At 41.1% G+C, this 576,716-nt stretch overlaps 10 protein-coding genes and 1 long non-coding RNA gene across 25 annotated transcripts; 6 read left to right on the plus strand and 5 right to left on the minus strand.

Moving 5' to 3' along the window:
* The first annotated feature begins 16,617 nt into the window (after window positions 1–16,617).
* Window positions 16,618–48,340, plus strand: LOC101910417 (opsin-5-like). Its single transcript, XM_013300235.3, has 6 exons — window positions 16,618–16,917; window positions 25,809–26,014; window positions 40,148–40,247; window positions 42,357–42,461; window positions 45,563–45,786; window positions 46,451–48,340. Exons 1-6 carry the CDS (start codon window positions 16,797–16,799, stop codon window positions 46,889–46,891), a joined length of 1,197 nt encoding a protein of 398 aa, XP_013155689.1. The 5' UTR covers window positions 16,618–16,796; the 3' UTR covers window positions 46,892–48,340.
* Window positions 48,341–69,013: 20,673 nt separating this feature from the next.
* Window positions 69,014–122,167, plus strand: VIT (vitrin). Of its 2 annotated transcripts, XM_027788637.2 has the most exons (19): window positions 69,014–69,243; window positions 82,630–82,699; window positions 84,590–84,655; window positions 85,653–85,809; window positions 87,672–87,805; window positions 91,887–91,964; window positions 94,801–94,881; window positions 96,688–96,894; window positions 97,556–97,606; window positions 102,521–102,559; window positions 102,654–102,710; window positions 103,336–103,407; window positions 104,999–105,046; window positions 110,515–110,577; window positions 113,012–113,159; window positions 113,360–113,463; window positions 113,973–114,199; window positions 116,235–116,748; window positions 117,387–122,167. In XM_027788637.2, the coding sequence occupies exons 2-19, from the start codon at window positions 82,669–82,671 to the stop codon at window positions 117,563–117,565; spliced, it is 2,256 nt and encodes a 751-aa protein (XP_027644438.1). In that variant the 5' UTR covers window positions 69,014–69,243; window positions 82,630–82,668; the 3' UTR covers window positions 117,566–122,167. The 2 variants fall into 2 exon arrangements, with proteins under 2 accessions (XP_027644438.1, XP_055672012.1); XM_055816037.1 differs by lacking the exon at window positions 94,801–94,881.
* LOC114012558 (uncharacterized) lies at window positions 71,069–74,568 on the minus strand. The gene is made up of 4 exons (XR_003555102.2): window positions 74,473–74,568; window positions 74,203–74,343; window positions 73,040–73,153; window positions 71,069–71,811 (listed from the first exon to the last, which is right to left on the minus strand). It is a non-coding gene; the product is annotated as an uncharacterized LOC114012558 (long non-coding RNA).
* A 1,138-nt stretch (window positions 122,168–123,305) lies between the features above and the next one.
* STRN (striatin) lies at window positions 123,306–196,678 on the minus strand. Of its 4 annotated transcripts, none has more exons than XM_055816034.1 (19): window positions 196,247–196,678; window positions 182,871–182,974; window positions 175,406–175,479; window positions 172,175–172,253; window positions 170,038–170,202; window positions 157,744–157,879; window positions 155,743–155,878; window positions 151,889–151,999; window positions 149,463–149,549; window positions 148,760–148,903; window positions 146,010–146,146; window positions 141,300–141,475; window positions 140,260–140,307; window positions 139,480–139,601; window positions 138,479–138,646; window positions 136,278–136,418; window positions 133,843–133,947; window positions 132,413–132,499; window positions 123,306–132,326 (listed from the first exon to the last, which is right to left on the minus strand). In XM_055816034.1, exons 1-19 carry the CDS (start codon window positions 196,550–196,552, stop codon window positions 132,157–132,159), a joined length of 2,496 nt encoding a protein of 831 aa, XP_055672009.1. In that variant the 5' UTR covers window positions 196,553–196,678; the 3' UTR covers window positions 123,306–132,156. The 4 variants fall into 4 exon arrangements, with proteins under 4 accessions (XP_055672009.1, XP_055672008.1, XP_055672011.1 ...); XM_055816033.1 differs by having other exon boundaries at window positions 133,843–133,950; window positions 196,247–196,677; XM_055816036.1 differs by lacking the exon at window positions 149,463–149,549 and having other exon boundaries at window positions 196,247–196,676.
* A 1,267-nt stretch (window positions 196,679–197,945) lies between these two features.
* On the minus strand, window positions 197,946–257,198 carry HEATR5B (HEAT repeat containing 5B). 6 transcript variants are annotated; one of them, XM_055816495.1, is made up of 36 exons: window positions 257,082–257,198; window positions 254,406–254,574; window positions 253,723–253,934; window positions 251,954–252,062; window positions 250,914–251,063; window positions 250,222–250,393; window positions 249,693–249,850; window positions 248,407–248,656; window positions 246,891–247,046; window positions 245,236–245,486; window positions 244,683–244,794; window positions 243,366–243,518; window positions 242,975–243,074; window positions 242,147–242,256; window positions 241,175–241,338; window positions 239,006–239,181; window positions 237,632–237,737; window positions 235,700–235,890; window positions 234,013–234,172; window positions 232,064–232,253; window positions 230,541–230,710; window positions 228,028–228,172; window positions 226,948–227,187; window positions 224,974–225,225; window positions 222,705–222,886; window positions 221,570–221,638; window positions 219,659–219,838; window positions 218,094–218,331; window positions 217,192–217,452; window positions 216,092–216,219; window positions 215,761–215,905; window positions 210,721–210,990; window positions 208,208–208,432; window positions 205,547–205,698; window positions 202,313–202,526; window positions 197,946–200,705 (listed from the first exon to the last, which is right to left on the minus strand). In XM_055816495.1, the coding sequence occupies exons 2-36, from the start codon at window positions 254,529–254,531 to the stop codon at window positions 200,401–200,403; spliced, it is 6,222 nt and encodes a 2,073-aa protein (XP_055672470.1). In that variant the 5' UTR covers window positions 254,532–254,574; window positions 257,082–257,198; the 3' UTR covers window positions 197,946–200,400. The 6 variants fall into 6 exon arrangements, with proteins under 6 accessions (XP_055672470.1, XP_055672471.1, XP_055672472.1 ...); XM_055816496.1 differs by lacking the exon at window positions 257,082–257,198 and adding an exon at window positions 256,786–256,968; XM_055816497.1 differs by lacking the exon at window positions 257,082–257,198 and adding an exon at window positions 254,658–256,417.
* A 179-nt stretch (window positions 257,199–257,377) lies between these two features.
* GPATCH11 (G-patch domain containing 11) lies at window positions 257,378–265,886 on the plus strand. Its single transcript, XM_055816503.1, has 9 exons — window positions 257,378–257,506; window positions 257,595–257,821; window positions 258,687–258,728; window positions 258,810–258,930; window positions 259,634–259,724; window positions 260,894–260,998; window positions 261,790–261,871; window positions 262,188–262,273; window positions 265,049–265,886. Exons 1-8 carry the CDS (start codon window positions 257,460–257,462, stop codon window positions 262,241–262,243), a joined length of 771 nt encoding a protein of 256 aa, XP_055672478.1. The 5' UTR covers window positions 257,378–257,459; the 3' UTR covers window positions 262,244–262,273; window positions 265,049–265,886.
* On the minus strand, window positions 263,926–285,800 carry EIF2AK2 (eukaryotic translation initiation factor 2 alpha kinase 2). Of its 5 annotated transcripts, none has more exons than XM_013300245.3 (17): window positions 285,786–285,800; window positions 284,704–284,838; window positions 282,247–282,371; window positions 279,884–280,028; window positions 278,558–278,727; window positions 277,619–277,745; window positions 275,907–275,989; window positions 274,863–274,953; window positions 274,376–274,410; window positions 274,074–274,208; window positions 273,509–273,628; window positions 271,716–271,823; window positions 269,872–270,061; window positions 267,626–267,751; window positions 267,098–267,193; window positions 265,467–265,529; window positions 263,926–265,390 (listed from the first exon to the last, which is right to left on the minus strand). In XM_013300245.3, the coding sequence occupies exons 3-17, from the start codon at window positions 282,351–282,353 to the stop codon at window positions 265,271–265,273; spliced, it is 1,716 nt and encodes a 571-aa protein (XP_013155699.2). In that variant the 5' UTR covers window positions 282,354–282,371; window positions 284,704–284,838; window positions 285,786–285,800; the 3' UTR covers window positions 263,926–265,270. The 5 variants fall into 5 exon arrangements, with proteins under 5 accessions (XP_013155699.2, XP_027644307.2, XP_055672473.1 ...); XM_027788506.2 differs by lacking the exon at window positions 285,786–285,800 and adding an exon at window positions 285,743–285,757; XM_055816498.1 differs by lacking the exons at window positions 284,704–284,838; window positions 285,786–285,800 and adding an exon at window positions 282,877–283,014.
* Window positions 285,801–286,031: 231 nt separating this feature from the next.
* On the plus strand, window positions 286,032–290,249 carry NANP (N-acetylneuraminic acid phosphatase). Its single transcript, XM_055816502.1, has 2 exons — window positions 286,032–286,226; window positions 286,384–290,249. The coding sequence occupies exons 1-2, from the start codon at window positions 286,137–286,139 to the stop codon at window positions 287,077–287,079; spliced, it is 786 nt and encodes a 261-aa protein (XP_055672477.1). The 5' UTR covers window positions 286,032–286,136; the 3' UTR covers window positions 287,080–290,249.
* A 68,424-nt stretch (window positions 290,250–358,673) lies between these two features.
* On the plus strand, window positions 358,674–365,994 carry LOC101910938 (cytochrome P450 1B1). Its single transcript, XM_055816640.1, has 3 exons — window positions 358,674–359,695; window positions 360,489–361,505; window positions 363,068–365,994. Exons 1-3 carry the CDS (start codon window positions 359,676–359,678, stop codon window positions 363,678–363,680), a joined length of 1,650 nt encoding a protein of 549 aa, XP_055672615.1. The 5' UTR covers window positions 358,674–359,675; the 3' UTR covers window positions 363,681–365,994.
* Window positions 365,995–385,822: 19,828 nt separating this feature from the next.
* Window positions 385,823–436,028, minus strand: RMDN2 (regulator of microtubule dynamics 2). The gene is made up of 11 exons (XM_055816386.1): window positions 435,880–436,028; window positions 434,905–435,371; window positions 427,145–427,337; window positions 426,105–426,207; window positions 423,954–424,014; window positions 410,827–410,902; window positions 409,045–409,122; window positions 400,228–400,326; window positions 398,422–398,475; window positions 398,252–398,332; window positions 385,823–387,925 (listed from the first exon to the last, which is right to left on the minus strand). The coding sequence occupies exons 2-11, from the start codon at window positions 435,357–435,359 to the stop codon at window positions 387,872–387,874; spliced, it is 1,254 nt and encodes a 417-aa protein (XP_055672361.1). The 5' UTR covers window positions 435,360–435,371; window positions 435,880–436,028; the 3' UTR covers window positions 385,823–387,871.
* Window positions 436,029–502,135: 66,107 nt separating this feature from the next.
* CDC42EP3 (CDC42 effector protein 3) lies at window positions 502,136–532,266 on the plus strand. Of its 2 annotated transcripts, none has more exons than XM_005238645.3 (2): window positions 502,136–502,287; window positions 527,843–532,266. In XM_005238645.3, the coding sequence occupies exon 2, from the start codon at window positions 528,137–528,139 to the stop codon at window positions 528,902–528,904; it is 768 nt and encodes a 255-aa protein (XP_005238702.1). In that variant the 5' UTR covers window positions 502,136–502,287; window positions 527,843–528,136; the 3' UTR covers window positions 528,905–532,266. The 2 variants fall into 2 exon arrangements, with proteins under 2 accessions (XP_005238702.1, XP_055672551.1); XM_055816576.1 differs by lacking the exon at window positions 502,136–502,287 and adding an exon at window positions 502,609–502,823.
* The last annotated feature ends 44,450 nt before the right edge of the window (window positions 532,267–576,716 follow it).

Below are 576,716 nucleotides of genomic sequence, written 5' to 3' on the forward strand. Positions count from 1 at the left end.
TTATAATCTGCAAAAGTTGGATAGAAGCCTGTCTTTGCACTGAATGCTAATTTAAGCAGGGCTCATAGTTTTGTTGTTGATCTTCCAAATGGTCCCTGTGTTTGTGTTTTATGTTAACTTTATGTAATAAATACTGATTTTAATTTTCTGTATCATTGCATGCAAATTTATGAATTCAAGTGCATGTTTCCTGGAAACAACATGTTATAACTTAGACTGAATACAATGGGATGAAAACTCAGCAAAGAAGGTGCAGTGTTTGGGTTTTGTTGGTCAGGAAAACACTTGGAGAACGCCCCAGGCTTTTTTTCAGAACTATGGAAAGCAAATTCTGGTCCTACATCTTTTTCTGTTGATACACAGTCCTGTTCAGCGCTATGGCTTGATGATATTCAGGGGTCTGACCAGTTCAAAGCAATCCACATTTACTACTGACTGCATTTTTGGCCTTCAGGAATATTCCATTGCCCAGCTCAAGCAGGCTGGTGTACAGAAAGTCTTCAGAGTGGAATGGCAGCATTGTTGTTAACACGTCAGTTCATTTTTATCTGTAGACAAATCATTGGCAGCTCCTAGGAATGTTTCTCCTTCTGCTTGTGTTGCCTTCACAGGAAAATGGATGTTGTAGAGTAAGCCCTGTACAGACCATGCTGCATATCTGCATATTTTGGAATCTGGGGTTGGAAGATTCCTGAATTAGCGTGGAAGTCCCTCAGAACACCTCACAGCTATTTCATCACGAAAAAATGTCTCCACAGTATTACCTGCATTCACTTCTTTCTAACCTGAGGGACAGAAATTGCTGTTGAAATAAATTTGAAAATGACAACTGCAGAACCTCTCACTTGCAGTTCAAGAAGCAGCTGATGTCTGCTACAGATAGCATGGAAATAGTTGAGTAGAGCGCTGCTCCCTCTGTGAGCATCTGCCACTGATGCGTGGAGCGAGGGAGCAGCCCTATCAGCCTGATCTAAACCTCATCGTCACGAGAACCACCAAGCTTGTGCCTAAAACAGAACGATTGCTCCCTGGAAATGCGTGTCGGAGATCATAACAGGTTGAGCCCTAGAAGGCTTCACTTTGCGTTTGGTGCGGTGAGCAATCCCCGTGAGCGTTCTGGCCATGGTGTCACTGCAGTTGCCTGTTACGCTGAACACAGCACGAGAGCAAGCTGTGCTGCGGAGGCACTTGGTGCTGGAGGAGCGTCTTGCAGAACCGCTGCACTTCACAGCAGTGACAGCTTCAGTAGCACAGGGCCATTGCTGTCCTTGAGATTTCTGACAGGGCATTGCATCCATGAAGGATGGACAGGGAGGTCTTTTTTCCTCTTTTCTGTAGGCATTGCTTTTCCAGCGCCTCGTTAAATTTTTGTACTGTTTCAGACTGACTTTTGAAGTTGGAATTAAGTATGACTTGCTGGCTTAGAATGGTAAGTGTTGAAATTTGGGGTAAAAATCAAGTAAAAATCCTATAGTTTTCAGGGTAATTTTGAGATCCCTGTATCTAATCGTGCATGTTTGGGTTAGCAAACTATTAGTGATCATTCTTTGTCATGTACCCTTCAATATGAACTGGTAGCGACGTTTTCTTTTGAAACGTTGATCAACAGCTCTGTTGGCTGCCTACATATAATTCTGCTCTCTTACAAATAGCTCCCAGAACAAAGTTTACTGATTTAGCCAAAATGTTTTTCAAAGAAGAGTTCAGTGTTGAAAAGCCTATTTAAATAAACAAGTGTACGAAGAACACAGAATGGATTTTAGTGGACTTTCCATTAGTATTGTCCCTAAACAATTTAGAGCCTGTTTCAGCAGCTAGAGCAGTACCAGGAACGTGAGATGAGAACATAACCACACAGACCATACCTTTGGCATTCTTACGTAAAAACTTTATTCCCTGGAACTGAGAAACAGTCCCCTTCTCGTAGCTGAAAGCAGTCATAGCTGAGGTATCACAAGGTCTTGGAAGATCAGGAGACAGCTGTGTTCTTTGCCACTACGGAAGAGCTCAGGAGCAAGTGATCACCTGCAGACGGGTGGACCTCGGAAGGTAAGACCAGATCCTCAGTGTTGCTGACAGCAGTGACTTATGACTCAGGAGGTGAAACAGCAGGACCAGCCGGAAGGTCTTCATGGCTTCCTTCTGGCCTGTGTTTCCTGTTCAGAGCCCAGTTCCACAGTGGCCAACTTTCCCTGCCTCTGCCCAGGTTCCTTTCCAGGTGGCCCTCACCGCCCTTTCCCTTGTTTGTGGTCCTTCCTATGCCACCTCCTTCCCATGTGTCCGTGGCAGCCTTTGTGGTAACCCTTGCTCCTTGCCCCAGTACGAGGAACATGATGGGCCCACTATCCTCCCCCTACTACTCCAAACCAATGTTTTTTTTCTTTTCCCCCTTTCCCAACCTGGAGCCTCTTCATTTGCGTCACCAGCTGTAAGCCCCTTCTCCCTTTTAAGTACCCCATGGAGCCTAAGTAGGTAGGACTTGTATCTTTGAAGAGGGGATGTTCCTGAGGGAGCTGGGCGTTGGGGAAATTCTGTCGAGTAATCAAAGGAGCACCTCAAACAGCAAGTATGTGCTGGGGGACGCTGACAACGCTGAGGGCAAGCGAGGAGCTGCAGGGGTGGTGGGCTGCCAGCAGAGAAGCACTGCTGGGCTGTGAGGCCGATGGGCAGAAACACGGGCTGCTGCTGGCTGCTGAGCACTGAGCCTGGAAGAAAGGCGGTTCTGAGTGAGAGAGAGGAGGGAGTCAGTATGTGACCCAGGGGGCAAGAGGGAGCGTGCCGGGAGGCTGAGACTCCCACTTGGTCTGTGCTGGTGTAGGCTGGTGGGTTTCTGAAGGCTGTTATGGTCTAGTTCTCGGTCGGCTGCGTGTGGAGGGACCCCACAGTTTTTCTGCCTGCTCTGTCGTCATGTGCTAAAGGGAAGACAAGGCTGGGCTGCATGCGCACCTGTGGGGCACAATCCTGCTGTGGTCTGTAATGGCTTCTCATCTTCTTTGTGCAGACGTCCCAGTTCAGAGATGATGCACGTCATATCAACCTTCCTAGTGTCCACCTGTCCTTTAGGTTTAGCAGTCTAGCTGAATGCATGTTCTCCTGAGGCGCTGGGCAGTACAGGTGAAGTTAGCAGGAGTTAAGTGGTATTTATTCTGCTGTGAATTGAACTTGGACCCCTCACAGAACCTCATATCTGCAGGGTGGAAGAGACTCTTCCCTCACTCTTGGAGACTGGAGCATTCACGATCTGGCATCGAAGGCAGGACCGGTACAGGCAGCCCTGGTGCCTGTGAAGTGTTGCCGGTGGTGTCCGAGGGCTTGTTTTACAAAAGGGTGGGAGCCCGTCCGGTTGCAGGCTGTGTAAGAGTCCTGCAAAGGTTGCTAGATAGTGGTGTGGATCCTTCAGTGTGCTGTTTCACGGCTTCTTCAAGTGCATAGGATACGATTTTGCCTGTGAGGGACACGTGAGTGTGGGGAGTGCCTTGCTGGGGGAGGCTGTGTTTCTCTCTGTTCCAGTCAGGTTTGGTGTCTCAGTCCCACATCACATTTTAGTCTTGGTCAAAGGTGAGGTTTAAGTGCCACACCTCAACCTTTCTGGTCTTTTCAGCAAACTGTAGCTTCTCCAGGACTGTGTGATCACCGTACTGTTGCAGGGCAGGGGGTGAGTTTTGTTTAGGCTGGGATCTCTTAAGCTTTCAGTTTGTCTGTTTCTGGAGTCTCCAGCTCACCTGGAGTTAAAAAGCGTGTTGTTGTCAGTCTGCAAGTTCTCACGTGTGTTCCCAGGTGCCTGGGTCTCACAGCCATGTTACAGAAAACTGTTTCTGAAAGAGTAGAAGTGGGGACAAGATGTGAGAAATATATTCTTGGAAAGTAACGTCCCATTGCTCATCCACTGATTGATTTATACCTACACACACCCCCACCCCACCTTTAGATTCAGTGCTAGGAATGATGCTATTGCGTTGGTCCTAGCAGAGGGCTTGTGTGATCTGAGCCATCCGACGGCTTTTCTGATTGAGGATACCGGCTGAGTTACCACCAGAAACAGGGACATCCTTGAATTTATATGTGTTCTGGAAGTGGCAGGCTGGTAGGGTTAGGGTGAGAGCTGGGTTATGGTTAGCATCCTTTCTGGAGTTAGACCACTAAATACTGCAATACCTCTCCATTTAAAAGGGGGACATGAGCCCCTCCTCATCTGGTCCTTACTTTCCGTTGGGGAGAGCCATTTCTGCTAGGATCGCTGTAATGGCCCATGTCTTTCTAAGAGCTGAAGGCTGCCATTTGCAGATGACTAGCTTTCCTTCTGTGGCATTTAAGAGTGAGTTAGTTAAGAGTTCTTTCTATAATAATACCTTTAAGGGAGCGCTTTCTTTCTGGCAAGTGTCAGCCTGCAATACATGTGCCTGCCACAGGATGGCAGCAATCGGTCACCTTTGAAGCATCCTCGTTCAGTTGAGTGTTACATTTCAGGATGGAAGTCCAAAGATAGACTATTCACACTAGATCACTCTGTGAAGATGATACGGCAAGCACAGGAAAGCCTTTGTGTATTTTTTATTCCTTATTAATGATAAAAATGTTTTACAAAGTTTATTACAATATGATAATTTGCTTCACTACAAAAGCTGGCCCAGGGGATGAGCTCTGAATACCTTATCATATAGTAGTTTATATGGGTGTTCGTTCTTTGGGGGATTAAATGCTGAGGGTGAGGTATGTAATCTCTTTTTAATGCCCCCCCAGTGAGTATATATTTAATTCTTACCAAAATCTGAGGGGGTTCTACCATTAGACCTGGGTTTCCAATGCCTAAGGTCTCCTAAAGGATCCATCACCGCAGTGTGATGGGGTCTCTGCAGTGTGATGCCCAGCTGATATACCTTCAGTTTCCCTGGAATTCAGTGCCTGTTTGAAGGCATTCAGTGCCTGGAACCAGTCATTAGTGTGTTAATGTTTATGCACATTTACTTACGGCTGGTTTGCTGTCACCTTATTGAAACAATAGATTAATTATTACATCCAGGTTTCTTTTAAGTCACTCATAGCGGTCCCCGGCTGGTTCTGTGGTCACTGTCAGCTGTAATCAGTGATCTGCCCCAGCGCTGACAGGTAAAAGCACTGTATTCAGTAAGACACTGTGAAAGCTGAAGGGGATTTACAGACCATGTACAGGCTTCTGTGAAATGAAATTGTTCTTTGAAAGTCCTATTTTGTGGAAGCTGAGCCTTTTTGTTAGAAAATACAGTTTTAAAAATCAAAAAGTGCAGGCATAAAACACGGTTTATAGCCAGCACGCTCTCTGCTGTGGCAGACTGTACGTCCTGCTGCCTTCTGCCAGGGGTGCCCATCTCCATCTGTGCCACCCCAGCACCGGCGTGAAGGGCCAGGCTCTCTTCCAAGGCACTAAGGTTTACAAATGTGAATCATGCTAATCAGGGTGGTGCTGCTAAAGAGGTGCTTCAGCCGTTCACAGAACCAGGGGGTGAAACAGCCAGAGCTTCAGCCTCTCTTCTTACCAGTTTGGGTATCTGCGCTGTGAGTCACAGGTTAACTCAGCCTCTTCTCTCCTTTGGTCGGGGTGTGTTCATAAGTCTACCTTTTTCACTTAGAACACCACCACTCCCTTTACCTTGGAATATTTGGAGGGCCTTAGGTGCAGCCCCTCTGCGTGGGGTCAGAAAGGCAGGATGCATGTCAGTGGGCAGAGCGCAGGAGGGTGCAGCACGTGTGGTGGCATGCCCGAGGTGAGGCAGCCACAGCTGGGAACCGCAAAACAGCAGGAGATGTGTGTGTGCTCTGGGAAGAAGGAGGCTACCTTATGTCTCTGGAGCACCAGAGACCAGAAACATTCCCAACAGGGCATAAAACCAGGGGTGAGGCAGTCAGCATGGTGGCTGGTGTGAAAAGGGGTTTGAGGAAGGCAAGTGACAAAGCTCTGGGCTTCAGGAGAACAGACTTGGGCTCCTTCAAGCAGCTTGTAGATGGGGTGCCCAGCTTCACAATGACAGAGGTAGCAAAGTAGAAGAGTAGCACAAAGGAAAATCTCTGCCTGACAATGAGCAAAAAAAGGGTGCTATAAATTTCAAATGTCTTGCTAAAATAATAAGCTCAGTATGGAGAGCCTAGTACCAGGCAAGACACGAGACTTCTCAAAGCTATTAATAGCACTCTGCAGGTAGACTTCCCTGGCTGCCTCTGCTAGCCCACATACCAATGTATTAATTGCTCTTCTGCAGCAGTCCGCCAAAAATATGCTTGGTTTTGTCCATTCTTTTCCCTACGCAGGTGATGGAAAGTGTCTTCCCAGCTGTTTAACATCATGTCCCTTTGGAGTCTGAGAAGTAATTTTTGGTATTTGAAGGAAAATATCCCGAGACGATATAATACTGGGATGACACATTTCTGTATGACAGAGGTGGATAATCTGAGGCTGTGCCAGAAATAGTACAAGAACCGCTTCTGCTCCTCTTTACTGCAGAACCCTTTTTCCCATGGTGTGGGAGACGGGCTTCTTCCCAGTGCCAGCTGTGCATGATGGGGGTAAGTTGGGGCACATCCACATCTAAAATGAGAGAAAGCATACTCTCTGGTGACTGGTGTAGAGGTGCTTGCCATCAGAAACCAAAGCCACATGTGGAAAGCCCTGAGGGGGGTAAAAAAGGCACAGCCCAGATCTACCATCATCGAAGGTGTCAGGCCAGAGGTAGGATCGAGGACTTGTTTAACAAAGCTTATCTCCTGCTCATCCCTGAGATTTTAGCAAGTGTACATAAGGAGAGGGAACAACTGAGCCATTTGGCACGACCGGTATGATCTCATGCGGGATGCAGATTTAGGTTATAGATTGAAAGATTTAGGAGGATAATTCTGAATTAGATGTGTTCAGTCAGAGCTCTCCGCTTGTCATTCCTGCAGTGCCCGTGCAGGCTTCTGAGCTGTGTGCTGCAGCACGGGGATGGCGTCGAGGAAGCATGGTTTCCCTCTGCTGTTCACGCAGCTCAGAAGATTTTCATTCTTAGCTAACAACTGGTTGCAGTCTTTGTATTCATCCAGTCTCAGTCTCCTGCAGGCAGCAGCTTTTCTTCCCAGAAGTCCCAAACAGGGTGAAACACACAGCATTTCTTCAGAGAGCCGTCTCGGCTGCCGTGCTGTGGATGACTTGCCTGGCTGTTCTGCTGGGGGAAGAGAAGGAACCTCTTGGAAAACAGAGGCGCGACCTTCTGCCTAAGACCAAGTGCTATCATATTTTGTGAGTTTGTCACTTGGAATAACCTGGATGTCTTCCAGTGTGACTTTGTCTTGCCCCAAGTGGAAGAGAGCATTCAGTCGTAGTACTGACACAGTATGGATAGGTCTAGCAGCTCCTCTTTCCAGCCAGGCTGTTAAAGGCTCAGTTTTTGTAGCCTTTTAAAGAAAACTCTCAATAGCCTTGAGCTCTACAGTTCTCCTTCTCAAACGACACGATATGATTGAAAACATTATGAGGGAACAAATACATTTGATCACTGGCCTAGCACTAGAAAAGATCCGTAAAACTCGCCATGGGTGCAAACAAGGCTCAAATCACTTAACTGATACGTGACCAAGCCCTGAGCTTGGCAGGTAGCTGTTGGGTTTCCCTGGGCAAATAAAATGTCCTTTGTGGAAAGCCTTGGCACCCTAATGGTAAAAAGTGCTATTTAAATTTTAGGCTTTATTTTTCCAGTTTGCATTGGTTAAGTGACCTGAGGACTTGCTGACAGTGTTTTGAAAGCTCACTTTTTGTGTGTCCATGAACAGTGATGGTCTCTGTTTTCCCCTCAGCAGATACAGCCCTGGCTGACCTGCTCAAAGGATCATGAGCGAAAGCAGTCAGCGTGGTGCAGTACCTGACTCCTTGGCCATGTTGTCAAGCTGCACAGTTTTGATGTGAGTAACTTCTCACCTCTTCTGACCTCACTTGGTAGCATGTGCTCTTGCCCAAACAAGCAGCTCATTTACTTATACACCAAGCAAACAACCCTGAAAAGCTGATACTGCGCCTTTTGAAGTGCTGAAGAACTTTGCCGTTCATTTGCAAGGTCAGAGAGGCTATATTTTTCAGGCAAGCCACACTGAAATCCCTGCTGGAGTTGTTTGTTCCTGTTTCTTCTCTGAGGTTATCTGCTTCCATCCTTTCCCTAAGGTGCTGTCAGAGCAGAGTCCCTGCAAACAGTGCTGGTGGTTTAAAACTTTCCAGGTAAAGAAGGGGTGATGTTTTCTCTTCTGTAGGGCTTGTGTTGTGCCGAGTCTTTTTTCTTGTGTAGGGGTGCTGCATTCAGTGACATGGAAAGTCATTTGTAGCCCCGTTCTTCAGTGGAAGCTACTGATACCTATTACCTCTCCATTGCTGTCAGCCTTTTGATTTAAAGTTGCAGTGTCAGTGTCGTTTTGTAAAGTTATCAACTTAGAAATGTGAAATGCTTGAAAGTTTTAAAAATAAAAAAAAATAGTGATGTTTTTGTCTCTAGATACGTCTTGCATCCGTGTTTACCATGAGAAAGGCTGGCACCTATAGCCTCTTTTTGTACCACCGTGGCAGCCTGCAGACTGCTGAGGTGACGGTATCTCTGTCTTATGTAAAACTGATAATCCCAGCCTTGCAGTGGGGACACAGACAGATACCACTATTGCCCTTTCATAACATCCTTTTAACACAAGAGGTTAGGAAAGCATGTTAGTAACTCTCACTTGGTATTATTAAAGGCTGAGGAAGCTTTTCCTGAAATGTAATCCATGCGTCTGAAACTACTTCTCTGTTGCAGGCGGTTGAGACTGGCACATAGCTTAAAAATTGCCAGGGAGGAGCAGGCTGACAGAGTAATGGCATGCATGCTTTTTCTTTAGGAAATGATGGTGAAAAGCAGTCAGCTTCAAAAAAAAAACCACCAAAGTGAGAGACTCTACTTCTGGTTTTGTACAAGTCCTTGGTTTTGGATGGGAAAGAAAATACATGAGCACTTCATCTCCATGAAATCCTTATAGAAGGGACTGCAAGGAGAATCAGCCTTTCCCTATACACAAAAGGTTTGGGAAGAGAGAGTGGGATGGGCAGTGGTGATGGGGGGAGGTACGGGCTGAAGTGCTGCCACAGGCACAGACATCTGCCTCTGTGCCCTCATCGTTCCTGCCTGGAACTTTGTTTGAGCTGGTTTAGCTGTGACAGCTATTTTTTTATTATTATTATCAGGTGACTATTTCCTGTTTTATTTATTTCACTTTTTAATAATCATGGCATATAACCACAATTTTTGTACAGCCAGAAGCAGCAAGTAGTTATTCTGTGTAGAACAAAATCTTTATGACACCATGTTAATGTTGCAATGTAGGAGAACGTGGACCTGGCCTGGCAGTGGGGGGCTTGCCCGTGGCAAAGGTGAGAGGAATGCAGACACGGTGGGATAAGAGGAGAGGGCACAGGATGGCAGTTCAGCAGCAAACAGTTAATGTAAGCCTGGGAGCACAGCAAAACCAGCTGACAGGTAGCAGAGAAAATAGATAAGAACTATACAACGTATTTAAGACATTTTTTTATATAGGACATTCAGACATAATGTGGAGTTGCAGACCAAATAAAAAGAGCAAGGTGTAAAGCACAGAAAATGTGCAAAAATAGCCCCAAGACGGACCTTAGAAAGAGAAGGAAGAAAGCAGCAGCTTCAACATCATGCTCCTCCCAGCAAAGAAAAGGGAGAAACCTCTAGCACCACCATCAGACTCCCTCCCAGCAAAAACCTAGGAAAACTGATGACTACCTGTAACCATTCCCTCCTCCTGACTGAGGACAACAGCCCAAAGACTTTCATGAGCAGTGGAAGGGAGAAGGGTAGATGCTAGGAAGTGTGTGTTTTATTGAATTATTGAGACTTTTTCCCATGTTAGTATTCTTTATTTCTTTTCTTTTGCCATAAATTAAATACATTTTTATATGCTTTGTTTGCCTTTTTTTTTTTTCCTGTATAATTCCTAATTTGCCTAATTTGCAGTAGCTTGCTTATTCCCTAGAACGCAACTTTAAGATTGCCCTGATGTTAAAGTCTTGCTGATGCATGAAATGCTGGGGGTTTTCTTCTGTCTTTTCTGCAGAGTGATTTCCTCACATGAGTCGAAGTGACAGTTCATTTGGTGCACCTGCCTCTTACAGCGTACTTCAGAGTTTGGTAAGTACGTTTTGCCTTTTTGAACCAACACCTAAGGAAAAAATTTCACATCATCAAAAAAAAAAAGAAAGAAAGACATTTGTTCACAATAATCTGTAATGAAATGTCATTTACAATTAGCAACAAGCAAGCATGCCCTGTACTGAATATATCTGAGTGTGAAGGGTAGCTCGGGTTTTGATCTTGTTTGTAGGGATCAGTTTTCATGGCTCACAATATTTGCAATGTCCATAAATTCTGCAAGAGATTGCAGGCATGTGATATGCAAGCCCGTATTTGGAGAAAATGAGACTGGATTCCGACTCAGCCGGGGCACAGAAGTGCTGCTGCAACACAGATGGTAGAAGTGCCCCAGTGACAGAACACCAAAGTCAGCCACTGCTTTGAAGTAGGTTAGTCGAAATCTGTACTATAATGAGCTCACCGAGGATGACTGGAAGGCTTTTAAAGCCAAAAAGCCAAGTTTTGCTAGAGCAAGAACTACAGTAACATTTTTTTCAATACAAAAGTGTTCAGTTTGGAAATAAAAGTGCTCAAATCTTGAACTCTGGCGTGCCACGAAAAAACTCCTGCCTTCCAGCCACATTTCCACCCTTTCTCAGTAGTTGCTGAGAGTTTCTTGTCCCTCTTTTCCTTAGTAAACTCTTTCTGTTGTCCCAGAAGCAGGACTTTGCGCTCTTCACTGTGATCTCTCATCACCAAATTCAGCTGCCCAGAGGGGTTTAGTTCTCTTTAGCATCGCCTAACCTACTCAGCACAAGTTCAGCTCAGAGCATGGAGTTTAAATAATAGAAAGCCTCAGCCACCTAATCCGCACAAGGCACTCTTCCCTTCTCCCAAATCATCTTTCAGTATGAAAGTAGCGTATATTTGAAGCTGCAAGATAGTTTGTTTTCATATTAACATCAATCTAAACACAGCATTCCCTGAGAAATTGTTAATTTTGAACTGTATACTGCAGTAATAAGCACTAACCAAGCATTTTTTCTGACAGGTAATTTTCTAGATCTGTCGCAAGCTACAGAACACAATTCCTCAGAGAAATGTTAGCTTTCAGGATTAATGACACTAAGAGTAAATTATGAAGCAGAGTAGGCTAAACTCCATTAAAATCATGGCAGAAACATGGATTTTACAATATATTAATTATACGATCTAATAATTTTCATAACTGAATTTGGCAACTAACTTAACACAGGAGCTGAAATGTGGTTTGGATATTCAACCGGAGAATGCAGCGAGCACATTTGTTTTCATGCTGAAATATCACAGCAAGGGGACAGCATAGGGTTAAAGAGGCATGTTTTGAAACATAAATGGCAAGCCTGTTTCACATTATGATCACTTTTCAATTTAAATCTTTCAGGCATGTTTTTCTGCTACAAAGTTGGAGGTGCGTATGTTACCATCAGTTGAACCTTGGCAATGGAAGAGCAGATTCAGGTCAGCTTTCTTACAGGTAAGCTCCCTAACTGGCATGCAGCTAGCACAGTCATTCCCATTCATCTGTTGCCACACTTGAAGCACTACTGACTCGACCTGTTTATAGGTGTTTCTCCTTTCAGTTCAGCAGATGCTAGAAAAGATCTTGTGCACATAATTTCAACAAGTGTATTTTCTTGGAAGCAGTGAACGAATATGGGATCAGATTTTGGAAAAATCATCTGTTACTGATGTGAAATGCATTTTCTGACTGCCTCAGTGAAATCCATAGGCATAACTGATCACTGCATGATTATTCTTTGCAAGACGAAGTGATGTCTTGTTGGATATTGGCAGCTTTTTTTCACTTTATAGTCTAACAAAAAATGTGAAGTCGAAAGGAAAATAATTTCTTTTTTAAAAAAAATAGTAGAGATTTTCCTACTAATATACCATTGGATTTTCCCTGAACCCCCCCTGATTATTTCTGTAAAATTTCACAAAATTTTATGCCTTCCAGAGACAAAACTGTATTTTTATTCCACAGAGGCAATTTCTATCTGCTTATGGTTTACTTTAACCCATCCTTTCTGCATATTTTTCCTTCTGCCTCCTTGCTCTCTTGTCCCTTTCTTTAATCCATGTGTAACAGGTATCATGCAAAAATAGTGCTGTGAGGATTTACGCTAGCATTCTGACAACACAATTCCTTTGGCAACCGCGACGTTCTCAGTGCTCCTCGAGGAAAACAGGTGTTTGTTAGGAACATACGTCATGTGTTTTCTGTCACACACAAGTTTTAATTCCTAGGGCTTTTCAAGTAGGATGTAGTGGAAACAGTCAGTAGCTCGAACTCTAACGTAACTAGGGTGAGTATCTCAGGCCAGCTAATGCTGCTGTGATGCTTGCCTTCTTATGCTGGTATGTTATGTCACTTGAAAGCGTTTAGAGAGGTAGACAGGGATTAAAAGGCTGTAGCACATTTTTAGCAGCCCAAATAGGAGCTACCTGCTGGCTTATATCCGCTCTAAATTGGCTTTGCCTGCCGCCTCGGAGGCCATTGGTGGGCTTGGAGCGTCCATAAAGTGGCCTCTATCAGCCTCTTGTGCCGTAACCCGTCATTTCATCACTTGCCTTAATCGGGTACCCTGAGGTATTGATGGTTTTAGAGGGTTCCTTCCTTCTTCAACCTTCCAGTAACAGCTGCGTTAAACCCTCAAGCGCAGCCATGAGTATTAATTTCTTACATTCTTGTATATGTAGCGTAGAAGTTTCAGCTTCTGTTAGACTTGAAAACGTGGCTTGCTGGTCTTACAATCCACGTTCTGCTTTTACTGGCATGGGTGAGGCCATTAGTTTCAGCCGGCAGGGTGGTGCGCAGGGCGCTCTGCTCGAGGGGCTGTGCAGCCCCCTCCCCGACGGCCTGTGCGGGCTGGCGGGAGGGCTGAGGTGCCGGCGGGGCAGGGCTGGCGCCTCCCGGGCCGCCTCGGCCGCCATGGCTGGGGGCTTGCAGCCTCCCTCCAGCAACGGCCCCTGATTTTTCCCACCCCCTGCTACGCCTGGCAGGCAGGTCACAGTGGGGGGAGCACACGCGTGTGAGGTTTGGGGGGCAGCGGGAGCCCACAGCGGGGGCCATGGCACCACTCTCCCAAGGCGCGCTTGCATTGCTTCTGCCTCTGCTGCAGAGCCGGCCTGTAGCTCCTACCTGCTGCGGAAAGGAGCCCTTTGGGGTCCTTTCGGGTCCACATCAGGTTTTTCCACATGCCTTCCCACAGCCATAGCTGTGTTCAACACAGTAATTTCTCCGTACCACCACACTGGTCTAGTTTTCTCCTTTTTATAGAACTCCCCGCCGTGTGTACTGCTCTAATCTTTCCAAGCAGAGGTGCCCAGGGGTAATCTCTGTGAGGCCAGTGAACTGGTCACCACCACAGTGCACGAAACGAGGCGGCTCTAATCTGCAGAGGGAGAGCCTTCCTCTCGTTTGGAGGTACAGCAACCTGCAGACAGATGAAAAAAAACACAAGGGTCGGCAAAGCCTCTGTCCTTTGTTGAAGGATGCCATTGGAGGGAGTAAGGAGAAAACGCAAGCCGGCCAAGATATCAGTCACTTGGTGTAGTGTGTGAAGACCAGTGATGGGGGGGGAATTATCAAAAGTGATGCTTGAACATGGAAAACAGTTCACCCCAATTTCTCTTTGTATCAAAAGTATTTTTGTTGTGACTTTGGGGTTGGTTTTTTGATCTCATTATTATTGCAAGGTGCAAGGTCTGGCAGAAGACTTTCTCACTGAAATGGAAAGTTTCATTGAAGTGTCCATGGAGCTGCAGTATTTATATGAAGCCAAATGAAACTCACAGCTGGGAAGTCAAAATTCAGGTTCAGGATATCAAGGCAAATAGTATGATTTTCCTTTTATTGTAGCAAGCAGGAAATAATGATCATTGTTACTTTATTACCTTTTAAAGTTCTTACACCTAAAGAGGCCACATGCCTGTAAATCATACCGTTTCCTTGAACGGCTTGCATGAAAAATACTCCCTGCTGGTTGTCCCTGTCCCTAGTTAATCAAAGTCATGGGCACTGGCATATGTGTGACAACAGATGCTGAACTCAGACTTGAAAGTCCAGGCCTGTGCCAAACACCACGGAAAAACTGCTTGTGCATGAAGGGAAGTGGTCAGCAAGTATGTTCGGCCACCTCAGCGCTGCCTGTGGCACGCAGATCAGCACGCCCTATGCTTGCTGTGAGCATGGCTTCCTGCCAGGGGGACACCAACACCCAGTTCCAGGGTACCAGGTCCTGGCTGCACAGCAGGAGTGACAGCAGGAGGTAAGATGTGCCTCATCGCAGGAGAAAACTTGTCAAGGAGCTGTTATCTTCCCTGTCACAAGGCTGAGGGATTTTGCCCAGAGGCCCTGGACTTGTCCTGCAAGCAGGCTGCTGGGTGACTGATTTGTTTTCCACAAGTAAAGGGAGCTTGAATCAGGTCAGTGGTTTTTGCCCAATGTAAAGTGTCACCCTTTTCCACATCTTTGTCTTTGTAGTTGATGAAATACACTCCAATGAAGATATGAACGTCCAAGGACAGAGGCTTTGTGATGGGCTCTCAGCTGAGGACCTCTTCTTCGACCCAAGTTCCTTGTCCTGAAGAGCAGGTGATATTGCTGGGCTTTGTTGTGGGCCTTCTTGAACACCTATGACTGTCCCTGAGCACTGCTTTCAGGCACTCCTCCATCCCAACCCTCCCGCTGAACAGCGACCCACTGACAGATGGGCAGGTAACCAGCTAGGAGCAGCTGATGTAGCTCAATGCTGAAAAGCTGTGATTGTGTGCGTATCCTCTGTGAAAACTGGAGCGTGTCCAGGGCTTTGCTGGGGACTGCAGGATGCTTAAATGGCAACCTCAGAGAGCAGCACCATGGCAGAGGAAAGGCTGCGTGTGCCGGGCGTGCCAGACAGCCTTGTGAGGGGTGTGCACATGGCCAAGCGATGCTCAAAGCCAAGGTGGTGGTGGGAATATTGGGGGCAGCCTGGGACTGTTGCAGGAGCACAGCAGTGAAGGACTTTGGCCTTGAGAGCGCTGCTAGGGCCCTTTTTAATTACCAAGCCGGTAAGTCCCAGGTCACTCTGTCACAGTCTGCTAAGCAGGGTGTTTTAGGAGGCTTGTCAGGGTTAAATTCCAGCTGCCTATAGACAGACTTAGGAAAAGTCTCTCCAAAAAATCAGCAGGTGGGCTGTGGCTAGCAGTTGGGAAAATCAGGCCACTTGGCTGCTTAAATAGGATCTGCAGGAACTGCCAAACCCATGCTGCAGACTGTAAGTTGGAGAAAGCACAGCATTCCAGCGACTGGTACAAGAGCGAGATGGCTGGGGCCAAGTTAAGCCTAGCAAGAGACTTCAGGAAAGCAAGTGTGTGGGTCACTGTCCTCACCATCAGCAGGAAGGTAGGAGGCTTCTATCTTTCACCACAATGTGGCTTCTCCTCCATTCTTACTGTGAAGGACTCCTCCTCCCCTTTTATTCTCGTCACATTACCTTTATTCCCCTCTCTCACAGTAAGACTGTCATAACAAACTCAGGAAAAGCTTGACAGGAGCAATCAATCTGCCTTGGGAGGGACAAAACCCACCCGTGGACAGTGGAGGTTCCCAGTGAGGTTCTTTGCTTGCTTCGGCCCGGGTACCAGCAGCGGGGCTGGTTTGCTGCCCAGGGTGGGAAGGGACCAGCCGGGCAGGGCAGGGAGACCCCTCTCTGCACCAGCATTTCGGTGCAGTAAGAGTGTGTTGCGCACCAGGAAACCTTTGCTGCTTCAGATGAATGCATTCAGACTCAGATTTTTTAATTATGCCTACAACCTGATTGGTAGGAGGAGCCATACCTGAAATACAATCATCAATACCTCAGTAAAGGCTAAAAACGCTCCAGCCTGACTTACTTAAACCACGTGTAACGTGTTGCTTCAACAAGACAAGATCACATTTTTCAACAGTGTGGGAAAATCCAACTATACTTGAAGTGTACTAGGCTGGAGGGTACTTAGCAGTCTAAAAATATGATTCAGAGGACTTAAATTTATTTTCAACCTCTACTGGAAATTATCTTCCTTTCTTTTAAAATTAGCAACTATCCTGCTGGTAAAGTAACTTCATAGCTGATTTCTTCTGCTGTGTTAACATCACATTCTCAGGTGGTGACACCTCCCTGTTGCTTTTTACTCTGCCTTTTTTTGTTTGTTGAGGGGTTTGGGGGGTTTTTGATGCGTGGTTGGTTTTTTTTAGAGCTGTATGAGATTTTTCCTCAGTTTCATTTAAATTAAAATTATGTTTGTGGGTATGCCTGTGAGCCTGTAGGTTATGTGGTATCACCCTGTTTTAAAGGAATTTGTCTGATTGAGAGATACACACTCTTCATTAAAGGTTTGTGCAGGTAGCAGTAATAAGGATATGAGGAAATCTGCCGTCTTGTGCTGGCTGCAGATTCACAGGCTGTATTAATAGATAGGATTACTGAAGAAGAACAGGTCAGAGGGCTGCAAAGCTCCTGTCCCTTGAGATTTCCTTCTTTAGATCATTAGTCTTGTTGAAGAGCTCCCTTGAATACAGGGAGCAGAAACTGAGGAAAAGGCTGGAACCATTTTATTTTTCTGGGACACACTGAGGGAAGTGCAATTTCTGAGTCATAAGCTCCGCTGAAAATGCCTGGTCAGTCTTCTTCACAGGCACCTTGGAGGAACAACAACATCAGTTTTCTGAGCAGGGAGGCAGCTGTAACAGAGCAAGGAGAGACTATCATAGGTTTCTACCTACTGGCTTTAGGTATGTATTCAGCTGGGATGTGAAAGGACACTCCTAAGTAGAGTTTGGTATAAAGTTCGAAGTGATGCGTTTGGATTTCAACCCTAATGGAACAGGATGTTAGAAAACACAACTTTTTTCTGCAGCTATTACAAGATCAGAGGTACAGCTTTCATTTGTTAAAAAGAGATTAATAATCAATGCAGGCATCTCGAAGAAAAAAAAATAGTCAAGCCTGTAAACTTTTAACTAATGTTCACTATACTTAATATGTGAGAAGAGAAAAAAGTACCTTATCAGAAGTACATAATACTTCTGTATCTTCTTGTGTTCTGGTAGCACTAAATGAATGTTCTGTGATTTCCAGCGTTTTGGCTGCTGGCAGTCAGTTGGCGTCCTACAATTACCTCCTGCAGAGACAGAAAATACAGTTCTGTAGTTTTAAACATTTTTTTTTAACTCTTTGTACTGCTCTTGCTTTAAACATTTGATGCAATAGAAATAATCTTCTTCAAACAGGACCTATGAAAGATCTAAGCAATAGAACATTGTCTTGCGTTAGCAGTCACAGTACCATGTGTTTATTTTGGTTCTGCTGCAAGACAGCTATTTTCAGTGTATAATAAGGATTTGAAAATGGCACCCAATATGAATTCACTTCGATTTCAGAGCGCTTTCGGTTTGTTTGTTCAAATATTGTCTATTTGTGGCAGGCTCATTGCAGGATACAAGGAAACTTTATGGAACTTCCAAGAGTGCAGGTTTGTTAGGTAATCAAAATTTCCAACCATAAAACCTCACAGGAAAATGCAAGAAAGCGTAACTTTTATTAAATCTGTTCTTATAAACAGCATATACAAAAACGTTTCTGTTTTAAATGATTGCTCTAAACAGATTTTTTTCTTTTTCTAAGCTTATTATGTATTTCAAGTAGCTTAGTAGCCCTCAGCTTATGCTTGAGAAAGATCTGTAGAAGTTACAATGTAAAATGCTAAGTATTTCAATATGTTTACACGAGACTTTCTTTTCTTACCTATAGAAACCAGGGAGGAAAAAGTTGTGTTTAGAATGAAAAGAGGGATTCTAGCAGTAAAATGTGTGGCTTCTATCTTAGAAGACTTTTAGAAGAGTGCCCATAAGGTAAATCAGAATTGTTTCAATTTATCCCCAGTCTGTTCACATCTGCCTGTCCCTTTATGAGGGGCTGGGAAATGGCTGCACCATCAGCTAATGAAGTTGCCCTTAAGACTACAGAAGAACACGTTAGGTCAGCTAGGCCAGCCCCCTGCTGTGACAATATGTAATCTCATTTACGAAGCTATCATGCTTGCTCATATAACTGTCCAGGGTTTTTTTGGTGTTTCTACTGCTCCTCCAGTTGATGGCCTGTTCCCGATTGTGTTTCTCTGTTGCTTAGCAGCCTTTCCCCAAGTTCTTAGCTACAGTGATCATACTAACTTTATATATTTTTTGTCACTGCTTTTAATTTATTTATTTATTTATTTATTTCCCTGCTGTTAACATCCTATGTCCAGTCTGTGTTCCTGAAGGAGCAATCATACCCTGTGGTATGTTTGTACCTTTGTACTCCTATACTAAGCAAGTGTGTGGCAGGGGGATGTTTGGTTGGTTTTGGTTTGTTTGTTGGTTTTTTTTTAATTTGAATTTAATCATCTCCTATCATAATATCCTTTCCCTTGTCATTCCAGCATATCATCCTAGCAGCCTTTTACACTGTTTTTTTTAGCCTGGCCATTTTTTTATTTTTTTTTAAACTTATAGCCAAGACTGAATACAGCATCCCAGCAAGATCTTGTCGTTGCCATTCACATTAATATTTACACTTTCCCACCTCTACTGATCCCCCTAGTGTTGCCTTTGTATCACGCTGGCAGTTCAAACTTCTTCCATCAATTGACCAACAGAGGTGTTTTCCTCTGCTTCTTCTTAATGGTGACACCACATCTTCTAGCAAATACTTTCTTCAAGTACTTAGGTGCTTGAACTTTTTGGTTGCACATCCGTTGGTTTTTGATTGCTCCAGATCTTTCTGTCAAGCTTACAAGTCCTTGCTATGTCATAGCTGCTATTCTTGAAGCTTAGCTCCAGATTCAAAACTTAAGTTGCATTTCTTGCAAAGTATATATAACCAGCAATAGCATTACTCCAAGTTGTGTAGCATGGATCTGATTAAAATGTAATGAGGTAGGTATACCTTTATGCAATAAGAACTTCTGAAAAAAATTGTTAGTAATACATAAATCAGAAAAGTCCTCATGTCTTTTTCTCCTCAGAAGTTGGTTACTGCACTTCTGCAAGCAGCAACCATAACAATTTATAGCTCTTAGACCAAGTTATTGGTGTACATAAACCTATCTGGGGAGCAGTGATGCAGCAGAACAAAGTATTCTGTTATGCAGACACCCTCTTGCCCTTCTGGCAGCAGAGGACAAAGGCCAGTCCATGCATTACCTTCCTGTACCTGCCTTTCTTTAGGGGTTTGGAAAGACAATCTGCATTTGCGGAAGTCTGTGGATACTTCCTTACAGAAAGACCCAAAGATGTTTGTATTTCATGCTTTTGGTTTTTTGAAGCCTTGGAAAACAGCTGCAGTGATTACACTTTGTGATTGCTACATGTTGTCTTCTCTTTCGAATCTAAATATACCCGTGAAGCTTTTTGTGAATGCTGACATACATTTCCAACATCAAAGGAATGTATGTGATTGGTGTTAGCACTTACCCGGAAGATGGGCTTCCTCTGAATATCTTCCTCTTTGCAAGATAAAGTCCAAAAAAACGATCTTTGGCTAAGCTTTCCCACAGTCCCACATCTTGACGTAAATATCAAAGAACCACGATCTAACACTTTTTGCTGAGATGAGTCCTCTTTGCATGTCCCCTTCTGGAAATTCTCTTGTCACAGGTTGCAGATGTCATACGTGACAGGCAGGACACTAATGCGTGTGTTGTACATCATACATCAGCCAGGCTGTATCAGATCCAGACAGAGGGGTGCTCAGCACACTGCCTGGAAGCTGAGCTCAAAGCCTGCACTGGAATAGGTATTGCATGCTAGCATCAAAGTGCATGAATGCATTTTGCAGATGCTGAGGGATTTTGAGATCACTGCACTGCTGCTTGGCGTCCGAGTCACCATTCCATCATTTTCCTTGCTAATGCTTTGGCCAGGGGACAGGCAAAGTGGGGGCAAAATGCAGTGCCAATCCCATAGCAGTGAGCCACCGTAGCATGCTTGGAGGGACTATCTGCAGGTGATAGCAGCCACTGTGTTACCTTTCGTTAGGTCAGCTGCGTCAGCATCCCCTTTCTGAAGGCAGCACTGTTTCCATCCTTCCTTGCAGGAGCTCAGAACTGTCTTTGACAGACAGGTGGGAGCTTGTCCTGTTGCTAGCATGACATCTGACCCCTTTTTGCCTGTGCCTTAAGTGGTATAGTACTGTGGATAGTCCTTGTATAGTTTAAATTATTAGGTGCAGTTTAAAAGTACTGTCCACAGCTGCTAGCTCAGTCAAACAGACTCGGGGGGGAGCAGAATAAAGCATTTTTTTCTTCATGATTATTACTTTGAATTCTTAAGTAAATTGTTCTTTTCTGCATTTCTACCAAATCTGTTCTGTCCTCATTTTCCCTAGTTTCACAGTTAACTGGGGCTGTTAGAGTGAATGCTTAGCAGAAACGGAAATCTTAAGTCAGTAGGAGAGAATATTTGCTAGAGAACAAATTCTGACTTTGTGTGAGTGTTTAAATCAGAAAGGCATGCTGAGAGCATTACCAATCCCATCAGAAAACTGGAACAGACCACAAAACCCAAACATGCCTTTAAGTGGCACACATTTCTGAATGGTAATAGTACACTTATTTGACAAGTGACAGAATGAGTGTAATTTTGGGACACTGTTTGACAAATAAATCTGAGAAGGTGGGAAAGGAAGTAAGCTATTCACAAAACATTCATCCGCAAAATGATCGCATTTATGAACAAATAATCTCTCCACACGTTGTCAAGTCTAAAACATGATGACTCTTCTCCTTCATGCCAAAACTGGCAATGTGCCCTGGATATGGTATCGTGTATGCATAATTAGCAGCAAAGACTAAAAACAAAGCAGGGTCACTTCACAGTTGCAATAGTTAATGACAGCTTTCCAAATTCTCTAGGTTTTAATAATGTTTTAAATGAAGTTTTCAGGTCTGAAAACCTTTTACAGCAAACCTCTTCAGATAGGCATTTATGCTTTTGTATAGGTAGCTGAATCAGTAATTGACTTCATTCATGCCTGCTCTATATCTAGATGCTCAGTGCAATTTCTGTCTTGGAGATAAGGTTATTTTGCTCAGGGAAAAGCGTAGCTTGTCTTACGACACTGCCTTCGACTTTTGCTCTCATTTCTTCAATTCGTCTACTTAAGGTTCCATGTATATTTTAAACTGCAGATGGGTGAGGTGTAACACCCATTTTTCTAATTCATTCTTGTCAGATTTTACAAGTAAAAGCCATGCAACAATGTCTCATAAGAACCAGTTTAGGTATAAAGCATAATAAGCTATCTTAGCTGGGCACAGATGCAGTCATCTATTGGAAATGTGGATGATCAGCTCGGAGCTATCAATTCCCTCATACCAAATTTAACTCTGCAAAAACATAAATTGAATGTTAACAATGAAACTGCCTGCAGCCTCAGGTGTTTACTGCTTGTTCAAAGGCAATCTCAGGTACATGAGAGAAAAACAGAGTATATCTGGGTGCTCAGGCTTGAGTGATTTGGCAGAAATCTGTGTAAAATTGTTGTGCTCCCTTTTAGCTAGTCCAAGAGTTAAACAATCTGTTTTCAGCAGAGAGATTTTCAATATCCTGAGTCACTCTGGCTGGCTGCTTTTTGGTGCTTACTGTGCACAGGCTGGCAGGCAGCACGCTGATGCAGGACTTTGTCAACAGGGTTTCGGTCCCTGACCACCACCAGCTTGCTTGGCAGCCTTCCTGTGCCTCCCCCAGAAATCATGGATAACACCACCAGCCTCCTTTGTGGAGCACTTTAGCAACTGTGGATTAAAATGCTCTATTAGGGGGTATTACTACAGGGGATGGCTTATTAGTGAATAATATAAGGGCAACACAACATTTTTAATATTGCTGTCCATCCTATTCCTCCGACCCCCCAATGTCTGCAAATGTGGTACCAAGTACTTTCCTGTGGGTATCTGAGGGGGTAAAGGTGACTCTTAGCTGTTCAGTATTTAGCATTTATCCATAGTCATTTAACCTGTACTACTCTGATACTGCCAGTCTCACAGCACCTGCTCTCAGTCCTGCCCTGTGTTAATGAACTTCAGTAACTGGATGTTATCTGTGTATTTTGCCACTTCAAAAGGGCCAGCATCTCTTGTTGACAAGCAGCCCATATCAGACAGCCTTACAGCTTAGGGGAGGAAATGTGGTGATTCCTCTCTGAACCTTACGTCGGGTGAAAGTACTCAGTTTCTTCCAGTTTGCTATTTTTCCCTCTTTCAGCCACGTTTTCATCTCACTTGGAACCTGGCCTTCCTCACCAGGATTACCTTAAGGTGCTGGGGCTGGATTTTGGGTTGGTTGGGTTGGGTTTTCCCCCATATGCTCTTATGAGTGAATATTGCTGGCAGCTTGCAAAATATGAAACTAGTTCTCTCGGTTGTTTTTCTGTGTTACTGAGATGCCACCTGGTGACACCAAGGTCTTACAGCACCTCGAAGTTCAGAGGTTTCTTTGTGGGCTCTTGATCCACCTGTGATCTGAGGCGCACACTGCAGCTGAGGAGATCCCTGCCCTGGCTGAGCGTCAGAGCTACTGCTGTGCTTCCTCGCCTTGCAGCTTCAGCCTTCGTCCTTGTGCTGTCAGGCTCTGGGGGAAGGCAGGCAGGGAGGTTGTTTGGTTTGAGGTGTTCTTTTGGTTGGCGTGGTTTGCTTTTTGGTAGTTTTTTGTATCGTGGTTTTGTTTTTTAAAAAATATTCAGTCAATATAGTCAGCAATGGCAGACCAGCACATCAGTCTGATGGTGTGGCGCAGAGATCTGGTGTCCCATAGTCACTGCTCCAGCTGATAGCACTTTTATGTGACCCTGGTTTGTTGCTCCATGATTTACTGAGAATTGTGTTCCTCCAGGTTTTTTATCACAGTATTAATACGGTCTACTACCCAGACAGATCAGACATTTTAGGGGCTGGATATGCCAGCACAGGTTCTCTGCTTGCTTTGGTTAAACGGAATGGGCCTACATGCAGAAGTCGTACCCACTCTGTCACCTTATGTCCCTCAATGCTCCCCTCATCCGCACCCTCGGTGTGTGAATGTAGGTCTAAAAAATGATCACAAATACTGTGTCTCTGTCATCTCCATCTAAAATGCGTATTGTTATTTTACATGTTTTGCTCAATTTTTTTTCCTTAAGATACTTTAACTGAAAACTCCCTTTTCCTCCAGGCTAGGTGAGGAATTTGCCCTGTACATTCCCAGAAAGTGCGAGTCCGACACCTCGGGGGTAGCCCTCCTATCCGCTACACTGTATTGGCAAATCTTTGCTATTTACAAAAGAGGTGCCATTTTATTTTCTCTGCCATTTTAGCACTTCATAGTGACAGGGAAAATATTTCTGTGCCTTCTATCTTGAAAACTATCTTACCTTACAGAAGATAGAACTGATGTACGCAAACAACTACTAGGCTTGCACTGCAGACTGTCCTGATGCATTCCCAAAGCCCTGCTCCTCCAGTGCCCTGTTGTGCCTGTTTATGTATAATACCTAGACTCAGACAAAAGCCAGAAACAATTCCTGACTTAAACTGTGTGCAGCTGTTGGGAACGAGACTTGATTAAGAAACATTGTCACCTAGTGGCCAGAATAAGATGTATTTATTATTATTGATCTTATCCTTATAACGAGATATATCTAAAATATATGTATGTATCTTAGTGTATCTTTGCACCAGTGACTATTTCTGGTTAATACCATATGCCAACGTGTCAGCTCTTCCTGGTTCAAAAGCTCTTTAGTAAACCATGTGTATTTGCTAAGCAAGCCAGAGCAGCAGCAGCTTGGCAGTTTTGCAGAGAAAAGTTATTTAAAGGAAATTGCTCCACAGAAAACGCAGTTCATCATGGCATACAGGGACTGCCCCATCAGCCACCTCCCCTCCCACTCCAGACTACCCAGAGCACCTCACCAGGCGGTAAGTACCCAGCCTCTCTGTTTGGAGAACAAGCACTTTGCTCATTGGTGTTTCAGCTTGTGATGCTCCCAGATGGCCTGGAGGTTCAGAGGCAATTTCCTCCCCTCCCTTTCTAGCCAAGGCAGCCCAGCAGTGAAGTGCTGGGTTCCAGACATATGGGGCTGTTGACGCTTCCCGAAGGAAGACAGCTGTTCCTCTTGCTACAACATTAAACTTATCAGCCGCCTTTCATCTCGTGAACTCCTTTGAATATCCACAGGTGCTGTGCAACACCATCGTGTCATGTCCCTCTTCAGTGCACGTATTCACCTCTTACTGTGTCGACATACAGCACCCTTGCCTGGGAAAATCTACTGCTTGTGCCTGGATAGATGTCACGAACGAGTGGTTTAGGTTAAGTCACTTGAAGAGCGGCCCAGGGGAGAGGATGAGATGCACCACTACAACAGAGAGCTGTGGATCAACTCTTTTCTCCCTTGCCTGGTAGTAAATGTTGTACCCTGGCATCAACTGTGGGGAACAAAACTATCAGCTGCTGGGCTCCTAAACCTGCCCTAGGCTTCAGGTATGCAAAAGAGGTGGTGTTTGGCTCCACATTGCCAAGGTGAAGAGAGGTCACCTATTTCGGCAGTGGCAGAGCTGGTTTGGGGGTGCAAACGGGAGCCACCAACATGGAGCCAGGTGCTGCCCAACCTGCTGTGCTGCCCTACTGCAGCAGCCACCCTGAAGCCATCCCACACACTGACTAAGCCCCATTTTCAATACTGAGCCCAACACTTATGAGTAAACATTTTGTTAAAACTCATTTGTTTCTATGTCTATGTCATTCCAAAAAGCGGGATGCAACCTACCAGGGTCTTGCACTGATGGGTGAAGCAATAGCCGTGCACTTTTGGAAACTCTAGGTCTCTCCAGCTGAGTAAGCGGCTGGTTTTCACCAGATTTACACTCATCTCCCTTGTGTTTTCCTCATGTAATTAGAGTCAGGCATTTCTGTTCCTGGAGAGTTAAGAGAGGACACAATTGTCTAAAAATAAATTTTAAAGCCTTGAAAGCTTCTGAAAGGTCTGTTCTGAATGTTCTCTTCATACAGATTATCAGGTGTATTACTGAAAAATGTTCCCACCTGGGACAGGCTTTGCCGCAAGGAGATCTTAGACTGCTCTGAGAGAAGAAATGTAATCGTATTATCTGCACGTCTCGGGAGAGGACTGGTAAAGCAGCTCTCCAGCTATGTGTGTGAACTTCCCATATCCATTATTCTATACAACATACCTAAACAGCTGCAGCTTTCGGCAGATTGTTTCTAGTCTCTGCTATACTCTACCACTCTTTCCTCTTTCCTTTTTTTCCCAGGTGTTGCATTTCAAGAATTTCATCTGTCCACTTAGGAAAAAAAAAAAACTCTCTAGGCCTTTAAACCGTGGATCTTCAGTAGATGCAGCAGCAGCTCTTTGTGTTTGTTCTGTTTTACTGCCGGAGTTATTCACTTGTTCCTGCTTCTGAAATGTACCCAGCTACTTAAAAAGGCTTTGTGCATAGGCTTTCCAGTGGATACTCTGGTTGAATACGTTTCTAATTGAACAAAAGGGTAATTTTGGAAGAGACATCACACATTTACACACCAAACCACTTCTTGCTTTATGTGCTTTTTGATTTAATGGATTTAATTATTTAATTTTTTTCCAGGCTGGCTGTCTTGGTTTGGAAACAGTATTGTGATTTTTGTCCTGTATAAACAAAGACATGTTCTGCAGCCCACCGACTACCTCACATTTAACTTGGCTGTATCAGATGCTAGTATCTCTGTGTTTGGTTATTCACGGGGGATCATTGAAATCTTCAACGTCTTCAGGGATGATGGATTCATTATCACATCAATATGGACTTGCCAGGTAAGACTGGATTAAGCTTAATTAGACAAAATAGGTGCACCTATTTCTATGTATATGCTATATATAAATAACCAGAGAGGCTCAAAAGAGTGAAAAGAAATACTGACTGACCTTCCAAAAGGACAGCGTTCTTTTGTTACATCTATAAATCCATGCTTTTGATCAGGTTTGACCAATTTTCATTGATTTTTTTCTATCTATTTGCAATAGTTGCTGCTAGTTTGGGGATTTTACTTCATGTCATAGTTCCCACTCGTGTTGGAAAGCTATGGTGTAGGCTCTGCTTGTCTTCAGCTCCCCTGGTCAACCTGGTTGTTGGCACTTTAACATTTGACTTAAAGCAATGTAGACTCTTACTTGGCAAGGCGTGTAGAGCAAAACCTCCACGTAGCACTTGGATATACCCATATATTTTAGCATACAACTTCTTGTACTAAATCCATCGTAACTCTTCAATCTTACACCTAAATTCTTGGTTGGTTCATAGCCTGTGGTAGGTTGTGTGGCTTAATTTTATGGCACAGTCATCCCTGTACTTGGAGACAGCTTTTCGTTGGAAAACTTGAAAAATGTTGTTGTTGTTAATTCTCAGACATACTTATGTAGACAGAATATAAATACATCGCATGGTTAGATAGGCACAAGCCTGACTCCCTGGTGTTTTCGGTAACATCTGTGAGAAAGATTATACTTAGTGTGTCTGTTTCATGAGGGAATCAAAAATCTGAAAATGACAGGATAGCCTGCGGCAAGGTGTAAGAAAGATCATGATGAAGGAAAAGGGAGAGAGAAATAATCCTCTCTTCTTGGGTTGTGGTGGTGGTGGTGGTGGTGAGGTTTTTTTAATTTTTATTTTTTTAAGAGAGGAAGTTGAACTATTGTGCACATAGATGAAAGCACTTTTACAGCCCATGCTCCCTCCTTTTCAATACAAAAGTTCAGTTTACCCAGAGGGGAAGACTTCCCACAGAAGACTCTGAACATAGAAGCTGTAGATTTATCCAAAAAATGATTGTTTTCTTGTTTAAAATGTGTGTTGACAGACATTTGCCAGAAAATTATTTATCAACATGAAGCTCATTATTTCCTTAGCAAAAATCCCACTATTTATTTCTCCAATGAAAACACCTACAATTGCAGTCTAAGGTCTGTTAAGGAGAAACTCTGAGGAAGCTTCTTCAATTATTTTTTTTTATTAATGGAAACCTTTGAAGTCATCAGATAAAGACATACCTGCAAACCGTAAAATTCACACCTACACTTGGAATTAAACAGACTCCCATTTTCCCTGTATCAGGGAAGACTTGGAGCTATGATTAGGAAAGGAAAGGTGAAATCTGGATCTCCAGGTCCAGTTCTAGCTTTGCTGCAGACTTCCTATGTGAGACAGGATAAGCCATTCAGTGTAAAATCCTGAAGCAGGATCCGTGGCATAACTTAACATTTACAACCCAGCAGGCTGAAAGTGGTAACAGTAAATGACCATTTTGCCTCCCCAGCCCAAGCTCTTCCAAGCCCAGTCTGTGCTGTGGCTCCTATTTTGGGCTGTAAACAGCAGCACAGGTAGGAATCAAGGCAGCATGGCACACTGGGTCTGTACCTCTTGATTTGCATGGGAGTCTTCTGTCAGCAGCCTCACAGCTTTCTTCCCTGATGGCTCTGCCTGGAAGTCCCTCTGTGATTGACTTTGAGCTATTTAGAGTCTTGTTATCATGATTTGGTGCTTTTTATTTTCTTTCTTTCTTTTTTTTTTTTTTTTTTTTTTAAGGTGTGAAAAGACTGGGATAGAGGTGTGCTTGAACTTAATGTGTGGTGGTGTGCTTAATCTTGCTGTGCTTGAACTGCCTTTACAAGGAGATAAGTGGTCCATAAAGTTCTGGGGGTACCCAGATAGTTTGTTGGTCAAGGTGTGTTAAGTAATTTTATCTGGATCTCCTGGTTTTAAGCAGCATTCATTTGTAAAGCAAGGATATCAGGCAAAGTTTTAACGTATTGGGATCCAAAAATTTTGTTCAGGATATTAATAATCCATTGGCTTTTCTAAACAGTCTGATTTGCAAAGTATTAAGGTTTCTGCTTTGGTAATCCTCTGTAGGCTCTAAAAGCTGACATTTATTATTTCAAATAGGAACTGATACTGTATAAATGCTAACTAAAAAGTCATGGTAACCTGGAGAAATCAGTTTGTACTCTGAATAGTTTGAATTGGTTGTGACGTCAAGTGGTTGAGCTGGTTGTGGCTTGTTGAGAGAAAATCATGTAGGATTCCTGTTTCCATCAAGATTTTGTTCTGTGTTGGGAGGGTCTCAGAAACATGTGTAAACCCTGACATCCATTTTCTTGATTATTGAGCTTGACAAAACAAAAGCCAGTGATGAAAAAGTGACTTTTGGAAGTCAAGTGACTGTTGTTTAGGAAGAATATTGTGCAGAAATAGCAGGAAGCTTCTGCACATAAAAAAGATGTGAACATTTCCGCTTGTGTGTGGACAGCCAGCCCAAAGATCATTCTCAAAATGTGCAATGTTGAACAGCAGTAGAGGTTTGATTGCTTTTTTTTTTAGTGTTTATAAAACTTGATACATTTGTAGTCTGACCAGAATGGGTTTCACATCTGGAACATGAGGAATGAGGAGCTTGGTGCCAGGAAGGTAAAGCCCATGCTTTTGTCAAGGCTCTCCGAAGCTGGTGTCTTGTTCTCACTGCACTCAAGCTCCTCTGCAAGTAGCTGGGATGACAGTTTGGGCTGTTGCACACATGAATGTGGATTTTTCCTTAGTACGGCCTGTGTGTTTTCCCTTACTTGGTTTGTTTTGCTGAGTCCAGAGGAGAGCCTTACTTGGCTTTTTGTCGTTGTCCGTTTCACTAAACATTTGCTCCAATTTGATCAGTCAGCTTCTGCTGTCAGGTATGCTTAGGGAAAATTTATTTTCCCAAGATAGCCTGTCATTTCTGTTTATGAAGACATTTCATGAGCTCATCTCATTTAATCCACTTAACTATTTTCCTTTCCTCTGACTCAGGCCTCCTTCTGTGCCCTCAGGTAGTATTTTTCCAAATTAAGGTTCACCATTCCTGGCTGCCCCGGTTAGAGGGAGCAGGGAGAAGACGGGCAGATACTACTTCTCTTTCAAAACAGCCTAGTCTGTGAAAACTCTCTGCAAGAAAAGATGCATCACCATCTAAAAGGACCATCTCATGGCATACCTGCTGAAGGGGACATACATGCGTGCCCCTGTTCTCCTCCTTTGTATGGAAGAAATACCACTATCCTTTCCCCATACCAAATATTATTCTTCTTTTTGGAGGTCTGACAGAGCTCTCCTGTCAGGAGTGAGGTTGCATGGTAGGTCTGTATCCAGTTGATGCCCCTGATGTATGCTGTGTATGGATATGGTTTTCCAAAGGTGGCTTTTGGACTTTCATTTCTTGTTTATCCCTTCCCTGCTCTACCACTGGGTCTTAGTCCTGACCTGGGCAGAGGGAGGACAGTCAGTCTTTAGCACATTCTGTTTTAGCCTCTGGTAATATCACCAGTAAGTAAACAAGTTCGTATAGTAAAGTTGAGGTCAGGGAATGTAAGCCAGTGACCAAGAGCCATCTGTTCCCCCATTGACCATATTTCTAGTGAAAAGCTACCTCAAGGTCCTTCCCATACGTTTTTTATTGGTATGGTTTTCTGAATTAGAAGTTGCTCAGAAACTTGTAAATAACATTGCATGCAAATGTTCTTACATGTAGGAAGTACAGAAATATTAATTCTGTACAGGTAAACACCGCAGTTTCCTCTGAACCTTATTAATCAACTAACAGAAAGTTTTCCCACCAAGGGCCAGCCTGGAAGGACCTGCCTTCCCCCTCTTTTGCTAAAGCTGCTTTGCGCAGTGCAGAATAATAAAGCCACGGAGGGAAGCAGGAGAGAGAGAGGGAAATGACTGTCTCACCTTGTGGTTGGGTTTACTACATAGTTTGAATCCTGCACAGCTTGATGTTTTGATGCTTTATGCAGCACTTCTGTATTTCCGTCTGGCATACCCTGGACAGAAACAACTGGCAGTGTAGTGAGCAGCAGTAAGCCCCACTTTGCATGCAAGTGTTGTTTTAGTCTGTTGTTACCCCCAATACATTTGTGCACAGTTTGCCTGCCAGCACCAGACCTATGGCATATGCGCATCCAAAAGGGCATGGTGTGGCCAGGAAGTCCAAAATTTTCTAGGAGTGTCAGGCTTAGTGTGCAGGCGTTGAGGAGTATGTGACCCATGGAAAACTCTGGGATTTCTTGCACTTTAGCAGACTTTTCCAAGTTGTGGTGGTGTAGCTGATCAAGTTGCGGTGGTGTAGCTGATCAAGTTGCCAGCTGAAATCCGAGATAAATGGGGTTCTCTAAAAAAAACTAATTAGATGTGCAATAGTCCTGCTTTATCAATGCTGCTGTTGGGCAAGGAGGGTTCCCCACCTTCCGACGGGTGTCTCACCACTCATGTAGGGAGCTTCTCATTGTCTCTGGCCACACTGTTTGTTTGCTGTAAGGACAGTAGAGCATCCCCACATGACTAATAGCCTTGGGGATTACGTTCCTAGGCAAGGAATGTGGATCTGAGCACCTTTGGATGAAGAAAAGTGAATCAGTCTCTCCTACACTCTCCGTGGGGGAAAAGGGGGAACAGATCAGAACTCTCTGCTTTTCACAGTGACACTGCTTAATTTTTGAAAGGTCTTGCACAGTTAAGGGAAGGATATGGTGGTGAATACCACGAAATTCCAATCTTTTGCAGCCTGGAGTAAGGCATTAAAAAAATCAAAAGGGGGTTGAGATATGGCCCTTGTCTTGTTCTGTTGGCTACTTTAAGAGCCTCATTTGTTCACCAGCTTTTGCCACATGTAATCTAGGAGCGAAGCTTAAAGCCACAACCTGCCTTGCACCAGGCAAGCAACCAGAGCCTGCAAAGCTGAGCGTGGTGGCCCTTTCCCCCTTTTGCAGATTCAGCTTCCAGTCACTGCTTTTTACTAGCACTTAAAAAATGCAGTATTTTTGGCGTTATGAAATGTTTAGAGGTCTAGTATGACATTCCTAGGAAGAAATAATGTCCATCTTTTGTAAAATCTAGAGGTGGGGATCTGAAATACCAAAAGGAAAATGCAAAAGTAGGAAATTCTGAGATCAGTAAGATGAAAATATATGGGCTTTTTTCAGAAATTCTTGAGGGGAGGGCAGACTTGTTATCTTGAATAAATTATTTTATATTTTATTGATGGCATTTGCTTTCTCAGAACATGCCTTTATCTCTCTTCCTATACACGGATTGTAAAATATTGCTAAATCTTGTCTGAGGAGGAACAGAAGATTAATATCTTCTTCTTTTAACAAAATGTTCTATATAAATTGTCTGATAAATCAAAACACCTAAAGGCATTTATGTTCTTTTATAAATAGAGTAGATTTGAAGAACATTGATTTCTGTCCATTTAATATAACTGATAAAACTAACCAGTTGTTGATTTAGCTAGACTGACTATTGACTCTCTTGACTCCATTTGTGATTTTTTGCACTTATAAATATGAAGACAGTGTTTACGCATTACCGTCTGGGGTGCGGCATTCCCTCACGTTCCGGGTGAGGTGATCGATCAGTGGTAGCTCAGCAGTCAGTGTGGCCAGGTAATAAAAGCAATGTCAGATGGAAACAACCACAATGAAACCTCACAGGCTTCTTTTCTCCTGCCTTCCCAGTACTTGGAAAATTACTGAAGAAAATGGCAGACAGCATTGCTGCTGCTGGCCAGTATCTGTATGCATTCTTCATCAAACTTCTTCCAGCATAACCATGTCATGTTGCTCCATCATCAATTCATTTTCTCCTTCACCAAATCATCCTGTTTTCAATGTATTCCATATGTAGCAAGCACTCTTTGCCTACGTCTCAGCCCCACCTCTGCCGAGAGGTTCTCCCCAGCAGCTATCCATGTGAGTACCCTCCTCACCACAGAGTTCTTGCTCGTAAAACCCAGACAAATCCACAAGCTGTTCATCTTTACCCTAGCAACATCTGTTGAGGTGGATAAAGGTTTGCTTTCGCTCACCATCTCTCCCAGCTAGCGACGGGGAGATGTAGTGATGGTTGCTGTAACCGTCCTTGTTTGCATTGAGAGTACTTGAATGTTCTTCCATGGTTTTCCTCCTCTCCCTGTGAGGAATGCTCTGTGCAGACACTGGTCCTCACGCACAGTGGAGCCAGATCGCATGTTGCAGAAGTACCTTCATCCTCAGCACGGCTTTCTTCAGCAGGCTAACTTTGGTGAAGGTTTCCCATCCAAAGACTGAGTTAACTTGGCCTTGCTTGCTGTAAAAAATCTTGCAATATCACTGTATGTCCCAGTCTCCAAGCATGAAGCTCTAAGGTTGAGGCTGGGCTGGAAGAAAACAGATTTTTTTTTCTCTAATTGTAATAGTGCGGGAATGTCTGCTTAGCTGAAAAATGTTCAGCTACCTATCTATAAGATGTAAAAAGAAATTAAACCAAATATAAAAAGGGAGTGAAAAATGTTTGATAGTTATTGACTATCCTAGCACAGTACTGTGGTGTGATATTTCTGGGATTTTACTTATATATAGCTTATCATTCCTGACATTTCAGTAAGATGAAAATAACCCAAAGTCAAATCATGGAACTGGCACTAAGCCATTAACAGATAAAACAGGTGTTAAAAGGTGCTGAAGAAAAGCTGTGTAACATTAGCTCTGTATTCAGCTCACCTTAGCACGCTGATTCACTGTGAAAGGTAGGATGCGGAGACTGATCTATAAAGCAAATTCAAAAAAAGTGTGCCCTTTACTTTGGCTGTGCTGTGCTACAAAAAATCTTCCTCTCCCAGATATGTTTTTCTGAAAAAAAAAAATATCTCAAATACGAACACTAGAATGTATCCTATTCTTGTTTCCTTGCATAACTGAGATTTGGATACTGGAAAAAAAGTGTTGTGGAGCTATTAGTCTTCCCTATTTATTTATTTCTGGTCCATCTTAATATTATCTGATGAGTTTGCACGTTGCAGTCAAAGAGGTAAAAGCAACTCATGTAGACATCTGTGAGCTAAATTTTAATGAGAAAAACACTTCATCTGCAGGGAAGGGGGGAAAAACTGTGCCTTTGCACAAACAGAATCATTAGCAACATAAAAGATCATTTCAGTATAACTAATGCGACTGCAGGGAAGTTATGCCAGTTTTTATTAGTCATGAGTTCTCCTCATTTTCCTGTAAATTATTATTTCTGCAGCCAACTGTGACAAATTAGGGAAGTTACATATTTGGTACTTGAAAAATTATGGATGTTCAAACTATCTGTTTTCTTGTTTGCTAAGTCTGATGTATCCCCTTCCATGCCACCCAAGCACTGCATCAAACCACACACCGATGCCTGGAAAGGGCATTTCTTGCCTGATAGTGATCCTACAGAACCCGGAATTTCCAAAGCCTAAACCTTGATTCCTGCACTAGCTTTTCCTCTCAGAGGACATTCAAACATCCTTTTCTTGTTCCCTTATGTGGAAAATAGTAGCCTTCCTCATTCTTCTGTGCTTATGTATGTTTCTAAGAGATAAATGTCATCTCAAAAAATGCTGTCCATCACTTACCTTCATCGTTCAAGATCTCCTCACCGGGCTAAACAATTTGTGTTGTTCTGGCACCTCCCTGTGTGCCACATCTTCTCACTGACTTTTAAGCAAAATTTCATATGAAACTTAATCACTCTGATAATATCTGCAAGTATCTTAAATAGTCCTACCTCACATTTAGTCATCTTCTATTTGACAGATATATTCCATTAAGTCAACAGACTGCTTGTGTGTAGGAAGCGGTTTGGGTCCTGACCCGGATTCTGTGCTGACTGAACCAATGACAAGATGACTGTTGCTTGCAATAGGCTGTATATGACATGACATACAGTATTTCCACACCACTGTCCCTGCAGAAAGGATGATGTGCATCTGGTGGCTTTCCAGATAGCTCTTTAAGGCTAGGGATAACCTGTATCTTTTGCGCTTCCTTCCAGGCTTTCCCTGGGCTACTAGGACTCCTTGGCAATGCACGTGACTCTCCTGTTAGGAGCTGTCAGGTCCAGTTTATCATACACAATAGTGATGTGAAGACCCTTACAGACCATCCCCTTTTTAGGACTCTAAGTGTTTTCTTGGGAAAAATCAGTTATCTTTTGTTTCTCTGGTTATTTTGGTACAGGACCAAGAGAAGACAAGAGTATCAACCTAAGAGGAGATCTCCTAGTAGCCATACAGATTTTTCAGGCTTTCAGGGATGTAGCATGTTCTTGTCTCAGCCACTTAATGGCCCAGTCGGTACCATCGCTAACTTGCCATCTGGTAACATCACTAACCTGCCCTCCCTTATGCCTAGGAGCTTTATGAGAAGAATAAATTCACTGGTAGGCATTCAGCCAGCAACCAGACATGACCTTGTATTAACCTAATGGCAGCTCTGTAAGCAGATTCCAACTTGCTGGGAACAGCACAGACAAGTGTACTTTGGAGAGAACATGGAGGATCACTTGTAATCTCTTGAGTTCTCCTGACAGAGCCCATAAACAGTCTGTGGGACCTCTGATTCTCTTGAGACATATAAGCCTCCTGAAACCTTTAACATGATATTCTGAAAAGGCGAAGATAGTATTTCTTTACTTTGAAAATAAAAGCACAACTTCAATTGACTTAATGAATCTCAGTTGTTGGGGTAGGATCACCACAAGCCACAAAACCAAGCCTTGCTTTCTGTGGCAATGTAAAGATGAGATGGGTGACTCACGAGGCTGTTTTCTTTCTGTGTAGTTCCTTGTTTATAGTAATGATGCTGCAAACAATAAACAAGTAAGCTCTGAATTAACATCGCCAAAGTGGGGAGGAATTTTGGCTCAGGCTCAGTAAAGAGCGTTTCACACAGTGTAGCGTGGATGTTTCCAGAGGGCAATGCTAGACTTTCCCATCTAGTGCTTCTTAATTTCCTGGCACAATAATTCACAGGACAATGGCAGTGCGGCATTTAACCTGAAGATGGGAATTTTTCCGCTGTATCTGGATCATTGGGTGGTATGAGCTACATGTTTGGTTGCTTCCTCCCCACTCATTCTTCATGGGTGGACAGGACAGACATAAAACCTGCTATGGTCCCACAGAATCAACCCAGAGCTAGAAAGCAGGTGCTCCCAAGCATGTGGAGATGGAGTACTTGAAGTAAGATGAGGCTGTGTAAGGAAATTCTGAAAGAAATGTATATCTATTTGTTAAACGATGTGCACTTGGTGGGGCTGCTACATTCATAACGGTGCTCGTTGATGGGGGCATATGCTAGGAGTATAAATTATGACCTAAGAGGGCTACAACTCTAATAGCAAAAAGTCAGCCCAAAATAAGTATACATTGAATCTCATTTGATTAACCCAGTATATAAACCTAAAATAACTACAAGCAAACAAGTAGACTGATTCTGGATTCCCTAACATTGCTAAAACCAAAGCCTTACCTGCATATACTAACAGCTTGTACTAAATGTACATTTAACTATATAGTATAGTTAGTATAATCACTTACCTGTACACATAATTGTATAGCCTAAACATTGCATTCCTATTTTTTCTTATCTTTAAAATATATCCCATCAATAGAAAGGTTTAATCACTTGCTGAATGCAAAATACCGAATGTCTGATGTTCTCAATGGTTTGAACTATCTCACCCCGTAGCGTATCAGTTCTCATTGTCTATTAGTAAATGAAGTGCCATTTGTGTCAGAGACCTATAATGGCTTAGGTTAATGCAATCACCTCTAAGAAGAGCTACCCTTGAAGCCTGCTGAGACATTTTAAGAGGCAGAATGCAACCACAGCAATGCCACATGAGCAAAAAACATTGTGGAAATTGTGGTAAATGACAGGTCTCTTTCACTTCTTGTATTGTAGGAAATAGTAAAGAAACAATTTGAGTGCTTTAGGAACACTATGCATTGAGAGCTTTAAGTAGTCTCCTGTGAATGCTGATTCTGATTATGAACCTCGGTAGTTCTTCCATTTGACAGAGTTACTATAGTCTGGCTGACACATTAATGATATATTGGAGGGATGGGAGAATTATGTTGTCATTAGACTCAAATGGAATATTTTCTCACTGCAAACTTTAAGAACTTGTTAAATTTTAAAGCATACTCTATCCAAAGGTACCTACAATTTTTTTTTTTCCAAATGTATTTCTTGAAGATTGATTTAGGGCTTTCTTGTCTCTTGTGGTTGAAGGAGGTTTATTGCCATTATCTATTTGCATTATGATCTTGTAATAATCTGATTTGTATTTAAAAAATATATTCTGAGAGGGCTTATTGCGATAACTGTAAACGGGGATTATTTATCCATTGCATATAAACATTTAAAGTTTATATTTTTCTTTACATATTCATTATCTCAAGAGAAAGACAGAACATTGTGGTTCTGAAGGGAAACAAATGGACGTCAGGGAATTGCAACCCATTCTGCAGTTGCCCAGAGGAGGGAGCAACGCAGCCTTTCCGGCTGGTGAGATCAACGTTTCAGCCCAGATGGAAACGTAATAGCTATGCTGTCAATCTGCTTTTGCGCCATTAAACCTTGATTAATCCAATAAGAAGAACAATAGGTTATACTTTACTCTGCTTTAAATGAGGAAAACCCTTATGAATTCAGTAGGGATGCGTAAGAATTAAAGACAGTAGAAGCACACCCAAACTTATAGCTAAAAATTGGATAGTGCGCTGGGGATTCCCGACTCCCCCTGTGTTGAAGCAAAGCTTAAGAAAAGAATTTGCATGCGGTAGGAGCTTTATGTATTGTGGGTTGTAAATAGAACACCAAGAACATTAGTAAGATTTAAAATCCGGCACAAGTACAAAGCAGAAAAAACACAGCCTTTTCTGCAGCTGTGTCTTAGCTTCCAGGCAACATAAAGATAATGAGCAAGTTCTGTGAGTATCTATATACTATACCCAAGAGAATAACGCCGGTATAGCACGGAGAGAAAAGCTTTTAAAACTGCAATCTACTCCTGTTTCTAAATGGGTAAGAAGAAAAGCCGGTGGATCAGAATTACCATTACCAGAACTTCATGTCGATGTCAAAATTCACATTGCCTATTAACACTGTTGCTCTTTGGTCATAATTAATAACAAGGAGGACAAAATTGCATTACACAAAAATGAAGGAAATATTATGACTGTGTAAGGAAGGAGCTGGCTGCGGGGTAGGATAAAAGAAAAGAAAAAAACGGAACTGGGGAAGGGGAAAAGCATCAATATTTGAAAGTAATTAAATGTTATCTACTGTTCTAGTATTTCTTTGGCTGTCATTGCGTATATCTTTAAAGACGCAGAAAACTGGGAATATCATGTATTTTTGTTACCTACATATGTTAATAACTCTGCCTATAGAAATCAGGACTACACTAAATCAGTTTTTCTATTGCTAACTCCTTTGGGTTCCAAGCAGTCACTTTGGTTGCTACCTACAGTCAGTGTTGTCTGTTCAGGAGCAGAAAAAGTAGCAGAGATCTTTCTTCCATATACAGTAGGTGTGTGCTTGAAGAAGGCTGGCTACAGCTAGAGTAAATTCTCTCATTTTCTTCTGAAGACATATATCTAAGTGATACCAATATAGAAGTACTGCAGAATCAATAGGCTTGCTGGGAAATGGCAGATGTGTAGCTAGGCTCAAGAGCTAACTCCTCACCAATGGAAGTCTGGCAGGGACAATATTGGCTTGAGGCTCCTGCACCCAAAGCAGCCCTAATCCTGTTGGATGCTCTCTTGTGTTTTAATGTTCTGGATCCCATGGCTTCTGCCTGGGCTGCTCTGCAGCTTAAGAACTATCTCATTTACCTCCTTTATTCATTTCATCCTGGCACTCTTGTCATCCCCAGAGCTCACTCTCCTCCTTGGCATTTCACCCTGTTACCTATTCAAAACCACTGAGCCTGTGGCTAGCACGGCACCCCTGGCAGATTGCTGCCACTTTAGCCACTTACTAGCCATATGGCCCCGGTCAAATCTCTGGTGACAATCCCCCAGACTAGCAGAAGCAACAGTATTTTGATCTGCTGAAATGCTGTTATGAAATAGTATGAAAATGAGACGTGGTGCTGACAATGGCTTGGTCCTGTGAACTATGTTGATTTCGGTAAAACTGTATGTTTTCAGCAAGACACCATTCCAAAAAAAAAAACAAACAAAACAAAACTAAAAACGAACACTTGGCTTGTTCTTTCTTTCATCTTAAATGGTAAAGGGCAAGAGTATTTTTAGACCCACTTCTAAGCATGCTCAAAGGCTGTTTGAACTGATCACTTAATATAATTGTCTCTCTCTGGTCTGCATCAGGGAAGGGGGTGGGAGGATAACGGTCACATCTGCAGGTGATAAGACATACAGTAATGTATTTCAGAAAAACTCAACCAGCTTCAGCATAGAAGGGCTATGATACACACTAAGAACCTTGTCTTTCTACTTTAGTATTCAATCTCATAGCACTTTATACTTAATTTCAAAGAGTTTATTTGCATCCCTGCTGAAATACTGCTTCCTTTCCAGTCTAATAACTAATGTTACGCATCCTAGTTTCTCAGTAGTCCTTGGCCATGCTGTTTTCCCTGTCTATGAAGCATTGTTAGAGCAAATGGAGACGCAGCAGCTGTTTGCATCAATAAGGCTAATGAAATGCAGAACACATTTGCATATCCAGGTATTTCACCAATCTCCACAGCACACAGAAGGCCAAATTCAGCCAAGTGTAGCTTTCAGCAAGTATCCAAAACACACAAGGAAGTCTGTTTCCTGGTGTAAACATGGTTGCGTTTATACACTAAACATGAGCTGACTGTAGGCAGAGCACAGGTGGGTGTAGACTGTTGTAGTAGCAAATCTGGCATGCATTGAAAATGTGGTGGATCTGTAAAAGTTGCCATTAAGTACCGCGTCAATATAAAGATATTGGTAGCAAGAAAGACTGACAGTGAAAGAAATGACGAAGCAGCCCTTTCCTAACCCTTCACCCAATTTAATTTATACAATCTGCCATGGTCTCAGCTTTAAGCCTGGATTAAAGCCCCAGATTCAAGGCTGGGATAAACAGAATTCCACGGGATGTGTGCCCATTCACACAGAGTTGGTTCACCGTAGAATAATGATGTGCCTTTCCACTGATAATTTTACCACTTGAATGCCAAGTTACAGTCCAGAGACACTTGCTTAATATTCCTGCTTCACTTGGTGTAAAACTGGCACCTCCAAGAGCTCCTCTGCTCTGGCCTGTTTGGTGTATCATTGCAAGCTTTCAAAAAAAAAGGACTGCCTTCAGCGTTTTGCCTGGATCATTTCCCAGTCGTATAGTGCTCCCGAGCAGATGGCTACATCCATCTCCACTACCGCCAGCAGCAACTTCCTTCCTAAGCCCCAAGTGCAGCTAGCAGAGTTGTAGCCATCCTGTGCACGTACTGCTGAGACACTGACGTCAGCGGGAGCCTACACAGCCGTATGGCTCTGCCTGCGTCAGTCAGAGGTGGTGAGGATCAGTGATTAATAAATAGCAGGCAATGAGGAGTACCAACATTGAGGCTCAATCTATTGGAACCATTTGGCTTTGGATGGTTTTACTTATTTTTTTAAAAAAGCTTTTCTCAGCCAAGCCCATTACCTCCTACGTTCTTTCCTCTTTGGCCTAAATTTCATGGGTTCAGTTTGCATGGTTGTTCTGCCTAAGTGGGGCAGCTGCATCCAGTGCATTTTTGCCTATTCAGGGCTTTTCTTCTTTTCAGTTCAGCCTTTTTCTCCTTCATTTGGCAAGTTATTTCAGGGAAGCATAGATGTAAGGGAATCTTTGCTTGTTTATTTTATGTACATGACAGAGCACTTATATAATTTCTGAACATTTACTTGCTCACTGATCCTATAGAAGATAACTGCACCTGACATTTTACACTTCCCTGCTAGTTGGGTTTCTGGAAAAACTTTTGAGAGCATGAACATGAAAATGACAGGAGCAATCCCTGTGGTTCTTTTCTGCTTCAGCTCTCTGCAGTAAAAGAACATCCTGCACTGCTTTGTTTTTCAGGTTGATGGCTTCCTGACACTTCTTTTTGGCCTGGCTAGTATTAATACCCTTACAGTAATCAGCGTGACTCGCTACATCAAGGGCTGCCATCCTGAAAGAGGTAAGGAATAAAGGCAAGTCCGGTTCTGCCTTCACTGAACCTGGTGCAAATCTGTATTTCTTTCAGTCACGGGCTATATCAAATATAAATTAGATATAATGGAAACCAAAACGTAATGCACTCATTGACATTACAAACATGTTTGCATAGAATCTTTCAAAGGTAACCCTAATAAGAGCAAAATTATTACTAGTACACTTTGGTCACCATGGGTTATATTCACCCTTGTGCCAAAGATACCACAGGTCCTGCTGACCCCTCTATATTCTTCAAAATGCAACTTAAACGACTTCTAAGTGATACATACATTGTTGTCTGGATCTCACTGTAAACAACAAATTTCATATTCTGTGAGATTATGTTTGGGAAGAGTCCAGCTGTTGATAAGATCCTTGGTTTGGAAGGCTGCCCTACCTACAAACATTTTTACTCTTCAGGGTGTTTTGCCAGGGTTTGTGCACAGCAGGCATCATGGGCTGCTTTAGATAGCGCTGGGAACATTCAGTCTGCGCATCCTGCCTCCACCTTTTGTAGCACTGCGCAGCCTGCCAGCCCCACATACCTCTCTGGCCTCTCCTCAGCTGACAGTTTCACACCATGGGAGATGAAAACTACTCCTACCACCCCCAGAACTGACCGTGACTCAACTCTACCCAGACAATGCCTGTCTCCCACCTCTCTCCCAGATCTGCAAAGCATCATCACCACAACCTCACACCCACACTTCTTCCTTTTCTCGTGCCCTGTTGATCTGTAACCTGAATATCTCAAACCACCACTGTTCATTACTCTCTCCAGTGCTAGAAACCTTTTACTAACCACTCCTGGTTTTTTTCAATTTCATTTTTTTATTAAGCTTCGGTATAAATGCCTCTGTAAAGACATATGAGTGTCCTGCTGTGCAAATCTGGTCTGAAATCTTTTACGTGTTTCCTGCCCTGTGAAGCCCTCATTAGCAAATCTGTATGAACATGCCATCATCTACCCCTTTTTGTATCACCACACTCACCCGAGGAGCGGAAACCTTTCCTTACCATTCATCCTGGACCTCCTGAAAACCCTGGATTCCACTGAAAGCCTTATGCTTTATACCTACACCTTCTATAAATCCTCCTTAGTCTTCCTTTCACCTATCCTTAGATAGTGCATTATCAATTTTCATGCCTTTGTAATGACTGGTTTACACCATCTTTTGGGCAGGAACCTATTAATACCTGCAGGTGAAGCATGCATAAATACCCTGGAGTCATCATATGAGTTTTTCTCTCTAATAGCATGAAGGGAAAGAACTTCTGCAGGGAGGTCTTTTTTCCACAGGAAGTTCTTCCATAGTTTGTTGTAATGATAGACTAATTGAAATTAATTTTCAGCACAAACTGCTGTTGGAGCTGCTAGAATTTGGCTGTGACATATTCTACATCTTACATTCATTGTGTATTATGAAGTCATACTTAAAACACATTTCTCTTTTGCAAGACTGCATCACGTGTTCATCTGAGGGTGTACACCATTTATGTTTGCGTCTTGAGGAAATCAGAACAAGTAGCCAGTATAACTTTACAGAAATGCTGGGGAACAGAAACTGGTGGATGCATGGATATTTCCTACGTAAATAAAGAAATAACCGCTATGTATGGCAACAGCAAGACAGATTACATAATTTGTATTGAATGGCTAATGTAGTTTGAGCATCTAATGTGTTTTCTCCTTTTTAACAGGGAAAACCTTCAAATTGATAAGAAAATCCTCTTAATTTAGATTTATCTTGGTTTTTTTCTACATAAAAATGGAAAACTAGCTGTCTTCTACTCGTTGCAAAATTGCAAAACCTAAGTCTAATGTAGAACTTGCTAATTCTGCAGTGCTCAATAGACACATTGTCTCCTGCTCAAAAGCCATTCGTTTCCACTGTTCACAAATGGTCTTGAACACAAGCCCGACCAATGCTTTCAAATTTAAGCTTTTCTTAGAATATGCAGGGGGGTTTCTTAATATTTTTTAAAATAGCTGTGTTTTCCTTATCAGCTGTTGGAACAGGAGTGCATTTAGGTTTCAGAGGTATGTCTGCCTTTCTAGATACTGTTTGCTGACTAAACCATGCCATTGCAGGTCACTGCATCAGCAACAGCAGCATGACAGTGGCTCTGGTCCTCATCTGGATAGCAGCTTTCTTCTGGTCAGCAGCTCCATTACTTGGCTGGGGCAGTTATACAGGTAACAGGTAGCTTTCAGTTGTACTTATCTGGCACCTCTCCACTTAACTGAACAAAGATACTTGCCTGCCTTTCTTGCTGTTTATGATAAACCAGACTGATTACCAGTGGAACTGAGAAAATCATTCACCATGCATGACGTACGCTCAGAGCGTTGCCTGCTTTGGTATCAGCTATAAAGAGATTTTATGGAAGATATCCCAGGAAAGTCTTGGACGAAGTGCATATTATTTATGAAAAAAGAGAGGCCAGAAATATTTGGCATGGCTAAGCAATGAGATAAAGGAAACTATCAAAAGACATACTTCAAAACCTGTCAAGATTAGGAAGCTAGAAAAGAACACAAGTTACAGCAAGTTAAACTTGAAACTATAATAAGGCAAGCCAGAAAGATTTGGTGAAACAGTTCATTGAAAATATGAAAACTAACATAGCAGGAGAAGAAAAAGATGTCAGAAAGTTTGCAAGTCCAAGAAGCGATTTGGGTGCAAGATAAGGCCATAGCAAAAAAAAAAAAAGGAGGGGGGAAAAAATCTGAGTAGTGAACACTGAGGTAATTCAATGGCTAAGGGATATTCCCATACCAGAAAATTTCTTCAAGGGGATAAGTTGGAGAAATTGGCTCAAGTATCTAAAAATTCAACAAAGCAAATCTCTATGAACAAATGGTAATGCTATAGAAGTCCTAGCAACTAAAATCATGTGACTGAATTTGTCCAGCAGTTACCTGCCTGGATCCTGTAGGCACTTGCATCCTTTGAGAAGTCATGAAATCTATGAAGCTTCTTAAAGCAGCTATGTGAACATAGCCTCTTACTTACTAAATACATAAGCTTTGAGGTATCCCTGGACTCCTGAAGTACGGGTGTGAGAAAAACTTCCATTTCTATGATTGGTTAAATCTTCTATCCTTCCCAAACCAAAACGTTACCAAGATATACGGCTCAATTGTAGAATCATAAAATCATTTAGATTGGAAAAGACTTTTAAGATCATTGAGTTCAACTGTTAACCTAACACTGCCAAGTCTGCCACTAAACCACATCCCTAAGTGCCGCAACTACAGGTCTTTTAAACACCCCCAGGGATGGTGACTCCACCACCTCCCCGTGCAGCCCATTCCAGCGCCTGACCACCCTTTCAGGGAAGAATTTTTCCTACCATCCCATCCAAACCTCCCCTGGGGCAGCTTGAGGCCGTTCCCTCCTGTGCTGTCCCCCATCACCTGGGAGAAGGGACCGACCCCCCTGCCCACAGCCCCTGCCAGGAGCTGCAGAGAGCGATAAGGTCCCCCCTGAGCCGCCCCCTCTCCAGGCCAACCCCCCCCAGGTCCCTCAGCCGCCCCCCGTGAGCCTGGTGCTCCAGCCCCGTCTCCAGTCCCGCTGCCTGTCTCATCAATACCACTTCTAGGAGCACTTTTCCCTACTGCAAATCCCGGTGGTTTCAGGTTCCTGGAGTATCTGACTCACAGCACGTTTCCACTGAGGACACCCACGGAGGTGTGGGAGCCCAGCAATGGCAAGTCCAGCAGTGGAGCAAGTGGCCCACAGCATATCACACCTGGCCACCTTGGGTGTCTCACTTCTGCACAGCAGGGGTCCCCAGGACTCCGCTGATTTTTAGAAATGCCACTTGCCAGTGTCTCTACAGAAGGGGAGGAACACAGCTCTGAATTCTGACTTGCAGAAAATGGACAGGTTTTTTTTCTTTTATGTCACCTGGAGGCTGCTTTCATTTTTCAGTCAAAAGCTTTCACAAACCAGAAATCTGAAATTAAACCAGACTTCATGGTTATCTTTCAAATCTTGAGGACTACTGATGAAAAAGGCAAAGGAGACAAAAACATATTTCTATTACTGAACACAACCAGACAGCAACACCTAGAGGTTTTGGTGATGGAAATACCAAGCTCTTTCTGATGAGACTCATAAAAGAGATTTAATCTTTTGCTCCTTTAAATTCATCCTGTCTAAACCTCCTGTTACCTGTGAGGAATTAAGGGATTAATTTTTTCCTTCAGAATTATCACTGGATTTCAGGGAGAGATCTACGTTGCTAAATCATGCAGGCTTCACCTGTGTTGTATCTCCAGGACTTGTTAATGCTTGACTTTACATAATTTTGGTTCATGCTTCATTTATTTGTAAACCAATTTTCTGCCATAGCTGTCAGAAAAAAACAGCTTTTTTTCCACTTACAAAGAAAAATCAACAATCCACAATCTACAGAACACCTGTAATGCTATCAGACTCTACTTTTCTAGGCGCGTTGGCAAATACATCAGAGGGTCTAAAGTCAACTGTTATTCATAGAAATGTTTAAGCAGAGACGGCACCTTATTCCCACCACCTTTCCCTTAAGCACTGGATCAGTCAGTGTCCTTTCATAAATTCCACTAGCTGCAGACCCTGCAGTCTGCCTGACTTCATTTTTAAGAGCCTGCAGCTCCTTTGTAGTTGCAGAAGTGTACGCTTCCCATGTAGCAAAATGATCTCATATCTTTCTATTTATGTTACATCTTCCCCTAATCTTTATCATTAGCTATATCAGTGTGCTTTCCTGGCTGTCACTACAGCCAAAATTTCATTGCCTTTTTGTTTATATTAAAAAAAAAAAATCTCAAAATTTTTACTTCCTACTTTGCTATGTAAATAATGACTTTTTACATTTGAGGTATTGTGTCTCTACAATCGCTTGTTATGCTGTTACCATGTTCATCTTAGGAAGTTACTACATAGAAGATTATGACAAATAAGAGTCGGTAGCACTCAAGAATATCAAACCTACTGAATTATTACCTTTTTTTTCTTTTCTAATGAAGTACCACAATTTCCCATCCTGAAACAACAGTTTGTGCATTATGGATTTGTATTTGAGATCTAAACCGGATAGAATGATAGTACACATTAAAAGTTGTTATGGTCTAGCTAGTCTTGAAAACGGTTTATGTAGGAAACTGTGTCACAGCTCATTAAATCAGAAAGATCAATCCGTTCTTTAGTGCTGAAAAGAAGAAAAATACAGCATTTCAACTGGTAAATTAATTGCTCAAAAGCAAATACATGTTCTAAAAATGCTAACCAATTTACTTTTGCTTTCCAGATCGCATGTATGGCACATGTGAGATAGACTGGGCAAAAGCCAACTTCTCTACAATCTACAAGTCCTACATTGTCTCCATTTTTATCTGCTGTTTTTTCCTACCTGTCACAGTCATGGTCTTTTCATATGTGTCAATTATCAACACTGTCAAGCTAAGCCATGCGTTAACAGGACTTGGTGATCCCACAGACAGACAGAGGAGAATAGAGAGGAATGTCACCAGGGTGAGTTTGGGTTTCATGCTGGGTGGGATTTATCTCAACGAAACCTGTCTTTCCAAAAACTGCTCTCAACTAGAACAGAAGAGAGCAAAACCAATCACTTGCATTTCATTTCTCTATAATCTCTAGTGGCAGAGTCTGAACTCAGTGAAGAATATGAGGTTTGTTTAAAACCCCTATCCCATCAGCTGGCTAATATTGATGCTACATCACATGTGAAAAAGAATCTAAATGTATTGGAATAGGTTATAAAACACAAACCCAGAAATTTGGTTTGCATACGCTCTTTTCTTTCAGAAGTTACATTACTTCTGAGCATACACAGAAACTACAGTGAAGCTTTCAATTTACTTATCGTTGACTTAAGTCTGCCCGAAACTTTCTGAATTCATAAAAACATACAGAGGACTGTAGCTATTTTCATTCCATTAGATGAGGCATTGCTCAAGCACACCACCATGCCAAAAGTTGATATATAGCTTCTAGGTCTGCCTGGCTCCATCAAAGCAAACCTTTTGCTTGCCTGTATTCTCCTGTGAGCCATACCCTCAGGACAACCTGCATGTTGTCCTTCCAGCCAAGTGTCCAAGCTACTATTTCCAGCATATTGCTTCCATGATGTAGTCTTCCAGAATAAATCTAAGACTATTCTTCTTCTGTCTTTTAGGTTTCTATCGTCATTTGCACAGCCTTTATTATTGCATGGTCACCATATGCCGTCATCTCTATATGGTCTGCCTATGGTTACGCTGTGCCCAATCTTACCAGCATCCTTGCCAGTTTGTTTGCCAAGTCTGCCAGCTTCTACAATCCCATTATCTACTTTGGAATGAGCTCCAAATTTCGGAGGGACATTTTCGTCTTGTTCCATTGTGCCAAGGAAGTCAAAGACCCTGTGAAGCTCAAACGTTTCAAAAACCTCAAGCAAAAACAACAAGAGCCCTCTCAGAAAGCAGAGAAGTATGCAGGAGAAATGTACCCCGCTCCAAGCCCTGATTCTGGGGTGGGAAGTCCAACCAACACCCCACCTCCAGCAAACAGGGAAGTATATTTTGGTATTTTGGATACGCCATCTAATAACCCTGATATTGAATGTGATAGACTGTAAGTTTTGCAGCCACTTAACACGTGCACCCATTTTATGTTCAGGAAGACCCTCTTCAGATCAGTGCTCAAGTGATTTCCTTATCCCTGGTCTGTTTCTTGCTGTAGCACTGAAGACTATACAACTCAAGCAAATCAGACGGTGAAGCAGTATTTTCCTTCTATTTACGTACAAAACCCTACGAAGCACGTTACAATACAGGCAGCACACCCAGTGCCAGAAATATTCAATTTTCACATGCATGCAGGAAAAAGAAGACTGACTTGTGGAGAGCAGGCATTAGCTACCAAAAATAACTATTATGTTCCCATCCAAATTTTATCAATGAAGGGATCACATTTCCAAATATGTTTTTTGCTCTTCAACAGGCCCAGCCGTAGAGGGTTGGTTTAGCTCTGTGGTGCAGCACAGCCCAGGCTGTAGAAGATGGGCCCTGCCGAGATGGCTGCGGAGCTGCTGCAACCCCAGTGGCTGGGAGCTGGTAGGCAAAGCCACGCGCTCCCTGGGGGGCACCGGGGCTGCCAGGCCCTGGGCATACACAGGTGCGTGTCCCATCGCCTGTGCCTGGCTCTGTGCATCTATGCAAGTGCTAGGAGTCATAGATCTTTGCGTTCTCTGGTCCCTGTAGTCTGAACAGTGGCATCATACTTGTCCTCATTGGTCTACAGAATTATTTTTACCTTCCCTGACCTTCCCAGTGAGAAGAGCCTGTGTGTAGCATTCACATTCGAGAAAGCTGGCCTTTAATTTTGCTGATCTGTCTCCAAACTGGTTGTTATTAAGAAGGAGCAAAAGATGTACAGGCACCAAAACCCAAAATGACACTAAGGTTTTAAGACTGCTGATGAAGTGTGGCATCAGAGCTATTTGTAAAGTATAATCCAACACTTCGCTGCTGCTTCTAAAGAAAGTTTTTGTACCTGCCTACACGTAAAAAATGACTTTTAGGTAAACATAACTAAGTAGCAATTAAGGATAGTGATTTCAATAGCTAAGCTGTAGGCTTTAATCAGTAGCAAGACTATCAGATGTTATAATATCCAATTATTCCACCAAGTTTATCTTACAGATTCAAAATGAGGGGGTATAGCTTCATAATTCCTCATCTTGGAAATTAACTACAGACTCTGAGACTTCTGTAAAAAGGCCTCTGTATTAGCTGTGGAAATTGTGGGTTCATTTAGTGCCGTTTGCAAGTTAAACAAGGGGAAAAAAAAGAAGAAAACCACCCTAACAACATTGGTTGCTAACCTCACTGCTATTTATGGCTTTTTGGAATCTCACTGTCCGCATCTGCTAAAATGTAGTTGTTTTGCAACAGTATGCTTTTCCAGATGTGTTTCTTGGGAAAGTTACAAAGAGATCCTGCCTTCATTTCCCCCATTACTCTATTTGTTTTGAGAAAATCACCTCTGTTTTGAAGTTAAAAACAAATAAACATTACAAGCAACAGTAGGGAACTGAGTTTTCATTCATGGCCACAGACCTGAACTACAAGAGCATTCATTTTCGTGGAAAATTTTGAGATATGGGTACTATTTCATTACCATAAATAATTAAAAGCAAATAAGTAAATACTTCGCTTCCAGATAAACACGCCTGTCATAGATGTAGAAATAGATGAAATAATTTCAGGGAAAATCCTGTCACAGCTAGGTGAAGCCAGGCTGGGCTAGCCAAAGCTAGCACATAGTTTTGAAAGCTTCTAGGTGTAGCACAAAATCCACCTCGGTAATATTGCTAGACTGAGCCTTCTCACTGCTGAAAGAGCTTGGGTTTTCCTCCAGAGAAAGAAGAGGGCTACACATCCCCATCGGATGTGGTTCCTGGAGGTACCAGCGGCTGCAGCTGTGCCAGACACCTGCCTGTAGAGCCTCCATGGCCAGAGATGCCATGCTAGCTTTTTAATCTGTATTTCTGCTGATTTACAGATAACTAGGGAAAATTCTTGTCCTGCTGCATTGTAGCAATGCTGTTGATCTGCAGGATTCAGACTCTGACATAGAAAAACATGAAAAGGGGAAGGCAGAGCAACAAAGCCATTTCCAAGAGTGCCACTAAACTCCAGCTGAAATCTCTACTAGTTCATACGCCACTGAGCATGTACAGTGAGGCTAGATTGGGGAGGGGGTGAGGAGGCAGCAGTGAAAATGAGCCAGAATAGGAGCAGAACAGAGGAAAAATGTGAGGAGGAGTAGAATGAGAAAAGCAGGAGAGCAAGGGGCCAGGAGCCAAAGGTTGTATACCTGCTGAAAGACAACTATAAACAGCTACACATAAAAAAGTCTTGACTGGACTGTGACAGACACCCCTCCTGCAAGGCCTGTGGCTACAGTCCTTTGTGGATATAGGGTAATAGCATGAGACTGCATACCCATAGAGCAGAATATCTGGTTTTGCAGGTTACACATGGGAAAAGAGGATGGATGCCTTTGCAGGCACCAACCTGTGCTCCAGGTTCAGGAACAGCAGGAGCACACTTGTCACTGAAGTCACTCAGGTTAAAAAACTTCCAACCCTAAAGCACCAGTGACACCAGCAAGTGGCTGAATTCAGAAAAAAGGTCCAGAATCTCTTACCACCCTAGTGCAGTTAAGGGAATGCACTTCAGCATTTCAAACACGTGAACCAACACAACGCCATTTGTCAAACACTTCACCTGCATCCTGCATTTCCTCCCTTGTCTCTGGTGTCACAAGTGCTCTGACAAGACTGTCCCCAACTGCTGCCCTCCACAGATGGGGTCCAGGGACAAGCAAAGAGCTCAGGAGCTTGAAACAGTCAACAAGGACAGACACAGTCTAGATACACTGACGGAGGATGATGGGGGTTTGTGCTTTCTACTTAGCAAGAATGAAGTACAGTGCAAACAGCATAGAGAGTCCTGGAGCAAAATTACTCCTCCCCATACCCTTGCTGCACCCCACAACCTTGGATTTTATTTTACAGTGGGTAAGTTTTAGCAGCAGAGATGCAAGAAGGCTGTTCTCCTGACTGATACTCCGATGACAAGGATGTTTTCCTGGGAAACCACATCTTTGAATGCTTTCTGTCTGAGACAGTCTTAAAAGGGAGGTCCTACTCGCCTTGGCAAAGCTAAGGGCTACCTGCTTCCAATGCTTTCTCTTTAGAAACACGCTATATTTTTACATTTGTTTCATGCAAAAAGCTAATGGATGTGTCAAAGGCAGGGCCAGATGTCATATCTGTGAGATAGGGCGTCCCATCCTAGTTCTGCCACTTCACCTTGTGTGAAGGCACACAGCAGACAGGTAGCATGAGCTTGCTAATAGGATCTGCTTCTTCCAGTACCCCTACCAGGGGCCTTTTTCAATGTGTTTTGTACTGAATGGATGAGTGCCAGCCTGCACTAATGAGATCTCATGACTATTGCTGGTATCCAAATGGTGTCTTGTCATGAGGCAAGAGAACAATATTCAGATCTTCCTCCATTTGGCACAGAAATTCTGGCATGTAGGCTCCTTGTGCCTCTCTTGCTTAGCCCCAGATATTACTGTGAGATTTTGTAATTGCTGGGGTTGGTTTCATGTATGACACACTAAAACCAAGTAGCATCATCTGGCAGAAGGCAGTAGGCCAAGCAATTCTACAATTTCCAAACAATGCTGTCAGCATTTGCTGGCTTGTTCCAGCAGGATCTGAGACAGAGGTTAGCCCTCTTTTACCCTAGATGCAAGAAACCCAGCCAAAAAACCTTGCTAGCTGTTCATTATCCATTTTTGAACGCACAGCCCTGTTGCCACGTTAAAGCACTCCAGCAAAAATGACGTGCCTGAGCATAATAAAATGACTCTGCAAAATGCTTGAAGCCCTTAAGCTACCTTTTAAAATATGCCTTTAGGTACTCTACATATTCAAACATTTCCCAGCTGTTTTGATTAGCTATTGATTAGTGTAGTCATTAAAAACTCTCCTGCTGAGTGTACAATTCGTATGTTTACATGTGTACCAAAATCTCATCAGCTATTACTTGATTATTTATTTTCAGTATTATTCATAATTATCAACATATCAGTGTTATACTATAATCACCGCAGTTACTAATCGTGAAGTATACTTACTAATACTCACATCTACAACTTGGCCTTGCAGGTGTATTACCAGCATCCCTGTCACTGACCCAACACTTTCACTTGGGCTACACAGTTTGAACAATCAAGTTAACCCAGGATTACTTCTGTTCAGTTTCTACGTTTAAAAATAACCTCCTCTTGGTTGGGGGCCGGGGGGGGGGGTGGGGGTGGGGGGGGTGGTGTAGTAGTAATCATTTGTTGATTTATGCCAAGAAAACCTTTTGGGCCCACATTCACCCTGCTGGCATTTTTGCCAAGCTGATATTCCTTTAGGGTGTCAGCACATTGAAATACATAACAATTTCTTAATAGCTTTGACATTTCTGACAGTAGCATGAATAAACTGAGTGTGTAGTTGGAGGGCGCGGGATAGCCTACTGCAGTCCAGTCCCTCTTCTCAGTGCTATTGTGCCTTTTTATCTAATGACTCACGTAGAAGTATTTATTGTAGCAGAGACCAGAAAAAACAAGAAATACCCCTCCACCCTGCTTAAGACAGTGACTTTATTACAGTACGAACTTCTCAGGCTTGCACCCCCTTGCATGCTCTCTCTCCACCCTTATAAATCCTTCATTTTTTGCTGCACAGACTGACAAGGTAGAAGAGATACAGAGTGTGCCCATCCAAGCATGGCCTGTGGTTTGGCACTCCTCAAGAGTGAGAGATGGAGGCAAAATCCCTTCCCGAGGGTAGGGCTGGACAAGAACATAGTTCTGCTGCTGCCCTGGTGAATGCTCTCACCCCAGGCAATAATGAAAAAGGCGCGTAATGCTACCATATCTGTATTTTCAACTATCCCACAGATAAACCAGCCCGGCAAAACAGGTTCTCCTGCAATGCTACGTGTCCCCCTGCCTACCTCTCAAATCGCTGAAGGCTTAGGGGCCTGAACCTTCTCAGTACATCCACAAACTCAAAGGATCTTTGCAAGCACTTCAGGAACTCCGCAGACCAAAGCAAAGGTGCTTGCAGGGTCAAATGGGTCTGTGTCTAGTATGTGGTCTAATTCCTGTCTGCAGCAAAGACTCCATAGTAGCTGGCCCCTAATCCCTTCCTGCACTGATGATCTAGGAACATGGAATGCTACAACACTGTGCAACTGGAAGAGAAAAAGAAAAAAACAAACCTCCAAGGTCTTCATAGCCAGCACATATTCCTGCTTTCTGGGAGACAGCAATTAGGTGATTCCAGATGAAGCAGGCTAAAACATGAAAATAGGACCTTCTTCAGAAGAGTAATGGTACTAATGGATACACATATACACAAGGTCCTGCAAAAAGCTTTGTGCCTGGAAGACTCTCATAAAACTTCATATACCCACACACAGACTAAGAGAGGTAGCTAAATGAGTTGCACTGACTGCAGAAGCGAACAGCAGCCTGTCATCTGGACCTATGTTTTTGTCTACAGCTTTGAATACACAAATGTGTATTTAATACATACTGAAAGCTTGTTTTCTGGGGTGGATTTTTCTTTAAAATCTGTCTATATAACAATAGCTCATCATAAAAGGGAAGAAACACTGTCCTTCTTGATGTACAGGGGAAGTACAAGAATAAATTTAAGATTCAGATGATGTCCAACTACTACTGCAATAAGAACACAGAACAATAAGAAAATTACTGAATGGAAAGTAATAATCCCATTTCTAATACAAAAACCAGGGCCACACTGAATGATAAAAATAATAATAATAATAAAAAAAAGAACTACCAGCTGTCTGTGCCAATAACCATCATCTTCTGTGCTCATTGAATGAGACAAAAGCCCTTTGGGGACCACAGACACACAGCATTTAATTATGTAATAGGATGTAACCTAGTAAAACGGGAGCGGAAGGACTTACAGAAATCACTGCAATAAATGCCCTCCCTCACCGATATTTGACAGCCTCCAGTAGCCTTTGACACCGCACACCAGCCAGCCTAGCTGCTGGGAAGAAACACCTCTAGAGCAGAGCTGGGCTGGCCCTGGGGGTGCCCACGTGGCTGCGGGCACAGCTGCTGGCTCCAGCGCAAGGTCAGTGCCAGCTGCCTGGGCAGGAGGCACCCGTGTGTCACATCTGCTGCAGTATTTGCAAAAGGAAGTATGAAGTCAAGGATAACGTTTGGCAGCACAAATGAGAGTGCAAGCACCTCTTGGTGATGCGATCTGGCAAAGCCTTACCATACGCTAAAGATAAATTTCAAATGGATTAATATCTTACGGAGAAATGGGAGAAACTTAGTGACCTCAGGGCATGCTTCAAGGCCTTGGTAAACTACTGTATGAAACAAACAAAACTAACTTCTCTGAGAACAAACCAGCCGATCCCCGGGGTAACATGTGGCCTATACATGTATTTAAAGGGAAAGGAAAATGGGCTTTAGCACATCCTTGACTGATACCATGTTTCCTGACAAACCAGCCCTCAGCTTCCTTTGCTGAAAGGCACTCATGTACAGCAGCGCTGTCATGTGTCCTATTAGAAAAAAAGTCTTTCCAGGCAAGCAACCAGTTCAAGAATTTGAAAGTTTAAGTCATAGCTCTGGAGATGAGACCCGTATCTCCCCACAATTTGGAGGAGATATTACCAGACCATTTCCCATCCTTGGAGTCCTAGCAAGGAAAAACACTTACTTTTGGAAAGCTGATACACTTTATTCTTTGAGAGATGCTATATGTTCTTGGAAATACACATTCTTGGAAAGATAATACACCTTAATGTGATGGCATGGAAAGGGAGTCCAAAGGAGGGAGGGTAGAGCATCACGAAAGTCACTGATCACTGTCTGACTGTCCAAGCACAAGAACACCGTGGCAAGTCAAGAAAAAATCTGATCAGCCATGCAACATAGAAAAGGACAAAATGGGCTACCAGGACAATAAAATTGTGATGCTTCTCTCATATTTCACTTTTTCCTGGGATCACACAATCCAACAGAGGCATGCAAATATCTGCAAGGACCAGAGGTGTAGCGTGGTATATTTGCCCTGCACATTGCTTTTGTGGGTTGGCAGGCTGGGAGTGCAGGTTAGACCCGTGTCTGGGGAACTGTTTCCTATCTAGTGAGCTCCAGTACTGCTTGAACTGGTTATCTTTTCTCTAGGAGACAAATGTCACTGCTAGACCTTGGCTAAATTCACAAGAAGGTCTTAAATATTTCAGCTTCTGAAAGTCAGGGCTCTTACAGGAGGGAGAGCACATGTGCACAGAAAGTGTGGGAAAAAGTGACTCTCTCAGGCTAGCACTAGGATAACTGGTCAGGTATGTCTGTAAATAAAGCAGCTGAAAAGCTTGACATCACAACTTACAGTTGAGAAGTGCAAGGCTCTATCAGCTTCTGGGCTGCAGCAGTATTTAGCAGACTTGAGTCTTCCTCAAGTTAGTTTAGACCTCCCGTTTGCCTATGCCCCGTTCACTGCCTCTGTGCAATGGTTGCTCTGTTGATTCAGTGTGACCCAGAGGAGAAACAGCACTCCAGTTTCACATTTCCAGTCTAAAGAAATCCCATGTTTCCTGTTTGCAGCTTGTTTTATTGCCACATCCCATATTATACCCAATATACGCTGTTGGTAGGTGCTTTGGGAGCAGGTAAGGAAGAGCACAGCCAACAACCAGAAACTTAACATAGGTGAGTACAACACCAAAACACTTTCTAATAAAAATTCTTACTGCAAGGCAGGCACAATTGTTCCCACTTGCTTTTCTTCATCCAGCCTACTATGAAAATGGATCATCACCATAGCATAGTGAAATATGGGGAGTTCCCACGTTACCCCTTACCTGCTCTGCCCATAAAAAGCCCTTTAAGCATTTACCACACTAGCTAGCATATGCATCAAAAAAACGACTACCAAGACTGATCTCCCTAAAGTCAGTCTCCTGCAAAGACAACATGGATTTGGGGCCATTCCCCCTTTGCAAGCACGTGCAACAGAAATGAAGTTAATGTTAGTTATATTGCCACAATCTATACCTAGGATGATACTTCCTGCCTCATAAAATTATGTTCTCCACTTAAGTCCCACTCAGTAAATCTGTTCAATAACCTAAAGGGTTTTCCCTAATGTCTCCATCTGCAAAATCTGGACTTGTACTTCACCCAGCAAGTTCAGTTGCAGTTCAGTGGGTACAGTCAGGTATAGGGTTGCTTAACATATGGTCTCTCAGCTGTAGATCCCAAGGTTTATAATGAGGATGACATGCCTCATCTGCCTCTAGTCCTGAAGAATCTGATCACTTTCTGAATAGCAGAATGCACCCAGCACACTTCTGCCATGAAAAAAATAGGTTTATTTTATTTTTTTAATATAAGAGTTGCACAGTAAGCAAAGTAAATACTAGTTGTCATCTGGACACTTGTAGTCACTAACAGTGTTGAAATTATTTTCTCTACTTAATCACACAGCAGCTTTAGCTCATCTGTTGGTCTTGTGGACTTCCAGCGTTTCACTGACCTACCTCATCTTCAAAGAGCAGAGGCGTCCTGCCATCCAAACCTACAGCTGACTATAGGAAGCGCCATTTTGAACTGGCCATTTTCATTCCTTAGGACAAGGACCACACAGCAAAGCAAGCTTTTCCAGACTCCCTACAAGAAAACCGGCTCGTCCCTATCCATCTGTAAATTCCTGTGCTAGCCTAGGTTACAAACATAGGACAAAAGACCCGGCCATCAGGTAGCAAAGGGGCATGCTCACAGCCTTGGGCTGCCATTCAAACCCTTCCTTGACAGCTGGATAAACCCAGCAAGGATTAAGTACACTCAGCAGGGCCAGGAAACTAGCCTGGTCTGTGCGGCTGGTCTCCTCTTCAGTGCTGCTCTGACTTGGTCACAATTATTTCAGGCTTTGTTAACCAGGCGTGGGTCGATTTGACTTGCTCAGCAACAAGCTTAAAAAACAAATAATCCAATTAATGAAAGAAGCAGAGTGTAAAAGTGTTTGGAAAGGGTTAGGAAAACCAGGAGGAGCAGCTGGCACGTCCCTGGTGGGACGTCTCCCTCCAAACAAGGGCGCACAGAGGCCCCTTGTTAGCTCAGCGGGGACAGCAGCGTGGCTGCTCTTTGAACCCCGCAGTCCTCGGGACCGTGACATTTCACTGGGATTCAGAAAGCCAAGGCGGGGGGGACAAAGCCCCACACACCGTGCAGACATTGAGGCTTGCAGTTAAATAGACTCCAGAGACAAACGCTAACATTTGCAACTGCGGCCCACTTCCGACCCGATGACAAGGTCTCAGCAAGGGCTTATATAAAACTTCCCTCCAGCCCATCAACCCAGCCTTCTTTAGGCAACAATAAAGAAATGTCAGAAGTGATTTAAGAGTATATCTTTAGCCCTGAAATGAGTGTTTGTGCTTAGGCTGAGAGGGGAGAGTGGGAAGAGGAAGATCGAAGAGCGTTCACAATTATTCACAGTGCAGCCGTGGAATATATGCGTAGGGCTATTCATTCAAAATGTTGTCGTTGATAATGGCATTCAGCTGCAGAAATCCCTAAATATCATTTAGAGAGAGAGAGGACGACTGCCCACCGGGAGTGATGAAAATTCAGGGCTTTGGCTCAAATTCCTTGCACCACTGCTCTACTCCTGGCCCTTGCTGTGTATAACCTCGCAGGTAAGAAGCCGTGTGACTGCAACAAACCCCAGTCAATGCTCTCCTTCAGAAAGGGTCATCACAAATATTAACCTGTGCGAATGCAGGGTGAAATCCCCCCAGCCCTGAATAATGGCTCAACCTTGGTGTTTGTGGCCACAGCAGTTTCGAGACATGGCCAGGTCTGTAAGGTTGGCTGTTGAGGCACCGAGGAGAACTCAAGGTCTCCCCCAACAGCTACGTTTGTTCCTGCCAGACCCAAGCAGCCAGGATCATGCCTGCATGCTCCCTACAGTGCTGAGAGAAGAAGAAACAGAGGGCATCAGAGGGGAAACATCTCTCCTTTCTCCACCATGCCCTTGCTTAGGTGTTTGTCTGTCCCTTGGAGCAGGGGCAGAAAAGGTCATCCCTTTTTATCCTGGAGATGTGGGACAGAAATCCTATTCCCTTGCAAGCAACAGCAAACCGACTAATTGTAACTCACAAAGATTTCATCCACAGCACCTCAAGACAAGGCCATGTCACAGAACAAGCAAAACGTATAGAGACAGCAGGACATCAAGGCCAACTGCTCGGGCACTGCAGGATAAGGTTAGTCCTTCTTATCAAAATTCTTGTGCATAAAACCGTTCTCAGACTTTTTGCAGGTTTGTAAATTAGAAACAATAGCCACACTGACAGCAGTAAATCACATACTCCCCAACAACAATTTATGGCATACAAACTCATGAAACATACACACGCCGTCTCTGCCATCCCACCGATGGGGGTCTCTGGGACCCCTCTTGCTCCAAACTGTTGATTTCCACCCTGTACAATAATTGATGGCAGAAGCAATGATGTTGCATATCTTTTCTGAAATGCCAGACCAAGCACCAATATCTAGTTCCTAGGAACCATCTTTTTCATAGCAACTGACTCCATGGAGATTTGCTTGCACTGTCAGTTTCCTACAGACAGAACACCAAAGACATCATGGAACATTTTCAAAAACTCTTCCAAAAAAAAGAAAAATCAAGAGAGAGGTAAATGAAATCTAACACTTGTACGAGTTTCCTCAGTGCTGCTAAGTTCTAGATCACCCATTTTCTGAACACCGCTTGTTTGCATGTCATGGTTTGCACGCACTGCTCTTGCAGAGGAGCAGATGTAACAATGGAAAAAGCTGGTGTGCACAGGGACGTACTCAGTTTTCTTTTGAAATCCATTTATCTGTTGTCTTTCGTTTCTTGGATCTCTCAGTGGGCATCAGCCTGAGTTTATGCCCCTGACTCTGTGACCTTCAGAAAGTCCAGCCTTGAAAATGTGAAATAAACTAAAGAGGGACTTTACTCAAAACTTCCTATAACCGGGCAGAGTTGTTTGGCAAACTGCAGCCCCCACGGTAACACCAATTCCTTCCTCCCCAGCATGTGGAAAGAAACAAACAGAGCAACAGACTGAAAGCAAACAATGACCTCAAATAAACCAAATATATTACCTGAAAATCAGTACTTGTTTCAATTTTCTTACCTATTCTTGTAAACTGAATTTTTATTAGAAGATAAAAGTTACTCATGCATTGAAAGAAAAAAAATAAAGAAAAAAATAAACCTTGTAAACCATTAATTTTGTGAAGACCAAAGAAGTTAATTTTACAGCACCAGAAGCTTTAAAAAGTAATTTCCCCCCAGATCACCGACTGGTTAGCTGGACAGAAACAATTACAGTTAGCACTTGCAGGTTTCTTTAGAGGCTTTCCCATGCAAGGCCACAGAGGAGACAAAGTGAGTTTCTGACAGCATCCTCTTGGGCTTCTGAGCTCCTTTAAGTATCAATGCAGAGTGTATCTACAAGCCACCCCAACTCATGGCAAAGACAGCTCAATGGCAGAAAGCCTGTCAGGAGGACATGGTGGGAGGGGAGCTCAGCACACACAACAGGGACTGACCAGGACCACTGCCTGAGGCACCCGGGGCCTCAACAGCCACGGCTCACGCCTGGCCAGGGCTCCCAGTACCAGCCCCACCACACCACAGCAAACAGCCAAGGCGGGCAGTGAGCTGCAACACCGGGTGGCACCTAACGTTTAACAGCACAGCTGACCCACCACGCTTACACGCTTCGCTAGCTCGCTCAGGAGGGGAACGCATCACTTTACATGGCGTTTACATTACTTCTCTTACACTGGTGTGAATTAGGATCACCTCCTCAGTACTCCCTGCAAGCATGTTACACAAGCACAACACGCTGGACATGTTTCTCCCTGGTCATAAATATCTCTCAGTTTCTCCCTGGTCATAAATGCCTTTCACTTTATGGTAAGGGACTCACAGAAACTACCAGAAGAGCATAAGACGAGCCCGGCACAGAGAGCTGAAAGCAGCTTTGGGCTGCTCTGCCTCGGTGAGCTCTCAGTGGAGACGCAGAAAGGGACCGGGATCCAGGCACACCAAAGCTGTAGCCGTAACTCCCCAAAATTAACACCACAGATGCCTCCCTCAGCCTTCCCCTGACCTTAGTTATTCCCTGGCCTTCTGCCTGGGACTCCCAAAGCCCTCCCGGGACGTGACATAAACCATTAGGATTTTGCAAAACCGAGCACTGACCTTAGCAGGCGGCGTGGCATTGCAGGGTGCCGGGTGCAGCAGCCAGGAACATTTCCCTCTCACCTGGTCCTGAGCAGCTCCTGCCCCAGCACATACATCTTCGCAGCACGTATCTGCAGAGCCCTGGGTGCCTCTAGGAGCCCTGAGGAACACGGGCATCCCTCAGCGGGCTGGGAAACCCACAGCCTGCCTGTCACATCTTTCTTGTGTTACTGGATTTGGAAAAGGTTATCGCCTCGTAGGTCCCTGTCTCTTCTGACAGAAGCCACCAGCTCTCCAAGCTGCTTGTGGAGCTGTTTACGGAACTCCATCAATGCAAAGAGAGGAGGCCAGAGCTGGCCAACAGCAGCTTGCTTTGCTCAGGCTGGGGGGTGGGCTGGCCGGGCCAGCTGTGGGTGATAATGGGCCGCCAGCAGCTGGGGCCGGGGGTAGTCACCTCTCAGATGCCTCCTGTGGAGCAAGCCCTGGGAGACAGGCTCCTGGTCTTTCTACAGCCACGTGTCCTGTATGTTCAGTAACCCAAGTGACTTTTCAAAGCCGGTTCTGTGAGCTCTGTGTTTCTCAGCTTTCTTTTCTGCAAAAGCTGCTTTTCTTTCTTTTCTTCTGATACCTCACAAGAGCATGTGTGTAATTTAATTTTCATTGTTTGCCCTTCTTTGAAAAGAGCTTTGAGAACCTAAGGTGGAAAATGTCAATTATTAAAGTAGTTTGAAAGCATTTACAGTATTTTCCATAACATAAAACACCCTGAGGAGTTAGCAAGCATAAAATGTAGAGGCTTTCCTCTTACAATTCTTATGGAGATTTAATGCTGGCAATTATAAGAATACAAATGGTATTTCCAGCTTAACTGTGCTTGTGACTAAGCAATTTATCAGAAGTAATTTACTTAATTGGGGATCAAAATGCAGAGCTCACCTTATGATATATGGCTGTGGCACCGGAAGCAAGGGACAGAGCTTAGAGATTTATTTTTCTAATAAGATTTGAAGAGTTCTTTTTTTTTTCTTTTAAATGTAACAAAATAGCAGCATTTCTTCTCGAGGTTTGATATCAGAAAAGGATTTAAAATTGCACTGGATCTTCCTGTGGGCCTTCAAGGCATCACAGAAAAAAGATGGCTTTCCTTTGCTATTATATTTCTATATTACTGAGTTTATTTTTAATTGAATTGCTGAAGTGTGGAGTGATGTTTATGCATGGTCTGTTTTCTGCTTTTTAAAGTGGAAATGAATCCTGAGAAAGTATAGATACAGGCTACTGCACTGCAGAACCTTGTGTCTACATCTTTCGTCCCTTAGGGTACATCTCATTGCTCTGTATGGCTGGAAATGCCCCAGACAACTTGATGCTTGGATGAAATGGTGGAAATGAGGAGTAAAAATGGTCATAGCAGTTCTTCACAGCCTGCACTCCCCAACCCTGACCCATTTGCATGCGTATTCCAATAGAAGCTGAATCCCAGTTATCCTGAGCAGGAGGAAGGGGTGTGGGTGTCCTGCCTGCAGCCCTGCCCCGCAGTCCCCTGCAGTGGCACAGCTGCTGCCACCTCAGTTGCCCTGGGTGGACAGCACTGTTTCCAACATCGGGCTGGCTCACACGCAGCAGAATTAAGTTTCTGAATGCCTTTTAGTGACTGACAGTAGCCTGGAGCTTCAATACTTTCACAGGACAATGGGCACCTTGGTGGCAACCAGCTGAACACCAGAAACACCATCTCTCCCATCCCACTGGAAGTGAGAGGAGGAGAGGGACAGGACAGGGATGAGGAGAAGAGCAAATGCCGGCATTTCTGCCAGTCCACTGGGGTCTGCGTGCCCAGGGAGGCCTTTGCACCACTCTACACCCTCCTTGTATCCACATCACAGGGCTCACAGGTGCAGTCCCCAGCACCTTCCCCCTGCCCCATTCCTCCAGCAGCATCCCGATTTTCCTCTCCCGCTTCCTCATTGCCTTCCCCCACTCTGCCAGCCCCCAGCACCAGGACCCTACAGTCTCTCTCCTTTCCTTCCAACTAAACTCAACCTTGCTGAAACACGGGACAGTCCATCTCTGCAATGCATATCATCCTCCAAGGAAGGTGTTGCCAGCACCTGGATCCACACAAAGAGAGGTTTATACAGGTGCAGCACCACACAGGAGTTTGGGGGACCCTGTGTATTCCCACCCCATGCTGGGATCCCCCATTCCTACACAGGCACTTGGGTATGCAACTCCGTTCCCCCTCTACCAGCTGGATCCCTCCTGGAAATTTTGCCTCGCTGGAGGCACACGGGTCTCTACAAGAACAGTGGGCAAGGAGACCCTAAAGGGGGGCCAAGCCACCACCACTTGACTGGGAGAGAGCAATGTAAACCCTTACACGGTGAGCCTGTGCACAGGGGCACATGCAGGGAGGCTTTTCATGAACTCTGGCAAATACATTTTGAAAGATACATACCAGTAAAGAAAAAACATTAATCCACCCATTAAACGCACTGGTAGTTCTGGCCCCGCTGCATGTTTGGACACTTCTGCTTGCCAGAGCAGCACTCTGATTTCTGCGTGTTGCCTCCAGAAAAAACCTGCATTTTGAACAGACTTCAGTGCCGAGAGCCAAAGCTGGAGAAGACAAGGATAAGGGCACCACAGAGGGGATGCATTCAGTTGCTGGGAGGCAGCCATGAGGTCTCTACTGTGAAGTGGCTTTTACTGGCATCACCTACTTGCTCTGACACCTGATGCCCTACAGAGCATAAACAGAAAACACATCGGGAAAACAGTCAGGAAGAACAGACAGAAGGCTGTTACTGGGTTTACATTTTCCAGGCCTGATTTGCAGTGAATAGTTGAGCTTTACTGCCAATGTCAGGGGCACTGGGATCCAGAGTGAGACCCGGTATTCTTGGCAAACTGAATTCACAGTGGCAGTGATAGCACCTGGCTCACACTGGAAGTACGCAGATAGGGAAAGTACGCTGAAAAAGCCATTTGTATTTCCTGAAAGCTGTGGTCCTCAGCTGCAGATTTCAGCACTGAATCCAGCACTGCTGAAACTTTCAATTAACAAAGAGTACTTTCCTAAAAAGATGACTTTACTCCTCATACAAGGAGCTTTATGCTGATGAATCAATCAGGTTTTACATGAGGTCGTACAGCAATGAAATATATCGCACATCCTGGGAAGACTCAATCCCCACCTACACTGGATTCGAGAAGAACAAAATCCATATGCTGTGCTTCCTACAGACCCAGTTCTGTTCAGTCACCATTCATTCTTGTTTGCAATAACTGCAAGTTCTGCCAAAAAACAGTTCTTAAAATTGATTTCCATTGTGGCAGCCTCTTGGTTTCTGATAGTGGACTGGAGGGTTGCAAATGTCACAGTCCACCTCTATAACATCATAACTTTTAAAGCTGGTTACACTCCTTAAGATTCAAAGCCCTGTGGCTATGAACAGAGCAAACTTCTCCCAAGCATCCACCCTTGTAATTTCCTCATCCCAAATGTGATGGAGGCTGTTCCAGCCTTGCATTTACTGTTTGCTTCATTTATGTTTCAACACAGCATTTGTGGCAGCTCTGTTCTAAATCTGGCATCGGGAATATGGGGCATAGGAGATATGGGTAGATTCAGCCTCATGGCAAAAATAATGAGGACTTCTTGATGCCCATGATAGCTCGCTGTTGTATTTCAAGTGCAAGTGCATCCTCCATCTGTTTTCTTTTTTCCTACAGCAATGTATCTCGAAACAATGAGAGGAAAGCAATACCTGAGCATCGCTGCTTTCTGCTGCAGTCCAAGATCTATAAGAAAACCCAGATGACTTGTTGGCCCTAACTAGCATTGCCTGCATGCCCACAGCTAATGCACTACACATCGAATCGCTCTCAGAGTATACAAACACTCTTCATAGATACTAGTAACTTCTGAGTTTGCTCAAATGCCTTATTAGATTCTCTTCTCAAGCCTGAGTACACTTTTCTTTATGTCTTTTGATTATTATAGAGGCAGACGAGGTCAAAAGTTTCCAAAAGTGACTGCCCAGAACTTACAGAAAAAAACACAATTAAAATCCACTCAAGTTAAAATGGTCACTTCTCAGTGAAAGGCTCAAGCTCTCCATGTATCAGTCACAGAAAAGGGTCTCTTTTCCCATTTCCCACTGTGAACCCTCATTTTTGAGCCTGCCCAGCTGGGACAGCAGGCTCCCAGGCAGACCCCATTCCCACACCATACTCTGCAGGAGATCCAGGGCAAGGGGCTTATCAGCTCTCGCTTGAACATTGCCTCCTGGCAAACCTGAAAAGGCTTATTTTGTCACCTTTTATCCCTCTTTTCCCTGTGGGGAGAACAAATGAAACGGGGACTTGGGGCTTACTGACAAAGCCCAGCTTCTCTACAGTCTCAGGAAACATGGCCATTGCCATCTTCACTGAGAAACACCCAGTGGGTCAAATTTACACAGTGTAAGTTTGGTATCCATCCATTTAAGCCAAGCATGCCAGCATTATGCATTCATTTGGCCCATGAGGTCTCCTCATTCATAAAAAGAAAAAATAGATGCTTGGCTACCCAGTTGCTCTGATTATTTAAAGAAGTTTCTGATGCTGGCAACAGCTACAGCATACATAATTCAGCCTCCGTACCTTTCTCGAACACAAGACAAACACATCAGTGTATTTTATATAAGCCTTCCAGGACATTGGTTATTTCATTTATATGAGGTCAATTTAGATGTAAGTGCTTTAAGCAGCCAAAGCCAAACAATGTTAACCCTCTCGTTGCCTTGCCACCCCAATTACACTTTAAACCTTCTACTGTGTTCTCAACATGCCTTGTTTTCTTCATGTATAAATTGTTTTCAAGCACAGATTACCTTAAGGTTAATAATACATAAGTTAATACTTGATTTCACAGAGTTTGCGAACGGCAGAAATTGAACTCCACTGCCACTTGTTAGGAGTTAACACTAACATGTGCAACCGCACTGCCTTTGGACAGAGCCATGTTGGACTCTTACAACTTGAGGAAGATTTTGCTCTCTGATGCCCGTGCTAGTATTTGTTGGAAAAGGCTTGAGGGTAATTGAGAGCAGAAAACTTGTTCCTTTCTGTTTAAGCACTTGGATGGGATTAGATGTGACGTAGCTACATGTGATCTTGCAGAAATCACTTAATTTGTCTGTGCTTTCTGTCCTTATATGCAGAGTCAGGAGTTCATAGTACTGGCTTGCTAAGCCTGCGGTGGTCAGCTGAGAAGATACATTGAACAGTTTCTGGGTAATGATCACAAGCCAGTTAGCTCAGCCCTAGATCACTTTGATTCCTTATACATTTCCTACTTGCAACCTGCAGAGCAAATGATCTCATGGTTTTAAAAGCATGGCCCGCCGCCCCATGCCAGAAAAGCAGTGTCCGCCTTGGGTCCCACGAGTGGGACAAAGACCCGGTGTGTGAGAGACACTGAGCTTTCCCCCTAAAGATCTCCCAGCCAAAGTTCAGATTTCTTTAAATATTTTGCAGGCACATCTTGTTCTGTAACATAGAAGAAGATGATTTGCTTTGCCTATGCCTACACTGGCGGAGCCGGGAGTCAGTCCCTCCCGAGTGTTGAGGTGATGAGCAGGATGGGTTGTGCTGCAGCACACATCTGGTCCACAGGACGTGTGTACCCATCATCAATTTGCACAGAAATTTACAGCCTTTGAAGCCACCACCCTCAGCTTTTCCTTAGACATTGACCTCCTACGTGGTAAAAGCTTTCTCTTCTCCTTTTTCTACAAAAGTTTGGCCTATTCATGTAAATCACTACAGAAAGGCCAGCTAGGATCAAAAGATTATGGGCCAAGTCAGTAATGAACTTGGACTGAATCTGGATACCTGAGTAAACTACACCTACCTCTGATGGTGCTCTAACAGTTGTGTTCGGTCATGTCATTGCCTGCCCTCGGCGCAGGGGCCATGCCAGCTGGTGAGCATCACACTCAGAGCACCTGAATTTATTCGCCATTTCCAAAGAGATGAGGTTTCCTCTGTTTCATTTACTTGTGCATCACTGTGTGCAGATGGAGGGAAACACAAGGGATCTTACATTTTTGTGTCGGCTGAAACATGTAAGCCCACTAGTTATATTATAAGCAAAAGCTTTGTTAAAAAATGTTGAATTCAGATTGTAATGAGGATTAGATCAAGTGTGGTGAGCTTCCTTTCAGTGAAGTCAGATTTTCAGCTGTTACCAACATAGCCTTTACCCTGCTGTTACCCAAGGCAATGTTTTTAAACAAAAACTGTGCCTTGAAAGTTCTGCATGACAGATGATCTCAAAATGAAGATTTATTTAAGGGTCTGTGACTAAGGTCCATCAGCAAGTGTCTGGTCTTCCAGGTCTGCTGCTAACTCTGTTTGAAAACACCAAACCTTCATACTGAGTCTTGGCCAGATTATCTCCTCTGTCTGTGCTGACATTGCTTACACATATAATATCTCCCTCTTTCTGCCCTTTTATCTTCAAGAGTGAAGGTTACATCCAAGTAGATCATAATTCAATGCAGTCTCTAAATTTTTCTCAAAAATGAAGAACCTTCTCAAACTCTTTTTGAAACAAAAGTGTTTTGACTCTCCGGTCTTGTTCGTTAGCTGCTTCCTCAAGACTTTCAGGGGACAGGTTAGAGGTCTGTGTTCCTTTGCTTTCAGGCTCCATAGTACAGTGGCAACAAAGCTACTCTGCGTGTGGGTGCTGCCCAGATGGAAATGAATAAAGCAGCAGTTTCACTAAAATATTTTACTGATGATAGTTACTGAGCTGCTGCTGCTGTGGTGAACTGAGGCTGTAATACACATCAGCCTTACTTACTGGGTATGTACGTAATGTGTACATATCTATGTCACACAGTAGTAAAGACTATACCCCCTGAAATTTGTCAGCAGCCCTAAGTGCACATTCATTCATTTAATAATATTTTCAGTGGGCCCTGCTAAATCCTGCTTTAACTAACGAGCAAATGAAAATACAATATAGTAAAAATTACAAACTACCATCACAAACAGTACTACCAGTTAGCAGGAAACTCAAGTGGAGGAGGCCCCTGACTAGAAGCAATGGTGAGAGACATGAGCACATGTAGATATGGAGCATTGCCCATCCCCTATAGACAACTGTGTTCAATACCTATTGTCTTCAAATTAGCGGCTTCCTGGCGGCGCAGTCACCTTTTTTTCTGAACAGATCTTTCCCTGTGGTAAATCCCAGCACTGAATTGGAGTCACACAACACGGTTCACCTCTTGCTTGTGCACTTTGTATTGCCAGCTCTTGGGTGGCGAGAAATTGCTTCTGTCAGGAAAGAGCAGAGGCGGCGGCACTCAGAAATGTTGTGATAAAAAGAGACAGCCAGTGCCCTCTTCAGTGTTTTGTTTTGATACTCTTCAGCTCTCCATTACACACGGTAAAAAGAGACTGAATACCCTGGATAATGACAAACCTAGATAGTTTTGCTTTTTCTGTCCACTCAGTGTTTCTACTCTGCAGTTCCCGGGATGCTCGTTTCCAAGATCCCAGGTTAGCTCATAGCCAGCGATGCAGATATATGCCAGCCCACTGCCAGCATCCCTGACCCCGAGCCCCAAGAGGTCCAAGATGGGAGAGCTCAGGTGGGTGCAGTGTGGAGTGGGCTGCGGCCGCTGCTGGGCTTCTGGAAGAGATAGAGCTGCGTTCACACACCACTGCATTTGAGCTAAGTCCTGCCAGGTCCACTCTGGCTCTTTGCCCTTGATACACTTTACCCACAAATTAGATAATTTGTCCATGGAAAATGAGAAATAGATCTATCAGCTTTTTCTTTTGTAAAACTACCACCCTGCAGCAGTAACAATGAAGCATGACCTCTGTGTAGGCGCTGTCGCTGTTACTTCAACACCTTGCCGACCATGTTCCAGGTGCCAACAGCTACATCCCTCAATGAGCTGACGTGGACACCAGAAGCTGAACTTTAGGACGTTTTGCCTGTGAGTATTTCTATCAGCATCTGCAGGTAAGGAGTTCTTGTGGGGAATTCAGCCTTCCACTAGCACCTGGAAACAACACACAGACCCTTAGCAGCAAAACTCCAACATTTAGATGTTTGCCCCCTAGCACCTATGTACCTTTAAACTTCCAGTCCTAAGGTTTTGGTCTTTTGCCCATGACTGTCTGAACAAACTCCAAAAGCCTTATGAAAAGGGTGATGACATTCTGAAACTGTTAACCTGAGTTAATAAGACTCTGGGGTGCTTTTCTGTAGGTCTTCTAGGTGGATATGCTACCAGATTTGCTGTTTGGAGAGACTTTCTGCCAGTCCACTGCATTCTGCCTCACAAGGGATTACCATGGCAAGCCTGAACTTCTGTATTAAGAGAATCAGATTAATTACGGATCATTGTATCTTAGTAACACAGTCATGACTTCTTGATAAACTCTTGATACTGTACTGGTTATTGATATAAGGAAATGATGATAGAATCATGGAATAGGTTGGGTTGGAAGGGACCTTAAAGATCACCTAGTTCCACCCCCCCCGCCAGGGGCAGGGACACTCCCCACCAGCCCAGGCTGCTCCCAGCCCCATCCAGCCTGGCCTTGAATGCTGCCAGGGATGGGGCAGCCACAGCTTCTCTGGGCAACCTGTGCCGGTGCCTCACCACCCTCACAGTAAAGAAATTCTTCTTATATCTAAAACCTACCCTCTTCAATTTTAAAGCCATTCCCCCTTGTTCTGTTGCTACAGGCCCTTGTAAAAAATCCTTCTCCAAGTGAGCTGTTACAGTTTCCCTAAGTGCTGAAGCAGAGATTCACAAATAACAGGTAATCAATGTCACTTAAACCCAGGTAATCACTTTCCCTTAAACCAAATGTATTTATGGGATTGTTAGATCAGAAGTAGGCAGGAACTACATGTCTTTCCAACGTGTCCTTTGAACTCAATCTCCTGTATTTATAGTACATTATTTTTTTTCATCAATAATGATCTTAGATAAAACAGTGTATGTTCGCTCATATATGTTATCTACACATGCATATGTTATCTACAGACTTCTGAATACCTAGTGGAATTGCAGATTACCGTTTGCATTCCAGCATCCTTAAATAAGATGCCAGCCCTTTCTGTAATAATCTTGTAAATGCTGTGATCTTGATTGCCTCGACAAAATTTTCTTCTTCAAGTTACCCAAGAATTTTAGGAGACCTGTGTACGGATAAAAATCAGCCATTGTTTGTATCTCATTTGGCCAGGTCACACCTAATGAGTGCTGGTTTAGGAGTCTTTGAGAGCATACGATCAAATTCCTGTACCCAGCTGATCAGAAAGACGCCCGTGCTAACCCTCTTGTCATACTTGGACATCCCTCTGCCCAGACGCACAGCCTCGCTCTGTCACTAACCCTCTGACTTCAGGGAAACTGCTGAGGGAATACGATGCTATTCACATGAGTAAAAGCATCACCGCCTGTCTCTTCAAAAGCTATTTTTCCTCTTTAAATCTGACTTGCACCTAACTAATCTGGTATTTATAATCTTTAAAGCTGTGTAGTTTACTCCCGGCTGCTAGTTGTAGTTCTTTTACTACAATGCTGAACTGCACAGGGAGACTGAAAAAAGTTCGGTCAAAAGCCGAGCAAAGCTTCACTTCCCAAAAGAGGAAAAGTGGACATAACTGACAGGCTAGGGCAAAAGGAGCATAGAAATCCCACCAAAAATATGTGGGAGGGAACATATATTTAAAATAGGACCGCCTAATTCAGCTGCTAAATCAGTGTAAGGAGCTCTGTATGTCTGTGTGTGCGGGAGGGAGAGGGAGACAGAGGGAGGGAGAGACAGAGAGGGAGAGAGGAGCAGAGGGAGGGAGGGAGGGAGGGAGGGAGAGCAATGTGCCTTTCACAGAGCTGGGAGCTTGATGGGAATGTTTGATTAGCTCCTCTCTGAAAGAGAAAAGGTGTCCAGGCCGCCCTCCGCTGCCTGCCTCTGCTGCTGTAGAATAATGTTGGCTGGAGTTCGGGGTAAAGAAAAGCTTGGAAAAAATAGCACTTTCATACTGTGTGGAGAAAAGGAATAGAAAGTTGCACACCTCGAGTAAGGTAATTCTGATGTCATTTCTCTGCTATATTTATTTATGGGGGAGAGGGGAGAGTTGTTTTTTTGCCTGTTGGTAATAGTTAAATGTACTCACTGCTAAGAAACTCTAGGGACATAGTTTTTTGTTTAGCCTTCCAGCTGTGTGCATAGGGTCAAAGACCTAAGAAAGTGAAGACACAGATGTAAATGAAACTGTACTTTAAATTATATATACTTCATTAGGTATTTATAAAAGCATTAAACCCCTGCTGTTAAAGTGGGCACATATACTCACTGCATGAACAGCAAGGGCTTAACTATTTAATAAAGAATTGTGTAGATTAGTCACACATCGATAGATGTATATATGCCTACTGTTCAAATAGTGTGTAATAGGCAATGCAACTTGTTCCTCGGTTTAAAACAGTTTCGCCTTCAAGACTTCGTCTTTGTTCCTTTGATCAATAGGAAGGTGTGTGTTGTATCATTAATTAGCACTATCTGACACTAGGGAATGCTAATCGCCAAGGTACAAAATGGAAAATGGTACTATTCCAGTGATATGTATGCTTACGGTGTGAACTCCCTTGCTAGAGGGATAGATCCAGATGTATGACCAGTACAGTAGCCTAGATGCTATGTATGCCTTTGTGCTGAGTGCTTGTTTTGCTGGTGAGGCTCCAAAACTGAATAGCATTGTCAAGCCTGCCACAGCCGTTCAGCTCTGCGCAGAGATTAGAGTCTCGGTAAGTCTCTTCAAAATGCAATTTCTCTCAGGCTAGTACAAACATGAACCAAATGCCCCGAGCAAACTTTCAACTCTACTTAATATTTTGTTCCTAGAGTTTATGGGAAATACACCTCATCCAGAGCAAAAAAATTGCAGGTTACAGAGGCAGATCCTCCCTGGAGAACACTCCTTTTCCTCTAACCTCTCCAAAATTTGAACAAAACACCAAAAAGAATCAAGCACACACAAAGAAAAAGTAGTTTAGATAGCTTTTAAAATACACATGACTGAGAACAGCAATGTAGTCATATATACTTATAGCTTGTATTTTACCATATACATCCTAAAGTTAAAAACACCTGGTGTTTGACTACGCTCAAAGAATGTGTTTTCCTGTATCTGTAGTACCATGTTCCTCAGATTTTATTCAGTTTATCACTTGAATGACAGTCACGGCTGTAAGACTGGTCTCTTTCAGAGATGCAAAGGGAGCTCAAGCAAAAATAACTGCATTACACACGCACGTTACTTTTGGAATATTAAATTAGTATCTTATTTTAAAGAGACTTATTTTGCTTGCATGTTTTATCTAATCCTTGAAGTTGCTGGGGTTGTTCTCACTGGGATGACAGAGAAGACTTGCTGTCTTTTTGTTATTCAAGACATAAGAAATATTTTTTTTAAAAAAAAAAGAAAACTTGACTGTCCTGCCACTATAACTGAGTATTGCTTTGTGTTTCCACCTATAGTAGAACTGTTACGTTCTTAAGTTGCTCACTACTTTATGTAAGACACTTCTCTCCCTAGTAGTATTTTTACACATGACTAACCACTGGCAGGTTGAGCCAAGTAGTTTTACTAGCTAAACCAGGTTTCCTCACACTTGGGATGCAAGAAAACTATCCCATGTGGATTCTCTTGTGTCTAATAAGAATGAGATCCTACCAAAGTCTTTCCTTTCATGGAGACATTAACAAGGTGTTCCCTTTTCACCGTTACTTACTCTCTTCCACAGAAGTAGTAGTAGTAGGAAATAATCTTCACACTCCTTTTTGTCAAACTTGATGAATTGGAATATACCTAAAAGGTGACTGCCTGAGCCACAGTGTGAGCAGACAAGCTGAAAAAAATGGGTTAATTACTTCATGTGAAATAACAGAATTATTTATTAATTCTGATCATTGCTTTTTAGAAAACATTGCTAAAAATAAACCACAAGTTTACATAACAGTGGCATCAAAGACTTCACTGTACCTGCTCTGCCTGGAGAGTTTTTAACTTTTTCCTTTTCACCTCTGAGCCACAAATAAAGCTCTAGACAGAAAAAACTGCCCAGTAGCTTTACGTACTAACCCAGAACATGCATGTTCGAGTCTCCACTTTACCAAAGGTCTCCTAAATAATAATAGGTAAGTCATTTAGGGCACCTGGCTGAAATAAGCAATTAAAGTGATAGGTCAGTTTACTATCTGCAGCTATGACTGTGTTCCTCCTGCAACATCTTGTGGTTAAACACCTAGAAAAAAGTGCTGCAGCACTCATGAATATGAACTCCCTGTACAGAGGGAATGGCATGGGCATGGGCACACAGTCCCTCACGGAGCAGTGAGGCACATCTTGGCCCATTGCAATGGGTGGGGAGGCACTACCTTTTCTGGATGGGGGGGTGAAAAGCAGTAATCCAATATTTCCTGACAGCCCTGGGGCATGTTCTGGCCCCCTGAAGCTCTGAGGACTCCTCCAGCATGCTGCAACACCAGTTGAGGCTTAGACCTCTCATTCAGGGCTCCCAAAGTGGACATTGAACAGCTGTCAAGTCTTCCTTCTCAAAGCCCATCCATCATACAGGTCGTATCGGTCACTGTTGGAAAACAGAAACACAGAACAAAACAAAAATAAATGCAAAATTGAAGTTTGGGTGGGTTTTGGTTTGTTTGTTTTTTGTTTTTTTTAAGGAGAGAAAAATAATAGTCATAGTATGTGTGGTACATAAAGCCAGGGAGGATGCAGCTACAGCAGCCACAGGTCTGTCCTCCTCACCTTTCTCCTGTGTAGTTTTTTAGGCCAGAGTCAGAGAGAGAAATAGGTGCTTAACACCTACTTAGAGCACTTCAATTCCTCTTTTGAACTTGCTAGGGCACAAGGAGCCCCCTTGTCCCCTTGCTGGCCTGGGGTGCCTGTGCTAGAGCTCAGCTGGGACCTGGGACAATGCAGCCCCTGTTCGGCTGCTGTCACACAGAGACTATAATTATCTCTCTTCTAATGACCAGCCAGGCAAGATAACAGTTTTTATGCTATGTTTAGAAAACAATGTCTTACTACAAATTGACTGTTCATTGGCCTGTAAAAGAGCCTCTCTAACAGTCCCAGAGCAGCTGCCATTCTTTTGCATCCCTGTTCCTTTATTTGCTGCACATTTCCCACTTGGAAAACTTGGATGAATGCTACTCAGCAGCACAGCCTCCCCCTGCCACAGAAGAGGCCTGGAGAGGTGCAGAAGTGCCTTATGAGTAAATTAAACTCGGACTGTCTGGCTCACCCCAGCCTGCATCGCCCTTGTGAGCCCTCTCAGCCCCCAACGCCAAGGGGCTGCAGGCACTGCTGCGAGTCCTGCGGAGGGGAGCAGCAAGGCTGCCTTTTCCTGGCTCCTGATAATGCCCTGAGGAAAGCAAGCTGCCACAAAAAGTGGGATGTGAAGGGACTTGCTACAGAGAGAAGAGGAGCACGTATTACTGATGGGCTTTTCTTCCAGTGCTGTGGCCCACAGACAAGTCGGGGATCTACTGAAATTACGTAGGCTCCTAAGGCATCTATGGGTAGCTATACTGGCCAGCTGAGACTGCAGCCTCTGTGCATCTGACCCTTGGCAGACACTGGGAGGTATCAGAAGTGGGCAATCCTGACAGCATGGCACTCATGGGTTAGCTACCCAAGTATTTGCTCTGAGCTCTGCAAACATTTTGTACCAAACTGTGCTGGGGCAGCTGTACATTTAGTGGTGTCTGAGGGCTGCTCCCACACCCTCTGCCAGTGCCCTGCCAGCAGAGAGCAGAGCCTGCTCCCTCTCCCTGCAGCCCGCTCACCCTCACCTCTCTTACCACCTTCTCTGAGCTGGCATCTCCGCTCTCCTCTGCAGCAGGACATCGCTGGGTTGCCTTTGGCTACCTTTCCTATTCAGACTCATTTTTCAGCACATGAGCCCCCTGGGAAAAGAAAAAAAAAACAAAAAAAAAACCCCAAAAAAACAGAAAGTGCTGATCAGAAAGAAAATTTCTCAATTACCTGGAATCAGCAATATTTCTCATGAAAATGTATTTTAATTAGAAAAAAATAACACCATCTGCAGCTTCTGCTTTCCTTTTTGAAGCAGAGCACCCAAATCTATAGCTTATATCCCAAACTGGATATATCCCAAACGTTTGCCTTCAGAAGCAGCTTCATTGAAATCATCTAGGTTTAAGCAGTTCTTAACCGGACGAGTTTTATTGTCAGGACTGAACTGGCTTTCTGGCACCCATTAAGTCCATCCTACCTTTGCTTTATCTCCAGAGCTTCAGAGTGCATTAAGAGGTCAATGGCACATTAAGAACATCATCTGCATCAGTTATCCTTAATGCATCTCATTCTACAGGTCATGCCATAGACATAGATATCAAAAATACTCTTAGTACAGTACCAACTTCCACTTTCAAACTGTTTTCAGCCTGTCACCCTGTAAAATAGCTTTGTAAATGTAACACATGTAGCACAGCAGCCAACAGTCTCTCAGCTAGCAGTGGGATTCATCTGAGAAAAAATGCATTAATTGCCAAGTGACAGCTTTACATGCGCCAAAATAACTGGGGAAATTCTGAATGAATTTGTGTAGCTTCATGCAGTCCTTTAATGTCCCCACCAGGATGAGCTGAGGATTTCCAGCACCTCCAGGCTTGTACATAAAACTGTGGAAATTTTTACTTCTCCACAATCATTTGTTTATAGGGAAGTTTGGATGTGGCCATCTGTGTGCTTCTTGATCTCCCTGCCAGGTTCCTTTAGGGATTCAGAAGCCTCCATTCTTTTTATTTTCCCCAGATACTTAGTTCACCCTTAAGTCTGTGGAACAAGGGTGAGACCTAGAGGAAACCTGGCAGCAGCACTGTGTATCCTGGCCCTGGTCACCTTCAGCGAGTCACAGTTAAAGGGTAATGGCTCCGTAACTCCGGGGGCTATTTTCACAGCTGCCAGCCACCTAAGGATGATGGGAACCCACCTTGCTCACCATGGTAGGGGGCCATCATTCTCATCTCTCTTGCAATGCATCTGCAGCACTCCAGCATCTTGCTCCGGGCTTGGTGGAGGAAGTTTTTGGACGTGAAGCATACGAAGAAAGAGATGCTGTTTGGAAATGAGGCTCAATGGGAAGGAGAGGAGTGTCCCGATGAGGGAGGGGAAATGTTAGAGAAGTTTAGAGTAGTTGTGATGGAACAACTTGCTAGCAAAGTCAAATACAGGCATCACACGAGTCAGACAAATCTTTTACCTTGCTTTGGGGGCAGTCTTTCTACCAAAAGCATCTCAAAATATGTGGTAATGTGGGATGTAAGGTCTCAGGCTTCCATGGTCTATGTCATCAATTCTCAATGGTGAAATAAGAAATGCATAAGTTAGGCAATAATTAGATTTGAAGTAGAAGCTCATATGGTAAACCCCTAAAGCAAAAGTACAGAACAAATTTCCTGAGCAGGGAAGTAGATTATGCAATATTGTCGTCTGCAGGTTTAGTTTTGTTTTAAAAACAAAAGACCATAAATTAAAAATTCCTGCTCCCAGTCCATGTGATAAGCAGTTTTCCTTTTTGATCTTGGGCTCTCAGAAACAGAATCCTGTGATTCATCTCTATGCCAAACCAGCAGGTTTTAAAAGCTTCTAATATGCAACATCAGTAAATCAGTGCCAGCCTGGTCCTGAGACACAGTTCTCAACAATTTCTGGCTGCCACTTACACTGTTGTGGTGTCCAGGACTGGGATCTGGAGGCCACTTTCTCTGGCACCATGTTTTGTAGCTCTTCAGGTTCCCTCCTAGGCACATTGACAGGCATGACTTGGGAAGCACAGCCATCCCTCATGCTGTCTGAATAACCCATATGCTAGAGAGCCCGCTCCTGCCAGTTGCCAAGGGCTGCCAAGACATGTGCCATAAGGCTGCACAGCTTGGCCCACACTATGTCAGCCCTGTCACCAGCACCTCCACCAACAGCATGTCTTCAGAAACCCAGCACTACCCATAATAGCCTCCTTCATAATGCTGGCACCCACGCAAACCCACAGCTTGCTTTCATCCCCAAAGCAGCATGGAGTCCCGAGATGTCTTCCGTACTCGTTAAAGAATGGAAACAGTACTCACAGGTCCACAGTTTTCAAATGGCTCCCCACAGGTGAGAGACCTCAGCCTGGACGTGCCTGTTGGGCTACAAGTGGCTGCAGACCTGCCCGGCGGGAGGGGCGCAGCTGCCGCGGCCTGTGACAAAGCCAAGGCAGCAACGGGCACGGGCCAGGGAGGTTAGGCTGGCACACCAGCAAGGTGTGAGGCTCCATCCTCACCACAGCCTTTCACCATGAGACCTCGAGGAGCAGGACTCACTGCTGACCCAGGAGGAGGAGACAGGACAGACTTCCAAATCCAAAGATCTCTCTGGAGACAAGAGCAGAAAAAGATCCAGCTTATCCACAGATTTATTCATCGACTGCCTGAAGGCTAGACTAGACTAAGGACAAGCTTTTGCTGTGCTCTGTGAGGAGTCTGAGACAGCACAGGTCTGGTGGGTGGCCTTAGGACCCCCTCACAGCTCAGACTAGCAGGACACGAATGCCACCTCCACTAGGAGATCCAGGTGTGCCTTTTGCACCTGGCTGCCACAACAGCTCACGCATATCCTCTGAGCATCCAAGTGGCACTTCTACATCCCATGCCTAAGGAAGAGGGCAGCCTGGATTCCACCTGCAGGGCATGGGATGGGGTGGCCACGCACAAGGTCCTGGGATGTGGGAGTTGAGCATCCTGCCCCTCGGCTGACCCTGCAAGGAAGCAAAGGTTTTGGAGGTTCCAGCAAGGCAGCACTAGATGACTGAGGGCCATAAGGCATTTGAGGGCTGTTTTCTGATTTACCTTTTGTAGCAACCTCCTTTGTAGCGTGGGTTGGTCTTCTCCAAACTAAAGGTATCAGAGAGATATCCAAGAGAGCTGGAGGGAAAGGTTCCCAGGAAGGAATAATACAGTTAGTCAGGAAGAAACAATATTTGTTGAAAATTATAAAATATATGAGGGGGGGTATGTTAAGCAGTGCAAGAAGCATGAGACTATCCCTTTTGCAGAGAACTATAATGCAAAACTGAAACTACTTTCTTAACTTTCTTTCACTGGTTTCCACCACAGGAGCAGATTCCAGCTTACCTTTTAAAAATGCTTTCTACATCTTGCTCGGTGCTTCCTGATTTGCTGAAGGTATTTTGTGTAAGATGCGTCCTTGATTAAGTTGTCATTACTGGACATCGATTAATTTCACCACTTACTGCCTTATTTCAAACCAGTGCCACACGCTATGGTAGTTCCAAATATATGTTTTTAATTACATATATTTTCTGCACACTTATCCAACCAGTCCATGCCTTTGGTATGAGGCATCAGTTGTCACACTAACTGCAGGAGATACTGAACTGATACAGGTTTTATGTGAGATGTATAAATTTATTAGCATGCTTAAGGATCAGTTTTGGTTTTGACCTAGACATGTAATGCAGGTTTGTAGTAAAGGGATACACGTAGCGTTAATAAGCAGAGCATAAACATCCTGAAGTTTCTCTAAATTTCTGCTCCTAAGTTTCTACCAAAAAAAAAAAAAAAAAAAAAAAAAAGTGTCAAGTTTTGTTTCAACATGCTACAGAAATTCCAAAAAAACATCCCCAGGGTGATGTGCAGTTTCTTCAGTGCCTTTAACACAAATTCTTCACTTTTAGACCAAATATGTACCTTTGGGGGAATTCTGACACACTATAATAATTCTCAGTTTGCAGGCAGCACGATAGCATGGTTAGTCAGCACTCTTTTCCTTGTGCATCCAACCTGAGAAACCACGTATTGCACTTCAAAAAGTCACTTTGACTTGTTAAAACAATTTGTTGGAAAAAGCAAATGGTGCATTTTCTAAAAAGTGAAAGAAATGTGGCTACAAACCTCATGCCACAAAACTAGCCTAGCAGCTGGGCACCGCTGAATTGCGGGTACTTCCCTTTGCCCTTCAGTTTCTTGGGGGGATCGATGGTACCTGGCTGGGGTCTGGCTGATGTTAAACAGAAGTAGCTAAATTAGAAAGGGGGAAAGAAGTTCTCTGCAACAGTGAGCAAGCTCCAACGTGCAGAAAGAGCATGGGCTTGAGCCTGGGAGTGAGGGGGGCAGATACATGAGCAGACAAGAGCTGTGGTGGGGAGGAGGATGGAGGGAGGGAGTGCTCTGGACAGGGATTCACAGGTTTGAGCTAACAGTGATCCCCAATGAGCCATAAAAGCTGAGGATCAAAATGAAAAGAACCAATGCATGATACATTAACAGAAACCAGGAAAGTACAGCGTAATGACCCTCACAGAAATCATCGCCTGGATAGTCCAAATTATATTTTCTCTGTGAGTGGGTGACACATTCTAAATGTATCTCTTCCTCTGCTGGAAGGGGCAGGTCAGGCCAGCATAATTGATGGTTATCTTGCTGAGACAGATGAAAAAGTATAATCATTGCAGTTTTATTTAGGCTCTGAGAAAGGTCTGGCAAGTTAAATCACACTGTACTTTTAAATAAATTACCTTCTTCTGAAAGAGCTCTGTGGAAAGTAGAGAAATCATTCATCACTGTTACTTCAACCTTATGTTGGTTTAATTTCAGGGCACTGAATGAATACAAAATGAGCAGTGCAGGGCGGCTTGAGTATTTTTATTTGGCTCTAAATTGATGGGTATAACATCTTTTCATTATACCTACCTGAATGGAGTTATTTTGGACTACATTCTTCTTGCAAATCTGCATATAAACATTTCTTAAGGCAGCTCTGAAAAAAAGGACTCCTGTGCCCAAAGTGCAACATAGGTAGAATTTAGGCGTCTGAATCCACCCATTCCTCACTTCAATGACTTGAGAGTGACTTGACAGGTACCCCCCAAGAGGTACTGGCTGCCAGCAGCCCCCCAGACCTCTTCTGAGTCAGGGACCTCATGCAGCAGAGCAGGCACCATTTAAAACATGATGTGGCAGCCACAATAATGAAAGCTTTTGTAATGGGGAGCAAGTGGTGAGAAAACAAGAGAAGTTATCATCAGGGATAACTGTATCTGGGCTGTCCGTGGCCTCAGAGAGTTTGAACCCATGCTTCCTTCACCACCAAAGATGTCCCCCCATCACCAGACTCCAGAGCACTAAAGACTGGGACAGCCCACATTCCCCGTGATGAAGCAGGACCCCCTGCAAGCAGGAATACCAAACGTGGCGTCTGAACGAAAGCATGTGAGAAGGGGACCTGACTTGCTGCCTGCCTGGGAGCACAGCAGAGCCAGCATCTGGCTTGACTCCTGGAAGGAGCACGTGTTTCACAGCAGCTTGCTACTGCATAAAAAGTAGAGTGAATTCAGGGAGAGGGAATGTCCTAGGAGCCTACACCCTTGGCTACATCCTACATCTTGGGGTCCCAGGAGCACAGTGGTCTCATTTCAGTAGGGAGGGGAGAATATGCCTGGGCATCCAGGGTGCCCTCAGGCATGGCACCCTCCCTCTCAAAAAAATCTCTTCAATCACTTTGTCGAGTGCCTACAAGGGCTGAGCCCTCTGTTCCCTCCGGGGTCACTCTGAACTCTTGGGGCATCCCCCAGGCAGAGGCCACAGCCTCTGAACTAGCTACCTCTGTAGAGCAGCGTGGTGTAAACCAGCATGTGTTTGAGAAATGGAGCACCGCCCAAGCCCTCAGCACCCATCTCTGAAGCAAAAGGCCTGAAAGACAAGGAAAAACTGTGGCAGCCATGCCCTGCTGCCGAAGGGGTCAGTACCGCGGGGGCAGAGGGCCACCACTGACCGCAGCCACAGAAAGCAGCTGGCAAACAGTCTGTAGGTACTGCCTAGGTGGTAAATAAAATTAGTCAAAACTAATAGCTCTGACTGTAATCCTAATGCTAGCTCAAAAGCGTAAAGTCCAGCATCCCATGCAAACAAGCTCACCCTTGCAAAATAGCACCTTGGATCTTACCTCTTGTTACCCAGCCTGGGATACTTACAGGGCAGTTAAGCCTCTGAAATGAAATGCAGTTATCAACTCGGCTTTTCTGGCTCAGCAGAACTCATTACCTGCCTTTTTAAAGTAAACAGCCACTTAAATATCTTTTTTTTTTTTTTTTTAATGTACAGACTTTCAGGGCAGCACAGTGCACTGAGGGTACATCATTCCTTCCCTCTGACAAGAAAGGGGGTGAAGCTAAATCACGTGTGACAAGCATGAGCAATATTACCTAGCGCACACCAAAAGCAACAGCTATTGCACTGCCCAGCAAGGTACAATACCACGGGAACAGAGTCCAAGCATTAAGCAAAGAAAGGGTTAAACAATTTTTAATGAGAGACAAAAGAAATCTGAAATATTTTATTCTAGAAGATGCTGATTATCTCTTGTTTATCCAAGCCAGTTTACTCACACCTACACCAAGCCCACTTGGTTTCCCTATAAAGGGCACATATTTAACTCAACCCACAGTGTCTAGAGATCATGTTGTTAACTCCACCCGACTTGCTCGGACAGCTTTCAGACAAAGTCCTCTTCTGTTTTTTTATGGTGCCCGTGCTGCTGCGATATTACAACCCCTTGAGAAGGGGAACAATAACACACACTATTGTGGGACAAAGAGAGTACACAAATTAATTTCTGTGGCACAGGAGATTACAGGAGATAAACTGCTTACATCTGCAGAGACAAAGCACGTGGCACCAGCAAAGAATTTCGGTTTGCACGTGGAATGGAGAGCAGCGCCTTACACCAAAAATCAAGGACTTAAAACCTACACTTCCATCAGAAAATGTTATCGTTTGCCATACAGTGACAGTTTAGATGATTTAAACCATCTGTTTGTTTGTAGCATGTAGCAGCTTTCTCAGCTCTTTCTAAAAGTCAAGCTGCTAATAAAAGGTCAGCATAAAAAATTATACTTTAAATGCAGAAAGAATAGTTTTCTAACTCTATTTCTTCCCTAACATTCAAGGTTTTTCAAGTATTTGTGGTAGAGAAAAAGTAACTGACATTCTTTCAAACAGAACTTTGATTTTAAAAGGTAAAATAGGATCCACACTGGGAAGGAGGTGCTTCTTACTACATTTTTACTTGACTTAGCTGGGATTTAAGCACATGTTAATGTAATGCATATACTTAACTGCTTTTCTGGCATAAGGTAGTCTGAATGATACAGATGGGAAAATGTACTCTGATAAACAAATATCCAGCATAAAATTCCAGAGATTTAATACTGAATGGTCACTAGTTTCCAGTATTGACCAGGGCTGCAAATACTGCATTAATGGAAATCTGGTAAGGAGAAATCTCAGCGAAATCTCACACTCCAGACTAACCCAAAGTTGAAACATCTCTCTTTGTTTTGATGAGATCTATTCATTTGGTAAAGGAACAATAGCTTTGTGTTTAACAGCAAAGATTCATTCTTGATCTACAGATAGAACATCCTCAAACCTCCCAGTGGATCTACACAGACTAAAAAGCCTATTATGTGCATGGATTGGAGCCCTGCATTCCCCTTCCTTCCCAGAGAAACCAAAAACCTCAGTCTTATTCCAGGCTGTTGCTCCTTTTTATCAGTTTGAAGTAGCAGGTGCCATGCTAGCACACAGTATAAGAGATCTCGCACGGCTTAAATCAGGTGACTCCCTATGACTAAACCCAGTGAATGCACACAGACTTCCCACAATGGAAAGCTTGGAGCCTCTAAGCCAGACACTTAATGGTTGGCAGCGTAAATCCTCCAGCACTTTTCTCCATGTGACAGCCCAAGGTCTGAAAGCTACACAACCCCCCCTGAGACTGTTGCCACCAGAGGCATGTCACAGGATGTCTATGCATTTTTCATGGCAAGTTAGTGCCTAATATAGAAATTAATATAGTGGCAAAAATAAGTTTCTTTACTATTATGCTCTATTTCCATCAGGATGCTAGTATAAACTGTACCAGCAAAAATAGAGTCCTCAACAAGATGCTTTTGGTGTAACTATGACACAGGAGGACTGTTTTAGGGAGATCACTAAGGAAAGATGTAGTACTACTAGGAAGTCATAGCATTAGTATGTCCTCGCATTTGAAGTTCTCTGACCGCAGCACAGAAGCAAAAAATTGGAGGTGCAGCTGGTCCATGTAAAAAGGGTTATAAATTATATAGGCCTAGAACTGGCTGAACTCAGTTTAGCCTAGCATGCCATTTTAGTCTTCCTCACTCAAGAAGCATGTGGCTTACTTGAAAAAGAAGAGCAATTAAAATAAAAAATGTGGAAACACTGTGTATGAAGACAGATTGCAGACTTTTTTCTCTCTCTCCTGTATCTGCCTTGTCAGCCTGAATTTCTTTCTGGGGCAGCTGAATCCCTGGTTCTGAGTACATGAAATGCTGTGTGAAATCTGCCACCGTCATTTTTCCAGGAGGCAGATATCTTGTTTTTCCTGATCACTTGCAGCTTTAACATTCCATGTATTTTCTTCCTTGATAGCAAGCTAGTTTTTATTTTAGTACAAATCTTCCCATTTATAGGCATGTAATCAGTTTCTTCGAAGACCAAGTTTATTTTGATCCTTGAGTTTTTCCTCTAAAACACACAAATATTTCCCCTTCTCAGGCTTTTTACTCTGATAATTGTCAAGCATCTTGTAGCATTTTAATGACTGAGATTTATTATGAGCATCCAGCCCAGGATTCCCTCAACAATCACCAAATAACTGCAAAAACAGCATGGGAGGTGATGCTGAGGAAGAGCTGAGAGGGGTTATCTCTGATAAGTTTGTGTTCTTGTAGCCTGGTCAAGAGCTTCAGGCATGGCAGGATCAGGAACCACATATGCAAATCCACAAAAAAATCCAGATGTTCTGACAGGATCCTCTTAATCTCAGGTGCTTGTGCGCATGTGCACAGGCACACACACATACATCCTCAGAAAATGGAAGAAAGATTCTTTACACAACATCCTTCGGGATTGAACAGATTTATGTTCCCCCCAACTTTATCACATTACATCATGCATTTTGATGTGCAGGCAATATGATTCTGTGACTATGTCTTAGAAAAGTAGCGAATGACCTTGAATAGCTGTCAGAACATGTCCATACCCATCATGCCCTCTCCTGCCACTGGTTTCAGAAATAAGTATGTGGAATGAAATCTCAGTATCCTAAGGCGAAAGGCAAATCTTGGACAGAAGTAAAACATTAGTCCATGGGAGTGCCACAGCCCAAACACCATCTGCTCTGGGGACACCAGCTGCTCTACAAAGCATGAGAAAGAGGATGCAGTACGTGAGGACTGTGAAAGGTTAAAGAGTGTGCACAGTTCCTCTTCCCCCATAGTGTCACCTGTGATACCTTCAAATGCATCCTGATGTGCTCTTCTTTTCCTTTTCAGTGCTCCTTAGTGACACATCCAGATTTTGCTTTACTCACCATGAAGGCCACAGTCATTGCAACCTTCTTCGGTAAGTACAGTCAACGTGCTGCAATTAGTAGTTTTGTGGGTTTGTACTTTCCTGTCCTGGCTGACCAGTGGCTGCTGGCTTCTTCTCTTCCCTTTGGACGCCATGGATGATGAAGCTTCCAATATCAGGTGGAGTAAGCCTTGGCACAGCTTTTCAGAAACAGGCTACCCAAACTTCTTGACTTTGGCATAGAAACAATAGTAATTACTTGCAGAGATCTCCAAGTCCATGACCATCTACATGCAGTCCGTATCAGATGGCACAACTGGGCCTGAAAAATGTAATCTAAAGAATCCTTCCAAAGAAAATTCAGCTGTTTCTTACATGGGAGCATCCCTATCCAATTTTATTCTGTGTTCTTGCTGTTTCAATGAACAGGAAGGTGCCAAAGGAAAAAGGCTAGAAATGTGTCTTATTTCTTTTCCTCTGGAAGTCAGACGGGATCTTGGTTTTTGGGAATGTGTAGAGACTCCAGAATTTGCAATTCATCTTACACAAACACTCTGGTTGACCAAGGATGATTTCTTAGTGTGCTTTACTTACATGTCTCCCTTTAATGGAAATGCAGCCACCATGTAGCCTAACTGTGCTGTACGACTTTAACTGTGATAATCCCAGGCAATATTCCCTCTAGCCAGGATCCTCAAGTCTGGCAGGGCAGCCATTCTCAGTTCAAATTCATAGCAACCTATGTAGTTCTTCTGCCTTAATAAAGAGACCAAATTACTTTCTCCACATTAAATTATGCCCTAACATTGCATGAGATTGGGCCTTCCCATTTTATTTTACACTGGTTCGCTCCTTTTCTTTCTAACTACGGTTTTGCCTTGGTTACACAGCTGCAGCAGTGACAAGAGGCCCCAATACTGCATCTATACATTGTCCCTTCAGACGCTGTGAGCCCGATTTTTCTTTTGAGCAAGCTCGAGGAGTGATTAAGTCTGCAAACTCTCTGCAACCAGTCTAGGGGAAGGAGAGCATAAAAGAAAGACATAAGACCACTGTTGCATGTACTAGTAAGATTAACTTAACAAATGACGATAGGATCAGCCAACACATTGTAGAGAGAGTTTCAACTCCCTCTGAAAGCTCAGACAAGGGAAAGGTGAATAGGACAGTCAAGATATTGGCAATGAAGTTACTAATCACCCATACTATAGTGCTTATAAAATACACACAGAGAACAAAGAGCTCTTGTATGTCATGCACTTAGCAAGCAAACCTAACGAGGTAAGCTACACGCATATATTATGATGTATGTTTTAATGTAACAGTGTATGTGTCTTTTACTATTATACTTTTCAAATCCGAATTCTACTTACTGAAGAAAACCAGTGTCCTTGCTGGGACAGGATACTGGACATGCCACACTAGAACCTCATACGGTCTGTAACACTGCCCAGTATCCTACGCCTGCTACCAGCAGTGAGTGAAATGCCATAGTGCATGATTACAGGATAACTTCCCCACCAGGTTATTAAGAAGGATTTTTCTTTCCCTAACTTCCCAGTTGCTTTATGCACAGAGCATGCTGTCTCACCGACATCTCTATGACACCAATTACAAAGAGTTTCCACTGGTTGTGGAAATCCTGGAGCCTTTTGTGGTTTTCTGGACTACATGGACTAAATGGCATCTTTTGATAACGAGTTCCACAGATGAATGTGTGAGTTGAACTGATCTTTAATCGCCTTCAAAAAATTGCCCCGCAGTAGGTGCCATCTTGCCTGAAGTTAACCAACAAGTAGAAACCTCGCTGTGGCTGAAAACCTTCCCATTTCATTTTTTCAGCCTGTTGATTCAAATTTGGGAAATGTCATGCACAGGAGCTTGTGGTGACTGATGTTGATAGTCCCCCTTTTTCCTGATACTATCTTTTCTTTGTTTCAGGTGTGCTTCTTATGTGTACATATGCAGCTAAGGAAGCCACAAAGAAGATGAAAAAGTCTAAGCTATGTAAGTGGTCCCAGTAGAATTCTTGGCTGCTTTACAGCAGGCATGTCTGATGCATTTAAAAAGTGCAAAGTGAGGTTATATTCTGGTAAATTTTCACAATTGTCTGCAGAGACATTAACAGATTCTTTTGTGGAAATCAGATCACTAAGTGTGAGCTACTGATCGTGTGTAAAAGGGAAATGGTGTACTTCACTACTAGAATGTGTCTTCATATGTCATTAGGTACCACACCAGGATCTAAGCAAGTGCTAAGGTTTTCACACAGAGAGAGAGATAAATACCTGAAATGGATCTGCTCTAACACAAAGTATTTGTAGCTGATTGGCATGAGACGAGTACTGCATGTCCTATGCAGTAGGATATACACATTTCAGCTATACTGCTGTAAGAGTATTTCTGTCCACAGACTATTTTACTCATTTAACTGACAAACAAACCTGCTGCAAGGTTGTGAACTCACACTTCAACCCCTTACTTAAATTGTACCCAGGAAATAGTTTTAACAATTAAGGACAAGATGATGGGCTGTGGCTGCAGCCTGACATTCTAGATGGCGCAGAGCTATAGGAGCACAGCAGGAGGCTTGGGAAGCACCCTGCCTCGTGTGTGCATAGTCTTTCCTGGTCCTGAATCACAGCCACCTCTTCCCCTACCCGCTCCTTCCCATATGTTAACCACAGCCTGGGTGACTACATTTCTTTCCCTCTCCAGCAAAGTGTCATGATGAGTACTTCCTTCAGAGAAGTAAATGCTGAAGGTCAGAAATATCCTCAGCTTCTTTACTTCATCCTTGGTTACAGCCACATGCCTAGGTATAGGAATTATTACATTTAGACTGTAGATGCAGAACACATAGACACGTCCTGCATCCCAACACCATTGATATGAAGGTATAAGAGAAGGGCAACCCTGTCACTCAGTTACTCATTGCTTCATGACAAAATCACTCAGCTATGAAAACGTTCAATCTGACTTTACCAAGATTTTACACTCACAGATGTACCCCAGATCGATTGCGATGTCAAGGCGGGGAAGATAATCAATCCAGAATTCATTGCGAAATGCCCTCCTGGATGTCAAGATGTAAAATACCGTGTTTATGGCACAGACATTTATGCTTCCTTTTCCAGTGTGTGCAACGCTGCAATTCACAGGTGAGTGAGTTTAAATGAACAGGGCACTCAGACAAAACTGTGATTTCAGCGTAGGAAGCTCTCAGCTTTTCAAACCCTTTAAAGCTCCCACTGCCTTGTAGGTTTGATTGCAGGCTGCTGTTCTAGTAGAAAACCTGTGAGAAAGACTATGCGCGATGCAATGCATCCAGTTGAAATCCATCATATCTGAAGGCATTTCTCAGCCTTTGGAGAAACATCTCAAGATATGCAGATCTTTCATTCATGCATAGAAAATTACTATTGTACTATGATTATTCAAGTGGAAGACAGGGATGGAGTTGCTGCTACTAATAAAACTTCAGAAAAAAATAAGCATCTCACCCATGATGAATACATATAACTCTCATACTTCTGGGATTGGTTTTGGTTCTCCAGATTTGAATTTAACTGTCCTTGACATCAAAGGCTGAGTAATGGGCTTTCCTATCACAGAAAAAAACACTGGGCAAGAAAATCTGTAATACAAATTTTACAGCACAAATTTTGCTGAGTTTTATTAGCCATGCAAAAACGTGCATAAAATTTTAATAGAGAATAGGCAGGATGCATTCAGCTGAAAATGCAGTAAGAGCTTATAAAGTCTAATGGACAATTTGACTTCATTTAGAGTCATTTGAGCTCCTGCAGTGCTTCCAGTTCTGCAAAACAGCTGGGGTCTTGTGTAAAGTTGAGTAGCTGAGGCTTTGGGACTTTATGCCTTACCTCTGCACGGCGCAGCACACAGGTTGGCTGCCACCTCCTGGCTGCAGCTCTGCCTGCTCTGCCCCTGGCCGGGGAGATGACTGCCAGGTGACTGGCTTTCAAACAACAAATTCTCCCTTCAGATGCTAGTGCACAATGGAAACTGTTTGTCTCTGCACGCAGAGCTTGTCCCAAAGGGAAGCTGCAAAATACCGACAGAACTGCAATTTCCCCTGTAGCTCAAACGCTGGCTGCCTGCGTTGTTGCAGTGAGGGTTTCAGTTTTCCTTGTTTGCCAGCCAGCCGAGTTTGGCTTTGTGAGCTTAGGAGCTGCATTTCCACAGACAGTGAATTTCCTTTCCTTACAGTTATTTTACCGACAGCTTCTTGCAATCATCAGAGAAAGTTACAGCTCTAACATGTTCTTCACCATTACTCATTTTCCTGTACTGCCAGTCCTACCACCCCTCTAGAGCCAGGGTCGCTTCCTGGTTTGCCTGCTTTCCTAACAATGCCGCAGCAGGCTGCATACACTGGAACTGCATAACTGATACCTCCATTTCTCCCGAGATACTTGTTACTTCATATGTCAAACTCCACTTAATGTACACATGAAGCCTGCCAGGTTTTCTACAGCTTCCAGCAATATTGTGTTCAGTTTACTCCAGGCTGAGGTCAGAACCAAGCTTAGTATTTTGCAGGAAACATATCCTGGAACCCAAAGAAAACAATTCTTTACAGAAGAAAAAGTCAAGCAACTGGGAGGTTTCCCTCAAATTTGTATTTCTGTCACATGGTTGGTCCAAAAACTCCTCTAAGTACCTCTCCCTGTATCTTCAGCCATTCAATCAAGCCTGCAGGAATTTTAACGAAGGCAGTAGCTTGTTCTTGTGTGCAACTAGGTCAACCTTAAACACAGGACCAGTAGATCAGTGGGAAGAGCAAACAGATCCCGACAGCACTTTGTAACAAATGGCTCTTCTCTATGTGGAAGAAGCACATATATTTCTTAGCAGCAGACTCAGTAGTAGAGTCACAGCTCCACCACAGCCCCTGGTTTAAAGGTAAAAGTGAATGTTTCATACCTCTTGCATTGTTGAACAATTTCAAAGTTGTTTTGGCAGAATTTCTTCTTTCAGACACCATGTTTTCCCCTTGCAGTGGTATAATCGACAATGCAGGCGGGAAGATCCTCGTCCAGAAGGTTGCCGGCCACTCCGGTTACCGCGGGAGCTTCTCCAACGGGGTCCGGTCCCTGTCACTGCCACGCTGGAGGGAGTCCTTCCTTGTGTCAGGTACCGTGGTGGAGCGCCAGAGCCGCCAGCCCACCCTGGCTCTCCCCACTGCCCAACCAGCCCGGCAGCAATGGGAGAGCGGAAAGCAGCCCTCTCTTTTTAAAGAGCTGTGCTCAGTTCAGCCCAGTGTGGGTCTGAGCCCACTGCAGGAGGTGACAGGTGGTCTGGATTGACTCTCTGAGGGCACCTTAACTCCTGCTGTTGATGAGTAAAGTTTGAGCCTCAGTACTAACAGGGAGGTCTTCCTATTGCTCTTGGTTCTCCACCCTGGTAAGTAGTGCTGCTAAGGGAACTAACGGGCCCCATTGGCCATTTGAAGCATCCTCAGCCTGCATCCGAGCTCACATCTTCTGAAGCAATGTCTGACTTCTGTCAGCCCAACTCAAGCCACTTATAGCTGTATTTATGCAAGCCCTATATCAAGCAATTCAATTGTTGCATCCCAAGTATGTTATGAATTCTTCCCACCATTCTAAGCCAAACAGTTTTGATATCTACTCAGTGCAGGGAAAGCCATCTTAAATTAATGCTCATTCCTTTTTTCTCCCCACAGTATATACAGCAGCTCACTTGCATTCAGCAACAAAATTCACAGATTTTTTTAATTTCTTTTTAAATAGATTCCCTTTGCATCAGCTTCAGATTGTCTTACACCTACTTGCACTCATTCTACTTGTGTGAAAGGAGAGTCTAATTTACACTGCTTTACATACAATTTCTAAATCCAACTTCTTGGTGCATCCATACAGTAGGTCAGTTCTTGCTGGTCCACACTTTTGGAGGTTTAGGATAGGTACAACCAATAGACATTAGTTAACTATATCACTCCTGTAAAATTCAAAATCTCAAGCAACTGAACAGCCACTAAAAATAAAGAAACGTTCTTTTCATGTGAAAATTTGTGGACAGCAAAGGAGGTCTCAGAAACTGACCAAAACTAACTGTCATCTTCAGTTTGCATTAATATATTTGGATGGACTTTTTACAGCATTCTGCCATGGGTACACCACATTATGTGAAGGATTTATTTTGGATGAGTAGGAATTTCCTGGAATAGCCCAATTGCTACTTGTACTTGTTGTTGTTTTTCCCCCAACAACCAGCACATTGTAATTCTAGTACATAAATGGGAAATAAGGGGTTTTTACCTCAGCAGCTGCTCAGTTGTTATCACATAAAACTGTAGGAATTTTTGATTTATAGTAGCAAATCTTTATTATTAATTAATGAGACATTATAAAAGACAGAGAAAGTTACAGGCACATGTAAAAGGAGATGATGAGAAACCTGGGTACGTGTATGATGAGATTTGTCCCTCATGCACTTAATTTTACACATGCTGAGTGCTCTCACTGATGTCAGTGGAACTACTTATTTTATAAACTAGCTCAAGAGTAAATCTAACATAATATATAACATGTATGCTATCATATTTAATCCATAAATAGGAAGTAAAGTGTCACTATACCTAATACAAATGGAATTTTAGAGAGAAATTTGCAAGACTAAAACCCCAGGAAGGTTGTGCTGTTCATCTCAGCAGCCTGAGGCTGAATGCAGACAGATCTCACTCTCAAAAAGAGATGAGTTGGGGTTTTTATTACAATTACGAGTCATAAAAAGACAGAGCTGCATAAAGCATTCCCCAATAAAAATACAAAGTCACCTAAGGCATTAATTTCAGGACAGCTTTAGAGCTTGAACGGAGTCCCCTATTCTCCAGCCAAATTCCCTTTCACAGACCAGACCCGTACACAATACGGTACCCTAGAAACGTGCCTAGTTTATTCCTAGTTAGGATATTGTCACCAAGAGTTTGTGATGTTTAAATTGTGAATGAGCATCTGCATAAAAAAGCACAGAAGCAGAATCCTCAGGAGATGCATGCGATGAAGTGGCTGATTTAGGGGCAGTGGGGAAGGAGTTCTGTGCCGGGGGATTAAAGCAGCCAGCACACCAGGAGGTACGCAAACACGCTGGTATTCGCTTTCAAGCACCGAAATGCCTTGGCACTCAGTTGAATGACTCCATTCAGCCTAGTGGGAGTTTTGCAGCTAGTGGGTTAAGAAAATAGAGTCCTAAACCTTTGGGTTTGCTAGTCACAAACAAGCGTGACAGGGTGAGCAGCCGCCACCCCATAGCTTGTACTTCAATGGCCAGAAGCTGAGGTTTTCAGCCCACATGTAAATCCATTTTTAAGTATGTTAAGCAAACTCCAACCTAGAAGTAACTTTCTCCAGACAGTGAAAAAGACATATTACCATTGCTCCAGAGAGCAGGGCCACATTCAGGTCAGGCCTCAGACCTACCTCTTGGTCACATATGAGATGCAAAATGCTGCTGATCAAAACCTCCAGAGACCAGGAGCAGCCAGCTTCTCCACACCGGTTAATTTGCACAGCAGCAGGCTTCAGGTGTGCATTAGAGATCAGATTAGCACAGAAATATCCTAAATTAAGATCAGATTAATACACCGTTGCTGCATCCATGTACCAACCACTCATATCAGACAATTTTGCCTCTGTTGGGGATAAAAAAATACATTTAGAAATAATCTGCAACCCCATAACATGTCCATCTTTCTACTACAATTGGCAGAAGAACTCCATAATCCTGCTTGGCTCCCAATCTCAGTTTTAGCTCAGGGGGAAGGCGATGTAAAAACCTGCTGCCCTTCTCTTAGGCCAGCTTCTGTGAGAGACCCAAGGGCAAGAAGGAAGCTCTTTCCAGCTTGTCCTTGCATGCAACCTTGCCAGCTCTGGTCTTTGGCCAATCTGTGCTGACTTCAGTGGAGCTGCTCTCAGTTTATACTACTATAAATGAGAAATGGGATAGATCCTTACATCAATGCCTTGTTAGTAACTCTAACTTCTTTATTTAGGGTTTTTTAATGGCATATGAAATTTCAGAGAGGAGTAAAACAAAGGAGATAGAGACATTAAAAGGGACAAAGGACAGTGCCTCTCCAGCTCTATGGCCATCCCTGCACATAGAGGACCAGTTTCTCCGGCATATACCCTTTGTGTGCCATCACAAACAGCCCCCAGTTGCCGGGAGCAGCTGTCTGTTGCAGCTAATTCTGTTCAGTGCTTTTGGTATCTGGATTAATCGCCCAGGATCACAACCGACATGCTCGCAGTGCCACATATACCTTCTTAAAGAGCCCACCTAGGGAATAAAGGAAAGCAAACCTAGCACCACCACCACAACAGGTTTTGCAGGAGGTGGAGGTAGATCTCACCTGAAGCGGTCCAGATGCATAACACAGAACAACGTCTTGTAGAGACAGTCACCAGGGCCCAGAAGTCCTACATCCACCAACTCCTAGAGGCCAGAGCAGTCTTCCCTACACTGGGCTTCTCTGCAACACTTTTCATTCAGCGACATATGGCAATATAAAAACTGCCCCACAAAATGGAATTGCATGGCCACATGTACCAATAGAGATGGCATCTGCTGTAGCACTAAAAACATTTGTGGTTCAAATCGTAACTGGGAAACGTACCTCATTGTTTTAAGACAGGACCTTCATTTTAGATTTAAATATAGGTACCATATGTTCCCCCACACAAGCACAGCCCACTTTCACTGTTATTACTGCAAAAGACTGTTGCCAGAAATGGCATCTTGCAAAAGTGAGGTCAGTGAAGAATGCTGCGTGCGTGATGAAATGAATCCCACATCAAACATACTTTCTAAGTCAACTGCATAGTCAGGCACTGGAAAAGGGTAGCCAGGGAAGCTGGGGATTTAAGTACAGGTTATGCGGATGTCCTTCAGAAATGGTCTCCTTATGCTTAACACCATTTGAGAGTAAAGAAATGAACTGACTGACTGCTTCAAATCCTTCCCAGGACTGTGTTTTCATGCTTTCTAACTTTTTTTAATAATGCTGGATTTAGGCATTGGTATTTTTAGAGGCATGGTTTTGAGATTCTGCCATCAGACAAAAGAAACCTTCAAGAAAATCAATTGGGCAGCAAGGAAGTGGAGTCTGATTCTGAACACATATGTTAGATGAGAATTTTATTGCAAGAAAACTTAGAATATTTTGTGATGCTTTCTAATGATTTTTTTTTAGAGGGCAAGCCAAGAAGAGGTGTGACATATCCATCAGCTCTTGAATATTCTTCTTCAAAAAGCACAGCTGTTAAATCAGGCAAGTAACAGTGACTGACTTTCCTTTACATCCGTTCACAACTATCTGTTGTAACTTCTTAGTTGTGTAATACAAAGATATAATTATTCAGTCAGCAGTTCACGCATCCCTTAGTATCTCATGCATATCCCTTGTGGTATTTTTTTACATTAAGCATATGGAAATTATCCCAGACAATTTCTATTTTTTGGTCATACCAATTTTCACAGACTTCTGTTTCCAAGTTGTTTCCCCCTTGCTTTAAATCTGTTAGTACGATGTTGTACTGATTATGTGAAAGCATTTGAAGTTATACATGTCGACATTCTACTAATGTTACTCATGTTATCTGTTGGGATATTCAGTGTTGAGAATATAATAATAAATAGTAGTATGATCATAATGACACAGATAGCAATGCACAGCAGCTTTATCTAAGGATGACACAATAAGGAACTACTCTGTATAGCCATTTCGGTCAGCATCCTACTCTGTGAGACTCAACTCAGTTTAAATAATTCAGTTTTCAGAGGTTTTCCATCAAGTCTCACACCAGGTGGTAGTTGATATTCAAGTGCACATGAAGCGCCTCTGTCACTGAAATGACACTTGTTTGTGCCCCCTGTAACAACTGTGTAATGTTCAGACTCTTCCTTGGGGGTGTGAATGAAAAAAAAATGAATGTCTTATACTGCTACACACTTGTCTAACACAGCTCTTTCGCTGATTGCTTAGCCTGAGCCTTCCTGAGCTTATCCGTAAAATGTGGTCTAACAAAATGTGCTGTATCTTCTCCCTGAACTCAACTGCCTGTCAGTGGGTGCATCCATCCAAGGCCACACAGAGGTTACTTGGAATCCTGCTCTTCTCCTGTATATTATTGTTTGGTCCTTGGAAGCAAGGTACAGAGCTTTCCTCATCTTTAGGCTTTTACTTGCACAAAGGTAAATTTAAATCTGAAAGCTGTAGTTTTTCAGACTGGATATACATCACTCAAAGCCATGCCTTTAGTTTGCAGTATCTCTGCATTTACAAATAGATACAGAATCATATATATCTTGACCAGGCACACAGAAATTGCTGACCCAGATATCATGTGCTGTTAAAAGGGAGGCAATACCTTAGAAATCTTGTTTACTAAAGCCACATCTCACCATTCCCAAATGTACCCACGCTTGAAGTATCAGCCCAAATGCCTCACACCGGACCAGGGACAATCACAGCCAAGGTAGAGCTCAACAGGCTGCAAGCAGCAATTTCTTCCACCAGTGCTAAAACCCACATTATGTGAGAATCGGTGTAGAAGTGGGGAGCATCATTAAGTCACAACTCAGTCACGCAAACAAAATACTGAGCCTGTTCCTGCAGCAAACCAAAGACACAAGTGGCTTCCTTCACTTTGTTCCTGAATCAGTGTGAATTACAACTCTAGGACCTTAGCAACAAAGACTGTATTCATGCAGAGAAAACCCAGGAGGATCAAAGGAGCAAACAATAACTGTTACATCAAACGCAGTGCCTGAGGGATGCCACCGCCTTGCTTTGCCCAGCCCTGTCCCACACATAGCAAAGAGATCTGATGGTCACAGTCCATCTTCCCAAAGACGCACTTGACCCCCATCAGCCCCCCTTAGCCCTGCCACCTCAGCTGTACTCTGTTGGAAACAGCTTGTTCTTAAGATAAAACCCTCTGTAATATAGTGCTGGGGCCATCTTGTGACAGATGATTCCTACTCCTTTTTTAATTTTAAAAAAGCTACCTTTTTCTTCTCATTTAAATTATAGAGACCACATTGTGCACTTGGATACTTAAACTCATTGCCTGTAGGAAGTAAAGGCAGTCCTTCGAGGATTACACTCACTTTCTACCAGATTAGTGAAAAATGCTGCTTCACATCTGATCAGCTGTCAGAGATGCAGTTTTGGTCCTCATCGCTGGGACACTAGATATTCATAGTGCCTGACATTTCTTTAAATGCTGCTGGTGTTTACAGTGCTTCCCAAATGCTGGCCACAGCAAGAAAAACCTTCCCAAAATTGTTAACTATTCACAGCTGGTAAAACCAAGCAAAATATGTTGTTTTAAAAAAATCATACAAATTTTTAGGAAAGCATTAACCCTGGAGTAATTTCTCAAATAGGTCCACACTGCCAAAATAGCTAGAGAAGAGGAAAAAAAATGGAAGATCAAAATCCTCCAGTGCTCATTCACACATAAAAGCAGGGGCAGATTCTGTTGCAGGGTAGCCGTAAATGCACTGTAATAAATGTTCCAAGTACTTTGACGACTTTGGGTCTTAGAAGAAAAAAAAAAAAGGACCAAAAAAACCCCCTCCCTTTTCCTCCTAAGCCAGTCCGTGGCATTCAGGATGTGGCCCCATGATGATCTGACAAAGTCAGGCAAGAAAGAACTACATCTGAATGTGAATTAGCGACTGAAATATTGCATGTTAGCTGGTATTCCCCACACACCCTATACACACCATGACCCTGATTCTCAGGACACGCTGCTGCTCAGAGGAAAATTCAACAACATGATGCATTAATCTTATCAGTATTGATTTATTAGTGGTAAAACCTCTTATTTATTGCTTACTTCAGAAATTCTATTGACATTAGCAGGGCAGTAAAAATACCTAAATTTGGTACTAAAAACAGAGTGGGAGTATGCTTTATAGAGGCACCCAGCCATCGCTTTTTCCTCACTTGGTGAGAAAGCTCTGGTTAGACTGACTGACCTACCTAATACCAGGTGAATAGGATGCCTTCCTCTGGGGAAGGATAATTTCTAAAAAAGGAGACTTTAAATTATTTTCTTCCAAAGCTGCCTTTCCTAATGTGCTTGATTTTTCTCAAGAGTCTAAAAAGCCAGAACAAGACCTAAAAGCTTTGAGGAGTGCAGATACCGCTAACGCACCAGAAAAAGCATCAGAACAAGGTATGGGTTGGGATCTCTGTGCTCTTTTATCCGTCCCAGTCTAAACTGCCTGCAGATACTTATGGGAGGCAGTTTGACACTGGTAGCACACAGCTTTACCTCCCCCATCCAGCCGCCTCTCTACAGCCTCTTTCCCACTAAACCAACCCCATTATGTGAGTGCCTGCAACAGTGCTTGAAGGGCATGTGCCAATTCAGAGAAGAAAGGGCAGCCTCATAGTTTAATTTCTGGCTGAGCTTTGGGTGAGCTCAGGTGTCATGAACTTCAAAGACCTGCATTACGGCTCTCGGCAATTTCCTATGCAGGGCATGTGCCGTGCAAACTCTTTGAAGATATTGTGAAGGAGATGGGCGCTCTGCCCACAGGAGCACTGGGAACGCTAGCTCTCAAAAGCCCTCCTCTTGTGTTAAAGGCTCCACCAGAAACCCAGTCAACATGTGCCAAGGCAACATCTTTTCTCTCCTCTTACTATGCTGCTTCCTTGGGGTTTCTCCTAATGCTGTTAGCTCCCAGCAAGGAAGCTCTGCTCTTTGCAGCCTAGGGTATAAAGCTGGCCGATGTGCCTGCTCCCCGTTCCAGCAGCACCACATTGCAGGGGAAGACTCACTGTGCCCTCTGCCTCCTTTCTTTTAGTGCAGCAGCGTGGAGCAGGGCACCGCTCAACCCAGAGCGAGCCATTCATACTGATTTTTTTCAGCTGAGCTGTTTTGTTTTTCTTCTGAGCTCTCTTTCAGCATTATCCCATTAAAACTGTCTGAGATCTGACTTCTTCACTGCCTAGCATTAGGTGGTAATTAATCCACCAGACAGTTTCATGATGATGCTTTCCAAAAGGAAAACATCCAGCAACAAAACACAAGCCTGTGTTGTGCAGCAGTGAATAGACCATTCCCTTTCAGTGTACACAGTGTGTCAGGCCATCCCTAGGGCTGTGGTCAGGGAGGAGAGGAACAAGACTGAGGCGAACATGGAGTATGTTTTAGGGCAGTGTTTTGTAGATAGATGGAGAAAATGACGGTGAAGTACCTTTTTTGAGACGATGACTTGAAAGAACTGCAAGCATGTTAACGATTTTGTATAAGGATATTTAGATGTAAATTTGCAACTAGAATTGTCTCTGTTCTCACAACAGATGATATATTTTAAAAGTAGAAGCAACTGTGAGATGAGTCAAAGTTAGATGAAAAAAGTACCTCCCAGGTGGTGCTCTCCCCAGGTTCCCTCAGCCAAAGCCAGGGCTCTGACCCTACCTGCACTCCCTTCTCTGGCTCTGGCCAGCTCCCTGAATCACATTTACCTAAAAGTTGTCTTTCTGCCAAAAGCATTTCAGTGCTGTGGTGGGCAATGCATGTTTTATTCTGGTCTGTGACTCAGAATGATCATCTTTTATTACCAGATGTCAGTCAATTTCTGTTTATATGGGCTTTCTAGCTACTTAATTACACTGAGAAAAGATGATGGCAAAACAGAAACTGCAACTGGCTGGTTGAACCATGTCTCAGAGGTCTGAGACATCTGTCAGGTTGATAGGTGTTCCTGGCCAAAGCAGAAAAGTCTAGGGGAATCACTAAGGCTGCAACAGGCTGCTGCAAGCACCCTCCGGAGAGCTAATACTGTGTCACACAGGCACCTGTGCTACACAGCCACACAGCAACGAAGGCACTAATGGCTCCACAGATGAGGATGCTTGCAGACATCCTGAGAACATCAGTGTCTGGGCAGCCTTAAACACTGAGCACTGTTAATGATGTGCTTCCGTGTGGGTCACACACCCAGCTGCAGTGATCATGTCAATGTTCCTACAGGGGACACAGTCCGCAAAGAGTATCAGACATCTCCAGCACCGACACCAGCTACACAAATGGCCACCACAACCCCAACCCCAACAACCACGACGACAGACCCTTCCACCACAACGCCAAAGCCAACCACAACACCTACAACAACCAGAACCACAACAGTTGCTTCTGCAGCGAAGACTAGACCTGGACTGCACAGGGTCAGAGATATAGGTCAGTAACATGTATGTCTGCATTGCTTTCCTCCCGACCTACAGCCTTCATAAAACGTAAGGAGCAAGACATGCAGCTGAATATACCATGATTTAATGGATTGTGAAATTCAGCAGTTCAGTGTAGAAATATTTGGAGTGGATTAAAAAATTGATTCTAGCAGACGGGCTGGAGTTAGAGTTGTGCCTTCAAGACACATAAAAAATTAGTGTATCTCACAAACACAAACATGTGAAGATTTTCCGAGATGAGAGTTCATCTGCAGTGAAACTATGGCTGGTCTTTATCTTTATATATAATATACTGGCATATAAATTGATTCATGTGGGAGTAAAAGCTCTCCAACCCTAAATGCTGTCACGATTTTCAGGTATAAGAATCCACAAATAGTTCTTTGATCCACATGTCTGGACTGAGAGTTCAACAAATAGGACAAGAGGCATTGCATTTTAGAATTAATTTTTTGATAACTTTCAATAAGTGAAAGTTGTAACATATTTTTTTGTAATGGCTTTGGGATTTTAAAGATTAAACACTGAAGCAGTTCTTACAATTTTTGAACACCTGGATTTTTTTAATCTTTCCTTCTCCATTTACTCTTATTCATTAACATTGGGGGTTTTTGGTTCAATAGCTGAAAATTAAAATCTCTTATTTTTAGGTTCTAGCAGTATCCACCCAGCATACTCATCTGTGGTAGCTGCAGCATCAAGTAAGTATGGTGAAGTAAGTATGCCACAAGGCACACAGTACAGTGTATTTTAAGGCAGAAATGATTCAATAACCTTTCAAGCCTCAGCAAACTCCATGACTGAATCCAAATCTGGATTTAAACTGAAAAACAGATGCCTGGCCTGAATGTCAGAGATGTTGATCACCCACAGCTCCAGGGAAACCTTTCTAGTGAATATATCTGCGCATTTCAGCCTTGATAAATGCTGGGTCTCACAACACTTGAGACAAAGCTTGTGCTGTTTGAATCATGTTTTCCTATTGCTTCCTTCTGTCTTATGCTCTCCAAGGGAGATTTGTTGTAAGACAAATGATGCAGAGGGCTGTACTGCCATTTAAGCTTAGTGATGAGAGCTCTGAAATGCCGACTTACATTAAACAAATGCTTTTCCAAAAACCTCAGGCTGTGGTTCTGAGCCTGGCATAAGTGTGATGTTATTCCTGGCATGCCACTCGTGTTATTGCCAGCAGAGTGGTAACGGCTCAGAGCTCTGCATCTCAGTCCAGAAGCTCACTCCCGTTCCAGCCCACAGCCTGCAATGCAAGTATTTAGAGGTGTTCTCCTCTACAATGTGTAATTGCTTAGCCGTGTGGTCAAGTAAAAGAGAATATTTTCAAATGTTTGCAAGTTTCTGGCCATGGGGATATGACCGCTTTTGAGTGAAAAGGGAGCCGGGCCTTCATTAGTTTTTATGCTCTGTTGCTATTTCTGAGTGCCTTGAGCTCACCTTTGTTCTCACATACAGAACTGCAGCTGTCCCTGTTGCCAAATAATTCAGAGCCAAGCACATGGCAAGGCAGGTATTTTTTGGGCAACTCAGGTCTTGAAGGAAAGCATCATTAAGTCATATTTAGCCATGAGCCCAGAATAAGGGCAACAGCTGGAAGGGTTAATATTACTGAGTCAGAAGTGCAGGGTTTACAGGGCGCATAATGGCAGGACCTACAGAAGTGCCAACACAATTCAAAGGGGTTTAAATTCAGTGGGAATCTGCATCATTTGGTACCTAATGTGCCTGTAAACCTGGCCCTGCTTGTTGCTTTCTTTTCTATTTCCTATTCCCACAGGCTGAGCACAGAAGATGACATTATCTTCTTTACTAGCAATTAGAAAACCCTCAAAAGGTTCCCCAGTCAGTGAGATGCATGTGGAGGGTAAAGTTCTGGCAACACTGAAATCAGTGGGAAGGTTGTATTTGTCTTTCATAAGACAAAACATTTAGCCAAAAAAAAAGGGTGTGTGTGTGTAAAAATACAAAAAGCACTCACTTTTTCAAGGCTTTCAGCAGTCACTTCATTGCAATTTGGATCCATCTTTCTTCAGAATTTTCTTTACTGATGTTCTAAACATAAATTAACTCTCAAAAGATTAAAGTCATCAGACTTAGGAACAGGTTATTGTGAGCTGAGCGGGTGGTGGAGAACTACTTCTGATTTCATGGACTTCATTTCTAGGACCATGTCCAAGATGTCTGTACTTAGTATCTGGCTTCCTGAATTCTCTTGATGTCTTCTTGATTCTGAAAGAGAAGAACTAGCTAAAAACCCCACAGAAAGTACAAATACAGTTTTGAAGCAATGACCATACACAAAGCAGTTTATCAGTTTGTCTCAGGAGCCTTTAGGACTGCCTCCAATTACTCAGGCCAGAGTTTCTGATGATGCCGTTGGTCTTAACCAGAGTTCGGCTTGACTGGACAAAACCAAACGTTCTCCCATCCGTCCTGGCTCACAGGGACTCACAGATCCACCTCTCACAAGGCATTGGTAGGCTGCCTGCAAAAGACACCTCAAAAGTAAATAGCTTTGAAATAGAGCACAGTCAGAATGAGCACAGCCATGGCTCCTGTTAGCTCAGACTTTTCCATTTCCAGCCACCGGTACTGGCAAATGTTCCCAGCAGCAAAAGAAAAGCAGGACTTGCAGATTAGGGCATTACAGCAGGGGCAAAACTCCTCTGTCCTAGCTCTTGCTGTTCTTCCCCCTTTATCTTCTGTTTGTCAAAGACACGGAAACAGAAAAAATCTGCTCCATTGCAGAACTCCTGCTTTAAAGACTTGACGTGGCAAAACTGCTTAATGAACCCCCCCCGATGCAACAAGCATGACATTTGACAGTTACTCCTATGCCCTACTAGCAAGTGCAGCACTTCACCAGTTCAGTGTGCGGTGAAGGACAGTCCTGAGGGGGAAGCGGCAATGGCAACAGGATTTGAAAGTGGATGCAAACTCTGTCCTGCTCTGCCACTTACCAGTACATGTTTTGATGGCTTTTGCCTCTTTCCAACAGCAGTTAATCAAGTACACTCCCAAGAGCCACGAACTCACTTGCCCTCCACCATCCCAGCTCTTCAAGTAATCCTTTCTTGCACAGCTGCTTGGATCCTAGATGAGGATTCGGAGTAAATCCAGTGCTTCCATGATCACTGCCATTGTAAGCCATGTCATGATCCTCAGTGCCATGCTGAGGCACCGAGCTGGTAACCAAGCATCAGGCAGTGAGTGCCTGGGCATCCTCAGGCAAGGCGCTACCCTACACTCTCTGCCCACTCAATTCAATCAATGATTGCAGCTCTTTTCAGACAGGAACTCTCAGCTGGGCGCTGCCTACCACCGTACACTCTTTCATCCCCAGCTGCAACGTACTATAATAGTAAAAAGGAAAAAATGTGGAGAAAAAAAAAAAGGCTGGGGAGACAACGGTAGTGTGTAAGTGCTAGAGAAAGCATTGAAAACTCTCCTCCAGCAGTGCCACACCACCGGGGCTCATGCCTTCAGGAAGCAATGGGTAAGGGCTCCATCCTCACACTAGGGAGAACAGCTAGCATTTATTTTTGGATACTGCCTTCCCCCGGCAAGTCAGCCCTGGCTACTTAGCCCATCAAAAGTGCTGACCAAGTCGCAGAAGGCCAGGCATGTTTCGTGCACAGAGTAGTTGCTCAAATCAGTTACCATCATTTGCAAGGGCCACTCCGAATTGCATTTCTCTCCGCTGTCCCCATCCTTTACTGTCTCCACGCCTCTACACGCTCACTACAGGACTTGCTCCCAATCAAGGTTTCTCTACTCCACTGCTTTCATATCTGAGTTGGCTCTTGGGATTTACCTGGTGACTGTCCATCCCCAGTTTATTACAGACTTCTCCTAGCCCTGCCTCAGCCTCCAGCTTGCACAGAGCTCTGCTTTAATGAACACACATTCACGTGCTGCAGGCTCGCTGCCACATCAGATTTGAAGGAAGAACAAGCCTTGCAGACCATGGAAGTGCAGTTCCAACCTTTTCCCCTCTACCACCACTGTGCTTGCCCCAGCCAGCAAAAGCATGGCAGACACCAGCTTACTGCTGGGACAGTGGTAACACACCTCTGTTACCTCTTGTACAGCAAGAGGGAGCAGCCCCGAGGCCAGCACAGTCAAAAGGAGCTTAAAGAGAAAACCACTAACAAAACAAAACCATGGCTAACATGGGTGTGGAGGGTAGGGTTCATTCATTTCAAAAGTGACATAAAATACTTCTGATACTGAGCACATTTCTCTCTTACCCTCTTGTACTCCCTTTCTAGTGACCTTGTAAAGAGTGGTACATACACGTTCAGGCTCAGTTGTGGCAAACCCAAAACAAGGCGAGCTCTCAAGCACAGAGTTAATTTTCTTCCACCTCTTTGGCACGTTCCAGTGTCCTGTGTGGAAAGCACGCCCTGCACAGCTCCATATAACACTGCTGCACAGACATTTTCCTCCACAGCCCAAAAACTCAGCCTGGGCTAGCTGTGGTCCATCCGGAGCCAGAGCTACAAGCTGACAGGGTTTAAAAGCCTTGCCAGTTTTGGCAGATGAGCCTGTTTCCTTAAACAGGATCTTTTTAGCATCTTTTTGGAGTTTACAAGGTCTCTCACAACAGCTCCTAGAAATGCCATCAAAAGGCTTCCAGTGGTCTGTGAAGGTTCGAGTCTGGGTCAAACACGAGCTATCTGCTGTCACCTGATTTTGCAGTATCAAGTTCCCAAAGAGCAGCAAATCCTGTTTTCGGAGACAACCATTCCAAATGGTCTCATTTATGATACCTTACTGATAGAAATATCTCACTGGCCCCTGTTCAGCATTCACAAGAGTCAGATAGGACATTCCCACTGATTTCACCAGGCTTTGGAATTAATCTTTCTGGGAAAACTAATGAATAAAGGCTTGTTAAAGGATAAGTTTGTTAACAAGCTTCTTAAAATAATTAATGAAATGAAAGGCATGATTAAAGATGTGGTTTTCATCTGCAAATGCTTTGAACCTTTAGTATTTTTGAACAATGGGAATTTAATAACCCAGTCACCTTAAAAAAAGCATTTTGTGTAGACAGTGGTGAAGACATTTCAGACACATGAATTCTCCCACATAATTTTTGTCATTGTCTCATTATTTACAGTCTGCCTGCTTGATTGTATCCAGTCACTCTCTGCAGAAAGGGTAGAATCTGGTGTGGGGGGCTGTTTTGGGTTTGGAACTTTATTCAGCCTTCCTCACACAACCAGCACAACTGGCTGCTACTGCAACAGAAATAAAACTTTGATAACCAGCGTGAGAGAAGGGGAGTTTAAGGAAAAGCAAATCACAGTAACTACACACCTTTAAAATGCGACAAGAGACCTGTACAAGTAATATTTCTAACTGAAGGGATCGTTAACTAGGTTAACCTATATGACAGAGAGAGCAAGACAATCCTTTTTTACATGGGCTCAAAATATACCTTTTAACATCTGAGAAAGTATATTAATGAAAAGTCTCTATACATGAACCATTAACTCTGACAGCTATAAAATGAGACTCAGTGAAAAAGCCAGGTAGCAGTAGTCCTGAACCAAACGTGGTATAAATCACACTTTTCCATTTTGATGTCTACTCAGGACAGGTTCAGGCAGCACAAGGAAGAGGACAGAATACAGGTATGTCTTAAATTAATAATAGACTTGGATTCCTAGAATACTAGGAAACCTTGCATTTAAGTTCCATGTACTAACCAATATAATATTTTTAAAGCATTCAGGGGGACATCCACCTCTGCAAGTAACAGGAATATTTTACGACCCAATACAGGTAATTCCTTCTCTAATTGCTCCCTGTAGCTAGTTCCACCACTCACATCTACCAAATCATGCCGTAATGCACTGTTCTTCACTCCAAATCACATTCGTAGCATGGTGCAGTGAAAGCAGATATTACACTGGTTGTTGCATGACAATTACGTAACTTTTAGGAAAACAATTAAACAAGGATAATTAAACTTAGAATTGTTCTCAACACAGTATTCTAAAACCATTTATAAAGGTCTTTTATAACATTTACTGTTGCAAAACGAGAGGGGAACTTTGTGTCTGCATTAGTTCGGGGATGAAGGCCTGACCCTGCAAGGAGACGGATATTCAGTCTCCAGGCCCTGAACACGATCAGCATCTCAGGACCCACTACCAGTTGTTCTAGTGCACCAGTGAATAGCTGCAATGTGCAGCACCTACTAACATTTAAACTCTTCAGCTTTTGCCAAACTCTTTCAGCTTTTAAATTCTTTTTTTTTTTTTTTTTTTAAATCCATACTTTCCATCTTCCTTTTCCATTTGGTTTGAAAACATGTGCAGAAAGATAGTTGGGGGCCACCACATCCCTCGTGATTGTGCGTCTCTCTCCTTGTCTGCTAGCATGTAACCTCTTGCCTCTTTGTCAGATCACGCAGGTATTCAGCGTCAAGAGCCTGTTGCTGCCTTCCGGAGGGCTGCCGGCTCTCCAGCCCACCTGGGTGAGTACGATTGCTAGCAGCAGATTTTCTGCTCTCTCTGATAGTTTTAGCAACCCCAAATTAGCCCTCAAGCAGTACCGCCGATCTTTTCACATGTCCTGGAGGAGGACCAGGGCAAGCCTCCTGCACTGAATGTCAACTAGCAGCTTCCTGAATGCAAAAGGCATAAAGGCACAGCTCAGTAACTGGTGAGCTGTTGTTTCAGGCCGTGGGAATTAACATCTACCACAATGTTTGCAATTTTCCTTATTTGTTAGTCAAAACAAGAAACAAAAAACAGCTCTGTGCAGCCTATCAGGTTTTCGATCGAGCTAAGTCTTCTGTTCCTGTTCCCGTTCCCAGGAGCCTCCAGGCTGACTGTGACCATAGAGGTCGCCTTTAATACTGAGGGTAAAACTTCACCCGTACTTCCCTTCCTCCCTGGCTGCACAATTCACAATTCACCATCCTTCACCAGCAAGCAGCAGCGCCTTCAGTGGGTGCTCTGCAAGGCCACCAACAACTTCCCAGGGCCCCAGCATGCTCAGACCCCTAATGTCTGGACCAAGAGATGTGCTGGCTAATCCTCAGGCTAGCCGAATTTTGCCAAAGAAGCAGGGCAACATAGTGCTGAGTCTTGTTTACATCAGTTTGACCCCACCTAATTGCTTAAGGCACCTTAAGGTCACCCCAAAGGTGATTACAAAGCACAAATTTCCCATCATGAATGACACTGTTTTCTTCATCACAGAACAAGAAGAAATAAACGCACAAACACATACTTGCCATATTCTCAACGAGTCCTGATCTTTTTTCAGCCCAGGTTTTGGCAGTTCAGATGTCTTGCTTGCAAGCAGCCGATTTTTCTAATAATCAAAGGGAAATTCCTGAACAAGTCCTTGCTTTCTTGGAAAGGAGAGTTTATCTTGATCCTACCAAGCACCCGCACGCTGCTCTGCAAACAGCAGCGATCAGTTCTGCGGGTTTGGCCGGGCTGTTGAGGAACGTCCCCTCAGCAGCTCAGGCTAGCAAAAGGGTGTGCTGGAAGAACAACCTCCCCGACACACCAATTGCCTGCGCAGCTTCTCGCTTCACATTCTTCAGAAGGTCCCAGCTCTTCCAAGCGCTTCACAAGGCACATTAACTCTCTTGAAATCCCTTATTCACTCAGCCCAGAATTTTTTTCAAGACAATTATATTGAAGAGCTGTGGTGGTGGTGTCTTAGGTTTTTTTTCTTTAAAGACCAGCCTTGGAGTATTTTAAAAGTCAACTCTTTATTTTTATGGGTGTCATCAAGTGGGGGAAAATAATAAAGAAAAAAAAGCTCTTGCAGTATCAATGCAATTTAGAGGAACACATCCAAAAGATCTAAAGAGACATATTTAAAATCATAAAAAAGATTAGTGCTTTGAAGGCAGTGATACGGTGCTCCTAAATATGGCTTGAAGTGTGTACATAAAGGTTTCCAGGTTTACTGATTTCCTTAAGCTCCTCATTGTTAGTAATAATTCACTGTATGAACTGACCTTTCTAAACTGAGTCAGAAATTTGTAATCGCCAGTAATTCCATTAATTTAAGTAATAATTTTTCTTCTCTTTCATGTTTGAAAGCAATGGAAACAGACTCGTGGAAATCTGGATTGAGCCTTTTTGACACAGGTAAATATTTAAAGCATCCAGTAACTAGTTTGGGAATAACTGGTTTCCATCACACACGGGAAAAGCTAAATCTATTCATCAGGCCCACGACACTGCTGATAACAATCTCGTTTTAAGGAGTAATTACAGTATTTAAAATGAGACATGAGGTTTACATCTTAGTAGTTAAAATTATTTTGTGCCTGCATCAGTCTCAAGTTCCTGCCTAAAGCAGGAGCAGAACAGATGAGCTCTGGAAAGAGTTGTCAGCTATACTGCAGGAAAGGGGTTCTAGCTATATAAGAAGGTATTTTGGGAATGCCACACTTGTGATCGCAGCCTAGAGCTGAAATCAGCGAAGAGGAGGACAGATTATTCTGATGTCAATGTACTTAGGAAAGACAGTCACATAAGAAGAGGATTTAAACTGAGTGTAAAGAATAATGAGATTCACAGAAGTTTTCTGACATTTTAACCTTAAAAACTGAAAGTATGGAGATAACATTTTTATAATTACTGGTGAGTGAGGGGAGGAAATCTCTACCTTGTAGCAGGTTCAGGTAGCGACAAGACCAAGACTTGTACAACCCTTAATTAGGATTCTACATGTTCAATATTTAAGTGACCACTTTCCCCAGGAACATTTAAAGCAGACTAGACAAAGCACAGGCCAACTCATAACAGGGTACTCTCTCACTAGGGGTTGGAACATCCAATATAAGTTTCGTTGCTGGAGAGAGCCGTGCTGGTGGCCCTTGTAAAGACCATTCCCTTGAACATTCTGCCTGCTTCAAAGCTGAGGCATGACTGATCCTTGCACTGGCTGCAATGAGCAGCGCAGCCCATATGCACTACCTTGCAAATCCAATGTCAGCAGTGGTGTCTGTTGAGTCCAAATTTGCATTGTCCCAAACATGAACAGACCTCCCTTCTTCAGCAGCAGTAGTCTGAGCCAGAGAGAGGAAGCATTTCTATCCTCTGTAGCTTAATCCATCACAGAGCTTATTTAGAAAAAGCTACAGCACTAGGGCCAGGGGTGCAGAGGGGTATTTTGAGGCAGAAAATGACAAATTGCATTAAATGCAATGAGAGGCTGGGTGTGGGGGAAGGGATGTTGTATTAATAGTTTCTCAGCAACTGAAGCGCTTGCGTAGACTAGTGTGATAAAGTCTGATGAATTCAGATTGTCACTTCAAAGGAATGGTTTCTGGCATGGATGTAGTCACTGCTGTCTTGCTTAAATGAATGGGAAGTTTAATCAGCACCGACAGCTGTGACAATCAGTGAAGGGAACTTTAATTAGCATGGAGTAGACTGCCCATGCAGCAAGTTGAAATTCCCATGGCAATAACAACATTAAATTAGACTAGCGGAACAGGGAGGCCCATAGAGACTGACCACCTCCCCAATTAGTTGGGGAAGATTATTTGGCCGGTGACCTTATTGTTACACTAAGCACAAATCAGCAAGCTGACCCACAACCTTCAGGAACTGGTAATTGCACTGGCAGATAAAAATGAAAAGTGCTGCATCGCCTACACTTAGGTCTTCCACACCAACAAAGCTCATGTCAGCTCTATGCCTGGGTAAAGAATACTGACTTTATGAGACGAAGATAAAAGCATGAGGCAGATGTATAGGCAGCTTCCCTATACAATTTAGTTGCTAAAATGAATGGCACCTGTTAATATCTAATTTCACTACAGTGTTAAATCCACCTACTTTCTGTTCTGCAAATAAGGAAAGTTGGGGGAACTGCACATATGGGATACCAAGCTGGCATATGTGAGGTATGCGGTGCAGAGGCTGCAGGATGAAGCATGGCTTTGGTGTATTACTGGGGAACTGTTATGTGCCCGTGTATAATAAAGCCTGTACTGGAACATACACAGTCAGCAGGGCAAGGTGCCGACTATTTCAGATTTTAAAGAAAAAATCCCCACAGTCATTCGCATCCATGTTGTTGACAAAGACAGGTTATGTACGGGTCCAAGTCATTGTCTCCATTCTCTTTCTCTCTCTCTCTCTCTCTCTCCATATTGCCCATAACGTCTACATCAGATAAACCCACCATAAGCCAGTTCTGCCAGCAAAAAGAGCCATCTTGCCTGCCAGTCACCCTCTGCCCAGGCACCTGCATGGCTAGGGGGTGAGCTGCCTCAGGGAGCTTGTCCAGTCCATTGCTAACCTTTTTCTTTCTTCCCAGTTTAACTCTCCTCTTTCCCCCTCCTCCTTGCATCCCCCTGACACCAGGCAGGCGCAGGGGCTGGTGGCGAGGCAGAAGCAGGCAGGTTGCATCACCTGAAAAGTGTCTGTGGGACTGTGCCAGCAGGCATTTACACACAGGCAAAGCCAGGGCAAAGAGGTGGCATTGCCAAATCATACTGGCAAGCTTTTTCTCTCCTGGGTTTGGGAAGCTGTGGCTGCTTCTGGAGCGGCAGGGTCACCAGGCACGAGCGCACAGCCCAGGGCTACTTGGCCCTGCAGCCACCTCCTCCAAAATGCTCCCCTGCAGCTCCAGCTCCTTGGCTTCATTTTGCCTGGCTTGCTGAACCATCCTCCTTCACATCTCTCCAAGGAGCAGCCACGGACACATGCCAGCCGAAGCCCAGAATTCGCTCTCCTCCTCTAACCCCGTCCTGTTTCCCCTCCCTGCACTGCTGCTGCCACTTGTGCCTCCCCAGGCCACACTTGTGCCCCTGCGTGCCTGAAGCCGCTGGGCACTCTCCCATCAAGTATTTTCAGTCAAACTGCTTCTCCGCCACCACTGCCCACAGTGCGTCACACGGCAGAGGGTTTACCGCCTGGGCGCAGCAGCTCACTCGTGCTGCGTGCCCTTCCTCCGGCCGCTGCGCGCCCTTCCTCGGGCCAACGGCAGGTTTGGCCCCGGCAGCCAGACTGTCAGGCCTGAGGCACACCAGAAACACTTGCTGCAGCAGATGTCCCTGGGCAGACAAAATTCCTACAGCGTCCTTCCCTCAAGCATTGTTTAGGGCTTTTGTTTTCCTGCAGGATGCAGGGGCTGTCACCCCTGCTCCAAAAACTTCAGCTGTCCTCAGCCAGGAGCCAGCACCCCGCCTCAGGCAGTGCTGCCCCAGCACCACCAGCCGCCTCTCCCTGCTGGCGTTCCCCCATGCCAGCGGACCTCCTGCGGGCCAGCCATGCCGCCAGTGGTCTCTTCCCTGTTCCTCGCCTGGGATCTCATCCCAGGTGTGCAGAGGACGAGGAAGACGAGAGGCACAGGCCAGCAACGTGCTGGACAACGGCTCCAGGCAGCAGGGACAAAGCCAGCTGGAGCTGGGCTCACCAGCCCGCTTTCCAGCGGGGCCAGCCTGCTCTGGCAGCACAGGCCGGCTCCACTGACTGTGAGGCATTTGTGGCACCACAGGCAGTGCTGGAGTAGGGAGAGAGCCCCTGTGCCCTGTCCAGAAAGTGTCTGCTCCAAAGCACGGGCAGGAGCGTAAGGAGGGCTCTGCATGGCACCACCTGCTCCCAGACAAAAAGCCACACCAGCTCTGCCAGTCACAGCCAGGGAAATTCTCACACAAAGAGATCACTAGCTCTTGCCATAAACAAAGTAGGGCTAGCCTTTGTGCCCTTGGCCTATTTCATTTATACACAACCCCACGGGCCCCTGTATGAGGCCGAGCCCAGCGCTCCAGCTAGCTCAGCGTCCTGTCTCTAGCGACAGGCAGCAGCAGATAGATGCCTGGGGATGAGCAAAGCAGAGGGAAGGCACACAGCGCTGCTGTTAGCAGGTCTCTTTAGTCCCTGCAGTAGAAACTTACCTCACTGGCAGCTGAATCAAAAAATGAGAAGCCAAAGCAACCTTTCTGTCCTGCAAGGATGCTGCAGTGTGCCATAGCCTCCCAGCAGGGGATCCGGCATCAGGACAGCTTTACATTAAGCACTCTGTAGTTAGACTTAATACAAACCTGGCCACTCAACCAAAACAATGTGCAGCTTTCCGCATGCAGGTGGAAGGACTCAGAGTAGTTGTATTTGTCCCTTATGAGGCATGGATCATTAGACATAAACTGGAATGGAAATGGAGGTGATGGAGGGAGCTGAGCTGGTATTTCTCCTCATTTTCTTGATTGTTTTCTGCATTATTATGGCTTGGACATTAATATCTTCAGCAACCAGCTTAGGCAGTGCAGGCACTCAGAGCTGTTACATCTCCTATCATATTTAGGTGGTGACCTTCATTGATGTCCCTTTGCCGCTTGCTCTCTTTACATACACTGATGCTCTCATGCTTGGCTTGCTCATGGTTGGCTGCTGTGGAAAGACAAACCCTGTGGCACCTAGTAACTTCTCATCTTTTTTCTATATTATGCTCACACTTTCTAAACGTACCTTTTTACTGTCTCTCTGAAGCCTGTAGTCTTTCCTCAATTTATTTGGTGATGAAGACTTAAGGAAGTCTTTTTTGGTTTTGGGGTTTTTTTATATATAAAAATTAATATGTAGTTTACAAAAAGAATAAGCCATTCTGATGTTCTTTTGACCAACTACTTCCTTGGTGAGTGTTCCATTTGGGGCTTGTCTGATCATTGCTCGCTCTCCTGTGGATTATCCCAGCTAAATCCCCTTAATCTTGTCATGCTGTACTGAAAAGAAACAGCTCTTTGCCCTTGCTCAGGAAGGAGATACTGTACTGTAGGAGTATCTCACCAGACGTTCAAGTCATGAGTGAAGTTCAGCATTTTCAAACCTTCTGACACCAGCCTGATGATGCCCTGCAAGTCAGTGCATCTCAAAAGGATATAAACTCACGTTCCCAAGGCTGCTACCATCTAAATATCTCAGGTGCAGCCTCAGCTAAAATCCACCAGTGACCCATGAGACTGTTTCTCATGACTTGACTGTAGCACTCTGCCACCATTTACCCCGTTTCTTTTGTGCTTTGCAAAACAACCCAGTCCTCCAGGAGCACCTGAGGAGCTGTAGCTTGCATTGCTTCCCCAGCTGTAATGCGGTGGGGCGAGCCGCTGCCCGCACCTTCCTCTCCAGACCGAGAAGCAACATGCTAAATCTCATCTGCTTCAGACTTTGTGCAGCTTGTAAAGCACAGGTGAAGCACAGTGAGCCAGCGGGGTGGCAGCACTGGTTCTCTCGGGGCAAAGTGCTGGGAGATTCACCACCCTGCACCACGGTCACCAGCCTCCACACTGGAGGAACCCTCTACTTGCCCATGCTGCTCTCAAGCCCTTGCAGCAAGGGGAATGACTCGCAAAGGGAAGTCAAAGTTGGTGCTTGGAGAGATTTTGGTGGCTCTTCCAGAGATGCCTCCACTCTTGTTTTAGTACAGAAGCAATGTAGGTGGAAAAAGATTAGCTCCAAGGATGTGCTCCCCATCCTCATTTCTCTCCCACATCAATCCTCAGGCCAGGGGGGACCCTGCAGCCACCCCATTGCCTGCTTCCTTCCAGAGTGAGGGCAGCCACCAAGCACACACCAATGGAGCCTTTCCTTTCTCTCTCTAGGCTTCAGTTCAAAGGAAGAATTGAATCCAAAGCCGCTGGAGTCCATCTCCCAGGGGAACCCAAGTACGTACTTCACAATTAATTTCATAATTAAGCAATATCATCTTATTAATTACACATTGCTAGAATGTATTCAAATGAAATAGCAAAAGATAAGTTTTCAAGAAAGCCTAAGAAACTCAAGCAATGCATTTTACCCTTGCAGAGGAACAGCAAGCTCTCTGCTGATCCCCCTCATACACATAATTGTTTTTTGCTTCTACAGGGAAGGAAATAACCGCCAAGATTTAGCTTACCTGGGCAGGGAGATGGTGGCTGCTCACCGCTACCTCTTCCCGGGCAGTATCAGCTCCACGTTCCTGGGGTGCAGAGCTTCACTCAAGGACTTTGGTGGTGGAGGACAGCAAACCAGCATGTTGCAGCCAGGGTTAGGTGCGCAAGCCTTGCTGACCAAAGCAGGCTCCCGGGGCTATGCTGAGTGCAGGCACCCTTCCCACAGCAGTAGGTGGGAGGGAAGAAACCACCTGAGCAAGGGACACGGCGCCTGCCACAGCAAGGAAAGAGGAGATGCACAGGGAGCATCAAGGATCCCTCGGTCTGGGGATGGAGGTGTAGGGTCCCCTGCTCTGAAAAGGAAATCTTCTGCAGCCCTTTGCAATTAAAGGCAGATCTGCTCATTAACTCATCTTCAGATGGGGCCCAGAGTAGAAGGAGAAAGAGAAAGCAAACTCTGAGTGGAGAGATGGGGTCATCTGCCGCCTCCCTCATGGGAAGACACCCTGGAGAAGGGGCTTCATCCTCCCACTGGTGCCTGGGTCCTCTCTTACCCATCCTCCAGCAGCTGAATGCCGTCTCTCACAGAACTGGCATTTCAAGGACTCTAAGTTGACTACTGAACCAAATGTCTATATATTCCCATACGGTCCTCCCAATACTTAAAAGTATTTTTTTACCTATCAAAGATGTAAAATACACCTAAAATTTATACAGAAATATGGGAAAGTAGAGAAGGGGAAGGATCTGTGCTACAGACCAAGCTGCCTGCAGGAAAGCAAGGCTCAGTGTAGCAGAGATGCAAGCAAGCACAGCTGTGTTTCCAGCAGTTGAATTTAGATAAGGCACACCAGAATCAAAACTCTCATCCTGCTGATACCTCTAGGACCATAAAAGCTATAACCCAGATCTTGCCTCCCCGCAAATCAGAAAGAGCTTAGCTACCTACAGAGCAACTTTAGCCTGTGCTCTTGCAGAGTCCTACTAATGTCCCGGCACCAAAATACTCCTGCTGTCTCAGTCCTCCCCAGAAATTAAGTCTGTATATAAGTGTATGTAAATCTTTGCATGCCCAGATCCTACTGGCTAACAAACTCCCCACTTTCCACACATAGACTACATGGTGAAGCTCCTTTTGAAGGACAGGAAATTCGGGAAAACTTGGCCGCTAATTGAGGTATTATTTGTTGTGGGTTCCCGGCCTAGCCTCACGATCTGCTGTGAATGAACACGGTTCTCAGTCACGCTTCTATAATTCAGCATTATTAGAATTAGAAAAACAGACAGCTACGGGAGAAAAAATTGAAAGTAATGAGATGGGAGGCAGTTGCATAAGCCAGTAAGAACAATTGGTGCTTTGTAGCCTTTGGGCTACCTAATCATTAAAACACACTATTTTGGACAGTCTGATTGGTAGGAGGCATCATCGGAGGGAAATGAAGAGATGGGGATGACCCGGACGCCAGAGGGGGAAAATGTTAATTAGCGCTCTAGTTAAGCCAAATTTTGATCCCGCTCCTGGTCGCAGTCCAACCGATGAATGTTTTACCACTAACTTGCAGAGACATAAAAGCAAGCTGACAGTGATGAAGACTGCATTCGCAAAGTGCAAAGATGAGGTTCAGCTGTGCAATTAGAGGGAAGAGTTTGTTTAGGTGTAGGCATAGCTTTTCTAGAATACTGCTTTCAGCTCAGAGAGGCATAACACAACAGCACACTGCTGTTAAGCCCACAAAAGTGTTACCAAGGAAAGCCCTGCAGTCTGTGCTCTGCAGGTGGCCAAACCACAAAATCCAAGGGTCACATCTGGCTATACAAACTCTCACCACCTCTGGGCTGTGAATAAAGCGGGCTGAGCCCAAGCCCAGGCTGCAGCTCTGAGGGCACAGGACAGGAGCCGGCTTGCTCCTGCACGGCTGACCTCTCCTCCATAGCCCCCAAACACCACGTTCCCAGATTGACCCCTGGGGACAGCTCCTTGCCCTTTTGTCACCCAGTCAGGCTTGGATGTTGTAGGGGAGAAAATCATGCCAAGGACCATGTTTACTAATAAGTAGGACAGACTTGAGCTGACAGCTGTGACTTGTCCTTGTGAAAGGCTTTTTGGTAGAGTTTGTGCAGCAGGACAAGTCACTGGGCGCACTTTTTAGGCCTTTGCTCCTCACAGGAAGCACAGCTATCAGAAAGGGCTGAACTTTTTTTCTGTTTGTGTGTCTCTTCTCAGATTGCAAGGTTGATTTGTCCTTCTTGATGGATGGGAGCTGGAGCATCGGTAAACGCCGCTTTCAGCTCCAGAAGCAGTTCCTCAGTAACATGGCTCAAGCCCTTAGCATTGGCAGCGCTGGTCCTCTGATGGGCATCATTCAGTACGGGTAAGAGCTTCTTGTGCAGCTGCTCCCCTTGCCGCAGGCCACGACTGCACACTCTGGCAGCTGTAGCTCTGCGGCTGACACACGGTTAAGGTCTCACTCCAGCTTTCACTCAGGAGCCAGATAGCACAGATGGGTCCTACAGCTTTTGTATTGTTGCATATGAAGCAAAAACTGAGAGTTGCTCTCATTTCTTCTTCTAGCGATGACCCTTCCACAGAATTTAACCTAAACACTTATGCCAACTCCAAAGACCTAAGAAATGCCATCGAGAAAATCTCACAGAAAGGTGGACTTTCCAACGTGGGTAGGTGATGGGGCTGCTTGCATGTCCTCAGCTCGGGGAGGCTCCAGACCCTGGGTGGTACATACTCCTCACCGGGTGCGGAGGCTGTGACCGAGCAGTGGTCAGCATTAGAGTACAGCTGGCGAGGGGGTACCACTCCCACCATGACCTGCCTGCGTTGGTCTGAGGCATTGCCACTCTGCCACAAGCAGACAGGATTTACCTTTCTCCTCGTGGGCAGGTGCCCCTGAGCCATCGGGGATCCTTGCTAACCCAGCCTGCCACCCCCAGCCCCTCTGGGGCACAAGGAGGGGGCAGATGGGGCTCTGCACAGGAGGGCTCAGAAGGCACTGGCACCGACAGCAGGAACCTCCCCTCCTGCTCGCACAGACACAGAAACCACTTTCTCCAGCTCTCAACAGGCCTCCAACTCTTTTTTTTTTTTTTTTTTCCCCTACCTTTTCATGAGGTATTATCAGGCAGAGTGCTTCCAGACCTGTAACTCATCCTCATCTCTTCTTTTATTCCAGGGAAGGCACTTTCATTTGTTAACAAAAACTTCTTTTTGGATGCTAATGGAAACCGAGGTGGAGCTCCCAACGTGGTTGTAGTGATGGTGGACGGGTGGCCAACTGACCGAGTGGAGGAGGCCTCCAGGCTGGCTAGAGAATCAGGGATCAACATTTTTTTTGTCACTATTGAAGCAGCTGCTGAAAGTGAGAAGCAGAACGTTATCGAACCAAACTTTGTGGACAAGGTACTTACTGGGCTGGGCTATGGCCAAGAAGCTTGGCTCTGACTACATTCTCCAAGCTGTTTCATTTGGGGCATTTCCCTTTCCTTCTTACCACTTACGGTTATTTCTTGTTCTGCTGTCCTGCTTATACCATCTTGAGGTCTCCTGGGCAAAGAGCCAGGCAGCAATGCTGAAGTCAGAAAGGGAATGAAGTCTGTCCTGGTTTGAGGCGCATCACAGAGCAAATGGCTTTTTAATGACTAAACGTTGGCACAAATCTGCAGTCGTATCGAGACAAGGTTTTCCAAATATACAGTAGCATGACAAAGCACAGTTGCAGCCTGAGCTTTCCACAAGCCTCCCTCTGTGCATCTCCCACCTGGCAAAGGCTGAGGAGCCCTGTCAGCCTAATGTCACTGTTGCATTTATGAACAGGTCCCATACATGCAAATGTTGGGACACTCCCAACACAGGCACAGCCCAGTTGTTCAGCTATACTGGGTAACTCAAAACATTTTGTTTCCACTGTTGATCTGATGCGGGTTATTTTTCTGTTGTTTGTTTCTGCTGCTATGGACTTCACGGTAGCTCTTGGAAAAAGAGTAAATCCCTGCCCTATGCAGCAAAAAAAGAGAACGCAAGCCTTGAATGTTTTGCATTTGGCACTAACACAGTAGCTGCCTGCTCAACAGTGCTTCAGGGCAACCTGGCACCCGGTTATCACAGGAGGTATCTAACAAGTGCTAGAACAGGCTGGGCTCAGAAAGCTGGGTTGAATTATCTGGTATTTTCAGAAAACAGATTCTCATCAGGGCTGTATCACTCTGCCATGAAATAATCTCCCATGAGTTTCAGAACTGCTCCAGAGCTGCACTGTCTCTGGTCAGCATTTAATTGGATTGCAGTCTCATTTACATGTAGTATTTTTAAAAGGACAAAGCTACAGTGAATCTCTGCAAACCTGCTAGGGACAGAAACGAGAGTGGGCCCAGAAAACAAAGGTAAAGAGGGAGCAGTGACTTGATACTGCTGCATCACAACACTAAAATAACATCAAGAGCAAACAAGATCAGGGCACTGTGAGGAGCCCAGACTGTAACTCCCTTGGAGCTGTTAGGCTTTATGCAAGTCAAGACCAAGCACCAAAAAACCAGTGCCTCAGTCTTTCAAAACACTCAGATACACACACACAGAGCTGATCCATAAAGCCTAGCTTAACAAAATATTCTTACCTAGAGGCCAAAGGCATTAGCATTCACAAGGTGCTACAGCCAAGGGCAATTGATCCAGCCTGTCCCCATCACTCCCCCACCCCTTTGCTTGACTTCTCTCACTCCCTCTTCTGTACCACCTCTACTCCCTACCCACACCCACCTGACTTCCACTCACGTTGTAGAAGCCTCTGGCACATCTACTCCCTACAAGTATTCAGTTTTAAAAATCAGTGTGGGTTGTTGGGTTCTTTTTTTTTTTCACTATTTGGCAGAGCCAGCACAATGGGGAAGCTTTATAAAATTTTTGCATTTTCACCAAAATTGCCCGGGTTTTTTTCTTCTTAGAAGGGTATGAGCCAAGGATAACCCAACTTCAGCCCCAGTTTTCAGTTCAAGATAGCAGGCAAAGGATTCCTTGTTGCCCTAAACAATCGGAGCTGAAGTTGCCACCTGGCAAACACACAGGCTCCCATAATGTCCACTGGAGCCACACTAGCAGCAGCTCGGTGATTTGGATGCTTTTTCTGCAAACAATATAACTCATCTAAAAAAGCTTGACAGGTAGCAACCTTGCTTATTACATTTCTTTCACTACTACAATATCAGCTCCATCCTACAGCTTTAAAAAAAAAAAAAAAAAAAAGGCAGGAAAAACTGTCTCATTACACAAGTATTTGTGATGTTACGTTGACATCATTTCCCAGGGAAGCAGATGGTCATGGAGAAGAGGCCGGTTCGGACTCCAGCATTGCTCTTTCCAGGAGTCTATACTTACAATTTAGCTACATACTGAAACACACAGACTGAATGTTCATTGCACTCATCCCTGTGTTGCCTTGCAGGCAGTGTGCAGGACAAACGGTTTCTATTCCATCAATGTGCCCAGTTGGTTCAGCCTACACAAGGTGGTGCAGCCCCTAGTGAAGCGGGTCTGCGACACCGATCGGCTGGTTTGCAGCAAGACGTGCCTCAATTCAGCTGACATTGGTTTCGTAATTGACGGCTCCAGCAGCGTTGGCACCAGCAACTTCCGCACAGTTCTCCAGTTTGTAGCCAACATCAGTAAGGAGTTTGAGATTTCGGACACCGACACCCGCATCGGAGCCGTTCAGTACACCTACGAGCAAAGGCTCGAGTTCAGCTTTGACAAGTACAGCACAAAGCAGGACGTGCTGAGCGCTATCAAAAGGATCAGTTACTGGAGTGGTGGGACCAGCACAGGAGCAGCCATCAGCTACGCCTCAGAGCAGCTGTTCAGCAAATCCAAACCCAACAAAAGAAAGATCATGATTCTCATTACAGATGGCAGGTCTTATGACGATGTCAGAGTGCCAGCCATGGCAGCTCACCAAAATGGTAAGCTCTTCTATCACTGCCTGCTCTCCCTACATGCCTCAGCATTCATCCAGGTCAGAGAAATGCAGTTTGCTATGATTTGAATGCACCGGATGAAACTTTATGAAGGAAGAGTAGCACCTCACTCTGGGGTCTTGTTGAGCTCTAGTAAGACCAGCATCTGTTTGATATCTGAATGAGGAACTCGGGGAGGGGGTGGGGGGAGATAATAAAAAATAAATAAATAAATAAAAATCACAGAAATCTAGCAAAATGCTACTACGTCTGGGAGATCTCAGGGGATTTCAACTGTCAGTAACATATGAAGCCTCCTCTGGCTTTCCAGTCAGGATAGACATACATCTTCCAACACACTTGTAAGATTATTCCATTGAAACAAGAACATGCTCAGGAGCCTATTGTTCAGATCCAGAGCAGAAGCTTTACTATTGTTTAAGCTTTTTTGCTGTTGGCAAAAGGTACTTGCACAAACTAGACATTTCCTCCAATTTGAAAATATCATTTTTATACAGAAAGAGAACACTGCAACTCACTGCCCACATCTTTGTGGCCTAGCAACTACATTTGCAGTATTGGTCTTAAATAAAACCAATTCAATGACAAATAACGCTGTTTCTAAACTCTGGGTTTCTTTCCAGGAGTTATAGCTTACTCCATTGGAATTGCTTGGGCAGCCCAAGACGAACTGGAAGCCATTGCCACAGACCCCGATAAGGAGCATTCCTTCTTTGTGGATGAATTTGACAACCTCTACCGTTTTGTCAACCAGCTCATCCAAAACATTTGCATAGAATTTAATTCCCAGCCACGGAACTGATGGACTTGAGCAAAGCGAGAGCCTTGGGCACCACGCTGAAGGCACACCATGTGCCACAGGAGTAATGCCAGCTCTCAGTTCAAGAAATACTGGAGGTGTTTTTCTCTGGCACTTTCCAGTCAGCAAGGTTGATTCCAGCTCTGTCCCTATGCATGATAACGCTCTGCGTAGACTGTTGATTGGTGTTGTTTTGTTTTGTTTTTTTTCTTTGCAGGCTTCAGAAACTCTGATTTGGATGGATAGTGAAAGAGGCAGTAAACATGGAGGAAATAACTGGACCTGTTTGAAAAGCTGCTTCTGATATAGAGCCCCAGCTTGTCTGATTCCAAACTCTGGGCACACGCAAGCTCCTTTAAAATGTACCACCTGCTTCCTGAAGCGGCCAGGTCCCTTTCAGGGGGCAGCCATGCTGCTCAGCTCCTGTGGCAGGAGCACCTCCATGCGGCACTGCCCACCAGATGACAGACACCCAGGTTAAAGCTGAAATACCACTTTTTTAAAAAACTTTTTTTTTTTTGAGGGGGTGGGGAGCACAATACAAGTCAAATTTGAGTACCTTCTTAAAAAAGGGCACTCTCCATACAGCTGTCTTGCCAGTAAGTTAAACTTCAACTAGTGTGAACTCAAGCATTGAGTTTTATCCAAACCCAGAGACTGGAAAGCTGTGGGACCCTACAACTGTTTGTCAACCCCAATAAAGCCCTAAATCCACAAAGCAGCCAACACACAGGAACCGGAATGTACTCTCCTACAGCACTGCATTAATATTTGATTTTGGGAAGTGTCTCACCTCCTTAGCTCCCTTGCTCCGCTCTAACGCAGCTCAAGGCCTGCAGGGCCCCAGGAGAGCTTCCAGGGCAGAGGAGACTCTTTGAGAAAAAACTGTGGGTTTAGGTTGCTTGCAATTGGAAAAGCATTTGAAACCCATCACCCTAGCGTTAAACCACAGCTCAGAACAGCTTACGGCAGTCTCTAGTGTGAGGAAAGCTATTCGAGAGCTATTAACAGGATTTAAGAGGGAATTATCTGAAGTTCTGTATTATACACTAGGAAAAGCAGCATTTTCAGCATTTACAGACACCGTCTCCCAAATTTGGGAGAGACGTCTGTTTTATGGATTAATTTCAAGATGAGCCTATTACAGCCCTGGCTTATTCAAAACACATGGTTGTCTCTTAAGTGAAGCACTAGCCATACCACTAGTCAGTAGGGGAGGACAGACACATTAAGAGGGCCAAAAGAATCGCACTTTAATTAGGAAGCAGCAGTTGCTGGTTATGTTTCCATCCAGTATAACATAAGAAAACATGTTAATTAAGCAAAGTAAGCAAAGTTATCAAAGGAAAGGGATGGAGTTTCACAGCCAATAAAAGCATGTGTGTTCCTACACTTTATGGCAATCAAAGCCACACTGCATCAGGTTTGTGGAACTGATAGGAAATAGGGAAGAAATTAAAACTCAAATTTCACATCTTATTCACAAACCAGACTTTTAATAGCATTTATAGTTTTAATAACCGTGACCCAGCATGTTTATTATTCACACAAAAATGTTAATTGAAGTAAATCGCCATAAGGGAGACTCCCTTCTGTCAACAAAAGTAGCACCATCTTTTAAATTGTTATGTTTGGAAATATGACTGCAGCAGCTGAAAAACTACCAATTAAGTAAATGCAATGCAAACTAATGAGAACAGCAGATTCTGCATGATCTCCCTGGTGCGGTAACAGAAGCCAGGCTGGGGTCCTCTCAAGAGGTTATCAAAACCAATCCTGGACAAAACAGCAGTTTCACACAGGAAAAATTCAGACCTTCCTCTTTAGAACAAACATTCAGTTCCAGATTTAACTGAACACCATCAATACAATGCTACCAGTACACAGAAGGCACAGGGCACTGCCAGCATCCAAAAAAGCAAAACAAAGACATGAAATATATTTGTATGCAGGAGTCTTAACATTAATCTGTGGTGCTGCACTTCCACAGCAACAGCCTCTTGGCTTGAAAAAAAGATAAAGACTGAGAATAGAGAGTTAGGTAGAAGCAGAGCAACGCCTGATACCCCCCCCCCCATCTCCTGACCCACCTCCCTTCACTACCCTTCCGCTGAAAGCAGAGGGATATTACATGGGCTGGACAAAACTCAAGACACACAAACTGAATTTACTGGGGACTTCAGTTCAGACACCAGATTTATTGTCTGAAAACTATTTGCTTGGTTTTTAATTTGGGGCTAGCTGAGCAAGAGGCCTAAGTCTTAACATTTAGCTACTCTTAATATTGTGGTTTAATTTTTAATGCAACAGCTTACCACCGCATATTGTTTTCCATACTGGGCGCACTCTTGCGGCACGGCAGGCTGGTACTCTGCAGACTCCCCAATGTTTCACTTGTGCTCTGCCAAAAACACAGCACAGACGGCCGAAACATTAGGAACAGTTAGAGCCACACGTGTTCTTTAGGATAAGCATTGTAATTTCTTCCAAAAGCTTAAACCTCAAGCAATGACAGCGAGCTTTTAAATGCTCTTTCACAGGGAAGTTGCACAGCTATCTTCTGTGTCAAGCATTTACAAAGGGCGCTTCAGGGTTTGTTGTTGTTTAAATGGTTTCTCTTAAGTTTACAGAACTCTAGTGTTCGGTTCCCAATGTGCATTTTTATTAACTTCTTGGGATGACCTTGAAATTGCTCGATCTCAAAGACTGAAAGTGGTTTAGTGTTTAATCCGACTCATCTAAACTTAGATGTGCTATTCCTAAACACTGTAAACTTAAGCGTAAGCCTCAAAACTTGTAAAAATACACCCTTCCATTAACAAAAGCAAGCACAGAACACACCTCTCTTAACCTTTACCTTTCATAGCAATCAAAATACTTGCTATCTAATTAAGTCTCTAAATACTGTTTTATTAAAAAACAAGATAACTTACGTATAAATCTTCATAAATGTTTGAGGGGGTGTATTTGTTGGAAGAACCAGAACTCCTTCTGTAACATATACAAGCTATTTTGAGCTTATCAATACAAATTGCTGTATCTTTTGCAATAAAATTGTCCCAAAGGCATATGCAGTACATATCATCTCATACGTGGTTATAAAATGCACACTAAATATGCCGTTTATGGCCATTTCCGTTTCTGAAATGCTGCTGAGGTTCTCACTAGATTATGGAAGACTTAGCAAGGTTGGTAAAGCCCCAGGTTTTTTAATGTCATCCTTTTGGATGCTCAGCTGAAATAAAGTCTAAGAGTGAGCTAGCAGAGGCAGGACCACCAAAATACCTATCAGAGGTAGCAGTCATCGAAGCAGAGTCTAATGGCTGAAAGGCATCAAAATCGTATGTAGCTCCCCAAGCCTGCAAGATCACGTCCTCCTTGGAACCAGACTTGGAAGCTGAAAAGAATTAACATCATCTCTACACACTTTCTGATTCAAAAGAGGGTCTGGATGTCCAGACATTTGATGCTGGGCCACGTTAGTTTCAGATGTCTGTCCAGTGCAGCGGAACCTGCCGTCTGGGTGAGGCATCCAAAAGAGAAGGGCACCAACGGGTTGAACCTTGAGGCAGGCAGGCAGGCAGCCACAGCTGGGACTGCCTGAACTAGTCTCTGGATACACAGCCTAACGTGGGGTGTCGGATCACCCTCTCCCTAGGAAACAAGCATCTTTGCACTCGAGTTGGGCTGGGGCTTACCATTGCTCGGCAATCACGACAGACGTCCATGCTCCGGAAGCCGTGGGAGAGCTCAATGACAGCACCTCTGGCCCCCAGCTCCAGCATTAGCTACTCACATTCCAGGTGAACAACCAAATTCAATTCGAAGTTCAACCACCTCTTCAGAGGTAACTCAAAGTCCTGTTCCCAGCAGTACCTTACCTTGCTGGTCCAGAGGTGGGACACTCAGCACCTCTGCTGTCACTGTGCCCCCCCGCACAGGAGGGATCACCTGCTCTGTGCACCCTCCTGCTCCTCAGCCGCTGCTGCTTTGCAGGTTCAGCAAGAGGAGGGTTTCCCCATGGCAGTTGCTGAATTTTGCTTTTCTGACAGGGGGGCAGGCGAGCTTCCCCCTCCTCCTCATGGTCCTCCCCCCATGGCTCACCAGCACATGAGGGGAACCATACCAGTAACCAGGAAAAGGTCTGGGGTTAAGCAACCAGATGGGACCAACCCAATCTAAATGTTCTTAGTGGATTTAACACCCTACCTGTAAACTCCACAGAAAAGTATCCACTTGGTATTATTATCTACACAAATTATCTACTTGGCAAGTCAAAGCAAGCAGTAAATAGCAGAAATATCACATAGACACCAAACACTAAAAGTTAGTCATCTGTGGTATACATACCTTAAAATACTTCATGGTTGAAAAAAAGTCACTCCCTATCATTCTTCTAGTTATTTTTCTCTGCCCACGAGCAACATTATGGAAACAAAAAACCACCACCTTTTCCCATTCCCATTTCAGTTTGAGAAGTCTGAGTAGCAGGTCATCTACATTTGCTAAATCACATTTGCAGGTGTACCTCTATATAGCTGAGCACCGCAAATTCCTCAAAATAGTTTGGGTTTTGTTTTGGGGTCGTTTTCCCCCTTGTTAAAAACTTAAACTGGAGGGGAATACAGGTTTTAGCACTGCATCAGCTACATCACTCACATTCAGCTGTCAGTCATACTGAAAGGCAAGAGACGCTAGTTTTTTCTTAATACCAGTTTCTGATACCCCTTCTCTGATTTCTAATACAAGCTCTGATAATGCAGCTCAAGGACTCCAACACTCACTCATAGAAATGACTTTTTAACCACAAAGAGAAACGGTAGTTGAAAGTTTCACCATACGGCTGAAGAGAATATAGTCACTTTTCTCACACTCAAACCATTATGGAGACGTGTCTTGTTCATAGGCAAACCCGTAAGGATGCTAGGAAGGTCTCCCATGTGGAAGGGTCACTCCTACATCATTCATGAAATCATCTTTCTCCCTGCCTCAGGAATGATCTGCCTCCAGAGAGTCAGCAGAAGACTGGGGCGAATGCAATTGTATTGTCATTTCACAAAGCAATTCCTCCTTTCCTGTGAGGAGGGAAGACCAGTAGGACTAAATCAGAAAGGTTATTTTACCTACCATGAAGAGATGAGAACTTTGCCTATCCCACCTACAAGCTTAGGAAAAACAGGATGGACTCGCTAACAAGTTGTTCTGCTCAGTGCTGTGTAGGTTCCCATACCACCCCCTCAACAGTGCTGTTCTGAGCATCTTCCTGTAGCAACGCGACTACCATCTGTGGTGTGCGGTTTGCCTCCCTCATCATCTCCCCAAGGGCAGAACCACGTGCTTATTTTTACATTAAATGAATGTTCTCCCCAGGAAGCGCACCATGTCTCGCTGCGATCAATGCGCCGCCGAGACAGCGGCACCGTACCCGCTCTGCGGATCTGTTCAGCCCAGGCATGCAGTCCCCAGTGTCTTCATAAGCGCACAGAAAGATATAGGGTGCCAGCAGTGCCAGGGCAGCAGAGCAGTTCAAAACCAAGACCTATGGGGAACAGAAAAACTGAGACGCTACTGTGAAAGGTAGCACGTCGCAGTGTTCAAAAGGAAGTTCTCATGCAGTTACTTCATGCCCTTCCAAATGCACATCTACTTGTCCTAGTCAGAGCGCGCTCCTCCCCCCCTAGTACACACTCTGAGACCACACACGTCTTGGGATAAAGCATGGAATTAGGAACACAATACAAAATGTTGAAAAATAGTATTTATTAGCACCCCATTTACATAATTATATGGTACAAATGACACTTAGTTGCTGCTGTAACATTAAATAAAGCTGCTCTTAAAAACCATTGCTTACTTCTGGAAGTCCACGTGATTTTGCTCAGCACAGGATGCGGGTACAGTATGCAGCTACCCCACTCCACTACTGTCATACCAACACAAATACCGGCATGGTTACCTCGATGTGGTCTCATTTTAAACAGCACACTAACATAAGCAGATCTATATAATTGTAATGACAAAATATTTACTTGACTTACTCAGGAAAGTGAATGTAGCTTTAAATATAACCTATCCAAGAAGTTTCACTAAATATGAATTGCAGTAAAAAGAGAAAATTCAGGGCTGCAATTTTGACACTCAAAAATATATACTGGCGTATTTCAAAATAATCTCCCTCAGAATTTTCTATCTTTTATATTTTAGATATTTATCCAGGATTTTAAACTACCAAATTTTAGTAAGAAGTTTAATATTAAAGTGTTTGAAGAAACATTTTCATTTAAAGAAAAAATTTATACTTTTTATAATAAATGCTTGCTTATCAAATCTTTGGAGAACGAATCACTTTTTTCACTTTTCTCACGTCCCGTGATTAAGAAGCCTTTCTGAAATCATGAAATACATTCAGTTTATGGATGCTTACTCCCAAGTAAAACTATTTCCTTCACAAGTTAGAAAACAGAGCATCTCACTTAAAAAAAAATTCACTTTTGTACAACAGTAGCATTTAAACAAGGTAACTAGGTGGTACTGAAATTGTGACACAGCCTTGTACTGAGCCATACACAGAAACTGACAAGCAGACTATTACTCAACAAGAAGGTATTTCTCATTTGGATCCACCACTTTGCAAGACACTTGAAGCCCAGCACTGTTGTTTCAGAGTAGTTATTCAAAACTGCGTGCAAAATCACAACCTCAGAATAATTCTGAAGGGGAGTCTTAATTCCCTTTAGTTGTTTATGTATCAGTCACAGTAGCCTTTTCCTATCAACTATGTGTCATGGAAGTGACCCAGAACAGAAGAGAAGCAACTGTAATTATTGACATTTAAGTGGTTATCACCTGTGGCATCTTCTCCAAAAGAAAACTGACAGGTAACTCTGAGTTCAATAGTTATTCTTGTACAGAAGAGGAAAAAAGTGTATTAATATAAGCAACAAAAAAAGCATTCCAACATATGGTCCAAAAGGCAAAAAAAAAAAAGTTTTTTTAACCTGACAGTTTCTTTTAAAAGAAGCCAATTGAAGATATTTATATGAAATACAATATGAAATGAAATGTTGACAATGTCAACAGAAAATCTTACAGCAACAATTGCCTTCTCATCACGGATTTTCTTCTACAAGTTTTTTCAGATGCATGATTCAAGGAATACATAGCACAAGGCCGCTTTTCAGTCTGCTTGAGCTATAAAGGTACAAGAAATTATTAGCTAACATGCTCAGTTTTCATTTCCAGAAAAAGTGCTAACACATATGAGACAGTTTTCAAAACCTATGCATGTTTGTAAATGTCTGACTGCAAGGAAACAATTCTAGGAGCCATACATCTGAAAACAAGCTACATTCAAAAAGCACTATATCTTGATGACAAGAAGAATAAAAAAATAAATTCTTAATGGAAAAATATTAGCTTGAAGTCCATAATTTATCCCTTATACAATGTTTTTGGCTGCTTTTAATAAGTAATCCAAAAATAATGAAAATATTTGGTTTGGCAACAAGTTATCCCTTCCCTTTCAGAACAGTACAAATCCAGCTCCATTAATTTTTTCTCAACTTCCCTGTCCAATCCTACGGTGCGAGGACCAAGAGTTTCTTGAAATAGCAAGGAAGTAATTTTGGGAGCCTGCAGTTCAAACTGAGGGAATGCAAGTAGACTGGGCTCGAGGACCATGTCAACAGAAGGTTTTCAGCAGCTTAAAAACACAGGTGCAGGCATGGTTTAAACGTGGGTGTGATCTCCCAGGATCACAGCATGGCTTGGCAGCATGAGCAGGGCGAAACTAACGCACAGTATAACCCAGACTTGATCAGGAAGAAAGCTGGGCTAAAAAGCATTTGTTATTATGCAGTGTCTTTTTAGCTCAGCCATAGTTTGGATTTTGTCATCTAGCAACAAATTTGACAATGAACCAGCTGAGAACCACAAATTGTGCTGTTCAACTGGGCTTACACCTTCTACAGGGGAATTTAGATTCTCTAAAACATCCTAAATGATACAGCACTTCTTAAGGTCTCACAACAGACTACAGAACAGCAAAATTAAGTTAGCAGGTGGGGTAAGACAGAACTCAGTAGAATTAAAGGAACTGGGAATAAGGAGGTACAAATCTGCTTTTTGGTGGTGGGAGGGGTAGGACTGAAGCTGAAACACCATCACACTTCAAAAAATAGTCTAAGAGAAAATCCATAGTCCTTTATGAAATCAACCCTGCAGTGAGACTTCACTGCAGACGAGATTTTAAGATTTTCAGAAAATATAGCCTAAAGGAGGATTTAAGTGGAAAGTTAATAAACAAGCATCAAAAGAATAGATAACCTGAACAACATTAGGTGCAGGCAGAGTCATCATTAGGAAAGTCTGATGTAAAGCCACCCTCCCTCTTGGGATTAGTCCCATCAGCTGAACCAGAGCACTTGTCTGAGCAAGGAGTATTTACACAAAGGTCATCCTAGTCCCCCCCATTCCCCAGGTGTTTGTTGATTTGTTCTACCGTATATTAATATTATCTTTTACAATATGGGTTATTTCTTGTAAAACACCCCCTCAATAGCTGGACATATGGACACTGTGGTTTCCAGCAGTTTCTCTGCTGCTCAGTAGAAACATTGTGGAGGTTTTGACTAACAGTTTACAGGCCATTCATTTCAGTAACGGTGCCGTCTCTAAGCTTCAAGACACTGATGACACAAGAATCAAGACTGTTCGCCTATTGTAACCCCCTTCAACTGAATACATTGTAAGGTTTAGATAAAATATTCTCATCACCTTCATATCCTTATGGAAAAAGGGAGCTTCCTGAAACATCTGAGTAGGTTTTTCAGGGAAATCTTTGCTTTGCCTCTGTCACTCAATACTAACAGCTATGCCAAGCATCTCTATGATGCTCACAAACAGCAGATGCCCAAGAAAACTCAAATTACCATGTCAAAGACTGCAACATCTCATACAAACTGATTTACCATATGTGTTTTACTATCATATTCCGATTTCTTCATTCTTTAACAGTGTAGTCCAAAACAATTTCTACTACAAAGCCATAAATTTCAGAATGTTTTTAGATGCTGTATTACAAGCAGCAACATGTTTTCACAATGACTTTCATGACTTATCAGCTCATCCATTAGAAAACTGAAAGACACATGTGCTAAGTGAGTCACAAATTACCTGGAACCTCTGATCCCATTCACATCCCATTTGTGTGAGAAAGTACTGAAGGATCATTTTTTATAGAATGGGCTATTTAATGTGAAGTGAATCATACAGATGACACTGTATGTAATACATATTAAATATGCAGATTATGACTGAAGGGGGAAAAAAAAGATAATAAAAACGAGAAACAAGCCTGAAATTCTACTCTGCTTCCCAAATTTTTGACTTTGGTTCAATATTAATGAACATCATGAAACAAAGCCTTAGTCCTGCAATTTTGTTTTTAAATAACTGTTTATCTAGAAGCAAAAGAGTAGTACCACTACAGTGTCCGAGGAACTTACGGTCATATAACTAGGTCCCCAACATGAAGACTACGTTACTAGAAGAGTTCCTAGAGTTTAAGTAATATGCTATTACAAATCTTTTGCCATGTCCTCATCTAAAGTGACACAATTTCAAAATCTGAACAATCTCCACTTTGTTCTTTACTTTGACACAAGTGCACAATTTGGAATCCGAATGGATTCTAGATTTTATCCTTCATATAACCTGCACCGAATGGATCAATGAATAAATCTGAAGAATCATTATGGGAAAGCCTCACCACACTTGCTACTCTAACCTTTTAATGTTGTCCTTTGCAATACCATCAGGCTAAACTCTGCACTGCTCCCCAGCCAAATTCTCCTGTGATAACAACAGTCACATGGAGGGCACATCGGTTCTGGCCATTTAACCTACCATCTATCTCCTACAGAGTTCAGCAAATGGTCTCCCTGCTTCCCTCACTGTTCAGCACACAATCCAAATGACCACTGCCTACAAATAATCTCGTTTGCAGATCCTCCCATGCTGTAGGAATTACTCCTTAGACTGCAAGCCTGATGCTTTCAGCAAAGAGGACTCCAAGAAGAACACTGCTACGGTCCCTCACAGGGATAACCACAATGGCTCGTTTTTCTTCCTCAACTCAACCCACATTGCTAGGCTTTACCAGGTTTACTAGGTATTTCACACAGGTGTTAAGTAGGCTCCCTAGGACAGTCTGCAAAGACACTGCCAAACCACAGCCTGCAAACGTGTCCAAACGCACATTTTGAAAGGCATTAAAAAAAAAAAAAATCCCAAACTTGCATATCTAATAGTTCTGCCCATCTTAAAATTTTTGTTTCCTTTGGGATCGACTAATGCTTCTGCCAATCAAACATTGCTCAAATGACACATCAGTTTATGGAATTATGCTGCTCCCCAACATTACAGCATTAAAATGCAAAGAAGGAAGGGGCGAAAGGGCACACATCTGTGATCAAACAGGTGTAGTGAAAAAGGTCGTGTAACTATGTCCTTTATCTCTTACAGATTTATTCAAAAGGACAAGTTTCTGGTTTCTTTAAATGCACAACTGCAAAATGGTGCTATATGACCTAATCACAAAGCTGTACAGTGAACATCACACACTTACTCAAAACGCATTACATACGGGACTGCTTTAACATAATGTTACTTGAAAATATACCGCCGAAAAAAACCCCATAACCTACAGTATGTGGCATGTAGTTCTAGACATTTCTTGCTAAAGAACATATTTGATCAAAATGAAGGTGAATGAGATCCCAAAATATTCAATGGGTGATCTCTTACAAGTAATAAAATCTTTTACATGGTATGACAAAAGTTTTCTCATTGAGGCACAAAAATAAATGCAGACATGAGAATGTTGTAAGAGTGAAGAGAATGTTTTCCACAATATAATTACATCTAGAGCTTCTTCCAGGCTACTTCAAATAATTTTGTGCAAGCATTTTGGTAACTGAATCAAATATATGAAAGCAAACAGCACAGTAAATAAAATGAGACTATTTAAACCTAGCAGACCGATTTTCAACATACAGAAGGTCTGAAAATTCTCCCATTAAATTAGTTAGTAAAACCAAAATCAGCAGCACACGCTAACATATACAAAAAAATTATATGAGTTAACCATTTAAAAGTGTACCATGTAAATTAGATACGGGAAAAACAGTAATGGTAAAATGCCATATACTGATGTTGCGCAAACATGCTTTTTTTGCAATAAGAAGCTTTAGGTCCAGTTTTGCTTACATCTTCAACAGATGTACATATCATATTCATGAAAGTTACCAATTACATTGAACCAGGAAAAACTGCACATAAAAGGGGAAAAAATAAAAATAATTTAGTGCCCTCAGAGATCAAAACTTTGAAGCTTTTAAAACCAGGATAATTATGAAACAGGAATTCAGTATCTAGCTGCAAAAGAATCATATTCTTCACAATATATTGAAAGTGAAGAAGAAACAAAGCTCAAAGTTTTTTAAAATAGTTGGCAAAAACAAAGGAATACAATATAGGTTTGTGAGATGGTAGCCAGAAGACCAGAAGTTTGGTCTTCCTACACAAAAGCATCACGTCACAGAGGGAAAAAACCCCCAACCAAACAAAAGCCACACTTTTAACAGATAACCTTCAGCTACGTCCAACAAATCATGTATGTGGAATGGTGTTATGGGTGTTATGGAGAACTGAGCTAAAAAGCTGAAAACAAAACACAAAAAAAAATGTGTAAAAAGAGCGGAGAGAAAAATAGTTTGAAGAAAGTGAAAAGGGAGGCTACAGCTAGAATCACTGCATGCATGCAGGTTCCAAATTACAAAGACAATGAGCAATATGTATAATGGCACAAAACATGGCTTGGAATACTGGCGTGAAGTTACAAAAAGGAAATAGCAAACATAATGTAAATCCTCCTGTCAGTGAGACATTATGTTTGAAAGGAAGCCTCATTGTTTAAAACATACATAAAACCTCACTGGCCAAGACAATATTAAAATGCACAAGTCTACAACCCTGCTTTAGCAAGCAGATGGACTAGATAACCTAAATAATTTTTTCATCCCTAATTCCTAAAATGATGATCAGAAGATCTGACAGGCTCATGCACAATACCCTGCAGTCCTACACTTATGTGAGCAAGTACAGTAAAAAGACATTGACATCAATTATGAAGACCAGCACAAAAATATATATACTCCACAACCTCTTTGTAAGGCTACATTAGTTTTGTTTTGTTTTTTAAAGGCACCTCATCCTCTAGCTATTGCCAGCTTAAAAAAAAAAATAAGAATCACTTTTCAGTTTGAGCATGAGCTCAATAGTGAGAAGAAAACATCTTTCAATTCACATTTGAACAGCCACTTCTTACATTCCAATTGTAATCAGAACGACAGTCTTTAAAACCAAGCATGCTGGCCTATTAGTTTTATGTACAGCAATTTAAACAACTGTAACTACATATTGTACTGTGTAAGCAAAAGCACAACATTCATTTCATACTCACACCATTATCCTTTGTATACACAAACTCAAGAGAACTCTTAATACTAAAACATTAAAATGCACCCATGGAGTCTTCCCTTACTAGACACATTTAATACATGTTTACAGTATATATACACATATATAATATACATAACTTTTAGAACTTTTCAAATAAATCTTTGTAATTTCCTCTTCAAAAAGAAATAAAATAATGACACTGAAAGAATATGAATCAAGTACACAGAACTCTCACAAAGTTGAATGCTCAGTTTTGCAGCCAAGTTTCCCCCTTTCTATCATAACCAAAACACTTTATAAAAACTAAATAATCTGAATTACTATTGCAGTCATCTGTTTCATGGTGAAAGTTCTAATCTTATCTATGGAAATATATTGTGTATCAATATCATGAAGTGACGTATCTGAATATTCTGAGCAATAAAAGGTATTCCAGGATATTTTAGCAGTAACTATTATGCGTCGTAGGCTCAAACAGCATAGGTCAATCTTTTATTCTAAATAACATAAGTTGTTTTAAACTCTGAGATCAGCTTCAAATGTGGTCCCATCCCCAAATGCCACTCTCAAACCAACACAGTCAAACCCTACGTTGGTATCTTCCAACAATTCCTTTTTAAAAAGTGTCAGTTTAAAGGTAAAGATTAATTTATCGTTTCCAGTCTTAACCTCAGGCTGGTATATGGACAAGTTGCATTGGGTTCTTTCCTACTCACATCAGCACCAGAAATCCTGCCTTCCATTCACATTAGAGGAAAACACCAACTTCAGGCTTATGAGCAGTAGTAACTCTGATGATGACATGTAATAGAAAAGAATCCACTCACCTTCCTTTAAGAAGGGAAAAAAAAGACTAAATGATCGGATTAAAAGCTCTTTGCCATTCAAATCAGAGCAGCTCTTAACACATAAAGCACATCTGTTGAGTAATTAAAAGAAACACTCATTCTTCAGGTAGCCTAATCAATGGCATAATATACCCAGTGAAGCAGACAAGTTAAGGTCCCGCAAATGATGAAGCTGGGAAATACCTCTAGAAATAGCAGAATCTCTCAGACTGATGGAACTTTGCATAGTTCCAACCTATTGCACTAGCAAGACTCATACAAAGCATCAGGTATTGGTTTAATCTTCAAAAGAAGTATTTCACTGTTATCCTTAATGCCCAGAATAATATCCTTTTTTAGCAGGAACAGAAAGAGGAGATGAACATTTGATAGTTAAATTGTCGGACAGCTTCTTTGGAAAGCTTTGTGATAATTTCTTGTGCCAGATCTTCAAGAATGAACAGCATTATAAATCTGAATAAGTTAAATCTGCTACTACAGTACATACAGACTGCTTCAGTCTGTTGTTAATTGGGACTAGACTAAAGGCTCAGCTTCTAGCCACACACTAATAAAGTCTCTTAAAAATGGTGGGGTTTTTTGCAAACTAAATATTTACTGTATAAGACAGAAGATGTAACAAAAACTTTACTGCATTTTAACTTTAGTAATTTGCTTTCCTTTAATTGCATGTATCTTAGGCTAGCAGCCAGGTGGCTAAGATTAACTATCTGCTACTGCTCTCTGAACAAGATCTACTTTATTAATACCAAAAGGATGACAAAGTGCCTCTCGCATGACACAGTAGTAGGCATGTGAAGTGACACTTCTTCCAGGTGATTTAAGTACATTAAGATTCCTCAATGAGAAGCATTCTAGGAAGTTTCCCTCTTTTCCTACTCCCTGATGCAATTAGACCCCTTCTTTCCAGTACTCCATTTTATTAATAGAGAATACATAGACCTAGTTTCACCCAAGGCCTGCCTGGACGAAAATTCACACCCTCTGAAATAAAAGCATTTCTTTTGTTTTTTAACTATTTGAAACTGAGAGATTCCAAGCTCTCAGCACCAGCTGAGCTCACAGAAACCAGAACAAACGTCAATTTAGAAAACAGCACCCTGCAAAACTAAACACTTACAAACATTCTCTGAATTGTAGGGCAGGATAAGACCACTCATGCCCTCCTCTTTTGTGCAGCTGGTTAAATATATACAAAGCTAGAGTTGAAAGGGAAGCACTCTGTCATACAAACACCTTAGCCAGGGCATCTGCTCCTGCACTGGCAATATAACATTTGGAGGGGTGGAATGCCACATCATGAATGGACTCATCAAACTTTTTGCGATGAGCAGTAAATTCTTGGATGCAGGTCTTGCTTTCAAGATTCCACAAGCGAATGGAACAGTCATGACCTAAAGAAAGGGGAAACAGTTTTCTTTATAATTCTTATCTCTGCCATCATTATGAGAAAAAGAAAAAGAAATCTGAATATACTTACTGCCAGACATCAAATACAAGCCATTAGGATCAACAGCTAAACTTGTAACTGCATCTAAGTGAGCTACCATGGAGTGGATCAATTTTCCTTTGAAAGAAAAGATTTATTATTTAGGTTATTTTCTGTAACTTATTCTGTTACCTGTATTCACTGCTTAAATACTACTACAGCTCATAAATCCAAGATCTTGTCCCATGATTGAATCATTAAAACTATGTAAGAAGTCATTCTTTTAATGTTTACAGTATCAGGAGAGCCACAGTACCAATATCGCCAACTTTGTTAAACCTTTTTTTTAATGTCTGCAAAACCACCACGAAGCTGCAATCACTGTGCATTTTAAATATCTGCCCCTTAAGAGAACTAAGCAAGTTCAGGAGTAAGATATTGACTGGGAAGGAAGGCAGGAGATGAGTATACTAATAAGCAATGAGTATGAACTACATAAGAATATGGGATAATTTTAGTCAACTCAGAGAGAACTAATGTTCTATGACAGGTTTTTATAATTACAGTAATGATTTCATGTTAAAAATAAGCAAACCTTGAGTCAAATGTGCGGTGTTTTGTTGCAGAAGATAATAAAACAGAAAAAACCCCGAACAGCCATTTCCTCTACTATTTATTACTGAACTACAACATTAAACAAATCAGCTATTTTCAGCTTTTTCTTCAGCTTCCATTGGGTCCTTTCACCTCTTCTTATTTAACATACATCTGGGGAGCGGCAAACTTAAAATCAACAAAAACACTGAAAGATCTCAATTTAACTTTTAAGACAGCGTGACCTGGAAGCAGAAGTCACAAACTGAAGATAATCAAGACTCCCAGTCAGAACACCAGATTAACACTACCGTTCCTGTCAAAAACTCCTTTAAACCCTAAAAGATTCATAATAATGCATTTCAGTGTGACTCTCACTGCAAAGCAGAAAAAGTATTATAAGCTGTCCAGCTGTTTCTGCAGAATTGAAAGATTTGGAGAAATACAGGGGATCAAATTGAGAACAATGCCTACAAGGGAACTTCTACCTCCAAGCCATCAGAGGCAGAGGTCTTGGAAGCCCTAGAGGAGTGCCAGAGCTTCCTGCCCTCAGATCAAAATAACACAGACAACACAACACAAGAAACATGAACATAAGCTCATAAAGACTTTGAAAAAGCTTCCTTTTATGTTCAAAATTGATAACCCCTATACATAAGGCATTTTAATAAAATGGACAGAGAACAATGCAGGCTCCTAATCGTTGTGCCAATAAAGTTTAAGAGGGCTGGCAATCTTTGGGCTCTACTGGTGATGAGAGATTCCTGTTTGGGAGGGTATCAAATTCTTGACATCCCTCAGCATTTCTGTGAATAATATTAATCATAATGAAATTCTGTTTATGTTATACAGCTGCTATGACTAAGACCTGCTGAAAACATGCATACCTGTATTGTTGTCGTAGAATTTGATGTGTCTGTCTTCATGAGCAGTGATACTAATTGGAAGAGTTGGATGGCTGATGACCTTGTTTATCTGACAGGAGGAACTGACTGCTAAGAAAAAACCCACATATATCAATACACGCAAATTGCTAAGTTCTTTGAAAAACTGCTACTAAGAAATAAATATGTAATCAATCTTATTTGCAAAATAGTTCTTACCTTTATATAACGAAAACTCTCAGCTAGCACCTTCTGTAATGTGGTTTACTCTAAAAAACTTCCCAAATTACACACACAAAGAGGCATATATAAACCATATGTGAGTGTGAACACAAATAATGTTGAACAGTTTTAGAGGCACACATCAGGCAAGAATGTAAAGCCAAAACCTGAGTGAAAATACCTTCTTTGCACTTTCCCACCTCCTCTTGACAAGCCAAACTTTTCACAACATACTAACAGTGTGGAAAGTTAACACTGCAGACAGTGTATGTTTCCTAGCAAACAAGATCCCATGCCCTCACCCTCACAAAGCAAAACCCACGTACTATGACTTGATATATATGGAATAAAATTCTTACGAAAGAAAAGGTTGCTAGACTATTCATGAGAGCCATTTTCCTAGCCTTCAAGAATCTTGAAATATCATATATTCACACATAGAGAAAAAAGTCTATTTTTTTCATTAAAAATCTAGGCATTGCTGTGATGCACTGACTAGGGCAAGAGTGGTCTTAAAAGGCGTAGATTGCCACAAAACCACAAATAGCCACTCCACAGAACATCAAAATATTTTATTTTATAATAATAACTTTGTATATATTTTAATGATAATAATAATTTATAATAATAATTTGTAATTAAGTGTTATTCTTTCATGTGGGAGTTGAATGTATTTAGTTAAACTGCTGCCAAAGAACACTCACATTATCTAATCAGAATTCTTACTACAATAAATAAAATAGAATACTACTATAGGATTACTTGCTACTAAGGTGGTAAAGACTTCAAGTCACATATGAACCATCAATTAATGTCAGCATCCACAGGACACTAAAATTATGGAAGTGTAAATTAAGGAAAAAATACACAGAAATTAATAAACGTTCCTAAAATTACATGAGACTGCATGTGCTAGCCATCCTCAGTTTTAGAATGCCAAGCAGAGTGAGGCTTATACTGAACAGTGGAGTCCCTAAGTGGTGCTGGTAGGTCATTCTGGGTGACTCATTCTTCCTCTTGCCTAGTTTTTGTAGAATTATTTTTTTTTTAATATGTGTAAGCTTTATAGTACTGTTACATAACTAAAGATACTGAACAGGGACTGCTAGTTGCCATACCGTGGTCTCATTTTCTTAAAAGAATATTACTGAATTACAGTAAGGAGGAGGTAGTGAAAAAAACCATAGATTTTGATTTTTTTTTTAAATGTACTTTGCACTGAATAGAAATAACTGATTTAGGACTGTTTTTTTCAGACAAAGATGTGAGAAATCCTGCACAGTAAGAAATAATATAAAGACGAAAAATGTCTCCTTACCTTCCCTCTTACAAAATGACATTTAATTATTTTAAAACAGAGAGGCAAAGCCAATAAAAAGGCTTACTCCCTTTTAAATATATAATTACATAGTAGAATTCAGTGACACAAAACTTTTAACAAGAAAACTATCAAATTTGAAGAAAAACTGAATTTTTAGATTGTTGTCAGGTTACCATTTTGGCATGAATATGAAACCTCATGCTTCAGCTCATTCTGGTCTCTTTTTCCCTGTGCCAGGATAAAATAATTTACTGATAGCAGGCTCCTTATAGTTTCCTCTAAAACTTCTGATACTGGTCACTTAGATGATCCACGGCATTATATGGGACTTTGTGAATACCCTTCCACCAGAGCTTTGTTTTTCTCCTACACAGAGAACTTCAACCAACTAAAGCCAATTGCAAATGAGCCGAACGTATATAAAACTTAGAAAAGGGATACTTCTGAGGAAAAATAAAAAAGGATCTATACACAGACTCCCAAATTTTTAGTACATTCAGCTTCAGATTTTCCTGATATTACCTCCATCTTGCAATTTTGAACTGAAAACAAGAATGGAAACTGAAGCTGAAAAGATCACTGGGCTGTATTAAAGAAACCTTGTGCTTTCCTTTGCACTATTGTGTACCTTGAAGAGGTACTCAGACAGTGTGGACTCATTTCTTTTACCTGCTTTCAAAAGTATGTGCATTCTCCTGTTACTGAAATACCCATAAGGTCTGCTGTAGTAGTAATAATTTACTGTTACATCTTGAAACACAGCTTGTAATGTAATTCCTGCTATAATTTATCATGACACTGCCAAACTGTTTGGAAACACCAAAAAGACTATCAACAGTATCAGCCTTAAACAAGCAAATTTTTGGAGGGTTTTTGGTTTTTTTCTGATACATACTAGTATCCACGCTTGACTCCAAAGTAAGAATTTGTTGCCGTGTTTCCATGTTAAAAATGCTAGTGTGTCCACTGTTAAATGATGCTACCATGAGGCTTGGGTCACTGCTCACAAGATCTACCGACGAAGGGATTCCCATTTCTAGAAAACAATCCAGAAAGCATTTCTGTAAGGTTTAGTTGGTGTAAAGAAAACAAAACAAACAAACAAAACCAGTAAGCACTTTAATATTAAAAATGCCATGGCTATGAAAGAAATGTTACATTTTAAAATCTGCATTACGCCAATCTAAATAGATTGCCCTGTATGATCGCTATTTTAATCATATTTTTCTGATATTCATACCAACAACATTCTTTTTAAGATGCTGTATCTGGAACTGCAGCTGGACAGAAATCTACTTTGAAATTAAGAAAGTAAGAACTACATGGCCCCTTTTCCTTCCTTTAACTGTAAGAGCAATTCTCAGACAAACCTCCACTGCATCAAGTAAACGACAGAAAACTGAAGCAGTAAAACCATTTACATGACAGATATTAACATTATTATTAGCCTGGGCAAATTCAGACCTTAAAAAAACCCCAAAACCTTCCAGGTGCAAATTTTACAGGCTGACATTGTCAGCATGGTAACTTATATTAATACATTATAAACTTGTATTACAATGCCTTGTCCATCCTGCCTATTATAGTACATATCTGATCTCCTTACACTGTAGCTATCTGAACACTACAGGAGAGAAGGCCAAACCAGCAGAGCTTGGGTACAGAAAATCCCTTAAAATTTTCCTCCTGAAATGTCCTGTTTGTCACCCACTATGTGAAAGAGCACCACCTGCTGCAACAGATGCCAGGAGGAAAAGGAGGAAGAGGTACAGAGACAGACACTGAACATTAAGCAACCTAATGTCCATGGATGCAGATAATGCAGGAATATTATCACCTCTCTCTAAACCTAAGATTCATGGGAGAAACATGTTTCTGGGACACACAACCTCAGGAATGTTGCTCAGGAACAGTGGTACTTATCTACAGGTACTCCAAAAAAGCCAGAAAGGACTGATGTGAGAAGAAAACATACTGTTTCTGAAGTGGCCTTTTCTACTACTGCCATGCCTGCTTATCTGCAGCTTCCTGGCAAGCCTACAGTGGTTAATCTAAAGGACTTAAAATGATGACTGCTAAGGTTCTCACTAAATCACAGGAAAACTCCATTCCAAAGGACCATCTTTGATGGAGAATCTTTGACTTTCACAGCTGGGTTTCATTCCAGTTTGGAATATAAAAAAACCAAGATCAGCTCTGTGAGGCAACACTATGCTGTCTTCCCACCTAATTTAATTTAAAAAAACAAAAACAAAACAAAGAAAAAAAAAAAACCAAACAAAAAAAACCCCAACCACACCACCACTGTCAGGAAGTTTTCAAAGTAGACAGGTAGGCAAGCTGGCAGTGAACCAGTTATGCTTTCCACAGAACCTTGTAGACCTTTGGAAACATAGTACTGCAAGAACTAAAAAGTATGAAACATTTCTATCTTGCTCAGTGTATTTTAACTAACAAGTAGTGGCAGATCTGACCTGCTTTATGCCACAATTCAATAAGCCTGTTCAATGACGCTGAAGTTTATTTTGTCTCAAAGTTGTTCTGAAGAGCCAAGGAACTGTCTTAGTTCATGGGGTTGCCTTTAGGGACAGTGCCAAACTCCCTTAGAGTTAATGGTAACAGGCTCATTCTAGAGCACTTAAGACCACAACTTCAAGAAATTAGGCTCTAAATAGTAGGATTTTGATTTGTGCATGACATTTCAGTAAGTAAACCCAACAGAGTAAGCTTTTTCAACTACCAGTGTTTTAGATGTCTAGAAACAGCTTTTTATTCTGGACAAACCAAAAGCAAGGGTCTAATCGAAACTCAGTTTGAATCCAAACTATGGAGTTGAAACATTACACTCAATGGTTCTAGTAGCATGAGCAGATCATCTGCAACAGTTGGCTTTTAAGATGTATGTGATTGTCTCCTTGCATGGAGGTACCTATTCAGCTCGTGACAAAGAAGCAGGGATCCAAAACTCTTCCCCAAAACAGTCAGAAGATAAAAAATCCAGCAAAACAAACGAGAAATATTCCTATTCAGTAGCCAAAACTACAGCAGTCTGAACAGCAATGATTATGAATGTTAAGGTAGGGCAGCTTTCCATACCTTGATTATCATTAAATATATTGAGAGCTGGAGCAATTTCTGTAGCTTTCCACAAACGTATAGTGCCGTCTGCTGAACAGGACAGCAAACGCTGGTGTGCTCCACTGTAAACCAGACCCCATACTGCATCCGTATGGCCTACAAAAGCACCTCTTAGAACAGAAGGATCTGTGAAAAAACCACAACAAACCACTTTTCGAAAAAGAATTTGAATTAAGTCAACAGCTGTAGCTTGGTCTGTGTTTATGGACCAACTTTAAGAAGGTAGTCCATAAAAATCCCAAGACCAATCAGGTCGTATCAATATAGAATTCTCAGTTATTCTTGTATGAAGATGCTTGAATTCATCAGCATTCAGTCATCCAGTTTACAACTAGATAGAACAGAACAATGTTTCATCAGAAGGGACAGTATCAAAGTTGGCAAAACACATTTTGATTTTAAAATTCCCTTTCAAACAGCCATTAATGGCACATCAGTCCCTTTTTTCCAAAAGCCAACTTAGAGGCCAACCACATCTGAAGCTACGAGAAGTGAAAAATGTTTTAAAACACGGCCACAAGGCTGACACCCACTGTGATCTGGTAAACCTTACCAAACAGGGCCTTTTTAGCTGTTTGCAGACAGCATTAACAGCTTTGGTCTCAGACTATACAACCTCTTTCTATCTCAACTTTACAGAGATTTGTCAAAGAAAAGAACATTAAAATAAACATTTGCTGGACTTGCCAAGTATCAAGCTTAGTTCTGTACTTTTCAGCCTAGTGGTTTCTCAAAATTGCAGTGAGATCAAGGCCTTATTTAAGAAAATGACAAATTTATCTTCTCATCAGCCAGCATCAGTATTAAAACAAAAATTTAATTAAAGTAATTGAAGTCAAGTTTCAATTTTCTCTTTTAAATTTTCAAAGAAGCATTAGCTACAAATTATACTATTTTAGCCACGTAACATTGACGTCACTAAATGTATCACTTCACTGGCGTGAGTGACAGCAACATACCGTAAGAGTCATAGGGGTCGATGTTTGGGTTGGTTGTGTTCCAGCCATGGATGAGGCCATCCGTTCCCCCACTGTAACACTGTTCACCATTACTGCTCATCACCACACAGAGCACTGGTCCACTGGAAGAACCCCCACCAAAGAAACATTGACTATTAACATATTCATTATGTGAAAAGCAACGTTAATGAAATCTTCACATTTTCCTCTCAGACACAATTCACTTGCTGCATGGACTGCAACAAAAATCATGCATAGTCAGATCATATGCTACACTTCCTACAAAAAACCTCCACAATATTTGATAGTGTAACTATTAACAGGACAATTTACTCATTATGTACGTGAAATATGAGTGTGTCACACTTCTGAACTATAGGCTTTGTTATTTTGCATAAACAGATTTTTTTCCTTTTCTGAAGTCCTAAAGCTCTTTCATGAAATTGATTCAGTAGATTTAAATTCACTGCAAACGGCTTTACTTTGTAGATGCATATATCTGACAAAATGGCAAGAGCTGCAACGATGAACACAACACATAATGGAATTTGAACTGTATAATCTCTATGTTTTTCTTTTTAAAACTGTGGTGTGCCTAGTTCCAGGCATAAATAATTACACAGAAAGAAGGTGAACATATGCAGATATTTTAAATAACATGGGAATTAAAAGCATCACATGAAATCACTAGTTGACAAGGTGGAAATTACCTTTAAAAAAAATTCTGTGTCTTTAAAACTCATATAATTCTTAAAATATGATTTCTCAGGAAATACTCACTTATGTGCTCTGAAGGTATATATTGGCTCTACATCAAGAGAAGCACTCCTAAATGAAATACAAGAAAATGTTAACATGTCTATGATCTCACACAATGCCTTACAAAAACATGTCAGAATTGCTAAATTCTTAAAGTCACTGCTACATCTTTTTAAGTGTTTCTCCCACAACTCTTAACGAGATTTTTCATATGTCTAGGAATTCTTTCAATTCTTTCAAAATATGATAGGATTTGTTGGTTTGCGTTTTTGTTTTTTAAAAAAAATCCAAAGTCCACAGCCTCTCACAGTTCAATCAAGCCAGTAAGTACATACACCAATCGTGGGGAAGGAATGGAGGGCCATCAATATCACATGGAATATGTCGTTAAATGTACCAAATCCCTACCACAGCAAAGGAGCTTATGACAACTTGGTTTTGTATCAATGCTGTAGCACAGTTACAAACCACTTCAAAAACTGCTGCTCTGGACTACCAGTCTGGGGGTTGTTCCAGACTGTAGGACGATCCCAGGCTTTTCCCAGTCCTCCTAAAAGGCATGATGTACTCCCTTATCATACTAGCCCCACTATGAATTTGCTCTCATTTCTGCAAATCCCCAGCAACATGCAAGAGAGCGTACAAAGGAACCTAGCAACATCTCAAAGTTTAAAGCTGTACAGACGTTATATGCATACATGTGTATACAAGTATATGCATATATATATAAAAATGCATTTTTATACATTTATGTACACATGCAAGCACATTAATAGGCCACATCCAAATGTTTTGACTAGTAAATTAATTTGTCATGTTATCTACAAAGAAAATATAAAAAAGTGAATGGCTTTCATTTTCACAAGCAGAACACATTCACAAACACACACAGGATTTCCTCTGGCACTCTTTGTCTGCACCCTTCTCTAAGAGCTTCTTTTCCTACTCTTACATTCAAGGAACAATTTCCATTAACTGCAAGGGCCATTCAGTGAAGTGGCATCCAAGGTTATGAAGAAGAAAAAAAAATGTTTCTTGAAACAAAACAAAAAAAATCTTACTTTTTTGCTGGGGCTGTTTTTTGTAAATTCCACATTTTTAATGTATGGTCCTCTGAAGCTGTTATTAAGACTGGTTCAACTGGATGAAAAGCGAGACCTCTTATTCCATCAAAGTGACTTCTTAATGTGAATTTGGGGTTCCAAGTCTTTCTCAATGCATCCTTATTGTTTCCTATCTAATAAAAAAAAAATGCCAAACTTGTAATTAATGAGGAAGGCACAAGGAAAGGAAAAAAAATCAGAAATTTAGTTTGGCATTTTCAGATGTCAAATTAACTCACACACTTTTCCTAACAACTCGCTCTCGATTAACGTCCATTTAACGATGATCAGACAATGTAAAATGAGAATAATGTATTCCCCAAAAGCAACAAGTAATGTCATGTCCACAGTAATACATTCTGTGCAAATCTGAGATACTCCACGTTTGTTAAGTTACGCAATTTAAAAGCTGAAAAATAACTTTCTGACTGATACTGCTGTGAACTCAGTTCGGTGTTTTAAATTTGATCCATATCCACTGGCTCATTCATTAACACGGGGCCTGACTCAACCAAGCTGTGGTCCCTGAATATCCAAAGTACCACTGACATGGCATGTCTGAAGCAAAGACCTAAGAGAAACAGCAGCACAGAAAGGACATGCCTAACTTACTCACCTAAGGCAACCCAAGCTCTGTAATAACGCAAGACAAGTAAAGCTTGCCAGAAAAATTAAAAAGACCAAAAAGAAAAAAAGGGAAAAAAGGACTTGGCTACATACTAAGGATATAACTGGCAAGCAATAAGCTATCATATATACCGACACAATTATTTTGCAATGAATGCATTTTAGCAGATCCAAAAAGAAAGCCCTTAAATAACAGTTATTTCAACATTGCTCCTCTGAACAAATGTTGATGTAAAATGCTGAACAGACTTTTATCACTCTGTCAGTCAACACTGCCACAGTTAAATTTACCCTACCATACCCACTGCTGATGGTGGTTATGGAAAAACAGGAAAACAAATCATTGTAACTCAAATATTGATGATTTCATATGTTGAAAGCTACAGATAATCCCAAATAAATTAGTATCTTAACTGCAAAGGAGAGATGATTGTTTTGAGCCACCTGAAGTATCTACAATTGTATTCTGGAATGGTGGCAGCGGGAGGTTTAAAAACAGAAATGCTTTTTCTGTTTTGTTACTTCTGGATTTAATAATGAAAATGTGCTTCAATTAAGAGGTTCTATAGATTTTAAACAATGAGAAAGAAGTTACAACAAACAACAGGTTTAGTCTCATCGTATTTCTTAGTAATGACTCACTGCCTTGCTCAGGGAGGCAAGTCAGTTTCTTTGCCAGATTACTGAGCTGAGCTGGCTCAACAAGGGAACAGACAAATGCTTGAGCTGGTGCAAGGATGGGGCAGGACTGTGATTTTAGCAGCTCTGGCAGATGTTCTGCAGATTGGCCAAGTAAGTCTTGACAAAAAGGGTACAAGATGCACAGAGTATTCACATATATCTGGAGAGGCATTTGGTTGCCTCAACACAGGCAAGTAATGCCAATTAGGTAGTGGAGGGGGACCCTGCCTGCCCTGCAGCCGCCATACCAGCAGCACAGGTCCTCTGTCACATCTGCGAGACTCACAAAGACACCTCAGATGGCCTAACAGCACATGCCAGTTCTGGCAGGACAATATTCTCCATTTGCTTCTCATTCAGTCAAAGATGTTCTTCCAAAGGAGTCCAAATTTATAAATTGGGAAGTAGATGGAGGGCAGTCCCAGACAGCAGACCAGCAGCAGAGGTGGAAACAGATCCTAGCTGGGACGCACCACCATCACTCCTCTTCACCCACCAGACCCCCACAAGCTCTCACAAGCTGGGTTACTAACACAGCAGCCAGCCCCTTTCCCTCTCTCCCCACTGAAATACAACAGTGAGGTAGTCTGAGACTTGAAAAGCAGCTGGGGGGCAGGGGGGATGGGTGGGGGTCCGAATATGTTCAACCCCTAAATTAACACCTGATCTGGATTTGCCACTAATAGTAATATTTGTGACTATACAGACAACTTGAAAACTCCAAAGACAGCAATGATATGTAGGTAGGATTATGGACACTTCTCTTGCTCAAAGTTGCAGGAAATCAAGCAAGTCTACTGCAAAGTCCAAAACCTCCAAGGCAGTACATAACATTAAATGTAATTATTTTGTAGTTCAGATACTGCAATGCACAGTACTCAGTCTTTTATAATTTTATGAAGCTTCTTAACCTACCCAGGAAGACTAGGGAAAAAACCAGAACCAACCAAAGTGAACATTTGTTAAAACAACATATAAAGGAAGGAAAAAGAAAAGATAAAACATAAGAGTGTATTGGCTAGCAATCTGGGAAACTTCATGGAAATATCATTTAGACAGTCTAAAAAACTTACCCACAAAAGGAACATTTTCTCTTTCAAGTAATAAACTGATAATCTCCATTACCAAGTGAAAAGCATTCTTTAATTTACACAGAGCCAAAGCAACATGTAAAAAAAAGCCCTGAGAAATGAGGTAGGCTAATGCTGCCATGTTTTAGAACAAAATAATCTAGTAAAAATGTTAGTGGGACAAAAGGGACAAAATAGGAAAGTATCTGCAGCTCTTGAGAGCAAATAAATCTAGAGACAGATTCACATGAATCTTTCAACTTTTTCAGTGTCAATTTTGAATCATATGGAGAATAAAAAAGCACACTAAATTTCCACCAATCCTACCCGATTCACATTTGGCAGCTGGAAGAAGGTATGAAGTAGTCCAAAATAAAAACAGATTATATTATTTTGTAAGTTAAACTTCCAGTGAAATTTGTAGTGGAAAAACTAACCTTTCATTTTGCTTCAATAAAGAGCACAGTGACAAGAGCTAAGAGCTTTGTAAACAATTTTTTCTTTTTTTAATTGTCAACACTAGAAAAAGGTAAGAGCTGAGGGATAAGCATCACTATGAATTCCTGATCACAGGACTTCATAGAAGCATTTAACAAGTGAACAAACAGAAGTTAATATTCTCAACCATGCAGAACAGGATAGAAGTGGATAAAAAATGCTACATTCCATAAATGAAAGCTCTTAGTTTGGGATATGGAGACATGGACAAACACAATAGTTTATATGAAGACTTGAACAATGAAATCAAGCACTGAAAGCATTCGGGTATTAAGGCCTTGCAGAGATAGTTTAGGTTTGTCATGTCCTCTGACTTTAAAAATTCAGCATCTAAGTTTTAGGTGTAACTGTAAAAGAAAGGAAATGTATACATCATCTTACCCCTTTTTGGAGACAAAGTTAGGGAAGATTAGCAAAAAAAATTAAGAGCTGAGCCCAAATTAGGAGATAATGCTAAAATACTGAATTTTAGCAGAGATGTTCTGTATCACTACAATCTTGACGATCCACAACACATCACATGCCCAGAAACTTGCTATAGTAGCAGAGCATATCTCTGCAGTGTCACTCTCAAAACATGTGTAAACTTCTAACAAGTATGTAATTTATTGTTTTACAAGTACATACAAAGGTAGAACTTCAAAGTAAGGACCTGCAGGTTATTATTTCTGAAATCTCAGATTTGATTTGTGGAAGTAAAATCCCAGATGGTGATTACTTGAGTCAGATCTGCTGAAAAGCAGGATTCCTCCACAATACACAACTCTAAAAAAATCATGTCTGAAATTCCTTAATCTTGACAGAGCTGGGCAATGCAATTGCAAGATTAATCTGAAGTTGACAGATCACAAAGGAGCAGACAATTAAATACCTAAGTATCTTTTCCCAAGAAATACAGACAAAAATTCTGTATGACTGCAAGGAAGCAATTTTAAGAAACATTTTTCATAGAAAGTGAAAGGAAAAGAAGCCACAGGCTACACAAATAGTCACAGAAGTGTTGGCCACAAGAGCCTCCTAAAAACTCTCTGGGCCAGCTTCCCATTTGAAATGAGACTATTGCCCACACCAGGTACTGTAAGCCAAGTATTCAAACATCTTCCAGCAGAAGGATTCCAGTATCTCTGGGCAACTTGCTTTGGTACCACCTCCTATGTAACACTTTTTTCCCTAATGTCCAACCTTGACCTCCTGAGCCATAATTTTCTATTGTCTCCTCTTGTTTTAACACCTGGCAGTATGGAGAAGCTTGGCTCTGTCATCCTTGTAAGCACCCTTCCAGTATCTGTAGGCTGCTATTTGAGCACCCCTTAGCCTCCTAACAACTGAACAGGACTAGGTCCCTTAGCATCTCCTCATCAGTCACATGCTACTGGACTTTCCAATTTCTCTACAACCCTCCTGAAGTGGAGGGGCCCAAAACTGTGTACAGGTATGGCCCCACCAGCCCCACAGAGGGGGCATTAACTTCCCCTCAGTCTGCTGGCCTTGCTACTCCTAATTTTGATTATCGTCGCTGGGGTTACAAGTACCCAGCTGTATGACTACCACTAATTACACTTACTGTTAACTATTTGAATAACATGGCAAACAAATAAGAGAGGGGCTTGCACAGAGCTTGAAGGCTGCTGTGTACAGGAAGGACAGACATGTCAAGTAAAAATTCGTGACACCCTCTGTCAGCATAATTTCAACAGGAAAATGTCTTCTGCTGAGCCTACACACACGTAACTTGCATCTGCCTTCTGCAAGTAGACAGTAGGACCTTGAGTTGCCATTAATAACCACTTACATCATAAGTCAGCGAATCTGCCTCATTGGCTACTGTAAGGCCTGCCAGTTCTCCAAGACCCAGCTCATTTTCAAGAGCTTCATCTGTTCCCATAATGAAAGATTTCCCTGAAGAAGGAGGGAATGTTAAAGCTTCCACTGCAAGAAAACAAAATAAAAAAATCCTGAAACATGGTTTTATACAATGCTGATTAATAAAAGCATGTTTCTTACTTCCAAAATACTAAACATCTCTCAAGTAGCTGAGGGCAAAAAGATATAAAAAGATGCATAAAAAGCAGTGGTTCTAAAGATAATCACTGTACTTACCCATCAACAGTATCTTCTGAACATAATACTTACACTTCAGGTATGCACAACTCAAAACAGTAAAAGTAATTAGCCACAGGAGAGAAGACTACACTACCATTCACCCATATCTACTGCAAACGTAACACAGAAAGCTCAGGCTCTTCCCCAAATCTGCTACAAAACAGGCAAATAGGCTCTGGAGAAGTAGCAAAAATTAAGACAGTTGGTGGGAGCAGCTGGACTCTTCCTTCCTAACACCATATCCACACACATTCAAAAGCATGTCTAGAATGAAGCTGTTGACATGCACTCCAACCTCACAATATGACTGGAAGCTGACAGTTCATCACTTCTTGTAAAATCAGTTTAACTACCAAATAGGTTAGTCAGCACTGAATTCCAGGTTTTTCCTAGCAGTATCCAAACTTAATAGTTCACTTACAGTTCCTATACAATGTCTACAGGAGCTCCAGTCACTGTAACAAACAGATCCATAGGCAGATTCGCTAGGAATGGGAGGATCGAAGGCTAAGAGGAGCACAGCTCACACACACCACACAAGACTGATCAAGTGCAAGATAACTCGAAAGGAGTTGTGCCTTTACCAGCTTCCCTGTACAACGGCTCTCCAAGTCCATACATCACAAAAGGGGGGGGACTGAACAGATGAAAAGGTGTTATATTCTGGACACAAGAGACTTCACTCAATTTTATACATATTTTGTCTCAAATCAAAAGAACTTTTCAGTAAACTACAATTTTTTCCCCTTCTACCTCCATTGTAAATACAAGCCTTGGAAAATACTGTTGCTACCAGGCAGAGAGAAAAGGAAACACCATCTCATTCTCAGTGTCTTATTTAGTATAACAGCACCAACACCAAGTTAAACCCACGCAAACTATGGTTTACAATGAATAGGCTGATCTGTTCAGGCTGCTTCCCTCTTGTCCCAAAGGCAGCAGGTTCAGATGCTATTCAATCCCCCTCCAGTCCAGCTGGACTCACTACTGAGTGTCCTGCTTGCTTTCTATTACTTTTTACATAAAAATAAAAGCCCTTCAAGTTCTGCCACTTGCTTAGGTCTCTTAGTTATTACCTTTTAATCACAAACTTCTCTTACCTTCTTCACCCTGAGGTGTAAACTACCGTTCTCTTTTTTCTCTCTTTTGAATTTACAGTGTAATATTCTACATGCAATACATACTGGGCATAACATTTTAGAAACAAAAAATATCATAGAGTCTCAGATTTATAAAGGAGTAACACAGCTAATAGTTTGTAATACTGAACTTAGACTGATAACAATCAACTGTCCTCTTCTGTTTTTGTGAGAGTCCATCTGAGTCTCCAAATTAAAAACCACATAACTGAAAGGACATGAAAATAGAACGGTGCTAATATGGCTCTCAGTATATGTGAGAAAAGTTGGATAGGAAACACTCAACAAAGAATTCCTCCACTTCTCAAAGCGTTGCTAAGTTACCCCCTTCTTTCATAAAGAAAATCACTGAGCATGTAGGAAATAGAACTACTGAGATCTTCAGTAACTATGCCACACGCCAGGGCTTTTTATGCATCTTAATTATAATTTGGCCAACCTACTTTTTCACACTCATTGAAAGACTGCTAAGTGAAACCCATGTTTTGCTCATTTTTCAAAAGACATATTTACCAGTTAAATAAAAAGCATGATATGATCTTCTACAAATTAATATAGCCTCATACGTTTATTTTATTATGCTACATATTACAACAGCAATTCAAAACGTTGAATCAAATAGATGATTTAGCAACTTTCAGACATAATACTAATGAAGGTAACCACATGCCTCATTGCAAAGATGTGTGGCTTTCCATACTTGGACTCGCCACTATGAGATTATTTTTTTTTTAATTTTTGGAACACATTATGGAAATGAATACACCGGCAAGCTCCAAGTTGTTCCATATGATTCACTACATAATCACCGCGTGCATTTAAAAGCTATACCTAGCCACTTCTGTTTACCGGCAGAGCCTCTATCTTTGCGCTTAAAAAAAGAATGCATACATAATGTGTGTGTTTCTGTATGTATATATATACATATACACTTGAAATTATGTTCATGGGGAGAAAACAGATGCTGTTATGTCCCGAGAGTTTATGTTCCACACTTGCCTGGGGACAAATAAAAGTGAGTGACTTAAGATCCTCATATTACGAACCCATCAAGTGCCAAATGAGTTTTTACCATCATATTCAAAGGTATTCAGCCAAGACTTTATCTAGGTAGGTGTCTTGACCTTAATAATAGTGACTGGAGGGAATGAACGGGAATGCCATTTATCACACTTAAGGCAGAACTCGTAATGCTGAATCAGTATCTGTAAAGTGCCTGGGAAGTCTTAGGGGATAACCTTTAAGCAGAAGTAACTATAAACATCATTTACAAAGATGTATGCATATTTTTGATATCTACCTTCATCCGTCCTGTTTATCTCATGTTCAATGAGCCTTGAGCTACTGGGCCTAGAAGAAGGTGCAACAGATGGCTGTAATGAAGGAAGGTCATCAACATCTCTCAAGTTTGCAAGCATATCTTGCAGCTTTGACCTGTTGGGCCCTAACCGGAAAAAAAAAAAACCAACAAAAAATTAAATGGTTTATGCATAGTTCATGACGGCACCACTTGTATCAGATATGCTACAGCAGCACATGCAACAATGGATCCTACCTTGCATTATAATGTTACCACAGAAAAAATAATGAGCACCTATTTTCAGAAGTAACTAATCATCCAGCATGAAATGAATTTCTTGAAAACAAAGTGATAGAAGCAACTGAGAATTGTGAACACATAATTTTCCCCACATTTATAAACTCAAACTGCTACTTGAATGGGATGCTGAAGAATGCCTCCAACTGAGTCACACTGAATATTAGAATATTTACTTTTCCAAAACAAGAGCTGACATTTGTGAATATTTTAAAATTTTGCATCAGGTACTTTGTGCAGTATATTCTTATGACAACGTGATTATTTTAAATTTATTTGTGCAGTAGTGTAGTATCGTGAACTATATAATACAAAAAGTTATATTAAAATATAAATGCAACTGGATTCACTGGCCTACTTCCTGAAGCTACATATGGTGAAGACCCATGCCCTTCTTGACACTTACCTGTGCTTTGCTCCATCATTTTCCCACATCCCTGTTTTGACTGTTTTATATAGGATTGAGGCTGAAACATATCTTCCGTAGTTTTTCCTGTTGTAAGTTTAATTAAGAATGGGAAAATGTCTTACCCATAGTCCATTATGTTTTCTCCTAGACCAGTAAATAATACAGCTATTTTTAAGCAGCTTTAACACAGAAGTGTACTCTAATATATGTATTCTCTCATAAAACCATTCTATGATTCTATTCTCTTATTACTTCACAGGAGTGTTTACTACAGCCTTGCAAAATCGTAAGTTTACTAATGCAGTTGCAAACTCTACTTTGTCCACCCTAACCATAATGACTGACAATAAACTATATTGTATTTAACTTGTCTGTCACAAAAATATTACTTGATTCAGGAAAACAGTAAGTAGGATTTTGCAAGATTGTTTTATTATAGTATCTGATTTATAAAAACAGTATTTTACTTAGTAGCACTTCAGTGTCTAATCATCACTTATGATGACAATAAAGTCACAGAATCAAACTTTGTACAATTCAATGTCAAGATATTTAGTCCCTTCTTTTTCCCCCAGACTTCCTTCCTCACATTCTTCTTCACTACGTGCAACATCATGAATAGCTGAAAACAGGCTATGATTCTTCCTGGAGTTTCTGCACTGATGCTCTTCCAATGATGGTTTGTCCATGGAAAGATGCTTAATTTCTGTGCTGCAGTAAACCATTTAATCTCCCAAGATCAAACTAATCAAAATCAATCCAAAAGGTACTGTAGAATGTACTGAGCAGTAGTTATCTTCATGAAGGAGCACTGGATGTCCAAGTGCTGCCCTACATCAGGAATTTTTCTCATAAATATATAAAACATGTTCCAATAGTATCTATGTCTATATTAACAATTAAATATTGTTTTATTATAAAAAATAAGAAGCACTCAACAGCTGTTCAAGAGTGTAATTTCAACAGTTTGATTAAATAATTTCTGCTAAGTTAACCCAACAGCTATTTACCCTGAACTACATAGCATGTCTGTGTATTTTAAAAAAAACAGACAAATTACAAAAATCAATTTCACTGAATTTGTGTATTGGTATGCCCTCTCTATCTTAACTACAAAGAAATTTAGAATCAATTCTGTGAAATACGCATACTTTAATTGGTCAGCTCGGCTTCTTTCCAGACTTGCAATTTATTTCCAGTAACTTAGATTATTCCAAAGATGACCAAAACATCACTTGAAAAATTTAAAGTATGGTAGCGATTTACGTTTTTTTGTAAAAAAAAAAAAAAAAAAAGAAAAAAAAAAGGAGGTTTAGTTTGTGTATTTGATGGCATAATTTCAGCAATATAACCAACTGCTGAGCAGCAGCTTATCACAGTATCAATACAAAAAGTAACAAAACAAGCCAGCCTCAACGATGTGAGGATCTGACACCTTTTGCATGTCCCTTTAGAAGTGAGAATTTCCTTGGTATTCATAAGCATCTTCCCACAAAGGGAGAAACATCTCTCAAATTTCTTACTAGTCTACATGCAATATTATTAATTTACATCATTCACACATGAATCCAAAATATGGCTAGATGTTTAAAATATAGCTGTGAATACAGTGCTTTATTTTAAACACTTCATCCAAATTCAAGAAGTTTTAAGTTTTACTTATCAAAAAACATTGATTTTACAAAATAGATTTGTATTTCAAGAAAGGTAACAAAAATATAATACAGGGCTAGAAACTGTACTTCAGATACTGATCACAGGTTTTTGTACGAATAACAATATCCAACATTTTTAAAGGCTAGTCCCACAGGTATGAAAGTCAATAATTAAATCCTATGATTTACAAATAAACTGATGGTCAGAGTTGCTTCCTATTTCGAGCCCTGCATAACAAATTATGATGACAGCATGACTTTCATGTTGTAAATGTTAAGTATAAACAGGGGTAGAAATTAACCTGTTTTCTCCCTCTGTCATCTAATAGGACACTCAAGACAGTTTCTGTTTTGGTTTTGGTTTTTTCTTTTATTTATTTACATACCAGACTTTAACTCTTCCTGTGAAACTGGCATGTTTCCAGCTAAGAAAGGGTTCTGAAGTCCTCTATATTAAAGTGTGAACTATTAAACCAATGTATTTTACAATTTAAGTTTCTGAATAACAAAAGTATAATCCATATTCAAAGCAAGGATTTTTCATTAATCCAACACATGGTTGGAAGAAGTTATATCTAATCCAACTATTTATACGGTAACTTGATTGACTTATTAATTTCAACCCCTGAGAACTGGTGAACAGGAAAGCAGTCAGGAGCAGCAAAGTAAAAGAGTAAGTAATTTTAGGAAAACATTGAAAGAGAGATAGAATTAAGGGTGTGAAAGATGTGAGATTTATGATTTTAAGGTGCAATGTTTTCCACTTACTCTTCACCCCCTTTTTCCCCTTGCGCTCCTTTTTGTATTGTTCCTTGAGTTTGGTTATTACTCCCTGGTCGACATTCCAAGCTTCAGGCATGAGACACTGGTCTTCCTTTTCTAAACAAAGTGAAACAAATGAAACATCCTTTTTCAATAATGTCACCAAGTGATCTCCACTGAAGGAGGTAACAGCTGCTGTCAATGGCATTTTGTCTTTTATTTTAAACAGACAGAAATAGCACCAAGCTTGTGAAAGCTGTAAAACTGCTACTCACATTCCAGTTCTATTTGCTCAGAATTTTATTAACAAAAAATTTCACATGCCTAATTTCAATAACCAAGCACATAGCTGTTCATAAATGTAAGCAACATTAATTATATAATAAATCAGGACACACTTTTTAGCTTTTTCTTTTCTCCAGGGAATTATTATATCTGGAAGCAGCAGCTATGTTACTGGTCAACAAAACTTTACAACTCAGATGTTGCGTTACTACATTTCAAATTTTCATTTCATTGTCCTTGTGCTATGTTGTCATTTACACAAATCAGTAGCACATTTAAATCATTTTGGAACACAGTATACATGTCACCAAGGCTTGAATAAAATCTTAAAGCACTGAAGCCATGAAATTTCACAAAAAGGGGAAGGTGTGAGTTAGCTGTCTTTGAAAAAATACACAAAACATTTCAACATGTCTAATGAAAAAAAAAATCCCCACTTTTATTTTTATAAACATTTCTTAAATTGTTTCCTCTGTGACATGATACAGAGAAGAATTATTCTTCCAATAGTGTGGTATCTGGAGATTTGAACAAAATGTGTTATGTGAGTTCAAATCTTCAAGTCATTTTTCCATATACGGGGAGACTGTACTAAGGCAGCTTCAAAAAATAATTTGCAAGAGGAGGGAGGTAATACAACTTTTTACATATTTGTTTTCATGACCACTACAGCTACAATTTTTCTTGAAATGCATCAGCTTTTTGCTTTGTTTTTATCATTAAAATCTGAAATTAATTCCTTTCAGACCAAGTTTGCTTTGTACATCAATAAACTATTCTGGACCTTTTAAAATACAAACAAGAATAAACTTATCCTCAGACTAACATGCAGAAAGATCATTAAACGTCTGTAGAGGAAGCACACTATCAATCACAGTCTGAAGGAGCCACTATGATTGGACAGAAGATCTAAAACCAGACATGGGTTATTATGGGGACTGACTTGTTAGGAGTTAACTATGCTGAGAAAGACCTAGGGATCCTCCACCAACATCAAACCGAACAAGAGTCAGCAGCACACTGCTGCACTAAAGGCAATCAACCGTCCTGGTCTGTAGTAACAAAAATGTAACTAGGAGGGTGAGGGAAGCGATTATTCCCCTGTTTGGCACTTATACTGGGTAACCTTTAAGTATAATGCTAATTACCTAGTACTGGCGTAGCATAGCGAGTCCAGGGGAACCACTAAGATGGTCAAGGACAAGCTACAAGGAGGGGCTGAGACTACTGCCAGTGTTCAGCGATGGCAAAAGAGGCGTTTGTGCTGCTTACAACTATCAGACGGGCAGGTGTGGAGAAGACACTCTGCTCGGACTTGCATCACAGAAGGACAAAAGGATTTTTTACCGTTAAGGAGAGCCAAATACCAGAATACTGCCCCTGAGAGTTTATGGGAGCTCCCTTCTTGGAAGGTAGTCAAAACTTCACAAGAAGGCAGCCAGAGTAAACTGCTGCACATGGACCTGAGCAGGAGGTTGGACTAGATGATCTCTCCCTCCTGTGAGCCCCAGTCATGATCCTATACTCATGAGTGACAGATTAAATACCCGAAGTCTTGAGGCATTAGTCTTTTTGCAGCAGCTATGAAAAGAGAGAGGTATTACTAAGCTAAAGACTCTAAAAAAGATGGTCTGTGGGCTAAAACATGTCCTCTTCACACATATACCCAAGTAAGTACCACTAATGATCAAAAATTGTGTAAAGAACTCCAAAAAGGTATCAGAAAATCACTCCTGAGACAGGTACATATTCTTTCTACGACCAGGTTACAAGTTTTAATCATGGTTTTCCTCCGTAGCTAGACAAGATTTTTTGTGCTCCTCCAACAAAAAGTTTAACTAGATTTATATTAGATTGTATTGTTGCCAGGAAAATACTTAATATATTCATTTTCTACAGACTTTCCCAGGATGCTTCCTGCATGTCCCACAGGTTCTCTTCAACTTCACAAGTAGATCCTGAACTACTACCGTGCAAGTGCTTTATAGTTCAAAAATTATCTGAACACTCCTGAGGACCTTTCAAGCCAATGGGTTCCACAGATTACGGCAACTGATCAGTAATGCTTGGGATCCAAAATAGAACAGGGACTCCCTCTGTTTGCTTCTATTCTCACTACACAACATCACTGTTATATGCTACGTTTAACAGTTTCATTTAATCAAAAAATGTTAATCAAATTAACATACGTAATTCATAATGGCAGCTCCCTGATCTTTTATAAAGTTACCATAAAAGACACAGGTTGTGAAACAAGTAACTGAAAAACATGAATATCTAACTCAAAAAAAACCCATTAATATTTCTAGAAATGAAAATACTATTTTCCATGACAATTCAGTTTTAATGTTAGGCTTCTGCTCATTTGTACTCAGCTGTCATCAATGAAAGTAAAAATAGATCCAGAGTGTGAATTTAAGAACAAAAAAAGCTTCTGTTGACTTACTAACATTTTGGTGACAATAACCAACAGCTACACTTACCAAGCACAAACAAATAAATTTTAATATTAAAGAGAAGTATCAGAACAACCTAATAAAAACATTTTTCATAAAAAGAGTAACATTCCTAAATTTGTTTGATCAACAGAATACTGATCAGTACATATAGATACAGAATGCTGTATCTAATAATATTGAAACACATTCTCTCAAGCAGAGAGCCTACACCACACTGAACAATAATCTGGAGTCCAACCAACAGCTGGACACAGCTTCAGCAAAATACAGCATCTTGGAGCTGTAAACTCACGTGAGAACCACAGTGCTATGGCTTCTTTGTCTGTCAAGGTTTCGGTTTCATTATAAAGCTCAATTATTTTCTACTTATCTTCCATAGCTCTCTGTGTCCACTTCTGTTTAAGACTTTCCAGAGCAGCTTTAGGAGGAAACAACTCCCCATCAAGATATTTAACTAGTTTTCTTCCTTATTCTCTTCCCTATGCAGCGGGTTTATGCAGAATAATTATGTCAAGGTAAAGCGGATGATGGCATTTTGGGTTGCAGGACATGAACTCCAAAAGGACAGAGAGTAGTTTGTGAAACGCCTCTCTGACTTGAGGGCTTAAAGATATATTATTCTGATAAATTATTAAAAAAAATTTGAGCAACTGAATAGTTCATATTTCCCAAATTGCTAGCACACAATAAACGTACAGCTAATTCAGTCTTTATGATTCACATTACTCTCTGTATCAAAATAGGAGAGCGCTAAGATGATGAAGTAACTCATGTCGTAATTGTAAAATACAGATTTATCAGAGTCCTTCATTAGCACGGGTCACTGGAAAAGCACACTGAAATTCCACTCATAAAATTCAAATTCTACCTGCCTTATTAATAAAGAAAAGGAAAAAGACAATGACCAGAAGCAGAAACCTTGAAGAATCCTTACATTAAAGCAATATACAGAAAAATGAGAATATTATGTTAAGAAGACTTCAGTCTGCCAATTATTTACTTTAAGAATACTTAAAAAGTGCTGTGATTGTGATAGAGATCTCAATCAATCTATCACTAAAAATATATTCTTAGCACCTTCCCCACCCCCCGGTACAATCCATTAAATTTCCTTACCCCAGTCTGTTCCATCTCCTGAACTTCTTGATTCCCCATCACCTTCATCTGAGGTAACCAAAAAGTCAAACTCTTTCAAAGCTTCTTCTGTGTCTCTGTCTTCACTGCTGTCAGATAGCACTCTTTTTCTTACAATCTGAAAAGTCAGGAAGGAGAGGAAGAAAAGCTGAATTAAGTTACACATGCATCTTTATACTTAGCAGTAGTCTTCTATGCAAAATCCTAACAGGAAGGTGAAGAAGCAGAAAAGTATACATTAATAAGCAAATCTGAAATAAGCATACAGACTTTGCTCAAATTTCTAAGTCAAAATGAAATCTGTCTGTAGATCTTTCTTCCTGTGATCACCAACAATCACTTGATAATGAATCTACACTGACCTAGATTGCTATTTTTTTTTCAATATCAGAAAAGTACAAACTTTCTCTTAATACAGGTTAAAAAACCCACACAAAAGCAACAAAACCCCCCGAATGCTGTAGAAAGGACTTCAGCAAAACCAGACTCACTCTGCTTGTCTGAAAATAGCTTTTTTAACTCCCACCTCGGAAACCACTCTACATGTGGACCAAAAGACAAGTCTAGGAAAAAAACCCAAACATATCTGATGAGCTAATTTGCTTAGCTTTGGCAAAAATAATTCCATCCTGAACAATTCCTCAGATATTACTGTTATTTAAACATGTTTAAACTGCATTTCCCTTTCAAATTCAAAAGCAAATTTGGTTTAAAAAAAATCACCAAATTTTGGTAAAACATATGTTTTAAGGACCTCGTTGTATGCTTTCTGCAATAAATTTACTTTTCCCTCAATAATCAAAACAAACTTGATGCTTTGCAGTTATTTGACTAACAAGTTGGTTGATGCAATGATACATGAAATCTGAGGCATAAATTTTACTTCTACAGAAAAAGAAAAATTACATTCATCACAATATTTTGACTTGGAGCCTTGAAGGGACAGTTTGAAAAGACCTCAAGTAAGCCAACATCCCACAGTTCATGAGGATGAACGACTGTTTCTTCTAAATACAATGAGCAAATTTCAAAACTAAAAGCAATTCTAAATGTCAAGTTTCATTCCTTCAGCAGGTTTACTGAACATACTGTTCAGTAACATACAGATGATTTTACAAAAGAGTTTCAGACATTAGCTTACAGCCCATGAATGACAGGAACAAGTTTCCAAAGATCCTTTTTAAAAGCTCTTTTAAAACTGATGGGGTTTTAGGTGTTTATTCTTAGAACTGGTCATAGAAACAATCACATTATCATAACACTTATCTGCTTCAGTCCTCAGAAAACACAGCTCATTAAATAAATACTAATTTTTAAAAGAAGATAAAATTGAGAACTGATTGTATAGATCTATTTTATGTGATCATATGGACAAATCATATAGCAAAGTATAGATCATGAGGGAGCTTCAGGTATTCGGCTGAATAATCAATCAAAAACGTCTATTAACCATAAGTTAAAGAGTTCCAGTTATACTTTCGCTTCCTTCCACAAGCTATTTAAAAAGAAATGTGCTATTTCAGTTCTGTACCCTAGAAGGATAAATTTCTAAATGTCCTTTTAAATATCAATAGATTTATAAAAATATTCAAGAAACAACACATTTTTGACATGCAACATGACATACAATACCTTAAAACTAAGCTGATACTGTAAAAAAAGGACATCTGCTATCTTAGAAATTGTGTATCCAATATGTATCAAAAATATTAGGCAGTATAGAACAGCAGAAAGCCAATTTTTAAAAAAATTAATCTGTCACTGAAAACTTAAAGCAATGAAGATAGCAAAGCTTAACTTGTTGCACAAACCCAGAAATGCATATGTAATTCCTCTTATGCACACATGCTTGGACAGACCATCATAAAGATGCACTAATGATTTGCACGTGTACATACACAGTCATATACTTTGCATATAGGCATCTCATTAATCTCACTTTTTCTGTTCTTCGTAACTTTTTCAATTATTTTTTCCACTCACTGTTGCGGTATCAATGATTGTTTTCTCTCTTCCTTCAATATCTTCCTCATCTTCCTCATCACTAAAGTCTGCAGCTGCATTTTCAAGAAACTTGAAGGTCTCTAGCAGAGAGGCAGAGTCAGTCAATTCAGGTTTCCTAAACAACAACAACAACCACCACCATGAGTCAAAAGAAATCGTAACAGTCACTTTTGCAATTACCAGTCTGTTCTGTATTATCATGCCCAACAACACAATGAGACTCAAATAAGCCTGCAGGTAAAAATGGAATATTACAGATAAAAACGTTTGTGGATTAAATAACTAAACACCCGTAAACTATCTTATTAGAACCAACTCCTCATTCAACTGCAATTACCAGGACAGACGCTTTAATTTTTTATTTCAAAAGCATTTTAAAGCAACATTCATCCGATACAGCCCCAAAAGCAACATCAATAATGATACACCATCACTTAAAGCCACAGCAACAAGGACATGAGTTACAGCTACTAAGTTGGCCTCCCACATGTACATCAGGGTGCAGAAAATCTTTGCTGCTGCATTCTGATGCTCCTCACCTTGCTGGGAAACATCAAACTCCAGATCTATTATTCATTAACATTTGAGACACGGTAAATTTGCCACTATAAAACCAGACAATGGGAAAATATAATTGATAACTAAATAACGTTTGCCTAGACATTAACATTAAACAAAGAAAGAGGTGAAGACTAGATAAAATTACAGCTGCACTGGCACAGATTCAGGCACTGCCTCAGAACAGGAAGCGTAAGGGCTGCTTTATTAACAACTGAAGAGGAAGAAGCCAAGAAGCAAGACTGTAACCACTATTAAAACTCTGATGAAAGTACAATTAAAGCAATCCTAAAATTAACAATAGACACCATGTTTTCTGTGCAGAAGACGCACTTCTCCATCAATCCCTCAAAGATCAAGTGCTGGGAAAAAATTACACCCTTTGAATTGTAATGATTACTTCCAGTAAAACCTTGTACATTCTTTGTATGACTTTACAGCAGTAAAGACAAGCTTTATTGTTTTCTTACCTTTAATCAGGAGTCTGTTTTTCATAGTTCATCACTAAATGCACGTCATCTTGATTTTCACAACCACTGAAACAATAGAAGTCTCTCCCTCTCCTTTCATAGTTGTAGCTCTAGATCATCTTGCATAGTCACCCTTAGTATGAGCAAGGGCCTCGCTAGTGCTACATTTTGCTTCTGCTATGACCCATTTCAAAAGGTTCAGTCAACTAACAAGCCTATATAGTTACACCTTTTAAACTCCCTGCAGTGTAAACACCTCCATCCATCACCCACTTACTCCAGTGTTTCCTCGTAACACTTTTCAAAGGTTTAATACAGGAAATATCCAAGGGCAAAAGCTCCAATATGTAATAAGGTGTGATAAGCAGCACCATTCCTTCTTTATGCAGTCTCTGCTCAAGCAGTTCTATGCTTACATGACAATAATTAGTAAGAGTGGCTTCTTCATAGCCCAGATGTCTGGATCTCATTAAGACAATTTGCTGTTCTACCTTTTTTTCATTTACTCATCTTTACAGCCCAAAAATACCAACAGAGATTTCACTTGCCATTAGAAATTCCACATACACAGCACCATAATATCCGTGATGTACAATATGTCTTCGTGGTCACTAGCTTTACTGAGAACACTCCTACCTTCCCATATCTTACCTTAGCTAGGAACAGGATCAAACACGTTTCCAGTCTGCCTTGCTTCCTACAGTATTTTGACCCTCTTGTGACTATGACAAACCTGAAAGCACTCTAGTATTTTTCTTTTTCCTTAAGTAATCACTACTTTTATGGCCTATAATGCCTCATGAATCTGTAGGAATAATGTACATTTTCACAGAATCCTATGGTACCATTATTTTGCCAATTCCAACACACAAATCTCAATAAGACAAAACTTGTAATGTGCTTCACTTGACTAACTTCTTGATTTTCAGCAAATTTTGTGTGTCCTGTTCGACTTCTAGTAGACTGAATCATCCAATCACAACTGTATTTCTAGTTTTTTCCTCTCTATTATGTTGTGTAAAAATCTGCCATGCAAAATCTTGGCTGCTAATTGTTATTAGCCATTATCAGACAGGCTACAGTAAATGGCAACATATGAACTATGAACATATGAACACAGAACATAAAATTTTTATCAATTTTGTTATTGATAAATTGTTATATGTTTATAATTGTTATATGTTTATATTGATAAATGTTATATGTTTATAATAAGATAAATGAATTTGTTATTACGAGACAGATATCTTTCAACAGTACAAGTATTTGCAGTAATTCATACCTAGATTTGGTTCTGTATTAATTTGATCTTAAATCATGCGCTCTTACTCTGAAGTTCAAAGTGACTACTGAAAAAGGCGGTTATATCTTTTTTAACTGGTCTGAATTCAACTATCATATTAATTATTACATACTTTAGTGGGCAGGATATATACATAATTGTATATCTCTGTGTGCACAGGGAGGTAAAAGACATCTCATGCACTGGAAAACACAGTAGTTTACAACTTATTTCAAAACTCCTGCACTGTACAAAAACGTACAAAGTCAGCATTGCACCACAGAAGATTATTTGTGCTAAGGCACAACTTTCAAGAAAGAATTCATAAGAACCCAAAAAAAGAAAATAGAAGTGATAGAATATTTAAACTATTTAAAGGTTCTACATGGAAAAGAAGCTTCACACTGACAAACTGGTTGATTTGCTATATTGTACCCCAAAACACTTCAGCAGTCAAATCAAAAGTAACTCAACAATTTAGCTATTTTTCATTTATATACATTTCATCCTTTATCAGCGTATAAATATAATATATTTTAGATATTACTGTCAGCATGAATACTTAGGAATACTGTAAAATATACTTAAGAGAATGTCTCGCCTTTTATGTTATGTGCTTTGATGGCAATTTGAAGCTTGCTTGTTTCATTATTTTCCATCTGTTTAGTTCACAAAGCAACATAAAAAAGCAGAAATGGCAAAAGTAAATCCAGAGATAGGGTAGTACAATAAATTACTTTAAATTCCATTTTAGAATAACACACACATTTCCAGGGCTTTTGTGGTCTAGAATACTTTTCATCAAATTAATGGGTGAGAACAACAGAATGGAGTGCCAAAGCAGGAGACTGATACATTAACTGTAGTATTACAGGCAAGACTATAGCAAGGTTCAGGACCTGTTGAAAATAAAAGGAGACCAAAAACCCAGAAAAGGTCTCAAAAAGGACAATTCCTCTTTACTGAACTTTCCTAGATCAAAACATTTATAAGAGAGAACATAATTTTCAAAGAGTACAAGAACTGAGAAGTGTTCCCTTTTCCTTCTTCACCAGCCTGTAAAGTTTTCTGTAAAGAAAACTGCTGGGGAAAAAGAATCCAGTAACCCCAGACAGCAGGAACAGCTACAGGAGTATCAAAGCAGAGAGCATAGAGTAAACCAGATTTTGGCAGGACTTCCTCAACCCTGTACTCCTCAGCTGCTTGTTCTGAGTCTCTTTCCCACTGCTCTTTCCTCAATCATACTCTGCAACAGCACCCTTACATGGTTTTCTCCCCAGCACCTAACCTTGCCTTCTTTCCTTGAGGGTTTCATCCCAGTTGACTTACCACTTCCTAACCTCATTTAAATAATAATAATGATAATAACAACAACAACATTTAAGCAATATGACATCTTCTATCAGATACTGATGCTGTTAAACTCTGCCTTACATCCTCCTCTCCAGTAGCCTTATCCAATTAGACAGGAAAGTGTTGGGGGCAGAGAGACTACCTGCTGCTCGTGTCTGCAGATGAATAACTACAGCAGGACCAACTGCTAGTCACAAGTATAGCAAGTACAGCAGGCAGTGCCAGAAAGTAAAATATAGCTACGCTAACACTGCTGGGTCTTCCATCTTACTACTAACGGAGGAGCAGCATGAATATTACTCTTCACACACGGAATCTCTGATCCCCAAAGATAAGAAACTTTTTCCTGTTTAAAACACATAATTCTTGTTACAAATGGGCTGGTAATAAAGTACTTACCTCCCTTAAAGCAACATAAACCTGAAATTAGATAAATATTTTTCTCCTCTGAAGAAGTTGCCAGAATTTTCTGCAGCTGTGACTGCTCTGAAAATCTCATCCTAACTTGTATTTACTTCAGATTTGTCTTAACTCCTTGGCCCCTGTAAGACTAAAAATAATATCATCTTCCCATGAAACTTAAGAAATATGATTTGTGGATATTCCACATGTACTATTTAAAACAAGCATGGCTCTCACTGGGGCTCAGGGAGCCACACAGCCCGCTCTTCATTTTCTGCCCTACAGTGACACAGATCAAGACAAGTATTTTGTGTAAAAATTCAGTTGGCCCAGACATTGCAATATGAGCGGCTTTACAAAATGTATAGTGTTCAATTAGCTCTCAACATTAAATATTCAGGATCTTAACATAAATCCAGCTTCTTACTGACTGAAAAGGAGAAACCATAACCTACAGGAAAGGTGAAGTTTTTATGTGGAAACTAAACCAGCACATTGATGGTACCTCTCCTGCTCCAAACATGATTCAGGCATTTCAGATTGCAAAGTCAAGTTTAACTCAGACCAAAGCCACATTACAGACATGTATTTTCTTTGTAACCAACACATTCAGTATTTTTATCATTACCTTTTCCTTTGTTGTTAATGACTCTTGGGTGTCTGTGGTCAGGTCCAGGGAGACCTTCATAAACTTCACCCATGAACTACCCAACCACAAGGGCATTTACTGCCTCGGTCCTACTCGCTCCCCCAAAGGAAGAAGTAGAGGGTTTTTTTGTTTGTTTTATCCAAGACATACACAAGTTATCTTAAATAAAACCAGATTTTATTGATAAATTCAGAAGTAGGAAGAAATACCACAGTAAAATTAAATAAACACAAGTTCAGCTCAGGCTGAGAAACGTTTCTGGGGGCCTGTACAGGAAAAAAAGCCTGTTGTGACCCAGCATTCAAAGAGCCATTCTAGCATACTCTTTCTTGAGCCATTTTCTTTGGCTCAGTTTCCTCCTGCTACCAAAACATGCTACTGCAAGGTCATAAGTTTTATTAATTCCCCATAGAATTTAGTTTTGTGTTTTAACACAGTCTTTTCAATGCGGCTAGTTGAGTTCTTTCGAACTGGACGTAGTAAATAAACGCATGCAGATTCAAATGTATTCTTTTCTGAGGACTGTCTTTCAGAACAGTTTGCTAAATCTTCAATACTGTGCAAAATCTGTCACAATGCAGCACAGAAAATATCAGACTAATAATGTATAAAACTATGGAACACATAAAATAATCAAAATTTACACACAAGGAACACAAGGCAGGCTAGACTGTCATAACCTTTGAAACCCCTTATGAATTCACACCACACAATGCAAGAACCAGTGCAATACATATTACAACTGGTAAGCAACACTTACAAAATGGTTTGGATGTAAATTGGAATCGCGGAGGAATGCCATTTAAAAAGGAAAGGCCAATTCTCTTACCAAATCTAATCAGATAACTATGTGAAATAAACAAGCTTTTTAAAGAATAGAAATAAAAAATAAATTCAACGTTTGAAGAATCAAAGTAACCTATAAGTTATTTCCCCAGTCACCGCCCCTCTCTTTGCTTCTCCCTTTCCCACCGCACAACTTCTCTGTTTCTTACTCCCCATTCCTTCTGTATCATGAGTCTTACGTGAAATTTCCAAGAAGCATCCCTCAAACCCTTAAGCGATAGATCTGTGCCAATGAAATGAAAACAGTTAACAGTGGTCCATTGGTAATACTTTCTTCACACAAAACCCCAATTAATCTTCCCCCGCTACTGCTGCTTTAATGCATCTGTTGAAAGTGTCCAGGTCTGGCCTAAATCAGTTACCTTTGAAATGCCTGTTAGGTCACTGCAAGACGGAGGCAGGAACAAACAGGTAAAAGGTGAAAAAAATCAGTAAAGGGAATAAAGCAATTAGATCTTGGATTTTTTTCTTTTTGCAATTCAGTATTTTAGTCTCACATACTATTTTGGACATCTTTTTCATGGCAAATGTTACCTCAGGTTTTTAAATTTAGAGATATTTTCCCAAATAAACCATTTTATAAGCTAGTCAACACACAACATTTGTCAGCCAGTATGCAGCATTTTCATTACATGGGTCAGTGTTAATAGGATTTAGAGATGCAGAAGTTATTATTCAAAGCCTTCTGGTACAGAAAGACATTCATTCGCTGAAATGTCAGCTGGAATGGTTTGTTGTACATCAAAAAGATAAGGTCTTCAAAATGTTTAATTTTAATCTTTAAAAACATCTTTGGATTTGCTCTCAAATGTTGAGGTTTGATGCCTTTTTGCTCGTGTAAAGTATAAGCAGTGGAAGCCACATGCAGGTCAATAGAAAAAAAACCCTGGGCAGTAGATCAGTTTCAGAGAGAGACTGATATATCATTCAGGATAATTTTTTCTTTTAAAAGTTTCTATTCTCTATTTAAACATAGTTCTAATAACCAAACCCTTAGCAAGAACTTAGATAATTTATCTATATTGGTTTTTACATATACACACATCCCTATATATATGTGTGTGTATATACCTGGTATACCCTCATTCCTTTCCAGTTCTATTCCTTTATTATATTTGCTTCCACTCACATCAAATAGCAGTCAAATACACACCCTGAAGAAGGTAAACTAATTGGACTGTTTAGGTTTCAGTCAGCAAGATAAAGCTATTAAAAATGAGGTAATAAGTGAACCCCAGATACTTAAATTCTTTCACATTTTCAAGGCTACAAGTGACATTTGCAGGCAAGCTTTCATTTTTGTTTCAATTTTCTGGGGGAAAGGACCCATTTCTTTCACTCCAGGTGTTAAGAATTCCAATCATTATTATGAAGTTATTATTTTAGTATCTATTTTTGAGTCCAATCATGCCAAGTGGTACTTATCTTTTGTAATGCAAGTGAGCTGATTGAAGAAACTGAAAACAGATTCTCTTAAATTCCATGACATAAGTGGAAACAGGACTATATTTATCTCAGATTGTCATATTAACATTTCGTTTATGGAATCAGAATCTTGCAGGGTGCATTCAAAATCCACATGATGTCTTGAGTGCTAAAGTTTTCAAAAGGATCTGTACGTCAGCAAATAAATAGGCAATGTAAGAATACAAAGTTTGGCCACAGATGTACCAGCTAGTAACACATATCAGCTGAGGCTACTTCACCTAACAGAGTATGAAGAGAAACCAATTTTGCTTTAAGACTTTCAGACAACAGTAGCTTGTTCATCACTGTATCAAAAGAAGAAAAAAAACCCAAAGGGGGGGGGGGGGGGGGGGCTTCTCTGACATCACTGCAGGCCTTTAAGATAAACAAAATTAAGCTGAAAGGTATGAGAGACCAGATGACAATCTTCTAAAACGACTGGAGCTTAGCAAGTTACGTATTGTCTCCTGCAAATAAATATTATTGTCTTGAGTATTTGCACTACACTAACTACTGTATGCTTCTACATACTAAAGCAAACAGCAGCAACTTTATAATAATCAACCCAAACATTCTCACCAGCCTTTCCTATAAAAAGGTTCAACTTGCTGTTGGTACCACAGCACTGAGTGTCCAAACCCCAGCTGTTGAAGTAGGTGTAACTGGTATAACAGACAGCAAGTTATAACTGGTGTAACAGACAACTCATAAAAATCTGTAGAAGATGTAGTGAGCACTCAGCAGAAGAGAAACATCCTCTCTACCCACCACAAAGTACACACTTCACACATCCCTGGGGTCAGAGGAAAAATGCCAGGACTTACCCTTAAAACAATCAAAGGCACTTCCAAAAAATAAAAATGAAATAAAATTTTAAAAGAGAGAGTAGAGAAGTGTGGGCATCTGCTGTTGTCAGTACAGTCACAGGTAGATCTGAGAGATTGCCGAGTAGCAGCAACAAGCACTATACACAGATCAATGGGCTTACACAGAACCTGTGCTAAAATCAAACCATGCTGAGAAGTACAGCAGCTTTTCCATTCTTTTACTGGAATTCTCCCAGTACCAATTTGTTTTGTTCTCTACCACTTTCATTTCACTGAGAAAGTATTGGTTGGTTACCAATGACAGTCAAAACAATGGAAGTTTTGTTTCCTGTTTCTGTTTCCCCCTTCTCTCCTCCCGGAGGGGTAACCATATGGCAGCATAAAAGCATCAAATACTAGGTTTTTTCATTTTCTTTGGGACTTATCACATGAGTGTCCAGTTGTACAGCAGGCCATTCAGCCAATCTGTTCTTTCTGCAATTTACATCGCTATATTGAGAAATCTTTAAGGAATTGTAAAGCTAATGTGCCTTCTATTTTCCTGTTCCTGAAATGCATCATTGTATCCATTTTCCTTCTGTTTTTCACTGTGCTGTTTTCCCCTCTATTGCATATTATCTTCATCACATTCACTCACATTCTTTCCAAACTGCTAATGATTTGTCTTCATTGTTTCTCTCACAAGCTTTCTCTTTATTCAGTTCCCATACTCCACTTCTCACATTCTTCCTTCCATGTAAACATTTTTCTAAGTGTCAGACTTAAAATCCAGTCTCAGCTGGGTCCACAATATTATGCAGTTCTTCCAAGATCAAACAAATCAAATGTTCCATGAGTTGTGTTTTCTCTCTAGCAGAGGTATTCCTTGTTAGACTAGATTAATTTCCATGCATTACATTTTGTCCAGCACTCTGCTCTTCAAATGTAACTAAAACATCTTCAGGTTGACCACTAGCCTCAGCCTTGCTAGAAGACATTTGACATCAATGTTCATTAAATGTTTTGAACCACAAAATTTGCTGAACTGTGCTGGCTCGAGCAGTTCACAGGCTTCTGCAGTGACAGCAAAGCCTTCTCTTTCAAGGAGTTTTACTGTACATGTATAGCCACAGAGCACCTTCCCATCTGCATTTTAATTTGCAACTGTCCCAATTTCTGGTGGTCCTGGCACCCATGCACGTAAGTCCTTAAACTTCCTGGTACTGTGCTACAGTTTTGGTCAGTTTCTTGTTCTTCCAGTCTCTCACCATAACTTTCCTCCTCTACCACTACCAAACTGCGGGCACTTGTTCATTGCACGCCTTCCAACCATACAAGCTTTCTGTGGCCCCAGTCCTCGTCTCACTTTACATGCATGCTAGAAATAACAAGAGGCTGCTAAAAGAACTGCCAGTCCTTTTGCCCTCCCAGTAAGCAGCCTAGCACAGGCAAGGTTACTTCGAAGAGTGCCCCTACCTTGACTGTGAACCAGAATCTAGCTGAGCCACCTAAATTTTTCCCAGTTCTGCCAACCGGTTAGAAAAAAGTTGAATTAAGTTTTCAAACACTAAGTAAGAATTCCAGTTGGGATCAGCAGCAAGATCCACGTGCCTTAAATCTTAGTCACCTATTCGAAGCCAATACTCTTCAAAAAGAAGCTGTTCTATACATGTTTAAGTAATGCTGACAATAGATGAGGCAGTTAACAGGTAAGTATGAGCTATTCAAGAATAACATTTCATCTCATTTCTGATTTTGCATTTGCCATAAAGCAGCACTTCAAAATCGCAGAGGCAAGCAACGATGGAGCTGGGAGCAGGTGAACAGTGCCACATGCCATAGAAACAGTGAGGTTGTCCTGGTTTCTACTGGGATACAGTTAATTTTCTTCTCAATAGCTGGTACAATGCTGTGGTTTGAATTTAGTATGAGAATAATGTTCATAACACATTGATGTTTTTAGTTATTGATAAGTAATGTTTATACTAAGTCATGGACTCTTCAGTTTCATGGGCCCTGCCAGCAAGAAGGCTGGAGGGGCATGGGAAATTGGGAGGGGACACAGCGAGGACAGCTGACCTGAACTAGCCAAAGGGATACTCCATAACACAGATCATCATGCTCAGTATATAAAGCTGGGGGAATAAGGAGGAAGAGGGGAGACATTCGGAATCAACGGCGTTTGCCTTCCCAAGTAACCATTACACGGGATGGAGCTTTGCTTTCCTGGAGATGGCCAAACACTTGCCTGCTGATGGGAAGGGGTAAACCAGCTCCTTGTTTTGCTTTGCTTGCGTGTGCAGCTTTTGCTTTACCTATTGAACTGTCTTTACCTCAAGCCATGAATTTTCTCACTTTTATTCTTCCAGTTCTCTCCCCCATACCACCAGGGGGGAATAAGCAAGTGGCTGCATGGTGCTTATTAGTTGCTGGCCGGAGTTAAACCATGATAGAGGTGTTAACTTTTTACAGTATCTAATAGCACAAGATGATAGAGCTGTTAAATAATAGGCAGTCTCTGCCAGGAAGAAAGCCACAAAATGCTTCCTGCACAGGAAATTGAAAAGGATGGTCTGAAAGCATACTTGAAACACCCAGAAGAATCACAACATTGAAAGCTAGTCCTGTACTCAGATTGACCAAAGAATTTGAGTAAAATCCCAATCTTTCCCTCTCAGTGAGGGAGAACTCAGCAGACATACACAAACTCAGAATCACCTGTGAAGACTAATGTGATTATGTTGAATAAGATCCGCAGAAAATTCTTCCACTGTAAAACCCTGGAGTCACTTCTTGCACATCATGTTTCAGAATGCTCCCCCTAAGCTTTCTAATACAGTCTGCCATCTTACGCATCACAAGTGAGATGAAAACAGTTTCTCAAAGGATGCAGCCTGACCAGCCTTGCAGCTGGCAAGCTTGCAGAGCCACAATGGAAGGGAGCTCATTTTTCTCCATCAGTAAGTATGCTCAGCGACAGGGTAGACTACAAAGTGTTAAACCTAATATCAGATCTACCTAGAAAGCAAGAAGGCAGGAAATAAATGCAAGTGTATCCAAAACTGCTATATCAAAACCACTGGGCAACCACTTTGTCCATCAAATAACTACCTTATAAATATATCCATCTGTTTCAAAACCAAAGTAAAAATATTTCAATAAATTTTGAAGTGTAAGAGGAGCTTTATTTACCCACTTCCCTTGAAAAGAAGTGACCCCTTCACCAGCAATTGAACTAAAATTGTTATTGTAATCTATCAAGCATTCCTTGTTCTTCAATAACAAAGCTGCTGTACATAAACGACACAGCTTGCCTACTACATAGCAGCACAATATATATTAGTAGCTTGTGGGTTTTCTCATACATGCAAGTTTTCCATCTCACTGGAAAATTTCATTTTCATCTGAATTTAATTACATAATAATGAACTTCTGCCCTTACATAACTTGTTGGCCTGAAGTTGCTGCAGCTATCTGCCAAGTATAATGAAATTTTACAAATGCTTTTTAAGAGAGAATGTGTCATATCACAGTATTAGACCTTAGGAGAAAAAAAAAAAAAAGTTGATTTTTGCCACATCAGCTTAGAAAAGGAAAAGAGATGGAGAATCTTTGAGGAATGCTGTGCTTGCTGATGCACCAGAAACTACTGGGAACACTACCTCATGTACTGTTCAAAAACTTTTGCATCACTTTCATAATTTTTCAAGTTCTGTAACTAAAATATCTTAAACAAGAACAGATTGTAGTCCTGAAGCCTCTACACTTAAGTTTCATATGTAACTTATTTTTTTTATTTATTTATTAAACACTGCATGGAAAAGAGAAGAAAACAGAAAAAAGCCTCTTACATTTTCAATGTTACTTAAAAGCAAAAGTAAGCACAAGCTTTTAGTCTCCATGGCTGACTTTTCATAATATTAGAAAAATTGAAAAAGAGAAACTAATACCTTGCTTTTCAGTCACATTTACACACGTATATCCACTAGTGGAAAATCAAAAACTTAGAGGAATCAGATGTTAACAAGTGACTTTGTTTTTCAGATCCAGTCAAAAAATCCTATACTGCATACAGATAATCATGTCACAGTCAGCACAGACGAGAAGAGCAAAGCCTGTAATCGATACAGTAGTTTCCAACAATACAAATAAACTGCTAACTTGAAACAATGCTGACCTCTAACCACTTAGCAATCATATCTCAAAGAGGCTTAATTTGACTTTTTGCTGCATCCAACTGAAAAAAAACTCATGGTGCTTTTAAACTTTGATTCTTACCAGTTACTTCCATGCTTATTGCTTAATGTAATAAAATTAGTTAGAATTGCTCTAATATCCAACTAGGGAAAAAATCCTGAAATTTTCTCAGTAAACAAAAATTTGTTCTACAACATTAAGTGCACTTATGCAGAAAGATAACAATGTTGTCTTGATGCTTACCCAATCATTGCGTTTTCTTTAATCTGGCCTTCTGTGCCATTTACCATTGGCTCTTGATTTCTGTTTTCCTTCTCTGAAGCATCACTCGAGAGGCCCAATAAAGCTCGTACTCGTTTTGACTTCACATCCAGTATCGTGTCAGTGTAGCCCACTTCTTGCAGATACCTGTAGGAACAGAACTCATGCTAATCTTCAATGCACATCTCACTTCATCAGAACAGTAAATGAAAACTGTTCCCTAAACTCATCTTCAACCCCTTAGCTTAGCAAAGTATAGTGTTGTCCTAATGAAACATGCTTATAAATCATCCTGTACCAGCTGCAGAGGAATCGCCTCTTGCAGTACCAGCCTCTACAGTCACTGGGGAGGAAAAAAAAAAAAAAAAAAAAAAAAAAAAATCAAAGAGCCTAGCAGTCAGAGGTTATACAATACGTTATTCATTCATTTACTAAAATGGATGGAAAAGCATTTTCAATTAAAATATTTATAACTGGCTTATAAAAGTCACCATAGTTGCATGTACCACATGGTCATTTTATTCTTCAACACATGGAAACTACACATGAAACCTTACAAGAAGTATCAGATATGTTCCTTATGCAAGCATTATCAGAAGCATAGAAAACAGAGAGTATTAAAACAACTTCTGTAGCTGTAGCTACTAGTAAGACTTGTTATAACGCATTAGGTTTGACAAAATCTTTGTCTTGCCTTTTCCTTATTCTGCAATGGACCTTCGAAATATTGATTTGTCTTGCATATAAGGGCTGGGCAGCAAGAATCCAGGACTAGCTTCTATGAAAATCTCAAGGTCTACACTTGGCTCTTTCATCAACATGCCATATTGCCTTTGGGAGAAACACGGGAAAATAATGAAGGGGGGTGGGGGTAGAAGTAAAAATTGGTCTCTGCCCTCTCCTTTAGAATATGGAGTTAATACCACTCTCTTCTCTGGAGCACCGGCCTGATTAAATGGTCAATATTGTAGAGGACTCTGAAGAAGGGAAATGCTACTTTACAGTAACAACTGTTACAAATTAAAGGACATGCAGTAGGAGAGAAATACTGGTTGTTGACTACACAAAAATTAAACAAGTCACCTAGGCAAAACAGAGTCCGTCAGTAATACGCACTCTGTATTCAGTACTGTGACATTTGCTTATGAGCTGCGCTGAAAAGGAATTACTCGTCTTCATAATCATTGTTCCAAATCAAGACCGCTTATTTACACTTATTCAATATACATGTGAAGATTTGAGCTCTTGTAAAAGAAAAGCATGTACCATCCAACAGACATATTTAATTTTTGTGTACTTCCTTGTAAAAAGGTCCTTTAATGTAAGCTCCAGACTGTTTTTACTGTCTCCTCTCATTTAAGCCTCTGTAACACACCAAAAAAACATTAGAAAGCAAGAGTTTTGCTAGCTGATTAGAAGATCTTAGAATCTAACTACCAGCACATGGGACAAAGCAAACGCATGAAAAAACTGACAGCAACACTCTGATAAGAGGTCTTCAAGCAACTTCTTCAATTCAAATCCAGGGTTGTTACCAAGGCAAAAAAAAAAACCCTACATAAAACTGTGACCAAGTATTTTGAAAATTAATTCATTATGACCATAACTCAAAAACTAGTTTAGATTAACAGCTATTTGCTTCATTGAGATGAACTGAGAATTAAAATCTAGTCTTCTGGATATTAAGTCTTTTCTGCACCACAAGCAGGCTAAAATAAAATATACCCTGCTCCAACACCAGTTATTTTTATTTTACATAGCTCTTAACAGAATTACTTGTGTGTGTTGGCTTTTAATTGCAAAAAGAATTGCAAGGTGTCACGACCTACTGTTCTCCCAAGCAGATTGTTTTACTACACTCAGTGAAAGAAAAGCAAAGGAGATTAGGTGTTTGTGATTTGACAAAGCTTCTCATCTGAAGTTCTGAAGTATTAAAATTTTTCAAAAACCTATCCAAAAGTAGGGCAGAAGTTGAATAAACTTCATCACACATACTAACTTTTCTTGAAAGAGAAATCTAACAAAAACAACAACAAAAATCAAATACCACCATCATCACATTTCATTACTAGATTCCTTCCCTTGCATTTGTTATTCGGGTTCTTTTTTCAACACTTACTGTCTTAGCAGCTGTCGTCCTTGTTTCCATATTAGCTGACTGTTTTGTTCTGGCTGAATCTCTGTCTCATTCCCTTCATCTGGAAAAGATTATTTAATTACAAACGTTTTTTCTTTACCCTGCTTTTTAAAAAGATGCCCATCCACTTGAAAAGGCAAATGTAATTTGTCTTAAAATGAATAGGAAGAGTTTAATAACAGAATAAAAGATTCAAAGTGCCAATAAACAATCAAGAGAGAAAAAAAATGCACATAACATGTAACTGTAGTACTACATACACATAAAGATTGTCACGTACATTCTACTGTACAAGAGCAAGTTCCACTGATCATCAGTGTCTTCCCTTCTGTCTCATATCCAAAAGCCCCATCTTACTCCTTTTTCTTTCAGGCCACATAATCACACAGACAATTTGGAGTTCCATTTTTGCATTAACCTTCCAATATATCTGCTGCTCACAATTTAAGTTTGAATACAAACAACTTTATCTGCTAACAATATCAAATGCAACTGCAGCATGTTATCTATTTACAACTTACTGTCCAAGCAACTTCCTTAATATTTGACTATTCAACATAAAACCAAGACCTACTCACATCAAATTTAAATTCATCCATATTTGTATTAGTTTTGTGGAAGGGAAAAAAATACAACAAGGGTTATTTGTTTATTTTTTAACCTGAAAAGCTGTTGAAAAATTTTCACTACATTTTCCAGAACCATAAATTTGTACCCAAAGAGCATTAGTCCAAGAAAATCCACAAAAAAAAAAAAAAAAAAAAAAGTGGCTGTTCTGGTGAGAAACCTATCTGAATTCTGGCAACAACAGCTATACATTTATTCCATATATAGCTTCATACTACATTATGGTGGGGTTTTCTTTCCTGTCCTCCAGGAGATACATAATTATATGCCTCACAAGATAAAAGATCTTGGTTTATTATCTATGAAAGCCTCTACAAAACTTGAAACTCTTGCGGTTCAAACACTGAAGAATGAACAACCTTCTTGCGTAAATAAAAATTAAGAACCAGAAAAACCTGTGGTATAATCCTCTGAGTAACTTGATAGGTGATGTGGGAAAGCTGCTGTCCTTACCGGGAAGTCATTTACCTTTAAAGAACTGAAATGAGACCACACACAAAAAAACTGTCACCCACCCAAAGAAGCTATAAAAGACGAATCAGAATTCACATGCAAGGAGAGCCATATGAATTGTCTGCGTCTCGAATTCACAAATCCATTCAACAGCAACCACAGGAAATAATCAATTGCATAATGATTTTCTGACAACAACTGAACACAGCTGGACCCAACGCACAGCTACCAAAGCTCAGTCTATAAGAATTAAAACATGACTGAGGGCAAACCCGCGTGAAAATTCCCTTCTTCCAAAGGCACTATTAAGTACATCTACAGGCAAGAATTCTCTTTTGCTTAGCACCCTCAAAACTGATGACCACTAGTGGTAACAGTGGTTTACAGATGAGAATGAAGGGACTCACATTATAAGCAAATAATAGCAGAATATACCACAAGCAATTTTTTTTTAATTTTTTTTTTTTTAAAAGCATCCCTTTATCAGGAGATTGAACGCTACTGATTCTCCAAGAGATCATAAAGAAAACCATCAACAGGGACCCATTTGGAAGAACTAGAAACACTTCCACATTTTTTCCTGAGGGGCCAGCAAAAACGAGGGCTGGGGTCAGGGGCACACAGAAGACAGGGACATCTAAGTATCTATCAAAGGCAACTCCAAAGGAGCATGATAACAAAGTTTCTATTGTAAGTGTGTATCTTTAATCAGTCCAGATTTGATATAGAACAAAAGTGCACGTTCCTGACAGCTACACACATAGAATGCAACGGGCTAAATCAGGATAGTGGAACTGTAAAAAAAGATAATTCCACTAATGTTCACTTTGCAGAAGTAATGCACTGGCTGTGGCTCTGCTGGGCAAGCCAGGCCTTGCTCTACATTCCCTAGCCGGAAACTGGAGCAACATGCTGTAGCTGCATCCTGAGAAATCACAAAAACCAAGGATGTCTATGATCTTGGTATGATCACAACAAAGTTTACTAGTGTTCCAGATACAGATTGGGGTCTTCCAGTTAGTAACACCAAATTAAACTATTGCTTCAGTTAAGGAAATAACTTTGATAATAATGTGAAATAATATTTCACAAAAATTCATTATATCTTGCACAAGAAAAGCCTGGTGCAAAGTTTAATCAGTTTGTACAGGGTTGGATTTTTTGTTCCTTTGGGGTTTTTTAATGACCACCTGAATTCAAGAAGATAAGAATTAGCTATGACAGTAACCCAGACCATCCTTTCCACAAACCAAGCGTCAGAGCTGAGGTCTGCAGATCTTCTATAGTTTTCCTTTATATAGAGGCGGTTCTAGTTTCATCGCTGTAGTAGGAGCATCAGGGGACAGAGATACAAAAATCATCACCTCCTGCTTCTCCCTTCAAGGTCTTGACCTATAACCAGATCTCTGTACAGACACACACACTTGTGTTTTTTCTTTTTAGGAAAGGATAGGGAGAGAGAGAGGGGGATGAAAGGAAGTGATTTAAATTCTTAATTCCTCAAGTTTAGTGTTTAAAACTGTTTGTGTGAAGTAGAAGATGCAACCTCTAGAAAAAAAAAAAAAAAAATCAACTTTCCAGAGACCAAGGTGAGAAACTGTCCTCTCGCAGCACAGTGCTGAAGTTAGTTGTATGCACTTCCAATGACCATGGGAATTTTGTAACTAGATTTCCCACTCTCAAACTCTCAGTTATGTCTAATATGCACTTTTCATTATTTTTCTCCCAGAATAGCATCAAGGTGATTGAACAAAAAATTATTTATTATAAACTTAATATCTTTTGTACATTAACTTTTTATTTAGAAGATTTATTCAAAGATAAAATGATTCTGTAATTATAAATCTAGTATCTCTTGTGTTCCAAAACATCCATGCACATTACTAAGGTAGAGAAAACTTATTCTCTCCAGGAGAAGTTTGTTGGTTTGGTTTTTTTTAAAATCTAAACTAATTTCAGAGCATTAGCATGTATTTTTGATTTTACGAGAGTAAAACACAGTCTTTATTAGTTATCTCTATTCCCACTCTTCCTTTAAGTGGCTTATTTTATCCACACTATCATGCCAGCATTTGCACAAACCACAGTTCAGCTTTTATGCCAGTAATGAACTGATTATTAATAAATTCTTACCGGAATCATAGTTTGGTGGCTTCATATCTCCCTGATTCAATTCTGTGCCATATTTTAATTTGTGATATTTAGCTCTGAAAGTAAAAAAAAAAACAAAAAACACACACAAAACGATTAGCACACTAGCACATTTAAAGGGTATCTCTAAGCATATAAAAGTCACCTGTCCACTTGAAAAGCCACTCCTTTCTACTAGACTAGGAACAAAACAAAAAAAGTAATTTCAGGACTTCATATATGTAGTTTTGCTTAATTGTTTTTTCCAAGGTTGACATGTAATTGCAAAGTGAATACTGATGAAAAACAGGGATCAGCAGACTGCAGATTTTGTAAAATATTCTTGCTACAGAAAAGGTTCCTTCCCTGTGGACATGGGCTACTCTCTGCTTCCCCCCTCCATCCCACTTTTTGTTTTTCCTTTTAGCCATCACTACAAAACATTCTTATTATCCATCTCAGTTCAGTGCCCTCTACCTTGTATTTCATATTGTCAGCTCAATTAAGTAAACCTTAGTTTTATTCTTCAAAATGCTGTGCTTTCCAACAGCATCAGGCCCTTGGAAATAACTACTCTAAATGAGAATTAGCACTGACAGCAGCCCATCTATACCAGTTTTTCTTAAAGCTGCTAGATCTGCCACTTGACCAAGTCCAAAAATGGAGACCTCCCTTCAAAAAATGCTTTGCCTACCGAAGGCCCACTATAATAAACCCCACCAAGCATGATATATGATGACAATAAGAATAGCTAGAAGAAAAAGGGAAATGCTTTTTAATTTGAAAAGCTTCATCCTACACAATCAGTGTCTATAGACTTTTAAACAGACAAAATAATGTCACAGTAGTACAGCATTAAAATGCACCTATAAGTTTTTAAAGATCCATTAGAGTAGCCTTGTAATACAGTAAGAGAGAAAACGAGGCAAGGAAAGCATTAGCCAGTTTTTCAATCTGTTCCCCCCTTCTCTCACGCTCACTGTAACTTTTGTCTCTACAGTTGTTTTCTGCCAAACATGAAAATTTAGATGAGTCAAAAAAAACTGATTCCCCATAAAGTTTTGTAGACAAACATAACTGGGTGGAAAAGCAGCACTTATACTAACTAGTTCCTACCCTGAATGAAAGGCAGGGAAGAAATCAGGCAATGATGGGCTTGCAGCCTGGCAGTAGCAAGATGACCAAATAGCACACAACACACACACGCAGCTCCAACTCAAACGTACAGAGCTAGGTGTAAAGTGGCAAGATACAGGCTACAAAAGACAGAAAGAAAAAAGGAAAAAACGTCCCAGCCCTCATATACCAACATTAGCTTCATTAGCTCCACTACTCGCAAGGGAGCCCTCACCTAAAATTTGTTTTTAAAAACGTGAATGGGTGTAACACTTCATGTATGAGGCAAGTCTCACTAAGCTTGGATGACTGTATCAAGAATGACTGTAGATAATGCTTCCAGGTTACCTGCACCTCTCGATTGCTTCTCAGACATCGTCACCACATTACTGTTTTCTTTTACTCCTAACAAAATGGTGCTAAGGGAAGTATTGCTTCGTAGTTCTTAGGCTTCAATATCAACAGTACTAGTTTCCTACTAATCCACCTGCATTTTAATTATAATAAACATTTAATTCTGGATGAGAAGGATAAGAGCACCGTGAAGAAATGCCCCTTAGGTGTAGCAACAAAGAGAGATGAAGGAACTGACTTCCACCTCAAAGCTACAGCAGTAAGCTCTAACTCAGATGAGCAGCAAGCAGCAAGGAAAGGAGAAAGGATGCACTGGAAATGTATTAACAGCCATAAGTGAAGGATAAACATTTTGGTTGATACACAAAAGAATTACTATGAATAGAATGAAATTGAAGCTGCACACTCAATCAAAACATTTATCTTTCCTTTCTCGGTTATCTGTTTCCTACACCTCACTGGCAGAGAGATGCTACCTTGGTAAAACAACTGAATTTCATTATTATTAAATACCGATGCTAAGTAATACTTTTCCCCCTACCATCACTACTAAAAATGACTAATCAAAAACTAAGAAATACTCTATTTCGTTACTAACCTACCTCACCAACTTTAAACACTACACTGTCAAAAATTTCCAAGTCTTATGCAGTCATCAATTCAAGTGATCCTAATGTTTAATCCATTTTGATTTGACTTCATAAGTGAGCAAATACTAATACTCTAATTTGGATTAGTGACCTATACTGTGCTCTACTCAATTCGAGCAAATAATTTCAGTTAGTTTTGTGGGATGAGGCATTTGCTTTTAGCTCATGGATCTTATATAAAAGTTTCATTATGCTCTATGCTTTCACCAATTTTCTTATCAAAGTTTTGTCAGTAATTTCACCCCAAGAACCAAAGTAAACTGTTCGCTAGGTTAACTGAAAGGATCATTCCATGTATCCTTCCTGTACCTCGGATCTCTCTCCTGTTCTCCAAAATCAATTTTTCAAAAATTCTGCCTCCATTTTTTTTTAAATTCAGTATATTTATTTCAACCTGTTATATCTGTGTATGCTCATTTTTAAAAACTCTTTCCTTCTTAAATCAACAGTAATATTCTTTTCTTCTTATTCAAGATTTTCCCCCTCCTTAAGGGCATTATAAAATCAGTTCAGCAAAGCAAGATTATTCATTCTATCCACACTCTAAACTATTAGTAGTAGGTATTTTTAACTGGTTCCTCCTCATAACACAACCGTTTTTAAAGCCTTTGTTATTCTTCTTTATTTCAAGAGGATAACCTAGATTACATGGTCTTGTACACCACTGGCCCTTAAATTTGTTTTCAGGCCAAGCTGGACTAGGTTTCCATCTTTCAGAAGATTTAACTTTGTATATCACAAGCAGAGACCAGTAAAAATACAGATACATCAGAAGAATCATGTCCTAACAAAAGACAGGTAATTGAAGAGCTGACAATCCCAAAAAGCAATCCTTATTTTGAATATTGCTGGCAAAGTTAAAAACAAAAAGACATAGACCTTTACCTGCATAAAATGGCAAAACACCTAATGCCAAACTCAAACCGGAATTAATTACAATCAAACAGTATAACTTCAGGTATCTGAGCAAGGCACCAGTTAGATGTGAAACAGGAACATGAATATCACGTCAGAGTACTTGAACCAGTGAACTCACTTTCAGCTATGGTCAGCTTCTAAAGTTCAGAGGCATATCCTTTAAAAAAATAAAATAATCAGTACAGCTAGCTAACAGTCCATCAAGGAAGTATTTTCTACACATCTTCAGGCAGCAAGTATGAGATTTATTATTAGAAACTGACTTACGGCACAGCTGAAAATGTCATAGGTATGAAAGGCAAGCTTACTCTTTCTAAAGCGTACTAAGGGCTGAACGGAACTCAGACTCCAAGACTAGAAGGGAGAGCCTTGACCATTCAGTTACACATACTGCAATCAAAGGCCATGAAACTTCTCACAAGACACTTAGTTCTCTTCTATACAAGTTCTGAATATAGCTTATTCCCTTTGCATGTTTATATTTAATCTATTTCTACAATAACAGAGTATCTCCTGCCCACCACTCATGCTTAATTTCTCTGCTTTTTCAGAAATCACACAGTCCACTTACTAAGAGCTTTAAACTGGCCCTCTGCAATTCACATTGAACTCTAGATCATACATCACAGCAGTGATAATATTATCAAAGAAAAGAACAAATGTCTTTTTTCTGTAAATAAAGATAAAGAAAAACCAAAGTTTCTCCAACCTTTGTTATCATCTGGTCAAAAACAAGGACAGTGGTTTTGTGGCAGGGGAAGGAGGAAGGAAATAAATGACAAAGATGAGTCTTTATTATCTGAAACTTGTTCAACTTGGATGATTTACCTTCCATTTTGAAAATTACATCTGAATTATTAACAGCATGCAGAGACTGAAATATGACTTGAAAATAACTAGCTAAAGGATACAACTTAATTGCAGGTATTTTTCAGCTGAACACTAGCCTTCAAGTTGTTTGGAAGAAAGCTGTTTTGTGGATATGGAACTATGTTACCAGCTAGATGCCCTTACTCCAGTAAGTATGAAAATTACCACTGCTCTGGCTTTCGCACTTCATCGCACAGTTCTCCTTTCTTGATTAGCAGCATTTCTTTAAACTGTATGTCTTCTATGCAAACAGTGCTTGGAGACATTCAACATGGCTGCCACAACACTTCAAGAGTTGCTTATGAAAATGCTAAAAGCTTTCATCCTTCTAAATTTCCTAAGACTAAGAGCAGTGAAATTTTTCTGAATACTTCACACAGAAACAAGTTTGATCCCGATCAAAAAAGGCCACTATTTCTTGGAAATATCTGTTGCCAGACCTGAAGCATCTGATCCAGCTGTGCTGAGGGAGCCTGCCAAAACATCCGTAGAAGATCTGGGAGCTGCCGCCAAACCAAGAGACATAAACAAGAATCACTGCCAGGAACAGCATGGCGAGATATTCTACCCAGGGGAGAAGGCGCCAGCCTTATGCTGATCAGACACACTAGTGCAGAAAACAACATAAAATTAAATCAAGTGTTTCTAGAGACATGGCTGAAGAGTCCAGTTCTTTGGTTGAAATATGTTAAGACAGGAAATGAGCTAGACTAAATGAAATAGGACATGTACTTGAGAGAAACAGTATTACATTTCAGCTAGCTCCTGAAAATCCAGGGGAAACAACGCAATTTACTGGTGATGGAGCAAGTATTGACAAAGTCATAAAAAGTTACCCTCAATTGTCAACAGCTTCACACTGCAATCTACTGGATGTTGGCAAAACTACATCAAAACGGCTGTTGAACAAATGATAGTGCTTAACTATTATCTACCTCCTTCTTAGCTCTTTGCTATTTAGTGTATTAAGACTCTTCAGCAGAAATAACTGGGTTTCCTATACATGCAACAAAAGGTAATCTTACAATTACTAACATGAAGACCAAACATTAAAAAACATTGTCATAAAAACATGACAATCCATAAGTAAAAATAATTTTCTACCTCATCACTATAAAATTAAGTGCCATGAAATAGAGAACAATGACAATGCTTCCAAAGTTACTTATTTACAGTAAACTTTGAAAACATTCAGTTGATAAAAGGAATGCTGAACACCCACTATACAGGAACAGCAGCTCACAGTATATACCTGAGAAAAACAATGTCGCTCATCACTTCTTGAGGGCATTGCAAAGATGGACTACTCTGGGCCACAATTTCATATTCTGTCCCATTACTCATAACTGATTTTATCTAGCTAAGGAAGAAATGGTACACTGCAAGGCATGGGCAGAAATGAAGGAACACACAATGCTTCCCTGCCCCCTCCCACCTGCAAACTCCCCCTAACTTGATGGAAAATGTTTTCCTCCTACCTTGTAGGATCTCATTTTCCAGCTCTTGAGATCCCAGTGGAAAAAGCCAGCATCCCAACTGACTACTGCCTGACCTGGCCAATGGTTGATTTAGGAAAATGCTGGGAAAGACAGCAATGCTTCCAGTCTCAGTATGTTGCCATTCTTCTAAGTATCAAGCAAGAATACTTGCTGGGAGACATTTCCAGCAGACTGTTTCTACCTAACTGACAAATAATTCTGCCGTTTAAAACCTCAAACTCTTATAAATAGCTGTCTCCAGCACACACCATTCACAAGCATCACATTTATTTTGAAAACCATTGCACACCTATACTGAAACTGTCAAACTAGACTGATCAACTAATTGTAGCCTATAACCTGAGTAACCTAGGCTAGTATCATACACTGCAAAAAAAATGCAAGAGATACAAACACATTTCTGCAAAAACTGCTAGTAAGAAACCACCGGGTGTTTTTTCCTAATCCTGACAGTGACTGCTGCATTAAGATTTAAATGTCTTAATTTAGGTGGATTTTACTGAATGCAACTGGGGGGGCACTTTCACTATCCATATAGAAGTTTGATTTTTGATTATTTCTTTTAGTCTTATAAAGCTTCTCTGATAGCACATGGAAATGTATTTACACAGTGATAATTTTAGATAAATTGCTAATTTTTCTGGGTTATGAACATGAAGTATTAGAGATATCCCTAAGTAATCAGGAATGGCTCCTTTAGTTTTGAAATACAAGAAATCTTACTGAATTTATACAATTTAGAGCATATCTTTAACTGCACAAGAACATATTCCATTGCTTCTGTCCTTTTAAAGTGACTCTAATCTTCATAATCATGCCTCAAGTATAAGCCTTTCTACAGCTATAAACTACAATCTCCATTATACATACATTTGATATTTTTCCGTGCTATCTGATGTAGCATCAGTACCGTAGCAAGCTCTGGGCAAAAAGGGTATCTGCCCTAAGCATTCTTCTGAGAACTCCCCAAAGGAGAAGCAAGTACGCCAGAGCCCCGAGGCAGCTGCGGGCCAGGAAACTGGCTGCAGCTCCACGCTAGCAGATGAATTGGTTGCTACTGGAAAGAGCCAAACTGGACGGTGCAAGGCATGTCTCATGAACTAAAGCAGCCCATGTAAGATGAGCAAATCTAAATGCAATAGAGTGATGTACAACTACTAGTGTCCTTTTTAAATAATCTAGCAGCAATACCTTATTCCTCATTTGCGTATTTTTATATTTCTAATCTTATTTCTACTAATACAAACTATTTAAAAGGTTTATTTTAGCAATAATTTATTAAAAAGAAGTAGGAATTACCTAATAGGAAAATAGTATGTAAGCAATGATTGCTTTGCAGTAGTATCACAGATACTCTCTGGTCAAGAATTTTAAAAGATATTATACTAATAAAAAAATTTTTAAAACTCAGCTTGCCCTAAAACACATCAGGTGAACAGACCAACTTCTGGAAACACGATAAAAAAAACCAATTTGTCTGCCTCAAAGATTAGACTAACAGGAAAGTATATGCAAGAATAAAAAGTTAAAGCAGATTGAGAACTTCTGCTGAAATGCCCGCGAACAAAGAAACAGATAGTTCATTAACCGGTAAACAAATATTTTTTCACTCCTCACACAATTAGCCTCCAGAAGATATTCCTGTAGAGTCTATCATACTGAGAAGATTAAAATTTTAGCAAGACTCAAAACTAGTAATTTTTCATGATTTCAGTTGTCAGACATTATTAAACAAAGCTACTACTTTCAACAAAAAAGAGAACTCACTGTAATTCTGGGGTATAATCTATATAGTCAGGTGGAATTTTACCAAGGAAAAAGTAGTCATCATTGATCAACCATGGATTTTATTTGCACGGCTTTGGTGCCATACTATGTTAGCTATTTTTACTGTAACACAGACATTTAGACTATCAGATTTATTTAGTATAACAGTATTTGTAAATTTGAGAACTGAATATATACAGAAGAAATATTTCCTGTTATGTCAAACACAAAGGAAAAAGAAAGTATTGGTCTCCAGAATTTTTTCATCACGTACTCATCACTGAAGTAGCGTACCTTTCCTGTTTAAGCGCATATTCCAGCATTTTGATTCTTCGCACTAGATCCTTCTTCAGATTTTCTTGTCCTTTCCTTTCACCTTGAAGAAAGGCGATCTGGGCCTGCAACAGGAAGTGTTCAGTTTAGAATCTGCTTCCTCAAAACCATTCAGCATAGCTCTTATGTGTGTGTGTCTCTCCAAGTTATTTTAAAAGTTATTTGTACAGTGCAAAAGAAACTGGCTTACTGTGTTTCATAAACATTAAATGCTTACACAAAACACAGCATAGATAAGCCTTCTAAACTGCATGCTCATTACAGATCCCCCCCCCCAAAAAAAAGATAAGAAATAAAGCAATTTTACTTTGTTTGTCAGAGTTTATTTCCTCTATTGGCTAAATATTCAAAAAAGCATAAGGAATAGATAAAATAAACATACAAAAAGCCTTCAGCAGACAAAAACATTTACCAACAATAAGCAGGAGAAGATGATTAAAGGATTTCTGCTCACTAACTGAAGTAGTATATAATTAGTGTACTGTTTTATAGATACATGTTAGATACATGATACTAGTCAAAGAACTGAAGTACAGCATGTTCAGCTAAAAGAAAAATAAAACCCTGTTTGTAGTACAGTGCCAAGTGTTAATTATAATACTTAGTAAAATAGGTTAAAGAAAGGTCTCCAGAAATACTGTAATTGAGAGAGAAAAAAATGGAAAACAGGGAAAGGTATTTTGGTGAGAGAGATGAGAAGAGAAATGGTATAGAAGTAAATAAAAGTCAAGTGTAAAACAGACACGTAACCTTTATTGACTTCCAGCAGAGAATAAGTACTTAGTTGCCTGTGAAAAATCTCCTTTAAATAGAAAATCATGATTCATACAGATATTGATCCCTAATCATAAAGGTAGAACTACCTGCTTTTTTACCTCATGCTCAAATCATAATTTGATCAAATTGTAAGAGGCAGGTTCTTGTGCTCTCTCAACTCATGAATACACTTAGACAAAAATACCTACGGGCAGTCAACATCTCCTGCCTTGGCCTCACCCCATTGCATGCCACCTGCCGTTTCCAGGATGGGAAGCTTTCTGCCACCTTTGCAGCTAGAGCCTCCAAGGATCTCATCTGCCTCCTGAGAGGCACCAACTGGGTCAAAGGCAACTGGTCTAGACCATCAGAATGCGAAGACCAGGAAGCCTTTTAATTTATATAAATGCCCGCTGCAGTTCTATACGCAGTGTGCTCTGTAGGTACTGCAGTCTGCACCAATCTCTAGGGAAAGCCAGGGAGTAATAAGCGGGAGCATCCTCTCCTCCCCTGCCACAACCCTGCAAGCAGTCCCCAGATATTTTAGTTAATGGAGACAGATGCTTCTAAAGAGTAACACCTCTGACTTCAGATTTTTACACCAAGGTGAAAAAAACAGTGTTTCTAAATGCCATTTTCTCTGCACCAACTAGAAAGAGAATGCACACAACAAACTCGCTTGAATTTTGGAGATCAGGCATGATGAATCTTACTTCAAAAGGCCATTTGCTGGTGGCCGGCTATAGCAGCTGCTCTAAAACATGACGCCAGCTGACATAACTTCATTGCTTAAGTGCAACCACTAAACAGCTTGACAGACACCTGAAGAATCCCTAACCACCAGTCACCAACTAGAGCAGCCAGTTTATGACGACTGAAAAACACTGGCTGCTCTCCAGTGAAGTTGATCTTCACCTTCAACGGGGGAATTGCATTTGACTGCCAAAAAACCCTCAGCTGAATCAAAAGGAGGGCCTCTCACTCTGGCATCAAGCTTCTCCCCACTTAACACTCAAACTGGGATGAACAAAAAGCTAGAACTGAATTCTGATGTTTGTTTTATGCTCAGGTTTAGGGAAAGGCACAGAAGAAAAATTCTGATGCTGGAGTCAGCATTTCCTACCCTGAAGAATGTAACTACAAGAAACACGTCAACTCAACCAGGTCACCATCCCTCTCAGTAACAACAAGAACACCTCAAGCACATACAACTTTGTTCGCAGTAACTGGACAGTGCACTGCCATTCTGATTTCTCTCTCCCTGCCTCCAAATAGGCCCAGCAGAAATAAACAAGTGCCCTTCTAGCCAAAAAGTGAGAGGATATCAAAGCACACTATTAAAAATAGTAGAATGTGACATAAATGTGCATTCTGTTGGAATGAAGAAGATCATCCAATGCCATCGGGTCACAAGCTGAAGTGATCTATGATGCGACCTGCTGTCTAAAAGCAATTTCTAGCTAAGAATGCATTGACTGAACAGGCTGGAATGAAGCATTTTTACCCAGCAGGTTGATAAAGGACAGCCAGTAATGGCCTGGCTCATGCACTGCTTTACTACAAAGGTCAAACCAGCACTGCCATGCTAACAATTGAGGTTAAAGCCATCTTCCACTGGTGACAGCCTAAACAAAGGAAAAAAATGCAACTTCTCAGAGGTTTTGACAGCCTACATTTGTATGAGAGAAAGAATAAATGAATTTCATTAAGAAAAATCATACGACACGTCTTTCACATGAAAATGAGCAGAGTCACGTTTCTGATACCTGGCAGGCCTGGCTCCTTGACTTGTCTGACTAACCATTTGAGAACCAAAATTCCAAACTGTCACAAGAAGCTTCTTAGGCCCATAAAAATCACATAAATATTGTTCTTAATTCTACCTCTGGAGCTGAAGCATCTACATCTTATGATTCAACATGAAGGAAAAGTATTGTTGCTCTCCCTCCTCAGTGCCACTGGCAGGCTGCATGTATTACATACATATTGCACAAGAAGGAAGAACACTGGAAGAAATAGTAACTAATTCTTTGCACATCTTTTATTGTCAGTGGTATGCCAGTGCTCCTAGTGATGTCTTAAAACTTTTCTTTTTCCTGGACTTCCAAGATATCCTTGTGTTTCTTACTCAAAAAGCATGCAGCAACAAAAGAGTAGAATTCAAAGGCAGTCTCTCCAGTCCTACGTAAGCTTATTGCCAGGATCTTTTAAGGTTATTATATACTTTACAAAGCAGTAGTTTCACTGGCAAATCAAGAAGCAGACAAGTGCACCAGAGGGCTTGAGAACAATTTCCCTGTCTCCCTGGAGGCTGTGCAGTTTCTAGCATAGCTTGTTCATGTTTCTCTTCTGAGTAGCATCCTTACACCCAATACTCATTATTTTTGAGAAATTCTAGCTCTGAAAATGAGAACACTTACATTTGTCATTTTGATAATATACAAAAAGTAAGAAGAAAAATCCCCCCTTTTCCCACAGGATGTTAGCAACCTTTAGCCCTCATTTATGTAAGTACTGGATAATTACAATTAAGTTAGCCTCAATGGACAACAAAACATCAGTTATATATGTAAGCTCAAATTTTATTTAAGAAATTCTTAATGATAATATCCAGGTTTATTTGTAATGCACATAAGGTCAGCATTAAAGTAATAACTGAAATTTTATACTAACATTAATACTGACACAGTCCATATGTCATAAGCAGATTTCATTCTTTACAATGTTTGGCAATTAACTGAAAATATGCAGAGGAACCTAAATGTTAATGCCATAAATGAAACAATTTGTAGTATAAATTAAAACTGAATAAATTAGTACACTGAGTTTAAATATTCATCTAAAACGATGAATGATGAGATCTAGCAGCATTTTCTCAGTCTCTAGAACATAACAGTGATAACTCTAGGATCACTGTTTCCAATCAAAATATTTAGCCAACACCTGTCTAAATGTCTGTGCAAACATTTGAAGTGTAAGAGGTCTGGGTTTAAACATGATGAGAAATGTAACCGAACTGTATGACTGCAGTTTTATCATTTGGATGTAAACAACAGAAATTTATCAGTAGATTGAGATTCCACAGTCCATTTCCCAAGGTTGCAGCTTTAGCACAAGTCAAACCTGAAGCAGACTACCTGAGGGAGTAGGAGAGCAAAGGATCGCTTCCCACTTCGAATAATCTGCAACACTGTTCTACACTTGTGCTTTGGCCACTCCTGGCAAGGTTTGCCAAAAATTTCAAGAATTCACAAACAGGCCCAACAAACAGGTTCTGTGACAACTGACCTTCTAGCTAATAAGGTTAAAATGCATCAAGTTGTAAGCACGTCATTGCAAACCTCTAAACTGCCTGTAGGGATCACGCAAAAACTCTGTTCCTTGCCTTACGGGTGGGGCGCATCGTCTCCATAAAGCACTCAGCCCCACTGGCTCTGCAGTGAGGAATCAAGGCAGCACACGCCTCAAGTTTATTCCAGGCTAAATGCTACAAGTTACTGTATTACAGCTCAACTGTGAAATTACAATGCAGAGAGTCAGGAGGGAAAAAAAAACAACCAACCAATCACCAACCAACCAGCCAACAAAACAAAAAAAATACCAAAAAACAAAACCACCACCTCCTCCCCCACAAAAACTACCAAAAAACAACAAACCAACAAGAGAATACTGGGAAGAGAGATGCCTGGAACAGTCTATTTCAGCCACAATTGTACACTCCAGTATGTTTTTTTTCCACTGTACCTCATTATAGTTACTAGTATTACCAACTGCAACAAAACTTACAAGTTTCCTGCACATCCGGTCTAAATTAATAGCACTGTAGCCATCTTAACTATTCCACTTCTTCACCAGAAGTTTTAAAATAACATTCATTCTTATGTTAAAAGAAAAAAATTATGGCCCACAAGATCGCCGTTTTAAGAAACTCCCCAAAAGACTCTAAGATCCACACTGAAGTGGAAAAAAGGGTGAGGCAAAGTTTTAGGTAGCACTGGGTTAGAAACAACTTTTTTAAAAATGCTGTTGACTTCCTAATAGAGGTTTAGCAGCTGTAAAAATATAATCAAATAATGAAATTGCATCTTAATAAGTCTGGATTTTAGCGATGTTTACAAAAAGTAAACTGAAATTTACACTTCCTGGAATCAGCACCCAGAATGACAGGGATGCTGAGAAGTATTATCATACCTCCACACCTTTTTAGACTGACATCTTGACATTACAAAGATATATATTTTTTTAATCTCTTGCTGTTTTAACAGAAAATTTCTGATATTTTTAAATTTTTAACAAAAAATTTCTTTAGAAAGAAACAATACCACAGCTGCTAGACAAATGATGCAAGTTTAGTATCAACTTCTATCAGTGCCTGAATTTTACAGCTACTTCAAATTAAAAGATGCTCTTTTTTTTAAATTCTTAAGACTCAAGAACTATAAAAAGCTTCTCCATTCTTTTCTTTAAAATATTTATGTTAATATTTCAAAGTAAACAAATTTATGAGTACTTGATGGTCAACAGGCACCATCTGACAAAGTAAGAGCTACTAAGACACACAGTTCTGTACATACTGCTTTCATAACTCAAAAAACAAGGCCTTCACAGGTTGAGAGAAAGAGAACAAAGGAGGGGGAAAACTGCAAGAGATGTATTGCAAAAAATATGTAGATAGCTAAAATAACTAAATATACTATAAAGATTAATCAGCTTGGAACAGTTGTGCTAACTGATCTACCAAGATCAGCCAGAAGGATTCTGCAGGCTCAGTATTTTAGATTATAGTTGGCTCACTCAAGTGCTACATATTTAAGTATTTTTGTAAATAAGCGTAGGTATGCCTGGAGAGTGAGAGGAGGAGATAAAAAACAGGTACAGGGGGACGGGGGAAGGGAAATATCCGTGATCTAGTACAACTGGCAAACACCTTCTCAGGCACCATACTTAACATCGCAACACACACCTACCAGCAGTCCACGCCAAGAGAGGCTAGGAAGCTTTTATAAGCGCCTGTAGCCATTTGAGATAACACAAACCTGAAGAGGGGTCACAGGCTGCAAGGAGTGGCAGGCACTGAGGCGTATTTAGCTTCACCCCACACAGAAGTGCTTCAGCCTATTTATCACCTGAACCTCATGCTGGACCGATAGCGCCTCGTGGCATTAACACACAGCACAATCTGCTACTGGCGAATTATTTTTGCTGGACTTCTTAGAGATGTGCTGGCATCAGAGCTGAGCCCTGAAAAAAGCCAGCCACCCACAAGAGATGAAAGATCTAGCTTACGGTAAAAAAAGATGGTTGAAAAAGCCATTTACTTACATCCTCATCTCTTTGGAAAGATTGTTTGAAAAACAATTTCTTATCAGTGAATTCAAAAGTCCTAACAGATCACCCAGAATAAAAAATTATTTAGCAATGTATTCCTGGCAATACCTTGATTACTAATTGAAGCATCTTAACCAACAGGATTGACTTTTCTTTCTGCAGTTTGAAGTATTCTACTGGGCAGATCTCCATTCAGATAGCCAGTCTTTCTTTTATCCACTCTTCAGTGCTGCCTATCATTGTTCTAAGTGCAAACATCAAAATACTTGCTGAGTTAGCCAAGCAACATATATTCAACTTATTTAATCATTCTTCATAGATAAAAATTTTCTCTAATCCTCCAGCCATTTTTGTAGTTAAAAAAACCACTTAAGTCCTGAGCGTTAACTTTTTTTTGTTTTTTGCTTTTGAGTCCCAGGAGCATGTTCCGTGTAGACTGATGTAAGGACAAAAAGAGAGCAAGTTTTAAACGTGATAGAATTCTATAGGCAACATTGCAATGACATCCCACAAAATAATCGCATGTTATGAGCTGGACTCCAAATTGCAAATGCTCAAATATAATTCCTTTCCCCTTGCTGTACAAGAAAGGCAGAAATGCAGCAACAGCAGTCAGCACCAGGACTGATAAATAGACTTATGGCCCACATTTACACTGAGACAACGGAAGTTCACAGGCTGAATGAATCACTTGGGGTATAGCAAGACAAGGGAGAACAAATCTGGAGATTTTTAGATTTGGCTTTGGTAACAAAAAGGCATAAACCAGACTTGACCACACAAGCATTTGCAAAAGCAATCGGTACACTCCCGTTTCTCTCTCCTACAATCAGGAGCAGGTACTCTTTGTATTCAAGCATGCACAACGACCCTGAACTAAAGCATCAAGTGAAACAGATACAAAAATAACTTGGTTTTGTTCTCACCTCCTGTTTACAAACTTGGATATGAATATCGCGCATGCCATTTTTGTTCCGATGCTTTTGCAATCCTGCCCTATGTGACTGCCCTAAAGGGAAACATATTCCTGGCTAAGAGCAGAAAAAATGCAGTCTTTCCACACTGCAATCTTTAACTTCTTTGTTGCTGGATTATTTTCAAAATATTCAATGTTAGTTAGCATATAGCAAACTCTTTTCAAATAGGAAAATACTATCTTCTACATGAATCCATCCACAGGCCCATACAGAACAGGCCAGCATGATAAAGTGAACTTTTGTTTTCACATTTCAGTGTTTTCACTTCTAGTGTATTGTCGGCAAAGGTTGGACCCTGAGCACTCTCAAGTGATTCAGAAGATCCGTTTCCAGTATCTAAGTATTTCTCAGCATATTAAAACAAAACATAACGATCCATCTATTTCTAAGTCAGTTCTTGCCACTTTCTAGCTAAGGAACTTGGAAAGCAGGACTTGACAAGGCTGGCAGCCTTGTAAAGCCAAATATATGATCAATACCTGTTGTCTCAGAAAACTGTCTATGGATATTAATTCTAGTTCAGGCTTCACATTTGTACAGCCTTACTTCTTTCAGTATTAAATTAAGATGAACGAAAGGTCTATGGAGATGCATGTAATCTTCCTTGGGGAATATTACACAGCCTGTTCTAGAACCAGTAAATGAAGTTTCAGTGTCTACTGAAACATCGATAAAGGTTGAGTTATATTTGCAATCTGTTGTTCACACAGTGCAAAGTTATTTACTCCAGATGCAATGAAACTGTTAGGAGCAAAGACCTTCAACAGAAAAGGACAGTTACAATTTGAGTGGGACAGAGAGATACTAATTTAAATTATAAACATGCAGTAGGAAAGACACAATAGGATGTTTCACCATACGCTAACCTGACATCAAAAAACCCAAAGTTTTCCACCTAGAAAGTAACATCTTACTCCATTTTTACTTAATTCAATGATTCTATAGCAACTCATGAAAATCAGAAAATCATCTTCTTTCTTAAAACACAACTTTCTGTGAAAAGTAAGCTTTAAAGACCCCTTGGAGACAATGTAATGTTGCAAAACTCTTGTCTGTTCATGCTTCCTCAATATTTACAACAGCGCTTTCCTAAAAAGAGTCAGGCCCATTTAAGAAATATGTTTTCATTACACTCAAACTAAATTACACGTTTAGCAGATTTGAGAAAATGGGAAAATCAAATGCTGGGAAATTCTTGGATCATTTATGCAATTTAATAAGAAAAAACAAAACAAAACAAAAAAAAAACACAAAAAAACAAGACAACCCCCCAAACAAAACAAAAAAAAACCCCGAAGAACCAGTCTCATCACTTCATATTTACATTTTATTTCTCTACAAAAGCTAGAAATTTCTACAGTGCAGCTCTTTCATCACTCAGCATTTACTCCTACTAGTCCTCCCAGCTTAAATAAAACAAGCCATGACAGTTTATCAATAGGTGTATTGGGATTAGCTGGCAAACATGCACATAAGCAAACAGGAAAGAAGAGTACAGAAGCTTCTCTTCTCTGCTTCGCATGAATTTGGCAACTAGAAAGTTTGCTAAAAAAAACATAGCAAAAGAAAAGATATCTGGTAGTCGCCAAGACCCATTTAGCATCACTTTTCCCAACTAAACACGCCTCATTATTGTGAACATGGCTTATTTTCTTCCGCCTTTTGATTCATCTGAAGCATTTAAAACAATGAAGTTGAAAATATTGCCTTTCTGGGGTAGTGGGGAATTTAACATTAATCACTGCTTTCTTTGTAATATTTGCCTTATGGGAAAAAATATTTATTGAAGATTTCTACAGCACTTCTGCCAATTCACAGAACATATCAAAGATTCAATCCATAGCATACTTGAAAATCTTACCAAAATCTTCTTCAAATTGTATTTTATCTTCCATTTTATTGGCCAACCCAAATCTTTAGTTTTCCATTAACTAAATAAGTGATTTCATTAACTCACTGTTCATTACTTTTTCTCTGAACAGCCTTCTCAGATTATCCAGCTATCAGAATGATTTTTAACTAGAAACTTAATCCAGTAAGAGGACCGTTATCTAAAAGCCAACAAACTGTAAATATCAACTATTTCTGAATCAAGTAACAAATGTCCTAAACCAGACTATAAATAGCCACAGCCATCTGTCTTATTTGCCCCTTCTCCTCATTACTTCAACTTGTCTATCTCCAAGGGCACTATCTTACCACGTAGCACGCCCAGTTTCACCGCCTGCCTCTTGCCTCGGAAAAGTAGCAGCAAAGGGGCAGATCCCCACCTGTGCGTGACCCCCCTCCCCGGGAGAGCTAGCATTACTAACTCTCACTTCCATAACCAGCCTCAAGTGCTTATCTGTTACTTCCATCACATTCCTTCTATTACAGTTTGTTATCATTTAACTACATTCTATCTCATTTAGTTGACTCTTACCCTATCATTTGGGGAGTGTTTTTTTCTTTTGGCACCATCTTACAAGGAGTATTTTTAACAAAATTGTGGAATGACAAGCACTTTATATCCACCCATTCTCCGTAATTTCCTTGCAAACCACTTCAAAGGAAAGTTTACCCAGGAAATATCATTTTAATGTAACCCTATCAATTCCCACTATTCCAAAGCAGTCTACTACTCTAAAGAAACAGTCATCAGAAGAAATGAAAACCTTAGCAGCAAAGAAGACAAGAGCTAGAACACTCCTTAGCAGCATACAGGGTGTCTATAAACACAGTTACATAGAGCATAGTAGTTTGTTGCAAATTAGAACATTTGTGAAATGCAGAGAAATGCCAAAGTCTGCAAATCAGCATTTTTGCCAGAAAAAAAATGTTTGTCAGAAGCAAAACCTTCCACAGCAACATATGCATTGCTTGCAAAGACAAAATTTCGAGTCAAAACAAAAGCCATACACACACAAGCGCCTTCCAAGCTCATACAGCTGAGAAGCAGCAGAACTCAACAGCTCTGTCGCTTGCTGGGACAACGACCTGCACCAGCAGCCCTCGACTCTGCAGAGGCCCCAGCCATGGGGGCAGAGTCTCCATTGCTCTCTCCCAGGGATGGCAGATGGCTAGTTAAAAGGGAAATAACTTCCACAACAGAGAATTCACCCCCAACCAATCAGAAGATGTACAGTTAAGGCAAGACACCAACATAGGAGGCAGTTCAAACCCTGCTTGCCTCAAGCAAAAATACGAATTTCAGTGCCCTGCATATGTATTTGACAAACCCTTGGCTATTTTGGGATGGGCTTGCCCAATACATAATGACAACTCTGAAATGCCTCGGAAACACAGTCCAGAAAAATGCAGAATGAAAGAAACCCGAAGATTAAAATGCTTGCAGAATAGGAAACCCTTTCTTGTCAACTCTTCCAAGCAGCTGCTAGACCAACCTAAGAAAAGGAAAATTACTCATTTCTGAAAAGATATGAAAATAAATGATAATGCTATAAAGCACAGTTTGTGAATACTAAAGTGAGGGTTTATAATGTTACTATTTATTCTGATGAATTACTTCACAGGGCATCACGAAAGTTTATTAGGATAATTTTTCAATCTGCAGATTTCAAAGTAGCATAAACAGAGAGCAAGCATCAAAAGTGAAATATGTAATTAGCATATAAGCATCTAGGGAAACCCGTATGAATCTGTTTTCATTCTCACCTGAAATACACAGCGTATTCATGATACTTGCATAGATACAAACATTTAAGTCCTCTTTCACCCTGAATAAGGAACATTATATAATAGAGGCAACAATAATTTCAAAGGCTCAAGAAAAAGTAATTAGAAAATCAGAGTAAACATGAATACTTGCCACGGAAAACCAAACACAAGCACCTGATAGGAAGAAAAACCTTGGAAAGAAGTAGTAGACCAGTAACTAAGAACAAAGAGTAAGCTGCCAGGCCTGCTAACTCACACACGTTATAAACTTGGGGGTGTGTCACCCAAGTAAGCATCACATAATGCAACAGAAAGGTACTCTACCCAAGTATCACATTTAGTTCCACACAATTAATTACAAGGAAAAGAAAAAGAGAAAATAAAAAGAAGCCCAGAGGGGAAGAAAAGGAATATGGGAAATCACAGTGGGACTGACTGACAAGGGTTTTTTTGGAAAGAAGGTATAGCTTAACTAACCACAATTACAGAGCCAAAGACAAGCACAGTAATACTGTGGCACAAAGTGTCTCAAATTTTTAAGTATCATGGCATGTAAGAAACTGGAGATTAAAAAAGAAGTAAATCTACCTCTGAAAACAAGATGAATTGCAGAAAACATTTATAGGATACTAAGATGACCATATAAAATCGGTCCTCCGCCACAGAGCCTCCCAGAAGAGCAGATAACACTGAAATTTCCACTGGATAGAAGACTAGTAAAAAGTACAATCAGAAGCACTGCATCTTTATCTCAAGAGAGAAACTGCCCGACCTCAAGCTTCCATTATTCTGTTAAACATTTCCAAATATATAGGCCAACAAAAGTCTTCAGAAGGAGCACAGAACCAGTTTTTAATTAATACTGCTCATCCTTCAGCTGTACATGTTCAATTTCTAAAACCCATCCTGTAGTTGCTGAATGCCTAACACAAACCTCTCACAGGGATCAAAGACCACTCAACTGCAAATGGTCACAGCAGATGTAACGCCTGATGTCTATAGAAACAGCCAAGAATTTTGCACCTTTCTGAACATGACTCTGCAGCAGATAAATGCTGTTACAGCTCATGGCAATGCCAGCCACAGCTAATTATAACTTTATTGAGATATTTTGGCAAGAGCCAAAGGCATTCAAGCAAACAAACTGTAATCGGGTTATATTCCCAGTTCTGCCACTGATGACACATGACTTTGGCAAATAGTTGTAATACTCTTACTTCTTTCCTCCTGTCTCATCCATTACACTTAACAAGCTTTTGAGGGATACTTGGGGGAGGAGGGGGAAGAAGGGATGGCATGTTAGCCTCTGTTGAAGGACATTGCAAATATGCGAAGTGTTATTACTATTAAAGCACTGGCAGAATTTCTTAAACCCTGTGAAACAGATCTTCTTCTCCAAAGCAATTTTTGAGACCTGTATCAGCTATGAAAAAATGTCAAAATATCCACCTGATATACGACATGTGATGTTCTTATATACAGCTAAGCTAGTTACCTTCTACATAGTACTTACTGGATGTAGTGAATAGAAACACGATTCAGTTACTAATGAATTTTTCACTGCATCATTGAAGTTAAAATAAAAATTGCTCTCTTGTCCTCATGACCACTTCCTTTAAATTTCTACAAGGGAGCCCTCAACCAACGCCACATCTGCCACTCTCCTTAGAGCGGTTGTTTGATGTTACCATAGGAAGTATAATTTAAAAGGTGACTTCCCTAGTAATTAAAAAAAAAAAAAAAAAACAACCAACCAAAACCCAGAGGAGTGGTTCGTATTGCTAAACATGCACAAGACTCTCTTGACAAAGACGGTACTTTCAAGGAAAGAGAAAGAAAAGAGATGGCCAGGAAGCAAGAGACAAAGGAGACCTAAAAAGGAAACCAAGCAGGCACTTTTCAGTCACAAACATGGCCAACTTAACAACCAAACAGCAGGCTGCCGATAACGTGGACAGCGTTAAGGCTTACAACAGAGATTTTCTCGTAAACAAAGCCAAAGAGGAACGAAGGTTGCGTTACACTAGAGTTAACGTAACGTGCCCACTGCTGAAGTACCTGGCAGCCATGGCCCTAGGCCTGCGGTTCACAAGTTCTTCAACCACAAGATCCCCATCAGCCCTCTAACGCATCAAAGAGCTCTATCAACCGCACCGCTCTCCCAGCATAACGCGCCCCGGGGTCCCAGAGGAGCTGCCCCGGTCCCGCAGGGGGCTGCGAGCCAGCCCGAGGGCCGGGGGGCGCCGCCGGCCGCGCAGCTCGCCGGAGGCGGTTTTTAGCAGCGGGTTGTGAAAGTGGGGACAAGTTTACGCGGCCGGCCCTGCAGGGGCACCCGGAACGCCCCGCAGAGGCAGCCAGAGCGGCGCGGCGGGCAGGGCTCCCCCAGGGCCGGCCGCCATGTCACGCCCCTCCGCCCGGCCGCGGCGGGGGGCGGCCGCCCTCTGAGGGGCCGGGAAATGGCCCGCGGCGGGGCCGGCCGGCCGCTCCCTCACGGGGAAGGGACTAGGGGAAGCCAGGGCAGCGGATACAGCCGCAGGGCCGGCGTCCCCCAGCGCAGCGCAGCCGGAGGGGAGCGGCCGCCAGAGCGGGGAGGGGGGTGAAGGAGGTCGCGGGTGTTACCTGCAGCTCCGCCCGCTCCGCCTCCCACTCGGCGCGCTCCGCCTCGAAGCGGCCCCACTCGTGCTGCAGGAAATGCAGGATGCCCGGCACGCTGTACTGAGCCCGGGCCGCCGACACCGGTGCGGCGGCTCCGGAGGCCGAGACCCCCCCGCCGCCGCCGGCGCCTCCCGCCGCCGCCGCAGCGGCCGCTGCCGCCGCCGCCTCGCCCGGCTCCAGCCCCGGCCCGCCCGCCGGCGGCGGCAGAAGCAGAGCGTTGTTGTTGTTGTTGTTGCTGAAGAAAACGCCGGGACCCGCTTGCTCGTCCATGGCCGGGCCGGGTCCGCCGCGCTCCCCGCCGCCGCCGCCCCCTCCGCGAGCCGCCGCCCGCACCCAGCCGCGTCCCGGCAGCAGCAACAACCTGGGCGCGTCCCGCCCGCCGTCACCGCCTGACAGCCGCCCCCGCCGGCTGCTACGGCGGCCCGGCCGGGACAGCGCCAGAGCGCGGTTCGCCCGGCCCCTCCCGCGGCATTCTGGGAAGCGTAGTTGCCTGGGGCCGCCGCGGCGGGAGGGCGTCCCCCCGTCCCGTTCCTCCGCCGCGCTGCCCTCACCTCCAGGTGCGGCGCTGCAGCAAGCCAGCCCGTTCCCGGGGCGGGCCGCGGCAGGGGCTGCTGGCAACGCACCCCGGGGCCGGCCGGCCGGGAGGCGGCAGGGAGTGGCCCCGGCTGCGCCCGCGGAGCCGCGGCAGCGCAGGTGAACCGCCATCGCCCCCTCAGCGCAGGATGTGAGGGGCCCCGGCCCGCCGGCAGCCCGCCCTGGGGACAGGAACGGGGCAGGGGTCTCGCAGCAGCGCCCCAAACCCGGGTCAAGCCCAGCCCTTCTACCCTGCGCTTTTCTGTATCGGGCCTGTGCTGAGCTGCACCCGGGGTCGAAGCACCGGAAACTCTTAAATCCATCCCAAGGCTAGAGGGTTTTCTTGAAAAAATCATTAGAAATGCTGAAAAGGAGACCAAACCAACATTTTTAGGAATTACCATGCAGCCTTTTCTGTGAGGAAATTGGGAAAACAAGACACTTGGAGGTAGGAGGGCCAGGCCCTGGCTGGCGGGTGCAAGCTGCCAGCAGCACTGCCCTCCCCTACCTCTCCCACAGGCACAGAAAGGCAAAGCCAGGCTTGCTTTCCACGCTACCCACACACTGACACCAGAGGCTTGCTGCAGACACACAGCCAGCACCACTGAGAGGCTTTAGGACAGGCTGGGTGTCAGCAGGGTGTCAGCGATGGGGCAGGGTGCTGTGGGTGCCCAGCGTGGGCCCCGCACCCCTCACCATGCCCCGGGAGCCGTGGGTGCTGCTGGCTCACGTGGCGCTTCCCAGTCCCTTGGCTGCTCTGGAACCGTGCTCGGCGCTCCTCACCCTGCCCTCGCTGGTGGGCAACCTCTTCCCGCTTTTAAAGAGGGAAAGACAGCTAAGGAAGGTTATGGAAAGTGCCAGAGAGCGGGGAGGAACAGGAGGGAAAACAGAGATGAGGGGCCGTGCTCTGGGGGACCTGGGCAGGGAACGCGGGTAGAGCAGGGCTCACCCAGAAAGGAAGGAAATGGCAGCGAGAGAGGAAAGACGTGGAGGGGAAATGGAGCAAACAAGCTTCATAAAAAAAGCACATTAAAAAGGCCACTAACAAGATGAAAAGGAGGGTGACAAAGAACAATAAGGACTATGGGCATTTCAAGTTATTTCAGTTTTTTTAATCAAATTAAATTCAATGCCAAAATACTATGTAAAACCACATGGTTATACCTTTAGTATCAGAAACAAGCACAGAGGCAAATGAGGACTAAACTGGGGAAGGATGTATACAAATGAAGTTGTGCATGTTGTATACACGCAGCATACAAAGAAAAACCTCTCCCTTCTCTATCCCTCTACATCTACCTAGTACTATTTTCCATTCCACTTCTTTTTCTACCAGCGACTTAGTTATGCTTGATTGCTACACACACACACACCCCTGCCCCCACTTTTCCGAGTTTTCAGACATCTTGTAAACTACAGTCTAATCAAAACATAAAAAGAACTGAGATAAAAATTAAGGTAAATAAAACCTGATTATAGACAAAAAAATTCCCACAAGTTGTTCAAAGTTTCCATCGAAGTCACTAGACTACCTGGGGGGGGAATCTACAACAGGGTATAAAGTTATTTTCTTAGTTTTACTTGCAAAATTTTTGTGTTCAGTTTTGTACTGAAAATGTTTCCTTAACGCTTTCTTTCAAACGTATAGCTTTGTAATGCTGGAAACACTAGAAAGTGGAAATATTTTAATCAATTTAATTCCTGCTACACATACAATGACAAAAAAAGTAGTGAAATTACTTTCCTTTTCACGTACGGCATGTTATTTTTCCTTCCACATGTATCTTTACTCCTGTAGGCCAATGGAACAGGACTTGGAAGTTAACATCTTTATGAAAACAAAAAAAGCTGAAAGATTAGAGTACACACCACTTGTTCTGTCCTCACTTTAGTACTGAAATATTCACTGTGAAATAAAAGCTTCTCAGATTTTATGTTAAATATTTTGCACACACCAGATGCAATAGGGCGAAAGAGCAATGTCTTGTCCTCCATTTTGCATAGGTACTCAAAGGGTCTTACAGGAAAAGAGAGACTAGAGTCAAGTGACTAGACAAAAATAACAATCTACAAATATTTCAACCAACTATTAACCATATTCAATTCTATGTACTATCCCTTTGTTATATTTGAGTTGAATAAGTTGGTTTTATAATTGAAATTATAGTTGAAATACGCTGGTTTTATAAAGTATCCAGAAAAACATGAGAGAAAACTCAACAGGCCTACCTGAGGCTTCTAGTTACATGGCTTCTTTCTATAAAGCAAAATGTATAGAAAGATCCCAAGAGAAGCCCATAAATTCCAACAGCAGTGTCAAAAAGTTCATGTCAGTCAGTCTTGCATACACAAGAAAATACGTGGTTCTGCGCTCGTGCCAATAGGAAGGGTGAAGTCTGGCGGCACCCAGCTACCAGGAGTCACTGGCCCTGTGCTGCAAGGTTAGCGCAGCGCGTGAGCTCTAAGCTCCAAAATCAGCGGACTCACTCCGATGTGACGTGAGCCACGTGCTTTTCAAAAAAGAAAAACCTGGTAACGGAAAGGAAAACTGGAGGAGCCTGGCTCTCGCTTGTGTGCTGCTCCCTTAGTACCTGTGCAAAGCACTCCGTAATTTGGCTCAGCCAAATTTATCAAGGACTACAGGTAAGATCTATCCACTGAGACTAAAATCTTGCAGGAAGATTAAATACCTAGGAATCTGGACAAAGAGCAGAGCACTGAATCATCATATTCAACCAGCGTCTGGCAGAATAGGAAGGCTGCTAACACACAGCATTTCACAAGGGCCAAACTCTACACCTACAAAAATGCAGATAGCAGGCAGTTCTCTATAAACTCAATTTCCAATGCATTCTTTAAAATTTATCTTAGAAGAGATAGGGGATTAGATTCTTTGCATCCTTTATTAATTTTCAAGCATGAAAACGGATCTGAAAGAAATATACACAACATAAATAAGGACAACTCATTAAGACAGCATGCTTGATCGTTCACCTTGAGAAAGGCTGAAAATTTTCAGTTCTTTGTTTTTTTTTCATGCAAGCTGAAATGATCTACAAACTCTGACAATCCCCTTCCCTACTTTGTTTTTAAAAGGAAAAAGTGCATACTTCTACACTTGAAATTCTCCATGGTACATGGTAAGTACTCCGTAACAGCTTCCCCTCTTCCCTCCGTAGCCACTGTGTTGGTGTGTTGGCACAATGGCAGGATAACAATCACCAGATTTCAAAAACCACTCAAAGGTTTGGGGTAGCTCTTAAAAATAAATAAAATTATTTAGTCAAAGAGAGAATAGGGTTTTTTGGTGGATAATTTATAACATAAATTCATAAATATGATCACATTCAATTTCCTAAAAATCTATACAAATAATAGTAACATCACTTCCCTTGTAATGCATGGATTTCAAGTAATTACACAAAGCTCCATTAGACAGCCTTTCACATACAAATTACACAAAATTACAGACATATATGCAGTAACACATCGGGGACAATGTAATGCTTCTGACTACTTAATGGTCCAAAAATAATAGAAGTAATTCAAAAAAAGCTGGTTTTCAGTTTAATTGTTGGGGTGGAATGTACTGTGGGTGGTGGTTGCCTAGCAGCTGCTTTTGCTTTGCTGGCCTGACTTGCTCGGACTGCAGTTTCTAGCCGTGTTTTTAATTCAGGAGCAGCTCCCATTACTGTCTTGAAAGCATGTGGGTAAAGTGGACCAATGTGCATTAGATTCTGAAGTGCAAATTCATGAAGATCCTTAGATGCTGTAGATGCAGAAGCAAAGGCATTTTCATTCAGTAAATAGGAGATCAAAGTGGGAACAAGAAGGGCAAGCAGCTGGACTCCTAAAAGCAAAAGGGAAAAAAAAAAGGTAATAACCGTATCAGAGAAGAAAACAAAAGAAAATTAATTTTATCCGTTACTAGACTGATAAAGAGTAATTTTTTTTTTCAGAATTGTAATTAAAAAGTGATCAAATAAAAACCAACTGAAATGTAAATAGTTTCCTCTCCTTTGGTCACTCAAATCTTTCATATCGGGATTGTGTTTCAAATTTCCTCCTGACACTTCTTTAAAGATGCTTTTACACCATCTGATTGCAGATCATTGATAAAGAGATCGTAAGATGCAGAGTGCCTACCATATGAAAGGATTTCAAAGCACTTTTCAGGCAGACAGAAGCATTATTCAATTCAATCTGAGCATCAGCTTCCCCAGTGTGCATAACAGAACCGCCATCGTAACAGAACCGCTATCGGTACAAAGTGTTGACGAAAAAGTCAAGGACAATCATTCTCCATTCTGGAAGGCTCCAATCCAAAAACCAAGCACTGCAGCTCTACTTGGGCTAGCATGACCTGATGAGGCCACAGCCCAAAATGGCACTGGGATGAAAAGGGTTTATCTTCGAAACAAAAAAGCAGCTGATCTTAAGCCACAGGGCTAATTTTTTTTAATCTAGCAAGGATACAAGTATGCCTTCAAAATGCATAATACGTGAATTGCAAATGTTAAGCTCAAAGAACTTAAACACTAATGGTAACTCATTTATCTAAGATTTTTTACATTATTGGACTATTACTGATTTTCCCCTAAAGGTTTTGACTAAATTCATACTCATGAGGTCATTGCCTCCAGTCAGCATAAGCAAAAATCAGCTGTTTTGTTTCCTCATTCACTTCAGTTACTCTCCCATTTTACATGTGTTTCAAACAACTGTGCCAGAAGCAGAATGGGGCTCAAGAGTGTTTTATCATCAATGAAGAGAAATACCAACAGGGGGTATGGTGGGGGTGGGGGGCAGGGGGAAGAGGACAGGGCCAGAGGACAATGACGATGAGAGACAAAAATCCCCCACAAAAACTGTAGTATTTTTACAAGGAATTTTATCAGCGTTTAAAGCCAAGTGTCTGCAGGCTAAGCCTTCAGAAAATGCATTGTTTCAGTTAAAGAATAACTGATTTTAAAGATAAAGTATGAGCACTGTATTCTACCTACTGAAGCAAACAGGAGGTTCCACCTACAATCAAGATATTCTGACCAGTATAATTCAATTTCTTTGGATTTTTAGATAAACTTTGTTGAGCCAGTAGAAACAACCTGATAAAAGTGATGAGTCTGCTAAAATAAATAAAAGTTAACAATGGGAAAAAGTAAATTTAAACGGTGTGAACTACTCATTTCCAAACAGAAGAAAACATCACTCACTACAACAGTTCGTGGCTAGAAAGTTTTTTCCTGCAATCACCAGCAACGAAAAAGCTACCGCATATCATACTGTATGTGCTATATGAATCCACCTATATAAAAGTTCTAGTACTAGAATTACAAAAGCACGTTGCACAGGCATGTTCTATTTGTGACTGTGCCATCAAGTTCCTTATGCAGGAGTTCTAATGTTCAATATTCCGTTTTAGCATTACATATTTCTCTAGAAAAACTAAATACTTACTATTCTGCTCCTCACCAAGGGCAACCAACGTTTCAAGGACTTTAATTCCTTCCTGGACTGCCAACAGCTCCAGGTTGTTGTTCGGGCGGCTCCTTTCCACAGCTTTCAACTTCTCAACCATGATAGGGGCCAATGAATGAATATATGGAGTTGACAGGGCACGATTGGTGTGTTGGAACACAGAAAGCAGAAGCTGGTAACACTTGGCTTGAACCTAATCAAATCAAGGTAAATAGATCGTCCTGAAAGTTATTTGTTAACTCAGGGAATCCTAATAAACTCTTATCTATGTATGTGAGATACACGTAATACCAAGGGAAAAAGAAAAAAAGAAAAAAAAAATATGGCTAAAGGGGAAGGAAACATACTGACTAAGAGGAAAGCAGCAACACAGCCCATCTGCTAAAATAATATTAATCCAGTTTTCAGTAAAAGGAAGGCCAGTTAGAAAGAACATGCAGGTACTACATAGCAGTAACAATATGAACTCAGAGAAAATAAAGGTATAGTTGATGTCATTAGTCACACAGGTCCACAGAGGACTACATCTTTCAGTCTCAGAACTACCAGCACTAATAGTAGATGTATCTGCAAAATCATGAAATTTTTTTTTCGGAAGCTATTCCAATCTCAGAAGGGTAAAATAGCCCATAAAAATGACTCAATTTGAAGTAATCTTATTGCTTAAACATGAGCCAAGGCCGTAGCCAAAAGTGGCAGGCCTGTCCATTCTTCCTTCTCATGCTCCTTCTTGTGCTGGTGGTGGCATAGGAGTAATGTGCCCATACTGTGAGCTGGATCACAGGAACCCTTTTCTTGTCTCCCATTTTCTTTTTCCCCTCCTCCCTCTCTTCTCCAGAAAGCAGGCATTATTAAAGTCAATATTTGGGAAAATGACTCACTGATTATCTTCTTTAGATAAAGTTACAAATTCATTTTATATGGGTGTACAAAGATCTTCCTCCAAAATCCCACACAAATAATCCAGAACCTTTGAAACAGTAAAGTCCCACAAGAAATATGAGGATAAAACACTGCACATGCTTTCAAATTGCACTCAAGTCCGAACAGGATGAGTTACTGAGCGCGTGCTGAACAGAAACATTCTAGAGGAAGTATTACTGAACACAATGATCTGTGAGGAGTTCTGGGGGTGACTGGAAACACAGATGTATAGATAAAAAATACTGAATAAAAATGACAGAGCATAAATACTAATAGTAAGAAAATAAAAGTTATGCAGCTCAGGTCACTGTTAATTCACTAGTATATGGCTGCAAGTTTTCTATACAACTCAATTTTTAAGGCCTGAACTAGTAACACTTCTAATACTATTTGTATGCTTTCTAACAGAGCTCCACAGAACAACATTTTCTCCTAATGCCTTACTCTGCATCATCTTCAACCTGCTTCAACAAATCATTCCTCTATCTCTCCATACCAGTCCAAATAATTCCCTTCCCTTTCTATGTTCTTTCAAATTTACTCCTTATTACCTGGTAAGATTATTAGCCTTTGAAATAAGGAGTAAAAATCTCTTTTCTTTGATGCAAGTACAATTCAAGTAAGTCTCACAACTGCATCTGACAGCAGAATTTCATCTGAGCTTCTTTTATTCCATCTATATAATATAAAACTTTTGAATATTCTGCATTCACAGAAGTCTATAAAAACTCCTATGAGATAAAATCAGGGGTTCTCCAAAGCGTAAGGCACCCTCTCATGTAAAACTTACCCATCATCATTGAGAGACACAGATCTCTCAACTGAGCTCCCTTGTTGGGACAGAATGGAATTGAGGTCACTAGCCTTCCAGTTATTACTATACATGGGATCTCACCTTTCAGACTTTTGCAGGTGGTAAGAGCTTTAAATCAAAATGCTCCTGTATTTCTTACAATGCAGTATTTCTTTAGAAGAGTTATTTCCATAATCAGTTCAATGCTTTTAGTACTATCAGTATAATGCTTTTGTTACAAACAGGTGTCTAATTACTGCCCCAACGAGTGGTTTATATTTAAAAAACTAGAATGAACACACAAGTATTATAGAGTATATGTTCCGCACATCAGCAAGGACAGTGGAAACAATTGGCTGCCATCAAAGCATTCTCTGTGAATTACAAAAATAGTGGCAAGTTCCAGCTCACTGACAGCTTTCCAGCAGGGTGGTGGGCAAAACCGTACATCCCCCACTGTTCATGTGTTTATACAGAGCCTAGGGAGAGTATGACATAAAGCTTTCTGCTTAATACAACTGACGTAAAATTTTAAGCAGCTTTCCACCCAAAGTCAGGCTTCAGAAGGTTTTCACCAAAGTCAAGCTTCAGAACCAACTGAATTTTATGTCCACAACTGGAAAATACGAGCCTGGCCACAGAGAAGAATTACCGATCTAAACAGCATTTTAAATGCCTCACGGGTGACCCTAAACACATCAGCATTTCTCGCATTTTTTTTTTCTTCTCAGGAATCTCTGCAGCACTTACTGGTAGAAACGGCACGGATTTTTCTTTTTAGCTCCCACCCGCAGATCTGTACACCCACTCAAACAAATGGATGTGTACATGGCTGGAACAGTTCTGCTTAACTATACAGTGCATTAGCCTGCTTGAGCAAAATCAGTCTACAACTTTTAACTTCCCTCTTGGGTGAGAAAATAATTTAGAAGATAATTCATAAAGACAAACCAAAGGGCACAAGTGAAATCAGGAGACAAATGATTCACAGTCTGTAGATGTTGATGATGACCACAAAACTAACTTTTTGCACTCAAACCGAATTTTGTATTAACATGTAAAATAAGCACAGGTTTTGCACAAACAAATATAAAATTAATCAGAAATGTGGGCTGTAATTTTATCTATGGAAAAAGGGGGTTAGTTTGTATTATAAAAGATCAGCATTAATGTACAAATGCCACCACGCTGTGGTAACCAACCTTTTCATTTGCTAACATTCCACATAGCAAAGATATTTTTTTTTCATTTGTAAAAAGCGGTAAGTCAAGAACCTGGCACAAGGTCAGGAACACAAATTATCTAGAAGCACTTGGTTTGGGCTGTTCTGCTCACTAAAGAGTTTCTATAATGCACTGTTGAAAATTCTACTTATTTTGACAAGCAGTATCTGTCTCTGAAGACATCACAAAGCATTCACGAAATATGGTAGATATATAAATTAGTTTTCATCAGCTATATATCATTATTATATATATCCTGTAGCATTATCTTACCCAAGGATCACAGGAATTCAGTGCACTTTTAAATCTGTTCATACATCCGTTTTGTAAAGACTGCACTCCAATTATTTCAGTGCTTGCTGACCAAAGGAACAGAGCAATAGCTGTAAGTATGCTTACTTCATCAAGAATAGGCTTAGAGGCTTCTGAAAAACAAAAACAAATACACTGGTAGCTTACTCCAGAAATGGTTTAGAATTTATTTAGTAAAAGCCAGTAAACACAGATCAACTCACAACGAGGAAATAAATGTACTTGACATTACTTGCAACTGCATACAAATATGCATCTACTTATTACAGAATCACTTTATCATTATTGACTGTGACTGACAAAAAGCTGAGAAACTCTATTCTAATAGTTTTTTTAATAAAGTTAAACCTTCTGAAACTTAAATATCAAGGAAAAAACATGCACACTTTCTCCAACCAAGTAATATTTTTTATTTTCAATGTGTAAACAAGGGAGGAAAAACGTATTTTTTAGATTCTTTCCCCACTAAAAATATACATTGCTTCCCCCTCTCCTTGCTCTCTGCAGCTGATACAGCAGAGTAAGAAACTGATATCCAGCATGGCAACAACTTTTACTTAACATGAGGTTTCACACTGCAGACTAACTGCTCTGACAGCTCTGTATCACCAGTTAAGAACAGTCCTACTTCAACCTTTCCTGCTTTTCAGATAGTCTGTATTTGCCACTGTCATCCTTTTTTTCCTTGCACAAACTCTCATTCATGAATTTACATCAACAGGGAAAAAAAGTTGTATTTATAGATACTTCTTATTTTTTTAACGTGTGTGTGTATATAAAAGTATTGTTCTGCTGGATTTGTTGGCCAGATTGGTTCTGCTCCCCCTTGAGAGGCACAAAGACACAGCAGATACACAGTCAGCAAAAAGTAAAACAGCATGACTGCCCTTTACAGATGTCAGCTAGGCACACTCAATTTGCTTAGCCATGATGTGAAACCTCACTTCAAAAAACTACTCCAAGCATTTTAAGTGACAATTTAAAAAAAAAAATTAAATTTGTTTAAATTTTATTGAATTATGAAACTTGAAATCATAGGTAGTAGACCTTGCTTAGATTCTTCTGTGTGTGATGCGTCCCACTCCACAGAGGACTGGAAAAGGAAAACATACACTCTTGCAAGGAACTGAGAAAGATTTCGGAAGTCTGCAAAAAAAGCCTAAAGCAAGTTATGTTTCTGGAAAGAGGGACTGGGAAACCTTTGCAGTAACAAAAGGCTGGAAGACAAGAGCTGATGTGACAAATCAAATTAGAAGTTTGACTTGGTTAACACAAATCTACTGATCCTTCCCCTTCAGACATTTTCAGGATCATTTGTGATTACCTACTCACTCCCTATCTCTCACATGAGTAACTCCATTCAAGCCTCTCTTCATTCTCTCTATAGATGGCTCCTCGGGGATGTAATGGGATGTTTTTTGGCTGAACCACCATTATGTAAATGACAAATCTTTGTGTCTTTGTTTTTCTAACTACACAGCTGAGACTGTACATCTTTCTTGCTTTTTGAAGGGCAAGGCAAAGTACAAATGTGAACCAAGAGAAGTAGTCTGCAGTTCTCTAAAGAGACACAGTAGACATCCTGCTGGTGAGCAACAGGGTTTTTTTGGCAGGAGTAGAATTTTTTCTCACCACTGAAAGCTTGTAACGGTATTGTGAATATCCTACTCCAGTATGAACCTGGCCACAATTATCCCTTGCTGTCTTCACACTCACTCCCTTTAACACTCACTGTCATTAAGACTATATAAATCGTGTCAGCAAACACTTAAAAGACACACTGATTGCCATTTTTCTTGAGGTTTAATACAAAGTGTCAAGTCCCATGTACAGTACTGAATAATTACAGTTTCAGTAAAGACACCAGTTTCCCTACAAACACTGTTTTGGCAACTAAAATCTCCTTTCCTTTAAGCTATGGGGAGAGGAAAGGATGGGTGGAAATTATAGTTTGCTCAGGCTTTGCCAACATGTCTGGAGTTGCCAACAGTCACAGAAACTGAAGCATAGTCCAGGAAGTGAAGTGAATTCAGTTTGGAACACCTTTAGATTTTACTTGTGAAACATTCAGCAGATGTCAAAAAGACTGATCAATACCAGAAGGCAGATTTCCAAGTTCCAGAAACAAGTCACTAGCTGAAACTATGAAGACTGGTAAGGTCGGCCTCAGGAAAATGTAAAGCATGAAATAATCACATCAGAACAGTGTTCAAAATGGAAGAGGAAAGTCTGAACTAGTACAGAAAAATACCCTACGGAAAGGACCTTAGCAGTGGCAGGCTGCAAGGTGAGTTGCAAAAGGCAGAATTTATGACAGGAGGTTATGATCGACATGGTCTGTTTTCTTTGACAAACAAGGACAAATCTGGGACAGGAGTCTTTTCTTAAAGCCAGTGCTGCGCTTGTCTTCAACACAACCTATTAAGTAACTGATCAGTTATGCTCCGTGCACTCAGGTCTTTCTCCCATTTCAATTTTACAAGCAATTCATCACTGCTTATAATCCACAACACTCAGCTATGAAGCCTATTAAATTACAGGCAGATAAAATACTTGCCTTTTCATTACAGCAAACCCCAGTTCTCTTTAATTTTAACTCTCCTGCACTGGGAGACCACTTACCAGGTTGAGAGTATTCCAAGATAGATGCCAGAGTGCTGCGGATAAGACCTGTCCATTGTTTCTGAGTTTCATCAGTCTTGACTGTTGGAAGAGTGACAATAGTTTTTATCCCTTGAAGAGCCGCACTGACTGGAGGTGGGACCTGATTATCTGCCGATTTTACTGCTGTTTCTTTCAATACTCTTGTAATCAGAAATAGGATAGTGGGTAAGATAGTCATACATCCTAACAAAAAATAATAATAAAAAAAAGACAAAATAGAATTTCTTAAGTTAATTTCAACAATTGTGGTAGTTAACCTCTTTGGCTTTCCCAATATGGATAGATATGGCTTGGAGACAAAGGAGATACCAAGATAAACTGCAATTCAGGTAACAAATAATACGTGCCATTCAATATTTTATCACCAAATTCATTCACCAGTACTACTAAGTGTATTGTAACACAAGTCATACAAACAAACACTTAAAATGTCACTGTCAATTCAGGAATGACCAATCAGCTATTGAAGATTTGCCCTACATGGCACGTGATACATGGTATGTATCACATTGAACCCATCCAGGCTGTTAAGTATCTTAAAACAGGATCTGCCTATCACTAGGGTGCTATAAGGTAAACAACAGTAACAGGTCTGGAAACAAGTATTCAAACCAAGTCATGGCACTTTCCAAGGAAGCTGGTATGGTACAAGCCCCAGAAGCAAAGTAAGAAATTTATCTGTGTCTCTCACATCCTGGGCAAAAGCTGTAGCTGACTGGCTATTCTACAAAGGAGATAAAATCATTCTCCTACTGCACTGATTTTCTGAAGAAATCAACGCCTATCTGTATGTTTTGTGCAGCCAGTCCTGCAGATGCAAGTTCCACGTACTCAAGAAATACTCGTCAGGTAACACATAACCTGGCTTTAGACACATGGGAACTTTATTAGAATGAGTTTCAATAATACATGCAGACTTTAATCCCCTGTAGGACTGAAGAAAGGGTGCTGTTTGGTTTAGGCATCTAATATCAATCTACAGGTTATGTCAGACAGTCAAGTCTGTTTCCATGTCTTTTCTGTGCCTCATTTTCTCCCATCTGGAAACACAAATCCCTCCATTTTCCTGCTTCTGGGAATTCTGCAAGGATAAATACGCTAAATGCAATAACAATGAATGGAAAGGACTGCTCGAGGTCATTTAGTCCAACCCCCTTTTTCAAAGCAGCAGTTCCTCTAGATCAGACTGCCCAGGATCTTGTCCAATGGGGGCTGCACGATGCTCATATTTTAAATAGAGAGGAAGAAATAAAAAACCCCACTTCATCACAGAAAGCGATGAATTCTCTTTGTTCACAGTTTCACTTACACCCAAAGGCTGAATTACAAAAAATGTTTGTGCATATACTATCCCCACCTCCCTACAGCTATTAGCTGGCTGCATCTTCTGGATGAGGAAAAATCCCAGCTCCAGCAGTCCCTGTAGCCTAACAATGGTTTCTGAGCTACTGTCACTGGCCACTTGCCAAACACTGGGAGTCATGCCTCCACTTCAGTCAACAGAAGTAGTACTGTTACTCTTTTTACCCACTCTCCTTTCTTGTCACTGCCCGTCCTACCCCCACCCCCACCCCCCCAAAAAAAGGCCAGGGGAGAAAGGAAAGAGAATAAGGAATCCAATATAAACAGTGCAGGACTCCAGATCAGCTAAAAATCAACCATTTTTTAAAGAACTGTAAGACACAGATTGTCTGTTTGAAGGCAGCCCATGTTGTGTCCTGAGCATGACTTTGTCCAGATACGTTATTTACCATGCATCTCATTAAGGGACCAACCTCTAAAATGTTTTCTCTACTTCAGTGTGTGAAACTTCCCAGAGATCCATGAGACAACTCTTAAGCAATTTGTTCTCTGAAAAGCAAAACTCAAAGAGCACAGCTTCCCAAGCAATTGTGTCCTTTACCCCTGAACTCCACTCAAGTGCAATTACCCTAGTTTACACATATCCTTTGTGACAGTCTCCCTGGGCAGAAGAAAGCTCCATTTAGTTTAGAGTCACATTTGGGATGACTGACAGCCAACGGCTGCAAAACCAAGTGGACCACAGCTGAATTGTGCTTTTTTTTCTTCAGTAGGATTTTCCCTTTTCATCCAGCTGCTGCTTTTCATGAACTTCTCAGGAATTTAACTATCTCTGAGATGTCTGTGGTTTTTCATAATATGATTAAAATTGGCAAGAAGTTTCAAAATCATGAAAAAAGGGAAAAAAACAACAATAAAATCATAGTGATATAAAGCCCACTTCCTCAGCAAACCTGCAGTACATATGCAAATTTAGACTCAATTTCCTTCAGGTTGCTCAGTGGAAAAGCTTGAATTCTTAAGTTTATTTTAGAACCTAAACATATTTTTCAATAGATGACCCGTAAAGTACCCCATTAAAATATATTTACACTTTGCTCTTAGCATCATATGCGTACTACATTTCCCCTACAGTAACCACTCATACATACTTTGTCACGATACCTTACCTGCTGGAGAACACAGAGAAGGCAGGTCAGACAGTATAGTAACAGTGGCAGCCACAAGACGAGCACTGTCCTCAGAGAGGTGGGACTTGGCAGCAACGTGACTTGGAGAATCTGACACTTTTGAACTCAGATGGGGCATATGCCGTACTAGGATAAACATGAGCAATTCCATGGCCGCAAAGACCAGAGACTTTCCAGGCACAAGACCACCACTCTCACCTCCCTCTCCTAAAGCAAGAGGATTTTCTTTTTCCTGAATATCATCTTCATCTGAAAAAAAGGAAAGAAATGTCTAAGGCAGCTGAAAGAAATCCCACACCAAAGATTACATGTAACGCTCTTCAAAAAAGAAGCGAAAAATCAGAAGAAAAACTTGCTTCGCAGTAAGATACGACAAACATGGCTCATGTCAAGCTAAATGATTTAGCTAGAATGACTTAAAGGGGTTTCAAATGCTTTAGAAGTATTGTGATTGCAACAATACTTAATAAAAATCCTTCCAGAAATAGAAGAAAAAAAGAAGTAGTAACACTTACAGAAAATAAAAATGCAGCAATTATTTTGCATCTTTAAAACTGATTGTAAAATTAACAGCAATAACTGCCAAGTAAATAGGCATGGTATTTTTTTTTATTATTTAATAGATATTAATTAAATGTTCCACCCTGCAAAATCTTGTTTCACCCTAAATTGATTATGAAATAAGAGAACAGAAGAGCATTGTAGGATTCTATGTCTGAGTTCATGATTTCAGTGTATTCAGTTCAAAAAGTCTCTCTTTTGAATGGCAGCTTGGCCAGCTGCAGTCTTTCCTTCTCCCATTAAACAGCAACAGAGATTCAGTAAGTCAGAGCTGGCCTGCACCACCCCTATGGAGCCCTTATGAATTTAAATGATTAGTAGTGTTATATCACATTCACTGATTTGAAAAATGCAACTTACTGGGCCTACAGTAAACAATTCTATTAATTCATAAGAAGGAACAGAGCTTGCATTTTTAGCTGTGCTGGTTCCTCAAGTTCCAGCAAAATCCTCTCTCTGTTTTTATGCAGAAAATGGGCAAAAGCTAACAGTTGTGTTGTTGGTTTTTTTCTCAACAGTATATTGTGCCAGACTAAGATGGTAGTTTTCCTTAGCAAGAGAATATTCTCTGGGTTTTACCCTACTACTTCCAGGTAAAAGAAAACATGGCAGATCTAACCTAACCATATACCAATGAATTACCTGCCAGGCTGCCACTTGGAAACTAAACTTCCTGGCAAAGATGGAAACAGTAAATCCAATGTAAGATTTTAAAAGAAATGGTACATGGACGATTGAGCAGGGAGATGCTCTGTTAAAAAGGAAGAGGTTACTTAAAAGCAAAAGTAGCTTTCAGACTGATGCTAATACCTGTGTCAAGGATATTCTTATATAACATCAAAATAAAGTAATGAAATACGCTGATGAAAAGCTTAAGCAAAACTGCCAGAAGCTGAAATATCATATGAGAAGAAGCAGGGATAAAAGAAGGAGGAATTAATTTTACTAAAGTTCAGTAAAGGGCAAGTAGAGGAACCGGATCTATGTGTATCAACTCATCAGAGAATCTCAGAAAAAATTAAGTTGAAAAGGACATCCATAAGTCATCCAAGTCCAATCTCCTGTTCAAAACAGGGCCAACATGAAAGCTAGGGCAGGTTGCTCAGGGCTGATCTAGTTTTGAGTCTCCAAGCATGGAGATGCCACAACATCCCTGGGCACCTGTTCTGCCACTGCACCACTCCCACGGTGACAAATTTTTTCCTTGTATCCCATCTGGATTTCCATTGCTGCAACTTGTGTCTGTTGCCTCCTGTCCTTTCAGTATAGTCTGGATTGTTCTACTCGTTAAATCTCCTTTAAGAAGGGGGATTGCTAGTCTATCCTACGTTAACCCTCTCTTCTGCAGACTAAACTAGTTCAGCTCTCAGCCTCTCCTCATGTGTCACATACTTCACCACCCTAAGCAGCTTAGTGGACCTCCACTGGACTTCCTTTGTTGACAACTCTTACTCAAGAGGAGGGTGAAGGGTGAAGAAAAGTCGACACTGCTCCAGATGCATCTTCACAAGCTCAAGTTGAAAGGACAATCATCTCTCTTTATCTACTGGCCATGCTTTTCTAATGCAGCCCCGTTATTCCATCCCAGATCCAAGATACTGCATTTGTCTTTGCTGAACTTCAGCAGGTTCTCGGTCCTGCAGCTCAAGATTCCCCTGAAAGGCAGCACTGCCCTCCAGTGTATCCACCACTTGTACAATTTGTTATCATCCATAAATTTGCTGTCCTATCATCCAGGTCATTATTGATGATGTTTAACAGTAGCAGACCCAATACTGAACTCTGAACGAATCCCAGGTGCAACCAGCTGCCAGTTAAGACTCAAATCACTGAACTCAATTCAAGCACTGCAGCCCAGCCAGTCATTCTCCATCTCTCCAATATGACAATGGTATTATGGGGTACTGAGTCAAAAGCCTTGCAAAAGTCAAGGTAAACAATATCCACCACTCCCCCTTCACCCAAAGCCAGTTATTTCATCACAGAGGGTAATTAGGCATTATTTTTCCTTGGTAAGTCTGTGCTCACTGTTTCAAATCACGTTCTTCTACTTCAGGTACTCCAAAGTGGTTTCCAAGAGAAGTTACTCCAAATCTTTCAACATACGCTGTAGGCTTACTGGCATGATATCCCAAACCCCACCCCACATCTTTGCTTACTGAAAGTTAAGACCTAGCATCTATTTTTTGCCATTCACCGGAAAGCTTTCTTGAGCACCAAAGCTTTGCAAAGATGACTACAGCAGCCTTAGTGTCATCAGTCAGCTCCCACAGATATACCCCATCTGGTCCCAGGGCACGTCCAGCTTTTACCTAAGCAGTCCCTAACCTGATGCTCATCTACTTTAAGTGGATTCTCTCCCCTGAAGTTGCTCACTAGACTCAGAGACACAGGAGGACTAAGCAAAGGAAAACGCAGTGCCTCAGCTTTTCCCCCCTCAACATGTTTTGTCATTACATCACCCAATCCATTCAGCAGCTTGTTCAAACTTCCTTGGGTTTTTTGCTGCTTTTATAGATACATAAAAACCCTTCTTGTCACACTTGACATTCACCACCAGTCTCAGCTCCAGCCAAATTGTGATCTTCCTAATTCCACTTCTCCAAACCTGCGCAAACGTCTTCAGTAGTCTTCCTGGGCAGTTTGCCCCCCCTTCCACAATCCATACTCTTCCTTGTTATATTTGAGATTGATTAGGAGTTCCCCTTCAGCTAAGTCAGCCTCCTGCCATGCTTATTTAGCATCCTGTACTTTTGGATGAACTGGTTTATGTCACCGAAGATGAACCATGTCTTTTTCCTTTGCCTGCCTAGGAAGCTTACCCCAAGATGTCCTTTGTAAGCTCCCTGCACAAGCCCAAGTCTGTCAAGTCAGGACAAAGCTTTTGCTCTGCTGCCTGCTTTCTTCACTTCCTTATGATCATGAACTTCACAATCTCACAGCTGCTACAGCCACAGCTACCATCACCCTTCACAACCACTTCTTCTGTATTAGCAAGGAGCAGACCCACTGAGCACCTCCCTTATTTGGGCTGTCCAGCATGCAGGCTGAAAAAAATCCTGTGCCTAATATACTTCTGAAAGCTTCAGTTTGTTAGCATCCTGTAGTGTTGCCCTTCCAGCACATGTCTGGGGGGGGTAAGAGTCTCTTGGGAGATTCCCACAGCTCGTGATTGGAAGGCTTCTTCCAAGTTGGTTTAATATGGCCTTCACCCACCTCCTCTTCTTGATTAGGCAGTCTGCGGCAAACAAGAAAAGAGTTCCTAACTGGTATCACCCTTTACTTCCTCTTAGTGCTATCAGTTTTGAGCTATCAAAGACGGACGGCTGGCCCTACCTACCCTGACAGCTTGTTCCTCTTCTCTTGCCAGATCTCTACAGTGTTCTCCAACCGGACTTCTGGAGATAAAGCCTTTTGTTGTGGAAGTCACAACCTTGCAGCTTCTACCTTTATGCAAGTCTCGTCCTCCAGGGCTGTATTTTCAGCATAGCCTATGGCCGTCCCTCCTTCCACGACACATGGGGTTTGGGCTCCTGAACCTGCAGGATCTCTATGAAGAGCGTGTCATTCTTCCATTTGCCTTTCCTGACACTACACAGTGTGCTCAACTTCACATCTCACAGGTAAGGCAAATGTCACCTTCAGCTCTGGCTGCACAGAGAAGCACCTGGAAAACAGTCACATCAGGATTTTCGTCTGAATTTCAAGCCAGCTCATTAGACCTCTGATGTGCCAGAGGTGATTGTTGCTCGGTCAGCAGATTGTGTCTTGCTGTATGTCACTGCCATCATTATGCTGACTCTACCAGTCTTGTATAGTCTTGAGCAGCACTTCTGGGCGGCATGAGCATGCTTTTCCATGCCAACTGCCTTGCTCCTGTTTGCACACCCTGTTCCAAGAGCTCCTGGTTGCTGACAATGTCCTGAATGTCAGTGAAGTAAGAACCCAGACGCAAGTCAGCTCCACTTCCTGGCAAAATCTCCTGGACAGGTAACTTTTCACACTGGTTCCAGTAGCAGTTCAATCACCCCATGAATGTTAGTTGTGCCAGGGATGTGTACCACAAGACCCTACACTGGGGGCTGAACCACTAAACTTCACAAAAAAGGTCAATGAAATGCTAAGGAGGCAGTCAATAGAGAAACATCAATGAAACTGAGCAAGGTATTAGTAAGACCTGAAGTAGTGTGCTGGGTATTACTTTCATATTCACAAAAAATGAGTGAAAAGCATGACATGAAGAGAATAACCTCTAGAATGATCAGAGGAAGAAAACCTACTTTTTACAAGAGTTAGGAATCAGCAGGTAGGATTATGAATACATCAAAAGTGTCTGTGGAATACACAGCATTTTCCTCCTCAGTGTAACCATACTCTAATATATTTGAGTTCCTTTCCCAATATGAAAACCTGTTGCTTATTTACTCTGCAAAGCAAGCCGTGTTTTCAAAATCTTACTTAGGGTGTTCCTTTTTTCCTGCAAATAATCTTGAGCTGCTCTTACTATCTGCTGGACAACTCCTGTAACCAGTAGCTGGACAGAAGGAGGATCCCAGGTCAGGAGGAGTCGGTGAAGCACACTCAAGAGTTCAACACCAAGGAGCTTGAGCAAAACAAAATACATATTAGAAAAATTAATTAGGACTTAACAATTCCTAATTGTTATGTCACTTGCATATGATGAGCAAATATTTTTCTCACACAAAAATAATTACAGGTTTTGTAATCATCGCAGATGAAAGACCAAGACCTAGAAAAAGCTGATTGTTACAACATGCTCATACAGTACCTGATCCTCTGCAATATGGATCCTGGCACAAGGGGAATCCAATAAAGTATGAAGTGCTTGTAAACAAGATGTAACATGCTCAACAGGCTCCTCAGGTCTTGGGGAACACAGAAACTGTATACTAACACCTGAAAAGAACAATAATTAAAAAGAATGTTCACGTCATCCTAAAATCAAGTTTGCTTTTTTAAAATTTCTCTAAGTATAGGCAGGTTCTTAACAACTTTAGAAAGACACAAGTTCCTCTCAATTATTCTTCCCTCAAAGGAAAAGAGTTTATGTATTAGAAATAGAATTGTTTTTGCTTTCTCTTCTGTATCATGTCTTCCCCAAAACTGGGGGAAAAAAATAATAAACAGTGACAGCAACCAACTTCAGAGTACTAAATGGAAATTCATACTTGGTTCTAAAGATCTGTAAGTCAGACTTATGAATCCTTCAATTGTAAACTGAGTTTTATTTTATTGAACTCTTTTAAAAATGTAAAGATAACTGAGATAAAGTCAAGCCTCAAAAATTATGCAATATTCATATTATACATATGGCAATCTAAATCTGGTTTTAAATATCTGTAATCTCAGAAAACTGTTGGCATTCCTCAGAATAAGTGATCACATCCTCCTCTTAAAACTGTTAAATAGCAACAAAAGGAAACAGTGAGTGCTATTCACTGATGTAAAAGTTACTCCACATGTCTTGTCAAAATATCGGTCTCTACTGAAATGTGTTTTTCTGAGGGTGTGTATTTTAATTAACCTTACAGTTTTTGTGTCTTTGAAGCATAACATTTTGTATCCTCTGAACTATATTACAGTGTAGAACAGTTCCTACTCTGTTTATTCAATTACATGAATAAACTAGATAAACAACTTGTCTATAAAAATCACAGTAACGACACCGACAAATACTCTGTCAAAGCTATAAAGAACACTAGAAGCAGAGAGATAGAGAGGAGGAGACAGAGATATGTTGAAACATTACTGTCCAGACACATGATGCATTTTAAACTTCCTAGATTTCAAGCAAAGTACCTTTTCTTATTCCCATACCATTTCGTACCATAACGTGCTGCTACTGAACTCTAAACCTGTAACTCTTACCCAAAATTAAGTGCATTCGATCTTTGTTTATCTCCAGTAAAGATTTAGTGGTAGGTGGAGTTCCAGGTGTCTGGTTTAACGTAATGGACATGGCACGTTTCTGTGCATTGGGTATGGCTGCAGCAGTCTCTTCTGTTGACTCTGAAGCATTAAATCCTGTGCTGTTTAGCCAAAGTGCCACTGCATGTAGTATGGGAGCCCAGGAGTTTCGGTAATGCAGTCTAGCTGTATCTATTGTTTCTGGAGTGTAAAATGCTCCCCCTGTTAAGATTAACAAAGCAAAGTTCTGAAATTCTCTGCAAATTATAAACAAAAAGCATGTACTCTTAATTTATTATTTTATTTACTTCAGGTGTGTTTGATCATGTACGTATTCAGATGTAATGCAGTGCAGTCCAATTCTCCTTGTGAAGGTACAACATTACTACTTCTCGTAAGAAAGTGCAACGGCCACAATGGAACAGTAAGCAGAATGCAAGAAAAGCAGGCAAAATCAACAGGTTTTGCAGCATTTTTCATATACAACACTTATTCTTAACTCAGTAAAATATTGTAAGACAGCACCCACTCTAATCTCAAGGGCTATGTTTTTCTTACAGTAAACCTTTTCTTGTATTTGATATCAAAGTATTAGAAGTATAAAAGTATTCTTAATTCTACAAAGACATAGCTTTAATGATCTCTGACCCAGATAAAGAATATCTTCATTGCAGATTGGAAGGGGAATCATTGAAGACTGAAGACGCAAACTTCAAACATACATTCCTATTACACATAGACAGAAATCTATCACTTGCATAAAAAACGTGCCTGCCAAGTAACTTATGGAATAATTCTGAAGTCTCAGCTAAGGGTTTCTTTCTGTTTTTCACACCACCACAAGAAGAAATTCCAGTGCTTACCATCTGGTGGAAGCTGGGTAGCAAATTCAGCTGGTAAAGTTAAAAGAGCATAATCTTTCAGTGCAGCTAGCCAGAGACGGCTAAGTGCAGGCAGCTCAGGCTGTACAAGTGTTATCAAACTGTCTGGTGGCAATTCGTCTACGGTACCAAAATCATCCTCATCCTCCTCTGTGCTCTTTGAAACACGCTTTGGTTTGGTCTCTGCTTCTTTCTTAATTTTCATGGCAACCACATACACCTAGAAGAAAAACAGATATGAAAGTACATGCTGCAAGATCCTAAAAAGAAAAAAAAAAAAGCAGCCTTGCCCAAAGTAACAGAATTCCATACAAGGAAGCCTTACCAGAAAATTACTGGGAAAAAGAGATTTGCAATACTTAAATTTTACTTAAATATTTTTTCTTTTACTTCTACTAGTATATAACACTTAAGAGGCATAAATGGCACTTTCCTAAAACAATCTGGCTACACACTCTTTTTCTTAAGAAGTGTTAATTACTGCTGATCTACACAGCCATACTGATTTAGTTAGATCAATGCATCCTTATTGCAAAGATTTCTTTGACCTACATTAGATAATTGCCACTTTCTGGGAGCAGATTAGGCAACATGAAGGCATGAAAATGGCTTTAAACGTGTTACATGAATACAAGAACATTATATGTTTGCCTTTGATAGACGCTATGAGAGGATAAAAGGATTTTCAAAAACTTAGATAAATATGGGAATAAGCAGAAATATCAGAAAAATACAGTAAAAATACGCATTTTTAGAAAAGAAATAGGGCAGAACTAAGTGTCATCACACAACAGATGCTCAATATGCTCAATACCAAAGCTGAAAATTACAGTATGGGGTGCTTACCATTACACTGCTGAAATGTTAATACTTTCCTTTGTAATTTCAAAAGTAACTTTCACGGAAATTTAATGAAAAAACCCCACAACACAAACCTTTAAGCACTACACTAAGAGAAACAAAAATACCATTTGTGTAGTTATATGTAGAGCTCTATAACGTACAAGTAACATTCCAGGAATCCAGACAACATAAGTAATACTAATTCTGTCTTTTGTAAATACTTGGAGATTTCTGATATTCCAGGTATTTCCTACCAATAGCTACATTAAACCCATCATTTATTACAAACAATTTGACAAACTCATAGTTATTTAACTGCAATATTTTCCCAGAATATATTTTAAGGTTGTTTGGGTTTTTTTGTTTTTGTTTGGTTGGTTTGGGGTTTTTTTTTTTTTAATTTTAAAAGCAGTAAGATGGGATGGAAAATCAAAATCTGATAGGGTGTGAGTGTATTTAATAGAGAGAAGTGCAGTAAAATCCAGCAAAACAAAGAACAACCAAGCCTCACTGTAAATATGGATCAACAGAATGGCAGAAAGGGACAGAGAAAGATACAGAGATGAAAACATCCCAGGAGTGGTATTGCAATAGGTAAGGAGGAGGGCAGGTGCAAGGCTCACTGCACAGCCAGTGAGGTCTGAGGCTGCTCTTACGCTGCAAAATCTTTTCAGACTTCTAAAGCTTTAATGGTCAGTATTTACCTCAGCCCACGCTTTCAGAACTGCAAGTTTTTCCATAGTAGTCGCACTCTCTCGGTAAAGCTGGCTAGAAGATCCCTTTCCTGCTTGCACTTTATCCAGGGAAGAGACAAGAAGGTTGTGAACTCGACGGAGATCATTCAGGTCACTTACAACCCCACTTCCTATCCAAGCGCTACATACCTAGACAACAAAGTTTAGAATAATTCTAAACTAGCAAGAAAACCAACAACCTTAAAAAAGAAAAATAATAAATAATAATAAAAACCCCCAACACCGAAAACAACCACCACAAAACCACTTAGCAGCTCTCTTCCTGCTTAATATAAAAACATTCTGAGGTTTTCTTTTTTTTTCCTCCCCATCCATGGTAGCAGAATTGCTCAGCTGAGCTGTTACAAAGGCTGCGTTTGCAAAGCATATTACAATGAAACTTAATAGATACATGGAAAATATTTTAAATAGTTTTTTAATCCTCCATAAAGAGGTAATAACAATGTTTTAATTCTGTTCCCAAGTGTCTGGTCAAATCATTCAAGTCATTGCATTCACTGTGAAGAATCACAGCAATCAATACAAGTACATCTTTAAAACCTCACATCTCTCAAATTACATACTAAGGCTCCATACTAATGAGAAGCTTTCAAGATCTAGAAATGTGTGAAATAAAAATCTTTAAACAACTGGGCTCTGACCTGGAACCATCAGGTCTAGATCTAGAACAATCAACAAGAGACATGGTGGACAGACAGTTGGATGTCTCCCCACTTTTCATTTTAATTAAATGGACTGAAACAGGTACTTAAAATACAAACATCATACAGATCAGCTGCTCCTATCTAATGCTATACATTGGCATTCATCCTCTGAAACATTTTCACGCCCAGGCATAATGCAGGCAAAAAAATAATTCTGGTGCAGCTGCTTTTCTACAATAGAAAAAGGGACAACCTCTTTCAGAAGAGCTGCTTTGATTCTGGTGGTGATTCCACAAAGATGAGGAACAGAAGCAAAAAAAAACCACAGAACTCAAAGCAGTTCAGGTTTTACAAAGGTTTTTTTTCATGACATTTTTGTCCTATCTCCAATTTATTCGTTTTGCTTTTAGAGAACCAGTTCCATGAAAGCCTTTGGGGAAGGGCCTTTTATGATCTAGAATGATGGACATACTTAAAATAAACACAAAAAGTATCCCAAAGGTGCACCAGACCAGGCTGCTGAAAATCTGTCACAAATCCTTAATTCATTTACAGTAGGGCTAAGACCAGCTTCGCTCTCGCTGCTGGGCAAGTCAACAGATGTTTCAGTAATGACACAAAACTGTAGCAACACCAAACTCATGCAGTGCAGCTCATCTCCATCCATGTAACTTCTAGAGAGTTAAATTCCCAAACCTCAGCTCCAACCATTTGACCCTGTAAGTGCACACATCCACTTTGAAACTGGTTGAACAGGAAGATGTTGACAAGTTATAAGGAGTGTGCATGTTTTCACACAAATTGCTTCATCTAGCTTTAAATGCACAGAAACATTCTGTAAGGTGAGATAAACATATTCTTTCCTATGTATAGGTACCAAATTATGCCCTATTTGATCTATCCTTACAATTTTTGCTGGAAATGGAGAGTATAACACAACACAAAATCACGGTTCTGCTGGACCAAGATTTACTAAACAAAACTCACATACACCAAGTTATAATTTTAAAACTGATGTTTGTTCCCTAAAAGGACTTCTGCACTTCTGAGGAACAAAATATATTACTAGGCGATTCCAAAGCTGTTGCAAAAACATCACAGCTTAGTAGGTTTACAAAATTTGGCAGCCCTTTGCTGCTACTTCTCTTCTGCATCCTTCTTTGAAAGTGAAGGAAAAACAATTTGGCTTATACTGTCTGAACATTTTCCTCTGTACCTGGCAGGCCTTTGCAATTATATCAGATGGTGTATCTTGGGAAAAAGCTGGCCTCAGAGCAGCTCCAACCTGTTGATAGAAAGAAAAATTCCAGAACAACAGTAACACAGCATTCTTCATCTTGCCCTGTTTAAGGCTAAAGCACATATACAGAACAAGCAAGACAAGATTGCCAATTTTGGCATTATAGTTACACCCCAAGCTTATCCTTGAGGTCTAGCAGCCATTTGCAATAGCATTCCTTAAACAAAAAAATTGTAAACCAGTGTTTTCCTGCCTGCCCACTGCCTTTTTAAGCCTCAACTACCTTTGTCAAATATGTGGTATTATATCTTCCTTCTGTTAATGAGTAACTTTTTAATCGTTAAAGTATTATGGGTGCAATTTATGCTAAGGCTCAAGAAGCCAATGACTTTTTGATGTGCAAAGGATGTGAAATGAAATGCTTATAGTTGGATTTGCCTCAAGTTCCCAAAATGACAAAAAAGCCTTTTAGGCAGCTGTTATAAGGCAGCATTTTTCTGAAACAAAAGGAACCAAGTCAAAGAGAGAGAAGCAATGGTTACAGCACTACAGAAGGAAAAAGAAAAAGGCAGGAAGTGAAAAGGATGAAAGCTGCCTTTAAAAAGCACTTGCAAAGATTTAGAAAACACAGTGAAGACAAAAGACATGAAAAAGTTAAGCTATCCAACAACATAAATCAGTAATACCCCAAAATAAATCTTCCAGCTTCCCATTCCTATACTTTTGTAGTCTTCATTTAAACTGAATTCCCAAGAAAATTAATTCCCAAGAAAACAGATTTATTAGGTTCAATCTGGAACTCGATCAGCATTATTTCCCAATTCCTAACTCTACAAATGAAATGCTACTCTTGCCAAAAGTGAAATGTAACTTGTAATATTTGGCTTTCAAGAATCAATAGCCACTGAGTTTTCACTTTTGTCAGCTACTAAATTGCAATACATAGGAGAGATACAAAATAAATTTAAGAGGTAAATAAAGTGTCTCTTCAGTACATTTTCACACACAAAACTCTCTTCATAGGTCTTTTGAAGTTACAAAATGCTCTCAAAGCTAATACTGTCATATTGGCATAAATATACAATTTCTGAACTTATAAAGGAGGTCTCACATTAGCCTGATACTGCTCCAGTATCACATGGCCTGGAAACTCTGGCTCAGGAACCGATGCAAATTTCTTGATAATATCTTCAAGAGCTTGAAGACCCGCCATTCGTAACTGGTTGCTGTGATCAGTTGCAGCCATGAATGCCATTCGAATAAGGTCAGAGAGATGGAGTACTAAGAAGTCATCTTAGAACAAACCAGAAAGGACTATTTAGTAACTTAACAGATAGCTAACATCACAGCTATTTGTATCAGTTTCCCCTTTGACACGTACAAATTCTACCTATTCTTTTTCAAAGGTCCACATTTAGGGTATGGAAGAAGGCAGAAAAGCATGTAACCTATTTTTCTGTCTTCCCCCAACGCACTTTAAAGTGATACAAGGGCTTTTATTCCTAAGCGAACCTTAAAAATCAAGCACAAGTTTGAAACAAAATGCAATACATGATACAGAAAAACTGCATTTAATAGAGTATGTAAATGTGGCTGAGTAGCTTAGAAGAGATCAGAACACTTAGTAAAGCTAATTTCAGTGAACACCAAAAACCTACAGGAAACCTTCACGGCAGTGCCTGCTCAAGTCCTATGCTTATAGTGACCTCTGCTGATAAAGCAAAACCTCGTGAAGTTTAAAAACCTAAAGACCGAGTATGCCTCTAGTTCTCCTCCCAAAAGCCACATCCGAGGCCGTAAGCAAGCAGCACACAAGACACAGAAAAGAAAATACATAACTCGGTAACATTTCTGAAAAGATTATTCTTCTCTATTTATTCATTTAATTCCTTTCCTTACTTTCAATTTGAATTTACCAGATGTTGTACAACTAATACAAAAATAAATTATTCGAAAACACAACATCCAGTGTGACTAACAAAAGCCACAAATTACAAACCCCCAAAATACAAAAGCTCTACATATTTTCAAGTCTCAAGGTAAAAAATGAAAAGTTTTAGCTAGAAAATAAACTTTTCGACGCATGTCGGTAATGGATGACTGGAAACGACTTAAAAACTACAAAGACATAAAGTCTGCACTTACTTTTTCAGACCATCACAGATGTTAGTAAAATTTAGATATTTTGAAAGTTGAAGTTGGGGGAGTAGAAGTTTGCTGAGTTTTCCTTTTTACAATCATACCAAAACACATCAAGTTTGCTTTCAATAAATTCAGAGAAATAAATTCTCAGGACTATAACATGCAGTCCTCTGCTGGATCCTATAAGTGGCAGTTATTTCATCATTTCCTCTATAATACAACGCCATCTCAAAATAAACTTTCCCCAAACTCTTCTTAGTCTCCCAATAGTGACCTCAGCCTCAAATCAAGTCAGAAACAAGATTCTCAAAAACCAATGCACGGTGCTAGAACCAAACTGCATCAAAGCAACACAAGCAAAGTCTTGATGAGTCTCCATATCACGACAGACACCCTTAACAACATAGACACTAAAATCCATTACTACCATGCACTCTAGGATGCTCATGATATTCAGCCTACATACAGAAAGTCTTCATGAGTGCTACACGGGTGAAAGCAAACAATCATTATGTACTAACAACCAATACACACAGACAACTCAAGGACAGAAACCCCCCACTAAATGCTAGAAACTTGTTTCTTCACAAAACAACTATGTCATCTCTGAACTCTCAATTTTGATCCTGTAACTCATAAAAGTATCTTCAATGCGTAAACTTTAAAACTAACATTCATCACTCTCATGGATACCAAAAGAATGAACTTCATAAAGCAGCTGGGTCCACGTTTTATTATAACTCTCTCCCACATCCCTCTCTCCTCAACCAATGCCACAGCAATAATTACCTGGCCTTATCTCTTTTATTCTTTCCTAGCATCCCTTTGGTCTAGAGATGCTAAAATAATCTCTGAAGTCCATTTCATCATTATGTTATAACTCAGAAACTGTTCCCAGCCCACCCTTCACCAGCAGTTTACTGCTTCTATTTCAGACTGGAGAAAAGGTTTACAAATCTAAGGGGTGTTTTTCCTCAACAGATCAGTCTGTTGGAAGTTATATTCTCCAGCAAACCTCATTCTTTGTGTTCACGCTACAGTAACTAGAGCAGTTACACAACTACAGTTTTATTGACTTTTGTTGGCTTTTTCTTTCCTCTGGTTTTAACCATTTGAATGAAAGGTAACTGCTCATATTTTTCCTTGGTTGTGTAATGTTAAGCTGTAAAAGAGGTGTCAAAAATTTAATTAAATTAAAAATTAAAAACAAAACTAAAACATGCACATTCTGTAATTACTTTGGGGGTTTTTAAGCCTGGCTGAACGAGCCAGTGCCAGATCGAAGTGTGCCTTGTTCGCATTCTCACACAGCATGATAACTCGACACAGACAGTCTGCTGCAAACACACGAGTTGCCCAACGGGGTGCTACAGAAGGCTTGGATTTGTCCTCTTCACCCAAGGTGGTAAACATGGTATCATCATCCATCTCATCCTTCTTCTCCAATTCCTCATCCTTCCCTCCTCCCAAGGGAGCAGCAGTGCTCATGTCTACAACAGAGAACAATTAAAAAATGTTGAAAGGCACAGGAATATCAGTAAAAGAAATGTTTTTCACCTCTAATCTGGGCTATATTACCCTTTATTTGGTTTAAATGATAAAAAATAAATTCCTCTGACGTTAATTCTCCACAGATACCAACTATAGCTGAATCCCATATCTAAACTTCTCAACCTTGAAAATTAACCTATTAAACTGCCAATGAACAGGTTATGGAAAATACCAGGCTCATAATCGAAGAATCAGCTTAGCTTTGACTATTCAGCTCTCATTTCAAGTAAAAGCTAGAGTGCATGTTAAACTGAAACAAAACTACAAAGCTCCATGCCATGGAACAGATATGCAGCCAAGTAGGCAATTTATGGCACCCACAAATGTGCTTAACATTCAAAAAATTCTTTTCCCTAAATGCGGCTGTGAGACTTCATTTCAGAAAATAAAATTACTTCAGGGATCACATTAAAAAACCCAAAATCCAAACAGAGACAAAAAACAACTCACTAAACATGGATATACACTTCTACTATTCAGAACTAGAACATAAAATGTCAGTAACAAGTTCTAAATCAGCAAAATGCCAAGATACTGACAAAAATTACTCTGGCAATAATTAGAGGAAAGAGAATGAGAAGAAATTATTATAAGCCTAACCCACCCCAACTAAGGCATGCTTTTTAGAAAGTCTAAATTTAAACAGCTGAAGAGCCAACACATTCAATAAAGAAAGAGGCTATGGCAAATCAAACAGTGATGATGCCAATTCACAAGAGTGTTTTGAGAAGGCAACCAGGTCCTTATGTAGCTGATTTGTAAATTTCTGCTTAAAAGGCAAACCAGGTTTTGTTCATATGCCAGTTAGTTGAATCAAAGGAGTTCAAAATGAAGCTGCTGCCTTAAAAGTACAGCTGACAGAAATTTATTTAAATATGGTTCTCTCAGAGATTATTTCACCTACTAATAAACAGATAAGAGATTGGACAATCATGTTACAATCTTTAAAACCTATCCCACATGAAATAAGAAAAGCGCATGCCGACTTCCAACTTGGTAAATGAAGTCTTTCTCACTGGGCAGATATATGGTAACTACACTCCATAAAAGGAGTCATTGGTAGCATTACGCATCAGTAAATGTAAAGCTGGCAGCTATAAAGAGCTTTAGGATGAACTCACAGTATGCCAATAAACAAGTATAAATGCAAGGGAAATGAGCAGAATCTGCATCACACCATCCTACAAGCTGAAAAACAGAAGTAAGGTCTCAGAGGACAAGATCTGCACAAGCCACCCTGCAAAGCTGAACAACAAGCAAAAGTTTCATCACATCAGTAACTCAAAAATCTCATAAAAGGCGGCTCAGAGTATGTACAACACTCTTCTTTCTGTACCATCCTGATGTTTAAAGGGTGAAAAGACTATATGTCTGCTTTCACCAAGATACTGAAAAGTCAGAGTAATAATCACACTGCTGCTCTGCTGGAAATCCTACTTGAAGGCAGCTAACTTTTTAATCTTAAAAGTGATATTCTAAACCTTCATATAACGCTGATGATTTCTTCTTTCTAAGGAAGTTTTAGAGTACTATAATCAAAGTTTGATATACAATAGAAGTTATGTCTTAATTAGAATTAGACAAGCTCCAAACAAATATTGGCAGAAGACGTTAATACTAAGGACGTACTGTTGCTTATGTGAACACCACAGAACTCTTACCGCTGGAAGCTGCAAGGACATCCTTACAAAGCATTAGCCAGTGAGAAAGGTTTTCTACTGCCAGCGATGAAAGCATATGTCCCAGAGTATCGTGTATGTCTGAGCACAACTTCCGATCAGTCTCCCGATCCAACATTCCAAAAAGAACACCTTCGAGGCCTGTCTCTGTTATATTAACCCCCTGATGTCGGGAATGAGCATCTCGTCGAGCACCAGCTCCTGGTGCAAAAGGATTAGTATCTGCAAAATCATAATGAGAAATCTTTTCTGAAATCAGGAGCTCAGTTTTAAAATTAGGAATAACAGACTAGAATTGAACATTGCATATTTGCGTGTGTATAGTTCAGGCCGTGATACACCAAATCGTTACCAATTTCTTCTGAATTAACACTAGAACGATTTTAATGCAGCAATTAATTTATTTCCTGCAAGGCAAATAACACCCCCTAGTACTACTACTCCCTCCCCTCCAATCTCTCTCTCTTCAAGGTATATACACCCCATGAGTTTATAAAAACCCTTAATAGTATTGGACTCTAAAGAATCTTTCCAGAGACAGTCTTAACTGATGTGATTGAGTATCAGTAAGCTCATAATTTTATATTTGTGTGAAGACTGTGCTGACCACCACTGTTGAGCCTCCTGTTTTCAGAACAAAACGGTATGCGTACGAATTGAACCAACCAGCAAAGTCCACAGGCTTTGCAGACATGCTACCAACAGAATACACAACCAGGTATCTCAATCAAACAGCATACAATTAAGTTAATTTTCAAAAGAGCAAGACCTAAAACACCAGAAAAACTGTAAAATGTTTCCACTGAGTTCCCTATTTGATTGCCACTCTTAATGAGACAAAAAAGTTTAAGTCTGAACTTTACAAAAAGTTAAATTCTAAGTGAAATTCAAGACGTAAGCAGTGGTGTGGCCAGAAGTTATTGGAGCTGGAAGGGACAGTTTTAGGGTTTTTTTTCTGTTGTTGGGGGGCAGGGATTGTTGGGGTCTGAAGGCAAACCACACATACACAGCCATATGTGCACTCAACTGTTACAAAAAGGCCACATGAAAGAAATAACTTACTGATGCCACTGTTCTCTTTGTCTCCAGCATTTCTCGCTAAGCTCATGGCATATTCACATACTTCTGCTGCTTCCCTCTGAGCAAGTTGTCGTAAACATGCAACTGCAGCCCGGCGAAGCAGCAAGTGGGAGCTGCACAAATGAACCTAAAAATCAGTACCATGACAGGTGAGTGAGCTGCTGCACCCCCGTATCAATAAATCAGCGCTGCTAAGGATTAACAGCATTCTACTTTTCAATTATATGCCCATGTGTGTGAGATGCTGTGTACCAAGCTCTTTACAAGATCTTGAAAGTTCACAAGTAAGCACTTTTTTATAATGTATAAATATAAAATAAAGCTGACATATACAGAGCTGACAGTTGTTATCTGGTTAAAGAGATAAGAGCTTAAATATTGGAACTACTGTGCCAGTGTGATTTAGAGTAATTATACTTCCCAATCTGTTACACTCTTCAGTACTACTCAACCTTATACTCTGCCATAGCTGTAAATCTCATTCTTTCAAACAAAAAGCCATCATCAGTTGCACCACACATCACAGCTATCATAAAAACTTTTATTTCCAACTTGGAACAGAATTTATAGAGTAAGTTTTTATAACTGCCTCTCAATAAGACAGCTTCAGATTTCTTTGCTAACCAACACTGGCTTTGAATTCCTTTTGAAACACCTCAAGTACAAGCAAATATTTTTCTTATAGAAGAATTGTGCATGGTCCCTATTTTCCTGAGAGGAAGTAACTGCACAGAGAACTCTATGTTTTTCCATATTGGAAGACATGAAGAGTGCTCTTTAAGAAACTCCGATTCTTTATTTACCCTGGGGAATTTGTTTTTAATAAACCAAATACACATTTGCTTTCTCGGTATTAGGTTATTATGTGGATGGAAATTGCTTTTCTAAATGAAAGGTCTGTATAGTTTATAAAGCATTTTAACAGTAGATCTTTATTCCACGTATAAATATACAAGATTTTAGTCCTGAAAAAACAAGCGGACTTTAAAAGAACCTCTAAATATCACACTGAGGTTGTTCTAATGGAACTAAAACACAGAACATTTGCAGGATTTAATTAATGGAAAGAGTATTCCCTGTTCTAAGTACAAAACCAACAACTAGTGGTTATGAAGCCAATGTAGGAAGAAGAAATGAAACTACATTGTGCAAACTGTGTGGTTTAATTTTGATACCTGGCATTAATTCCACTCCAAAGTGAGTTAGAAAGCAATAGAGTTTGCTAATGGGGCAGGTAAGGCAGACCTTGCCTACATACCTATGCATTTGCAGCATAAAGAAACACAGAAGACAATTCAGAGGAAACCTTGTTAAACTAAGTATGACTTGGAAGTAAGGAATATGAGAAAAGGCAAGGAAAATAGTTTTTGTTTAGCAGAGGACCGTAAAGGTACAGGAAAGAGGCAGCAGAAAACCCTGGGAAAAGTTTTCAAAACCACGCTAGTCACTCCCGCAAGGACTTCCTTGTCTGTACTATTATCCACTGGTACTTACAGACTAAACGGCTGCAGGGATTGTTCGTCATGTTGCACACAGTATTCATACAGAAGGGCCTATCGACTTTTGAGTACGTTACACCCTTTTAATGCAAAATTTTGTGAGACAGCTCTGGGAACACACTGCACTCCCAGGACTGCTGCAGGGGTCAGTGTGAGGGGGGGAAGCACGTGACAACGACAAGGGGACGCCCTAAGAGAAGTCTGGATGGCAGACTAAGAAAAAGGTCCAGTGTTGATGTAAACGGGATCGCACTCCTTCAGGTAACACAGAACCACCAATTCCACAAAGAATGACAGAAAGAACTTTGAAAAACATCCAACAGACTAGGGAGAAGCTTTTCAAATTTCTCAGTATTGGACTGCTGAACCATTACTGGTTAAAAAACAGTAATGGTAAAAATAGAGAAAAAACAAACAAAAACCCACCAAAATGCACACCCACACACAACACCTTTCCTCTTATAGTCATATTTGGCATGTTTGGGTTCTAGCCTCTGCCTCACTTCCAGGCTTAAGCCAGGATTTGCTGACAGGACACTAATGGAGGGAAAAAGCAATGCTAACAGCAGCAGCACAAGAATTTGAATGTCAGCATCTACTATGCTGACAGTGGTAAAATAAATCCAAAATCTCCTACCTTTCCCCAACTCACTCACTCCTCTCTGTGTGTGCAATCAGTTGGAGAGAACAGAGCATTCAACATCTTTTTACTCAGTCAGTTTATATATAAATGCTTGCAATCTTGTGCTGTCTAGGGTGAAAGAGAATCTGACCCTATGACTTCAATTTGGGCAGCATTCTGAAAACATCTAAAATGGCTTGGGGACAGACATCCTTTTCTTGCCCTCCAGTGTTTTTGCAAATCTGACTTGCTTATTACATATTTGCTTATTACATATACATATTACATCTTTGACATCTTGCTAAATACTTCTGTCCTCTGCTAAGCGCATACGTGAAACTTTGAGGGACAAAAAGGATGCATTTTATACTCACACAAAGACTGGGAACCAGACTGGACAGGTTGACATGCCGTGGCGCAAACATATGAAGCTGCTGCAGACAGGATATGGCAGCTGCCTGAACAAGCGAGTCTGAATGATCTTGTGTGATTGCACATCCCACCAAACAGGAAGAACGAATTGTTGAAATTGTAGCTCCATTACCTAATGATGTAATACAATATCCTTAACAGAGCAAAATTTTTGTATGACAACTGTAGACTTTAAACCTTTGAGAAACAAGAATTTTTAATGCTTCAAAGTTCACAGATTAACATGCATCTTTTCTGAATTTTAATTCCACACATTAGTATCTACACAACTTCACAGAAACACTACAGAGTGTTTCAATACCTCTTTTTTTAGCTCAGTTAAACCATGTCCTGTCCAAATGAAGTTTTGGATCAATTCTGATCTTCGGTCAGAAATATTTTAAGATTATCTTCCCAGCACATGAAAACAGTAAAATATCTCAATTTAAATTCTGAAAGTCTCTTTCATTCTATACACATGGGCAACTTTCATGCACTGAACCACCTCCTAAAATGTCAGGTAATACTTAAGCGAGCACACATGTATACAGGTGATTTTATTTAGCTCCATTAGATGAGCTGCACTGCTTTAATAGGACAAGCATTCAAAAGAACAGTATTTAATTTGAAAAATAATTCCATCCTGTATTTTAAGAATTAACCTGCATCAGGTTTATAAAAAGAAATCTTGAATTATAGAAGAATCTAATTTTCAGAAGACATTCTATGTACACTGTTATTTTAAAAGTTAATGATACTCCAGATCAAAATGTTAACACACAGCAAGCAGATACATAAGTTCAATTAAACCATCTAGAAATTTTTCATAACTAGAAATTTAAGTCCAGTTATTTAGAGTTAAAATTTCACTATTGGCTGGCTCTCTGGCACTGCAGCAAAGATGATCCTATACATATTCCTTCCCAGTAAGACAAAGTCACAATTTGTGTTTCTGCTGAGACACAGAATTTCAGACACAGTATTTGGCATGACAAGATCTTATTCTCTACAGTAAGGTACAGTGATTAAGAATACCAAGAACAAATAGAATGAGTTATAGTTTCACAATATTATCAATTATGTCAAACTTGAGCTCTTGCCATCAGTTAAAAATAAAATCAACAGGTATTGAAAAAATGGAGGAAAAAATCTTGCCTCTGCCCACCACAAAAATATACATAGCAAAATATGCAGCAAGGGTGTTTTTCATCCTTTATCTACCATGCAAATTCACCATTAGCCAGAACACCATACATCACTGCAACTTCTTTATACAAATCTTAAACTGCAGTCAAAAAAGCACCAAGCAGTCAAGAAGGATCATAAGCGAGGCTGCCTGCAGGACTGTAACTGAATTTGTCAACATTGCCCCCTGCTCCACCTGCAACTACAACAAACAAATTTATTTTCTTTCATTTAAGATTGCAATTTGTTATCTTTATACAAGTTAGAGTTGTCTGGTTTGTTTTTTCAAATTCCCACTAACCTTGCAGCTCAGGCCCAACAGTAGTTATTATAGCTCCAAGACATCGGCCTAAGCATTGATGTACTTCTGTATGTGATGGTGGAACAGTTAAGAGCAGAGTAAGAACTAGAGAAAGCGTTGGCTCCACATATCCACGGTACATTGGTCCACTAGAATCTACTATCAAGGCAAGTGAATGGAGAGACCAGGTCTATCAAAAAAACAAAGGAGTGTTTTTCAGTAATACATTTAGGAAATTTAAACAATTTTGTATGCAGACTGAACCTAGCTCTGTATGTCCTTGCTTAAAAATTTCTAGTTAGCTACTCTGACTCCAGAAGTGTTTCAAAGCTCTCAGGATCTCAAGCAATCATCTGGGAGTTTAAATATCTCTAGCACACTCTTTGGCTATCAGCAGTTTGGGGGATAACAGAGATTAAAATGATTAAGAATCTGTGCAAAAAAATGGTTAAGCACTTTGAGAAGAAAAATAAAAAATGAAATGGCACACCCACTTTAAAAAACAGGAAAAAAGAAGAGTAACTCTTAAGACAGGAGGAAGAAAGAATCATTCCACTGTAAAACTAGATGTAGAGCCTGAAACAGTTGTTGACAAAGTTCTTAGTGGGGAGTGCCTTTGACATTCCAGTAGAAACTGATTTTGATGTCAAGTTGAAAGGTTCACAAGCATTTCCTAATTAATTTTCTTATTAGAGGGTGCAAGAGAAGAAAGCAATGCTGTTCACTATGTCAGCATACTATCGGATAAGGAAAAAAAAAAGGTGAAAGATCAAACTATTTCAGTTGCAAGATTAGTAAATAACAGAAGAGCAAAATAATTTATTGCAATTGTCAAAGCAGGAAGTGAGTGGACAGTCTTTTTGGTCACTGATACTTCACAGGAAATAAATTCCCAACAGACCTGCATCAGCTATCTCTCCATAACGTGCTACTAAATGATCTAATTTCAGAATTTTTTTCCATTAAATATGTGATGCAATTGTGTGAAAAGACTAAGTTAAAAGAACATTACAGCTACAAAGCCAGACTCTTAGGAATGAGTTAGAAAACCTGCCTTTAAGACTGCTGCTTTTAAATCCGCTCTGATGCAACCCAAACCCCATAAGCACTAGCAATCACGTAACTATTTCTACAGTCCTAACCACATGGTAGCACCTTACAGCTTATCCTTTCATTCTTGCAAATTTCGATTACTTGTATTCCCATACAGTTTCTCTGTATCCACACTGATCCAGTGAGGGACGAGGTTTAAAAGTTTAGCTTTTCATGGTGGTCTGGTGTCATACTCTCAACAGAAGATAAGGTAGGCATGCAAGTTTCACCTGGGCTTCCCCTTTATACTTCACATATTTTTTTCATAAAGCAGTAACCCTTTCCATTTTGTTTTTTAAATGAACCGTACACAATTTTATGCCTCAGAATTGCGTACTCATACATGAAGAATTTATGTATGCAACCTGAATTTTGTCTTACCTTAAATTAAGGAAATCTGAAAGAGATTTTAAATTGTATTTATAATCTTTTAAACATTCTCTCCAAACAAAACCAGGCTTGTGTTCCCAAGTGATAAGCTTGAGTATTTTGATTTATTTTTTGTATTGCTCTGATGAAAAGTAGTAAGAAGATACGCTAGTACCTGTTCTCTCAAGTTAACAATTTAAATCAAGGTGGTAGTATGATTCTGTATAGTCACTGAATTAACAGGACCACTTGCAACCACCTCCCTGACAGTAAGATTACATTTTAATTGCAGCATGCAGCACGTATTTGGGATTTTGTACTGTAAGAATTTATAAGGAAAGTTCTGCTTGCGTCACACTCCCTGGCACGAGCTACAGTCATATGATTTGGCTTACACGTGACAATCTCTATTAAAGAACATCTGAACAGATAATTTAGTTTTAATACTGAACATTTTAAAGTAGTTCTGTGTTGATTGCGTTTTTTACCTGGACTTCAGGTGAGGTTCCATCTTGTGCCAAAGCCAAGAGAATACTGACACTAGTTTTCAGATGCTGTCCAGAACCTATCCCACCAACGTATCGATGGAGACAGCCCAGAGCCAAAGAATGGCCTGTTCTTGATACAACATCTCGAGCAGATTTTAACCTATCAAAGTTTAAATAAAATGAAATAATGTTATTCACTAACTTTGTAACAAAGAACCCTTCAAGTACCAGAACAGTGCAAAACCAGAATTTTGCAAGCCATCTTACAAGATCTTTAGAAGCCTTAACAACAAAAGCAAAACCAATGTACTTAATCTATATTGCTATCAAGATTGATAACATATAAGGCAAGTGAAAAAAAAAAAAAGATATTTTAATTGTAATTTTTTTCTTCCTAGTCAGAACTTGACATTTTAGATAAAGAAGAGTTTTGGAAGTGAAAGAATATAGGAAAAACATCTAGTGTTTACCAATGTTTCACAGCAGACTAATTTAAGAATCAGACCCCTGCAGTGAAAAGGAACCAAGAATGGAAAAATAGCAACATATATTGAGAAATTACAAAGTACTCCACAGCTACATCTTCCACTGCAAAGTCAACTGAGTAAATTTTTAATACAGCTGTTTCCTTCTACAGTTGAGTTCTATGACTCTTACAATAATTTTGCTTTTTAAATAGTGCTTTATTAATGAAACTAAACCAGAATGAATAGTATTCTGCTTGACCTAGTTGTATGAAGCAGTGACTTGTTGAGCATTTTCCACAATACTTCTGATTCCGAATGCACATTACATACGTAACTTTTTAATTAAAAATTTCTCAGGGAGTGGGAAAAAGACAGAAAAGAAGGATATCTTAATTGGAACAAAGATATTTTTTTCGTGCTTGTCTGCATCTGAAAGGCAAGCATGCTCTTAGCCACAAGTGAACAAAAAAGTAGATGCAAATCTCAAATTTACCTGACAGTGTCAACAGACCGGCAACATTAACAACTCAGATCCTACATGAGAAACTATGGAAATAATCCCAGTAATAGAAATCCAAGGAAAGACAGGAAAGATTATGTACTTTATTACAAGATGAAATGATGGGAAAATCTGAATTACCCAGAGGTAGGAGTGGGACCGAAGCTATGTGCGTGCAGCTTGGCCAGCCAAAAACATGGGCTGCAGCCCTGAGACAGGTGCATTCTGATTGACAGATAGGCTGATGTCTTAAATTTAAGCCAAAAACTGGAAAACATACTGTCTTGTACATCTACCAGTCATCTTTCTACAGACCTAAGATTAACAGAATATGGAAAAAAATTATGGGCCAGTAGATAAATCAATATGTAAAGAGGATGTTTTGATGAAACAGAACCCCTATCACACAATTCATATTACAGACATACTTGGTGTAAACTGCTTTTATCCACCTGAAGCAGTTTAGTCATCTTGAAGTAACCCATCAAAAACTATTCTTTGGTATCATTTCACACCCCAAGTAGTTGAACAACTCAGCTTTTATTCCTGGAAGAATCATGTGAACTAAATCAAAAAGAGAAGATCTGAGGATCTGTTAGATCTACACAATCATTGCAATCAAAGCATGAAGAGAATAACCAATATGGTATTTAGTAGAGGAATCTTCCAAACCACGTTAAATTGTATTTTTATTCCCTTTTCTGAATCAAAACCAACTTACTTATCAAAACTGTACTGAGCCATTCTAGCAATGAAAGAGGCTTCTCCAACCACTTGAGCCATTCTGCCGAGAGCTTCACCTGCTGCACATCTCAGAATCGGGTTAGGATTATCGAGGGCACCCATGACCAGCGTCAGAGCAGATTTGCGGACTTCTTCTGGTCCTAATGTGCTTTTATTTTCAGCTAAACCCTACATGAAAAAAAAACATTCCAAATCAGGGGAGAAAAGGAAAATATAAGAGCAGTTTTGCTGTACTTGAGATTCTCAAATAAAAATTATGCACTTTATTTTTTTCAATTATTTATCCTAAAATAGACTGGTTGAAAACATTAAAACACAGAATCAACAATACACTTAGTCTTACATTTGCCAACACTCTACCTATTTCACACACAGAAAGAGCTCTTGCACCAGTCTTTTTTAATCAAATGCATTACAGGGCTATATGCACCCTAGTGCTACTGAATCTGAGCTAACTTTACACAGATACCCTAGAAAAAAAAAGAGAAGCTTTAAAACCAAACTGCAACATCTCTTTCTGTCAGACAGAAAAACCCCAGCTTGGTTATGTTTCTGCAAGAATCACTTAAATCAAAGACATTCTTGTTACTTTAAAGTATTTTTTTCCTTAATAATCACATCTTTGCAAACGTTTATACAGCCTGTTCCATGAACATTCTACAGAACAGTAACACTAAACTGCTCCTACAGCTTCCTTGGTTCCCACATGTCATTAACAGTACATCACCTTTCACTACAGATTTCAAGAAGTCTTTTACTTTGGGAAAAATAATTAAACACACGTGAAGTACAAACACGGCATGTATTATAGAGGAAGAAGTTGATGGCTCTACCACAGATTCTCATTTCCTGTTCTGAAATCCTTGTTTCAGCTCAATTTTGACAATTCCTTGGCCATCTGGCATGACACAGGACATTCCAGGCATCTACCTCAGAATCTACTTTTCAACTTGTAGCAATGTGGTTCACATTTCTAAGAACAAAGCAAGGAAGAAAGGTGCTGTTTTGCCAATGTATTTTGCCTATCAACCAAGGACAAAGAACCCCAGTAATAATTAGCTTAAGCTAGGCAGCCAGTATTTTTATGGCAAAATTCAGACAGGAAGAAAATCATCCGATCTTTAATTGCAGGCTGGCACTTCTAGAAGCGTAGCTTCCTCAGCACAGAGGACTTAATGGTGCCCTGAAGATGAAGAAGGATGACAATGACAGATGTTGTCCAAAAGACTCATGAACGGGACAGTATATGAAACAGTGACAAAACTAGAAATGCCTCAAGAAATCTGACTAGTAGAAAGAAAATCCTATGCTCTAAGACACTGTCCCAAAGCCTCGAGGCAATGCAAGTCACTGAAACCAAGTATTTCTCAGGAATATTATTCGTGACTTGGTGTCGCTTCCTGACTTGACAGCATGAGTTCGGATTTCCAAGTGTAGATGGAGAACACAGAGCTGTAACTGAAGTCAGTGGGACTGGAGATAAGCATCTAGAATTCTATGCAGCAGTATGGAGTTTTAAGAAGAAAAAATTAAGACCTCCAAAATGGAAACCCACATCTATTTTTATTTCCATGAGCCTCATCTGCACAATACTCTCTGACATGAGGGGATTTTTGAGTACATGGGACAAAGTACTTAAACCCGTAAGTACACTGCAAATAAAATTACAGAATTGAAAAAGAAAAAAAGACAGTCTGTATACTATAGAATGCCGATTCATCTGTTCTCTGTACTGACACATGCAGGCAAGACCTCACACTAAGATCTGAAAAATTTCAATTTTGGTATTTTCAAACTTTTGAATGCTGAAGTGGTAACTTTAGTAAGGTTCTTCTAACTTTCTATGAAATACAAATCGATGAACCAAGCTGCTGAACTGTGGCATCCATTGTAAGTTTACAAGTTTTACCTTCAAGGCACTAAGAACAGCAGTAAAGATATTTAGCTGCACAGCTTGCTGGCGAACACCTTTAGCCTGTTTGACACATTCAGCAAAGTGATCCAACATCTGTAATCTAAAAGAAAGGAAAGGATATAATTTAAGTGATATCATTGCAAAACACAAACTAACACACATCTGGCAAAACACCGACACACAACAAAAGGTCGTTTTAAACTCAGTCACAGAATTTATGGAATGTATGCTTCAGGGGCTGCAGAAGGTATTCACTTTAGGTAGAAAGGGCAGAGTTATTCTGAATGTCCCTCTGCTGGTTCTTTTAGCTCATCCACAAATGTTTATTATTCCTTTTGAAGAAAACACCACCAAGAGGAAGTGAATCTTCAGATACATTTGGCTGTATAACTAGAAAGCTATGAGCATAAGTGCAGAAAAACGTTGCCTCTCTGTTAGCATTCAAAATAGTGTTACCCTCTATATTCCTATTATTTTTCCTACTGTTTTCCCAATTTAACCTCCATTTTCCCCCCATGTAACCATGCCAGAATGTGTTACTGGGAGCAGGAGTACTTCCTAGATGATACCAAGAACAGAAGTATAATGAATACTCTGTATTCTCAACTACTCGGCAGTTCTGCAGCCAAATCCTTCCATAGCCAACAACAGATATAGATTAAGCTGAATTACTGCAAGCTGGCCTCAAATCTATCCTGCGCTCACTGCACACTGAGACTGACTGCTAGGAAAAAACTGCTCCCATCTGGATTGCACTGAAGGATAATTTTACTTTGAAATGCATCTTAGAGCTGCTTTCACTCTGTGCTCAGTAACAAATTGGCTGAATAAACTGAACGACTAAAGTAGTCCTGACAACCCAAAACTCTGCAAAGGTAATGTGGAACACAAAGGAAAATAAGCTGAATTCCATTCCCTCTTTTTCATGATGCAGAAAATCATTTGTTGAGTATAAATCAGATTGTCTTATTCATGGAACACAGATGGAATTCAAGGGATGCCACTGCTACATTTTGAAGGCTGATTTGAAGTTAATTGCAGTGGATATTTGTGCAGGAAATTTTGGTTGCAGAGATATTACTGCTGTCAAATGCAGTAGGAGGAGAGAAACATCTAATCTCCACCTCTGAACCCTAATCGTCAAAACTGATAAAACTCAGGAAATCATCTTCTTTCTAAGCTGAGTAAACATATTCTGGAATCCTGAGCCACAATGTTCAGAGCCACAGAGGTCAAATACTGAACTCTGAATTCAAAGACAGTTGGTATCAAAGTAGATACCTACTTCAAGGAAACAAAAATTGAAACATAATACTATCCAGAGAACAAGGCATTAGATTCTGAAATGGAATGCTGATATAAACTGACCTGTGTTTGTAAGAAACATGAGGAAAAACCACACCAAAGAGAGCCACAGATGCATCGATGACAGATACTCCTAAAGGAAGGGGACCAGGTACAGCTTCACCAGCAGGGATGCGCAAATAAATAGAAGATGGATCATGTTCCAAAGCACCACTTCCAGATGCACTGTTTGGCTGAAGCTGCAAAATGCCACATGAGTACCTCTGAACATACCTTTGCACACAGAATTTGGAACTAGAGATAACCAAAACATGTATGCAGTAGCTTAAAAGAGTAAAAGAGCTTACAAAGACCTGAATGCAACTGCAGTGTCCCTATGCATACACACACTAGCATTTACAGGGCCAGTAAATCCCAGAGGGTCAAAGCAGTTAAAAGCTGGAAAAATGCACAAACTGTCACTCCTGGTAGTAAGAGATGGAAATCAGAGAAAAGCAGAGGAATTCTGGTACTAATAGTAGCTTCTAAATCACTGACTATGAAGTGACATTTCAGAAAAAAGGTTATTTGTTCAGTGTCTGAGCATTGAGTCACAATACAGCACATGAAACGATCAGTTTGGGCTCTAATGACTCCCTACACAGAAAGATTCAGAAACAGTACTAAAATTATTAACAATCTTATCATCATGAAAATACTTCTTAACCATCATTCTTTCAGGAAACACAATTATCTGTTCTCTCTGAAGAAAAACTTAGTTTCATAACTTGTTAATTATTCAATCATGAAACAAAATTAGAATCTAGTAGCTCTGTATTCTTCTTAAAAGGTCAGAAAACAGAGCAAACATTTGCTGAGACCTCCATATCACTAAAAAATAAAACATGACCAAGCACAAGAAATCCCTGTGATGCACTACAGGGCTTCAGTTACCAACAGTGACAGGTTTACAGATTAGAAGGGTTCTTTTATTTAAAAAAAACAAAAGAAACAAAAAAAAAAAAAACAGGGGTGGGCAGTGTCCCAAAAAGCTCTGTGGATTGAAGGCTGCACTGAAAGTCTACTATGTCCACCACAACAAACGAGGGATGTTTATAAACCCCTTTCTTTTGCTTTGACCTGCTGATCGTTTCTCAGAAACAGTTTCCCCTTGGTTTCTCATACTTGATATCAGTCTTGGCTTTTGGATCTGCTCAGTCAAGACAGCTGCCTTCTGAGAAACCTTGCCATTATTAGACAGGCTGTGGCAGAACAGGCGTTTTCGGCCCCTCCCTTCTTACACCAAGAAATTTCCGAGAAGCCAATTTGCAAAGTTTATGATGGCACAGCTCAGCAAATGCTCAGAAAAGCTAGTTGTCTAGGGAATACAGTTCACTGAGAATTCAAAAATCAGAACAGCATTATGAAGACAGAGATACATTGGTGGATATACCCAGACAGACAAACTTTTTTTATTTTTCTCCCCATGTCATTACATCGTGAAATATATGAGAGTAAAAGGCTTGAAAAGAGGCAGCCAGCCCCTTCATAGTCTCACAAATTAGGAAAGTAAAGAGAAGGCTATTACCAGATAGTTTCCTAAATCATTTAGCATTAACAAATTGTTTCCTATGCTACATTCCTTCTCCAAGGGCCATATGAAAAATGGTAACTAGATCAATATTTACTAGTTGATCTGAAAAAAATTTATTGAGAGACCTCCATAGCAATACTTGTTTCCTTTTTTAAGTTTTTAGTTCCTGTTGCAAAGACCCACCCTTTTTTAGAAATGCACCAAATTCCTTGTAATGCCAACACAATTGCATCAATGCTTCCAAATGAAACGTGAGATTTCATACTACACCTATAAAACCAGCTACATCTTGTTTTGCTATAAGACTGTTTGCAATACTTATATTTTGACAACCGTTTCACTTCAACCAAGGGAAGTAAGAGAACAACTGCTAGGCTAGGACGATCAGGGCGGGGCAGCACAGGGAGTGTTGTTTTGTTTTACAGAAATTAAGTTACTTCACTAACCACAACCATATGAGTAGCGTTATGCAATTTGTATCTCAGCTATAGGCAGTTTTTAATCAAAACACTACACTGCAGATGGAAGGACTTACATCTAACACACTGCTGAAGTAAGACTGAAAACAAGGCATGAAGTTTCAGTTTTAGAGGGCTTCCCCTGCACACACATCACACAGACAGTGCAGATAATTCATTATTCTTCCAGTTTTTTATTACCTGATCTTCAATTGACTTATGATCCGTTTCCTGCAGCCAAGAGCCAAGAAGAACACTATCATCATAATGACAAAGAGACCTTAGGAGCGATGTGGTTGTATTAGCAGAGTTGTCTGTCAAAGTAAATTCTGCTACCAGCTCTCGAAGGAGCGCATTAAATGATCCTAAAAGGATGGACATTAAAAAGAATCATTGCTGCTTATCCAAAACCTTTCAGCTAGCAATCAGAAGTTACAAATCAAAGCATGTACCATTACCTCGATTTTACAGGTAGCAAACAGAGAAGTAAACCTGACAAGACTGAAGTTGACAGCAAGGCTTCAAACAGAACCCTGGGCTCCCAATTCCCAAACCAGTATTCCAAACCAACAGACAGCCATCCCTTCCAGGATGACAATCCAGATCTTGCAAAAATTTGCTCATCCACATGATCATGTAATTTAATGAATTAACAAAAACAAGCAAAACCCCAAAAGCTAATCATTCAGATCATGTGACAGTGCCCAGCAATTTAATAATAATAGCATAAAACCGTCTAATAGATCAAATCATGTTTAAAAAACAAAACAAAAGAAAACCAAAAACAGAAACCAAAACTAAACCTTCATTCTCACATCCGCCCTTTGAGTATACTTAGAAATAATGTTGTCCATCTTTGAAGTAACAATGACACAAAACACATAAATTTGAGCTCAGAACATGATCTCCATACTTTCCCATATCTCTCAATCCTATAAACAGGACTGAAACTTTTATACTTCAAGTGTTAACCTAATATTTTGCAATATTCATACTCTGTAGTTAGACTGTCATGATGACATACAGAAGATGAGTAATTTAGAACAAGACTCTTGGAGATTCCTAGTATTCTCCTTTGAATCTTACATCTGCTTCAAAGGCAAGCATCAAAAATAAATCAAAAGGAGTAAGTAGAATTTTTACTTTAATAAAAATTGTTAAAAAATTATATACCTTCATAGGTCTTCGGAGGTAACAAAGCCAATATATCATAAAGTCTTAAACGGACCATAGCTGCACTAGCTTTGAGATGAGCTCCATGGGCTTTAATTACTGACGGAATGCTATAGAATCAAAAGAGAAAAGAGACAACCAGAAGTACCACAGTTACTGAAGAGTATTTTCAGATTTCTTTTCACAAGATACATCTCTAGCCAAGACAAGAAAGCAGTGTTCAGAGAACTACTCTGAGAACGTTACTCAATTATCAGTACATTTTCAGAGGTAACTACAGAGCAAACATCTTTTTTTTTTTTTTTCTCCTAAAAAACACACACTGCTGTAAATCAGAGACATACTTCCTCAGAAGCAACTCCTATTTTAATCGGAGTAGGGGGGGACACGGATTGGGGGAGACGAGACAGCAAACCGTAAAACCCAACCCAAAACTGTGCATTTTCTTCTATTCTGTAAAATGTTGAACATCTTTTCATTAGTACATTTCATACAAGGAGAGTTTATTGTTTAACATCTACTATACAAGTATCTTAGTTTTCTCATTTCTTGCACAAGAATAAGCAAACCATGAATTCAAAAGCTCACTGAACTGAAAATCCAAAACACAGCTAACAAAAGTTACCACGGCAGGCCCTTCAGCACAGACTATGCAATAAAATACTTTTACAAAGCTAATGACCATAAACATTTTTTTCGTATTTTTTTTTCCAACACGGACAAGCAGCAACAGTACTAGGTCAGAATACGAATAAAAACAAATTAGTTCTAGTATTGGAGGTCCAGGAAAAGACAAAAGGGAATAAAGGGCAAAACCTGCCTACTTACTGCGACATCATTGTCATGGCACATTCTATGGGTGTCATCAATTTCCTGATCACATCCTCAGTAAGGAGCTCAGGGCAGTGAGCAACAAAACTTCTCATAGCTAGTAAAAAAATAGTTTAAATTAAAATTTTATTGAAACAAACAAATATAAAGCATGAGCAAGATACAGATCCTAAGAGAACATCAAAAAAGCAGCAATTAAAAATATTATTCAGAGATTGTGTGACATGCCCATAAAACTATATGCCAAAACCAGGTCAAATTAACGAAAATCTGACACATCTTACTCATTTTCAAAGAAAGAAGGGAAGTTACAGGAGTTCTCTATAATCCTTGGGATATTTGCTTTGGTTTACTGCACACTTGTAATCTCCAAGTTTGAAATCCTTACCACACAGAGCTCCAGCGCGGCCTTCCAGCGTTACTTGCCAAGTAAAAGAATCTCCTCTTGCCTTCTCTGCTTCCAGTTCCTTCAGAGAACGTGGAAACACATTTCGCCATAGCAGCAACATCTTAGGCAGATGATACCGAACAACAGAAGGACCTATGTTAAAAAAGAAAGTGACTGTATAATAAAAACCTGTATTTAACCGTGTGAAAAAGCTGCCATGAAGGCTTTTGCTCTTTAAGCTATTTTTCTCCTATTTCACTTCTCTACTTTTCTCCCTACCTGAACACTGAAAAACAAAGGAAAACCTTTCTCATTTCTAGGTTGAAAGTACAGCAAATAAATACTATAGGTAAGTCTGTCTGTTGATATCTGTACTAAAAATAGGAAACTGGCAATTCTATACATTGTCATGCATATATGTAACCACTGCCAACTGTCTTTTTACTATCTTTTTATTCTGACTTCTAATTTTTTTTAATATTACTATTTTGAAGGCAAGCTCACTGATAGTTACTGATGAGGTAACTAGTTTAATGGTCAAGTTTAAAGAAAACTTCTGAAAAAGCTCAAGAAGATCCAGCGCAAGAGCATTAAAAACACATTGAAGGACAACCAAAAAGGCTACACTTGGAAAAACATGACAATGAGCTGGCAAAAAGAGCGACAATTTAGAGAAACAAGATGAAACACAAAATGCTATTTGCTAAGAGATCCAAATACTGCAGAATGCATCAGAACTTTATCATATTTTCCAGTTAAAAAAAATACCCAAACAAAAAAACCACTATTGCTGCAAAATTCAAGGCTATCCTTCTAACTTCTCAAAATATAGCTTCTGATATTTCTGTGATGGCAGATATGAACACGAGGCTGGCTTTTTTAAAAGACAACTGAATGCCTTTTAAACTGGTAACGCTTCTAATCAGTACTGTTGCCTATCAAGAACCCACATGCAACTTGTTGGACTACTAATTACATTTTATTTACAGACCATTTCTGCTGTACCACAGTACTGAGGAAGGAAGACTATGGGCATTTTTCCCTTTTCATAGAATGACTAAAGGCTGGGCTTCCAAAAACAGAGCAGAAAATTTTCTTTCTTCCGCTATCCTTCAGATTACATGAACATTAATACTTCACTTCTTCCCAGCATAAACAACACTGCTGATACAATGCACTAACATTGTTTCCCTTGGTATAAAATACTCTTGTGCTAGATAATGGACTAATTATATGTAGAGACCATTTGCCAGAGCGGATAATCAGAAAAGTTGGACAAGCATTAAAATAAAACAAAATGCAACCATTCTTACAAACCTAAAGTCATAAGTGCTCCAAGTAAAAGCCATCCAGCTTGAGTCCGCTGCAAGGAGAGTCTGCTGTTTTGTGCAGCAGTTCGTAACAAATCCTCAGCAATACTGACCACCATCTGCAGCAATGACAAAAAACAATGTTTTTTACAAAATATAAATGAAACCACTGCAAGCTACTGCTACACATCCACCTTTACAGACTATGAAGATATTTTCAAATCATTTAAACTGACCCTCCATAAAGAATGAATGCAGATTACATTTCAAGCAGATGATCAGTGTTTCGCATATGACAACACAGACAATAATACTCTTTTCAACAATTACACATTAATATGCCAAACAAGAATGCAAATTTGAAAAAGAGGAAAAAACCTGGTAAATATTGCGACTGAAATTCTACAAATGTACGCTCTGGTCATTGCTCTCTTGCTAGGCATAAAGCATTATTGAAATTGAACTTAACTCATTACCATGTCACAGATTTTGCAAAGCTATTAGTTCTAGATAAAAAGGTATCTCTCATACACTCACAGATGAAACACTCATTATCTCACCTTTCCTTTGGCATGAGGAATACCTAAGGGACACTGATGCACACCGCCTAACAAAGCAGCCATTGCAAAACTGTAGCCACTAACAGCCTCAGGGGAGGTCTTCAGATTGTTGAGTCTTTCTGCACATCTATCTAGAAATGGAGTCAACTGAAAAGGCAATGCCACGGCCACACACCGCAAGCACCACGCAGCAGCAAGTCGAGCAGCCATGCTGGGATGAAGAAGGACTGAAGTTACTGTCTCCAACAGACCTACAGAAAAGAGAGTTTACAGTCTTAAAGTTATGATGTGCTCTTTAATATACGCAGACAAGTAAACTGAATTAATGCTAGACAGGCACCATGAAAGTTAAAAAAGAATTAAAAGTACTTGAATTTTATGACTTTGCCCTTTTCTTTACGGAAAGACAGACATATTACTCCACATCAGGTTTTTCCAGCAAAGCTGGAGCTGCCAGAGCCATACCACTGATTTCTACTACTCAAACAACTGAAAAGAGGCACTAACCCTACACAGGCGAACAGACACGGGATGAGGCGATTCCTACAACCTGCCCACCTTTTACAGATTGCCAATAACAGAGCAACAGTAAGACTAATTGTTGGTTTTGCTTTGCGTTGTAGACAAGCACATGCTATAGATGTCACTGACTGCCGTACTCCACTTGTGACACAGTGCTGTCTCCCTTGCACCGTTACTACCTAGTACACTTTCCGAACCTCCATGCCTAGCTAACCCCACTTTCTAACCGTGAGCTCTTCAGTCCAACTTGTTTCCACACCACCTTCCTTCGTCCAGATTTCTAACTTTGCAAACTCCTACTCTGAAGCTCCCACTGCTGCCTTATCTCTTGCTTTCTTTGTAACTAGTGAACAACTTCTACCTGCTTACTTCATAGCAGCTAGCAGAAACACCACTGAGATACAGTCCCCTCTGTTCTTACAGAGCACAGCAGCCAGAAGGAATAGACACCAGCAGAGTCTCCCCTATCCCGTAGCTGGGGCAAAATCAGTATGAGAAGAATGTCGTATGCATCAAGACAACAATCCACATAACTAAACGTCTAAAGGAGCCTGCACCTCTACTGTAAAAAAACCATAGGCATCCAAACTGAAAAAAAACTTAAAACGGCAACACTACACTACAAACATGGATTCAGATGTTAAACAAGAAGAAAATCCCAACAAACCCTAGTCAACTTAACCCCAATAACCAGCTTTTTAAAATGGGACTATCCACAGCTTCATCTTGACAAAATACTCTTAAGCTCCCCACAGAAATTTGATATCTGAAGGCAATACAATTTTCCAGGAGCAAATACTTCAGACCTCATATAGAAAACCAAGGTATTTCCTATAAAACTATTGTCAGAACCAAATCAATGCAAAAATCACAACTTTACAGCTTTCATCAGCCTAAAAAAAGAGCTTCAGACAGTCTTTGATCAAAACAATTAATACTTTGTCAAACTTTAGTTCAAGCTAGAGTACTGAACACAACGAGCTGGACAAATATAGCTACCTGGGAAGTACTACAGGAAGTGCCAGTTTCATCAACTTATCTTACATATTAATTTTTTATTTAACTAGGTTTAATAATATTTCATAATCATTGCTCAAATGTCTAATTTAAACAATTTAAATTTATTTGCATACCAATAGAGGGTTCTTGTATAAGAGGAGATGCAGTGGCATTTAGACTCTGAACAAGGCTACCCAGTTCCTGGAGGGCACACACCATTACATGCTGGCTTGCAGCAACATCAGCAGCTCCTGATTTATTTTCACTGTTAGCATCATTCACTACTGCTTCTGCAGAAAAGAAAACAGAAGTATCCTGCTTAACTACCATTTGAATCACACCTGAACATATACAGGATAGAAAGACAGTTTAGTTTTGACATCAATCTTACATTAAAACAAAAGCCCATGTTTGGCCATAGTAGGAACTCGCAAAGCAAACGCATTTTGAAAAGAAAGAGTTTTACAAGTATCAGCCAAACACTATCATCCAAAGGCCATGAAAAAACAGATGCCCAGCAGTTACTACGGACAGCAGTGTGCTAAGAGGTAGGATTGATAATACAACACAGCAAAAGCAAGTATACACATATACAGCATGTGTGGATTGTATGTATGCCCAGTAACTAAAAGTAAAATCTTGACATATCTAGGTTCTGCATACAAATTTGCATGTACATCTATGGAATAAAACTAAAAACAAACAAAAAACAACCAAACCCAGTAAATAATTAATCACAACCTCTAATCATCTTAAAGATATCCAATTAAGTTCCTAGATCTCACTGTAGATTCTTTCTCCTATACAATATCCCAGAAAAAGTAAATTGTCACTTCAAAGAGAAAGGACTTTAGTATCCGCTTAATGTTTATATGTCTACTACAATTTTTTTTCCTGGAAGTAATACTTACTGTTATCAGAACCCTTTTAAGGTTCTATATCTACCCTATCAAAACAGACCTACCCTATCAAAAAAAAGTTATGAGAAGAACCTGCAAAAGTTTCAAAATCAATTCCATTTCCGTATGTTAAACATTACTTAAAACTCAAATTAGATGGCAGCAGCAGCAAAGAGGAAGAAAAAGCTGTTTGGTAAATGCATTGTTGTGAAATTCCAGTTTACTTTCTCAATCTCTAGCTCCAACTAACTCATTTCATAAGAAACAAATGCCAACACAGTTTTGTCAGTCCTCTTAGTGATTACATATTCTGCAAAGGGGTCATATTTATCTTCTCTAATTCCAGTTTTCACATTACACCTTTATTTGTCGCCTGCAAAATCCAACTGGGTATTAGTACAGGGGGGATACAAGGACCTACAAGATACTGACATACAAGATCTTCAACACTGGTAGTGAAGAACTCTGCAACTTTCAATACAACCTATCCCAAGATAGACTGCAAACACACACCGTTTTTCCCCATTTTCGTTCCAAGCAAATGCAATGTCAAAACAAGCCAGTTGTACACAATCACTTTTCAGGTAGAACCTACATTTTGGATATCATATTTCAAACAGAAAGCAGCTGAATCATCTTTTACCACCACAACAAAATTACTCCTCACGGTAGAAGAAAGCTGGAAAAGGGCTGATCCAGTATAATGACAGTAACTTTCCATTGGTCTCAAATACAGAAAAATGGTTCTCACCCACTGCCTTCATTTGTTTGCCAATAGCTTGACATATATCTTTGGCAGCTGCGATCTGTGCTTTCTCCCCAAGTAAGCTGCCCACAGTGGCTCTCAGGATAAAGGACACACATCTTCGAGAGTAAACTGCATCCACATGGGTCTGAGTAGCACGGGGATGGGAGACCAGGTCAAGTACATGCGACAAAAATGTAGCAAAGTTGCGTTCCAACCACTGACCTCCTAATGTTGTAACAAAGACAACGTAGGCCTGCAAATGCAGAAATTAGGTACAGATCCAATTAAAACAGAAACGAAAGACTAAATTCAGTCACCAAAGACTAAAGACTACAGTTATACTCATGCATAAAGCAGTGCAGTAGCAATACCAGCTAGTAATAAGCAACCCTAATGAGGCTAAGGAGGAGGAATCAATCCATTAGCCAGGTTTTCGTCACTGAAGCTAAACTGTTGCCAGTGCCAAGTGTAGCACCTATACTGCAACATACACTGTGAACTGCAAAAGACACTTTGGATGACAGCAAGACAAACCAGTTCATTGCTCTAAGTATGTTTCTTTCTAAAAAATTTAAGTGCATAATGTCAATATCAGCAGCAACACGAATGTGTTCTAATTCACAATGAAAGCCGGGCATTTTTGCCGAGTTCACTTGAAAAAGGCTGAGAAAAATAAAGAGTTTCACAAAATACCCTACAGTCAAAAAACTCTGGATTCTGGCAAGTTATTGCAGCATATTGAAATATATGTCAGAGTCAGAATGCCTGAATTTGAAAAGATGCTGCTGTTACCTTTCTGAAGCTCCACCTTTCACAGGTGGAGCTTTCACATTCAGCAGATTTCACCTACTCAAGACAGACATATGGAGAGAAGCAACAGTTTAACAAATCAGGGCTGCAAACTTTACCCAGCAGCTGAAAAAGAGAGCCAGCAAACACAAAAGGACAACACTGCATCCTCTCTAGAAAGAAATTAAATATGGAGCTAAAGTCTTTAACGTACTAAGTTTTCAAATACTTTTGCAAATTAATCCCACCTAATATACACTGATCAAACAAACTTTCCTTAGCAAGTATCTTAATCTATCATCACTGCACATAATAATAAAAGAAAGTAGCTTAGGTGAATGACATGGCATGTACATCTCACAAAACAGGCAAGTCAAACTAGACTTGTGAGTTAATTTACAAGCAAAGAACAGAAGCGTGCATTTTTCCTACAAAAGGGTTACATTTATGTATAAATGTCACTTTATTAATATTTTTAAAAATTAAAGCTTATGACAAACCTGGGTAACACCAACTCGCACTTCCCTATTGACAGATACTCCAACTTTTAACATCTCTCCACCACTCTTTAGGAAACCAGATCCTCCTCGCAGAAATCCTGTGGCCATGAGCTCCAAGACCTCCTCAAGCGTGGCTCTCTTCACATTCTGTCGCATCACTTTTGCGAAAAGACAAGTAACCATTTAATCCCGAAGTTCCCAACAATACAAGCAATGATCTTGAAAGCAGGCTCAGCAATTCAACTGTCTTGCAAACACAGATCCAGCCAACATTTCAGGCAACAGCTTGTTTTCATGCTTAAAAAATAACCTACTTTTCCTAGGTGATTTTAATAGTTTGCTCTCTCTTTCTCCGTATTACTACAACAGGGATTCTGCACTTTTTATTCTTTTTAGTTTACCGTTCATAAAACCAAACAATCTACCTAAAAGCCTCCATCTACCAGAATAACGACGTAGCATGCAACACTGTCACGTAACTGAAGGTGCAGTTTGTCCAACTGGAAATGGAATCCAGAAAGACTTGTACCTGTAGCTTGTTTTGGTATCAGTGCTGTAGCCATGACTGTTCCCAAAAGCTTTGACACTGCAACTCGCACACCATAGTTCGAGTTTTCCAGAGCTTTAAAGCACAGTGTTGCAACATTCTCTAGTTCAGCAGTCCACATAAACACTGCTTCATTCTGTAATTCCAGCAGACACTGTAGGAAAAAAAAAATAAAAAAAGACTTGCTGAGAACCAATGGAGACCATCCTGACCTTTTATCTAAGTATCAGTGTAACTGTCAGGTTATTCAGCAAATACTTTAATATTTTAAGAATAAATTTACACACACACACATACACACTCTCCCGTTTACTCAGTAACTTAGCTGAGTAAACAATCAGAAGACTCATGGAATAGGTAACTACTTAAAGAAAATTTTTAAATAAAAGAGAAAAGGACACCAAAAGAACTATGTTATCAAAAACCTTTCTCACTGAAGCTAACAGCTAATATATTCTACCTCATATTTGTTTATATGTTTGGGGAAGACAGTACTACAGTACCTCTGTTTACAAAAAAATAAGTCAAATGTCTCAGCCTTCAGTGTGAACTAGGACTCACCTTGCCCAAGTAATTATCAAATTTCCTGTAATAAACAACAGGTCACAGTTCAACTGCAGGTACTACACAGTCACAGCACAAGAATTTCTAAGACTGGTGAGAAACACACTCACCTTAGCCACTGCACATCGTACAGCCATAGATCTGTCCGTCAACAGAGATCGGGCATTCTTATAAATGTCACGGTGACAAGAAGCTGCTGCTCCTCCAAGCCCATTTAGGACTTTCTGTAAACTCATCAGAATCTCACTGCGGCCCTGAGACTGCACAGACACACAAAAAAGTGTTTATGCAAAAATGTGGTCACAGCACTTCTGTCAAGACCCAGGTGCATAATTCTGCGTTTTCCTGCTTCTGTGCAGGAGTACTTTTGGAAACATTGGTAATGTAGTTCCCTGAAGTCATACACAACCGATACCTAGCTTGTTTTAGATAGCATTAAGCACTATACACAGCTTTACTAAAACCACCTCAGCTGTCACATAAATTAAGATGAACAAGGGAATCCAATAAAATTGGGCCCAGCCAAGATACTTCTGTCCTGCCCCACCATTTATCTGCTGCAGCCCCAGGGAAAAAAGGAAAACACAGTTGATATGAGAGAACAGGAAACCCAAATAGTCAACAGCTTCCTACTACACCTGCACAAAGGCAGGTAATTAAGAGTTTACAGCACACAAAAAAAACCCAAAACCAAACCAAACAAACAAAAAACCCAACCCAAACTAACAACAAAAAAACCCACACTGTATCCTGCTTCATAAAGATGGACAGTAACATCAAAGGTCAAAGATACAAAGTAACATCTTTGTTGCAAAACTTAGGTATTTGTTTTTAAACAACTGAATGTTTATTCAGGGTACACCAGCAGAAATTCTAATGCTGTAGTTAGAAGTGGTACATACAACCATTTTGCAATTTTAATCACTGATGCCACTACAAAGCAACTACCGTAATATTCATGTGACAAAACTCTCAACTCTCTGCACTAAAAATACATACACATGTTTACCTTGACATTAACTATGTAAGCGATTAGCATTTTTCTAGGTACAAGGCAAACAATCCAGCCATTTTGGCAAACACTTTTGGACGAAGCAGGTTGCAGTTTAAATGGAATCAAAACCACATATATAAAATAATCTGAACTTACCTCTGCACTTTTCAGAGACTTCAAAAGATTATTCACTGTTTCCGGAAAAGAACTTCCCAGCATTCTACCCATTTTTTCATAAAATGCTCCAACACATGCCACCGCAGCCCTATGAAAAAAAGAGACATTAATTGGCATACTCTTCTTCTCTATCATCTACATGGACACAAATAATTAAATAGAAATGTATGTTTTAATCATCATTGATGAATAATAATCTATTTATTATTATCCACTAGTTATACTGGACGTTTAACGCTGTGCATTTAATTTTTTTTTTTTGTTTGCAAAAGAAGTAACAGAAGATTTATAGCTTCTAAGAACACAGATGTATTTGATTGGGTATTATTACAGGACCTACACACATAGTGAAAAATTCTGGAGAAGACAAGTATATGCCAAAATCTCTGCAAGATTAGGGTTTTGTGTTTCAATAAACCGTTCCTTTTCCAAGCACCTGCAAGATAACCCCTACCCTTTAAAATACCCTTAATATATCATTTCTGTAGATACTGAATGATGGGGGGGGGGAGGTGTCAAGCCTAAGAACTTAAAATGCATAAATTATCGCATAACACAACAAAGTTTGTAGGCACTGTAAAAATCACTGGATCCATATACAGTTATATACCCATTTTCCTTGCTCTGCCATTTGAGATGAGGAATGTTTAAGTAAAGCCGTACTGCAGTTACAGACACAAACTGCTCCAGGACAGTCACAGAAGCTGCTCCTGAAAACGTGTGCTTTTTCATTACAAAGCAACAAAGGCTTTTTTTAAACCTGAAATTCTTGGGTAAACAACTTTTCAGCAAAGCTATTTGTTAGAAACCCATTACAGCCTACCCCTTAACGGGCACGTCCCCTACACAAACATCAAAAACCGAAGTTTGAAGGCATACAGGAAAAACCTTCTGGACTACCACTTTGAGTGGGTAGCATAAGTTTCAGAGCATGTTATCGTATAAAACCTTTCCCATTTATACAAGTTCCTCAAAGATTCAAATAAAAGGAGGACAGTATCTGCCCAAACGGTGACTATTTCAGATCTTGTTAAATCCCATTGTTATGATAACACCTGAAGGCAAGCCCAAACCGGGGTTCACTAGACACTGTGAGCACACAAAGCAGTATATATGGGAAAGTACTAAAAACACTTCCAGGGGAAGCTGGTTTTGGCATTAACCAAATTCCTACCAGTGAGATTGCTCCTATAAATAAAGACAAACTGGATCACACATACATACGCACAAACATCCAAGTATACAGACTCTCTCAGAGAGACTTGTGCAATATATCACAGCAGGGGAATATAAATAGGCAACATCTGCTGGGAAAAAAGAACCTGAACTGTTGGTTACAATCCTCTAGGCAAAGATAATGCTCTTGTTTGACAATCTAGAGGTTCCATCTTAAATGGGGTACCTGAGCACAATCAGCACTAACCCCACTGGTGGAATTTCTTCATTGCACCACTTCATCAACTGTTACCTTTTCATTGACATAAGCATGCAAAAAAGCATAAGATAGTCCCTTGCTTACAGAAAAGCTTCTCACTTTCAGATATCCATGTATATGTCACCTTTGAGTCCTGCCCTTCACAATCTCAATTCTGCTCTTTCCTCTGCTGTATCAAGCACATATGAACTCCAAATAAGCATGCAAAATATAAGTAAACATAACATGCACATATACAGGCAGACTTTTCTGCAATATCCAGGATCACTTTGCTTAAAAAACATTCCCATTTCTCTAACGATATTCAACATACAGTTTTGTGGGCAGGTAGGCCGCAGTATCATCCTTGCTCTTGATGATATCATTACACTTGTCAAGCGTCTGAAAAACAGTAAACGTGTCTCCAATGCTGTAGAGAGCAGCAAGGTTTTTTGCTAGTAGTTTTCGTGTAGGTGGCCCAGGGGAACTGCTGATGAGTCCCGTTAGCTGTTCTACAAGTTTCTTCTGTTTTTCCTTGACATCTGTCTGTTAACGGACCAAAAATATATAAAATAAGAAAAGTCATTTGATCTTGCGTCTTGCCTTCAACACCCAGAAATACCTACAAGAGACTGAAGTAAACCTTACACCACTCCCACTTGTATGTCATTCAGCAAACTGCTTGTCTTGCAGAGACGTGGGATACATTCTGTAACAGCAGAGACATGCTAAATGCTCAGAATTAGCTGTTACCTTATTGATCTTTTGCTTTGAAAAAATACTTACTAAAAATACAGTAATACCTGCCTAGAACATCTTTTAATCCTCTTTACCATCAAGAATCCCTACTCTGGGAGGGAAGGTTTTGTCTTCCAAATATTTACAACAATGAAGAACTCAAACCAAGCTATCTATTATATAACAGAGTTATACTGACCGCCTACTAGCTGTCAACTTTCTCTAGCATGAAATTAATACAAATGTTTTAGAAAGAAAGGCAAAAAACCATAAAATTACCTTGTTAGCAGCTACCAGCACTTTATCCAAAAATCTTAACCACTCAAAGATAAAGACCGGTCTCTTTGCTTCTGTGATTTGAGCTAATGCTTCCTCATTCAGTAACAAACTGTGAGCCAGCTCCATGACTGGTTAAATTCCAGTTTTATTGTAAATTTGTGTAGCAACTCTAAAATCAGAATGTAAATATTAGTATATAGTACAAAGCTTTGGAAATCAAATGAAAATATGCAGATGAAATCTATAGATTACGGTATCGTGATGACAGCCTTGCTCAGACTTGTCTTAGCTAAGCAGTTCCAGGTACATCCATTAGTATTTCAGGGAACAGAATGGTTAATTGTAAAAAGAGCACCCACAGGCAACTTCAGGTGCTAACTCTTAGCCAAGAAAAATACATTGGAGCCCCTGTTTAAAGAAATAAAACACCAAACCACACACAAGAGATAAAGGAGTCATCTCACTGTCTCCTTGTACATAAAACAGAATAAGGATTGTCCCTAATCAGGACCCTTGACCGCACTCCCAAAGCTTGGGCACAAACCCGGCCACCTTCTCAACACCTTCAATGGACAAGGTGTTGAGATGGACAGAAGGAGATGAGCCTATCACAAGTAGGAATTTCCACCCATCACAAATCTGAGAGAGGCTGGAACACGGCAGCGGTTGACATCACTCAGCTACGACCTCCAGATCCCACTGCCCTTCCTTTAAGTGCTGGACAAATAAGCGCGCTAAAACCCGGCAAGCCTTACGTGCGACAGCCTGGTATACAAGGCAGAAGCCAAACGCCTGCGTGTGTCCCCACCAGGCAAAACGCTACAGATCAAACAGTGGAGCTCCTGCTCCAACAGGGGGTAGCAACAAAGCACTACCAAAAGCACGCTATCAGTGTGAGCAAACACTCCGCAGACAACTTAACCTTAGCAAACCACATTTAAACAAAGTGTAGCAGTTCAACGCAGAACAGATAGGAAAAATAACTAAAAATCACAAAGTTAAGTCAACCATGCTCAGCAAAAAGAAACCCAAAAAGCAAGAAAACCCAACCCCAAATCCCGAATGCAGCAATGCTGAAACTAGGATCTCGGGCAAAACAGAAAAAGCAAGCAACTAAGGAGTATGATGTAAGACGTCATCTTTCAACAGCTGCACCGCTCCACTTGTGCTCTCAAGTGCTCACAGCTGCTTCCTCACTCATGGTCAAACCCAACAAATCTAAAGTCAAGTGAAGTGATTTAATTTTTTTTTTTTAAACGGCCCCCAGATTAGACAGTAGTAAAGGGTGGCATTAATACTGTAACTGTATTATGGTTCTAAATATACCTTAATGATTCAGTACCGATGAAACTAAAGCATCACAATGTCTGTAGTACTAAGCATGCTCCCTGCTCTTTGGTACTTTGCATTGTAGTATTTTTCACTGTGCATCTCTCTGGTGACAGATCAGCAGCGGTAGAAGAGCCACATACAGAAACGCATATAGCCCTCGCCTGACACCTCCAAAGGCATCTTCTGGCTTTTCCAGGTTACAAAGAACGGAGGAGGCACTGCCTGTCCATAATGCACAGGCACATCGCTTCAAAACACCTTTACATGAGAGCAGAAACGCAATGACTGACAGCACTATGGCCCCTTGGCTATCACCCCAGAGCTCTACTCTGCTCGTCACCCGCACCGCACAAGAGTGCCGTATGACAGCACAGCTCATCGCTCTTTTTCCTCCCCAGGTAAGTTTTAATTTTCCCCCAGCCTTTAGAGCCACAGACCCCTTGTCCACCTTCCACACACTCCCTCTGCGTCTGGGAAACACAAGCTCTGAGCAACCACACCTGCGCGTACTTCAGCCGCGCCACTGAAGCACACACACGAAAACCCAGCGACACGAAGGCTGAGCGCCCGGCACGCAGCGGCCGGCCCAGAGCCCACCCACGCCGGCCAAAGGCTCGCTCCGAATCCGAGCGGAAAACACCTGCCAGGTTCCACTGATGCTGGCGAGGGCCGGGGCTCCCTGTGCAGCTACGAGCAGTAAATACCGCGTCACCCCCCCACAGGGCGCGGGGCAACCGCCCGCCAGAGCCAACCCGCCCCCACCGAGCTCTGTCAGAGCGTTACGGAAGGAGAACGTTCAGGTGCGCGACGGCTCCCCTCCACCTCCAGCCGGCGCTCGCCGGGCAGCCCTTCCGCCGGCTGAACTCGGGCACGTCCAGGCGCAGCGGCGCCCTCCTGAGAGGCCGCACCAGGTGAGGCGGCGGCTCCGTGCCCGGGCCGGCTCCCTCCGGCGCCGGTCAGGGCCCCCCGCGCCCGCCGCCGGCCCAGGGCCCGCCCCGCAGCCAGGCACGGCCGGCACCGCCCGCCCGCCGCCGTTAGCGGCTCCTACCGTGCGGCGGCCGCGTCCCGCCAGCTGCGGGCCGCGCCACGCGTGACAGCGCGGCCCCCCGGGGGGAGGGGGCGGGACACGGACACGGACACGCGCGGGCACGCGCCGCCGCCCGCGCCCCCTCAGCCGCCGCGCCCGCGCCGCCCCAGCCCGCACGGCGAGGAGCCCCCCCCGCCGCGGGCCCATCCCCGGCGGGCCCGGCTGCGTCCGGCACGGCCCGGGGCGGGCCCGGCCGGCAGGAGGGGCCCGGCGGCAGGAGCGGCTTCGCCCCCCGGCCCGGCGCCGGCCCCACGCACCTGGGCAGCGCGGCGGCGGCCGCGGCAGGAAGCGGGAGGCGCGCAGGCGCCGGCGGGCGGGGGCGGCCCTGGCCGTGCGCAGGCGCCGCCAGCCGAGCGGGCCGGGCCGGGTGGGTGCGGGGGCTCCTCCCGCCGGGTCCTCCCGCAGCCCCCGCGCTCCGCTGCGGCTCCGCGGGGGTCGAGGGGCGGCCGGCGGCAGCGGAGCCCGGCAGAACGCGCCGCGGGGAAGCGGGACGGGGCGGCCTGGCCCGGCCCCGCGTGTCCGTCCCGCAGCCCCGCCGCGCGGCCTTTCCCCTCTGAAAGCGGGTTCCGCAGCTCGGGTAGCGTGCGGAGAAATAACATCGGTGATAACGCGTATTGGCGGTGTTTATAGGAAACATGGAGGAAGATGAAGAGGAAGACTACATGTCTGATTTATTTATTAAGTAAGTAGGCGGCGCCTTTTCTCTCTCTGAAGCGATTGTAACCGCGCGGAGCCCCCGCCCGCTGACGGGCTGCCCCGCTACCTTACAGGCAGGACGTGCGGCCGGGCCTGCCCATGGTGAGGCGGGTGAGGGAGGCTATGCAGAAAGAAGAAAAACAAAAAGAAGCCAACGAGAGGAACAGACAGAAGAGCGTAAAAGAAGAAGAAAAAGAGAGACGCGATTTGGTGTTGAAAAGTGCATTGGGTACTGAGAACAAAGGCTTCGCGTTGCTCCAGAAGATGGGCTACAAGAGCGGCCAGGCCCTTGGCAAAAGCGGTAAGCTTGTCACTGCAAGTGCATGCCTGGCTTTCTATTTTACAGACTCTGGCTGCCACTTCATTTGGAGACAGGGTCAATAAGTGCCTTTCCAAGAGCTCTGGCATTGCTGAACTGTGAATGTGTTGTGGCGGAACAAAAGATGAGAGCAAATCTCTAAAAACTGAAATAAAAATGCTACGGACTATCAAGAGATGTGAGGGAAGCAGCAGTACTTGCTGCTCAGTAAATGTTCTTCTACACGTGCATGCCTACAGGAATTGCACTAAGGGTGTTTTGATGGTCTCGTAAAGCTAATAGCATTCCAAAAAAGTCAGCCCCTTTCTTCGGGTTTATAGTTGGATTAAGAAGTGGTGCACACTGGCCTACCTTTATGAAGTCTTAATAAATGGAGTAAAATCAGTAAAACAAAGCATCAGTAACTGCAGTGCCAGTTCAGCCTCTCGCAGATAATCGGCAAATGAACTGGCCAAGAGAGATTCTTTTTATTCTTCATCTTTGTCAAGTTGTGAGATTCTAGAATGACAAGTGCTCCAGAAGGCTGTAACAAAGCAGTCTTTATCACAGGTAGGCTATACCTGTCAAGTCAACACATTTTTGTTTCAGTTGGGTAGCATCCTGAAAATAGTATATAGCAACCCAGCAGACAAGCCAAAAAAAAAAAAGAGGGAGTTCCAGTTCAGCTGGGTCATTTGTAATGTACTAAATGGACATTGATTTAGGGTTTTTTGACTTCTGAGCAATAAAATCACAAGAAAATGTCTGTATTTAATGGCAAAAGCAGCTTGCCTACTTGATTACACTGCAGAAATCATAGTTTGAGAAGGACCTGGCTTCTTAAATTGGCCTGTTTTTTCCCCCACAGGAGAAGGCATTGTTGAACCTATTCCTTTGAACATAAAAACAGGTTTGTTATACTTCCTAATTTACTTAGTTTGGGGTATCAGAGCTTCTCAACTGCTTACATTCATCTTTTGAACTTACATAGGCAGAAGCGGGCTTGGTCACGAGGAATTAAAAAAGCGAAAAGCTGAAGAAAAACTGGAAAACTATAGGCAAAAGCTTCATATGAAAAAAAAAGCAAATGAACAAGCTGCAGATCAGTTCAGGTAAAATGATGTTACTGATATTCCAACCAGTGTCTAAACAACTATTCTTTTTATGCTTTAAGTTTGGTTATTCTTTTGAATGAGAGGTAAGAGTTGAAATACAGAGTAATTGTTTCTCAGTTCTAAAGCAAAAGTAGATAAACACTGTAATGCTAAAGGTGTGTGCTGCATCATTTATTTTTGTTCATGTTAATAATGCAAATAATATACATACTAACTTTTTACAAGTCATTTGCAGCTGTTTAAATCTGAGAACCATGTCATCTTTTTTAATATAAAATCCACAGATAATCCTGAGCGATGTTGCTACAGTTGTAAAAATCAGGGTAAACGTGTTTACATTTTGTTGTTTATATTGTCTCCTTATTTGCTTGTTACACGTGGAGATAGAAAGCCTAGGGAAGACTATCTTTCACAGATGTTTAGCGAACCACTTTTGTATGTCTTATGAAAATCTGATGAAGAAAGTGTCCAGTGTAGTGTGATCAAAAAACCACTGTCTTGAAGGTATAATTCCCAAGAAACACGTGTGCTCCCACAGAAACAGATGTCAGAAGAACTTCTTAACTTCAACATTGTCCTGGTCTGGAAGAATTAGTAGGGCTAGAATCTTAGATGTTCTATTTCAGAAAAACTTACTGACTATAATGCATCTCACTGTTCATCTACCTGCTTATTTTAGCTATCTACTTTTTCTTAACAGAATAAGATTCAAAACGAAACAAGAAGAACGTAAGATGGAAGGGGACCTCCGAAGAAGCCAGAGGGCCTGCCAGCAGTTAGATATGCAAAAAGTGAGACACATTTTTGGGGGTTAGAAGGAAGGTTTAGGTTGGAGATACAGGGTACAAACAAAGTAGTCATTCAATTCTTGGAAGTTCTCAAAAATTGTGGGATAACTGGCCTGAAGTCTTGATGTTTGGCAACACTTCAGTCCTCTTAAAATATTTCAAAGTGTATGTTTGCACCATTAGGATATTTGAAGATGTACACCTACCTCATAGTAGCTTACGTGAGGACCGGTGTTCATTTGCATCACCAGAGCTCACCTGGTTTTGCTCCTGCATTTTTGTGGTTACTTTTGAGCTGTTCGCATATCTTTCAGTAACCGACGTCACACCACCCTAACTGACGGTGCTGTTTGCCTCCAGTGAGGGAGCAACATTATCACAGAATGGTTGATGTTGGATAGGGCTCTGGAGGTCATCTTGTCCAAGCCTCCTGCTTAAGCAGGGTCACCCACAGCAGGTTGTCCAGGACCATGTCCAGACAGCTCTTGAGTATCTCCAAGGATAGGGATCATCATGGAGGGAATCAGCAGATTCACCAAAGAAGCATTTAAACAAAAAAACAAACCCAAAATGAGGTACCTTCCACCTGCAAGGAGTAACATGGGTAAAAGCAGTGAACTACTGTAACTTTTGCCACTTGAAAACTTCAAGTGTATTTCTTTTCTCTGTTAGCCTGTTGGAGGTTAATACTGCCCCACAAGTTCTGCTAAGATTGTTTGATACTCTTTAATCTGCTTCATAGGAAGTTGGCTGAATTAATTCAGATCTCTGTGTTGATTCTTCTTCCTTTAACTTCACTTGAAGGGGATTAGGAGGCGCTGTGTGATCTCTTGACTGAATAACTGGGGGCAGCATGACTTCAGCTGATAAAAAAGCCTATCTGATCACAGCCTTGGTGTGAGATTATGTGGCTGTGTAGCCTTACACATACTGAATGTAGATGAAATAGAACCTTATATTAGCATGCATTTACTTGTTTTAAAAAAGTGAATAGTGCTTCTTGTGGACCACTGTACTTAGTCTCCCACTACATCTTTAGTGATTCTTGGTTATACTATGCAGGAAAGTTCTAAAACCTAACATCTCATCTATTAGAAATTGGTTTTATCAAGCATCTTACAAGAAAACCTACAATGGCAGATAATTTTCATCTAAATGCTTTATTATTTAAGGATATTGATGTTCCCAAGGAGACTTGGTATTGGCTAGAACCTGAAGAGGAAGATGACAAGGATGAGGAAGATAAGGAAGATGAATGCACAAGCTCAGATTTAAGCGTAAGCTCTACAACTAAATTACTGCTTGATTCAGAAGTAAATTTAATATTCCTCTTAAAAGTATGTATACATATACACATAAAGGATATATGTATACATGTCACTGTCTAAGCTGTAGTGAATGGCCTCTATGCAATCTTAGACAGTGATTTTTATAGCAGTTACGTGATAAAATATAAAACATTAAACCACTGATTTATTGCTTCTCTGTTTTGAAGCTGATCTTTGGAAAAAGTAGCCTAGAAATTAATTCTAAACATTTTGTGTCTTAGCCAAGACATGCAAGATCACATATTTGATCAAAGTAATTTGCTTTTGAGTTTTAATTTTTGGTGCCTCATCTCATGTATTGGACTCATTTTTTTGAATTGCTGAGTAATTTCTGAAAACGCTTCACAGATTATCTTGAGATGGGACACTGGAAATTCACTTTTTTTTGAGAACTAATTATACAGCTGTTGTTAGCTTTATGGATTTGATTTGCATAGATTAGGTCTGAACAACTTCACAAAAAAAATCATATACTTGAAATAAGGTAGCTGGGTCATATTTTTAGCACTCTTTTTCAGTGCAGGTTTATTAGCTGAAAAGAAGGATGAGCAAGCAACAGCCATTAACTTTCTGGAGATCATGAATTCCTGTGCCATTTGGGAAACTTCATGCCTTACTGAGTATTGTGTAGCTTTTACGTAGCAAAAGGTTAAACAATGTATTTTAGCAAAGCTAGTAGCTCTAGAAGGGTTTTGTGTCACATGAGCCCCAGATCTTTGCATACCTGTATGTATCTCTAGGTATCAGAAAAGCTACGCATCCTGACTGCCTATCTGAGAGAAGAGCACTTTTATTGCATTTGGTGTGGAACAACCTATGAAGGTGAGAGTAAAGCTGTCTTCTAAGTGTTGTACTTATGCAGCTAGACTTAAATAGTACAATATATCCTTTGTTTCTCTTACTGCAGTCTTTTAAATCTACATAGCAAATTTTCCTTCCAGGCTGCTGGGTTTTGCACAATACCCAAAGAGGGTAGAATTTGCGTTCACTGTTCTAAAACAAAGCTTGGAATTAATAACTTGCAAATCTTCTTGAATTCTATGTGACCTCCTTTACATGGATTCTTCCGATAATTCTAGCAACATTTTTTCCCTCCTGTGAGCTGGTATTACTTGCTTTTTCTCTGCTTATCCTGTAGATTCTGAAGATTTATCGTCAAACTGCCCTGGAGACAGTGCTGCAGATCACGACTAAAGCCTTTCTGAAGGAAGGAGTCCTAGATAAGTATGTGTGGTTCATAGTATCTTTTAGAAGGTTTGGAGCTGTGCCCTACTGAAGAATTCACACCAAAGTATGCAGAAGAATAGTAAACTCACATTTCTGAAGCATCTTACGGATTTTCTGCTTGATGCGCAATTTAATAGGAATTCAAACTTTGCCTTTATAATTGAACTACTTTAATTGAGAAGCAGGTTAAGCCTTCCATCCTCTTTGGTTATGCCCTGCCCAACTGAACGAAATCAGCTGATAATAAAATTCAGGTTTGAGTAAGGGAATAAATACTGGCTAGTTACTCTGTTCTACAATGTTACACAGTTTCTTTTCATCCTTACGTAGATGACTAAACATCAGACTTTTTTACACTGATGTTATTTGAATCAATATTCTGTTGTATCTAAAGATGCATATTTTGCATAACTAAATAGTACCAGTTCATGTTGTTGGGATTTTTTAATATAGAAAATACATTTTAATAGACCTTTTATTTTTAGGGAACAATAGTTGCTACTGTAAACAGTCACTAATAGAAACATACTGCTGAAGTATACAGATACTATGGGGGGGGAAAAAAAGTATCAAAACCTCACTATTACTTAACGGTAGGAATATTACGGTATTAGGGTGCTCCGTCCAGGAACTATAAAGGATATTCAGCCAAAGTCTGTCACAGTAATGTTCATATTGTAAAGTAGTTTTATGGGCAAAAGGGAAAAGGAAATTCAACTAGTGGTATTTTATCTGTGTCAAGATACCATTTCTCACAGATCTTGACCACTGCAAGGAAATACTAATTAGCCCAGGATAGTGCAATGCCCTATGTATCACAGCCAGGGATCATGTTAGGAAAGCCAAAGCCCTGATAAAATTAAATCCAGCCAGGGATGTCAAGGGCAACAAGAAAAGCTTCTGTAGGTACATCAGAGATAAAAGTAAGATTAGGGAAAATGTGGGCCCTATCCAGAAAGAAACAGGAAGCCTGGTTACCCAGGACACAGGAAAGGCTGAGGTACTCACGTGACTTTTTTTGCCTTGGTCTTCAGCGGCACATGCTCCAGCCACACTGCCCAAGTTGCAGAAGGCAAAGGTAGGGACTGGGAGAAGGAATAAGTGCCCACTGTAGATCAGGTTCAAGACCATCTGAGGAACCTGAAGGTGCACAAGACCATGGGACCTGATGGGATGCATTGGCAGGTTGCGAGGGAGCTAGCAAATGAAGTTGTTAAGCTACTCAAATTACGGGTGTTCAGCCTGGAGAAGAGAAGGCTCTGGGAAGACCCTATAGCAGCCTTCCAGTGCCTAAAGGGGGCCCTCAGGAAAGCTGGAGAGGGACTTTGTACAAGGGCCTGTAGCAACAGGACAAGGGGGAATGGCCTTAAACTGGAAGAGGGTAGGTTTGGATTAGATATAAGGAAGAAATTCTTTACTGTGAGGGTGGTGAGGCACCGGCACAGGTTGCCCAGAGAAGCTGTGGCTGCCCCATCCCTGGCAGCATTCAAGGCCAGGCTGGATGGGGCTTGGAGCAGCCTGGGCTGGTGGGGGGTGTCCCTGCCCCTGGCAGGGGGTTGGACCAACACAAACTATTCCGTGATTCTGTATTTGTAATTTATGGTGGGGGGAGGGGGAGAACACAAACAACTTCAGGCCTTACAAAAGGATGTAAAATCAGATTTTTATTTAGCAACACATGTTTGCAGCACATGAGCAATGATTTCCATAAGAATATAAAAATCACTATGCATTAATTTATATTACTCTTTTTATCCAAGCACCCACTTTACCCCATGTAACATTTCAGAAAATGCGTACAGTATTTTACTACACATAGTGCCTATTTTTCTGCTTAGAAGTATCTGCTCATTTTTTCCTTTATGGAGTTAGGTGGGCTCCACACTAATGAACAGTTTGAGAAGATACAGCTCAAGCACAAACATCTGAAGCACCAGTGTGCCTGTTTCTTCTTCCTGCTCCCGACCACCCCACACACAATTCTTCCAGTCCAGGCAAGTCTGAACTCTTGGAAGTATATAACTAGAAAGAGTAACAAGTAAACTGCTGTTACCTTTCATGGGGCTGAAAGTAAGGCCATCAAAAGTGTTCAGTGTGCTCATTAAATATTACAACAATGGATTAAATCCTAGGAGTATGGGAGAGAGTTTATGGTGCACTCTCAGCACAGGATTTCAAATGGTGACTGCTGCAGACACTGGAAGAATTGTGGTGTATTAAGAGCAGCTTAAGTGTTCCTTTCAGAAAAAAACCTCCAACCCTTCAAAACCTAAGGTTTTCAAAAATCTAGAACAACTATAACTAGATTTCCTAGAAGCTGAATGTTTCACATGCAAATTCAAATGCTTACTTTAAAAGTATGTATTTTAACATACTGAAGGTGCTATGTGTTCAACAGCTGTGTAGAGGTAAGAAAGTTTACCTTAAAGAACTGAAATTAAGTGAAGAATAACCCACACCTATTCTTAATATCTCTTACACGAAAATTAGTCTTGGTAGTGGTGGGAGCAGTCTAGTAATTATTGAAAACATCACTGAACAAATCAGAAAGGTTTGAGTCACATACCAGAAGATGGCACTTCTTCCATGGAAAGCGGTAGGTAACCTCAGCTGATGATGCTTGCAGCACACATTAAGAGCATGGATACAGGGAGGGATTTGCCACAGGCCAGTTGTGCTCAACATCAACTTAATATTCTAAGAGACAAGGACTAGGTTTTGTACAATATTTTGTACAGTATAGTTCAGCTCATCCACAACCTGTGTTTCCAGGTAAAAACAGCAAGTGATCGCTTGCAGAAGTACGCTGTCCTGATCCACAGCTGAAGTGCGTGGATGGTGATGTGACCCTTCTGGCTGATGAGCTCCTCAATGGCAGGAAGGCAAAACACCAAGGAAAAGACCTGTCTTAAGTCTTGCAGTTGCTTTTGGCTTTCAGTTTGAAGAGACATCAAACTGGATTTAAACAGTCTTGAAAGCCTTTTAAAAGCGCATTTACTGAGTATGAGTTTCACGTAAGTTGGTTTTAACAGCAGATTTAAAAAACTTCAGTATTTCAGATGCAGAGTATCTTGCTGAAGCCTGTTTTGAAAGCATCTTTTTGATTATGGGTGCCTGCAGAAAGAAAGTAGTGTCAATAAATTACTTTTTTATAAGTAAATAAACTGAAGTAATTATTAAAATCTCATACCTTTGTTAGAAATTGGTTGGTGAAGCCCTCTGGAAGTTGACCTTTTCTAACATCATGCCATATCTGAAATTCATATAAGCGAACAGTTGCAGTATGTTTTTATTTATTATATTTTGCATCTCACTGTGATCCATATAGTTTACGGAAGTAATCAAAATACAATCTACAAAAAAGCCAAGACTTCAAAAAAGAAAGTAACTGTAAATAGTTTGAAAGTTTTTTCTATTTAGTCGTACTGTGTTTTGGGTTTATGTTTTTCATCAACTGTTGTCCCTTTTTAAGCTTAAAAGCTTCACACTCTGTGCTTGTTTCAGCAATCCTCTCTCTATTTGAGAACCATTACCCTTCTCTCCCTAATTTAAAAGTAGTGGGTTTATATCCTCTTACCCCATTAAAATAAAAAAATGCAAGATTATTGAATTTCCTACTTTGGATGCTACTCTTTGCAAGCCAAGCAGGTATGCTCCCTCCCTTTTACCTTGTTCAGTGCCACACGCTTATTTCTGTGTCACAACACACTACATGGAGTTCAAAGCAACTACCATACAGAGGATTTCTAATTGTATGCTTCAGAAACCCTTACTGGGTAACAACTAAGACCATCCTAGGACTTTCCATGCATATGACTTCCCCACCTGCCTACAGACACAAGATTTTTATACTTTAAGGAAACAAAACTAAATAATTCATCCTGCCCTTGTGACTGTAAACGCTGTGGACACATTTGCACAGTTGGCTGTCAGCAGGAACAAGACAGCTTAACAAATACTACAGCGTAGCTCAAGAGAAGTCTGCAGGTCCCTTGATGATGAAAAAAGATCCTGAACCAATTTGTACTAGGTATAACTCACTCAAACTGCAAACCTGCCAGTCAGGCAGACACATTGTTACGGTTTTCTCACCTTGGCAGAAGGCCCACGCTAACTGTTCAAGAGCTTCTGGGTCCAGCAGTGTACCTTAGCTTACAATTACTTTGAACAAGGTACTGGGCAGCTACCTCGCTGTCCTACAAATACATAGGTTTGAGCATACAAGTTGCACTAATAATGTACAAAGTACCAAGAAAAAGCAAGAGACACATAAAAGATCTTCAAAAGAAATTTAGGTAACACTCATTTTCTTTTTGAAGTAACATCTTTTTCAATTAAAGCTACATATTCTAAATCACACTTGTTTTCAGTTTGGGAAACTGTGGGTGGTTTGCCTTGACAGAAACTTTGTTCTTGGGACACCGTGCGGTGAAGATGGGAGCATGGCAGAGACAAAACTCTCACATTCTAAAATGAGAAAAATATTCCCTTCAAATACTCTGATGAAACAAAAAGATTTATCAGAAACCTTTGATCTTTTTTGCTAGACATTATTCTTTAGCATGCTCAGGCTTTAATGTCAGTAGGACATAAGTGAAATAAACCCAGTAATACTTCTTTTCTTCAGTTGCTACATTTCAACCAAGCTGTGATGACTTACCAGCCTTTCAGAAACAAATCAAATGGAAAATGTAGATAGAGGCAGTACTCTAGATACACAGATTCCTTCTAGCACACAGTCAGCATGCAATACCAGCAGCAAGGCAAAACAATGACAGACTTTTTTTTTTTACCTTTTTTTTTTTTTTAAAGATTACATACCTTAGTTTTCTCATGGCAACTGTACGCTGCAAGAATTTCAAACCAAATTAATCCCAGTGCATAAATATCTACTTCCTTTCCATAGCTGTCCCCAAACTACAAAGATTAGAAAAACACAGGTGTGAAATCCAACTGGACATCCTTAAAGCAAAATTATTATGTCACATTAAACACACTGAAATTAAGACTTCTACAGACCTATACCGATAATGCATGCCAGTATCTCTGTCACAAATAATAAACCAAAGGACTCTAATGCCACACTTAACAGAGGTCCTGAATTCAAACTGAAATACATGGCTGGCAGCCTGGCTTTGCAAGAGCATTCCTTACAGCATGCAGTGTCGGACCCTGCGGGCTAGCACAGCAAGATAAAACCGACCACACTTGCAGAGAGCTTTCTCTACAACATAGTTACCCACTTACACACTCATACCAGGGAACTTTAGGCAACTGGGTTTAGTGCCGAGATTAGGATTGAGAACATTCAGTGCTGAGTTTATAATGCCAATCTAGCAGGATAATTACCTGTTCTGGTGCCATATATGATTTTGTTCCTCTGTTCTCAGTCAGAGTCTCATTTGCCGCAGAAGTCACAAGACCGAAGTCACCTATTTTTATTTTATCTTCACGTGATATGAATAGATTCTGAGGCTATACATATATATTTAAAAAAAAAACAAACACCAAATGACCAAGGTTTCTTGTCAAGCATAATCAGCCACATGTGTTCCCCATAAAGTTTTATAATTATTCACAAAAATTAGCATTAAGAAACTGATGGGGTGGGAAACAGAAAAAAGCGCAACTGATTTTTAAAAACAAACTACATTCAAAGTAGTATACGCCACAGTAACTGCAACTTCTTTTTCCCAACCAGTTTAGCCATAACAGTATCATGCTCCAGTGCTCTTCAAATACATCGTGCATGTAACATTTCATATCCAGAAGTGGGTTTTAGCCTTCAGTCCTAGCCCTGGGATTTGATATACATGGGCAAAGCATTTAGGCTCACATGGAATTTCACTCAAATCATAGTTTCTCCTAGGCACAGCAGGATTAGCTGTGCTAAGTCAACTGCAGGATTAAGGCTTAATACAGGCACCCCATCTTTTAAGTTTTCATTGAACTTCCCATTTTTAAACTGGACAAAGTCATAAGCAACTAAAAATAGAATTATACGTATTTGGATGAAGTTCCCCAAAGAAGACAAACTACATTTTTGAACATTACCGAAACAAAACCAAATAGCCTTATGCTATTGTTTGTGCAAAGAAGCTCCAGTGTTCTGTAAGGCCAGGAGAGACTGAATATTTAACAGGAAGACCTCTGTGTCAGGAATGCCCCGTCCAGTTCTTCTGTTGAAGTTCAACCGCGTCCACGCAGATTTAGTACAGCACCTATACCTGGCTACGCTATGTGAAGGCTCTTCATGCCAGGCACAAGTGGGACTCATCTCAGCTTGAACCTAACCTGCAGCTTTGATTCTGGGCCACGGAGATCTCTGGCTGGCCAAGCATCTAAATAGACAGCAAGTCGAAGTGAGAAGGAAAGCTCCCACATTCAAATGCAGGCAGACAAGTTAACAGGGCTTGGAAGTAGGCTGCAGCCAGATGCCACGGGTAAGGGACTGGGGCAGCAGAATCACAGGAACAGCGAAAAGCAGAGACTGAGCTGAGATGGAAATAAAGAGGGACTGAAGGAGCAAGAAAATACAAAGCACAGAGAGTAGGAAGAGCTAAGAATTGAGGGCTGAGAAGGCACTTCCTGGGCCTCTTTTTCCCAGGCACCTAGAGAAAATGGTGTCCCTTTGTGGTTCATTCCAGTTACTGTAGCAATAAGCCTGCTAGAAAAGCTGTGGAAGATACAAAGACTCTACCAGCGGGCAGCGACCATGAACCAGAACTACACTGTGAATGGAAAATGCTAAGATTTCTACCTGTGGCTCAAGAAGTCCATAAACTTTAGGCTACTGGAAGTTTTGAGAAGAAGGGAATACGCATTAAGGACATATCACTGTGTCACATCTCAGCTCTAATACTCTCTAGGTGTCTGGAATTAGCCACTATATGAAGAGAACAGCATCCTAGATCTGCATTTAATGTCACCCACTACAGCCGTTCTTAGGAATGCCACGGCATGATGACTTTTTCCCAAAGCAAGTGATTTAAAATGCTGTAAGCAACATTATAGCTGGCATATGAAGCCCTGAAGGCTTGAAACTTTGTCCTTTTTAATCTTTATATTGAAATAAAATCTTACAATTGTGCACTTGTAGAGATTGAAATTCTACCCAAAAAAGTAGCATTCAAATATTTGTACGCGTACGTGGTATAAGAGCAAGTAGAATATGTTGTTATCAAATACAGCATATATTAGGATAAACTATCCCTTTACAATATGGCAAAAGCAAACTTCCTAGACTCAACTTATCACTTTCTTCTAATTATTTTATGAGGTAAAGTTAGTATTTCTTTTTCTAATAGGTAGTCTTGTGACCCAGTAACACATAGTACACTGAAAATGCCTGTTAACTGATGGCTACTGATTTTTTGTACTACTGCATTCTGAGATCCTCCAGTTTACCTTCCAACTTTTATCCTAAAGTTGGAAGTTCAGCCAGTTGCTGAAAAATAATTAATCACTAGCAATATCAGAAAAGGCATGCTACTAGGGTACATAATAGACTAAACAAAGACTAGAATGATTTTACATTTTTTGAAATATCCATAAGTACTACTTATCTAATTTTTTTTATTACCTATCCTACTCACCTTGAGGTCTCGATGAATTAACCCTTCAGAATGAATATATTTCACTCCTTCCAGTATTTGTAAAAATTTGTTTTGTGCCATCTCATGATACTTTCGGTCTTGTCTATTCTTTTCAATCCAGTTGTCCAGTGTCCCTTGTTCACAGAATTCCATTTGAATGAAAAGACAGAGAACTTCATCTGACTTCTGCCTGCAAAACAAAACCACATACCACACTGAAATTGGCAAGATACAATTCCTCACAAGCCACGCATGATTCTCAAATTCCTCTTCTTTAAAAAAAACCCAAACTTTCTGTTAATTAATTATTATTAATTTTGGAGTTCCACCAAAAAAAGTCTGCAAGTCCCTTGATTTTGAAAAAAGATCCTAGACCAATTTGTACTTGATATAAATAAATTAAACTGCAAACCAAAGAATCCCTGCTCAGTTGCTACATACCCCTGGAATATTCCTAATGTTTTGTTTGTTTCCTTGATCACATTGAAAGTTTCCTAAGTGCCCAAATTCCACTCCCTTCACAGCTAAAGTTATGTCCTATACAGGAAGAAATAGCACCGTTCTTGGCTCCCATCTCGCCCTCTAGGAACTGCTGCAAGTCCCTGGCAGGTATTCTCTACTCCACTGAACAAGCACAGCATTAGGCTCCCTCTCGGACCCAGAGCGGTCACGTTCTTTCAAACTGTCCCTTCAAGAAGGTAGTGCAGTGACCATCTTTGACATCAGTCTGTGACTTAGAGAAACCCCTCTGGCAGCTGGAAATTTGGATTAAATATATTCACCCACCTGACAGCCTCACACTTTCCAGAAGAGTTCCCTCACCATCAGCCCATAGGACGGACTGAGGCTAGAGATGGTGAGCGGAAGGACAACATGAAGAGGAGGCGGCATCCCTTTTTCCTACTTGTGCTGTACAATCTGAGTGCCCTGGAATAAAGCCACTGAAAATGCACCAAGTGGCTCAGCACTCTGCAGCCTTGAGGTCAGGGCACTAAACGGAATTCCAGGCTGGGACCTCAGCTTTGAGGACTTTTTTTTCTGTCTTTTACCCAATAACCGTACAATATAAAGTGCATAAGTGATATTGAGACTCCAACATATTAATGGTTGGGTTTTGACATGAGACTTTTTTACCCCCATTTTATTCCTCATTTACTGAGCACACTGGACAGAAACCATGCCAATCATAATTTTGAATCCATTAATATTTTATGGCTCTGTGTAAGTGTGGCAACCCATTTGAAGGGTATGAGTTTACAGTTAGTGAAAAAAGCTTACCACAGAAGCTTTGAAAAGTTAATAATCTAAAAGCCTTAGTGTTGAAAGACTACCTCTAAATTAAAAAGCATTTTATTTTGTATTTCTGTTATCAACAACCAAAACTGTTTCAGGCATCATGGTTAAAATGCTAACTAAAGACAGTTAAATTTGAGAGCTACTGGCTCACCAGTACTTATTAAATAAAAGGATAAAAAGGAAACTTCCAGTCACAAATGTGGCAGTCAGCTGCCAGATGATTTTTTCATTTCTGCTGCTAATTCTAGCCCAAATTCTGAGTTCTATGTTCTTACACTCCTGTATAGATTCAGCAAGTTCTGTACATTGAGAGAGAGAAGATAAAATTACATAGTGTACCTTATTCACCAAGGAAAAGATATAAATATACTTAATTATATATGACCTGCTGCTGAGAAGTACTGTGCCTTTTTTCTTAACATTAAATATGTAAGTATGTGCATTTATATTTGTATAATGACTTATAACCAATCATCAGCCTTTCTTTTTACAATACAAAGTTAATTATGGCAAACATGTTTGAGTGCAAACTACTATCTTGTAGTTACCTTGAGTCTGGATAAGTTACATGGTCAAACCCTTTCCAGCTACAATAATACCGTACTATGTTCTCGTGGTCAAGTCTTGCAAGTTCTTTTACTTCACGCTTTACATTCCTGTTTGGGGGCGGGGGGAAGAAAACACAAAACAAATGGCATTTTCCTATAAAAATGTAATACTAAATTAAATAAAAGTCATGGTATCAAGTAGCAATATCACACAGTTTATATTAATTTAGAAAAAGAATATAATATTCTCCTTCACACAAGTTCAAAACTGAGTTACAAATTCTGTAGGGTTTCTTTCATCTATGTGCTCAATTACTCTAAGCGCAAAAATATTTCAGCCATATTTTAAATGAAAGCCCCGCTCAAAAAAAGCCAAAAAAAACCAGATAGTTGCAATACATAATTATATTAAGGTTGGTCAGGCATCATTTCCCCTTGATGAATCCGTGTTGACTGCTCCTGATAACCCTCTTTTCCTCCACATGCTTAGAGATGACCTCCAGGATGTCATCCGACATTCCATCACCTTTCCAGGGATGGAGGTGAGGCTGACGAGCCTGTGGTTTCCTGGGTCCTCCTTCTTGCCCTTTTTCAAGACTGGAGTGACATTGTCTTTCCTCCAGTCCTCAGGCACCTCTTCTGTTCTCCATGACCTTTCAAAGATGATGGAGAGTGGCTTGGCAATAACATCTGCCAGCTGCCTCAGCACCCAGGGGTGCCTCCCATTGGGGCCCGTGGATTTGTTCATGTTAAGTTTGCCTAAATGATCTTCAACCTGATTCTCCTCATCCAAAGGGAAATCTTCCTTTCTCCAGACCTCCCCTCTTGCCTCCAGGGTCTAGGATACGTGAGGGCCAGCCTTGGCAGTGAAGACTGAAGCAAAGGTGGCATTCAGTAACTTTGCCTTCCCTGTGTCCTTTGTCACTAGGGCACCACCCTCATTCAGCAGTGGGCCCACATTTTCCCCAGTCATCCTTTTCCTGCTGGTGTACTTGAAGAAGTCCTTCTTGTTGTCCTTGACATCCCTCACCAGGTTTAATTCCAAATGGACCTTAGCCTTCCTCGTCACATCCCTGCACGTTCTGACAAAGTACCTATATTCCTCAAGTAGCCTGTCCCTTTTTACCGCATTCTGTAAAACGTTCCATTTGAGTTTTCCCAGAAGCTCCCTGCTCATCCATGCACATCTCCTGCCCCCTTTCCTTGATTTCCTGCTCACAGGGATGCACCAGTCTTGAGCTTGGAAGAAGCGATGCTTGAATATTAGCCAGCTCTCTTGGATCGCCCTACCATCTAGAGCCCTAACCTATGGGTGATATATAAAGCTTTCTCCAATTACAAACCACAAAATGTATTACTTTCATTTTTCTCTATTTTCCCTAATTATAGTCTAATTATGCATTACTGATATGTAAATTTCCACTGTCAATTAACCTGTCAAAAGTAATAGTACTGCTTCCGATTTTTTATTATTGGCAAGTTTTCTTCAGACACATTTTGCAATATGAATAACTAGAGCATTAGTGTGCTCAGGAAAAGTAGAACTCACTTAAACAAATCTACTTTTTTACAGCTGCATTTAAAATTATTCCAGTGCATGCAAAAATTAACAAAGTTGCATGCCATTTTCAGCTTCATTTGGAAACAAAGAAAACAGTTCACCAGAAAGAAGGGACAATTAATAGTGAAAACTGCTTAAATGCTCCTAGTATTATTAGAGACAAAACAAAGTACTGAAATCTTGACAAAGGTTGTCCTAAAATAGGAACCAGAAGTAAACATACAGTACTTACTTTGTGAAGTGAACTCGTTTGACTGCATAGGTTCTCTCATCAAGCTTTGCTGTTGCTTTGAAAACATTCCCAAAACCGCCTTCACCAATACATTCTATATTTGTAAAGGTCTCAAGAAGTCTTAAAAAAAAAAAAAAAAAAATCATAAAACTTCAGTATACTTAACACTAAATTTACAAGATATATGAATGATATTGACAGTTCTAATACATCTGCTAAAATATCATTCTGCAGGAATCACCCAGCACCTATACCACCCAAATCATAGTCTGGAAGATTAGAAAACCAAGGGAAACACAGCCTTGAAAGCATGTAGCGCCATCTCACACCTTCACACAAATGACTTTCAGTTGTAAACATTAAATACCATTGCATGTCAGTTGCTATACTATATTTGAAATTTCCAGAAAAAGAAAAACTAGTATTCTCAAATACCAATTTTCTTTGGAAGTTATTTTAACAGCAGTACTTTCCTACATTTTATTGTAAATAAGAAAACAAATCTAGACCACTGCATATTGTAATTGCCGTAAAGATCTTATTAAAAAAAAAAATTCCTCCTTACCTTTTATTGACAGTGTATGGACTTCCATTCTTCTCACTGGTATTTGTGTCCAAGTCTGGCACACTTTCATCTGAATCTGACATCTTTTCCTCCTCTTCCTTGTTTCTTGCATTATCAAAATTAGCTGCCAATTTTCTTTAACAAGGATAAAAGCGAAACTTATAATGAGCAGGTTTTCTAATACGTGACAAAAGAAAAGAAATGTACCTCCCAGTAGCAGCATTTCTTTGCTAGATACAGAAACACTGAAATGGTTTGCAATACGGTTTATGGGAGACAGCAACCCAGAAATAAACACATACCTTTTGGGTTTCAGGGCAGAACTTTGTGCGTGTCTCTACATGAAAAACAGAGAAAACCTAATTAAGACATTCTGGATATTTTCACTATACTTTAAAACATGTTTAAAGTTTAAACACATTTGTTTAAAACGTGTCTGAGAACGTATCTAGGAATCATCTATAAATGCATTCATAGCTTACGTAACCAATGTAATAAGAATGAAACCATATCTTAGCTTAAGATTTTTCACATATGCTATGTATGACATCATCATTCTTCCCACAGAAAAACAGGATCTTCATCTGCTGCCTTTCCTTGGCAGTACTGCCCCCCTGGTCAACAGTACATCAGGTGGGTCCACAGTACAGAAATAAATGAGTATTTTAACTCATTTATTAATTAACTCATTTATTAATAAGTTAACAGTAAGAAAGTACTGAATATTCTTAGGAAAAACACACATGTTTTCTAGTGATTAGTGGGTAAAGGAACAAATTGATACTATACCTGAGAACGTGAAGGGTTTTCACATACTGCCATGTTTTTCATTTTTCCTACCAACTTTGCAGATGAGTCTTCAAAGCAAATACTGCTGTTACTAAAAAATAATAGACTAGTTTTAGGTGAAAGTAACACAATCATAAACAAAATTATTGCCATAAGAAAAAATACATAGCTTTCAAAAGCAAACCGTGAAAAACCACTAACAATTGTGACTGATTTAAACTACAAAACTTTATGCTGGAAAGCTAATAAAACAGTAAATTTTGTAATACACTCCTCTATTTCTATGATATCACAATATCTAGATATCTATATGATACTTATTCTACTATATCATTTAATTAAATAGGTTAAATACAGATGTTTATTTTAAGGCAGTGCAGCCACCTCTAGCGTTGTATGTACCAGCTTACTTTACAGTCGCACAAAGAATACAAAAGAAGTGGTAGTGGCACTACAGTCAAATTAACTGCTGGCTTCAAAAGGCTTGACCTAGAGTTACTAAACCACAAATGAAAATTTATATGCATGTTTTTTTTTTCTTCCACTAAGAAAATCTTCCCTTCGGTGGAAGTGACTATTTATGGAGAATGAAAGAGGGGAAAAAAAAAAAGGGGGGGGGAAAAAAAGTAGAAGAAACAAGCAGTATGTGGAACAGAGGAATGTACAGAAATTTAATTATACTGAGTTTACACGAGTGTCACAATAGGAAAACAAGTGTTAAAAATGGCATGAAATAATGCTGCTGAATGAGGTAGGTTATTCTGTTGACATCACAGTAAAAATGCTTCTGAAAGAACTACTCATGGCAAAATATAAATATATCAGAAAGTTCTAAAATTATTATAAGCTAACCCATAAGGGCTCAAATTAAATTGCACAAGTAAAGCAAATGTTGCTCTGAAATCTAAAAAATATAAGCTCAAATTAAATGGCTTTATACTGGAATAAATAAACTATGACAGATTTTAATTAGAGCTAGATCACATGACCCTCTAAGATTCGTAAATACATTTTGTGATCACATTACCAGTGAACCCAACTTACCTCAAGCCAGACTGAGTTGGCACTTGAGGGGAATTACTATGTTCAGTAAATGTAGAATTGTTATTAGTTTTTTCAAATCCTCTCTGGAAAAAAAAAACAACAACAAGAATTGTTAAAAAAAATCACGTAAAAAAAATAAATCCCTCCTGCAAAAGATGCCATCCAAAGAGGGGGGAGGGAAGATGACAGGGTCTCTAAGTGGAAGTTGTTAACCACACTGAACATTCAAAACCTTGCAGATAGAGGAGTGAAACACAGGGCCCTGTCACAGTGAGCATTTTCCCACCCATACTGAGACTACGTAGACACATTTGCAAAGTTGAGTCTGGGATCTATTAAAAATCAAGATGAGTAACAATTACAGGCAAATGTTTTCATTGTTTACTGCATATGCATTTGCCTATGTGGAAAACAAGATATATGTAGGCTTTGGTATATGTAATTGGCAGAACTGAAAATCTGAGTCTGTACAAAAAGACATTCAGTGTCTTCAGTGTGAAAACTGCAAAACCTGGATTACTAAATCAGGGTCATCTAAAAAAATTAATCCTAAACACGCAGTAGAGGTTCTCCCCCCCCCCCCCCCCCATTTCATAAGAGCATAAATGTAACATTAAAAGCAACACCTACAATTGTTACAAACCATAACCTGACACAAAGTGAATAAAACTTAAGAGTTTGTTTCAGTGACAGCCAAACAAAAACTTTTTTGTTTTGTTCAGGAGTACTGGGCCTTTACTACTTTTTGCTTGTTACATTTTGGTTTTTTACTCAGGCATCACTGCGAATTAATAAAAATTAAAACCTAACCAAAACAACCCACCCCAAATTTAGAATTGCCCCAGAGGTCCTGCTTCAGGTAGTAAGTTTCAGACTGTAATGAAAATGCAAAGACCCAAAAGCTCTTAACACAGGAAAATAGTAAGGAAGGATCCTAGAGCTATAACAGGCCATTAATTACACAGTTAACTTAAAAACAACAATAAAAGCAGCACTAAACAGCCAAATAATGAAAAAAGTACTTAAAAAAAAAAAGATTTCTTTCCTCCTCCATAATGTCCTTCTTCCCTTTAAACTATACTTAATTAAGTTAGTTCATATGTACTGTTCTATGCATTTCAGAAGTGGGTTTGGATCTCTGTTAGAATTGTGATAGCTTTTTTACACATATGGAAATAAAACTGCCAACATGAAGATTACAGCTTTGCTCTCCAGAGGATGGTGTTAGCAATTGCTTTGCTAGACTCTGCCTTGGAAGACTACAGAAGGCAAGTCCTGTTGATTCTCACTCCTGCTTTTGCCTTTCTCACATTTCACAACAAATTTTTGATCCAACAGAAGGCAGCAAGAGATTTATGTTCGTAGCCAGTCAGCTCAACAACACTTCATGTGGGACACAATCAGTATATTAAGAGTATTCAGGATTCAGTAATTTTTAATATATGCGCATCCTTGAATGACAACGTATCGGTCCATATTCTGAAATACACAGAAATATCAACTATGATATTTTTTTAAATCCTGTATTTAAATATAAAACCACAAAAATTTTACCAACAGAATCCTGTAGCCCAACCAACCCACCAAAATATGGATTCTTTCCCTCTTAAGTGGAATCCATGGAATGTGTTTTAAAGACAATGAAGAAGCCTATTCAAAGATTGAAGATACAAGAATTAAACTTATGTCTTAAGGCTAAATATAGCACATACTATATGAATGCCTTGCTTATCGAGCTCCTCAATCGCTTGCTTTGCAGCAGCTTGTTTTGCAGCAGCTAGAGAAGTTCCAGTGCCACTTCCATACACAAAACCACTAACTGTACAGCTACAGAAAAATCTGTAAAATACAACAAGGAGTAAAGTCTTACATCACAAATGACAAGTCATAATTTAATGATTTTAAACACTTCAGTCAACTGACATTACAGAATAGAAATCTGAAATACACATTTTCAGGACAGTATTTCCAATATACATTTTTATCAAATTAATAGTGGTAGATAAGTAGTTTGACATGCCTTCAAGACAATCAATTTTCAGAGAGTGAATATTTAGCCCTTTTCTAAGGTTGAACTCCTTAAAGCCATTATATCATATGCACCCACAATCACAAATTAGCTGCAGTCTAGGTTTTAAAAGAGCTGGTTTTGCAGGGGAAGAGAGGAGCAGTTTTCCAGCAGATACTGTCAGGAGAGTTAAAATACCTAGCTATTCTTTATTATCCCTCAGCTCTCAACTGGAACGTTTCTACAACTCACTGGCTGCAATACATACAGGAGACACAAACAGGCTCTCCTTGGCGCTTGGTTCCTAGGAGTCTCCAAAATACATGCAGAGAGGTCCACAAAGGGGCCAGAGCTGCAACTGAGCTAACTGACAGTTTGTCAAACCGTAACTACCATTTTATCATCACTCCATCCATCTCTTCTCCCAGCTAAACAAACTCAGCCCTCTTAGCCTCTCCTCCTATGCTGTACCCACCAACTCCATAACCACCTCAATGGCCCTCCACTGGATTCTCTCCAGACTACCTCCAAACCTTCACTGCATTTCTAAAGATTCACCTAACACTACTCAGGGTAACTAACTGTAGTGTTAGTAAACACAAAGGAGTATTAAAAGCAAGTACAAAGACAAAGTACTTCTTACATGGGAGTATGGGCATTTCCAGTACGGCTTTTGTTAGGATAATCAACTATTTGCAATGTTCTTTGTGAATACACATTTAGTAGGCTAACATAGTCGACGTTTGGTGCGGATGATAAGGTCACTTGATTTGTCATTGATTCTGCAGCTTGCACACTTGAAGGACTCTCTAGCTACAAAACAAACAACATAGGTAACTTAAGCTTAATAAATAAATAAAGATAAACCATAGACAAGATCTAACAGCTGCAAGGTTTGTCAGCTTTTCAAAATATCTTTAAGAACCCCCAAGTTTGCATTAACAGAGTTCCTTGTGGCAAAGGACAGACATCTCAACCCAGAATTACTACATTTTGAATTTCCAAAGAAATGTAAATCCAGTTTTTCAAGTATTGTACCAATATCTTAACAACATATCACCATGTATCCTCCCACCTCTTTTAGGAAAAGACGGGAAATGAGCTGTGAAATGTGTCATCAAAAAAAAGCAAATGCTGCCTTCTGAACTTTCTCACAGCCTGACCACAGCCAAGAAAAAGGATGGCAGCACGATGCTGCTGACTCTACCATTAGCAAGGGCTGCAAACGCTCCTATGGGTGTACAAGAGGGGAAGCAAGACTTCTCAGCTATCTCATCATTAGGCAGCATTAATAACATATTAGCAAACATGCAGCAATTGTGTTAAAGTAACAATGATGACACAATAAAAAGCATATGGAAACAGGGAAGGAAAGATTTCACTCAAAAGGTGCTAAGAAGCATTCAGCATCAAAAAGAAAAATTAAGAATAGATACCACAAAACACGTGGCAGAAAACAGAGCAGCAAAATTCAAACCTAAATGAAATCACCTATACCATAGAGACTACAATGACAAGAAAATGAAGATCAATCAGATCACGTGAAAGTAAGCAATTTAATGAGCAGAGTGGCAACAGACACACTGAACAACACTCTGCAAATGTTTTGAAGACATCAAATTACTGAACAGTTGTCTACATGAAAAACAAGCACTGTTCACTATGGATATACCAAGGCACCTTATCAAAGGCAAATTTCCTCATCCTTCCTATAAGAGCTGTGGAGGATACTCTTGATACTACATACCAATACTGTAGTAGAACAATAAGGAAAATAGTTCGGTAAGAAGTAGAAAAGCATGAATAAGCCAAAATAAAGACAAGTTAAATAATCAGAAACTCTTCCAAATTAAACTATTTTATTGGCTACTTTTAGAGACTCACCCTCAACCTTTATTAGCAAAAAAGCCACTCAACCAAAACAAACAAACAAAAAAACCCCCACCAAACAATTCTACAGTTTATTCACCTGTTTCTCAAGCATTTTTTCCTCAAGCATTTTTTTCTCAACCATTTCCCAGGTTATTTTTGCTGCTGCTGCTTTCGCTTCCTTCTTGGTTTTACCAGAGCCTGTACCATATACATCATCATTTAATTTAATCGAAACCGTGAACCTGCAATGAAAGAAACTTTTCTGTAACGTTGTTACGTTTTGTCCTATATATACTTAATAACCTTCTCAGATTCAACTTTCATTTTATTATCTACAAAGCACTGTAAGTTAACTGTGGAGATATTTTAAGTATTCATGTGGTTTTATTACATCTAATTCCCAATTACCGTAATTTGTTAGTAAAAATAGTTTTTAAATGTTTCCATTCCAGTCATGTACTTTACTAGTTCTAACAGTATTTATTTGTCTTAAATAATGGAATGATGTCAGGAATTCGCTTTTTTGATTATTCCAGCTTCACTCACGATGCCCCTTCAGTTAAACATTTGGGTGGAAAACAATGGAGACGCAGAATAATGCTTGAAGTCACTGCATAAGAAAGCCTTAACAAGGGATCTTAAGGAGATAAACAGTAGGACAAGGCACACCACAGTGCCACACACTCTACCCACAGGAAATAGTGTACAAAAACCAAAACAAAACATGAAAGAAAGATTGTTCTTTGGGAAAGGGTTTGTTAGCCAACCCATATCTAAGCCCTGAATACTACACACATTCAACTGTGACATTCCATCCTAAATTCATCATTTTATTCAAGCATGCTGAGAAAATCTGCAGTCTAAGTCTCAATGACCCATGAGTTAATTATCTGAGTTGAGGATTATCTGAATGAGTGTTACATGACTTGGTCCCAAACATACAGTCACGCTTACCCACCACAGACCCCAAGTTAATAAGCACTTCCCAGACTTGACAGGTTTAGGCAGGACTGGCCTGGTTGTCCACAGTGTTCCCAGCCCAAGAAAGTGCTCTCTCAACCTTTTTACATCGCGTTCAGCACTAACCCAGCCAGACATTGAAGTGCAAGCAGCTACAGCACCAAAACCAGGATAGGACAGGAGGAGATGACAGGAGGTATCTCTGCATCATGCCTCGGACAACTACTGGAGGGACCACTTATGATATGGGACACAGCACAGAAGAGTTAGGGAGTGAGCTCAGGACCAGGAGTTGCCAATGCATCCCATCAGCAGGTGGAGTACTGGGAAAGAGCGCCACAAGGGCGCCGAAGGTTTACAGCATTCATCGCTGTAGCCAGAGACTGTACAGCATACTCCTGGGAACAGCTCAAGTTATCCAGGATTTTCCTAGGTATCGGTCACACCTCCCATTGCTTACAGATACAAAAGAATGGGTTGAATTATATTTCTGAATGTAGCATATCACACAGAAAAAAGAAAAAAAAAATTAAAAGTGCAATAAATGGGATAAATGAGTAAATTTGAAATGTGCATAAATACTGCTAGTACCATGCTGTCACTTTTGAAGCATGAAGATCTAGCTGTGTGACCACAGCTGTGGCCGTTACTGCAATAAGGGTTACCTTTTCAAATTACATGAGCCACATGGGGAAAAAAATAAGGTAACAGATAATACTTATTAATTTATTCTGGGACTATAGTCAGGTCTGAGAATAAGTCTGCACAGACAGTGCTGGCTGGCAAGATGGAAGACATTAAAAGAAACATACTAATTATTAGCATAAGGCTTGTCTTCATGTAAACTAGCAAAAATTTTTTAAAAAAATCATACAAGGAAACATCACAGGTCTTGAGTACCTATAATCTCTGACAAGGGGAAAAAAATGGCAAAACACCATATTTGTGTACAAAATAAAACATATTCCATTACCTGTAATTGTCTCTAAAGTAAAAACAAAACAGCTTAAGCAAAAGACCCTTTTCTTGTAACAGATGTTCAAAAATTAACTATACATAAAACATATTGGTACCAAATCAATTAATATACACCCAACCTTTATGGTTAAAAATTAACAACATAAGTCACAAATAATTTCCATGCTCTGTAAAACTAGAAGAAAATCAAAGCACTTAAGCTAGCATAGACCATAAACTGAAATAATTGCTGCAACTTCCTGAGAGGTTGCGTGGCAGATGCGTAACATACTGATAGTTGCATACAGTACCAGGTACATCACTGTTGCTTTCTGAAAAAGGGCCATCAATTCTGAAATAAATTCTCTCCTCAAAGTCCACCGCATGACACCCTCCTCACCCACCTACCACTCAATTTATAGTTTCAACCAGCTCTCCTGACACATCCATGCTTTCAGCAGACTGACTTTTGCCGTACGCTGTACTCAGCTCACCCACTGCGGGAAGAGTCCCGATGTTTATTGACGCGCAGAGTGAACTTACAGAGGATCATGATCCTGGCCGTCCATCCTGACATCGACACAAGACAGTATAAGTTTCCGCTTTTGACAGTAATGGTTGAGCCTCTCCATGGGCTCCCGCCGTTCCATTTCGACACAGTCTCAGATCTGCAAAGCAAAATTCAGAGACATGTCTGGGCCTCCAGGTGCAGCACAGCGGCAGCCCCAGCACTGGCAGACCGCTGCTGTGAAACGACATAGAAAACTGTGCCATGCAAAATTAATTCTGATTTCTAATTCAAGTGCTTAACCTGCAACTGTTTTTGAAGACTTACTGCTTGGAACAACAGTTCTGGAAAGAGAGAATTTGGTAACTAGAAAATTGCTTAGCAGATTTCTTGGCAGAAAAGGCTGAACCATTCACCGAAAACCTGTGAATTAACAAACACGCAAACACGGTAACGCTTCTCCAGACGGAACGAGACGCAATGGACTCGGTTCCTTCAGGGCGCACCGCTCCCGGCGGGCACACACCGCTCCCGGCCGCAGCGCACCGCTCCCCGCGGCGCCGCCCGCCGGGCCGAGCAGCGCGCACCGCAGTCGAGCCCGGCCGCAGCGCGGGTCGGCCTGGGCTGCCCGCCCCGCCGGGCCCGCACGGCCCCCCCGCCGTTACCTGCGAGCCGCGGCAGCGCCCCAGGACCCCCAGCAGCCGGCAGGGCACGGCACGGCACGGCGGTACGGGCGGCTCGCAGGCACCGCCCCGGTTTCGCTTCTCGCAGCACCGTCCGCGCCGGCTGGAAGCGAAACCGAAAGGGCGGGACGCGGGAGTGGGCGGGAAGCGGGAATGGGCGGGAAGCGGGAATGGGCGGGAAGCGGGAATGGGCGGGAAGCGGGAATGGGCGGGAAGCGGGACGCGGGCGTGGGGCGGCGGCCACCGCCGAGGAGCGGTCCTGCGGCCATGGCGGCCCCCGCAGGGAGCGGGCCCGGCCCGGTGCCGCGGGGCTGCCACGGTGTCAGCTTACGATCCGGGGATCGTTAGGTGGAAAAGGCCTTAAAGACCATCGGGACTAACCGCTGACCCAGGGCTGCCAAGCCGCTACCGAACCGCTGAGCGCCGCATCCAGTGTGTTCTGAACACCCCCAGGGATGGTGACTCCACCACCTCCCCGTGCAGCCCATTCCAGCGCCTGACCACCCTTTCAGGGAAGAACTTTTTCCTACCATCCCATCCAAACCTCCCCTGGGGCAGCTTGAGGCCGTTCCCTCCTGTGCTGTCCCCCATCACCTGGGAGAAGGGACCGACCCCCCTGCCCACAGCCCCTGCCAGGAGCTGCAGAGAGCGATAAGGTCCCCCCTGAGCCGCCCCCTCTCCAGGCCAACCCCCCCCAGGTCCCTCAGCCGCCCCCCGTGAGCCTGGTGCTCCAGCCCCGTCCCCAGCCCCTGCCCGGCTCTGGACACGCTCCAGCCCCTCAGCGTCCCCCCTGCAGTGAGGGGCCTGAAACACCCCAGGGTGCGAGGTGCGGAGGGCAGCAGGGCACACACGTTGGTTCTCAGAGATGTGTCCCATACTCACAGCATTAGCCCACCAGCACACGTCCCTGACTAGCCCTTACCTTTTTGTTACAAATTACACAGGGCAGCTACAGAAACCACATGCTACAGCTCGTCCATAGGGACAGCACAGAGGAGTGATGCACCCAGCTTTTCCCAAATACATCCAAATATTGTTTTTAGTAGCCCTTTTCCCTCTCTAGCTAGCTGGTCAGCACTCATATCCCCTATGAAGTGTGACAGAATAACTAGAGCTCCAAATGTTCTTGGTGTTCGTACCAGTATCCCACTACCCTGCAATACTGTGACAGTTTTAACTTCAGCAGCTTCCCAAAGAAATTAATTCCAAACCATAGTTAGGGCACATAATGAAAAGCATTTCCTGCTATACATCTTGAATTTTCAACTCTGTTGCTGTCCTTTTGGTTGGTATTATTTTATTGCATCCCATTTTAATCTGAGTTTTTCTTCAGCCCTTAAACACCTTCTCTACCCTTTCAGTTCTACATCTGTGTGAATTCTTTAAGGAGGTGATCAGTAAGCACTAGTCATTCCAAATAAAGCTGTACCACTAATGTAAATTCAGAAAAAAAACCCTCAAAACAACATATTTTTTAACATGGTGATTCATCACACTCCTAAATTGGTAAGAGCTGGTTTTACAAAGGCAATCTTCTACTCTTAGAGATCACATACATAGTGAATCTAGAAAAGTAAAAAAGAAAAAATGTAACTTAAGTGTTTTTTTCGTTCCAGCCTAGATTATCTGCATTTATCAGAATGGAATGTTGTTAGTCAATCCACTCAGATCTCTGCTTCAATTCTGTATCCGAAAGATTCTAGTAAAGATACGTATCTTATAAAATCTTTTAGGACATTTACTTTCCGATTACGACCTCTCTGACCAACTGTCAAAGAAAGCACAAAGACTACTGTTATGTAAACGTACCTTTTCCAAAAGGTACACATGGGATCCACTGCTCACTGACTGGAACACAGGGCTGTCTGAAACAGATGCCATCTTCTCTTAAGTGGAGAGAATCCTAGGAACAGCTATTTTTAATCACTTCTGTCTGTTTAAATTCTGAAAAACAGTAATTCAGTAGAGGCACATAAAATCCACATGCCTAACACCTTTTCCATTTTATCAAATGGAAGCAGCACATTTTATTACAGGTCAACTAGAGCAACTTTATTAGAACTCCTCCAATGCCCTTAACTACAGGATCCTTAGCCACGGCTGTTGCTCCTCAGAGTCCCCCCCTCTCCGTAAACGCCTGCCTTCTGCAGTTTTACTTGCCCTACGCCAGGTTCTTTGGCATGATTTTTTTCTGGCCTTGTGTGACCTTCTTTCATCAATGAAGTAGATTGCCATCAAAGGTGCAGGTTTCAGAACCGAAAGGCCTGGAGTGAACTTCCCATTCCTCTGGCAAGATACAAAGCTTCCTCCAGCTTTGTGAACGGCATTGAACTATTAATGTCTGATCAATGTTATTAAACAGAAATCAAACCAATGGAATTTCCTTGCTGGCTGATTAAAAACGAAAAAGAAAGATACTGCGTTTATCAAAACATGTCAAAGCACAGTAGGAATATTACTTGAGCAATCAAGTTAAATGCTTTTTAACTGCCGTTGAACTTTGCCCTGAGGAACGCGACGTGTTCTGATGCAGCAGCGGGCATGCACGCCTGCAGAACTGGTTCTGTCACACCTTTCAGATTCATTCACCCTAGAAAATATTGGCCTTCGGAATATCAGATATCCAATTGCCGTTGTATTCCCTGACCCCCCCCAACGTGGCAGTATTGACAGTGGAGCCATTGGCTTTGACTTGTACTACAAACAAGCCATCCTGGTGCTGGGATATGGCTCTAGACCAAACCTAAGGAAAATAAATGTGCTGAGATTTTATATTCTCTGTATCTGCCAGACCTACGGCCCCGGGTAGCTGCTTGGCTGCATTTCAACAGGTATTTGCAAACCACACCCATTCGGAGAAAGGAAAAAAAAAAACAACAAAAAAACCCCACCAAAGGCCTCCCCGCAAAAAAACGCTTTCCGCCGCCCTCGTCCTCACGCAGGACCCGCCGCGGCTCCTGTTCCCCTCGCGGTGAGAAACCGTGACCCCCCGCTGCAGCCCCCACGGGTCCGGGCAGGGCCCTTGTGCGACTTCAACCCGCGCTTTACGGCAGGAGGCCGCGGCGCCCGCCTCCCGCCTCCGCCCGCCGCCTCACGGGCCGCCCCGCGCCGCCCCGCCCCTGGGCGGGGCCTCGCCCGGGGGCGGGGCGGCGCGGGGCGGCGGCGGCGGCGGTCGGGGCGCTCCCTCCGCCCCGGCGGCTCGGCCGTTACAGCGGGGCGGCTCTGGCGAGAGAGGCGGTGCCATGGGGGTGCACGGCGTCAAGGCGGTGTTCTTCGACTTGGACAACACGCTGATCGACACGGCGGCGGCCGGGCGGCGCGCCATCGAGGAGGTACTGCCCCCGTTCCCTCACGGGGCCTGCGGCCGCGGGCCCTCCCGGTCCGGCGGCCGCGGCTCCCGCTCCCCTTCCCGGCTGGCGCGGTGGCCGGTGACGGCCGGGCGGGCCCTGTGGGCGCTGCGCGCTGACGGGAGCGCCCTGTGTGTTGAAGGTGATAAGCGCCCTGCAGGCCAAGCACCACTGCGGTGAGGGGGAGGCCCGCGCCATTTGCGAGAAGGTGCAGGCCAAGCTGCTGAGGGAGTGCCACGATCCCGCCAAGATGTGCATCACCGACCTGCGGATCTCCCACTGGGAGGAGGCGATCCAGGAGACCGTCGGCGGGGAGGCGAACCGCAACCTGGCCGCCGAGTGCTATTTCTTGTGGAAAACCACCCGCCTGCAGCACCTCACGCTGCCCGAGGACACGCGGGACATGCTCACCGAGCTGCGCAAGCGGGTCCGCCTGCTGCTTCTCACCAACGGCGACAAGCAGACGCAGAGGGAGAAGATCGAGGCCTGCGCCTGCCAGCCTTACTTCGATGCCATCGTTGTGGGAGGAGAGCAGAAAGAAGAGAAACCGGCGCCATCCATATTTTATTACTCCTGTGATCTCCTGGGGGTGCAGCCCGGCGAGTGTGTTATGGTTGGTGACTCTCTAGATACAGATATTCAAGGAGGCCTCAATGCTGGCTTGAAAGCAACTGTCTGGTTGAACAAGGCGATGACTGCCCCAGTAGATATCTCCCCAGTACCTCATTATATTATTTCTTCTGTTCTGGATCTTCCAGCAGTTTTACAGAAGATGGAGCACAACATTAATTCTAAGTTAGAAACTGACCACGTGGCTAGTAATAATGGAGCACCTTGATGGTTCCAGCATACAACCCAGAGACGTGCTGAGCTGTTGTTAGGTGACTCACACTCTGTTAAAAAAATTGACCCTAGGATTTTGAACTCGTGCACGGTATGCTTTCTTAAACAGCAGATGGATGAATAAGAGCACAGTTGTCAGTGAAAACAGGGTAGAAACAATGAATTAGATTAATTGAAAAGATGCAAGTGCAGTTAATTTAAAACGACTGCCTCTGTCTGGAAATTATTTTGACAGACTGTGGCTAAAGTCTATCTGTCTCTGACCTAAGTGGCCAGTCTCTTGTTTTTATAGTGGAAAAGGAAATTTGAATGTTTTGATCTTTCACATGCTTTGCTGACTTACAAGTTTAACACAACCTTCAGTTCAAACCTTGTTTGCAGTGTGTAAAAGAAGGTGAGGAAGAGAGTGCAGTACAACCTGGTAAATCTGTGTAATTGATCTGCAGTTTATCTCAGGAACTGGAGTGAATTTTGATGTCTCTAAACCCAGCATTTATTATGTATCAGACCATTAGCAAATGCTCTACCTTTGATCTTTTTTCAAGTTTTAGATTTTTTTTCAGACTTTGCAGTGACTTTTATGGAATCTGTACCTTTTGCCAGAAGTACTTAAATGTACATTAAAAATTCGTGTAGGGGACCATTTATCAGAGGGACTCAACGGATAAGTTTTTACTTTATATTATCTTGGTGCTTATTGCAGATATGCAGTATACTTGTAACTCAGATTCTGATTTTTGTTGGAATGTAATTGATAAGACAGATATTTTCACTGGTCTTACTGTACTGTCAGACTCTTTAAAAGTTAATATTGTTCTGTCTGATTTTATGAGTGAATTTTAACCAGACTTTCTGGAGAAACTCTTCTTGGCCTTGCTCACGTATGTGACTCTTCAGATTCAACTGCCAAATCAGTGCTTTTTTGGACTGTTTTAACAGCACTGCTATACAATCCCTCCTTACTCCAGTGTCTACATGAATTTCATGTTATTTATTCTGGAGAAAATATGAGCTAGTTGTTTGTAAATGGCTTTCATGACTCTCTTCCAGGAAATAGGAAAATTATGTTATACGTATTACAGTACTGTGTACAGCTTTATAACGTGTATGTGCTGTTTCCACTAGATGCAGGAGACAACTTTCTAAAACGCAAAGATTTCCCTTTCCCAGATCTTTATCTTTTTATAATTTATTTTTTTCCATACTTCGTATTCTTACTATATAATGGGAAGGTATTCACATATTAAATGGAAATGTAAACACTTGTTGGAAAACCTGTGTTTTTCAAAACTTGTTTGCTATATATACATTGGGCTGAATGTCTGACCATATATAAGCAATCAAATACTATATTTTAGAATAAATCCATGACAGTTCTTTTGAGAACAGGGATATTGAAGTGCTGGCAGAAGAGTGTCTGGCACATGGGCAGCAATAAAACATCAGCAAAAAGTGCAGAAACCTACCAGGAAACGAGTGTGTAGGAGGAATCCTATATACAAGAAAGGTTCCTTTGTTTAACTTGACATGAGTTTAAAGTAATGTAGTTAAGTTTTGCATAGGATGACATGCTCACCTTGGAAGAGGCTATTACTCATCTGGGTTAAATTATTTGGCGAAGAGTTCAGGTTGCATCAGAATATGTTGCTCCTACATTGGGTGGGTGGGGGAGAGGAAGCGCTAAAGTTTGAATCACTTTCATCCAACTGTCCCTTAAAAATGGTGCAGCAGTCCAGGTTCTTCACGTTATCTAGCCAAGAGCTTTGAGATCAATCGGATCAATGAAGAGAGCAGAGGCAGGCCCCAGCTGGAGCTTTAAGGAAAGGGGCGTATGCTAAAAATGATCCAGTGACACTGCTACAGTAAGTTGCCACGTGTAACATGAGCCAGTGGGACTCACTTAACACACCTTTGTTACTTAAGTAAGAGTCTGAAGATTTTATTTTGCATTTGGAAGAGCATGAAAATGGTCACTGGTTTAGCTGATGAGCAGAGTATTGCTAATAGCAACCTTATAACCAAGGGCTGAGAAAAAATCGTAGATCATCAAGCCTGTAGAAATGTATCCAAAAAGTTTAGGTGGATCCCCGAAAAGATAATGTATTTGAAGTAATCTGTTTTAACCTTACTGTCTGATAACAAAGCAACAACTTCACTTGCAACAGCATCCCAAAGGAGCCGCCAGTGTAACTGCGTTGTTTGCACAGCATCAGGGTAGTAGAGCTTAGGTCAGAATAAGGTTTCTGATACAGCTGAGATTTAAAATAACAAATAGTAATAATTTGCAATTCTGTCTGTGGGCTGGAAGAATATATATATATATATATATATATGTGCCAGGTTACCATTTTTTAATGTAAGTTGAGGCTCGTATTCTCTTGCCACTGCGTCATTCTGAAGTGGGACTGCTTATCATACGAAGGGTCTCTTGTTTTAGAAGAGACTGCTCTTTGATTTGCACATGGCCAGCTGTTTTCTTACAACTATGAATCTATTAAAAACCACTGTAACTGAACACTCAGGTGATAGTGTGGTCTGCAGAGGCCACACCCGAGTATATTTTTTCCATTACTGAGTACTGTACCAGGCTGGATGTGACTACTAGTGTCCAGGTAGGGCAGTGGTGGTGTGGTGCTTCTACAAAACAAGAAACAGTAGAAGGGATTTCTCTACCTAGGGTTCTTCTTAGAAACCGTTACCCAGTAACTGGATGAGGAATACGGAGTATTTCTAAATACTGAAGATGTTTTTCTTGGATGGAGCTCTTACAGAAAGCCTAATGAAAAGTAATTATATTTAACAAAATGGAAACATAAATGTAGTGATGGGATAATTTTTACATCAGAAGCAGGAATAAATCAATAAAACAGTCTATATTGAGTTCCAGTTAAGTTCTGATTTTGCTTAGTCTTATGCTCTGTTAGCTATGTTGTCTAGTTTAAATTGTATTGCCAAAACACCTAAATACAAAGAGGAAAAAGAAATTCCATCTATATTTTTAAAACCCTTTTCTTTTCCCAGATAAATATTACCTCCTGAGGTTAATCTATAGTAATTTTGATTTTAGTGAAATGAACTGAAACAATAGTTTAATACCAATTGTATTTTAGTTCTTGATTTAAAATAACCCATGTACTAGTCTAATAAAATATTTTGTTTATAAAAGATTTCTTTTAATGCTCTGTATTACTGTGGATAACTAAGTTGTGACCAGGTTTACAATAAAGGGCAAGAGTTCTGTTGGTTTTTTAAAATAGCACAGAATTAGGCCTCAAAATCTGTGACCTCACGTTTAGATGTGGTGACTGGGTGTAGTTTCCATCCTTCCAAACAGAGGCTGGAACATAATTATGTGTTTATGAAGCTTCTTGGCCGGACTGTATTGAATTTCTAGCTGCAGTTCAGTGCTAGTTGAACCTGACTTGCTAATCCAAATGCCAGCTCAGATACACCTATGTGTCCTGACTTTGTGGCACTGGCTGCTGCAGCAGCATAAGAACAGACTGCAAAGCAGATAAAATAAATTTTGTAATCTCAAGTCCAGGGAACCCATTTCAGCGGGTTGTGCATGCACAAAGCCGTATCTGAGCTATTGCTACACTGGCCTCTGTGTAATGCAGGAGAGGGGAGAGTGGAAGGTTGCTCACCTCATGGCGCTCTCAGCCGCAGAAACACAAGCTGTCTGTCCCCTGATAGTTTTCCATTGGGTCATGGAACAAAGTGTCCATCTTCTGGATCTGCTGAGATAGATGGAGAGAGATGAAAAGGAACTTAAAGGTACTCTAGAGCAGGGTAGGGTGAGCATGTAAAGGGAGGCGGGGGCGGGTGAAGGGGGGCTCAGCCTCTAAGATGGGCGCTGGGCTGTGCCAGCTAGCTGACTGAAGTATCACAGATCTGCACAGCACAGCATCTCTGTTTGTGTTGAGGAAGCTTTGTATGTGTAAGGCATTTACCTGGACAGTGACAGCCTCAGAAACAAGGCCATTCGAAAAAAAATCAGCACAAAGTTAAGAGTTCTTATAAGGTGACCCAAATGTCTTATACAGGAGATAAGTATGTTTCATTAGAATACTGAGTTAATGCAAAGAGGTAAGAAGTTTGGATGGGCTAACAGCTAAAGGTTTTCGTATTTCCTGAAACACCCCCAGCTAACCTGAACCAGTTCTATTTGTCCTTTCTTCTGAAGTTTCTGTTACTTGACAACAGCAGTAATAGGGCTTTGAAATAAATAGAAGTAGTGTGATCCATCACAGGAATTTCTCCTGTTCACATATGTAGCATTTCTTTTTTCAACTTCATCTCTAAAATGTGGAGGGGTTTGCTCCCAGGTAATCTTGAGGCCTTTAAATGAAATTTTAAATCCTATCTTAATTCTATCCTAACAAAACTCATCACCTGGAAATCATTTGAGAAGTACAACAAACAGAACCGCAATGTATCTCTGCTGTATGTAGCAGTATACTGTTCTTTTGTGCACAGCTTTTACTATCAGCCTTGCAGTGGGATTGTCTCCATTATAACTCGCTTTCTAGATCACGCTGTGCACATACAAGAGACATAACAATGCAGAGATGATGTCAGCTGTGTCTAAAGCAAAAACTGCAACTTTCTGCCTATGTTGCAAGGGACCTAGACACAGAGAATCACGTTGCCTGCCTCCATATAGCATATTTTGACCTTTTATTCCATCTATTAAAACCAAGGTTGCATGAGAGCCTTCTGCTGAACAGCCCCCAATAAATCATGGTGCTAATATATGAAATTTCAGTCCTTTAGAAAAGTCAACACCCAACCAAAGACTGGATGATAACTTTGCACAGGGTCTAATTTAACATAGGAAAATGTTGCCATTTACATCAGCAGAACCGCACAAGGTGAAGTAAGGTTTGTATGCTCATTTCTATAAGGTCCCCTGCAAGTGACTCCTCCCTCAGCTAGTTGATGTCCATCATCTAGTTCAGTGGTTGCATTTCCCTGTCTTTCTGAATCACAACGATATCTAGCATTTGGGATGAAGTTTGCAGAGGACCACAATAAAAGGTAATCAAGAGAGCCAGCTTTTGCAGCAAGATCATGTTCAGTACATACATTTAGTACCAGCTGCTTCGCAGCCGTATGCTGCAAGCATGTGTTTGGGCTGTGTTTGTTTTGAATGGCCTTTCCTCCAAAGAAAGTTCCATTCACGTCATACAGACTAGGCAAATTTCTTAATTTGTTAAAAAAGAAAAACGAAAAATGGGAAAGGGGGGAGACTCCAGACAAAATCCTCTGTTGGTCACCTGTAGATATCAAGGTTTATAAGGCATGGTTAAAATACCAAATCTGAGATAATTTTCTGCAGGTTTCAAAATAAATGTTCATGATTAGTTGGCTTAAGAAGTGAATGTTGTGAGGAAAACAAAACACTACTCATCAGTTCAACAGTTTCCCTGTGCCTGTTCAGTCCATTATCACCGGCTGTCATCATTTCTCTGTCAACTGTATTCAAGAACAACTTTGTCACACTGAGAAAATCCAACTTCGATGTATTTTGGAAATAACATTATTAGGCAACATGGAAGAAACTATGTACATTAACTTCAACTACATTTTAATATGCATTTTATGTAAAGTATTTAATGTTTTAATGCATATATGTTAAGTTCTTTTTGTATTTTTCCCTGGAAAAGTTTATTTTGCTTTACCATCAATATTGCAAAAATGCAGTAAAATACAGGGCCAGTAAGGTAGAGATGTATCTGAGTATGTATGACTGTGGTCATCTAACAGCTACGCTTTAGATCAAGAGTTTAGGAAATTTTTTTTTGCTTCTCAGTGATTCTAGGAAGTCAGAATAATTATGGCTCTGTTTCTCCAGAAATGAAGCTGGAAATCATGAAGATGAAGTGGAAAGCATTTCAATTTACCTTGCTTTCCAGTCAAAATCCAGCCTGGTGAGCATCAGATAAGCCAATTTTTATTTACTTTTGTTTTTGCTGAGTCTGCTCAATAGTACTGCATTCAGGCAGATGTGGGAAGACCATTTTCCCAAGGCAGTGATCAGTGTAATGGAAAGGTCCAACAGAAAGTGAAATCATGATGTCACAATACATCAGCTACTCAAATGTGTATTTTATTAGTTCTTCTACTATGCAAGTATTAAGAATCTTGGTAAATTCTTCTCTGTTATTCTTTTCATGAATTAGGCCAAGTTTCCTCAAAGTTACCCTGCTGTTTTCATCAGAGCACTAATGTGTTATAGGTCTGTCTGTTGGATAAAGTCAGGATTAACCATTTGCATTTGTGCTACTGGTTGGGTGGTCTTTGCTGTGACCAATGTGGCCCGTTAAATCTCACTGGGGTTAGGATTTATCAGGAAGTCTGCAGTGGATGGACTGACAGCCTTTGTTTTCCAAACTGTTGATGCCTTCCATTGTGTTTTGTTTCAGACATTTAAATGAGAAGGGTCCTGAATGTTCCAAGTCCTTTTTTCCTTTCAGGAAGAAAATGCATAAATGACACAAACAGCTTGTTTATTTTTCTTTCAGTAAATGTAACTGGGTAAAAATACTTTTTTGCTTCCACACCTCTCATCTGAAAGTATTTTAAAAGGTACTTTTATATATATGTGTATATATATATACACACATATATATGTTGATGTCTAAACTACTTTGATATATTTGTTATCTTTATCCTGTTACTTTGTCAAATGTTATATGCATTTAAAAACTGCTACTGCTGCAGCCAGAGGTTCACCTTAATATTGTATTATTATAGTTTCACACTGTATTCCTATGCTGTATCTCAAAATGAAAATAAGCCTCTACCTTAGAGATGTTTTACTTTGAGATAAATCTACCTAGTTGACAATTTCTTTTGGTTTATTTTGAATACTATGCCCCCTGCTTAACGATGTTCTGTCAACCCCAACCACTTCCTATTTGTTTTTTCTGTACAGCAGTAGTATTTGTGCATATTTGCAGGGTGAGCAGCATGCAACAGATGCACACAAAATGCAGGCAAAAACCCCTTTGGCTTCTAATAGTTTCTGCGTTAGGATTTGCATTCCTGACATTTTACAGGACTTGGCAGCTTTTAGGTTGACTTAATAGCCTGCTCTGCAGCTTAAGTTCTGTCAGCAGTGAATGATGAGCAAAGAAGATGCTTCTGGATACTACATAATGATTTTATAATATGCTGCCAGGAAGAATTGTAATTGGCCTGGATTCTCCATTTTAGTGCCACAGCACAACTGTTCAGGTATCAGCAGGTTCATGCTGGCATAAAGCACCTTAAGGATATTCAAAAATAGGCCTCAGTGTTTTTCTATTTCTATTTTTTATTACCAAGGACCAGTGCTATATTTGGGATTGGATGCACTTGCTCTATAACAGGGTTTGGTTATGAAAACAGCTTTTTTTTCTATATTGCTGAGTGCTAAAGCAATGTCCTTAAGGAGTCACAACGCTGCTGATAAGCTTCCCGTTCCACATTAAAAGATGCAAATGTATTTTAGGATAATTTTGGGGTGGCTAATTTAGAAGTGAAGAAAGAGAAAATTAAAGTTGAATAATAGGAGCATTTCTTGATTACAAGGAGTTAGTGTCGGGAGTAGGGCCAAAAAGAAACTACTATCTGGGTATTTAAAAATTTATTATACTCACAGTTGCTCATCTAAGTTTTTTAAAATCCTTTCAGTATTTTTATATATTTTAAAATAAATCAGTAACAAGAATAATGCAATTAGTAGTCTGCTGGAGACTTCATTCTCATTTTCAGTGTTTCCTCAGCAGGTGGCATTAGAGGTTTGTCAGATGTAGATACAAGCACAGTTTGTAGTTGTTTTTTTTATCCTGTTCTCATTCTTCTTCTCCATCACTGTTTCAAAAATAAACCATACCTGATACCCATAAATTAGGTCAGAGCAGTCTTCTTTTCACTTCACATTACACTCCAGACATCACAAATTATTAGATCCTATTTTAATAGGTATTGTAAAGAAGAGGTTTTGATCTAGGTGAATAAGCATCTTGATTTTAAATATGAGGATCTGTGGCATATATTGCAGACTGCACAACAGTCAGTTGAAATAGGGTATGACTAAGAGGATCTGCAAACAGTATGTCATAACATCATGGTCCCAAACAAAATCCAGCCTTCTAAGGTACTGGTGCACTGTGCTTGAGCTGAATTTGATTTATATCATGTAGGTATTGGATTTATTTAAGACAAAAGGATTATTTTTTTTCTGGAGCTGATGCTGCAGTAGCATCTTTATGATTTCAAAATTCTCCCGATGAACTCCTCTTTCTAGAGGTAACACACTAGCGCTTTATTTCTATGACCTCGTGTAAAAGATTATCATAAGCTGTTACCTACATCTTGTTTTTCTCACTCAGCGGAGTCCTTGGCTGCATCCCCAGCCCAGCAAGTCAAGCCATGGTTCTAAAGTCAGCACCCCCGTTCCTATTCGGGCACCTGACGACCTGGGCTGATCTTCATTCACGAACCCAGGGACATTCTGTTTAGCATCTCCCCCTGGCTACCGGCTTGAATTTTGGCGTTCAGTGATTGCTTTCGGGCCCGGCGTGAGGAAGCCTTGAACGCAGGCAGGAATTTCTGCTGCATCGTCCCTCCCAGTTCAGCAGGTGGCAGTTGAGGATCAGTTTTCAGCAGAACCAGCCCACAGGCTGCAACACCTCGGGACAACTGCAGTAGCACATCTCTGCACCCCAGTAATGACATTGACCTTCAGAGCACAGAAAAAGTGATCAGCACCTGCTGTGGGCTTCTGCATTTCAGAAACTTGTACCACAACGTATAGGGCTCACCAGCGCACCTTATACAGCATATGTCTGGCATCATCAGAGGTACGGTGTGGTGTGTGGGCAGGATGACTGCCCAGCCTGCATGCTGTGGGTCTCTGTGTGCTGCTGTTGAGCCATCTGCAGCTCCAGGGCTGCCAGATTCCCAGCAGCACGGCTGGACCTGCTGCTACTGCTCCAATCGACCACAGCAGGAAAGTGGATGAAAATCCCCAGGTTTTGTTCTGACAGAATTTATAAGATGACAAAGAGAACGTGCCCAGAGAGATCAAGGGTGCTCCCACTGTGAGGTACAGAAATACTGCTGTCTCCACCTCAGCAGAGAGGGAATCTGACTCAGAAAACCAGAGTGACCTGCTGATAGCCACACAGCAAGCTTGGGATGGAGATGGGGCTCACAACCAGATAGTCTGGCCCCAGATAGTGGCCTTGCCCATGGAACATGAGGCAAAGCCTCCTCTGAAGCTCTCCAAGGCCTAGGACAACAGCACGGTGGCAGTTCTGTCTGTATAATGAGAATAAACAGTGCAGCACTGGAGCCGTTGGGAATGGTCACTTGCACTTAGCAGCTCTGCTCACCTGAGAGCGTGGCTGTGCAGAAGTATCGCTGCACGGAAGCACCTGACAAGTAATTGAAAATTAGGGTACATACTCAAAACAACTCAATTCTGTGCTGGTTGTCTGTTTTCTCCTGAAAGCACCTGGAATGTTTTAGGGCTTTCTCGATAGGCCTAGTGTTAATGAGAGGTCTTTCTCCAGTAATGTTATCAGATGTTTGCACAGAGAAAATGCCCTTACACAATCCCCAGGATCTTTCCTTGATGCTTAGAAGGCAGGATGCTGCATTGCCGAAGTGACTGCCTGTTTGACACACACACCAGATGTGGGAATGCAATGATTTGAAAAGATCCTTGTGCCTTACTCAGGCCAGAATGACACATAATACCAAAACTTTCATGCTAAAAGTCCAGAAGAGTTAGTGTAAATGATCAGTGCAGCTTTGACCACTGAGATTGTAAACGGCTCTGTCACAAGGCTGACTAGGAATTATGTGCCTCATGCCCTATTTGCTACCCTCCTTTCCCTTTTCCTGTCCATCCAGCTTCTCTTTCTTGTTTTATCCACTTTTCAGGATATGTTTGTTAAGCTCTGTTGGGCAAACAGCCTTACCACAAATTTCTACAGTGCCTAGCATAAGATAAACCCAGGAGGTTGGCCAGTGCCTCACGCCCAAAGGAAGCGCAGCTAATAATTGTTGTTTTAGTGAATAATATTTCTTCATTATGCAATGAAAAGCAGACCTCTTAAAAGCCTCAGTGCTTTCCCATGCACCAAAGACAGAAGGTAAAAAGGCTAAAACAACGTGCCTGCAGATTTTCACAGGTCATACCAGAGAAATAACTGGGATTTGTCCGGTTCTTACTTGCTGCTCTCTGGCTCAGACTCCAGTTGTGCTTTCACTGGGGTGGATAGAGAGGAACTCCGTTAAGAGCAAAGCATGTATGACTAAGGTAAGTAGTGGAAAATTATGGCCTGCTGCTTGTGAAGTAACTGCTATCACATGTCCTTGACAAACTTTTTAGCTAATGTCTGTTACCTCACTGTAGTGAAGCAAACCAGGGGTGATGTCCTCTCCTACAGATCAAAGTCAGTGGGAATTCCCTTTGAGCAAAAGTAGCAGCTGTTACCTGTGAGAGGCTGGGGGATCATCTTTACCTGGAATTTCCCAAGACAAAACCCATAGCTGCTGGCAGGTATGTGTCAGCATGCGGCAGTCTGGCGTGCAGAAAATGAACATGGTATGTAGAACAGTGAGCGCTTTAACCTGAACGCTGCTGGGAGGAAAGTGGAGAAATCCTGGGCAGTGATGCCCCAGAATCTCTGCAGATGAGCACAAGGCAATCGGGAATCACATCAACATCAGGAAACAGGGACATCCTAGATGTTAAATGAATAATTTATTCCCACAGCACATTTTGACTGCCAGAGTATAAATGGCTTCAGAAAGATTAAACCAATTTGCAGAGGATGCATCCAAAATAATATGCTGAACAGAACGGCCTGCATACAGCTTATGCCTTGGAAGTCTCTACCACACCAATGGCCACAGCTAGAACTGGTTACTAGGGAAAGGAGCAGCCTAGAAAATGCCTCACTGCCTATCCTCCTCCTCAGTCACCTACCGCATGCCACCCCTGCAGGCAGCATGCTAGACTGACTTACTGCGCTGGCCCCCAACAGATGTTCTCATACAATATTCCACCAACACCGCCCAAATCTCAAGAAAATATCCCCAGAATTAAGATAAAATTTATATAATTTGCATATAGCTTGCATCTTTTATTTAGAAAAGGTCATGATATGAGCTTCTTACACCTTGTAAACAAATACCTCAAAAAATGAGGCAAAATGTGCAGGTGTTTCAGATACAATCACTGTGCCCACTGGTACCTACTACCTTCATTACCTCCCAGCTTCCAACTGAAACCTGGAGGAAAGTGTTCTCAAACACATTTTTGGGACCTGCCTAGTTCACCCAACACATAAAATCTCCATAACAGTAATAAAAATATTCCATGGAACTACATGGCCTGAAGAAAACACCTGAGAGAAGTCATACAGAAAGAAACATCTCACCCCTACCTTACTACAACACTGTAATGCATGTCCTGAATTGAGAATTAAGTATAGCACTCCCCTTCTCTGTGTGAGGATACTTCCTTCAGCCAGTACTCACTGTTTTGCAAATATAATCACTGCTCTCCTTGTATTCTTTTAATCAGCATTTGTTATGTCCAGTATGTTTCCAGGGATGGGGCATCTACCACCTCTCTCGACAACCTGTTCCAGTGTTTCACTGCCCTCACTGCAAAAAATTTTCGTCCTTATATCTAGTCTAAATCTAACCTCTTTTAGTTTAGATCCATTACACTTGTCCTATTGCACCAGGCCCTGATGAGTCTGTCCCCATCTTTCTCATAGGCCCCCTGTAAGTACTGGAAGGCTGCGATAAGGTCTCCCTGGAGCCGTCTCTTCCCCAAGCTGAACAACCCCAGCTCTCTCAGCCTGTCTTCACAGAAATGTTCCAGCCCTCTGATAATTTGTGTGGCCCTCCTCTGGACTTGCTTCAACAGTTCCATGTCCTTCTTATGCTGGGGACCCCAAAGCTAGACACAGTACTCCAGGTGGGGCTCACCAGAGCAGAGTAGCTGGGCAGAATGAACCCCCTCGACCTGCCGGCCACGCTGCTTTTGATACAGCCCGGGATACGGTTGCCTTTCTGGGCTGTGAGTGCACATCGCTGCCTCGTGTCCAGATTTTCATCCACCAGCACCCCAAATCCTCAGCCAGGCTGCTCTCAATCCCCTCGTCCCCCAGCCTCTATTGGTACCGGGGGGATTGCTCCAACCCAGGTGCAGGACCTTGCACTTGGCCTTGCTGAACCTCATGAGGTTCACATGGGCCCACTTTTTGAGCTGGTCCAGGTCACTCCGGATGGCACCTTGTCCCTCAGGCATGTCAATCTACCACTTAGCTTGGTGTCATCTGCAAACTTGCTGAGGGTGCGCTTAATCCTACTGTCTGTGCCATTGATGAAGATTTTTAAAGAGTACTGGGCCCAGTACAGACCCCTGGGGGACACCACTTACTGGTCTCCACCTAGACATCATTGACCACCACCCTCTGGATGAAACCATCCAACCAATTCCTCATCCACCAAACGGTCCAGCATCAAATCTGTATCTCACCAATTTATAGAGAAGGTTGTTGTGGAGGACTGTGTCAAAGGCCTTACAAAAGTCCAGATAGATGACATACATAGTATACAAGGTACTGCTGATGATCAGAGCCAGAAATAAGAATTTTTTAAAATATTGCTTTAAAAGAATGTATTTCTATAAGTGGACACAAACATTTACTTCTCTAAATGTGGAATTACTGGATTTTACTTTGCCCTGGGAAGAAGTTCTGAGCAAAGCTATGCACTGCACAAGTTTCAGTCTAAAACCAGCTCTCACAAAGCAAGGGAGCCCCTGCGAGCCTGCAAAGTTTTCGATGTGTGCCAGCACCATCGTCTGCTCTCAGGTTTGAGTTAGGTTTGTACCTTAGTACCCTGTTTAAGCAGAGCCTCAGTGATTGCGTATGTGATAAGCACAAGCACATGCAACTGCATTTGGCCCCCGCACCCTGTTCATTGATACAGCTCTGATCATCTTCATATATTTTTTAAACATACACAGGGACCTTTTTACTCCTCCTATTCTCCTCCAGTGCCTACAAATATGTTTCCACTGAGCTTTTCCAACAGCTTCTTCCTAGACAGGCTAGCCACCTTTCCCAGGCTGTATATTCCTCAGGGCTAAATTGTATTAGAAGTTTTTTGTATCAATTCTTTAGAAAAAAATGCAGAAACTAACAAAAAACAGCACTTGTGAATTAGATCTGTCATTATAATACCAGCTAATCATATAGTAAGCAATCCTTCATCTTAATGAACAGCACTAGGTATATTGCTACATACTATATTAAGCATAAACCACAAATAGATGATATCATGTTGATGAATAAACAAAATATCTATTATTTCTAGCATCAAATATAAGCAGGTGTGTTTGTCAGTCTCTGTTTGGTGTAAGACTATGTGCCAGAAGTTCTCTGGAAATATTGACACTTTCACATATATCATATTTTTAATTTGGTCACTGTAACTATCTCAAAATTAGTTTCCCCAGACCCCTGTCAAAGCTTACGAGTCCAATTTTGTGTGCTTGTGACACAATGATTCAGCAGTTATGGCTTAAACACCTTTTTTTGCATACAGAAAAATCAGTTCCTTGCCACTGCCAGGCTAAACAAACTGTGGCTTCTTTCCAGAAAAAAAGAAAGGAATTCCTTATTTGAACCCAAGATGCTGTTGTAAGTTATCTTAATGAGGTGGTTAGTCTTCAGCACTCGTTTTTTAATTATGTGGAGGAATCCTCTCAGACCTAGTGAAATGGCATAGTAGGATATTAATCTGGGCTAGAAAAATCCAATTATCAGAAACAAGAGGGCAGCTTTTCTAAACAACATCCATTACATTCTGCAGGATCCCAGTTTTAATTAAAACAAACAAAGCTCTGGTGTTCTGTGCACAAAGAAGGACTCCAAACTTTCCAGTCTGGTTCAGGCTCAGCTGCCAGTTCTGTTTTCCCTTGGCTTTATCTATATTCAAAGTCATACCAATTTAACTCTCAAGCAGTTTTTAATCACATTTAATGAAATAGATGCTAACTGCTGCAGAAATGCACTTAATTTGATTTAAACAAGGTTTATATCGCCTAGTTAATTGAGTTTATCGCCACCTTCAACTGGTATATATAACTTTTAAAACTGAATAAAGAGTGTCCTCAGATTATATAACTAAATTTAAATTACATAGCATAATTCTGAAGGTAAACGTCACCCATGTTAGGTAACCCCGGTTTTGGGAGAGGGCTGAGGCAGCCACAATGTCCATGGAAGACCAAAAGGAGAACTCCACAAATCACTAGCTGGTGGCTGGGGATCATCAGGGCATAGGTTTGCACCAAGAGTCACTCCTTGTGCTGTGAAACCATAGCTGGACAGGAATTTAATGTGCTGTGAATGTACTCAGGATGATGTTTCAGTGAGTAACAAATAAATGATCTGCATTCTGTATTAAAAGGAATAGGTAAAATATTAAATGAAACCAGTGTGCCATGATAGCATAGCTGCAAAGACAGTTGTTTTCAAAAGCTGACAGACACTTCTGGTTTATACACCAGAAATAAAAATGAAGATATGTGCACATTCAATTATACCTGGCCTAAGTAGAGATGGTCCTGACCCAAAGGAGCAGGAGTTCTAAGTAAATGAATTGCATAAGGCAAAATTCAGTGATTTATAAAACAATAGCTTTTCAGGGATGAAGTGGCCCCATTGGTGACAGAATACCTTATTCCGATGGATGCTTTCTTCTGCTAAAATAGCAAAATAACTTCCTTATCCCAGACACAAGCAAATCTCATATTCTGAGATCTTAAACTAAACGGCTTGTTCTCCCACAACTTGTTGATAATATATCATCCAACTTAGCTAAACAGATCCAGCCACAAGCAAAGAGAGACCTAAAAAGGATGTCTATTTTAAAAGAATTTTGAAGCTGTGGGTCATGAAAATCTAATCTGTTTTTAAAGAAAATGATGATGTGATTATTATTAACAAGCTTTTTGCCCTTGCCTGTTCAACCACAAAGCAATCTCAAATGTTTTTGCCTGTATTTGGAATTCCCCCTCTATCACCAACTCTGCTTACTCCTTTAAATAACCCATTTTCATTGCAATCACGACACTATTTGTTGGACCCAACAGACGGGACAAAAGACCTACTGCAATATATTGAAACAGCAGATAATTGTGGTGAAAGAAGCTGCACAAATGAACAGCAAAGGAGTTTCATTTAGCAAATTCAGTGTGTCCAGACCACTCACAGTATGATGTCTCCATATCCCAGGTCACAGATGAAGCGGATCCTGTTTTATTTTGGGGCTCTGATCACCTGATTACCTACATTGCGTATGTTTTCATTTGCTGCTGGGCTTCAGACTAGGAGAAAACAGCTAGTTCCATTGGTGGCAAAGCCCAAGCATTTTTCTCTGGAGATCAGCAACAGTGCATATTAGTTAGCTAACTAATTAGTTTGCTAGCTAACTATATTAATTAATAGCTGCTAAAAGACATTCTTCAGGCTCAGCTGTCACCAGGCTGAAAAGAGCACACCAGTTCCTATGTCTTTCACCCCACACCAAGAGGAGGGTGGCCCAAGCTCAGTGTCCCAAGATGGGGCACAGATTTACAGCTCCTCCACAGTAACTGAAAGCTGCATTTACCGTTCCTCTTTCTTTGTAGTATTAAACTTTGACTTGATTGGGAAGTCTAAATGTCACAGGTGAGATCTGAACTGGTTTCAGCTAGAATAGCCTCACTGGAGACAGGAAAGCTTTGCTGGTGTATGTCAGCTGAGCATCTGAGCAAGCTTCCATGGTAGGGATGTCTCTTCAAGTTCATCGTATGCCCAGCTGGAGAAGAAAAATCTTGTTTCATCGTCTTTTCTCTCTTTCTTTCTTCCTTTGTTTCAACACCCCTGCCTCCCTGTCCCCTGATCATTTGGGTGGTTTTTTTGCCTTTGGCAATGGCACTGCAGGAATTACCACTGCGAGTCAGAAGAACAGTCTGCTAAGTCCACTCCCCTTTCCCCAGAGCTGGCAATACCAGGTGGTTTGGAGGACAAGGTAGGAGTCAGCAGTTCCCATCACGCTGGCAAATGCTCAGTTGAGGATGCAGTGAAGTGAGAGGACACGGAGCCCTTATACACGGGTAGATTATTTCAACTCTCTATATTACTTTTTTTTTTTTATCGAAGTACCTGGTTTGATTTTGGATTTTAATAGTTCTGTCCATTAATTCTATTCTTAGAGTTCTTTAGCAAACTAAGATGCATTTTAGCATTTCCTGTGTATATGCACTGTAAAAGTAATTATCTCATGAATATTTTTAAATACCTTCATGTAATTCTTTTAGGAAAAGATGCTGAGCTGATTTCTGAACCATACTCAGTTGTCTATATCTGTACTAACTCACCTTGCATATACCTCCTTTTCAAACTCTAGGTAATATTGTCTTCTCTACTTTTACTTCAGATGAAAGGCTCTTAATTTCCCTTACTACTTTTATTATTCTTTTTTTCCATCTGTCTTATGTTCCAATTAAGATTCTCATTATTGAACTCCCTATTTCTAGTCCTCTTTCTTGATTTTTCCTAGTTCTATTTTGGTGAAGTCCTGAAAAAAAAAAGTCTCTGAAATACCTAATTACATAAAGGTGAGGATAATGCAGAGACTCTTACACGCTGGTGTGATTTACCCAGCTTGGAGAAGTTAGCATTTTCTGAGAATACACTTTGAAGCGGCTAAGTTTCATGGGAAAATTGAAAGAACTTAATTACATTGGAGTACAATACCATGTTGCCACCCTTACCATCATATTTAATAACACAAATCTGTTTAATAGGTTTTGTCGTAGAAATTATTGAAGTGTTGCATCACTTTTAGATCTGAGCAATTTTTTAGATGTCTTATTTATAAAAAAATGCAGTCTCAAGTCTAACAGTTGGGAGAAGACTTGAGAATGCTGATTACATCTGGGAAACATTTTAGAAGATTTGTTTTCCAAAGCAAACTCTGAAGTTGAATTTGACTAAATTATATTTAAGAAGTAAGAGTTGTTGAACCAACATATTTCATCCACTGTGAAGGCATTGTGCCTTCATTTTTCCTGCCCAGCCAAAGAATTTAGAAACCAGTCATTCACACATTGCTAATCTCTTCTCTCCAGGCTAGTAAACACTTAAGAAAAACTACATTATGACAACAAAAAGCAAGTGAGTAGTTCATAGACTGTGGACTGCAAATGATTCAGAAGGACATGGAAAGTGGTCCCCACCTTGTGCTGTTAGATAAAAGCATGCTGGCAAAATGGTTCCTCTCTTTCACTCCCACAACATCATTGTGGGGTGACCAGTGGCCATTAATCCAAAAAATCCTTGAGAAGCACTAAGTCCCCCCCAGATGCCTGTTTTGCCAAAGGGAGAAGTTTTCATCCCAGCGTTATCACCAAGATGCTCCTTAATCTCCTCAGGCTCACATGACTTTCCCGATAACAGGAAAGCACACCACAAGGATAACCAAAGATCATCATGCCCACTTGAAGAGCCAGACTGAGTGATCTCCCGAGAAAGGGACAGCCTGCCTTAGGACCTTTTCATCTTAGGAAGGCAGTACTATTTTTCACTGGTTTAATGATGATGATTACTAGTACTGCTATTATTATTACTACTACTATTATTTCATTCACTTTATACCCACGCTATGGCCTGCTGCAGGCTGAAGAGCCCACAGGAGGGGAGCCAATGCAGGGGAAGAGCCAAGGTCCCTGCCCCTCACGGTCACCTGCACCCCAGGGCAGGCATGTCGCTGGGACTTGGACAGTGCCTACTCCTGGGCTAGCACCCAAATTTCAGGGAAGCCCCAAACCTTCCCTCCACCAGGGCTTTGTTTTGGAGGCAGGGCTGAGGGTTCCTTGGTTGCAGGCACCCAGACAATAAGGCTGGTTAATGCACAGGCTGTATATTTAATTTCCCATGGGAGTGTTGCTGCTGAGGGAGCATTGTACAGGCAGATATGGCAGAGCTATTGCCAAGGCTTATTTAATTTAATTGCAGTGCCTCATTACTGACAAACATCCATTCCAGTGCATGAAAGGTGTAGGCTATTTTATAGAGTGCCTTATGGCTCTCATTTATGTGCTCCCAAGTTTGATCTCACTAGGTATTTGAACTAGATGCCATCAGACACCAACAAATGCTTATTACATATGAAGGAAGGCCAAGCAGGAGGTGGGAAATTTTTGAAACAGTACCTTAGCTGAAACTAAACAGGAAGACTGAAACAATAATATGTGCAAGCTATATGTATGTATGTGTGTGTACATGTATATATACACACCCCATATCTATATGGAAAGATTCAGTAATTAAACATAATTTATTTTTACAACTGGCCACATCAAAGCTGGGTTTTGCTAAAACACTTTGGCTTTGCAAGGCCACTGGGTGCTATAGTGGTCCTTTTCTTTGTCAAATGCTTGTCACAGAGGGATCATACCACTGAATGAAACTTAAAATTTAGGAGTAGGAGAACTCTTCCAAGGAGCACACTGTCACAGCTTCTTACTGCATAGTCCATGGCAGGGAACAGTAATGATGGACTATCTACTTCCCTGCTGGTTTATGACCACTGAAGTATGGTTACACAGCTAACAGTGTCATTGTTCAAAACCATTTTGGAATAAAATATGTACCTGCAATTTTGAACTCACTTTACCCTTCTCTATGGGCCTTGTAGGGGCTATGAAAATCCCAGGTTTTGAGTATCAGCTAGACCCCAGCCACGCTCAAACACTGTGCTCATGCTCTCAAGACCACAGCAGCGCCAAACTGACCGAAGCTCCTAAGGATGGCAAACCCTTGGTCTGCCACACATCAGATTTCCTGCCTCTTCTGCTTAACATGATGGAGGTAAAAAAAGCACACACTGCAGGGCATTAAAAAAAATAAAACCACAGGTACAGCCAACCTGCATCCTACTGGTGATACAAGAAGGTCTTTTATCAGAAGTACTATTAGTAAAGAGTGAAATAAATATTTGAAGGAGTGTTTTGGATTTACTGAAGTGTAATTAAAAGCAGGAGACTAGAGTACTAGCAGCAATGCTATGAGTCTCCCTAGCAAATTGCCTGCACGTGCATACAGTGAGCTAACGAAGTAGCCCATATGTTTTAATGCTGTTAGCAGAGATGGGCAATAGAGCAGTAATCTGGGGAACAGGGTTAAGCTGAATGGGGAGAGGAGGAAAGGTTTTGTACAAGCCAGGATTTCATTAGAGTATTTGGTATGTCACATGAATCTTACTGAAAGATATATGTGAACAGGTTCGAGAGTATATATGGCAAGGTAGATTCAAACTAGCTGAAAGTGATTAGGCAGGATATTTTACAGACCCAACAGGACAGACACAGCATGGCTGGAAGAGAAGAGGAAGCAGCAAGCAGCCAGGAGCAGGCACTGCCCACAGCCGCAGGCATGAGTGCCACACACCCACAGCTGCCAGCAAGGGAACGCCACCGGGCTCTGGGAGAGCCCAGGATGGCTAGGAAAACAAGTGACCAATCCAGACTAGCTATCAGAGTGGGGGGAACGAGTGGGGCCTCACTGGCATCTGTGAGCAGAGCTGAAATTGGGGAGAGGAGGTGACAAGGAAGGCCCCTGGGCTACAAAGACCCCTGGTGCTCTTCCACTACAGCTGATTCTCACTTGGGTGCCTGGGAAAGCCTTGCACCCTGTGCCATTGATCCTTCTGCCGCAGGGGAGGGGGAATAGGAAAGCTATTTCCACACTTGGGTGTCAGATCTGGCCCACAAGACAGAGTCCCAGCTGCTGTGTCACTAGCACGGAGATGTGAGAACAACCTCTGCTTCCAGCAGTTTTTGCTTATTGCACAGAGGAGCTCTGCGATTCCTGGCACTGCTCTTTTGCAGATGTTTCATGGCACGTACCTCATGCCCCAGCACCTCACAGACTATCTCGCAGTGGGTGTAAAACACCTACTTAGCTGATGGCAACTAGTGTCTTTCTTCTCACACACCTTTTTACATTCTAACAGCCCACCATACACCATGTCATCTGGCTCTCTCCAGTTACAAGGTGGGCATCCAGCCGTCAGCTCACCCTTGTGTGTCATCCCACCAAGAGCATGTAACAGGCAGCTGCCTCTCCCACAAAGCCTGAAGCACAAAGGGGTGAGTTTCTCAGGTGGGAGTTGAGGGATGGAGGGATTAAGCGAGGTGCTGAGACAAAAAACACGTCAACGCTTGCAACAGGGCTCCAGCTTTGGCTGGAGCTCAGGAAGAAAAGGAGAGTTTATGACCTTTGGAAGAAGGGGAAGGCAACTCAGGAGGACTACAAGGATATAATGAGATTATGCAGGGAGAAATCTTTACCTCAGTCTTTAATAGCAAACCCAGTTGTTCCTCAGGTACCCAGCCCCCTGAACTCGAAGACAGGGACCGGGAGCAGAACGAAGTCCCCATAATCCAAGGGAAATGGTCACTAATCTGCTACATCACTTAGACACACACAAGTCTATGGCACCAGATGGCATCCATGTAAGGGTACTGAGGGAGGTGGCAGAAGTGCTCACCAAGTCACTTTCAATCATTTATCAGCAGTCCTGGCTAACTGGAGAGGTCCCAGAAGACTGCAGGTTGGCCAATGTGATGCCCATCTACAGGAAGGGCCAGAAGAAGGATCCATGGAACTAGAGGCCTGTCAGCCTGACCTCAGTGCTGGGGAAGGTTATGGAGCAGATCAGCCTGAGTGCCATCACGTGGCACGTGCAGGACAAGCAGGCAATAAGGCCCAGCCAGCATGAGTTTGAGAAAGGCAGGTCCTGCTTGACAAACCTGATCTTCTATGACAAGGTGACACACGTAGTGGATGAGGGAAAGGATGCAGATGTTGTCTACCTAGACCTTAGTAAAGACTTTGACACCATTTCCCACCAAACTGTCCTGGAGAAACTGGCTGCCCATGGCTTGGATGTGTGTACTTTTCGCTGGGTAAGAAGCTACCCGGCCGCCCAGCCCAGAGAGCGATGGGGACTGGAGTTACACCCCGCTGGCGGCCGGTCACCAGTGGTGTTCCCCAGGGCCCAGTACTGGGGCCAGTTCTGTTTATCGCTGATGAGGGGATCGAGCGCACCCTCAGCCAGTTCCCAGCTGCCCCCAGGCTGGGGGGAGCGCTGACCTGCTGGGGGGCAGGAGGCTCTGCAGGGGGGTCTGGGCAGGCCAGGCCGATGGGGTGAGGTTCCACCGGGCTCAGTGCCGGGCCCTGCCCGAGGGTCACACCAGCCCCCCGCAGCTGCAGGCTGGGGCAGGGGCTGGGAACTGCCCGGCGGGGAAGGGCCCTCAGCACTGGTGGGGCCACATCTCGCACCCTGGGGTGTTTCAGGCCCCTCACTGCAGGGGGGACGCTGAGGGGCTGGAGCGTGTCCAGAGCCGGGCAGGGGCTGGGGACGGGGCTGGAGCACCAGGCTCACGGGGGGCGGCTGAGGGACCTGGGGGGGGGTTGGCCTGGAGAGGGGGCGGCTCAGGGGGGACCTTATCGCTCTCTGCAGCTCCTGGCAGGGGCTGTGGGCAGGGGGGTCGGTCCCTTCTCCCAGGTGATGGGGGACAGGACAGGAGGGAACGGCCTCAAGCTGCCCCAGGGGAGGTTTGGATGGGATGGTAGGAAAAAGTTCTTCCCTGAAAGGGTGGTCAGGCGCTGGAATGGGCTGCACGGGGAGGTGGTGGTCACCTTCCCTGGGGGTATTGAAAAGGCCTGTAGATGTGGCACTTAGAGACGTGGTTTAGTGGCAGCTTGGCAACCCTGGGTCAGTGGTTGACCTTGATGATCTTAAAGGTCTTTCCCAACCTAAACAATTCTATGATTCTATGATTTTATGTCTCGGCCTTAGTTTTACAGAGGTGCAGGAGTGGCCATGAACCCACCTAAGCAGTTTTCTTCCTTCTCCTAGCCCCTGGCAAGGGGACAGGACAACTCCCCTGTCCTTTAGGTTTTTAAAGCATCTCTCTAGTCACACCCCTGTCCCTCTTTCCCACTCCCCTCTTGCCTTTTTATCCTGTCTCTGCTCTCCTTTCCTATAACCAACCTGCCTTTTCCGCTCACCTGGCCCCATCTTTTCTCTCCCTTTCCTCATGCTGCCTCCTTCCTTCACAGTCTTCTTTCCCATCTTCACTCCTGAATACCTCAGCCCCTCTGGGGGAGAAGGATTGGGGTCAGACTGCTGATGACGAGCTGGGCCATGTGCCATCATCCCAATCGCCACCATCTCACTCTCAGCGTTGGTGGCACCAGCTGCTGTGCTGAGGAAATGGCAGCACTGAAATCCTGCATTGCCCACAGCCACACCTCTCCCAAGCCCAAGGACGACGGCAGAAGACACCTTGTTCTTGCTACCAGCCTATAGCATAATCACAGCTGTGTATTTTTCTCTCAAAATAAATAACAAAGGCTGTCCAAGCCCCAGGGCCCCTCACTGGTGGTCCAGGGGATCAGGGGAGGTGCTGCTGAGTTCCTGAGCACTTCAGTTTTTGGCAGTGGCAGGTGAAACATGTCAGCCACAGCAGGGTACGGAGTGCAGCTGAAAATGGGTACCTTTCCTTTTATCCCCAGGGAGCAGAGCACAAAGGGCACTGGGAGGAGTTGGGGGTCCTCTCAGGTGGCACAGGGGAGTGAACCTGCCCTGCACCTGCCAGCAGCATCACCCTATGGCCAGCAAGCACCTGCCCAGGGGTTTCACCTGACAGTTTATTCACCCCTTTCCTGAAGGTCAGAGAGAGGTACACACCTCAACACTCTCCTGACTCACCAGTAAGACTTGGGACAGGCTCTGCCCTGGTGAACCCATCACATCAGCAAAAAGTGTTCAGCTACATAATCAAGATGCCCTGCTCTACCAGTCATTAGTACCACTGGTTTTAGAGTTGAGTAAGCCATTAGTTTCTCCCAGAAATATCACTTTCCCTTGGTAGCTTTCCAGGCTAACGTTGCCAAAGCCTTCCTGGATGGTACAGGTAACACCCTTTCTCTTTTATCTTCATTTTATGTTCCCAGGCAAAGCTGTGAGCTGGGGACAGCTCCCTGGGCGTGATACCACTGTCAGCAGGACCAAAGCTTGCACAGACTTTCTTTCCTCCCCCAAAGCCTAGCTCTAATCCTCAGCAAAAAGCTGTAGTCCAATTTACAGCATATTTTCTCATTTTAAATAGCTGGAACGTCAAGTCCTTCTGCAAGACTCACACCATTACAAACCAATGATACATAACGCAATAACAGTGCCAGCTCATAACATAAACACCCAAAGCAGAAAAACATTTTTTCCTCAAAAGCATTTGTCCTTTTCACAGATGGGACAGGCTTTAAGATTCCCTGTCCTTTTAAAAAAATCACACATAAAAATATGAGAAAGCACCTGCAAAACATGGTGCTGTGTTAGGGTGCACATATTCCTAAACTTGTCCTGGCCCTCGATAAGACAGGCACAATGGGAGAACTTGATGCATTTTCTTGTTCCCTGTTTGATCAGTATTTGACAATTTAACTTCCTAAATCCTTTTCCTTCACTCATTACAATGCTCCTGCTCTCCAGTTCTTCCCATTAACACCCTCTCGTAACAGCCCAGGGCTGACCTTGGCTTTTGAATCCAAGGACAGGACTCTTATGATCAGGCATTTACCAACAGATGAGAAAAGAAACACTGAATCCCAGCTTCACATACTCCTTCCAAGGAAACATTACTGTTTCCCAGCTAAATGAGACCACAGTCACATGTGGGCCAGACCTGGCTTCCACTCCAGTCTAGGGGAATTAATTTGCCCAAGTAACTTCACTGGTCCTGGTTCTGTGATAACTGCATTTAATTTCATTTTCATGGATATGAGGGTTTGCTCCAGGTGACTTGCAACAGGTGGCAAAATAACCTCATGCAGTATAAAAAGGTGGGGCAAAATACCTGCATTCTAAGTCCAGTCCTTTGTGTGATGGTTCATCCCAGATATCGTCCCAAACCTGCCATTAGAGTCTGTTACATAAACAACATTTAAGAGCGTGAGCATTAGCGGAGACGTTAGTCAATTTAGAGCATGGTAGCTGCAGTAGCCCATTTGCTTTCTCACCAAAAGAACCTAAAGCATATTTTAAACAGACATATCACTGTTTCCTCATATCACATTTAATTAGAACAGGTAAATTAAATTACTTCCTTTGCCTGTATGGCATAAAAATCCTGTATAATTACAGAAGAGAAGGCCGTCCTGCAGGCCATTTTGTGGCATTATAACTGTGCTGATTCACCTGATCTTGAGCCAAGCTCCACTTTCATCTTCTAAATCTTGTTCTAGGTTGAAGAACAGCCAAACACACCCAGTTGGACAGTGTACATTAGGCTTCCCACTATTCAGTATAAAAGGGAAATAAAGTTTTAAGTTACTTTTCTGACATAGGGGTTGCTTTTTCAATAGTAAACTACTGTGGTCTGTACGATCCATAACTGTTTAATGAAAAAAGAGAAGAGGGGAGGGAACATCACTAGGCAATTTTTTTAATGCATTTTATTACTTAACAGGCAAGGAGATTTTTTTGGGGTCAGGAAACACTATTGCTCTAGTTGCCACAGAATGTCCCTACAGCCCTGATGATGATTCTACTAACTTTCAGCTGTGACTGCAAACAGTGTCCGAACCAGGACTGACCAAAAGGCTTGATCCTGGTTTCAAATGTCCATCACAAACCTGCAGAGACATGAGCTCTGGGCTCCTGGTCAGCAGCTGAGACCTTCAGTTTCCATCCATGCCCGAGCAATGGTCTGTGCCTGGCAGAAACATGAGTGCTGGAGACTTTCTCACCTAATTGTCATTAATTATTTATAATTATTTATAATTGACATTTGCTAAACTTGGCTGACTTCAGCTTTGAGAAACTAAATCTTGTTCTGCCTTTATCAGTGAGATTAGGAAGCCCAATAGTTTCAGGTATCCTCCTGTCCCCTGTCCCCTTCGCATGCACACTCAGACTCTAATTGAATTACCTTTTCCCTTTCTCTGCAATTAGCCAAATGAACCGTGCCAGTCAGCCTCCCATTCCCCAAACCACTGCTCTCTCCCCAGCTCTTTGCAGCCGGCCCCGGCCTGGGGCAGACAATGATGGCAGGGGAAGCTGCTGTGGCTTTGCCCTCCTGTTCCATTCCACACTCATGGTGCTGGGGTGCTCAGCACCCTGCAGCCCCCATGGGCATCTCCCTGGACACAGGCACCCTTAACATGAACTTCCTTCAGTACAAACCTTCTGAGCACCCCCAGAAGCGATATGAACCCCTTGGTCCAGGCTTTCCTGCTGCCTGGTTGCTCCGATCACACCAAAGGAGCCACAATGCACTTTCCCCGCTGTGGCCTCCCTTAGCTGTTAATTCTTATTCCTCTGACTTTTGTGCTATCTGCAATTGTGTTTTCAGTCAGAGAGCAGCTAGTGTTTCTTCCATATCACTGGTGAATTCCAGCCAGCCTTTTCATGTGACTAGTTCCCTGTGAAACACATTTTACCAAAATCCCCTGTGGGCTGGTAATTCCCTACTAACACTTTGTGATCCCTTCAGGCAAGTTAATTCAGCAGATGACTTCTTGACTACTGTCTTTTAGGCACTGATTGCAACAGTTAATCCCATAGGGCCTAGATCCACATCTGATTTCTTTAGAGCAGGCTTCCTTTATCCAAACCCATGTTTTTCCCTTTAATTGGAAATTGAATCATGGAATCTATCTTTAATTGGAAATCTTCAGCAGAAGACAGCGTATACATGAGTGGCATGGCATTGGCACGTTCCCACTGTACTTGGGTGGATCAGCCTTGTGGATGTCCTTGCTGTGTGTCCTACAAAGAAGTCTGGGGTGACTTCTTTGACAAGGGGTGGTCAGCCTCCCCAAGGCAAGGTAGGCAGGCCCAGGTGTATTAGACAGAAGCCACATCGGCCTTTGCATGCAGTCTTTTTATCTGTTTTCTATAACTTTTACACCCAGAAACTATCCTGAGTCTTCAAAGGATCAGTCCTATGGTTTTGCTTCTTATCTTAGTGAAATTCACAGGATTTTTTTTTTTTCCTTGTCAGGCACAAGTCTCAACCCTAGCAGAAAGGCAGACAGACCTTCTGTGAAATCTCGGAGGAAATCCTGGTTGAACAAAAGCAATCAGAACTATCAAAAAGAGTAATCAACGAGAAAGTGTTTATGTTTATGGATGACGTTGCTTTTCCCCGCCTAAAAGAAAGGACAAACTAGAAATTATGGGAGTTCATTAAATCTTCTTCCTATCCTGTATTTTCAGGGGTGAACACTGAAGCACTGCAGTCTCGATTTATGCCAGGGAACTGGTTAGTTTCCAGTCTCACCCACAGGACCATGGTGAGCACTGACTTTCTACTCAATGTAGCCACTTCTACCTGCTACCATTCTAGAGGTTCAGTGAAGAAAGTGAAATACAGTTTCCCTGGGAGATGGAGCTGAACGTCATGCACCATATCCTGCAATTTCAGAATTGGCAAGTGTTGCATGCTCCCTTTGCTTCCGCTAAAGACTGGCTAACCACAGAATTATACAATATCATAGGCATGGAGGATGCAGTGTACAAAGAATGAATACACAGCAAATATGAGAGTATTTGGTGGTAGTGCCATAACTGGTAGACAAAGGAGGGCAACAAGAAGCCATAACCAAACCAGATGCTTTCTGCAGCACATGGTGGCTCTCAGTGTTGGGAGCAAGTGAACAGTGAATGGTGACTGGATAATCATTTGGTTATGTAAATCCTGTATTTCTGCAGGTTTCACACCTGAAGACCTGCAATGAATCTTCTCATTTCCTCACAAGTCCAATCACCAATGACAAGAACAACTTTCTTCTCTGCCCATGACCTTAGTTGAGATCTAAAGCTGCAACCATTTCAGGGTTCCTAAACCTATAATGAATCAAAAGCAAACTTCATAGACAGAAATACACCCTGTAATGCCTGGTTATTGAAGAGATAAAGAAACCAGTTTCTTTGCCAGTATCCCATGCATGTCGGAACTTAATAATAATATGTTTTGATCTACCAGCCTGCTATGTTGACATACTGAAACAAAAAAATGATTCCACTCAGCCAAAACCACGTATCTTGGCAGTCTACATCCTGAAAGACAACAAAGACATACTCTAAAAACTTGGCAACTGTCCTGGCACGCTACACCTTGGGCTTAGCAAGGCAGTCACGCTATGCTAGCTCTGGTTTTACCATAATGCAATAACACAATGGGAAATTCTGGCGTTTTGGTCCTGAACACATTGTCTCTGCTGGCTTTCAGAAGCTGCTTCAGAAGCAAGGCAATTCCCTCAGCTAGGAAGTCGTGCTCCTTCCTGTAATCCACTCCTGGTGAATGAAAGGTGTTAAATGGAGTAAAATACTTAGTGTCTACTGTAACTCCCTTTCTCTTATTTGCCTATTCACTATGGTAGGTGTTTTCTAAGACCTGAATAATTGCACCATGAACATAACACCTGCATACCTCTATTTAAACATGGACCAAAAAATTAAGATACCAGATTCACTGGGGGGTCCTGGAAACAGGTTGACAGATGTCTCTACCCTTGGTGAAAAGACACTGTACTAGCATGTTTCTAGTGGGATACTAGGCCGGAGGAGAGCAAAGGAGAGAAAATGGAGGAGACTGGGGTATTAGGAGGGGCTTGGGCAATTTCCAAACAGGAGGCACTAATCAAATATTATTTCTTATGGATGGACTGTGATACCCAAATTAAAAAGTCATTGCTCTAATTGCATAGAAGGGGAACTAGTCACCTCTCAGGTTAGCTTTATTTATTCTAACACAATGCTGGAAGCACCAGAGCTATGTTAATCTGTGCAACATCAGAATGTGGCCTTATTCCGCAGAATGATGGCTATGAAAACATTAAATCAGCTTTTAAGGGCTTGAGAAAATGTAAAGAATATAAATATAAAGAGAGGTCTTGAGAAAATATGAAGAACCATTATAACACAATGCATCTTACCTCTTTGGGCTAAAGCCAGTGCATAAGCAGTGTACTGCACCAAAGGAACGGTGCTGATTAATACTGGTAGATGCAAAAATCAGTTGTTTCACTGAAGATGAAAAAAAAAACCAAACCAAAACCCCAAACATTTCAAAAGTGATCAGGGAACCATCAGAAAAGCAAATCTGACATCTACACAGGCAAACATCGGAAATGTTCTCAAGAGCACAGCTAGTAGACACATGGATAAATACAGTGTATTGATGAAAAGCTGTAGCATTTCTACAAAGTGAAGTCATATATCGCAAATCGACTAGAGTTATCTGGAGGCAACAAACATGCAAATAAACCAGATCTCACTGATACTGTCTAACTGGGTTTCTAAAAGACATTTGAAGCAGGTCATTCACAGAAGGCTCTTAATGAGATTAAACATCTAGAAAATGAAAGAAAGAGAGGCTCTTCAGATGGATAAAGGCCGTTAAAAGTTAAGGAATAACCAGGGAATAATGTGATGGTTGTAAAGATATTCATCTTCTCACAGTCTTTTCTTCCACACCCAAAATATACTGAAACCTGTTCTGATGACAGATCAAACTTTGTACCTGTCTTTGGCAAGGATTGTCTAACAGTAAACCAATGATCCTATCCTCAATGTTAGCAGGAGTTGTCAAGCAAGCAACTATGCAATCAGTTTGAAAATAGTTAGAAGACATCAACAAAACTAAAGATGATCAGCATGGGTATCTGAAGAACAGAGTCTCTGGCTTGGTGGATAAGTTGGAAGCATTAGATACAGATACTTCTTGACTTCAGTAAGGTTTTTAGTAGCATCACACGATACTCACTAAAGCAAGTTAATGGAGTTGGTATAAACATAACGGGCCCAACTGGTTGAAAAAACACTTTGAAGGAGCACTTCTCGGGAGTTTTGTGTCTACCTTTATGTGTGCTCCTGCAAGGGCCTTTTCTGAGCAGAGCTGCAATCAATATTCCATTGAACAGCTTAGAGGACAGAGGAGAGTGGGCTGAAAGGTAACACACCATGATGGAAGGTTTTTACAGCATTTTGGAGAATGAGACGAGAATTCAAACTGAATGTGAGGAATCAGAAAGACCAAGAACCAAACAAGGATAACATTCAGTAATGACAGTGCACAGTGCAATGCTTGGGAAAGAAAAATCAAATGAGATTAGATAGTAACCTTCCAATGGATTGCTTCCAGTTAAGAGAAGATTATGATAAATTTCTTTCCATGGCCACTCAGAGAAAAAAGAAGAAATTATCTTAATTTGCAGCAAAGAAGATTTAATCTGGATGTTGGGAAAAAAAACACCTTTTTGATTGGAGTCCTAAACTAGTGGAACAGACTCATTAGGGGTGCTGGAAGTTTTCAGAAATCCATTGAACAAACCCTTTTAGGGAATGCCTAAATGCAGTTCATCCTCTCTTGACAAGAAGACTTGACACAGATCTTCTCTAACGGCTCTTCCAACCACCTTCTTCTGAGTCTGCATTTTCATTTTTAAGTAGTGGCTCTTTGTTTCTGAAGTTATATATATATGTTCACCACTTTTCATTCACACTGAGATTGAGTCAACTTTACCCACAGTAATAGCTGGCCCATATGTTACATGCTTCACTAATGTATATATCACTGTTACTATATTTGCTGTTCTCATCTTGGCCAAATAACATGCAGGCCTTGCATCCTCTACCAATAGTTCTTCTACCATCCACTAGTAAGCAAGGAAATGAGTATGAAAGGTGATGATTCCACAGTATCTGCTGCCTGCGCTGTGATACTGCCTACAGGCTATAACTGACAATCCACCAAATGAGTACAGCCCGTGTGAATCACTGTTACGAGGCGTTCAGTACATTTACAGTTCCATGCACCCCTATAAAATCACATCATGGTTGCCAAGAAAATGTTTCTAAGCTTTAAAGATATTTTTTTCCACTTACTGGAGGGAAACAATAGTCTAACAAAAATTAATTCATACTGTGAAGTTTTGCTCAACGTTTTGTGACAACTGGTAAGAAACCTCTTGATATACTGTGTGGCATCTGTACAGAACAGATTATGCTCCATACAAATAGGAAACAGATGTCTTCTAAGTGAAAGTATAAATTCTAATCTCAGTCATTACATGCTGACTTTTTCTCTTCCCCCACAGAAATCTCTTTTTTAGGTTTTCATTTTCTTTTTTAAATTACACTATTTTCATTACTGATTGCTACAGAATATTTTGTGAAAGACAGGGTTGGGTTTTTTTCCCCCAAAGTAAATATGAAGTTCTTGTTAAGTGAAAATATAACTTTACTGTATAAAAACCCCTTAAGATAGCACATTAACCTACCCGAATGACCATGTCAGCTACTACCATCAATATTTATTCACCCAACACACACTTTCTGTTTTTCTTCACAGGCCAGGCATCGGAGAACAGGCACAGAGGCAATACCTGTAGTATCTCTGCTTGTCCTGTGTTAGGTCTTGTGACAAGTGCAACATCAGCTCATTCACAGACGGGGCCTCTAAGCATTGGCTGCTGTTAGGAGATGGCATCCAGAGAATACAGTGCTGCCCTTACATGGAACATACAGCAATGGAAAGAAGAAAAAACCTCAGAAGATTAAAGGAAAACATTTTAAAGTATCTATCAGAGACAAATTGACATGAGCGCTAGAATAAGAAGATGCTGAAACAAAAGGAGGGCATAAAACCAGAGTAATAATAATAATAATAATAAATGTACCAGTAACATATGGTAAATTAATTTCTTTCATTGCTCGTCTGATTGTCCTAAGGCAGGAATCTGTCACTAGAGAGTAGAATTAATAACGTCAGTCAGGCATAGCCCAATACCTCTGTGCCTGATTTAATGTGCTATAGGAGGCAGGGACAGCTGGATTCCCTTGCAATTTTCAGTGAAGCACTAAGGAAACCTAGATGGTTTTCATCCAGATGTGTTCAGATGTGAAATTTATGAGTTTAGGTGGAACACATCTGAAACTCAATGGTTTTTCATGGTATAAAGCCTTCTATCTCATTTTGGCTAGACTTGCCTTGGAGATTTTGCATTAATCCCAGCCCATGAACCAGGGCAACACTAGTGGGTGTGAACCCGGAGGAACCATCCAAGTAGAAAATAGTTTTCATGAAAACCCAAACCACCTCATTTTGTGCAGTTCTGCTTTATTTCAAGAATTTTTGGTTTAAGAGATTAGGCAGGTGGCTAAAAACCTGCTGGTCTCATGCCTCCTGGTCTGCAGACACTTTCCAAAGGAGAGAAATTATGTTTGAATCCCAGTTCCATCGTGCACCCTGCAACACACAGGCTATCAGCCAATGCAGCAGTTGTGCAAATGGACTCCTGCCCATTAAAAGTCTACAAAGATGTGCAGCTCATGCCAAGTCATGAATTTACCCAGTGATAAAATGGTGAGTGTCTTTATGGCTTAGTTTTGTACTGAGTTTTTTGGTTTTTTTTTTTACCTGAAAAAAATTTAATGTATTAGGACATTCTGCCTCTGAATAGAACATATTTTAAGAAACACACAGTGTGGGAATCTGCAATGTGCTCATCTTCTCCCAAAAGGGGAGAAGATGAGCAGAGATGGCTTTGACATGTCGTTATACCCTCTGGATGCAACATTGCTCCAGCAGTCCAAGTGAATCCTCACAGGCACTGCAAGGTGCCCTAAATCACCACTCTTGCAAAGGTTCCCATGGCCAGGTTTGGGAAAGCATTGGACTTGATGATCCTAAAGGTATTTTACAGCCTAAACAATTCTATGACACCACCTTGCCATCTTAATTCCTGACCGGCATTGTCATCCCTCTTCCTTTTCAAAGCCATTAGATCCCCTTTATAAATCTCTGTCCCCCTCAACCAAAGCACAAACCCGTACATTCTTTGGTTTCTGGATAATACCGCTGTGAAGGTGAGTATTTTGGTCCGCTACACATAACTGTAATGCAAAGTGATATTCATATCCTTATCAGATGAATGGAGTACAATGGGTGTTGTCTTTCTGGACAGCCAACAATGGCAGAAATGTATTCACAAGATAATCTGATTATGTTTCTCATAGTGGACCAAGTATACAGTTATGTGCTTACTTCTATTTAAACTTGTATTGTTCATGAAAGACACTAGAAAACAATTTTATTTAACACCTGTACTAACAACCTCTGAGAACTGAGAAACAGTACAATGGGAGCATAGAAAAGAAATGGGAAGACAGTAAATCAATAGGCTTACTTTCTCACTCAAATTCAAATATTTACATTTGTGGGATTAATGGAAATGTTGGCTTTCTGTTGGGTGAATACCATTCATATACATGGTTCATGAAATGAAGACGACCGGGAATATGTGATGGGAGAAGAGATGTGAAAAACAAGGACTGGTATAGAGGTGCAAGTTGAATATGTAATTGCAGTCCAGATGCCACAGTGGAGGGACCTTGTAGCACAGCAGATGATGGATACTCCTATGTTTTGCTGAACTCACAGAGAGGGCTGTAGCCTGGGCAGAAATGCAGCAACGTTTCATAACTGCAGTGTTGGCAATTTTATAGTCCTGCTTAGTCTGTTTAAATGTGGTAGGTTCCTGATTATATTAGGTTATTATGCCTCAGCCAGGTGATTGTCAACTCTGATCCTATAATGGCAACTTTGCTTAACCTGAAAATACCTTACACAAGATAACCAGCCTCAGCTGCTCCCTTTTAGTTAGAAAAGCCTTGCAGATGCCTGATGCTGCACTTATGGACTTGTCCTGGCAATTTCTCATGAGTACAGTTTTGTAAACAAATGTATTCAAATACTCATATACAAAGGAAGGTGACCTTTGTCTTCTAAACTTGATTTCCAGGAGCAAGTCTTCAGGCCATTGGATGGGGCTGGATGGGTAGGAGAGGATCACTGTGGGGTCTCCTGCTGGCAGTGCAGATCAGAGGTGGGGAGCAAGAGCACTGCTCCCCTCATCTCCCCACTGTATCTGCACTTGTTTGCAGTGCTGAAGAGTTTTTTACAACAGTGGTGCCAGTGATACAGTTAGTAAGAAATCTGGGCCTTGGATGGATGCAGGAATATATAAATAAGCAAAGAAATGAGAAGGAGTAAAAGAAAAAGCAAGAGGGACTTTTGTTTTTTGTATGTTTTCCCTGGATCTTCTTTGGACTGTTTGCCTTCTCTCTCTGAAATTATTTGGGTGAACTGGTGACTCCACGATGTTTATTACTTTAATTACTAACGAACCGTGCAGATGAAATTTACTGAATAAGGCTGTAGACAGATGTACTCTGCAGATCGTCATGCACAATGGTAAATTTGGGAAAAGAGCAAGATCTTACTTACCACATTTAATTGGGCATAGACCAGAAGGACTCAGGAATTTATGGCAAATGTTTTCATTCATTAAAAAAAAAAAGATGTTTCTGATTTGTAAATTATTGGCTTAATTCAATTTAAATCACGTCTCCAGGAGCACCTTGGAGTCATCATTGCTTCCAGATCTTGACTTATTTGAGGGATGTCCAGAGGAGGGAAGAGTGGAAGTCAAGAGCAGTGCAGAATAAAGCACACTGCACATTGGATAAAAAATACTGATTCATGGTTTTTTAGCAGCTGGTGGCCCGTGGGGGAAGCATAGTAGAAGCACAGAAGATAAGGATTCCCCATGATCCCCAAATGGACCATAAAAGGCAAGTGAAACTGCCAAAGGCCCGAGAAACAGAGGCAACTGCTGCCTGGCTCCTAGTCATGGGGAGAAGTTGTTCAATGTGGCTACCTCTTCCCTGTACCCAGTCTTTACAAAGTAAAAAGATTCTTGCAAGGAATGAACTTTTAACTAGTCATTAGCAGAATTCATTTGTCTTCTCTCCTTCAACAAACTGCATCAGATCTGCTTGTGCAAGAGGAAAACAGAGCAGTAACAAGGCACAGCTCTAAGTGGCAATCTGAGGGTGCAAACAACTGCGGAGCTGCAAGCCTTCTTCAGGGGGCTGGCAGAGGGAGAAAGGGGGAGTGCAGATGTCGCATGGGAAAGGTCTGTGCCAAGTGACCCCACGCTCCAAGTTTCTTTTTTTTTTTTTTTAATCCCAGTAAAAATCCCTCAGATGTTGGCATTTTCTAGACAGAAATTACTCTCTTTGTGTTGGGTTTAGACTATAATACCAATTACAGGCCCATTTGAATGCCCATGGGAAGTCTTTTCATTGGCTTCATTGCTCTTTGGTTATTATTCTCTGTATTCTCATCCCATTGTCAGCTTCTTGCTGATAAATACATGATAGAAATAATTATTGATACCTGTAGTGTGGCCAAATGGGAAGTACCTAAGAAAGCTGTGTTCCTGACAGTAGGTAGCCTCTTCTGAAATGATACATTCTGTGATTTTGAAGCAAGACTAATAAGTGAATGTCCTAGCTAATGAGACCGTCTTCACCAGCCAAAAGCATCGTGTCATTAATGGAGTTACATAATGTGAATAACCTTAAATACAAAGCACTAAAACCTTTCCTCATCCAATACCCTGCATGACACCAGACACAGAATTAGGCTCCTTTCCCCTTGGCAGAGGACTGGCAAAAGCGCCACGTTTTTCACAGCCACCTTTAGTCCCAACAGGCAGAGCTCAGGAAATGCTGCAGAGGATTGCTTCCTGGCTTACTTAAATATTGGACTTTTTGCCAGTCACGGTTCGTTGGATCTTGCTGGGTGCCCTGGTCTGCGGAGCTGCCTGGCGTCATTATGCACGAAAAATCAACAAAGGGAGCTCAGCTGGCTTCAAAGGACGCGGGACCCACAGCCAGGGCCAAGGGAGGCTGACAAAGAGCGAGGAAAAGTCAGGCTCCAGTAACTTCTAATGACAGCTCTTGTTAGGGTTAAAAAAACAACTCAGCCATCGTGCTGTGATTCAATCTGAAGGGGAGCCCATCACCCTTGCCGCTACAGGTCGCAGCACTGCGAAAGAGGTTGTTATGCTCAAAATTAATCATTCAGAGCTACGGCAAAAGGCAGGCAATGCCAAGCCGAGATGCAAAACTCACTGGTGCCTGCCAGATTGGAGAATGATTACTGCCACTTCTGCCATCTCATCCTGCTTGAAGGATCCCGCCTTGCCTATCAAATTACATTTTTGTTCTAAGTGGGAAAAAAGCAAGTTGTTTCAGCAGAGTCTGTCTTCGTCCCCTTCCCAGGCCCCCTAATCAGCCCCTGGAGTAATACACTGACTGATGCAGATGGACACTTCAAATAGCACTAGCTGAAAAAGTCACAAATAAATTATCGTCCTTTATTTGTCCCATTTCTTCGTATTTCTTTGGCTAACAGAAAAGAAGGCTTAACATTTTAGAAAACTCCTATCAACCTATCCTACTTTAACTGGAAATAAAAAACACTGAAGCAAAAATCAGCAGTCAGTACAGGTAGGAACCAACGGAGGAGGATTCCCAAGCCTTTGAAACTCTTCAGGAATGCCATATACTTGATCTTTTTTTCTCATCAGTTGCACCCACATGAGGCCTTGGATACCTCTCTGGCTTTAAGACCATTGTGTCTGCCAACATCACGGACAAAATCTGTCCCAGTCTTAGCATGTTGGCCACATCTGTGATCTACTGAGGGTGACCTTTCCTCCTCATTCACCTCTCAGTAACTTTCCTGTGTCAAGAATGCGCCATGTTCTCATTAGGTGAGTGAGACAGACTGAAAACCCAGCTGTTGATGCTTGGTTTCTTCTGAGCAGTATTTAATTTACTATGATTTGTGCTACAATAGCTCCTGAAAGCCCCAGTGGAGACACGGATCCTGGGATGACATGGGCTATGCATGAGGTACAGCTACACACCCTGAAATTTTACAGGCTAAAATAAAAAGACAAACAACTCGGATGTCATTGCAGACAAAGGAACTCACATATGAAACTAAACAGTCCCAGTGGGAGAAAGAGTTGCTTGGGTCCGTGGATAAGATGGGCAGAAATTCACCCCTCGAGAATATCAGTATAAAATGTGAGGTTAGAACAACATCAATTACCATATAAGTAATAATTTAAATGACATCTATTTAATCTGTGCCTCATTTAAAATCAGAATAGCCCATCTATTTCAGTGGTTGGGTATCTTCCTTACCGGCTGGATTTCTGCTGTACTACTGGTAGAGTAACGTTCACAGTGAGTTTTACCCTGAGTTCCTGTTTCTCAGGCACTTTAATTCTGTAAAACAGCTCTTTGTGCTAGTTGTCTTGAACTTACAATAGCTTCACATCAAGAATTCAGAGCTATTACATGACTGTTATTTTAATGTCATTTGTGTATTCAGTTGCACAGAATTATAAAATGTAATTATGAGAAAGGGTTTAAAGAATTTATGTGTAAGACATTTCACAGTCATTAGCAACCTCAGCAAAGCCCTGTTGGACCAGCATAGCGAGACAGAGAGAAATGTTCCTATTTTTCTAGTGCTCTGGAGTGTTTTTCCCATTTGTTGATTCTAGACATTTTGTCAAATGAAAACTACCTCCAGGAGCATGGGAAATCGCCCTAAAGTTACATCCATACACTGCAGAGGAAAAAACCCCATGATCCCGCACAATAAATCATTTTCCATTTCATTTCAATATGCAATTGTATGACAGCACACTGGGGAAAATGGAAATGCAATGGTATCACAGCTGCACATGGGCACATCGGCAGGAGGACAAACCCAAGACAATACCGAGTTCAGAAGTTCAGATCCAGCACAGGGTTATAAAAGCTGAATTACAACCTTTGCTGGACTCGAATCCTTAAAGCAACTCCCTTCTCCCTGCCCCCTGCCACACACACACACACAGTGTTTTACAGCAGAATAACTGAGGTGCTTAGAAATTACAGACTTCAAGCATGAGTATTTCTGCCCCTTCCTCACTATTTTGGTAACTTAGAAGAATCATGAACTTCCTCTTTCCCTCCTGATTATGGGAGTCGCAAAAGACACAGCACACCAGATTTTCAATAATTTTCTGTCCTACTTTTTAGCATAATAGCAACATCATGGCAGTAGCATGATGCACTGACACATAATGATAGCTTTGTTTGCAGGAATAAAAAATTCCACAAAATAAACATACCTCTTAGTGCATGTAGAGAAAAAAAACTATTGGATTTAATGTCTCAGGATGAGAAAAATCAACATTTAACCCAAGGTGCTTATCAGGTTTGGATGGAAGCACCACTCCTAACCTCAAATGGCTGTCAGGCTGGCTGGGAGAGTTGGGAGGAGAGAAGAGCTGTGGAGAACATGTGGGGTCGAGCACCTCCTGCAAACTTATGCACTTTCATTGGCCAGCAAACCGCCCATCTCAAGGAACACCGCCTCAGCTAGGGTAAGGCTTTGTAAGGGTCTTCACACCGCTAAGTCTATTTGTAGGAAATGGAGCTCCCTGGGGTCTGATGCCCACCCTCTCCTCCACACACACTTCCTGGTTTCAGCTGGGACAGAGCTAATTTTCTTCCCAGTAGCTGCTACAGTGCTGTGTTTTGGGTTTGGGATAAGAATAATGTTGATGACGAAGTGGTGGGTGTATTTGTTGCCAGGTAGTGTTTATACTAAGCCAAGGACTTTTCAATTTCTCATGCCCTGCCAGCGAGAGGGCTGGAGGGACACAAGGAATTGGGAGGGGACACAGCCAGGACAGCTGACCCAAACTGGCCGAAGGGATATGCCATACCGTATGACATCATGCTCAGTATATAAACTGGGGAGAGTTAGCTGGCAGGGGGGTCACTACTTGGGGACTGGCTGGGCATTGGTCAACAGGTGGTGAGCAATTGTACTGTGCATCACTTGTTTTGGGTTTTTTTCCCTTGAGTTTTATTTCTTTTTCTCTTTTTGTTATCTCCCTTTTCATTACAATTATTACTAGTATTGTTCGTATTAACGTTAGTTTTACTTTATTTCAATTATTACATTGTTCTTATCTCAGCCCATAGGTGATACCTTTTTTTTTTTGTTCCAGTTCTCCACCCCACCCAACCCGGGGAGAGGGGCAGTGAGTGAGCTGCATGGTACTTAGTTGCTGGCTGGGGTTAAACCACAACACCCGCTCAACAGTTCAGAGCAAGCAGAGCCATGACAGGAATCTTCCCTGATTTTTGTTTTAACCACTGGTCCTGGGTTTCTTTGCTGTTTAAATGCAGAACAGAGTCTGCAGCAGGAAGAAGCTGTGGGGAGAGGACAAGGGTGCCCTATGCATCTTCTGGGAGGGCTCCTGCCTGCCACAGCTGAAACCACGGAGATTTTTGTGGGACTTCAGCAAAGGAACAGACCTGAAGGGAAAGGCAAAGGAAGACGGTGCAGGGATTTAGCAACATGGTAGTTTTGTTGCTGTGGCTTGTTTCTGGGCTCCTTTCTGATGGTGATCCAAGGGAACTGCCAGAAGGTCAGCGGATGTGTGCTGAAGGGCTTTATTGGCACCTAGTTGGTGCTGTATGCAGCAGGTCTCTAATTTGTTTTTGGTTGCTATTTTCCTAAAGAGCGTACCCTTTTGTATCTGAGAACCTAAAATTAGGCTCTTAAATCTGAATGTAAGCCCTTAAATAAAGGTTGCCAAACATTTTAGTGGGATTTGGCAGCACCTGGGCTATTACTGAATCTCTCATTGCAGGCAACATCCCACTGCAATATGACTGTGTACTATTAACACAATGGATTTCACAGCAGCCATGAACTCCATCACAACCCAGGGGAATGAGCCAAATCCAATATCCACCAGACCCCTGTCTCACAAGAGATATCCATCACAATCTGGCCAAAAGCACTGCAACAATTACATTTCATTGTGATTTAGCAGAAGGGATTGAACAAAAGAGTTCTTGAAATAAAGTCACTGAAATCTGCTTTCTTCAACACACCTTACACAAATCTTTTTCCTCAAAAATTTATCTTTCTTTTCTTATCTTTAAAAATCACTAGAACTGTGGCTCCCCTCTTTTAACCTATGGCCATTTCTCACTCTTTTGGTTGAGTCACCATGATCTCATGCCATTCCAGCATCATTTCACTACAAGCAAAATCCATGTATCAATTCCTGTATTCCGTTCTCCTCTTTGCCTAGATTTTTCTAAAACACTTCTATAATTACACAATCACCTACAAAAAACTCATAAAAAGCACTTGGAAAACCTATTTCTTTCCAGTAGGGAAAGGAAATAGCTTTTGCTACTCTTCCAGTTATGTTGGCTGCTACAGTGATACGGTCCCCATAGGAGGCTGGGTAGATAGGTTTTGCTGTGGGCTTATTGCATTGCCCATGATTTCCACCCAGAGGACCTGGAACAAACAAAAATCATAACCCTGTCCTCCCATCCTTCTCAAACAGTATCTGAGAGTAGAAAAGAACACTTACTTGTCCTTTTTAAAATGATATTTTAATTACTCATGTCATGCCTCAGCAAAATGGCTAGCCTTTTGTTAAAATGGAGCTTAATTGCATTACGGAGCCTTCATGGGACCCTCGCACATAAAGCGCTTTTCTTCAGACTTTCAAGACCTAAATTTGCAGTTGGCTCCTGACCAGCGCACTCGAGCAGATAGGCACGTAGGTAGCGGGCAGACCCCGTGTTGATGAAGTAATCATAGTTGACTGCCTCGCCTGTGCTATTCCACAAATATGCCCGCAAACAAAAATTGGACATGCATGTTGATTTTCATTTTGAATTCATTCAAAAAAAAAAAAAAAAAAAAAAAAAGCCCTTGGTATGTCAGAAAGCATGGAGACACCTTCACGGACTGTTGGCTACGCCTCAGCAAAGCTTTACAACAGTCTATTAGACAAAAAAAGAGACTGATGCAGATACCTTAATAAGCATCGCATCTGTGAGGTCATCGGGATATTTCAAACAACTTTCAGCTCTCATTAGTTTAGCGGTTGCCACAAGCATGTCCTTATCTTTTGTAACTTTTGCAGCCAAACTTCCTGGGAAAGCCTCTGAGCTGGGTGACATTCTTACCCATGGGTCATTCTGCAGTAATGAGCCACCAATTTATGGGTCCTCTGCACTCTCGGGCAGTATATGTTTATATTAACCTTTCATGTTGTGAATTCTTTCCTCTATCTGTGTAATTCTCTGGCTTCTACCATGCAAATCTCATTATTCCTAATAGGCTGCAATTAGGATCTCCAAGCTGTTGATCACAGTCATTTGAAACAGCATAGGGCATTTTCCAAGGATAAGTGCTTTTTCTGCTATACTAATGATGGAATGTGTAACAGAGACTATGTCTGAAAAGTAGTAGTGAATAATAGAGTTGCAGACTAATGGGAATCTTTAACTCTCTGGTTTTGTACCTTCAGTTAACACAGAAGGTATAGCAGTCTATTGCTTCAAGTAAAACACTCTGTACAACGTTGCATGGAAATGAGATTTACGATTTTTCAAGTCTGCTAGGCCTGAATGAGTAAATGGGTATTTATTACAATTTCTTACAGTTTTATGCACTTGAAAGAGATAAAGCAGGTTCATCAGCACTTGCCCACATGCTAGGTCTTTATCACACTAATGAGTACCTCTTTGAAGAGGATGTTGTAATGCTGTTTTCTTTTTTAAGAACTCCCATGTCTGTATTCAGAAATTGTTGGACTGAAACATACTGCTTCTTAAGGTGCAAGAGGGTAATTTCCGCAGTCCTTATTCAGATCTTTCTTTTGGCTGCTGCTTTTTTCTCAGTTTTGTGTGGAGAACACGGGTGGAAAAGGAGAACTGGTGAAGCACTAGTAGCAGATGGATGCAGTATGATGACGCAAGAAGAGATGCCAATTTACCTGCACAGCCTTAAAAGATAAACCCAAAACTTGTGAATAGGATGGAAAAAAGCAAGTACAGCCCCAGGAATGACCAAAAGTGTGTGTGCATGTGCATGTTTGGAAGGGTGTCTGTCCGAATCAAGATGAAGGGACAAGTATGATGTGGGGAAGAAAGTGAAAAAAGGAGACTTTTTGCAGTGTTTCAGGGGTGGGATAGCCAACAGTTGGACTACAGTTTCGGTGGGAAGGCTGAAGTAGCATAAAAATAGACAAGAGATTACAAAAAAAAGGCCTGAATAGAAGCAGGGCAAATGGAGAGTAAGTCATCAAGGAATACCATGATCTGAAAAGCCTGAGGCCAGGCAGGGCAATGGTGAAGGTTAGGAAGGACAGAGAAGGATGGGAGAGATGGATTTCACACTCAGAGGTATAAAGCTATATTCTGATGACATTTTATATTCCAACTATCTTTGTTTTGGTCTGCTGCAAATTAAACATAAGGTTTATTTCCTCCATTATTAACCTTCCTTTCCCAGCACTGTGCGTCAGCTCCCTTGACACATACAACAGCCTTTTCAAAGCAAGTAGAAAATGTTTATGAGGTTCCAAATGACCTGAGTAAGGAGAGGAAAACTCTCATGTCTCAGCTACCCACTGACTGCGTGGGCCCTTCTGCCTTCCCATAGATCCCCATCAAGATTAATAAAACCTGAAAAAAGTCTGTTAGGAAGCATCACTCAGATCATATTCACATGACCAGGAAGAGCCTTGAGTTTGGATGTACCTAGTTCTGCAGGTTTGATAACTATTTCTCTCATTTCCTTCTTGATGTCTACCTAACATACTGATTTTATTCTGCATTGCCTATTTACAGTTTACAGTAGACACCAGCAATGGCTTTTTTGTTGGTACTTTCCATAACCACCCTTTCACACAAAGGTTTCATTGGAGCTGCACAAACAATCCGCTTTCCCAGGCAGGCTGGCTTCTAGGTTTCTCCCTTTACTCTTTCTGTGCTCCCTTACAAATCTTATAAAATACAATCTTTAAGCACAACACTAATCATATGCTTCATGAAATTTATCTGTATTTTCCTGTTGGTTTTCACCTTTACAACCTGTGCATTCGGGTGGAGTCAGTATGGTTTTCCTTTCACTGTTCCATAAAATTGGAGTAGCTCACGCATATTTGAAAAGGGAATTTCAACAACATTAAAAATTCTTCCCTGTCTCAGAAATAAATGCTATTGTAGGTTAAATGCTGTGTTTTCCTGGTGCAAACTTGATGCAATTCAGAACAGACAATTGAAATGTACTGTTGGACCAAAAAAAAGTGAGGTAAGGAAGAGAGGTTAAATAGCCAGTCCTGGGCAATGAGAACCAAATGCAAATAGTAGCCAATGTTTTCCAAAGAACTCCTTTTATATATCCAAAGATATATAAAAACAGCATTTGCAACCAAAAAAGGCATATGAGATTGAAGATTTGTGTATGTTTTAAAATCCTGAACTACCACACACAAACCATTCATGAAACACAAACCTTTTGCTGTGGATGTCCTCCAAAGATGTCACCTTCCCTGTATTTTGTGATATGGAATATTAACTTTTGGAACTGACAGAAGCACAGACATCTAGGAGGAGAGCAAATTTAAGTCAAACATTCTAATCAGGTCTTGGTCTCCTCTCTTCAAAAGGCTTTATAGGACTTGCAATAAAAGCAGAGGGTAATGTTTTAGGCCGTTAAGATAGCAATATTTCTTTTATTTATTTGAACTAATATATCTCAGACTGATAATTTACAGCATCATGGTAACCGTTCTGTGGAACCAGGTTAAACAATGTAACTTAGTGCTTTCAGTGACAATTTAATGTCAGGTTGTCAATAATCAGTCCAGTCATCCCAGTTATTTGGAAAGCAACTAATGTGTAAGACACCCTTTCCCTCTGTTTCCTTGAAGCTCCCAGAGATGCAATAAAGGCAGCTTTGCCTCCAGGAGCCTGGCGTAGCCTCACACGCTGCCAGCCATCTCCATCTGCGAGGGCACACAAACACTGCGTGGTTCTAACTCCACAAAGTGTTGACCTCAAGATGCAGGTACGTGCTTAGTGATACAAAGACCTACACAACTGTAAAAAAATGTAAAGCAAATAAGATTATCAGGAAGAACAACTGCTGTCAGAAACCTGACTTTATGCTCTGTAAGATAAACAAAAACAGTATTGATGGGTAATTACTGGCCCTCCTGTGCCCATCATAGATTAATTACTGTATTGTAGAGTTATTTTGAGGGCAGACATAGCATACGTCTCAATGTGGTAGCTTAAATATGGGTGTTTAGAGGCATCTGAGATGTCCTGATCTCTTTGCCCCAGATGCCGCCCAGAAGATTATTTGTGTCCGTAGATACTGTGTCATTTTTGTCTGTCCTTCACAGATATCTCATATCCACATGTATGAGAAATTAATTATTCAAGAATTGACTAGCAAATTCCCAGGGCATCTAACAGCCAAAGAATTTGCAGGGCAATACCCCACTGGCTCAGAGGCCTGCTCATAATCAGGCAATGAAAGTTACCATGACATGAAGAGACATATTCAGCAGGCAGTAGTCTAGATTTAGTAGTCTAGCAAACGACAAGAAAGCAGAGAGAACACTCAAAACACTTCAGTCACCACGAGCCCTGCCACAAGGGTGAGAAGGGACCCAGCCCACCCATCACCCCTTTTGCCCTCGGAACATCCTTGTCTGCAAACAGGGAACCGCGCGCAATGCATGAAGTGATGGAGAACCTGCCTCACACCTGGACAACCTCTTCAGTTTCTTAACTCCAGACGCACCTTTCCTCCCTTAGGAGATCATCAAATGAAGGAGATGCCAAGGCTGAAGCTGGGCCTGAGTTAGCAGCATATCAATTACTCCTCAGTAACCGCCTGTGGTTATGTGGTCTTACTCCGTGGTACCCACAGGAAATGCAACGGACTTCTCCCTCCCAGGAGCCTATGCAATACAGCACAGGGAAACAGCGCAATCATGACCTACCATTTCTGGCTAGCTGACCTACCGCCACAGCAATTTGTTTGCCCACGTAGACCTAATGGAAACCTAGAGCATGCTAAAATACCAGCATGAAAACAAGATAAATTTCCATCAGATTGTCATCAGACCGATTTTAATCTTAATCTTTCGGGGCTAAACAATCACTTCTGCTGAGGGTTCCAGATGGGATAAAAAGAATGCAAAGAGCAGTCTAATCAGCATGACAGAAAGGGAGCAGAGCCTTGTTTTCTACTATTTGAAACCCAGCCAATGAGTCATTTAATCTGCAGCAACATGTATAGTACCAGTAGCTTGTAAATTAGATGATTAATATAAATTTTAAAACTTCTTTTTTAAGATGTAAAGTTGCAGATAGTTTCCTGTAGGCAGGTGGAACACCACCTCTGGCAACATCCAAATTGTCTGAAAGAATTAAGCATCAAATTTCTTTCAGCAACCTGTGTAAGTACTTGGCCAATTTCAGTAGATACAATCTCACTAATAATATTTCTTGCAGTTGTTTTTGGTTAGATCTTTTTAAGGTTTTGTTTTGGAAATCAACTGAAATAAAGAGAGATGTTTTAAAAAATTAGATCCCCTCTTTTTCCAAATATTTACTTTTCTCTCCATATCTAACTAAGCTTGTATTGTAATAACTCTGTGTTTTCTAAGCTGGAAAGGTGCTTCATGCCTAATCAGTAGGTGATGATGTTTTTTTCCCTGCTTTCTACTTATAAAGAAATTCTCCATAAAGGGAGATACCAGGAAAAAAAACCACAGAGAGGTAAGCCACAGAAAAGCAGCTACGTAAGCTTCACTCTTTCAGCCTGTATCCCCCATTTACCTTTAATAGACTCAGAGCAGATATTTAAAATAAACCAAACTAAAAGACTCATGAAGTGCACGCATGTGCTCACGCTGCCTGGGCTGAAGCAGTCTCTGCCACACACAGACAGGCCTTGGCACCCAGGGGAGAAGAGGGGTGAGGACATGAGGAGCTTCAAGCTTTTCCAATTTTAGTTAGATTAGTGAGAGCAAAATACTGCCGGCAGATCCTGGGGACAAAGCACCGAACCATTTGCCTGTGCAGCTGTGTGTGGGTGCCAGGCTGTGCTGGAGGAGCACGGCCTCGCTGGTGGGACGGATAGAGGGCAGTGCTCCACATGCAGGGTGGGCTCCCTTGTCACTCACTTTCAGAAAGGTCAGGAAAGTTTGTCCCCAAACTAATACAAGACACGGTTTTTCCCTCAGCTCACCTCACTAGTATTCCACTTCCAAAGGGCTATTTGTAAAACTGTCATTACAGGATTTGGTAGTATCTTTAATCTAGGTTATTTTAACTGAGATCTTGGCATGGAAAAGCAGCCATAGTCTGAGCACAATTCAAATCCAACTGAAACTCCTGGAAAGACTCCTGCTGGGTTCAGTGCACTTCTAGACAGAATGAAATATCTTATGCCAACGTGTTACAAACCATGGTTGCAAAGTGCCAACAGAGACAGGTTGCCTTCACACTGGACCAAAATGAGGGCAGTGCAAGCACCTCATGTAAAAAGTATGTAAGGGCTTGTATTGTGCAAATATTCTCTTTTTCCAGGTTAACTTAAAGACCCATTTGGAGAAACTTACAGGGTTGCCAACAGTTTCTAGCATTATCCCACATTTCTACAGATTCAAATTGATATCTCTGCTACATTAAATAAAACTGAATAAAGTTTTGTTTAAAGTAGTAAAACATTTGTAAAATAAATTGAACTGTGGCGTTTTCATTATCTTTCTTAACTGTTCAAATTTCCCAGCTCTCTCCTCTCCCATGCAGCAGATATCCCACTTTTTAAACATTTGTTCCAGCACTAACTGCACTGACTTTACTATGGTGATTCCATTTCTGCTGTGGTTGAAATTGCTGTGGTGACTTTACTCTAAGGGTCACTGAGGATGCACGCAAAAAAAAAAAGAAAGGAAAAAAAAAAAAGGAAGCCAAGCGTAAATTAGCCTCTACTTCTGCAAATATTTCTGTACAGATGGATGCATGTACAGAAGTGATCTCACTGAAGTCAATGGGATGAAACACCAATGCAAAGGATATAGGTAAGTGCCTACGGTAAGGTACCTAAGTAAGCTTCCACAGCCAACAGGTAAGTTTGATGTAACTGGGGAGGTAGGAGTGTGGACAGACCCTGGAGGCACCTAATGATAGCACGTGCTCTTCAGAGTTTCTTGCTGCAAGCACAGTTAAATTATTTTTATTAATGCTACGGCTGAACACCCTGTAGGTTGGAGAATACGGATTCAGTGTCGGCTGTGGAACAGCAACCTTCACAAAGAGGCTGAGTGAGGTCTGCCCTGAAGAAAGGCAGCTCTCTGCTTAACCAGTTATAAACTAATTCACATGAAGTGGCACAAAATTAAAGTCCCTCTGCAACAGTGAACCTGTTTCATGACTGTCTCAAGTTCATTACAGCAGGTTTTAATTTGTATGCAAAAGACCACATTCGATGAGCTTGCTGCCAATTAAGATTAGTTTTAGAGAACATGTTGTTTAATTTCAAACCTCACGGGTTCAAGGAAGAGAGGGCAAGCCCTGAATGAATACAGATGGGAGACTCCCAACAGTGTTGGCATGCAGCAAGAAACAACATTTGTCTGCAGACAGGCATCCCGGAATGACACAGCCGAGTGGGGACAAGATGTCCCTGCCCTCCCTTGTCTGGGCTGCCACCTCCTGGTTTGCGAGAGCCCTCCTGAACCTTTCAGTCTCCATGAGCTCAACTAGTGTCAGCAAACCCAAGTAATTTCAACTGAAAGAGTCCTAGGAGGGGACACACACACACACACACACACACACACACACATTTTACACACACACATTTTGCAGGAGGTGGGGGCTGCAGCCAGCCCCCGACGGTGCAGACTGGCCACAAGCTACATCTGGGGATACTGCACAACAGCGAGCCTTGCTCCTGAAGACCATTGAAACCTTGGTACTGGCAGGCTTTTCATCCAAAACTTTGCTTTCCATGCAGATATTTAGAATTTTTTAAATTATTTTAAAGTATTTTTGAAAGTGTCACTTTCCTGGCAGGGTTACATCAAAGACAGGGCAGGCTGCATACACTACAAAGTCACAGAGCAGCAAGCCGGGAGCACCCCAGGCTCAGAAGCTGCCAAAGGGAAGGAGCTGCTGGCAGGTTTTAACAGGCTCCCTCCAACGGAGATTTTTAATAAGCAGAAAACACCACAGCAATAAAAATGTAATGTGCTAACCTGAGGTAAGCTTGAGAATGAGCTTCCCGAGGAAACCTTGCTGTTGATCTTCAGAGAGGCACAACCTATGCCTTATCCCAATCTATCTGGCCTGCCAGCTACCAAGCCTGTTGGCACAGGTTTTATCCTGTCCTTAACTACAAATCTTAACCATCAAATTAAAATTAATTAAAAAAAAGCTAGGTGAGTTATTGCTAGTGATTCTTAGAGGCGATGACAGTGTACCCTATGAAATAGGCACACATTACACTGGATCCTGCCATCTACACTGCATTATACTGAACACAATGAGGTATTTCTCATTATTACCTGCCGAGAAAAAATAAGGGTGTTTCCAGCAACAGCAATATTATTGCTGGTGTCACAGATGAGTAAAGTCTCAGTTACAATGGTATGTAAACTTCTTGCTCTCTGTGTGTTCAGGGAAGATGAATTCCATCTGAGATAGTCAGTGAAGGGCCACTAAGATGGTAAGAGAATGGTAATGCATGATGCAAGAGAACACTGAAGGACTTTATCCTTCAAAATTAAAACTGAGATAATATGTCGCAGCTATTTAATACCCAAAGGTGAGCACTATGGCAGAAGAAGATCCAGCCAAGCTGACTATCAGGAAAGCACTCCAGAGCAGCCTGCCTGTTAGAGCAGTGAAAGCAAACAACCTAACCTAGGAATTAAACTTATTTTGTTTTTTACAGGCTTTAAGTGAAATGTCTGGGAGTTTATTATGTACAAAAATCAAAAAGGTCCCTCCCTTTCTCAGTTCTTATATCTTACAAATTGCCGCACTGTGGCACTATGTCAGCAGCATTTCCCAGCTCTGCCACACTGCCTTCTGTGTGTTGCACATTATTAAAATGCAGAATCCTCTGGCTTCTGGTAACATGGTTAGCCAAGGTGACTGGCACAGTAGTGACAGGCAAGCGATGATAACTGTCCTGTAGTTAAGCTGCAAATTACTGACCTATAGTCCCTTACACTGAAAGGAGAATGCTGTGGCATGTTATATTAATATAGCTCCATATTTCTTAAACTATCAGGGAGAAAAGCACTGCTTTCTGCTGTACACATTTTAAGAAATTTAGTTGTTAAAATCATTTAAAATATTCATTAAACAATATCAGTAGATTTAGAGAAGGGTAAAATGTAATTATATGGGAAGCCTGTACTCTTGGTCTGTCCATAAAAAAGCAGAGACTAATTTTCTGGAAGAAGCAAAAAAACTGCTATGAAAATTCTTGGTAGTGCTTTCTAACCATATCTCCAAATTTGCTCATATCTTAAATGCCTTGCTAAGAAGAGTGCAAAGGTGGTTAGCACAGTAACAGTGATCAAGAGATAAAAACTACTGTATGGCAAATTAGGGATCAAGGCTAGCACATATGAGGCGAGACAAGAGTCCTGATGGGATCTATCTTGTCAGGACTGATAAATAACAAAACTGCCAATGAATTGGACCTGAGTCACAATAATGATTTGAATTTTACGATATTTTTATATACATAATGGTATTTCGAAAATGCATTTGTCTGCTGGTTTGATAGTCCAGTTTTTTTCTGAAACCAGAAAAACTGAAACTTACTAAACACAAAAGGGAAGGGAAGAAACTGACATCCACATATCATCAGGATGTAGAATAAATATTATGGGACTGTAAAACTGAATTTAGCAATAGCAATGCTACATTGGCTGAAATAAAATGCTCACAAACAAACTATTTTAAAACACATTAGGATAAATGGCTTTCTCAGAACAGCTCTGTTTGCCAGTTATTAGATATTGTTTTAGTCCTCAGTATGACAAGTTTTGTGAGAGATCTCTTTGATTTATAAAACACTTGTTGCAAAATCCCATCTATAAACAAACAAATTTATTGCAACTTAAGCTGCAATTGCTCTATTATACAGTCAGTTCTGATTAACCTCACCATAATCTGTTACATCAGTTTATTGTATCACAAGCAGACACGGGTTTCTTCTCATGAGAACAAAGTAATGGATACGGGGAATGAAGACCGTTGTTTTTAAGGCTGTAAACTGTTCTAATGCAGCACAAACCACCAACAACAAGAATGAGAACTATGGATCCATGAACATTGTGGATTTTGTTGACCTAGGCAATAGTAAAGCCTTTGACACCATTTCACACAGCATTCTCCTGGAGGAACTGTCTGGCTTGGATGTGTGTACTTTTCGCTGGGTAAGAAGCTGCCCGGCCGCCGAGCCCAGAGAGTGGAGGTGAATGGAGTTACACCCCGCTGGCGGCCGGTCACCAGTGGTGTTCCCCAGGGCCCAGTACTGGGGCCAGTTCTGTTTATCGCTGATGAGGGGATCGAGCGCACCCTCAGCCAGTTCCCAGCTGCCCCCAGGCTGGGGGAGCGCTGACCTGCTGGGGGGCAGGAGGCTCTGCAGGGGGGTCTGGGCAGGCCGGGCCGATGGGGTGAGGTTCCACAGGGCTCAGTGCCGGGCCCTGCCCGAGGGTCACACCAGCCCCCCGCAGCTGCAGGCTGGGGCAGGGGCTGGGAACTGCCCGGCGGGGAAGGGCCCTCAGCACTGGTGGGGCCACATCTCGCACCCTGGGGTGTTTCAGGCCCCTCACTGCAGGGGGGACGCTGAGGGGCTGGAGCGTGTCCAGAGCCGGGCAGGGGCTGGGGACGGGGCTGGAGCACCAGGCTCACGGGGGGCGGCTGAGGGACCTGGGGGGGGGTGGCCTGGAGAGGGGGCGGCTCAGGGGGGACCTTATCGCTCTCTGCAGCTCCTGGCAGGGGCTGTGGGCAGGGGGGTCGGTCCCTTCTCCCAGGTGATGGGGGACAGCACAGGAGGGAACGGCCTCAAGCTGCCCCAGGGGAGGTTTGGATGGGATAGTAGGAAAAAGTTCTTCCCTGAAAGGGTGGTCAGGCGCTGGAATGGGCTGCACGGGGAGGTGGTGGTCACCTTCCCTGGGGGTATTGAAAAGGCCTGTAGATGTGGCACTTAGAGACGTGGTTTAGTGGCAGCTTGGCAACCCTGGGTCAGTGGTTGACCTTGACGATCTTAAAGGTCTTTCCCAACCTAAACAATTCTATGATTTTGGTACTGGCCTAAAACAAGCACTGGCATTCTTCTCAGAAAGAAAATCCCCCATTACAACACCTTGTCCAGTATCAGTTTAATAGCCTCTCCACTACTCACTGTAATGGCAAAGCTTCCACTTTCCAACCTCCATCACCCAGGCAGGCAGCATGGAAAGCTTAGTTTAATCATTTCCCCTTGTTGTTTAAACAGGTTAAGTAGATTTCATTTTTGCCAAATACTTTACATGGAATAAATCATTCGGGAGCACGGACAGTTACGCTGAAAGAATTAATTTCTGCATGACAACACCTGTCATCACTTTTCCATTGCATCAAAAAATAGATCTCAAAGACAGCTACAATTGAATTAAGTTAGTCTCTTATTTACAAAGCAAAAATTAACTGTGCTTCTAAAAACTTCAAATATTTTGTTTGATGGCTAATGTTAGAAGGAAATAAAACAATTTTAAGAATGAAAAAGAAGGCAGTCTGAAATGCCTCACTGTGGTTTGTTGAGTATTTTTTTCCCACGTGACAAAGCAAGCTTTCATCTTATATTATGGCTTGTGGGTCTAGATTTCACAATGTGGGTAACACAGATACTCAGCTGTGGGTCTACATCTCTTGGCTCTTCCATCTTCCCTCTGGTCTTACCAGAGGGGCATGGGGACAACAGCCAGGTCCTTCCTCTACTACAATAAGAACTTCACCTTTTCTTACCTGTAGATTCCTTCTTAAGCTCTTGACACAACCCCTGCATTCAAAAAAGACATGTCCTGAGCAGATAAAACTTGGAGGAAAGGAGAAAGCAGTGACCTTGCAGTTGCCCAGAGGAAGAAAAATGGGGAAGGATAATCTCGCAGGCTGACATCTTTAGAGGAACAAAATAACATATCAATAAACCTCTTCTGCAATCATCCAGCAAGTACAAAAATCCTCCTCGTTGGAACAGGAGCATTTAGATCTGGACTGATCAACTAGCATACCAATAATGACCAGCCACAAAAAGTCCTACTCTGTTCAAAACTTAAATGATGTTATAACTATTCAGGACTCCCTCAAATAAATTCCCCAAACAAACATTTCCAACAGGGAAACAGCCTCTCCCAGCCATCTAAAATCTTGAAGAAAAAGGAGAGGTTGAATTCATCTCCCTAGGAGATGACAATGAAAACTGAAAGATTGAGAAAAACCCAAACTAGACACTGACAAATTGTTGTACATAAAACTGCAGCATCCCATTGCAGCTAAGCACACTTCTGATACACAGGCAAATTAATATGTTGCTTAACACCAATGAGGTTTGACAAGTATGTTTACCTACAGGCTCAAAAGATCAAATGATGAAGAGCATTGAAGTTTTAAGTTTAATGCAGAGAAAGTTGACTTGTGCAAGTTTCACAACTATCTCAGGTTTTACATGCCTTCTAAACCTGTTTTTGAGCCTTTTCAAAGTATCTCTGAACATTCCTGCTACTCACAGAAGTATCCAGTCCTTATCCTAGTCCTGCTGACTCCTGAGAGTAGCTGCTATTTCTTGGCAATGAGTCTCAAGCTCCAGCTGTACATTACATAAAACGCATTTCATTTAATCTATTTGGAATTTGCTCATATTTCATCTCTGGCTGTCCCCTGGCTCCTGTGTTGTGAGAAAGGTAATAAAACCAAAAAATCTAACTGCTCTAAATGCTTTATTATGTTGCCTAATTTTACACATTCCCTTTTGCTTATGCCCTCCCAAATGAAAAAGTTCCTATCTTTTCACTCTCTGTGGAAGTTTGGATTCATTGGAGGGGGCAGGAGCAGCCTCTTTCTACTACTCTTCCTGCGCTAGGATGGGAAACTGGGAAAGCTTTGCTACCTCTACAACCAGAAAGGGACCAACACATCATGCCTAGTGAGGAATATCTAAAGACACAGAGATCAAACTGCTGGACCAAGCACGTTCCAGAGAAAGCAAGGGTTTTTTCCTGCATCACCCTGAGGCATCATTAGAAAATCATTTGCTTGTAGATTTCTTGGTTCTCATGTTGAGGAAGGCAATGAGTAAATTAGACTATCAGGTGCTTTCCTGGGTGACTGTCTCTGTGCTGTCAGTCACTAACAAAAGCAGCTCCCATCTCAGATGTCAGTGGATGAAACATGAGTAATTCATTTAGTCACCTTAAGACGCTTCTAAATCCAACGCTGCCTTCTTTCCTTTCAAGTTAGAAATTTCACTCCTCTTCTAAAGCATTGCTGACGGCAAGTGTTGCAGAGTTGTGCAAATCATCTTTCAAACACATTTCTTTCGTTGTTGGTAGGTTTCAACATTACCATTTCAAATACATCTAAGAAATGTGTTTCCTAAAAGAATAGTAATTACACTGTGACGCTGGTCTAAGGAGAATACAAGCTTTGTTCTAGTGAAAACAGAGACTCAGATTTCAAATGTCATTGTTTGCTTAATACTTTTTGCAGCAAAATCTGATTTCCCATATTACGGATATGAAATTACTGAAGAACTGAAAACTACCATGAATGGGTTGTACTGCATGGTATAAACTTTACTGCAGGTCAGAGTCCTCATCTCAAAAACCTTAGCAGGAAAGCAGACCCAAATGTCTCATTTGTGCAATGCATGCAATTTTTAAAAGAGTCACAAAAAACCAAAACCTGAAATACTTGGATTCCCCACAGCTCAGGCTATTTTAACTTTCCTCCCATGACAATTTTCATCCCTTTGAGCAACACCAGTGACTTGGGGAGATCTCATATATTGTTTTATGATGCAAAACTCAAAAGATTAATCTGAAACTAGAAACAATTCAGCTGCTTCTGAAGGGGTATGGGCAGAAATAGTTATCTTGTAAGGAAATGCAGGTGAGCTGAATGCATCTAGATCTGGAACCCTACTGACTTTACCACAGTTTGTGGTCAAAAACACAGACAGCAGGAGTTCCAGCAGCAAATATCTCTCTCTAATAGCTGTAGATGAGTTTGTTGTTACCCCAGCAAGAAGCAAGTTGTATCAACTGTGAAAAATATGAGTTGGGATTGACAAGTTTGAGGCCATGAGGTAGAAAGACCAGGATGACTGTGGCAGACTTTAGATAAACCACCTGGTTTGGGAACCCAATCTAACGGCCTAAGTCCTGAGTATGCTTATTCTCAGTATCCCAAATATGCAGACTAAATAGCTTAGAAAAGGTTCAAATGATCCTAAAAAGCAGCCTGCCCCTGCACTGCTGCAGAGTCTTATGCGATACCAACTTTTACCGGAGTGCCAAAGTGGGCACATACCCACTGTGTGCCTGTCTGTCCCCAGGCCAGTCCCTCCTGGCACAGGGTGCTTCAGCAGCTGTGATGCAGCCCCCCCAGCCCTGGGAGGGGATGCGAACACAGGAGATATGCCATCCTCAAGCCCTCAGGGATCCAATTGGACCTGCCGCTGCCGCTGTGAAAAGCCACGTCTAAAGATTGACTGGCAGTCAAAGACTTCTTTTCAGAGATGAGAAGGAAAAGAAATATCAGTAATGTTACAGTTCTACAGATTAAAAAGAGATTATAAACAGAAGGTGAAAAGACTGTTAAGTAAACAATAAAATTGGCAAAAATCACTTTGTTTTTGCTCAGCATCATTTTTTGATCAAATCCTTGTGTGCTCTTAATGCTCTCTCTCCAGCACAGCGTGAAAGAGAAGAACATGACACATCAGGGAAGGAGGAGAGCTGAAGAATGATCAATGTAGCAATGCCTCATAGCTCTTGAGTGGAAAGGTGGACTGAGAAACAATGTATATGCATAAAAAGTAGGTGCAGTATTAATCCCTGTGGGGCTCTGTAATGCATAAACTAACCAGAAAATAAATTTATCAAGAGATTGATGTGGAAGACAGGAGAAATGTGGTCTGATAAGGTCTTCCATAAGAGTCAAGACTAGCACCCACAAATGCACTGCCTGATTCTTGGCACAGAGATGTAAGCTACTCACCATGCGTGCTTTCATTAGCTCTACAAGGAGTGGTGAGCAGTGAACTAATGAACCTGCCCCTGTGGATTTGTGTCTTGTGATTGAATTGTCTGTTAAGGGATGAGCTTGTGATGAAGCCTGCCCTTCAGTAAACCTCTGATGATACATTTCTCATCTGTCCAGTTTGACTGAAGTTTATAGCAATGCCCAGGGCCCTGGGGATCTCTGTCCCTCTAGTCCAGCATGGCCAGTGGGTTCAAAACCTATTTGCGGGGCATTAAGACACATACATGTGTGCAGTCAGCAAGTACTGTGCTTGCTTTGCCTCGTGTCCCTAGGAAACTAGCTAAAACCAGATGCTGTCCTCATCTGCTTATTAAAGGAGAGCATCCAAGAGAAACGCAGACAAATATTTTGCAGAACTGCTGCCTACTTCTTTTAAATAATTGCTGCATTAAGGGAAGCTGGAACAGCCTGAGAGATCAACACATAGTTCAGATTTCACAAATAGCTGAGCTTGAAAAGCCAGGAAGGAAAACAGGCCAAAAAGGCTGTAGGTGGTCAAGCACATCTGCTAAGATGAACAGGATCAGACTGAAAAAATGATGAAAAACAAAGTGAGAGATGAGCGCTGCAATGGCAATAGGACACAGAGCCTTCCCTTTCTGTACCATTTTCTGACCAAAATATCACAGGTCCCAGAGAAGGACAGCTGTGAACCTATCCTGCAGCCAGGCACTGGAATGGAAGTAACACAGAGCTGGTTCTACTCCTTCTTCACCTTCACATCTTCTAATCACATATTTTATATATGTGCATCCACTGTAAAAGACAACAAATGGCAAACAGACCTAGCAGGCAAGAGCCATTTTCAGCCTGTTTAACTGCATGAAATTGTTTCAATAAACATAAACACAAAGAACATAAAGGGAAGCTAATACTTCAATAGTATTAACAACCTTTGGTTACTCAGTTCTCTGATGACCCAAAAGGAAAATAAATGTATCAAGTTGGGCATGTGACTGATGCTCACTTTTCACACTTTTCCTCCAGTAATCTTGTACAATTTGTTATGTTTGTGGTTTACAACTTAGATAAAACCAGACCAGCATCCTGAAATACAGACTTATAAATGTCAAAATATAAGCAAATTTGCTACTGCACTATCAGACTATTTATCTTATTAACAAGTAGTCTTATTACATAAGATCTACGTGCTGTGCACTTATAAGCAACATTATCAGCTTCATTTAACTTCAATCAAATTCATGCCCTAACAAGTATTTATCAAGATAATATGAATGACATCACATATTTTGCCATAAGGTGTTTTACAACTCATACCTGGCTAGACAGTGCTTATTCCTCAAACTCCTCCATAATTACAGATATTGCTTAAGTATCTCATGTGTATGCTAGTGCTCTGAAACGGTTCGTGTAAACACACCTTGGAAAACTGACTTACCACCTGTGGGGGAGATGATATCATACTTCCTTGGTGGTATTACCATAAACCCTCAGTTCACATTTGCTTGTAATACGAGACATGGGAAACACATGCTGCATGTAACTAGCAGAAAAAAATGACACATCTCACTTTTTAATCATTTCAACTTTCCACGGCATAGCCAAGTTTTTTTTTTTGTGGTGTTTTTTTAGCGTAACGTTCTTTACCAATGATTCTTGTCTTCATTCTCATCCGCAATCTTTTCAAGCTGGTGCTCTCATTGCAGTGTATGCCTCTCATGCTAGAAGACACTGGCTTTGTCATGGAAGACAATTTTAGTGAAAATAAAGGAATCAGCCACATATACCATGGAAAAACTGGCCTACTGTCAACACACAGGTATAGCCTGAATCTTCTCATCTTCCCTGAAGAAGGTCCAAGTCAAAATAAATGCTACTGTGTGTGCTAAGCCAGAGAAGATTTGTGGGGACTGAACACGAAGAACCTTACTGGGATTGAGAAAAGCCTTGTAACTTCCACCAAATACCACAGCAATCCCACATTTCATGTGGCTAATAGGGAAAGTGTCTGATAATTGGGTGCAGTAATTAAATGAGTCCTCTGCATCAGCTACGAGCAGAGAAATGTACCATGGTCACAGAGTAACTGCACTTCTATCAACTTCAGAGAGGAAATTTATCCTTCTGGTTTAGGGTCTTGCATGTCTGCTCAGTTTTCGTAATAGCTCTCTTTCTGTTTTCTGTACAAAACAGAACAGATAATTTTAAATGACAAAAGATATGTCACTGAAATGTCTTAGTTCCACAGTCACCAGAGATAGTTTCTGAAGAGATGACATGGACAGTTACTAGTGAAGCAAGGAAATGAAAGATAACTTTGATGAAGAAGATGGTACTACCTGTGTACTCTACCCAAATACACACCACTATATTTTTTCGAGCATCAAACCAGACTAGCTAGGAGATAAGAAGTCAAGAATAATGAAAGTGTTTTCCAAGCAGAACATAAAATAGCTCCTACTAAAGTAAAGGCAGCTGTTCCTGGGGACATGTAAACTCCGGTGTCATTCCCACAGGAACAGGAAATAGTCTTGTTCATCACAACACCGTTACTATAATAAACTAATAAATGCAATGACATTCAAAGCTAGCTACACATTCACATATGTAGCTGTTATAACTTCATAATGCATTTGTTCAACCTTTTTCATTACCTCGCAAGATCTTGTTGCAGGACATATAATACTGAAAAAAGAATTGCTTCCAACTCTGAAAAGACAGCCACAAGATAAAACAAGTAGCAATCCTGGAGTCGTGTGCCACAAGATTTATCTTTAAAAAAATAATCTTTTTGTTCTACTCATTTGTGCTCTTTTGGATACTTTGTCCAGTTTTAGGCTCTGGCTTTAAGAATAACACAGAGCAATAGCAAGGTGCCTAGAAAAAATAATGAAGAAAAATCGATTTATATCTAGAAGCTATAATCTACAAGAAGGCTGAGGGCTCTACCTAAAGAAGACTGAGGGGAGACACCATGTCAGATTTCAAATATACAAAAAGCTGCAGACAGAAGACCCTGTTGTCCAGATCCCTTGTGGATAAAAAGTGTTGTGTCTGAACTGCAAGGAGACCTGAAGCATGACATTTGGGAAAGGGCAACAAAGGCCCAGACATACTGTCAAAGGACAAAGTGGGATCTCCGTCAGGAAGGGTTTCCAGGAAAGCTCAAACACACGTCTGTTGGAATTGTTACAAACATATTTGATCCAGGCTTGACAGCAGCATGGTGGGCTGTGTTATCCCTGGAGATCCTCCTCAGTCCTCCATGGTTTCAGCTCTGTGTCCCTCTGCAAGTTACATCTGTAGTTTTCAGCTACTTCACCTTCTAGGCTGCTCCACCTTGCACATGGGAACACAAAGCCAAGGAACAAGGGGTCGCAGTGGAGAGATGTGTGTCATATGTATGCTCACACATGCGTTGCTGGTACTGAGAGCAGCACATCTGCAGCTGAGGCTGTGGCTCCAGGTCTCTGCATGTGAGCTGTGTGTGTGCTTCTTCTCCCATGAATCAGGGCATGACCACATCCACAGTAGAATTGGAGTAGTTTGTCCTAGATGATACCTAACAGATGTAATAAAAGATGCACTCACAGACTCCATGTGGAGTTGCCTGTTTTTTGCCACAATTATTCTTCTACCATGTTTGGCGTTTTAAACGTGTGTTTTGTTGCCAAATTTCCCCAAAGAATTTATAAATATTTCAAGTAGGGTGAGCCAGTGTCATCAGTCTGGTTCATCAGTTGACATTAAGATGGAAGTGAGTGTGGTGCCTAGCTGATTTTCATACAGGTCTGGCTTGTCAAAACAAACTTTGGGAAACAGTAGCAGTGGGCGCATGCATTTATTTTTCCTGGTATAGAAGATGCTTGTTTTGTTCTCACATTTTCTTAGTGACATGGAAAACTTCTGTCAAAATTTATCTATCAGTGGAGTGGACACATTTAGCAAAGGTCTGCTTGAATGTGAAGAGGTGTTAGGTATAACAGGTAATGCCAGGCAAAAGTATAAAAACCGAAAAGGAGTCTGTAGATAAAGTACAGGAGCAGAAGTAATTAAATTTTATTTTACTGCCAAACAAGTGAAAAACGTCAGGGATGGCCTCTGGAAAGTCCCTAATCACGTTGTTTCAGTGTTTTCCTCTCTAAAATGGAATTTTAATAATTACCCACCTCACAAGTACACTGTACTGCTAAGCTTAGGAGTTGATTGCAAAAGGGTCTGCAATTACCTCACAAGAAATGTTATTTACATTATTATCACTATGATCTGTGTACATTTATGCAAATACATCTGCATCCCCAGGTGATCTATTTCAGATGCTGGCTGGAATTTAGAGGTAAGTATCTACTTACACTTACATTGTTCCTCCATAGCTTAGTACAATTGATTGACAGAGATGTTTATTCCAGATTGCATACTGTTTTGCTGTATGATATGGACAGTTGCCTAGATCTTAAATCAAGAGCAGACAATGAAAAGTCCACTCAAAACTTATCCTGTAATACGTAACAAAGATGCCATAGAGCAAAATACATCAAGGAGCAGTACATTAAAACCACAGTAAACAACCTATTTTAAAATGGCCGATGCACACTTAGTAAAGAGAATCCGCATACCTCCCTGCTGAAATACTGATTTCAGATGACCTTGACTGAAGAGTGAGAATTATGCACCATACAGAGCAAGTCAGGCTACAACTTGATAATACAACTCCACAAGGCAAGTATACTTGCAATATAGATCTAAAATACCTGGGCTATGTCAAACTGCTACAAGCTCACTCCATAGTTCAGATTAGTCCAGCATACTCTGAAGAGATAGGGGCACCTATGCAGAATTTATGACAGACTAGATAGGATTTTTTCATACTGCTCTTATGGGTACCATTTCTGCTTATACATCTGGCATAAAGTGTAAAAACTGTGTCAGAACAAGTTCGTCCTGCCAAATGATCTGGTAGTGCACTGAGATGACATTAGTGTGCACCCATGGATCCTACAGCTCAGTGTGCTGGGAGACGACTGGCTGGAGAGGTGTGTGCATGCTGCACTACTTCTTTGGCTTCCAAGAAGTAAGACCTTAAAGGAGACTTAAATGAAGGTGTTGTAGTTGTTATTGTTATCAGAAAGGAGGAATGCTCATCAATGTGAACATTGAAAATCACGGTAAAATCATCTAACAAGACTGTCAACTAACAGGATTGAAAAAGCATTCAGATATGAGTGACCTTACCAGGACTAAGAAAAGTCAGCTTTAGACCCGTGCAAGAGAAGAGGTGTATGGGCTTGCAGAGAGCAGGCGGCTCGCTGGCTGCCTTCCACCTGCAGTGCTTGGTAAAAGTGCATTAAAGTGCATAAAAGTGCACCAGGGCCACCATCATCCCTGCTCTGCAAAGCTGTCTCAGGCCACAAACAATCCTGAAATGGGCCACAGTCAAACTCATTCACATTCACCAAACCAAACAAGAACAGTGTACACTCCAATGACAGCAGAGGAACATTTTTCTGACTCACCAGAACCTCCAATAGGTAGCCTTTCCCAGTGCTCTGTTGTCTTGGTACAAAGTTTTTCCCTAGTGTTTAAATCTTGTGTAACGATCAGGTAAGTTTTGACCATACAGCCATTAGAGCTAGAAAAAAATCCTTGGTCCTCATTACTTTTTAGGGCACCCACCTAAATACTGAAGTCCTTATCAGTCTAAGCAAGCCAAAAAGTTTACATCTCTTAAACTTTGCCATAGTTGTTACTGCTCTGCTCTTACCTCCCTCCAGTCTGTCCACATGTCTCCTGAATACAGTGCTTAAATTAGATCTGTTCTAATTTAGAGAATTAGATCTAATGTTCTAATGAACTCTTAAATTAGAGTTCCCCTGCTGTGACTTCATCAGGGCAAGAAAAGACTTAGAGTCACCACCCATACCTTACTTATTATTCTGCTTCTTATCCATTGCAGACTGACATCTGCCTTTTGCAACATCCTGTTTAATTTGTTTAATCTATCGTGATCCCAGCCTCCCTGATGCTTGTGCAGAGGCTGCCTTCCCAGGCAAGGTTGCTGCTTAGGGGCACAAGCATTTAAAATATCAACTATTAAGTAGATATCGTGAACCAATCTCATTTGTGTCTAGTCCTCTGCACTTTTTTTACTTCATCTTGTTGGTGTCCAGTCTTCCCTGCAGTATACCCAGATCATTTGGGATACTAAGCCTGTTTCCTGTACTCGCAGCCCGCCAAAGACTTCCTCCCTGATTTGAATCAGTGTGGAAATACTGACTTACACCCAATGGCCCAGCATTCTTTTCTCAGAATTTTAAGAAACCTGCCATGCAAAAATGTGTAATATATAATTGGCACCATCACTTTTTTTCCACAGGCTCTATAAACTGTGAAGCTGTTCATGTGCTGAAACTGTTGCCTAATCACACCTACCCAGACTATCTGTATCTCCATCCCCTCTCACGCCTGGACTACGCACTCTTTTGGGAAGTGACTTCCCGCTCCACCCTACCTCAACAGCAGTAAGTGCTGTGCAGGCAGAGCTCTGCCCACTACAGAAACAGCAACTGTAAATAACACTGCAGCAGATTGCTACTGCTACCGTATTTTACATGTGCGCTGCTTCAGACTTGGCATCCATTTCTGTGATCCTTATCCAGCTGAAGGTCACATTAGCTGGTCTGACCTCCTAATCTAATGACAGGTTTCCTACCTGGGAATTCAAAATCTTCAGTAGACAGAAGACATACCTCATGCTCCAGCAGCCACTGCTCAGCAAATGCTGAGTTTTAGATAGATATCACGAGTTGATCTCAAACACTGTTATCAAAAAAACATTATCTTCAGTAGGACTTTCTCATGTACAAGTGAAACATGGGCCTGCTGTTTCTTTACACCTTCTTCATACCTGCCTCCTCACACTTCTCTTTCGATAACGTAACCCAGGATTACTTTAATAAAGGAAAAGGAAATATTTTACTATGCTTGTCACATGCTCTTTCACAGCCTGTATGCTGGTGGGCTTTCTTGCCCAGGGAAAAGGGAAAGGTCAAGGCACAGAAATACCCAAGTCTTCTTCGGCTTTCGCTCCAGGATACAGTTTATTATCTAAACATCAAATTCATAAAGTAACACAAAGCAAAGCTATTCCCTCATCCAAAGCCAGCTGCAGGGGCTCCCAGGCTTTCCATGCCAGAAAAAGGGCACACATCTTCATCTAAACCCCTGCTGAATCAAGTGACAAGCAGGCAGCCTGTAACCCTTTCCTGACTGTTTAACCCTGTCACAACAGGGTTTGCTGTTGTGAATATTTTATTCTAGGGCTGGAGCTGACAGTTTTATACTCTTCCAGGTTTTTGAGTGCACAACACTTTAAGGGTTTGTTTTGTGCATCAGCACTTAGAGCAATTTTGCTAAACATATATAAAAACCAGGCTATGGGGTGCTAGATGCGATTCTTTTATTAAAAAAAAAAAAAAAAAAAAGAGAGAAACAAAATGGAAACCTTTCTTCAGCAGAACAAGCCTGTACATACGTTTTAGCTTTCAGAAATATACTGACCACAGAAAGACAAGCCATGTGTTTAAGAGTTCACGACCTCTGAGAAGTTGCTATTAGATGTGAGTTTTCCACACTCAGCCAAAGTATCAAGACAAATGAGGAAGAATAACAACGAAGACATACAAAAGTGTTATGTATTTTGGCTGCTTAGTACTGAAAAACATGTTGGTAAACAGGAAACTAATTAAGAAAAGAACGGTATTTTAAATAAAACTGATTCCTCAAAAGGGCAGATAAGCGGGAAGGTTGCAAACAGGAAGCAAGAAATCACAGAGCAGAGACTAGAAAATGCAATGGATTTACTTTCAAGGTTGCTTCAGATAAATGCCTTTCACAAACAGACCATGGTTGCCTGCTGTACTGTGGGCTTGTGAAGATGGAAGGCAACGTTGCCTTGTTTGACTTAAAAACACGTGTACAAATTCAGTCCCTCTATTGCTATCCTGCAAATTTAAACATCACTTTCCTGGATGCTGACTGTAGAAGGTCTATTTTAACAAGTCAGAGAACAGCAGAACAGATACTGGGCAGATCCATATACTATCATCACTCCCAGTTTTATGGGGAAGCTGAGACACAGAAAAGATTAAATGTGCTTATGTCCAGAAACATAAACTTACATGGCGCTCTTGTAACAATAGGTCCATCTTGTCTTCTGTTATTTTAGCAATCATTTTACGATGCCCTCGTTTGTAAAAGTGGCACTTGATTCTCTGTACCTTGTCCCACTGTTTCTGAGGGAAGTGTGAGTAGCAAAGCCTGTCCCATAGGTCCTGTAAATCTGCATTTAACTATGCTGTTTTCACTTCCCTAGAGATAAGAGGTGGTGCTGAGAATGCATGGGATCCTTTCCCTTTCCTGAACCTCCAAATGAAATGTCTAATTAATTCTTTTGGTGCAGGCTTTAACACTAGGTTAAGACCCATACCAGAACTAAAACCACTCAAGTTTCAGACCTCAAGGTTAGTTTACTTGCCTGGCAGATAAAAACACTTCCTTTTTGCTTGAAGACCTAGCTAATTTGATATGGAATCACTGAAATGAAATGTTTTTAAAATGTCACTAGGCTTTCTCTGTGGTTACTTTCGAGGGTGAGCAAGTCAGTGTGTGGGCTTGGCACTGGACCCCACACCTCCTTGCAATCTTCTGCTGTAACTGCTAGACTAACTACTCTCCCTTCTTTTCCTGCAGGACCAGGCAACCCATGAGTGGTGGATATTCTTTAGATCTTGCTAAGGGAGGCTAGCCCAAATGAAATCTCTCCAAGCAGCGTGGGGTCTGAGCCTCGGTCAACAAAATGTGGATCCCCTCTCCATCACAGGCCCCCACACCTCAGTAGTGCTGCATCTCTGCACTCAGCACTGACTTCGTTGCTGCAAATCATCTCATTTGTCGCTTCCTCCTGCACCTCCAAACATCCCCCTGCTGTGCCAGAACATATACAAACAGGGAGGTATAAATAGGCTACCTGCCATCTTTGCCTAATTTTCATACAGCTTTCATGAGATCAGTTACAGGAGCAGCCATCAACCCAGATAACGTGATCATACATTCCTTGCCTGAACAGAGGGGTAAAACATGGGCTCTACACAAGATTTCAGTATAGGCCTTTACGTAACTGGTGGATTAAGTAGGAACCAAATCAGGTTCTGTCACTTTAAAACTTTCCTCCACCCTCCATCACTTCCATCCATCAGTTGCCTGCAGCATATATATTGAGGAATCGCGTGCAAACCTTACCATAACCCAAGGCTTAACATAAACTATACTCTTTCAGGTCATTGGCAAATAACAGGTATATCCGGTTGTGCCTTTGTACTTGCCTGCACGCAAATTAAAAGCGCATGTAAAGTTACAATAATCAAAGTCAGTCAGGGGGAAGGGGAGGAGAGCAGGGGGATAATAACCGGGAGATCAGGTTATTTATCTTCACAGGGAAGCCACTGAGAGGAGCCTCCTTGCATGCCATTTACACCTCAAAAGAAAGACAGGGGCACTCCTGGGTTTTGGCCAAAGCCATCCCCTACAGCACCCCAAGCTGTGCCTAATCCTGTCTTCTCCCCGAATCTGCTAAAAGCACCCTGTTACCTCCACTGCTGCTACCTCTTCCCCATGGTGCCGCACAGCGTTTTGCACTTCCTTCTTGACTGTAGGGTGGGAGTGTTGCTATGGGAGAGGACAGTAGCCAAGATGGACCCTGGGCTTTCTTCTTTGGGAGGTCTTTGCTCTTATGGCCTCAACTACCACTGCTTTCACCTTTGCCATGAGGGTACACTTCCAGTGTGATGCTGCTTCTGTGGCTGCTTCGTCCCCTATTCCCTGACAGAGCCAGCCCCCCCAGGGTGACCCCAGATTCGCCCTGGCACCCTGGGGCAGGCACGGCTCCCACACTGCTGTCCCCGCTGGAGGCAGCCAGCAAACCTTCGTGCAGCCACCCTGAGCCTGGGTGTGGGCTGCTTGGGAAAGGGAAGAATTTATGGCAATTTTTTTCTTTCTTTCTCCCTTGGCGTTCCATGAGATTAACAGACATTAGCAAATGCCTCTTCCCGGAGTGCTGTGACAAGACAAAACCTGCCCTGACTGGCACCTGCAGTCTGTTTCCTTCATGGTCTTTGATCTGCCATTGCTGAAGGTTAGAAGACCTGAACGGCTCAGAAACAGACACTTCCTTAGGTTTGCTTCCAAAAGCTAGGAGCAATCTGTATGTGTCAAGAGCGTTTTCTCTCCCTGCTGAACTTACTGAGGGCTAGAGGAAATCTTTAATATTATTATCATTATCATTGTTATTATTATCATTATTATTATTGTTGTTGTTGTTAGTTTTACAGAAGTCAACTGTCTTGATCAAGATTGCAGCCCTTGTGTGAAATGCTATAAAAATCTCCTAAGCTCCATTTTTCCTTCATTGACCACAGATACCACAAAGGGCGTTTCCCTTATCTATTTGGTTTGAATATATTTCTCCAAGTCTTTCTTCAAATTAAAAAATGTGCAAATAAACATCTCCCATTTCCCATACCCCAGGGAAGAACATGAATAATTTCATAGGCTAGAGTATTATCCACATACGTCCCAGTCCCTAGTATTTGAGTCATTTAATTTACCACCGAAATGCAGTTACTGCTGGAGGCAAACACGCCAAACCCTTGCACAACAGAGCAAAGGAAGCCAAGAATACCTTGCTGCAGAAGGATATGCAAATGTTTCCCTCAGCAGCCAAATCACTGAAGGTCTCCTGGTTTGGATTCACACATTTCCACTTGAAAGGATACTTCAGCAAAGCCACTGTAGCCAGAACCAGTGTTTTTGGTGGAAAATCTATTACCCTCCAGCTTCTTCACAAATACTACTCAACATTTTATTGACCTGCAGAAGGAGAGTGAGTATGTTCCCTGGCTCATTTGAACAGGGCTATCTAAGAGCTGACATTTACAAGCAACTCCTTGACTGACATGACATTTCTAAGGTCCATGACATGATCTTCTTTGGGAAACCCCAGTTAAATGCCCATCTCTTCATGATTAAAAGCTAGGGAAAGCTCTCATGGTGCAAAAATTGTTGTGTTCCTCTTCGTTTCAGCTGCCATCCCAACAACCAGTTTGTGACCAGCATAACCTCCTCTCTTAGAGTACCTGAAAGGAGCAGTACCAAGGATGATAGTTTTTTAAAACACTGAAACCTTCCCACTATAAAATTTCAAACTTTTGGACAAGAAATTACCCCAGATGGAGTACCTAAATTACCCTATGGAGTCCATGCCTAATAGCACAAGCAAGTTTGGTGTATCCACTGGGACATGCACATAAACAGAAGGTTTTTCAGAAGTTCAGAACTGAAGCCCAAGGAAGACAGACACACACTGCCAGCCCCATGAAAATACCAGAAAATACCATGGGTAGTCAAGACCTGCCTTTGGCACTTGAATTTATGCTTCAGCAACAGTCCCACTCTGACTCCAAAAGAGAAAGCATATACATACATATATATGTATGTACACATTATATTAGAGCCTGGCATCACTTTCTGAAGTACTCTTAGACATTTGCAGCCCAGTCCAAGAGCCCCCTTAAACAGCAAAATGGGAGGTACCATAACAAGGGACAAAGTAATGTTCATATCTCTGTGCAGCTCCCTTACGTGGATCAGACCTGTATCCCCCACTACATAACCAGGTTTATTCCCTAAAGGAAGAAGAATTTTGAAATTCAGCTTGGATTGCTCTGGAGGCTATTAGATTCAAATAGTGTTGCCTATTTTAATGTTTTGATTAGTTGTTCTGCTGCCAAGGCACAAAAGAATGGTACACGCTCAATACAAACTAAAGAACCGAAATGACCAGTGTTTGTATCATGGGAAATTACTGCTTGGAAAGTGGTGAGCTGAACGTTCACAGGCTGGGCTAATTAGCCTAATGGCTAGGACACCCTGTACATGAGACAGAAAAACACATGTTCTCATCAATTTCTTCATTCCATCAATTGTAAATTTCTTCATTCCATCAATGCTTCACTACCTTTTCTCTCTGTGCAGAAGAGTCACGGTGTCTACTTGCACAGTTCCCTTAGCTGGAAACTCCAGGTCCTCCAGTACTTATAACTTTATCCAGCTTTAATCATCTGTTCTGAAATTTTCCATCCCCAAAAACTCCATGGTTTACATTGTAATTTTTAGAAATATTCAGTCCAAACCCAGTTGAATCCATTTACGAGAACAAGGAAAGTATGCGTTCATATTAAAATACGGTGGTGGCCTTTTCTTTGAAAAGCTTTGTAGCCTTAGGCTCTAAAGCAGGGGCTTGACATTCACCTGGGTAATGCCTTCTCTCCCACACTTCTGCCTTTCTTCTTCCCTTGATAATTCACTCAAATTTGGACAAATTTCCAAACTCTGAAAAATCATATTTTGCACAAGTGTAATAATGACTTTGTAGAACTTCACAAGCAAATCTTCAAAACCTTTCCTCCTACAGAATATGCTTCTGCCTGTGAGTGAAGCAGACTTTGCTTTCAGCTGTAGCCCAGGGCTGTTTTGAGCTAGCATCCGTCACTATGCTGAGCATACAAGTGCACTGGCATTTTCTAAAATGGCAAATCGTAAAATCTTAAGAGTTAATAAAGCAATTAATTGCACGACACGCTTTGTATTACCACTACTAATACAACACCCAACAAAGTCTGGAAAACAAATGAGACATATAATGTTACTGCTTGTTAACATGTTAACATTGGCCCTAAGCAATGTCACCATTTTTAAGCTTTGGAGCCACCTAGCACATGGTATGGGCTACAAGGTTTCTATACCTCAAAATAAATACGGGGCTGGGCAGCTCTTCGTTCTGCAAAGCTCAGGAACAGTGTGAGGATGTAAAGCCGCCAGATGCCCCAGGGAAACCCTTTGATAAAGACGGAGAGTGAGTAGGCACAACAGTTTGCCCACACATCACATGCTGACAACAGAAACAATAATGCACATCTTGAACAGTGTATAAATTTTCCTAAATGTTGTCATTTTGTTCATCTTCTTCAGAGTACTTTAACAAAGAGGATTTGTACAGCATAAATACAGAGACAAAACACCACAGATGAGTGCCCAACAGTGTGTAAATTAGATTTTGCTCTTTTGCCTCATAGCAGAAGGCAGTTTAAGAAGGCTTCTCAAAAAGGTAGGCACAAAGAGATCAGCTCTGTGTTTTCCTCTCAAAAAAGAGTTAGCTATGTGGTTTCATCTAATACTGTCAAGTAAAGACAGCAAACTTTGGAAAGAAATATTGCAGGAACTTGGCAATGCAAAATTAAAACAGTTTCATAATTGATGCCTGAATTAAGTGTAATATTAAGTATAACTATATCCTCATTTCTGTAATCGTACCTACGTGTTACCTGTGTGGAAGCAGTCCACAATGTATGCTTTTAATTTGCAAGTAACATGGAAAATGTAAACAGATGGAGAGGCTACAATTCAGACTAGCACTGAGCTGAGCCTCAAGAAGTACTGGGAGGTTTCTTGCCTTCCCACAGCAGCTGAGGGAATTTGGCTCAGAATTAGGAGCCCAATTTAGGCTTTTCAATAGCAATGGAAACCTGAAAATGTGAGCTGGGAAGTCTGGGAATGCAAGGAAGAGTGACAGTTGAAGGAAATTTAATGAAGCAAGTTAATGAATGTTAAGAATGTGATATGTAACCACAAATACATATGCTTTAAAAAGCACACCACAAATGCTTTATTTTAGGCCACAGTGAGTGGCCTAAATAAATAACCCTGAATCATGGAGCTGCAGCCAGCTCCTATGTATGCCTGGCGCTCTGGGCAGTGCTGAGGATGTGGCTCCTTATATTTTGCTTACGTCTCATGCTTGGCAAGACAGGAAAGCTGTCAAACTGAGCAAAACCAGAAACCTGCATCAGAGATGATATCATTATCACCCACACTTGTGGTACCCCAGTCTCAGGTTAGTTTTAACACTGAACAATTCCGTAACATGTAGGTAAGCCCGAGTGAGCAGGCACATCTATATGGTGCAAAGCAGCAAGCACAGACGGTGGCCGGCTGCCCTGGGGCAGCACTGGGTCTGGACTGAGTGGCTGGTGCAGATCTTCTGCTCCCGGATCCGACACTACTTGAAGCACAGTGGTAACTCTGCATTGTGCTGGACTGCAGCGTAAACATAATTTGAGCAAGCTGTTGTAAACACAGAGGCTTACAAATTCTAATCCTGACTGTAATCTGATTGTTTTAATGGTGATTTTCCTGATTTACAGCAGTATTGTTGAGACTAGAGTCAAAATTCCAGAGGTACATAAGAACACCTGTACAATCTTAAGCAGCCTGAAACAACAGGATATTGCATCTGTTGAAGTTTCCAAGTGATTTGTGTTTTACAGTTAAGCTACTTATTTCTTCATTTTATGTAGTATTGTGCAACACTCAGGAACAGACAATCAGAAACAATATTTCCAAGGGAGTATTTAATGAAGAATGGCTTGGATCACTCTATAAACTGTAAGCAATTCATACAAGTTCTGTACTGAAGTAATCCCAGGATAAAACATTGCTCAACCATCATATAACGCACCTTGAGATCTTATAAAATTAAGTGAGAGGAGGAAAAGATACACAGTTCCAGGTATGGGAAAGAGACAGAGAAACCCAGTGTGTGAGGGCTCTGCATGGAAAGCTGCAAAAGGAAGAGGTAAGGAAAGAAAGTGGGAGAAACTCAAGTCCCTGAGAAACTCCAGTTGCTGCTCGTGAGGACTTATGAGCACCTTGCCAGTGTCCAAAGGAAAAGCCAACATCTGCCATAGCTAGAAGAAAAACTGAAAATTGAGTCTGCAAACTCTTATTTAGGTAAGTAATTCTCAACACTTGAAAAAATCTCTTATGAGTTAAGGGGTTTTCTTGGAAAAGAGAGAACTGTGGCAGAAAGATTAAAATTTCCTCTCAAAGGGCAAATGAAGACTCTAGGTTGCATAAATTCCTCCTCCTTTATCAAGCTTATACCTCCACAACAAGGACCCTTGTTCACATACGTAAAGCATTCAGAGTCATAGCGGTACTGGTGTCCCCAGAGACTCTGCCAGCCTTCTGTGTCTGGCATACCTGTCAAATCAATCAGCATTTTTAACTGATTAGGCCCAAATTCCTTTCCTTTAATCCCCAAACCACCCACTTCTGCCCCTTCAACTCCTTTTGTCTTCCATATCTTACATCAAGTAGGGTTTTCTAGGCCCTAGAAATAATTCATTTTAGATGACATACATTTTCAGTGATCCAGTCTTCAATGCCTAACAAAACTAACTGTGACTCAGGAATCTGGGACTGGCTTCAGTAGAACCTGTGTATGAATTAAGTCCCCAGAACTGGGAAAAAATAAATATGCATTATCTAAGAACAATTCTGAACTTCTATGCTTCCAGAAACAAAAGAAGTGAGAAGAGTAGATAAAGAGGTAGGCTGGAGGGCAGTTTGTGGAATGTAACAGAGACCAAGGACCTAATCATCCATTGCCTGCATTTTGTACCACACTAATTCACTGGTGTGATAAAATGCTGGATTGTAAGGGACTATCAAGGTCACATAGAACCAGAGCCTAGAAAATTAGGTGAACATTCACTTCATACAATCAAAATAATACTCAGGCTGCAATAGATGCAATAGTAAGCCAAGACTGTAAATATCCTGACTGTACAGCACGTGGCACAGGGGGACCAGCTGGGACTACCATAATAGAACAAAAACATCTAAACTAGATTTTTGTTTCTCTCCTAACAGCAACGGAACTGCTGAAGAACAGAGAAGTAAAAAAAAAAAAAAAAAAAAAGAAATTAATATTTTCTTACAGCATTAAAAAAAAAATATGTACCAGGACTTGTAATTCCTGGTGTTATGCATTAAACTTTGAAACTGCAGCTTATGACAGTGGAAATGTGTTTCTCTGTACTGCCTGCTAGCAGCCAGGAAGCAAACCCACTTGCAGTATGATGTTGAAAAAAAAAGTCAGTAGGATGCAAAGCATACAGTGCACTGGACCCATGCTCCCTCAGTGAATGGATGAGAAACAGTGAAATGGGTGCAGGGCTGCTTGCAGCAGAGGTAAGAAATGGCACAGCATGTCACCTCCAGCAGCCTCGTGCTCAGGTGTCCTTCCTCTTACCAACTGCATCCACAGTTTGGACATCCTGAAACTTTATATTTTTTTTCTTTATATATATATGTTTTATATATATATATATATATGTATATATATATATTTTTATAAATTCAGATTTACATGGGAGCTGGAATGGAATCTGTTCTTGTTCTGAAGTAAATGGCAATCTCTCACTTTGACTGCAATACAACTAGTTAAAGTGCTGCATTGAAGAAAGGATTTAAGGACTTACTACCACGAGCTGTAATGCCTGGGTCTTCAGCAACTGATTACCATGGTCACCAGGACAAAGGCAAATTTACCTGCTGGCAGTGTCAAATGCCCAGCACTATAATCCAGAGCTCAGGTAACTGATCCAAGCTAGTTCACCCCGATCCTGTGCTCAGAACACTCTGCAGTGAGAAGCTCATATCTCTTCTTTGACATGTGACTGGTGAAGGAGCGAAGGGTGGGACAGGCCACTTCACTTACAGCATGTGAAATTTGGTTTCAATTTTCTGATGGTGGTGGAGAGATCAAACCATCTAGTCTCTCTTCAGGCTTGCCCTAACCTTAATGCCGTGGGGATGTAGCTATGTTTGCTCCTCTTTGAAGCTGGGCCATGTGCTGTGCTGGATTGCAGGATCCTTCCAGTTCACCCCAGGGATGGGGTTTGGTAAGAGGGAAGTTCACTTTTTCTGGCACTGCTTGGAAAACAGTTTTGACACCTCTGTCACTTTGCAATGGCAAGAAGAAGAGATATGGCTGATGCTAGCCTGAGCAAGAGGCAGTTCTGCTGACTGGAAGAGCCCTGGACAGTGACAGCAGTCAGGACTACACTCCTTAGCAAAGACAGAGGCAGTAAGCAGCCTGGCCAGGCCTGGCTTCACACCCTGAGCTGGGCTAACTCCCAGCATCTGATTTTGTCTAATCCCTAAATGCTACCAAAACACTTTCTTTTCTTCTCATGACTTGACTTAGAGAATCCGAAATAAATGTTAGATTTTTTTTAAATTTTGCAAACCCAACGACAACAAAGCAAGCGCGTTCTGCTTTCTTGGGGAGCAGTTTCCTCGGTGCCTGGGGGTTCTGCAGCCCCGGTTCCACCCGGGGCAGCAGAAAGCCGGGGTGGGGGCCCTCGGAGCGCCGCCCGCAGCCCTGCCGGGGCGGGCGGAGGTGCCGCATTGAAGAGTAACAAAGCGCCGTGCGCGGGCGGGGAGCGAACGCGGGGAGGGGGCGAGGCGGGAGGGCAGCGGGGCCGGCCGCGGGGCGAGCTGCCCGGCGCTCCCCTGTTCCTTCCCCCCCGAGCCGGTGTCAGGTATTGCGAGGAGGGGTAGGGGCCCGGGGAGGAGATGGCTGGAGGCTTTCCAGCCCCGGCTCACGCAATGCAAACTCCGCACGCAACGGGGAGGCGACAGGCGGAGGAGGGGAAGCGCTCCGGCTTCCTCAGCCCCCAAGATGCAGGCGAGCCTTTGCCTCCCGACAGCGAGGGCTGCGAGCCCGCCCGCCACCCCGCTCCCCTCCCGGCACCCCCTCCGCTAAAACTTTTGGCCCCGGCCTCAAAAAGCATCCGCGGCTCAGCCGCTCCACTTGGCGAGAGCCCAAGGGCAGCTGGCAAATAGCCGCGACCCCTCAAGCCAGGGGAAGGGCCAGGCAGCGGCGATTTGTCAGCGGGGTAACTGCGGCACGCCCGCGCCGCGCCGCGCACCGCTGATGCCGGCGGACTTAAAGCCGCCGGTACCGATGCCAGGCGCCCAGACGCGGCGGCTCCGGCTCGGGCTCCGCCTGGGGGCAGCGGGCCGCCCTCCCCGCGCCCTCTGAGCCGCTCGCCCTCGCTCCCCGCAGCGGGCTGGGGTGGCCCCGTCCCGTCCCCGCAGCCCAGCAGGCAGGTGGGAGGGAGGGGGCGGCAGCAGCAGCCCGCTCGCCCCCGGTCCGAGGGGCTACGCCGGGCAGGTGGCTGCGGGCGGGGCGAGCTCCGAAGGGTTAAAGCGCTGGGAAGGTGATCCTAACTCTGCGCTGGGATCGGGTGCAACTGGCATTTGCCTCACATGACCTGCCAAGCTCCGGGTGACAGGAACCGGGGCTCCTAATGAGTTTCCCAGAGGCTGGGATCTGAACGTCGCCGTCGCCGCTCTCCTCCCGAGGCTGCCCGTTAGAGCCGCCGGCGGCTGCCCGGCCCCTCTCCATCCTCCCCGAGGTCTCAGATGGAAGCACCGTGCAACAGGTCAGTTCTGCTACAGGCGCCCGGGGTGACCCTTTGTTTCACCCCTTCCTCCCCTCGCTGCTTCAGAAAGCCTGGAGCAAACGGCAGGAGCGGATGGCCCCCGGCACGGGGATGGGAAGCGGCACCAGTCAGCGCTGCCACGCCGGAACCTCAGGCATCCTCCGCAGCCCATCCCCGGGGCCGCCGGCCGCCAGCCTGAGCTGCCGCGACGGGCACGAAGGTGCGGGGAGGAGGGAAGGGCTCGGGCCAGGGTGGGGGCTCCACGGCCTGGGAGGTTTCCCCTCTGGAGCAGCAGGAGGCTACCAGGGCGGCGGGGGTCCTCGTTTCTCGTGGGGGCTCATTCGCCGGGCGGAGCGGTGCGCGGCGCCGGGATGAACCTGTCTCGGGCGCACAGCGGCTGCCTGCATCCGCGGCGGCTCGTCAGGCCAGAGCATCCTCCTGCCTCCCTTCCTGCCTCTCTGCTGTGACCTTCTGGATCCCCCGCTGCAAACTTTCCCCACCGGCGGAGGAGAGAGCAGCGGCCCCGCCGCCAAACACGAATTCGATCCCCTGTTGAGCGCTTGCCGTTTGATTATCGATTATGTTCGCACAGGATCCGGGCGGGCTTTAGGCACACGAGGAGCGCATAGCAAGGACGCACCCCGACTGCCAGCGCCACCGGCGCTGCGCTCCGCCACGCCAGCGCGCCCCTGTCCCCTCGCCCGCCCGGGGCTTCTCCGCGCCCGCGGGCGGCGGGGAGCTCCCCAGCCCTTCCGCGGGGCCGCCGACCTTGCCCTTGCCCTTTCCCTTGCAGCATGGCCCTCGAGAGGCTCGGGGAAGCTCTGGGCGGCATCCCCCCCTTGCAAAGCTCCCTGCTGCTCCTCCTCTGCCTGCTCGCCGCCATCCACCTGGGCAAGCTCCTCCTGCAGCAGCAGCAGCGCCGCCGGCAGGGCCAGCGCCGGGCGCCGCCGGGCCCTTTCCCCTGGCCCTTGATCGGCAACGCGGCGCAGCTGGGCAGCGCCCCGCACCTCTCCTTCGCTCGCCTGGCCAGCACCTACGGCGCCGTCTTCCAGCTGCGCCTGGGCCGGTGGCCGGTGGTGGTGCTGAACGGGGAGCGCGCCATCCGCCAGGCCCTCGTCCGCCAGGGGGCCGCCTTCGCCGGCCGGCCGCCCTTCCCCTCCTTCCAGCTGGTGTCGGGCGGGCTCAGCCTGGCCTTCGGCGGCTACTCGGAGCTGTGGAAGCTGCACCGCCGGGCGGCGCACGCCACGGTGCGCGCCTTCTCCACCGGCAGCCCCGCCACCCGCCGCCTGCTGGAGCGGCACCTGGTGGGCGAGGCGCGGGCGCTGGTGGCGCTGCTGGTGCGCGGCAGCGCCGGCGGCACCTTCCTCGACCCCTCGCGCGTCCTGGTGGTGGCCGTGGCCAACGTGATGAGCGCCCTGTGCTTCGGCCGCCGCTACAGCCACGGCGACGGCGAGTTCCTGCGCCTGGTGGGGCGCAACGAGCAGTTCGGGCGGGCGGTGGGCGCCGGCAGCCTGGTGGACGCGCTGCCCTGGCTCCAGCGCTTCCCCAGCCCCGTGCGCGCCGCCTACCGCGCCTTCCGCGACCTCAACCGCGACTTCTACGGCTTTGTCCGCGGCAAGTTCCTGCAGCACCAGCGCAGCCTGCGCCCGGGGGCCGCCCCCCGCGACATGATGGACGCCTTCATCCGCCTGCAGCGGGAGCAGCCGCGGCTGCAGCTCGAGCACGTGCCCGCCACCGTCACCGACATCTTCGGCGCCAGCCAGGACACCCTCTCCACCGCCCTGCAGTGGCTCCTCATCTTCCTCATCAGGTACGTGCCGACGGGGCGGGCCCTCCCCCTACCCGCCGCCCGGGCGGAGGCGGGAGGCCGGGCCGCCCCACCTGCCCGCGGGGGGGACGCGGGGGTCAGCCCGGTGCGGCGGGATGCGAGCGCCAGCCCGGGGGACCCCCCTTAAATGGCGCCGCACGGGCAGACTCGCCGCCGGGCGGGGAAGGGCCCCCTCGGCGGTACCAGCCGGCCCGGGGGCAGGGGGGGCAGCGGCGGCCGTCGGGGCCAGGGCCCGTGTCCCCAGCCGCTCCTAACTAACACGGAACCGCCGGCAGAGCTGCCGGAAAAAGAAAAGGAAGGGGAGAAACCCCACGAAAGCCCAAACTACTCTGGCGGTTGGGTGGCGGTGCATAGAGAGGCTGGCAAAAAGGCTGCCTGAAAGGAACAGGTGCCACCCGGTCGAGATTAAGGAGATGACAGGAACAGGATAGCAAGGGCTGAAGCGAGACCAGCAGCTGGTGCGCCGGTGTCCCCCGCTGGGTACCGTGCCAGCGGCGTCTGCCCGCCCTGCCGCTCTGCCACCCGCGCCGCCAGCGGGGGAAGCGCACCGAGGGGAGCTGCTTTAGCAGAAGGCTTAACACTGATTTTCTTGCCTCTCCCGGCGTTTTCTTTCATCGGCTGCATAATTTGTAGGCTTGTGCAAACGCTATCTGCTTGGGCGCTTCTTTAAAAACCAGGCAAATATTCAGCGCTTCGAGCTAAGGGTACGATGCCCAGTATTCACGTAACCTGTTGCGTTTCTCCCCACTACCTACATTTGCCCAGCATTTGACATGCAGATCTGCTGCAGGAGGAAGAGGCAAGAACACAGAAACCAAACTCGAATACTTAAAGCAAATAAAGCCTCTGGCAGAACGCATGCTTTTAGACAAGGAAAGGAAAACAAGTAAAATGTATTAATATTTTGATCTTGTTTGGTTACTGTGTAGTCTTCCAAATTATCCAGAAACAGTCATCTTAAATTACATTAGAAAGAAAATGTATTTTGGTATTAATTAGAAAAAGTCCACATGAGAGTGAGATGTCCATAAAGCTATTCTGACAATTATTAGCAGGGAGTATTTTTTTAAAAAAAGCTACAGCCTTTCATATGTACACAATATGTCTAGTGATAACAAACTCCATGCCAACTTTTCGAAGTCGCATACACAGCTGGAAAAAAGAAATCTCATTCCCACAGAAAGCCCGATTATTTAAAAGATACAAGTAATTTTAGTTTTAGTATGAATTTTCAAAAATGGATCAGAATGTTGTGTTTGGGCATATTTTAAGTTAGTTTCATTTTTTATGTTGAGAATCAGTTAAGTGTGATATTAACGTGAAAACTGAGTGTGTCTAAAATGACACCACTGCATGGGAAGTTTGGATTTTTCTCTCAGAGTTTTCCGTCAAGGTTTGCACATTCCTGCAATATATTTAAACTTTGCTCAAAATGCATTATTTGGGGTAGGGGTGAAGTTCTGTGAAAAATGTTTACAGCAAGGATTGTTTTTAAGAAAGTCTTTTAAAAGTCTTTTGTACACACATCTTACTTTAAATGACAGGTATCCGAATGTGCAGGCTAAAATGCAAGAAGAAGTGGATAGGATTGTTGGAAGAGACCGTCTGCCATGTGCTGAAGATCAGCCTCACTTGCCCTATATCATGGCTTTCTTGTACGAATCCATGCGTTTCAGCAGCTTTGTGCCTGTCACTATCCCACATGCCACCACAGCCAACACCTTCATAATGGGCTACCTCATTCCCAAGGACACGGTGATTTTTGTTAATCAGTGGTCAGTGAATCACGATCCAGCAAAATGGTCAAACCCAGAGGATTTTGATCCAACAAGATTCCTGGATGAGAATGGATTCATCAATAAAGATCTTACTAGTAGCGTGATGATTTTCTCACTGGGAAAACGTCGGTGTATTGGAGAGGAATTATCCAAGGTGCAGCTGTTTCTTTTTACTTCTATACTGGTGCATCAGTGCAATTTTACTGCTAATCCAAATGAGGACCCTAAAATGGACTTTACCTATGGGTTGACCATTAAACCTAAGCCATTTACCTTGAATGTTACACTTAGAGATACTATGGATTTGCTCGATCAGGCTGTCCAAAGACTGCAAGCAGAGAAAGCAGCCAATGAAAATCAGCTGTCAGCAAATGCCTAAGCAACAAATCTTGCATCTAAAGATAATCCCTCTCTTTTTAGACTTAAATAAGTTATAGTTTTTTCTGGTGATCTTTTTTGGAAAATAGCCAATATTGCAAGTTACAAGAGCAAAAAGGAAGACTGCACAAGGTATAATTCAGTTCTCTTTTTAACTCTAGAAGGAGAGCCAGGGGAGCAATATAATATATTAAAGGGTAAAACATATGCAATTTGAAAGTAAGCCTTTTCTTTTCTAGCTTGTTCACAGAAGTCACCATTGTAAAGCGCTTTTTATCTACTGACTGGTTGGAGCATCTCCAGGAACTGTTTATACAATCCTTTCCATGTCTCCATGCGCTATGCCTTAATGCTAAGTTTGCCTTCAGTGACTCCACATCCCGAAGTGAAATCTCATATTTAAAAAAAAAAAAAAAAAAAAAAAAAAAAGGAGAAAAAAAAAAAAGGTTGCTCAGAACGCTGCAGCCTGCCTTTGAAATCGCTGTACTGGGAACTGCCGTAGGCACACAGCACTGTTGTGACTGTTGGGATGTACATTAATGCCTCAATAATAAATGTTCAAATGATTTTTGGTAAAATGACAATGTGAAATCTTACCTTTAGCATTCCAAAGTGTTTACATAAATGACTAAAAAAAAAGGACTTGCTTAGAAGCATATTTGAAAATAAAATTCATATTTTATAGATAATGAACCGATTGTCCTAATATAGTAACTTTTCATTAAGTTTTGAAAGATCAGATTTGATATGTCACCAAATGGCGAGGGTGATACAAACCATATGCTAATATGTTCATTAGCAATATTCATTAACAAAATAGATATTTGAATTAGAAAGTTTTATAAAGGTATAGCTGAACTTTGTATTTCTGTAGTAAAGAGTTAATATCCCTGTCCCTAGGCACATAGGTAAGTCCAGTAAAATCCACATTGGCAGAGGTATTTTGGAGTGCTGATTTGGGGGTTTTATATTGAAACTTTCATGTTACAAGCCTCGAGTAAAGTGTACAGCAAATACGCCCCTGCTCACTAGTCATTCTGTTAGGCTGAGTTCAATGATATATCTAAAAATCAACCATGTTCTTTTAGTATGATTTGTTTGGAACAAAGTCTCAGAAGGAAAACTAACATTATGTGTCCTAATTAAACTACGCATTAACCAAAGAAAAAGTACTTTTAAAACTTTTGTGAGGCAAAGGACATAAAATCAAAACTAAAACCCCAGAAGTATTATTTTAAACTTGTGAAACTTTATGGCCTTGAACCTCTGGCTAACTTTTGTATATACAAAGCTGCATGCGTTCCTCTAAAAAGCAAACAACTCTATGTAAATGCCTGATTTTGAAAAGTGTTGGGCACTTCTTTGGAGCCACAGATCACCATCAATTACATAAGAAATCCATCAGAAATGAGAGTACTTCACATGACTTGCCACGTGCGGCCTAGTACTAAGCAAGGTGTTAGTAGCACTAGAAAATTAAGGGTGCAATGCTACACAGTAATGCAGCTCTGCTGAGACCTAAGCAAGTGAAGCTTTGCACTGGGTCTTTCCGATAGATGGCCAGTCTTAGTCATGTTGGCAGCAGGGACAGAACTTACACTGACATTGGGGAGAGCTGGGTTAGCAACACAATCCTGATCTTCTTAAGTAGAAGCTTCGCTACTGATTTAAAAAAACTGCATCAAGCCTAAAAGTATTACTCTGTAACCCTACACAGTAGTAATGTAGCTGTTTAAAGTCATATGGCATCTATCTTCTTTTTTTAGAGCTAAAAAAAGCTTTCTATTACATACACAAGGAGTAACCTCAGGTGTTTTTCTGAATTATGTACAAGTTTGCGTTATCTGAGAACTTAGCCTATACCTGTGAAAAGCTTTGCAAGATACCCAGCATTTTCATATGGAGATCTACATTAGATCAAATGCTAGCAAGACAATTTCCTTGTACCTTTTGTAAGCAGTGTTATTAAAAAAAATATAAAAAGTATGTAACCTACAACTGAATAGTTATTGTAATGCAAGGATCACCAATTCATATTTTAATAAAAATGGCTTTTGCAATTTTGTACTCTGCCAAAAGCTTTAACTATGCACTGGCTACTAATGGAACATTCATTCACACTGCTCTTGACTGTCAGGGGGTCACACACTATGTAGCTGTTGGTCAAATAGTGCCTCTATAACCTGTGAAGTTACTCACATTTAGTAGCACCCATTTAGAATGTATGCAGTTGTTCAGCAAGCTAACTTTTATGGTCATTTTGAGATGTATCATTGTGTTACCAAAATACTAAATAAAATTATTCTTACACTGCCTTTGCTTAGTTTTTGTATGGCTTTCTAACATCAAGATAAGCAAAATTATTATTTCTGATTTGGAAAGTATTATTATTTTAGAGATTTGTTCATATACTTGTCACTTTCTTCCCGTTTCTGGGTTTTAAAGGTTTTTCTCTTATCCTGCCCTTACACTTCTTAAGTCTGCCAGCTTACTGATACTTTGCCATCTGTGTTAAGCTTTCTCATGCTCCTTGCTAAGAACATTCCCTGCTGCTCATCTCAGCATCAATCTGAATTTGCTCATGTCTTTTGCTTTCTTCTAATACCTGCTAATCTCTCCTCACCCTGCACAATCTCCTATGCTATGTTCTTCCCTCTGGAATTTCAGTTTACTTCCATCTCCCCTTACTTCAAGCCCATAGACTTGTTTTCCTCTCTCCTTTTCCCTCCTATATCTAGTGGTGGCACCTATATACTCCTGATTCTGGAACCCCACCACTGCCTTTGGGACCATTTGTGCAGTTTTGGCCTTGGTGTATAGTCAGGAATGCCAGGAAGGAAGTCTCGGGGCCAAACAGGCCTTAACGTGCCTTTGCAGAGCAACCTCTCACAAAATCAAGGCAATCCTGTGGTGAAGGCTGGTCGTTACTGCATATATAAAACATTTCTTCATGATGCAGCATCTCCCCTCCCTGCCTTCTTTTCCCCAGACCGCCACACAAGCCTGCTTACTTCAGAGCCGTCGTAGAAAAGACCTTCACATTTTCCTCAACCTCAAGGGAGTGGAACAAAAGCTGGGTGGGATGGAAGGGTGGGCAGACTGACTAGCAGTAATTCCCTCCCGATTTGGGATATTTGCAGCTGGAGTTTTTCCTTGTACAGGTTGAGTTGGTGAAATCTGAAGGAGCACGAGTCAAAAACTACTTACAAAGACCCCCTAGAAATAGCTAAGGACCTGTGGAGAAGGTGTGGTGTCCAAAGATATCCCATGCAGTGGACATGTGGCTGAGGCTGACCAGTGGGACATAGTGAGGATACAGAGCAGGTGTCCTCCCTGGGTAAAGGCCAAGAGCAACTTTATATAGTCAAGAGATGCTGCCACACTGTCCCTGCTTCCCATTAATTTATACGTATTTTTCTGCTTTACCAGCTGTCTACAGCTGAAGTCTAGACTCCCTCTTCGGTGTTGACTGACACATTTTTGCAGCAAAACCCACTACCATAGTGCCAAAAGATGTAGTGCTGATGCAGCCAGAAGTTGGCACAAGGAAAGCATTCTTGGAGGGAGTCTTGGGGATTCACTACAAATAATATTTATAGCAGTTGAGTAGGGAACCAAAAGTTTCTGATCGCCCACCATAAGCCAGTACCAAGTGTTAAGGACACAGAATACAACTAACTCAGAAAATTAGCTCAATTATTTCTTTTTAAAAAAAAATAAAATCAGTATTTCTGTTTTCCATTTGTTTCATTGGAGCAGTTGTTAGAAAAACTATCATTTTCAAACAAGGTAAGGTCACATCTAACAGCAAGTCATGCACATCTCATCAGGTTTTGTGTTTGCACTGTCACTCCCTCCCTCACCAACCTGTGACTGGATGTCACCACAGCAATAGGGGAAAAATACATGTTGCACTTTCTTCATTAACTTCTTTGTATTTTATTTGATCAGCTGTATTCAAGACAAGATTTTTTTCCTTTAAAAATCTTCATGCTCAGGTTGTACTGATTTCAGCGGGTCAGGAAAGTCAAATGTCATCTCATGCTTGCTTTCTCTGTGTAAGGATGCATGAACACCCTTAGTCCATCCCCCAGAATTTTAGTAACACCTTTCATTCAAGTTGAAATAAGGGATTAAAAAAAAAGCCAAACAACAAAACAACAACAAACCCCAAAATAGGATGCACAGAGAGAAATTAGGACAACCACATGTTTCTTGGAAAACCAGCAGCTGTCTGTCAGGCCACCTCACTACATAACAAGGAGGGAAGGCAAGCAGGCTGAGCTAGCAGAGTTGATACGGAATACGTTTACGCTATTCAAGCATGCCACTACATTCTTTATGAACGCAATAGTTAAACTTGCCGACTTCAGCAGGAGTTGGTTCAGAGCTGCTGAAATAAGTAGCAATAACATAACAATAAGGAATAAGACTCATCAAAATTTGAGAAGCAACTGCTACTAGAAAGGGGAGAGGGGAGTCACTCCAAGATCTGTGCAACAGCTATCAGTACCAGCATAGTCTTGGCACAACATAGCTAAATGCAAATTCACAACAACAAATTCCACCTAGTTTTGCACCAGACCCCGTACGTTTTTGGGAGTGGCAGGGCCTGGTGCATAGTTCTGTCTGTAGGAAATTGGTTCAGATTATCCAGGCAGGGCAACCACAGACAGGCAGCTGGGAGCCTACATTTTACCCGAGAAATGTTGAGGAACGAGCCATGGAAGTGAATAGTTAACATTTGCCTTTGCTACATCTTTAGCTTGCTTAAATTTTATTCAGACCTCATTTGCCCAAACAATAAATGCAACTTGGGATAACACTGAAGGTAGATCTGGCTTTTTTATTGGATGAAGAAGAGGGCTGGATTCTGAACAGTGCCATTATTTTGGTAGACAGTGCAACACACACAGCGATTCGTGTTTCAACAAGTTCTTTGCTGTTTATCACCCTGCATTTTTGCAGCTATTTTTTTCCCTATTCCTATACTCTTTAGCTGTGCTGGGTGTCTGAGGATACTGAACCATCAGTATGGTTAACTCAGAAGATACAGGATGCCAAGGCATTTCAACCACACAGGTGCGGAGGCAAGGAAGAGGGTGAATGCAGAGTGAACTTATTAAAGGTGCGTAAATCATCTGCAGAGCTATACAGGAGTCATTTGGTGGAGTGGCTGAGAGCTAGCCATGTCTCATATCATGTCTGAATGAATGAATGTATGAATGTCTGAATGAAAATACATGTCTGAAATGTAGGAAGATTCCAGCCCTGGAAGAACTGCACACAGGGTCTCTGATTTCCAGGAAAAGAGAGGTGGTGATTTTACGTTGCTTGTACACATGGTATGTCAGGATTAGGGTGCTAAGAATCCACATGGTATTAAAGAGGTTCACTCACATCGTCATCAGGGAACATCAAACTGAGAGCACCTGGCCAAACCCTACCTTCACACCAGGCTGAAGTGTGGAGTGATTATTTTCCTGAAAACTTTGGACAAACAAAAGATGTTCACACAATAACTCCTCACTGCCTGTTAACCCTATTACTTGAGTTGGGAGGTAGCAAACATGGAAATGAGAGCTGAGGAACTAAACGCAAGGGACTGGGTTGTGCCATGCAGACTGCAGGATTTGGAAACAAAACTGGTCTACAACAGGAAGCCATGGAGAGTCTGTCATTCTCCTTGCCTCAGCATCCCCAGTGCCTGAGAACAGTGGGGAGGAAAAGGCAGCCCAGTTGCAACAGCCTAAACACTTTTTGAGGAAATTTTCCTCATTTGTTCAGACAGAATGGTGGAAGGTGCAGGCACTACATCAGACATAAACAGTACTAGTCTAGAGGATACATTCAGAGCAAGTCAGTGTCATTTTTTGAGCAACCTGAGCAGGAAAAGTTTTGTATCAGTTGGCTATTCCATGCTATACATTTCACAGAATCATAGAATGGTTTGGGTTGGAAGGGACCTTAAAGATCGTCTAGTTCAATCCCCTGCCATGGGCAGGGACACCTTCCACGAGCCCAGGCTGCTCCAAGCCCCATCCAGCCTGGCCTTGAATGCTGCCAGGGATGGGGCAGCCACAGCTTCCCTGGGCAACCTGTGCCGGTGCCTCACCACCCTCACAGTAAAGAAATTATTCCCAACATCTAATCTAAACTTACCCTCTTTTAGTTTAAAGCCATTCCCCCTTGTCCTATCACTACAGGCCCTTGTAAAAAGTCCCTCTCCAGCTTTCCTGTAGGACCCTTTAGGTACACGGCACTGGTGACACAGCCAGGAGCAGTCTGAGGAGTATCAAGAAGGTTTACAGAGCCCCAGCAGCAGCAGTAATGGACTCTGGAGCTTTTTCATCAGTCCTGCCAGTCAAAGGGAAGGGGTTTGAAAGGGTCGGTCAAGTGTGGCAAATCAACAAATGGTTATGGGACTGGTGCCGCTGCCAGGAGTTCAGCTACTTAGACTGACCATGGGACTCACCTTGAGAAACCTGGTCTACTAGGGGCTGATGGGGTCTGTCTGTCAGAGAAGGGGAAGAGCATCTTTGGTCATAGGCTTGCCAAGCTGTTGAAGAAGGCTTTAAACTAAACTATACAGTTATGTCTTCAGTTTTATCTAGGCTTGCTAGGGAAAGAATGGTATGTATATTGCAGGATGCTCCAGAACTGCTTTTATCCTCTGATATTATTAGTATATTTTCAGTGATGGATCACTTTCTGTTGGTGAGGAAAGTTCTACAAGAGTAGACTTTATTTCTACAATCTCCTTTCTCCAAACCAAGCTCTGGTAAGAGCGGAGCAGTTACAATGCAGAACCAGGCTTCTAATCCTGTTAGGAGAACAAATGGCATTTCACATAATCATGTTTTCTGTGCTAAGAACAACAGAACACCTTCCACTTATTTGGACTACTCTGCTCATAACTGAAGTGGAGATGTGGAGTGAGGCACCCTTGTTCCCAGTATGAAAGCAAGATTTAAGACACATTTTTACTTCACAAAGGAAGTACAGTTTGCAATCATCTGCAGCATGAAACAATGCTCCATGCTTCTTTTATGTTTTGTATTCTGTGAAAAACCCAAGCTGCAGTTCAAAAATTTAATTCTACTGTATATCTTATTTTTAATTATACATCTACAGAGAAAAATCATAAATTGTGAAACTATTAATCTTTTTGTGGTTCAGGAAATTTAAATAACTCAATTCAAGTTAAAAAAAAAATGCCACCAGAAATTAAACTCAGACTGCACAATAATTACCATAATGAAAAATGAGATTCCTAAATGAACCTTTGTCTCATTGTAACAAAACTCCTTTTCCTTCCCTTCATTCATGTATATAGCTGCTGGGACACAGTGTCATGCTGCAACTTGTTCCAAGACCTAACTACATCCATCTTTCTGTTTCTGGCAGAAGCAAGGAAGAGCTGTACCTACTCTCCAGAAAAACACACCCTGCAGGGAAGCTTTCTGGGCAGCCCTGCCAGGTGGCACAGGAACAGGGAAGTGTTTTCCACCAGCTTTCTCTGGATGAGCATTCTTTCTCTAAGGTGCCTAACATCCTGCCAAGCCTGCATCTTCCAGGTATGTGACAAGCACTTGTGCCACAGTGAGCTGAGGGCATATCAGCCAACGGGATTTGGTCAGAAACACCACGGAAAATGTTTACTAAAATTAAACAAGGATGAATTCCCATAAAGGAGGGGAGAGGAAAAAAAATCCAGTTTAGACAAACAATTAAATTAAGAAGGTTCCCCCAGGAATTACAGGCAGATCCTCTAGTTACATTAGACGTGAACTGGAACCTTGCACAACAAAATCCTACTCCTGCTGGCATTAAGACTGAGATACTTAGCATCTGTGCACACAGATCTACAGCACACTAGCAATATTGTCCTCTGCATTTCAAGGATAACGTACTAATTGCCTTAAAGTCATCAGCAAAGCCAGAATTCAAAGCATTTGGCTGATAATGTATTCACTATACAACATTGTTTCAAATATCTTCATGTCCTACTGAAAGTCAGAAAGATTCCTTTCTTATCTTCACAAGCTATCTCTTGCTGTAATACAATACTTTTGTGCTTGAGTAAATAGCTTTAGCCTGTTCCCAGAGTTAAGCGCATACAGTAGTTTTCATTGGGTATAAAACCATAAAACTGTACAGCAGAATGGAAACCTTTAGGAAAGTTCTTGGAATAAATAGATGCTCCATCAATTGTCTGAATGGCTGCAATTGTGAAAGCAGAACAGATACGTAAGGACTGGATACTAAAGATAACTTTTGCTCTCAAGAGAGCAGATGCCTTCTTCTATGGTTTATGAAAAGTCAATGAATTAAGTGACTGGACCTCTTCAGCTCTCTTTATAGCCCCCAAACCATATCCTGATCACACCATAATGTTTTTCCTAGCAAAGATCCAGTTAGCATGGGTTCCTGCATCCTTGCATTCATATACAGTCTCGGTCTTCACGTAATTATGAGCAAGTTCCTTCCTGAGGATTTGTCATCCCTCTCTTCTTCAGATATTCCCCCGAAATACACACAACTTCAGCTGGCAAAAGAGTTCTAGTCAGTTATTTCACTGAACTCAAGTCATATGTATTTATTTTTCTAAATAGGCACCTTCCTGCCTTTTGAGGAGATCCAGCAAGGTTTGGTCATATGCTAATAGAAGCAGTAGTTCTTCAGGCTCAATAGCCTAGAAGATTCTCTATGTATGGAGGAATAAGTACAGGGAAAATCGGGGCAGCTGAGAAGCGAGAAGAACATGGCAGAGAAGGAGAGCCATTAAAATAACAGGCCAGAGAAAATAGAAAGAAATGTTTCCTCACATGGAGGAGAATGAAAATGAGGAAAAAGAATGTGAGCAGTTGCTAATGCTAATTTGCCCCATTCCCAGGTACAGTAGCTCTCCTGGGTACCCTAGGTTGTAACTGATGAAAACACACACATGCCCATGCCCCTGCAGAGGGCAATTCATCCCATCTGCCTTTTTATCTCCACTAACTAGAGAGCACAGACAAGCCTGCTTAGACTGAACACCTACTGTTCTTGATGTGCCATGTACCTCCTTTACCACTCACAATATGCTAGAGACAGACACTTAGGTCTGCCCTGCTTAGAAACTGACATGTTAAGCTACAGAACATATTCAGTGGTGCAGTTAGATTAGAAAAAAACAAAACCCTTAACACTGGTGGGACACATTTCCTTAGAGGTCGAGAAAATAAACCACACTGATTTAACCAGGCTATGTTGCAGAGTCTAACACAATTTAACTACCTGAGGTCACAGAACTGAAGACTGGTTGAGATAGGAAGAGATCTCTGGAAGTCATCTGGTCCAACCTCCTGATCAAGCAGGGCCTCCTGGAGCCAGTCCAGTCATTCTACCTTCACAATAATAATAACTACACACCACACTATAGGCTTTTTCCTTCCAATTTTTTATGGTAAACACAGCAAATAATACGTTCACCACAGGTTCACATTCCTTTTGAAGTTAAAGCTCTATGGGCATCACCCTGGGAAACCCACTGCTGTCCATAAGAAGTGCTTTTCCTCAGCACTGCTCCTCATTCCCACTGGATGAGAAAAAGCTTTCCCTTCAGCTTCCTTTGAGAAGAATCCCCAGAGGTAGGAACAGGGAAAGGCCATATAACACAGCCATTACTGTCCGTCTCCTGCTGTTTTGAGCTGGATTTTATGTGATTTTATGTGCATTTGCTTCCTGCTTCCGCACATAATGGAGAGGATCTATCTGCCCAGAACGATCTGTCACCAGCTTTCCTGCTGCTGAACCCAGCCAGTAAGTCGTTCACATCTTCCCCAGATGTTTCTGTTTTCTGAACTAACAGGAACCGCATGTACTGCTGGCTCTCCCTGAAGACCTGGGCCAGCACAAACAGAGCTGGGGGGGGTGGTGGTGGTGATGGTGTGTGTAGAATTCTCCAAATTCTCCACTTGACAAGGCTCTAACAAAGAACCACTCCTGAACCACTGGGACCAGTGCACACAGGTATGACCCATTGGTGAAAATCCCCCCCACCTTTCAAAGGTTTTAATCCTTTTCAAGTTCTAAATAGCACCACAACAAGCACAGACAATTGAGGTAACAATTAAGAACTACATGCAGCAACCTTACCTATAGCAGTAAGTGAAGTCACCATGCAATTTAAGATGCGGATAGTAAACAGTGCCCTGTTTGCTCACTGAGTTTTAGCACAAAAATCAGTATTTCTTATAATGATGATAAATCAAAGATCCTAAGCTTTCTCCTCAGTATTTTAAAAACAAATTCCTTGCAAAATACTGTCATCTATTCTCATATGTTTCCAGATATCAAGACAACAATAATAAATGCATGACATGTCTTCAGTCAAACTTTGTAGTCAGGGTTGAAGAGAAGAAAAGCGATAGAGCAACTTTTTTCAAATACCTAAGCCCCTTATATGGCCATTACATTTTACTGCATATTTTTTAATTTACTGCATAATGAAAATTAAAATTTAGAGATAGGAAACAAATAATAATTTTTGTCAATCCAAACCTGGATAGGGAAATTCAGGCTACTGAACAACACTTTAAAAATAAACTAGAAATTAGAACCCTACCTTTTTCTTTCCAATGTTTCATTTTTTTTTGTAGGTTTTGTTTTGCTCTCTCATCCTTGCTCAGATACAGGTCAAAATCATTTGCAGAAGGCTTGTGTCCCCAGTCTCCAGAATGTTTTCTGTAGAGTCATCAAAAAGAGGTATCAAAATTGTAGTTTAGATTTATTAGAGGCTTTTTTCTATCCAATGCACAAAAACATTTGGTAACAGATGTTCACCAAAATAAGTTCCACTAAACTGTGCCACAGAAATTATCTCTAAATTTATTAGGAGGTACAACATGTTTTCAGCTTAAATGCATGTGGTTTATTGCCTTTTTAGTTTTGACTACTAAATAGCAGCACTATTCAAAAAGACAGACTTCAGTGAAATACGACTCTTGCATAAACAGATTTCAGTAGTAGCATAGGCTTATATAGTAAAGATAAAAAAAAAGGTCCAATGTTTTTCTAGAATATTTCTTTTTGTTTGTCTCTTCCTGCTAAGCTAGATTTTTTATAATGCTTCTTTAAAGGTACTGCCCCCAACCTGTGCTCAGTAACTAACTTGCACTCCTGCAGAGGTACTACGAATTTCTCTGTTGAAACTTGTAATTCCCAAGTCAGTTTGAGTCCATTCTTCAGAAAAGCATACACACATGATTAAGTAACAAATCAGAGAGAATCGCCACATCCCTATGCTGGTCTAAAAAATTAGACCACCCCCATTGTAATTCTGCACTTGCAGTTGTTAACTTTCAACATAGAACCTCAGGGTTCTTTTATACAGACTACAAGAAAACTCCTCTGCCAGTAGCCTCCAAGGCATGACAAAGCCACATATTTTGTTCAGGAACAGAATAAAACATGGGGTTAAAGTTCATAATTAAGTAAAGCTCCATTCAAAGTCCAGTGATCTTGAGGAATATCAGTAAATTTCAAAGACTGGCAGGTTGCTTTACTTGCCCAGACAAATAAAAGGGCTTTCAGGAGACAAAAAGAGCTTGATCTCTGCCTCCATGCCCCCAAGAATTATTATTATTTTTAATGAAACACATTGAGGACCTACATTGCTGTCAGCTGTCTGCAGCTTGGTTTATTTTCAGCTTGTAATATAGTTAATAAAAACCAGGTACAACCCTCATCCTGCTTTAGAAGCACATCTTGGAAATTGGACAGCTCGCTAAAGTCATAATCGAACAAGATTTTAAGATGCATCTAAAGAACCATAAATCAAACTGTTCTTAATATGCCATAAAAGCATTGTTTATCCATGTGCATGCATTGAAACATCTGATGTTGCACTTTCCCATTTATAGGGAAAGCCAACACTGTTCAGGGAGACCACACACTATGTCACATTTAGCACCTGTTAGGAAAGTTTCAGCATGATTTTAATTATATCCAAGCTCAGTAAATTTCCTTCTCCCTTCTTGCTGGAAGGGTTTACATCAATTAAAATGGTGTATCATGTAAACTGCTTAAGCTCCCAGTGAGCTTCAGTTCGCATCCCAGTTAGTGAATTCCTCTCCTTTTCAGTCTCCAGCTACAGCCTTGGTCATGACTGAATAGAAGATGTAGTTTCATAGGTAGCATAGTACCTAGAATTTGATCCAAAAGTCCCTATATTGCTGTCAATAACTCTGATTAATTGCTTGTGCTGCCTATAGAGCTATCCAGTACTGACAGAGACACCGAGAGAGTGGATGGGCCACTTGGCTGCTGTGACACCAGACTTCAGGCTCTTTCAGCATTTACATCTAAAAAGTAAATGCCTAGAAAAGCTGGGAACATGAACTTGGTATCTACATCTACAGTTACGAATCTGCTGAGAAACACGCACATCCAAACCCAAAAGGCTCCATTTATCTCAGGGTACCATCTTCAGGAACCAACATTATCTGGGATCCTGCCCACCTGAATCCCCAGGGAAGAGTGCACACAAGGAGAGAGCCCCTCGGTGAAGCTCTTGCTGGGGATTCCTGTAACCATAAAACCTGTGTGCACATTTCAAGCCATAGCCCTCACAGCAAGCCCACCCCTTCCCTAGGGAAAGAGATGGGTCTAAAGGAGGAGATCCTAGGAAAGTGCTTTACTAATCCAACTTTCAGCTCCAGGAAAGCATTCATGTCCTAGGGCAATCTTTTCATCAAAATTTGTTCTGAATGCCAAAAATGAAGGAAATGAAAAATGAGTAAATAGCAAATTAAAATCCCATAGCATTTAATTGTGGAATCAACAAAACATGGTGTTCCTGGAACTTACACTGTGCCCCAGGCACCTCAGCAACTGCTGCCTGGCACCACTGAGACTCCTCAGCATCCCCCGACCTGACTGAACGGCAGTTGGGAACCACCAAGAGTCAAAGCAGAAATCCTAGCATGCATCAGGCTTTCTCATTTCTTTCTTTTTTTAATGTTTGCGTTGCTGTCTCCAACATGACTAATGAGAACTCCAACAACTGAAACAACGGATGGGGCTTCCACAAAGCGATACGGTGTCAGACAGAGAACCGCATGGCTGTCACCTCAGTGGTAGCCCAGCATCACCTGTTTCCCCCACATACATCCTCACAGGGTTATCTGCTTATTAGGATACAACTACAGGCTGCCGTGTGGTCTCTGTTTATAGGAAGAATAGTGATGATGCATTTATATAGATATTTTAAATTTAGTTGATGGAGATGCCTCTTCGCAAATCAATACCTGGGAATATTAAAGCTACTTTCATAAGAAAAAAAATTGGATTAATTAATAAGAAAAATATAGTTCAAACTTCACATATTCAACCTGTTAACATGATTTTTTAAAGTTCTTAATTCTTACTCTGTTAACACTGTGGTGGAAACATACTGTTTTCTTTCCTACACCACAAAACCTATTGGCTCTTCCCATCCCTTTAAGGTTACAGTCAGTTTAGAAATTGTGGCTTTTGTGATGTGCAGTGTTCTCTGAACACTTTCACTGACTGGCTTTATTTCAGGACATCAATCTGTTGCCACTTTGCCTCCTTTCAGGCAGTGACAGAAACCCAGAAGATAACTACAGTTAATTTCATGGCACACTACTCACTATCGCACCTGAAATCAGCAGGAAAATCCCCACTGAACTCCAGGGCACCTGGATCCCTCTCTGTATCAGCTAAAGACTGGGTTGAGGGCTTTGTTTATTTTGGTTTTAAACCTAGAAGAACATGAAGGATGAGGAATGCAGAACGATTTGCAAGTGGAGAGTGTCAACTACAGAAGAAATGTCTTAAAAGACTTACGTATATTTCTCAAAATAACAGAGATCAGGTAAATACCACGTCTAAAAAGATTGCTTCAGAGGCTCATGACTCACAAACATTGGCATAAAGTGCTTTACTTGAAGCAATCCTTAGAAGGGTATCCTTTCACACCAGAAACTTTATAAACTATTCTGCAAAATTTAACAGAGAATTCCATCCGTGCTGAAAGACCATGTGTTTCTCTAAGGCTGCTCCAATGCCTGCAATATCAAGAATTACTTAACGTGTCTCTGAATGAGATATATCCTTTTGAAATCTGTCAATAACAACTGGAAAATCGATTATGCCACTGGAAAAAAGAAAATGTGGATTTGAGCAATTGGGCTGCTTCATACCCAGGTTTCCACGTCAACTGTACTGTATCACAATAATATTGAGTGAAATACTACCTGACTTGACCAGCACAAGAAATACTATTTTTTTTTAGCCTTTAGGACACTGAAAAAATGCAGATGCTCCCCTTAGTTACAAAAGCTTATACTAGAGATAAGAAGGCATGCCATCTGATGAAATAGGTAAGTAATTAGAAGTAGTTTGGCAGGAGGATGATCGAGAAACTCAGTAAATACAGCATTACCTCCCCTCAGTTGTACATACTGTATGCATTAAGCATTACATATAATGGATGTTGTATATAGTCATGAAGATACCAATGCAGGAAGTAAATGCTAAACTAAGGTTCCAAACTTGTCCGTTTCTGACTGCCATGTGTCAGAAAAACTGGAATAAAAATCAAAGCCAACTCCAGAGAGGAGTCACACAAGAGCAACACTGAAATACAAGAATTTGCCAAACCCCTTGGAAACTGAAGTCCTGGAGATGTACACAGCTCTGCTGAGGACTTTATTTTTATGGACACCGTCCCTTCTGGCCACTGGGCCCCAGTTGTCTCAGGTCAAACTTAGTGACAGGCCTGCGGTTCCTGCTGAATGTCCTGCCTGTCAGCTTTGTAGAAAAAGCACTCCACAGCCCCTGCAATATTGCCTCCAAAGCTCACTGGTTTAAGGTTACATTTTGACTTCTCCTTACTTGGAATACGACTGAAAATACCACTTGTTTTGGCAAGAAAACTAGAAGAGATTCAGTGTAGTAAGTGTGAGCAGACCAGCTATTAGCATCTCAGCAGAAGCCATTCAGGGATGTGCTTTGGTCTCCTCATACTTAATACCTAAGATCAGTCTTGTCTGGAATTTCTCTCCCCTTCCCGCTCCCACAGGAGTTACTTTACTTTTTAGTGAACGAGTACCAAATTCAGAAAACCGAAGAAAGTCAAACATACAACAGATGGGTATTAATCAAGCCTGTTTGAGGACTTCTCTCCAAACCATAACCCTTACTTAAAAAAAGCCCCCTCAAAAGATGAAACCCCACCTCCAGACACAGACAGCTCTTCCCCCTGATCCCTCCCCTTCAGCCACAGACTCCCTAGAAGCAGATATGATGGTTTGGGGACACCAATTACAACCATCTCTCTTAGAAATAAGGTTGGTGGACTATGAGTTGATTTCTACTGACTCAGTAAACTCTTTAGAGCTCACAAGCTCAGTTTGAGAAACCAAGGCAAAGAAAGCTAATCCATTAATCTAGCGCATCTTTTACCTTTTTCTTTACCATCTGCCTGCCCCAAGTTGAATGTGTAAGGGCTTCCAAAAGGAACTGGCAGCTCTACATCAGGATGAGCCTGCAGTCTCGAGCAGGATTATCATCTAACATTTCCTTTCCACCATCGAAGGTATCTAGCAATACCTTGTATTCAACAGGTATTTTTCCTATCTTTCCTCTCAGAGGAAGATCCCATTAAGTGCTGAACTGTGGCAGTTCCCTTTCATGAAGCAGTTTTAACTGTGCACTTAGAAGTTAGGATAAAAAAGGATGGGCAAGTAGAGTCTTTCTCAAGTTTTTGCCTCACACATGGACAGAAATTTCAAAAGGTTCACAAAGTAACTGAGTTGCTTACTGTAGCTACAAAGTGCACTAAGTTATAGCTATTTTAATTTCTCTGTTAAACTTACAGATATATATCTCCACCCAAATATCTTTATATGTATATGCACACACAGAGACACAGAAACTGTGGTCCCCATACAATTTCTTCACATGTAATTACAATTTGACATTCAAAATAAGACAGGATCCATAGCATTCTTACCAGAGTAAATCCAGCACAACACAGAAATCAGCATGCTGCAGTGCAGGTGAACCCAATCAGCCTGTTTGCCTTTACCCGATACCACCGTAGATATACTAAACATTTGCTTCTCTTCTGCTGCTCACTGATATAAGAAAAACTCCTTCATTCAAGTTCCTTTTCTAGTCTAAATTTAAGGATTAAGCATTCCCCCTCCCCCCCAAGAATTTAAGAGCAGAACACCCCTCAGCTTTCATTTCAGGCTAGCAATTAATGGAGCAGATGGCAGCTGCTGGTAGTCAGCGCTAACTGCCTTGCACCCGCCCCATGCCTTTCATGCAGGCCCCTCAGTGAGGTTTTTAACTAAGTGCTGCAAGCAGTTCTGGAGGAAACTGAATAAAATATCGGCAGTTAAAATATATCCTTCAAATCTAAACTTCCGCAGTGTTCTCACACTAGTGTTGTAGCTTGATTTTAGCACTCATCTGCTCAACAGTTGCAAGCTCTTCCCACAGGAAAATGGTGGTTGATAGGTAATGCATTTGAAGTGTCTTTTCTACCTTGTATTTTCCCCACATACATTTAAAGTTAGTGAGCAGAAACAGAAACTTTTTTTGAAGTAGGAAAGAAGAAAAAAAAACCATTTTCATGTCACTGTCACCTGCCAGAGGGTGCCCCAGAGGAGGGCTCGGTGGTGGCTGAGGGAGGCCCTGGCCAGTCCCCCGCGCCCTGAGGGGAGCCAGGGCCCGGCTCGGGGGGGAGCCCTGCGTGTGGGCAGCGACAGGCTCACGACTTAACACGCCTCCTCACCAGGAGTTACCAAATCCCACCTACCTTTGGCTGGCTTTCCCAGGGACAGCTTCCACATTCCCTCTTTTAACTGAACACTGGCAGATGCCACAAGCAGACATGCCGGCTTGCGATCAGCCACCGCCGCAGCACCTGTCACACACAGGCTCCCCCAACACAGACATGGCGGTGTGAAGCCGGTCACCCTTGCAGCACCCACTCACTGCCCCCACAGCACCGACTCACCCCTCCTTCGCCTCTTGGCCAGCAGCAGCCACAATCTCAGCCCATCCTCCAGCAAACTGCAGCGACACGCTCCCCAGCCACCAGCGCACACCCCCAAAGGCACCTTCCACGAGCTCTCTGGGAAGCTTAGTCCCATCACAGGCACCAAACCACCGATTCCCTGCTGGTGGGGCCCACCTGAACCTGCCTCCGGGCTCGTTGGGCTGCTGGCCACACCTGCCTGGTTGCTGGCCCACAGCTGTGGGGGCCCCACCTGGGCGCTGGCTGCCGCTCCCCAGCTGGGGCAGCGCTCACAGCCGCGCTGGCAATGTGGCCGCAGGTAGAGCTGGGTGCCTGCTGGCGCGTGGCACAGCCCCTCCGACCGTTCCAAACCAGCCTGGGAAGGCAGCCTGCTTCCCGAGGCTTTGGCCTCCCGCACGGCTCTCCAGGTGCCGATGGAAGGAGTAAAAGAGGCCTAAAAAGCGACGCCGACTCACACGCTTACCGCCACACACGTGTGCTCCAACCAGTTGGCGCCTGGCTGAACCTTGGCATGGTGCTGCCAGTGGCCGCAGGGCCACAGGCCACAGCCGCCCCATTTCCCAGCGCCGGCCTGGCCACGGGGCTGCTGCTGCCGGCTCCGGCGGATGGCGGCCAGGCCCTTGGAACGCGCCGTGAGCTCCCCGCAGGCGCTGTGCAGAGCCATGCCTTGCTGCCTGATGTGCTTCTTCAAACACTCCACATGGGTGAAAGAAGCACCGTCAGCTCTGTTTTTTCACATGGGGAAATAAGTCAGGGGTGAGGGGAGGAATAAATACAATAATGTAAAGGCTGGAGAAAAATTCTGTGCTGTGCAATAGGCTAGATTGATCATAAAACTCCCCCTCTGGTCAATAAACTGATGTCCTTTACAGATATCACGTCTGACAGAGAACTAACTAAAAGTATTGCTCAAATGACCATACAGGTCCAGGTCCCATTGTTAGGGTTTGGGTTCCCCGCCCCCCCCCAGTCTATTTTTCTGAATGTCTCCCACAATAGCTGCAAAGACCTGACTTCTCATTTCCTGAATCAACGTGTTTGATCAGGTGGGAATGGCTGTAAAAGGGCTGAGAGCAGCGTGCTGCTGCTGAACCAGGTATCAGGATGTACAGAAGCAAATGTCACACAAGCTCAAACAGGTGCTTCTAAAAATCTCAAAAATCTCATCCAGGCACAAAGCCGGGGTCTCACTGATGTCTAGAGGCTATTTTGCCACATTCTCAATGGCACCAAAGATGTCACAGGTAGGCTTTATTGGGACAAATGAAGTGAAACTACTCTTTAGTAAGACAAACACTTCAAAAACAAAAAAAACGTCAAATGACCATGAGCTCACACATTCAATTATGGTCTTTTGTGCCAGCGTGCACTGGTAATTCTTACTCAGGGATTTGTGATGAATGTACCAGGAACATTGTTTTGCTTGAAACCACCAATACCCACACACTGGTGGTATCAAACCCAACACACAGTCCAGCAATGCTTTTGTGTGAAGCCCTTGCTGCACTTCAAAGTGTTGCTGTAGAAGCATTCTGCTCTTTTATTTTGAAAAATTTAAATTCTATTACTGCTTTAAGACAGCGTATATGATTTTATAGGGCACTATATAAGCTGGCCTAGCATTCTGAAAACGAGCAATCCTTAACTCAGAGGCACAGTCAGGAGCTTTGCAAATGACTTTTCATTTCTTCATAAATTATCCTCTTCCAAGATTAGCAAAACACAAGTTAATTGCTGAATCCACTTTGCTGATTTGCTACATTTTTCTGAACAACAAAAAAAGCCCTCTCCTACCTGAGGGCTGAAATTTCATCAGCCATGTTGATTACCTTTATTCATGAATTAGAAACCTGACCTTAAGTTTAGTAGATTTAGTAGATTAAAAAGTACAACCACATTCATGCCTATATCCTTGACACATGTTTAGGTTACAATATTCCCAATCAATATTGTGTGGCTGGTTTTTTTGGCTCATACAGGTAGGCAGTTGAAACCAGCTCATAATTCATCTTAATAAACAAGACATATGAAGAGTGCACAGACAGTGTTTGCATGCGTGTAACTTGGGTACGTAGCTAAGTAGCTTACCCCACAGTCACATCATGGGTCAACAGCACCACCAAGCACGGAGCTCTGTTCATATTCAAGTTCACACTGGACATCGCTCCCACAAATATTTCCAGAATGACTGGTTGTTTATTTTAATGAAATGAGTAAAATATTTCCTCAAAAAAAATTATTAATGTTTCACATTCTTAGTTCTAGTGCTTCATTTACCAGTGTCACATATGCATGGGTTACACAAACATAGATGGGGCCAGAAAAGCTTACTTTTTTTTGCATTGTCAAGGCAGTTTGATTTGTTTCTTCTCCAAGGAACTTGGGAGCCTGTAAGAAGGAAAAGTGCTGGAAAATAAGAACATAACCTTGTGTACAGAAAGAAAAAAAAGCAAACAATAATGTTGGCCCTTCAGTCAGAGTCACTCCTTCTTCAGTTTGCACTGGATGAATGCTGCAATAGGATTTTAGTTGTCAGATTACTGCAGGATTTCCTGATTTGGGGTAGGTGTAATGTATCCATCATGACTATTGTGCCCACTGAAAGAAAACACCACAGGACTACCTGCCCGGGTGTCCAGGAAAACTCCAGAAAACCCAAGGACCTTGCTTGAACCCACAGTACTTCCCTATGGTTCTAGGTACTTCAGGTGGAAGGTGTTCAGGTAGTGATGGCTGAAGATAAGCTGACGTGTTTGGGTTGAACATAGGTAGATCTCCAGTAGCCATTTCTTTTTTGTGGTTGTTTTGTTTTTTAATTCAAGCTCTTACCACTATAGTAACAGGGTTGCAGGCATGGATTTAGTTTTCGTTTCCTTATTTAACTGGACACAGGAATTGTCATTTTCCTTTCTAAATCATCACACGACTCACCACTGGACAGCTTCCTAATTCATTCCAGAAGTCAGTGTATTGATATTACTATAGGAAAAATTAGTAAATCACCCTAGGACTCTGCAAAAGGAAAGACAGTAATTTAAACAAAGTAGTATGAGAGTGTATAACTGTAAGCATTTCCAGAGTGTGCCAGTGACCAATTGCTACAAAAAATAATTAACTTAGTTTGTGATTACCTGCTGTTTCAGGGGCACAATCCCAAAGGGATCAGGATGCAATGACAGAGCCCTTAGCTTCACCACAGGAAATAAAAATTATCTCAATTACCCGGGAAGGCAGAACTAGTAATTTTAACTGTAATGAAACACAGGAATTCTAGTAGCAGATCAAAGCCCCCTGAACTCACCTTTTGCAAATATGTAAAGAGGCAAATTCCCCTGGAGAATTTACAGTGTATATACTGGAGCAGAGACCAAACAGGAGATGCTACAGTGGAAGAGCTGAAGGAGGTAGTGGGCAACATGGCCATGGCACCATCTGCTCTGTGCAGCTTAAAAGGCCCACAGGGGTTAATATGGTTAACTTCTAGCTCCTCCACTGAGACAAAACTACAAAAGTGAATGTCTGCTTATGGATATTTTAAACAAAAAAAGGAAACATATGGCCCTCTGGAACTATATTCACTGTTTCTTCAGCTGCTATGACACAGAGAACAGATAGCCTAGGACTAGAATTAAATGCAAAAGCTTTATTCCAAGGAGCAATTAGAGAACAACTTAGGGAACACGTTTCAATTTTTAAAGTTCTCCAATTAGCAAAATGGAAACAAAAAAAAGCTGAGAATGCTCATATACACTCACTAGTAAAAAAAAATTAGCTGTATAAAATAGCAGTTTCTTACCCATGTGAGGAATATTTCTGCAACCTATGAAAGACAGCTTAGAATGAATAATTACAATCAGCCTTTCTATCCCAGATGTTATTTTGTGATTTGACACAGACTACTAAAGAGCAAATAGTAAAAAAGAAGAATGGGCTTGATTTAGAAGGCTGAAAAGAAAGATCACTAATTTCACTTACAAAATCAGACATTTAATTTAAAAATGTAATCATATGGATTAAAACTGCAGGTGTGATAAATAAATAGTTGAGGGTAGCCATGACGCACATCTTCAAACTCAAGTCTTTGAAACATGCTGGTAAATGTTTCACAGTACAAATCCATCAGGTAGTCTGGGCCCAAATGCAGAGCCAGCGTGTGCAGACACAACCCCACCGACTGCAGAAACGCAGCAGAAATGTCTGTGGCTCGTCGGGGGCTGGAGCCATGCACGCCCCAGGGACAGCAAGGCCAGGAGGGATCTGAAGAAGTCGTTTAGTCCAGCCTCTGCCAGAGGATGAACTGTGCCTTAAACGTTGTGAATGTTTGAAGTTTTCTTTGTTTAACTTTTTCTTAAAACTTGTGTAAATGATTTTATAATGTTGTCAGGAAATGTATGGCAGGGCTTTGCACAGTTACCATCAGGATTATTTTCTTCTAATGCCTAATCTAAAGGTAGGCAATTACTTCTTGTCCTATGCATGGGGGATTAGAAGAACAAGATTTTGGGTTGGTTTTTTTTTTTTTACTGTCTTCTCAGCATTAGCTTTTTACAAATGTGAATACTCCTTTAGTCATTGCTCCTGCAGACTAAACAAACCAAATTCTTTTGATTTTTACTCACAAAATTATGTTGCCTAGCAGTCTGATCTTTCTTGTCTCTCTGCTGGACTCTTTCCAATTAGCCCCCAACCTCCTTGAAATGTGGTGCCTGAAACTAGATATAGTATTCCAGCTCAGACCTCATTAGACCTTATTAGACTTAATTAAAGTAAAAGGTTATTTCATGTGAATTTAATGGGGAATGTTTATTTATTCAGACTAGTATAAAATTTGCTTTTCCACAAAAACATGACATTATTGCCCAGTGATTACCTTGCTCCTCACTGGAATCTGCATGTCCTTTTCCAGAGAATTGCCACAACCAGCCATGTTCCCCTCCATCCTCTGTTAATTACTTGAATTCAACACTTTCTATTTGCCCTTAATGAAGCAAATCCTATTTATGCCACCTAAATTCAGCATTTAAGTTAAATAACCTCTTATTCTAACAGATTCCTTCAACAGTTTCAGACTTTATCAGCAATAATTGCTTGAAAATTAAATATTTATTACATAATCCAACCTATTTTATAAAGTGTATCAATGAACATAAAATTGATTTAAGTAAAGGCCTCCTTATTACATCCTCCTAGGTGATAGTGAAATGCCAAGAACAACCCAAAGTACAAATCATTCTCGTAGATAATTTAAACTATGCTTCCTACATTGGCTATGGAAATGTCAAAAGCAAACTCTACCAAAAGCCCTTACCAAAATCAAGATGCGCCACCTTTGCAGCTTCTCTGTTCACAACTCAGTTATTCTGTCACTGAAGGAATTCTTTGGTAGGATTTATCTCATATGGCATTTCTCCTTTTCTCTGAAATTGTGTATGAAAAAAAGCAAAGTCTGGAATTGAAAAAGAGGTATGGGAACTGTTTTTCCTCAGAATGAACTTTAAAAACAACTAAAATGCGTATTTCAATTTGTAAAGATCTTCAGGATAATGAAAACCATGAAGATAACAGTGAGAACTCAGAACCAGTTCTGAACTCTCAGATTTTTTTCAGTGATCTCTCACAGTAACGGTTGCATGTCTGAAAAGATATTTTTAAAGAAAATGTTTGAAAAAATGGACAGCCCCACTTTCTGAAATCTCTGTACTTTATGAGTCATGGAGTCAGGTTAAATTCAAATGTAACTCTAAACATTTGTCTTCTTCCAGTCTACTGCACCTATTACCTTCTGTTGTTAGTAGTTACGGCTCACTCTTACTATGACATACTTCAGTTGTATGTGTATACACTCCTTCACATCTGCCCAATTTTTAGATCTTTGTTGCAGCGACTTCAGTTCTTACTTGCTAATTTCAGTGCTCCCCATCTATCTAAAACGCTAGTTCCATATATAGGTGTCATGACTCGTCCTTGTCTTAGCCATAAACTGGTCCATGTTATCTTACGCATCAAACAGGTCAAGGGAATGTACAGTTGCCCTTATCCAATTGTATTTCCTTTAACAGAAATGTTTACTTCTTCCAGATACACTCCCTGCATCAAGACTAAGACCCTGAATTAAAAGCCAATGAAAACTGGAAAACTAGCCTTTATTCTTCTACAGACTTTGGTGAATTCTGGATCGGTCCACTGGTGAACAAAATCCTTTCCTTACCTGTTCCACTTTACTGGAAACTTTGCTGTCCTACACACTCAGATAGAAGTAGTAGGTCTCTAATTAGCTTATTTTTATGTACAGGTTATGTTATAGAGATGATACAAAACGTTAGTGACGATCAAATGCTGGACTAGGTTCTCTGAAGACACACTGATGCTACCATGCTAGGCAACTGTTTGAAGAGAAAGAGCTAGGATTCACAAACTTGTGGACATCCTGTAACAAATCCATTAAACATCACAGCTGTAATAGATTAATCTAAACCACTGGATTTCATTGGTCTGATTTTTAATATTGTACTTGATGTTACAAATAAAATATAACTTCAATATTTAATTTGTAAAGTTTTCACATTTCCATGTAAACCCAAAAGGTTTAAAGTAAAAAGAACTCTGCAGAGGCAACAGCTTTTTCTTTAACAAGATACTAATTTTATAAGAGTAGAGAAATGTGTAAACATAAACATTCATGATTTTCTTCTGTACAGATCTGTGCAAATTAGTTGATACAAATATAATTTACTATAGAAACATCTGTTTGTTTGTTTTTGCTACACACGATTCTATGCTGGCATCACATACTAGTCGATTAATCTTTCAAAGAGTGAGATTTAAGCATTTTGCATTCTAATCCCCAGTATGTCCATTGCCAGCAGTGGACTTCATGTTCAGAGAATCAGACTCACAGTGTCAGCAATCTAAAATTAAACTTCAGTACAAGATTATAAATAATCAAAAATTAATTCATCATTTTCATATCACAATTGCCAGATGCTTAAAGGCCACGATCCAAGCCAACCAAAATCAATGACAGTTTTCCCATTGACTTAGCTGGAATTCAGTCGCAGTTCCCAGTCACTACAGATGTCTCATTTTAGTTTTGCAATTTTATAACAGCATGAAGAGTTAAAAAGTGCGACGTGTCACAGCTTCAGTGTGAGAAGTAAAGCCTCTAAGTCTTTCTGGGCCTCTTTATCCTGAAAGAAACAGACAATCGTGTATCAACTTCGATAGGATAAATCCCTTCTATTTGCCTACATGCCTACCCACATTTCTTTACTAACAACAGACACAACACACAACTGCAACGGCCACAGAATGTAAAGACTGCATAGTAAGTTAATTCATCAGTGAATGCAAACAAAGTTTGAAGTGAAAACAAGAGCCAGATGGCAGCGCTCTCTTTACAGCTCTGTTAAAGCACTTAAAATGTTAGCCACAAACAGCTTTCTCAACAGACCAGCAAGCCTTTTCAGCTTAGGCTGTAACTTCTGTTGGTGTACTTTGCAGAAAGTACTGCCTTGCCTTGTATCTTTATGCAATCTTGCAACCCGACTGCATGCAGTTTTCCCTCAAGATATTTCTGTGGTGCTTGCTAATGACTTATTATGCAGTTAACAAGAAAACACTGGGAAATGTAATTAATGACATAGGTTAGATTGTGGTTTCAGTGCATACAGCCATACCTACCTGTAATAACCACCATGGACTGACTACATACACCCTTGGTATCTTCCACACTGGTGTTGGTGGGCTCTGCCTATGCTACTGGGCTCATAGCAGAGTGGAGCCAACGGGGGGACAAGAGGCAAGTAATCTGCTATGCCCAGAGCCAACGCTATATTATACCTCCTAGGACAGAAGGGAAAGGCTCCTTTTAGGATGATGTTTAAGTGCACAGTTTGCACGGGGCTTTAAACTAAACTCATCCCACAGGCTCTTTCACAGGTAACCAGTGACATATGTATAATCTGTTTGGAAAGGGGCACATGCATATGAACGTGTAACCGCAGTACAAAACCTCCATTATTCTACTTATTTTTTGAAATGTCTCCTGGATATAATCCACTTGCCACTGCAAAACTTCTAGCTTGTGACACGCACCTTGGTTTAAAACCACATTTCTAAAAAGTCAGCACCTCATACCTGCAGGCTGGTGAGGGTCCAAACACCCAGTACATGCACCCGCGTGTACTTTACAGTGCAAGTGAAAAGCACTTGCACATCACAAATTTTGTGCAAGTACTCCTAATGACAGAGACCAGAATTTCTTTCCCAGATAATGCCATAGGCAATTCTGAAAGCAAATACTATAGACAGACAGTGAAGTAATCACTGAATTTCAGGATCACTTCATTATCCGATCAACCAAAGAGCTGGAACAAAATACAGGACATTTTAAAATACATTTTACGGGTGAAGAAATTCCTGCTTCTCTTTATTTTGGTTAGTTGTCTATAATGTCATGGAGGAATAGAGAAGAATATTGAGATGATAGAAACCATATGCCAGACACGTCAAAATACATTATATTATTGGTCTGGATTAAGGCATTAATACATTAGCTGGACACTTCTCTTGGAGTCGCTGCCTTGCTCCCACTGGCAACAATAGGCTAAACTATCTGCCTAATCATTTATCAGAGGCCTTAAAAGGCACACACAGCAAAGCCAGTAAGCTCTTGCCAAAATACTCTAACAGAAGGAAATGTCACACTGAATTCAGCACCCCTTACTACCCGCTCACTACAGGCTGCCTGGAGCACCAGCCTGTGGCTTTCAACAAGAATTGGAAAACTCAAAATTTGTATCAATATGTTGATTAATTCAGGGAAAATACACTTTTCTGTACTGACTGTGGTCATCTTGTGAAAATGACTGTAAAGTCCATTAAACAAAAAAGTAAAAAGCCAGATATTGTCCCATGGTATGAAGAAAATGAAAAAGGTTTCATTGGATCTGGTCCTAGTCTTCATACTTTTCCAAGCCGAAAATGATAAAGATGCAGGTTTTCTCATACCTGAACAGTGTTCAGCATTTCATGGGTTGATGGGATTCTTTACTCACTTCTCAGGATACAGCATTTAAAAAATGTATCTCTAAACAATTTTGTATAATTGTCTCTCTCCTTAGAAGCAAAGGATTATATTGGGCAATAAGCTTTAATGAGTTGCAAAGGTCCCAGACATATTGGGCAATCTTCCCTGAATCTTCCTCCGGGCTTAAGAAAAAGAATGAAATAAACCCATGACTGTTCTAAGAACTAGGTGGAGAAGAAACTGCAAATGTACAAAGAGTCCTACCTCTAGGCTGCCAGTTCTAAACAAGACTACATCAGTAAAAGTTGCAAATTACTTAACGGGCTATGTTAATTCAGCCAGTGGCTTCCAGTCAATAGTAAGAACTCAGATGGCAAAAGCACTGAAAAAAAATCAGTAATGGCATTAAAAACAAAGCTGGGAATGGTGAGTGAAGGGAACTATTACATCACCTTTGGACAGAGTCCTTCCAGACCCAAGTGTGTGACACTAAAAGGAGAGAGAAGCCACAGCTCTGTTCAGCATACCAGTCTCCAGTTTTAAGGGTGAAAACTTCATTAATACCCAAAGCTTGACTGTTAGTAGGAAGACAAAGCCATAAATCTTGTATTTGGCCAACTCTCTTCCTCATTGATTTTAGGGCCTGTGGCTTTCTCAAAATGAACAATAAGGTTGGCTTTTGGGGTTTTTGGTGTTTGTTTTTTTTTAAAGGCAGGAAGGCTTTGATCTTCCTTTAGAGCACAGCAGGGAAAGGAAGAGGTGCAAGCTGTAGGAGGAATGCAATATATTTATGTCAGTCCCATTTGTTCACCCTGAGGCTTAGTTCAGCACTGACTGAAAACAGCCATTTTCAACCTTGATTTTCTACTGTCAAGGCTTACTTATTAAACTTATTAAACACTTCTCATATCATTTTCAGAGTTGAATACGAGTTCAAAATGTTCTGCAAAGTGCTACACAAAAGCTATTCAAATTACAGGATGAGTGACTGTATTTTCCCCTCTTCCTATTTAGTTGCTTTTCTTTTATGTTTCATCATCCACAGCGGATATGCACAGGAAAAAAAGACCTGGGAGGCCAGGGACTGAACAAGGGAAGAGAGGGAGTTGAACACAAGAGCGGAAGAGAGAGCTGGTGGGAAAAAAGGAATGTTGGCTTAACTGGAGATAGCCCACATTTTGACAGTTAATTTCTGCTGAAAAAAAACCCTGATAAATATATATACACACAGACATACACATATAAATGTGCATGTAAAAATTAAACTGCGATTAAAGCAGAGACTGGAAGATAATGATTTTACCTTCCATTTCTGCTAATTGTTTCCTTATGCCCTAAAAACACCCAACCCGGCACTGCACATGTGTGCACTTGTTGACAAAGTCCCAGCTGTCAACAGAGAATGATACACCCCCGTGACCACAACCAAAACGGTTACACCAGCCAACTATAACATGATTGTGTGCAACCACTGCCAAATCCCAAGCTGACATGCATCCTGTAGGGTTTCGCTGCAGTCAGAGGGGTTGCCTGGTACATTAAAAGAGCTGGGCTGCAAGGGTGGTCCAAAGCCGTACTCTGATACGCCGTAACGGCAATGAGGTGCTCAGAGCCACTCCTGCTTTTGGGTACAGTTGTATCATTCCTTCACAGCTGCAGGAGAAATCCTGGACTGTAACAGAAGAGACTTCCAAACATGCACAAGGATCATTAATTAAAGAGTAATAGCTCTTGTGCACAATATAAATCATATGAAGCTATATGCTATCCCTTCTCAGTTTCATGGTAGATTGTCACAGATGGTGTGACTGTAGTAGGCATTAATTTGCATACAATTGCATAATACTGTTTTTCCCCTGAGATATTCCAATAAACCAATGCAATCATGCACTTGCAACCTTCTGTATGACTGCTGTATGTCACAAGTTTTGGGATCAAGGCAGGCACAGCTTTAAAATATGTAGCTGACAATAATTCCACATTTTCTGATTATACTTCTAGCAGAGGGAGAAACACTCTTTCACACCCATAAGACTGTGAATAATAGTTCGGCTAGTTCGAGGACTCCAGTTGAAACGTTACAAAATCACAGAATTCAGTCTAGAATAAGTAATAGTCACGTAACCTTTTTATCCACTAGTTCTTTTCTAAGACCTTAAAAGACAGTTTCACCTGTAATCTGGTTTCCTTTTACCATTGTACACAATGTGGAGCTTTGGTGTTTAAGACATTCCCCTTCTGTCCAGCTGCTGGCCCCACCACGATGGGACCTACAGCCCTTCCTTCCGTGCAGTCATCACTGAAACAGCTTGAACATGAGCAAGCCCAGTTACAGCCCCTACAGAAAGATGCCTGTTGAGGCTTTCCTTCACCCTGTATACTGACTCTGAGACAATATATTTCAAACTCCTGGAAGCTTGACTACTCTACAAAAGTAAGAAACCAGTTGCGAACCTCTTCATCCTGCACTGCACCACCACCTCCCTGAATCCTACTCCCAGTGTGCCCCTGCACCGCCAGCACACCCACCGAGGAGACACGCTCCACGTGTTGAGGAATCATGGGTTGATCAGCCTTGCTGCACTAAGAACCGTGCTGAAACCTTTGGTAAGAGGTTGAAATGAATACTTCATGATAAACTAGTCAATAATAAGCTCATTACTTATCAGGATAGACTTTATCCTTATGTACAGAACTACAAAAAATATCTTCATCATTTCTTGGAATCGTTTTTAGAGGGGGAGAAAGAATAAGCAGACAATGCAAACAAACCTTTTGGCAAGAACTTCAAAAACATGCAGACAGCAAATCGGTCTGATCACTAAGAGAAAAATACACTGTATTCTCTGAAGTGCAAAATATTTTAAAATATAGGAGGTCTCGAATTCTTTTAGCAGCTCATTTACAAATGTCTCATTTTTAGCAGCATTTTACAGTTTGAAATCTGATCTCTTTAATGAGTTCTAAAAAGGCTCATTCACTGAGCTTGAAGCACTCATATTCGGTGTAAGCAAAATCACTAATTAAGGAATAGTTTTTTGAAGTATATTCAAAAGATACTCTTATTTTGGGTTGGTGGTAGCTATTAGGAAATTCTTGTTCAACTCCACAAACAGTATTAGCAGGAAAACAATAGACTAGAATTCAAAATGAACACAAATCTGGATACTTCCATTATTTTGTCATTGAAACACTGTGGACTTTTGCTTGGCATTTGGAGAAAAAACGTGCATAAAATCTAAATGAACGAATATTCTCTGAAAACAATGACATTTTGTATTGAGCTGCTGATGTTGAGAGAAGAAAACGTTCTGTTTGATGAGAAAACAAAAACGTTTTTTATAAGGTTAACCCAAATTATTCACATAATTTCAATGGCAAGTTTTTTCACAAACAAGTCACAATTTGTACTCTTCACTTTAAAAGCAAAAGGAAATTGCTTTTTCTCCTCAAATTCTTACTTAGAAGGATAGATTACCACAGCAGCTTCAAATGAGATCTGATGGAAACATCACAGCAAGGTCTGCTACATGCGACCAATTTATGGTGGCTGGAATAGGCATTTCTTGGAAAATCTGTTGTGGAAAGTTCAAAATATACAAATGGTCTGTCTTAACAGGAAAAACTGACGGGTGCTAAAGTTTATATTCCGCCCTCTCTTCCATCTCTCTGTAACTCCCACTCTTTTCCTTACAGACAATATTAAAAAAGTAAATTAATGACCAGGGAGATCAATTATGGTGATGTAAAAAAATGTAAGAAAATCTTATGAGTGTGATTTCTCCTCAGCAACTGCATTCTTGTGTAAACATACAGCCATTACTACATTTACCTCCTTCTCCACATGGGCTTTTCTAGAGTTTCAAATGTCGCTGAGGCTGAAAGCAGAGTCTTTAACGATCTCTGCTTCCTGCCATTCCATACCTGTAACAAGCAAATGCTGTCAATTTCTGTAATAACTAAAATATCTCTCACTTGAATTTCAGCTCTGAATTGCCTTCATTTGTAATTCCTGGGAGTGTTTTTGAAATTAATATTATTCTTTTAAAATCGCCAGTAATTTTGTAAAATATATTCTCAGCTTCAGGGAAGTTTTTATCTGCATTTCAAGTAAGACTTCCAGCAACTTTCAGTGCAAATAGATCTGCTTTGCGTTCTTCCTGCTTTGCTGTCTTTGGTTTTTCTTCAACTACATTTTTTGTAATGTCACTGCTGCTTTTTAGATTCATTTTCCAAAAAAAGTCACAGAGACCAGAAGCTTGAAATGTTAATCTCCTTCTCTGCTAGGCTGTTAATCCCTTATGGTGAGCTTACTGGTCCTACAAGCATGGAGTTCACTCTCATGCCCATGCTCACCTCCAGATACAAGAAGAAATAATTTCTTTACTATTACATTTTATAATCCTACATCAAGACTTAATTTTCTACAAGTTCCAGCCTTGAAAATATCCAACAATCTCTGTTATAAACAAGAAATTAGTGTCTTATTCCCCTTACATGCAAAGTGGTATGTGTTTAATCAAGCACACACACACACACACGTTTTGGGTTTTTTTTTATATGCAAGACAAATGCTTGTGTTTTCAAATTCAAATTACATTTTTCTCCTCAAATTTAAAGAAGTCATTTGTTTCCATCACAGTAGTCCACCACATCTGGTTTCGACAGCCCTTCATGTAGCCACACTCAACAAGGCTTTGAGCACACTACAAAGTATTAAGTCTCAGTAAGGGTAATACAACATCTACTAGATAAACAGAGCAGCTGTTACGCACTTTACAGTAACTCACAGCAGCCCTGAACATTAGGATCTCTTTTACTGAAGGGGTGAATGTTTCCCAGGACCCTGAGGTTATCCACCTGGACGGCCACCAGAGAAAAGCAGAACAATTTAATGTCTCATGCACCTCCAGCAGTGAAGTACCAACTCTACAGTATGACAGTATTTATGGCCAAGGAAGGACCATATAATTCATTGAAGGTTTTTGTTTAGAGGATAAAGGGGAAGTTCTCTAAAGTAGTACCGTAACATCAGTTTTGGTTTCGGATGTAATTTGCACCAAATCTCCTGCATTTCCTTTCAAAATAAAAAAATGCATAGACCGATCAGTTAAAAATGTGCCAAACTGTTTTTAAAAACTGGTATCAGGACCTACAGGAGTTGTTCCATTAGAACTTGTCTCTTCTTTTATGATTTCTTTGGAATCTTTTTTTAGGTTCATAATAGGGTTGAACCTGGCCATCTGATTTTTATTTTTTTTTCTTTAACTAGAATTACCTCTGTTTGGAAGCCTCTCTACCCCTTCAATTAAAAGTATATTCTGCGAGTGATAGAACAGAGGCACAGAAGGGCTATTTGGATGCGATACAATATTCAAGACAAAAATCATCTCCCTTAACTTGAAATGTGACACAAAATGAATTCTAAACAAAGTGTCAAAGAAGTGCCCTGAGTTAGACAAGCTGAGATTTTGACCTGAGGATTAAAATAAGCTATTGGCTATTTTACTGATGCCGAGCACCTCTGGTTCCCACTGAAGTCACTGGAAACTGTGGATGTGCAGCAGCAGCAAAACCTAAACCATTGTCTACTATTATTTTTCATACTTATGCTGCAGAATAATTTGTATCGTGAAATACTATACATTTCCTCAGTGTGGCACCTTTCCAGCAGCTCTCTCTCTCAGTCTGGGCCTGATTTTATGCCTTTATATATATACTTGTTTCTCAGTGGGAGCCAATGTTTAAAAACAATAAAGGAATTCCCCTGCCTGAAGAAAGAGAGAAAATTCACATGAGAAACTATGATTACACTTGGGAATGATGGGTTTCACATGACTGTGACAACATACCACGCTTCTGACAACCTCGAGACCCTGTGCTGTGGCAAACTGAAAGAAATCCTCAGACTGCTGCTGTCCTGTGTTTTCTTTTTCAGACCATGAACCCCACCTTTTACAGCACTGTCGTCAATTCAGGCACTTTATCAGCATCCCTTTATTACTGTCTCTTTTGTCTTACTCCAGTCTTTTCCCTCTCTTAAACCAACCTGACTAAATGTTATTTCTCCAAGACCTGAACCACTTCAGTTTCAACATGTTTCCCCCCCAAATCCGTCACAGTCTTTCTCTAACACAATAACCAAAACAACATGTAATATTCTAATTCAGACGGGACTTGAGGTAACAGCATCAGCACAGTTTGTGTTCCAGATCTCCATTTTATAGTAATTCCTTTCAGCATGCACTTGGTTTTACCTTGTGCTGACTGCCTTTTTTTTTTTTTTAAATTGAATTACACACTCTTGCCCCAATGCCATACTTTCCTGGACTTTTTTTTCTAAACTTAACTCAAAACACATCACAAGTAAACAAGACAAAGCAGAAAAATCTGTGTTATCTATAGAATTAGTCAAAACAGAAGAGGACAAATCATCTGTCCTTTTCAGAGGGACAGAGGATTTTTGGGGCCCATTTGCTGCTCTTTGTTCTGCTCACATACCAGTGTCATTCTTTTCTCATCTCCACCCTGCTTGCCAGAATACACCCACCCACCCACCCCTCAAACTGCTCCTGAATTCCTGCTCTCACCTCAGAGTTCCCCCTCCTCCTCAGGTCTGCCCGTACTTCAGAAATGTGATGGGGCATTCCTTTTACCACGGACTAAGCCCCTCCAGGTGGCCCAGGATGCACTGAACTCCAGCTCACGTTTAGGCTGATGACACAGGACTTCAGAGGCAAGATTCACCACTCATTAACTGCCCAATCTAGCAGCTGGGTGTCTCAGGTACACATCTTGCACATACCTTCACATCCAGTCTCTGCCATCATGGGACAGAGAGGCAGGATGGGGCACCTGATGTGCCTCTCTCTCCTCTGAGTGCAGGGGGAGCCTCAGCTACTACCTTTGGTCACAAAATCTTCTGCAGCTATTGTTATGAAAGATGAATCCCAATCTACACCATCTCTATACTTTTTCAAGGAGTCTTTATGAATATGTTGAATGACTTCCAGTTTACTAAACACAGGCAGTCTTCTGCCCGCCAGAAGTTTCTGCGATATATGTTTGTTTGCAATTTTCCAGTTCGTTGCAAGATCACCTGGCCTGTAGCAAGTTGAATACAGGAAAAACAAAAAATTCACCAGCACAGTCAGTACTCATATATACAAAACAGGCTGAGTTCAAGCAATTTGAGTTGTATGCTCCCTCCCTTACGCCATTGGTCCTACTTCCATGCAAAGATGTAAGGTACCGAATAATGGATAATTTACAGCAGTCTTTCCTATGTTCTGTAATAGGCAAGCTGAAGGTACATTTCAACAGGAAGCAAAGAATGAAGCAGAGTTAAGAGATTATTAATGTCATATCTGTATCAATACATATTTAAAGAAAGACTGAACTTAAGCAATGATTGCTTAATTTAGGATTGGTACATACTATAACTTGGGCCAAAAATAGAGGCCACCCAGGAGCAGCTGCTGGTGAGGCATGCAGTGGTCTTTCTTCCCAGCAGGAACACTTGACATAAACATGTTAGTGCTCCACATACAGCATTTATTGTCAATCAAGTTACAGAGCTATTTAATGGTCTTTTTCCTGAACTTCAAAGAATTAAATGGGATAAGGCCAATTCGTCTCTGGAATCACCCCTCTCTCGCTACCACATCTGCTGTGCTCAAAGAGGGTCCCTTAGGCTGACAAAGCTCAGGTTTGAACTTGTCACGCTCTAGGATGGTAAGACATTTCCAGTCGTAGGTCGGTAATTATGGAGCTTGCTTCTACATGAGATCAGAGTGAATCTTCTTGCCATGACTTGGTTTATATTTGAGAAATTAAATCACTTAAAATCTCTCAAGTATCTGTAGAAATTTTGTGTCCACATTCTAAAAATACTCTAAAGGACATAACAAAGAATCTAATAATCTCTTAGAATAAAATAAACTACGTTCCAGCAGATGTAACTGGAAGAATTGTGCCTCCTTAACTGCACTGCGGTTGAAGACAAAGGCAATCTTGAATAACTCATCTACCTCTGCTATAGCTAACGCACTGCACTGGGGGTCTTGACAAGAATCACAAACCCGAGGCTTTCCGGAGCAGCAATACAGACTGTGGGACAAAAATTCAGAATGCTTTCAACTGAGAAAAATAGGTCTGGGGCAAAATTTCAGCACAGCTAGAGTGACACACTCAACTGCTTATGTTTAAGATAGTCTAATGAAATGGGTTGAATTACAAAGAGTGTGATTCAATTTCTGACAGCCTCTGACACAGACAAGTCCCTGACAGCTCCCCAAACAAAGATATTTTTTTTTTAAAGCTGTTGATACAGACAACTGTAATGAGCTAACCTAGAGTGGAGGAAAAAGGAAGGTTCTGTGTTCAGAGGAAAAACCAAAACATTACGTTATTACTGACAGTGCAACAATGGGTGCCAATACAAGACAGTGTCACAAGAGAACAAGTTATCACTCTCAATACCCACCTCATTAGTAACTGAGAGAATTGACAGCGCAGAATCACAGTACTTCAGTGCATTATTTCTCTGGCCAAGATCTTTATAGCACTGAGAAGAAAAAACATTTTGTTTCCAATCAGACCACTGTAAGAATACCAGAGTCTACAAATCATTATTTTTAAAAAGAACTTGGTTACCTTTGCCAAATACACATAATTGCATTTGGAATATCCTGGATGCATTTCTTCAGCCTAAGTAATAAAAAAAAAACAGGAAAGAAAATAGACTTGTGTGATGAGATTTATGTGGTCTGCATAACATTTTTAGCAATGCACTAAGCTTCCTCAAATATCAGACTGAATCATCCCTACCGTGTGCACCGCAATCTGCTTAGCACTTCAAAACAAATGCAAGAAAAAAAGAACATCCAAAACTCAAACCCTAAACCTGGCACATAAGGTGCTGATATTGAACATGTAAAAATGTTTGGTACTGCTTGCTCTCCCCTCTCCCTAAGTGCTTTTTAAAGATACCAGATCATTCTACAGAGTATCTATTGGATTAATTCACTTACACAGTGGGCTGGAAGACACTGTTCTCTCTAGATTATTAATATTTATTTCCTCATCATAAAAATAAACAAGCAACCAACCACTCACACTTTGTGTAATTTGTAATGAACTGTATTCATCAACTTTGTAATTATTTTTCTTTCGCAGACCCAATTCTGTGTTCACCTTTCTTTTCATATTACCATCCCCTGAAAAGTTCAGGTCATTAAAAAAGTTCAGGATTGTCTTCCTCTTAAAAGATATCAAGGATGTAGAAGCTTGAAAGATGAGTAAAAATGTTTACCAATTAGCTACTAACCAAGAAGCAGCTTTAATCAACAAACAGCTTTTGGGAGAGAAAAATTACATCAGTGAAATTTATAGTAGCTGTAATCCTTAGAACAAAACAATGCTGCTTTTACCACAACTGTGTATTATCAAACAACTGAAAAAGAAACCCAAACAGTTGCCTTTTAGACAGTAATTTAATTTTTGTTGCAGAAGATGACCTAAAACCACAGTCACTCTTCAGCTCACCACAAAATATCCTGAAGCTAAAGTGAACATTTCAAATTGTTTCTACCACCTTTGGAGTTTGACCTTAAAGATAAAAATCTCTTAAACTGGGAAAATGGCAACATATTGTATTGTCCAAAATTCAGGAGATCATTCCATCTTTAAACAGATTAAGAACGAAAACAAGCACTTTTGATAGTGAAGAAAATATGCTTGTCCAATTCCTTTGAGAAATTGTCTGAAAGTAATTGCAATGACAGAAGTTTATGCTTTGAATTCAGTCAAGTGAAAAACTTGTATTTTTCAGCTCCAGAAGTAGAAATGATTCATATGAAAGACACTGAAAGACAGGTTTATTAAAAAAACTGTGCATTCAAGTAGAATGCCCAGGAACATGGACCTATATGACAGAGCTTTCTTTTCCACTTCACTACGAAGATAATTTCATCTCCACAAACAAGAAAGGTTTCTATTGAAATGCAACTAAAAGAGCTTCAGATCAGAAAAGGAGAAGTGTCACAATGTCAAAGTTTGCCTTGCCTTGCCTTCCTTGTTAACCTTCTTGCAGAAAAGGGCAAATCATCGGTTACTGCTATGGTTAATTTGTTTCAATGACATAAGTAACTTATCTATATCCATCTCGCATTAAATCCAATAACTATTAACCATGTCAAGTCATTGCAGAATTCCCTAAAACTAAAGAAAGAGAAGAAAGGTGCTACCCACTCATCTCCAAACTAATTTCAAAACAGAAAAGAGAAAGTCTTTCAGTAGAGAGTTCTGTGGTATGTAAGAGCGCCCTGGATTTATAGCTACTGATCTGTTGAGCAGACACCTTGACAACAGTATATGTAGCATATATATATATATATATATATATGTGACATATAGCAGCTGGTAAACAGTCACACAGGGAAACCCTTGGCTAGGACTTACCTTAAGGAAATTCTGCAACGCTTCTTCTACTGTTGAAGTTGGTGGAGTCCCAAAGAGAGCAGTAGCTACTTTCTTTTCAATCCAAGACAACTGAGCTACCTATAATGATAATGAAATAATAAAAAAATCAAAAGTCTTTAGGGTTGCTTCTCAGTTTTGGAGTAAATACTGCCCTGTGCCACTGTACTAGTACAACTTATTTTGCAAAAGAACCTGTAAAAGAACGTTTTATACTCTCAATTTGCCAGCTCAAAGCACACACAGCCTTTTAGATTTTAGATTCTCTTAACAGGTACTGTACAGATTAAGAAACACATGATAAAACACAACATCATTGATATGAGATTATTCCAATGTACAAAGCTTAAAGTACAGTTTAGGTTTCATAAGACCTCGGCATATTTTAAAACCTACAGCTATAAACAGTGCTTTAAAACTTTAAAAGGTTTTCATGAGACATACAGCTTAGCATGATAGTTCATGTACTTGACTACTTTTCAGTGTTATGAAAAGCTGTTGCTACAGTCAAAATGTGAGTGCTTTTGGCGCTTGCAAACAAGTTCCTTTGTCACATGAAAGCTGGCAACAACCACTGTTCAGAAATAGGCTTCAATTTTTCCTCTGAAAATCTGACAAGTAAGACTTGCCAAAGACCTTCCCTTTCAGGAAGATGGGCTGCTATAAAAGGACTTCAGGGAACTGTCACATGGCCACACAATGTACGTGACTTCCTCCCTGACATATACTGACAGAAACTGCTCTGGTTACTGTCGTAAGGTACTCGGCTCCATCGCCTAACCTGGCAGAATACACCTCACATCTCTAACGAAGGATGGAGCTGCTAAGAAATGCGATGGCAAACTGGAGCCTGTTTAAATGGAGAAGTGAAGCCACCCTCCTTCGGACACATCTACTACATCCATAAAGAAAAGTCAGGACTTTATTCCTTCACATCGGTATTTGAACCACAGCACTGATGGCTCCTGTCACAAAGTACAGACGAGTTTAAAAATGCTAAAACCCAAGGTTCTATGGTTTCCTAGAAATTTCTGGCCTGGTCTATGCAGAGGCAACACAGAGAAAGGATATACACAGGCAAAGAAAGAGAACCTCTCACTGGAGACCTGGAGGTGAAATGTAAGTCACACAGGGACATCTCTTTTTCAGAGGGAGCCGCAATTCAAAGAACAGAGTTGAGCCTTGAATTCAAGTCTGTCCTACTGCTGTAAAAATTAAAATGGTTTTGGATAGCTGTAGATTATTCCTGCTTCACTCCCTGGCTTCTCAATCTCTTCAGGGCTGTTGCTGCTTCCCCCGCCCTCTCCAGCTAAATCCAGCAATTATCCAGTAGATGTCAGTTAATCATGGTAAAATATAAAAATCCATCCACCCATAACTACCCACAGTCATCAACCAGAATGCTTCTCTCTTGAACAGACATCAAGCTCTACGTATTTCTTGTTGCAAACTGCCCTAAAAATACCATTGCAAAGAGTACAAATACAGGCCAGCACGCAACAGGAAAACACATAGAACCATGTTTTCCATCTGGCCCCAATTACTCTAGCTACATAAGAGCAACACTGCTTGGAGACAGAAGGCATCCTCGTCCAGTCCTGCTGGTTGTTCGGCAGGGTCCAATGCCTTATTTGTTAAATGCCGTCACTAAGTCTTTCACACAAAACCACTAAAAATTATATTCCAGAGAGAAACAATATTAAGAAAAAAAAAAGCTTTTTTCCACCCTCTTTCTTTCACATATCCCACTCTTGAAGCGTCTTCTAAGGGAATTAAGTGTTTTTTACAAAAGCTCTCCAGCAATCCCGGAGTTGTTCTTCATTGAAGCAACAGGATGTTTCCCCACTCCGCACTGCAGTGCTTTCACACTCTGTAACACACTGCAGCATGCTGGTTAAACCTTCACATTGTAGCGATGTATATAATTTCCTCACACATTTAATTTCCTTAGCTGCTCTATAGTTTCTGAGATATATTGAAAGAATTTTTGCAAAAGTATTGCTCACACCAATCCACTCCTGCAGCATTCTCCATTCTTGGAAGAAGAAGGGGTTTTCTGTATTTCGAGGTCCATCATATAGACATAGAGGTAGCTTACAGGGGGGCAGAAATAAAGGGAATGTAAGGAATGTATATGCTTACACTGTTTTCTGCAAGACCACACAACACCCTGGAGACACACGTACACTTCACAGATACAATTACCACACACGTGTCTCCTGTTATGCAACAGCGAGGAAACAAAATTGCAGTTTTTCCATGTGGAGTTATAATTACCCATTGAAACACAACTTCTTCCTGGCAGTTGTTTTGTTTTCTTACAAGATTTAATCAGAACTGATTTACTGAGGTTTTAGTCTTTATTTTGCCTGGCTTGGGTGCTGCTTTGCACTATTCAAACTTTAAAAAGCCCAAACATATAGGCACTTGGCCATTTTTACATTACAAATCCCACCAACCTAAAACAATGTTTGAAAGCAAAAGGCACGTATGCACAATAGTGAGTTTTCTTTAACATGCACTGGCTCCAGCATTATACTTTGTGACTGTTACACTGATAGTCTGAGAGTTCTGTAATGTTTTGAGCAGTCAGACTTATATGCCACTAGCTTGATGAATTCATTGCAGCTAACTCTAGCCATCCATAAATGAAGTGCCTAGTTATGCGAGTTGTCCAGGTTCCTTGCACCGGCGATACAGAGAGAGGTATTCCCACTAGGCAATTCCTCTTGGCCTACATTAGCCAGGGATGGACACTCTTGTCTGTCTTTCCTTCAGCTACAAAAGGAGCACAGACAGTTATACCTTGTGGATGGCTAAAGACAGGTGAGGTGAGTCCCATCCCAACAGCTTCACCACACCCAACCTGAGTCAGTCTGCACTCCCCCATCACTGAGGCGGGACAAGTGGAGAAGACCTGTTTTATACAAGACACAAAATTGCGTCCTGGAGCAATAAAGATGAACAGGAAATTATACCTTTCCCCTAAACATATACATGCAGTCTTTAATCTGAAATAACTTTATTAGAGCAAATCTTACACCACGTTTAGTGACACGGAATCATCATTCCTACTATACCAACTTTATTAAGCATTCTCCGTGTATGAGCAAGCGCAGGCAACAGAAACCCTGGTGTAACATGCTCTAGTGTAGTGCAAATTTGACTTTTACAGTCAAGGTTATTCCAAATAGTGCAAAGCATATGTGGAGGTCCATACAAAGTCAAGTACAGAGACTGTAACTGTTATCAACTTCAGCACAACAATGATTTCACTTAATGCATGTTCCAAGAATGGTATAGGACAGCAGAAAGGAATAAGAAAAACAGCCACTGCAGCAAGTAATAGCTACAACAACAAAATTAAAGAATGAAGACTGTCCTTGCCCTGCAGATGACTTCTAAACTTCAAGTGAGTTTTGTTTTTTCAGGTCTCCCCAGCCCTGATGTTAGTCTCCCCAGCAGCCTGAAAATTCACAAGAGCACTGCAAGGCACCCTGTGTTACCACAGAATATCGGGTTTTAATGTACTGGGTCGCTTGAGGAACATCACTCCCCAGCTGCCGCACATGAGGAGAGCTAGTCCCACTCACTCCAGCAAAATCAAAAGCCCAAGGGAGCACCAGCCAACTCCTGAACATCCCTAGGGCTGGAGGGGCATGGGTCACAACAGCCTGGCCTCTGCCAAGGAGAGGCCACACTACAGCACCCCAAAGCTAACAGAGATACTTGTCTCAATCTCTCCTATAGATCCGTCAAACAACAAGCTCTCATGCATTTATTCTACACAGATCTCTACTAATACCCGAGGTGGAAGAAAGCCACCCACAGAGTTTAATGCAGCTGACTGTAAAGTTTGCACCCAGCATGCTCCTATCAGGCCTCTTGTTCTTCTGAAGACCAAGGCAGAAAACGTAGTTCTCCCCTAAATACTGGGAAAAGGGATTTCCTAACATCCTGTTCTCTCCTTTAGCCTAGGATCAGCAAAAATCACATATGAACTAAAACACTGGCTGGAATTTGGTTTTTTGTCTTCTGCTTGTTTTTGATGAGACACAAACCCTGCCCATTGACAGATCTTTTCAAATTCCAGGATGTTGGTACCAAGGAAACTAACCCACTTGGAATGAAAATACAGCCAGGACTGACCTGCAGCCCTAAAGGATTTGTTCCTCCCATGTTCCCTTGCTAATAGCTCACTGAAGACAGACCACACAATTGTCTTCCATAAAGGAAAATCATCCCATTGATCCAGCTTCAGTAAAATATTAATAGCACCTACTTAAATATCTCCAGAGAGTTTCTTTTTCTTTTTTATTACAATATATAATGTAAAATTGTATTAAACAATTTTGCAATGTTTTTACTTCTGGAAGAGATTAAGTAACTGGACAGCAGTTTTAAAATATTGGCTTCCAACACAAATACTCTCTTTTTTTGCCAGCTGAGGAACCAGGACAGTCTGCACAGCCATTCAGGCATTTATCCAACTTGAATTCCCTGGGCTTTTCACTTTCCAGTAAGGAAAGAGACTTAGAGAGCACACAGACAAAGGAAACGGGTCAATCTGTGTAACCCAGATACTGGGATACGCCACAGTTGAATCCAACACATGACATGTAACCTGCAAAAAGAAAATCCCAAGAGAACGGACTTTTAACACCCCACTAGCATTTACTAGAGGCTCTGGTCCAGTTTCACAAATACCCATTGTTTTACGCCAGTCCTGTAATTGCAAGTAGCCGTAAGTCTTAACATAAAAATCTTGTGTTTTAAAATCTATTCTAAACATTAACACACTAAAAAAAAACAACTGACAAACACACAATTATAAAGGATTAACAGATAATTGCATCCAAAACTCTAAGGAAGGAAAACTAATTCCCATACACCACACACTACGGATCAATTCACTTCTAATAAATATTTCTTGCTGATCTGAAAAGCAAAGTAGATTTCACTTTCTCTTAACAAAAACAAAGCTGAAACTTGAAAGGCCCCTAAACACTGTACTTATTTTACATCATGTGAACCAACCCAAGCATATATTTAAAACATTAAACCTTCCCTAAAAGATACATACTTAACAAAGCCTGGTTTTGTCACAGAAGGCTGAGAAGGAAAAGCTTCATCCATCAAAGACATTTAAATAAAAATTGTTTTGCTACAGTTTTTCTTTGGAATAGTAACATGTCTTTTACATACTAAAAACCAGTTTACTTTGCTTACTAGATATTATAAAGTATCTTCATTACACTTATATGGTAATCATCTTTTCCTATTATCCATTATCACTAAAGCTACCCTGGAAAAAAATTACCACCACACAGAAGAAGTTCGTATGAGCTCTGGGAAAGGCAGTATTAAAATAACATTTGGTATGGTCCTGCAGTTATCTATTACTAGTGGCATTCAGTTATGTTTGCTCAATCCATAAAGAAACAGGGCATTTTCCCTCCTGTGACCTCTGCAAAACAAAATAAAAAGCATCAGAGCTATACCTGGCTTCTTCTAAACACAGCAGGTGTCAGGCAAAATTTTGCCCACCATGACATCTCTGAAACGACTGGTGAAAATCTTGCCTGATCGCAATACCAGACGTAATTTTCTAACAAAGCTGAGATGATATACACATCCAAACAGAATCTTCCTGTTTTGTATAGCTCTACTGGCTTTATGATGGTGAGAGAAATAAGAAACAGTAAAAATTGTTTTTTAGACAAGGTAGCACACCATTGTCACTGGCTTTGCATCATAGACAAACCCCCACTGCTGCAAGGCAGTGAAAATCCAGCACTTTTGTCCTGCTGGAAGGCACTAGGGCACTTCGCATTAGCTTCAATTCTGGCCCAGCAAGAACAACTGCTGAGTAAAAAATTTGGCATTGCTGTACCATTGCTCTTTGCAAGGGACTGTGTTACACTGAGGAGGGTGAGAAATGGCAGTCAGAGCCAAATTCTGGCAAAACCCCACAGATCAAATAGCTTTTATTAGTACAGCGTGCAGTCTCTAGATATAGGTTTCAGCCTTCAATAAATCTGCTCCATTTGCCTCTATTACAATTTTTCCCTAAAAGTCTGTTCAACTGCTTGTCATTTGTGAAAATGAATTGGAACTCTGAGTTACAACACCTGAAGCATCCCCTTTTACACTCTCTTATGCTATAGCTATTTTTCTCAGTTTGTCAGCCCCCCAAACAGTGCTAGAAGATAATAATGAGATCCCCCAACACTAAATGGGGAGTGAATGAGAAATGTCTGACTACACTAGGAAGATTTAAGTACATCAGGTTTCCCTATAGTGTTACCAAAGCCTATAAAGTATTAAGCACTAGGTATCTTTAACTACGCTGCTTCAGTAAAAGAACACATGACTAAAATTAGACAACAATACTCCTGGAAGCAACACTTATGAACGGACAAATATCATGGCTAATCCTAATTTGACCCCAAAGTCAGCTAGGCTAAATGTAAAAACTAACATTCTTTTCTCAGCCTTCCCTTTTTCTTCTTGAACTTCTTTCCCAAGCTCAACTGCAGCTAAACTAAACAGAAAAACCAGAGGGTCTAAGAGGAGCACTATCACTCCATCTACAGGTTCCAGTACAGAGAAGGAATGATAAATTTATTTTTCAAGGACCCTATCGTAATCGCTACCCTGAAGAAATATTTGGAACCAATGCCACAGTCAACAGTCTACTTTTGAGAGACTTGCCACAACATGAGACATCACCGTCTGCAGAATAGGGCTAAGGAATTTGCCACATCTTCCACAAGCTCTTACAACTATCTGCATCACATGAAAGGCCAAAACTTGCATTAGTGGATCAGCATAGAAACCTATTCATACAGTCTAGTAAAACTAATGAGGATATTGTCAACTTCACTGGGCTGGGGTTAAGATCTAGCTTTCATAGCAGAGCCTTAAAACTAACTTAAAGCATAACATCCCAAATGATGGCCTCATTCTGCTACTGAAAGCGTGCAAAAGACAGTAAGCTTTTAAGAGCTGACAACTCCAGAAGTTAAAACATAATGTTATTCAGTCCTAAACTTGCATTTATTTCTAATATGAAAATCTACTCAAAGTGTTTCAGATTGCTATTTTGTCATGGCAGTCACAGAAGGCAAAGAAAGAAAAAGAAAAATCAGATACCAATCCTTAAGTATTTCAGTGGCTACATCTGTTTAGGCAGATTGTTGCACTTAATAAAATGCAGGTCACGTCATACTCTAAAGCAAATGCTAATCTGTGGCTTCAGTGTTCAGTAAGGAAGATTTGCATAGATGTTGCAAGCGTGGAACATGAGTTTGTAACGATACAGTGCAATACACCACAGGTATTACTCAGTCAGGGACTGGCAGTGGTCACTAAAATGAAACAAGAGTAAAAAACCAGTAAAACAGGAACAAAGTGAGGTATACTGAGATCACATGCTAAGTTTCCAAAAATGATAGCTCAAGTGAGAAATTGGCCATGAAAAATATCTGGGAGTATTTGACATAAAAGGAAGCCGCAGTCAGCTGCTGGACACAGCACAGCAAAGAGCACTTAGGGAATCACTGGTGAGAGAGATGCTCTTCAAAGGTAGGATAGCAAGCATACTATAGGACAATCTTCAGCAACTCACTTTTGCATAGCTAATGCTAGTATTCAAGAATACAGTGTGACAAAATGCAAAATGAAAAGCTCTTTGAAAAAGTTGGTGTCATTCCTTATACAAATCAACTGAGAAAAAATGTAGTTGCTGAAAGCTCTTTGAAAGTTAAATATATGATCTGAAAAAACTGCTGAAAGATTACTTTGCATTAAGTCTTGTTGCAGATAAAGACAAAGTCTGCAATGTATCACAGCAACTCCTTTTCAGTTTGCAGGCACTTTGTAGTGACTAGCACTGGAAGTAGCTGGAGGAAAAAGGCAGGGCTGGCATTCATTGCGCATTAGCAGTTATTATTCTAAGAAGCCTCCCAGCGATCTTTTACAGTGTAGACTATGCAAGAACATTTTCTTCTGATGAAAGATTCTTCACAGCATTAGAGATGAAGCAATAAGGATAGCCATCTGAGCCATCAAAGATGTGAGCTTTAGAATAAGGCAGCTCTCATATTACAAGCACAAGCACCATTTTCCTACAAAAAATTAATAAATTAATCAACAGCTAAACATGTAAACCATTTATTTTAACTTTTCATATATGAGTACTTATCACTATGTCATTAACGCAACATTCAAAACCACCTGTTGTGCTGGCAAAACACAAATTGTATCTCTTGCAAAAATTTTTGGTGAATTATGTTTTTATACCCGCATCCTAGTTGTGTCATTGTCCTGGAATTTGCCAAACCAGTATGGTAATCTTGCTGCCACAGACATAATCCCTCAGCACGTTAAGTGCTTTTAACTTCACTTATGGATGGGGAATAAACTTACCAAAAGGCTATGTTACCAGCCCAAGTCACACAGAAAATTTGTGGCCGAACAAAGAACTGAAACCAAGAGGTCACTCTTCCTCCCTTCCAAATATCAGTTATTTTTCATTCATACATTCAGATAAGAAACCTGAACACAACAATGAGGGACACATAAGCACAGCTTACTTAATGCACATGACAGGAATGGTCAGCAGTTAACATCACACACGTGGAAGATAATTCAGAAAATGTAAATGCACTGCTCCATTTCGCTCAGAACATCTACTTCAATAAACACCTACTTTGCTTTAAGACCCACTATTTCATTTCAAATGCATTATCACTTTTCAGTATACTCAATTAATATGTTAGAGAAAAAACAACTTACTGAATAGCACCATCTTCCATTTAGGTAATATAAAAAGGGATCTTGAGGCTTAAGTTCAATTGCTTTGTCTAGGTGCTCCTATTAGGAAGAAAATCAGTGTCACTTTAGATGTTTGTTTGGCAAGTGTGTTTACATTCTAAGATGTTTGCTGCAAATCATAAACAAATTCAGAAATTCTCTTCTGCTGCAATTCTTTTCAAACAATGTAAATTATTTTAACTAGCAACCCCCTTCCTCATGGAGGAAAACCACAAGCAAAACTATTTAGCAACTTCGCACACAATGCAGGAATGCATGCTGTATTTAGAACATGACTAAGCAGCTCTAAAGTTCAAAGAACTCAAGAACTTTTGTCTTGAAAAGGCTAGCACTTCAATTAAATTAGTTTTATTTACAGTTAGTATTAGGAAACTGTCACACACCGCATCACTGAGAAAGCAACCACTCTTTGATAGATCTTTCATGCCAGCACCCATCATCCGAGACAAAGCATAGCCTCTTCCACCTTGGAATGTGACTGTCCCAACGAAACAGTACATGACACAACAAACTGTTACTATAATGTGGAATTCAGAAAATAAAATGGTTCTGTTTATAGTGAAACCGTAAAACCTAGAAGGTATTGATGAGGTGCTTCTTCCAAAACCATTTTCATTACAGGTCAGGAGTATCTTTATTTCTCTAATTTACTAAAGAAAGCTCTTATTGCTCAACGTAAGCTTGGAGAAAAAAAAGAAATGTGTTATTTCACCCCTAACTACTATTTGTCTCTCAAAATAAATTTAACTACCAAGGCTTCTTTTCTCCCCCGCCAGTTATCTTTGTTTTTCTAATTAACCCAGTCACTAAAATATCTGTCACACACATCTAAGAGCCTATTATTCAGACATTTTGTCCACAAACTATTCAGATAGGAGCTATGTTTTCATGCTATTATTTTCCCAAATCCTTAACATTTCCAAATGTTTCACATTGATTTCGGTAATTACTTGTGAAGAGGAAAACCTCCCTGAGAAGGCTACTGCTAACACTGTGGGCTCTTTTTAAACTCCATCCTTAAACAACGGCAGCACTTGTGTTATTTGTCATTTTCCCTTCGTTCCCAGCTTGTCCCAGTGCTTGGAGCTTAGCTCACTTGGCACAGCTCAGATGTAATTAATGCTCTCTCATAGGAAAGCTCTGCAACGCTGCAAGCCCTTACACGGACATGATGTGACGGGGACCCATCCTGGGCCCTCCTGGGGAAGTGGAACACATCTGCTGCCTCTCGTTGACAGGTAGAAAGGGAGGACATGGGCCCAGAGGGCAAGGGATGGAAAGCGCCTAAGCAACGCCAAGGACAAGGAGCAGGAGAGTAGCACATATAACACAAACTGTTGACTCTTCAAAAACACAATTACTTTTGAAAGGACATTGTTAAAACAAGAATTACTTTTTAGGGGTGGCATGAAGGATGATTGCAGAGCTGTGTTAGTTCAACACTTAATAGTTCCTACGTTTTTATTTTCTAAAATGAATTGTTACTCCCTTTTCCTCCCCACTTTTGACTACAAATTAAAAGAGAAATCTTAGTGCTGTTCCCAGAATCCTACCTCAATTCTTATATTTTGTAAGCATATAATCTATTCACATACATAAAAAAAACTTTTTCACGTTAAGATCGTCACAAAAATAGACCTGTGAGGCTGAAATACTGCATTGGAAAAGTCTGTCTTTGATACTATATAAGGAAATAATTTAAAGGAATAGCTTAAAAAAACCCAAAAACCTACAAAAACATACCTTAAAGAGATAACCATTCCTGATTTTGTTTTGTACACTTTCAAACTGAGACATATAGCCACACATAATTGCAAACCTGAGAGGGGAAAAGAAAAACACACACACATACTTTTTGTGATTGAAATAAACCTTTGAATCAAATTACAAAATATTTCAATACCTAATTCACAGATTAAGACCTGTTTTTCTTCCATCTTGATGGCTGGATAGAAGTTTGGCACGGGCCGTACATATTAAGGTACAGACAAACAAGACAAAACGACAATGGAAACAAGAAGTTTAAATGACATTGTTAGGGCTGTCAGTGAAGTGAAAAAACGGATTTCTTCTTGAGAATTTCCACTATTCAATTCACACTGTGACACTTCCAGGCTGGCTCCAGCACTGACAGCAGTGTAACTGGACACACTGTGCTCTGCATTGCAATGCACCAGGAAAATGAACACCATCAGCCACGGTACCTCACACAGGAAGGCAAATCCTCATGATGTGCTCAGCAAGAAGCTGTGCAGACCTCAAAAATCATTCACTGTCATCTTTTATCCTTCTTATGCACCTTGGTGCATGTATGCACCTCTAGCGCTCTTAATATCTTTAAAATTTTATAAAAACATACACACACATTCTGCTCTAACAGGATCACTACTGCTATTACTGCTGCTAAGATTATTATTATTGCTATTATTATTATTATAAATCAGAGACAATGACAGGGATAAAAGAAATGTGAGATCATTTCTACAAAAAATGTGTATAGTTAAGCAGGTATAACTGATAATATTTTCAGAGGTCCCTACCTATAAAGAATCAGGTTTCCTAAGCAACACTATCTTATTGACACCCTGCCTAATTTCTATTGCTTTTTCCTTATTACTTCAACAGCTATAGAACCTACCATACATAAGGAATCTCTTGCACAGATGTCAATTGTACTTTCTTTGGACCCATTTTCATTGGCATTAAGACAACTTTACATTTCTGTATAGAACTAACAGAACTACAAAAGATATATTTAAGCAGCATAAACTAATACAGATTATTTCTCTAGATTTTTCAGAATTCTGCTTTTGTATTAAAGATTTTACAATGCAATATCAAAAAAATTAAACCTTAAAGAGGGAAATCAAGTTGAAGTCCAGAGAAAAACATGAGAGTTAGGCAAGAAATTGATGGAGTTAATTATGGTAACAGACCTGCAATCTGTAATAGCACATCCCGTTTTTAAGCATTACTAAACCTCAGCTTTCTTGAATTTCTTTCCATAATGTAATTATTCAAGCTCCAGTGAATCCCCATTAAAATGTCACCACTATCATAACCATAGAAATTATTTTATTGCTTACAGCAATACCTAATGGTTTTACATTAGAAATATTCATGCTACAGGTTGTTGCGTTTTCAGTCAGTGAGTGTTCCCAGGTAAGGCATGCGTGTTGGCACAACAGCGGTAGCTGAATTTCTAAGAGCTGCAGACAGACTGTCAAACACTGTTGAGCAGGACGTATGTTGCGACCAGTGTGCACCGAACAAAATCCGGCTAATGGCACCACTGCTTCTGACAGCTAAGGCTGCAGGGAGAGCGCGTTTCATATGGGAACGGGCTGCAACTGGGGGAAAAAGCAAGGGGTGGGGGTCAGGAAAGTTCAGGTATTTAGAAAGAGGGGGAAGGTACTGAAAACTTTATTAAGCTGAAGTAACTCAGGCAACATTTCCCCTACTGCTTTCACTCATTAAGTGCTAATCAGATAAACTCAGCATACCATAGCTAAACGGATTGCTGCTACAAAAGAAAACAATGAAAAGCGAACAAGCTAATCCAGCATCTTGCAGTATTTCTCTGTCTGAGCGTGACAAGAAAGAGGGTCTTAGTTTAAACCAGTTCAAAGAAAAACTTCCACTTACAGCTAAAATCTCTGGGGAGGGAAATCCCAATAAATTTTTCACTGAATGAAAAATAAGCCAACGTACTAACTTTAAATACAAAAAAATAAGAATGTCCTTCATGTATCAGCGTTGGGTTGTTTTGTTTTTATTCCTTTTTATACTTTTGAAGTGGGCTAGGCAGGCAATTGGTATAAATCAATTATTTAATTTTTGGAGTTCTATGGTATTTCAGATATTCATTTCCTTTCTTAAAAAAAAAAATAAAAGTTTTTTTTTGCCCAGAAAATATTTTTAGGCATTTTAAATAATTTTCAAAAAGTTTTTTTAAGAAGCGCAAAGTTTATTTTCACTGATGCAAAGGGTAGCATTAATCATAGATCCACAGAATGGTTTGGGTTGGAAGGGACCTTAAAGACCATCTAGTCTACCCCCGCACCACGGGGAGGGACACCCCCCACCAGCCCAGGCTGCTCCAAGCCCCACCCAGCCTGGCCTTGAACGCTGCCAGGGATGGGGCAGCATCTCTGGGCAACCTGTGCCACCAACAATCAGAGGAAACGAGGATGGAACTAAGCAGAGATGCTGCCATCAGGTCCTTGTCATTCAGTCCACGTTCCCCGGTGGCCTCCGGCGGGGGCGGGGGGGGCAGCGCGGGGTCCCGCAGCCTCCCGCTGCCTTGTCACCTGCCCCACCTCGTGGTGACACCCGGGCACAGCAGGCACCCCGGGGCACCGGCCTCTCACAGCGCCTTTACATCGCCACCTTGTGCGCTATTAGAAAAATTAGGAGGGGAGAAATAAAAAAATTGCCATACAATAACGTGCAAATGTCCTGTGAAACGGGTGCAAGGTACGTGCTTCTGTTAGAGGAACGGCTGCTGGCTGCCTGCAGGGCCACCGCCTGCCTCACGCCCTCTGAATGCCAAGGTTAAAATACGGCTCGGACCTCCACTGAGAAAAATCACAGAGAAAACCGTACCAACAAGGCGCTGCAGGGAAGTGACCCAACGCTGCTCCCACGTAACGTCAAACACCAGCCACAGACATGTCAGCTAAACAATGATCATGATATCATCTAAATAATCATCTAAAGAATGATCATAACCTCATTAGGACAGAGCACTTCTGTTAACACAAAAAAAAAAAAAATATTTCCAGGTGGAAGAAAAGTTACCCACACAAGCATACAGATCAACCATCCACAATTAACACTCCTTTTCCAAGTACAATTAACCTAACGCAGTAATAAGCCAGCACCACGTCCCTTTGCTACAAGCGATGTCTCTGAAACTCAGACTTGCAAGAAACAGCAGTCGACAGCAATGGATGCCAAGTGCCTACGCAGCCCTCACGTAGAGGGGTCCAGATCAAGGTGAATTAAGGTTTTCCCTTCTGGTGTTCCAGAATTTCTACACATATTCAGACACAGTAAAACTGTAAGGGCCATACTTTACCTGCTGCAAAAAGAAGAACAGAGGTTGATCCAGTAAATTTTATCAAGTCTGTTCGCAAGCAATCTGAACTTTAATATCAAAAACGCAGAGTTGCTAGCAACACAGACTCTGGCAACCACAGTTTATCCCATAGGAGATGGATTTACAGAAGAGATTTAAAGCTTCAAATTAAGATAAAGCCACAATAAGACACTCAAATATAGCAATTTTTACTTTTTCCCTAACAAATTTCACAGGGCCAAATTCAGAATTAACATCCATCTTGCCAGGCTTGTTCCTCCCTCTTCCATATCCCCTTCCATGTATCCCAACTCTAAAAAAACCTAAAAAAACTCTAAAAAAACCCATGTAGACTTTGGAAATGTGTGGGTACAGGGCTTACATTTAGAACTCAAGGTCTCCCTTTTAGAGGCCTAGTATGAACAGAAAAGTTTTTAATTGCCATTGGTATGACTTTGTAAACAGGAGGAAAGTTTGTGATATTTACTAACAACCAAAGAATTTAATTCATCTGTGTTATACCTATTTTTCACTCCTTCCTCTTCACATTTGGCATGTAAGATATTATGAGTATAGACTAACTAGTGTGTGGGTAACACAAAAACAATCCAGTGAAAAGAAAGTTCATTTCCATTCTGGTTCTGAATGCATTCTTGCATCTCCCCATCTCTGCACAGCTCAGTCCTGTGCTTCCCATTTTATTTCTTAGCCATCAACTCACTCACCAGTTTCACGCACTTATGTATTCTGACAGTCTCTGCAATGCAGCCAAGACGCTCAGGCTTTCTTTTTAATCCAGCTTCAATGAGATATCAATGCCTATGCAGGGAGATTTTGCAATTATATGACTGTTTACGACCCCTGTTGCATTACTCTTCCAGAGATCACAGTTTGGCATACTTCAAACTGTATCGCTTCCCTTCCATGGTATTTCATCTCTAAAAATTCATCTGACGCTAAGTTTCCGTGCAAAAGTAAAGTATCAGTTTGCTATCACCTTCCTCAGGCTGGTGAGGGTATGGGAGCAGTGGCTAAAAATGTGAAAGACTGCCAATATACAGAGTAAAATGCGCCAAGGTGCAAAGTGAAGTGTTTAGGTGGGCTTTGTTTTGTTTTCTTTTTTTTCTTCTTCTTCTTCTTGGAATATAACTGAGCCTACACTGTAGAAATTGGCAGAAATATAGTTTTTAACATAAAAAAAATCACCAAAGCACTGCAGCTGAGCTCCAGGGAAACATCAGATGTAGGACACACTTGCGTAGGTGACGCTTGCAAAAACATGGGAACCAAACCAGTATGCTAGTTTAAAAAAACCACAGAAGTAAGGACATATAAGAATTCTGGCTTAGTAATTTATTGCAACACATACAACATACCAAAACAAGGAAAAATGCTGCTGTTAATGCATTTTCACAGAAGTTCACCAGTAGAACACGTGGATGCCATTTTCTGCATTTCTGGCGTTGTGGAACCCACAACTGTGTTAAATTTCTGTGTTCCAGAAATGTAACTTTTATTTGTTGTAGCAGACATTTTTAATCATTATAGGTGCAAACACAGTCTTGAAGATACTGGTAAGATATAGTCTTCAGAAATGTGGAAACAGAGTGAAACAATAGCTTTCAGAGATGGTAATACAAAAATTCTCCCTGACAGAAATGTATTAGAGGTCTAGATTGCCAGTACTACTTCCTCTGTGACCATTCTGGTAAAAAAATTGCAGTAAATAGATCTTTTCACATTTCATACCCACCTCCTTTGCACTTGCATAAGGGTGCTGAAGTGTTTCACCAATGCACTGCTATTTCAATAACTTTTTCCCTGGGGATGCATGATACTCCTTCTCACAGGCTGGACTACAGACCTAAGCTCAGTCCCTTGCAAAGGGCTACTGTCATGCAAGTGCCAATATCTGATATCTTGCTTCAGCGGGGAGGGAAACATAGAGAAGAAAGATCAACAGATTGAGAACTTGGAGAAGGGACTACAAATGCCCTGAGGCATTGCAACAACATTTCTGAACTGGAATATTCCACTGACCTGCCCTATGGAAAAGAAAAAAAACAAACCAAAAAAACCCACCCAAAAACCAAAACCCAACCACCAACCCAAACAAACAACCCTCCACTAGACTGTGATTTCTTTTTTTTCCCCAAGAAAAGTGACTTTCATCAGACCTAATCCCTAACCCCAGCAACCACACAGTCCTAATGCGTGACCTACCACTATTCTCTCTTATTTAAATGCTCTAACCAGAAATACACAAGAAACTATAGATCCCCCTGATCCACTTCCTACAGAACAAGTTACAGCTTTTCAGAAATGCCTTCTGAATTTGCCTTTCTATATTTGAAATTTAAAATTATTTTTACCAAAATAATGATGTAATTTAAGGATTATTGACTAAGGTTAAGCATAATTAATTAAACAACATAAAATAAATTGGACAACAAAGATTGCTGTAAAACTTTTTTGGTCTTCCCATGAATCAAATGCAGGGCAAATAACTACTAACCCAAACCCTTGTTACAGCAAGTTTTGACTCAAAGTATTTCTGCACAAGGTATCAACTGCTGAAAAATAAGACTGTATAACAGGAACAGATGCTTCTAGCTTCTAGGTTATTTGTCTCTTCTAAGTCTAATTAAGGGATAATTAAGGGCAGAAAGATGCATGGTATGGATTTAATTTTAAAAGTTGTCAGTAGTATGATAATACTGTACAACATATTCAGTAATTTTAAAGAGTTTTATTTCACCAGAGAATTATTTTTAAGCCATTGCACCTATAAATCTGACAAATTATCCATTATAATTCTGTTACTGAGAGTACACAACACATTCACTTCTTTGTGGGATGTTTCTGTAAAATCCCTTTGCACGTACACGCCACCTAATAGGAAGCTCTTCCATAAGAGCTATGTTTTTCCTGCTTCTGCATAGCTCCCCACATTCCTGCAAATACCCAAGTTATATGCATTTCTGAACCTGACTTTATCGTGCTGGATACTAATACCTCTTAAGCTTAAAAATTATTCCATTGATTGAATCCCAGGAGAAACATAATCCCGGTTGCATCAAAATAGTAATTGACTTTCTTAAGAACCGTCTTCTGAGCAGTTCTTTACGCTGAGAGACTTTACCATCTTTTGCTCGCAAGACACATGAGTTAAAAGTTTCTACATTTCTGAATACTTTCTTTGTGTAGAAACACAACTTTCTAAATTTCTGAATACTTTGTACCTCTCAGGTAATACAAAACACCTTCTGGTGAGATACTCCACTGTTACACACAAGCCTCACAGTATGTATGTCTAGACTTCCTCACTGCAACACGCTCTGCCTGGGACTATCACTTCTTTCAGTTTTGTATATCTAGTACAGCAAGTCCACTCAGAAGTCTAAGCCATACTAGCAAGTCAAAGATTCCCTAAACATCAGGTCTAGCCCAGGCACAAGCTTAGCACAAAGCGAACGTAGGGGTCGACATTTTGAACTAGTCTTGGAAATGAGTAACAAATACCTACAACTAACAAAAGCTAATATGATTTCTATAATTATATCCTTCTCCATTTTTTTGCTTACTAATACAGGTCAGCCAAAACACCCAAGTAAGTTCTAATTATTCATGTAATCAACAAAGCCAATTCATTCTCTTCTGCAGTGTTCCCTCTCAGCAAGGGACTGTCAGCTCTAGAATCTGCTTCCATGGACAACCCTGGGCTTGTGAAACTTGTTTCTGTGCTTCTGAGCAACCCACATGCACATGACAGAAAAGTTTTAGGGGCAGGTGTGGTTCAGGGGGAGTCTTCACTTAAAATTACTAGGTTTTCACTTGATAACCTCACTCAAATCTAAATGAAACACATGCTGTGTGACTCCTATTAGCAGGTCAGTTTTATAGAGTAGCCCAAACTTAACAGCAGCGCTAAGTTTGTGGCAAACAAACCAAAGCTCAGTGCAAAGAACGATCTTTTAAAGCAAATGTCATGAACATTGTCCACATCTAGTAACCTCTCTGTTCTTTGCAAAACCTGTACCAAGGCCTCAGCAAAAAAGGAAGTGTGGGGTTCTGGGCAACAGCAGAAAAGCCTTCTGGACCTCTTCCAAACTCTTGAAGAAAAAAAGAGCAACAAACCCCCCACAAACTTTAAAACTCACTTGTTTTGCAAAAAGAACTTAAAAGTGATTGTCAGTTTTAAATAAAAGCACTATTAACATGCCTCTACATTTTGTGTTTTCTGTAATCATAAAGCTGTAAAGCAATGCCATCTGAAGCAACTATAGCACCAAATTGTTCACACAGCACTTCCAATTAAAATCCGGACAATAAAGATGCTCCATGGTCCAAGATGAGCTGTGAGGATTCACAGCTATCAGCTGGGAATCACTGACCCACAAAAAGATTTTGTTTGAGGCTTGTGAAAAACAAGAAGGCCTACAAGTGGCTGATGCCAAATTTTGCATGCAAGTTCCTTCACAATTTGAATCATTGACATGGGTTGAAAAAAGCAACAAGTCACTCAGAATATTTACTCTGCCTCTCTTTAGGGTGGTCATACAAATAATAAAAGGTTACAGCTATGGTTTTGCTTTCCAGTGTTTCCATTTCCTTCTGTTTTTTAGAGGTCACCATTCAAAAAATCTGAAGGTTTTTTGATCTCATTGGCAACTACAATATTAAGTATGATCACATGTTTTCAAAAATCTGGATTTAGATACGAAAATTATTCACAGCTGCAAAAGTTCATTACCCAAATCAACTGACTACTTCAAGATAATTTGCTCTGTTGTTTCTGCATATATTTTATCACATTTAATTTGACAATGAATATTGGCTATTTGTCAGCATTCTGATCAGTAATTTGGCCACTTTGATTGTTGATGTACTTCACGATACTGTTTTATAAAAAAATACAGGTGATCTAAGAAGATAAATGGCATTTTTTTGTTCTTAACCGAAGTAAATATGAGAAGTAAGGCAAGACAGCTGAACTCTAGGCCTACATTAGCAAGAGTTTGCTCATGGGACCTTTCTGTTAAATTCTCTGGCTGGAGACAAAAGATACATTCTACTTCCCAAAGAGTTTATAGAACTCCCATGAAACAGGAAAAACCCTGCTCTGGAAAAGGGATGTTTTTGCCAGTATAACTCCATCTGCACTAGTCCTTTACTGGAACGGTTATGTCAGTCAGGGTGTGACAAAAATGTATTTATGTGGTAAGCAGAGCTTTTCAGCAGCAGGGATAAGCTTCAAACTTTCAAAGATGTCTATTGCCCTAATCCTTGCTTGACAGGCTAAACCATTAAAATGTGCTATAAAGCAAAACACAGCAGCAAATGACCCTTTTTGCTGCAGAGGAAATAATTTTAAAAACTAGTTCAGCTCCAGTGAGGTGTTCTCTATTGACTTAAAAATCCAAAAGTAATTGACGCTAAAAGAGAAAATCAAAGCACACGGCTAAGCTAAGAATATTGGATGGGTGCTAAAGAGATATATAGATATATATGTATCTCAGAGCTGGATGGCATATTTAAAGATCTACGTATCAGAAACGCTAAATACAAACTGAATTGCAACTTACAAGAGACATTAAGAGGCAGTAAGAAAAGCTGCTATAATCACAGCAGAAGTAAAAGAAACATAAGTGAAAGTACAGAACAATTAGGAAGGAGGAAATAATGACAAAAGATGAAAACAACAAGGGTGAATTCAATCTCTTCTTCACTTATATTTCCCCTAACCCCCAAGGGTTAACTGTAAGTAGAGAGCAAGGAACAGGACCAGGGAAAGAACAGGCCTATCATTTAATCCTCACTCATTTAGTAAGCCATGATATATTAAGCAGTTTAAGAGAACATCAGAAATAATGCATGAGTGGACAATATAGATAGCAGCTATACCAAACATGAGTTAAAACCTCAGATGCGCCGATAGGAAATATCAACCCCCCTCAGAAATAAGAAAGTGCAGATTAGCAAGAAATGAACCAAAACTTTCCTTAGTCAAGGTCAGAAAGGTAGCTAATACAGAATGAGAAACTTACATGAAAACCGAGAAAACTGTTCAACAAACAGATGGGCTTATCTTACACAGGCTAAGATTATTTACCTTATACAGCTTCAGAAAATTTTACGCTGGCAGAGAGATGAAAAGGAAGGATTTTGGTCTGAGACAGCATTGCTTTCACACTGAGCCTGCTTTCGTGCTGAGATGCTCAACTGCATATCGGATCTCCTATTACAGTCAATGGAAACCCTGTTCAATTCACAGGTCCCCAGCCTGGACACAGGTGCCTATTGCCACTGGAGATGCCCTAGGGCTTCCCACCACTTCCACCTGCCGGCCTGCAAGGGTGCAGACCCCCGGAGGTGCTGTGTGGTGTCTGCCATACCATCCAAATACCCTGGCACATCGAATGGCACATTCTGCCTATCAACTCTCCATCCCCTGTAAGTGGAGGATGAGTCCCTCATTCACATGTAGATACATATAATGGAGACAGTCAATCTGGAGCTGGGTACTGCCCTTCATCGCTGAACTTAGGTAAAACTGGCAAGCCATTCTTCTTTAAGTGACCACCTGTTAGTAATCCCAGTATTTTTGTGTAAGTATTTGTTCTAGTTTTTCATTTTTGTTTTCTCTCTTATCATCCTTTTTAACTATGGATTTCATATTACTTTTACATATTATTTCTTCATGCCTTAATTGTATTGCACTGTTTTCTGTTTACACAGTCTTATCTACTTATGATTTTAGGCAAAATTCTGTTTGCATACAACTTTGAGAGCACAGTTTTCTACCGGGAAGATTTCCTGAAGTCTTATTTCCTGTTCATGGGGATTAACATGTAAAATAATGTTTAGACAGACTCAAACAATCAGATCTGACATACAGCTGACCACCAAAATCTCCTGGGTAATGCAGAAAGACCCAGCAGAAAGGAAAAAGGCAAACATAGTTGCTATCTACAAAAAAAGGAAAGGACAGGTGTTACAGACAAACCAGCCTAAGCTTTCATTCCTAACATTCCAAGATAAATTATTCTTTCTGTCAGTGCAGAAGCATACAAAACAGTTCCACAAATTTGTCATGAACAAACAGTATCAAACAAATATATTTTTCTCTTCTGACAAGATAAATAAGCCTGGAATATCAGAGGAATGCAACAACTGGGATAATTTGACCTTTATGTGGCTTTTGACTTTATCCTACCTGATGTTCCTCAAAGTCTAACCATGGAAATATCATCTAATCACCTGTAGAAATGGTTGCAGAACTGGGTTTGTGGAACACCTATAATGATGCACAGGTTCACACGAAGTTTTGTGCTGGGTTCATTATCTTCCAGTAATTTCTTTAATAAAGTCAACGATTTCAAAAACCCCACAAAATAACAAAATACATGTAAAATAAAATTATAATCTAGGAGAGGATGCAAGCATTTACAAACATAAATGACCTCAATGAACTTGGGAAATGGCCTGAAACCAACACAAAATCAATGAAATGTGTGTAAAGTACCAAGGAATTAAAAAGAAATGTACATTTACAAAACAAGTCCATCTGGTTAAGCAGCAACACAGCAGAAAGGGATCTACTGGAACCACAGACTGAAACAGCAGCTGGCAGGCTAGACAAAAACATACAGACATCTGCCTGGAGCATGGAAGTCCATTCTGCCCAGTAGTCAGGGCCTCAGAGTGGCATAACCAGTATGGAGCATCACACTTTCAAAATCATGCATCAAGTCAGAAAGACTTGAGAAAAGAAAGACAAGCAAACAAAATATTAAGAAAAAAATATTACATCAAACTATTCAAATCTGTGGTATCCATCTATACCACTAGAAAGCCACCACTTTAACAGTAACTGATAAACCCCTCAAATTCATTTGCAACCCAGATACAAAAAGGATGAAAACCGTAAACGATACAGAAATCCACTGCCTGTTACAAGAAGCGGTAGCTCACAAAACGTAAGATTTTCCTCTTAAACCTCTCAAAGAGGCTTTCTGAGCTAACCTCTGGAACCTCTCCTTACACTCGTCATTCTTCCCTTGCTAGACGTGCCTGCCAGTACAGGATTTCACATCTGAAGTCCAGCAGACCACCTACCTCTCCCTGAACAACATGTAAGCTTTTATCAGCACAGTTTCTGCCAGTGAAGTATTTATACTAGGAGATTTTGTAAGTCTTGTGGGCTGGGGAGGAAGCGGAGGGGCAAGACTTGTGCTCGCATGTGATTTTGTGGTTGCTTATACACACAGCTCTAGCTGAGATAAACACCAGCATTACCCTGAAGAAGTGACCATGGCTGTGGACAGGCAAACAGCTGAAATGGCTGTAAATTGCTTTCAGCAGGTGTTCAAGCTGTGGGCTTCAAATCACCTTGCACTGCAGAGTGATGCTCAGATGATCCTCTTTTGTTAGTTTTGCTGTCATGGTGGCAACCTCCAGCTGATAGGAATTAACAAACAGCTGGGCAAAGGCTCCTGTCTCAAGCTGCCACATTATAGACACCTGGGACCTAGGCTTCACCTCCAGGCAGGCAGCAGCATTACTTCCAAGATACGGGAAAGAGCAAATGAAAATCTGTCTGTGATGGTGAAGCTTAGTCAAGATTCCCACAGCACACCACTTCTAGTGCCCCACTGCTACAAAGTGAGTGTTTGGATCACTAGTTGTTATAAACAGAAGGAAAAAAAGAATCAGAGAAATACAGTAACACTCATGAACACAGTGTGGAACAATAACATAGCCATCTTTGAAGACGGAGACAAAGACCAAGCCAAAGTGTCACCTAATGAAATATCTTTGTCTAATCAAGTACCTAAACCTGAGCTAGCTGACGTGTTCACTTTATTGGCAATGGAAATGCTGTCAGCTGAACCTCGGGAGAAATTCTTCTCACCCCATTACAGATGGGCAAAATGGATTCAGATGAACTGCACTCCAGAAGTGGCTGCTTCTTTTTAGATTGTGAAGGGAGTCTGGGATAAAAGGATTTGGTTTAGATATGCAAAAGTTAAGTGAGATCTCATCCTACATGTGTAATGACAAGATTAATGAAGAACATAGAAGCCAAAATGGAAAGGAAAAGCTAACAATATTAGAAAAGAAATCAGGAGCTCAGTAAAACTGATTAATAAAATATTCAGGTGAGGAATACAGCTAGAACACAGCAGAATTATATTCTCCCTGATAACATTGATTTGATAAAAAATATTTATATTTGCAGAGTTTGTTAGACCTGGCAAGGTCTACAAAATTAATCCAAGTGCCAAGTTTGGAGGAAAATTATACGATAAAACTAAAAAAAAAGAGAAGTTCGCTGAAGCTTCCATAGTCTATTTTTAAGTATTAGAATGTAGATAATTACAAGCAAAAGAAAGGACAAAATACAATGCTAAATTACATTATTTTGTGAAGTGTTGAAAGAGAAGGTAAATGCAAAACTATGACTTCTCTGAGCAATAACATACTGGTTTAAGCAAATACTCCCTTCTACATTTCATGGTATGTACTGAAGTATGGTTATTGAGTTGTTTCACATGCTATAGTAAATGCTTTTACAGAATACTTAGACCTTTCTAGCTGCTACCGATTATAACTGAGTTCCATAAAACCATGAAAAAATATTAATGAATAATTTATTAAATTGATGTCAAACTGTAGCATGATAAACGTCACTTGCTGTGGGTGCTATTTGGAGCCAAAGACAACTGGGGTTTTTTTGTTGGATTTTATAAATATAAGTTTTCAAAAATGCACACATTCTCAAACTTACCATTGGTGACTCTCAGCACTCCTGGCATCCAGCTGAACAGCCTTTTCAGCTTTGATCTTTCCTGTAAAAGGAATACAGTATATTAAAAGATTCATTGTACTCTTCCATGTTCTAGGCAACTCTCAAAATGAAGCAACCTGATGCACTTAGCTGCAAAGAAGAAACTGGTTCTTCATTTAGGTGGACAATGTAACGACCTGGCTTTACATTATTTACACATCCATACATACATATGTGCATCTATCTATATATATGTATATGAGTGCAATTTTTGTATTTTCCCTTAAAATCCAGTTCAGATGCAGCTAAACCAGGGAAGGATTGGACTGGACTGCCAAAGGAGGCCATGTTGTCTGTAACACTGAAGACCCTTAAAAGCTGGTTAGAGAAGCACCTGTCAGAATAGCCAGCGAAACAGTTTCCTGCCTTGGGTACAGAAATGAGCTAGTTGAAGTTCCTTTCCAGCACAAAGACTTACATTAAGTACTACTTTTAACTGAATAAAGATGACAGTAGGTGATTTGATCAAACCCATGCTCCCAGTAAGAAGTTCAGATAAGATGCTTGCTGTTTGCAAAGTCTCAGCTGCAACCAATTAAACCACACTGACATTTCTGTATTGCAAGTTAACTTCATAAAATAAAAGCATACACAGTCATCCAACCCAGTGGAATGAAAAAAACCATGAAAATACTGCCAGCTCCCCCACAGTCACAATCCCTCTGCATCACTTCCAAAAACTGAGATGAAAAGGCTGCCGCCACCCGCCGCTTCATAAGCATGAGCCAACACCTAAGACCCAGTTTCATTCCATCATTCTTTATCTCTCCTTGTCTTCTGCTATGCCATTATCTTTCATCAGCTGAGGCTACATGTAGTCACTGGAGCAAAGGATCCAACAACAGAGTTTACTGTTGTAATTTAGTTTGTGTCATAATCCTCACTGCACTGTCTGATTTCCATACAAAGAAGCCAATTTGCTACTAAAGCAAAGACAGTATCAATTAAATAGCTAAGACAGTGCAAGTCTTCATGAATATTTAGACGACAAAAGGATAGGGACAAGGACCTTGAATAAGCTGATGTTGGCTATGGAATACTTAATGATGGCACAAAGGCATGACACTGCCTTTAACGATGACAAAGGGCAGCCAAAACTGCTTTGTCAGTGATGTCACTGCATACAAAACAAAGTAGAAAACAGGATCAGTGTCAAAAAATACAAAATAAACCAGGCTTCCAATACACTTATAAAACCTGATTTGGTCCGTTGAAAAAGGGAGAGACAATGGAGAGACAAAAGAAAGAAATATTCCCAGATACAGGCAAAAAGGATTATTGTAAAAAGAGCGTGTTGACTGGAGGAGAGTGGCACAGGTAGAAAAGATGTAGGTTTTACTTAAAAAAATAAAAATAAAAATGGGGGGGGGGGGGGGGAGACAGGCCAAAAGAAAAAGGGAAAATGTAAACTGTACTTCTAGCCAATATGCATCCAGACAGTGAAAGAGAGGGCAATGCTTTTAAAAGCAACAAAGAAAAAGTGCTGTGAAGAGGAAAATCAGAACTTTGTTGAGGTTAAGCTGTCAAACAGGACACATGAGGAGAGATGCCTGGAAGCAATATAAATTGACACACACAGCTGCTGTTTCTGGGTAATAGTTTTTCCAGAATCACAAAGTTTCAGCCCCACCATCCCCACAAAAGAGGCAGCTGATACGTAGCAGTGCTCCTTTGCCACAGGAAAGCTGAAAGACAAACCTTGACTTTGCCTTGGCATTTATTTCTTTATTCCTCGTGCTCTCCCAGAGATGTAATTCAGAAACTGCACTGACAGCATCTGTCTTTTTTCACATTGTGCATCCATCTGATTCTCAACAAAATACGGGATTTTAAGACACCATCCAGGGTCAACAGCCTTCAATTATGACCCACAATACCTCTCCTTCAATGATTTTTAATCTCTCCAGTGAGGAAACAATGCCCTGAAGTTGTATACTGCGGCAGTTTATTGCACAAAACATTATTATTACAGCACAAATGTTCCCATTTATTGGACTGGAAATTCCTTGGACTGGAAAACTCAACCAAAGTTCAAAGCAGGTTTCACCACATTCAGATGGCATTCCACATAAACGTTTTTCCTCTACTTACCATCAGTTACATATTTCCTCTTCTCCTCAGCATCAGCAGTCATCTCAAACAGATCTCCATAAGCACGTGCAAGTCTCCAAAGAAAGTCCACACAGTTTTCATACTGAAAGTAGAGGACAGCTGGGTAATTAAACTGATCAGAATGTGATTTAAACAGTTTCCTTTCATAATTCTTAAAACAGGTTATTAGAATATGGCATAATTTTTTGGTTATTTTGCATCCTTCTATACTGCTTCTAGTTTATATGAGAACAACCAGATGACGAACTTTTCATGACCTAAGGACAATATAATACAGCTTCTGGAGATACCCTGAGCCATCTAAAGAAGTTTTATTTCATAAACCAGTTTTAAAGTTGTTTTAATATAAAAAATAAAAAGATAAAGCCGACAGATCCCTGCATGATGTGATGTGTGCTTTCTTCAGGGATGCCATAAGCACCACACTGACTCACAATTAGTATCTCATCGACCTTCCTGGGTATTTCAATACGTTAATGAAAACATAATCAGAACTAATGTTTGCCAAATCAGAAGAAACTGATACACTGAATTAAGCGCTATATGTGAAACCATTTTGAAATTTTATCTGGAGTTACATATGCGCAGAGTAAAATCAAAAGAAAACTTCACATGAAGTACACCAGAAAGGTATAAGCAGGCTACAGGCTCCTAGTTTGATTTCTTGAGAATACTAGGTCTGGGTACTGCTTAATTACGCAGGACTTTCTCACATAGACCATTCTGAAACCAGTAAAAGTAAGTATCATTTCTTTGTTGCATACAAGAATACATAAATCAAACAACATTTTGCATTTATTGAGCCCGGATGTGATATAAAATAATAAATCTTCTGTGCCCACCCAACATGAATATTAATGCCACCTTGAAATATTTCTTTTTCACTGTATTTTAAAAATAGGCATGCAATTTCATCTTCCATTCCTGTGTGCATTTTAATGCTTGTATTAAGGGAATTCTCAAAAGCAGTGCAAAGCATGACTTAATAGCAAAATAATATTAAGTTTACCCATTAATACCTTGTCATCTTTCTCAAGCAGCAGCCTGAAGCCCTCCTTTTTATCATCTTCTGAACCCTTGTGCAAATTGTCTACCTGCTCTAAAAGATTAAATAACTCCCCTTCTTCTGATTTTACAATGGCATCGGGTGATTCGATACATCCCTTTTCTTCCTCAGAGTCTCCTTCAGAATCAGTATGAGCTGTAAGATAACTAAAATCACAGAAAATAATAACCATCTTTTCTAAAAATATTGGTAAAGCATTGTTAAATTCAAATGCAAAACTTTCAGAGCACAATTTCTTCCAGTTGTCCAACCTTAAAGGAGTTTTTATTCACAGTATCAAGCTTATTATTATTATTGTTATTACAAGCTTATAATTATTATTACAAAACCTTTATCTTCAAAGGGACAGCACAACCATATTCCAAACATAACAGGCAAGTAATTACACCATTCTGCTGCCTAATACTGCATTAAAAAAATGCAGATGCATATTAGAAACACATGTATCCCTGTGTTTCAAATGCAGAACACTTTAAATCACTGATGTGTATTAAGACATGCTCTGTAACCCTGACTAGGCCTCTTCAACTCTTTACCTCAATTTCTTTGTTTTTTTTTAAATAGGAATGAGCTTACTGACCAAACCATAAGTGCTGTTAAGAATCACTTACACAATGTTTTGGTAAACGCTTGTAAGATCTAAATATAAGCAGTACCACCACTGTGACCAATTCCTTTACTTTGACATTCTGAGGGTCAGAATGCCTGAAGCTGGGAAAGAGCTTATATTAATTCATTATGTTTAGTGCACAAGTACTCAGCACAAGCAGTCAAGGACAAAGGAATATTTTACAAAGACCATAAATAACATACAGAGATAAGCAGGTGGCCTTACTGTCCAAAGTGCTGAGCGTACATTAGGGTACTCCAATTTCATATAGGAGCAGCTGAATGGCTCTATTTTTTAAAAGTACATCTTTTCTTATGTACAAAAAATGGACAGAAAAGCCTATTTTCTGCACTGCCGCTTTAGAAAATACTGCTCTCATGAGAAATAATAATGTAAAAATATCAGCTGCCAGGTTCAGAGATTCTTTAAATGGTAACTGAGCAGAAAAAGCATGAAATGTACCATACACATTAAGCAAGTGAATAATCAAAGTAGGCCATGACAGTCAAAATATAGAAAATTTTTTTTCCAGCAATACTACCAGCACAGCATGTTAGCAGTATAAATGGAGGTTAATAATCATGACTCCTAAATATTCTGTTTCCAATGTGTTGCTTTTAGAAGTGACCAGAACTAAACCATGAGCAGATATACTTACAGCCTATAAATGAAGAAGTACAACTGCTTATCAAGGTACAAAAGTGCTAGACATGGCCTGACAGTTTCACTGCAAAATTAACCCGCTAATGTGGGAAAGAGGAGTCAGAATACATTTAGGTAAAACAATACATACATAAAACATATGTACATGTTCAAACTGGAAAACAACATGGAGCAGAGCAGAGATGGGAAACTTCCTAGATTCCTACAGGTTTGTTTCACATAATCTTAATTATGATGAAGTTGATGATACATCCTATGTTGTATCCTGCAGAGTCTAAGTCACCGAACACTTACTTTGTTTTTCTGAAGCATCTTCAAAAGCACAGCATCTTGTTCTTCCATAGTTACACTGAAGTGGGTGCAGAGCTACATCATATATAGGCTGTATTTGTAAGAACACTAACTTGACCAAAAGTGCAAGGGATTTGGTGGGAGGGGGGCAGTCTTCTAGCTCTAATATGTAATCCTATGACGTGAAGTATGTTTGGAAAGTACCTTTCCACAAATGGTTTGGATGCCCCAGCCCCCCTAATAAAGAGAAAAATGCACTGAGGATTTGTGCAATTACCAACCTAAAATAAGGGTAATAAAACTGGTAATAAAACCTAATATAAAATAGCAACAGCTAAGCAGTTAAGGCAATTTCAAATTCCCACACATTACTGCAGTTGTATGTCTTTAGTTACATGAATTTGGGCACTGCATCAAATGGAACCTAAGCAGGTAGATATGAAAGTAAGGAATCACTGTCTGGAAATCAGTGTTGATGTCATCATCTTTATCTTCACTGCATAAACATTTCCTAAGATTTCTATGATCACTACTGTTCCAATGTTAGAAAACAGACAAAAGTGATTATTAGGAAATGTTACTCTCCCAGCCAAAATATAAAGGCCAAGGCTGGGCTGACAGCCAAGCCTTGTCACTCCAAACTAGCCCAGCAGAGATTTTCAGCAGCATTGTATCAAACTGTCATGGTTAAACATCAGAGTGAGGCCAAACACCAAACTCACATGACATCAGATCAGTCATATGAGAATATTCATAGAGACACTCAAATGGAAAAAGTGTGAAGTAGGTTGCTATCTAACAGATGATGTAAAGCCATAAGGAGTTAATAATTATAAACCTGTGTGTATATATATATATGTGCCACATATAAAGCCATAATTATAAAATACCATGGAAGAATAATCTTTTAAGATCAGACCATACTGCATCAAGCCTTTCCTCATTCCACTTCTTCTACTGAAACATGATCTCCAGACCACATTTGTGCTGAGAAACAGCAGAGAGGACAGGTCATTTCTTCCCCACTCCCTCTCACCTCCATTGTCCTCAGAAATTCTCTCCTGTCTCCTCTGTCTGCTTTATGAATTCTCAAAGAACTTAAATGTGGAGCAGACCTCTTAAACATTGATGAAAGTGCCATAAATTTCAATTTACTTGTCGATTGGCTTTAAAGAAGGCAAAACAATACCTATAAAACAACCTATGGGAAGTGAAAAACACAGCATTGAATAATTTTGTTCAGTGTAGGCAAGGCCAGTAATTCCTAGGGACTGCAACGAACCATACAACCCTGTGCCTGCTGATGTAGATGAGAAGAGATGGAGCGACACTAAAGGGCACAACCAACAGAGAAGAATAACATTCTCAAACGAAAGAAAATGTTTCCAGTCTTCACCAAGTTTGATCCGAAGTGCATACTGGTTTTCATAAGAAGGCCAGAAATTAAATGTCCTGATACCAAAATGTCCAAGGGAGTGCAAACAAGTGCTAGTGCTTAAGATTCAGCGTGCTAGCTACCCCTGAGATGTACCAGCATTACTCTGAATTCTTCCTTTCTTTCCTCAGAAAAATAACTTCATAGCGCCTTCAGAGGGTCGCCTCTTCCTTGTCTCTTCTACTTCGGCTCCAGAGCTGACACTGCTGCCTCCCAGCATTTCCCACAGGAAAAGCATCAAGGTGACAGGCAAGGGCTTCATGACTTATTCGTGATGAGTTCCCACCTCACTAGTCACACATGCCAGGCAAACTCCTACATTGCTCAGGAGTCACGGGGGTAAAAATGACAGCAAGTTAATTTAATCTAGTATAAAACATTAAGTATCACTTCAGCCATTTTGGCAAACTAGACATTTTGTTTCTGATGACATTAATTTTCTTACTAGTTCTCTGTTCGATCCTTATCATAGCTGAGATGTTTTAAGCATGAACACATAACATTAAGAAGGCAATACAGGCTTCTAAAAAATAAACAGCTAGGATTTTTTCTAACAGCTTGGGTAAACTGTACTTCACCAAGTTGAACTGAAGCCAGTTTTATTACAAGATAGGAAGTCCTTCCAGCTACTTAAGGACAAAATAAGAGTGCAACAGATACTGATAGAAAACTATGGTAAGAGCTTGATAAGTGACGTCAACAAAGCAGCTAGCAGGATAGCAATTTTAGAAAAAAATGTTACGAAAAGCAATACTATAAAAAAAAAATATCAGTACCAGCACAAACAGAAGTGGAGACTAGGGCTGATGACAGTAATCCAAAAGGGAAATTAAAAAAAAAAAAAATGAGGAAGAGTCATTATGGTTTGGTTTATAAATATTTCCTATAACAGCACTGACACTTGCAATTTTATCTGGTATTTTCCTACAAGAGGTTTTATCAGATGATAAACAGAAAAGTGAATATTTACATGTGATAAACACATGGACCAATATTTGAGAAAATGAAAGAACTTTAAAAGCATCTACAGTCAGTGCCAACTTGTTTTCACCTTTATTACCAACAGATTTTATTTAAAAGAGAAAAACAGTGGTAAGAATGTGAGGAGCAATGGTCAACCAACAGGACTCAGTTGGATCACAAGGGACTGTTCAAAGTCCAAAGAACAAATAAGAACTGTGCTGGAGACTCACCGCACTGTGGTTAAGCTACTCAGTAAATCCAGGCACCTAGTACTGGATTAAAAAAACCCTGAGGTACATGTTATAAAACACCACTGTGGTATAAACTCACTTTGCTGGTTCAAAACCTGTGTTGGATTGCCTGTAAATTGGCAGACACTGGCCCTAACCAGGTATCATCTGTTCACAACACTTCAGCTTTTAGACAGATCAAATATCATCTGTTGTCTCTCTGCCAGCTTAAAAAAAATAACAAGCTGACACAAACACCTTCTCATCTGCTCCAGCTAATTCAATAGAAAGGTGATTATATGTCACAGGCTGATCTGGATCAAATTTGCACTGTATGATCCAGCAGAGTGCATATCCATTAGTAATGACAAGCAGCTTTTGAGGAAAAGTTTGGCAAATCAGATTCTTAGGACAGCTGAGGGCTGCACTGAAAACAAATGGGCAGCAAAAATAAATGAAAAAATGAAGAAATGGTAAGTGAAGTGATACTCAGAAGCAGACAAGGGAAATGTTTCTTCCTGCTGAATGTTTAAACTATTTCAAGGAAAAATTATAAATAAAACATCTGTAGGAAAAGGATTTACTGTGGTGAATCTTCTGATGACTGAAGCCAAACGTAACTTGAAAAGCTTGGATGCCAGGCCAGCTGAAGACCCATCCCAAACATGACACTGATGTCAATGGTTCATCACTGCTGTATCAGGAAGGAAACAGCTTTAAAACTATGAAGAGGAGAATTAGGTGACACTCTCCATCCAAGGTGATCATCTAGAAACAATTTACTCTGTAAATGAACGAGTGCTTGTTACACATTCTCAAATGTTAAAAGACTGAGGTTTTACTAGTACATGATGGAAACCTGAAACAAACCGTTAAGAATAGAATACAGAAAAGCGCAGACTAGAAATCGTAGGCTCTTCAGCATTCAGTCAATGTCCCATCCATTCAGTGTACTTTCCATTCAGGCCACCTGTCATTATGTAAAAACATCTCATTTATTAAAAAGCGTGTGATATTTTTCCTCTTAGAGAGGTATATGAATTTTGAAAGGCAAAACAGAAACCTTCTCTTCCAAAGGTGTTAAATACCAACAGTGACACTGAGAATATGACCAGAATATCACCAAAGCGGTGAGGACCACATCAGAGACTGTCAGCTTCAAATATTTTATGGAAAAAACAGGTAGCATTAAAAGCTTTTCTGGAAGAAGTTTACAAATCTGAAACCAATGTAGTCATCCAGTGTAAGTCCATAAAACTCTTAAGATTACTTCATCTGTCAATTCCCAGCTTGTACCCATTTGTCACTTAAAACCAGAAGCGCTTAACACAAGCAAAATCCTATCTTCTAGATCATAAAAATACTGCTGAGGCAGCGAAACATGTTGCATGTACTTTAGAATACACAAAGTGAAAAGAAGTTTAATCTGTAACAAAGAGAAAAATTATTTCTCTAGTGCACAAACTAGCAACTGAATACATTATTGTGTGTGGAATTCACCACAGAACAGTATAAAACAATAGACATGGTTATACCTACAGCACATGAAGTGGTGATGCACATTAACTGAAAAAAAAATATTATTGTTATTGCCTGTCACAGCAAACTCTCACAGAACATGCACCAGTGTCATTATGGTTACAGAAGACCTCAGAAAAAGCTATATACACTGCAAGTGTACATATATTAGGATTAACAACCTATTTCCATCTGCAAGAGGAAGAAAAAAAGTACAAAAAGAAAATTACTTTAACAAAATGAATTTAGAGAAGATACCCAAAACAAGCATATCAAGTACAAGGTGTTAGTAGGGAAAAAAACACCTCTTTTCAAAAGGGATTAAAAAGTAGCATTGGAAAAGCACATACCCAAATGACTAACACTATCTATAACCTTGAATTATCTTCCTTCCTTCTGACTGTGCTCAAATACATGTCAGAGAAGGCCTCTCTCAAGGACACATTCAAAGCTCTTGCACACTATAATCACTCATATTGGATCATCTCATCAGCTTGTCACACAGAAGAACGTGAAGAAACAAGTTTCCTTGGCTAGTTCTCAAACAGCAGCGCAGCAATCCTGACCAAAAAACAGGATCTTCTCAAATGCTGGGTGTTGAATAAGCCCCTTATTGCATCTGTGAACTGATTACTCATAAACTGGTCCTTTACCCTTATCTACATCTCCAAATATTTTATGCATAACGTAAAGGCCTCTGCAAACCAATTCATGGATAAAACCACCTGAGAAACTCATAGAACTGAAATGTTTCTACACCGTGTGAAGGAGGAATGTCTTTAAATATCTCTGTCCATACTGAATACTTAAAATAAAGAACTGGCTCATAGTAGAACTGACAGATCTTAAAATATGGTATTAACATTTGAGTCTTGTGAAGTGTGTGGGCTGGGATGTAACACAACAAGAAACCCTGCCCACAGGAACTCTTAAAAAATAGAATTCAGTAATTATTATATGCAGCATGTTGCTGTCTTCAGAATATGACAGTTAATTAATATATCTTTAGAGGAAAAAAAGTGACTCAAGATAGGCAATGCACAGACATAATGCTGCCTACATGGGTGCATATAACACACCGAGGAGATGGTTCAAAAAACTCAGTTGCTATAAACATACCCTCATTAAGTTGCACGTAACTATCTAATCTGAGTATGTCAAAACAAAGTTGCAATTACGGGAGAGTAATGTTATCACCATTTTTACATTACTACTGGAGGGTATATTAGGGAACATTTGAGACGACAAGAATATGGTTCCTCTCCTGGGTTCCAGGTACATCTGATGCTTCTGCATGTTCCTCCCATGTATAAAAGATCCCATTAACCCCAATGGGACTACAAGGTGTGATCAAAACTAGGCATTTTCTACCTTACTGCGTCAGTATCCCAAATCCCTTGGTTACTTTTTAAGCCACCAGAAAGCGTATACAACAGCCAATACACATAACCATACTGCCGTCTGTACACGTATTGCATTTGGACAGTTTTCATAGCATGCAATACCTTTAGGCAGAACACTGTAACAACTCTCATCTTTACAGTCCACAGAAGACAATTATAAAAAGCACAAGCGCATTCGTACAGCTTGGACAAGCTCTGTCAGAGAGGCACAAGACAAGACTACTTTCTTACTAGAAGCAGGTTTAAAATTGCACCATTATTCTGAACTTTGCCTCTCATTGCACAGCTATGTAGCAATACCACATCAGATTGTTACCAAATTCGCCCTTACAAATCTCAATTATGCTTGGCATTAAGCCAACTTCAGCCATAGTGCAGATTCAGAGATGGTCACCCAGAGTTTCACCCAGTTTCCTCTGTCTAAAAATCACTAATCTGAATGTTGGGTTGTTTTTGTTTGGGTATTTCCACCCGAATATAGAGAAATGTAAAATATACATAAAACTTTAAAACAGCTCTTGTTTACAAAGTTTCACAGCAGTAACAACGTAATTTGCACTGCATGTGTACTGTAGTATACATAAAATATTATTGACTTACCCTCCTTCACTTTCTGCCTCCTCAGAGCTGGTAGTTTCTGGTGCACCAGAAGATGTCTCAGCTTTTCTCCGTTTTGTTGCTCTGTGTGATGGGCTAACTCTCTGAATATCTCCCTTCCCTTGAAGCTCATTTCGAACCAGCTCTTCAAGCTTTGGAATAGCTTCTTTCAGAAATTTCACCTCTCTCTTCAGTTCGTCCACGCTTACTAGCAAGCCATTCAATTTTTCTAGTATCTGCAGTTGCCTTCCATGTAAAACCATCACTGCTCCTTGCTCGTTAGGAGCTTCGTTTTGCAAGCCCACAGAGTTAAGCCTGTCACCTACATCTGGGAACGCAGGCACACACTCGGCTGCACCGAATTTTCGAATCTTACGGTACCAAATCAGCATCAGGCTTATTCCGGCCGTCCCTGCCATCACGCCCAGTATCAGTCCTTTATTTTCGAAGGGAGACATGTCTGCGCTCTCCTGAAATCGTGAGACAACAACAAACAGTGGGGAGTTTTGAGATTTCTCCTAATCTACCCAAACGACGTGCTTTGCTCGGAAGTGGCAGAAGCGCCGGGCTGGAACAACCGGCGGGTTGTTGGCGGTACAAAGGTACCGCGCCGTGGGGCCGCAGCAGCACGGCGCCGTAGGGCAGCGGCACCGCCGGGGGGGGCGGGGGGTGAAGGGCACACGCGCCTGCACCGCACGATGGCAGGGCCGCAGCCTTCGCCCCTCACCTTCTCCACACCTTGGGATATTTTTGTTTTAATGCGAGAAACTCGTGTCACCGGGTTTTGCGCAGCGGCGGCCGCCCAGCCGCCAGGCCGGAGCGCAGCCGCGCCGCCCCGGCCACCCCGCGCCGCCGGGGCCCCGCTGGCGCCCCGCGGAGTCCGCGCGCCCCGCAGCCCGCCCCAGCCCCGCCGCCCCGGCAGGGGTCGCCGGCGGCAGCAGCACCATCCCCGGGCCCGGCGCCGCCCCCGTTACGTACCGGCGGGCCGGTCCGGAAAAGGGAGCGAGAGCGAGTGCGGGCCGGGCGCGGCCCCGCCGCTCTCCCGCCGCGGCACGGGGGGCGGCGGTACCCGGATCGGGGGGCGGGCCCTGCCGGCACGGCCGCAGGCGGCGGGCGCTGCCCCGCGGAGGAGGGCGCTGGGCCGGGCCTGCCCCGCCGCCCTCGCCCTGGCAGCCCCGGGGCGGGCGGCCGGCCTCCGGGCTAGCGGGGCCCGGGTGGGGCGGGCGGGTCGCAGCGGCGGCAGCCCCCCGGCGGTGGGAGCCCCGCCGAGCCTGCTTCAGGAGTGGCTCGAATTCGCTGTTGGAGTGCGGGTTTGCCCGTGTCCGTGTCCCTCTTGGGCCCGTGGCTGTTCCATCTTCGCTGCTTCTGGGCCCAGGGAAACTGTGTTTTTACGGCATCAGCTGAGGCGCGAAGCTGCAAAATCATGGCGAGCCGCTGTCCGGCTGCCAGAAAGAGGAGCAGCCCTGGCACAACACCATTGCGGTTTTAGCCATCCAAGGGCCCAAAGCTGATTTCACCCAAGCCTGTTACAGATTGCCCAAAGTCTGGAGGAACTTGGCTTTAACAGGGTGCGGGACGTGCTGCTCCTGCATCCCACCTGGGATATCACTGTCATCAGTGACTCACTAGACCCTTCTCTCCCGTATGACTGTATTTATTTCTGGATCTACCGCCTGCTTTTGGCCTTGAATGGCAGAAGGATCATTGCAGACAGCCTGCTGTGCCCATTCGCCTTCCTGAAGGCTTCTGGAGGGTGCTTGGGCACAACATCCCGGCAGAATCTGGAAAGCGTAAAACTCATGTTCCTCTGTGAGGGCTGAAGGAATGGCCTTGGCACCAACTGTTTTGCCCACAGACGCACACCTGCCAGTCCCCGCTAACGTACACATAGCCTTAGTGGCCTAGATGGAAAGTTAAAACCAGAACAGAAATTTCTAATAAGCTCACAAGTGCTAGTGCAGAACAGAGGCAGAAATGATGGAATAATCATCGTTATGGAAACCACTGTATCTGTGCAATGAAAGAAACTGCTCCTCATCAGTTGCAATTTTCCTTAGCTATATCACTCAGAAACAAAGTATTTCTTAAAAAACATACTAACTGCCTTTAAAGAGTGAACAAAGTGTTTGTTAAAAAAGAAGTGCTTTAAAAAGGTACCAAGAGCTCAAGAATTTTCAGTCTTACTGCAAATTAGCAAATGTAAATCAGTCTAATGTCTATTCATTTTCAAATAAAAACTTCCTTTAAAATAACTACAGCTGCTATCTAATTATCCATTAAGAACCTGAGGATGAAACTAGCCCTATGTGAGACCAAACTACAACCTGAAAAGTAGAAATGTGTTCAGATGGAAAAACAAATACTGTTTAAGTGTTCTCCAGTCTTTCTAGTTACAAAAAAAAAAAAAGTATAATCTGTTCATATGTTTGTAATTCGAAGTTTTTAAACCGAGGATAGAAATATCTTCAAAATTTTATGGATACTTTACTAAAATAAAATTATTTTAAAGAACAATTTTAACTATAAGTAATTGTTTTAAGTTACATAATCCATAAGCATTTTAAAATGGAATGGGACTACATGAATCTCCATGCTGATGGTATTACAAATGTTCAAGAATGGTAATAAAAAAATTGTTGGAGAACCTTTGTTTTCTCTTTTTAATACCATCTGCCAAAATCTTTCTATAAGTCAATTAAAACAGGAAAGTATTCTTAAAAGATAGTTAATTGGAGGGCAAACACAGCATAAAGATGAAACAGATTATGGATACAAAAACCTAAGCGAGTTTTTTCAAACGTTTTCCAAAGTGGCTGTCTCAGGCTGCAGGCCTTAGGCAAGCCGGCCTGCTTTCAAAAACAATGGACCAGGAAAACTTTTGTCTACAGTTGCCTGGGTGCATAGCAATTGTGAAAATCAGGTCACCTGTCTGGTCCCAAACTCCTTATTTAGTTTTCACCTGAGGCAATTTTACCCAGGCAGAGCAGGACAGAAGTTATCACATGTATGTAGAAACCTGCCAGAACACAACAGCATTCCAGGCTGGGGATCTAAACACAAATTTACCTGGATTTGACACAACTAAATTGGCCTAAACCTGATGTATGTTCTAAAAACCTGAAAGAACTGTTTTTTAAAAAGTATTATTCTTCTGGATGTGGATTTTTTCCTAGTTCCAAAGAAACTTTGTACCTGAAGTCCTAAAAAACATGCAAGTCCAGACCACCGCCTGTTATAAAATGGTTAGCCCCATGTATTTTTAGCCTTACTTCCTAAGAAACAAAGCTTATGTCCTCAGGTTGTCTGTGCGCTGTTCTTCGGTCAGGCAATACCATGACACTTTCTCCACCCAGCAGCTCATGAACCTGTCACTTAATTTCAGGCAACTTTGACAGAAGAAAGATGTCAAGATAGTGAAGTTTCAACAAGTTGCATGAAGGTCAGCAGCTCTGGGGTGGTAAGACCCTGTGAAAATTCTGCCTTCCTTCACCCCTGGGCCCAGGCAGATGTTTGAGGATGAGCTCCGCACCCCGGAGCTGCAACACTGACACACCTGCATAGGGCACCAGCCTTCTTACACTGCTGCTTGCGTAAAACCAGGCCATGTAGTTTAACTTGTCCTTGGGGTAATTTTGAACTTGGACAGTATTTTTGGGTCATGTTAGAAAAGTCAACTTATTACTGAGAAATTGCGTTCAATGGATGAGAAAACCATTACACTGTAACTGACTGACACATGCTGTTTCCAGCCAAGATGTAGCTTAATTTACCAGTATTTTCATTTCTGTATGAAGGCATTTGTATTTTACAATTGACATAAAATTCTTTAACTGTAATCCTTCTGTAAATTTTTTTGTGTGGTATGCTGTTCTTTCTGAAATGCCCTTCCTCCCTAACTAGAGATTAATCTACTGCTTGTAACGAATACAGAAACTTTAAATGTGTTAGTAACACTTCATGCTTATTACTTCAGCAGTTGTCTTCTAAGTGTGAAATCAAACCTTGTTAATAAATCACCAAATATTGTGAAAGCTTAAGTACCTTTGACCAGGCTTGGAACCAGCCTGCCAGAAATCCTACTGTTCTGTCAGGTTGTATTGAATTCTTCTGAATCTTTTTCTGTAGAAATAAACAAAATTATTTCTTACCTCAGAGGGAAGGGAAGCATTCACTGTCAAGACTTGTCAATATTCTCTGTGGCTCTTGCCCTGAACAGTTGTCCAGTACCCTCAATGAAAAATTAACAAATTGGAGTTATTCGTTATTTTAATTGCTATTTGTACCCAGTCCTGGTGTTTAAGAAGATTTTCCTCTGATTCTGAGGTGCAGATTCGTAAAGACTATAAAATAAATAAACTAGGGAGCCTTTCTGAATTTTGGTGAGATGGACTCACGAGCCTGTTGCTCATTCACAGTTCTAGTGCTGCTACCTTGTGGGAAAAAAAGACTGCAGCAACTTCAACACCAAGTTAGCCCTCTTGTAAAAGAAGGTATTCATATCAATTGTCAAGAATGGTAATAACGGCCTTTAAATGTTTGCATGTTTTCATTGTGGTGGTGGGTTTTTTTTCTAATTTAGATATATTTCACCCAGCCTGTGTTAGTGTGATTAAACCAGTAGGTTATATGGGGAATCATTATTCAGTGTTGTCCAGATTGAGATTTGGGTTTTTTGACTGACTAGAATTTTGTACCATATTTTAGCAGAAGTAACAAAATCCCTGCCAGTACATTCTGGAGTATAAGCAGTACTGCTGTCTGTGAAAGTAGTGAAAATGTTTCTTCTACTGCCACTTCTTATAGATACTATTTAAAGTTACTGCACAGTTACTCAATATGTAGTTTCAAAAATCCAAATCCAATGAGCAGCTAGAAAAGCATCTCAGGCAATATTACACTGTTTCTCTTAAACAGGCAGATTTATGGTCAGAGTAGTTGTTTTAGAAGCATTTCCATTGGACTGTGCTTTTATATTCAAACTGAAATACCAGTTATTTCTGAGAACAACAGAGTAAAATCCCAACCTTTAGAAGAAATTTTACCAGCAACTGAAACATGTTTTTCTGTTTCCTTGTTTTGTTTTCGTTTTCAAATGCACATGCAAACACAGATTTGTATGTCAACAGGCACATAAAGTACTTAATACACTTCTATTGCATACTGATGTAATCGCCTTTAGCAAGTTCCTAAGCAGTTTTTTGAAACCCTTCATGTTCATAAAGGAGATACTTTATGTTTTACTCAATAAGCTTGGACTGGGAAAGCAGGACTTAAGCAAGCAGAACACCTAGAAAAGTCAAAGACAGAAATGGAAGAGCTTGCCCCAGAGCTCGCAAAATTAAATATAATGTCAAAGCAATTTAAATTGTTTTCATTTCAGTGAGATTGTGTGTGGGTTATATGACACGATAAACAGAATGAGGGTGTAAAGGTTAGTTTGGTCTTACAGTTATTTCAAAGGCAAGAAAACAATTTCTGGAAGTATTATAATGGCAAAATATGGTGTATCTTCCACATGCAAAACAACCCCTTTTGACACTTGTATTTTTTTAAAATTTTTTTTACATTTGAAATGCTTTTAAAGGAGTTTCTAGACCTGTATTCCTCACACAACTAGAAGTCCTGTTGAGCAAGAAGTTTGAAGTAAGCATAAAATCTAGCAGTACACTCTGAACAAGTCTGATACACATCAAAAGTTACTCTGAAGAGCCCGCAGTGTGTGATGCAGCAAATTATGTAGGTAAGTTATCGACTTCACTATTTTGCATCAGATCCTGATTCAAAAATGCAGAAAGAATGCTAAAAAATATGCTTACCTTTTGACTTACTGCTGTGTTCTCCCAAATGCAGGTGTAAATGGAATTTGTAAATGTGCAGAATAGGAAATCTGTTTGATCTCATGGTACTCTCATTTGCGTTAGGCTGCAAACTAGCATTGGGCAATAACATTTAAATCTTCCTTGATATTTTTATCCAAAACAGTATCATGCCACTTTTAAAAGTCATGATGCAATTATGCCTTTGGGATGGTTTGGAACTGCTGGTGCGGGCTTGCAAGTGGGAGTGCGGAGGGCAAGGTGGGGCTGTGCAGCAGTGAGCGGCACCAGGCTCGAAAGGTCACGGCACAAGTCGGGGACTGGCTGGCTCCAAGGACACACACGAGTCAAATGCCTCCCCCTAACTGGCCCTGGTTCCCTCTGGCCCTGAGAGCGGACGCTTTGCAGGGGTAGTTTGAGGCACACACGGCCTGGTGACTTCACTGAGGCCACACACCGCCCTGGGGACAGCGCCTGACAGCCATGCCGCACCCTGCCCTTTGTTGCTGTCTCTTGACCCCCAGCTCTGCCACCACCACAATGCGTGACAGCCACCCGCCTCCCGCCAGGGGCTGCGGGCTCCAGAGGCCAGGGCCCGGCTGGGTCGGGGCAAGGGCCCGCACCGGCACCAAAGCAGAATGATGCCCGGCAGCCATGGGCAGGCACAGCTGGAAACCAGACCCGTGGGAGGCGCTGGGGTACGAACCAGCCTCACCATGAGGTGGAAATGCAGCAGCGCTGCCTGGTTTTCGGAGGGGGTGTCGCTCGGTTTTCAGAGGGGGTGTCGCCCATGTGAGAACGGAGGCACATGAGGTGCCTCCCTTAGGAGCCCGCGGCCCTCGGGTCCCTTCCTAGCTCTGCACCCGGTGTGGTGCCACATGTGCAGTCCGTTCAGGGCAGGAGGGGCACGGAGCCCTCCGTGGTTCCCCAGGTGCCCGAGTCTCTCCCCGCACACAACAGGCTCTCAGAAGCGCCCAGGGCCCGGCAGGGACTCGCCCTCCCCGCACCGACGTGCCGCACGGCCGCCTCTCACCTGAGGGAAATGCCCGCCCGCCCCCCGAGGACGTGGCCGCGCCGCAGCGGCCCCGCTGGGTGGCGCCCGAGCGCCGCCGCGCCGCGCCTGCCGGGCCGGGAGGCGGGAGGGTGGCAGCGGGCGCGCCCCGTGAGGGAGCGGCTGCCGGCGGGCTGCGGGCCGGGCGGCCGGGCAGGGGTGTCCCGGGGCGAGGGGCAGCCCCGCCGCCTGGCTGTCCTGGGGGCTCCCGCGGCTCCCGCCCGGGCCGGCCCGAGCAGCCCTGTTCTGCAATCCGTCTTAAAAAAGCTGCCTCGGTGCTGGCGGTGGGCTCCGTTCTTCTGAGGGCGAGAAGGGCCGGTGACGCCCTGGGAAGGAGTCTGTTTATACTGAAGGAAAATCCACACACCCCCACACCGCCCCTCGCTTGTCCGGGTGCTTTGCGGTGCCTTTCAGGGGGCAAATGGCAGTGGCGACGCACCTCGAGTTGCCTGCTGCCCGGCCGTGACCCCAGGCCTCACACCGGAGTCCCCTCGTGTGAGATGGGACGATGGGGCTGAGGGACTCACGGCGTGTGTGGTGGGGCCGGCCGGCCGTGACACCTCACTGCGAAGTGGGCAGCAGTGGTGGCCATGGTGGCCTGTGGTGGGGAGAGCTGGGGGCTCATCACCTTGGGGGTGACTTGGGTGGATCTAGGAGCCTGGCTTTTAAACTTAAGGCCTCAGGAGAGTGAGGTGTGAACAAACCAGCCATGTTAGCGCTTGGGTTTCACTAGTTTTGTCTAAGAAGAGGTAAGAGAGGAGATAGGCGGTCGGAAGTCTGGAAAAAGGAAAACAGAATGAGGGGGGAAAGACTGGCCAGTGGGAAACAAAGCTGCCTGGACAAGAGCTCACCGCCAAAGCAGGTGCTTTTACACCCTCCCTTGCACTGAATCCAGGGTTCACTAGGTCACTCAATTCACTGACTTGGCTGGAAATCAAGTTTTTGAAAAAAAAAAAACCAAAAAACAAAAACCTTTTATGTTAAATTAGTTTTCTGCTGGATTGGTGGGTTGAATCAGCCCAAAGCAAAGCCCAGTGTGAGAAAACAGGCAGGAGCACACGGCCCAGAGCTGAAGGAAAACGGGACTGATACAACCCATCCCACTGAAGTGCACCTCGAGGATGTGCTGCTAATTGGGACTGTTGTAGTAGAAGGGGTGCAACATACAAATGGAGAAAGATGACAACTGCTTGTAGCCTATACCTGTACCTGGGGGAGGGTAACAGACACCTCAGGACTAATTAAAAGAGCAACAGAGATCTTTGTGGTGTTTATTCTTGTTTCTAGTGTAGATCTGAATGAGAGTGATTCTCATGGTGTGGCTCTGTGTAAGCTGACCCTTAATGAGAAAGGTTCAGCTCAGAGTCTTAGGGGGGGAAAAATCAAAGAGAAATGGAAGCAGCAGAACAGATGCTCAGAAGAAATATGGAAAAATCACAGGTAAAAACTGGAGGTAAAAGCAAAGAAGTAAGAAATAAAGGAAGGTGGAGAAAGTCAGTAAAATTTTAAATGCCAAGAGAACTTATCTCTGATGCAGAGATGATCATGATCTAGATTCCTTCCTCTTGAATTTAGGTGTGTAACCAGGGTGCATAGATAGAGGTTTCCTGTAACTTCTGTGGAGAGAAAGGCCCCTTCACCAGGGAACAGGTCCTCAGGTTGGATATCAGTCGTTGTCGGTCTGCTTCAGAATGTAGACTGCTGAGCCTTGCTCTTACGGGCCTAGGGTATGCTGACCTCTGCCTCTTGCCTCTTGTCATGGAAACTGTTGGAGACATATAGTGGACTGCGTTATATGGGAGACCAGCCCATCTGATCATCAGTGTCTTTTTGGTCTTAAAAAGGGTGACTTTAGTTTCAACCTTTGGCAAGATGTCCTGCAATTTATTCTGAACTGAAACAGGAGGATGAGCAGAAAATCACGAAGCTGTGAGAGCTTCCCTGTTTATTTTGGCTGCCTTCTCCCAAAGAGTTGTACTGAACAGCAGTCTGGTTTCTAGTACACTAGAAACAAGAATACAAAACTAACCAAACATGGGTTTTCAGTGCATTTTTTCTTATCTGCATCTTTTATATATATATATATACTTTAATCACTTCGAGGCAATGGCAATCTTTGTCTGTGATAACTCTAAGACCATAATCAGTGTTTGACAGTAAAGGATAATAAAAATTAGCTCAAACTGAGCTGGAAAACAGCATCATTACAGGCACTTTAGTTTAAAACATAAAGTTACTACTTAGATTTTAGTTCATTTTCTTTGTAATACTACTTCTAAATACCATGAGAAGGTGAAAAACATGCACTAAACACAAGCTTCATATTTTCATCATGTTTCACTTTCTAATATATGGAAAAGCGTAGTACATAGAGAGTTGCAATGTAAAGAAATAACATAATAACCGATTTATTGCTTAAGCTGAGCCAGCAAAGTCACTGTAACACTTTAGCAATACGACCTGTCAGGAGCAATGTCCTGATTCATTATAAGAGCCCGGCTTCAGTGGTAGTAGTTTTGGACCCAATAATTTTGGTAGTTCTGCATATTTCAGATAGACACCATTGTGCAGCTTGGCTATAAATGCATTTTAGTCAGCTAAGGTAACAAATGCAAGCTATTAAACAACTTGGTGTTTAATAAAAAAAGCATATACTTCTTTGTGGAAAAAAACAGCAGGAGAATTCACTTTCCTCTTAAACTCAAATATTTTTGACCAGAGCTAGGACTTTAATAAGAAGCAGGACTTTTTATCAGAGGACTACAGTGTTGCATAACACCCTTTAAAGTCCCTGGATACTGCTTTGGCGATCATACTAGAGTGAATACAGATACATAATTTTGGAGGGAATGTTTGGCATTTCGGAAGTCTATTTGTGATTGGGTTGTGCCAGCCAGGACTGCAGACCCGCCAGAATGCCAGCTCTCCCAGGACCCTGCGCCTTCCCTGTGTGAGGCTCTCTGGGCCATTTTGGCTTTCTTATTTGGAGCAGCAGTAGCAACGTAGAGCAGAGCTGGCTGGAAACTTCTGACAGAAAATTTCTCCATTGGGAAAAAGACCCAAACTGTATTTGACATGTTTCTGAGCAGCACATTGGCTGTGACAGAAGCCAGGAGGGATCCCAAACTGCCTGCTTCCCCTGCAGGCTTACTTGGCTTTCTCTGTCAGCAGCTTGCATGCTTTCTGGGCTTCTTGACAGCTCAATAGGGAAGCTACCATGGGTCAGGGAGCCTGTGAACCTGAGAGGTGGGGCCAAGATCAAACCCGCATTTCCACCGTAATCCCACTTTGGACAGATAGTGGGATTCCAGAAAAGTAGGAGAGAAATTCCAGCTCTCCAGGGCTCCAGCGGAGGAAAGGGCAGTTGGTCTCCTATTCCAGAGCACCTCAGGTGATACCAACAGCAGAAAGATCATCCATCCTTCTCCAACCCAGAAGCAGAAGCGGAGATAAGGTGCTCTAAGGAAAAAGAGGCATTCTCTTCTCCCTTTTTGAGACGCAGCGGCAGAAGAGCCCATCAACTTTTAATCACTCCGTTCAGCTACTTGGGACCATGTTGTAAGAGCTGTGCTCCTGCATTCCTGGCACATAACATTTTTCATGGGAATACAGTGAAGGGACATTTAACCTAGGCCAGTGAGCAAGGGGAGGAAACACAGAGGGCGATTCATGGTTCCCAGTTACTGTTCCCAGGCTGAGAAAGGCAGCAGTGCACCCCGGGTGCTAGCTCAGCGATCCTTAGGTCCTGATTGAAACCCTCCTTTATAACTGCTGGGCATCTACAGTTTTTAAGCAAGCAGTGAAATGCTCAACAACTGTTCAGCATGAATATTTTTAGGCTCTCTACCCGTTAGTAGCCATTCTTCAATATACCTCTGAGCATGTATATTCCCTTTACAATAAATGCAACGTAATAGATTAACCAGACAACGCATGGCGATTCTGCTTCTATTCAGCGTAGGTTAGAAACTGGCCTATGGTGAATTTGACGAGCTCAGAACACCCTGTCTTTATTCAGGCCACAATTAAACAAACTGCACAAACATAAATCTAACATCATGGCTTGCTGAACTTAAGTCCCAAGTCTTGCTCAAGCAAACTATTCAGGGAAGCTAAAACTGGGCTGCAGCTCTTAATCCATTATTTCAAGTCAGTATCCTTATACCTGTAAGTAAAACCTATTACCACTTTCTCTTTTTGAGGAGAATTTTTTTTTCTCTTCAGTTTTTCACAGTCACCTGTAATTTATTTTCTCAGTTAGAGGTATTTGTAGAAGAAAATAGAGCAGGACAGCCTTGTAAGATATCTGGTCAAGAGACAGAATTAAACTTGGCACAACTAAGTGATTTGCTATAAAACAGTGAAAAACACATTAATCTTTCACTGGTTCCATTTTAGGTTGTGAGAAAAGAGGTGAATATTTTTTAAATGTCTTCTGTACACAATACCAGAAGGTTGAACACATATTTTCTTCTTTGTAAGCAAGTCCAAGCTTCTGGCTACAGTCCAGCAGATGTTTTTCTTCGCCCATTAATGCAATCTCCTACACAGTTTACCAGGGGAGGATGAAATTCCTCAAGCTGTGTTATAAACATTCATCACTGAAATCACGCTTCTAATAAGAACAACAGCAGACAAAATTTAAGGCGGCTTTACGTTGGGTATGCTTTACAGATGGAAACTAGGGAATCAGGAGAGAACCAGTAAAGCCAAAGACCAAATAAGCCACTGTGAAAAGATTAAAGACAGTTTGCCATCACTAAGAGTTCTGAGGCTCTGTGAAAGTAGGAGGAACCTGATTCTGTCACTCTAAACCTAAGACAGAGTAATACTTAGATGTCAAAGGAAAGAGTCTGAGAAAGGATCTTTTTTGCTCTTTTGAAAAATCTCCATTCTTCCGTGTACTGTACTGTACTTGACAGAGACAACCTGAAAGTACTTCAAAGCCACTTAGTCTGTATTTTCTTCCCTGGACAACCTTTGTAAGAGCTCGAAGGAATCTCCCTGTTGTTCCTCTGTCTTTCTTTTGCCCAAGTTTGTTCCTCTTGAATAAAGTCTCTAGAGATGACAGCTGAAATCAGTGTCCTGTTGAGACCATGGCATTCGATGGGCAGCACTGATTTGAAGCTGGTCTGCAGTTCACTGTGGGACTGAAAACAAGCAGCGCTGACAGTGGTGCCCGCAGGCTTCTGGTCAGGGAGACTCTCTTTATCAGCCCACCTTCCTGTCTTTCCTTTTCAGCTGCAATTTACTCCCTTCTGTGCCAGTCTCCCTAATTAGTGCAGAGGATTTGTTTGTGTATAGCCCTAATAAATCGTAATCACCTTAGATATAGCACTTCCCCAGGCTCTGACCTTTTGCTTTCCAGCCGTGTCCTATGCCAAGTACTGGGTGGGAGGGTTGGGCAAGGATTTCCTATCTACTGCCATCACCAGCAGCGGGGAACTCAGACTTTCCTTCCTCATTTAGGCCTGTCCTGAGGGCTACCACCATAAATTATTTCCTTTATGAAGGCATTTCACAAAATTCAATAACGATAAAGCCAGAAACAAATTGCTACAGAACTTAGAAAGCTTTGTAAAAGAAAAAGAAAACTCCTTAGGGTCTGTATTTTTGTGACAAAACCCATGCAACTCCATGAAAGGCACATTTTTCTAGAAAAATAATAATTTATAGGAGACTCCAGAAAGGTTTCTTAAAATGCTAACAGCAAGAGGCTGATGAGGTGGGATTTTTTGGACATACTGTGAGCATATGAATACCACCCTCTTTACCATTGCAGGCCACATCTGGTTTTCAAAGAGTTACATTTTCTGCAGCATTGCTGGCAGGTCTCTGGTGTGTGAATCTAGTGAACCTGGGAGCCCCATCAGGCTGTAACTTACGCAGTGAGTCCTGGCAAGCCTAGGCCTCCAGAATTTAATGGTGCAATAGAAGGAAACATGCCAGATCATCTACCTGAACTACTATTCCCTCAACACATTCCTGTGTGGTGTTTCTTGGCTGGCTGCTTGATCCCTCAGCTCTAGAACTGAAAAAAGCTCTGGTGCTTGAAGTTATATTTCTCACAGTCCTTTACATAGCATATGTGGCAAAAATATCCCAGAATGCTATAAAAGTTCCACTTTTAAAAACGAAGCAAAACCTGAGAAATAATCGTCTTTTCCTAATATTATTATGTTGGTGTATTTTAGTTGGTACTCAAGAACAGCAGATGGGTGCTCATGAATTTAGGTAGAAATATGTAAAAATCAGAAGTGAGTCTTTAGACATTTAGGTTCTCAATTTTCATTTTAAGATATTGCAAAAGCAAGACTTTGGATAGACTGCCTTTTAAAGCAGTCTTAATTAGAAGAGAGTTTTCAGACTAAATCTACAAATCTAAACCCACAGATTTATCCTGTTTTGTCATAACCACTCACAACTCTTTTTTCACTGTGAATGATTTGGTCAAAATCCCACCAACTGCAACATGCCTCTCCTCTTCTCCCCGGTGGATCTCTTTTTATGTGGCTGTTTAAAGCAGATGATACATGACTAGTGTGAAATTGTGGTCCTATGGAAACAGAGGAGCTTAGCACAGGAAAAGATCCAACATACAACTAACAAAGTATGACAGAGGTTATTGGATTTGTGTTTTCATAGTTTGCGTATGTAGATGATTAGAATCTCTGCTACAGAAAGTAGAGAGGTTTCTGTGTTTTCCTGAAGAAAACAGACTGGGTTAGTTGGGACATGAAAGTCAGTCATGTCAGTCAATGGGAAAATAAAGGGCAGATTTCCTGGAAACGGTGGAACTAATATTTTTGTGAATTGTGAAGTAATTCAGATTCAGTGTATGAAATTGTTGTGTAATTCTTTCAGTGACTATTGTAAATATCGAAGGTTGTTTCCAACAGAAGTAATGTTTAGTATGAATATTTCTCAGCTATATGCTAGCTGTATAGCAGAACAGTGGTTGGTATGCACAACATGCTGCTGTACTTACTGCACGTATTGTATAAGCATCATCTCAGCAAGAAAGGACAGGAATTTGGAAGTAATTTTGCCCTATATATTTGTGGGCTCTTTCCATTTGTCTTGACCAGACAAATTAAAGCAAGGAATCCTATTACTGCTCAACTAATGGTTGCCACTGGTAACTTCTATTATCCCACAGATTTGTGTCAAGATAGTCTCACATGCATACATTTCCAGCTCTCTGTTGTTCTTCTCCAGAAAGTAGATATTCCTTCCAAGTGTCCTGTGTCCAAATGACCAGAGTATATCATAAAACTTGAGTCACAATTCCCTATATTTCATGGTGTCATTGGATGTAGCAGAGTCCTTAGACTCCTCTTGTAGTGAAAGGAGTCCTTTCACTGCCTTCAACAAGCCTTGGATCAGACTCTGGCTTGCTTAATGCATTACTTTGGGAAGTCAGTGACTCTCCTAGACTGCACCCTCTCTTCCTTTTGGAAAGCTAATTAATTTATAGACATTTAAAATCTCAGCTATTGTCTTAGGAGAAATTTTGGGGGTTTTGTTTGTTTGTTTTAAATCCTGCCATTGGAATATGGGTTGTTCATAGACTAAGATGACCCTCATGTTTATAGGCCTCTTGAGAAAATGGAATCACAAGTCTTCAGTAAAATCTAATCAGCATTTTAAATTACTCACAGATATAAGAGTTTAACTAAACACAGAAAATACCCTGGTGTTCCACCCCACAGTGTCTTATCGCGGTCAGCTTGGCTTCTATACTACAAAAACATCCTCAGCTCTTCAAATATGCCAATAAACTTCCCCTGAGAGGCAGACTTTAGCAAATAAAGCCCCGCACTCATGCTAGATCACCAATGTTTGCTTGTTAGATCTTGGATGAAAGAGTCAAAAATTTCTCCACTGAACCAACAAGCCGCTGGAGGAGCTTAAACTGCTGTAAGCACAGAAAAGCAGAGCAGTTGAAACCATAAAGATAGGATATGGGATAAGGTGATGTCACAGCCTAGCATTCAACATTTTTTAGTACACAAACAGGAAAACGTTCAAACTCCAGAACCCTTCTAGCAGCCAGGCAGTTCTGCTGTAACATGGATGTCACTGAGGAGCTTTTTAATAGACTTGCTATACGGAGCCAAACCTGGGTCTTTAGAGAGTTACGGGAGAAGTAGAATATGCACGTCTGGGAACTAAACCAAACCAATACTGATACTTTAATTGTACAAGGATTTCACTTGCTATCACATATAAAGGAGGTTGTACATTGCTTTAATTCTTTTTTAAAGGTCACATTGATTCTCCAGACAATTGTATTATACATGGATATATACAGAATAAAAAGCTTCATTGATGGATATCAGATGATAGCATCAATAACCAAAATAAAAGAAAGTTGATCCCTGAAGTAATATATAATATTTCTTTGAATAAGAGTAAGCTAGAGAAAGTTGTATGTTAGTTGCCTCTATTTCTGAGGTGATAAAGAGGTGATTGAATACATCCACAGTGTAATGATGTTCAGATGGGATACTGGGAAACAGAACTGGTCAGGAATGAACAATTAGGTCAAAGAAAGGAAACAGAAAAATGAGGTTAGAAATGTAGAGAACATTTTTAAAACTGTGTTTGTTTTCTATAAAACAATTACCTTGAGAAAAAATACTTTTAAAAAGCAATTTATTTGGAATTGACTAGTAAAGCAATAGTTCAGTCTAAGGACAGCAGCTATTAAATTTCCAACAAAGGTGTAATAGCAAATGTATATCTGCTATTAGATGCTAAGAAAAATAAACATAGCACAATAACAACAAACTAACTAAGTTTTTGGGGAAGGAGAGCTCTGGACCCCCCCTCAACACTCTTCTAGATACAGAGAGAATTTGTGAGGTGTCCAGCACTCTCTCTTGCACCCTGTGCTGGCAATGACACAAGCGACATTCTGGCATTGCTCCTCATTTATAAATAATCAAACATTTATTTGAAAATTACATGGATTTCACCTTTGGTATAGAGCTGCAGATATGTTTGCTACTTACTTCCAGAGAAGATGATTCAAGGGATTAGTGAGCACATGGCTTACAGCACTTGGTTTTCAAATGTGAATCCTTTACTCATCATCTTTGAAGGTCCTATCCAACCTAAATCTTTCTATAATTCCATGAAAAATTCTAATTATAAATAAAATTTGAGGAATGCCTATACAGCTTCCTAATGGCCATTACATTTACAAAACTGTTGAATTATGGAAGACATCAGGATTTGTGCTATTCTGCATGTTAGGTAGGGCATATACCACGTGTCACTGGGCTTGCTGAATCTATTTGTACCCAAAACCAAGCACTGCACCATTGTGTGGTCTCCTGACTACTTCAGCCTAGGATTGGCAATGCTCTGGAGCAGACCTTGGCCCAGGCAGCCAGCACTTGCCTGGAAGACCAGACTCTCTGGTCAGTTCCAGCCATCAGGCAAATGCGGGTCCCTCATGCATCACGCAAAAAAGCTCAGTCAGCAGAATTTAGTGGTGACTTATTTAGGTGGAAGCAGGTTTAGACAAGCATTTAACAGAAGTCTTCCTAACTTGCCACTTTGCAGGAGGGGCTGGTGTTGGCAGAAGGAAAAAAAATCCAACAAATTCAGAACAAAAAAACTAATGTGTGGTTTATTCTGGTGCTAGCTTTGACAAATAAGAGCCAAAGACTGGCACAGTGATGAGAAAACTAGATTAGGAAGATATAGCTAGAGCTGGGTATTTTGGGGGCTTGCTGACATCTGAATGTGCTCCACGGTACTGTGTTAGGACTCGGGGAGCTCATGCACTCCCGAGTGCAGTGGCAGAGCTGAATAAAGCTGCCTCTAAAGGTTGCATAGGGATCCTGCTGGCTGGGCTTGTGACAATGTCTGCCTTGCAGAAATCTCAAAGACTTGTAACGGTGGGGGTTTTTTTCACTAACAGCACAATTTCTCTTTCGCTTATGCAGATAAATTTCATTCCCTACTCCATATTTAGCAAACCATGAGAGGATCAGTCCCCGAAGGGGCTGAGGCCCCCACCTGCCACTTCTGAGACTTGAATTCAGCCCTCAAATCCCCAAGCAGCTTTTCCAGTGCACCTGCCCGGGGAGGCACCGGCACTGTCTGCCTGCCTAAATTACTGCCTCTCAGCATGTCGTAACGACTGAGGTGCAGGTATGTCCATGCTGTTACAAGTTTAAGCCCTACTTAAGCTATTAGCAGATCCACCTTGCCTGCAGGTCTGCTTCTCCAGGCATTTTCTGTTTGTGCTGTCACAGGGTCTGACACACAATGTTCCTGGCAAAGGTGTTCCTCCTGATTCATCTAACTAGTGCAACCTCTGGAAGAGAGGAGAGTCTGCCCCTGCTCCCACCCAAAAAAAAAACCAACAAACATTCAGGATATGTAGAATAAGCAGCACCCTTCTCATAAAGGGAAAAAGAAAGACAATACCCTGTTCTCATGAAAAAGGGCTGATTTGCTTTTGGTACCTGTGCTGAGGAAAAAGCACATGGTGATAGATACTGAGATGTAAATGCATCCAGCCAGCACCGAGTTAGGTCCCCACCTGCCCCAGAGCCCTGTCCTGCCCCTCAGCACCTTCCACTGACTTCACAATCAGTGTTTCAACTTCCAAGGGACTCTCAGGACTTCTTACACAGCATCTGACGAGGTATCCAGGTACTAACCGGGAGCAGTGCATCCCCTCTGTGCTGTTAGCTGTTAGTGAGGGACGTGAGAGGAACTGTGAGCAGGAAGATCTGGGGGAGCAGAAAGCACCCCTCCCAGCCTGTCTGACAGCCCATCTGACAGCCTGAGTTAGAAATCTGAAATGTGTGCTTTGCAGGAGATAGGTTTCCTTCCCGTAATGTTGGAATAAAGACCTCCTTAGCAAAAGACTGCATTTAATGCAAGTACCTTGCTAAGGCTGTGGTGCGTGCACCACAATGAGTGAATGCAGCCTTTTATGGTACATGTGTGTGACAGTTATCAAAGGCTCAGTGCAATTCCCTTAACCCAGGCGAAGCTGTAACAGCCGGTGTTAATAGAGAATTTCCCTACGCTTGTTTTCCCAGGCAGCAACAGACAGAGGTAGCATATCACAAGTCTTCTGTCATGAAAGAAAATACTCCTTTTTTTCAAGTCACACTCAGGACTTTCTTTCCTCCTCCTTTATCTTTTTTAGGAACAGACTTATGAGAAGAAGTTCTTGAAATATCTGGATCCTGGAGGCTGGCTCAGGCCCATTGTGGGACCTCCTGAGAGGAATTTCTCTTCAGCTTCTCATAAAAATCTTGTCCAGCTGAGAGGGTATGGGGATGAGTTTCCTGTATCAGCTGAATTCCCCTCTTTCCTCTTCTCCATTCTGGGGTTATAGCATATTTCCTAAAAAGATGCTGTTTGCTTTTCTTTTTAAATCACCTTCACCATGTAAGACATGAGTGTGCGCAGCACTCAGGACTAATCTGCAAGTCAGGTGCCCCCAGGTATTTGTGTAAATGCTGATCCCATTTACACCTGGAGAATATTTTTCACGCTCAAGACAGACATGTGCGTGTTTCTGGAAAACCTGGCCTTTCATCTTTTCCAAACTATTGATAATCGTCAAAAGATTTTAACCTACTTTTACTGGGCCACTATCCCACAAATGATTTGTAGGTCAGTTTATGCAGTGTCCTTACAGTTTTAGGGCTTTCTAGATGGAAGCAACCCTGGCCTTGCCACTGGGTGTTATATGACATGATGGGTTGGTGATGTTGGGTTAACCTTCAAAGAAACTGGACTGAAATCATAGAACTATTTTCATTACAGCCTCCACCTGGACTGGCATCACAGTCTCACATAATAAACAAGAGCCCTGTCCACTAAACCCTTTCAAGCTTTATGTTTTAATGAAGTTTTCAGTTTATGAACAGATTTTGGTGAAAATCCATTTTGAAATACGTACACTGCGAGTGCCTTTTATGTTTGTGGGTTTCCCCTTCCCTTGATCATATTTTATTTTGTTCTTTTTTCTTTACTAATTTTGCCAAAACTAACTTACACAGACCTTGGTTTGCTTTACTCCCAGGTTTCTACTTCTAACATTTGATTTTTAAAGGTCTTAAAATTTGGACTCAGTAATAAATGTCTCAGGTTTTCAAATCTGGAGTAATTTGCTTGAGTGAGCTGGTGCATTGCACCTGTATCAGCTTAGTGGCACAAAACTTCTTCGGGGAATGTTTCATTAGAGATTTTTCATGTTATTTTCATTCAGACATAGAATGAGAGCTGAGAAGACTGATGAAATAGTTTTACTAATAATTGTGAGGAGAAGTGGGCTGCATAAAGAATTTGCTTGCTGTGTGCTTGGCCATTGTGAATGCTCCACTGTTATTACCAAAATTCTTCATACTTGTGTTCAGCACATAGTGTGTGCAAAAAAACGAAGTATCTGAAGTTTTAGCAGATAAGGGTTCAAACTATGGCCTGAAGGAAAATGTGCCACTGAAATTCTACAGTTCTAAAGCTGTAGAACTGGCTCATATGTCTGAGAATCATAATTACCAGCATTTTAAATGACAGCCATATTTGGCAATACATGCTGATGCCCTTACGTGCTATGGTGATGAACGATGTGCAGTGTTTTGGGTTCCTGGAGTCAGAGATCTGTCCTGCTCATCACACTTTGTATTTCTGCTCATGACTTCAGCATAGTTTCATATAGGCAAAACCTGAGATTTGTCCTGTTGCTGCCATCGTAGTAGGGATGGGTCAAATTATGGGTCCTTTTCTTTAATACACAAATTAGGCTAAATCAGCTTAATTGCATTGTATTTGCCCAGTCTGACTGGACCCTTTGCACAAGGAAATGATCTGAACATAGGAAGAGCTGTCTGGCTGTGAACCTCTTATTTCTCCATACGTGCTGCTCTGCCAACAGCTTTTACTCCTATTGTGAATGCAAAACAGGAAGGCAAACAGAGCGGGCAGTGGTGAAACTAATGAACAGGGTCCATACTTGACAGCTTAAATGTGCTGCAGCCAGTCAACACCTGAAGTCACCTTCTAATGCCAGTTACAGGCACATCTGTTGACCGAAGCTGGAGCATTTGTAGGGAAGGTTTAGAAAATGTGCTCACAGCCTATCAGAGTCAGACTTCTGGCAGAGCAGCAAAGCGATTTCTCCATCCTGACCACGAGAAAAGCAAGCACACATGTGCCTTTCAGATGGAGGAGTGCAGCTCTTAGCTACAAGCACAGTCCACTGCTAATTAACCTGAAAACTGCAGATACCCTGGTGTCTGGTGGAGCGGTATCTCACTCCTTTCTTTAAGCTACCACATGGGAAGGTCTTGCGGGGTGTGTGTTAACCCTGTCTAGTCACTTTTCTCCAGACCACTGCAATGCTATTTTCTGACAAAAAGGATCCAAAACAGACAAGGGAGATGCATTTGCTTCAGACCGTCCTTCTGCCATCCTTCTGTTGGGTAGTGCTTTCCAAAACTCTCGTTGCTGTACTGCTTGAGGAGTATCTAAGTAATTTAGTCATGATTGGTAGGAATTAGATGATCAGCTAAAGCCGATTGGGAGGAAAAGTGAGAAGCAGGTGATGACCAGACCTGAATGAGAAAATACTAATGACAGACCCATGCCTGTTTTCAAGCCAAAGCTCAGCATCCATCTGGGCTGGACACAACCCTGTACTCATTCAGGAGCGCTAAGAGGGCTAAGGCACACAGTGGGAGCCAGCTACATCCCTATCAGCTACTGTGCCAGCCGGTAACCCCTCTGCAAACAGCCTGCCGAGGCTCCGTCTGCACTTCTTTTCTCTCATTCCAGAACCGATGATTTTCCTCACCAACTGCCTCCTCGTTCAGCCATCTGTAGTGTCTGGTGGAGGAAACCTCAGAGTGTTCCTTCAGCTGCTTGGTCCCTGCTAATATGAGCTCTCCAGTCACCTCCAGAGCACTGTTCAGCAGCATCTTCTTGCTTTTTGGGTACCTTCAGAAATGAGGTAGTCAGAGGTGCTCTGCAGAATATTCCTTTTCTTGTCCTTCACTGTGAACTGCTGATCTTCAGCCTGTCATTATTGTGGTTTTTTTTATTTCACACAATCACAAAATAGTTGACATTGGAAGGGACCTCTCATGATCATCAAGTCCGACCCCCCCCTTACTCAAAGCAGAGTCAGCTAAAGTAGGTTGTTAGGACATTGTTCAGCCAGCTTTTGAATATCACCAATGGTGAAGACTCCACAACCTCTCTGGGAAACCTGTGCCAGTGTTCGATCATCCTTACAGCAATTCTTTTTTTTAATGTTTAAATGGAATTTCTTGTTTCTCAGTGTGTGCCCATTGCCTCTTGCCCTTTCAGTGGGTACCACCATATTGCTGGCTTATGGCCAACTTCTAGTCCACCAGGATCCCCAGGGCCTGTGTTGCAGCTGGTCAGCATTCAGCATGTACTGGTGCATGGGGTTATTCCTTCCCAGGGACAGGACCTTGCATTTCCCTTTTTTGAACTTCATGAGTTTTGTGGCTTATTTCTCCAGCCTGTCAAGGTCCCCCGGAATAGCCCCAAAACCATCTGGAGTAAAAACCACTCCTACTGGTATCCTACCATCTGCAAACTTGCTGATGGTGCAGTCTGTCGCATTATCTAGGTCATTAATGAAGAATAATCAGGTATTTCAAATGCTACTGGCTTTTATCCACTGGAAACTCATTTTCTCTTTCGAGCATTTTATTTATGGATATCCTATTTGTAGAAAGTAAATTCAAATGATTCTTCATTACTCACCTTTGTGTTTTAGGTGCAACATAAAGCCGTGTGATTATTAAGTGAATAATAATCTAATAAAATTTGTAACAATGTTTCCAAGAAAGTAGTTTTGTTTTCAGGATGAACTACATGGAACAACATCTAGAACGCTAGGACTTAAAAATAAGTCTAAAGTTTCTCTACAGAAACAATCTGTTTTCTAAAGAGGTTTTTGTGGCTAAAACACAGAACAGACATACAAAAAAAGCACAAAGTATACTCCCTTGCCCTGAAGTAAAACCTAGTAATGCTGGAAATAGGATGTTCCCACACAAAGAAATACATACATATATATGATGTATGTATATAAAAATGAAAGACTTTATATTTTCGCTTTCCATCAAGCATAAGCATAGCCTAGCTTTGGCAACTGCTGAGTATTACACCTGTTTTCGTGCAAATATAGCTTCATTCTGTTGATTCAGACACGCATGCAAAAGACAAGAGAGGTGGAGTAGTTACAGTTTCATACACAGACAAGCTTGTGAAACTCCCTTGTAAGAGGTAGAACAGCAGCTAGAGTCTGCACAAGACCAAGAGCTCCCATCCTCTTTCCTAGCAATAAACAAGGCTCCCAAATATCTCTGATGATGTTGGTCTTTGTTTTTGTCCTACCACAACTGTCTAATTCTTTTTTGTCCTGTGCTTTGTCATACTCATTATCATTCTCAATCCTGAGCAAGAATGGGGCAAAACATAACTCTTATTTGTTCCTTTGTGCATTCCCAGGCCGTGTTCCGGTTTGATTAGTGGTGTTTCCTTTTTCCTGTCCTTTGTTTATTACTATAACACGTTTCCTGTTTATTGGTTTATAGTAACCAGACAAAAATAATGTTGTTTAGAACTTAGAGAGACCTCTGTCTTGGAACTGCTGGAGGTTCAACGACACAAAACATTTGAGTCTTACACTCCTTCTTGATGTCTCAGATTCCTCCTCCTTTCCGTTGCCCCACACACTTCCCAATTCTGCTCCCTTTGTCATCACACCCCCCATCTTTCTTTTCAGTCACCCCAAACCCTTCACTCACCCCATCTTCTTATTTCTGGCAATGGAAGCTTAAGTATTTGGCAAGAAGGAGGGAAAGAACCAAGAACCACAAAAATAGGCCACAGTGCAGCCAGTGTAAACATAAGCTTCACGGCAGCAAACCCTCTCACTCTGGTGTCACTGGTAAGTGAAACAAAAGTTGGACACTGCTCTCCAGTTGACATGTGCAGGGAAAGACAAACAACTGAGTGAAACTGAGCCCATTGCTGGGCATCCACTAAAAGCTGGATTAAAAATTCTAGATCTAAAAAACAGAAGTATTGCTTTTGCTTCCTCATGGTTTGAGGACGTTTAGGGTTTACATTTTCAAGCTTCTCATTATCATATTGAAGACTATTGTTTTTAAATTACTGTTTTCCTTTTTAACAAAAGCTTCCATTCACAGATATCAGCCTGACAACAGCATCTGGAGCTTTACAAGAGCAGGACAATACAGATACTGCCCCAAATACCAGAGGACCCTACCAGCCAAGAGCCCTGTCTGCCTTTAGCACAGCGGGATGCCACTGTTGACTCTGTACCTGCAATTGCCATGAATCTGCTAGAAGCCTGGACACAAGTTATCCTGGTTTCTTCATACATCAGGTTCTTCATTCACCAGCCACACCAGTGTCCCCCAGATGTGCACAGGCAAAGAAACTGAAGACCTTCTTTAGGCCTGCCAGAGATATCGCATGCAAATATTCAGGTCACACTTGCCTTAAGAATTAATGTAGATGTACAGATTACAACTTCATATCTAGCCCAAACAGGACAGTGCGTTATAGGAAAATAAATGCATCTCTTCATGCCCAGCATGGCAGTTATTCCTTCCATCCACAGACAGTTACACCATGGCGTGCAGAGCCACAGATCAGCAAGCTTTGGCCTCCTGTCATCAGGAACTTGCTGTAGCTTTCTGGCTCTGGCCACCACAAGCTGCTTCCCACTGCTGCAGAGCTGCCTCCAGTATACCGCTGCTGCTGCTCTTCCTTCCCTCCTGGCTTCATCTGGACAGCAGAGTCCTGTCTGGTCTGGAGGGATTACTGGAGGATTTTAAAACCTGGAGGTTGGAACTGGAGAGTAATGTAACATTTAGCCATGAACCTGAGAGTTCATTGCAACAAATGAGACCTCATAACCAGAACACTTATGTTGTAAAGGGGTGTCAAGAGCCATAATTTTCATTTTTAATGACTGTAAAAATAGCTCTCCTTCTTGCTAACCACTTAAAGTCTGTATAAACAATCTTATTAGCAGCTTAGAGCCTTATTGAGAATGAATTATGTCTGTCCAAAAGGTGAAGAAGTTGCCCTAAAGACAGAATTTAGATCAGGTGAGACAAGGAAGGACCATACCAAGGAAAACAGACCTACCCTTTCATGATGGCTTTTGTTATTCAAACATTCAAGGAAATACTTAAAAGAAGCTAACTGTTTGGAACCAATGTCTGTTGCAGGTCTATTACAGATGTAAGTCACAGGAGAGTGCCAAAAAACTGTTTCTTAATTAATAACCTGACTCCAACATGCAGACCTTTACGGTGACAAAAACCAGCTGTAGCATGCAATGTCATGTAAGTGAAGTTTTATAGTTCTTCAAACTAAAGTAACTGAAGATGCAGGAAGGTTATAGACAGCATTGTCAACCTTTGGTACTTAAGTCACCTAAATAAGCAACTTCAGTTAACTTTTCTTTAAAATTTTCCATTTGTATGCTTATTAACTAAGATGAATTGATCAACCTGGTCTAACAGAAGAGTTGGAACTAATGACCTTTAAGCTCTTTCCCAGCCCAAACGATTCTATGATGATCATTCTATGATAATGATGCTAACTATTTAGGTGCCTAATTATAAACAAGTGCCTAACTTGAGGTGCAAAATGCTGTCCTGAGTCCCTTGTCAGTGCTTATAGTCAAGCACTGAAAGAAGGGTGACTGTGATCCAGAGCACTTCATTCCTATCACTTGACTGGATGTTCAAGAATACAATAAAAAAATATAATTGTAGGGTAATAAAATCTTGCCTTGAGTGTTTTTACTTTCATATGCATTCTTGTCTTGAGTGTTTTCACAGGCATTGATTTCCCTCAGGTAAAAATATATGCACCAGAGTCATATTTACATTTTTGTCTAAGTGTTGCCACCCTCTGTTTTCCAATAATTTTTTATACCTTTGTTTAAAAATACGTAATTTGTAGCAAGTTTTATGCTTCAAAAGAAACACATCAAATCTATTTATTATCCCATTCCTTATTTGTCACTGAGTTCAGCTTGTCCCACCATGGCATTGAATAGTCATTTGCTAACAGCTTAGACAGTAGTTAATCACCAGTTTCATCTCCAAGACTGAAAATAGTTCAGGGTGGTGCTTGTGAGTTTTTGCAGATACATGCATACCCTTCCCCTGCTGCCAACAAGCCACAGTTAACCACAGACAGATCTCCACACATCTAAATACCATTTTTCCTTGCACAACAGTGGGAGTATGTCCTGAGTCACCCCAGCACTCTCTTTTTCTTTTTGTCTGGAACCATACAATTAGCATCTGTTTTTAGTACTTCAAGTTCAGACAGAAGGGGATAGAGAGAAGTCCCTGTTGTTAGTCGTTGCTATGGTCTAGTCAGTAGTAGTGCGCAAAATTGTAGCCAGCAGAAAGAGCTACAGGGATCAGTCTTCCAAGTACATCCACACATTTTTCACCTATTAGCCTCCATTTCCCTAAGCAGAAATAAAGCCTTTTGGAGCTGGAGAGCTAGGATCCCCGCAGAGGGCCAGGCAGTGCTCCGCCTATAAGCTGTAGATGGAGGGGAGAATGGGGAAGGTGTAACGCTTAATATTTGCGTGTTGTATCCCCGCACGGTTAGTTATCATAAACTGTGGGTTTGGGTCCACAGAGGAAAGGAACCCATCACCTCTACCCCAGCACAGGGGGAACACACTTCATGGAAAGATTTGGGTTTATTTCTTAGAAGTTCCCTCTCTGTTCCCACTTGTAATGCACCTGAGTATCACAGCAGGCAGGGCACCACAAGCACTCTGAGCTGGTAATGATTTGCTAGCTGGTTTCTGAACTCTTAAAAGAGTAGTTTATGGGGCTACACAAAAGACATGGAGAAGGATGAGGAGAAAAGTAACACCTTAGGAAAAGAACAGATCTTAACCCTTTTTAAAGTCAATAATTTGATGTTATCCACAAAGGACTTGAAAGTAAGATACAGCTCTGACGTTGCATCTAATTATCTCCTAAAGCTCAAGCCGGTTTGTGCTATGAATTGCAAAAATCAGATTAAACAACTCCTACCACCATTCACTGGTTTCCAGCTAGGTTCTTTGAACAAATAGAGGTCTGGTTGCTGGGGCACTTACGTACTTAATTTCTTTACCAAATCAAGCACCTTATGCAAGTGTTTCAGTATGGAGACACAGTTACAATCATTCTGCAATCCAGTGCCCCAGCTCTATAGGAGGTTCTTCCTGAGAAAGGTGGACAGTGAGTCACACCCAGAAGTAATGTGTGTGTAAGTGTGGTTGTGAAAGGGCAGAGACAGGAGGGGCAGTGTGGAGCTATATGCTGCACTTTGATAGGGTTCCCTGGTGCTGCAAGCGGCCTCAGATACATTAGCATTTCAGCCTTGATGCTGACAGGTCCTGGAGAACAAGCTGGATGTATGGACTGGTGAAAACCTGGCTGAAACCTGTAGGCCAGTTCGCATACTTAAAATGGGACAGAATCTTATGATTCTGCAATTCTAAGGAACAGGGAGGATCATTCTTAAAAGTACCACGTCTTTCCTTTCACAACATCTAGTGCAATGTTTTTCAACTGTGCAACCACTATGACCCTAAGGACACACAGTGACAGCTGGGGTTACATTTTTCCTACCTTCCAGTCAGGTATAGCCACAGTTTCATTGCAGCATTTTGTGTAAGGATGGGATAAATGACAATTTCACTTTATGTATGCTCTTACAGATGATACTACAGTTGTGCAAGTAATGACACATGAACATAGTGAACCAATTCTTTCCAGTTGTAAGGTAAGCCTAAACCACAGATGCCCATGTTTTCAAAATGTTTTCAGCTCTTGCGTATATTGCTTTGACTCCTCTCTCACCATTTAGCCATTTTGTCATTGGCTGCAAGCTTTGCATGTGAAGCAAAGTTTTTCCCACTCTACTTCAGTCAAAGCAGCCAGATAGGCAATGATAAATAGTCCAACTTGTTACACACATTTTCATGAACAGAGACAGATTGGCTTATATTATACCAAGCATCTGTTGGATCAAGCTAGGAGGAAGTGTTTGTGTGTTTGACTAACATCCTCTTTGAGAGGATGAGCTATTTTGCTGTCAAATCACATTAGCAGTTAGACAAGGTGGCATGTCCATGATTTTCTGAACATTCAGCCCTGAAAATCGTGAAACAGCAATTCTAATCCCAGTTACTTTGGATCACACTGGGCCTATCTCGAACATATGTGCAAATTCATATAGACCACTCTCCTGCACATCTTGTGGCAGGGAGAGACATAATCACAGACCCTAAACTTCTAATGCCTATTGCTGTGTGAAAAGTTGGAGAAATCAAGATAATTTCCCCTCCCTTCAGTAGACTCCCTCCACAGAGTTTGCTGTGACTGAAAAAACAGTGCATGATTATATCATGTAACAAGAAAGGTGTTGCCTGTAAATTTTATGACCCACAATTAAATTACAAGTGTTACTTTTCCAGTTTGCTGCTGAATTCCCAAGAAGTGGAATCAGAAACTGCAGACTGGAGGCTAGTGAGACCCTGCTCTAGCATATACCATGTGTTGGGGGGTTTACTGTCAGGCTTGAGGATTTGCCTGTTCTGGATTTGAGACTGACCTCAGGGTCTGATACTGTACTTCATCGTGGGGTCCAGTCACGTGAGCATCAGTAGGACTCTACGGTTTATCCAGTGAGTTCAATGAAAATTTTTCAATCCAGCCAGTAGTGCAAGACTGACAAGCAGCTTAACAGGAGTGTTTCAGCAGTCTCAGAGCCTCTAATGTGGGGGCTTTTAGGTTGCAGATGGAACGTGGCCACAGCAGATAGATACCCATGTCACAAGCAGTAATTGCAGTCTCAATTGCAATACCAGCAATCTCAGTACGATTGGAACTCATTTCATTTAGGATTTCAAAGGATTCAGTCCTCATCGTTGTCAATGAAATGGATTCTCTATCTACTACAGACTGGCCTAACTTTGAAACTGTTTATAGTAAGGTAATTTTGTTATCCCATTTATGTGAAGAATCCTTCCCAGAGAAGTTTAGCATAGCAAAACTGCAAGCAACTATCTATTATTTGGGTGGTTCAGAAGAGCATTGTTACCAGGAAAAAGCTTATTGACCCTGCTAATTAATAGCCATCTTTCTAAAGATCAAAGAATGAAACCTGATCAGGAACAGATGCTGTTAGGTATGGTTATTTACATTTTCCTGTCTGATGTCCTAACATGCTTTTAATGATTTATCTCCCTTTCGCAAAGGGTAATTCCATGGTTTTATGAAAGAAAATCGATGTGTCTGTTCTTGGCAGATGACTGCATACCTAAGATTGTGCTGCCCTTGATGCATACATGGAATTTTCCCCAGTGTGAATGGGAGTTTCATACAACGTGCATGACCACGATCCAGAAGGGAAAAATCCTGCTGTCCTCAGAGAGCTTTTCCTGGGGAGCAGTGGGACACCAGTGGTACTCCACTGGGCAAAAGGGCTGCAGGACTCAGGCAAAAAGACTGGAGGGCGAGCACCCGTAACATAGAGGCTTCCGTCTTTCCCTCTTGCAAGGTTAAGTTGCGGACATTAGCGTGGCATGTCCCTAGTCTCCACATTTGAGTTTCTGCAGAGAAATCTGATATTCCAGATGCTTCAAGAGGGTAGGTGCTGTTGGTAACGCAGGCTGGATAGATGATATGCCCAAGCAGCAAGAACCTCTTATCACTGTGTTTATGTCAGCAATCCAAGTTCAGACACCCAGCTCCATTAAGGAAAAGCAAACTCTACTTAAGCCAAAATTGGACAAAAACTGTGCTGGTGAAATCTAATGGTACTGAGCTTAATTTCCATTTAGAGAAACTGAAAATAATGACCACAAACCTGTTTTTAAAAATATGGCAATTGACATGCAAATAGCTCAGAGTGAAGGCAGAAAGATAACATCAATTATGGCAGGGGAGTAGGCGGGAGAGAACAGATGGGGAGAGAGGAAAAATCTCCTACTCTAAGCTAGATTTTGTGTGCATGCATATCCTGTATAGAGGCCACCCACCCATGACACATGGATTTTGGAAGGGTGTTATTCTACCCCTTATACATAGCACTGGCTTTCCCTGTAACTAGGAAAACATTTATTTTAAAAATTGAATCAACCCTGACTAAAACATGGGTTTCAGTTACAGGAAGAATAGGTTCATGAACTCTAGCTAGATTTCTGAACCCTGCCATCTTAAAAAAAAAAATAAATAAAAAAAAAAATCACGTCTGCAAAACTCTCTAGCTCCAGGAAGCTTACCTCTCTGGATCACCACACAAACGACCCGGAAAGGGGTTTCAGTCTGCATATGAGGCAAAATAGCGGCTAATACTAATGATTAGCCAATAGAAAAAAGAAGGAAAAAAAAGAGAAAATGGGTACTGTGACTGTGCTAGGCAGTAGACCTACATTGCTTTTCTACACTAAGGCAGTGGTTACAAGCATAGTACCCAAAAACTTACAGTATTCTAGGCAACTATTAATGCTACACCGGGGCACGTTCAAGTCTTGCAAAGAAAGCTCTTCCATTCCTTCTGTTCCTTTGTGATCCCTGAGTTGAGGTTTGTAGTCCTGGTGCAGTTCTGTCCCCTTCCTTCCTCATAAATGAAAGGTTTTGCCAACCAATGCAACAAATAAGAAAGAATAAGAAGTCTTGCCCCCTGCAGATGGAACTTTCATTTGTCATAAAGGGATTTTTTTAGCTTTCCCCCAAACACTGAGTTACGACTTCTGACAAGTTTAGTTCTTCCATCTCGTAACTGCCCAGAGCCATTCAGTGCAAACATAGTTGGACAATATATTGGTTGGTCTAAGACATGAGCAAGCAGGAGTTCAACTGGTCACATCTGAGAACATCTGGTGCTTGGGGTACAGCTTTCAGCTTTATTTGTGCCTATGAATTCAGACATACTGCCGTGAATTCAGCAGCTGTGGCTTCCCTGCATAGTGAGACCCATCTCCTGCATATATAGAAGGACCTCGGGAGGTTTGCCATGTTCAAGAACAAGGCTGTTCTGTTTGTTGTGGATGTTTACGTGACCAGATATACTCTGCTGAACAGTACTTGAAAAATATCTGTGGCATGTGCTTCATCCCAACCACTCATTCCCTTTCCTTGACCTGCCCTTTGTGGAGAGTGTGGAATGTTAAACATTTCTTGTTGGTCTGCCCGGCCTCTGCTGTATTTACACTTACTCTCCCATTCCCTTATCCTGGGGCACCTTTCAGGATATTTTCTTTCCTGCTCAATGTAATGGAGTGCTGGTAGGGCCAGATTCTTCAGCAGTAAGGAAGTGGACCTTGGCTATTAAGGCTGGAGTCTGTGCCCACTGAAGCCACATGCAGAGTCAGAGGTAAAAAGTAGTAAAGAAATTTAAGAATTAAATAACGCTTTGTGACTCGCTGAGCAACACATGCCTTCTTCTGCTGCTCTGAGGAGAAATATTTTTAAAACAGCAGGTAAAAATCAGTTCTGCTGAAACACTTCTTCTCAATGTAAACAAGTTTTGGGCTTTTGAAACCCACTAGTTCAGTAATCACAGAACCATCTCTGCTCCATTTAGCAGAGGTTACATAGCAAAAAACAGTCCTTACAGCAGAACAGCCAAGAGCCTGCGCTTTCAGTCAAACTAGTTTAAAGAATTTATTTTAAACTATTATAGTGAAACTAAGCTGTCTGGACACTTACTTAGAAGTTAGCCAGGTTTATTCCAGTTTCAGTAAGACCACTCAGAAGCTGCTTTAAAGTAAAAACAAAACAAATCTCTTTGCCACTTTTTGCATCAAATTTGGCTATAAATAATCTTGTAAATATGTGACAGAGGTAAAGAATCAAGGGGAAGCTGACAGACACAAAACAGGACAGTGTCCGTCATCCAAAAATTCTTAATTAAATAAGGATTCAGCTCTTCCTGCAGACTTCAGCTATTGCCTCCAAATTCAGTTAGTTTCAAAACTGAATGTCACCTTATGTCACCTCTTTGTGAGGTGTTGTAATGCCAGAGCTACCATATATGTTGTTTATTTCCAGTTTCAGATGCTATATATTTTAAAAGCAGCTACCATTTTTCCTTCTTCTGAGTTATCCTTTGCATTAAGAGCAAAGGAAAGAGCAAAGCTGTTTTCAAAAATGAGGTTGCGACAGAACAGCAATTTAAAAAGGAATCCATAGAAAAGTGTGTAGAAGCTTCCAAAACTTTTAAAATGCACTTGTCTTGTCATAAATCATGTTAGATGTGAGCTCCAGAAGCCCACCATGATGGTCTCTCATATACAATGTACAAGATCAAAAATATCGGTGCTGCATGGATCGTAATCACACCTGAATTACATTTGAAAGTTCATACTCTTAAGTCTAAAACATTATTAATACATTGCTTTTAGTGACTTGTGTTCTGTTATCCTTATTTATTTTGAATACAGCTTGCAGACCACAGCAATCCTATTGGAAGTAAATAGCCAACTGACATAGAAGCAGGGGTACAAATAGGGCCTCACTTTGTTTCTGCTGGGTCAAATTAAGTACTTGAAGTACTAAGAAGTCTTCAGCCCAGCCCCTTGTCAGTATTAAAAGTTATGTGTGCCACTAACATTACAGTGGATCAAACATTACTGTCTCAAAATAAGACCCACATTTGGAAAAGACCGTAGTAGGTGCAGATGCCCCTGAACGACCTGATTTGCAGAGTCGGTTGAAAAAACTAACCTTCCAGCCACGATGAGCAGACTAGTTCAACACCCAATGATGCAGCTTTTGCAAGTGTGGTGTTTAGCTGTGGAATTTTAAATCCAGCTCAAGACGTAAGACTTGCAATAATATTTATTCTGTCGGTACCAGTGACACCGAGAAGAGGCACACATGCCAGTGTCACAGTAGCTTAGTATGCTCAGGTCTAAAATACTGCCTGTCTGCCTCAAGTGGTCAACAGGTTTAGCTCCAGCTGCAGACGCCTGCTGAGCTCTGAGCTAAGCTTCAGCACAGCAAGTCTGTGCCTTAAATCTTAACTGAGTCGTGATGTGTTTCTTGGTGATAAAGGGGGACTTTTGCCTGCAGTGAGAGATGCAAAGCAGATCCATAGATTCCTCGTCTTTTCATCTACAAAGCAGGATAAGGAGGATCTTGGCATTGACAAAGGGCTGCACAGTTCATTCATTCATGTGTACCAGAGGGAAGCCTGGAGGTTTCATGGTGAGGGGAAAAAAAAGTCTGAAAGATGTGGCTAAAAAATAGTGCCATATTTTTCCTCGCTGCTGAACAGGCAATCAACAACATTTCTCATCAATAAAGCTATTATTCGTGATCTCAGCAATCTGATGAAAAGATTCTTTGGCGACATCTGAAAATAACTTTGTTTCCAAGGATTTATCGGGGGAGGGGGTAAGAATTCCACACAAAGCCTACGTTCAAAGTGCTTAGATTCCTTGCGGTTTCTCATCTTCCTGGAGGTAAGCTCATAAGAGAAAAAATGTGTACCAACTTTTGTGTCATCGCACAAGAGTACTGTAAGATGATCAGAGAGAGTTAGTCACTAAATGCTGAGTTTATTTGAGGTAAGGCTCTGCCCGCCACGAGGGTATGTCAGGCAATGGTGGGGTTGTAGGGAAGGAGCACCCATCACGCAAGCAAGGCAGAACTGCAGCCCCAGCATTGCTTCCTTGCCAGTAGTAATGTGAACACAGAAGAGGGGGAAATCACCATGTAGATAAGGCAGCAACCTAGGATATGGGAATTGGGGGTTTAAGCCCCGCTGTGCAATCTTTGGTGACGTGGGCTCAACCATTTAGCCATTTTGTCTATTAATCCCAAACACCCCAAAGGTACAGTATTTACTGTGTGTTCGAACCTTGGGAGAATTGCTGGTGCCTGGATGAGTGCTCTGCACCCATCAAGGCTGGTGGTGGAGGTGAGGGTAATGCAACCTCTGCACCCAAAAGAGTGTGCAAATGGATTAGGACTGCAAAGGCAGCCTGCTCAGGGGAGCAGGAGAGCAGAGCCGAATGGCACACAGAAAGCAATGCTGAGGGGGGAAAACCAAAGTCACTCACTGTCCACCTCTCCCTGGCTAAGTGGCTCTGGTCACTGTCCCCAGAGCAGAGCTGTGGTCCCAGCCCCACACTGGCCTTGGAGCTGCTTCGTGCCAGCAGCTCCACGCAGCAAGACAATGTCTTTTGAACCCACAGGCAGGAGGGAAAGAGCAACTTAAAGATGGATAAGGTAATGATACAAGATAGAGATTTAATTGGCATTATCATGTGTTAGGATTCTCAAACGGGACCTCCTGTTGCCCATGCTGAGAGCCTGGGAGAAGAGTGTTTTCAGTTGCACAGCTGATGAAAGAGACTAAAATAAGAACTGAGGGTGGAGGAGAAAAATCCAGACAGACCCAATTCTCCCCACTCTGGTCTAAATCAGGAAACAGACAGAGGCTTGTATGGAAGGGGGAACCCTAGTGTTCGTATCATGGTCTCTCTCTTTTTGTTATCTGCAGACTGAAGTTTCTGGAAGCCAGTGATTAGAGAGTCTCAGTGACAGGAACTGGGCAGTCACCTTAGCTGGGAGCAAATGTAACTTTTGTAGTTGCTTAGATAACAAGCCTTGGAAAAGGACATTGAATAATCCAAATATGAACGACCAAGTATTCATATAGTCAACATGAGATTCACATTGTAAATATAGCATTAAACAAGAAGTAAAAAAGAAGAAATAAAAAAATGCAAACGTGTAGCCTTGGCATTATGTTTTTGTTCAATAAACAGTTCTTGAAGTGCAACTCGTCGCTTCTGTACTAACAGGGTTTGTACTTCCAGTTGAGAGGCTGCATCTGAAGCAGTCATTGTGGAATATGAGATATGCAACTTTGTTTACAGAACAATACAATTTTGAAAAACCACTTCCATGTCACCACATGCCTGCCCTGTGGGTTTTTCAGCATTGGCCTTAATAACCACCTTCAAGGAATGGATTTGATCAGTACTGTGTACTATTATTATTATTATTTTTCTCCTAATAGCAGCAAGTTGCATGAATACACCCATGCCCGGTTCAACCCTCACCCCCAAGTGCCCATGAATTGTTCTCCAGGCCTTTTGTGGCAAGTTTATCTGCTGCAAGGCCTGGTGTAGGCTTCTGAGATACTGCACTTGCACGAGCAGTCTGTCATTCTCCATTATATAAGCTTAAGCTTCGCAGCAGCAATAGCAATACCTGTTATTTGTCTTTGCAGATCTGACACTTCTCTAGAACGATTGCAAAGACATTAATCCAAATACAAATGTACAAAGGAGGAGGTAAGGAGAGAACACACAAATCTAGTCCTTCCTTTAGGACTGATAGGGGATTTGCCTCAAGGCAAAAACTTATCTGAGCTACAGCTATCCACACCAGGAAAGTATCAAACTGATTTACTTTTAGCCATGGTTTTGTTTACTAACTCCTGTTAATTTGCAGTTAAACCAAAGCAAACCTTACATTACACTAAAAAGGAAAATGATTCACTAGTGTACGCTAGTCCTGTTCAAAACTAAGAACAGTATCAAAACTACTATAGTCAAATGGTCAAACCACTGTGGAGTGTATAATGGAAGCATCATTTTCATTATCATTTTGAGGTAAGCTAGAACAAGGAATATAAAATTCTGATCACTGTGAAACATTTGAAATCCAAAGACTAGTGACAGCTCCACAACTGTTTCACAGGAGTGTATTTCACTTTGAGATCAGTCATTTCACAATTTCTTGTGAAATATTTTTGAATCATCAGATACCAGATGGATGTGAGCAGTCTAGTATGGTAATTCCTTAGCAGTCCTATACACAAAATGAACACAGTCATACCTGTCTTCTTGTGTTTACTGAAATTGAAACACAAAATGAAACAAAAATACCTTTTCAGATAAATATTTAGGAAGGAAAGATGAAGTGATTAGATTTCTACTTTTAAATTTTGTTTAATCTTGCACATCAGTCTGATTGGCAGGCCCATGCTCCAGAAAGGTGTATTCTGAAAGTGTGGCGATATACTGCAAGTCATTCATAGAAAAATCAAGTGATTTAATCTGATTCAGCGTACACAGCTCAACGTGCTTTTTTTTCAGAGTTGCTTACATCAGTAAGAGAAAATGTTCCCTTTTTGCCTCTCAAATCTTCACTTTTCCCATTTGTAATATATATAACATTGTAGAACTTTAAAATATGTAAAATCATGATAGCAGCCTATTGAAAGATAGACTTTTTGCTCAGGCAATGGTGTCCCATCAAAAGGCGAAACAAGAGATGCCTCCGAAGAACGGAGTTTGTTTTCAAATGCATTTGAACTTAATTTCCAACATTAACAGCCTTTTCCCTGCATAAACAGGATCAGGAGTTAATCAAAGAATTTCCAAGTTAAATTCTCAGTTTTCCATATCAATAAGAAAAATTCTTCCAAACCCACAAGCTCCATATTTTCACTTTGTGTTGAAAGAGTGAAACTGGTAGCCAAACCTCAGTATGCTACACATTCAACAGAATAGCATCCGTTACACGGGTAATAAATTGCCTCCGGAGGAAGAATTTTCCAGCTCAAGTGAGCTTCCAACAGCAAAGAGCAGGTGTTCCAAAGCACTCCTTGGTTTAGATGTGGTGAGAGAATTTTACAGATGATAAATCGTAACTATTACTTTAGAACAACCACCTAGTTTTTATTTCTAAATTACCCATTTGCATTACACCTCCTCATTCTGTGTACTCAGTCTGAAATGCTCCTTTCATTTACCAACATCACTGGCCACCCAGCGATTACAGAGTGTGTTCTGAGACAGAGAGATATGGGGAAAGAGTGTGGGAGTGTGCAGCTGCCTGCCGCCAAAACAAGCACCCATTAATCGTTTTTCCGAGTATGGCAGTCAGTTCAGATAACCATTAAAATGAAATGCAAATCCATTTCCCTCTTTTAGATATCTAAATGTACATATCTAAATATTCTCGCTGTGATACTAGCATCACAGCAAAATGAGGGAGTACAATTGCAGGCTGTACCGGGCAGATGTGGGCTAGCATCAGCAGGCAAGGACAGAAGACAGCCAAGAATAATTGGTGGCTTGGCCTTTGGGACATGCTAGAAAGCAAATTACATGGCCAGGATTCTTGGAGAGTTTTTAGTGTAGCTGCGGGCATGTGCTAATATGTCGGACTTCTGAGTCTTCATTATTACTGTCACCCATGCTACTGGATTTTGCTGGCAAGGTAGACCTACCTGTATAACAGCGATCCTTTTCTTTTCCTGAGTAGACATACCAGAAACTGTCATCACCAGAGCTTGAAGTAGATTTCAGTATCTTACTTTGAACATCTCAATCACATTCTTTAACTTCTGTGAGGTTTCCTGGCATTAACAGATGCCACAATGTTTGGAAAGAAATTTTTGTGGCACCTTGTTGCTGAGTCGGCATTTCAGGTCAGGTTATACCCTGAACCTTTTTTCTCTGCAAGAGAATGAGCCTCTATCTACACTTCTGCCACCTTAGATTCCATGTCTTGTCAAATTACCTTCAAATTCACACACTGGAACCATTTGGGTCTCTAAGGTGTAATAATAGCTCAGTAAGAGCAAAAATTTGTTCAGATGACTGCCCTTTGAGTTCCCAGATCAGAAACAAAAACAGTTAAAATCAGCACTTTTAAAATGTACGGAAATATATATTTAGTTTAAAGAGAAAATAAGTTCACACTGTGTGAAGTTTTTCAACATGCAAGTTTGAAATGAACTTTTCCTCCTGTCCAGCACATCTGCAGTTCACCACAGGCAGACGTACAACATAAGTTTTTGTTGAAACAGAAAAATGCAGTAAAATAATATGTGAGAAATCATAGCCACAAATGGCTTCTGTGGAGTCACTGAGCTGTTTGAAAATAGCACTTCATCATATTTCTTCTGGGCAATTTTTGTTGTCTCCCACAAAGAAGGCTGCCAAATACCCCACATTCAACAAGCAGTCCTCCTCAGAAAGCCGAGCTGCTGTTTGATGTGCCAACCCTTCTCTGGATAATCATAATCTGGTTCAACATATTTGTTGATGAACATTTCACAGATATATTTTAGTTTTATTTTTCCCTGGTTTAGACCTCTTCCAAGTGCTTGCGTGATACCAAGCCACCATCTGCTGGAACTCAGCTTTTAACTCTTCCAGATGCTTGTGCATTGGCTTGGGATCAGCCAAGCACCACGCTCTTCTCCCGACTGCCATGCAAGTGAGAGGCGGGAGTGCACAAAATTTGTTAATCCAGCTACAGACTTGCTCAGCAGGAGGAACTGTATCCATGTTTAAGCAGATAATATTACATTTCAATCTTCTATCTACACTTCAATCTTCTATCTTATATGCATACTTGAAACCATCAGTTGCTACACTGCACAGGACAACCTTCTGGGCTACCCCTACATTTCTTCTTCCATCACTTTTCTGCTGCTCCTTCAATGAGTCTAACCACTCCCAGCCTCTGAGCTGGGGAGAGATCTCACCGTAAGCACTGATCTCCTGTAGCACCTCATTCTCCCAGCCTTTTCCTTTTCTTTAATAGAAATCCATTTTCTCCAGTTACTGCTGTGTGCTGGACTGCATAATCTCTGCCTTTACAAAGTTGTGCCATGCCCCTCTTCCCAATTGCCTTCAGCCTGTCCCTGCCCTCTCCAGGTGCTCCACAGGATGCTGTGTATCTCCACTGTGCTGCTCAGGAAGCAACAGAAAACAGCCCTTTGGAGACAGCGTTGTGATTTTGCCTTTAAGAGCCTTCGTCCAAAAGCATCTTTTAAAAGCAAATGGAAGAAAATGGAGAAAGTCAGAGCATCTGCTTAAGATGCAGTGGATGACTGCTGTAGCTAGGAGAGTGCCTGCAGGTAAAATAGAGAAAGGACACCTTGACTTCAAAATGCACTGGTCTCCCTCCTTCCCTCAGTTAATAGGATGAGGGATATATCTGCCACAGTTGGAAAACTTGCCTGTACCCTTCTGTTTGCAGTATATGTCCAACCCTCCTGGTCTCTATCAGAGCACCTCACCAGTTATATTCCCAGCCAAACTGCAGCTGCTCAGGTTTCTCTGTTTCCTGACTCAGGAAGGCAGCCTTTTAACTGGCTTTTAGCTCTCCAGTATGCACTCGAGATATATGGACTGTATCAGAAGTTATTTTCTCAGATAAAACTATGATATGCGCAGAAGTAGCCAAGGGGTGACTGATGATCCTCTCCTCTTTCCAGTGAAAAATAGCTTTCTTCTGAATGAATTTTTGAAACATTAGCATTTTGTTACTGGTTTGTTTCAAGAAGACTTTTGTCATTGGTTTGCAGGCTGGCCATCTACATGTTACCTTGGCTATTAACCAGTCAAGAGTATATTCCTGGCTAATAACCAGCCAAAAGCATATTCTTGGCTAATAACCAGACCAGAGCATATTCTAGCCATGTATTCTGTAACTTTTTAATTAAATGTCATCAGTATGCCCACTCTTTGAAGTTGAATCTATCCAACATCATTAAAACTTACTCACATGCTCTTACTTTGGTATTAAAATCTAGCGAATACTGAAAGTCTTTCATTCTTTACCCTTAGAAAGAATTGTAATTACATTACTATAGTAATAAGAATAAACAACTTAGTCTGCCAAAATTTGTTTACTTACCCATCCCAGCAGGGAAGGAACCACTATTACGCACATTTTTCCAGTTCTCTAGAAATATAACAAAATTAAAAATTGTATTCTTGAAAATGTTCAATAGAACCACGTAAATAACAAGAAATTTTTTTGCTTCTGACAATTTAGGTGATACATTTTTTAATAAGTGCTTTTGGACTTTGCAGCAATGTTGTCAGACAACGCAATACTAGTTTGATTGCTTTTTTCTAGGATAATATTTTAATTTGATGTTAGTGCCTAGTAAATGCCGGATTGTCATCCCTTTGAGACTTAAAGCTCTGATTCACAGTTAATGAAGCATAGGCAATAAAGCTCCTATTCATAGCTAAAGAGGCATAGTCAAAAGCAAGGCAAAAAGCCAATCTTTACAGGTAGCCAGGAAATAAAAAGCAAAACAAAACATTCTCTAAATTCAGAAATCTTTGAAATTACCTTGACCAGTTGCTATGATACACTAGTGTCGGTGTGCCCTACCTGTACATTGGATGGCATGCTTGAATGCTTAAGCAAAAGTTTCAGCTGAGTTGGTGGTTTTTAAGCTCAGATATAAATGCTTCAGCTAAGCCTACGGGCACATTTTATATAGGTCTCCTATAACTCTCAGGCATCATCAGCCCGAAAGAGGCTCAAATACCTGTTCTAGGAGTTAGAAACAGTATCGTACTGAGCGCTGATGTCCTGTACCCTATTGCTGTTACTGCAGGCAATTTTTATGCAAGTATAGTAATATATACTCTTCATTTCCACAAATCGATTATTCTTTTTGAATGAATTCTCCTCTGCTCCCCCAGATATCCTAAATAGATGAAACAATTTCAGGTGAAACAAAACTTCCATTAAGGAACTTACATTATAGTTCTATCATACATGCTATATGCAGGAGACATATTTGCCATCATTGTATATTGTGACTGAATTATACATTATAGCACAGTTGCAATGACTGTAAGAAAAACAATTTTCTAGGTAATCTGTGAATTAACATTTCATTAACTGCTGTGTTTTCTTTGTGACTGTGAACAGTCCTCTGGAGTAAAATGAGATGTTCATTAAAACATAAATAGGCAATGCTATCGAATATTCTTCAGGTTCATAAAATCTCAGTTGATAACACTGTTGATTGAAGTGGGCATTGTGTACACTTTTTATTGAGTCCCCTCTCCCTGCAGAGCCCCAGATAACATTCCTGTGGGCTCCTTCGCCTTGGAGTGGGAGTGCATGTGGGCCTGATGAAAACTGAGAGGCAGAGCTGCAGACTAACAGAAGGATATATTGCTGCACTGAACAACAAAATTGCTAGTTAAAACTCAATGAATACTAGTTTATTGAATTCGGGCTAGTAAAGATTATAGAATACTCTACAAGGAGTCCAGGCTTAGCCCTTTACCCATCACTCAAAATACAAATTTCCAACTTCACTTTCTTCCCAAAGACAATGGTTTTCATGCTCTCCCAATAGAATATCCTCAACCACTCTCCTATTAATGCAGTTTACTAGAAAACTGTTCCAGTTGCTCCTATATCCTGTCTATCTACAACAAAATGCATCTGTCACTAGGATGCAGCTGTAATTGCCCTGCATCATTAAGCAGCATTTAGGTACTTGGCAGCAAGACAGTGTAGTTAAACTACCCAGAAATCTGCACTTTGCTGGGCTTCTGAAAACAGGTGACTGGATGCTTGGTTCTTCTCATTTTCTCTGTTGAGTCACTCACTATTTCATGTTTAAAACAGAGCTGAAGTGATACAGGATACAGCTACTAGCATGGTTACTTCACTGCTGTAATAATGTGATCTGCTTACCCAGCTATAGGACCCTATACATCAGCAGAGTCTTCTCTCAGGGTTCCCCATCCATCTTTTCAGTGACCACTTCAGCAGTGAAAGCTGCTTTCACTACAGCTGGGGCATGTTCACTGCTGACAGTGAGTTCCTCTGAAGGGGTGCATGAAGCAGGACCTTGACCGGGGCCTGGGACCTGCACCCCAGTGGTTGTGGACCACAGCTAATTGCTTGCAGGGGCAGGCTGGGGCAGGAGAGCAAACACCTCCATGCAGGCCTTACTGCAGGGCAGGCAGAGGAGCCCCTGGGCTAGCTGGGCCCATAGCATGGGGCAAGAATCCACTGAGAGTCATTTTCCTTCTGCATATGCATCTTCTGGGTGGACAGAAGTCCCCACACAAACTGCAGGTCGGAGTCTCAGCACTGGACATTTATAAATGGTCCTTGCCATGAGTTTTTGGCCTTATTAACAGGAAGTTACATTCCTTTCATTGTAGCTCTTGGACGAGTTTGTTGATGTGCATGGAAAAATCCTGTCCCTCTTGTATGCATGTGCGAGTCACATTTTACTCTTCCTTAATTTTATTCTGGGCTTTGCTACTCTGCACTTTCATAGAGAACATATTATGCTAGCACCAGCAAAAGATACGTGTGCCATGTGTAAAGCAGTGACTAAGAAGGGAATAGGAGCTAAAATCTGTTACTACCACAGGCCATCTGCTCAGGTATTAACTCTCAGAGTCCTCCAAAGCTATCTTTGATTACCCTCAGACCAAGAAATAGCACCTTCTTTTAATGTCAGGTTTTGGCTTGTCCCTGGAGGATGGAAGACATGGTAGTTTTGAATCAGCACTTTGAATTGCACTTGAAGACCAAGTTATAACTCTGACTGACACACTGAGATGCAGCATAAAGATATGATTATCTTTACATCTGCAAGTCCCAGCCAAATTCCAGCTCCAGAACTCCAGCTGTGGGGTTTCATTGTTTTATATTTCTATCCCTAAGTTATAGGATTTCTTCTACCTTAGTTGTAGATGCTACAAGGAAATTATTTGGTGAACATTCTACTCTCTGTCACCCATGACAAACACTTGTCAAGGCTTTAATTTCTTATAAATGGGAACAAGTAGTTTGTGTTTTGCCAGAATTGTGGTGCTATCAATGTCTTGCAAAATCTACAAGCATCTTACTCGCCCATATGTTCACCAAACGCTCTTCAGCTCTGTCTGGTCATCCTGGATCTGTCTAGAAGCCATCTGGAATAACGCGTTGCCAACTTCTGATCTTCAGTGAAGTACAGTAGCAACTTTCTGAGCTCATAGTTGCTAAAAAATTACTAAATTTGGAAAAATTGCATAGAAACCGAGGAGCCTGTTGGATACTTTATATCCCCAAAAGCATACTCCAGTGTTTTGTTTTAGTCTTTTTAAGGAAGTATATAAATGGTAAACAGCTTGATCTGTATCAATTCCAGAACAACTTCTGGGGGCAATTTTTCTATTATTTATGTTTCTTCTGAATTTTCCTTTGCACATTCTTTATCAATTGCCTTTTCAAAGAACGATACTAGCATTTGTCATTTCAAGCCTTTGACTCCTTAACCTCACTTGTTAAGTGCTTTACCTGTGGTCTGTTCATCCACTGACTTCTCCTATATTAAACTGTTACCCACACCTATGGCCACTTCTATCAGAGCTGCAGTTATCTGGAAGATGTCTCAGATCCGTGTATTTCCTTTGGAAATAACATCTTCCCAAAAGATTTATGAAACTCACAAGCCTGTAGATGTCATGGGGAACAATAGCTTTCCGGAACCTCTAGCTACAGCTAGTAACTGAGTTATCTTGCCTTTAGCAGCTGGAGGCATTCGTGTTTGCAGCAATACCGTAAGCACTGATGCTAAATGAGGTTTTGCCTACATTTTGTTCTTATGAGGCCAAGCTGACATCGTTGAAACATCTTTCAGAAGGTGTTGCTGTCAAAATAGATACTGCAAATTGTTTACTCCAAAGCGGTAATTTTGTCAACATTTGGCTGATGTTGCAATTAAGTATAATGATAATTAGTTTTTAAGAAGAAAAGGTTATGAATAGAAGGTTGTGTATAGAAGCCTTTAATGAATAGTTTTTCATTGGACTAGATGACTTTAAGGTCAATTTCCATGCTGAGAATGTACTTTTCTCTCTACTGCTTCACTGAACTGTTATGAATCTGTGGAGATAGAGCTGTAGATAAACAAATTAAAAAAACTTAGACAGGCTTAGTGAGTATTTATCCCAATGTGTCAGTAGCACATTCTGTTATGCCATTTTTCTCTGTTCGTATTTCATGCTCAGAACACCACGAACAGCTCATTCACAGCTATCTGGAATGCCTTTGGCACACCATCATTTGTCAATGAAATTAATATTGAAAATTGGCACTGAACACTGTTCAACTTAATATATTTTAGGGCTCACTCAGTGGCTGTGCTTCAATTTGGGTTTACTGCACTGGCAGAAAAGGCAACAAACAGAGGGAAAGGCTGTGAATCACTGTGAAAGTAAGTGCTTTTGATGTCAGTGAGTTGCACTGATTGCCAGTGTCTACAAGATATGCTCCAAATTTTGTTTTCCTTTTTGTTTTCATGTCACTGTTTCTGAAGACAGTAGAGACTGTCAATAAACCTAGCACCAGATCTGTCCCACTGAAGGAGTATGTAGAGATGCTGTGGTCAGAGGGGTCAGAGCTTGTTTATCTAAAATCTTGTTAAAAACAGTCATCCCTCCCTCTTAATCAGTTTTATATTTAAACAGGAGTATTGCAAAATTTGAGAATAACAGTCCAAGTCTGTTCAGGAATGCCACTCTTAAGGCACAGATCTCAGGAAATACGTACTGTTCCCAGTCTCTGCTTCCAAAAGCTCTTTTCCAGGTTAATATCTTCTTACATTTCCTGTAGATTTTTTCCCTGCCCAGATAACCTCATTTTGTGTTTTCACCACCTCACGAGCTTTGTTTTGTTCTGAGTTGTCTTTTTGTCCCTGGCTTCCATTGTGCTTTTCTTAGGGGACCATTTCTTAGTATGACCATTAGGCTGGTTGCACAATTTCTAAGCTGACTGATTGGTGCAGTTTCTTATAAGAATCAAAACCTATGTAAGCACCAATTCAGCCAAGCTAGTCTTTAGGTTTACTACGTATGGACAGTCTTTTGGAGGATTTAACTTGTTTCCTTTGCTCCTGACTGTTTCAAGGGCTGTAGATGATGCAATGCCCAAGCAGTGGATAGGGAAGGTGCCAGTAGATGGTGCTGAAGAACATGCAGCATGTTCCCGAGTTTTGGTTGTTGCTCCCAGCAAGTGTCTGTTGGTGTTAGAGCACGCACAGCTAAAGAAAAAGGCAATCTGGATTTTCGTCTTGTTAGAGTAGGTTAAAAATCATTCCATTTCCTTGCAATATTGAGAGAAGAATTTTTATCAAACGACTTTGTCATCAAAGACATGCTGTTGCCTCCACTGAAGACTTTATGTTAGAACCTTCTCCAAATTCCTCGTTTTAAAAAAAATCCCCATTTTCATATCCTGTCATGTTCTTTACTCAATCACTACTGCTTCCTTTTTCATTTCTTTATGTCTCATTCCAGGATATGAGATTGCTAAGCATGAGGCAGCCATTGTGCACAAAATCATTTTGAGGGATTCACTTCTGCCAAGCAGTCAGGAAATACAAGTCCATGTTGGCCAGATCCCCATCCCTTCCCACTAAATTAACACTGAAACTCCTAGGACATGGTCTCCCATCTTTGTATGAATTTCACTTTGTGACCTCATCAAGGCTAGGGACACTAAGTTTTCATCCTGTACTGAGCTGAAGGACACCTTCACTTTGCCAAATAACAGATAACACCACTTTTCTTCACTCAAAACCTAGAAGCCTTGAGGTGGGAGGGTAGGTTTTGGATGGGGGCGAATGGAAAGGTGGGGAAGGAGCCCACTCGAAATAATTTATATTGGTGTTATATATTGGTTAAATACATGGATTTGGTGAATGTGATTGAGGCAGTTTAAATGAGTGACCCTTGCCTTGTCTTTTACTGTATTAAACTTCATAAATAAGAGATTCAGGGAACCAATTTGTCTGCCTGTGTCTGTTTTTATCCCAATCATTCTGAAATGAAGGAAGATAGAAATGCTGCTCATAAAATATTCAGCTCCATGAGACCTTCCTGTTGTCATTTAGGGCATGGTCTCATTTGGCAAATTTGGATCAGTTAATTTTAGAAAATCCCTCTGCCTGCATGCCAGAGATGGCCCCCCCACCAGGGAGACAGCGCAAGGGAAAGCATGTTATTACCTCCCTACTGTTAGGGCTCGATGGCACAACTACCTCCTCACCAGCAGTTTAACACATTGCCCAGGTTTAATATTGCAGCTGAAACTAAGGCACATGTTTGTTTCTGCTCCAGGGGTGACAATATCTGGAAGATTACCCAAAAACTGTCTTTGTAGTATAAAGATGTCAAAGGGCTGACAGTTCCTAGACAGTTTGCTGTACTGCCTTCATTTCAGAAGACATGTTCAGCTGCAGGAGTGAGGATTAAGGGGACAGATGCACAGCCAAGGAAACCTCTTGCTTAACTCCTCCATATGGGGAAGAACCAGCTCCACCAGCTCCTTCTTGCTGGGCACTGGGCCGAGAACAGCTGGTCTCCTGCTCTACCACCTGCACTGAGCATGCCATGAAGTACAGAGAGGTCTTCACTGAGCCTCGGAGACACATCTGCACTGCCCTACTACAGGATTCCCGGGTACCAGGCCAGTGAGGGTACCCTATAATGAAATGCTGTATTTCGGCAATCAACCTTAAGGTCTTGGGATATCTCCAGAGTGCATGGAGGATATAGCAGTGTTGCACTGGCTCCTAGTGCTGTTGGGAATGGCACATTTCCCAGTCCAGAGCCTGCAGCTATCCTGGAAAGGCTCTTCTAATGCTTGACAGCGATTTGTTTGCACCACCCCCACCTGGCAACCCTTCTATATAATTCTGCATCTGCAGTGTTCATACAGTTATCCTTCATTTTAGGGTCAAAAAGAGGAGAGGACTTGCACAGACCAAAGACCAGACCTGCAGACTAACATCCTCCCACATTCCTCCCAGTTTTGCAACTGCTAAAATGCCTAGGATTTTTTTAAGATATTCCATTTATGCTTTGAAGGGACGAAATCTCTATTTCAGCTTTTGTCTAATGAAAGTGATTTAACTTACTCTGTTAGAAAGAGTCTGCTGAATGTATGAAAGTTTCTGTTTCTGTCCATTTTATAGCGTATAGTTTGTAAGAAAATTCGGCAGTGGCAAAAAGCATGGGCTTGTCCAGAAGCTCAGCCCATTAATAACACACAAAGATGCACTGTATTCTGCCAGGCAAAAACACCAGACAAGCTGGAAGCCAGTATGGAAATATTTAATGAATTTTTCAGCAGAAGTGCCAGCTACTGTATTTCATTAAAAGGGAGGAGGATTTTGAACTAAATAACACATAGGTTTTGTAAAATGTGGGTATCATAATTTACAATGAAAATAGTTTGTATTTGGGTCACTGTGTTCACTGAAGCTAAGCTGTTATTGAAAAAATTAACTGATTTTCATGTATGGTGGCTCAGAAAAACATCTCTGGAGAAAGTTCAATATACCATCTCTCTTAAATGCACTCTGATCATGTTCTCATTTTATAATTTATATAAAAAATGAGGTAAAAAAAGGTGGAAGTTTGGTATTATTAAGGACCAAAGAGTATATTTGTTTGAGTTTTCCTTCCTTGAATTAATTTTAGAAGATACTGTACTTTAGCTAGGAAGATCTACTAAGAGCTCTTCTGATCTTTGGCAGTAACAAGACATACAAAGAAACTAAGCCAATACTGTAACTCAGAGTTACAACAGTAATCTGAGTCAAGTTCAAAACTGTACTGGGTTGCATGTATTGCCATCAAAGAGAATACTGTTCAGAACAGCAGAGATGAAATCTCTGGGAATTCCCTGGGCTGAGCAGATCCCTGGGTAATCAGAAGGAAGTGATGACAAGATACTACCCAAGCCAAGAGAGTCATATTTCAAATCTGCTTTCCACCACTGGAAGTGACCAGATGATGGAGTACAGTGACTATTGGAGTTACAGAGCCACACAGGTTTGGCTTTTAGAGCATTTTGGACATGACTAGAACTTGACCTCCAAATTCCACCTGCAGTTCTGCATGTACATCCACAAATATACCCTGAAACATGCTTGTGCAAGCAGTCATATATCCCCCTATGAAAGACTTCTCAGCAATACATGGAATGATGTCGGCTGCATGATTTGGTTGAAGTCAAATAGCCAAGTGGTCTAACATTACATTGAAAAATAACCCATATACCTTTCTTACTGGAGGCAAGTATCTCCAAAATGGAGGATAATTTTCTTTTCATGGATTCAATGGTTTCATACCTGTTACAGTGCAAGCTGAATGTACCTTTCAGTTTTAATGTGCACTTTTCTGTTGTCTCAGGTACACTTCTAGGTTCAAAGTATGAGTGTGATCCTCCTGAAGATTATTTTAGTCCCTCTTCATTGCTCTCAGCACATTCATTATACATTTTGTCTTTGGGAAAAATTTCTCTTGAAAACTGTCTGAAAGACAAAAGTTATAGTGTCAGGTTAACATGTGTCAAACTGATTTGTCTACAAAAATGAAATAGGCATATGGGGTAAAGGAAGAGGATTTCCAGGCAACCAAGTGTCATGATAACTGAGTGACTTACAGTGTTACACAATCTTAGGGGCACTAGTGCATTGCAAGATAAAATCCCACCCTCCACAAGTCTCAGGAAATGCATATTATATGTGCTTCACAATCTCTGGCTGATTTACTGCTGATATTGTAAAGTGCTCTGTAATCTACTTCCAGGCTCCAACTGTACTTTAGGAGTACCATCAAGGAAATTAGCATTAATTAGATAGAGGAAAGATGAAAGACTCTAGGAAGCATTTAGGACCTAGTAATCATGTTTCCTAAAGGGAGAGACAGTGTGGTCAAATAAAGCTGCTGAATGATTAAGTCAGAGGTTCCTGCTTTGCAAGGGCCAAATGTGGTGAAAAAAGCTGAGCAGTCAGAGCTGAGAGGGGAGGGTAGCCCCACACTCACTATTTTCATCTGAATCTGTTCCCTCTTCCCCCTCTGCCTGTCCTTGCTATAGCCACGGCCACAGGCTGTGAATCGGAGGAACCCTGTCTGACCCAGCTTGGCATTCCTCAGAGAAATACTTCGGTCATGCTTAATCTCTGAGGTGTCCAAAACCTGGAAAATAAACAGCAGAAGTACTGAAATAATTGCTTTTACTGGAGTTGTGTTCTAATGGTTTAAACTGCCGTATTTCTCTGTATTCAGTACAGCTGCAGCCACTGGGCTGTATGTAGCTGTACAGAATGGTGAACAAACTGAGCAGTAGTTCCCCAGAGCTGTGACTGCGGTAAGAGGGGAGTAGACATGTACATGAAACAAGGCTTTTGTCAATAGTTAATTCTGTGGATTGTGCCTGCAGAGGTATACAAGCTCACCTATCACCATAGAAATTACCAGCAAGCTGGATGTACCCTGCAGAAAGGACTCAAAGATTTACTGAAGGTCAAAGGAATGCAGTAGCACAGAAGTAATGTGGAGAGCAGAAGAAAGGAGGAAAATAACATTTACAGACTTTGAGATGGCTTGTGTGAAGTAAGTATCTCCTAATGAATGTAATTAACCTGTGCTGGAGATTTTCTGAATGAAGAGAAAAGGTAAGGGTTTGGCTTTCAGGGCTCTGCCTTGACATTGGTTCCCAAAGTATCACCACACCATCTGTAAAGCTATTGCATTTCTGGCATGCAGTGCCATCATTTCAGAAAGGCAGAGGTGAGACTGCGCTGTAGAGATGATGTGTGCCTTGCTTTCATATTCTTTGTTTTCCAAAGTTCGCATCTGGAGCAATGCAATGTACTCCATCTGCCTCACCATGCGAGGTGCATGATGACACCACAGCCTGAGATTACAGCATGAAGATTCACGTCCAGAGACCCACATCACTTGTGAAATCACTTCTACTTGTCTGGAAGTACACATGAACGTAAACTGCTGCACTTCTGACTTGGAAGCAATTTATCTTCACCTTCTCTTGGTGGAAGCAGCCATGTAAACCCTGAGAAAATCCAGGCTGCAGACTTCAGGGTCAGATAGATCAAATTAAATCAGTAGTTGTTTAATTAAAAATTAACCTTTATAATGCAGGTTGGCTACTAAAAAGCTTTGTTTGCATTTACTTATATATATTTATTAAAGTATTAATTGCCAGTGGAAAGACAATGGCTTAGAAATTTGAAGTCTGATCTTCATCATATCATTGAATCAGAATCTGATGTCAGGTAAATCTGATCCACCCAAATTACTCCATGCATAAAATGGAAGTCACTGCTATGTCAGAGGGCATAAATTAGTAGACAATTGCTAATCAGTAGATAATTAGTTCATAATCAAGTGTGCTTTGAATCAAAAAATGCAAAGTATTATTATCAGTATTTACCTCTGCAGTAGGATATGACTTAGCCTTCAGTTCCTAACAGTTCACGTAACTATATAATTTGATTTTAATATTTTAATAAAATTTTCATTCTGATTTTATTAGACTAAAATAAAGTAGCCTTCTGGTGGACATAGTTTTGCCTAACAAGAAAGTGACTGACTTTGGCACCAGTCTTCAGGAATTAAAAAGCCCATTCCCGTTACAATTTTAAAATGTTTTCCTCCACACCGTATGCAAGTTAAGCTAAAATACTGAGTGTGAGGTCGGGCTTACATCTGGGGTGATGCCTCTTTTTCTGCATGGATTCTGTGACATTCGGTGGGGTTTGGCTGAGGAATGGGCTTTTAGGGGCACTTTAGCTATTTTTGGGCTTCCAATTTTAGACCTGTGTAAATGGCTGCAACACGGTGGGTGGTGTGTGCATACCAGCACCAGCACAGAGCCCTCTCAAATCAACAGCAATGAGCCTCCATGGCTCCTTGTAGGACTTCTCAATGAACAGTAGATCAATGGATAGACTGTTTTGTACTTTTATCTTTCATTGAGTATGTCTTATGCAACGTATTGATGTCCAAGGTGGTAGTCTGAAAAACTTCAGCCAGCACAAACTGATATCACCTGTTGCTGAAGGAAACAATCTTGCCCTGGCCTGAGCTGCTCATGCCCTTCCCCAGATTATCCCCTACTTGGTGCCAATACAAGTACCTGGGCAACCACAGGGTGAGCTGGAGAAATGATCTGGCTGAAAAAGAATGATAATGGCATAAAAGAAGCCCCCCCACCCCTAGCGGTGGGGGCATGAATCCGGGGTGGGCAGAGGGGGAAAGACAGCAGCAGCAACATAAAACATTTGTCCAACTGGAGCTGAAAAGATCTGGTTCAAATATGGGAAGTAGCTCAGCTGCAATTGTCACAGAGCTCTTTGAAAGCCCATTTATTCCTCTGAGAGATATTATTAGACAGTTTCAGGTAGAAGACATGCTTTGGTTATTATCAGAACCCCTTCACTGAACTAGGAAGTACAGAATAAATATATCTTGAGCCAGAGGGGCAAAGTTTGGTTTGGGATTTTTGCGAATATCAGTCCACTATTCATTCTTCATTTAGATCTCCTATGTTTCTAAGTACATGCAAAAATGTAGGACTTAAAATGACAAATTTCTTTTTGCAAACTAGACGCTGATTTTGTGACAGCTTCTCAAGCCCTTTGTAGCCAAAAATCTGCTACATCTTTCCCCCTGCATCTCTTTCAATGTCCTTATATAGAACTGGCAGGGGAGGAAAGCAGGCACATTTTAAATGATGTTACAATGGCAGTACAGTTGCCAGCATAGCCTTTCACTTTAAGTCCTATGATATTTACTGTGTTCCATTAAAAAAAAAAAATCGTAGTTCCTGTAAATCTGTGCTGCAAAAAGCATGAACACATGGTACGATTAAATAAGTTATAAAGACAGAAAAAAAAGACACCACCCCCACCCACCCCCCCAAAAAATAGATACAACATTTATTTATTTACTAATACTGTGATTTGTAGGCTGACCTCAAGGCCTGACTCCTGTTTTGCAGATTGTTGGGACTGACAAGGCTAAGTGAAGAAATACAGAACCTAGTTTATGTTAAAACAGCATTAAATCTGCATAGTAGCTATTGTTAATATATGTTTGTGTAAACAGACACCACGTTCATGAGAAAACTTGACCTGATTAATTTAATGCACATATGGAATGGTACTTACTTGGAAATACTTTTGATTTAAGCAAAACTGCACAGAAACTGATATGTCAGGAAGATCTGCTGAATGTCCAGGGACACAGCAGGCTTTTAAGGAGAATGAAATACAGTATCATGTGCTATTTTTAGGGCAAGGTATGACACAGACTAGGTAGAAGGTCACACAAAGTGTATCTAGCATCAAGGAATAAAACCAGCATCAACATTTATATCAAAATCTTATGACTGTGGAGGGAAACTGTTTTATTATTTTTAGATGCCTGAATTTTGCAATTGCATGAAATAAACTGCATGGTGAAACAACTCCTGATAAAATTTTAATTACTATGATCTCTCTGTTATTCTGACTGCTTTTATAGATCCCAAAGAAGCTTAGCGGGGAAGGGAACTGGTGTATCATAAATGCAGTTACTATTTTAAATAAAACATTTTAGTCAAACAAACTTCCTAAATTCTTTAGGACTTATAATCTTGGCAAAAGATGATTCTCCTTTTTTGATGTTTATCTTTGTTCCTATATTATATTTTTTCTGGAGAAGAATGGATAGAAAACCCTTTCTTGACTGACAATTCAGAATGCAAGAGTTAATGAAGCAAATCCATGTAATGAGTGTAAATGCGATCATGATTAAAAGGTAAACATATATTTGACAAGCTCACATATATGGAAATGCTACCAGCAGCCCTATCTGTGTACAAATCTATTCCATACATCCACAAGTGAAGGACATTGCACAACCCAAAATGCAGGGCTTTTTTTTTAACTCTAGCTCACCAAGAACCAGACAAGCACATCTTCAGAGATGAGAAAGCCACAGGGCAGCATGTGTATTTTGCATAGAAGGCTGCATACCATTCATACACTGAAATTAAAGCTAAATAGAAGCTGAAGATCCTCAGGGCAAGAACCATAGCTTCTAATTACCAAAGGTAAAAGATAAACTGAAAAAAAAAAAAAAATCTTTCAGATACAGCTAAATTACGATGTGAGTCTTAAAATATTTATCTTTCCTTCCATAAGTGAACATTCTTCTGGTGACTTGGAGTTTTTCTTGGACTGTTATTGCTATTTCACAATGATCTAAGGTTGTATTTGTAGTCTTAGTGGTGCTCATATAATTACATAAATCTAAAAAAATAGAACGTCTGATTATTCTAAATTCCAGTTAAAATGAGTAAATTGAAAAAGGAACTACACCTCAGTATTTCAGCTACACTTCAGAGGGTTATATATTCATGTGCTCAGTGGGCTGCAGAATGAATGAACTTGTCACAGATCATCAGGAGTTCTTTGAAATCCCAAATATAATTAAATGTCTAATGTGCATTCACAAATATGTCAAGCCACAAAAGGCAGCAGGATTCAAAATCTCCGGTAGTCCCAAAAAAATCCTAGAGCTGGGTCAAGTGAGAAATGAGACTGTCTCCACTGAGAGCTTGTCCTTGAGAAAGCACTCAAGAAAGCCAGGACTAATTAACTGAAGGTATGGAATTAAAGTTGATTAAATAGCTATTCTTGTACAATTGAGGATAGGACCAGCCGAACTCTACCACTGATGCTTTATCTGTGGCACCACCATACGTACCTCTGGGATTTCCTAGACCTACTGCCCCTCCACAGAGTAATTCTGCAACACTAGCCCAGTAATTAAAGCTGATTCTTCCTGTAAGTTTCAGACTGATAGCACAGGTCCAAAGTGACTGTATAATGCAAGCAAGGAATATTTTATGCTTGCCAAACCACCAAGCATTGTGTGAGTGAGATATATATCCATACGATGTGCCCACACTCTGTGGTTGTCTTCTGCCTCCGCATACAAGCCAGGTCCAAAACTGTCAGCTCACATCTCAGTACAGGGCATATACAAAACAGCATCTGACCTTTCACCAAGTGATCAAAATTTGCCCAGGCAAGATTTCCAGGCAGGAAAAGGGCACATGCTGGGAAACAGAAAGCAAAAAACCAAAGGACATGCCAGGAATGGCAGTTTTGCTGTATCATTCACAGCTGTTAATTCATGCTATAGCTGTTGGAAAGTATGTCAATACAATTTTAAGTTCTGCAGAAGCGTATCTTCCTACTGACTAATCAAATCATGTAATTAGAAGTCTGCGTTATATCATATATTAATGAATAGAGCTGGATCAAACTCAATTCAGATTCATTCATAGTCTTCCATGATAACAGTCACTTTTTTCTGCTGCTCAGGTCAGAGAAGTCTTATTAAAGACATGCAACTATAGTTTCTCTTGTTTGGGATTAAAGGAAACCTTAGGAGGAACAGGATAAAACATGCTGAGAAGTTCTCTCAGTAGTTGCTCATAACAAAAGCCAAACACCTTTCAAGATATGTAACAAAAAATACAAAACATTTTAAAAATGCATAGTGTTTGAAAGGAAACATAATTTTCAATACTTTTGACTAGGAGAAGTATAACGTGTTGCTAGTAGAGTAAGGTGGAATTTATAGGCAGTCCTTTGCAGAGCACAGCAGATCTGACTCTGAACTTTTCCAGATTACAAACTGAGTAACAATAGCTCACATCTTTCACACATGCTCTCCCCTGTGCTCTGCAAGAAGCTCTTGTAGGTGAGAAGTCCCCAAGCTTTTGGCTGTCTGCCAGTCTCAGGATGTTCACTTTCTCTTTCAGTGTATGCTAGAGGCGAAAATAGCAAAAAAATAGGAAACATTCAAGACAGCTCTTAGTACTGGGTCCAGCTTTACTAGTGTGTTATTGTGTTTGGACTGCTAAAAAAAGAAACCAAGGCAGAAAGTTGAAGTAGATCAGAAATCACTTTATTCCCATACTGTAATATGTACTATATCCTACCATAAGGAATTTGGTTACCATGCCCTTCTCCTTCAGAGAAAACATTCTCCATCTAATAAGAATTTGCTGAATGTCAAATGCCTCCCTATTAATTTTTAATATCTTGGCCAAGAAATGTGCACCTGCAGATCCCGATACGCAGCTGGAGCAACATTCCAGCAGGCTCCTGCAATGACTCATCAGCTCTGATCCAGTTCATCCCTCCCATTAATGAGAACAAGAATACCTTCAAAGTCCATTTTTAAGCCTTTTATCTAGAACCACTCGGCCATTGCTAAAAAATAATTAATTACTTCCTCTGATACACAGGGAGATTCAGGATATTTCACAGAGAACGTTATAAAAGTAAATTAAGCTTCACTTAAAAGTTGATTTTCATGACGGTGCCTTAGCTCAGTCTGTTTTATTAAGGACTTGCTTTTAAACAGAAAGTACAATGTTATCTACTTAGTGCAGACTCCTTTATTTACTCTTTTGTTCATGAATTTATGAAATTAACCAAATATAAAGCATGAAAAAACCTAAACATATATGTATTGGAAAAGAAAATAGGAATTAAGTGATCACTGTGTAGGCTAAGCTTTTGGGTTGTACCTTTTTCTTCAAACTAGATTATCAACAAACATAGGACAGACATGAACACTACACCTTTTCCTATAAATAGCTAGGAACCAGATATTATTACTGATGTTTTCACATTACAAGTCCCCTGACACCTGTGGAGTTCCCTTCTGATTTGCACTACACTAAATGAAAGCAGAATCCGCCTCTTAAAATATCACGATTTTATCAAGATTTGCCCTGTCAGTGTGCCTCTTTTTTTCTTACCCTAATAGTAACAAATAGGAGCTCTGGGTAGAGGCCTCAAGCACCATACTTTTAATTTGGAGGATGATGAAGTGGTAAACTATCTCAGCCTTTCCCTTCCATTAATTAAGCAATACAACATGCTGCATTATTTGATTATGTTGTTTTCTTTATGAGACCTACGTTATGGAAATGAATACTAATAGTCACTATTTGGTTGCTGGCAGAACGCATATTAGTGAAAGACATAGTTACTATTTGGAGTCTGTTGTCCCACAAAAATCACCTGAAATTCTCTTTCCGCTTTTTTGAAAGTTGGAAAAACAAACACAGTGAAAACATAGGACATGGAAGAACTGTGAGGAAGAACAAACAGCCCTGATAAAAGTTGCACAATTATTTGCTAACTGAAGATGCAGTTAAGAGAAAACACAGAAATCTGTGCAGTCAGCCACAGATTTAACCTGGCTGCTCTTCCCCTTTGAGGTGCCAGCAGCAGAGCCTCACAGCGGCCGATAGGTCCATGGGTTTCTGCCAAACCTACCCCCCATCTTTGAAGCAAATACTTCACTCCTGGCAGATCCTTACCCCATGTCCAGAAAGACACCAGCACCTGAAGGGGAGTCCCATTCTGCTCAAAACACCCCAGGGCTGCCCACCATCAGGGCAAGGAGACCAGTGGCAATGGGGCAATGCCCCATTCCCACCTTCCCACCTCTCCCACTCGGCAATCTGCCCCTAATTACAAGTAACCACTGTGGAGGGAGACAAAGGCTGATTATTAGAGGGTCATTACTGCTGGAAGGTCAAGAAGCACTGTATGGATGCTGTGAAAAGAGCTTGGAAGTGAGATGCAAACGAGGGTGAGCAGTGGCTCATCTGTTTTGAACCTAGAGAGGGGTGACTCACAGTCAAACCAAACTGTCCCTGTAGAACCAGCCTGAGCCCTGTCTAAACTGATGGATCCAGAAGCACTTCTGATCTCCTGGGTGAGGGCAGCCCAGCCACTTCCCAGCTGCATACTGGAGGTAAACTCAGACACACGCCATCTCCTCCCTGCCCGGGTCTCTGCAGGAAGCAACATGGAGATTGTGCAGAGAGCTGCCATGTGCTCAGTCCTTGGTGGCACTGTGAGGAGGCCAGGATCCTCACTGGACACCAAAGCAGGCATCTGCCCTCAGCCTAGACACAACCTGGATGTGCCAGCTGCATCTACCAGAGACTAGGGATACCTGTGTTCCACAGGGAATGGGAAAGACCCTTCAAAAACAGTGGGGTGAGGTTCGTTTCTAGCAGCTGTCAGCCCAGGGTGATCTAATGGTGCTGCAATTTCACGTACTCGCATTCCTCAATTCAAACCTAGCATGAGCTAATCGATGATCCATTTGTCTCCCCATTGGATGGCAAATAATAGGGGTTTAGATGCCAAATAGGAATGCAGTGCGACAGGGGAAGTTTAAAGCTCCTATTTTTTTGGGACTTCCCCATATTGAGATCAGCAGCGATAGGAGGGCCAACTGAGCAGGAAGGATATCATGGGCTATTGCCTGCTCTTTGCAATCAATTCCTTTCAAATCTGTGCAGGATGTAGCCTTGTCATCCTGTTTGAAAACATTCTTCACATGTTGGATTTTTCAGTGCTAAGAGAAAAGGTAGCTAAAGGGTTTCTTATGGCCACAGGGATCAAGAGACACATATATTTGTGAGGATGAGCGTCACAGAATAACTCTTTATATCATCCTGCTGGCTCACCGCACCTGTGCAGGCATTGTGTTTTTTAGGAAGTGTTTCAGTTTACAATATCCTGTACTGCCTAACTGAAGCCACAGCTATTTACAGCACATAGCAATACTATGCCAAAATGAGAAGTGCTGGAATGTAGAAGTTCAGTGTTTCTTGATCCTTCTCTAGTGTTGACTTTCATGTCCGCAGCCACAGAAATGATTATTTAGCCGCAACATAATTCAGTTCAGATCACTATTTATCTCTCCATTCAATATTTTCCTTTCAGGTAGTTCCTACTGAGGACAGTAAAATTTTCTTACTTTGCAGAAAAGGAATCTCCCAAACTGTAAGGCGTGCATAGTAATGCCATGGGCACTATGTTCTTGTAAGTCAGTTTGATGTCCAGGCAGGACTTCTCTGTTAAGGGCACATTTTGCCAAATCTCAGCAGCAAAGTACCAGCAAGTTCTGTGTGAACTAATAATGGGCTATAAAGCCCACCTGTTTGCATGCAGCATCATTATAGTAGCTTGCTTTTAATGGCACTTTCCTTCCTATATTTTTATTTCCATTTCACTTTTAAGAGACTGCATATTTCAAAATTAATTTCCCTAGGTGTTAATAATGTTAATTTGTTAATATTGTGGAGTTTTAGTTATTCTAAATAACAGTGTAATTTAAAATTAGATATAAATAACTTGCTAGTCAACATGCTCCAAACTTGCAAATCGTATTAGGCATATTGCCAGGCAGAGAGCTACCTGAAGTCAACCAACTTTCCTTTGAATCCAAGTAGGTCATAAAATAACCTTTCCCAGGCAAAATCCCTGTGACTGCCCCACAGCAGGGAGTGCTGAACATGGTGGTTGGTTTTACAGATTAAACCTTTAATCTGGAAATTTGTATCTTAAAAAACCAACAGTTTTTCAGGTAATGTAGCATCAATGTGTGTAAGCTCCTTAATATGACCCCCTCATTTCTAGCGAGTCATGGTGTGTGGAGTGATGGGCTCTGTGGGGCTTGTGAGCTGCCAGCAAACATTCTGGAAGCCTTTTAGGGAGGTAGACCTATACTCTGAAAGGCTGCACATTACAAAATACGTCTTTGACAGAATTGTTAGAAGGATTTGTCAGCACTTGTTATGTTTCACAGCTCAGAAATGCAGTTCCATACAGAGAGGGTATTATTAACCAGCATGCAATTTCTGCAGGATGTCATGAATCACAAGTTGTGGGACATCCTCTTGAAAGGCTCCATAAATTCTGAGTCACTTTTAAAACAAACACTACACAATAGCAAGCAAGGCCAAACTAAGGTAAATATGAAAACACTGAGATGCAGAAGTAGGATCCCTTCCTCTGCCTCCTCCTAGCTGATACCCTTTCTCCCTACTCCAAACCATTGGAAATGCTGAGAGCTTTGGTATCCCCTCGGGAAGGATCACCTCTGCATCTTCATGGGCACATCCTACCAAATCAGAGCCTGCATAAATCTTTGTTCAGGACTTCAGGAACTGGTTGGCTATGAGTAAATGCTGAGTAAGACTCCTTCCTTTCTTGATGGAATCCACTAGGGAATTTATTGTAATATGCTATGGCATTTTTTTTCAACAATGCATTTTTTAAGTAGTTTTCTCATAGTTGGGCACATCATGAAAGAATCATCACCTGGCATTTTTCCATAGTGCCAAGGCCCTTTTTTTCCCCAATTATGTGCCTGTGCTGCATAAAATATACAACTGAGATTCACACATCAATTAGGAGTCCAGTTAAAAATGGAATAGACTGAGTAGAAAAGTCATCTCTTCAAGGACAGGAATGCAAAATAGCCTCACATGGCTGGAAATCCAAAGCTGAGCACTAATACCCTAAGTTTCAGCTGATGTGGCTCTAATATTAAACTGAAGATTGACGAATCTACCTGGAATATTTGTAAGGAACTCAAAACTGATGGGAAAAAAAGACACTCCCACTTCTTACAAATCAGATCAAAATGGACGAAAAATAGATATCTGAAAGCAGTTTCACATTTTTCTATCAGGTCTACTTTTTACAGCCTTGAACACACAAACAGAAGTCAAATATAAAGATGCATGCAACGGATTTTCTAAGTATTCAAACAGGCTGAATAAACAAATGGTTGGAAAGCGATGTGGTTTTCTTCTCTTTACGCAATGTTAGTTCAGATCCAGCAAGGTCTGTTAGATTCCATATTGTCTGCACTTACAGGGGGCTTGTGACAGAGTTTTGGGCAGCTGTTTTTTTAATTCTGTCATCAGATGATATCAACTCAAATATATAATCTGGTTTGGGTTAACATCTACTTCTTTGTAGTAACCTGAAAATTTAGAACCAAATAGGAGCTGTTCTTAAAGGCTTCCAAGCACTGGCTGCTGCAGGTAATGGAAGTCTTGTAACAAAAACACTTCCTGTGCTTCTAGTAAACTGGCAGATGTTACTAACTGACTGTATTTGTTCCACTCCAGCAGTTTTCACAGACATAAGTGTAAGTGTAATACACCTGCAGTAAACAACACTAAGAAAAAAAAAACAACCAAAGCCAACACAAAACATTACCAGACACCAAACAAAAACCTTTAAGTATTGTGGTTACTTAAGGAAAGCAAATTACATCATTCAGCAGAAAGACTGTTGATTAAGGTTTGGTATACATCTTTCTTGTCTAAAATATGTATTCCACTCACACCAGTTTGCTTAAGAGGTTACTCAAAAAAGAATAATTTAGCTAAAACAATATGAGATTTACAGAATTCACCGAGTGCCAGAATTCCCCCCCAAACATAAGCATCTGGTCCTGGACTAGGCTAGTGCAGGCAAAAGTCCTACTGCATTAAGTGGGAGTTTTCTTGTTCTTGGCTTTAATTACACTAACAGGGCACCTTTTGCCTGTAGTTAATGGCCAGTTTGTAGGTTGTTACCACATTTAAAAAGATTACTCCAGTTGCTTCCCAAACGATCTTCTGGGATGACAACACGTTTATATATGTGTGGGATGGTGAGGAAGGGAGAGAAGGCATTAGTGATGGTTTAATTCTTCACATGAAAGTATTTTTGTCTGGGGGAAAACAACCACGACTATTTATCAGAAGCAAATGAACTTTTCCAGCACTGCCATATTATTAACCTATGCAATTTGATCAGTGTTTTAATCACATACAGTATGTTGTTTGTTTAGCCAGATGTCAGGTCATCTAATTATATAACAGGAGCACTGGTAAAAACTTTACCATAATTGATGTGAATATGATGAAAATTAAAACTTCTATAACCGTTGTATTTGTCATTAGGTTTCCTGACATTTTTCTGCAGATGCACCAAGTATCTTACAAAATGGAGGTATCTTTTCTAAAAAAATCAGATTTTATCATACTAACCATTTTTATGCTTTCCATATATTTTGTTCCCACTAATACTTTTCAGTCTAAAATAAATCACTAAATTTTTACCATGTGTAAGAAAAAGGTGTGAACCTGCATGTCCTGGATTAGCCACTTCCATCTTTCTCGAATTGCGGACTCCTAAATAATTTGCTGTGCAGATAGAAACCTACTGACAATGAGCGTTCTTTTCTTATTTACCTTTCATAAGACCCTCAGAAGAGGGCACCAGAAACCCACAGGCAATGGGTTCAGAAATAGTGCTTCAAAAGTAAGGCAGCAACTCACTGCTCTTAACTGCTCTGGGGATACCAGGCAACAGAAAAAAAGTCAGATCTTTACAATCTTGGGGGTTTTGGTGGTTTCAGGTTTGGTTTGTGATTTCAGTTGCGAACTAGAGAATATTTGTGGGACTGTGGAATAGGTAATTTTATTTTATATTTTAAGTGTAAGTTTTGTTGATATTGATGCAGAGGATAGACATAGTTAATCACATACGTGAGCAGCAAGCCTCCAGTGTTTACACAGTCTGTGGTAAAGGTAAACATGGTCCCAAGCTACAGGGCACAGGACAGGAGCTGCACACCTATAGCAACATCAGGAGATGCAGAAGTGCACGCCGTGGTAAATACATAGTAAAGACACATCTCTATGAAGTGCATTTCTTTAAGTGATGTCTGCACGTAATTTTACACCACCACTGATCTTAATAGTTATTCTCAACTTACAGTATAATCAGCTGAGAATCAGTTTCAAAGTACTTAAATAATGTGCGAAGGCGAACACAAGAAGAGATTAATTATTCCTTTGTTTCTGGTGGGAATAAGGTCTCAAAAATATATTCATGGCAAAGAAGACGGGTAATTGTTGATTAGCTCAGGTCTAAGCACATGAACAGCAGAGCTATGTTCAAGTGTACCTATTCTGGTACTATATTCAGTTATGGGACATACCATGATGTCTGAGGTTATATTTACTGGTTTTAACTACATGCTCAACTGCACCATTCTGTGGTGTGCTGTGGGAAAACTGATCTGTCCTTTGTGAGTACCTGTACAGATGAGACTTTGTCCCATAAACATAGTAAACTACTTTCAGCTTGGCATGCTGAAGTTTTTGCTCTGTAACCTCTATTCCTATCAGTGGTAAGGCATAAATCCAACTTGGAGCACTGATCTGTTCCAGCTGTTGGCATTAATGCAACTTTCATTTTGGAACCAGGAGGTAAATGCAAGACATGAGACATGTTTGAAGGCATTTTGTCAGTGACTTGTTGTAAGCCAGCAGCATGCCTGGCTAGCAACAACATGCAGACACAGGGACAGCTGATACAGATTTTTATAGCTGTGAAATCCCATAATGCTGATCAGTGATGCTATGGTAAGGCTGCAAGCAGACAGCAATGAAACAACCCTGTCTTGCAGACCAGAAGGAATGTCAGAAGAGCCAGATCTACAAGAAGAAGAAGGTGTCATTTCGCTGTTGGAAGAGCTTGCGCCTTCACTTATCCAGTGAAGATGAGCCCTTAAGGAATCTGTAAAAAAAACCCAGAAGATCTTCTGATCCTCTAAATGCATCCCATCCAAATCCAAAACTGAAGAAAACTTGAAGCTGCATTACAGCTGGAATTGTCCCATCATCCAGGTTGGACACTGTGGTCTACAGGTATCTGTGGTCTTTTGCTACTTTATTAATACCTAGTCGATGGAACGTGCAAGGACCCAAAGGAGTCAGCTGGCTCGCTAAGCTGGCTTTTCCCATGTGGTGGGAGGAAGGGGCTCTGTAGTAGGCAATGCTGGGGAAACAACCTTCTGCAAGGGCACATGGAACTGCTTCCTGGAAGAAACTGTGGCTGCCTCCCTCTGCAACCTCTTCCTTCCAGCACTAAAAGCCAGAATAGAGCTCTAATTCTCATCTGCATCAAAAATAAGAATGTGACCAAATTTGGTTTGTCCTGCTGGATTCACAAAGTGTTTACAAAGGAGTTTCATGGAAGTGAAACTTGGGGAGCAATTGTTTAGCTTTGTGGCAAGAGTATGAGGAATGTGAGATGCATATATGATATCTGGATTTGGGACTGAAATCTACTTTATTACCTTTGCTTTATCCTCTGTGAACTCTCATTTTCAGTAAATGAAGGTCATGTAAAATGACTCTTTACCAGCCAGCATCCACACCCAGACGACTTCAGCATTTCCTAATTAGGTTATATTCAATCTTTATAATGTGCTTGTAATAGATGTGGTACTGTAGCGTAATCTCAACTGATATTATTCACTTCCCAGGAATGTACAGCTGAAGCTGCTCTGCAGGCTCTGACTGAAAACAATGGGTGTGCAGCTGACAAATAAAAGTAGCTATTTTACATGCCCTGGTCTATTTGGATGCCATTGTTTAAGCGATGTCTGCTGAACAGGTATTCACATTAGAAAAACAAGCACAATTACAATTTTCTGATGTGGCAGCTATTTTTGAAACTCATTAAAGCTTGCTAGTGCTTTTCCCATGCAATGAAAAACTGGAATTGCCTGTTGTAATATTGGCTGGCAGTTATGAATGGTTTCAGCTCACATTTTATAATGAAGAAATGAGCTCATGCTATATAATTGTGGGCTATCCCCAGGAATATTTTTATTCAGCGTTATTGTCAGACTAAATTAAAACCGCCAAAGAGCCTGATTCCTCAAGATGCCAGGTGTTCTCAACTCCCACAGTAGTTAATGGAAGGGAAGAGTACTCAGCAGTTTCAGAATTAGTCCCTGAATGCTGATAGCGATGTGCTAATTTTCACATTAAGCAAGACAACATTTTGCAGAGCTCTCATTGTTCTTTCACTCTTCTTTTTCTTTGTACATCGAGCAATTATTGCTAGAAGTAAAATTTATTCTATGCTGTATCCATTTATTACATTTATACGAGCTACTGCAATACCCTTTCAAGTGGGTTTTGGTTTACTTTTCCCCTTCTAAGCTTAAAACAGCCATTAACGTCTTTTTACTGAAAATTAATTAGTGATGTATTTGAAGCTGTTGGTGATCATAGGCAGTGGCATTTGTCGGGCACTAGAGCCTTCTTTGCATCTCCTCCCACCAAACGCTGTGGAATTTTTGTCCTCTTCTCCCTGGGGACTTCTGCAGAGAAAAGTGCTCTGAGCTTAGTGGACCCAGCTAGAGCAGATGACAAAAGAAAGGAAAAGCCCTTTGGGGCAATATGTGAACTACCACCTCTTTTCACCAGCTGAATCACCACTTCACCCCATGCACTCCCCCAGGCAGTACTGGGCAGACTGGGAAGCCTGGGGAGGAGAGGGAAGGTTGGTGCACACACACACACACACACACACACACACACATGCATGCTTCCTCTTGGCGTTTCATAATGCAGTGAGGAAAAGCAGACTAGGAAAGGCAAATCTTGTGCAGAGTTTGAATACAAAAAAAAAGTTGAAAGTCAAACATCCATCATTAATACGTACAAGGTCAGGCAAAAGCCTTGCTCACACTGTGGGTCAATTAGTCCTTCTTTTCTCCCCTGGGTCCAAAGTGTTATCACCACAGAGGATAATGAGTTAAAGCCAAGTAAGGTCCTCTGGAGCTCAGAGGTCATGCAATAAGAGTCAAAAAACTGGGTTCCAAATATTGTAAGTCTTTCAACACTGTTTTCTAGGTATTCTGTTAAATATCCCGCTGGGAGGCTTCTTTTCGTCAAACCTAACCACATTTCTTTGGACTTTCTTCTCTGAGCAATTTCAAATATATAAAGAATTTAGATGAAAAACAGATCTGTATTTTTCATTGTTTAAAAAATGGTAGTAAATGCTCACTTCTCAGAAGAGTGATAGTGATTTTATTTATAGAAATTCCCAGAGTGACAGTTACAGAAATAATCTGTGGCAAACAAGTTGCAGAAGATTTTTTTTCCCTCAGTCAGATCATATTCTTTCTTTCCAACACTGCATAATAATTTCCATGAAAAGAAGCTGTATAATGTAGCTCTGATCATTGTTTTGAGTTGGTAAGAGCGAATGGCAAGGAAAAACCATAAGGTTGGGGAACATAACCACCTCCGAATATGATTGTTATAAAGAAGATGGTCTCACTGTTCTCTGGGCTCAGTAAGAGAAGAAATCAGACTAATTTTCAGGAAAGAGAGGTGTAATTTTTGTATCCGTTGGGAAAATAGAAAAAATATGGATAGTGAAAAGGTGAAACTGTGGAGCTACCTCAGGAGGTTGTGGAATTTCCATCAGTGGATGATTTTAGGAACAGAGGGTAAATGAATGTGTAGGAATAGCCTAGGTATGTGGTTGCCCAACTTGCCCACAGTGCCACAAGGATCTGGGAGGGACTGTGAAAGGTGGCTGAGGAGACAAGTTTGTATGTGTTACATCGCAGCCCATTTCGGGGAAGTCTAAAGTGGCCGCATCTCCCCTGGAAAAAAGCATGGCAAGGTCCAGAGATTTTGGAAGATTTTTAAAGTGCTTGATCCTGCATCAGGGCACAACATGGAGGAGATGACCCCAAAGTCCCTTCTGACCCTACAGTTCTGTCGCTCTATAAAGTAACTTATCAGAAATGTGTGTTTGGATATGAGTGCATTGGTAATCCATGGGAATTATTAAAAAAGAGACAAATATTTAGACTATTCCTATATAGTATTGCTAAACACTTTTGCAACAACATTTCAAAACACATTTTTCAGGAGCACTGGAAAATAGTATTAGACAGTTTTTGAAAAAGGTTTTAGTAACATTTTCTTGTTTATGGTGGTGGTATGAACAGTGTTTACATTGAACAGTCTAACTTCTTAGCTTCCAGAGCTTATGTTAATCACACGTACTTTAAAGATCATAAAACCTTTGTCAAAGTACAGCTTTTAAACGGACAGTTTCTAAGCATAACAAACTACTTAACAGTATTCACTAGACTCATGATCTAGCAACAGATGAAAGAAATGCAAAAGCACCGTGGACTTGAGTTGGGCATATATAAATAAAACCAGTATTCTTGTATTCGTCATAACCATCCTGATTCAGCAAAGCACTTAGATACCTACGTTCTCTAGATATCACAGGGACATAAGCATCTGAGTATTCAAGTATTCAAGCATGCCTGCCATTTAGGACTCAAGACCATGTTTTAAACTCCAGTTTTAGTTCCTAATAAGAGAGGCTTGAAATGACAGAAGAGGCAGCATAAATCTGTGGTAGAAAGAGATCAAACAGCAGAGAATCCCATCACTACATCCTGGTGATCAGTTAAAAATCTGCATGTTATTAATAAGGCTGATACTTGAACTGCTAAGAAGTTGAAGAAAATCAGAACTGAGGTTCTCTGAGGGACCTAGGTTCTCCTTCTGGCTCCCACACTCAGTCTTCCAGAGTTTCCCATGACATGATAAGATGGAGAAGGGATTGGCATTTTTTCTGCAGAGAAACTGAAACTTTTCTCTAAACCGTTACTGCCTCAAAACACTAGCTGTATTTACGTGTACACATAACACTTTCCTATTAATATGTCCTTTGCTGCTTCATAAGAGAACAAACCAGCATCATTATGGCGTACCATGGTACACTTGGGCACAGTGCAGGGTAAAGAACATCCTTCTTGTACTGGGGAATGCAGCCTGCCTTTGATAACCTTGGGATGACTAACATGGGATTGGAAAAGCTAAGAGCAATGATACAGGAATAGCAGAAATGGTGTGGCTGCAGCTCTGGGCTCAATAGGATTTTAGGGCAAAGAGAAGCAGGTCATCTCCTCGTCACAGTGAAAACAAGCATGAATTTCAGAAAGGGTAAAGACAAGGGAAAACTGAAGAGGAAAAGCTGGAACAGGTGCCACAGGTCAGAGGTGCAGGAGGTCACCATGTCAAACAGTACCAGAGAGAAACTTGAGTTAAACCAACTGTGGCACAGGACAATGGCACGCAGAGGTTTGAAGCCCAGCTCTGAAAAAGAAGAACCAGGGAAAGTATTCAGAAGAGTCAGGGATGTGTGACATGACTGCAACAGGCTTTTGAGTGTGCCACCGTAAAATGTTGCCAGCCTGTTATTATAGCAAATGAATCTGTGTGTCTGCCTGTTTTGTCCTCAGAAATGGTTGTGTGGATTTTCTTCAGCTTCAGCACATGGAGCCACACACATGCATGCCCACACACATGTCCTTTCTGAACTAAAAAGAAGTATGAGCAATGTCATCCCTCGAGTGTTCCTTTTAAAAAGCTTTAAACCGCTTAAATTAGGTTCCTAAATGAGAAAGTAGTCTCAAGAGTAGAGTTGGTAGATTAAAGGTAGCGTGGAGTGCAGGATAATAACTGAATAATTGCAAAGTTGGAAATGTATCCAAAGAAGCCAGGATTTATTAGAGAATTCTTTTTTTCTTTTGCTTACACAAACTTTATAATAGCTGTTTTCTCTGACTGTCCTTTTGCATGAACTGGGAGCAGCCTCTGGGCTGCTCTCAAATTTACTTTGGCTTCTGCAATAGCAATTAAGAATTACTGGAACTGTGCAGTCTCTGGCCATGCCTTCAGTGTTGTCGGAGGCCGGGGCACAGAGCCATCCCGCTCCCTTGGGCAGCGGTGGGGCTGCTCCCTCCAACCACCTGCTCGGTCCCTGCCTACTCCCAGCTGGGGGGGGCCGCACGCTGCTCACGGGGAGGGATGAAGCTTGCACGAAGCCCTTGCTCCAGCGGAGCAAGCAACTTCACCCTCAGCCATTAAACTAACATATGAAGGGCTTAGGTTTTTTAAAAGAAATTATGTTATGTAAATCAAATGGCTAAAAGTTTTCATAGAATTGAAAATACTTAAGCAATGAGAAATTCCACGTGAAAGGGCAGTATTTTCTGCCTAAGTTTTACTTCACGTAGCGGGATTGGAGTATGAACTGCTGTGTACGACCTGATGTGTCTTGCCCAGAGACATCACCCTGTATGTGTAAGGGCACAGCAGTCTGCGGGCATGCTGAATATTACAGTCTCGACACCTTGAAATGAAAATGTCCTCTGAATTTGGGCACTGTATTTACAGAAAAGAAAATACAATTGCCCTGTGGTAAAGTGCTTTAGCATTAAAGTGCTCCAATGCTAACAATGCAAAGGAGAGCAAAGGGGAAAATTCTTGTACCCAGATGTGGGTATGTAAACATATTTTAAACTAAGTATACATTTATATACAATGCATCCACTGTTTACAGTTATTTTAAAGTGCCATATGTAATTAAAATTATGCAAATATTTGTAAAAATACCTTAGCCTGGGTAAGGTATGTACCGCACTTAATATTTCAATAAGTGTGCATGCAGTGCTTGTATAGCAGTGCCAAACATAACATTTTGAAAAATGAACCTTTAGTAAAACCGTCAGACGCAGAGTGGTGAGTTCTGTGGAGGATATCACTGGGAGAAGCGACACAATACTGGGGTCTCTATCTGGATTAACCAAGGAACTTGTGAAAAATTTAACATCAGCTCAGTATTGATGGGTTTCCTAGTCAGTAATCTGCTGGACTGGCAATAGCTATTTTGAGCCCTTTCCGTTCTGGGCAAGGGAGTTTCACTTGCACAAAGCGGATGGGCAGGTGCCCTTCAATCTGTCGTCAAAGGGCTCGTGGCCCGGCGGGTCCCGCAGAGGCGATGCCGGGTGCTCCGCACCGCTGCCCCGCTCCGGCCCCGCCGCTGGGCGGGGGGAGACGCCCCCGCGCCCCGCCTGCGCTCGCAGTATTTGCCGTTTACCTGCAAATCGCAGACGGTGGAGCCATGAAAGCCCGAGCGCTGCTTATAAACGCATAAAGCATGGAGGGAAGGCAGCATGCCTGAGGGCGGGCGGCGGGCGCTGCTGCGGCGAGCGGGCTGGCAGGCTCGCCCGTGGCCGATCGGGGCGCCGAGGAGGTGAGGGGGGAACAGGGTCTGGGGGAAAAACCATCGCCTTCCCAGCACCTCTCCGCGCTGGCCGTGCCCGGGGGAACGGGGCGGGGGCTGCCCACCCGTGGGCTTTAGTGGGACACTGCCGGGGCAGGGGGGGGGGGGGCGCAGCGACCCCACCCCCGCGGTGAGCTCAGGAAAAAAAAAAACAGCAAACAAACCAAACAAAAAACCGTCGGGGTGTGGGTGGGAAAAACCCTTCATTGTTGCCGTGGCTGCTCCTCATCTCCCAGGCGGCGCTCCGCGGTGCCAGGATTTCCCTGCAGCCCGGCCGCCCCGCCGGCAGCGCCGCCTCCCCGCGGCTCCGCTCGCCGCCCGCGGCCCCGCGCCGCGCCCCCGGGACACGGGGCGCCGCCGCCGCCGCCCGCGCACTGACAGGCGCTCACAGGTGCCGCGCTCGACCCGAGTCGCGGAGGGGCGGCCCCGCTGCCCTCCCGGCTCCGCACCGGCGGGAGGGAGGTAGCTCGGGAGGGAGGAGCGGCGGGGGAGCAGCCGGCAGCGCCGTAAGTCGGGGAGCGGGGGCGGCGTGTGCGCGGAGCGGGGCGCGGAGTGGAGCGGGGCCCGGCACGGCCCCTCGTCCCCTGCGGAGCGGCGGCGGGTCCGCACCGCGCCCGCTCGGCGGGCAGGGAGGGAGCCTCCGGGGGAGCGGGGGCACCTGGGGGTGGCCGGGGAGAGCATCCATTAATGCGCGTGTTCGGCGGCGGGGGGATTTGTACCGGAGCCATCGCATCGCCAAGACGGTCTGGGGGTGTTCCTACATCCCTGAAACCCCCAGCTGAAACTCGCCCCTCGGCTTAAATTTTCTTCCTATCGTGTTGTGACCTACGTGATTCCGTGCCCTCGCCTGGGAGGCGGAAGGCATACGTACCTACATCGCCCCGAAACAGCGCGGCGGTTCTAATGCGGGATGTCCCCTCCTGCCGCGCCTTTCTGCGTGGGTTTAAAAATAGCCGGGGGGCTGCGGGGGCCGCACCTGGGGCGGGCAGGGGGCTGGGGGCAGGCAGCGGCCCCCGGTGCTGCTGGGTGCCGAACAAAGAGTTCCGAGTCGGGAAGTCAAATACGAATTTGTATTGGGTTGCTAATGAAGACATGCGGGCGGTATGTTAATAAGAGGGACTTGATTTATTTTCGCCTGAAATTAAAAAGAGGCCAGAATAGAGGAAGTAATTAATTTAGGACTTGCGTCACTGTAGATTGTTGTTACGTTTTAAAAATAGGAAGAGGGCTTATTATGAAATGTTTAATGTAACAAATACGATCCTGATCTCTTACTTTCCTTTGTAAAATATCTGGGGGAGGAAGGCAAAGGAGAGCTCCCGGGAGTGTAATTACTCACGCATGGACCATTATGTTTGGTTACATACAGCCTATAAGTATGTAACGTTGTTCAGCGAAGCACAGGGGAAAAAATCTGAGGCTTTAAGGTATGAAAATCTAAAGCCGAACAATTCTTAAGATGGACGGTACCAGAAATCTTATAATCCATGTGCTGTGGTTCAGACGTGTAGAGGAATGACAGAGATACCAAAAAAGGCATCATGATACTCAGCTCAATTCCAGGAGCAGAATTTTCTCCTTCCCTAACAGAAAAGGAAAGCCCATTTCTGGAAGCAAGAAGTGACAGATGTGGCATCTCAGCAGCTGGCTAAACATAAAAGCATGTATCAGTAGGTGATTACTGTTGCATGGATTTATTTTTAAAGTGTCTTTTACTGAAAGGATCCATCCTTTTTTAGTGTTAGCATTAAGATTTACTTTAGCTCTATGGCACGTTAAAAATAGTCTTTCAGCAGAAGCATTCAGAAAAGTAAGGGAAAACGCCTATGTTCAAGACACTCTTGCTTTGAATGTTTGTTTTTTGTTACAGCATGCAGAGGAGAGGAATGAGCAGGTTCTTCAGTTGGCAGGATAATACTGAAGGGAATGATTTTTCCTGGCCTCAGCATAAGCCAACGGTATCTGGGAAGGAAACAATGTGGCCTATCTCCTCCTTAGATTAGAGATAATCATAGTTACTGTTCTCTCAGGGGCACCTTGTGCATCCACAGAAATGAAAATCAGGCTGCAGAAACTACCTCTGTGGTTCTGCTTCTTCAGTGATGGGTAAAGCCAGCCAGAATCACCAGGAGGTGGCCTGGGTGAATTTCAGAAAGGAAAGAGATGATATCACCTAAGAGGCAGCCCAGAGCCATTCTTTCCCTGAGGCAGCGCGGCTCTGCTCTGTCCCTATTTGACTGTTGTGGCTAAATGTCACATTGACTTCAAAGAGGCGTCTAAAACTGTTCCAAACCACTTATATCAGCTTTACTGTAACCAAAGAAAGCCACGGTTCATGGCAAAACATGTTTTGTGCTCAGCTTTTCATAATTGGGTATGCTGCTTTGGTTTATAGTCTTCTAAGCTAGATTACTTCTTATAGAAGAAATTCTGATGCTCTGCCCAAGTCTTGAGAAATAGTTTGGAGTAGGAGAGGGAAATGGCATTGAAGAACAAATATCCCTGTGCCATGCAGAATTTGCCATCAAGTTATCCTTCTCTTCTTGCCAGTGACCTCTCTCCCAGGGGCTCAGTAATGCTCTCTGACCAGTTCTTTTCCTCCTATTCCTCACCCTCTCTGACAGAATTGCAGTGGATCAAGTCTGGTCCCTTTCTGGGGGGATCACCTGGTGCCCGTTTTGGCCTTTCACAATGATGTAAAACACCACAGGCTTTCGCTCTCCTGCATGTAAATGTTACTTTTTGAAAACAAATAAAAAGCATAGCTTCTTTACTACTCCCCCCCAACCCGCCCCCATTATGATCAAGGCAGAGCAAATGTATTTTCTCAAGATCTGAACCATCTTGGGAAGAACTGACAGCCTCTCCCTCCCCCAGCAGTAAAACTGAACTTGTTGGGTGGTCTGTGCCTAATAGGCGCAGCCATGCTGCAGATATTGTATCCCCAGGGGTACAGCCCTCACAGGGGGTGGCAGTTGGCTGAAGGTGTATCTTGTGATGGGTTGGTTGGTTTTCTGTGTGATAGCAAGGTGAATTTCCCAAATAAATTCAAGTCTGAGCTTACATGGGGATGTGGGGAGTATTGTATTCAGGTGTTGGATGGCGAACTTTTTAAATTATTTCCTCTCACTGCAAAGCAGACTTGTTACCAGCTTGTGAAAGTAGCTAGCTGGTGCTGATGGATGTGCCTGGGTAGAGCAGTGAGAGCAGATTCAAAGCACCACCTATGCAGGGGAGGGTTTTGTGTGAAGCAGAATGGCAGGCTGAGGTGCAACTACTGAGTACAAGCTCAGGTGAAGTTCACGCTGAAGAAGAGATTTACTTCTAGTGCTATGTTAAATAAGATTTCTGGATGATGTTCATGAAGATAAACATTGCTTACAGTATTTTACAATGTTCTGTATTTACATTTGTAATGTTATTGAGCAAAGATATTGATCCAGTGTGGTGGCTGGTGTGGGGAGGTGAGTATAACTGCAGCAGCTGGAACTGGCTGACAAGAAGACTAGCTTCCTCATAGTTTAAGGGTTAAATCAAGATATGCAGTAAAGCTTCAGGAAACACACTGCCAAGATAAAATGAGATGATTACAAATGGACAGAGTTGGCCAGGGTGACCAAGATATATTTATACCTTTACTTGGGTTTCATTGACATTTATGGAATAGTCGGGTGTAGAAACAGATGTTTGTCTTACAGTTCTGCCACTATTTAAGGCCGCAAGAGCACAGTTAGTTAATAGTTTTTGTAAGCAACTCTAAGATTTCTCTTTTGAGAGGCTAGTGAACTGTTGAATGTGTCTTACTCCTTTTTGTTTGTGTTGTGGGTTTTGTTTTTATTTTGGGTGTCTAATTTTTTAAGGAGGGAGGTAAGCTGTTTACAGCCTTCTGAGTGGCACATTTTAATGCCTAAAGCTCTGACAATGTGAAAGCAATAGCTGAATACTCAAACTAAATTGTATCTTCATGACCATAGTAGCTTTTTATGTGAGAGCATTTATTGAAAGGTACGTTTAGCAAAAGTAATTTGAAATAGTTATCTTAGAAATTATGCAAGTTGCGCAATACTCAAGCAAAACCTGATGACTAGTATCTCATGAATGCCAGGGAGCCACATTAAGGGTTTCAACCCCCACTATGTGTGGGACCACAACATACAACTTAACTATGTAAATGTGTTAATGTTGTTTACTTGCACTGAATAATAGAAGGCGGCTCACAGAGTCTGATACACTGCTTTGATTTCTATCATAAAGGTCAACAGGGAACAAGTTAGATAAGAAACTAAATGGACTGATATAGTAAGTTATTGTGCTGGGGCTTATTTTGAATGAGCTAAGTGAACTTTTCTGTGATTATGTGTAAATAGCAGCTGACCTTCTGCAGAGATACAAGTGCTGATGGTGAGCTGTGGTCACTGAAACTAGGCATGAGTTGCTTAGTCAGGCCTGCAGACTTGTTTAGATCCATTTAGATAGCAATTAATTATTTTTTTCTTTTTTAGGACATCTGTAGAGAACTTTCTAAAAATAAATACTTCTTCATGTCTTTGCTTGGAAGATCTAAAACGTAGAGCCTGGTGTATTTTTTTAATTCTGTCCTTTGAAATACCAGATGTTTCAATTCCGGTTCTCATTGTTTTGCTGTAGAAGTTTTAGGTGTATCTGAATATTTGTGTTGTGCCTTAAACAAAGGAAATGGGTGTCGAGTCTTCATTCCAAATGTTTTTTCACATTAGAATATTAGGAATGACCATAAAATAGTAAATAAAAGCAAACTATTAGCTTTTTATAAAAAATAGATTTCAGACTAACTCTTTAAAAGGTCTGTGCTGTGTAACAGTAAAGTTAGGCAAACCCCAAAACCTAAAGCCTGTTTTGCTGGCAAAATCAAGTATCTGTAAGTTGGAAAAATGCCTGTAGAAAATGGTGATATATATGTAAGTGCATTATGGTCACATTATTTCTCATAGCCCTCTTGCCTCAAACAGTATGTGGGGCAAATGAGATGAGAAGTAACAAAAAGAGAGGATCTGTTTGAAATTCTGTGCCAAAGCTGAAGGTCCTGCTCTGTCATAGTCCTTTTGTTTGGTGCCGAGCAACATTGTAATACAGGTGGTAAAGGAACCAAATAATGGTTGCACGAGTAATGTAATCTTGGGATTTCCTAACTTTGCATTCTTTGACTTTTCAACCTTAGTGTTCCACATACGATATTTCTAATTATGGGGTTCAGAATTCTCAGTGATACTCTGCAAGGAAGATCAAAGGTGCTTTGCTGCCACCACAGTCAGCATGTATGAAGCACTTCTCCAAAGAGGTTGTGAAACGAGCTTTCTGGCCGGCAGAGCTCTGTCATGATCTTCACAGAGTGAAGCCCTGAAAGAGTATGAGTAATATTATTTCAGATCTTCAGCAGAAAGCAAGGAAGAGTCAGGAAGGAGGTGGTAGACAAAATTTGAGGCTTAAGTCTTTAGTGAAGAGCAGGCTGATGGATCTTGTTGCTTTGACAAAGACTTTCTATTTCTTCTATTCTAGTTAAGCTACTTACTGACTTCTAAGAAGGTGGTTTTCCCAAGCCATACAACTGGGTCAGCTCCTGTGTAGTAGACAGTGTTTTGTTTGGTTGGTTTGTCTAGTGCTTGAGTGGAGCACTAGTACTATGTGATGTACAGCAATATAATGCCAGTGTTACTGGGGATTTCCTCCCCCACATTTACATTCTTGCCTTTTTGTTTATTTTTTCCCTTAATTCATTTACATTGTCAGAAATTACATGACATCACTAATGGATTCCTCTCATCAAGAAAGTTTTTAAATTTTACAAAAATCAATATTTCAGTAACTTAGAAGCTTAAAAAGATTTCCTTGTGATACCAGAACAATTTTTGAATGTTCGTCTTCAATCTAATACTTACTAAATCTAACCTTTCAAATTGTATTCATTGAGATATTGTGGTCAGAAACAAGTTCCATTCTCTCTCCCTTCTGTGTGTATCTCCAGTTCTAGTCAAGTAAAACCTAAACCATGTGTTTACATATATCTTTTTTCATGAAGGCCTAAGTATTTTCTAGAAACCTCTAACTTCACCTTTTTCCTTCTGTTAATACGGTTCGGTGTATACTTTGATCTAGTTTGACTTTAATTCTGTTTATTCATGAGATTGGATACATTAGATCTGAAACTCTGGCAAAAATTACTTCAAGATGTGGTGGAGTTTAAGGTGAATGTTTTGGTTTGTTTTTTCTCTCCCCTTTTCTGTGCTTGAGATGCACACCATAAATATCCTGTCTTCAATGTGACAGACCACCATTAAGGAATGGCGTTGTGTTCAGGAACTCTTGCCACTGCTTCTAATGATGAATTCTGTTGGGGAATGGTCACCAGTATTATTTTTTTGGCCTTTATTTTTGTATTATTTGGTAAACTGCCTTTTTGAAACTGAAGCATAGTTTCAATTTGGTTAAAATTTATCTCCAGAGAATGGTCAGGCCAATCTTTTCAATGTTCAGGTTTGAAATGATAACTTAATCTATTTTAATTTTACAAGCTCTCAGTCATTTGAAGCATTAATGTGACTCATTGATTCTTTGAAAGTACACATTTCTGTAACCACAAAGAATAAAACCAAAAGCATCTCTGACACCCGACACTAAAAGCTACATGTGCCACAGTTAAGGGTGAAGGAAAAAGGAAATGCAGGTTCTGCCTTTTGTAGTCTGATGTAAAGGCCAGCCACACCATTTCTCCCCAGCTCTGCAGTCCTTGCAAAGGCACTGTTCTGTAGCTTTTCCTTGAGTTTTCTGTATTCATTTGGAGAATGGTATGTGGCTGTGTAGTCTTTGGTGTTTCCCTTTTAAGGTTGCATGGCTTCTTCAAATAAAGTTAGGGGTTAGCCCAGTTTAAGGAAGACTTAAACAGTAGGAAAGCTACATGTTGAGTGAAAGAGTGACAAGGAAAGAATAGTGCCATTGATTGTCCTGCATGTCAGATGCAGCTCACATGTTCTTGCTCCAGATACAAAAGATTACTGCTCTTCATCAAGTTTAAGCTGGTTCTTTGCTTGCTTATGGCTCTCTAGCAGATGACCTTGGAAGAATAACCACAGTTCATGAAAGGGTAAGATGCAGTGTATCTGGGGATCGCTTCTGCTTGGATGTTAAAAAAACATATGGGAATATGAAGGTAAAGAATGGAGTAGTGTGTTGACGCATAGGCTGTATATATGGCACAAAGAATTGTATTTTACTTCAGTCCAAACGCTTGGAGTGGAAAGCTGAAATAGGAGGGAGGTGGTGCTCACAATAGTTACAATTCTGTTGCAAAGGTAACAGCACTCTCTTCCCCAAAAGACGCAACAACTGGAAATATTTTTTGTGAGATTCTGCTGTTGTTGTTTTATGTCTGCATAATTCTTAGTATACTAGGTACTTGGCTTGTGATTAGGTCTTCTGATGCTACAATAGTACAAATTTATAGTAATACATTGCTCAGTTTGGTCATCTTGCCTGGAAGTAAATTGCAGAATCTAGTCAGTTTGAAGAAAACCTTAAATGAAAAGGTTGGATTGGTAATGTTATCATATCTGTTTTAAACTTGTTTCTTATTAATGATATGCAAAGTAATTAGTGGTACAGAGAAGTCCTACAGACTGAATAGAAAATCTGTTGTTAGGAACAACATAGTGGACTGAGCAGACAAATAATTTGTATGGCAGCTGCTCTGTTCCTGTATGTCCCTGTCCCACTTGCACAGCATGATTCTTAGTGAGGAGGGAGGCTATGTTTCTTCTGATTTTGTCTGTATGCACTCTCTGGCATGATGAACACCCATCTCAATCTCCAGAGTCTTTTAGATAAGATCCGCTAAGGTCAAAAGCATAGAATCATAAAACTGTTTTGGTTGGAAAAGACCTTTAAGATCATCAAGTCCAACCCTTAGACAACAAAATTATCCATTTTGTGGCAGTGGGCTGAACAACTCTCTTAAAAATACATATTTCTAGTTCCAAAGAAGAAAAGTTGTAATAGCAAAAGCCCAAGTAGGTTAGGAATCTGTAGGAGTTCCTAAAGGAATTTGTGAGGACAAAAATTAAACACACCTTTCCAAATGAAAGCAATGAACAATCAAGCAGTTTATGCTGCAGACAGCTGTCAGATTTTTGTCTAAGAATTAATTTCACTTTTAGTTGCAGTAGTTATTTTAACTTGAGACTACAACAGTACCTCAATACTTTGGCAGAGGACTATGCAACAGTATAACAGTTGAGTTGCTGAGATATGCTCTGACAACTTATAGGAAGAAGAGACAGGAGTAGTATCTAATGAAGCAACAGCAGAGAAGTTGGAAGCTTTTTTACACTGGCTTTGGTAAGAACAGTATATCCATTGAAATGTAAATCCTTAAGTGTATTCAAGTGATCACTGAAAATACAGTTATAATCAACACAAAACTGATGAAACTGTAAGGAAAGAAGCAGGCCTCAATGTCCAAATGAGCAGTCTAAACATGAAATTAACTCCTGTTGCTGAATTCCAGCTAACTTTCATGCATCAAGCCTGCTTACATGTCTTTCTCCCTTGCATCTATGCATAAGGGTCTATGACTTAGCCACTTCCACTGTCCTCCATCTCTACATCCCTATGCAGAGGTTCTGTCCTTCCTCTGAATTTAGGTTGATGGTTATTCCTTTGTGTTGAGTTGTTTGTGGGTATAGAGCAATGTAAGCAGGAGGGGTGGTATTTTTAATGGAGAGGGGATTTTGGAAGACTAGCTGGCAGACATGAAGCTACTGAATCTCACAAAAATTATAGTTAAAAAACCTCAAAACTGACTGTCCTGGTAATTCACAGTGACAGGAAAAGACACATTCCCAGACACAAATTTGAATGTCAGGACTAGCTTTAACAGCACAGAAGTGTCAGAACATTTTAGTAAGGCTGTGAATTTTGATGGGTGATGTATGCATAGGAGTAAAAGCTGTTACAGTAGACCAGGGGAATAGAAATAAGTAATTTTGGTTTGTCTCAGTAGAGGAACAGTTTAACAACTTCAGTTAAAATTCTCCCACCTGTTTATAATCTTCCCAATAAACAAACATATACAGATTGCTGCAGATGAAAGGTAGAAAGTGTTGGCTTGAATGGCATAGTCTGATATTTACAAACAACTCTGAAAATGAGCTTTAAAATGGAAGCTTCCAAGACATCTGAAGAGTAGGTGGACATGTTAAAAAGGCATCATTTAAGAAATTGTGTGTATACTCTCTGTAATAAAACAGTGTGGTATCTGTGGAAGTAGGAGCAGCTGTGTGTGTATGTTAAAAAATCTGTGTACGTTAAAAATCCTCGTCTGAAATGGTACCAGATAATTTTTCAGGTGCTCTGATTCAGTGTGTTTTTTCAGTCCATCTGGCGAAGTAGCTGTCTTGGCTTTCTGCATTTCAGAGTTTGTAGGTTTTGGGTTAATGTCCTGAATGTACAAATATGGTCCCAAAGTCAAGTTTAACGATAGAAATAATATATAGATGTGGCTTGAAAAGAAAGGATAGAGTATTATCAAATTCAAGAACTATGTCAATTTCTGTTGAGTAAAAGGGAATGAAGCCACGTGACATTTTTTCATTGTGCTTTTCTTCCAAAGTAAGTACCTGAAGTTGGACACTGGATTCTGCTCGGTCATGGATTTGAGATACCATTGTTAGAAAGTTGTACTTTAAAATGTCTGTAACTTAAATTTAGTCTACCTTGTTCACTAACCAGGCTAAGTTGTTGTGAAATGTGTGCCCTTCTGCTTGCACAGCATCAGAAGAGAAACAGCTTTTAAAGCTTGCAGATCTCAAACTGTTCGTGGCAATTTGACAGGAAAGAGTTTATTCAGTTCTACATGCAGGATGTGAAGTAGTGTCAAACATAGATATCTATTTTTTTTTCTTTCTATTTGGTGCTGAAAGACAAGAATTCTCCAAACACAACAGTTTAGATCAGAGCTCTATTTTGCTAACTTCCAGGAGATTTGCCCTTTCAACCTTTGTAACCATCTTGATGGCCAAGAAAACAATCTGTGGACAAAAGGACTCTAAAAATTTAGTATGGCTTTCCCTAGATAAAAATGTTTTTCAAAATATTATTAAGAGAAATGTCACATATTTGGGGAAGAATACTGTTTATATCTTGAATGATAAAAGCCAGAATAGACCATTGGGAACTTGTCTGTCACGAGTTTTAGGCCTTTTCTAAATTGTTACCCAGTTCTGTCAGTACATCTGATTCAAACAATTCAGGCAGAGCTAGGAGTCAATGGGCAGGTTTTAGATGTTTTGTTGGGGTTTTTTAACAAAAATCCAAATAACACAGAATCCATCACAAGCCTTGGTAAATTGTTCTACTGTCAAGAAAAAGTACATTTTCTTTCTTACCCTGCTTTGTTTAGCTTCAGTCTAGCAGACATAAATGATAGTATTGGTCTTGTGGCTCTTCTGAAAATTTTTTTTTTTTTTTTTTGGTGACATTCTCCTGGAATTGTGGCTACCAGGACTGGACATGGTGATGGCCAAACACAGAATTGCTGGACCTTACCTTTTCCTTGTCAGTACCCTCTTATGCAGCAGGGAATTGCAATAGCCTCCTGTGACTATAGCACAAAACCATGAGGTGTAACACCAAGTGACTCAAGCAGTTAATCTTTATTGTTTTTTAAGCTATCAGAAAAGTGTCATTAGTAGCCGTCAAGTGCTATAATGTTTTGACATGTTAATTTTGTTTCATTCTTGCTTCCTGCATCTACTATTGGAATACTCTAGGAAAAAGAACAGAAATAGGAGTTCATTGTACTTCCTGGGGTGAGGGCTGTTGCTTTCCAAATGCAGCGTGCATACCAAGATGTTCATTATATGGGTAAAACCCTTTTTTGCACTCTGCTGAGGGCATGAATGCTAAGTTTGACCAAGGAGCAAATTGCTATATCCAGGTGCCTAGTAAATGACAGCCTTTCAGTGAAAAGTCCAAGAAGAACATTTTGGTGTCTGGAAAGACATATCAGAAAAATTTCTGTATCTTCTGCATAAGAACGATGACTAGCAAAAGGCATAATTTATTAAGCTTAATCAAGTTCTAAATCAGTCCTTGGTTCATCTTGTTGAATAGTAAGCCACTGGGAATGTAACAGCCAAAATGCAAGGCAGATTAAGAGCCTCTCTGGATTTTTCAGGTATTTTCGATTTTCAGGTATTCATAATACTTTTGTTTTTAAAGTTGAGATTTCACTTTAAGATGTAATGCTCTTTCAGCCTGTATTGGCACCCTGGGTGAAACTGCCTGCCTCCTTTCAGACAGTCTGAAATATTCACTTTGGGAGCTGTGAACTTTCTTAATCAGCAGCTGCTAACCTGGGAACCTGGCGACTATTAAAAGTTAACTGTTCTACTGCAAGCTGCTAATGTGTTGTATTTGGAGAGTTTTGGTTTACTAATTAGGTGCAGATTTTTTTTTCTTTTCATTGTTGCTTGGGCCTTTCTTCCAATGCTAAATGTCTCTGCCTTCCCACTTTTGTTCTCTAAAGTGAATGGATTATGGTCTTTTCAGGAACGGCAAGAGTTTAACAGTAGTTAGGGTGGCAGGATTTTTGTTTCAGAAAATGTATATATTTAACTTGAATTATTGCAGGATAACCTATATTTAGTGTTCTGCGTTTGAGATTTTAAACTAACAAAACAGCAACAAAATCCCATTTTTCCCCAAGAGTTTAACTTAAGAAGCATAGGACTATAGCAATAGGAGTGTTGACGAATTATTTCCAACATGGATCTTTGTAGCTGTTGGTGAACAGTTTAACAATTTCCTCCAGTAAGGATCTCCTTGGGCTCCTTCCTTGGAGCCCAAGTATGCTGCCCCACTGCTTCCGCAACCAGAAGGAGCATAAGTCTGGTGAATCCTGGTAGCGCCCATGTACAGAGGAGAAGGAATGTCAGTTTGGTAATATCATTGTCCTTTTGGAACTTACTGTAGATGCCTTTTGCTAGGACTGTGTTTCAAAGAATTTTGGTTATGATATTTCTATTCCTTCCCATGTGAGCTATATCCAGAGAGCCAATAATTTCTTCCCATCCAGTACTGAAGGAGCAACACTGAGATGTTGATGCCCTCCTTGGATGCAAGTTCCCTCTTGAATTTCTTGTGTGTACTGTCTCTGGCCATGTGCTCTTCTGTAATTCAGGGAGCTGAAGTGTGTTGCTTCCCTGCATTTTGACAGAGGCTATCTCTGCTAAAGAAACAATATGGACTTTTACAAGAGAAGAGATCCCCACACTATGCCTTAAATTAATGCAATCCGGGTACATTGTTGCTGTATTAAGTGTGTGTGTGTGTTTCTGAATATGGATTGGATTTGCACTTGGGCAATTGACCTCAGTTTTGCTCCCCTTGCCTACTAAGGAGAGCAGGACTAGCTGGCCACTTCTGTGGCTTGGATTCTGACCATCTTTACATTGGTATTGTTTTCAGAGTTGGTGGGATCTTTTTGTCACAGTTATTGTGGTTTTTTGTTTGTTTGTTTTTTGTTCAAGCTGGTGGTTTGTGTTATTTTAGCTTTGATTCCCTCCCCCCAGCCTCGTTTGAACAGAGGTTTTTGTCAGCATTGCAAGTGTCTGTCCTGGGCTGTACAATGTGTGTGTCACTTTTCCTTAAATTTCCAAAGGATGGTAAACCACACTAATCAACATATCGCTCCTACCATGACTTGAATTCTGACTTCCTGAAGCTTGCAAGAGCCATTAGAAACTTGTTTTAAATAACCTTCATTAAAGCCAGAAGTTAATATTATCTACTTACTGAAGTATTAAGTAAATAAATGTGCCATTTACACAGGAAAGCAGGTCCCCAAATTATGTTCTTCTGTTTTTCTGCCTACACTCCACTGCCTTCCACACTAGCTGTATGAATTAGTACACAAAAGACTTGAGCATGTGGTAACAGCTCATTCTTGGTCAAGACGGAGGTGCACCCATGCCCAAAGGGATTGCTGCACCTCGTTTCTGTACTGCTAGAGTTGTATAAATAAGACATGTGATGACCAAGCAGAGTTAGAACAGTCTAGCAGCAAGTGTCACAATACAGTGTAAGGTCTTGGCATGTGTGTGCTTTGTTTCAGAACTGGCTTCTCTCAACTCTGAAGTAATTAGTGCAACACAGATAAGGTATAGGCTTAGTATATTTAGCTGGTGTTGGTCTAGTCAGACCTAAATATAACTTTTGCCCTGTGCAACTGATTGATTCTCCTATGTGTCCCCCAGTACTCTGTAGCATGAGGGGCAAAATGTCTGAGATTTCCAAGAGGTAAGCTACGGCATTGCTGAAAAGCCAGGTGATTGTTAAATTATGGTTGAATTTGGCTGTTGGACACCTGGTATAGGTCTCCTCAATATCCTGGGAGTGGAGTGTCACTGGTGATCTGTCTTAATTCTGTGGACAATGGTTTTGGCAATGGATTCTATATTTAATGGTCAGCTTCAGGATCTCTCTCCCCTTTGATCTGTCTCTGTTGTTGGAAGTAGCATAAGGAACACAGTAACTGGTGCTGAGGAGTAAAAGGGAGTGAAAGGGACCTGCAAATGCAGAGCTGTGCTTCTGAGGTAGGAGCGAGGGAAGAGTTGTCTTGTTGAACTTGATGATCTTAAAGGTTTTTTCCAATGTAAATGAGCCTATGCTTCTATTTGGCCTGTGAGGGTTGCAGAGAGGTGCAGCTGCGTGTTGTCATTTGTTACCTAATGTCTAGCCTAGTTTCTGTTGAAATATCTGATTAATTTTGGGGGTTTTATTAATGTGGGTTTTGGAACAAATTAAATGTGACCAAGATCCCAGCAAGGATCTGAAATCTTTCTGCTAAAGAACTCTTTATACAAATTAACACCAATTTGCATCATTAAGCGCACGCTTCACTTGGGCTGCCCAACAGGATTGAACACTGAGACAGAAATTGCCTCTTGCAGTGCCTTTCTTATAAGGTGACAGCCACTCAGGCCCAGGTTGTGCTTTGGCGAGCACGTGCGTGTTCTTTTGCAGCCTTTCTGAGGAGGGGGTAGTTGCTTTACAGCAGTCTGAGTTTGCTGCGATCCTCCTCAAAAGGGCCATGTATCTTCAATTTCTTCAGATACTGACTAGCAGTTGGATATTCCGTGCCTCTCCTTATGTGCCCCGAGGGATTTACAGTGTTGTAAGGTGTGTGAGAAGGTTTGTTCAGGTAGGAGAGCTCATCATAAAAAGTTGTAACTTGTTTCTTGCAACAAAGGCAAGTTGTTGTTTTGGTTGAGTATGGTATTACACCACTGTGTGTGTCAGTGTCAATTTATGCCAGGCTTTAAATAGGATACTTTGTAATGAGTTTGTTTTCTGGTAGCCTGTAATCCTTTCAGGCTAGCTAACATTAATGAGCGGCAGCATTACTGTGGCTGGTTTTCGTTTGATCATGCACAGCCCTAGTCAGGAAATGGGTGAGGAGCATGAGTCATGATTACATTACCCTAATGTGACTGCCTACTTGAAGTTTTCTTTTTGCCGCCAATACGCTTTCCCTTGACACTACTTCTGAAAACAAAATGTCCATTTTGGAGCACTTTGAAATATTGACCTTTTAAACAGAGGGATTTATGTTCTCTTGCAGTCCCAAGGCAAAGTTCTAAGTGGGAGCCCCTGCAGAGTGCAGAGAGGACACGAACGTTTGCAAAATGCTTTTCCAAAAAGCTGCAAAGGACAGGACTTGACTTGCAGTACATTAGGTCTGCTTGGGTTCATTGGATCCAGCATGTTTCTCTGACCCATTTAATTATTCTGTCATGTTGCCTGCACATGCAAGCTTGAGGTCCGGTCTTCTCTACACACAGATGCTGTCATCTCATTCACCGTTTGGGTAAGCTGTGTCTTAGAGATGTACTTATCTTTTGAAATATGGCTGCAGTGACGGGAAGATAAGTGCTGAGTGCTGGCTGAGGTAAACCCCTGAGTGTTGAGGAGGTAGCTTTAGTGGGATTTGAGACAGCAGCATTTCAGACAGTTTAATTAAATACATGGGGCTTACAGTTTAAAAGAAATATCAACGGCTAATCAGTAAACTAGCTTTAGCACTGAATTGTCACTGTGCCAATCTGAATATTCAGACAGTATACCTCTGTACAAGTGCTGAGTATATTGATTTCTTTCAAATTAAACTGATCAACTCTGCCTAGTTTTAAGACCAGTATGTGAAACACGACTGTTGGCACAGAGAGTGAATGCACTCTGATACTGCTTGATATATTTCAGAAAAAAAGAAGTCTGATCAATCTGGGACAAGCAACTCAAGTTAACAGAACCAAGCATCTGTGGCAGAGAGATCTCAGGAGGAAATGGGGACCCCTGCGCTGCTGTCCAGCGTGATGTGTCCCTATCAGCTGGGGCATGTCACAGGTGCCACTGACATGCTGCGGAGCAAAGCCAGAATATGAGATGTGTTTCAGTTGTCACTTATTCCTCCAGATTCTTACTTCCCTCAAATGGTGCCTTCAAATAGTGAAGTTGTTTTGTTAGGAGTTACACTATAAACTCACAGTGAAGATGGAATTTCTATTGTTTTTCCTTTTGTTTCATATCAGGGTGATAAAACAGTTACTTTAGTTGTATTGGCAATCTACTTCAAATTGCATATAGATTAAAAAAAAAAATAGAAGCTGTATTTACTCCATGATTTCATCCCCATTCCTAGAAGTGGGCATAAGTTGGACCAAAAAAAGAAATTATGTGAAGATTTTTGTAACTCATTGAAGAATCTCCTTTTTTCCATCTACCCCAACCCCATGCTCTTTGATCTCATTTTGATGACCATTCAACTCTCTGAAGGAGGTAAACTGCAACAGAGCAGAGGATTCATCCTTTTTCTATGTAATAAAACAAATGAGTCCTGTGCAACCCTATATTTTTCTGTAGCTTTGTACCTCTACCTGACTGTTAGCCTTCGCATATTGAGGGCTCTTTGGCCTTCAAGTTTGTTTTAAAAATAGTTTATCAGCCACTTCAAGATGGTAAATACTTATTTCAATGGAAGCACTTTGAGAACTGAATAATGGGAGAACTGGTGATTATAATATGCCTATGTCACTTGTGTGTTTCAAGGGGATGATAAAGAATATTTGACTTGGAGATGAAGGGTATTTGAGAGTTGGAGGTGGGGAGTTCAGGGTAGGGGTTCTGGGGGTTTTTTGGTTGGTGGGTTTTTTTGGGTTTCATTTTTTATTGAGATCTTGCAATATGATTTTATTTTAGATTACCTTTTGCCAGGAGCTACTAGTTAAGGTAATGTTAAGCTAGAGATCCTTTTAAAAAAAAAAAGTAATAATATCATCTTAGATATGGTTCAAAAAACTTTCTCAACGTGACAGCAGCCTTGGGAACTGTAAGGCAGAAGCTACTGGACATACCAAGCCATTTTTACAACAGAAGTGAGTGAAATCTGGCTGTAATTCCATGGACATTTTTTCTTGCAGAAGAGTTGATTAAGAATTGCCCATCCATTCTGCCAGAACTCCATGCTCTCAAAGGGTGGTGTCTCATGAGACAGCTTCATGAGCTTGTTGCAGCTCAAAGTAGCAGTCTTACTCCTAGCCTTGTGATTTTACACCCGTTTCCTATTTAGTTTTCACCCAGTTCAGTGTGCTGAACTGGCTTATAAGGGGTCAAGTGTGTGCATGCAGTAGGGGGGGGAAATGCCTTTCTGACTGCAGCAGTTATATTGAGCTTGAACTCCTTGAAGGATTGCCTTCAGTCACACTGCAGCTGTCAGTAAGCTTTTACTGTAAACTGAGTCAGTGGGGAGAACTGCTGCTGTGAGTGGTTTGCAGCGTGGCTTGTAGGTCTGCCTGGCCACAGAGGGTACAAGGAACTGCGGTGCAGAACTGGGAACCAGCAGCGAGGAGTGAGGAATCCAGGGTGGGAACTCCTTAAACCAGCCTTGAGAGCAGAGCTGGGTTGGGGAACTACTCCCTCTGTGTCAAAAGAGAAAGCCATCTATGCTAACCTGCTCAGAACTAAAAAGTGTGTGGATTCATAATCCACTTAAACTGATATGAGTTCTGGCTGACATCAAAAGGGGCAGCACTGCCTGTCTCAATCCACATCTTCCTAAGTTCTTCCATATGACAATACCATCACTTACATGAACATGGCTTGAGCTGCGTCAGGCAGCTGTGCTGGCTAAAAACTGTTCCTTTCTTCTCTCTCAGCAGTTGAGATTTTTCAACCAGAGCAGCCACCTAACCTTTTAGGTGGCACATAAGCTCAGGTTATAGTTGGGGGTGTGGGTGTGCATTGGGGGTGTTCCAGATTTCACAATTGTTTTCCTTTGGCCCAAGAGAACTGATGGACATCTTTTTAAGCCTCTCCATCATGTGACTTATGAGTTTATGGTCCCCAGCTATTTGCTCCTCTAGTCTGCTGGCTTTGTAGGAGGAAAAGTGTGACTGCTTCACTGTACAGTCTGACGTAGCATAACCTCACCTTCAGCGGCTGCATTAGTTAAGGTGCTAGACTTTGTACTGACATGTACCTATGCCTAAATCTGCATGGTCTTGCACTCAGCCAGTTTTTGAAAGCCAATGATAAAACTGAACTATATGGTATTAAATCTGTATATATGAATGTACCAGCCAACAAAGCTAAGGAGAAGGTAATAAAGAGGGACCTTTTTTGGTCCATGGAGCTGAACAACACAATACAGTGAGTTCATTAAATTCCTATCTCTGGAGAAGAGAAAGGGTTTTATTATTCTGGAAAACATGCTAACTGTTAGAAGCTGAAAGAAAGCTGTGACTGAAACCTGATGGAAGGTGAAAAAAATGTTTGCTTGATTAAAAAAAAAAAAAAAGGAATTATTTAAGACATCCTAATAAGTGGTCAAAAGCACAACTGGAAAAGACGACTATAAGGCATTTGACTTAATACTGCATCACAGCCAGTTTTTTAGAATGTTAGTCCTCTGCAGTGGCAACAAAGCAAGTATTAAAAAGCATTTAGAATCTCAGAGTACATATCAGAAAGAAGTCAGTATTAGAGGGACATATTTCTATTGAAATAATGCAGAGGTCTTTTTATACAGCATTGAGCTGCATAGTATTTTTATGAGCTGCCTGTAAATAAGTGTAAAATTGTTGCAGTACAAAGTTGCAGGTGGTCGAGATTGGTGAGGAAGTATCTTCATGAGGAAGATGGAGAAATCTCAACTGATTTATTGATTGACAGCTTGAGCACGTTCAAGTATGATGTTTTCTCTTTCTGAAGTATGGCCTTGCTTTTTATCCTAAACAATATAAATCTAGCTTATTTTCTGGAGAACAATAGCTTGGAAAGCTTTCTTCCCCCAAGGAATAGAGTCTTACTGGATAAACAGTATAATATGAGCACTACCATTGGCTGTGCTGGCAAAGTTTGTTGATTAAATGAATAAATGTGTGTATTCATCCTAAAAAAATAGAATGGGGAAGTCCACTCAGACCTGAGAAATGGTAGTGATAACAACTTTCTGCTTTTGCCAATGTAGTTTATTCTGCTTGGAGAACTCATTTTTGTTACACCAGCGTAAGAACTCTTAAGTGGCTTGTAATATTATCCTAACTTGTAAATACAGGAAAATTCCTGTTGTAAGATGGTGAGGATAAAAGCAGAAATATGATCTTGTTTATAAACAAGGCAGCAATGATGAGAAGAAAGAAGTGATTTTTATCTGTGTATAAGCTGTTAGGGAGAATGATACTGAAATGTTGTCGCTAATTCTGATGTTCTCTCAAAAGGATGTTGGAAAATTGGAAAGGGTTCAAAGGAGGGAGAGAGGGAGGGAGGGAAAAGTATTTGAAGGCTTAAAATTACTTCCCAGCATCACCACATGAGGAATTCCCCCTGTTCACTTCTATCAAAAATGATGACTGAGAAACAACTCGATTAGTATTCAAGTACCTTAACAGGCATGAAGGTTACTGGTTGATAAAAGGCCTTTGTAATCTCACAGACTGATACAGAATAAAATAATAACTGCAGACTGGGGCCAGTTGCTCAAATTAGACAGCAGCCCCAAATTAGATAACTTCAGCAGCTCCCTCCTGCTGTGTTGGTACAGCTGTCTGAAGGATATAATGAACCATGAAAAAGATTTTTGTTTTTCTTTTTCAAACCAGGTTGGCTTTGTTTCATTTCTTTTTCTTGTAAGGTAAAATGAAAACTCTTAAATAGGTGGAATACCTCCTTCATTTCAATATAATGCACAAGTACTTTAATGGTTTAGAGCTGAAAGTGTTCCCTGATTAATATAATTTACTCTGGCTTTGTCCATTTGAAAGGGTATTATGCAGGGAAAGGTAGCAATATTTAAAGGAGTCAACAATTAAAAATAATTTCAGGAACTTGTTTTTTCTTCATTCATGAACCTAGGTTTTAGCGGGGAAGAGGAGGGTGCTGGAGAAAGGGAAGATACCTGGAGAGAAAGTCACTGGATGCAGCCTGCCCCTGTCTGTGCATTACACTTAATGACAATTAATACTTCAGGTGGACTGCTCAGAGCTAGTGTACTACTTATCTCTGATTTACGTGGGAAAAAGTGTTTGTAGCAAGGGTGATGAAAATGTATCCTTATATGATTTTTCTTACATTTCCCGTTCACTTTCCCTTCTAAAGATGACTGATAATGAATTAATTACTTTGCTTTATTATTATTATTATTTCTCCCCAGCTAGTGTATAGCTGAAGTTTTCCAAGCCTTTCTTGTCATTCGTTAATACACTTGTATTATGGAGCATATTCACATTTTCTTAGTTATCCTGAGCAGACAATTGTTTCAACAATTCAAGCTGCTTCAAATAGCAGTATCTTGGAGTATTTAGCTGCTGTTAATCTGGAAAGATATATCAGGTGGAACTCTGCAGGGCTATCTTCCATCTCTCTTATTTCACAATATTTTCATGAATGATTTCACTGTATGCTTATTACATCAACAGATGATGCTAAAACTGTATAATGTAGAGGCCCAGATTAAAATTCCAAGTGATCCTGACCATTTGAAGTGTTTGAAATTAATAGAATGCAATACAGTGAGTATGGAGGCTTTGTTACAGGGGCATAGCCAAGAACAAGATGTAGAATAACTGGCTAGACAACAGTTCTTCACTAAAGGAGCTAGGTTTTCAATGGACCACAAACTAAATATAAGCCAACGACATTGTGATGTTGAAAGAAAAATGCAGACACTCTATTAAGAGAGAAATTGAAACCTCTGCTTGAATATTGTGTTTGCTTTTGGTTGTATTTGAAGAAAGATTTGAGCTGAGGGGAGGAAGACCAGAAAAGGAGGTTGAGGGGAAGCAAACTGAGTTCCAGAAAACATGACCTGTGTTGAAAGACTGAAATCTTTGTGGTGTTAATCTGAAGAAGAAAAGGCTGAAAGGAGATGCATAAAATAATGAACTGCATTCATCAGGGCACAGATTGGAGGGACAAATTGGACAGGGGAGACTTTAGGTGAATCTTGTCTGATGACTAGCCCCTGTGAAGTAAATTAATGTGTGCAGTCTGCAGCTGTAGGGAATTTTAAGAGGAGGGTGGACAAACATCTTCCAGGACTAGCAGAAAGTACCTGAGTCTGCAGGATGACGGAGAAATGAATGAACTGCATCATAGGGTACCCTCTTGACCTGTGTTTCTGGGGACTAGGGATTTTATTTTTTTTTCCTTCACTTTCTGAAAACTGTATATGATAGTGGGATAAAATAGGTTAGATTTGATCTAGGAAAGTAGGTTGAGTGCAGCCTGAGAAAATGAGTTGAAGTGTGATTAACCTGATTTTTTTTTTAAAAGTAATTAAATCTGCAGCTTTAATCAGAAAGGCAAATTCTTTGATGGAGGGAGAAACAAAGGGGTGATGACTTCTAATCTGATCAGGGGAGTTGACTTTAATACAGATGAATTCAAAGGCTGGGCCTCTTATAAACAAGGTACATTTAGATGAGCAGTCTGGAGGGAGAAGTGTTACCACCTGGTTAGGTTAAAGTTACTCAGAAGGTGGTGGCTCTATAAGCACAGGCTCGCTGTGGCCTGTCTACAAGCAGCCTTTCATCTTCAGAGGCTGCCAGTTGATAAGGACACTTAAGTCCACAGGAACATGAGAGGCAAGCTCTATGGTGCATCATCTGTTGCTTTTTTTCTACCTGAACACTTGGTTATACTGGGAGTTTGTTTTACCAGCATTCAGGAATTGTGACCGCGTAAGTTCAAGGCTTTTTTAGAAAAACAATAAAAACATGGTTTGCACTGATGTTGTGTCAGGCATAGTGAAAGTAACAGCACTGACAAGGATGTTCTCAACACTATGCTGCTTGAAGGTTACTGGTACCTAAAACGAACCCCTAAAGCCTAATTCTTCTGTGCTTGCAGGTATTTCATTGCATAGAAAAGTTGCAGCAGCTTGTTGCATAGTTTGTGTCTGCCTCTTGCTGTGTTACTGTATTCTCATTTGGATATTTGTATAATGTACATACTTTTTTTTCTTACTGACTAGCACCACAAGATAATTCAATGTTATTTTAAACAATGCTTTGGAAATGAGTTCCTCTGAAGTTCACATGCTTCTACCCATGATGCCTAAGACAAAGCCCAAGGGCTTCTCAGAGCACAGATTTTCTAGTGGTCCTGCTCTGTGGAAACAGGATTTTCTTTCTATCATTTCTGCTTAAGGTTCTAAGCCTCTTGGGATTTGTGCAAAAATAAAATTTTGCACCTTGACCCTCATTTGACTCTGGCTTTGTAAGCTTGGCTGTTGAGATATTTGCTGATAGTTTGTCCTTTTAAAATGGACTGTGGAATAAACTAAGGCATCCATGGAAAACTTTAAGCTGTTTGGAAGGCGATGACTGCTGAGTGGACAGAAGGTTTGTAAGGCAGATTGAGAAGTGCCTCTGAAAATATTAGTCTTTGTTACCAAGCAAAACACTTATGTGAGAGTGTGAAGTGATAGGAATGAAAACGAGCAAGTGTTACAGCCAAACTAAAACTTTAATTTTCACTGGGTTGAAACTTCTCTGACTTGGCACATGCTTGGATCTTGTCAGGAGAGGGTTATGTCTTCAACTGGAATAAAATTAATTTCATGTTGTTTTTCTCTTAAGTTAAGGTTTTCTACTGTAGGCTGGCAGTCTACCATGGACTTTTGGTTATGCATTTGGTTTTCTGGTAATTTCTCATTCAGCTTTCCAGTTTGACTATACATTCCCTTGGTTACTGAGCTGAAATTAGTCAAAACAGAGACTTAGTAGCAAGATCAGAAAAAGGTCTCATTTTCAGACAAAGTGAACTTTACTTTGTGGCCTAGTATCAAGATTGTAGTGTGTTTTGTCCCTTCCCTTAGCCCACGTGTACTGGTGCTTCCATTAAATCTTGCTGAATGGAGGCAGTGTGTAAGGTTCCTGTGAAAATTTTGTGGACTAGTTTTTTCGTTTTGCAGGAGTTGAGCTCTAGGCTTAGTCTCATTAAGCCTTTCTTCATTTGCCAAAGTTGGACTTTTTTCTACTAAAAGCTTTTTTTTTTTTTTTTTTTTTTAAACCATATGTTATATTGATATAGGTTCTTCCTTATTTAATTGTAAATGAAATATGAGTAACAACAGTATTTTAGGCTAAGTGAATATTTCCAGAGTTATGATATATTTCAGCTGTTCAGAGTAGCTTGGAATCTGTACTCCTTTGGACAGTAGTTGACAAAGAGGATAGATATGCAGAAACAAAGTACAGTTGCTCTGAAGCCTATTATGCTGTATGTGGAAATCTTGCTCATATAGGAGGGAACCTTTATCTTTTATTTACAAGATGTAATTTGTAGATGTTCACTAAAGTGGCTAGTGAAATCTGCAACAAGGTAGCCTTTGTTTCCAGCAGAGAAAATGGTGCCTGTAGTAAGCATGTAATTGTGAAAGTTCTCTTCTAGTGTAAAGCCTCTTGCACTGGCCAAATGGAAGGCAAGGCTTTCACAGTTGCTGGGACTACTGTATGCAGAGGGATTATTTTTTGACACTGGAGTTTCTTGCAGCATCCTTTAAGGTAGGGTGGTTTTACACTGCCCCTTACTGGGGTGCTCTCATAGTGCAAGAACAAAAGGAGATTTGGATGCCCAAAAAGTTGCTGTGTTTTGGGTGTTTGCATATTCCCCACCCCGAGCTATGAGCTAAATAAACCACAGCGGTCGTCTTGTGTGTCAAAATGGATTATTTATATTTAAAGTTATGTTATGCTTGATTTTAATATTTCTTGATGTTCAGATGTTTCATTATGTCCTTCAGGTTTTTTTGAAACTCTGTGGAGTTTAGTGATAATGGGTGCTGATACACATCGAAACTGGTGGAAGCCACAAAAGCTTTGAATGAACTAGGATTTGTCTTTCATTCTAAACTACTGACCAGCAGGCATGACTCTGAACCACACTGACACTACATTGCCATTCATTCCAGATTAAAAGATCTGAAAGAATGAAGAATTAGAATTAGAAGGAATTTGACTTGTTATTCATGGGAAGTGAGATAGAGCTGGGTTCACTACATAAGCATAAAACAACTTTGCCATTTGGCTTTGTTTGCCAAGATTAGTCTTCTCTTTAGAGTCGAGGACATTTTGTTTAACTAAATGGGTTACTTGGGTAGATTGATAATCAGGGGGAGAAACAATGCAATGATTTTTTCAGCTTAAAACTGAAAGGTAACCCAGTTGATTAACCAGTTCTGTTGCCATTGTGTGTGGCACAAGTACAGATCTTATTTAGGACTGACTTTTGTATCTTACAGTACTGACATTGAGTTAAGATGGTGGAGTTTTGGTACATAATGTGAATCTCCTAATATTCTGTAGATCCTAATAAAATACCATTTTATTGTCTAGAAGGAAGATTTGAAGTGCTTTTGACTGGTTGATGCAATCAATTGTATTTTCGAAATTGAGTTTAGAAGTATAAAATGTCCTCATAACTCATTGAACAGCAAGTTTATTTTGTATGACAGCTTTCATCTGTCTATATCTGTTGTACTTTTGGGGGGAGGGCTTTTCAGTGATATCTGAAGTGTGGTAGATATCTGGTGGGAACCAAAAGAACAAAATACTAACCTGGCTAGATTCCCAGCTCCCCTTGTGATGCACAGTTAAGTAGTCAGCGGTAGGAGCTAATTACTAAGGTTAAAGGATTTGTGAAAATGCTTAAATACTTCTTGACAATCTGGCTGTATAGCCGTACAGTACAAAGCTTTTGAACTGGTGATTTTTACTGGGCTTAATTTGATGAAAGGAAATATCTGCTGGGGCATGGATAAAAGGCAGCAAAAGTAGCTGTTGTTACAGACAGCTTCCCTTCACTTATTGTGTGGAACAGTTTTTCCGTGCAGAAACTACAACCTCCTTTACAGAATATGAATGGTGATGGACAGAGTGTGAGGGACTTGTGTCTGAGTATTCTGGTGAGGAGGAGTGACCTGTAATGCTCTGGCGCTCTATGGACTTAATAGGGGAAAGCACAAAAACACCCAGGAGAAAAAGGCATTTATCCTGGGATTGCTGATAAGTCAGGAACTGGTACTGTAAGGAAGAAATACACCATTAAAGCATTAATGAAGAGTGGTTTGGGTGTGTGTGGGGTGTGTGTGTAGTGTCCATAACTTTTTGACCCAATAGCCTGTTAACCCTTGTGGACTGCTTTATCAGGCTTTTCAGAAACCACGTTCTAATAGGACAACTTGGTTTGCAAACACTGTTTTGTTTGGTTGCACGGAGCAACTCTTAAGTCATCGTGGCCTCATGGCCTACATAATTCATGAACTAGTCTATAACTAATTGTTAGGAAGAATTCCTGTAGTCTAAAGACTGTAGTCACAAGAATCAGTTTCTTTTAAAGACGCCTGCATTTGGCTATTATTAACTAATTGTAAAGACCTGGGCTAGCACTTTTCCAAGTACCTAAACTATCCTATTAAATAGGCAAAATTATCAGAAATGTCGTGGATGACATTTGAGAGTTTCAGGACTGAATGGGGGTATCTGAAGTTCTCTAATCCAAGATGGCCCACTCCATTTCCAAAAACATTTCCAAAAAGGCTCTGTCAGTCTTCCTCAGTCTACCAAAAGCTCAATGTTGTTGATTTGTTATAAATGCGTTTCTGCATGTGCTCTCAAAGGCCAGCATTTTGAATGCCAGAAAAAGGAGAAGAAAGGTTGAGATGGTGATACTTATCAAATGAATTGTGCTCAGCCATTGTATCTAAGGAACTCTGACTTCAAAAAAAGCTATGAAGTCAGAGAAAGGTTAGCTAGCCCTTGTTAATCTAAACTCTTTTATCCTGACTAATGAAGGGAAACAATATCATAAAGCTAATCTGCAGGCTGGAACTGTCAGTACCATTGCTAATAATTTTTTTTGTTTGTAAAACAAAATTGAATTAACCATGACAAAAAAAAAAAAAATCAATGATAACCTGATTTTGTATCCCATGCAGGTTTCCTGAAGTTCTGGAAGTAGCAGGGCATTTTGGTTGCTAACTGACCTGAAACTTGCTCTATCTTGAAAAGATCTGCAGTGGGTGACGTTCACTTTCACATACCCCACAGTTCTTTGCATCAGAAGAAAGAGACCTTGTGTGCAAGAGTGGTTCAAGATGATGATGTAATGCTGATAACACTGAAGGACTCCTGAGAATAACTGACTTTGTAAGAGGCTTCTCCCTCCCCTTCCCTTTTTTTTTTGTTTTGTTTTGTTTTTTTAGTAACTTCTCTCAGAAACTACAAGCAAGATGCCAGCCAAAACACCCATCTACTTGAAAGCTGCTAACAATAAGAAAGGGAAGAAATTCAAACTGAGGGATATCTTATCTCCCGATATGATCAGTCCACCACTTGGAGATTTTCGTCACACCATACACATTGGAAAAGAGGGACAACATGATGTTTTTGGAGACATCTCCTTTTTGCAGGGCAACTATGAGTTATTGCCTGGAAATGAAGGAGAAACCAGAATTAGCCAGTCTGGTGGCCACAATGAATTCTTAAGGGCAAACAGCACTTCTGAATCCATGTTTACAGAAACTCCATCACCAGTGCTCAAAAATGCTATTTCCCTTCCTGCCATTGGGGGTTCTCAAGCCCTTACATTGCCCTTATTGTCACCAGTGACATTTAATTCAAAGCAAGAATCCATCAGGTCATCAAGAAATCCTAGGCTTAGCTGTGAGCCAGTAATAGAAGAAAAATTGCAGGAGAAAAGTAAACAGATGGAGGATGGAGAAACATATAAAGATGACATATGGGAGCAAAATGGTTCCTCTTCGCATTTTATTAATGGTAGAGACAGTCACTCATCCAGCTTTTCTGAACGATGCACTGATTGGCAAACAGTCGATTTATTTGATGACAGTCAACTTTCATGTGAACTAACCAAGACAAAGACTAAGTCAGAAGAATCCCTTTCAGATCTTGCAGGCTCTCTTCTCTCATTACAACTTGACTTGGGACCCTCACTTTTGGATGAGGTCCTCAATGTAATGGACAAGAATAAATCTTAGAACTGGTACTCCCTTGCTTCTTTGTAAGTGATTCACTTAAACAAAAACAAATTAAAAAACACAGTTCAAAAGCAGACACTTAAAAATCAGCTGTATTTGCAGTTGTTTTGACGGGTTTTCTAAAAATATTCTTAAAATACTATTTTTTTACCTATTGTTTTTCATTATTTTTATTACACTAAATTCTCATAGCAGGAAGGTAAATTTTAATAACAGTTTTCAGCATTTTAATAACAGTTTTCAGCAAATATAAAATGTTCTTAAGTACCAGTATTAATGATCAGAAACTTAACAGAGTTAGAGGATGATACTGATTGTGACATTTGGTTAGTTCACTTCTATGGGCTTCTGAATTTATGAGAATCTCTTAAGTGTCAGAAAGGAGACTGATATTAATTATTCACTTTTATAAATTATTACAACATCACTTTACATGTAGGCCTCTTTCTAGAACCTTGTGTTTGAGGGTTTGATAGTGTTTTTCTTCATTTTCCGTAGTACCATTTCTGTTATACCTTCACCGTAACTACTTTCTTGGTCTTAGCCTACCACTCTGTATTCATATGTGAACAGTTTGAAGCCTTTTTCAGCTTGAACACCTGGTCCAGAGTCTCAGCTGCTTTGAATGAGTATGCACAAATTTACACAAGTTGAGACTTGGGCCTGACATTGTATGTGAAATGATATGTTGTAAACAGGTGACACATGCAAGATATTATAGTTAAATTATTTTAAAGTTGAAATATATTTTCTGTGTGCATATTGGCTTTTTATTGCAGAGCCTACACATACAGTATCTCATCAAAATAGTTGCTTGGCATTATTGGTGCTCTTCTGAAAATTGTATATTTGTGTGTTTGAAAAGAATTATGTATTGATACGCCTTGCTGGTTTTTTTCTTCATTTATTGCCACAACATGCTTAAACTTGCAACTGATTATTTTAATTTTTGAAGAAGGCACTGGTTATTCACAATGCTTGTGATGTGTGCTGCAACAGGCAATGTTTTGGGAAATGTCAATCCTTTAATACAGTACCTACATGGATTGCATAGATATCTTGTGCAATACAATAAAAAAACCCCAAACTTTAAATTGCTATGTCTTTGTGATTCAGTACATAGCTTCACCAAAACACAGAGGTTTGTTTTATGCTGTAATGAAACAGACTGCAGTAGAATTGCAGAAATATGGGACCAAGGGGCAGATAAATTCTACTATCTTAATTCAGTTGACTTCTCCAATTAGGTTTACTTCCTGAGGTTTTAAGGGCAAACTCCAAGAAGGTAGGACCCTCTGGGATAAATGCTGATTTTAAGTAACTGGGGACGAGAGGGTAATACTTTGGTGCTAGTGAAATTAATGGCAAAGTTCCAGCAGCTTTCACTGAAGTCTTTAGGTAAAATCCTGACACAGTTTGTAGACTGTTCTTCATTAGATAACCTCATTTTTCTTCCTATCAAAACATGTAAGTCATGGATGATTTAATATATATTTATCCTTAAAATTTTTAGGGAGTCAATGCCAACTAATTCCCTTCTGTCAATGTGTTTTAGAAAGACAGCCATCACTCCTGTTTCTGCTTAAGCTTATATTGTTGTGCATTAATGAGAGAAGCAGCTAGAGTCTCCCATATTATTCCTGTAAATGAGGAACTGAGATGTAGAATGGCCAAGAACTGTGGTAATTTTTAAGATAATGCTTAATTGCCTTGGATTTCATATTCTCTGTGTATAAGCCTAGGTCAAATTTCCAGTGCATTCATTATCCAAGAAGAATGGTGGTTCTGTGGCTATAGTGCTTTTTGTCTTTTAGAAAGCAGGTTTTCAAGGCTTGGCTTGGCCACATGTTTCTTATGGGATCTGGGGATTTAGAACCTGATGAGAATTTAGGCCAAAACTTTCACTGGAAAGTTTGGGTGAGATGGGGAAGTAGACATTTTCTGTGTAGACCCTTCAAATACTACAATTAGAACATTAAAAGTATTTGCTGAATGGAAAGTCATTATCTTGCAGGACTCTTCAAGTAAGCATTCTCTAGAAAGCAGAAACAGACTCTTAGAGCAGCTATTGCAGTCATGTTATTTTTGCTTTGTTGTGTTTTGTACTTGATTTCCTGGCTTAGTCTGCTGAAAAATGTCTCACTACTGCAGGATTTTTTAGTCTGTATTATCCTTCCTTATGTGATTGCTTTTCTAAATTTGTAAATCCTTAGGTCTTGTGATGAGGGTGGGTGGTCTGAACTAAAATAATAACCATTGCTCCAGGCAAAAACAACTACTGTTTTGTGGAAGAGAAACTTTTCTCAAGTCAAGAACAGGACTTTTACACTGGGAAAGTATTTTTCATATTTCTTTAAAGTCTTCTTGTTACTTCCCTCAAAGCTGGATCCTTCAAATGTTCAGATCTGCTCAGTCTTACATGTGAAGACCTAGGAGATGCAAAGTTGAAATGTGCTCAGCTTCTGTTCTGACACGGTCTTCTGTAAAATACTGCTTTGTGTAAGCTGATCTGGCATCTCAGCTGTCACAATACAGCTTGTCAGATCAAAACCTTGAATTTCTGGTTTGTGAGAAATTCTGCTTTCCTGAAACCTTCATGAAATCCTTAACAAATTAGAATTTCCAAGGAGCATATATTTACACAGCAGTTTCCTGAAAACCAAGATACTGCTGCAAGTTGGCTTTCTGGCTGGAACAGAGGACTGGAAGGAGTTGCCTTGGATATCACATCGTTTTTCTCTGGCCATGGGGAAAAGTATGCTAACTGTACAACTGCCCAGAAAGTTCCACAGATGCTTCACAAGTCTTCCAGTATGCCAGAAAACTCTTCCTCATATCTTCTACTACCTGAAGTATAGTGAAGACCTAAAGATGTAATCTAAATGTGCCAAAGTTAGAAAGCATATGTCTAGTTTCTGCATGAGTATTTGCTAAATTCCTCATCTGTACAGTCCTGCAAGCTGGGGTATGCACAATACAAAAATATACCAGAAAGTCTAACAATCATCCAATTCAAGAACCCTTGAACCCCTGTCCCAGTACCCCTGCCAGCCTGACTGAAGTGGGAGGTAAAAAGCAGGTCAAATGCTGGAAACTGCACAACCCCATTTTGATCTCTGTCTTTTTCTAACAAGGACCAAATCCAATGCCTTAGAGGAAACAGAAAAGCAAAACAAACCTCCCAGCTAGATCACCACTGACGGATGGAAAACAGAGCTGGGTTTGGCACAAACACAGTTTGTCTTGAAAGTCCCTTGTATAGGTACATAAAGTAATTAATGACTTCCACGGTAACCTTATTTTCCTCTCCACATTGACAAAGCTTTATTATGTTAATAAAAATTGCTCATCAGTGACATTTACTGGAATTCACACTCTTGAAACTTTAATGTACTGAAGGTATGCATTTAATTTCACTGGTTTACCTATATCACCACAAAGTAAGTAAACGTGACAGAAAAGGGCAGAAAATAATAAAAAAAATTTAAATCTGAAGAGAGTCAGAAGCAATACCTTCTTTAAGGATGATTTTACTTTACAGTCCTTTTTCCTTTTTGCATTTACTGGTGTTAGCAAGGAAGCTAGCCATCAGGGTTAGAGCTGAAGGGCATTCTTCAATTTGTGTAGGAAATTCTCAACAAGCAACAAGAATAGGCTGAGACCAAGTTTCAGAGAAACATAGAAGGAATATCAGATCAATTTTTTTTTTCATTCCTGCTAGAATTAGTGAGAGAAGGGACAGTTTGGGTGGCTGCCTTTTTGACAATGTCAGACCAGAATTGGAAGCAGCTGTTTGATATGTCAAATATTAATAACCCAGATACATGCCTAGCAGGAAAGGTGTTGGACCTAGCACAGTGAGACCAAACAAAATTCAGATGATGCAAGAAACTAAGAAAGAGACACACAAGACTTTATTCCAAGGAAAGAAATTAATGCTTGTAAACAAATGAATTAAATTAGCAGTGACCTAACTGCAAATGTTTGCATCCATTTACTTTTTGTATGAACACAAAGTATGTTAGTACATCTGTTTCCTATAAACACTTTCATTTTATGTGTTTTTTTAAGGGGTTTCCAAATGAAAGGCTGGATCCATCACTAACTGCTGCTTTCTAGTTAGCATTTTCTAAGTATGAGAAAATCAAGGAAGCACCTAATACATTCTGTTTGCTTTTGAATATTGCAAGCTATTTTCTCCCTATAACAATTATAAGAGAACTGATTTTCTCCTGGTATTAATTAACATCATTCCAATAAAATCACAGATTCTGATTTATACCAGAGTATTGCCAGAAAGAAATACGTTTCCCAGAATATTTACACCAGAGAGAACATTTCTTTTCACAGGTACATTGCAGTATGACCCTACACATTCTTCAAGTTATTTCTTTTCCTCATTGTCTAAAACAAATCTTTCTTAGGTTATGCTCAAAGAAACTAGGACTTTAGCTTTTTGGTTGGGTGACTTTTAGCTTGTGCTATGTTTCGTTTGCTTCTTGAGATATTCATATATTTAGGAACCTTTCTTCTGTTAGAACCTCCTGTTTGGGTGCATGTGAACCATGGCAGAGGTGGAGACCAGCACTCGTATGGCATCATTAGGGCAGGGACTGAAGGCTCTGTGCTGAGCTGAAATGGGGCTCTTGAGCCCATGGACAGGGGTGGGATCCCACCTAAGAACCCTGACACCTCTGGCAGATTTTTGTGGGTAATACTTTTGACCTGAGAGATGAACCCTAATTGTATCTTCAGTAAGTCATAAATAGTCACAGAAGCCATCTAACAAACTATGAGATTTTGGTTCAGTACAAATGAAGGAGCCTTGGGCTGCTCCCTGTTTGCTACATAGGCTGGAACCATCCCACAAGGAAAAGTCAAAGCCATTGCTCATTTAGCAAATTGCTAATGCCGTTCCAGGGCACCTAACTGTCTTATTAAAAAAATGCTGCAGTTTTAGAAGACAAAGTGCTGATCAATAAAACTACTTCTCAAGAAGGAAGTTGCTCCCATGTATTGCAGAGGTAGCTATATATTTTGGTAAAATTCACACCAAGTTAGATACCATATGTCTGCAGTTAGCCAAGTGGATTTTTTGCCAATCCTTTCTTGACTCCTTTCAGCTATAAGTGCTTTGAGGTCATAGTCCCCAGATATTCCGTAGAGATGGTCACATCACACTATAAGATACTGTCTCATGCACTTACGAAAGATCAGTGGACCCTGGCCTTTCCCTGCTTCTTGCCAGACTCCATATATACTGTCAGCTCTGTTGCGCCTAATGAAAGCAAGTCAGACCCAGACCCAACCCAAAGCCAGAACTAGCCATAGTGGAAACTACTCACCATAATTTGGTCCCTAGGAGCTATCTGCTGCAGTCTCAACTGGAGTCAGACCAGCTGGGACTTCTGGGAGGAGACATCCAGGAATGGGCCCATCACTGGAAAGGAGAAGAATAAATCCATCTATTGTGCCAAACACATGAGGCACATATGCCTGAGGACATAGACCTAATAAGGACCGTGGCTAGCCCTTCAAGATTCACCCTCAGGAAAGCCATAGGGAATAATAGCTGTCCTCAGTGTGTGAGTGTATTAGCTCTACCATCAATTGTGTACTTGGTCGGGAAGCAGATTCAGGCTTTGAATACAAGGGACAGATGAGTGAGCATCAGGGAGGAGCCTTTGTTCAAGACAAATCCAGTCTTCCAAGGCAGGGGACCAAGGTCAAAGCAATGGGTGATCAGACAGACAATAGGTCACTGGGAAGCAAGAGTGGAGGCGAAGCAAAAGAGAAGTCCAGGAACAAGTCTAGTTGGAAGGCACAAGACCAAGAACCTCACATGAACAGCACTGCTACAGATTAGGAGTCCTGCCTTACAAACTGGTTTGTCAGCTGTGAAGGGTTTGGTTTTCTTCCTCTGGGTATGCTTACAGCTCCCAGGGGCTTTGCCAAAGGGAAGTCTGGCTCTCCGGCTCTGTGGACTGCACCTTTTGCCATATACTGGCTAGTTGTGCTTGTCACAGTTTGGCCAACACCAGGTTTCCACCTGGCGCACGGAAGTTCCCCACATCCAACAACTTTATGCTGCCAGGACATTGTCCCCACATCCTCCCCCTCCCAGGCTTATGTTGCCTGAATCCCATGGGAGAATTTTAAAAGCGAATGAGACACAGTCATCAAAGTGCAGTAAAGTTAGGTTCAACCAGGCTCAATCTCTCCACCTGGCCCAACAAATGATAAATAACTATGTGTCAAATTTCAGAAAATGACTTGGTGGTTATAAATCTGAACTACAGCCCCAATAGTAGAGTAACTTTGTGAGAAGTATTTCCCAGGATAGCAGACATCTCCACTGACCTTTCATAGTGTCTATAAACACAGCTTCACCAGGGAATATTTAGCTTGGCTTCCACCCTCATCTTGTGGGAACAGGTAATTTTCTAGGTCTGAAGTGACACTGATCACAAGAACATAAGATGAGCTGTACTGGATCACATCAAACTCCATCTAGCCAATATCCTGTTACCAGAGAGTGAGTGCTCAGGGAGCAATACTGGGCATAGAAGGCTGTTGGGTTGATGAGGCATAATTTCCCCTTTGTATATGCAAACTGACTACTCCTAATCACCTTCTTATCCTTCTTTTGTTTCAAAATGTTTTAAAGGATTATTTGCTCAATCACCTTCCCAGGGATTGTGGTGGGGCTGACAAGATCCTCCTTCCCCTTCTGAAAGATAGAAGTAACTTTTACTTTCTTCTAGTCCACAGGAAACTCTCCTGATCACCATGATCTTCCAAAGATTATCAAGAATGCCCTTGCAATAACATTTGCACTTGTGGTTGCATGCCATCAGACCCAATGGACTTCTATCCAAACAAAATGTCCATTTTGTTTAAATATTTCCTAACATGATCCTCCTCCACCCAGGCTAAGTCTTCCTTGCTCTAGACTCTCCCACTGGTCTTGGGAACCTGCGATGCTTGAAGACCAGTCTCACCAGTAAAGACTGTGGTGAAGGAGGCATCAAATACCTTAGCCCTTTCCACAACCTTTGTTACCAGGTTCCCTGCCCCTTTCAGCAGTGAGCACATATTTTCCCTACTGTGCTCCTTATTGCTGCTGATGTACTTACACAAGCCTGTCTTGTTGCCCTTCACCATCTCTCACCATCACCTCATATTCAGCTCAGCGGGATTTGGCTTTCCTAACCTTGCCTCTGTATGCTTTAACAGTGTTTCTATATTCCTCTTGGGTCACTGGACGGAGTTTCCACCTCTTGCATACTTCCTATTTATACCTGACTTTAGTCAGGAGCTTCTTGTTTGTTCATGCAGGTCTCCTGCCACATTTACTTGATTTCCTTCTCATTGGGATGAGTCTTTCTTGAGTTTGGGGGAGGTGATCCTTGAAAATAAACCATCTTTCCTGGATCTTTCTTTTCTCCAAAGCTCTATATCATGGGATTCTTCCAAGCAGATCCCTGATAGGAACCCTGAAGTCTGGGGTTGTGATCTTGCTTTTGCCTGGCTCCCTCCTCCCAAGATCCAGAATTCCACCATCTCATGTTCATTGCACTACAACAGAGGCTGCCCCCAGTTTTCAAATCTCCAACTGGTTGTGATCCATGTGGACTAAGAATGCATTGTATGTTATAGCATAGGCTAAGCCCTAGGTTACTCATTAGCTGCCAACAGATATCGTGCATTCTTAAAAAGAAAAATGTACACCAAGAATAATATTTAAGAAACCCATGCTCACTGCTACTGGAAGAAAAAAACACCTTAATTGAAAACATTTACTCCAGGCTCCTTAGGTACCTGCCTAAAGGCATTATCAGAATCAAAAGATTTTAAATGCTTGGAGTCCGAAACAGCTGTCATTGCCCTCTATTTTATAATGTAATAACTGGATGGCTCGTTTGTTTTCTAATATTTATTCTTTTTACAGGAAACAGTTTCAGCCATTACTTTCTGAATGATACTGCAGGGTGTTAGCCCTGTCTCTCAGGGTTTCCACCTATTCCTTTTTGACAAAGCACTCTGCTGCAATACAGAAAAATTTCTAGGGACGTATTCTGTTGCCCCCCCCCCCCCCCCCCCCCCCTTTAATTTCTGGTAAATTTTATCTAGTGGGTTGGAAAAATTGTGAGAATAGACTTAATCATAATATTTCTATTTCCTCTCCTGGCAGATGTGCATAACTGTAGTTCATGGTTCATGGATTTATGTTTAATCAAGTATTTTCTAAGTTCAGAAAAGCTTTACATCACTTGTTATTTTATCCAAACTGCTCTCACTAGAAAAATGCAGATGGAGACAGCAACTTAACAAGCTGACTGTAAATGTTGACCTTCTGCATCCACAGGGTTGCAAGAGTTTTCACTGCATTTGGTTTATGAAATCACTTTTGAATGTAAGCCACAAATGTACTAAATGTTAACCAGGATTCTATAGTGAGCCCTATATCCTGTGGCAGTGTTGAGGAAATCCCAACCACACTGAGGAATACCATTGCTCACACTGGAAGTAATATACTTTCCTACACTGATAGCTGTGGTTATACTGGTAGAGTGAAGGGAGTTTTCCCTAGCATTGCAGGGCAGACAACCAAGCTAATATGAAGAACAAAGAGAAAGGGAAAGATATGTCTGACTACAGCATTAACCTGAACATCTAGGCTCTCTTGGCTGTAGCACAGACTTGAACTGTGGCCATGAACTTGGGCAAATCATTTAATCTCTCCACAGCTGAGACCAACATCTCTAGAATAAGACAGACAGCATTGTGCTTCTATCAACTTTTGCCTGTTCTGTCAAATTAGATGAAAAAATATTTAGGTAAATCATTTGGAGGGCAGTGCTTAGCCTAAGAGCATCAGGTGGGTTATCTACGGAATACAGTTATATGGAACTGCAGGGCTTCGCTAGATTATACACAACATGGTTTTGTAAATATGTATATTCAACAGACTGTGTAAGGTTTCAATGACAGATGCTTAAAATTATATATTCTATAAACTCCCATTAAAAACCATATAATCTGAAGAAAAACCCTAGGCTTTGCTCTCAGTTTGAACTATAATCAATCATAAGGCAAGCACTGGAACAGTGCCTAAGGGAAGTGGTTGAGTCACCTTCCCTGGAGGTATTTAAAAGACATGTAGACATGGTGCTTAGGGACATGGTTTAGTGGTGGACTTGGCAGTGTTAGGTTTGTGGTTGGAGCTGATGATCTTAAAGGTCTTTTCCAACCTAAATGATTCGTGATTCCATGATTACATGATTTGGAAAAGAGGGCAAGATGGGATAGTGATGGCTTCAGGAAATCTAATATTCAGGGATTACAATTAAGGCATTTAATTTATTAGTTTGACTATTATTGTTTGTCTTTTTGGAACTGTGCTGGGGAGCAAGGACTGTCTCATACTGTGTCTGGAGAGCAGTTAGAGTAACCTGGCTGTCACCACAGTTCAAGAAATAATACAGCACATGCCCAGCAACAGAAGGATGTTCACTGTGCTATGACATGTTAGCAGAAATGTCAGACAGAGGTCAAATTTGTGCAGAATCAGTTAAGTGTGAACAGGTGCGACCAGACCACCACGAAATAACTCTCTGGTTAAGTTGTTCTAAATGAGGCACAATACACTCTACCCTAGTGGTATTTGTAACCATAAACCATCCTGTAGCCACAGAGTATCTGACACTATTCCTAAAGCAAGCAAGCAAGCGAGAGAAATGGACATCCTTAATTACCACTGCATGATGTAAAAAATATTAGCCTGTTAATACTGTGGATTGCTCCCTGATGGGGGAGTAATCAAGGGATATTTTCCTTTCCTACTGTTATTGAATGAAAGTAAGAAAACTGTAAGTAGTCCACGCATGGGGTGGCATCCTTTCACCAGATTGTTTCATAAGGGGGGAGAGAGTCATATAGCAAGAAGATTACTTTGCACTCCATGGAAAATGGCTCTGACAGCCCAACATGTAGCTGTCCCACAATCCACAGGAAGCTGAGCCATTGCACACTAAGTCTCAGTGCCTTCACACCAATTAAAAAAGCCTCTAGGCTTTTCCACTTACCGTAGAAATTAGTTCATTCAGGCTGTGTTGGGATTGAGCAGTGGAGGCACAGTGCACACTGAGGCTAAGAACCTTCAGCGGAACAGCATCAAGATATAGCTAAAGCATGCCTAGCTCTCCTCTGCCCCATACGTTAAAGTTCCTTCTACTGAAAAATGAGCATCGGAATGAAAAATGTATGTCTGCTTGGGTCTTGCTCTAATCTTAGACAGGATGTTGCCAGGCCATACCCACAGCCAGAAGCCCAAGAACGCACCAGTTTATCCACAGTCCTAGTTTTCCCCTGCTGGAATTGTGGGCTTTGCCTTTTCACCATGCACCTTACAAAGCATCACTCAGATGAAAGTGTGCCCACTGTGCCTTGTTTTCTGTGTATTATATAACATGACAGCAAGAAAAATAGAAGTTACACACTTTTCCATTTGTGGGCTTCCTCTTGCAGTTCTGAAAACTGAATATGGATAAAATAAGTCCTACTGCCTCCCTCCCTTCATGATTAACTTGTATGTGCAAGGTGCATTCTGAAAGCTTCCTTACTACATTAAATCATAACCATTTAGCCCTTGGCATGTCGGAAGATCCATCATGCCAGTGGGCAAATCTGAGAGAAGAACATAAGTTAGTGACTGATTCACTGGGTAATGCAGCTTTTTCTGATATAGAATAAAACTCAAATTATAACATTATGTGTATATATATGCATATATGCTGTCACTACAGCATGAACACTTATACAAATAAACCAGCATTGCTAATGCATCATGGTTTCTATGAGCTTTTATATCTCTGGGAGCAGGGGGAAATCCTGTTGTGTGGATTCTCTCATGTCTAAAAAAGTATCCTGTCATGATACAGCCTTTTCTGCATTGGAGGAGTATAAGCATACTAAAAGGGTCTTTCTCTGCTGCCTAGCTGCTTATTTTCATCAAATTTGTAGCAAACAGAACTGAGCCATTTACCTGTCCATCAACTCTAACTGAAACAGACCAAGGTTTCCAAAAGTACTTCAGGATCTCACACATATACCAACCTTTAATGTGATTTCCAAACTGTATTACTTTAGAAAGCCAGGCTAATTGTGTACTGTATTGTATCCCACACTGAAATCTAGGAAGTCAGGCAAAGTCAGGCTGAATTTGACTTTGAGTTTTGATATTCAGATGTGTGCTAAGTGCAAATAAATTTAAATACTATGGAGTCCAATTTGGGATTGTTTGTTCGTTGTTTCTTAACACATCTTTTAATCTGCTGTGGACAATTCTACCTCTTCCTTTTTAGGAAATGTCTTAAAGATGTAATTTAAACTATCTCATAAAATGTTCATCACTGTCAGGCAGAGATATGTACAACTGGGCTTGCACATGGCTATTTTTTGGATTCTGTGAACTGTTTCCTTTTAGGGGAAAATCTATTGACAGGGCAAAATTCCACTAGTCTTCGTTTAAGGGTGTTATTTGCATTCTATACCTGCTTGTTCATATCCATTATACTTTCTACCAAAATTAAATTTGTATTAAAATTACTAGTTGACACATGCCAGCTTTTCAGATCAGCCAGGTCTTTTCATTTATGTATGCAAAAAAGTCTGCACACGATGGAGTCAAAGTAGGGAAGACACACAATCTGAAATACTGAACTTTGACATTTTCCTTCTAAAATTCCTACAATAATCCATTCAATCACATTTCCTGCTTAAATTTACATTTCTTTTGAATATGTTTTCCTGTCCAGCTAGAGTGATTTTCTTGTTACAAATGTGTGTATGAGGTAGGAGAGTTCAAAAAGGTATGAAGCTTTTTTCAGAAAGCTGTGCTACTGGGAAATATCCCTATATTTTCTAACCTAATAAACCAAGAGTTCATAACTTCAGTTGCAAGAGAATAACTTGAAATGCAAAATATGACCGTTTTGGTGGTTTTCCATCTTTCTACAGTGTAAGATGTTGCTTTAAATAGGATTTCACATATGTTCTATAAAACTGAGCTATATCTGGACTTGATAAAGAAAAGGAAGAAAAGAAACAAGGAGATATCTCAAATCTACCAATAAAGCTGTAACAAATTATACCTGTGAGGGATTCTCACAGTACCAATTAGGCTTGAGGAAATTAGGTTTTCTCTACTGTGAAACTGTTTAAAAAGCTGAAAGCTATAGATCTGACCTGAGGATAAGAAAAGTCCGTAGTGCCCTGTGAATTTTATTGTGGAATATCCTTCAGGTCATTTTTACAGTGAAGCAAGATTTAGCTCCTGTAGAATGAAGAATTATCACTTTAAAGTGTATTGTCTATAGATCTGAATGGTTGTCAGAAAGCAAACAGAAAACAGAGCTGTCTGTAGGAAGCTATATGAGTTTATAATGCTCCAGTGGTTCCAGGTTTGCCCCCTTCCTCTTCCCCCCTAGTTCCTTGCAACAAGGCCACAGTAAAGTACTAAATGTGTCTTTCTTCTGGCCAACACCCCTTGACCAGTCTAAAGCACAAGAAATGTATGCAGAAATGAATACTGTGTTGGGAAATCCTTCACAGAATCCCCACTTATATTTCCAGTAATACATAGGTGGCCTTGGAAGTTTCCCATTCAGCCCAGTTTAGATCATGGATCTGAAATGTAACCACAACAGGATCCTACTCTGGAATAACATGATTCAGTGTTCCTCAGAAAGAATCAGGTATCTCTTGAACTCATAGATAATCAGCACTTGTTTTCTATGGTAACTTATTCCTGATGTTTATCTTGGGGGAATTTCAAGATGATCTCACAAATCCTCTTCATCTTACCCATTTATAGGATTGTTTTTCCTTTCTCTTATTTGCACTGCTAGATCCAACTGGCCCAAACTCTCCCTACAGTAACTGCTTTACACCAGAGATAATTTTTTTATTATGTTTTATAAATAAATAGCTTAGATATTTTGGTAAGATTACCCGCTAGCTGAATATGCTGAAAGAGAATAACTGTTATTTTTATAGTCTGCCTCCAAGTACTTACTATACTAAATGAACAGTTTCTTCTGATCAGACAAATTATAATGAGGTGTTTAAAACCAGCAAATCTAAACATGATCATAAAGACATGTGGCTCTAATGCTTTGCTTCTAAATGTCTGTTTAAGACCTGTGAAGAGGAGGCAGTCATGTTAAGACAAGCCACACACCCAAGAAAGGCCTCATCAAGTTGCATGGAAACATGGCAGCCCAGCAGACACCTGTGGGTCTTTCTTCAGCAACAGGACAGGAAAAAAACAGATTGTCTTTAGGGACCCTTTTTATCAGTTTTGACTAGAGGCACAGAAGGACTTTCCTGGATAGCATGAGATTACAAGGCCATGACAAAAGTCTAAGAAGCGGTGTATAGTCTCCAGATGTAGTACAACAGAAGAATTGTAGGAACAGTCATAAGCCTGTTCATATGTAAAGTCAAAGTCTTTTTGCCAAGTTATTTATTAATACAGTACTGCAAAACTTAAAGTAGCTCTGAAATGATTTTTCTAAATTCGTAAGATGTCTAAGAATACATAACCTAGAAGAAACTGCTCTAAGGAAATGGTGAAGAATCCTTCATTAAAGTTAGGCACCTGCCTATGTTTCTCAAAAAAATTCTAAAAATAATTATTTTATAACATCTATGAAAATTACAGCCACAATTTTCCCCACTCGCTGTCTCCCCCACTTGTAGAAATAATGAAAATATCATTAAAATCAGAACGTGTCCATGTGCCTATAAAGCTTACTGTAGAAAATCAAGCAAATTAGTTTTATATTTAGTTATGAATACAGTGAGATCTGAAACTCATCCTTAGTTCTACAAGTAACATATTCCAAATGTCAAAAAGCCAAGTCCCTGTCTCTCTTGCTCATGAGGGAGCCTGGACTCATTTCATTGTTCTTGTGGAATGCAGCTGCTGTGTGAAGGTCCTGCTCACAGCTGGAGATGCAATGGCTGAAGTTATTTCAGTACATGTTTGTTTGTAGACTGGGTCTTAAAAAGATAAAACTGCATTAAGTACCGCAGTTATCAAGACCAATCTCCCACATCCTAGCTAGTTCCATGATACAGACCCTTTCATAGCTAGGTCAAACTCCATCTTAAACCTTTGTTTCCACTGCTGTTGTCACGACTCCAGCAATTCACTCTTGCAGCAACCTTCTCCCCGTTTTTCCAGTCTAAAGTCATTAAGAGTCAGTTTGTACCCTTGTGCCAGTGCTGTCTTTTATCCTAAATAGCTTTTCCACCTAGTGTTCACCCCTCTTCACCAGTGTATTTGTTGACAGCATTCATTTTCTCCCTCAATCTCCATTTTGCTAGACTAAACAAGCTGTTCTATTTAAATCTCTTAAAAGGCCTTTCATTCAATAATGATCCTTCCAGCTTTTTTATGCAAACATTCCAGTTTAAGTTCCTCCTTCCTGTACGTAGATAATTACGCAGTTTACCAAAAGTGATTTCACTAGTGCCTGTACTTCCCAACTTGTACCGGAAGAGCCTACTACAGTCTTGAGCCCTGATTAGCATTAGACATTCCCTATATCCTGCATGAAATGAGAAGCCACTACAGACTGCAAAGCAGTGAAGTGAGATACTGGTGCTGGCTTTCGTTGCTAAGTAGAAAGCCTGCCATGCAGTGAAACAGTTAGAGGCTACAGTAGCATATATGTGTTTATTCCTAGCCAAGTGTTATGGTAACGTAGTCCTGAATTCCTGAACTTACAGATCACTGTGGTCAGGCCTACTTCTGAAAGGGAAGTCCAGGCTTAGGCATAAGTAGGCATTATGTGGATACCTAATAGCACTGAAATGCTTGAAAGAACCAAAAAGTTGTTGAGCACTTGTGTGAATTAGATGTATTTCCACAGTACTTCCCCCTTTTTGCTACAAGGCCATATTTTTGTCCTCCTCATGTCCAGCTGGCTGTTCTCAAAGCAGTGGTTGATTTTGCTTTGATAGAAAGCTGGAGGGTTGTGCCATGTGCCTTTGAAAGGAAGACCCTGTAGACCTGGATGCTATCCACCCACTATTAGTACTGTATGCTGCCTTGCCACCCACCCTCCTGAATCATGATCCAGACTGGAGCAACGAAAGAGTTCATTCTCTGCAGGTCTGTTACAGAGCACAGAGCTGTTGTCACCAGTAAATTGTCATGAGGTAAAAGGATGCACCTAAGCTATACCCCTCCTGCACATTTGTGGTAGCAAGAAGTCTCAGAGAGTTTTCATGAAGTTTCCTTCTCATCCTTTATTGAGAAGGTGTTTTGGGGTCCCAGAGATCTGGGAAGGCTGAAATATGACACAGCTGAACCACCACTGAGGGTCATCCTCAGAACTGGGCCAAATGGAAGCACACCACAGAGGTAGCTCTCAACCTTCCTAGAAACAGTGGCTATGAGTATATTGTGTGGATATGATTCTCAATTTCTGAGAAAATTTCTCATCCTTTCATGCCATTGTGAAGGGGGAAAAGATCCATCTTTTGTGTATCTAGACCAATCCAGTTGCAAAATCTGGTGAAAATTTGGTGTCATTTAAAGTTAATGGCAAAACTTTTTTACTTTCGTTGGGCCGAGATGGCCTGGATGTTAACCGTAAGGTATAATATCACAGCTTCTCTTTGTTACTCCATTTGGTAAAGCAAAAAATTCTGCACATGGCTTATTTTTAATGAATTTTAATAGCTGTAATGCAAATATTATTGCAGAGAAGGTGAATTATAGCAATATGTGACAACTAAGCAAGACAGCCTCAGCTGCTGAGAATTGTCACAGTTTAGCTGAAAACACATAATGTTACCAAAGAATGTTCCCCACACATTTAAAATACAGGAATAGTGAAGGTGTTAGGAACATGTGGGAAGCAACTCAATGACTCACTTTGGTTTAGTGTTGGGAAGCCCCAGCTTCATGTATTGCAGAACTTCTCCAGACTATTTTAGAGAAACTAAATAACATACTGAGAATGTAAAACATATCAACTTTGAAAGAAATGAAACCATTGTTGTATATTACTGGCTGCAAGCACAGACCTACAAGCAAAGAAGTAATGTGGAAAAATTACTGGAAACTTGTATTTAAAATATGATACCTTCCAAAATAATTTCTACAAGCAGTAAGAATTAATGCATTGTGAACAAAACAGTGCTTTCACTATAAGCTTTTAAAAAGGAAAAAGGTTCAGCACAAAAATTCTGCATTAAATCTCTGATGATTTAGGCTTCTTCTTTTTAAAGTGTTAATAATTTAGCAAGAAGCTATGGGTTTTTAGAAGAATAACTCCATGCTTACTTATTTTGAAGCAACTTTGGGTTTTTCCTTTTGTTTTCGATTTGTTCTAGTTTGCAATCCTTCTAAGTGGGAAAAATAAACCAAGTATTTCTAAGATATAAATAGTTTAGGATGAGATGACTAATTAAATGAGAAGAAACCAGAGTTGATTGGTGATAGATCTAAGTGACATTCCAATGAAATTTCATTCTTTCCTACTAGCTCAGCATTAAGGAGGTGATGATTTTATCGTACAGTGCTCCATAAAAAGACAATGTATTGCAGAATGTTATTATACCTCCCCCCCAAAAGAAAAAGTAACATCAAAAACTAAATATTAAAATTACCTTTTAGTTTATAAAAGACATGAAAACTGTGACACATGAGATGATTTCAGGAGTTTTTTCCAGGTGTTCTTGCTGCAATATTGGACCTTGGGAAACTAGCCAACCTCACACTAAATAAGCCTTACTTTTCTCCAGCTGTCACCTGCTCTCACTCACCTGCCTGCTTTGGAACCTGCTCTTTCTCAGCAGTAGGAATAGTAGCTGCTACAAAGTGGGCACATTTTTCACAGTTTGGCACCCTTCTTATTACACCTTTAATATTTTGGTTTTCTTCCCTCAAAGCATAAGAGTACAAAGGAAAAGACCTTCAAAGAATCAAACATTTTATGCCTTCTGTTTACTCTGAAGTTAATAATGCTCATATTCCTCTAACAGAATCAGTAAATAGATGTAAAGACATGTGAAATGGAAATACATGTATTTGCTTTACTGAATTGGTTATTTAGAGATGTTATTTTAGTCTCTTCTTAAAGAATTATAAATAGACAATGATTGAAATAAAATACATTTGCTCTACATTGTCTTGCCATGCTCCATTTTACTTATACTTCCCTGTAGACTGAGTATTAATGTGTCTGTTATGGTGAAATAAAAGAGTTTAAATGAACAGAAAAAAAACGATTAAGGCTTCCTGAATCCTCTTTTGCCATCCACCTACTCAACATGCTTAAATTTTCCTGCAGCGTGAAAGATCTGTGCTATTCAAGTATATACTGCAAGTCACTTTGCATCACTGATGGCCAGAGTATTTTAAAGGTTAAAGATTAAAAAGTGAGTTGTAAATTAAAGGAGCAGGTGCCAAGCAAAGAACATAACATACCATTGTTACCGGAGAAGGGAGTCACATTCACTTCACCTGATAGAAGAATGAAGCTCATTGATAAAAACTGTGTGCCCTTACTCTGTATTGTACAACAGCTTTGTAAAGTTAGGTTCAGGGAACAGGGGAAGGGCTTATTGTTTATTATTCCTAGATGAGCCATAAGATTGCTAGGGGAGCCTTATCTACACTAAATTTACTGCTATAAGGTTTTACAGAATTTCCTTAGTGCAGATGAACATGCTTATTCAAAACCAGCTATACTAGCTACTTCACCGTAATGTATTTACGTATGGGTGTCCACCCAACAGCCTTACCTGCATATAACTATTTTGGTAAAACAGTACACTTCTAATCAAAACAGTAATAACAGTAAAATTTTTTAAAGTATATCAGATTTGAATGACCTTTTGATTCTCAATAGTCCCACAGTTCTCTCTCTTCCTTTTTAGGAAACATTCATCAAGATTAATTTATCTCTTTGAAAGATCATCATGGGGAAACAATAGATTGGACAATAGAGGTCTTGCAACCTCAGTCACACAACTGACGTGAATGTCAAATCTATTGATACATAAGTCAAGATGAAAAAACATAAAATTATCACAACTGGGAATGTTGGAAGGTTAAATGTAAAAATAGTTATTTTAAGCTCTAAAACAAGCCAAATATTTGTACAACTTAGAAGCACCATTGAAACTATTCAGTGACACAGGAGCACTATCTGGGGTAACGCAAGCTTAGGTTCATTTATACTACCTCCTGTTACTGTAAAAGAATACTGTTAAAGAATATACAGATGGTGCTGAGTTTAGAGTGATTACCTGCTGAACTTGTAATAGAAGGACTATGCCTAGCTGGAGAGTAGTTCCTTAGGAAAGCTTGTGCTCTCCTTGCATTTCTGCTAGTAGTAAGGTGTCATGTCCTCGTCATTCACAGCAACATTTTCTTTCTCATCTGAAATGAAGATGACTGCAAAAGAAAGGGAAAAATCGTAAGGTTACCAACTTTTGTCAGTAGGAGCAAGAATAGTAGTTGAAAAGGGCCTTGTAAGTGGGTTTCTGTGCTCTATCCTGACTATGACTCCACAGCACGTGCTTCTCCTTTGTGTTAGTAACAGAAATATTGTGTATATGTCAACTAGTCCATCCCACAGGCTCATTGAAGCAAAAGAGGTCTCCTTAGCAACAACCTCTGAGGAGGAAATTCCCCCATTTCTCCGACCTGGAGGCTCAAACCCTCCCTCTGGGGATCAGCTGCTGTCTTTTGTCTCTAGCTTCATTTTTAAAACATTTTAGCTTTGAACTGTGTTTATATTGACAAGAATCTGTATAAAATAAATGAGGCAAGTTTAATTGTATAAACCTGCAGGCTGCCTCAGCAAGAGCAGGAAGCAACAATGCTGAAGATAGAAATCTTCAACATATTCCATTAACGTATAGAGACAAGTAAACTGGCATTATTGCTGTCTTCAGTAGCTCTTACAATAAAGTCAAAGTATGTACTTCCACATGGACAGACAGCAAAGCCACTTACATTCTCTTTTCTATGCAGACCTATGGTTTTATTGGACCTGACTTCAACAGCAGTCCTGCAAATATTAACTTGTGGTTAATTTCAAATATATGAGAAATCTATTTAAGCTAGGTGACATTTGTAAAACTTTGCAAGATCAGGGCACCTATCATATCTGTCTGTTATATCCATGCCAACCTACTGCAATATGAGGAACCACATTAACATACCAGTTCTGCTGCTTGCTGCCTTTTTATGTGGAAAAAGTTAGTAGGTCATCGAATTACCACTTTTCTGCAGCTGCAGTGCAAAAAGCGCCTGAGGAAGCAAGTGTAAATCAAAAAATTCACACTGTCATGCTCTGGGAGAGACTTTTAAGAAACAGGGATGAATCCTACCTGTATCTATCCAGTTAGCTCCCAGCTGGCAAAAAAGGATGTGGCTTGAAGAGCAGTTGCTGCTGTTGCTCACAGAAATACTCTAGTCCAAGGAATGCTGTCAGGATTATGGTCCTGGCTGAGTGACCAAACAGGCTGATGGTACCTCCTAACAAAGTGGCAATAGAAGTTTTGACACAGAGTCCTAGTTGTTGCCTTTTGCTAGGATTTCTTTCAATGTTAAACTATATACCACTAATAAATGGGAACAATATGCTATCTCTAGTCATAGTTTGATGATGCATTGCACTGGCTGGCTTACATGGCAATGAAGAGCCTGGTTCAGTGCCAAGCTTGATGGAAATTTCTTGTGCATATACATGTTTATACTCTGGTTTGGTTTCTGCCCCAACAAGTGACTGAGTGAGCCAATGACTAGGATCAAGTTTGTTTCCCTTGGTGGGAGCACAGCAGCAACACTCAATGTACTTCTTGTCTCATTCTGCTATTGCTTCACTGCCTGAGAAGTCCTATAGAACATGCTAGTTTATGGACCTGCTTTTAACTCCATTTCTTCCTACACTGTTATTCATGAGGTGGGAACACAAGGCGACTTATACAAATATTCCACTATGTAAATTAGTCTAGCCCTAAAACTGAATGCTAAAATGCAATTGTAAATAAGCACATCTAAAACTGATATTGAAGTGGAATTACTGCTCTGCTCTGAAATGGATTTGTTAAGAACGCAAACAAGTGAGTGTTAGCTTGAGACATTTTCATCTATTACTTTATTTGTAAGAAAAAGAAAACATGCTAGTAGTGTTAGCAAACATTAGAGCTAAGCAATTTCATAGGGTGATTATACAGCAGAGTTCTGGAAACCTTCTTGTCTACTACAGCTCCTAGATATTAACACAAGCAGCAGACTAAACATTTGTACCCTGTTTGTACTGTCAGCTGACAAATGAAGGTAATTAATGGGCAGCTATAAGGTGGAAGAGTCTGGAAAATACCAAAACTTGTCATCCTGAAATGTATAGCACTGATGCCAAAATATTGATTTAACTACATTCCTGTTGCCAAGTAATCTTGTAAAGTTTTACATTATGTATTGATGTTTACAGCTTATTATTTGTTCATATTTATTTTCTATCAGATTTTCCCTTTGAACATTTATTGCTATCTGGACACTAGACAAAAAAAATATCCCATATCAAGTGCAGCTATTCAAGTCAACTGGTAATAGGACTTGACACGTCAGGATTTTTTGAAGTTAGGTTTCAAGTCTCTTTTTGTATCATGGACTCTGCTAGTGGATAATTACAGTGAAGGCGCTTAGTGAAATCAAAATCAATGACACCCGTGTCTTTGCTCTTTAAGGAAATTGCCAATATAGGCAAGAAAGATTTTCTAAATACTTTTTTGGAAGTGGCCATACTAAATGAAAACGGGAATTGAAAATGCATGCCAGTATACCCCTTGCATTATTCTGGGTTGATTCTCTAAAATCCATAGTCATGTAAGGTGAACTAATTGTATTTGACCTTAACTGCAGAGTAGTCTCCAAATCCAGAGTTCTCTGCAGGCCACTCAGGGCATCTACTCTTCAGTGGAACCAGGGAAGGAACACTCCAGCTTCAGCTTTCAAATCAGCTTTGTTAGAAAATGTACTGCTTGTCTGGAAGGCTATCAGCCTATGGCTTGTTAGGTACAGAGGATGATAATCATGGTTTGTAGTAAAAAGGGATGGTTATAATAGTCTGTCCTGTCCTGATCTCCTACCTATCCTATCCGGCAATTTCTGTGGTTACCCCAAAAACTTCACTAGAAAATATCTTTTTATAAAGACAGCCAATTCAAATTTAAGAAGTGCAAAACATGCTGAGTTTTCCATGCCTGTGGTAAACTGCTCCAGTACCTCAGTGTTTAAAATATATTTTATTTCCTGTTTAAAATTGGCTAATTTAAACTTCAGCCACTGCATTTTGCTATGCCTGTATCTTTATACTAGAAACTCTTTAATCTATCTTCAGCATTGATAAAAACTGTTCTGTGGGGTGGGAAGAGGGATAAGAGTAAAGCTAAAAAGCCATGGATTTACTCTCTCCAGTTTTCCAGGAGAGGCATAAAAAGATATGTTTCATTAATTGCTAAATTTTATCACACCCAAGTGAGCTTGCCAAGATTGTGCCAATATGAACACATGATTAGATCATGTTATTAGATTAATCCATATGCAGATTATAATGCTTTCTTCTGCACAGCATTTTTCTCATGGTTGTATTGTGTGATTTTATAGAATATTAACATACCACTTTAGAAAACTTACAGGTATTTGTATGAGTGCATTGACTTGCACAGAGGAAGATAACATTACCCTCTAGAAGGATGTTTCTCTGAAAAAAACCTTGGGGATGTGCACATTCAAGCATTGTGGCAGTTCTATTTTTCATGCATGAAAGGGGCTCAGGCTGCATTTCAGCCATTGTAGCATAACAGTAAAATCAGTTCCTAAATATTATAAAAGTAATTCCTGTCCTAGGATTTTTTAATGTATTTTTTTTTGTTGTTGTTATAGGAAGGAGACCACTCATCGCTGGTAGCCCTTGTGAGCAGTGAGAAGAGCAGTGATGGCTGCTTGAGCCAGGTCCCAAAATGGTGGCAGCACTCCACTGGCACACACCAGTGACTGAGGGGAAAGGCCTGACAATGCCAGGCTGATATGCCTGGGTTTCAGACTTCAAATAAAAAAAAGACTGAAATTCAATAAATTGATCAAACACAATCAAGAGGAGACTTAATCTCTCCCCTGTCCTCTTCCCAGGCCTCTGCCGCTGGCTACGCGTACCTTTCTCACACCTGCTCTGGCACACCCTGGGCCCTGCTGTGATCTAATTTAACTCATTAGTATGGCAGAGATCTATTCAGGTTTTCATTGTGGGTGTTTTGGGTGGTTTTTTTGCTATTTTAGGTAATGGAATTAGCATGTAAGGAGGGCTCTGGCAAGTGCCAGCACCAGCCTGACAGTAAGGAGGGGATAGGAGGTGGGTGAGCGCATGCACCCTTTTTGGCGGCAGTGACCTTTAGACCGGCCTGCTGTGCCTTTTGAAACCACACTCTTAAGTAAGTTTTCATCAAAATACATCTAATACCTTGAAACGAAGAGACCTGTTGCAGACCTGGGGGGCAGCAGAGCGGTGAGAGCCTGGAGAAGCTGGGGCTGCCTGAAGCAAGGGGAGTGGGAGAGCAGAGGGTTTCTCTCAGGGCTCCCGCCTTCTCTGCCAGGGCCCTGAGTGGATCACCCGCCCCTTCCTGCACACTGAGGCGAAGCAGATGCAGTTTCGAAGCAGCCCCGTGCACAGATACAGCTTTGAAGCTGCCCCGTGCACGGCAACAGCCCACTAGTGCGAAGGCCGCTGCGAGGACACCACCGTGGTGGCTGCCCCAGGGCTGGGGCACAGCACCCTGAGGAGACCCTCACCCTCTGCCCGGGCCGCTGAGGCGCTGGGTGAGGTGCTGGGCCAGCCCAAATCCGGGGGTTGCCCACTACAGGCAGCGAGGGTGGCTGAGGGAGGGAAGACAGCCCTGGACCCTGGCAACCTCAGAAGTGGGAGCCCCTGGAAGACATCACATCAGTAAGGATCTTTAAAAAATATTTTTTTTTTAATTCCTTTGAATTTACATTCTCCTTTCCTTCATTCACTTTTGAATGCTGTGGGTGTCTACCTACACCTTGGGCAGTGAGGGGAAAGCATTCTTCCTGAGGTAGGGTGACAGGATGAAAAAGGGCCCTGCCACACGGCTCACAGGGGCAAAGCAACAGGTCCCACTGCGGCGTGGCTGGCCTGCGTACCCCGGCTGGCCCAGGTGCTCCGGCGTGTCCCTGTGCGGCATGGCCGTGCCTTCAGCCCAGCAGAGGGGCTGCCTGAGCCCGCTGCTGCGCCATGTCGGGGCCCAGCTGCTGCCCCAGGGCCCGGCCGAAGCATGCTGGCACTCAGAGCTATGTTTTACCGTACAGCAAACAGCCAAAATGTCTGCAGCTGGTGCGCGTGTGTCAGATCTGCAAATGGAAGCTTGAAAGATGAACATTGTTCAGACCTCATGCATGGTATGCTGACAGCCCGAACATCACATAGGGTCTGAGGTGCTTTGCCAGCATGTCTGGATTTTAGTGATAGATTCAGTCACACACAAAGAAATTGTAGAAATTGATTCTGACTTGAGGCAGTTATTTTTATCTTATGTTTATCACGTTGACCTGCCGGGTAAAAAAATAGCGGTTATTACAAGAAACACATAGTTGTATAATTTATATATGATTCCAAAAATCAGCCCATGCTATACATGCAGCTATTACAGAAAGACTGTCAGATTGAATTGGGAAAATAAAAATTATATACACCAACTGCAGCAAGCTTTTCTGTGTGTCTTCTTGCTTCTGTTCTCTTGCTCTCGCATGCTTAAATTGAAGACTGACATTCCTGGGCATTTTTCATTTTCTTCCTACTCTCCTTTGTGCTGTTACTTATTTTTGTCAGTCTGCTGCATTAACTTAATGCTTTTGAGGTAAAAAAATATTACCATTCACTGTCACTTGATATTTTCATAACTGTCACTTGGCAGATTAAGATTGATTAATCATATTTAAAAGTGTCTATAACCACAACTTTGTTGTAGCAGAGGAAAAATCCTAATTATAATATCCTATATAATAAATACTTTGATGCAGTACAGTAGCTCTAAGTCATGTGTAAAACAGCTGCTATTCAGTTGTGTGGGTCAGGTGATGAAAGAAACCATGAAGGTGACTAAAACTGGAAATAAGAGAGAATAGTAAGTATTCTTATGTCAGTTTCGATACAGCTGACAAAAAGATATGGTTTTGCTTACAGAGCTAAACCTTCACCCTTCCTTGTTTACTGATGTACTCAATGCCCTTTTCGCCACAGTGCTGCTGCTCTTGCAGTGCATGTTTCACTAGTATTTGCAAACCACCTCCATAAGATTTCTAATGATTTTTAAAAGTAGAAATACCAGAGTATTAGACTTTAAATCCAAATTTATCTCTGTTAAATAGAAAATGAACTTTATAAACCCAAAAGCTGCTAGTGAGCAGTCAGAGATCAGCTAACATTTATTTTAAATGTTATTTTCAAAGCAGTGGCCATTTTTTATTTTCTAAGTTGAAGAGTAAGTATGTGACTACTACGGTGTTTTCTATTGTCAAAGTAATGGACAGACACTGAAGAAAAAGGCCAGGTTGATGGAGAGTTGAGGCTGTTGTAGCAAGTCAAACAATTCTGTGAGGTGTTGGCAGGCCTGCCTGAACAAGGCTCAGGTGAACTGGGTTTGGCTTTGTAATCATGTGAGCTTAAAACTGGTGATTCTTTTCATCTGTCCAGTTATGTTCTCAGGCTTTAGTGTATGTGTTTTCAAGGTTTTCTTTGCAGTCATGAGGGATATAAACGTAAGGAAAAGAAAGGTAAAAGTGCATATATTACAGTATAGTAAATGACTCCAGGAGTTAGGACTTAAACCACCTTTCATATATGGAAGGACTTACAATAAAAGTTATGAGAGCTGGCAGTGTTGGTGAATGGTCTATTCAATTCAAAATCTTTTGCAATGACAGGAAAGGCCGTCCAGGTAATGCTCTTTACCTAGCTCTGTTCTTAGCTGCTATTGCTATCACCAGGTAGGTAATGTAGTATATGGTAGGGAAAAGGATTCTAAGGGAATACAGGTAGCAAATGGCTACTGCTTCTATGAAATGTTGCTACAAGAGCAGCACCTGTGTACAGAGTCCTGCACGAGCTTCAGTTTCTGGGCTGGGGCACAAATTGTTTGTTTTGTGTTTCCTTACCAATGTTTTTGTAGCCTTTTCCATGTGCTGAGTATGTCTTTAGGATCTTTCCTAAAGATCTTTTCATCTTTCAAAGCCTGGCATGAGTCTTAATTTACTATTCACTTGCTCTTCTAATTCTTTGGAAACAAAACGTGATCATCAGCATAGATATTTTAATGTCACATACTTCTGTACTCATTTTGTGGTTTTAAAAGGTTCAGTAAATCATTTTGGACCTTTTGAGCAGTCTCTGATTCCCATCTTATTGTGCCTGTTTTTTCTTACATGTTCCATGAGCGCAGTGTGCAACCAAACAGAAAGACTATAATTTATCTCTTGCCATTAGTGGAGTAAATAAAGGGTAAAATTATTTGCAATCTAACCACCTTGTACACACCTGCATTTAAAACCACACACACCTCTGCTAGTCAAGCGAGTTCCTCAGTTGCAACCTGTAGGAACTCAGGGAGGGAAGGAGGGAAAGGGTATAGCAGGGCATTTATCATGTCATGCCTGCGTCGCTTTTGTGTTCTTCTGTAGAAAAGCACTATTTAGTGCTGGCAGAGATGGCTTTCTGTGCTAAGGAGACAGTCGATCTGGCCCAGTATGGCCATTCTTATGCTTAAAGATTGAGGGCATTCTGGCCTTCAGTAAGATATTTTTTAATACCAGAATAAATACTCACTACACAGTTAACCTGAAAGAGTTAAGTTTAGTTTAGCTTCTTTTACAAAGTGCTTCTTAAAGGCTTTTCTGTTTGCTCATCTCCACTGGATCTTAAACAGAGACATTGTGTTGCTAAGGAAAGTAGTAAGCAAGCAATAACAAATGCTTCCTCACAGAAGCAAAGCACCCTGTTAACCATCAGCCATGCAGATATGACTGAGAGTGGAAAAGAAAATATGGGGGAAAATATGAAACCAGTTCCAGCTTTCATTCTGTCCTTAAGTGAAATACGACCTCATTTTCTTCTTTCAGCACAGCACAGTGGCATTCATGTGATCCTGGAGAAGAAGGTCATTTGCTGATAGCAATTTTATTATTCGAGGATATCCACCACAGTCATGAGCATCGGTCTGAAACAAGATTTTGAAAAGCCTTGCCTGAGTTACACTTCACATATGCATGTCTTATAATAAGCCAAAAAGAATAAGGGATTTTTAGTTCTGTGATTTTCTTAGCCCCAAGAAATTTCTTCGTGAGACATATGTGGGAATATAATACCTTCAATCCAGTCAGACTTTGTCTGCCTCCAGACTCTGAAAGCATTAGAGAAATATAAATTAGAAAAAATTGGCATTGGCCTTGATCTTTGCTTTGCCACCTAAGATGCTTTCCAGGGTCAGCCTTGAAATTCAACACAACACCATTCTGTTGGAAGAAAGCAAAAGTTGCATAGTAGAGCTATTTTATTTTTAAAAATATGACTGTTATAGCTTAATTTTTTTAAATGGCCACATAGGACCCAACCTATTTTTAAACAACTGAATCTTTTCATTCTAAAGTCTCTGCCTTTTTTCCATCTATCTGCAGTTTTCTTTTTATAATGTTCTTGACTAAGCAAAGTTAAAGTCAATATTCATACAGCATACTGAAGCTGACATTGTAGGCCTTTGTTTCAAGAGGCCATTTGTGTTGTGACAGGCTAAGAACAAACTACAGTTACACTGCTGTTCTTACCAAAGACAGGCAAAACCAGGCCAAATCCTATAGGACTTACTCAAGCAGAACTCCAAATAACAATTTGCCTCAATTCAGCTAAGAACAGTCAGAAAGGGAGTTTAGCAGTTCCATGTTTTTCACAGTGTACTCTGAAAAACCCAGGTAACGCTTTTTGCAGCTGTTGCTCATGCATGGTTCAAAAATGTCTCATTCAAATGTAAAAACTCAGCTAAAAATATATATCAGAATTTCTTTTGATAAAAAGTTCCAATTATATGTGAGATGAAACCTAGTAAATAGAAGATTTCCCACTAGCTGAAATTAAGCTAATTTGTGTTAACAATGAGCAGTGAATAAGATGGTCTGAAAAATGCTCACTGCCTTGTGAACTTAATCTGCAACAGCAATTGCACATTAGTCTCCTTGAATTGGCAACATATCTATTTGTCAAAAGAATTAAATCATAAAATCCAGAGTATTTTGTTACATGTGTTTTCTTAGTCTTTTTCTAGTTGTAGATGCTCATGTAAATCTTCTATCAGGAGGCTGCATTACTTTTTAAGGAGTGCAATAATTCACTTATGCACATAAACTTTTTATGGTAATACATCCCCATTTCATCTACATTTTCCAAGAACTTTAACTTATTCAAAGAACATTCAGGTTGTATATGGAGGGCAGCATCCACAATGCTTATTTTTTTTCCCCAATTTCTAGCTACATTACCTGAAGCAGATGAGGTCTTGGGATATGCCCATGATTATGTTTTGAGTCAGTGCATGAAGCAGGATTAATACACCACTCTGTAAACAGAAATTATTCCCAGTGAGTGATTGAGACTAAGTTCAGGGTTATAAGGTTGACTCCTTTAATTCAGTTTCCTGCACCAGAAAAATAAAGTACTCGTTATTACTTACCAGGAAGGTAATGTACCTGCAACATAACAAGGTGATCCTGCAGAGAAAGTAACATAGACTTCTCTGGACATCAAAAACATGCAATAATATTTTATTTCTCCCTTGGTAGGGAATCAAAGAGAGCCTTGGGTACTCCAGTTCAAACCACATCACAGCTGAAGTGTCCAAAGAGAATCTAAAGTTTCAGATTCAACCACTGCTATGTAAAACAATGCCACAGCAACATTCCCATGTCAAACCCACAATTTTTATAGCCAGCTGAATAGCTCTTTCAGGCAATGAGCAACCAGTTCAAATATATACCTTATTCCAACTAAAACAGAGATCCACTGTATATCTGTTCATGGAGAGTACTTAGCCTAGACTCTAATCTCTAGAAATTGGCATAATTTGAAGGCACTCAAGAGAAAAAATACTCAAATTACAGACTGTTAAAATAGGAAATATGCTGGAGTTCTATTGGCATGCTTCATTGGACACTTTTCCAGTTATGTTGCTGTCCAAATATAACTGCTTTGTGTATTAGTTTGAAAGGCATTAGGGGTCACATTTTCTGTACATGAGCTGAGATGAGGGCTGCAGATCTAACTTGCAAAAATAAAGATGACAGGTCTCAAGAGTACTCCCCCTAATCCTGTGTATGGAAAGCTCTTTTATGGGTCTACTGTGACAGATATAGGGACAAGCTGGCTTTATATGGAGGCGGGGTAGAGATAGGATCTCTGTGTTCTGTTGATGTCTTAGGCTGCTTCCTACTTTTCCTCCTTTTATAGCTTCAGGAGATTACCCTAGCTATCCCAAAAAACAGTTTAGCTCCAGATGGGGACAAAGCAGGACAGAATAATAGTATTGTCTCCTTCAGTCCCTAGAAAAGCTGAGCGTGTGTGAAGACAGCTCACACCGATAACAACTCATACAAGCTTGCTCTTTCTTTCTGTCTTCTCCTATTGCAAGCAAAAGATGTTCCAGACTGTGCAAAGCAGGATGAATATCAAAGCATCCCATGACTGATGGCTCTGTCCTCCAGTTTCCTGAGTTTTGTTCACAACTGAATAGGAAAATATTTATTCTTAGAGTCCTTGCCCTGCAAAGCAGCTGAGGTTCCTCTTTCCAACACTGTTCTGAATCACTTAGAACAGGCTTAAACAGTCTGTGGAGCTGACAGTACTAAGGTGAGGAGAAAAAATAAGTTGACTTTGAAGTTCTGTATTTTCCCCAAGACAAGGAAGAAGGGAGAAGCCTAGTATCTCACCAGTAAAGGTGATCACATTCTTCAGTACTGTGTTGTTTTTTAAAAGTTTGTATCTAGCCATCTCTTACAATTTCTGAGGCCTGATTTCACTGTGAGTTCACAACACCAGGAATATTTTAGGAACCTACTGCTTGTGTTTAGACCTCCAAATGCCTTGAAAAGAACCTGTCCAGAATAGAGAGCAAGAGGTTTAACTTTATGTACTTGAGCATAAAACTGAAGAATCATTTAAAAATCCTTTATTTTCTCAAATATTCCGTAATGGTGTCCTTGACCCCTTTTGCCTCAGGACATACAAGAACTCCAGTTTTAACTTATTGTGTTATCCTTTGTGAGGCTGAAAACACAGGATGTTTTCTCCCCAGTTACATCAGTCTAATTGTGGACTTGACTTACAGACATATTTTAGAGCAACTTTTCAGTTATCTGTTCTCAAAATGAATTATCTAAATCAAATAACACATTAAAATATAAAACAAATTATTGTTGTCTTTACGTTGGTTTGAATTCACATCTCAGGCTGTACAGAAAAAATACCTTTCTTGCATAGATAGGGTCTCTGAATGTAAATATCTAGCAATGATAAATATATAATTATATTTTATATATTTATATATAAATGTATATATATAAATTAAAAAATAAATAATTATAAATAAAAAATAAAAGTGTCTGATTTACTTCTAAAACCTCACAGTTTGGGAAAAGTCACTAAAAATGGTTAAAGGCCTTGAACTTTGCTGACTAGCACTCTGCAGTTTCTGATGGAAGTTCCATGGAAGGAAACAAACATGTCCCTGTCCTTTGGGTACCAGAGGAGGAATTTATGGGCTGACTTTCCTTCATGTAAAGCTGCACTCCCAATCCTCACACAGAAATGTCTACTGCTAGAAAAAGCTGTTTGAATGGTGTTTCAGTAATTTTGAATAATTCAGGCCTGCACATTCACCTGGACTCCAGAGCAATCTGAGGCTTGGAACTGGGACATTAGAGCTAAAATAACATAAATGGAATTACATATATGACCTTCTAGGATCTGGAAGCCTGCTGCTCTCCAGGTCCCTAGCTTATTCAGGAAATTATCTTCTTTATAATGTTGACATTCACATACACAAATGGAAATCTGTAGTGTTTCCCGGACCTGACACTGAAACCCACACAAAAGGGAGCAGCAGTCTCAGGATGAAATGAAGTGCTAAAGGAAATAAGAATAATAATCTTGAATTTCATTTATTGTTCTTCTTTAAATCTTTGTTTGGCAATGTTTCTATGAAAAGATTGAAGTTTAGTGTTTCACACATATTTAACACCTGGTTAAACACTGTGTAAACCCATGGCCGTGGCCAAATACACCTCATTAAGGAAAACTTGTGACTACTGTCCTAATTAAGTCCCAGACTTTTCTATGTGCTATCCTGAATTGGTTCTCTAGAAGCTTTTTTAATAAAGCACCTATCCCAATTAAATGTGTCCAAATTAAGGGAAATACATTTTATTGAAATAACCACCGCCATCTGTGATTCTTTATATGTTTTGAAAATGTGTTTCTAATAATGCTGTTTGCAGGACAGCAGAGGGCAAATGTTTTTACAAAGTAAAACAAAAACATTGAATTGTAAAAGAGAATTCTTCTTGACACCTGTCAGTATTTTGTCCTGTGGCTGATATGTCCCTCGCTTTCTTGACTTCCTTCATGTACTGACTCACTCTCACCAGCGTCTCGGCAACATTCTGGCTTTGTATCTTCTGCAGAGTGCTACAGGCCAAGTATCTTTTACCTCCCTTCTTTCACCCCCAGAGGTCAGAAGTTCATTTACATTGATTTGGAGCAGCCAGCTTCAGCAACAATTTGTGAAATAACATTATATTAAAGAAAGCATGGTTGATTATGTTAGAAACTAGAGGGAAGAATTAAATGATGCAAAAGTTGAACAGGACAACCTTTCCTGTGTCTGGCAACTGCACAAAATCTAGCTCACCAGGTTACAATCTCATAGTTATTACTGATGCATTCAAGCACACTAGAAAAATGTATCAGTGCTTATCTGACCTTTCTTCTCATAATATGGCCCACAGATCCGTTACAACAGGAACTGCAGCCAGAAGCAGCTTCAGGGAAGTACAGTTCTGGCAGTCATGAGCAGCAGGGAAATGTTTCACCTTTTGAAGCTCCCCTCAGCTGAGAAAACTCTCCCTTGTTAGGATAACTGAAATAAAATTTTTTTAAGTCATAGGTTTTGTTAAATATATTTTGAGGACACAAAAAACAAGCAACTGTTTTGCTGACTGCAGAACATTGCTAATTCTACTCAGTGATGACAGCATTTCCAAACCTTTGCATGGCAATTCCAGCTTTCTGCTAGATGTGTCAGAATATGTTGTCCGTATGAACTGATAAAAGGAAATCTTCAGCTTAGCCCACACACATTTTTGCATTTCTCTTTTTGGAAGCGCCACTGATCTGTCACTGGGGAAATGCGTTCCTCAAAGGAGAAGAAACAGAATTATTTTTTCAATACAGTAATTCAAAATTAAGTATACTGTATTTAAGTATGTCTTCTGCAGGCAAAGACTCTTGCTATAAGACAGAAAACTGCACAGTCTGAGGCTGGCTTGTCAGTGTGCAGAATCTGATGTACTTGGTACATTGTAGTCTTTAATAAAAAAGACAAGGATACTCCGCTTCAGATCGTCACCATTTTTAAAACTGGTCTTAGGTGCCTCACAGAGCTCAATATTACTTGAATTTCTTTAGTCAGTAGCTGCCAGAAAGTTTGAAAAAAATTGTCAGAATTAAGAGTTAGTAAGAATAATAGTTGGTATCATTATAGAAATCTGTCAACTTCAGGTTCAAAAGCCTATCACACTGAAGAAAAAACTGTCATTGATAAGCATAAATCATGGATCAGAAGTGCAAGGGCACCAATTGCAGTGTTTCAGTCTGTGCATGGCGCAGTCTGTTTGAAACTTCGCACCATGCGAGTAATGTTCGTGGCCTAGGAAATTCTTTAATACCAATACATGAACAAAACTGTTCAGAACAGAGAAATCCACCTCTACCACAGGGATGCATTCATGGGATGTGTTCATGTTCGTCCTGATTAGTAAATCAAATTGTCACATTCAACACCAGTCTCTAATCGACTGGAGGAGCTGTGCTCTCTCTTTCCAGTGCTTGTTCTAAGAATGGAAGAGCATCAGTTTCCTCAAAATGTCTCATTTCCCACGTGTCAATTGTGAGAGCACATAATATGTAACCAGAACTGACAGGAGTCAACAGCCATATCGAGAAAAGTGTGACGCAGTGTTTTGAAAGAGGAATGGAGGGCCAGAGGCGAGAGCAAGGAAGAGCAGGCATGACAGCCTTGAGGCAGCCTGAAACAAGGGAGGAGAGCCATGGAAACAGTGTCAGACAAGGAGCCGGAAACTAAAAACAGGGAACAGAAACTAATCACTATATTTAGGGAGGGATTCAAAGACAGTAGAACCAGGAAAAAAAGACATATGAGAGTGAGACGGTTATGAAAATAAGATTAGAAGTGGTATAATAGAAAACTGCTCTAGAGGAAGTAGAGTGAGCTAGGGGAGATTAGAGACTGAGGCAAATATCACTAAATATGAGGAATGGGTAAGGAAGGGAGAGTTTACCTGACACTTTAATTAACTGTTGATGAAAGCAAAAAGCAATAGAAACAGAGAATGAGGAAAACATTTGGGGAATGATAAGTAAAGAAGGAATGTGAAAACACTGGCACATAAGAAAGAGTAGACAAGAAAGGATACTCTAATGCAGGCAAAAATAAAAAATAATTCCAAACCCAAAATAAGCAAAAAAAAAATCAAAACCCAACTTTCTTGTCTTAAGCTATCAAGGTAGGAGAAAGAGAAGAGGTGATCCATTGTTCACATATCCTTTCCTTATACAAAAGACTGTACACTGCAAATGATAGAAACGGCAGAGTAACTTTTGTTACCACAGTGCATGTTGCTGCAAAACTAATCCTCTTCTGGATGCCCATGTGTGACCTTGTCATGCACAACTACATTGAAGAATCACTACAAATGCTTCCAAATGTATTAGAAAACTTCCATTTATCCTCCTAATGAGCTTTAGATTAGTCCTGTAATTGTAGTGATTTACACTTGCTTTGTCTGAAACCTTCCACAGTAAACCATTCTTCCTGGAAACCATTCACCAAACTTACCTGAACACACACCAGTATTAATTGGCACATTCATATGAAGTAACAGAGACATAAGCACAACATAAGCCTTGCAATGTGATGTAATCCTCAGTGTTACAGATGAAGAAGCACTTAGAAAGACGTTTGGGGACAAAGGCGTTTTATTGTAGCGTAGAGATTCAAGCACATGTCTGTACTGCTTCTAATTATGATTTTGCCATCAACTGGATTCATTGTCCCAGGAGTTACTTTGCATTTCAGGTTAGTAGGTATATTTTGATTTCTACATATTTTATAGGAATGATGCAAATCTTTCCTAAATAGTAGCTTTATCCTGGAACAAGATAAGAAAATGCAACTTTTAAAGGAAAGTAAGAGTAATGTTAGAGAAAGTGTTTCTATAAAGAGCTCTAAAGATTTCTGTGTATTCACTGCCTATGCAAATCTCTCAGTCTCTCTCTGTTGATTTTAACAGGCATTGCATTAGACTGAAAGTTGAAGCATTCAGTTATAAAAATATGATGTAATCTGTGGACCACTGCATTCTCAACATTGTGATCAGGCCACAAAGAATGTAGCTTGAAACAAGTGCCAGACATTTTTGAAGAAAATGGGTGCAATTTCAAATCAGTTTAATGGAGCAGCCATTTCATGAAGCAGTTAAGCAGCTGCTCACATGTGTATTTCACTCATCTCAGCAAAATGGTTCAAATACTTGGTTTTCTACTACTCATATACAGAATTGCACTTTCAAATGGTCATGCTTTGCCTGTATTTAATCCATTCTTCCTTAGCTGTGCAAACACGTGATACTCATTGCAGGATGCTTACTATGTGGGAGGCCACAAAATGTGCAGCAAAGTTGCCTGGAACCTAATGTGTCCAAACACAGTAATACTATTTATAAAAAGTAAGCTGCAAAATGACAAATGAAAGAAAATTACTATAAACTGGGTGTAAGTATATGAACTATAAATTGGGTTAGAGGGAAAATGGGCTCAAATTTCCCCTTACTCTCCTTACCAAGCTACACAGAACTCAGTGAGGTAACTCAAGGTAGATGTAAATAATTTAGTTCCTAACTGAAGAATTGTATCTTATTGCTATTCATTCTTTCTAGGCATGGAACACATTTGTTTTTCCCCACTAGACTGTTTAGTAAACCACAGAGTTATCCAGTTAGTGATCAAACCTTATGTTGTGGTTTAACCCGGCAGGCGGCTAAGCACCACACAGCCACTCACTCACTTCCCCTCCCCCCAGTGGGATGGGGGAAAGAATTGGAAAAACCCCTAAAATTAGATTACTTACATGCCAAAATAACCACATTAATGGCAAATAATTTAGAAGGAAATCACAGGCACTGAAACCAGTTCCCTCTCTCATGGATGGGAGAGCAGCTGCCTCTCAGACCATGGCTGTGCCAAGGACACTTTACGCTCTGCAGATGGTTCCCTTCCATTTCAAGTCTGAAGACAGAGGTGTGCTGAACCAGCCTTTTGTAACATTCTTATTGAAAAGTTAATAGCCAACAACCAAATTTGAACAAAAAAGCATGGTGGAATATTCCCCTTAAATATAAAAATGTATTGATGGTCTTTTAGCAACAGTAACTAATTTGGTATTTCCTAAACAAGGGCTTGATTGATGATACTTGGAAGGGATAATGTTTTTAAATGTTAGAACTGGAATGGAATTAAATCATTGTTGATTGTAGTGAATGCCTGCTCACACCAGTTATCATCCTTCGCCTGTCTGAAGATTAATACTCTGTATATATACTGTGAGGGGAGAAAGATGAAGCAAATTCCTTTCCTGCATTTTTTTAATTCAGTCGGATTTTTTTTTTTTGTCTCTGGTAAGAGAATTTTATTCCCAGCTTTTTATGTGCAGTAGCTGCAGGAAAATGAGTTGAAAAAACTGTGTCCACAATGTGTAGCACTTCTAGTCACAAAGATGTGAGCAGTGAAAGCCAGATCCTGTGCAAGCAGAAATTTTCTAGTGCCAGTCAGTGCCCAATGTGCAGGGCTGTGTGCTCTCTTGCAGAGGTATATTATAGTCAAATATATCACTGCAGCAAGCTTGGTGTACACCTCATGCAACAGGAACCTTTTGGGGATGGTATATAAGAATAATGAAAAGGCCTGACAACAGGATGTCCTTTCCCTGAGGAACTGAAAATAATCACCCCCTGAAGGCAGGAGAATTTTAACAGCTGTTTGTACAGGTTAATTTTTGTCTTCGTTTCTGATGACCATTTACAAACAAGTGTCATTGTGTAGCACAAATACTTCCTATGGCTTCGAAATTAAGCAGGTTTCTTTCAGCAATGAGAAACACACCACAACTGTGAAATGCCATTGCAGATCTTGCCAGCAGAAACAGGGAAAGAAATGTTCTTTAGCCTTCTGTATCAACAACAACTGTCTCTGTAAACTAATTTGTGCTTTGCTTAATGTTAAAATCACAGTTGGCTTTAAATAAATAGGTGGCACGAATGAAAGGGACTGGAGAATTCACATGGAGAGCAACAGAATGGAGTCTGAGGCAACTCCCTGTTCCTACAAGTTACTCCACACCACTCTCATTTGTCAACCCACAAAGAAATTAATGGAGCCTGCAAACTGCAGAACTCCAGACCATAAAGTCCTGCTGTTTGTACTTTATTTTACAGGTACTGAAGTGATTTCCTGGTAGGTATTCTTAGTAAGTTAAAATGGAATAATAGTTATAATGTGAAAGTAAACTAGTCTATGCTCCTCTGCAACATGTAGACCTAACTACTTTAGCATTGAGTAGATTCAATCCATATATAAGCAAGTGATACAGAGATGGCAGGATTTCAATTCTGAATTTGCTTTGCTGGTCTTTTCCAGCATTTTGTGGATATCCATTTCTTATCATTTATCCCTTTAGTATTATTTCTAATGAGGGCACTGCCTCTGCCAGATCTGCTTGTGTACTGTAAACTTTCATCAAATTGCCAAAATTATATCACTCTTCATTTGAGCCTTTCCCCACTCAATTTAGGAAAGATAAAGGCATCTCTGTTCTTATCTGCATACATACATACTGGGTTTTTTTTCATTATTTCTAACCATAAGGAGTATTTTTTGGATGAGATTTCAAAAATTTCCTTTCTGTCAGACCTTAGGGCAACTACAATCGTAGATGTAAACTGACAGACGCTAACATGTTTTTTTCAAATTAAAGCATCATGAAATGCTAAAATTGCCATATACATTCCCTTCAGATAACTCACTTTGGGTAAGAAAGCGGTTCTGCCTCTAAAATGTAATAATATGCAAAGCAATGTCTTGTCATAGTATCTAAAAAAATTGTGTAAACTGCTCCCCTTCTCAGTGCCATAAGATAGGATCTCCTCTAATGTTTCAGAAGTCATAAGAAAGGCTTTTGCTAATAGCCCCCCAAAGCAAAAGGGATATGAGAAGCATCATTCCAAATCTGTGAGTAAGCACTTAGCATATTTTGCATATATATTACAGAGTAGACCTCTAAGATAGACATAAATTTTACTACTTCTTATTGGCTGTGATCTGAGACTAGCAGCCAAACTTTTAATATGAGTACAAAGTAGCACCTGTTTCTTTAATAGTATCATTTCTTGACCCACAGTGAAATTTTGATTCTGCCTCTTTTAAAAACATTTTGGCTCTATACCTGTGGATGTTTTTTTCAAGTGACTGCTTTATGAGACGTGGTCAGTGTATTTAGTGCATTAATGAGCTGCATGTCCCAGCCTTTGTAGGCAATTGTTCAATAGTGTAAATCTCAGTTTTCCTTTTCCAGAATCATACATGGAGAAGGCAGCAATGGGAGTTGCTCCAGAATTACACCATTTAGACAAGATAAGACTGCTTCTGGCTTTATTCTAGACTAAGTTTCCCCATGTGTAGGATAGCACATGGTGAGGGGGAGGTTCATAATAAGTTGCACACTTCAGAGGACAAGGTAAAAATATTTTTTTTCTCATTTGCAAATTATGTTTGTGTCTCATTGGCAAAATCCCATCTCTGTAATGTTACACAATTACATATTTCTAGCTGAATGCTGGGTAGAGCACTCACCAAATCAGTCATCTATAAAGATACTTGGCAATCACTAAAAATCAGAATAGAACACCCAGAGGGTGAACATACTTCAATTTAGATATTTCAAATTAAGAAACACATTCTTGTTCTGTTTTGGTTTTCAGGATGCCAAAGAACATGTTCTGGGCATGATTTGTATGAAAACTAGAGAAAATTCCACTTTCTCCTATCCCACAAACCTGCTAATCATTTATAGATAAGATCATCAGAGCAAGCTCAAGTCAGGATGTAAATCTTTGTGTCATTAGTCAACCATTTATGAAAATGTTTTTAAAAGCTCTGTCATAAGTAATAAAATCAATTCTAACACTGTGTCCTTGTTTTCTTTATTTTTTCTTTTAAAAAGGGCCAGTGAAAAGAAAGGTTAATTAAAAGTCTATTCTTTAAAAATGTCTTTATAAGACATAAACCTATTTTCCAAACAATGCCTATCACACAAGAAATATTCCAGAAAGCTGATTTTTTGTAATTATGTAAAAGTCAACTGGTTCAGAACTCCCCACAATTATCGCTCCCAATCTATGGAACAGCAAAAATTATTAAGTAGCTAGAGTAGCTTTGTTACGAAAAACATAGCAACTTTTGCACAAGCTATATATATATATATCTGTATGCATGCACATGCACAAACACAGGCACAGCAAAAGAGGTGTCCAGCATTTGTGCTTTTATCCTGTATTTGAGATAAATAGAAATCTCTGATTTAATTTATTGGGAGTACCAGCCTAAATTTTTAAAAATTGACTAATTAGCTGAATTCAAGGCACTAAGAAGATTTTGATTTTCAGAGGGAAGTTCAGTTTGAAAATTAAGCTATGACCATTTTTTATGGGAGCCACCTCTTCAAAGTGCAAATGCCAAAAATATATCTGAATCAGGCATTAAAAATAAGGCCTGTGAGTGAAAGCTCTGATGCACAAAGCTCAGAATTTTGACATAGTCTAGGAGAAAAATTAGACATATGGGTACTTTGATGCCAGAGAGAATTACAACAATACCATTAAAATATGAATACAAAAATAATTTTCATCCAAAATCCAGCTACAATGAAAATGTAACTGTAAAAAGTCTTCTACCAGAAGTCCTCGCTTCATTTTAAAGCTCTTCTTAAAAATATTATTCTCTGAAAGATCTCTAGATTAAGAAAAAAGAGAGTAGTTTTAACCAACCAGTATCTATACCATTATCTTTTCCATCACATCTTATTTCATACACTCTCTGTCCATTAAACAAAACTTATTCTGTCTTCCTATTTCTATTCAGCAGCCAAAATCAGAACATACAAATCAAATAATATACAGCAAGTTTCCATTCTTCAATAAGAAGCCAGGCTATTCTCTAGGCTATAATATTCCTGACAGCATGCGGTGTGAAGGCCCAGCCCTATCTGCTGCTGCAAAATAAGAGCTCAACTGACACTAAGAAATACTGGCTGTTGCCAGACTCTTAGACAAACATTTTAGGGAAAAAGGAGCTTACACATACGTCCTGAGTCTTTGGTCTTAAGTAGCTTGTTGCCTGCATGGTCCAGCACTTCTGTGTCTGTTGTGGATACTCAGTACCACAAGTGCTGTCTTTACCCCAAGGCTGAAGGAGAAGCAGCTCTATTTTTTTCCTTTTTCCATACCAGTGAAAAAAAGGCTTTCCATTTGAAGATAGCTGGTTAAGGATGCTATTGAGAGAAGTTTCGAACAAGAAGAAAGCTTCAGTGTCCTTCTCTGAATACAGTAGAATAAGTATAGCACTCAATTTTCTCATCGTTCCTGTGTAAGAATGGTGTGCGGTTTGGAGGATTAAAGCCAAATTCTGATCTCACTGATGTTAGATGAGATACCTCAGTGATGAATGTGGTTCTTGGCTTCCCAAGCAGCCGTCAGAGTCAATGTGTTTCTAATAAGATGGAGACTCAGTAGGGGCCAGGTGCTCTATTAGTTTAAACTGTTAGAGTAGCAGGAGTCGTGTAGAAGGTTAGTAGATGGAAAATGTTTTCTGCCTTCCCTAAACTCATACTTCTGGTCCAGAAATTCAATTGCTGAAGCCCAGCATTTGTACTGGCTGAACTTCTGACTAAGGCTTATTTTATAAGCCTTTTATATAATAGTAATAAAGAAAATACTTGATGTTGTACAGTTGCAAGAGATCTCAGTTTCAACTAATTAATTTCTTGCTCATTTGGTTTGGGGCAGAATTCTACCTGTTCCTCTCCAAGTAATTATTTTCCTTGTATTTTCAAAAGTACTCTGGTACCTACTATTTACATAAATCTTTAGTTCAAAGGTAGCTGGTGTTCATTAAATGTGCTACTGAACAAAATACTTAATGCAAGCTAAACACAAAACCTGTGGCTGGGTAATAATGCTGTAATGGAACAAAATGTTGTATTACAAGATGAAAGTTAAGTGAAGCTTCACACAGTCAGACCTGAGTAATTTCAGACCACGGAGCTGTAAAAAGGCTGGCAAGCAGTGGTGTGATTTGCTGTTGTATTGATGGCTATCCTGACGGAGAGAGCCTAGTCACATCTTGTAATCATTCCATAAGCATTTCTGGCAGCCATGCAGCACCCTGAGGACCACTGCTGGGGTGTCCGCAACATCAGCCTTTTGGCACTGGGCTCTATTTCCAGAGCAGGGAAGCTGCTCACCAATAGTTAGACTTCAGAATAACGTGGTGTATGTGCTACTTGGCACAGCAGAGTGGGGTGTTTTGCTTTGACAGCACGTGCAGCAGTGCTCAGCACCTCTAATCCCTCAGCTATCCTCCCCAGAAAGCCAGGCTATGTGCATAAGCGATGCCATCGTCCTAACCCGCTCCTCTTCATAAATCCTGCCCATAAATCCCCAAAGCAATCCTGTACAGGAGAGAGAGACTGGGGAGAAAGCTGCAAGTATACCCATAGACAACACAAACTGAAAGAATCCCGGTTACCAGTAAACTCTTTTTCTTTGAGTGCGTATTTATACATGTATTTACACAGTACGTGACTTCAGGCAGTACCTCCAGCATACCACTGTGTAGCTGGAGAAGTGCCCTGGTGTCCTTTAAATGAATGAAGACAGAAGGACTCTTTTCTTCATGACAGAGCAGTCTTGTGCGTAAAAGTATCTGTATTTGTGTAGCTCAGTTACAGCGTGGGTGAGTGGAGTCCAGATGGCAGCTTTGCAATTTGCAGAGATGAAAACATCCCACAGAGAGATCACTAGTACCATCTGAGCTGTAATGGAGGTTCAGATCATACTGTGCTGCCCTGCCTTACTGACACTTAACAGCTTTAAACATCATCTGTGACCTACTAAGTCTCTCTGGAGATAACTGACCCTTTACAAGCCTTGAGACACAAATTTCAGAAGACGGGTAAAATTTTGTGGTTTTCATCCTGTCCAGATTTTAAAAATATTTTAAAAGATCCATAGATTATATAGAACATGCAAGAGTAGTTTAGGCAATAAAAATCATAGATTAATTTTTCAACTAGGATGCAAACTGGACTTTCTCTCAGAGAGACATCCAGGAGTAGTACTAAGCATGACATTTTCAGATTTTAAAAAGGGCTGTTTTCACTGAGATGAAGGAGTGAGCTCCATGCTGATCTGTGAGGGACAAATTCAGCTCCTTCAAGGACCAGGGACTGCTAATGTGGCAGAGGCACTCACTAACATATCAGGGAATGCCGTTGTAGTAAAGCAAGAAAGGCCAGAGCAGCCTCTTACTGTAAGAACTGCTTTTCTTACTGAAAAGATCCACTGACTGCTCCTTGCCTGGGCTGATGGCTTTGCTGTTCAGTCCCACATAACCATAGGCTAGGTGGTTTCGTGGCAAAAATGTACCAAATGGAACATGAGATCAAGTTATCTTTTTAGGAATATAAATGTATAATCCTTTCTACTACTGTCAGCTAAAGCATTTGCCATATGAGGTGCTCATATGCTCTACATGTGAGAACTAACCTCACTGCCTTAACATATGAGGTGCTGCTGTTCAGAAGTGCAGGTGGTGAACCTGAACTGAGAAGGTCTGGTAGCAAGGACAGGAGCAGGATAAGCTGCCCATGTAATAGGAGAGGACAAGGAGGGTAAATGTTCTGAATACAAATTTTGGAAACAGTGCAGCAGCTCTGTTCCTGCAGTAGGGAGGAAGACAATGATGTGTATGGGCCTCACAGTGTGAGTGTAAAAACCACCAACTGCTTGAAAAAGAGGATGAAAAAACCACAATCTCACTTGCATTACAAATTGACAGAGTCCACCACATTAACACATACTTTGCTTTTCTTTTGTAGTCTATTTATATTTTTATATGTTCTTATTTAAAAAGTAACTACTCACAATTAGTTCTATATCATGAGGGAGAAATTAGCTCCCTTCCAAAATAGCTAGCTCTTATGCCAGAAAGTAAAAAGATGGGCAAAAGCAGGAACAATATATGTATCTTTTCAGGAAAGTTCCATAATCTTTTCCAGTCCACAAATGTTGACACTCAAAGCAACCAGACACTTACTTTGCACATGCTATATTCGTGTCCCAAATTCCAGTTCAATATGCAAACTACTAGGCTGTTTTCTTCCCTTTGTTTCTGAACACAGGCAAGGTAGGAAACAATTTATTTTTTTCACTATACACATTTTGAAAAGTCCTAGGAACAGACACTTCATACCTTAAAATAACTTTATACCTCCTTTTAAAATTGAAAAATGCAACAATAATTCCCTGCTCATGATAGTCTCTTTTCTGAATGAACCAATGTTCAGATATGGCTCACAGTGAGCATTCATGAAATTAAATGAAGAAATTAAAATTACTTTATTGCAATATATAAAGTGGCTAGTTAGGGGCAGGGAGAACACAAAAATCACAATAAGAATAAAATTATGAGATCATTAAGTAGTTTTACCCAGTAAAATATCATTTGTTCTGGAAACAGAATTTCTATTCTTTTAATATCTTCAAAGTATTTGTGTTTGACTGTATTTTTTATTGTCTGTATGTGAACATTATTATACACTGCTGTACACTTTGCAGTTCTAATCTCATACTTGCAGATAAATGTTAAGGTATTTTAATGATTTGGAAACAAGTTAAAATTTTACTATTTCATGATTCTGTACAACTGAAGACTTTTCAAATGTGTTTTTCTGCAGTACAACTTGGCACTCTGTAAATGAAAAGTGTAACTATTTGATCCATTGAACCAAGCACCTGAAAATCACCAAAAAACTAAAAAGGCAAAGCCTTGTGAACAAAACTGTTATTAACTTCCATTGAAAGACATTATATAGAACAGTATATTTTCACTCTGAAAAAGGGTAACATGATTATAATTTGGGAGGAAAGAAGGCCTAAATCAGAAGGAAAATATCTACCCAGATAAATCTTTTTACTCAGTATGTGATTATCACACTACCAGCACATTACAAAATGGGACAAATTCACTTACCCTTCCTGGAGGAAATGGTATGAAATAAGGAAAGCCTATTTATCATAAATGTCCAAGAAACAAATCTTATAGAAAGCAATAGCCCTGTACTGAATAGTATTAGAGAGGTTAGGGTGCCAAAGATTTCAGAAGTAGTTGAGGTTGAAAAACAAGTGCATCTGGAGATGTTTAAGGGAGAGGTCAGCTATAGGTCTCCAGATGGCTGAAAAAAAAGCTGAACAGAAAATAAGAACTGGTGTCCTTGTGAGAGGCATCATCTAAATTAATCAATCACAAACCTTTTGAAGTTCAAGTTTAGCTTGGAGAAGGTGTTCAGTTCACAGCTGATTTCTAGTGTATTGAAATTATTAAGCTGTAAACTTCAGAGTTTACTCTTAGGCTTTCTCAAAATCACAGGAACTACTGTATGTCAAGATTAGACACATGCTCTTTGTTGAGGAAAAACAGTTGTCCATTTGTCCAGCTGATGCAAATAAGGTCAAGGGAGTTCAACACCTGTTTTGGAAAAACACACTCAATAGTTACCACATTTTGCTACAACAGGTGCTGAACTCATCTAACCTTGGTCATGCTAGAAAGACAACTGTTTTCAGCGCTATCTGAGGGGAGGAATAAGCTCTGGTATGTTTATCAGCAATATTTGTACTGTGGTTACATCTTTGCATTCTTCTGGAAATTTATAGCCAATGGGTCTGGTTAGGCAACTGAAGTTTCTTCAAAGGGATTTCTTTGGACTTAAAAGCTCTGTGTTACTTCAAGATGGGCAAATGAGGATGATATTTGCCTTTGCTCATACTTTTGCAAAATGATTCCTAGAACTATCTAAGAAGCCTGGCTGCCTTATGAAACAACAAAAGGTGCTACAAACACAGTTTGTAGCATGACACTCTAATCTGTAGTGGCACAGCACAGTAAATTGCCTAGTCCCATAAAAGAGAAGTCATAAAAATAAGACAAATTTTTTTGCAAATAAGACCACTAAATTACAGTTAAGCATTGTTACAACCAAATAGCTCATGTACAACTTCATAAACACTTCAACCGGTGCTCTTAAATTTCCAGATATATTTACTTTACTCCTCTAAAGCACATTAAAGAAAAAGTGTTCTTTGTTATCTGGGACTATTTGGAATCTTTAGCCGTTCACTTAACACATCATAATGTCTGTCATAGGCTTTCCTAAAACACCAGGGAAAAATGCATACCTCAGGAGAGGAATAAATCTCTTAAAAGGTATTAGTGTAATTAAGTAGGTCACCCTGTAGAGGTGAAGTGCCTGTTAGTATCGGTGGCTTTTAGTCCTGATTCAGCAGAGTGCTGAAGCAAGTTCCACTAAAATCTGTAGGCAAATATATGTGCAAGTTCTTTTCTGAAGCACAGTCTTTAATTGATATGCTGGCTTTGGGGGATTTTGCCTTTCACTTCCCAGTGGAGAGTCAGCCTTACAGCACATGACAGAGCCAGATGTCCGAACATAAATTATACGTCTGTCTATCAAGTTTATTGCTCCTTTCTCCTGGGTTGCCTCAGTGTAAATCCATTCTATCCCAAACATACATGTTTGAGAGTTGTGTTCGAAGCCTTGTATACCCTGTGACAAATCTGCAAGAAAGCAGAGCAATGAGTTAAGTATTTTCAAGCCTGTGGATGTTCACACAGAATCATAGAGAAGGGTTGAAGTTGGAAGGGACTTCTGGTGGCTGTTTAGCCCAATCCTTCCTGCTCAGAGCAGGGCCGGCTAAAGCAGGTTGCTCAGTGTGGTGTCCCATCAGGTTTTCAATGACCTCCAAGGAAGAGACCCCACAATATGCCTCAGCAACCTGTCCCGGTGTTATACCAGCCTTACAGTGAAAAAAGGCTTTTTCTTATGTTTAAATGGAATTTCCTATATTTCATTCTGTGTCCTCTTGCCCTTTCACCAGGCACCACTGAGAAGCCTCCCCACCATCATATAGTTACACACACTGAGAAGATCCCTGTGAGCTGTCTCTCCCCCAGGTTGAACAATCCCAGCTCTCTCAGCCTCTCCTTGTATGTCACATCAGGAACCAAGATTAGGCTATTGGTGTCCTGTAAGATGTGGCTGACACTGTTTGCCTGAGGACCTTGCCCTGGAAGCAGGTGGCAATCCTGCTGAGAAAAGTTCGAGTGAAAGTTTCTGGCATGCAGAGCCAGGCTTTAAGGGCTAGCAGCTAATTTTTTCTAGGGAATGCTAATTTAGAGTATGGACTGAGTCGTCCTGGAAGAAGCATTCTAGAAGCGGCCACCAGAGGCAGAATATATGATGTCTTTTATGGAATCTGATTGTGGTGTTTTTTGTAAAAATTAAACATTGTGAAGATGATGGACCAATAATTTTCACATTGTAGGTGAGCACTAGGAGACTGAACTGTCTTTCACATACATTACTGAAGACTGAAAGATTGCTTGCAAAATGTGTCTGTTTCTGAAGCATTTCATTTCAGTACAAGCTTCAGAAACAAAGCATGGATAAAAGCAAGCAAGGTTCATGAAGCACACAAAGCACAGCCCATCAAAACAACTGGCTTGTATACTACCGTTTTAGCTCCTAGATTCGAGTCCAAAGGGTGTTTGCTACTCTGACTCTGACAGCCCTTCACATGAGTCTTACAGACTGTAATATATGTCTCCTTGTAAGTCTCTGACATTCCCTGGCCACGTCTTCCCTGGCCAGTCACAGCTCTTTATTTCCTACTTTTCATTGCTAAATCTGTCTCATATTGGGGAAACTTTGAAAACAGTGAGGTAATCTGGCTCTGTCATTACAGTTGAAATTAATTTGTTTGCCTGACACTACTCTATAATGTTATTTAAATCCATGATAACACGTGAAGTATGCTTCCTTTAGCTTTCTGTGTTCTGGCTCCTCATGGACATGGCAGCGGAACTAGTATTTCTGGTGTCCCTGTAGATAAGAATAGCCTGACATAAAAGATGGATCTCAAAGGACTGAACAAACAAACTGAATGGTCAGAGGAGCTGACAGACCAGCTGTCACTGCACACAAAAGCCAGTGAAGGAGAAGGTATGTGAATTCTCCACTAGGCTGTGAAAACCTCATACTGTTCTGGCAAAGAAATTATTTCTCTTTTTTGATCCTAAAGATTAAACCATAATCACTGAAATGTAAGCATTTTATATTTCAGTCATTTCAGAAACGGCTTAAGAACACTTTCACTGTCATGCAAACAGGCAATGCTTACTAAGTATGCAGGTATTTCAACTTCCTGGTCTCCCAGCACCTGAGATCCTGTTCAGGTAGGAGGAGAGATGCTCCTGTGTGCTGAGTCACCTCTGTGCAGGTATCTGCAAAGTGCTTTGTGTTCTGGAAGTGCTCCAGGCACACGAGGGTTCTCATGCAGTTGCATGTTGCAGTTGCAGTTGAAGAATGTGCCTTTTGGTAGGCCTGTTTTCCAGAAAGACCTCACAAGGCTGAATGAGTGGACAAAAAAGTGTTGGCTGAGTGTCAGTGTAAAAAAAAGTGAAGTAATTAATCTTGGGGGAAAATATTCTAAACTGTGCTTATGGAATACTGAACTTGAAATTGGCAGTTACACCTCAGGGAAGAGATCTAACTAATCACCAGCAGTTCTCTGAAGTCATCAGCTTAGGATACAACAGCAGTCAAAAGGCAAAAAAAAAAAATAAAAAAAATCAAACTTCATCAGAAAGTCCACTGAGAACATACCAAACATGATCATTTTTCTGCAATACAAAATCTTGTACTCATATCTTGGGCACTGTGTGAAGTTTGATCCTCACATCACAGTCACAGTGGCATTAAAAAAAGTACAGAGAAAGACAAGAGAAGTGATTAAAGACATCTAGCAACTGCATTAACAGGAGAGAGTTAAAGAGCTAAATCTTCAGTTTTGAGTGGAGAATGCTCAATGAGAAATGTGAAGGCACTCAATGAAGTGAATGCAGAGCTGCTAACTCACCAAATCCTTCAGTAATAAAACAAGGTGTCACCCGTTGCAACTAGTGGAAAAGGGGGTTAAATCAGGTAAAGGTTTTTTTCACACAGCAGGCAGTCAAGTTCTGAAATGTGTTGCCATGAATTCTGGATGCAGATAGTTTCAGCAGAGGATAAAAGGAATTAGAAACTCCTGGAAAAACAGTCTAGTACTGTATTAAAGGAAATAAACAGGAACCCCTTAATCAATGACTGTAGACACAGAAGGAGTGGTAGGGAGATAGTGGCAAAGAGTGCATGTTCTCCCTGAACAGCATCTCCTAGCCACTGGTGAGGCAGAATACTAGTCCAGCACAGTAGGGTATTACTTATATTATTTTCAACACTGAGCCCTACTGGGACGTAATTTGCATCTGTTTCACAGCATACTAGTTTCCTCCCTTTTCCACAGCCTTGAGTACAAAAGCCAGCTGGTCTGAAGATTACAGAGCAGTAGATCAGGTCAATCTAATACTTCCAGTGTGTGGGGTGACAGAGTGGTAGAGACCGCAACAACATGTAGTAACTGCATGAGAATCTCAGGCAACTTCTGGATAGTGCAAGATGTGGTCAAATGATTAAGTCATCTGCTCCATATCATGCCTGGCTGTTTAAGGACTTCTGTCAGAGGAAAGCATTGAGAACGTCAGGCTGATAGGCTGTAATAACAAAAGATACAAATTATTCCTTCTGATTCCTTCTGTTCGCCTTTTGGCTCCTACTACAGGACTTGTTGAGAGTAGGATTATGGGGGGCCATAAACAAGCTTAAAATCTGTGCTGTACTTACCTACCTCCAATTTATATGTGGGAAGGAAGTGGCCTAAATCTGACCCATCTAATATATATTATATATTCCGTGGCATGTAATGTTTTGACAGCTTAAGTAGATATACGAGCACTGAACTGGTAACTTGTGCAAATCAAAATTAGTACGCCTCCTATTGAAGTATTGCAAGTTCTGGTTTTATCCAGAGAATTGTGTTTATTTTTTCTTTTCCAACAAGATAATTGTGCATATTACTTCA

This window comes from Falco peregrinus, chromosome 11 (genome assembly GCF_023634155.1).
Source record: "Falco peregrinus isolate bFalPer1 chromosome 11, bFalPer1.pri, whole genome shotgun sequence".
Classification (NCBI taxonomy): Eukaryota; Metazoa; Chordata; class Aves; order Falconiformes; family Falconidae; genus Falco; species Falco peregrinus.

Coding starts and splice junctions, on each gene's coding strand:
- LOC101910417 (XM_013300235.3), top strand. CDS start 16,797: ATGCCTGGTCAGTCTTCTTCACAGGCACCTTGGAGGAACAACAACATC. Junction 26,015..40,147: donor CATCAATATGGACTTGCCAG/GTAAGACTGGAT, acceptor TTTGTTTTTCAG/GTTGATGGCTTCCTGACACT. Junction 42,462..45,562: donor TGGCTGGGGCAGTTATACAG/GTAACAGGTAGC, acceptor TTTGCTTTCCAG/ATCGCATGTATGGCACATGT.
- VIT (XM_027788637.2), top strand. CDS start 82,669: ATGAAGGCCACAGTCATTGCAACCTTCTTCG. Junction 102,711..103,335: donor TATTTTACGACCCAATACAG/GTAATTCCTTCT, acceptor CCTCTTTGTCAG/ATCACGCAGGTATTCAGCGT. Junction 113,160..113,359: donor ATGGGCATCATTCAGTACGG/GTAAGAGCTTCT, acceptor TTCTTCTTCTAG/CGATGACCCTTCCACAGAAT.
- STRN (XM_055816033.1), bottom strand. CDS start 196,552: ATGGACGAGCAAGCGGGTCCCGGCGTTTTCTTCAGCAACAACAACAAC. Junction 152,000..155,742: donor AGGAGATGGAACAGACTGGG/GTAAGGAAATTT, acceptor CACTTTGTTTAG/AAAAGGAAGACCAGTGTCTC. Junction 133,951..136,277: donor GGAGTCAAGCGTGGATACTA/GTATGTATCAGA, acceptor GTTTTTTCTTAG/CAGTCAGTTCCTCCTGTCAG.
- HEATR5B (XM_055816495.1), bottom strand. CDS start 254,531: ATGGAGCTGGCTCACAGTTTGTTACTGAATGAGGAAGCATTAGCTCAA. Junction 243,075..243,365: donor CCGCGCTGGAGCTCTGTGTG/GTAAGGATTTCA, acceptor TTTTTTTACTAG/CTATGAGAAGTTTTGTTGCT. Junction 241,339..242,146: donor ACCTCCGAAGACCTATGAAG/GTATATAATTTT, acceptor CCATCCTTTTAG/GATCATTTAATGCGCTCCTT.
- GPATCH11 (XM_055816503.1), top strand. CDS start 257,460: ATGGAGGAAGATGAAGAGGAAGACTACATGTCTGATTTATTTATTAA. Junction 257,507..257,594: donor ATGTCTGATTTATTTATTAA/GTAAGTAGGCGG, acceptor GCTACCTTACAG/GCAGGACGTGCGGCCGGGCC. Junction 258,729..258,809: donor TCCTTTGAACATAAAAACAG/GTTTGTTATACT, acceptor GAACTTACATAG/GCAGAAGCGGGCTTGGTCAC.
- EIF2AK2 (XM_013300245.3), bottom strand. CDS start 282,353: ATGGAACGGCGGGAGCCCATGGAGAGGCTCAACCATTACTGTCAAAAG. Junction 275,990..277,618: donor ATAAGCAAGGCATTCATATA/GTATGTGCTATA, acceptor TTTTTTTTCCAG/AGAGGATTTGAAAAAACTAA. Junction 265,530..267,097: donor GTTGCCATGAGAAAACTAAG/GTATGTAATCTT, acceptor TATGAATTTCAG/ATATGGCATGATGTTAGAAA.
- NANP (XM_055816502.1), top strand. CDS start 286,137: ATGGGGGTGCACGGCGTCAAGGCGGTGTTCTTCGACTTGGACAACACG. Junction 286,227..286,383: donor GGCGGCGCGCCATCGAGGAG/GTACTGCCCCCG, acceptor TGTGTGTTGAAG/GTGATAAGCGCCCTGCAGGC.
- LOC101910938 (XM_055816640.1), top strand. CDS start 359,676: ATGGAAGCACCGTGCAACAG. Junction 359,696..360,488: donor ATGGAAGCACCGTGCAACAG/GTCAGTTCTGCT, acceptor TTTCCCTTGCAG/CATGGCCCTCGAGAGGCTCG. Junction 361,506..363,067: donor CTCCTCATCTTCCTCATCAG/GTACGTGCCGAC, acceptor TTTAAATGACAG/GTATCCGAATGTGCAGGCTA.
- RMDN2 (XM_055816386.1), bottom strand. CDS start 435,359: ATGTCTCCCTTCGAAAATAAAGGACTGATACTGGGCGTGATGGCAGGG. Junction 427,338..434,904: donor GAGGCAGAAAGTGAAGGAGG/GTAAGTCAATAA, acceptor CTGTGATTTTAG/TTATCTTACAGCTCATACTG. Junction 400,327..409,044: donor ATGGAAGATGGTGCTATTCA/GTAAGTTGTTTT, acceptor TTATCATTATAG/GTAGCTCAGTTGTCTTGGAT.
- CDC42EP3 (XM_005238645.3), top strand. CDS start 528,137: ATGCCAGCCAAAACACCCATCTACTTGAAAGCTGCTAACAATAAGAAA.